The sequence below is a fragment of the Cynocephalus volans genome, chromosome 1, assembly GCF_027409185.1.
Source record: "Cynocephalus volans isolate mCynVol1 chromosome 1, mCynVol1.pri, whole genome shotgun sequence".
Taxonomy (NCBI): Eukaryota; Metazoa; Chordata; class Mammalia; order Dermoptera; family Cynocephalidae; genus Cynocephalus; species Cynocephalus volans.
This window is the reverse complement of record NC_084460.1, coordinates 289533145-289939623: the sequence shown is the minus strand read 5'-3', so window position 1 is coordinate 289939623 and position 406479 is coordinate 289533145. Positions and strand designations below refer to the sequence as shown.

General features: G+C 39.7%; 3 protein-coding genes across 6 annotated transcripts; 2 read left to right on the top strand and 1 right to left on the bottom strand.

The window, feature by feature from the left end:
• Positions 1-24175: 24175 nt before the first annotated feature.
• On the top strand, positions 24176-123237 carry COL4A4 (collagen type IV alpha 4 chain). Its single transcript, XM_063086665.1, has 46 exons — positions 24176-24211; positions 24312-24389; positions 42339-42473; positions 43444-43488; positions 44193-44309; positions 47601-47669; positions 48692-48727; positions 50110-50172; positions 50498-50533; positions 50744-50785; positions 54359-54439; positions 55235-55288; positions 55564-55623; positions 56495-56539; positions 56853-56906; positions 58054-58123; positions 58658-58762; positions 63320-63484; positions 66030-66119; positions 67086-67249; positions 71442-71514; positions 72501-72607; positions 74809-74992; positions 76781-76849; positions 79009-79116; positions 79615-79833; positions 81771-81932; positions 83329-83499; positions 84583-84726; positions 86578-86685; positions 87550-87731; positions 88584-88647; positions 91690-91764; positions 95367-95474; positions 96074-96181; positions 101923-101994; positions 103196-103324; positions 103414-103527; positions 104708-104863; positions 106623-106730; positions 107641-107649; positions 110290-110415; positions 118562-118678; positions 120325-120513; positions 122255-122541; positions 122974-123237. The coding sequence occupies exons 1-46, from the start codon at positions 24176-24178 to the stop codon at positions 123235-123237; spliced, it is 4998 nt and encodes a 1665-aa protein (XP_062942735.1).
• An 11977-nt stretch (positions 123238-135214) lies between these two features.
• Positions 135215-318342, bottom strand: RHBDD1 (rhomboid domain containing 1). 4 transcript variants are annotated; one of them, XM_063075484.1, is made up of 8 exons: positions 318089-318342; positions 306531-306693; positions 250649-251164; positions 248810-248942; positions 206894-206982; positions 204872-204928; positions 197483-197626; positions 135215-136357 (listed from the first exon to the last, which is right to left on the bottom strand). In XM_063075484.1, the coding sequence occupies exons 3-8, from the start codon at positions 251079-251081 to the stop codon at positions 136263-136265; spliced, it is 951 nt and encodes a 316-aa protein (XP_062931554.1). In that variant the 5' UTR covers positions 251082-251164; positions 306531-306693; positions 318089-318342; the 3' UTR covers positions 135215-136262. The 4 variants fall into 4 exon arrangements, with proteins under 4 accessions (XP_062931554.1, XP_062931573.1, XP_062931544.1 ...); XM_063075503.1 differs by lacking the exons at positions 306531-306693; positions 318089-318342 and adding an exon at positions 286758-286776; XM_063075474.1 differs by lacking the exons at positions 306531-306693; positions 318089-318342 and adding an exon at positions 273950-274052.
• Positions 315357-372285, top strand: IRS1 (insulin receptor substrate 1). Its single transcript, XM_063075461.1, has 2 exons — positions 315357-319089; positions 371267-372285. Exon 1 carries the CDS (start codon positions 315364-315366, stop codon positions 319066-319068), a length of 3705 nt encoding a protein of 1234 aa, XP_062931531.1. The 5' UTR covers positions 315357-315363; the 3' UTR covers positions 319069-319089; positions 371267-372285.
• The last annotated feature ends 34194 nt before the right edge of the window (positions 372286-406479 follow it).

Here is a 406479-nt window from a genome sequence, read left to right as displayed (position 1 = left end):
AAAAAATAGTCTTGGGTCAAGAGAGCTGATTTTTCACAGTTGGTTCTTTAAATGTGAAAAAGCAAAAGAAAAGAAGGGACAGTTCTTCTTGTACATACAAAGGACACAGAGATCTCTATTTTTGACTTTAATACCAGACAAAGGTTTTCAAAATTGAAGCGGTCATTGCCTCTGACAAGACCTATATGATTATTTTTGCCCCATTTTGTAATGACGATATCATGTCTGTTTTAAACACAGCGTTTAAATATGTTGTATCTGCTTCCCTACATGTCAATGTAAACCCCATTAGGGCAGGACCTTTTTTGTGTTCTTTACTGTTCTTGAATGAATGAATGGATGAAGTCATTACTATTTGCCGAATGAATGAATGAAGTTGAACTATTTGTCGAATTCACCCAGCAATCACACTCAGGTCTGTTTTCTTCCACAGTTTATGATTTTCCTGTAGCCTTCATTGTATGGTGATGTGCCTCTACTTTTGATGGCTGCCTATAGCTGCTACTTTAATCTTTTTTTCTTCACCTCCCCTCTTAGTCATCCCTTTTCTTTCAAGAACTTTCTCTTTTCAGCACCTCTGAAACAATTAGACTCTTGGGTGCTTTTATAGAGTGATACAACTCATGTCGGTTCTTGCAAGCACAATTCTGGATTCTTTCACTGTTTTTCTAAACTCACAGCTCCTGCCCTAGTGCCTGTACTTACCATCTATGGATTACGGTAGCCTTCTAGCTAGTTCTCTTTTCTGCAAGTTCTCTCCTCTGCAACCCATTTTCTGTGTTATAGTCAGAGTTACCATTTAAAATTGCAGATTGTGGCAGTAAGAACAGGTTACTTTTGGAGCAGTTTACAAAAAACTCCCCCAAGCCAGAGGCTTACAGTCAGGAGTTTTTCCTCCATTTATACTAGATATTCATCGCAGGATGTGGGGAAGTGGAAGCGTGTCTGTAGGGGCTCTGCTTATCATAACCACTCCGGGACCTCCTGGAAATTCCCTCTCAACATGTTTTTCTCTGATCATTTCAGAAGGGGAAGAGAATGAGCCAAATCAAAAACTGCTCTAAAAGCTTCCACCTGGATGTTACATATGCTACTTCCATGCACATTTCATTAGCCAAACCAGTTATGTGACCATGCTTCGTTCTGTAAAAGGCAGGGAAACGAAACCTACCACATGCGTGGAAAGAGCTGGAATTATGTGGTGAATGTTAGTAATACCTATCACCTACACCATGTCTCTTGCTTGCACTACTTCAGGTAAATCAAATACATTTTTGTGTCCACGGTGCGTAGTATGAGAGTTGACACAAAATGAGAGGTTAATAGATATTTCTTGAATTAATAATGATCATAGGTGTTTATGTTGTTTTAAAGGTATACAGAAGTGATGCCAGAAACCAATTTTTGGTTAATGCCAAGCTAGTCAGTGAAGAATCACTTCAAATTTTAAACCATTATTATATTTTTAATGATTTAAATTTACAAACATTTTTATTTGTAAATATTTTATCTTTATATATAGACTAGACTCTATATATTATTTTATTTAATTTCCATACATTTGCTTTTTTTGTTGTAAAATCCTAAAATTGACTTCATTCTAGCTTTCATATCTGAAGTTTCAAAAAAAATATTCATTTCCAAATTTTGGGATGGGAAAGCAAGCTTCCTTTAGTTATGGAACTTCTATGTTTTTCTGCAATTTTCAACTGTTCATGTGACAGCCTCATCCAATGCACAGAACATCTTCTTGCCTTTGCTTGGTTACTTACAGATGTCTAAGGTCCACATTGAATGTGTTTTCATGGTCCATGGTAGACTGTAGGGTGGCATAGCTCTGAAGTCCAGGTTTGAGGGATGCCCTTGAATCTTTTATTAGGTTACAGAGTGGCAAAACCATTCATAGGGGATTCTAGTGCCAGGTCTTGTCTTTAAGGGAGAGACCTGCTAGGAGATTTTGGGTCTTGAGGAATCAACTCCTGTCAGAAGCAAGGCAGATTTGGAGGCTGAGCAGAAGACAGGAATGCAGACATGAGAAAAAAGAGGTGGTTAAGCTCTCCTTGGGAAAGACTCAAGACTCACATGAATACAGTCTCCCTTCCGCACCAAGACAAAACTTTCCTCTTATCTTTGAAACAATCACACCCTGCCCTAATATTTCTGCTTGATCTTAAAGTTCATCTGAACACTTTTGTGAAATCTTTCTCTTTTTCCTTCCTAGTTGCCTTAAATGCTTACACATTTGATTTCCCTGTGTCTTATTTAGAGATAACACCTTGAAGATCTCCAGCTGTCCTAGAGAAGTTTTTAGACTTGAAATTCCAAATATAATGGCCTCTGCCCAAGAAATCTAGTTTTCTAGGATTCACAGGAAACAGAATGTCTCTGTATCAGCATTTGCATTTAAAATTGACTCTGTGTTACTGCTATATTGGGGGCTACCATTATTCTTTCAGAGATGAATTCCCTAAAATTCACCCAAGAATTTTTAATTATGAAGCTGTGTCGTGGTTCATAAGGAAGGCTCTGGACTTTGAATCCTGCAAATGTCATTTAGTAATTATGTGACTCATTTGTTAAAGGAGAATAATCACATCACCTGCCTCATAGGGCTGGGTGAAGTTGAAGATTTCTGTAAAGCCTTAGCATAGTGCTTAGCATCTAGGTAGCCCTCTGTCAATGCTGGCTATTATCATTTCTTACGGTGCAGAGGATGATGATGTTGACAGAGAAGAAGAAGAGGAGGAGGAAAAAGAAAAAAAAGAAGTGCAGAGAGAAGGGCAAGAGCAGGAGACAGGAGAGGAGGCAACAGCAGCCACCAGCTCACTAGCTGATAAAACCAAATGGCCAATCTATTCCTAGTGGCCTTCTCAATGTCAACTTATCTTGATTCTGTGATTCTACCTTGGCATCTCTGGGACCAGCAGAATCGTTCTTTTGTGTACCTTCTTCTCCTCTACCAACTGAAGCTTCATCCCTGTCAATATTCTTTCTCTCTCAATGTCTAAAAAGTGCCTTCTAAGCTACTGTCATTTCTGATTCTGACTTTTGGTTTCCCCACACTTTCTTCCTAAATACAGTTTTGCCCCCTTCCCGGAGTCTGCCCATATTTGCCCCAGTTTCTACCTTTATAATCCTCCTCCAGTGTATTGTGAGCTCTCTTTGTATCTATCAAAAATTAGGAAGGAAGGAAAGACACATTTATTGAGCTGCCCCCACATGCCAGGCACTGTACTAGGCACTAACTGAGACTCATTGAAATTTCTCAGGTATTCACTTTACATATTGAGAAATCAAGAGCCCAGAGGGATTACAAATTTGTTCAAGGTTACACTGCTAAGTGTAATTTTAAATTATGTAATTAATTAATTATGTGATTGGAATAATCAAGATCTGAATGCAAGATTAACTCCAAAGTCCTACTTCTGTCCACTAACCACAAGAGCACAAAATAGCAATGGAGGAAGGGAGATGCTCTCTATGGGGGGTGGGGGGTGGCAACAGAGGTGAAAAGTCATCTGAGGCAAATACCAGCCTCACATGGTAGATGGGGGTGGGCCCTGCCCCCCGCCCAGTGGAATCATTGGGTATTACTGCCAGAGCTCACCCCACAGGCAGTTCTGGGAGGTGAAAGGTCCAGAGACTTCAAATGAAGTCTTCAGCCCTGCCCAGGGGAAAGAAATGGTAGACCAAGAGAAACCTGGAGATTAGTGTTTTGCATGAGAGACTTGAGAATATTCTGAGTCAAGAATATCATTCTTAACTTGGAGGTAAAGAGCTTGCCTGGTTTTGAAAATCAATTGTATATTTTTGGAACACATGTCACCTTCATGTGGTTCTCAAGTGCTGACATTATTTATTTATTTTAATTTTATTTTGTCGATATACAATGTGGTTGATTGTTGTGGCCCATTACCAAAACCTCCCTCCCTCTTCCCTCTCCTCCCTCCCACCCAACAATGTCCTTTCTATTTGCTTGTCCTATCAACTTCAAGGAACTGTAGTTGTTATGTCTTCTTCCTCCTCCCCCATTTTGTGTGTGTGTGTGTGTGTGAATTTATATATTTATTTTTAGCTCCCACCAATAAGTGAGAACATGTGGTATTTCTCTTTCTGTGCCTGACTCGTTTCACTTAATATAATTCTCTCAAGGTCCATCCATGTTGTTGCAAATGGCAGTATTTCATTTGTTTTTATAGCTGAGTAGTATTCCATTGTGTAGATATACCACATTTTCCGTATCCATGCATCCGATGATGGACATTTGGGCTGGTTCCAACTCTTGGCTATTGTAAAGAGTGCTGCGATGAACATTGGGGAACAGATATACCTTCGACTTGATGATTTCCATTCCTCTGGGTATATTCCCAGCAGTGGGATAGCTGGATCATATGGTAGATCTATCTGCAATTGTTTGAGGAACCTCCATACCATTTTCCATAGAGGCTGCACCATTTTACAGTCCCACCAACAATGTATGAGAGTTCCTTTTTCTCTGCAACCTCGCCAGCATTTATCGTTCAGAGTCTTTTGGATTTTAGCCATCCTAACTGGGGTGAGATGGTATCTCAGTGTAGTTTTGATTTGCATTTCCCAGATGCTGAGTGATGTCGAGCATTTTTTCATATGTCTGTTGGCCATTTGTATATCTTCCTTAGAGAAATGCCTACTTAGCTCTTTTCCCCATTTTTTAATTTGGTTGCTTGTTTTTTTCTTGTAAAGTTGTTTGAGTTCCTTGTATATTCTGGATATCAATCTTTTGTTGGATGTATATTTTGCAAATATTTTCTCCCACTCTGTTGGTTGTCTTTTAATTATTATGGTTGCTGTCAAATTTTATGTTGATATTGGGAAAAGACCTCAAGGAGAAAATGATAATAAAAGTCTGTATTGCCAGAATGGTGGGTTAGCTGAGATATGGTCCAGTTGGCCCTGCTCTAGCAAATTCAACTCCAGTGTCAACTGAAGACTATGTAACACTCTCAAACAATTCAATTGAATCTGGAGGGAAGGAGAGGTGGGGGTGGGCTTGGCCATAGTCCACCTGCCTTCTGGTCAAGTTGGAGCTCAGAGTAGTTCTCAAGAATTTACTTGAGTAGTTATCAAGTTTTTCTTGTCGCTTCTCAGAGAACATGAAGCTCCAGCCACATTCCAGTGGACCACAGGCCACACAGACTCATGACCCACTTTGAAAACCATGTGATGTGTTGTGACATTTACTGCTTTTGCTAAAGAGCTTACACCAACCTGAATTCTTTGAAAGTCTGCAGGTAGAATCAACCCAAAGGAATGCAATTTTACAAAGTGCAAAACCCTGTAGTAAGCTTGTATGTTGGGAAACTCTTAATAGGGAAAGTGTAGGGCCTCAAAAAGAGGTGTTCAGGTGGACAGAGGTGAGTAAGTCATTCTTTTCCTGGGAGAACTTTCTTAGCCTCTGAGACCCTTTACTTATTTCTCTACAAAAGCTGAACCTTTAAGAACTCTATTTTGGAAAGAGAAAGGTATACACAAATATGTGTGCAGACAATCCAAAAAAATTTATCCTTGGAAAGAGAGTCTTCAGATAGCTCAGTGTCAGAAGGTCAAAAGGAAAGTACACATAGTCATTGAGTTAGTAGAAAAATTATTTCACTGAAAAAACAAAAAAATAAACATTAAATAGAACTCAGAGTTAATGTCACTTGGGTAGAGAAAAGACATTATGCTTCTGTTACCTTTTTGTGACTGGAAGAGTCCAGTACTCAGTCTCCTGTTTATGTGGTCCCCCAATCTTGGCCATTGCCCCCCCCCAGTTGATGGGAACCCCAGCAGGGTGTATTTCTTTTCAAGATTGGGTTGCAGAGAAAACAAATTCCCCATGGTAGAGATAATGACTTGGAAGATCTCAGATCTTGTTCCCAAACCTAGCAGTTGGAAAACATTGGACAGAGACTCACAAGGAGTCCCAGGGGAACTGGAGTCCAGAAATCTTCATAATGGAGTGAAGGGAAAAAATAATCCCAGGGAGTGGGAAGAAGGTAACAGAATGATATTTGCTGCACATACATCCTGGAAATTACTGATGCACACACACACAATTGCATACACTTTTGGGAGAGAGCCTGTAGGCCAGTGAACGAGGTAATGTGGAAGGCCCAGGGTACTTATGTTCAGCTTCTCTCCTGGGGGAGGGGAGGAAATGAGCTCCCTGCTGGGGTGGCACAGCCTTGGAACCAGCTATGAGGGGTGGGGCCATGCTTCAGTCCAACTGGTCTACTCAGGTCAGTTTGCAAGTAAGTGGACTTGACTATCAGTCTCTGCATCAGGAATGCACCAGGGGCAGCTCTTAGGAATAAAATAATCTTTCAACCTCTTATGAGACCATCTGTCTTTCTCTTTCTGCATTTTTCCCTCTTGAAAACAGCTTTTTATGCTTACTCAGTGCATCTGTGTCCTGTAAATTCAGGCTTGCCCTTCACCTTGGCCCGACCCAGCCCTCTAATGTCTGATGCTCCCTCGGGGCATCTCCTGACACATCCTTCCTCCCTCATCCTCCTTTCTTCTGTCAGTTTCCTAATTTCATCTCTTTCAAAGGGCTGATGCAGTTTGCCTCTTTGTACCATCTCCAGCCCAAAGCGAGATCCATGTCACTGAGCCAAGCTCTGGGTTGGGCTGCCTTTGGGTCGGTGGCTTTCCATGGGAAGATGGGATCAGGTGATAGAAAACCTGGCCATGCCCCCACGTATCTGGGCTGAAGGTGGGGCTCTGATACAGCTCTCTGTAGAATATGCTTCCTTCTTGAGAATAACTGTTGGCAAAAATAAATCATATTCTTTGAAAGGTGCAAAACTTCTGCAGAGGTTTCCTATGTAGGCAATCTTCTAAAGCTGTAGTTTGCATGTTTTAGTACATAGCACTTTGAGGGATTTGTTTTTTTTTTTGTAATGGTTGCGTGATAAATTTGAATGGAAACATACTGTCTTGTCTATTTACATATGATAACAGCCATTTATTTGTGAAAAGGCAGGTTAGAGGAATGCTCTGAGGGACGGGGTATTTTAATTTGGTGCAGTCAAAAGCTTGAGTTGAAACACAAGTTTTTATGCTCCTAACTGGTGGTTGCAACAAAGAAAACCCTCATAGATGGTTGCAGATAACATGCATGACTGTATTTTGTGAACTGTGGAGCACCTTGCGCACTGCTGTTCATGATGTAGGGCTGATAGTGAGATGGGGGCTCTGCCCACCTGTGACCTAGTAACAGCACCATAGGCAGGAGAACAGCCATAATGTCTCTGCAACTCCTTTGTGGTTTGTTTGAGGACTAGATACATGCATGGGGTAAGCACATGGTCATCTAAGACCTGCTCCTGGTAAAATAGTGAACAAGACAGTTTTTTATCTTTGGCAGCTCATTTAAGACAGAGATCTTCAATCTGAGGTACGTGGACCCTTGGGAGACAAAACTTCTCAAGAGTTATGCAATCAGCTCGGAATATTAATTAAAGGAATCAATTCCAGATTCTGAGCGGCTGTGTATATTCTTTCATAGAATTGCTCTATCTAAAAATGGGTCTTAGGTCAAGATTCTTTCCTCCTTTTTCACCATTGTCCTATTTTTCAGAAGAAAAGCATACCACCTCCTCACCCCCACCCATCTCAGATATTACCACTCTGCTTTGTCCCAGAGTGTAAGAACTGTTTGTGGGGCCAGAGGAAGGTCTGCACACTTGCTGGTGTTGAGAACAGGAAGAACTCTACCTACTGGCTCTACACCACTGGGTTGGAGCGTTTCTAACTGTTCCTTTTCATCACAGTTGAAGGAAGACTTACCAGCTGGTAGATCATTCAAAATAATTCTTGATGACAAATGACCATATTGCTCTCGGTATGTTTCAGTTCACTCAAGCTGCTATAACAAGATACCTAGGACTACAGAAATTTATCACTTACAGTTCTGGAGGCTGGGAAGCCCAAGATCAAGGCACTAGCAGATTTGGTATGTGATGAGGACTGCTTTCTGCTTCAAAGACAGTACATTTTCTTGCATCCTTACATGGTGGAAGGGGCAATAAGTTCCTTCAAGCCTCTTCTGTAAAGGCACTAATCCCTCTCCTGAGGGCTGAACTCTCATGACCTAATCACCTCCCAAAGGCCCCACCTCTTACTACCAACACACTGGGGATTAGGTTTCAACAAATGAATTTGGGAGACAGGACACAAACATTCAGACCATAGCAGTATACAACTCAAGAGAAGTTCAAAGAATTGAATGACATTTGTCTAACAAGTTTTTTCCATTCACAACTTCTTATTTATGTTGAGTAAGTTTTATTAGAACCTACAGATTTGGAAATAAAAATGGAAATAGGATTGTTGCTAAACCTGTCTCATTCCAGGAGGAAGGATTATTGATCTAGGGATAAATAAACTAACTGAGAAAGAGAAAAGACTAATTCATTCACTGAGAACTACATTTGCAATAAAATTTTATTCTTAATATTTAATAATTATTTATTGATATTTAAATTTGTTTTGGATAAATTATATACTGCCAACAATTATAATGAAAAGCCAATCCAGGAGAAAATAAGACTTAGAGACTCATTACGATCATTGGAAATAAAAAATATTTAATTTGTATATGTATTTTTGTTGCAGAGAAGGTGACCAATATAAGATTTTCAAGTATAAAAATATATTACATTAGGGTATGTTGGAAGGGGGTGTTCAATGGAAATATGAATTCAAAAAGAAAGTAAGCAATGTGAAATTCCTAACTGTTAACGAGCTTGTGCACATGTATTTTAAACTGTTGATGTAGAAATTGGATTGCTGCAACATTATGATCCATTGGATTTATTTAAAATAATTTTGTAACAGTTTTGTTTTAGAGGTCACCATTTACAATACTCCAAAGATTATATTCTTTGCAACTATTTAAAGAAAAGATGAAAGTTTTTAGATGTTAACTTAAAGAGGTAGGAAGTACATAGTTTCAAAATTCTTATAGGAATATAAGAGCAGAGCAGTCTGAAGGTTGCCAGGCTAGAGTGTCACAAGGGGAAAGGGATATACTAGAGTCAAGAAAGTTTGGTTCTGCCACTTATTAGCTCTGTAACTTTGCACAGGTAACTTAAACCAATCCACTCTGTTTTCCCATGCAATGGAAATAATACTTTCCTTACTAATCGTGATAAGAATTAAATGACTTGATGTGCTCTTCACTTCCCCCAAGGTGGTTATGAGTCCTCTCTCCATCTTTTTCTTTCTGTTTCTGCTTGATTTTGAAACCATATCATGGAATGTTGCTCTACCACTTACTTGGAAAACTTATCTCCCGTAAATACATATTTTTAAAAATAGCTTGTAACATCCAACACTCCTTGTTTCCTTCTTTCTACCCAGTTCTCATGGGGACAGGTCTTTAGAGAAGCCAATGTTTTAAAAATAAGACATTTCAGTTCTTTGAGCCAAAGAGATTTTTGATCAAAGTAAAGAGTTGTTTGAGTCAAGATTAAAACTATTTTTCTTTTTTTATTGAGATAAAATTTACAAAATAAAATTCACCATTTTAATTCTTTTCAAGTTTACAATTCAGTAGTTTTCAGTATATTCATAATATTGTACAACCATAACCATTATCTAATTCCTGAACATTTCTGTCATCCCCAAAAGAAGTCCTGTAGGTATAATTTTTCCCTCCCCCACCCCCTGACAATTATTCATTGGTTTTCTGTCTCTATGGATTTGCCCCTTCTGAATATTTCATATACATGGAATAATATAATATGTGGCTTGTTTCGCTTAGCATAATGTTTTCAAGGTTCATCCATGTTGTAGAACATGTCAGTACTTCATCCCTTTTTACAGCTGAATAATATTCCATTTTATGGATGTAGCTCATTTTGCTTATCCATTTATCAGTTGATGGACATTTGGATTGTTTCCACTTTCTGGCTGTTATGAATAATGTTGCTATAAATATTCATGTACAAGTTTATGTGTAAACATGTGTTTTCAATTCTCCTGGGTATGTACCCAGGAGTAGAATTGCTGGATCCTATAGTAACTCTATGCTTAAGTTTTTGTGGAACTGCCAACATGTTTTTCATAGGGCTTGTACTATTTCACATAAAAATGTTTTTATATGTATTTGCTGTGTATGTGCAAAATGTATATTTCTATACTAGGAGTTTTCTTTCATAGTTTCAAAAAGCACAAACCAAAACAAAACAAAAAGACTGAATTTTAACTTGGATTTTCATGGGGAAAAATTAAACAGAAGAAGACTCCACTCTGCAAAATGAAGCAATTATTTTATACAAGTTACATATGAAAAAAATCTTTCTATTCCTCAAAAATGTATTATGACATATAAAAGATTTGGGAATATTTTTATTTCTAAGAATAAAAATGAATATTTATTCAGTTTAACCATCATTAAGGAAAGATTATGTCAAAAAAACTATTGAAGTTCCCCTTTAGAAAATGTTTTTCCTTACTATGAATAATGAAAGTGTTTCCAACATTATAATGCATACTGTATTTTACGAGACATATTTATAATTAATACATACAAACCTCAACACAGGACTCAGAACCTTGCTTGTCAACGAGAGTCTTCTGGAAGGGAAGAGAAGACTGGCAGGCTTTTTTAAAGTACCACGACCTGCTGTGAAGTCATCGGTGCACATGGCACCAATGAGGGGCTCTTTCAGAGGGACCAAGCCCTTGGCCACAGATCCCTGGTGAGTATCCTCAGTGTGATCTCCTGCTCTTATTCAACAGTTTCTCCTAAATGTTGGTTCTATAGGTAGAAATTATCTGAACGCTTCATGTGTTGAAAAGCCAAATGGTGCCAGAAAGCCATGGATTATGCCTGCCATTTTGTGACTCAATTTTAATATTAAGCACCAACCCTCTCTACTCACCCTGAAATGTACACTCATAGTCACCACATGGGAAGATGCACAGCTAAAGGCCTCAGATCCTTGCTCTCATGCTCTCTAGGTTTGAATAAAAAAGTCTTGTACATTCAGAGCTTCAGGGTCCCCATAAATAGTAAAGTCAGGACAGAGCACTTCACAAATATGTTAGGCAGGTTAATAACGCCCAAAGACGTCCACGTTCTAATCTCTGGGACCTTGAATCTATTATATTACATGGCAATGGGGAATTAAAGTTACAGATGGAATTAAGCTGACCTTGACATGAGGGAGATTACCCTGGATGATCTGGGTGGTTCCAGTAGAATCACAAGGGTCACTTGAAGTGAAAGAGGGAGGCAGGAGCTCAGAGTCCGAGAAGTGGATGAGACAATAGAAGCAGATGCCAGAGGGAAACACCAAGGAAGAAATCAACTGGCCATTGCTGGCTTGGAAGACGGAAGGAGACCCTGAGCCAAGGAATGTGGGCAGCCTCCAGAATCTAGAGAAGGCGAGGAATCAGGTTCTCCCTGGAGCCTCCAGATGGAACACAGCCCTGATAACACCTTGATTTTCACCAGTGACACCTATTTCAGACTTCTGATCTCTAGAACGTAAGATAATAAATTCATGTCATTTTTAAGCCACTGAGTTTGTGGTAATGTGTTACAGCAGCAATAGGAAAGTAATATGAGATTGTTACATGTGACTAAAAAAGATGTTGGGTGTATTAAATAGTGAAAATGATGAAAGGTTCTGAGGATGATGGGCAGTGAAGGAAGAGAGGGTGGTGGGAAGGAGACTGTTTATTTCATAAATGCAGCCAAGTCTTCCTCATGCAGAGTGAATGTGGAGGAAACTGCAAAGGAATCTTAATTGTGCATGGTTTTTTAAAGACAAAAACGAATAATTTTTTTTTGGTGGCTGAGTGGTACAGGAATCACACCCTGGACCATGGTGTTATCGGCAGCAGAATAAATATATCAGATATATTTATTCTAACCAACTGAGCTAACCAGCCAGCCAATCTTATTTTTTAATATTTACAGCAGTGGGAAGAATGAGCTGAGCATAGGGGGAAAGGACAGTAGCAGGGATTTGGACCCAGCCCAAGCTGGCCCCTCGGAGCTATTCTGCCTGCAGCTCCTGGAGCAGGTTATTCAATATGTCTGAGTCAGTTTGCCTTTCTGTAAGAAGTGGAAAAACCATTCTGTGCCTACAATTTTAATGAGGTTATGTATGTGGGGGCCATAGCCTCTGTAAGATGAAACAAATCCTATTTACAAATGTCTACAGTGTTAAGGACTCATTTATTTAACAAGCAGTAGTTATAAATACAAGTTCAACTTGACTTAAAATGATTTGTTCCCAGTGTTTAACACCTTTATATTTTTCTCTTAAATTACTTAGTTACTACACCAAACTGCCAACCTGGATTTTACTGGAATTATCATGAATTCCAATTGAATGGCTGTGGAGCAGGGGGATTTTAGTGCAGGGGCCAGTAAGTGTGGGCTAGACCCACCCCCTGGTCTCCCGTCTCCTAGCCAGGCCCACACCCAGATACAGGACCCTGTAAATTTCTACAGTGTGTATCAGCATCTCAGCGCAAGAGGAAGGTCTAGAGGGTGGAGGAAGAAGGCTCCCTTAGGACATGAGAGGGGAAGGCTCTATGTAGAGCAAGGGACAAGGACAGTGGAAAACTCACAGCCCAGGACTGTGCCCCCATTTCCTACCATCCATGGGCCTGATGTGACCTGAAGCTCCAACCACAACTGTTTTAAGGGTCAAACGAGACAATGGACATGGAAGCTCGTTGACAAATGTAAGCCTGAGCAAACATATGCAAATGTTTAGTGGTCTTTTTGGATCACATCTCTCCTGCTAAGATTTGTTTGTAGCAGTGATTTACCCCAGTTGGATATCAACCTCATTTATAAGGCCTTGGACTACCTAACTCTTCCTTAACTATTCCGTATTATTTCCCTTCCCCTCCAAACCATCCTGCCAGTCCAGTCAGGTTTCCTTCCGTGCTCCCTGCTTCTACTTGGTTCTGCCTAAGCCACCTGGGACACAAGGTCTCAGCAGGGTCTCAGCCTGAACAAATCTTCACTTCCCCTTCTCCTCCAGTTTTCATCTGAGATCATGTCCTGTCACTCATCCATCCACCCAGTTCTCACCTTCAGAGGGTCCCCAGGCCCCCAGCACAAGGAAGACGCTGGGGAGTTCAGTGTGTACTTCTTGACTGATTAGAAAGAAAAAAGGTAATGATGGCTGCCAGAGAGAGTGTGACCTCGATCTTGTGACTGATGGCAAATCAGCTGGTGGCAGCAATCAGAAATAAATAGAAGCGTTGTGGAATTTATCCCTCTTCTCTTTTTCTTTTTAGTTTGTTTCACATGAAAATGGACAGTTTAAATTAATCTGCATTTTTGTTTTTCTGTAGGTCACTTATACTTATTCTCTTTTCTGTACAACATGTGTATGGGGTAAGTACGTTAATTAGCTCTGATCGCATGTTGAAAATTCACTTTATTGAATGCATGATTTTGGTTATACTTTTAAACAAGTCTTTTCTCATCTGTAAAATGGAGGTTGGGACTAGACAAACTCTAAGGTTTCTTTTATGGTGAAGTCTGCTTTTTGAATTGCCTAGGTATTGGAGATTTCTTTATTTTATAACTAATTTTTTTTTTTTTTTTTTTTTTTTTTTGGAGATGGGCAAGAGGCAGTTTGGCCATTTCAAGATTAAATCAAGAATTATAAGATTAAATTTGAACATCTTAGCTCTGGAGAAAGATAAGCCTAGAACATTCCTTTATAAGCTCTTTTCTTCCTGCTTCCTCACTAAGGAGTCTAAGTCACTAAACCCAGCCTCAGATGTTTCTGGGCAATCACTCTAGTGAACACATCTCTATCTGTCCATACACTCTACCTTAAACCATCCAGTCCAATTTTGGTGATTCAAGTTATTGCAGGTCTTTTCAAAGCAAATCCAAATATAAAATTGCTTTTATTCTCCTTTTCCTACCAGTTGGGTGCAAAAAGCACCTAGTCAAGGAATGAGGAGCCATTGGACCCCGGCTCTGCCCCTGATAGGCCCTTAACCTATCCAGGGCTCAGTTTTCTCCTGTGCTAAGTAGAGAAGATAAGACTTGCCCAACTCGGTTCCCATGCATTTGAGAGGATCGCCTGAGATAAGGAACAGAAACATACTGTTATATATACACGTGTCTATTTTTTTTTTAATTTCTCTTACCTGATTTTTCTAAGTTTATTCATGTCTCATATTCTTTTTGTTGTGGTTGTTGTTCTATTATAAAAGGCTGCAGAGTCCCAAACGCTACTTCCTTGGTTTCTTATATTCTGTACTAGTGAATATAATTCCTGAACCAACAATTGTACTATCCTGAACCCTCCTGGCTGCTGTAGTATGCAGAAATTCTAGAGATTTCACACAGGAGTAGCTATACAATAGTTGGGTTTTAAAGGCAGAGATACAGATTGATGCAATATCTACAGGAGGCAATTTGGCCTTATCCATCAGGATTTTAAATGCACGTACCTACTGACACAGGCGTGTGGCTTTTTGGAATTTATCATATATATTTATTCTGATTTTTGCACAAAGATACATGCACAAGAGCATTAATTTCAGGGTGGTGTTCAATAGCAAAAGGGACCTACCCAAATGTCCACCGGTAAGGACTGGTTAAACACGTTGTGGTACTTTGTTTGATGGACAGCTGTATGTGTTCCTGCAGGATGATTTTTTTTTTTTTTTTTTTTTGTCTTTTTGTGACCGGCCATACCACACTCAGCCAGTGAGCGCACCAGCCATCCTTATATAGGATCCGAACCTGCGGCAGGAGCACTGCTGCGCTTCCAGCGCCGCACTCTCCCGAGTGCGCCACAGGGGTCGGCCCCCTGCAGGATGATTTTGAAGACATATCATTAGGTAGAAATAGCAAAGTACAGAGCAATACACCATTTGGTTAGAAATAAAACAAGCTCAAAATCACCGAAAGTGTGCATGTGGTGTTCATTTGTGCACATGTATGCTCGTGTGCCTGTGTGTGATCACTGTGTGAAAATGCTTCTTAATGCCCAGATACCAATTTGGAGAGAGTGACCCTCTGCTGCAGGAGGGAACATGGAGCCAGGGTTAGAAGAGAAAATTTCTTTTCCTGTTATACATTTTTGCATTACTTGAACTTTTTATTATGTGCCTATGCTATTTGTTTTTCAAAAAGAAAATAGAGATATAAATGTAGGACAGATTATTAATCTTCTCTAAATTAATAACTTCTTTTGTTGAACTTTCTGTGCAACAAGTATTTGTTTAAAAAATACCTGAGATAAAGCAGATAGTAGCTTTTCCTTTTTGCCCTTTGAGGAAGAATAACATTGGTTTTGAGAGTGTGTGTTCCCAGTGACTGTGGTTCATACTTTGAATGTTTAGTTGTCTGAGACACTGTCTTTATCTTTCTCAACGGCTTATACAATCTATTTTTGAGGTGCAGACTCTTCCTTAATGAATTCACCCCCCTTTTAATGTTCATTGGGGTATGTCTGATGTAGAAGAACTTTGTAGAGACTAAAATCACCCCTTGCCTTTTTCTTTTATTAGTCTCAGTCAAAGCTTTGTATGTGACTATTTCTGTTTCTTCATTAGAATCTTCTAATCTATTTTAAACTGATTCTTCCCTGAAATGTAATTTTGCTACAAACTCCAGTGATGCTTGGCAAAAATAAGTAAAAACAAAAATAACAAACTTGCTTTTATTATCAAGCCATCTAATCAACTGACCTTTTTTTCTCTGGTTGTTTTGATACTTTTTGAACACATAGTAATGAATCCCAACCTTAAATGAACCCAAGTGTTCAGACTAGTTACTTTAAGTGCTCTCATGATGTCCTGACCTGGCCTCCGGCCTTTAATTTTTTTTTTTTTTTAACCTTATCAGAGTTTTGAACTCAATGTTTTTTTTTTTTGCATTCATAGATAACAATATTACTCAAAACTCAAGAGGCGTATATTTCTGAAACTTCGACATTTTAAAACTTGAATTATCTAATTGCTTGGCTCTTGTTAAGCTTCAAATTCTTATATACTTTTAATGACCCATGAGAATTTTGTTTATAAAGATATCTTTTTTATTCATGTTTAAGGATATTTCCTTTTGGATTGTGTCTGAGTACATTTTTCCTCCAAAAAAGAACTCTAAATTGTGTGATTAATAAGAAAAAAACATATACTGGGTAGAATCCTTTCCCTCCCATACACACGTATATACACATATGTGTACATATCTATTTGTTTGTGTTCACACAAAGCTATGTATATAAGAATGCATGTATATATGTATATGTATATGTCTTCCATCAGAACTGTAAATATTGGTTCGATTGTTTTATGTTTTCCTATTATGCGTTGGTCTAAAGGCTTCAGTGTATAGCCTTAAGCTTAAAAATATCTATCAGTTATAGAAATGTGTGCTTAATACACAAATGTTGCAGTGAGGACTGGCTAGGCAAGATCATGAAATAGGCAAAGTTCATCTCTGATGCCTTCTTGATAATGCTGTCCATACAGCTCCTGGCACCTAGAGCTGCTTTTACCACCACTAGGGGCCCAAACCACCAACTTGCTCCCATCCTGCAGCCCCCAGCTTGGGAACAAATGCTCAGTGCTCATTTTCATTGTGGGTGCATCATGGTGGCTCTGTTTGTCCTTAAGGGATCTACTTACAGAAATAGTCACTCAGAGTTTCAAGATGGCGGCGGCTGCGGTGGCTGGCGCGGAGTAGCTGAGGTGGAAAAGGTGGCCACTGGGCCTCAGGCAGCCGGGAAACTTGTGGACCTTCCTCTGGCCATCTCTTAAGGGAGGACTGCTGCTGCTGGCCGGTCGTGGGGGCTCAACGCCACTTTGCCCCCGGCAGGAGAGGCTGCCTCATTTACAGGCAACAGCTTTGAAGTGTGGAGCAGGAAAAGAACTGATTCTTAGCTGCAAAAGCGAGTCTTGAAACAGGGAACACGGCGCCAGGGCTGCTGTGGATGCAGCCAGGATCCCGGAGGCTGGGGCCGCACTGAAGGCGGCCAGCTGCCCTATTCAGGATTTGAGGTTTCAGGCCGGCATTAAAGAAGATTCCTGGGAGCGCCCGAGCGGCGCGCGCCCGCGACTGAACAGCCCGAGGCGGCAGCGCCGAGAACACGGAAGGCAACAAACCAGAGACAGAGCAAGCGCCCGACCTGGCACAGCACTGTGAGTGATCCCTGGCACAGCTCTGTTGGGGGGGTGGATGCCCACGCGGCTCCCGCCTGCACCACCAGGCCACTCACTGCCCCGGTGCTGCCTCCATTTTCCCAGGTGCGGGCAGCTCCGCCCTGCTCGGCCATCACTGAGCCCATTTGCTTGGCCTGGCGCGGGGCTTTCCGGACCCTGCGGGCCGGCCTCCTCTCCCACTCCCTCCACGGTTCTCTGGCGGGGCTGGGGGTGTGGGGCGTCCCGACCAGTGTTGGGAGGGCTAGGAAGTACGGGCGGGCCGACTGTCACTCCACCACACCCTGGACTCCCGCCCGGGTAAACTTCCTGTTACTGGGAGGCAGATACCATCTCTGCGACCACCAGTTTGGAAAAAAGCCTAACGAATTTCTGGTTGGGAATAGTGTGGTAGGAGAGTTCCCAGGTCCGCTTGAACCTGCCGGAGAGCAGGCTGCAGGCGGGCACTAGACTCGGTTTATACCGGGGGGATACAAAGGTGAACAAGACCCGAGAAAGATCTACACAGTGCTACAAAGGCACCCAGAGAGACCGGTCGTCTGTGCCTAGCAGAAACCTGGTAGACTTCCTGGGCGAGGCGGTGCTGAGCAGGGTCTTGAAGGCTCAGCTGATAGACGAGGGGTGCAGAAGACACGCCCCAGCCCAGCACAGTGTGCACAGAGGGGGGAGACGTGCGGCCAGGGAGGCGGAGACTCGACAGAAACCACACACCCGGTGGGGTCGCCACTGCACGATCTACCAGCCTGGGCCAGAGCACACGGAACGGGGAGAAGTCCTGTACAGAAAGTGAAAGCTCAACAGAGATCACACACCCTGTGGTACATGATCCACCAGCCCAGCAGAGTACAAGCTGACCAGAAAGGTGGATCCCCGGAGAAGCCCAAGACCCGAGGCAACCACACACACAAGACACTAGAGGCCAACTGAGCAGTCATGGCGGGAGCCATACCAAATTGGCAACCACAGCAACATCCTAGTTAGTCATTAGTCTCAAACCGGTGGACTGTGAAACCCCCTGCCACAATGAATAAATACCAAAAAAAAGACACCAGAAATACAAAAAATCAAGAAAGTACACCACCAAAAGTTAATAAATCTCATACTCTAGATCCTATAGAACAAGAAGCTCTTGAAATAACTGACAAGGAATTTCGAGTGATAATTCTAAGGAAACTGAATGAGATACAAGAAAACTCAGCTAGACATCATGATGAAATGAGGAAAAGTATACAGGATCTGAAAGAGGAAATATACAAGGAAATCAATGTCCTGAAAAAAAATGTAGAACTTGCTGAACTGAAGAAGTTATTCAGCGAAATAAAAAACACAACGGAGAGTTTAACCAACAGGCTTGTCGAAGTTGAAGAGAGAACCTCTGAACTTGAAGATGGGCTGTTTGAAATAACACAAGCAGACAAAAAGAAAGAAAAAAGAATCAAGGACATGGAAGAAAATCTGAGAGAGATATCAGACAACCTCAAGCGCTCAAATATCCGAGTCATGGGTATTCCAGAAGGGGAGGAAAATGGAGATTCCATTGAAAACATATTCAACAACATAGTGGCAGAAAACTTCCCAGGTATAGGAAAAATCACAGATCTTCAGATCCAGGAAGCTCAACGATCTCCAAACGTATTCAACCCAAAAAGGCCTTCTCCAAGACATGTCATAGTCAAATTGGCAAAACTCAGAGACAAAGAGAGAATCTTAAAAGCTGCAAGAGAGAAGCGTCAAATCACCTATAAGGGAGCCCCAATCAGGTTAACATCAGACTTTTCATCACAAACCCTAAAAGCTAGAAAGGAATGGGATGATATTTTCAAAATACTAAAAGACAAAGATTGCCAGCCAAGAATACTCTACCCTGCAAGGCTATCCTTCCGAAATGAGGGGCAAATAGTATATTTCTCAGACAAACAAAAACTGCGGGAGTTCACTACCACAAGACCACCCTTACAAGAAATCCTCAAGGGAGTACTGGGTTTGGTTCCTGAAAAATAACTACCACTGCCATAAAAACCTAAGAAAAATCTAAACCCGCTAGTACAATAAAAATGGCATTCATGAAGAGAAAACAAGCTAACAAAAACACTATCTACAACCTAAGGAACCAACACACAAAGAAACCAAACAGTAAATCAGAAAGCAAGGAACAAAAGACACCTAAGACAACCAAACAACCAATAAAATGCTAGGAATAAATCAACACCTTTCAATAACAACTCTTAATGTTAAAGGCTTAAATTCCTCAATTAAAAGACACAGACTGGCTGACTGGATCAAAAAGCAGGACCCAACTATATGCTGCCTACAAGAGACCCACCTCACCCATAAAGATTCACACAGACTAAGAGTGAAAGGATGGAAAAAGATTTACCATGCAAACAGAAAAGAAAAACGAGCTGGAGTAGCTATTCTTATATCTGACAAAATAGACTTTAAACTAAAAACCATAAAAAGAGACAATGAGGGACATTACTTAATGATAAAAGGACTGATCCATCAAGAAGACATAACAATCATAAATATGTACGCACCCAATGTTGGAGCAGCCAGATTTATAAAACAAACTCTATTAGACCTAAAGAAGGAAATAGACACTAATACCATAATAGCAGGGGACCTGAACACTCCACTGTCAATATTAGACAGATCATCTAGGCAAAGAATCAGTAGAGAAACACAAGATCTAAACAAGACTCTAGACCAATTGGAATTGGCAGATATGTACAGAACATTCCACCCAACAACCTCAGAATATTCATTCTTCTCATCAGCACATGGATCATTCTCCAGGATAGATCACATATTAGGTCACAAATCAAGTCTCAATAAATTCAAAAAAATTGGAATTATCCCATGTATCTTCTCAGACCACAATGGATTAAAACTAGAAATTAATAACAAACAAAACTCTGGAAACTATACAAACACATGGAAATTAAACAGCATTCTACTTAATGACATATGGGTCCAAGAAGAAATCAAGCAGGAAATCAAAAAGTTTATTGAAACTAATGAAAACAATGATACATCATACCAAAACCTGTGGGATACTGCAAAAGCAGTATTGAGGGGAAAATTTATTGCATTAAATGCTCACTTCAGAAGAATGGAAAGATGGCAAGTGAACAACCTAACACTTCACCTTAAAGAACTAGAAAAACAAGAACAATCCAATCCTAAAGTTAGCAGACGGAAAGAAATCATTAAGATCAGAGCAGAACTGAATGAAATTGAAAACCAAAAAACAATTCAAAAGATCAACGAATCAAAAAGTTGGTTTTTTGAAAAGATAAATAAAATTGACAAACCATTAGCATGGCTAACAAAAAAAAGAAGAGAGAAGACTCAAATAACAAAAATTAGAAATGAAAAAGGCAATATTACAACTGATTCATCTGAAATACAAGGAATCATTCGAGACTACTATAAACAACTATACGCCAACAAATTTGAAAATCTGGAGGAAATGGATAAATTTCTGGACACACACAAGCTCCCAAAACTGAACCGTGAAGACGTAGAAAATTTGAACAGACCAATAACAATAAAGGAGATTGAAGCTGTTATCAGAAGGCTCCCAACAAAGAAAAGCCCAGGACCAGATGGATTCACAGCAGAATTTTACCAAACATTCAAAGAGGAATTGACACCGATTCTTTACAAACTATTCCAAAAGATTGAAACGGACGCAAATCTCCCAAACTCATTCTATGAAGCAAACATCATCCTGATACCAAAACCAGGTAAAGATATAACCAAAAAAGAAAACTACAGGCCGATATCCTTGATGAATATAGATGCAAAAATCCTCACTAAAATACTAGCAAACAGAATACAGCAACACATACGAAAAATTATTCATCACGATCAAGTGGGATTCATCCCAGGGATGCAAGGTTGGTTCAACATACGCAAATCAATAAATGTGATACACCATATTAATAAACTCAAACACAAGGACCATATGATCATCTCTATAGATGCTGAAAAAGCATTTGATAAAGTTCAGCACTCATTCATGACAAAGACCCTCTATAAGTTAGGTATAGAGGGAAAGTATCTCAACATAATTAAAGCCATATATGCCAAACCCACTGCCAATATCATCCTGAATGGGGAAAAGCTGAAAGCTTTTCCTTTAAGAACAGGCACTAGACAAGGATGCCCACTCTCACCACTCCTATTCAACATAGTGTTGGAAGTACTAGCCAGAGCAATCAGAGAAGAGAAGGAAATAAAGGGCATCCAGATTGGAAAAGATGAAGTCAAATTGTCCCTGTTTGCAGATGACATGATCCTATATATCGAACAGCCTAAAACCTCTACAAAAAAACTGTTGGAATTGATAAATGATTTCAGCACAGTAGCAGGATACAAAATCAACACACAAAAATCAGTAGCATTTCTTTTCTCCAATAGTGAACATGCAGAAGGAGAAATCAAGAAAGCCTGCCCATTTACAATAGCCACCAAAAAAATAAAATACTTAGGAATTGAGTTAACCAAGGAGGTGAAAAATCTCTATAATGAGAACTACAAACCACTGCTGAGAGAAATTACAGAGGATACAAGAAGATGGAAAGATATTCCATGCTCTTGGATTGGAAGAATCAACATAGTGAAAATGTCCATACTACCCAAAGTGATATACAAATTCAACGCAATCCCCATCAAGATTCCAAAGACATTTTTCTCAGAAATGGAAAAAACTATTCAGACATTTATATGGAACAATAAAAGACCACGAATAGCCAAAGCAATGCTCAGCAAAAAAAAATAAAGCTGGAGGAATAACACTACCTGACTTTAAGCTATACTACAAAGTGATAATAACCAAAACAGTATGGTACTGGCATAAAAACAGACACACTGACCAATGGAATAGAATAGAGAATCCAGAAATCAACCCACACACTTACTGCCAGCTGATCTTTGACAAAGGCACCAAGCCTATTCACTGGGGAAGGGACTGCCTCTTCAGCGAGTGGTGCTGGGATAACTGGATATCGATATGCAGGAGAATGAAACTAGATCCATACCTCTCACCGTATACTAAAATCAACTCAAAATGGATTAAGGATTTAAATATACACCCTGAGACAATAAAACTTCTTAAAGAAAACATAGGAGAAACACTTCAGGAAATAGGACTGGGCACAGACTTCATGAATACGACCCCAAAAGCACGGGCAACCAAAGGAAAAATAAACAAATGGGATTATATCAAACTAAAAAGCTTCTGCATAGCAAAAGAAACAATTAAAAGAGTTAAAAGACAACCAACAGAGTGGGAGAAAATATTTGCAAAATATACATCTGACAAAGGATTAATATCCAGAATATATAAGGAACTCAAACAACTTTACAAGAAGAAAACAAGCAACCGAATTAAAAAATGGGCAAAAGAGCTAAGTAGGCATTTCTCTAAGGAAGATATCCAAATGGCCAACAGACATATGAAAAAATGCTCAACATCACTCAGCATCCGGGAAATGCAAATTAAAACCACATTGAGATACCATCTAACCCCAGTTAGGATGGCTAAAATCCAAAAGACTATGAACGATAAATGCTGGCGAGGCTGCAGAGAAAAAGGAACTCTCATACATTGTTGGTGGGACTGCAAAATGGTGCAGCCTCTATGGAAAATGGTATGGAGGTTCCTTAAACAATTGCAAATAGATCTACCATACGACCCAGCCATCCCACTCTTGGGAATATACCCAGAGGAATGGAAATCATCAAGTCGAAGGTATACCTGTTCCCCAATGTTCATCGCAGCACTCTTTACAATAGCCAAGAGTTGGAACCAGCCCAAATGCCCATCATCAGATGAGTGGATACGGAAAATGTGGTACATCTACACAATGGAATACTACTCAGCTATAAAAACGAATGAAATACTGCCATTTGCAATAACATGGATGGACCTTGAGAGAATTATATTAAGTGAAACAAGTCAGGCACAGAAAGAGAAATACCACATGTTCTCACTTATTGGAGGGAGCTAAAAATTAATATATAAATTCACACACACACATACACACACACACACACAAACCGAGGGGGGGGGGAAGAAGATATAACAACCACAATTATTTGAAGTTGATACAACAAGCAAACAGAAAGGACATTGTTGGGGGGGAGGGGGGGAGGGAGAAGGGAGGGAGGTTTTGGTGATGGGGAGCAATAATCAGCTACAATGTATATCAACAAAATAAAATTTTAAAAAAAAGAAAGAAAAAAAAAGCTAAAACAGAAGTTAGGTTTGGAACTGAAAAAAAAAAAAAAAAAAAAAAGAAATAGTCACTCTGGAACTATACTTTTGTGTTGAGGTACCTGGTGAATCTGGATATAAATAATGAGGATTTGTGAGAATAAGGTGCTGATTCTTCACTAAAGGACTATGTGTGTGCGTAGTGACTCTCTAAAGAGAGTGTAGAAGAAAAGTTAGCTCAAGTGGGGAAAGGGCCCCAGTTATTCAAGTTCAGGAGCCTTCTGGTTGAGGGATGCGTTAGAGGAAGCATCCTGGAGTATGAACAAATTGTAAGAAGAATAGTTTTAATCTGAAGCCCAAGGCTATGACTGGCTGGAGAATGGTCCTGGGAAAAACTCCATTGGGGAGACGTGCCCTTGCTGACCTTGGAGGTAAAGCAAGGGGCAGAGGGTGGGGGTTGGGGGGTGGTAAAGACTAAAAAATGCCAAGCCTGGCATTTAAACTAGGCTCCATTGTGAACTTATGGTTTGCCTAACTGCAGAGTTTATACTCTGAGACTGTTCATAACTTAGTAGATCAAAAAAGAATTGCAGAAGGTTCTGGTTAAAGAAAAGTGCCTTCAGAAGAAGGCTGTTTCTCTTTTTTTCTTCAGTGTCCTCGGGTTCAGAAGCTTCTTGCTTATAATACAAGCTTCTTGCTTATTATTAAGCCACAGTGTAAGTTTTTTGCCTTTTTATACATCAATATTAGTCTTTTCTTCTAATGGATTCAAAGGTCAAAGTGTACTGTGGAACTCTCGTGAGTTAGATAAACCAAGAGTGCTTGTTATAATGTATATATTATGTATCAAACTAAGTGATGAGTACCTGTATACTAAATAAGATACTTCACTTTCCAGAGTGGAAAGAAATATATCGGCCCTTGCGGAGGAAGAGATTGCTCTGTTTGCCAGTGCTTTCCTGAAAAGGGGTCTCGGGTAAGTGACATAAAAATCAATATGGACAGCATACCTGAATTTTGAATGATTGTGAATATTTAACATTAAGTAGTTCCAGAGCCTTAGCATGTTTTGGTAGTCGGTAATGTTTATGTCTTTTACAATCAAAGTTTTTCACATTGATCAATTTTCTGGTAAGCAATCCCAATTATATTAGACTGTGTGTCAGGCTTAGAAGATAGCCTACGAAGCAGTGATTTGTCCAGTGTTTTATGCGACTCTAGTCTTGTGCATTGCCCTATGAAGAAAGGGTCCTGGTATCAAATGGTATATGCTGGGTTACCATCCTGGTATTTGTGTTACATATCAGCATTTTGAAGGCTCTGAGAAATACTGCAGTAAGTGGGGGGAAAACCTCATTTAACTTTGTTAAAAGCAGTCTTTCCAGACATTTCACCACAAGACTACTTTTGGATAGCACCAATTGAAACCTGTGGCATAGTATTCTAATTGAAACAATTGCTACATATATTGAATGCTTTTGATGAGCAAGGCACTGTTTTCTGTGCTCAAAATGTTTCAGCTCATTCACTTCTCACAACCACCTTTTTATCTTACCAACTTTGCAGTGCAGGAGACCAAAGCACAGAGCAGGTTAGTGTCTTGCTCAAGTCCACCCAGAACTAGTCTCTTGATGAGTACACTAGATTCTCTATTCTGCAAAGCACAAGAACCCTCTTGGTTACTCATCTCTTGAACATTTGTTAACATTTCCCCTATGTTCTGACAGCAGATTACGGCAGCTTATGAATTCATTTGTGCTGACGTATTAGATCAAGCAATTCTTTGAATCAGAATACTCTCACGATCTTACAAGAAAGGAGTGTGTTTCGGAAGCTTGGACAATTTTTGAGTCAGATCAATGATTCTTTTGAAACATGTCTGAATCCATTCTGGCTACTATAACAATACCATGGACTGAATGGCTTACACAACAGAAATTATTTCTCACAGTTCTGGAGGCTGGAAAGTCCAAGATCAAGGTGCCTGCATACCTGGTGTCCGGTGCGGGCCCACTTCCTGGTTTGTGGATGGCTGTCTGCTCATACACGCACATGATGGAGAGAGAGATCTCTCTAGGGTTCCTTTTATAAGGGCACTAATCCCGTTCATGAGGGCTCCATTCTGATGACCTAATTAGTTCCCAAAGGCCCCACCTCCTAATACCGTCAAATTGGGGTTAGGATTTCAACATATGAATTTGGGGGGGGACACAAACATTCAGTTCATAACAGTGTCCAAATCAATGTCAATGACATTCAAAAAGAATGATTCAGTAAAGATCAGTCTACATGAAACATTATCTTCCTGAGGAGAGAGACTATGTGTTTCTCCCATGACATTGCTTTATTTTCACACAGTTCATGTGCAGTTCATATGGGGTTCCTTGCTGAACTATTTTACTGTAGGCAGCTACTGTATCAAGCATAAGTTATGGCAAATCCCCTGATACTTAAACTACTTAGCTGCTGCTTCAATACATCAAAAATTTTGGTCACCAGAATTTATCTTGAGTTTTTTCAAGCCACTTTCAGGATATAATTTTAAAACTGAAGCTGCAAGAAAACAAAGTTAGGACACTAAAAACTAGCAACCTAAGAAGTGCTTTAGCTTTTCCATGTAATTGTGCAAATTAATTAGAAATAACAAAAAAACCTGGCTTTTGTGTGATGTTATTACTATAAACATATCAAAATTGCACAAATGAAAAAAGAAAACAACAGCAACAAAAGAAAAAAACTTAGTGCATCTAAATTTTTTTTAAGACATTTGAACTGGATACCCAAGAAAATGGATTCAATCAGCTCTTTGGCAGGAAGGGGGTGAGGAGACCAAACAGAGGGACAGTTGCTTTGCTAAAGCCAGTTTGGTGGGTCCTCCAATTCATACGGGTCCAAGAATTGTTTTTGCAGCTGTGCTGTGTGCCTTTACAAGCCTCAGTCCCTCTAGTTCAGCAGTTCTCAGCTGGGGGCAATTTTGCTTTCTCCCCTGCCACCCTGTACCAGGTGACATTTGGCAATGTCCAGAAACAGATTTTGGTCATCACAGCCGGGTGGAGAGGGTGCTACTGGTGTCTAATGGGTAGAGGCCAAGGACGTTGCTCAACATCTTACAATGTTCAGAACAGACCCACACCGGAGAATGATCCAACCCCAAATGCGAACAGTGCTGAGGTTGAGAAGCCCTACTCTGACCCCACGACAGCTCTGTGAGACAGGGCAAGGAACCTGAATTCCCAAGAGTTCTAAATAACTTGCTAATGAATAGAAGAGCCAGGAATCACACCCAGGTGTCTGCCTTCAACCCCAGCTTTTGCTCCATGATCATAGAAACATGATTACACTAAGGTTCCACCACTCCGGTGTTAGCATCACTTTCTGAGGTTGGGTGGACTCCTTAATCTAACCAAGTCTCATTTCCCTCTCTCACCCCATTGGTCCTTTTCTTCCACTTCCTTGGGCTATTAAATAATCACAAGCCATTGCATGTGTGGAGGATGCACTCTGCCACCACTAAGATAGACTCGGGGTGATGAAGGCTCACGGTGCTGAGCTGCACTCTGCTGGGTGTGTCCCTGTTTCTGGGTGGTCAGGGAGGGCTGTTTGTACAACACCAGGAAATCTCTGTACGTCCGGAGACAGATGGGTTCCCCATGTGAAGGCTGCAAGGTGACATTTTCCAGCTGAGAATTTGGGAGTATGGCCTGTGTATGACTAGGAGGTGGTTTGGCTTTAGCAGCCAGCCCATCTCCTGAGCTGCAGTGATGGCTCAGGGTGGACGATGCAAATAGGAATATACTGAATTCCAGAGGCTTGAGGGATCGGCCTGAGGTTGCTCAGCCCATTAGTGGTATAGTGGGGTAGTCCTAAGAAGGAAATTATTTCTCTCCTGTGGGTTAGTGTTTGTTCAAGAGCCACATCAAAACTGCTGTGTCTAAGGCAATTGGTGACAAGCAGGGCTGGCCCTGGGCCAGGAAACGGCTGTAGTTAGCATTTTAGCTGGCGACTAGGGCTAGAGTTTGAGTGGAGCCGGGATATATTTAAAGTAGAGAACCAAAGGTGGGCTCCTTTGCTACCTGCAGAATAAAGTTCAGCCTCATCACTGGAAGCCGCAGCCTAGCCGCAGTTGTTTTTCCATCTGTAATCACCATAACTGTCCCTTTGATTCTCTCCAGCTGCGTTGGTTGGGCCTCGCTCTCTCTTGAAGATAACCTGAATTTTCCCACCTTTCTACCCTTTTCTGGAATATCTTCCCACCTCCACTCTACTTCTGTCTTCGCCACCTTTCCTAAAGGCACTCAGCGGAGATGCCACCCCGTCAGGCCTCCTGCTCATCCCAGCCAGTGCCGCCGTCTCTCTCAGGGGACCCCCTGGCAGGCTCTGACCTGGTTCTCTTCTGAGTACTTCTCCTATCTGACCTGCAGCTCTGGTTGGCTTTGAGTGTGGATGTGCCCGTCCTCTTGATGATGAGAACACAAGCACACACTCCGTAAAAGTAGGGGGCCCTGAGAACACGTGTGCAAAGTTTATTCTGAGTCCTGACCCATAGTGCACAGTCTAGAAGTATAAGACTCCCTTCATTTCTCCCCTCTGGAAACAGGGGATTATGTTTTTAGTACTTCTTTGAGCTTATCACAGTAGATAGCACCTAGTAGGCAGTTAATACACATAAAACAATACATTAAAATTCAGACTTCAGCCTGGACGAGTTTGGGGAGCCTGAGCTGGTGGCCACGCCAACCTAGGGTATCTGTAAGGGCACCTGAATATCTAAGAGAAGGGGGAACAGAACTAGTGGGGAGCCTCTCCCCCCAGCACTAGCATTTAAGCCTGTTACTAAAGGAGTAATCTCACACAGTTCAAATTCCCTTGTGCATTTCAGGCAGGGCCAGAAATATGCACTTTGAGCAGCAGCAGCAGCAGCAAATAGGACGATTGCAGCACTCAGAGCATTTACAAGTACAATGGCATCCTGGAAAGAGCTCTGGGCTGAGGGTGGGAGACTGGAGCTTATCCTGCTGACCTTTTTCAGGTTCAGAGCTCTCACCTAGGAAATAAGGGTCTGTACTAGATGCCTGGTCCTGTGTCTCCCAGATCCAACATCCTGTGGTTCTGGGATATGGGGCATGGATTTTCGCTTATGACAGCTTTATAGTTGGTTTCCAAAAATGATTTGTGAGTATGCCCTAACATTTCCAAAAACCTCATTATAATCCCCCTTTAAGGATGTGGATGAGGTGACATTAGGCAGGATTTTAAATTATTTTTTATCAGCTTCAGGGGAGGAAGCTCTATGTATTTAGTGGTTGCCTCCTTGCAGGGAAAATTACATGTCCTTACGAACTAGGATTGGACCTAAGTTCTGCTTTAAGATGATAATAACACACCTTCTATAGTTTTTTTCAAGAAAAAAATAGATTCATACCATTTACCATTAAAGGGAGTTTAGCAACTGTGAAATCAACAAGACTTTGTGATGTGGTGGTTTTACATACAAGGAGGTCAAATGGCTTAAAACTCAAGAATTGTCTTAGTCTTCTTGGTTTGAAAGCCAAAACCAAACATTAATGAGTCACTCTTTCTTTTGGGAATGTTAAATCACTAAAAAGTGTACAAGTATTTTTTCTGCAGTCTCATCTACTTGTCCCTTACGCACCTAAGAGCCTGTATTCCATGATAAAAATGGAATTTACTTGGGAAATTTTAATTATTGTTAACGTTTTCCAAATAATTTAGTTATTCGCACTCAAAGTTCTAGAATTCCATCTCTTTATCACTCACACAGCTGTGTTTTAGGACAGTCTAACCATAGCCTGATAAATGGCTCAGAGCAATAATTTTATGTCCCATAGTTCATGTAAGTCAATTATGTTCTATTTCAATGGAAACAAATTCCAACACAACTGGAATTTAGAAGAGCTGTCCGTCACCAACCCCTTAGCCTTGGTTCTGCTGCTTTGTTTTTCTTGCCACATCTTCCTCCTCTGCGAACTCTCTGGTTCATTCTGTTGCTATTGGAGAATTCTCTGAAAAACGAAATCCCTGTCTGAGTTGACAGATTCAGATGCCTTTAGGAGACAGCAGGTAACTGAGTGAAGGGGACCTGGGATGGGACCGTGGACATTGGGGACTGCAGGGAGCTGGACGATGCATTTGTCATGAAAAAGCACCAGAATTCAGATTTTTTAAAAGCCAGTGCCTAATTTTAAACAAAATTTCAAGTGGAATTCAGCTCATCAGCTTGCAATTTACAACTCCAACTTAGCTTGTAAAAGTGTTCCCCCTGTCAGGAGTAATAATTTGATTTTTGAAGAATAGAAAACTTGCAAAAGCTGAAAAAATGAACCTACAGTTCCTATGTAAGTGCTTGAGGAAGTATTTCTGAACAGGATTTGGGAGGCCTAGGGATAGAGGAAGGATCCGTGCCCATCATTTTATACTGTGTGGTCTATTAATAATCATAGTGGTAGAAGTAGCAGTGTAGCTGATATCTATATAGAAGAAAAACACCAGCTAACAGGTTTTCAGTATGCTGACAAGTCTCTTGAAATGTCTCATTTGTGCCTGAGCAGGGAGAGAGAACAAGCTTATATTTGCCTTCTACACTGTAGTATGTATCATATATTTTCCAAACAGGCCAAATGTACAAGAGAGCAAATATCACAGAACCTTTGCTAGGAATCCTAGTTGCAGTTTGGGGCTGAAGGTAGGTTTTGGTGTATCTGCCCTGTTCAGTCACCTCATTAAATTTTCAGTGATTTGCAGCAGGGCCTTTGGTCTCCTCATGTGGAGTTCAATTCCATAGCAACAACTGCCGAGCTCTGTGACCCAGTGTGAACCCAGCCTAGGCGGGTGCAGAGCTCAGCAAATGTGGGGCCATGCTGAACTCAGAGGATCAAGGTCATGACTGACCGAGGCAGCCCTGTTCTTGGTGAGAAATAAGGACCAGCAATACAGGTGCACCCAAAAGCAGGGCATACTTTTTGAGAAATATTTATAGGACAATGGGAAGCAGTGAGAATAAGAACACCTCTCTAGTGCAAGGGTGACATCTGACTAAGGTAGTTAAAATGCAGAACTGTAAAATCTTTAGGAAAGAAAACCAAATCTCCACTCACATACCATTTTCAATAATTTGCCAAGAAATCACAGGGAAACAGCTTTGTCTCCACGGTACTTATTTTTACACTTCTCTGTCATTTGATCTTAACTGCCATTAATAATAATGAAGATGGTCCCCGACTTCAGGTTTTTGACTCTGTGAGATCAATACTCATTCAATAGAAATTATGCTTTGAGTCCCCATGCAACCATCCTTTTTCACTTTCAGTACATTATTCAGTACATTACGAGATGCTCAACACTGTATTAAACAGGCTTTGTGTTAGATCGTTTTTATCCAACTGGAAGCTGATGTAAAGGTTCTGAGCACGTTTAAGGTAGGCTAGGCTCAGCTGTGATGTTCAGTAGGTTAGGTGTATTAAATACATTTTCGCTATGATATTTTCAACTTTTGATGCATTTATCGAGACATGACCCCATCATAAGTAGGGGAGCATCTGTACCTTTTTGTTCATTCAGCAACTAACCATTGAGCACCTGCCATGTGCCAGGCATCAGACAAGACCCGAGGGGTTTAGTGACAAAGAAAGCCCCTGTAGCCTGGAGCTTAGAGTCCAGCAGGAGAGACAGACAAGATCCCCCCACCCCCCAGCTGGTATTTCTGGGTACCTGACAAGGTGCTTGGGTGCATCAAGGAAAAAGAGCCAAAGCTTCCTGCTCCTTCCCTGCTGGATAATTTGGTGGCCTCACTTGTTTTTGCATGAAAGTGGGGGATGGGGGTGGGGTGGGGTGGGGTGGAGAGGGTCCCAGGGAGCCACAGTTTAACACGTGAGCTTGGGCCTGCTGGAATTAGAGGTCACCTGGCCACAGCCTGGAGGAAGAGTGTTGTGTGAGCTCCTGTGGCTGCTGTAACAAATTACTGCAGAAATGTATTTTTTTCATAAGTTCTAGAGGCCAGAAGTCCAACAGTGAGGTGCTGGCATTGCCAGGCTCCCTCCATAGGCTCTAGGGGAGAAGCTGTTCTTTGGCTCTTCCAGCTTCTGGCATCCGTCGGCAATCCTTGGCTCCTGGCTGCATCACTCCAGTCTGTCTGTGCACCTGTCTTCACGTGGCCTTCTCTGTGCATCTGCATCAGATCTTCCTCTGTGTCCTTCTTGTGAAGATATGCGGAATAGCGTTTAGGGCCCACCTGGATAGTCCAGGGTATCTCTGCCTCTCAAGATCCTTAACTTTATCACATCTTTTGCCATCTAAGGTTATAGCCACAGGTTCCAGGAATTGGGATATGAACATATTATTTCGTGGGCACTGTTCAACTCCCTACAAGTGAGAACAGCTGCTCCTCAGGGCTGTGAGGGGGAAGGAGACAGGCTGGCACACTGGAGGAGCTGCAAGGCAGCTGGAGAGAGGTTCAATTGTAGCGGGCAAGGCAGCAGGTTATCCTGCGCAATCAGACGTCTTTGAAAGGTTTTAAGAAGGGAAGGAACAGCCTGTAAGAAGATCATTCTGGCTACTGTTTGGAGAACATAGCTGGGGGTAAGGAGGGGTAATGTTAGGGAAAACCTGTTAGGAGACAACCAGGTGGGGCATCACAGTGGCTTAGCAAGGGGGTGGGTGTGAAGGCTGGGGAAGTGGATGGGGGTTAGAAATGTGTGGGAGGCAGACTTGATAGGAATGAGAGGAAGAACCCATGTGGGGCAGTTGAGAGTGGGTGGTGATGTGCATGCATGACTCCCAGGTGGAGGCATCAGCTGCTGTGCGGACAGTGGTATTTGGCAGAGGAACACATGTGGGGGATGGTCAGCAGTCCAGTTTTGGACTTGCAGAGCCTGGGGCCAGTTGGATATGTGGCTGGCACTCGGAAAGATGGATCTGGGCTCAGGAGGGAAATGAGAGATTGACTGTGGATGCAGCTGACCCCATGGAGATGGATGAGTTTGCACAAGGGAACGTGGAAAGTGGCCAGGGCAGCCTGAGGAGCTCCAGGGGATCTCTAAGCAGGAGGAAGAGGAGCCTGCACAGAAGAGACGGGTGGGGGAAAACAGGGGGAGGCCATGGAACAGGGACACAGAACAGAGTGGAAGGAGGGAGAATCAGCTGGAGTGGGGCGCACCGGGGAGCTCACTGGGGCGCTCAACACTCCTTATGCAGTTCCCACAGCAGACACACTGCGTCGGGCCCATACTACTGCCGTCTTCTAGAGTGGGTGACCTTATACTTCAGAGGCTAAGCCCTGTCTTCTGGTTCTCAACACAGGCTTCTTTCCACTGCACCGTGATCCCTCATATGAACACAGCTAAAAATCCCTGGCTGGTGTGACTCCAGGCTCAATCAATCGCTTTATCCCCAAGTGAGATCAACTTAAGGCACAAGAAAATACTCCGCCATCACCGCCAGTCTCCTGGACTGTCTACTCTTTGAGTTACACTTTTCATTATTCATATTTGTAACTCTTCCTGATATCCTGCAACACTCTTAGGGGAGGACCCTGGAGGAACTGGGGAAAGCACTTATGCTGTATAGTGAGGCCTGTGTGAGGGTTTGAGTGATGTTGTCCTGACACCTAGTGGCGTACTTGTTGTATTACAATTAGGCATTAAAGAAAGAAAAAAGAGCAAGAGACTAATAATAGGACAAGAATACTAAGGCAAGCATTAAAATGAGAAATACATTAAAAAGCATGTTTCTTTGTTCATTTTAACTATACTTGTAGGACTTTTAATCAATTAAGTAATCCAGGAGTATATGTTTAGAATTTACACTGTGCAAGACAGTGGCCAAGGTGTCAGGGTGGAAATAAAAATGTACGTGGATCTCTCTGGGGTCAGGTAACTTTTTCTTCACCCTTCAGGCATGAGTGATATTGTTTCTTGCTGCTACTATCACCAGAGTCCCTCCTGTTGCTTTTCCTAAACACTGTTCACACCCTTGTAAATAATCTCTTTATTCAATTTTCTTCATGTTATTTAATTTTAATTTGCTGTCTATTTCCTTTCGGGATTCTGGCTGATACTCCTGAGTAATTATTAGCTTCTATCTATTTACTAGCTTTTAAAAAAAAGGCGTAGAAAGACAAATATCGCATGATCTTACTCATATGTGGAATCTAAGACAAGAAAAAAAGTGATTCTCATAGAAGAGAAGAGAGGGTAGAATGAGGGTTACCAGAGGCTGGGAGGGTGGGCATGAGGCGGGAGGGTGTGGGGACTAATGGGTACAAAACTATGCTATTTACCCTAAGTGAATCATTATGCAGTGTGTACATGTCTTGAAATAACATACTATACCCTACAAATATGTACAAGTAAATGTTAAAATAAAATTTAAAAAAACAATAAAAAGCTTACTAGAAGCCATTAAGTAAAGCAGCATGCACAAGACTACTGGTGCAAGGTAGGTGATGAGTCTATGCGGGTGTTCATTATTTTAGGGCAGACATGAGAGGCTGGGGGAGAGTGAAATTGATGAGGACTGGGGTAAAAAGGAGGCAGCAGGTCGGACATCAGCTGACCTGGGTTCGAGTTTCTGCTTCCCCGGGTGTCAGCTGCATGTCCTCAGGCCACTCACTTCATCTCTCCGAGCCCCCAGCCTCCTCCTTTAGGAATGAGATACCGGGGGTGTCATTCTGTTTTGTGTGGTTGCAAGGATTCCATGAAGAGCATGTACAGCGCTATGTCATGCCTAGAACAGATCCAGTGCTCAATGCGTGGCAGCGTTGTCACTGTTCCTGTTACCATCATCATGTTTTCAGTGGGAGGAAGGTAGAATTTGAGCTCCTCCTGAAGAAAGGCTGCCATCGCCCAGGCAAACAAGTGCGCTTGGAGCAGAGGGTGAGGTGTGGAAAGGGCAGGGAAGGTTGGCTGGGGTGGTGGGAGGGAGATTGTGCCACTGGAGGTGTTGGTGAAAGCAGTGACACAAGGAAAGGGAAGACTGAAGGTGGTTGTATGGGGGAGTGGGGAGAAGATGGGGGTTAGGTAAGCAGGGGAGGCTGGTGCTTGGGTACCCCATGCAAGAGATGACAAGACCGCGCCTAGGGCTCTGCAGTGGGAGGACCGTAAGACAGACTCGATTTAGTTCAAAGCAAGATGTGATAGTCTTGGGATGGGGAGGGACATGGAAAATGAGGGAAGGAGGGTGAGCCAAAGCTGGGAGCTGGGAGGTGACCTTAGATGTGGGTGGGAACAGAGGCACCAGCTGCAGAGACGGGGAAGCAGGAGGCAGGGAAGCTAGTTTGGGAGGTAGGAGCTCAGCTCTGACCTGATCAGTGTGAATGCACAGGGGCAGGAGATCCAAGAAAGTTCCTAGGAAACAGCTGGAGATACAGAATGGGACTAGAAACCTAGATGGGAGAACCACACAAATAGAGGTCTTTAAATCAACTTGATGAATAATATTGCTTCCCAAGGAAACTTTATAAAAGAACATAGGGTACATGTGGATTGTAATTTTTTTTAAGTTTTAAAATAAGATGAAGCTGGCAGGGATTGAAATGTCACTCGGGGCATGGCATGAGGGTGGTTTAGCAAAAGGACCCTCTGTTGTGCCAGGCTGAGGTAGTGGAAAGGGAGAGGTTTTGGAGAGACTGGTCCAGGTATGGATTCAAGTTTACTAGCCGTGTGAGTTTGAATAAGTTATACCTCCTGTCAGCTTTTATCATTTCTACGGGGCTAATACTCCACATTTCTCAGTGTTGCTGTTTGCATTAAATGAGGTAAGGCATGGGATGGTGGGCACATAACCAAGCTCAATAAATACAGTCCTTCATCCTATGACACTTTCGATGACCAGCGTCATGGTGATTTGGAAAATTCTATATAATTAATATAATGAGAGCATCTTTCTTATTTTTTAATTCATTCATTCGTTCATTCATTCATTCATTTATACTTTGAGCTAACTCACATTCTGGCTGGGAAAGAGCATGAAGTAGTTGCAGAAAACGCACGGTTGTGCATACATTTGTAGTTTTCTATGTGTAGTTATTTCTCCCAATCCTTATACTGCTAACATGACAGAGGATTTCTTACATTTTGTCATTCTCTACACGGTTTGGTCCCCGACGGCAAGGAGATCAGTGGCAGCCAAAAAGGCTGATTTGAAGATTTTGGTTTTAAAAACGTGCATATCCTCTTATCTTTTTGTCTGTACTTAAATTGTTGTGAAATAACAGGAATTTGATCTTGGCCCTGCTCAAGAGACGTTCCTGACTTAGACAGTTAACAAGGGACCAAATCCTAAAGGAATGCCCTGGCCTCAGAAGACAGGGAGGCATGCAGTATTGTGTCCGCCCTGATCTCCTTTATCCTTTATTTGCACAGCTGGCCCGGGAGCCTACTGCTGCTGTAGGGAGCACAAATAGCAGTCTGATGCCCTCGTGTCAATTTGGCCTTTGAAGAGAAAGAAAGAGATGATCTAGCAGCTTTGCATGGCATCCCAGAGTTTCCTCAGCTGTCCAGCCGAGATTGTCATTTCTGGACTGTGGATCTGTTTTCTGACTTCACTGTCTCACGATGAAAATCATAAACCACAGAGGCCAATTCCATGCACACCATAGCAAAAAAAAAATAATAATAATAATCAGAGATACTACATCTGGGCAGTTTTTTTCTTCTTGCTAGACTGAATCTTGTATAGCAACTGTTTTATATCATGTTATTATTCATGGGTGGAGGGTGCAGGGTTAGGAGTGGATGAATATTTCTCAAAAAAAGATTTTTTAAAGTGATGCAAAATCCTGTGATTATTGAATAACTCTCTAGTTATAAAAATGCCTTTTATGGGTCTGTTATTTATGCCTGTTCATCCTGAGGCTAATTCTATTATAGTCTTCTAAATAAGTAAGCTCAAATACTTACTTGTAAGCATAGTATTTTTTTACTGACTGACCCTTATTTTATATAAACTAATTTAATGAAAATAGAATTATTCTCTACATTGATATGCATAAGTTACTTTCTTAAGTTGGGTGAACTAACAAATGACTATTTCAAAGATTGTTGTTTGGGAAATTTTCATGAGCAGCTTTCTGACAAATTCAGTACTGTTACCTATGGTTTAATATATTTATTTCAAAAATGTGTCATATAGCAAATACCTATTAATATGAAAAACAGCACTAAATGTAAAGTCCCAAAGTCTTCTTGGCTGTAAAAAAGGAGACATTTCATGTTTATGTTAGTTTTTTCACTTTCAAAATAGGGGTTATATTTGCAAATTAATATGTTTGAAATAAAGGTGTAATAACACCTACGTTCTATCTCAACACAAAAAAGACAGCAAATCACTGCATTTAGGGTCATTGCTCACAGTGTGGAGTTGTGCTCTGCACACTTTGGTGTGGAATCATTGCCATTTTGCACAACTACTACAATATATTCTAGGGATGGCAGTTCAGAGACTTAAGAAAGCATTTCCACATGTCTTCCCTTGGGGTTGGGGTGGGGCTGACCTCATTATTTTGTTCAGCATTTATTTTCCTCTGCCTTTCTTATCATCATGACCTAGACTCTGCCTTCTAGGAGCCCCCAGTGCAGTGGGTGTGGGGTTGGGAGGGACACACAGGTAAAGAGAGGGTGCTAGTAACAGGTGAGAGGTGTTATAGAGGCATCTTGGAGAGACCACTAACTCCAAAGGCAGGACTGGGAGGCCAGGAGAATCTTTTCACGGACCAGTGACAGATGTCAGCCGGGGAGGGGAGTGGGAAGTCCTGGGACAGGCTAGTGCATGCAAAAGCTGTGAAAGGACAAAGCTTGCTCAGCAAGGGCGAGAAAGCCGGTGTCCTGGTTGGGGCCAGGGGAGGAAGGAGATGAGTATGAAGGGAGAGGGATCAGTGCTGTTCAATAATGCAAATCACCATTCCTTATTTTTCTCTTCATTTTTGAAAATATTTTATATGGCACTTTCTCAAATCAGGACCCATTTCTACACTAAATGGAGTTTTAACATTCTTACCACCGTGTTAAACATTTCCACTCCTTTTTCCTCTGCAAAGTTCCATTAGCTCAATGGGTTCAGTGTTGCAGGTCTAAAATAAGACACATTAAGGAGATTTACAGCCAGTTAATTGGCTGTCTCTTTCTCCTTACCCTTTTATATTCAAGCATGCGCTTTGTTATGTATCTAAATAATACATTATTGTAAAGTACCGCATTCACAAAAGGTAATTTGGGGAGTTTATGAATAATTTCATGCAAGACTAAAAGATAATTCCCCAACTTAATGAAAAAGCAGTTATTTCCTGACCCTTTTATTTAGGAAAAAATAGGTGCTTTTAAACTTATGTTAATTAATCTTACTTAGAAGTTAATTAATCTTACTTAGAAGTAAGATTAATTAACATGGAGTTTAAAAAAGGTCATCTGAAGTCATTATTTATTCTTACTTTAGATTGTGGTTCAGAAGTTATGCAACAGCTGTTGTAAATTGCTATGTCCTCACGATGCTCTCAAATGGGTTGTGCTTGTATAATTATACTTTATATTTTATCCTTGTCTTTTTTGTAACACATATTTACATATTTACATTTCCCGTAAAATTCTAAGCTTTCAGGTTTTTTATGGATACTCGATAAATAGTAGCTTTTTGATGAAAAAGCAGGAAGAAAATTGAAATACATATAAAGTACTGTTTTGATCTGTGAAATTCAGGGAGATGTTAAAGGCTGTCAGTAATGTTGGTCGAGTCAATGACTTAATGGTGAAACAGAGATGGTCATTAATCTTTATTACAAAGGTCACATTTGCTGCTGATGAGATGTGCCCAAAGTAGGATGTGAAGTTGCTCTGCCTTGCATTTTCACTCCCAAGACACGCCATTTCTTGTATATCCTTCTAGAAATGTTCATTCATAAACATATACTTAAAGAAAATGTCTGTTCTTTTGTTTCTCTACAGGTAAGATCATATGACCTACTATTCTGTGTCTTGTTTTTCTCATTTAACAATTATCCACTTAAAATAATAATATATAATAACAATAGTCAGCATTTGTTATGCCAGGCATTATGCTAAACAACTTTACATGTATTATTCTTTTGATACTCACCATTCTTTTCTAAGCTGTTGATGATAAAGACACAGAGGGAACAGAGAGGTTAAGAAACATGCCCAAGGTCACATAGCTAGTAAGTGTGAGCCTAGTCTTTAAAAGCAGGGGACTGACGCCAGACACTGGGCACTCGATCCCTCTGCTTCCTCCTCATGAGCACCATGAGGATGTTCTAAGTCAGCCCAGACAGGTCTACTTTGCTCTTTTCAGTGACTGTTTGCAGATGGTGTTGGGGCCTTACACATTGTCCTCAGTTCTCATGCTCTGGGGGACTTCAGCTGCCAGTGTCTGCATCTCTTTGTCTGAGGTCCTTTCTCAAAGCCTCTGAAGCCCACTTGGCAGCAGGCACATGCTGCCCACCACCAGTGGTCCTCAGCCAATGAGGTAAATCACCAGCCCCCTTACCCCAGACAGTGTAACTCTGAGAGGGTGTTCTACACTGACTCTCAGGGTTTCCCTCAGTTTCAGCTCCAGGTGCCCCTGGCAGTGACTTTCCTTCCCGTGTCATCCTCTGTTCCTTACTGTACTTTCACTTCACAGATGAGCCACCTGCACTGACTGCCTGTCCTATCAGTTCTGTGTGGGCACCCAGACTCAGGCCACGTGATGCTCCATTGCACAGAGCTACCATCGTTCATCCACTCAGTCTCAGGCTGGCGGATTTGCATAGGATTTCCAGCTTTTCCTGCCATTACAAAGAACACTGTAGTGAATATTCTTGCATTATTGTTATGGGGCTCCTGCCCTGGGCCCCCACCCCATCTCCCTCCTTGTGTCTGGGCCTGGCCTTGGCCAGCCACACCGAGGTGGCACCTCAAGGATGGACCATGACCAGATGGGGCTCGGTAACCATTTCTTCCCATTGGGGTGCTCTCTGACCCTCTACCCAATGTGCAGTTGACCACATGAGGAACTCTCGCCTTCACACTGATGGGCCTTGCCCTGGCTTCAGGAGGGTGGCGGGTTAGCAGAACACTCCTACTTGCCAATGCGTTGTTTCCTTTGTGGGATCGCATGAGATTGGGTCGCTGGAATGGCAGTGACAGGCTGATTTTGGGTAGGTCGAATTTTTATGTAGATAGGACTCCGCCCAGAGCCCTGTGATTGCCCTGGAGGTTTAAGAAATCTGATGTGGGCAGATATCTCTGAAATTCATCAAGCCTTCCTGTCTGCCCATCAAGATTTGCTTGCTCATTGAATGAGGTTATCCATGTTGTTTTGTGAGGCAAGGGGATAAAAAAGAATTTCTCTTAAATCTTTGGAAACATTTTAAGCAGCACAAAAATTTGCAGATGAACATCCTGGCTTTCAATGAATACCAGAGTGCTTTCAAACTTACAGCATGTGCTCTGACATGCACTGGATGACACCAGCACGCTCAGTAGAGACCACAGTGCGTTGTGTTGTGCAGCCAAATCACCTCGTGCTGGTAAAAGTCTCTTTAACAATTTCTAGTTGTAAAGCTTCTCTTTATCTAATGTAAGGATGTTACCCTAAAACCGCAAAGCAACTTACTAAAAAAAGACCCCATATGAATCAAAGATATTCTCTATATACTTCATATTATAGACACAGATTGAACCTGGGGGCTAGAAGTGTCATTTAACCACCTAGATTCTAGATTTTTGAGTTCATTCAAATAGTCTCATTGTTCCCGTACATTAGTTATTTTGTAAAAAGTATGTTTAAATGGTATACATATATAAATGTGTATAAATCATGAGGATTATATTCAATAGAATTGCTTTTTTCAAAGTTCAAGAATCACTTTCCTAACCCTACAGGGTCCGGGTAGAGAGCGTCCAAGGTGCGTGGGTGGTCGGGCTTGGACCCCAAGCCTGAGGACACTGTCACTGCCAGCCATCTTTCCCAAAGATGATGGTGGTTGATAGAATCGACTGTAGAGCAAACATCCCTGCCCTCATAGTGCTTTTATCTACTTGGAGAGGCAAACAACAAGCTAATGAGCAAATGCATAATTTGAAGCTATGAAATGCTAGGATGCTAGGAAGGAAACGGACAGGGTGACATGATTGAGACTATGGGTGTGGGGTGGACTGGAGGGCCTACTCCATGCAGGGTCAAGGAAGGCCTCTGAGGAGGTGGCACCTGAGCTGAGATCCATGTCCTGGGAAGATTGAGGGGAAGAGCAGCCCTGAAGGAAAGCCTGTGCCAGGGCCCTGAGAAAGAGACCGCGAGTGCTGGAAAGTGGGGATGTGGGGAGTGGGCATAGCATGTGGACACGAGGGGACCTGTGGGGCCTGGCAGACGGGGGCGTGCACTTTAAGGGTAGTAGGAAGACACAGAAAGGTTTCAAAGGCAAGGCTGTGCCATGGTCTGATTGCTGTGTTGATGTCGCTCTGGCTGTTCTGTGCAGAGAGGCTCCAAGCAGGGTAAGAGGAAGCGCAAGAGCGTTGGGAAGCGATCTTCCCGCTGAGGCTGGCTTGCACCAGGGGAGTGATATGGAGACGGGAGAAGGGCCTCAGATCTGTTCCGGAAGTAGAATCAGCAAGAGTTGATCGTGGATTACATTTAGGTCTGATGGAAAGAATATCAAGGATGACTTCCAGGATTCCAGCTCGATTAACTGGGTAGGTGGGGAAGGCAGGTGGAGGGCCAGATTTGGGGGGGAATCAAGACTTCATTTTAGATTCTCTCTCTCCTTCCTTCCTTCCTTCTGTTCTTTTTCTTCCTTTCTTTCTTTTAAGCTGGAGGTACCACTGAATCCAAGGAGATGTTGAGGAAGCAGCAGCAAGTTAGAGAACTCTGAGCTGAGACCTACACATGGGGCGTTAGAATCCATCTATTTAAAATTACAGTCCTGGAGGGAATCCCGTGCATAGGGACTGTGGAGAGAGACAAGGAGCCCGGCACAGAGAAGACAGCAATGTCACGGGGGGCCGGGGCAGAGTGCTCCTCAGACCCCAAACTTCCTTGCTCCAGAGTGGAACGAGCTGGAAGGTTGGCAGCTGCTTGTAACAGGCTGAGCGTCATTTCAGCAGGTCGGTCTGTCCAGATGAAACAGAGAACAGGCAGAAAGGGGAGCAGAGAGTTCCTCATCTTTGTGCCAAAAATGTCCCGCTTTCAGGAGCTGGCCCATTAGCTCGGTTGGTTAGAACGTGGTGTTAGAACACCAAGGTCAACGGTTTGGATACACTTTGGGTTCAGAGGAGAACTGAGCTCGTGAAGCTTCTTCACCTAAAGCAAGAAATGACCTTCTCATTTATGGACATTTGGATTGCACAAAAATAATGTGACATTATTATGACTAATTATGACTAAGAAATTAGGTAAAAGCAGCTAAAAAAGAAATGTTTTCTCCTACAAGAGCAGACTAATGATTAGCTATTTGAAGTAAATACAAGATCTGGCAGTTTTTCCCCTACACTCTTAACTTGTGGTTACGAAAATAATGGTAGTAAGATTCTGATTTTTACAGTTCCTTGCTTAACTAAACAGCTCAAGATTTATAAATGCCATTGACAGAATGGTAAGAGTAAAATACCTATAATTAGTTTATATGTGTTTCCATGTACATACACACATATGCTACACACATATATACAAACACACACACATACATACAAACACACACACATGTGCACACGAAGTAATTCAATTCATCATATAGCTTAAATTCAGATTAAAAAATGCAATGCTTCTGTTTTTTTATTTTTGTGTTAAATCCATCATTTGTGTATCTATTATTAGATTTTTTCTCAAATCTAGTTTTCTGTAGGCCCAAGTGATTATATATTTTTGTTAGAAGGCACTGTTTAAGAATCGACCCATTCTCCTGTTATGTAATCTTCCTTCTCAGGGCCAACCAGGACCACCAGGGCCACAAGGTCCAATTGGGCCCCTGGGACCCCCAGGATCCATTGGGATTCCAGGAGAGAAAGGAATGAAAGGTGACAGTGGCCCTCCTGGAGCAGCAGGGGACAAAGGAGATAAGGTGAGCTGCTTCTTAAGTGAAAGATTCATATTAACCATTCACCAGCACTGCTATGCTGTTTTTTTAGATATTCACAAGTCGTACATACTCGTACCTTATGATAAATTAAGTCTAAACTCCACTTCAATAATTAGTCCTCGTTCCTAGCCCCTTTCCAGAGGAGCATGACCTTCTAGACCTTTTCTATGCACTTAAGTACATGTGTGTACACATGGAGAAGTCACACTGTTTTGTGACTTTTAAAAAATCTAAATAACATTATATTACATGTATCATGCTGAGCCTTTCTTTTTTTCACTCAACAGTATGTATTAGAGGTCATTTCATATTTGTTTATGTAGATCGAGCTTATCCCTTTAAAAATATTGCATAAGAAGCTGTAATATGGATAAAACAATAGTTTATTTCCTGTTGATGAGGATTTGAGATTCTACCCCAACTTTGGGTGTTTCTGGTATGCAAAAATTATCCTGTAAATTGCTTTTGTTCACCTTTAAGAGTTTGTTACTATAGGATAGATTGTGAGAAGTTGAATTTCTGGCTCACAACGTGTTGAATATTTTATTTAATTGGTACTGCCAAGTTGCCTTCCTAAGTACAAAAAAAAGTACAAAAGGTTGATTCTTAAATGTTGGCATTTAAACTCATCAATCTAAAAATAGGTAACAGTGACTACTAAGTATTTTTAAATATGTCATTAATTATGTTTTCAATTAAATCAACTTGTTAATCTAATAACTTAGTTTTCTATCTATCATCTATCTATCTATCTATCTATCTATCTATCTATCTATCTATCTATCTATCTATCTATCTATCTATATATATATATATTTTGGCAGCTGGCCAATACAGGGATCCAGACCCTTGGCCCTGGTGTTATTAGGCTGTGCTCTAACCAACTGAGCTAACTGGCTAGCCTAATTAGTTAGTAATTTTTATGTATTTGTTTTATTTTCTGGGATTTTAGGGTCCAACTGGTGTTCCTGGATTTCCAGGTTTGGATGGCATACCTGTAAGTATTCCTTAATTTTTTTCACTCTTCTAAAGAAGGGAGAAGCACTCATCAAAATCCTTAAAACCACGTGTTTATACACACACACACACACATATACACACACACATATACATATATATAATGGAAACTTTTCAAAGTTTTTTCATCTTAATGCAAGGAAGGGTGCTTGTTTTTCAATTTTGTATGATAACTCTAAAATGAAAACAGCTTACTTGAAGAGCAAGGTTTTCAAACAGGTTAGAGAAAAAAATTACGAAATATGAGCTAGATATATTCATCATGTCAAGTACAATGTTCTGGAAATACATGTATACTCATAATAAAAGTTTTTATTTGCTGGTGAGTTCTAACTCTGGAAGTGGGCTTAAGACTCTAATTTCTAATATGAAAGTAAAATGGAAGAAGGAAGAGATGTTTGGGGGATTTTTATAATTCTTTGATTCTTTCTGTGAATTTCAAAGGTTTCCTTCCAAATTTCTCAGAATACTTCAAACAAAGTTAATTGAAATTTGGATATAGTTTGAAAGCTTATTTTTATTTTTACCATGCTACATTGCACTTCTGGTGGAGAAGGAAGTTTTACAAAATTAAACAAATAAATATGTGAGTGTAATTGCCATAATTTGGGTGTCTGTATTGCATGACCCTTGTGTTATGGCATTCTTGCAAAAATCCTTCACTTATAATTTTGCTTTCTATAGGGGCACCCAGGGCCTCCCGGATCCAGAGGCAGATCTGGCATGGATGGCTACAATGGTTCAAGAGGTGATCCAGGGTTTCCAGGAGAAAGAGGCGTCCCTGGCCCAGGAGGCCTCCCTGTGAGACACCCATAGCTGGTCCTAATAGGGATTTTAAGAGAAAAGTTCATATGGTGGGAACAGGCTTGGTGTGTGCAAGAAAGAGTTAATACAAGTGTTTCTGGAGCATGGTGAACAAATGGGGTGACTGGAGGATGAGGACAGAGATGGGGGCAGCATGTGGGGCCTTGCCGACTACGGAAGGAGACTAGATTTCCTTTTCCATTCTATGCAAAGGCACTGGATGGTTTAAGGAAGGAAGCAACATGATCTGATTGATGTTTCATTAAGGTGTCTCTGGCTGCTGTACAGAGAATGGATCGTAGGGAGAAGGCAGCAGAGAGGACAGTTAGCAAAACTTATGTTGTTAAGCCCCGGTAGGTATTTCAAACAGAAAGGAATTTAATACAGGGAGCTTGGCACTTATTGTAATGGTTGGAGAAGTAGAACTCAGGGGCTGCTATGGGACTACTGATTTCAAGGGCTCACACTTAGCTGAGATCCAGCCAGAACGCTCACACTTAGCAAACACTCAAGTTTTCACTTTCCTGCTCGGCAGCAACAACAGACCAGAAAGAGGATCTCTTTCTCACATCCTTCCACATCTTCTGAGTGAAACCTAATTCACACCCAGCTGCACAGCATTCTGGGAAATGTAGTTTTTCTCTTTCTGGTCCCTGTGATGCAAGAAGATAAGTTAGAAAGGGTTTGGAATGGATGTCTAGAAACAGTTGACAATATCTAGCCTTGAAAACTTCACTACTCTTGGCTTCTTTTTTTTCTTCAGATCTTTGGACTTTAATTCAAACCTAACTTCAGCGAGAGCTACCCCCTCATGTTCCCTTTCTCTTTACCCCTCATATTCCCTTTCTCTCTTCCTTTCTCTCACTTAAATAAAGATTGGAGATAATTTGGCCTTTCAAAATTGATTTTCTATGTCTGTTTTTCAGCCCTTTCCCTTCCTCAATTCAATTTTATTTCCTACCATTTCTTTCTAAAAGTTTTTCTCATCCCTGTAGTCATCCTGCTTTTTGCTCATAAGTGTTCCTTTTGCTTCAGAACCTAGAGGAACTGATCTGAACACAGAACTCAAAAAGAATTTTCCTACTCACATCTTTCTTGAACCAAGGAAGAACAATACCGTCTTTAATTGTTAAGCTTCTCAACCAGGCTTTGCCCTCAAACTCAGCCATTTGAAGACGGAAGTGCAGTCTGGTGAATGCACATGACTTAAGCTCTTTAAATTAGGCCAAATCTCATTCTACTGATCCATTAGGCCAAATCTCATTCTACTGATCCACGAACATTTGAGAGCAGGGGTTCTCGATTTTAGCTTTCGCAGAGCATGTAGTACTGACCACAATACTAAAGTTTTTATACTGGTCTCTTTGCAAAGCACCTTTCTTTCCCTGGACCCATTTGCAGTAATGTGAGAAAGTGAGAATGACCACGCAAGCCCAACGCATGCAAAGCAACCCCATCAACCAATGAGAAAAAGTACTACTGCTCTGTGACCTTTAAAATGTCTTGTTAAAACATGAAAAACTCTTTACTGTCAGTTACAAATTAGAGGGGTCTTCAAAAAGTTCATGGAAAGATAATAGAAATCTTTTAAATCTATTTTTCCAGGAACTTTTTGAAGTACCCTTGTGTATAGGGAAATGAAAAAACAAAACAGAATTTATTTAGTACACTGTAATTTGAAATACTGAGAATCAAAGTGTTTTATTTCTTTGTAAAACTTATCAAGAGTAGTTTCAACAGTGCTTGCCTTCTTGTGATATAACTTATGATAGTAAATGAGCATATTTTCTATGCCTTGATAAAGTGTCACACTCCTTTCTAAGTTTGGATCACTTTCGGTGTTGTGAAATATCTCCAAGAGTTCCTTTAATGTGAAGGTTTTTGCCTGTGTCATTTCCTCCAGGACATCTTCATCCTTTTTGTCACAGCCTCTTTCTTGTTTTATGTTGATAAATTCATCTTCACTGAGTTCCTCTGGCTGCGTACACAGAGATCTCGAATGACTGCAGTGTCAACGTTCCGTGGTCAGCGGTTGCTTCTAAAACACCTTTTATGTTGTATTTGAAGTTCATTTCCAACATTATAATTTTTTTTATTTCTTTGCTTCACTTTCACCTTTTTTGGCCACGATGTTCCCTCTTTCCATTATTCATTTTTGTAAAATGTCATTTGCATTTATCGCTGGGACTTGATGAGGCAACACAACTACACACTTTGCTGTGTGTGTATGTGTGTGTGTGTGTGTGTGTGTGTGTGTGAGTGTGAGATGTGCAGTGACCAATCACAGGAAGAGTTTGATAAAAGTGATGTGATCAGACAGTGATCATGATTCACATGTTATTTGTGAAGTGATTTATGAACTGAGGAGCTAGCAGTGAAGTTTGTCCTTTATTCAATCGTTCAGTTAATATACAATGATAACTGAAATTTGAACCAAGTTGTTGGAGGACTGGCATTATTTAACTTAATTATGGAACTGAAATTTATGCATATTGAAACTGCAAAGCCAGGACTGCCTGTATAGGCAAGTCCAATTTCTCAAGTAAAGTGTTGCTGTAATTTAACATAGAATCACTAACTATCTCTTGTTGGAAGCAAAGTCCTGTACTCCTCTAAGAGAAATTAACCTTGGAATTTGTATGTCCTTTGTAGGAGCTTGATACATAAAGATGGCAGAATTTTTGTGTGGTAACCAGATTAAGATATATTGAGATATTAAGTAGGCTATTAAGATATTAAGTAGGAAAACCTTGGGGTGGGGAGAATACATTGAGTATTTCATTCACTTTTTAAAAATACCCTAAGCAAACTAGCAGCAACATACAAAAACCTTCCAAAAATAACATGCTATGTTTTTAAAAGTTAATCTTACAAATGATATATAGGTTCTATTTTGAATACAAGTACTGAAATGAATAAAATTAATATTTTTGTTTACTATTTATAGGGCATAAATTAACTAACAATTGCAAAATTGATTATTTTTAAGAATAATTCACATACATTATATTGTGAGGAAAAATGCAATTTTCCTGCTGAATAATTAACACATAACTATATTTTAGTAGATTCCTTAACAGATTGTAACTGAATATTGAGTAAATATACATGAGAACCTTAGGATGATGATAATGATGAAGAGAATAATAATGATAATAATAATAAAGAAATCTGCTAGTGAAACATGACCATAATGGTAATTTGTGGGTCAGTAATATTTCATATAGAAAAGAAAATACTGAAATAGTAATGTACGTTTTTCCTCTTAAACGAGTATTTTATTTTTAGGGCCTTCCTGGAGAAAATGGAGAAAAAGGAAATTCAGTGTTCATTTTAGGTACCTTTAAAGGCATTCCGGTAAGTACTTGTATTATTAGCAAAGAGTTGAACAGATATTCATACATCCATGTTCATAGCAGCGTTATTCACAATAGCCAAAAGGTGGAAGCAACCTAAGTACTTATTGACAGATGAATGGATAAACAAAATGTGGTATATCCATATGATGGAATATTACTCAGCTTTAAAAAAGAAGAAAATTCTGACACATGCAACAACATGGATTAAACTTGAAAACATTATGCTGTGAAATAAGTGAAATAAGCCAGTCACAAAAGGATAGACATTGTATGATTCCACGCCTAGGGACAGAAAGTAGGATGGTCTTTGCCAGGGACTGGAGGGAAGTGGAAATGGGGTTAGTGTTTCGTGTGTACAGGGGTTTTGGGGTAGAGAATGAAGAAGTTCTGGAAGTGGATAGTGATCATGGTTGAGTAACAATGTGAAAGTACTGAATGCCACAGACTACTTGTACACCTAAAAATGGTTAAAATGTTATCATATATATTTTACATTTAAAAAACGGGCCAATATCCAAGAGAATATACATCCTTTGATCCTTTCAAGAAGGTTGAGTCAACACAGAGTCACAAGGCAGTAGATGTGGACAGAAGCAGGTGTCCTAGAATTTCCACATGAATTCCCTTTGCATACACTCTGGAGTGCTCAAAGGAGCCAGGTGTTTATAAAGCAAGGCAGGTGTGACAATTAGACCAGAGACAGTAACTGTGAAGAAGTGGGGCCATTGGATGGAGAATTTAGAACCTTTAAACTGAAAGATAAAGTCTTATCTTGATTCCATGTCGTTGTGACTCCAGCAATCCTTGTCTGGTCTTGGCTGAGTAGAAGGGCCTAAGAATGGAGAAAGAAAATCACCCCATAGAGCCCTTCCTCCGTTGTCATCACAGCACTGAAAAATGGAACAAACTGCACTGTTAGACCAGTCCAAATAATGTCTGTGTCTATTTCTATTTTTATATAAATTGTATTTTCGGAAAATTGTATTGCCCTTATAAAGCTATATATCATTATTATTGCAGGGAGACAGAGGGGACCCAGGACCACCCGGCTTACCAGTAAGTCTTCTGAGCAGGCCACGTCCTTCTATTTTTCTCCTCAAAAAGCCCACAAACCACACTAGATTTTAATCCCAGCAGGGCCAGCTATATAATTTGAGGAGCCCACCCAGTGCAAAATGAAAACGTTGGACTCATGTTCAAAATTACTAAGAATTTCAAGAAGGCAACAGCAGAACATTAACTTGAACATGGGGCTCTGTGTGGATGTAAAGGTCACATGCCCATGAAGCCATCCTTGCATCTCTGGTCACTTCCTCCTGTCTTCCTCTTCCATCTTTTAATGATCTTTTAGCATTGCTGGGGTATAGGCAGACATTTAATGTTTAGGAAGGTAAATCTACCTAGCAACTACATACGTGACATGTCAAGTGAAATCATTTCACACTGTCTCTCTTTAGCATGTTGCCTGCCAAATCAGTCATTGTGTATTACAGTTCATATTTTGTCCCATTTTTACCTCCCTGAAATTTGTAATTCAATTATTATGTTAGTCTTTCCAGTGTCTCAGTGTTTACAAGATTAAAATTGAAAGCAATTTTGCCTTCCAGTGCTTAACCTATAATTTTACATGGTGACTTCCAGCTATTGACAGCATTCCTTTCCCAGGTTGGTTTCCTTACCACTACTGAAGCTCAGTTCTACATATAAATAAATGTGTTACCTTGATATTACTGTTAAATACCAGTTCATCCTCCTAAAGAGAGCAGTTCATGACATACCCGCAAATCATTTGACATGGGCAGAGTCAGTGGGAGCACAGAGGGCCTCTGTCCACACTCCCAGGGTTGCCTGGCTGTAGCCTTTCCCTGCTGGTTTTTGTGTAGTTATGCCCTGACTTACATGTTGCAGAAAATTGTTTATGGCTGAATTGTCTCCATCCTGAATTGGGGACATCTCTATTCACATTGATTTTGTAGGGCATGTTTTAAATATATACTAAAAGTACAAATACATTAATTTTTAAATATTAGTTAGTGTTAATTCATATTAATATTTCTAAAGCATCCTGATGTATATCAAGTTTGTAACATATTTGGAATTTAGGAGCAGCTAGTAATGAGTCTTATTTATTCTCTACTTCTGCTAGTGTGCAATTTATTTGTAAATAGGCAGATGGGTGTCTGGGTCCTACTGTGATCCTTAAGGTAGGAATTGGTCACACCTACCGGAGCACTGCTGCCCTCTAGCTTTGGGAAGAGGGTACTGTTGAGGGTGCTCCAACTGGCACAGGTGTTGGGGCTGTGATTTCTTTGGAGGTTTTTATCTACCTAAGATTACAATGCAGCTATTTTTATCTACCTAAGATTACAATGCAGCTCTTGCTGTGAAAGATGATTATGATTTTGGGTAACGAGTGCACTGATTTTTCTCATGTTTAGGGTCCTTGGGGTGCAAGAGGACCAGCGGGCCCCATGGGATATCCCGGGGAGCCAGGGTTAGGGGTAAGTACAGCACTGCTGGTGCTGATCCCAAGTACCCAGAGTCAATGTCAAAATAAAGTAAAAAAGCAAAGTTGCCACCTTGGGTCGGGCACAGGTGGGGTTTTTGAGAGATCGAAGAATCAGTGAAAACCCACCATTATCAGTGGGAATCCACCTTGGGGTAAGCCACTGGCATTGTGTTCACATGTCATAACAGTTCATCCATGATGGAAAGCCCATCATGCACGTTTCCTAAGTAGGAGCTTGAAGCAACCAATGAAGACACGTTCAGATTTCTATGACTGATAATTGATTGTGTGTGTGCTTTTTCTTGCCATTGATTTAGGGACCTCCGGGCCATCCTGGGAGTCCAGGTTTAAAGGTAGGCAGCCATGAGTAAGACACATAAATAGAACCCATGCACAGTGAGTTAACTGACCACTGATATTTGTCAGAATTGTGTCTTCCCTCTTATCAGACTTACCAAAATGTTAAATAAACTTCAATGAATCGTGTAACCAGAAGTCTTCATTGCTTTTCATCTCTTTCTTAAAATTCAAAAGCAATTAGATTTACTTCCTTTCTTTTCCAGGGTAAACCTGGCGTGGGAGTAAAGGGGCAGATGGGAGACCCGGTAAGAATCCCTTTTGCACAAAGGAGCAGATGTTAAAATGTGTGTGCTGCCCAGTGCTGGAGGCTGTGCTGATTATTTTGTTAACTGGTGTTCATTAGCTAGTCACTGCCCAATTTCATGGCTGAGAACTTTTCTTTGCTGAATTATTGTGGCACCATGACCCTTGACTATAAAATAACAGTTTTGACAAAATTTCATATGAAATTCGTAGTTAATTTATGCAACACATGTCACATAGCAAAAAGAGATTGAACATGTTTGATAACATATTTTATCTAGAGTAACAATTTTGTTGAATTACTGATTTGTTTGGCTTAATTTCACAAATTTCATTGGAATTCAAAACTCCACACATAAATATGAATAGAAATACAAATGAACATGTAAGCAGCTGGGACCCAAAGTATTTAGCAACATGCAATCTTTCATGCCTCAGTGCCCCTCCCCTCCCCCAACATCCCTCTTCACTGCCCTTCCCCGCCTCCACATACCTACAGTCCTTTCTGCTGAGGCATGAAACGTAGTAAAGATAAGATTTAGAAAGTGATTTAAGATGGCAGCTAACCTGGAAACAATCTGAATGTCCTATAGTAGGTGAGGCTCTTTCAGCAACCCTTGGCAAATAGATAGTGAGCATCTACTCTGTGCCAGGTTAGGACTGACACTGGGGATGGGGATTTAGCAAGGCAGGCCCGATCCCTGCTCTTATGTAGCTCCAGCATGATGGGGTAGGTTATGGTACAGTCAACACAACACGATAGGCAAAAATATATATGAAGAAAACACGAGATGGAGAAATGCCTATGATACAACGTTGAGCAGAAACTACCAGTTTCAAAAGTATAAACTCAACTTTGCAAAAGCAACAACAACAAAAAGATGTTCAAAAATACACTTAGAGGAATTTCTCAGTCTCAACATTTCTGATATTTCATTGTTGTGAAGGGCTGTCCTGCGCATTACAGGCCGTTTAGCAGCGTTCTGGGTGTCTACCTGCTAGATTTCAGTAGCAACCCTTCCCCCCAAGTTGTGACTGTCAAAAATGTGTCAAGTCATGGCCAAACGTCCCTGGGAGGAAGAGTTGTTCAATCTCCCCTCCCCACCTTGAGAATCACCGACTTACAGAAATGACTGAATGAAAATACACTGAAACAATGTTTTCCAAGCTTGGGGAGTCACAGACCCCTGAGAATAGGTTTGCCAAAGCTCCAGAAGTCCACACACCCCCGTTTGAGGAACGTTGCAGAGTCCCACAAGTATTGAGCTCAGCGACCTTCAATGCCAAGGCAATCAGACATATTTGCAAATTCAGGCCGTGGAATAACGTGGAAGTATTTGGCTATGACACGGCCGGCCATTCAAAAGATCCAAAATGTGTTATATTAATTCTTTTAGATTGTCAGGTGAATTAAAACATAATTTTAAAATTTTGATGCAGAACTCTCAGATGTTCAGGAACATGTTTGCCTACCTCATTTTAAGGAACACTGCCCTGAACAGTTATTACTAATTATTCCTAGATGATCTGATTATGGACCTCTTAATTTTTATTCGTCATAGGTTTCCTTCTTTGTAATTTTGACTACACTGAATATATGGTACTTTTACCACGTACAAAAATAGTGAAATGACCGATATTCTGACGAAACTCCCTGTTTGTCAGCCTTTCTGGGTTCCGTATGGGCTCGTCCCAGCTACAAGAACAAGCGTGCCTATTGCTACCAATCCATGTTACACGCTTGCTCATGTGTTGTCTATGCCTTGTTCCATCATTGATTCAAGCAACAGATAACTTTAGTGCAGCTATGACCCCTGCACTGTGTCGGGCACTGGATTACAACTAGGGAAAAAAACAAAAAATGACAATGGTCCTAACCTCCTGGCTCTTCTGAAGTTTCCCAAGTTTCAGTAAAGATGGGATTATTGGTTTTATTTTTTCATTTAAACTTGAAAGAGTAGTCTTCTTCCCCAAATCTCACCTATCAAAAACATTAATGTTTTAAATAATTGTATACTTGAGAATTTGCTTTGTTCCACTCAATGTAGGAAGCATTTTATGTGTATTATCTATCCAATAGAATAATGCTTTGAGGTAGGCAGTATTATAACCTCCATTTTGCAGAGAAGAAAAGTGAGGTTTAGCAGAGTTAAGGAAACTAGAGAGATTTTAAAGAACTTGCCCAAAGGGATACAGCCAGTAAGAGCCTGGTTTGCAAACAGGTGATCCTCTCTGCAGCCTGCTTTTAACTATGAAAAAAAGGAAAGATAATTCAATAATGCATTAATATTCAATACCATAATAGTAATATTCGGAAAAAGTACAAAATCATTACCTTCTAATTAAGGCTAAGAATTTGTGTTTGTATTGTGGCAAAATCAATTCAAGGAATTTTTTTCTCCAGGAGAACATGTATAATGACATAAATAAAAACTTTTGGCTAATTACTTTATACAGAGAGTTTAAAAATATATTGAAAATCCATTAGAAACAACCTAAATCTTAATAAATTACAGATACCCAGAATCTAACCAGAGTGAAATGGCTTGATAAATCACAGTACATCCTCATAATAGATCACTGTATAGGCATTAGAAATCAGGATTTTGGAAGAATGGTTAGTATAACAGGAAAATGCTCACACAATATTGCTATAAAAGAAAAATATGAAATTGTTTAAAATTTTAATGAAATATAAATTATTTTAAATGCGGTATTATTCTGATTATATATATTTTCAATTATGTTTAACCAATCATTTATTCACATATATGTGTGCACATACATGGGTGTATTAGTTCGTTTTTGTTGCTTGTAACAAAGTACATGGAATTAGGTGATTTATAAAGAAAATGAAATTTATCGCTTATAGTTTCTGAGGCTGGGAAGTCCAAAGTCCATTTGGTGCTGGTGACAGTGACCCAGGGGTTTCACATTGCAAGATGGTGGAAGCCTAGAAAGCAAAAAAACCAGATTCTCCTCTTCTTTTAAAGCCCTCAGAACCACACTCCTGTCCACCATTTTTAATCCATTAACTACAGCATCTTCCTACAATCCAATCACCTCTTCAAGGCCCCACCTACCTTTCAGTTACCACAATAGGATTTCCCACCGTTGTAACAGTCGCAGTGGGGACGAAGTTTCTAACACACCAAACTTGGGGGACACAATTCAAGCTTCAATGAGTTTTGGGGGACCATAATTCAATCCACTACAGTGGGTATATATGTACATACATACACATATGTACATGCATGTACACACACACACACACACACACACCCCACACAAAGAACTTTACCAAAGTTTTAATAGAGGTCAGCTCTGGATGGTACGATTATAGATCATTTTTTTTTTTTGCTTTTAAAATTTATTTTTATTGATAAATATGTATTACATTTTAATAAGAAAACAATAAATGTCATTTAAAAATACATGATGTATTTGCTATAATTTATATTTTAAATTTACTGGCACACACACGGTATCATAAGGATTATACCACAATACATAAGTGAAAGTCTTCAAAACATCAATTAATATGAAATTCCTATTGTTTTGATTTTTTTTTAAAGGGCGAGGTTGGCCAGCAGGGTCCTCCTGGACCCATCCTCTTGGTAGAGCCACCTGATGTTCATTTCTATAAAGGAGAAAAGGTAATTCCCTAATCCATATGTCACCTTGGTAGAGTGGTAACAGAAAACATTTTCTGAACACGTGTCTGTGGCAGCCAAGTGCTGAGCACAGTACATGCATCACCATGTGAATCTCAACAGGTTGGCACTATGATTAGCCCCATTGTACAGAGTTGAAAACCAAGGCTTAGAGGGTTACCAGTGTTCTCAAGGTTACCCAGTTGCTGAGTGGCAGACCTAGCTCGAGCTGCTATATTATGACATGTCCTTCATAATACAGTGCCTCATTAATGTTTTGATACATGGACTGAAAAGACTACTGGAAGCCCAGTTGTGCTTTAGATGTTACAGATGGGTTTGATGTTTTGATCACTGAAAATGTAACAAATGCATAGAGGTGGGCATGTAATAGATTACTGGCAAATATGAGTTCCTCTGTCAGCCTCCAGCACTGATATATTACTGTGCCATGTTCAGGTTCTGTTGTTGCTTTTCAATTACTAGGCTGAATTTCTCTACCTTGCTCAAAATGTGCCACTTCTCTCAGTGGCTACGTTACCAAATGCGTTGCTGCCCTGGTTCCAAGGTGGCCCACCCCTGTGCCCTGCTGCGCCTTTCACAGAGAACTGGCCTGAATAGTGTCAGCTTTATGAGTGTTCTTAGATCTTAGTTGCTAATTAGTGACAGGTGAAGAGTAATTCCTTATTTAAAAAAACTAGCAAAACAGGTTGTCAAAAGAGGTGACATCTGAAAGAGATAGAATTCAGTATGTTAAATGATAAAAATAAGCCAGATTATATTCATTGTGATTTTTAGGGTATCAAAGGAATTCCTGGAGTGATTGGACCTCCAGGACTGCCCGGGCCCAAGGTAGTTTATTTAAGTACCTTTTTTTTTCTTCATTTGTGTGATGTGCTCTCTTAATTTAAAAATTTATTTTGCATGGCCTTTATCACTGCTTTAAATGTTAATATGTATTACTAGAATTTCTCACTATTTTATCAGAATCCTACAGGGCTTATATTCTAGAGTAGTTGTTTTCTTTTAGCTGCCAACAATAATTTTTGTTCCTCATTTTGTTTTTGCTTTCCATATTGCTGAAATGTTGTCACTTGAACCCCTCTAAATGCTGTCATCTCTTTAAGGGAGAACCTGGGATTGGGGCAAAAGGAGAGAAAGGTATTCCCGGATTCCCAGGTGCTCAGGTAAAGATCATTGGTCGTTAACTTCAGTGAATTTGGAGGCATTTCTTTTTCATACTTTTATAAGACTAGATCAGTACTCCCGTGAGCTCGAAAGAGAATATCTCACATAAGAAAAATATATTTGGGACAACAAGAATTGTGTCATAGCTAAATATCCCAGAGAATCCCTTCCAGTGACATCTTTTAGATAAAACAGGCAAGCAGAAGGCAGAAGAATTGGGGGAAGTAACAGGATTATGACATCCCTTGTCTGGCTCACTGTCCGTGTGATAGTGGCTTAGAATGGTTAATTTAAGCCTGTTTGATAAAACAAGGTGCTGATTTAGGGGTGGTAGCCGGGAAAAAAAACACAATGTCAGGCCCCAGACATCACCACACATGTCACTAATGGGATTCCCATTTCTAGAGTCACTATGGAGGCCAGCTGGCACAGGTGTTAAGTTTACTTGGCTCTAGGGTAGGTATTGAGTGGAGCGATACTGGCTTCCATGGTCATTTTTATTGCTGGTGATGCACAGAGCAACTATTAATTTCCAGATAAATTATATTGAAGTGATTTCAAAGACATTAGGCCCAGGGCAAGCACTAAGTTAAATAAATTAAAATTGGAAGCACAGCAACAAAAATACATTCTTAAAACACTGGTAATGACATGAATTTTTAAAATAAGACTAAGGATCTTTTAAAGTAGCAAATGTTATTAAAAAATGAAATATATTTTATATTTATTTCCTTTTATGCAGCTACCTTTGCAAACAAGACTAAATACTCATATCCATGGAACGATCTGATAAGGTGAAAAATAATGCATCGAGCTGGTTAATGCAGTTTGATTTAATTCTGCTTGTGTTGATTTTTGTGAATTTATTAGGGTGACCCTGGTTCTTATGGATCTCCAGGTTTTCCAGGATTAAAGGTAAATGTACACTATTATAGAAATGATAAATACATTTATATTAGTAAATGCAATTCAGCATCATTGCTGAATTTGTACCATTGTATGCACATACAGTAATTGGAAAGGCAGACACATGCATTTCATAGAATGCGGATTTAGCTGTGGGTGCAAAAACAGAAGCATAAAACTGCTCAATGCAATCCAAGAGCAGGTTAAGACTTCACACAGAATCTCAGTGATCGTGGCATGTGTTGTTCAGATTGAATGATAATGAAATCATTGTTACCCAATCACATTTTTTTAAAAAGGGCATGTTTGTGCTTGTTTGTAGGGAGAACCAGGAATGGTGGGAAATCCTGGGATGACTGGATTTCGTGGCCCAAAGGTAAACAAAATGAGCCAGTTGAGTATTCCTTATAAAATTTTATATCTCTTCTGTTATCTAATTTATTTTAAAGAGTATTTCAAAGAATCATTCAAAAATGTAACTATTGAAAGAGACAGAATTAATTATTTATTTTTTTGATTAAATTTTGTATATATTATTTTAATAAATGCTTTGCATTATTATGTATGATTATCATATCATCAGATTAAACATGATTATATTTTACATTTGAGAAAAAATCATTTAGTTATTTTTTGATTGACACGTATTGATGGTACATATTTATGGGGTACAGAGTTATAAATACATGTATACACTGTGTGATGACCATATTAGGGTAATTAGCATATTTATCATTGCAAAAATTTATCATTTCTCTGATGAGAGCATTTGAACTCTTCTAGTCAATTGAGAACATATAATAAATTATTTTTAGTTATAATCTATAATAATTTAATGTTATACATGCTACCACTACTGTAGACCACTAGGACTTATTTTTCCTATCTAGCTGTGGTTTTTATATCCAGAGAAACAATCCTTTTGAAGGTGAATAATAATGAAAGCTTTAAAAATTCCATGGGATCACATCGTGTTGAGATTAAAAACAGGACAGGTGGGGGGTGGGGGTATTGGAGAGCTGTCTGCTTCACCACCACTAAATTTTTTCTTCTCTTTGTAACATTTGTGATCTCACATTCAGCACTTGCTCAGGACAAGCCATGCTGGGGTGCAATATTTGCTGCTAAAATAAAATGTAGATTCAGATTTTGCTGGATCAACAAACTATGTCCTAGGGAGTCAAGTTAGACCCTCATAGTATCTAAGAAACATAGTCTATCTAAGAAACATAATGACTTTAGAGATAACTAATTTACAGGAATGGAATAATTTTGTTGAGGTTCAATTATTATTTTTCTCTTGTGAGAGTTTTATCAATTGGCCATTTATTTCTACTTGTAGGTAAGAGATTGGGTATGTCTTTATGCTTCTTAGAACTCCACAAATCATTCATTTCTCTCGTCAGCCTATAATCTTTACCTCTTATATGAATGCACATATGGTCCTTCTATTTGTTTAATGTGAGGAAACATGAGTAAAATATTAATATTTCTAAGAGAAGTGAATAAATGAATGATTTCAGGGGGATCCTGGAGACCGTGGGCACCCAGGACCACCAGGTGTTTTGGTAACTCCGTCTCTTCCGATCAAAGGTTTGTGTTTCATTCAGCTCCTCCATAAATTGTGCAGAAATGGGATTTGAGTGGCCCAGACAGAAGAGCCTGGCCCGGTATTTTCATAGCTTGCACACTAGGGAGGCTGAGTACACGAACTTCAGCACGTGTATTTAATTATACATGTGCAGGTGAGATGTGGTCTTGGTTCATCTCTATCAGCATAAGACAACAAATTGTATTTCAGTCCTTAAACTGTACGCTGGGATTTTTATGATGTCCCCTTTCAGAAAGTAGTTTTTGTTTATCGCTAAAAAATCTGTGAAACCATTTGACTAACACCTACCAAGATGCTACTGCCAAGAAAAGAACAGCCTAAATCAATGACAAAGAGCTCTGCACTCTCAGATCAGGCAAAGGGGTTCACATCTAAGATATTCCATTTGAAATGTGGCAAGAAACTGCAAAAGAATCTCCTAATCATACTTTATTGAGCCTCCCCAAAAGTAATTGTGTCTGTATTTTTAAATGTATGTATACATTTGTTTATTCACATGTGTCTGTTTTTGGCAGGTCCTCCAGGGGACCCAGGGTCCCCTGGCCTCTATGGAGAAACGGGGGCTGTTGGACCACCTGGTCCCCCTGGTCCCTCGGGCAGGCCAGGAGAGGCGTGTGCAGGTATGAATCCGCTGGCTTTTACATGCCAGATTTCCTGCACCATCATCCACGCCAGCAGCTCTCAGCTCTAGGTGATTTGAAATCACATTAAGAGTGTTTAAAAGATACCGATGCATGTGCTCATCCCAGGCCAAGAATGTTAGACTCTCTAGGGGATGGGCCCAGGCATCTGCTATTGTAAAAGCATCCCTGTATTTCTAATGCACAGCCTGGGCTAAGAACCACTGAACTCAAATCAATAACGGTTCATCAGCTGCACCTCAGAAGTATTCAGTTAATATCGCAGAGATATTGTGAGGAATATGTATGTATAACCGGCCTCCCCCAAGATGATCACATGCAGATAAGATTTGGAAACCGCTGCTAGGGTTGAGGGTTCTCTCATGTTTTCCACCCTCCCAGAAGGCTCTCCCTGCTGACATCTGCTTGTAAAATTTAGTTCATAAATCTAGGCCCCAACTTAAATCTCCCACATGAAATGTGGAAATAAAAATTATGATTCAGCTTTGACAGAAAAGGCTCCTCTCCTCCAAAAAATCAAAAACAAAAACAGGAAAACTACAGGTCACAGTGACATTTGATAAAAAGCCTGGAAAGGAGTCCTGTTGACGTAAGGACTTTGAACTCCTTCAGATGCTGTGCTGGGGAATATTCCTGGTAAGATTAGTAATGGAAGTTTAGAGGATATTTGCATTCCGTGAACCCAGGAGAACTGATTAAATCTGTGAGAAGAAAAGTCTTGAATAAGTGTAATTTTTTCTGGTCTGCGTTTCTTGTTATATTTACCAAGAAGGATTAAGAAGTTTCCTGAGATATTCTGCTGCTAACTACAGAATTCTTATTTAATCTCCCACGAATCTAGCTTCCACTTTGTGGGCTCTTGCAACCACAAAGGTAGTAAAACTTTGTCTAGTTCATGTAATTTTTAGGTAGTGTAGCCTTGGTTTAATTGGCCCAGGATTATAAAAGTCATATAGAGTATTTTGTCTTCAGAAAGCACTAGTCTCTGGTCTTAGATTTCTCCTTTTGGGCTTGTTTACAATAAAATAGTGCCTCTAGCAGATTGAAATCAGATCCTAACAGGAGTAAGAAACAAGTGTGTCCAGCAGATTCAAAGCCAGATATGCAGGAAGCTCCTTAATTCCACATGCTTTTTAAAGATGAATTAACCTAGTGAATTTCAAATCTTGACTATGACCCATAGTAAGAAATGCATTTTATTTTGCGTCACATTTATATTATATTACACAGACATGTATTTGTACCCACATATACAGATGACTGAAACTCAAATTTCACAAAATAATACCTTTCTGGTATATGATGCCCTCTATTTTTAAAATTTCATTCTTGTCTTTTGAAAAAAAAAAAAAAATTCTGGCCACAACTCCATTGATTTTATGCTGTGCTATTGAGTGGTCAAGGCTGTAATATGCCATATATTGTAACCCATACTCCCTGTGGGAGATGGTTAAGCATCTCCCTGGCATGAGCACAAGACTTCAGGCAGCATCCAGGTCCATCCTATGACTGTAGAATCCAAGTCCAGTCTTAGGAATGGCATGAAGATAAGGTGGCAGCCAAATCCACAGGGGCACATTTTTATTCTGTTCTGAGTACACCAGTGTATATAGTCCTTATTATACATATTTTATTTGGTAATTATCTATAGTATTTGCTATGGGATAAACAGGGTTTTGGAGTCAGACACTCGTAGTTGAATCCCAGCCTTGCCATGTATGGAGGCCACGTAGTACTTGTAATGAAATATACTCAAGTTTACACTATTCTGTTAGTTCATTTTTGTTGCTTATAACAGAATACCTGAAAGTGGGTAATTTATAAAGAAACAAAATTTATTTCGTACAGCTCTGGAGACTGGGAAGGTCAAAGTTCAGGAAACACAGCTTGTGAGAGCCTTATTCTGGGTGGTGACTGTCCACAGTAAAGCCAGGTATCACATGGCAAATGGCTGGGCAGGAGAGCGCTCACCTGCTCACTTGCCCTCCTTACAAAGCTGTCAGAACCACACCCATGACTACCCATTAAACTATCAATGGATTAATCCATTTACATGGGTACAGTCCTCACAGTCTAATCACCTCTGAGAAGGTCCTAACTTTCAATTACCGTAATAGGATTTCCCACCCTCTTATCACTGTTACAATGAAGATCAAATCTCCAACACTTGAACCTTTGGGGGACAGGTTCAACCCACAGCAACTATGAACTAGAAACATTTCAGTTTCTACTACTTACAAGCTGTGTGATCATGGGCATATATTAAACCTCTTTGTCCTTAGTTTTTTCATCTGTGAAATGGGATCTTGTTAGAGTTGAAAGAAGTAATATGTATACAGTCCTTAGCATCCTGGCATATAGTAAAGACCCAATATGTTAGCTATTATTATCATTACTGATATTTGGCCTAAACTTTCTGTGCCTTATCTGTAAGGCATAACTTTGCAGGGTTGTTTGAGGAGTAAAGATTGTGTTCATAAACATATGTGAAGTCCCAGAACATATGCACATAATAATGATAGCTGTTAATTTAACTAGCATGCTACATTGCCGATTTCCGACAGGGTTTCAGTTGTCTGTTGCTGAATAAATTACCCAAAACCTAGAGGTTTGGAACAACAACAGTCAGTATGCCACCCCTCACTCTCCTTAGGTTCAAGAGTTCAGGAAGGTCTAAGCTGAGTGATTCTGGCTCAGGGATTTTCACACTGCTGCAGTCACATAGGAACTGGAACTGGAAGATGAGGCTTGGTCAGGAAGCTCTCTCCTGTGTCTCTCATGTAGTCTCAGAGTCTCTCTTTATGGTCTCTGTACTGCCTTTGGGCTTCCTTCCAGCATGGTGGCCGCAGAGCTGTGAGATTACTTATATGGTAGCTCAGGACTCCAGTCCCAATTGTTGCAGTTCACGAGGCAGAAAATGCATCACCTTTTCTAATGGCCACATTCAAGGGGAGGAAATGTTGCACCTCTTGATAGGGAGATGCCAACATTCTACAAGAGCATTAGGGACAAGTGCTCCTGTGGTGGCCTTCTCTAAAAACTGCAATCTTCCACAGAGAGACTCTGGAACCAGACATGCTCACTCCCACACAAAGGCTTCCAGCTGTCTCTAAGCCAAAGACACTGGCAAGGGGAGTGGGATGTCAGGGAAAGCAGGATGTATCTGCTGTTGTGTTACTTGTTTTGAACTCATCAGAATACACTGAACATGTGAACATTCATTGTACACGTGCTATTGCTAGATATTACACTGAGCTGCTTATGTAGATTACTTTATTTAATCCTCGTAACAAGCCTATGAGGTAGATCCAGAGGATCCAATGAGTTAAATAGGCTACTTAAGCTCTCATGGCTAGAGAGGTGAGGCCAGGCTCCAATCTGGCACCTCTCTGCTTCCCCACCAACCCGGGCTGTTAAGAAAGGAGAGGTATTTTATGCCCCATAGATGATTATGTGAGTCTCTATTTTTATCCACTAAACGTGCTAATATGTTTATTCAGATTATTATTATCAAGTTCTCATGATGGAAAGATTGAAAAAAAAATAATTTTAATTAAGTAAAATATATTTCTTTCCCAGTAACCATAAAGAATGGGAGAAAATGTATGAATATCTGATTCCCCAAATCTGTTTGTTTCCACCTGTGTGCTGGTTTGAAAGGAGGTGAGGCATTCTGATGACTGGGCTCTTCAGTTATTTTTGAGCTACATCTTTTTCCTTTTTTAAATTTAATGTAGTTTATTCAGATTACTGTGATATGACTACTTCTTTATACCTAGTAATCTGCTTTGTGAAAAAGCAGATTACTTTTTAGAGGAATCTTATTTTTCTTCTACTTTTTCTGACCACTGTCATCTAGAGAAGTTTTATTTAAACAGTTCTATGGAGATGTCATTGACATATAAAAATTGTGTATATTTAAGGTGTACAACTTGATGTTCTGATGTGTGTATATATATATATATGCATTGTGAAAAGATCACCACATCCAGCTAATTAACATACCTGTCACCTCTACATAGTTGTGTGTGTGTGTGTGTGTGTGTGTGTGTGTGTGTGTGTGTGTGTGTGTATGGTGAGAAGACTTAAGATTTATCCTCTTAGCAAATTTCGAGTACACAATACAGTATTGTTAACTGGAGTCACCACTCTGTACGTTACATCTCCAGAACGTATTCATTTTGCATAACTGAGGCTTTGTACCCTTTGACCAACATCTTCCCATTCCCCTCACCCCCAGCCCTTAACAACCACCATTCCACCCTTTGCTTCTATGAGTTCAACTTTTTTTAGACTCCACTTGTAAGTGAGATCATGTAATATTTAAGTTTGACTTTTTTAGATTCTGCACATACGTGAGATCATGCTGTATTTCTCTTTCTGTGTCTGGCTTATTTCACTTAGCAGAATGTCCTCCAGATCCATCCATTTTCCTTCAAAAAAATCCTCGCCCTAAGGAAGAATGATTTTGATTTCTTCTACAGAAATGCTTATTCTGAAAGCATATATGGTTTTCATTCTTGATTTCTCTTGCAGGCATGATAGGACCCCGTGGGCCACAAGGGCTTCCTGGTCATCCAGGGCTTCCAGGGGCAGCTGGGATTCCTGGAAGACCTGATTCTGCTCCAGGAAAACCAGGAAAGCCAGGGCCACCTGGCCTGCCTGGAGCACCAGGGCTGCAGGGACCCCCAGGATCAGATGGTAAAGTGCTCCTCATTCACATTCGTTAGCATTTATGTTGCATTTGACATTTGCAGTGTCATTCAGAAAGTATAACTTTCTAAGTATTTAAAAAATTATGTATATTTCTTGAGCCAACTTAGTAATATTGAAACGCTTTTACAAATAAGTAAACTGAGGGTGGACTATCACATCAATTAAAGTATGTGCAATTATTTGGTTGGGAGTTTTAAGTGTGAATGATAAAATTTTGTAAAGTAATACAATTTTTATTTTAAAATGTAGCTTTTATTTTTATCAGAGTTTTATATGCACCTGCTTTAAGAGTCAAACTGTTCTATGAGGACTGTTATAAAGAATCACAATCACAGGAGACCTCTTCTCCTATTCCTTCCTCCCCAGAGGCAATTATTTCCACACGTGTATCTGGACATTGGGTTATTTGCCTCTATATTGACATTCAATAGACTTGTACTGCTATTTCTTAATTTTTCAAGTTCAGCAGTATTTTTTGACTTCCCTTACAGAAGAAGAATTTAATTTCTTTACTACCCCCACACCACACATGTGCACATTTTCCACTCCCATGACCTATCAATAGACTTATAATCATGATTTTGGCTAAATAAATATTCAGTGTTTACATGAAATATTCAGTGTTTACATATAATAGTACATATTATTACTTTTGCAATACAACATTTTGTAAATAATTGTCTTGTTTTCTTTGTGTGTTTGCTTGGTTTTCAATATACTTACTATAAATTTAACCTGAAACTACCCAGAATTGTGTAAATCTCATTATTATACACTCTAACTCCTTAATATTCTACTAGCATTATCTTTTTGAATAAATCTCTCCTGGAACTTCTTGACCAAATTAAGTCAGGTTGCACTTTTAATTTCTTGCAAGACACTATCTTGAAATCTTCTTTCACCATTACCTTCATTCTCTCTCTCTCTCTCTCATTTCCTGTTTCCCACAGCTCAAATATTTATTTTGATAGTCTACTCCCTCATTACACTTTCTGAGAAAGGTTGTAAGTAAGAGGGTAAACTTTGGGGATCTTACTTGTTTGAAAATGCCTTTATTCTACTGTGAAATTGAATTGATAGTCTGGCTGAGTATAAAATTCTAGGTTCGAAATCTTTTTCCCTTTGGCTTTTGAACACATCTTCTATTCTTTAATAGCTTCCAGCATTGCAGCAGAGAACTTCAATAACATTTAGATACTTGACCCTTTGTTTGAAATCTTTTCCTTTCTGGAAGCATAGAGGAGATTTTGTTTGTTTTTACTGCCTTAAATTTTACAATAAATTGCCTCTGTGTGGGTACATTTGCCTTTACTTGCAGGCACTCAGTGGGCAGTATTAATCCAACACATATTCTTCATTTCTGGAAAAATTTCTTGAAGTATTTATTTGAAGACACTCTTTCCTTCATTTTTTCCCCCTTTTACTTCTTTCTGAACACTTTATCAATTTGTCTGTTAGAAAACCAATCCCACATCTCTTTTTTTTTTAACCTTTATTCTTTATTTTCCATAACACTTTCTGGGAGTTTTCTTCAGCTCCATCTTCCAGCTCTACTCCAGATTTTTAAAATTTCCACTATCTCTCTTTTTCTCGATGCTGGCCAATACAGGGATCTGAATCCCTCACCTTAGTGTATAACACCGCACTCTAACCAGCTGGGCTAGCTGGCCAACCCTCTTATTTTCTTGTAATGTTTCCTTTTGCAGCATAGTGTTCATGTTTCAGGGGTGGAACACCCACCCTCTACTACTATTTTAATTGTATGGTTTCTTTCAATGTTTTCTTCCTGCTACATTGTCCGTTTGCTCGTTTTTTTGAGTAATTGTTGTTTTTTTCTGCTGCAGTTTCAAGAAGAGGATCTTCTGGTCTGGTTTTTTTGACACTTTCAATATAAATTGGGTTCTTTTTCAGTTTTCCCTGCTACTTAGAAGTCAGCTTTCTTAGGGTCTGCTAAGTCTTTTTACATTTTTCTTGCTGTTAGTTCTCCCATTTTCTTTGTCCGATGGGCTTATTCCTTTTTATAAAATTTTTTTTTGCTGTCTTTTATTCTACTGGGATTTTGGGAAAATGAAGAATTTATTGTTTGCATTTCATTTGTCATCTTTAACCAGATGTCTCCAAATTTTTGCTTTCATAAGCCCTGCTTCGTGCTTTCTTCCTTGGCTAATGATTGATAATTAAAGGGGGCAAAATATTTGCCATTCACTGACTTGGTTTTTTTTATGTGTTTTATTTTGGTATGCTGTTTGTTTTGTTGTCAGTTACCTTGTTCTGTAATTCACTACCTTAGGGCTGAGATTAGGGACGGTTTTATCAATGGTTACGTAGCAGAAGCATGCGTTGACAATTGTATGGTTTTTATGTGTGTATATTCTCATGTTATAGAGGAAGAATCTTAGGAAAAGAATGGAACAAAGAATGGGGCTGGGAGGGGAAGCACAGAGGGGAGAGTGCAGGAGACACTTGTTCTGTAGAAGACATTCACCAAAGTTATGTGTTTCCCTCTGTCCATCCCCAACCCGACATACAGTGATATATTGTAGTGTTGGATGTCCTGGACCACAAGGAATAAAAGGCAAAGTGGGTCCTCCAGGAAGAAGAGGCTCAAAAGGAGAAAAAGGCAAGTATGCATCAAAGGTAGAATTTCTAGAAGACAGCCACATATGGAGGACTGCGGCATTTATGAGACGTGCAATGTGGCATTTCATTCAGCTTTACCACTTTAGTTCCCACTATGAGTACTCCACTTTATAATGTGCTATGATGTGATTAAGTTACTGAAGAGGCAAATCCTATATCTTAGAGTAAAAAGGAGACGCTTACCTGACATGAAATTTACCTCAAAGTGGTGTCTTTGCTCACAAGGGTCCTCTTGATCCCTCGTGATAGGACAGAATTGATATTTTATTTCAGTATCTCTCTGGGGGACCCATACTTCCCAGACTTATAAAATGCCTGTGGCTCTGTGGTCAGTAATCCCTCTTCATGGATTATTTTGTTTTCTTAATTGTTCAGGGTTTATGCTCTAACCAATTTATTTTTTTAGTGTCTTCAGTAGAATCAAGAGACTTTTAAACTTTTTAAAATAAAGTTTTCTGGGCCGACCCCGTGGCGTACTCGGGAGAGTGCGGCGCTGGGAGCGCAGCGACGCTACCGCCGCGGGTTTGGATCCTATATAGGAATGGCCGGTGCGCTCACTGGCTGAGTACCGGTCACAAAAAAGACAATAAATAAATAAATAAATAAATAAATAAATAAATAAATAATAAAGTTTTCTTATTTTTAAAGTTTCTTCAGTGGAATTGGACATCAGCTTTCCCCACAGAACTTGTCAGCATGAGTTTACAAAAGCAGAAAATACTCCACTTGTTTAGGAGCAATATAACCAGCCCACATTGACCACGCCTAAGGACCCCCACACCATGCCCGTGCTACATCCCAGTCCCCACATCACGTATTATCAATTGTCTGTGATAAGAATTGTACACATTTGTTTTTCATTTGTGCTACTGGTTTTGTGTAGTAAAGCCCTTCCTAGGGATTTTATTCAGGAAACATGACAAGTCTGCTTTTATTCTCTGCCTAGGAAATGAAGGACTCTGTGCCTGTCAGCCTGGTCCCAGGGGTCCCCCTGGCCCTCCAGGACTTCCTGGGAGGCAGGGGAGCAAGGGAGACATGGGGCTCCCTGGCTGGCTTGGAGAAAAAGGTAACCCAGGCTCTCCTGGTGTTGAAGGATCTCCAGGGCCACCCGTGAGTAACTACTCCCAGTCACAGTCTTTCCACTTGAGAGGACAGGTAGAGACAGAATTCAATGTGCCTCTTTCTATTGAGAGTGTGAAATATATCTTATGTTTTGAACCTATAAACATATTAATAACTAAAAAAACTCCTGTATTCATTCATTTGCCCATCCATCCATCATTCATTTATTCAACTAATTAATATTTAATGAGTACCTGCTATGTTCCAGGCACTGCTCCAGGTGCTAGGGATACAACAGGGACCAGAACACAGTCTGTGCCCTCCTAGAGCTTCAGAGAGGACACAGAGCATGTAACAGCTAAACGAGTAAATGTGCAGTATGGCAGATGGTGACAAAGGCCATCGCCATGTCGTGTGGCTGGAGTGGGGGAGAATGAGTGGCAGAGCAGGAGAGATGAAGTCAAGGAAAGGGCTTGGTGGTGGCCGAGCGGGGGCCTGTGCAGGTAGGTCAGATTGGAGCTTTTACCCTGGAGGCCATGGAATAGCCAGGGAGAGTTTTAAGAAGAGAGAGACCTAATCTGACATTAGTTTTCAATCGCTCCCTTGCTCTGGGTGCTCTGTGGAGAACAGACCTTAGGGACAAGGGAAGAAGCAGAGGGATTTGCTGGCAGGCTGCTCAGGAATCCTGGTGAAATATAATGGAGGACACACAAGTGCAGCAGGGCTGGGCGCTGTAGGCGGTGGTCAGATTCTGGATGCATTTTGAAGGTAGAACCAACAGATTAGTAGTTAGATTGAACCTAGGATACAAGAAAAAGAGAAGTAAAGGGCAGAGCTGAGGCTTTTGGCCTGAGCCATCTGGAGAAGGCAGCCACCATGTGCAAGGACAGGGAAGACGACAGAAGGAGGTGGCATTGGGCGGGGAAAGGAAGCAGTTTTGTTCGAGACATCTTAGGGTGGAGGTGCCTATTCGACCCACGAGTTGAGATACTGAGTAGGCGGTGGGATGATGTTCACCGTAAGGATTCAGCTGAGAGGTCCAGGCTGGAGATAATGGCTTTCTCAGAGTTTATGTGATGTTTAGTGCCAGAGTGGATGAAATTGATCTCAAAATAGCCCTCATCTGCTGATGGTTACAAACGACTCAGGTTGAGGCACAGCCTTTCAGCAGCCGGTTCCCCCAGAATAAAATCACTGCCCAGTGGGGCACCCCTCTAGGGGCCAGAGACAGCCTTCTGTCCCCTCCTTATGAAAGAGGCTTAATCCTAAAATGACCTGGGGCCTAACCATCAAGTTCAAAAGGACTCCTTTCCATTTTTCCCAGCAAATATCATGAGAATAAGATTCCAATCTGAGGGCCTTAAGTGAAGGTGACGATGAAGGTGTCCCCACACCATTCTCGTCACATGCACAAAACACACTTGCAAAGTCTACTCAACAGAAAGCTGGGTCCTTAATGCATGTACGCTGAATGAACATGGGTGCAATTATTAAGTAGTTTGTATTTTATAGTCTGCCTTTTTAATTGTACATTTTATTATAGTCGAAATTATATGTTGTTATTTAATCTTAATGAAGATTTTCATAGCTCTCAAGTATTTTTGTGGATTTCTATTGAATTGCTTCAGAGGACTGACTTCTTTGAGTGTGAATTACTCGTTCATTCGGGGTTGTCACAGATAAGGTTTACTTAATTCAGTCGCTCTAGGACTTACCTCTTTGGAATGGCTGCATTTTTGATGTCTTCATTCTTTATATGATTCTGTCCCTATGACTTCTCTGCATTAAATTCATCACACTGTGGTCACAGTCAGGGACCAGGATCACACCACTGGGCATTGAAAGGAAAGAGGAGAGAGGAAAGGACAGACAGAAGACAGAATCAGAGACAATCCCTATTGAGTACTTTCAGTCCTCTCTATATCTGTCATCTGCCAGTACCTGGCTCTATTAGCCACAGATTGGTAGAAAAGTAGAAAACAGAAAGTGGGCATAAATTTCTTGCAATTTTTTCTGAATGAACCAAGTCTTTGTATTCATTGCCTTAGCCTGAGGTCTCTCCCTAGGATGGGGCTTCCCACTTAGACACTGCAGTGCAAGCCGCTAGGGCCTGGGAGCAAGTGGACCCTGCTTCATATTCCATCTCTTGTGTCTGGGAGGTCTGCAGGCTTTTTCAGGGGCAGCTGTGTCATTTGTAACAGTAGCCGTCTTATAGGTTTGTTGGGAGGAATTTGATTCAGTCATGTATTTTGAGAACTGTAAGGTACACACTAATGAACAAACCAGCTGGTAGGAATTCAATTCAGTCATATGTTTTGAGAACTGTAAGGTACACACTAATGAACAAACCAGTACACACTAATGAGCAAACTGCCCCTGAGGAGTCTGCAGAGTAAACCAAAGGTCAGAAACTGTCCCAGGCTAATTCTGACCCGCTGGAGTGTTTGTTTGTGTCCTCATAGTGTTCATTTTTGTTTATCAACATGAGATTCCTGGCGTCCCTTAAAAAATTGGAAGTTCATGAACACAAGGGTAATGCAACACCACCGCCATTGGGGCTGTGTCTGTCAGGGTGGCTGTGCCTGGCGCGGGAGGCCTGGGCATTCAGTCCCCACCATGCCCACCCACCACTTCCCTTGGACAGGTGCAGCCCTTGTGGGCATCAGAGGTTGAAGTTCCTGGTCTAGACCATGTAAAAAACAACTAAAATATGCTGGCAGAGAGGAATTTTTGTTGTTCTGAGCTTTTGTTGTGTTAACACAGTGTTCAGTGATCTCAGATCTTACAATTGGGAAAAGTAGCTCTTTGTCCCAAAGCTGCTGAGAACCTTTGCCTCAGGAATCTCTTTAGTGAAGTAAATGTTTAACCTGAGTCTGATGATCTTGCTAACTGTTGTATCCTCAGTACTCAGAGTAATGCCTGGTACGTTGTAGGTTTTCAGTAAATGTTTCTTTAACCAAGTCCGAAGACAGCATTGGTAATTTTCTTTTTCTTACTAGCTCCGATGTGTCTCTGTTCTGACTCTAGGACTTGAAATTCTTCATGTACAGAGTGTTAGAGCAATTCATAGTACATTCTAAGTCTCCAATGCGCTTAATACTACACTGCTCAGACTCCCAGTGTGTGTTCATTCTTCCAGGTACCAGGGTCTTGTTTATTGAGCACACCACTGCCTGCTGTATACATTTTTGGTTTCTCCTTCATGGTTACTGCTTGATGCTGCCTTTGTGCTTATCTCGACGAGTACCTCTCCTCCCCTTCAGAGCTCACAGCTGATGTTAGCAGAGGCCAGCTAAAAAGACATTTAAGCTTGTTTGAACACATTCTTAGATTGTGTGAAAATAAGGCAGGAAGCAGCATCTGTGCGAGCAAAGCAAATGCTCTGCTCAGTTATTTTTACCTCTTTGCAGTTTTTCTTGACTGTGTTTTTTGATTATTGAGGTCACTAGATGAGTATCCTGAAACTATATATAGTGTTTTTATAACAGTAGTTGATACGATGCTGGGCCACTCTAGAATACCAACCGTAGATTTCCATATTTGACATGGTTTGATATTCAATAATATGTAGCACTTAAAAAGTGACTCAAATAGTCTAGTCTCAGAGTAGTGCTGAGGCTGAAAGAGGATGAGCCTATCAGCCAAAAGGAGTTGTTTATGTGCTGTACAGAGGAAATGTGTTGACTGCAGCAAGGTCCTTATTTCCCCTTCTCTTGCTCATCGCCCTCTCTTAACATCACATTATTTCTATCCTCTTTCATCACAAACTTATCCAGAAATCTCTACCTTCAGCTCTAGTGGCAGCTCTTGTGTAACCACCCTCCTCTTTCCTCCCAATTTTGCATTACAAAGCCCAAGAGAATAAAAAAAAAATTTAATTGCAAGTTTTTATTTGAGATAGTTGAAGACTCACAGGAGGTTGCACAATCATACGGAGAGTTCTCATGCACCCTCACCCAGCTTCCCCCAGTGATAAGTGACAGGACCACAGCACAGGGCCCAAACCAGGAAATGGTCACTGATACATTTCTACTAACTCAGATATGGACCTTATTCAGATTTCACCAACTTTTACATGCAGGTCAAGAGCCTCAATTTTGTAAGGTAGGACCACCTTGGAAGGCCAAGCCGGAATCTTTAACGAGATTTAGGAGGGAAGAAGAGGGAGATTAGATACTCATGCAGGTGAGTAACTTTTGACCCATCACAATCTAATTTCTCCCTCTTATTTTTCACCAAGGGAAAACCCGGTGCCTCAGGACCACCTGGCAACAAAGGAGCAAAGGGCGACCCGATTGTATCAAGAGTTAAAGGTGAACACGATCAATCACTTAGCTCCCTGCCATTTTATGAATGATATGTGGACCATCCTCTCGCGTTAATTTTCCCTGTGACCACAGATCAATCCTATATAACTTGAGATTGATGAGATTGGTTAAAAAGTACTCCCTGCCCTTCATAGAGTCATATGAATGTCCAGCCTCAAATCCTGTCTCTTATTTGAAAACATTAATGCTCGCTCCGTCACATATTCAGATCCTCATTAGAGTAAACTTGGGTTTGCAACAAGACCACCTTTGACTTGCCTAGTGTTTATTCCCTGCATTATAGTATCCTATATTAATCAAGAATATTTTAGTTGTAACAGAAACCCAGCTGAAAGTCATTTAAGAAAAAAAAATTATTGATAGATAAAATGTGAAAAGTTAGATGTAGGGTTTGCACTGGGACAACAGGTCTAGGGCTTTGAATGGCGTCAGGATGCTCTGCTCTCCCTGAATCCTTCATCTTTCAGTACACCATCTGCATTTTCTCCTGTCACACTGCATTTCTCTGGACTCTGGGGTACATGCCCCCAGGCATCTCCAAGTTCTTACTACCAGAGATGAAGAGAGCTCTACTTTTCCAGCTCCAGTTAGAAAAATAATTCCAGAAAGGACTGATAGCTCAGGGCAAGTGCCCAACCACGGACCATCCCCCCACTCACTATATGTCAGGGGATGGAGTACTGTGTTTGGCATCACATGAGCAGAGGAGGATTCTGAGATTAGCGCTTCCACACACCACTTCCTTGTTGGAATGGGAAAAAGAGCCTTTCCCAAGTAAAGAGATTCAATGGGTTTGGCAATTGTCACTGTCCTGTTTGGCCTTGGCAGAGTCTCTGACTTTGGGCAGCTGAGACCTCAGAGGAAACTACCCACACAGAGTCAAGGCCATTGTCTTTATCTTTAGTCCTCTGTTTCCCTCTACTTCACCCCTGCTGATGAGATCTCAACTATCTTTTGGCCTCTATTCCCAGGGCAGAAAGGAGAAAAAGGTCCTGATGGGCCCCCAGGAATTCCAGGGCAGCAGGGACTACACGGTCGGGATGGACATCCTGGAGAAAAAGGGGATCCAGGACCCCCAGTATGTATAATTCTTCTCCTGCTATAGAATTTTATTTTCTTATATGGCCACTCAGGCATCTATTTTCCCCTTCTACCAAACTGGAATGCAGTGAAGTGTCACTGTGCTGTAAATCAGAGTCAACCCTGGCTCATTGCCACCAAAAGAGGATTGTTATCAAAGGTACGGCCTACCTGGAGATTGTCTAAAATCCTCTGTGGCAGTTCAGTCATGGCAAGACTTTCTGTCCGGTCTTTGTATTACTCTGGTGGTGGTTATTTCTTTCTAGGAGGCTTGTATCTTACAAAACCCCCACTGATCTCAAGTCTGTTGAGTTGGTGCTGTAGGGTGGAAGATAGAGCACAGGTCCCTATAATTAGCTTCAGTTCTGGTTCCTGGTGAAGAAGCACTCGTGAGAAGGTATCAAGCAAGAAAGGATGAGCTAGTGCAAATCCACTGAACTGACATATTGGTTGGTGGTAAATCTCACTGATCCATGATATTTGTCCATTTTTCAAATGTTTTGGGTGGACACCATGTGTAGGTAATGAAGGTCATAGGAAAAAGAACACGAGACATGATCCAGTGCTTAGGAAGTTAAAGTATCTTGGGTATGTAAAGTATTTTTGAATGCTTACAACACCACAGAAACTGGGCTAGATGTTCTAACAGTAGTCTTCTGAAGAGCAATTATCTTCCCAATTTTACAGTAAGGAAATGGAGGCTTAGGGTGTGTTACTCAAGGTTACCTATGCACTGATTGGGCTAAACAGGAGAGAAATCTCCAGTCTGTCTTATTCCAAAGTGAATGCTATTTCTACCAGACTGTGCTGCCTGCCATGTGCTATGGGAAACCATTTAGAGTGTTGTAATAGGGACGGACCACGTTCTGATTTTATAAGAATTCCTTCAGACAGAGTACTTGTGAACAAGAGACAGAAGCTTGGGAATTGGGTTAAATGTTGTTTATAGCTTTCTGGCCTTTATAGCTGGTGTCACATATACAAATGATCTCTGCTATAGGTTTGGTAATCTTTGCTTAATTCATTCTTCCACTGAAGAAACTGTTTAGAAACCAGTGTCACTGAGTGGTAATTGTCATACTGTACTCACCTAACTTTAAAAGCCAAAGTATGTTTACAGATCAAATTGGAAGAGGAATTTCTACAGCACCCCCTGGAGCTCTTCCTAGATTTGTTGAAACAATCCAGACCCATAAGACCATCATAGACCACATTTGGGGCCAGGGTACTCAGACGAATAGAAGACAGGACCCCCAACGTGCCAGCAGGGCAGGGAAGCGTCAGGTGCTCCTTGTCTCTGAGAGTTCTCGCAGCTGTTCCTTCTGTTGGGGTGCAGAAGATGAGATCCACATGTGGCAGATGTGGGCGCAGCCCTGACTTGAAAGCCTCATTCCCCACAGCAGCTGTTATCACTTTTGGTGACGCAGTATGGGGCTTGCCAGTTACTGGAGACACAACTCAAGGAAGCCCCAAGGAGGGTTCCCCACAGGTGTTTACAGTCCTTCCAGAGCAGATGCAAATTTTGCATGTTACTGTGATCCCATGTTACTGGGATCGATGTTACTGTGAGCTATGTTGCCTAGGAATGTAGCTGATGATCTGATTTTTATCAGGTTTCCAGAAGAACAGAGCTAGACAGCTAATGAAAGGTAAAATTTTCATGCAGGAGGGGGAAGGATTTGTTAGTCCTTTACCCACAGATGTGGAGGGCGATAGAGTCTATCCATATACCATCTCACAAGAATGCAAGAGAACAATTTCAAATACATATGAGCTTAAATAAATAAACTTTAAAAAAATACATAAGAACTTATTCAATCTGTGAGCTCGTGACCTCTCTTGATTTACTCATTTCTATATTTCATGATATTTAATATTAGAGAGTAGTTCTACATAAAATTTCATATTCTGTATTTAATGCAAAAGATTTATTCACTCTGAACAGAAACCAAAGGATCTTATTCTGTATATGAGGCATAACACACGCAACTGTATCATATATATGCATGTAAATATCATAAGATGCATGTAAAATATTAAGAATAATCTGAGCTAATAATTTTAAATGACATTTGCTGCAGAGTAACTGCCTCCTGGAATTATGGACTTTTTGCATGTCTTCGTATAGCCTACAATGACTACTTTGAGTTCATGGACTTTCAAAGATTGGTAACTGATTCATGACGTAAATATTTCCAGGGGGATCACGAAGATGCAGCTCGAGGTGGTAAAGGGTGTCCTGGACCACCAGGCACCCCAGGCAAAGCAGGACCTGTGGGGCCTCCAGGACTGGGATTTCCTGGTCCACAGGGAGAGAGAGGTCGACCAGGAGTTCCAGGCTGCCCAGGCTTGAGGGGCCCTGATGGCTTGAAGGGTCAGAAAGGTAATTTTTTTTTCCTTTTTATTTATTTACTTATTTATTATGAATGTTCATGAGATACAAAGCTAGTTGTCACCCCTCGTGCCCAAGATGTGAGGGCCAGATTCATACTGGGGGCATACCCACTACCAGAAATTACTTTTGTACCCTGTGTCTCCCACTCAATTATCCCCCAACCTCCCTCCCCCTCCCCCTCCCCCCTACTCCACTTTGTAGCCCTAGGAATGTTCGCTCCCTCTGTAAGACCAACGCACTACTGTGGTCTCCGAAAGGTAATTTTGAATGTTTTTGTGGAAGAATGTCAAGAGAAGTCATAAAAGCTAAAGTAAGAACTTCTGAGAAAAGTTATTGTAGCTATGGTGTAAATAAAATTCCATCTGGGCGCTGTTCAAACCTTGCACATTATCAAACAAAAGCATGACAGCAAAATAAATATTTTAAAAGAATCTTTAAAATGCTATTATCTTTGCTGCTTTATTTGTTTGGCATGCCAAAAATTGCTTTTCATTCATTTCTCAGTATCAAATCCTACAATCTGACTGTATTAAAATTACACATACATTCAAAGTATCTATTTTTTACAATCTTTTGAGATAATACAGTATATTTTAATTAAAAAACACTAGTATTTTATTTTAAAAAACTCATTGTTCATGAAAAACCGTCTGTAAGCATTATAGGAAGAAAAAAAGGATTTTAAGTATGCATGACAGTTATGCAAATTTTAAACAATAAAGTGACTTTTGGGATTATAGCTGAAAACTTTTAAGAAGGTGGCAAAAAATGTTGATTTAACATTCTTTTTTGTAATATGTTCATTTACATTGAGCTATATTTTCTGTTTGATTGTTTGTCTGTTTGGCAGTGGCTGGTACAGGGATTGAACCCTGAGCCTTGGTGTTATCAGCACCATGTTCTAGCCAACTGAACTAACCTGCCAGCCCAGCCTTGTTAATTGTGAAGTTTTAGAATAAAATAATATCTTTGGTTCTTGCTTTGACAACATAGAAAGTCAAATACCTTGGCATTCGATAATGTGTAAGTTCATGGTTTAGGACCAGCTAAATCTAATATTTTTTATTCATCTCATATGTCTTTGATTTGAGAGCATATGAAGTGATACATTCTGAGATATTATTTCTATTATAAAAGAGAAATATTCCGTTTTAGAAGGAGACGGGAACCAGGCACAAGATTTGGAGTCTTATTTTCCTCACTAATTAAAATGGGGAATGACCATAATCACATTGCTGTCATTAGAAAAATAAGAGACAATATACGTGTATTTGAAGCACCTGGGCCAGGGTGGGCTCTCAGTAAATGGTAGCTGTCATTAATATCTAGCCAGTCTCCTTATTTGCACATTTCCTCCACGTTCAAACAAGGAGCCAAATCTTCTGAACTCAGTGTGGGGCACTTGCTGCTATTTCATGATTTATCAAAGCTTCTGATTCCCTTGTGTTAGATATCCATGAAAGAGGTATCCATGAGCCAATAAATACATTCTTTTTCCTACATTATTGAAATGGATACTTCTTGGAATCAATATTTTTCTTATTTCCATTATGTTTATAATTGTTCAGGGAGTTGAAATTCAGATTTCAGGACATATCTAGAAATTCAGTACAAAAGCAGTTGATGTAATGATACAAGGGAGTTCACTTTTCCTTCAAATTCTACATATACCGTATGGGAAACTATCTTGAGTGAGTTGTCAATGAGACTCACATTGCACTAGGCTATGAGTTATGTGAATGCCACTTTCTTTTTTTTTTTTTTTTTCCATTCCAGGTGACACAATTCCTTGTGATGTAGCCTACCCTGGGAGGCCAGGACCTCCAGGTTTTGATGGAACTCCAGGTAGTATTATCAATGAGAAATCACTGTCTTTACACACTTCCCAGAGTAAAAGAACCAGCAAGGCAGACGAACCAATAGCAAATCCTCAGACAACTAGTTGGGATATTTCTGAAATGATTATAACGTTTCAAAGGACTAAGAGACTAGGGGAAAACAGCATTTGTAATGATTTACAGTTGGGCCTCTAGTGACTGGTTTGAGCACACTCTGGATGGGCTTTTCAGATCTTTGTGCAACAAAATTTACCTTGATTTGATCACATATCACTTAAAATATCTGCCTTTGACAAGGTAAATTCCCCTACACAATTTTCAAAATTGGTTTCTTCCTATGCTTTGTACCTGGATTATTAGAAACAATTTTGTTAATTTTTTAAAAAATTCTTTGAGATGTTGATTGCAATTCAATTGAATTTATAGATTAATTTGACGAGAATTGACATGTTTATGATGAGTCCTCAAATCCATGAATCTGGCACATCTCTTCATTTGCCTAATATTTCTTTTAAGTTCTTAAATTGTTTTATAGTTTTCTCCAAACATATCTTTACTTCCTTTGCTAGATTTACTCTTAGACATCTTATAGTTTCCACTGCTACTGTAAATGGGATCTTTCAAAAAATATTACTTTTTAAAAAGTTCTTATTCTAGACCATAGAAGGACTGTTTCTAACACTTCATTATTAAATGTTATGTTCAACGGAAAAAAAAAAATCTGCCTTTGAGAGTTTTAAGATTATATCTTCTTTCTTTTCCTATGCCCCAAGAGTGAAAAATAATCATTTGCTTACAGATTATAAGTTTCACTCTATTTTTTTTACTTTCCAAGAGAACCAACTTTTAACCAGAAACATTCTAAAAAATGCACTTTCATGCAACAGCTTCATTTGAATAAATCAGTTTTTGGCTGAATTAAACCCAAAATCTTCATAAGGAATTTTGCCTAATTTTTTTTTCTTTCTTCAGTGTTCCTTAAATTGACCCGTTAAGTACTAGCATGGCTATTAAAGGTGACCTTTCTTGTCCCACAGAGCTTCAAAAATATTTGAAGGTTGAATGATGACTGATTCTCTATTGCCCTCTGTAACCATTAGCTTTCAACACCATAATCTATAAACAACCTCAAAATCTCAGTGGGCTATGACAACAAACATTTATTTTCTCTCTATGGATCTGCAGGTTGGTTGGGGTTCAGCTGATCTAAAATGATCTCTGTTGCCTTGGTCCCTGGCTCCAGATGAGGCTCAGATCTCCAACACGCATCTTACTGCAGGGCCAGGGTGTGTTCCTCTCATGAGATTGCAGAAAAGCTCACTTCACACCTCTGATTGCATCATGCTCGTTAATATCCCCTTGGCAAAAGCAAGTCACGTGACCAAGCCCCAACTCAAAGGGCACGGAGGTACACTCCAGCCATCACAAGGCATGGCAAGAGTGTGGCCGCATGATTCCACATCAGCAGAGGGAAGAACGGCTAGTTGAATGATTGAATGTTCATTTTCACTTTGACTCGTACCTTGTCATGGGTGGATAAAAAAGTTTGATGACTTTCACCAGGTTTAGCCTTGAAAGAAGTGAACACTCAAATTTTAAGTTGGCAGCTGTAACTCCTTTGAAGTCTATGGTTCACAAGTAAACCGTTGTATAAATTGTTTTAGCTGAGAGAACCCCTAGTAGGAAATCACAGATGTTTAAAATAAAATCTCAATTCCTTTTGCAGCATTTCTTGCCTATACTTCACTTAAGGGCAAATGGAGTAAGATGCAGGAAAATAGATTTTGGCCTTTACTCTGGCACTTTCTCATCAGCTTAGACGCTGGCCATTACCCCTTTCCTCCTACTGTGCTCACATGATTGTATTTGAGAACTAGCATGGGGAAAATACCAAAAAATTCGTTAAGTCCCAGAGGCTTTCAGGAAGGATCCTTTACAGTATGGTTTCTGAGAAAGTACCTTACCAGAGTCACTCTCTATGAAACCCTTATTTGGAGTACATGACTAATAAAATGATTTTGTGAACCAGGATAGGCAACATCTTTGCTTCCTTAAAGTAAAAATAGTCTAAAAATACTTAGCATAGACTTTGTTTTTTTAATAATGTCATTTTGTTCTCATTTGATTTGTGTTTTCTTGAGTCTGTGTTTTGTTGTTATTGTTTAGGTCCAAAGGGATTTCCAGGTCCGCAGGGTGCTCCTGGGCTGAGGGGTTCAGATGGGCAAAAAGGCCGACGTGGCAAACCAGGAACATCAGAAATACCAGGTCCTCCTGGTAAATGAAGTGTTTTTCCTGCTTTGGGAGTGTCTGTCAGGAACGTTTAAATATTCCTAAAAATGGGTGACTTTATTAAGGACATGGCCCAGGGATCCCTAGATAATGGGGAAATGGTTTCTTGACACATTAGCCCCTTACCTGTGTTGTGATAACTTTTAGATTATGCTGATTTCACAAGCTGCCAGGCTCCTAACACCTTGAAGCATATTACAGGCTATTACTAGTCTATTGTGTTGTTGAAACTGCTCAGTCCAGAGAAAATGTCTGCCAGAGAGTGAAAGAAATTAGGAAAACTCCATTGGCTTTTAGGAAACACAAAGTTACAAGTTATCTCTCTACAAAAGGTGGTAAAACCAACATTACCTACTAAGCTGCTCTGAATTTTAGTAAGTACCCCTGTAATTTTTAGAAATGTGTTTTTATCAGAGTAGTAGTCTTATGTGGATTTGTTCTGTACTTGTAGGTGTAACAATTAAACCTTTTTTTGTTAAATAGGTGTTCGTGGTGACGTGGGGGATCCAGGTTTAAGAGGTGAAAAGGGGTCCTCCCTGGTCGGGCCCCCAGGCCCTCCTGGGCCACCTGGAGTGAATGGTCAGAAAGGAATCCCAGGAGACCCTGCATTCGGTCACCTGGGACCCCCGGGAATGAGGGGTCTATCAGGAGTGCCAGGGACAAAAGGACCCAGAGGTGATCCCGGATGTCCAGGGGCTGAAGGTATGAGGCCCTGCTGGTCCTATGGTCCATAAAGCTGGCTCAGTTTTGGAACAGGTCACTGAAGAGTGCTCAAGCTCTCTTGCTTTAGGTTTCTAGAATATACAAATTTCCCCAAGAGTTTTCCCTCATACACAGGCACTGATTACATTCCCACCAACCTGCACCCCCAGTGTTGCTTTTGCAGGTTATTGGTTGTTTTCTTTTCTTTTTTTGTCGTTTTTTCATGACCGGCACTCAGCCAGTGAGTGCACCGGTCATTCCTATATAGGATCCGAACCCGCGGCGGGAGCGTCGCCGCGCTCCCAGCGCAGCACTCTACCGAGTGCACCACGGGCTCGGCCCTATTGGTTGTTTTCTAATTCAGGGCAGTTCACTGTGGCTCAGTTAACTCAACTTGATTCTGCAGCCACTGGACATCTGCCTGCTTTGGGCTCATGGCAGTATGTTAGTGCCACAAAACGCCAAGAGCTGGGCCCGTGTAACCTGCCCACTGTCGTTGCCAGGTTGGAGGTGGGCAGGGCAGACTGTAAGAGGAAGAGCAGCTCGGAGGGCAGAGCAGTTGGGCTGGAATTGCGGGAAAGCTCCGTGGGAGAGCTGGGCAAGCTGTCTTTGGAGAGGTGACAGGGTGGAGGGACTTTCATTCCAGCAGGGATAGCAGGCAGGGCAGCAAAACTCAAGATGGGAAGATGGCCCCAGCACTGACTCACATCCTTTCCCTAAATCACTGAGGATTCTTCAGGACTGCAGCAGAGATGTTCAGGTTTTAATGTACTTAAAAATAACCCCGGGGGCAGGAAGGAGGGCCATTAAGATTAGTCTTCTTGGCCCCAGTCTCAGGAATTCTGATTCATTTCATCTGGGTGGGGCCCAGCAGTCTGGACTTCAATGAGTCCCTCAGGTGGTCATGATCTGGAGATGACTCTTTTCTAACAAAGGGTGGGCCAGTATTTATTAGATATGCACTGGAGTGCAGAGTCAGTGGAGGGGAGGAAGGGCAGAAGCCGCAGTCTTTGCCCTCAAGGGACTTACATGGTAGTTTTAAAGCCAAAATATTCACATACAAAAAACCCAGTTAATTGAAAAGTAACAAGATAATACATTATTAGGTCAACAAAAATAATTTTGACCAAGTAATTCCATTATCTCACTCGGAAAATGTATCTAAGGGACATGTTCAACAGAAGATGAAGGTTACAGATATGAAAATACTCTTGTAGTATTATCCACAGTAGAGGAACAATTGGACACAGTAGAGTAACACACTCACTCACTCAAAGGAATACTGTTCAGCTGTTAGCAATTAAAACCATATTCGTAAAGACTGCAAAATGAAATATATTTGCAGATTAATATGCAATCTGAAATAATCCAACAATTGAATGTGCATTGTGATGACTATTTTTAAATGTAAACATATGAACCAAAATACAGAGAAAACACTAAAAAATGTTTTGGGGGTTAGGAAGTGAAATTTGGGGAGATTTATTTTTGTTTCTGAAGATTATGACACTGTCTTTCCAATAAATAGAAATTTGAGAGTGCAAGTGATAAAATCTCTTACAAAATGCAAATTAATACAGGACAAACTGGGTTTGCAAAGGCAAGTATTGTAGAGATTTGGCATAAAGCCTGCTGCAAAGTTAGAGGTTAATTAAAATCAGGAAGAACTAAGTGGTTTCTCATTTGCAGAGGCAAGTTCTTTGTGTTGCACATAACCCCATCAAGCAACTCACTTAGCAAAGCGTGGTTTCTCCATTCATTTGGAGCTCAGTACATCTATGATTAGAAAATCCATTCAGAAGCATAACCCATTTGAGCACTGAGTTGGGATCTAAATATTTACCTCCTGTATTGCTACATATGAAGAGTTTACCACTATACAGGCCATGTGTATAGTTTTATGCCATGAATGTCATGGACACATTGTATCATTTCAGGGGCCGATGGCATCCCCGGGTTCCCAGGTCTCAAAGGGCCCAAAGGCAGAGAGGGAAGAGCTGGGTTTCCAGGTATCCCAGGTCCACCCGGTCATTCCTGTGAAAGAGGCGCTCCTGGGATACCAGGGCAACCAGGACACCCCGGGACTCTCGGTAGTCCAGGTAAGTGTTGGCGGGTGTCAGGAAACATGAAGGTCTGGGGTTTGCCCTACTTATAAGCGAATAGGTTCACCTCTTGCTCTTTTATGGATGCTGGCAGAAGCAAGAGTCCTGGGTCAGAGACAAAGGACTTGATTACTCATGAGTTTCCTGTTGGTTTGCATCATTTCCTCATGTCACCCAAGTTCCATGGAGATGACAAAAGTGGGCTGCAAGCATAGGTGGTTGCATTATATGAGAGTGGCACTGAGCCTAGAAACCACTGCTTTCTAGCAGCCTGAAAGAAAGCCTGCTTTATGTAGCAGGGGAGGCACTGTGTCATCTGTCAAGGTTGCTTGCTGCAAACACAACCTTGAGAAATAGCCCAGGTAAAGAGCATCAGAACCTTGCATTGTCAACATACCCAGCGAGACATGTAAGAGCTTGAGAGATCCACAAAGGAATGTCTCTCGACACAAGGTGCTAAGGGACTTAGTCCATCTGTGTTGCTATAACAAAATATCTTAGACTAGGTAACTGATAAACAACAGAAATCTATTTCTGGAGGGAGGTTAGCAAGTCCAAGATCAAGGTGCCAGCAGATTTGGTGTCTGGTGAGGAGGACATGTTCCTCACAGATGGTGCCTTCTATGTGTCCTCCCATGGAGAAAGGGGTGAACAGCTCCCTTGCATCTCTTTTGTAAGGTCATTAATCCTATCATGTTATTTTTGTCCTTGTGACTCACTTACCTTCTAAAGGTCCCATCTCTTAATACTACCACACTGGCAATTAAGTTTCAACACATGAATTTCGGGGGGACACATTCAGACCACAGCAGGGGTTATTTCCAATATGACCATTTCACCATTCAGGTTGTCAACTCTGTTATTTAATCCCTATTGATTTTGTCCTAATGCAGGATTATGCCCACTTGAAAAATCAAAATAAGATTGGGACAAAACTTGCCATGACAACCTTATTTCTAGAACCAATAATACTGGGTGATGCTGCTCTGATTTCTACCATTTTCTCATCACAGTTGAGGTTCACTCAGCCAGAGCTTCAGTGAGCACCTGGAAAGTTCTCTTGTATCAGACACCCCCCACCAAGAGTAAATACAAATAAGGTTTTTGTTTTTCACCCCTATCCATTTTCCGTTAAAAAGGTCTTTATCATCTTCATTTATCCCTACTGGAAAATATTTATTCATGTGATCTGCCTTTCCTTTAATAGCATCCAGAAAAATGTTTTCTTAGACTGATGGCCAGTTGTGACTGTCATTTCAGCTGGTAAATGTTGCTTTACTTTGTTTAATTAGCCATAGATACATAATTTAAGCTACTGTGAGTATTTTTTCCTGCCTCTGTGTGGAGACAGTTTTCAGTGGTGGCACACTGCTGTCACTGCGGTTTGTCTCAGGGGCTCCAGGCCGGAAAGGGCAGCAGGGAGATGTGGGCCCTCCTGGACCAGCTGGAATGAAGGGCCTCCCTGGACTCTCGGGACTGCCGGGGGCAGATGGACCCCCAGGACCTCCAGGAATCCCAGGCGCCTTTGGAGATGATGGACTACCTGGTCTTCCAGGCCTGAAGGGTGCGTAGCACTTTTCCCTTATTTTCCCCCATTTTATAAACTTGAAATCCACTCTCAAGTGATGACCTGTTCCATATGACCATACAAATAGAATTTACTGTTAATTTGCCTGACTTTTTTCTTCCCTTAATGATATCTTCCTTCTTCTTGTCCTCTGCATTGTCATTTCCAGTGGCAGAATGTTTGGGTGGAGGTAAATGGGGAAAGGGGATTGGGGTGTTAGGTCCACGGAAGCCACAAACACTTCAGCTCGAAGACTGGGTAGCGCTGGGGAAGTCCTAGGGTCAGGGCTGACGCACTGTCACTTTGGATGGATCCTCCACCCTCATCCCTACCCCTGGTCCTCTTAAAGCATTATGGGATCAGGGCTCAGAAACTTCAGGGCCTAAGCATCAGGTCTGTAGGGTAGAAAACAAGACCGGAGGAGCTCGAATGTCCTCATCACAAAGAAATGATTCCATTTTGCAGTGATGAATGTGCTAATTATCCTGATTTGATCATCACACGGAGAATACAGGTATTGATTTTCAACTCTGTACTCCACAAGTATGTAAAATCAATTATGTTTCAATTAAGAAAAAAAAGGTGCTCTTAGAGGGCAGGAGAAAAAAAAAAAAAGAAAACAGGACTGAGCTGGATGAGAGAGCACAGCTGTTAAATGCCGTGAGGCTGACACTGGTTGATCTTCAGTACAAACTCAGAGTCGGGCAGGAGTCTGCAGCTCTGAGTGGTCTACAAGCAACACTGTAAGAACCACGTCCGTAGCCTGTACAATATTTTCCTATAGGTTCAACATTACAAAGTTACAGTTAGGTAAGTTCTGGTGCTCTAGGGTGACAATAGCTGAAAATATTGTATTGCGGATCTTGAATGTTACAACCACAAAGAAATGAAAAATGTTTAGGTGATAGATAGGCTAACTATTCTGGTTGGATCATTATACAACATATGCATGCACTGAAACAACAAGCTGTACCCACAAGCATGTACAATGAAAAAAATAAATGTCGACCCATAAATAAAATTGGAAAAGACTAAAAAAAATTTTTTTTTTCTAAAAATTTCATGTTCTCATTTCATCAGGACCCCAGGGACTGCCTGGTTTCACAGGTTTTCCAGGAGAGAGAGGACAGACTGGCCCAGAGGGACGACCTGGCAGAAAAGGGGAACTCGGGGACAAGGGTCAGCCTGGCTTTCTGGGAGACCAGGGAGTGAAAGGTACCACAGGTAAATGCGCTTAACAACACAGTGATGCAGCTGACGTTTGCTTCTGGTATTTGATCAGAACCTATAAAAAATGATCTCTCAAAAGTAAAATGGAACTATTTTACAGCTTGGATTCCTCTGCCTTCTGGTTCTACGATGTTTGTTTTAGAATTTTCAGCAAAATTCATTTTCTTTACCTCTCAATCTGATGACATATAACTATGGTACATGAATTGCTCTATTAATAGAAAAAACTTAAGTGATTTTTAATGCATTGAATTATAGCTATTGGGATCCAGAGAACTTTCTCACCTGTTGGGAAGGGGATACAGGTAGGGCTCCTGCCCCCAATCTCTGTTTCAATTAGAACAGGGGTGGATAAACTTTCTGTAAAGAGCCTGATAATAAGTATTTCAGGCTTTGCAGGCCATATGGTTTCTGTCACAACTACTCAACTCAGCTTCTGCGGTGCGAAAGCAGCCATATACAACATGTAAACAAATGAACATAAAGTTTTCCAACAAAATTTTATTTATGGACACTGATATTTGCATTTCATATTATTTTCACACATCACAAAATATTATCCTTCTTTTGAGTTTTTCTCCCAACCATTTAAAAGTGTAAAAAACATTCATTTCTCATGGGTTACACAAACATTGGGTGCAAAAGAGATTTGGCCCTCGGGCTGCAGACCTTTGAGCTAGAATGAGTCCACTTTCATCTGGCCATGAGCTGAGTTTCCCCCAAGCTTTATTTAAAGAAAGAGTTTTCATTAGTATAAAACATAGAAGTTTCAAGACCACTGGTTTAAATGGTCTGTGCTCATTTCTGCTAAATGTTTACTTTTACCTCTTAGCCCTGAGGCTACAGAGAGTAGGTAACTTTTTATTTCTCCTGTTGGGAAAGAATACTTGACAATTTCTGGAAATAAGTATTTTGCCCTTAAAGCTCTTTGGGCAAATAGCCTCATATTTAATTCAAATTACTTTTTCTTCTTAGTTGATTCTGCTATTAGTTTTTGTTTTCCTAACTTGTAGATTATTTATGTAGAATCAAGGAATCAAAGTCACTCTTTGCTAGCTTAGGTGAGTGATGCTTGCCGTGCTATTAAGCTACTATGCAATTATCCCACTAAAAATTAAAAACTGGATTTATGCCAGTAATAGCAAATTAGCTCTCCAAGATTAAAAAAACAAACAAAAAAGCCCTGATCGGTGTTTGCTGATTGCTGTGGTGTAGAAACCCCCACCATGGCTTATTTCTGATTTAAAGCTACTGAGGGCTTACTACTGGCTTACAAAATTCTTGAATTGTTAATAATCACCTCTCGCCAAACTGGTATGAGTCCACTCCAGCACACTGCTATAGCTGCATGGTGTTTACAGAATCAGGGATAAATATGGTATGCCCTTCCTATGTCTTGGAAGTCTCTACGTGGAGAACCACATTGGGATAAGTGTCTGTTCTTTAATAAAGGAAAAATAGAGCGTGGCTAGGAAGGAAAGGTACAGAAATGGAAATACAAGATGGGCAATCCAGATTCCACAGGATGAAAGAACATTTTTGTAGACCAGAACTTTTCAAACCTGTCTTAACTCACTGAAGACTCTGAGATCAGTCTGGCTGAATTTAGCAAATTCACTCATGGTTCTCCAGACCCAGTGGCTGGGCAAGTGAGGACACGCTCACTTGGGAATATAAAAGGTGCAGCCCTTCCTGTAGGAAATCAATATTGTGCGATCTATAAACATAAACACAGGTTGGGAGGTTAAATGGGGATTTGTAGATGGAAGTGAAGTGCAGTAATGGATGAATCACATGTGTGGTGCTCCTGCTTATATGTTGCTCTTGCCTAATTAATATCTGAAGGAGCGAGAGGACCTCCCGGAGATGAAGGAGAAATGGCTATCATTTCCAAAAAAGGGAAAACTGGGGAACCTGGACCTCCTGGAGATAATGGATTCCCAGGAGAAAGAGGTAAACACTTATGGTTTCTAACCATATCAAATACGTTGACATCTTTACGGATCATTGAAGCAAGCCTGTGTATTAAGCAACTTTCCCACTAACACTGAGGTTAGGAAAGGTCATCGTTTTGATATAAATATACAGTCATGGTCCTTGTGGTACATTTTTGTTTGTTTTTCCATGCTGAAGCTTAGCTGAAGTTCATATGTATTTATAGATTTGGATATTCCAAACTAGGGTCAATCTAACTACAAATAAATGACTGGTTCCAGATTTAAAGTACTCTGTTTTTGGCAGTTGGTTTTAAGGTGAATGGTACAATGACTGTTGAAGGCATTTTGACCAGTGCCTCTCAAACTTCACTGTGCATATGAATCACCTGGGGATCGGGGTAATAAGCAGATTCTGAATCAGCGGGTCTGGGGCAGCCAGGGATCCTGCCTTGCTAACAAGCACCCCTATGCCCACGCTGCCAGTCCTCAGAACATCGCGTAGCAAGGATTTTGACAACCACATTGTGTTTTCTCCCAGGTTCAGACTTAATCTGCAGGAGGCCTGGGTTCTTGTCTTAACTCTCTCCTTAACTAGCTGTTAGGGCAAATGCTTTCTCTTCTCTGGGTATTTCTTTCTCTTTGTAAAAGGCGTGTGCTGAAGTGAATGATCCTGCATGCCCCCTCCTACCTCTGCTCGTCCTGCATCTGCTCGTGGGCAGCTTCTTTTACAGTGAGGTCACTGAAGCCAGAGCCAGCGTGATGCAGCTTAGGGCAGGAATCAGGATTCCTGATCCCTTTGGCTTCATCTTCTAAAGCAGGACTAAGTACTGCCTCACCTGAGACTTCAGCAGAGAGGCTTTAACACTTCCAACCTCACCAGGGGACAAAGGACGTCCTGGGACACAAGGGAGAAGAGGAGAGCCAGGAGGACACGGGCCACCTGGACTTCACAGAGGGGAACCTGGCAGAAACGGGCAGCCAGGGCTTCCTGGACCCCCAGGCCCTCCAGGCTCACCTGGGCTAAGAGGGATCATTGGTTTTCCGGGATTTCCAGGTGACCAGGTAAGGGGCTACTGCTTCGTGAGGGAAGAAATAATAAAACCTTTCTGCTTTTAGGATGCCCATAAGGAGCTATAATTCGCCAGTTTACATCACTGCCCATTCAGTGGCTTTTAGAGTGTAAGGGGGGGCAAAAGGGAAGAGTGAAGCCCTCCAGAAGGCCACGATATAAACGAGATTTGTGGCCAGTGCTCACGCCTGCTTCCCCTAACACAGCGACCAAGTCATGCAATCCACGTACTCCAGCCTCATTTAACTCCACAGAGACTGGCCTTGCCACTGCTGCTTTACCAGAATGAAAAGTCGTCCTGAAAATCACCCAAATTCTGTTTTCTAAGCCTTCCTATCCAATTTCTGATGCCACAGATTCTGCTTTAAATATATTTGGTCTTCACAATGATGAGTACCATACCCCTTGAGAAGCCACGAAGTACAATAGATGTAGTCGCCTACCTTGCACTTTAGGAAAATGTTTAATATAATTTGCTATCTTTTGGAATAAAATGAATTGTTAAAGATTTTGGTGTGATAGGACTTATAATATTTTACTTAGTATCAACTTGTTTTCAAAACTTAACATTCAAGTTATGTAATGCAATTACTGTTTTGCGAGCAGGCGTAGAGAACGGGGTGCTCACCCTGTTGGTACTGACAGATCTAATTCTGGAGTTTTGTCCGATTTTAAAAACTAGATTCATGTGGCAGGATGCTTGCAATGCATTGCCACTTTTCTTTGCCACTGCAGATTACAAAACCAAATTGGTTACAGAAAATTATAACTGGATCATGTCACTTATATGCCATTTGTATTTGAAATCTCATTAATGTCTTACTTCTGTTTCCTTAAACTGTCAGGGTGAGCCGGGTTTTCCAGGCCCCCCTGGATTTTCAGGAATTGATGGAGCAAGAGGACCTAAAGGTATGGTTTGGAAATACAGCAGCCGTCTGTCAGACTCACAGTCCTGGGTGTCTGTAACATTGTGAGTGCTTTTTGCTTGATAAGCAAAGTGTGTCAACCAAACTGCTGCACGCAAGGGGCTCTTCTTAGACTCTACTAGGTAGCCAAACACTCAAGACCCAAATGGCCCCATTTGTCACTCAGATCCAAGGGTACCAGATAAGAAACAGCATGCCTGCAGGCTCATCATATCTTCCTCCCCAGTGGGAGCCCTAGCAGCCATTCGTGTAGTGACTGCAGGCCCTCAAGTCATAGCTCGGGTATAAGGAGACCAGATCCACATTGGTCGGCAGTGTCCACCTTGGTTTAGAAGAATCATGTCTCACAGGAGCCAGTATCTCATCTGAATACTCCATAAGTACAACTTCTAGGGTCCCAGTCACAACGCAGGCCCCAAGCCATGATGTCCCACCAGGTGTTGAAAATTCACTTAAGAATTCCCAAGCCAGATGTAATTTACAATCAGATTACTTTTGCCATAAACCAAAGGTCAGCAGATTTTTAATTCTGAAGGGCCAGATCATAAAAATTTTCCGCTTTGTGGGCCATATCATCTCAGTCACAACCTCTCGATTGTGCTGTTGTAGCGTGAAAGCCACCGGAGACAATATGTAACAAAGGGGTGTGACTGTGTTGCAGTAAAACTTTATTTACAAAATAGGCTGCAGGCTGGATTTGGCTCCCCAGGTCTTAGTTTACCCTGTGCGAAAAACAATGTTGCCTTGAAACACAGCTGACATTTTACCTTTGTCAGGTTTTCAGGGAAACAGTACATTAACCTAAGGTCAAAAATGTCCTCAGGGGAAGAGAAGCTATGCTAACACATACAAACAAGCAAAGAAACCAAATTCAGGATGTCTTAAATTGCAATGTTTGTATAAAACCTTTAATATTTTCGTTATCTTGGTATACCAGTGAGTTAATATATATCTTTTTAATCTACTTCAAAATGATTCACCTTTTTAACCTTAGCCTTAACCTCATATATGTGAATTCACATTTGATGGGCAGTTATATTTTATTTTAATACAAATTAAAATAACTAACTTTAAAATATAAGGTATTAGTCATCATACCACCTAGAATCCTCTCTCACCTCTGATGATACATGCTTTTCACTTTGAGAAACTGTATACATAATATGACAATTGCTGTAAGAAGCATGAACTCTGCAGCTTTATTTATTCAGAAAGCATAACTAGACTCTTCTTCAGAAATGGTTACAAATAGGCAAGTTTTTATATTTGATTTTGATATTGTGTAGTTTCAGGGTTCAGAGCTCACTCCTCTTCTCCTTACCTGTACATTTACTGTGGTCCCTTTACCTCTTTCATGGTGCAAACCTGCCCCTTCTCATTTCCTTCATGCTTGTGTTGCGCCATGTCTGCAAAGAACCAAAGTGCACTCAAGGTACCTGGAACCAAAGGTCTTTATGGAGCCTGTGGGTAGGAGACGTGGTTCTGCCAGACCACAACGCTGAAGGAGCCTGGCCTTAGGCAACCCTTGCTTTTCTCCATTGTCTGTTTTTTACTTATCTGTCTACCAACTGACTTTATCACTCTCGATTCAGTATCTTTTTTGGATATTTCTGGATATGTCTGGATTGCACTCCAACATGTTCTACATCAGGGCAACTCATGATAATCCTTTCTGCCCCCATAGCCAAGGACCTCAAATTCTCACTTTTTCATGTTAACTTCTCAAATAAAGACTGGCTGACCTGGAATGGATGAGATTCTTACCCCTCAAGCAAGTAGCCATGATTACAAGGAGGGTCAGCTGGGACCCGTTAGAAGGGGGTGTTAGGTACTCTGAAGACACGCCTAACTTAGCTCTCTTACACTCTTGTAACCCCTGCCACTCCCTGCCACTCCATTCTGCATCGTCCACTTACAACTGGCCCCCAGCTATAACGTAGACCCTTGTGTCTGGAAGCTCTACGCAGCAGTGTTCAGCAGCTCTGTGGGACTGTGGGCATTTTGTCTACAGTGGCCTTTGAATGTGCCGCCTCTGGTCATGTCATCAACAAAGTGTGCCTTTGTGATTTTGAAAACATTTAATATTTTGATCATTTTTGAGTGTACAGTTCAGTGTTCTTAATTACATTTCGGCATTCTTTTGCAACCATCACCACTATTTATCCACAGAACTTAACTTTCAAAACTAAAATTCTGTACCCATTAAACAATAACTCCCCATCCCAAGATCCTCCCCCAACCCCTGGCAATTATTCTTTCTATCTCTGCCCCAAGCATCTCATATGAGGGGAATCATACAATATTTGTCTTTTTGTGACTGGCTTATTTCAATTGGCGTAAAGTCTTTGAGATTCATTCGTGTAGTAGCATGTGTCCGAGTTCCCTTCTTTTTAAATGCTGAGGAATATTTCATTGTATGTATATACCACCTTTTGTTTATCCATTCATTCACTGATCGACACTTGGGTTGATTCTACGTTTTGGCTATTTCTCCCTTCTGTTTTGTCGATTTTGCCTTCATGTATTTTAATGGTCTGTCACTAGGTATATGAATGTTCCTCTTCATTCTTTTTTTTTTTCATAAGGACACTGAATTGAACCTTTTTTGTAGGAGAGCTTGAAATGTGATTGCAGCAGCTGATACAGTGACTGTTTCTGCTCTTTGTTTCTAAAACGTAATATAAGGATACAGTCACCCACTGCCAATAATTTCTTAAATAGAAACGTAAAAATGAAAATTTTTTAGGAACTTAGAAACTCAAACTTCTCAAGACCTATAGTTTCTTATGATTGTTATGAATTATAAAATTGTGTGTGTGCAGAGGGGGCGTGGTGTTTAAATCACATCTAGCATCTGTATTATCTGTTCTTATTTAGGAGAAAAAAAGTATTTCTTAAAAAAATCCTCTCCTGGAATATTTGAAGATAGACTATAAAGACAAATATCATAAAAATTATCAAGTGACTTTTATGAGACCAAATTAAATTGCCTTAAATAATGTTGCATGTATTTTATCACTTACAGGAAACAAAGGTGACGCTGCCAGTCAGTTTGGTCCACCCGGCCCAAAGGGTGAGCCAGGTAGCCCTGGATGTCAAGGTATAGTTATACATTGTTCTTATTTTAAAAAAAGAATAGTTCAGTTTAAAAAATAGAACAATCACTTTTTTCCTTCTAGCGGGCAATGATTGTATCAGTATTTTCTTTCTCTTTTGCCCATTAGGAGATACATCAAAAGGATCATGTATAAACACTGCCATAGCCTCCCTGGCCCAGAAGGACACCAGGATTATGTACCAGGGATTCTCAATCTTTTTTTCCCACTGTGGGTCACACACTCCTAGGCACGCCCAGATTTTGACCAAGTCAAAAATGAATATTAAATCAATAAAAATGTGCAATCTTTTGCAGTCTCTACAATTTAAAACAGTACATTAGCAATAACCGCTCACACTGCAGCTGCAGGTTGTCATGCCAGCCCTTTCTTTCCCACTGAGATAAGCATATGTGAATGCCAGTGAGGAGCACCATTCATTGCTGAGCTATCCCTGAATCTACTCAAATTTACTGAAAACCAAACCAAACAAACATAAAACCTCATCATCCATAAGAAATCTGAGTCATTCAAAGCAACAGTTTTTTGTTTATCAGTGGTAATTAGCCAGGAATCCCTCAGCACAGGTTGTTGTACCAGTGACACAGGCTACTTTAGATGGCCCACAGCAGCAGGGAGGTGCTGTGCTGGGACAGCTCCATGCTTCACAAGGGACAGGACGATCATTTGCATTCAAACCAACAGAACAGGGCCCCTAGAGGGGAAAGTGGTCTTAACACGTTTTGCTCTATTGGTTCGCATTTGTATCTGTTTAACCTTTCAGAAAATGTTGGGAGTATAAATCAGTGCTGTCATTTTAGGCCCTATGGAAACATGCATCAGTATTTAAAATTTGCATACCCTTTGACTTAAGAATTTTACTCCTAGGAATTTATCTTAAGTCAATAATCATGCAAGTGTACAAAGATGCATCATAGGGGTATTCATTGTATGGACGTAGCAAAAGCCCACCCGCAGGTGACTGGTTAAATAAGTTATGTCTGAGGGCATTCACTGACAGTGGTCAAGTTAGAAACCAGGTTTCTGCTTAGAAGGGTCCCTCGTAAATTAAAATACTTCATATTAATAATATTGTGCATTACCTTAAAGTTCCCTCCAGCAATAGCCATGTTTCATTTCATAAAACAGAAAGATATTTCTGAGCAGAAATATTATGGGAAACTTTCTTTGTCTTTATGCCATCAGATTGCTAAAATGAAAGTCTAACAGAAACACAGGCGTTACAGTAGCAAAAACTTCCTTTCCCACCTTCCTTCCCACCCTCTTCCATACAGGTCTTCTACCTCTGACATGACAAATATATTTGGATAATATAATATTTTAACCAAAATGTGTAATGAAGTGTACCTTTGGTGAGGAAAATAGTTATGAGGTCAGCATTATGGGGTTCATAGTAAATGTCAGAATGAGACGTCTCAGGAAGGAAAAAAAAGTGGCCCGAGGTCGGTGCCCATCACTACTGTGCGTGTGGTCTTGGGCAAACAGTGTCTTCTTGGAGCTCAGTTTCCTCACCTGTAAACAGGCCCTACACATATTACCGTATTGTTCTGAGGACCAAGTGGCATGCCTTGAAAGAAATGGGTAAACTGAAAATTACTACACCAGTGTAAAGTGAAATCATTGTCGTCATCATCATCAGTCAGCAAAACATTGAGAGATTTTCCCATACTTATTGGTACTTTTATAGAAACCTTGAATCTAGTAAGATTTTATGCATTCGAAGTAGTCCAACTTAGGGGCCTTTGATGTTACCTAGTATTTTCAGTTAAAAAATCATAAATCTGAGTTATTTTACACTTAGGCTGACTTTTTCAAAGAATTTGTCTTGGTCTAATTTGCCTGGTCTCCTGTGGTTACCACTATTTAAATTTTTCCCTTTCCTGTATGTCACGACTTCAGCTTGGAATTTTTAGATGATCTATGTTATTCGCCAGCACGGAGTTTACCTAAATACACTATTTCCACAGACTGGAAAAAGCTGCATTGAATTTGAATGAGCCTAATGTGAAGGCATAGATCTGCAGCTTATCTCAGGGTTATCTACGATTGTACTTGGTACAGTAAATTTCCCCCACTCCCCTTGAATTCAAAAAGAAAATATGCTACAGATTAACTCAGAAGTAGAGTTAACACCATGGCAAATTTGAGAGACAAGTCTCTTAATGCTTTAGTTTTTTCCTTTGGAAGGGAGAATAATGCTGCCTTACCTTTACTGCAGGAATGTTTTCAGGATAAATAAGATAACACATGGTGAGGCGAATAGATGTTAAATTCCATCGAGAAACCGGTATAGACTAACATAGGCTTGTTTCATGTGTGTTGTGATAAATAATGACTATACTCACTTTATGGGCTTGTAAATACAGAACCATAAATTTTGTTTGCAGATTCAACCAGTGATTTTCAGCACAGACTATTGGTTTATCCTATAAATATGAATTAAATTCACACATTGTAAATAAACACATGGGGAAATTCTCCTCCTCTTTAGTAATCAAAGAAATGTAATTTAAGCATTTGAAATACCAGTTTATCCTTACTCAATCAGCAAGAAAACAAGCCAACCAACTAAAACGTCCTCAGTAAGAGCATGGTGTGCTCGTGATCACAGAGCTGTCAGTAGTGGAGAGTCAGGGCAGCACTTGCTCCAAACCATTTGGCAACCTGTAGCAAGAACTACATGCTGAATTGTCTATTCTAGAACACTAGAGATGAACCTGTTTTCTTCAGCAATTCACTATTGTGAGAAAGGGACTGATATCGATTTTTTAAAATTTGAGAGGCACATCCACTAGATGCCATGTGTAACTCTGAAATGGAACTTGGTGTGGCCAAACCAACTGTGAAGGACATTAAGGGGACAACTGGGGGCATTCAAGTATGGAAAGAGCGTGAGATGGTATTAAGCATCGCTATTAATATTCTTGGCTGTGATAATGTTATTTCGGCAATGTAGGAAAAATGTTCTTACTTTTCAGACTTACCTCCTGAAGTACTTAGGGATGGAATTCCGTGATGGCTGTGATTTACTTTACAATACTTCAGCATTAAAAAATGCATTAAAAAGAACCAAAATATTATCTACTATTTACCTAGAAATTCTACTACTAGGAATTTTCCTAAGGAAATAATTCAATAGGAGAAAAAAATTGATTAAAGATGTATAAAGATCATTATACATAACAGCAAAGAATTAGAAGTATCTTGGAGAAACTTAGATTAATTCATTTAATTAAGATTGACTCAGTAAGCTATCAGCCAGTCATTTAAAAATAATAATTAGGAAAACCATGACAAACGTGGAAAATTACTTATGATGCAGTGCTGATTGCAAAAATCAAAATGTAAAATTGTGGGTATTATTGACACATGTGTGCACATATGGAAACTGTGTTAAGATGGTAGGATTATGAGCATTTTGTTTTTAATTTTACCTTAATGTTATCTTATTTTTGATGGAAACATTTTAAATATGAGAAAGTAAGGGTAGAAAACAATAGTGATGGCTGAAGTTGGCAGTTTTATAGATTCACTGTCTCAAAGAGCAATCTCCACCGACTCTGATGTTTGACTCTTCCTTCTTTAGGGCATTTTGGAGCCCCCGGAGAGCAGGGCTTGCCTGGTGTTCAAGGGCCAAGAGGAACACCCGGAAAGCCAGGACTACCTGGCTCCACTGGACCACCAGGGTGTCCAGGTACCTTGAAAGAAAGTCTGAGCATTCACGTTTCTCTTGTATTGGAAAGAGCCAATCTTCACTTAGACCAAGGCTCACATATGGCTCTGCCGTTTTCCAGGAGTGGCTTTGGTCAGGTCATTTAAACTTACCTGTTTCTCACCTATACTGCTAGTCCTATCTCCTTGGGTTACATTGTGTGACTGGGAATAAGAGAAGACAACATCTGCAGAGAGCTCAGCAGGCACCAGGTGCCAGGTGATGGTCGGATAGACAGAAGCTCCTGCCCAGCCCTTCCCATTCCACCTGCCATTCAGGATGCTGAGGCAAATGTCACACTTACAGCACACTATTAAATAGATCTTTTTCCTGCTGATTCAAAAAAAAAAAAGAGAGGAAAACTTCAAAAATAAAGGGGGGGGGACTTCAATCATTCTGAAGTGTATTTTCTTTCTTCTCCTGAAGTTGTGTGTTTTTGTTTCTAGAGTTAAGAGGTCTAGTAAGAAAAAATAATAAAACAATGTCTGGGTTACCCATATATTAAGAACCTAGAAGACTTTCCCAGTGAATGCAACTCCTTTATCATCTGGATGTCTGCAAAACTTTCCTGTTGTCCTCAGGTGACCAAGGGATGCCTGGGCTGAAGGGACATCCAGGAGAAACGGGGGACCCTGGGCCAAGAGGCCTCCCGGGGGATCCAGGGATACCAGGTCCTCCAGGAATGAAAGGTAAGTCAAAAGGAAAGTAGAACTAGAAAGTTAGAAAGATCCAGCCCAATGAGGGCAAATTCATGGTGCCTTTCCTGTTCCTGCGAGGGACACTGCTCTCCTCAAGGATGCCATTAGCAGCTCCCACACTTCCTCACCCAGGGCTCCGGGCGGCGCCCTTCCAGCTTGACCTGCCTTCTGCTGGAGAGTTTCCAGAATGGCGGTGGCAACACCCCATTTCTGAGGGCGTTTATCCAGGGTGTTTCATGATGTTCAGGCCTATTCATTTATTCTCTCCACAGATAGTTAGGCTGCCATTATGTCCTAGATTCGGTGTTAGAGGCTGGGTGTGCAGTTTTCAAGAAAATAGACATGTTTCCTGCCTTCATAGAGATCACAGTCTGGTAGGATAGACAGACATGAAAAAATACACGTGAATAAATAAATGTTTACCAATCGTGGATAAGTGGAAGAAAGAGAAAAGAATTAGGTGCTACGGAGGAAGAGTAACCAGTATTCCTTATCTCTTTGTCAGATAAAGAAACACTCTTCCTAGTTGAACTTTTTGGCCTTTAAAGGTAATAGTGGACTGGATATGATATGATATGATATGATATGATATAATAAATACAATATAAAATAAAATAAAATATAATATAATATAATATAAAACACTTGTTATTAACAAATCTTCATGCGCTGTTATTCATCCATGGTATTTATCCCTCTTCAGTACATTTATTCCACTTTAGAAAAAGAGTTCTTGCCATGGGTGCTGTATGCAAACCTCTAGCGTAACACTTACATTGTATCACATTTGTTTGTTTAGAGGCTGTTCTCACTAAATAGAATATGATTTTTTTTAAAAGCAAGGACCCTTTTGTATCCTTGGCACCCAGTAGATGCCCAGTCATTATGTTGGTTAGTGGTAGGAATGAATGATGGGCAAATAGAAGACGGAACAACTGAGCTAGGAGCTATGAGCTTGAGGTTGTTCACCTCAACCAACAGTTGAAGTTTCAGGCCTTACTTGGTAGATTCCTGTAGCCAAACTTCCTCTTTCTCTACTTTCTTCCCTTTTCCTCCCACTTGTCTTCTGCTTATGACTCACACATATACTAAATTTTGGTAAAATGAAAAGTACCTCCTCTCAGAAGACTTGGAAGCCCCTTCTGCTGGGGTTAATCATTTTATTGTATTGAAAATCCAAATACTATTTGTCCACACTTTCCCCTCTGTACCTATCAGATGGCTCTTGAATTATTGCAATTTTCTAGCAAGTCGTAGTGTGGTATGTATCACTTGCTGCAATTCTGCAGAGAGGGAAGCCATTTATTTTGAAGAGTTGGTGCACTCAGGTATTTCCTTGCAACCAAAGAACTTGATGGAAAAAGTTCCCATCACAAGGTGAGATGACTTTATACTGTTTTTCATCTTCACTGACATTTTTAGTAATGAGAAATTCAGTGATTCATGATAAATTTAGGGTTTCGAGCAAAACGATCATTCTGTTATTTTTAAAAAGTGTCTCTGTTGATCGTGGCCATTTCCTTTCTCTGGCAATCTCTTTAGCCCTTGTGGTATATTCTTTGACTTTTTTGTGTGTTTGGAAGATGAAGATGGTAAAGAACCAAGAGAAAACATTTCCCATTATGAATCACTCCTACTGTATTTCTCCTTTCTCTGACCCTCCCCGTTTAGTAAAACAGCAAGGACTTTCAAGAGTCTTGGTGCTGTAACAATTTACACCTAGTTTGACCAAAATGACAAGGCTTGTCTTACTCTTGGTGATTCTTCTCTCCCTTGAATTAGTTTGCATGTATCACATAACTTCAGTATGACATGCTATTAAAAAACTAAAAGCTAATGAATTTGATCCATAATAAAATCACTCCAAAGTAATCTCCAATCGAGTCCTAATTCTGTGCTATGAAATAGTGAGTTGTTAAGAAGAGGTGAGGAAATGAATACAGCCACCCACATCCCCACACCACGTGCGGCAGATCCTGCAGTGGTGCTTACTGACCACGCAGTGACACTGTTTCGCTGCAAGCAGCCCAGGGAACAACCAGTCTTTAAAAAAACAAAACAACACAGTGAAATACATTCCTAAAAATTAAAACATCTACAGTATAAATCCTTTGTTGCATCTTATCATGCTGATATAAAAATGAACCACACTCCAGCAGAAACACTTTGAACTGAGAAACTAAATATTTGAGGTATGTTCTAAATAAGTCCAGGGGGCTGCTTATCTTGTTTGAACAAACCAGCTGCTGAACTCGAAGTTGTTTGCTCTGCTAGAACAGGCCATATGGATTTTGACGTCCTGCTTGTGTTCGACCAGATTTAAACTTTAACTTAAACATATGCTAAAAATGGCTTGGTTCCTAGACTTAATTTTTAAGTACACATGCCCTCTAAAAGGAAAACACCTGGTTCCTAGTTGGGCATTAATATAAGATTGTAATCATGGAAACCTAAAGAAAATGATCTGTAGCATGACAGATTGTGGATTGGGTATTTTGGTGGCAAGTAAAACATTTTATAAGAAAAAAGCACCTTGAAAAATGTTTTTTATCAGAAAATAAATCTCATGCACCTTAAAGCTATGAAAGTCATAGAAACCTAAGTGAATGATTGTGCAGTATATGCATGAATCAAAACAACACACTGTGCCCCACGAATATGTACAAGTAAAGGTAAAAAAAATATATATTGAGTTATATGTTAGTTTTCTGTATTCATGTTTTATTTTACAATAAAAGTAATTTCAAAATTTAAAAAAAAAGGAAGGCATCGAGTCATAGAAATGTTCTCCCCTTTTTACAGCCAGATTGTTCCTCTCCTGCCCTGTCCCCCACAGCACTTCCTGCACTTGACGTGATTGTCTGTTTGGTCCTTGTTGTGTCATCAGCACCCATCACGAGGTACATCTGGGGCTGGAGCTCGGTGCATTAGGAAACCATATCTTATTCATTTCATAGGCACTCATGTATTTGCTGAATTTTTAAAAAAATTTAAATCATATTTTGAAATCATTTTTAACAGTTTTCAAGTTTTTTTCAACCATTACCTATAGTCACAAAGGTCTCTCTTCCCTATCAGTTTTAAAGTTAGGTGACCAGCTGTCCCCTTTTGCCTGAGGGACTATATCAGGATGTGGAATTTTCATTGTTGAAACTAGGAAAGACCTAGACAAATAGGGACACGTTGGTCATGCTATGATAGGCTCCTAGGGGGGTAGAGTAGCCTTTTCTGGCTTTAGAATAAAATACAACCTGAGAATGTATTTTTCTGAATCCAGTCCCAAAGAGTCAGCTGTCTAATGCAGACGGAAGCCACAATCATAGCTGGAGTGGAGATTAGATTCACTGACCGGAGGGAGAGCACCCGGCCCGGGTGTGCAGCGGGATGCAGCCTCAAATGATGGCTGTTAAGCAGGAGGACAACCAGAGAGGTGAATAAAAATTCCTCATTACCCAGGAATGTGCTTTGTTAGCCTAATTGCCTCTCATCTGCACTGTATATATTTTATGCATGAACAGCTTTCTGATTTAGAGATGGGATTGATAAAAAGCTTTCAGTAAAAAGGAAAAATTACCCTTAAAACCCTACCCAGATGTAGCTGCATTCAATTTAGAAAGATAACATTAGGTCAGACAAGGGTCGGCCAGTTCAGCAACAGCGACAGGCTGGGACTGTGACAACCCAGGATCTGGATGTGTTGATGTGACAATGGAGAGTTGGCAGAAGCTGGGACGTTCCACCCCTAGCCAAGTCCCCCAAGCCATCGATCTTGGTGGCTAATGCTGGAGATTAAAACACGTGGAAAAAGCAAAGTGGTCTCAAAAAATTTATTATCATTTCAGATAGATTGTAATAAATATCCAGATGAAGAAGTTCTGTGTGTTCTTTTGGTGCAAACTTGAAATGCTGGCTGATAAAATAAGAAAGAGGATTGAAAAGTAAACTAAGCCAGAAGTGTTCGAAGTGGTTAGGAATTAAGAGATTCAGGGAAAATAAGGACACATTCCCTTTTTTTTTTTTTTTTTTTTGGTGCAAAAGAATATGGCTCATTTGCACCAACCTAAAGTTTAGATCTTAAAAAGACAATAGCAGTGGTCTGTTTCTAGTACTGATGACAATACAAAGGAACCAACTAACTGTGCCATCTTCTAAGAAGAAATCCAGAGACGACTTGCTTTAATGTATAGATAGTAGTCAGCACTTGAATTATTTATACGCAAATGAACAGTTCTCACTTCTCTAATTTACATTCGTCCTATAAACCTAGCAAAGACGGATGTGACATGCGCATAGAAATCATAGTCCACTCCTTTTTATAGCTTTCTCCCTTCTTGCTCCACATTTTCTCGTTCACTCATTCACTCGCCCCTCATTCAAAAACATTTCTTGAACGTCTACTGTGTGTCAGGAAATACGCTAAGTGTGGGGATAGAAAGACTAATATGTCCTGGTCCTGCTCTCTGCTGAGGGAGACAGTCACCCGAAGACCTGATTGTCGTATGGCATGGGACGGCAGAGACGATCAAGGGAACCCTGCGTAGGTACCATGGGGGTGGATGAGGGGCACTTTCTGCGTGTTCAGTCACATAAGATGAGAGCGTGATAGTCCCAGATTTGAGAGCTGTGACCCTACACTGAGTGAATGGCTGGCTGTGCTCTCGGTCTTGGATGAGAAAGAACAGCTACTGAGTGGAAGACCCTCCAGTGACACGGGATGGTCACCAGGCTTGGCCAGGGGCTGAGCAGCAGCTTCATTTTCTACCCCCGTCAGTGGAGAAGCCACATGGGTGGGCACCGGCCGGGCTCAGGCCCGGGGATTCTCTGCCGCGTTCCTCTCTGGCTTTCTCCCTCCTTCTCTGGCTCCTCCCTGCCTGCCTTCTTTCTTCTACTTCCAACTCTATGCTGGGCAGTTAGGAAACTCATGTGGGAGAGTTAAACACAACCAGAGTCTATAGATGGAAAACCCTAAGGAAAAATCTCCACCTGCAGGGTTCAGTGACAGCTTCAGTAACGCAGCCTGGTAGATGTCTCCGTAGAGAACCGTCCTGATGTGTGGCAGGAGGCTCCGAGAGAAGGTGCAGGCATCCGTGGGACAGTGTCTACTTACCGAGACCAGAGTTTTCAGGGAGCATCACAAAATAGAGTTTCTGTAAAAGGGCATCAGAATGGTTCTGAAAGAAGTGGTTGCAGAGAAATTGTAGCCAAATTTGACATGCAGGCCTGTCGTTCCTGAGCTGTTGCAGTGCTTAAAATAAAACTAGGCAGGGTGCAAAGACTCCAGGATGCCACAGGCATCCAGAAGGAATCAGAACCTGCAGACTGCGGGGGGAGTGGAGAGACCCCAAGCCAAGGAGGTAAGAGTCCTGGATTTGCTCCCATCTAATCTCTTTCCTTATCTAGATGGGTTTTCTTGGTCATAAAATTAAAGGTCACTTCCTACACCATAATTCAGTCAGTCTAGACTATATCTGGTCATGATAGGTCATAAACCAACAGCAGAACTTTCAAAACTGAAGAAACATATGTGTTAAGCTGTCTTGGCAGCAAACCTCCAGCAAAAAAACATGTTCATCTATGGCTTGGATTCCTGCCCTGATGGTGACATCCAGAGGGTGAGCCCCGTCCACCTCCCCATCAGCGCGCCTTCCCTGGGAGGTGCCTGTGCGGTGAGGCCGGGGTGAGTACAGCAGCTGGTCTTCCCTGTGGCTCATAGACCTGTGTGTGTGTTTCAGGTCCCTCCGGGTCACCTGGCCTGAATGGCTTGCATGGTTTGAAGGGTCAGAAAGGAACCAAAGGTACTTCAGGTAAGATAAAACAGTTTGCAAGAAACTGAGCTTCCAGCAACGGACTGTGAGATAAAGCGGTACCTTCCCCTCGTATTTCCTCACTTTACAAGATGAGGGCAAAACTAAGAAACTGACTCAGGTCAGAGACACAGTATGGGAACCATTTTTAGTGCTGATGGTGACTTATATAAAAAGGACATTTGAGAAACGCTTATTTAAGAAAGAATGGTTGGTTAACCCTGCCTTTTGTTGGTATTGCTTGGGACTATCTCTCTACTAAAAGTACTCTGAATAATTGCTTAAATGGAGCCAGATTTCAAAATGTTATGAATAACAAATAAATAGTTGGGGTTTTAATTTTTGCATTGTTTTGTTTTAAGTGTAGTCACGCCATGTACAACCATGTGGGTCTAATTAGTACTTTTAGCATCACATTACAGCCACTGCTAAAACAAATTACCTGAACAATTTGCTGTTATTTTTGAAATCACAAATAGGCAAATCTTCAGCAACTGCTTTTAGCTTGTTTCATTAATATAATGCACATTTGTTGAATTACTTTCTCAGAAAAAGAGCTTATAATCAGACAAAGTAGCTGGAACATGCAGATTTGAGTGACTGGGGAAAAGGTTGAATTGTGCTGCTAGGTTTGAATCTATTGTTGGAGAGAGACAAAGGCTTTATACAGCTTAGAAGAGCAAGAAGTAATTTAGGTCACTTAGGATTCATTTAGTGGCTCTTCCAAAGAGTTTAATTAAAAAAATTATTTGGAAGTTTGATTTTTGAAAAACCCGTGATGTTCTCCCTTCTTAATGTGAAATTCTAATTCTAATATACTATAATTAATTCTAATTGTGCCAGTTTCTACCTGAAATTTTAAAGCAAATAATTTATAATTATTTATTGCTGTATCTCATGTTTTCACTCTATTGTAGATGTTGGAGGGTTGGCATTGTCACTAAGCTGTTGTTCTTTTAATCGGGAAATAATCATAAAAGAAATCAAACCTACACTTCACCAGTGTGATGGGTCGTAAGAGAGAGAGGGCTACCCAGGAATAATATGCAGCCATTTGGATCACCACTGCAGTCAGTGGCGGGTTTCTGCAGAATGAGCCACTTCTCTGCCACACGCCTGTTGGGAAGTGGTTCCTTTCCAGACAGCATGACGGAGAATAGCAAGTAGAAGATGCAGGATTAATGCTCTTTTCCCCCTTAAGGTTTGCATGAAGTGGGCCCGCCTGGTCCAGTGGGAACACCTGGGCTGAAAGGGGAGACAGGAGATCCCGGGAGCCCAGGAATCTCTCCTCCAGGGCTCTCTGGAGAAAAAGGTCGCCCAGGCCCCCCAGGTAAAAAGCAGCATGCTTTGGCCCTCTCTTAACAATTAAATCAAACCCCTCTAAATGCAGGGCTAACATCTGAACATGTCCCTCCTCAGGAAGACCAGGACCACCTGGTCCTTCAGGTGCCACAGGAAGAGCTCCTGAGGTTGACATTCCTGACCCTGGTCCACCTGGAGATCATGGGCCTCCTGGCCCTGATGGCCCAAGAGGTATGAAAAAATCATGGCAAAGGATGGTAGTGTCCCATTGTTAGATGCTGCCAGGTCTGCAGGGATGTAAGGCCAGAAAACAGAGTAGAAACCTCTGGGCAGCCCTGTCAATCTGGCAGATGGCTAAGTGAGACCCACTTGGGGTCCGACTGTGGCTAGTGGTGGGCTCTCAGGGCCATCTCCAGGTGTAGAACTTGGGCCCACTCACTCTTCTAAGCCACCTCTCCACGGATGCAAACTGGCTTAGAGCAAGCATTGCCCGTTGCTAGCTTGATGCTGACCATGAGGTTTCAGAAGTGATGAGCAGGAAGGAATCTCAGCCTCCTTGTTGGTGTCTGGCACCTGTCACAGAAGCCACTGCCACTGGCCCAGAGTGACAGGACCCAGGCCTGTTGTACAGCACACGGAGAGTGTGCTGCTACGGTACATGTTGTCCCTATCATCACTTCACAGGGGTGAACTCTAGTAAGGCAAGATGTTGGAAGTAATTACTAAGCTAACGAAGCAGGGTGAGACTGGAGCTGGCTCGGGAGTTGAGAGAAGAGTGTGGCTCAGTGCGATGTCTTGCTAACTGCTGACAATCACATTCGTGCTGATGCATAGAACTCTTCTTCAGAGACATATACCCACTGTCTTTGAATCTTTAGGATTTTAGTGAGAATGGGATGGCACACTGAGAAAAATAAAAGCACTCAAAAATGTGCTAAGTATAGAAAATAAGTCGGAATAGAATTTGGGCTCAATTCATTCCTATGTATTAACACTTGTTTTCTAATAGGATTATAAATTTAATTGAATGAACATCCTTTCCCATCAATCATATTTTCTCAAAAGCCTATTCTCCACCCATCTACCCATCCACCCATCCACCCACCTTATTGAAGCAATGAGATGACAGTGCAAACAAAAACCCTAAACTGATACTTTCAACAGAGAAAGGTTTCGCGTAGGTTCATTTTGTTTGACAATTACTAACACATTATCTATACTGTTTCTCAACTTGCACGCCGTGAGAAGTATTCTTGTTTCACTCTGATACTACTGACGTTCTTATCATTTCAATTCCTTCCATTTCTTGCTTGCAAATCATTAAATTACTCTTCTGAGAAAGCTCTCAGGTAGGCAGTATACACATTTGTCTTTGACTGAAAGAATATTTTTGCCTCCTCCCTGGGTTCAGGACCTCCAGGGCCTCCAGGCCCCCCTGGGACTGTTCACCTTCTGAAAGGAGAGCCAGGTGACTGTGGTCTGCCAGGGCCACCGGGTCCCCCTGGCCCACCAGGCCCTCCAGGGTGCAAAGGCTTACCAGGGTGTGATGGAAAAGATGGCCAGAAAGGTATGAATGCAAACTGTTCCATAAGTTGTACGTGAGAACTTTTGTTGTATTACCCTTGAGGGTCTGGGGTGCTGCACCACCTATTTCCTATGGAAACAGTGGCTACATTTCCAAAATGTCTTGACTTCCCCAGAGTCCTGAAGTTTGGGTAAAAATTGGACAAATAAGAAGAAGAAACACAAGTTCATCTTTAGCCCTTAATAACATCCTTGTTATCTTCTAGACCAGAAATGAACAATTGAACTATAATGCAAGCTGCATGTGTGATGTAAAAATGGAAAAGTCACATTTTTAAAAAGTGAAAAGAAACAAGGGAAATTAACTTTCATACTTTATTTCATTTAATATAATATATTATTCTTTTAATATATAATCAATTATAAAATTATCAATGAAATAATCTAGCTGATAGGGCAAACCTAGCTCCTCTCCCAAATAATCTACTCTTCCTTTCTGCCTTTCAAGTCTCATGTGTATTTTATATTTACCAAACAATATTTACCACAGTTTGGACTGGCCCAGAGCAGACTGTGTTTACCCATCTCCTGTCCCCTTTCTTCTTAGAAGAGTCGCATCTTACCTGATACGTCAATGCTGTTTTTGGATTTGAGCTGTTTCCTTGGAATTCTCTTTCGGATTGGGCTCTGATATTTCAAATGCTCAGTAGCCACATGTGGCTTCTGTATTGAACAGCTCAGTTTTGGAGTGCCGACTTTGCTTTTTTATATTCATGAAAAGATACTCATTACTGAATTTTCCCACTATTTAAGGCTAAAATATTTTTACCCAACTGCTAATATTTGTGGACATTAGTTTTTGGTTATCAGAATTTCAGAGTGTTATAGATTCACAGAATATTTTTGTTGAAAAGGGATCCATAATGATTATCCAGTTTAACTCTCTTATTTCATAAATAAGAAGCTAAATATCAGGGAAGCAACTATTGAAGTTTGCAAAAGGAACCCAATACCACATGCACCCTGCCTGACTTCTGAGCCAGTGTGAAATAAGGCAAAAGATTAGGGCAGAGAGGAGATGAAAATCATCAGGAGGCTGCCATGACTATAGCACAAATGACATCTCTGGAGTTGTGCAGTATACAACCTGTACAACAGTGCACAGCAACCCTCTTCACCTTATTAGCAATAAAATCAGTGTTAGAGAATGTAGCTTATATCTGTAGGGATGTGGGCTTCCAATTATTGAATCTCGAGTTGTGCAGACATGCTAGCACTCTAGTCATGAAGAGGAATGAGGAAGGGCTGGCTGACACTCCTCCTGCCTGGTTGTTACTCTAGAGAATGAATCTCCACCTGGACATGCACTTCAGAACTGGGGAAATAGCATGCTATATAAATAACAGAGATCGAAACAAAGAGAGTGCAGGAGAGAGTGGTATGCCTTTGGGTTGGGGAGGCACGTTGTCCCCACATATAGAAGACCCTTTCCTTATTTTTCCCTTCAGTTCCAGTTCTTTGTCTGCAGAGAAAGTTCAGGATTACTGGACTTTTCATTCGAATTTAGTTTTGTCTTGATTATGGAACTATTTTTCTTAATCCTTTTGATTGATCAGTATGTTTCCTTCAGGCAGAGGCAGTCCTTCTCAGCCTTATACAAGAAAGTGAGACTAATCTAATCTCAACCCTAAGGCTGACTTTGCCCTGTATTTTGTTGGAGTGAATCTCTGAATTCAGTCAATCAAACTGTAATTATTTTTATATTGCCTCATTTCAGTGTCCTCATTTTATGTTTCTTTTAGGACCAATGGGATTCCCTGGTCCTCCAGGGCCACATGGACTTCCTGGGCCTCCTGGAGAGAAGGGTTTACCTGGACCTCCGGGCAGAAAAGGGCCCACTGGTCCTCCAGGTAAGTTTCAAATGAATGGTCATCACCACTAAGCATTTTGTTTAAACATTTACTATGATGGTCATCTTTCAGAAAGTAGTTAATTCTGAAATTATTAGTACATTCTTATGAGTTAAGCCCTCTTTGATATGAAAAGTATATTTATTTCAGGCTGTACTACAAAGTCTAATGTTAGGTAAACATATTTATTATCATAATGAGTAAGTCTGAAAATTAGGAGTTGATTTTACATATAATATTTCTAAGGGAAATAAATATGTGTCTGTCACACAAGAGGCTAAGACTGATTTGATTATTGTTTGCTAGGATTGTATATTCAATTCCTATTTCCTAATTCCCATTGATTTTCCTAGATGTTTTATTTAACTTTTTTTCTGCAAAGTATATTAGTTCCTATGAAGGTGAAAGGCTATTCAATTTAACTCTATAGACAACATTTTTAAATCATAGGATCAAATAAACCAAGGAAGCACTGGGAAGATAAAGGGCAAACAGACATGTGCACTTGAGACAGGCAGAAGTAATAACTTTCAAGATCCTAAATCAATATTATGGTAAAGTGGTGTCAGTTCAGAAGCCTTCAAATGGACAGAATTCTTATGTACATTAAATTAGGGCATATTTGCCATAAGACATAAACTAGAATTTTATATTGCTTAAGAGAATTTCATATCAAATATTTCTAGAGATGAAAACTCTATTACTAAATCATAACTGCTCCTGTCAGTCACATTGATGTGGACTTTTTATGCAAATAAGATGCTGTCATTCTGCTTGTCATTGTCCCAAATTATTGTTTATGTTCTCAAGCCATCTATTCCATTTTTGTCCTAATTCATAAATTTGACATCTCTCTCCACCATGTGAAAATCATTGCATGACCTCGTTTTTTGGCTTTGGATCTCTCCAGGTTCTAGAGGTAAGCATTTGTATAAAATTGATAATTTCCCCTAAATCTGGTTTCCAGTTTTTTCTGGACTTGCTTTTTTTCACTATATTTGTGAGTTAAACTTTGTTACAGTTTTGTAGATGGGATGCTATATTAGGTTTTCATGCTTTTGCTTCCTTGTTACAGATATAATAACCTCATTTTAGAGTGTCCTAACACCACACTTCATTATGGGTTGTCAAGGCAGTATAGATACTTCACTTATATAATTTCAATTAGGGCATGAAGTACAAATGCTTTCTCTGTTAAATGCTACAGTACAAACCAATGTAAGTTCTACAATATAAATACATAAGACATCCCTAAAATCAGTAGGATCAGCCACTGTAAAAGATGGGCTCTTAACACTCCAGTCAGGGGCTGTGACAAGCCTTTCCTATCACACCCTTAAGTCTATTTTCAAGGAGCACATTTCTTTGTGTATTAAAAACAAAATGTTCATTTAATACTCTGCAGTGCAAAATCAACATATTATTTTGTGTCTGGCATTTTCTAAGAGAATAAAAAGCGTTTCTCAAAAGTAAAGGAAAAGAAAAATTGTTGATGCTTGCGTTTGTTCCTTCCAGGCATCTGTTACAAACTTGACAAAAACTGCCCAGGATACAGACATCATATGTTATTTTTAGGGCCCTTGGAAGACAGGCCTCAACTCCTTTCTTTCAGCCTCTAGTTTACCGAAAAGTAAAGAAAAGCAAAATTAACATTAAAAAAATATCCTGCTGTTTTAAATGTCTATATTTAAAAAATTAAGTTGTATATTTAATGAGTTTTCATTTCAATCCTGTGATTGTATGTATAAAATTATTTGAAGATAACATCAAAATTCTAAATATGAAATACCAGCCAAATGTCCCCCTCCCTCTGCCACTCCACCACCACTGAGAAAGGCCCAGATTTCTCAGGGAAAACAGGAAAGGTTCCCATGCGTCTCTCTCAAGTCACCCAGAGTGGAGAAGCCAAGTTTTACATTAAATTGTACGTACTATAAAAACACATCTGGCCCTGTGTTGCTTGTGGTTTAAACCATATTTTACAAAGGGTTAAATTCTACACAGCTTACAGAGTTCAAGTCCATTTAGCACATTATTATGTAAACTAAAACTTTGTTTTTATGGCCACATCTTTTCTAGGATTTTCTTACTGCTTTATCATTGCTGTTCTTAAAATTATTATGCACATTTGTATGAATTAAAAAAAAAACATAAGTAATCAAATGTATGTTTCAAAATACGTTGCATTTCTTAAAATTCATCATACAGATATTAGGAGTTCTTGAGGCAGTATGAAGTGGTGGCTAAGAGTGTGGGTTTGGAACCAGAAATTACTAGATTTTAATTTGGACTCTGCCATATTAGCTGTGTGACCATGGATGTGTCATTTACTAAGCTGAGCTTGAGTTTTCTTATCCTTAACATTCTGTTAACAATAGCACGGGCACACAGTCTTGCTGGAAGGGTTTAATGGTAAAGCACTTGGCACAGGGCCTGATACATGATAATGAGTTCAGTAAGTGCTCAAGGTCATCATTATTGCTCAGTGTTATTATTTCTTGTCTTTTGTGGGATGTTTGCAGGGTGACTGAATGGAGCTTTAGGAAAAATGTCTTGATGGGAATGGAGCCAAGAAGAAAAAAATTTCAAACCTTCAGAGCAGTGGTTCTCAAAGTGAGATTCCCAGGTCGATGCCATCAGCCTCAGCCAGGAACATGCTAGAAATGTACACGTTAGGCCCCAGCTCAGACCTCCTGACTCAGAGACTCTGGTTTCTAACAAACTAGTCACACAATTCTGATATGTTGAAGTCAGAGCTACAGACTTGCAGCAGTGCTTCTCAGGAGCACTGGAATCATCTGGGGAGATTTTAAAAAGTACTGATGCCTAGGTTCTACTCCCAGAAATTCCTATTTAATAAGTTTACATGGGGTCCCGGCATCAGTACTTTTGAAAGCTCCCCAGCTGGGTTTATCGTGCAGCCAAAGTTGAGGGCATTGCCCAGGCTTCGTCCTATTACCAAGTAAACCACTATTTCTGGAGGTGGGTCCAGGCATCAGTATATTTTTATAACTCCCCTCGATAATGTCAACATTCACTCAAGGCTGAAAGTCCCTGCTTTAGATTCTACCCCAGCAATCCTGAAATTCTATTTGAGTAATTGATACTATGGAAGCCCCCCTGGCTGCAATGTACAGTAATGAATTAGGGATGCATTAAACTGGGCTTTAGGAACCCACCTGTCCCTCTTGCATTGCCCCCTGTGACTGCCACCCCAGTAAAAAATGGCCTAGGAATTGGAAATCCTGTGAAGGTCATTAAATGATTGTTGTCTCAGCCACCCTTTACTATTTCATCCTCCGCCTGCTTCCTGTGATAATTTATTCACTCATTCGATCAGTCATCCATTCATTTATTTAACAAATGCTTTCTGAAAGTTTATCATGTACACTGCAGTGAACAAGACATGCTCCTGCCTTCATGGAACTTACACTGGGTTGTTGAACACTTGTGTTGACATTTGAGCATAGTGTCAAAAATCCATCTTTAACTGGAGAATGCAGAAGGAACTTGTTCATAGCATTTGAATCCATCATACAAGTGGTGATTCCAATTTCAGGTGAACCTGGGCCACCAGCAGATGTGGATGCCTGCCCCCGAATCCCAGGGCTTCCTGGGGTGCCAGGCCCAAGAGGACCAGAAGGAGCCATGGGGCTCCCTGGAAAGAGAGGCCCCCCAGGACCAGGTACGAGCCTCACTCTGATTGTTCATTATTTACACCATACATCGCTAAAATGAAATTCTCAGTGTTTTATTACGTAGATTTTTGTATGGAGCCCAAATAACTAGGAAGGATGAAGCAATGAAAATTTTCTTCTCCTTATATGTTTTTTCTACATCAATCATGTGCTCAGTCATGTGCTAACTGGATCCATGCATCCCTCCTATTTTTACGTTGGATTCCTACTTAAATCTTTTATACTTAGGCCAAATTTTGGACATAGGGGTTTGAAACCTCTTAGCACGGCAGAGTAGGTGCTCTATTAATAGACATTAATAGCTGTTGACTTGATGTTGAACCAAAAACAATTGAATTGGGGCTCGGTGGAGCAGAAACAGAGCCTGCAAGAAAAAAGAAGGAGATTTTATTACTTATAGGAGGGACAGGGAAAAGGAGGCTGCTCTAAATTTTGGCAACGATCACATAGTTCATTTGATTGACTTGAGCATTATTCAGTCATTGTCAGGGAGGCAGGATCTTTATTTAAGTATTTAAGCCAAACCATCCTTTTAAAAGTGATTTCCAATTTTTTTTCTTTTCATGTATCCCCACTGCATTGGGTAATTTACAAAGACCTCAGGGGGTCCGGGGCTGGGCATCTAGAAGTCACTGGTCTCTTCAGATCAGTTGGTGGTGCCTGTGAGTCTGGAAAACCCATGTGCACACCTCCAAAGAAGCACCAGGCCATTCCCTCTTCTGTTTCCCTCACTGTGCCACTGTAGATTGGGTTCTTTTTGGTTCAGGGCCAAAGGAGTTAGAAGCAGAACTGAATTTTGTACCAACTGTTTTTCTTGTGATTCCCCCAACCCAAGAGATGTCCCCTTCAACTGGCATCTGAGGAGTTCTTGGATGGCAGCCAGAGCAGTTCTGGAGCCTTCCTCAAACTCATATATGTTTTTGTTGTTGGTGTTTGCCGCATCGCATCTGTGTTTGTGCACAAAGTTAGTTGAACACCAGTTGTAGTGACTTCCTTTAACAGCTCGTGAGCACTGGGAATTGAATCAATAGCTATTTAACTTCTCTTTCTTTGACATTCATTGCACAGCTAACATTCTTAGTCAGTCCGTGTAACTGGTCACTCATCTCATTTGAAAACCAAGCTGTTTTGTTCTGTATGTATTTGCAACATCAAAGGTTAGGTCTCCCCAACTTTTTAAAAAATAACTTTCAAGTAGCAGATGGGACCTATAATGGGGTTCTGCAAATTCAATTCAGTAAATACTTCAAGATTCCCTCCACTCTTTGTAAAGTATGGTACTAGGTTGTTGTGGGTGATACAAAGACGAATAAGATATGTTTTCCTCCTCCAGGGTCTCGCAACTGCATAGCAGAAATAGCCAACAGAATATAAGTAACTTAAAATAATGGTATTATAATTCGTGTTTTAAGGAAGTTGCAAGCCATGGCTTGAGAATGGGATGGGGAGAGGTTAATTCCAGCGTGGAGGACTGCAGGACTGCTGTGGCCTCAGCAAGAGCTGGCATTTGAGCAAAGCCTTAAGGAAAAGTTGGGCTTTGAGGAGCCAGCGTTGTCCAACAGAGACGGCAGGAGCATGGGTGAGGCTGGCCCAACAACCTGCTCATAGACTGTGTCAGCTACATCCTTGCTGCTCTAAGTATGATCTGAGGACCAGTAGCAACTCAGCCCCACCCCAGACCTGCTGAATCAGTCTGCATTTTTAACAAGCTCCACAGGATATCTGTATAGACATTCAAGTTTGAGAAGCCCTAACTATATTATATGAATGCTGTCCCTCAAAGATTCAGCTACAAGTAACACCTTCCCTAGGGGTTCAACCCCAGCTATAGGTGAAAGTCACCTGGAGGAGCTTGGAAAAGTAATTGTGCCTGAGCCTCATCCCAGACCAACAGCAGGGTGGGGGGAGACAGAGTCTGAGGACGAGTGTGTTTAAAAGCTCCACAGACTGTAGTGGGCAGCCAGGGTTGAGACCCTCTGCCTCACCCCAGCATCAAAACTGAGACTGGATGTGTGGTTGAGTTCACCCATTGTGGGGGGTTTGGAAAGTAACCAAAGAAAGTAACCAAGAAGAAAAAAATGAATGGGTAAATTCTGTGCACTTTAACTTAATAGTTGCTCAGGCACATACAAGATGCTGTCTCCACAGATCATGAGCTTCTGGAGGAGGATCCACTGTCTGTGTGGGCCCAGGTGCCATCACCGGGGATCTCTCATTCCCGCTGTCGCAGGGTTGGATGGGCTCCTCCTGCTGCAGATGGCCACAGGACGGCTTTCTCTGGCTTCCCGGGTCCTCTCCTTATTGCTGGTAGTGGGGACAACCCAAGGCCACCTCTCTGCCACAGAATGTGATTACTGTTTTTTTTTAACAAAGTGCCCAGTTCTTCCAGTGAAGCTTCTTCGCATGGTCTTGTGGCACAGGCTGCATTACTCCATGGCCCGGCTTTCCTGGGGCTCCTCCTTGCCCAGCTGTGCACCTGCTCCCAAGCCATTACGTTCTTTTGGGCTCCCTCTTCTCTGACCTGAGCCTTCAGGCCGCTGTTACAAAGGACCCCTCTTCTCCTGCAATGTATTCCACGGTCCCCTCTCCCTGTCTATTCCCACTGGTCACCCTGGCTGTATCAGCCATGCTGTCCAGTTTCTACACAGTGGCAAGTCTATTCTGAGGGTCTAACGGGGCCCCACCCTGACTGACCCGGGCCATCTGCCGTGCCTGTTCCTCGTTATCCATCCTTTTGGGAAGACGATTCTTTCAGCAGGACGTGAGGGGCTGTATGTCCCGCCCCTGAGGTTGGTTGGGAAGAAGCAGCTGTTACTGGAAAGAACAACCTCCACTTACAATGACATGCTGGTGTCTTCCTTCAAAACTTCTTTCATCACTAAGCTGATTCCGTAACCAAGTGCTGCAGCTGAGATCTACACAGAAAGAAACAAACTTCTGGCTTTTTCCTGCACAGTATAAATGATAAAAGCCACGCTAAGTATAACTTGTGTCTGTTAGGAGCCCTCCGCCAGAGAAGGTGCAATGCTTTTCTACTCACAGATCTCTTTGATCTACAACTTTTCCTTCCAGAGAGGCCCTCAAAGGCCAAGGTTCCTGGAGTGTACACCAAAGTGGTTTCCATCTTGTTTTGAACAGTTCCTGCCTAATGGACGTACCGCATCCTGTTAGGTTGTGTTTATCTTCCAGCCGACGCTTGACCCTCTCCATGGAGGTAATCCATCTAACACTGGAGGGCATTTTAGATGTAATTGAATTCCTTAAAGCAAGTTCCAAGAAAAGAATAAGTCCATGCACTGGAGGGCTCTGGGCACACCACTGAGGTTAACGAGAGCCTTCCTTCCTGTCTCTTGGGAAATGTCATCTGCCTGATGGTTTCTCTCTGCCTCACCCTAAAGGGAACAAAGCCTATATTATGACATCTGGTGTTATCATACAGGGATCTCATCATAAGTGCTTACATCAAGAGAAGTGCCTGCTGCCTTTTCAATGAACGCAGGAAACGAACAAACCCATAAGCCTGATGGCTTGTCAGCATCGGGCAGCCCTTGCCAGAACAGCACGGTAGCACACGTTGCAATCATCTTGTTGGACAGGCCACATAAAGGAAGGCTCTGAGCTTGCTGTCGAGGCCCTGTGTTCCTCCCAGATGTTCTCTTTGAAGCTAGTAGAAAGAGATTCACCAACTCCCATCATGCAGCACCATTGGAGAGAGGAGGTTTCTTTCTAATTACCGGGAAGGGGAGGGCTCGGCTCCCCCAGATGGGGAGAAGGAGAGGTTTCCTTTCTCATGTGCCATGTACAGGATGCAGTCTAGGCACTGAGAGGCACTCCAGAAGAATTTGTTTCCAATTGCAGGGGCGCACAAGCGTGGCAACAGTGCATTGAACACACTGGGGCACTCACACTGAACGCAGCTCAACCAGCATGGGTGTGGAGGGGACGGAAGGATGGAGGGACGCTCTCAGGCAGACCATCTTAGAACAAAATCTTGCAAGCAGTGGAGGGGGAAAGGGACACATTTTGCATGGCTATAAGAGGTGGGGCATGTGTGAGAGAGGGACAGAAAGTGAGACATCTGCCTCATGACCTCAGCACCTCAGTCTCCTGCTCTGAACCCTCCAGTCCTTCCCCAATCCCCCCAAGAACACACCCATACTCCTGAAATGTTGCCTTTTCTTCTCTCCGGCCCAATCTCTTGTACCTCAAGCTTTTCCCCACTGGCCGCCCTCCACCCCTCTAAGCCCCGGAGGCACCGTGCTCCCCTCTCCCGCTCCAGGCCTTTGCATATGTGGTCTCCTCTGCTCACATGCCCTTCACTTGGATTATGTCATTCACATCTGGACTTCCAGGTCACTCTCTGGAAGGCTTTTCTTGTTAGACTCGAAGACCCAAAGTTGGTGCCATTCTCTGTGTTTCTTTAGATTCTTCTATTTACAGTTGTCCCACTTGTGTCACCAAAGGTATATACTCACCTACTTATTTTGTACATCCTCCTAGACCAAGAGTGGAAAAATGTTTTGTAAAGATAGTAAATATTTTGGGTTTTGGAGCCAGACGATTGATCTCTGTTGCTGCTACTCACCTCTGCTGTTGTAGCATGAAAACAGCCATAGGTAATACGTAAATGAGTGTGCTCCGATATAACCGGAGTTATAAAAACTAGCACTGGGCAGCCCAAGACTGTAATTTGCTAACCCTTGCTCTAGAGACCATAGCAGCTCAAGGGCAGGGTTTTTTTGTTTTTGTTTTTCTTATTCAGTGTTGTATTCCTACACAGCTATGGGTCATGGAGGTGTTTTATAAATATTTGGTGAATGAATACATGACCCTTGGATGTAGCCCACAGTGTACAGGAGCATTCCTCAATCTCGGCTCTGTTGACAACAGGGTCCAGATAATTCCTTGTCTTGGAGGCTGTCCTGTGCATTGTAGAGTGTGCAGCAGCACCTCTGGCCTCTATCCCACTAGATGCCAGCAGCAGCCTTCCCCATGTGACAACCAAAAATGTCTCCAGACATTGCCAAATGTCCCCTGGGGGGGGGGCAGAGCCGCCTACTGTTGAGAACCATTTGTGTAGGGAGAGGTGCAGGAGGAAATGGGAGATGGTACCTTCAGCCTACCGGGAGTTACTTGGTAAAGGGAAAAAAATTCTTTATTTCAAAAGTAAAACAAACAAAAAAACACAAATAAACACATAACCAAGGTATGATTGCCTGTCTATCTTTCCAGTCTTATTTCTGCGTATGTTTTTAAAAAGAGATCGTCCTATACACACTGTTTTGTAAGTTGCTATTCTTAACATGTCATCACTTCTACGTCATTACATATTTTCCTACAATATTATCTGTGTGGCTGCAGAATGTTGCATTATATGATTGTGCCATAATTTATTTAACCATCACATTCACGAATTATTTAGTGGTTGCTTTAGTGCTAACAACAAGCTAGTGGAAAATGAAGGCTTTGACCAAATGGGTACAGATGTGTTCAGTGTTAACAAAGGTAACGTGGGAATTTGTCACAGGGGAACTTACCTTGGAGCAGGGAGGGAGGCTTGCAAGGAACATTTAAAGGCCTTGGCTCTCATGCTTCATGTGGAGAGAGTGTTAAAACGCAGATTGCTGGGTCCCACCCCCAGGCTTTCTGATTTGTTAGATGTGAAGAGGACTCAGGTTATTTCTAACAAGTTCCTGGGTGCTGCTGGTCCAGGGACTAAGTAAAACGAACTGCTCTGGCTTAAGGTGTTTCCACTTTTTCACTGTGCTAAGCAACTGGGAATGAATATCTTTCTAGGTAATGAATATCTCACCCATAAGTGTCCCTGATTATAATGAAGAAATTGTAATAGTTAAGTGTAGAAACTGTGGAACTAGACTACATGTGTTCATAACTCTGGCTCTGGCACATAACCTCTCTGTGACTCAGTTTCCTTGCGCATAAAAAGGTTGATTGTGAGAATTATGTGAATTAACTAACATAAAAAGCACTTAGAACACTGCTTGGTGCAGAATAAACAGTACATGTGTTTGTTTTGCTATAATTGTTGTTTGGTTAAGATAAATTCCCTGAGTAGAATATCTGGTTTAAAGAATAGGCAGAAATGCAGGACTCCCAAATGTACCACCAAGTTCATCAGAAAGACTCTTAAAATGTAATAATCTAGAACAGCGTTTCTCAAAGTGGGGCTCTTGGGACTAGCGGCACTGGCGTCACCTGGGGGCCTGAGAATGCAGATTCTCAGGTCCCACCCCAGACCTACTGAGGCCGATGTTTATAGTGCAGCTTCATGACCATGGTTCCAGAACTTCTTTGGGCTTCTGCTGATGTTGCTCAGGTGGGTTGGAGGGGAAGATGAGAGTCCTGGATGGTCTAGGCCAGTCAGCTACTGTACTAAGTGTGAACACACAGTTAGGGCCTTACCTGGTGCAGAAGAGGTGCGGGGAGGGGCCTCACAGAAGCAGTGCAGAGAAGGAAACGGAGAGGGCAGTCTTTGATTTCTGCTAGCTGGCCAAAAAGCACATCAAATCTCCCTAAACCTCCATGTACCCCTTTTCATGACAGGGTTGGTGCGTGAAGGCACAGGATTTGGGTCAGGGTCTTTTGTTGACACATTTATTGGATGGGCTGGAACCCATGTTATCAGGCAGGGCTGGTCCCTTAGATAGGGTGGGGGAGGGCGAAGGCAGGAGTCAAGAGGAGAAGCCTCGTAAGCGAGCCCCCTTCGACTTAGTGGTTGGTCTTAGGCTGTGCATTTGTTTACTAGGGCTGCCATAACGAGGTACTACAGACTTGGTGGCTTAAGCTACAGAAATTTATTTTCTCACAGTTCTGGAGGTAGAAGTCCAAGAGCAAGCTGTCAGCAGGTTTAGTTTCTCCCGAGGCCTGTCTCCTTGGCTTGCAGATGGCAGTCTTCTCCCTGTGTCCTCATATGGGCGTTCCTCTGTGCCATCCCAGGGACATGCATCCCTGGTGCTCCTGTGTGTGTCCAAATTTCCCTTTCTTATAAAGATGCCAGTCAGATTGGATTTTAACTTCATTTAAAATTCATTTTAACTTAATCATGTCTTCAAGGGCCCTATCTCCAAAGACAGTCATTCTGAGATACTGAGGGTTAGGATGTCAACATATGAATTTTGGGGGTGACACAAATGAGCCCATAATAGGCTACTTGATGGCAGAGAGAGAGAGAGAATTAATTACAAGTAAGGACTGGAAAGCTGGAGAGGGCTAGTAATTCAGGGAATAAGGGATAATGGCAATAAACTCCTCTGAAGACAGTGACTATGACTGCTGCCCTGCCCAAAGGGAGAGTGTGGCTGATTAATTGATGTCCCAACAAAAAAGTAACCAAGCACTTAAGAACCTCAAGGATCAGTGTGACTGCTGCCAGGCCCCAGCTTGCATCCTGCCCGAGCACACCTGACCTCTGCACCGTGGCCAGAGAAGGGCGTGAGGTCAATGGTGCAACCTCTGTACTGGACCCCCTGGGCCCAAGTTCTTCTCACATGTGATCAGCTCTGTGGCCTTCTGAGCATCAGTCCCTTGAGTGGTTAAACTGGAAAATGACAGTACTTAGTCATACGGCTGCTGGGAAGATTGAATTGGATAATCCAAGTAAAGGGATTTGTGTGGTGCCTAGCACATTGTAAACACTCAATAAAAAGCTACTTAAAAAAAAAATGCTGCTCTTACCTTGCTCCAAAGTTAACTTGACCTCCATCTGAATCCTGTTAAATTTCATTCATTTCCTCCATCCAGGCTTTTAAAAATTATTATTAAGGCTAATATTTAATTATAAAAGCCATGCATGTTCAGTGTTGTTTTAAAAAATCAAATGTACAAGAATACGAAGAAAATGTGAAAATCTCTCTCAGCACTTCCCTAGTCTAGCTTCAAATCCTGGCCCAGCCCTTTATTGGCTCATTGACTTAATTAAGCAAGTTACTTGGCCTCTCGCAGCCTCAATGACCCCACCTGAGATTGCACGTATAATCCCAGCTGCAGGGGAGACTAAATGAACTGACGCAATACAGTCGAGTGGGAAGGAAGCCGAGGGTTGGCGCACGGTACCCAGGCAGTAACTGCTAGCGTGTGGCATGACTGTTTTCACCACTGTGAACTTTTGTGCAGGCTGCAAAGGACAACCCGGGCTCGATGGCAGGAGGGGCAAGGATGGTGTCCCTGGGTTTCCTGGGCCCCCCGGGCGCAAAGGTGACACAGGAGAAGCTGGCTTCCCTGGAGCACCAGGTAAAGAGTTTCAGTTTCTCCTCTTTTCTCTGACAATGGAGATCTGAGAACTGTCCAGAAAAATCCCTGCCCTCTCAAGCAGCTTTCCAAGCTGGATCCTATTAAAAGCATTTGCCTTAGATATCAACTCACCAGGTATTGGGGATAACAGAGCAGGGTGCATCTCCTGTGTTCTAATGGATACTAAACCATCATAAAAACTAGTCAAGGCTCTGTCTCCTGTCCAGTATTTGCCCACACTGCGATACATCATCATAAAAGGCTCGACTGTTTCAGCTGTTTCCCTTTTGGGGTCCTGGGGGGTCTGTCAGCTTGGCTTGCTGTGTGGTCACTCTCTGCTGAGGATCTTGGGGACGGTGGGTGTGTTCTCACCCTCTGCAAGTGGCTGGATTGCTTGGCCTCTGGTTTTCTGAGTTCACTTTATCTTGTCCAGCCATCAATACATTTATGTAGAATACAGGGCTCTTAGGAAAAAAAAAATTAGGGTGTGATCACTAAGCAAGGGAAGAGATACGACTCTTCTGGGTAGAAATTTGAAGTAGAATGCACCCGGGCACCCAAAGCCTCGAAGACACAGTCTCATCTTCAGAGAGCATCTGGCAAGGGGTGTAAACTCCAGGGCCAGATTGGTGATGGGGAGGGATGAATGAAGAGGGCTGGGTGGGATCTGCAGCCAAATGGAGCTTGAGTCCCAAAGCTGCAGCTCAGCTTTAGCCAAGCGTTGCCTGTAGAAACGTGGGCCCAACGTTCCCTACACTCTGCTTTTTTTTAAGTTCTGAACTTTAACTTGCAAAATCTTCTCATGTCAAACAAAACCCATGAGCAGGCTGGCATGTTGTAATCTCTGGTTTACAGTGTAGATGGGGCGAGCCTGTCAGTCTTGCAGAAACAAGTCAAAAAAAAAAACAAAAAACCCAAAACGAAACACACCTTTTGGTTTCAGAGTCTAACTCCCCCTTTTGTTCTTGTCAATTGAAATGAGCATTGGCTTTCTTCAACACGTCAGCCCCTTAGAGGTGCCCAAATGACAGACCCTGCTCACGTTTATTTCCCATCTGTCAGCAAGAATTCTAGAACAAGCTCTTTCTTCCACCTCCCTTATAAAAGAAGAAATCCAAAATCATACATGTGGATCCCAAGCTCTTGCCCTTCTCACAGTGGAACTGACCATATGCTGGAACCATGAGAGCGGTCTGGGCGGTGTAAGAAAGACCACCTTGGAGGCCACCTGCTCAGCAGCCCGGTCCACGTGTGGGGTGTGTCCTTGTGCTGTTCCACTTCTGTGCTTCTCAGCACTTACCACTTCCTAACCTAGTGCATAATTGACCTTTTTATTGTGCTTATGGTTTGTCACTTCTCTTCCTCAAGTGGCCCCTAAGCTCTAGGAGGGCAGAGATTTTCCCGTTTTCTGTTTTTATGCTAATATAGCCCAAGCATCTAGAGCTCGCTTGGAGCAAATACTTGTGGAATGAGTTGGGTTTGTGCATATTGCAGTCGGGTGAGGGGGTCATTCCTGGGGAGCGGCTTTGTCATGCTCCCCTCTGTTCCCTGAGTGCATAGCACAGCACCGATCAGAGATGCTCGGAAACGTTCATTACACTGAACCCCCTCAACTGTCTTAATTTTTTCTTCCTTTATTCCTCCAGGCCCTCCTGGTCCCACTGGGGATCCTGGGCCCAAAGGGCTTGGCCCTGGATACCTCAGTGGCTTCCTCCTCGTTCTCCATAGTCAGACGGATCAAGAACCTGCCTGCCCCGTGGGCATGCCCAGGCTCTGGACGGGGTATAGTCTCTTATACCTGGAAGGACAAGAGAAAGCTCACAATCAGGACCTTGGTATGAATATACCACGTGCTCACCTGTGTCTGCTGCTTAAAGAGTAAAACACTGGGGTTAATTTTACAGATTCATCAACATCTTAAATGATCACTAATCCTCTATGGAATTATTACTTTTTTAAAAAAAAAAACAAAAACTTCCATGCTAATTCTCAACTAATCCTATTAAACCTATGATCCTATGAGGTGCCAAAGCAGCTTATTTTGGCTACAATTATTATTATATCTGAGTACTTACTAGTTTTTGAAAAATGATTCTTCCTCAGCATGTTAAATGGAACATATAAAATGCAGTTTTTACTTCCAAATGTAAATTACTTAATCAGGCCAATTTCTGTCTTTATACATCAAATGGTACAGCGACCGCACCCTGATGGTTGTATGTGATGAGCCTTGCCAGCATAAGTCCCGCCTACTCCAATGTGTTTTAACATCACAGAACTTATGTAAGGTTGCCGACTTTCAATAGTAGATTTGTAAGCTGCAGGGACAGATTTGAAGTCAAGGGTTTTAGTGCCTGGGCACTGGCAAACCCTATCTTTCCAAAACTGCGGTGGTTCAGGTGGGGGTGTGGGAAAGATCTGCCAACAGGGAGGCGGATGGGGAGGTGTGTCTTGTCACTGCTGTCATTGGCTGTGACCCCAGCTGTCGGTGAGGCTGATCAGAGAGCAGGCCTAGGGGTGCCAGTTTTTTATACATCAGTCCTGGCCTTTCTCATCACAGGGCCTGGTTTCCTTGAGCAGAGGAGAGAGGAAGAAGTAAAGTTTAATACCTCCATGTTTCCTTCTCTCCTTCTCTCCCTCCTGCCCTCAGTCCTTTCCTGTCTGGTCTCTGCCCCGCCAGCCTTGCTTCTCCTGCCCTGGTCTAGCCAGAGTGCACATCTTAAAGTTCTGCAGAACTCTTGGGATAAAACCTGACCTCCTTAACAATACTGATAAAGCCCACATCCTGTGTTCCTGTCTATCTCGGGATACCCGTGAGACAGACATACACAGAGACACCCTCTCTCAGCTTTCCCCACTGAATTTGTTTGAGTTCTTTGAGCTCTGTGCTCCCTCATCTCTGGCCCTCTCTACCGCTCCATCTCCTTTTTTTAAAAAAAAATTAAGGGCTGGCTGGTTAGCTCAGTGGGTTAGAGTGTGGTGCTGATAACACCAAGGTCCAGGGTTCGATCCCTATTATCAGCCAGCCACCACAAAAAAAAAAAAAAAAAAAAAAGGCAGCTGGCTGGTACAGGGATCGATCCCTGGACCTTGGTATTTGGCATCAGCTCTATCCAAATGAGCTAGCCAGCCAGCCCTGCATTTTCGCCTTTGACCAGGCCCCCCCACCATCTCCAAACCTGGCAAAATCCTTTTCAGATTCCAAATGCCAGCCAAAATCACATCTTCAGTTGCCATAGCTCCCGGTACCCGCTCCAGTTCCTAGGGCTTGTGGTGTGGCCTTCTGCTTACACGCCTGCCGAGGCCTGTGCTTCGGGGAAACAGAGGTTTGCTGCTCGCCTGCAGCACAGGGCCTGGCTGGGCTCATCAGCGAGGGGACGAGTGGGTGGGTGGTGGGGGGAGGAACAGCCCACAGGACCAGGAAGGTGGCAGAAATGGCTTCTCCCCACAGAAGCAGGCTTTGGCGAGGGCCTCCAGGCGCCAGCACATGCGTGCATGAGCCACGTGCAGCGAGGGTCACCAGGCACTCCAGCCCAGGCTGCTGCGACACCGCGTTGTCTCTTCTTCCCTCTCAAGGTCTGGCAGGGTCCTGCCTTCCCGTGTTCAGCACGCTGCCCTTCGCCTACTGCAACATCCACCAAGTGTGCCACTATGCCCGCAGAAACGACAGGTCCTACTGGCTGGCCAGCGCTGCGCCCCTGCCCGCGAGGCCGCTCTCGGAGGAGGACATCCGGCCCCACGTCAGCCGCTGTGCCGTGTGCGAGGCCCCGGTGGTGGCAGTGGCCGTGCACAGCCAGGATCAGTCTATCCCCCCTTGTCCGCCGGCCTGGAGGAGCCTCTGGGTCGGGTACTCATTCCTGATGGTGAGTGACGGCCTGGAATCCTGTCCTGGCCTTGAGTCCTTTCTAACACCTTCTCTGCCCTTTCTGCCTGGGTTGGACAGTAATTCTGTGCACTCTGTGCAGACAGTGGTAGGACAGAAGGCCAGGAAGGCTGCTGCAAACCGTAGCCTGTTGAGATGCAGGGCCATTATTACTTCTTTTATTGTCAATTAATATTTGTATCACTTTGGTAGAATTCAGAAGATGGATTTGCTTTACTGTCAGTGAAGTATGCGTACCCAAGGTGCTTATTACATCTCTCTCTCTTTTTTTTTTTTTAGCAGACTGTATTTTGTTCTTCGTGGAATAATTTAAGGAAAAATGTTAAAATCAGGCCCAGACCTGGGCGTGTCACTGACTGGGTCTGGGGTCGTTTGCATGTGTCTGAGCCCTAATCCTCTCTTGTCTGGGTAGCACACAGGAGCTGGGGACCAAGGAGGAGGGCAGGCCCTCATGTCACCTGGCAGCTGCCTGGAAGATTTCAGAGCTGCACCATTCCTTGAATGCCAAGGCCGGCAGGGAACTTGCCACTTTTTTGCAAATGAGTATAGCTTCTGGCTGACAACGGTGAAACCAGACTTACAGTTTTCCTCTGCACCATCACCAGACACTTTAAAAGAAAGCCAGGCCCAGCGCCAGAAAATTAGCAGGTGCCGGGTCTGCATGAAGAATAGCTAGAGAATGCAAAATTCACCAACACGCTGCCACAGAAACTTCCTAGGGAGGCCTGAGACTTCCTCGGCCATGCTCAGAGATTTAATGGTGCTCATTTTGGAATCCACTTTCATGTTCCTTCCGTTTCAACGTGGTTACTCCTATAGTCCTCTAATTCCTTCCTTTGTTCCTTCAGAATTAAGCAAATGCCACGTGTATGGATTTGTTTGGACCTACAAATCTGGACGAAACCCCATATTCTTATTGAGGATGGTGGAAGAACTGGCTTTATTTAAAAATATGCTAATTCACAGGAAGGCAAGTAGATGATAAAGGCCAGATTACAAATTGTATTACTGAAAACTTCGTTCATTGGTTAATAGCACCTCAAACAAGTGAAGTCAATTACTCTATAATACAGTGGGCTTCTGGATGGATTTTTACAGGAAAAAATAAATAGGCCAACAAATGAAATTAGAAAATAGAGGTTTTCAACATTTTCAAAATGATTTCCTCTGTAATGTATTTTTCATTGCACTTTAAATAATTCTGAAACCATGACCCAAAGAGATTAGAAAAAGAAAAAAAAAAAAATCCACACTGCCAGTATTAACAGTTCATTTCAAAGCAGAATAAATCATTATGCCAGGAAGGCCTGCAGTCTCCGTATTCCAGAGATGCGACATTAGCATACACACATCACAGATGAATATAAAACATTGAAAGAACAAGAAGAGATTCTGCGTTTTTCAGAGAATAGAAATGCTTACTTTGGCAACCCTTTTGAAAAGTAGCAATTTATGGAATAAAATACATTCAATAAGGGATTAACAGCCTAAAAGCTATTAATGAATATTAAGGCAGTGATTCACAAAAATGGACTCCCCATTGCAGTGAACTTCTAAACAGACTGCTTTTCCCCAGTCGGGGTCCGGCATGTCCTCAGAGCTCTGTGCTAATGGGACTGAAGCCACATGGGGCTTACTCGGGCTGCACATGGTTCATACAAAGCATCTCGCTCCCCTCCCCAGGAGAGCCCGCAGCTCACAATGGACACTTTTCCTCTGCACACATAATAGCAGCTCACACAGGAAAGTGACAGAGCTATCATTATGCACTTGGGAGAAAATTAAGGGCCGACTTAATTAAACCTAGGTAAGAAGATTCATTTAAGTCAGGGTCACCCCACCAGGAAGACGTGGTGCTATCTTTAAATGAAACAAAGAAAATCTGTAATTTGAATTTATGTTCTTGTGATTGATTTTTATAGGAGCATCTGTTTTGCCAATTTTAAAAATATTCTCATATTTTATATCAGTATTGTACCAAGGCAGCAGTTGACATTTGGCATTAGTATTTTCTATAAAAGTTTAGAAGGTATGTCAATTTATAATGAGTAAGTTTTCTGAGTAGCAAAAGATCTATTTTTTTATATTGCTAGGAATTCAATGGTGTAATTCTAAAAATCAAAAGATTCATTGAAAAAGATTTTGAGGAACCTTGCTTTCCTCATCTAAAAAAACATCATTTTAGAGAAAACTAAAGAAGTTTCTCATGAGAGTGACACTCATTTTAGTGCTTAGTTTCAGTGTACTTAAAAATAATTGAAAGAAGAAAAACTCAATTAAAAAATTTTTTTTATAAGAAATGTTTTCCTTGGCAAACTTTGAGTAATGAGCTCTTCTATGTGAAACACGTTTCAAATGAGTTTTGCTATGGGCTGCCCCCAGGATGGCAATTTATTTTGAGTACTTTTTGGCTAAAATATATATATATATATATATATATATGTTTTAAGGTGAAATATTTTCTTGATGTAGCAGAATATTTCCTAGTTCATTTGACCTATTTGATTTTTTTTAAAAATCATCCTATGGCATGTTAAATATTTTTGAGCACCTGAAATTTAAGCCAATTTCAACTTTATTTATAATTACTTTTGTTTCCAACAGCTTTATCTATTACCGAAAGCCAAGCCTTCTCAAAGTTCATATTATTCATCATGAACTTAGTATGAGAACATATTCTGGGAAGAGGTAAGGGTGATAAATGGAATATGAGAAACACATGTTACTTGCTAAATTTTGGCATTATCTTAATAAGCTTTATGAATAAATAAAAAAAACAAAAACAGGCTAAATTAAGTGGACAGTATACTCCACAGTGAGCCTGAAATGCCACGTATAAGACTGTTCAAATTACCAATATCAAAAAAGCCCTCTCTCTAAATGCAGCACAAAAGCTGACTTCTGATTTTGAAAAGTATTTTAAATGGCCAAAAGGGCAAAACAATAGGAAAAATAATTTCTAGAAAGAGAAGACCGTGTTATTTTGAGCCATTGTTTTCTTCACCTAGTTATATATCTATGTGCTTTGCTTTAAAATATCCTTTCTCCAAGACGGTGCTGAACAAAGCTTTAAAGTTACTCTCCTAAGCCATTACTGGTGATGATTGTTATCAAAATCTCCTTCCCAAGGACCATCCCTGCCCCTTGTGTGTTGGAATGCACCTGCAGGAGGGCTGGGTTATCTCCTTCTGGGTTCTCATCCCCACTGAGGGGAGCCCCTTCATCCAGGCAGGTCTCCATGCTGTGAGTGGCTGGTCCTTATGCCCTGGTACTCCTTAGACTGAAACTCACTCATTCGACCACTTCCTGTGGATGGCTACCTCCTCCCTAGACTTGGGCACCTGCTAATACAGCTTCCTCTTCCACCTATAGGCTTGCAATAGGCATCTCCCAACTGGTGCTTCCAGTTTCGAATCCCAGTCATCATCTAAGATCCATCCAAACTTGGTTTTGTTATCCTTTGGATTAAAATCCTTCAGTGACTCCACTGCCGTGAAGTCCAAATGACTTCACGTGGGGTGAAACTTCCAGAGGGAACTGTCCGTGGCTTACCTCTAGGATTATCTCTGGTCACCACGAACTGTGTGCATTTCTGCAAACCCTCACGGTATCTCTGTGACCTTGCTCCTGCTCTACTCTCTAGTGATGTCCTCCCTCAGGTCAGTTTACTCGGCAGACACCAATTCACCTTTAAAGACTGAATTAGCAGGAGGTGTGTTTATGAATTCCCCCAGGGAGACCTGGACTCCCTTCTGCTGCTCTCAGTACACTGAATGGGGCTGTCCTCTTTCCATTTCTCCATTGCTCCTCTGATGTCTCAGTGCACTTCCTTCATTCCTTGCTAAAATGTAAGCCTCTTGAGGGCAGGGACCATGCTTTATTCAATTTTGTATGCCCAGTGCCTAGCACAGAGCTGAGCACATTACTGACATTTTTTTCCAACGACAATTTCATAAACACCATTAGGCATTAGGTGTTCAGCTGTGCATGTAAGGTCCTCATTGGCAAAATGGTAACAAGAACTGTATAAACCTTTGCTTATTTCAGAATACCACAATCTCCTTTTACAGTTATTGCCAGAAAGCCCATTAAAAAGCTTAAACCATCACTTCCTTGCCCCCCAAAATAAATTCTTACTTTTCTATAAACTGAAATTTCAGAAATGATATGTGAGAGATTTGGCTGAGAGAAGACCCTTCACTGAAATGTGATATGACCTGACTCATACTGTAACGTGTATTCCCTCATGATTTAAGAGCTTTCTTGTACAAAATCGCCTCTACAATGTTTGTGTACATGTTATTGGTGCTTAGAAAAAGTCAATAGAATGGTCCACTAAAACTGGATTTACTCAAAGATTTTATTTTTTGCCTCTTATAGATTATAATAAAGGAAACCATTCTGTGTATACCAGGAAATTATATTAGATTTGTGTTTCTATCAGCTCATCAGAATAATTTGATAACTGTTACACAGTGGAAAGATGAGGACTTCAGAGCTGGTTGAAACCAACTCTGTCACTTTCCCGCTGTGTTACCCTTGGTGAGTTCTGCTATCTCCCTGGGCCTTATTTCCCTTATTTATAAGATGGGACGTAACACCTACTCTTGCACTAAAAATTAAGTTAGATGATCTGTCTAGCACATAGAAAGCATCACACATTTATCATGGTCATATCTATTTAAAATAAACTAATATGAAAAATATTTCTTGGTCTTTTATTACACAGAATTATTATTCTCACAGGGCATATAAGTTACTGATTAGAATTATTTATATGTGGCCAATTCTTAATGTGTTTTGGGAATGCTGTTTTATTTCAATTCTCAAAGTTACCATACCACACACACAAAATCACAGTTTCCTGCAGGGACATTATCATTAAGTTCTGCAGGGAACAAACAATTGACATTAGAAATCAGTCCTCTGCAATTGTCACTGTTATTATCTACCCCAAACTCTGCATAATGCTTTTAAAACCACCAAGGCTGACTGCCACATGCATGTGAAATGCTTGAATTTTATGGTGCTTAAGAATTTTAATGGTTTATGGGGGGAAAAATGTGAAGCACAACCAATAAACTGCATCCTTTCTCTAACCTGTGGTTGTAAAGTTAAAGACTTCCAACATGCAACTTTTGCAAGATGCCTGGTCTGCCACTGACACTTAAATCTTTGTTGTATTACAATTTCTAGTATGGTTCATTACATATAAAATTCTGTGATGACTTCCCAAAGCAACTGTGTTTTATCTGATGCATTTATTTTCTTTCACGCCAAAGTGGGATTATTTTTTTTCCAGCCTTGTAACATGGCCCACCCCTATAGCTGGCTTAGCGGGGAAACTAGGGAACATTACATGGTGAAAATGTGAATTGCAGAAGGGAAAAGCATGTGCTGGAAAGGATGGGATGGGATTCTGAGGCTCTAGGAAGTACTGTCCTATACACAGGGATGGGGTGTGAGAGAGAAATGAAACCAGGCCTCAGCGCAGAAGGTCTGCAGTGACCTTCGCTGAATTGCCTGAGCAGTGGGCAGGTGGCTCAGACCCTCTGGGCCTCAGTCGTCTCATTAGTGAGCGAAAAGACCACCTGCTTCACAGGTTTGTTGGGAGGATTAAAGGTGTGGAAGTCAGCTACAAAGAAAAAATGTAAGACATCGTTACTTATAACCGTGGTGACTCGAAGTCAGGGGTTGGGTCCTGATTATATTTCTCTTATAGCCCCTGCATTGCTGAGCTTGGGGATGGGTGAAGTGTAGATATTTAACAACTGTTCCATCAAGTTACTCACGTTAAGTAGCTGAGAACTTCAGTGGTTTTTGGCTCAACCTCTCACGTGATGGAGAAATAAGGATATTTAATTGACATTCCTTGAGCATCTGCTATGTGACAAGAACTGTATTGAACCTGTTATATGTGCTCTCAACCCCACAAATATCCTACTTTACAGACGAGGAAACTGAGCTTTAGAAAGACTAAGTCATACAGTCAGTAGAACTTGAACCCTGGTCTGCCTGTTGCTAAAGACGATGGTCTGAACCACTACATAATCGCCTCCTGGGAGCTTTCCTCATTTGTGGATTAGTTAGAAAATAGAGGGTCCCACATAGATGTCACTCTGGTGCCCTGAACTGCTGCTGTCACTGCAAAGTCCAATGTCATGGGTACTCAGGCAGCCTGCCCAGCTTGACCTGGAGACTGTCTTAAGCTGTTCTGAGGGAGGAGAATGGGAAACCCAAGAGGCCAGAGCTATTCTGGGGATCTCAGAGGCCTACATGTCAGGGTCAACTGAAGACACCAGGCCTCTGGAGCCTGTAGATGCCCAACGCCAGCCATTCAGGGGAACTGCTCTGAGTTGGAGAAAGAATAATCTGGATGTTCTTACTTGACCCTTACCTGGAGGTTGTCACTGCAGAACCAGCCACCTTAGCTGTTTTCTCCCATTTGTCAACAAGGCACTTTCTGTCAGACATTATTTCTAGAGGTGGCTTGTATCCTCAGAGATTTTATACTTAGTATTTATAATTTTATCAGCTAATGATGAATTCTCAACCAGTAATCATCTTATCTATTTGTCTGGGAAAAGTAGGGGAAATTTTTAAATGAGGAGTAAAATGTTCTTTTGATCCCAAAGCAGTCAGTCTACTTTACAATACAGATCTCCCTGACTTATGATAGTAAATTGACTTACAATTTTTTGACCTTATGATGGTGCAAAAGCAATATGCATTCAGTATGCTACTCGACTTATGGTGGGGCTATGTCTGGATAAACCTAATGTAAGTTGAAAATGCAGTTTATGATGTTTGGGAGGTTAGGTGTATTAAATGCATTTTTGACTTAGGACATTTTCAACTTATGATGGGTTTATCCAGATACAGCCCCATCATAAGTTGAGGAGCATCTGTACACACAATAAATGATCTAAAATTCACTTGTGCACACTGAAATTTGAGAACCACTTTGGTGCCTATAAACCATCTGGCACCTGTTAAAATGCAGATTCTGATTCATTTGGTCTGGGAGGCAGGAATTACTAGCAAGCTCCCAGGTGCGCTGGCCCTGCTGGCCCAGAGTGCACACTGAATAGAGGGAGGTTGGCCTTGGCTACTCTGTCACGAGATTCTGAAGACCTGGTTCAATTGTAGTAATACTTATCTGCTACTAAGTATATACAAGATAGATTTAAATCATTGAAGGGGAGGATCTTATGAAGAGAGAGCATCTCAAGGTCAAAGTGACACAATAGCTTTTAAGGGTCTCAGTAAATACCAATAATCTATTATGTTACATACTTTTTTGGTTTGATTTGTTTTGTTTTTAGCATTTCCCTCCAGGCACTACACAAGTTATTTTAATGGGGAAATAAAGTGAGAGAGAGAAACAAGAACTTTACAATATCCAGGCAGAAGCCCTAGGTGGAGGCAGGCAGGCAGTGCTTGTCTATGCTCAGAGAAGGGACCCATGTGTCCTGAGAGACACGTAGCAGGAGTGTTGTTCTTGGGTTTTGTTTGTGTGTGCCCCAGATTCCAAAAGCCTCTTAAGCCACATGATGCTCCTGATTTGATCACACCACTCTCTTCCCAAGCAGCGATGTGTATTTCCACCAAATTTAATGATTTTATTAGCAATGTTTCAATTTTCCTTGATAGAGTATAAATCACATATCCAAATCTGCCAGTTCATTTCTGCCATTTGATGTCAAGATCACTTTCTCCCTGCCCCAGATACTACAGAAGAAAAAAACGTTAGCACAAACACATCAAACACAGACCTGTAAAAGGACAATGGCCAGATCTGGTGCTATTCACAGCAGAGACTCCTCAGTGATATTTCTCGGTTGTGTTGGAATCACAGCATTTTACGTAGTGAGACATGTCTTCAGACTGACACTTGAGGTTGGTGAGGTTATACCACTGGTAAGCATGTCATCTTATGAAGACTTGGGAAAGGCCCCAAGTTTTTATGGGCAAATGTTTTCCTTCAAATTATTCCTTCCTTGATGTGGTTCAAGGAAAAAAACCCAACAATAATATCAGTGGGCAATGGGCACATGTACTTATGTGTGCTGCTGGGGACTGTATAAATGAGCTTCTCTCTGTTTCAACCCACAAGTATTTATTGGTTCTGACATTTAGATAAAGCACTGCTCGAGGCACCGTGAGGAAAGACAGAAACACAGCCAAGGTTCCTGCCCTCATGAAGCTTACAGACTAAAAGAGAAAGACGTTCTCTCATGGTAGGATCAACGGCAGGTGCAAGTGGTGCATGGAACAAACTGTGATGCAGACGCAGCAGGAGCGGCAGATCTGAGGGGGCGAGCTCATTCTAGGCTGTGGTGTCTGGCCAAGGCTTCAGCCACGGGATGAGGGGGAGAATGTGGATGGGCTGAAAGAGACAGGGAAGGGTTGTTCCACGTAAAAGTGTGCTTTCACGCAAAATAAATCACAGGATCAGAAACACAGCCTGGACAGCAAGTCCACTTTGCTGACTCTGTTATGCATAAATGGGGCGGAGGTCCAAAGGCTGCTTGGGCCCTACTGTTGAGGGTCACAACTTGGACCTTTCTCCTTGGGCAACAGAGATACAATGAAAAGTATTTGAGGTGAGCAGTGACATCACGAAAGTAGGTTTTGGAAGACTAACCTGGGAGAATTATGTAGAACTGAGTGAAGAAGTATTTTAAGTACTGAGCAGAGTAATGAATCTCGAGATTTCAAAGTCCTTCTAAAAGCTGAGAGTCTGTGATTATAAAATGAAATACTAGGGGCCAAAAGAGAGAGCGAGAGGAGAGAGAGAGATAATTAGAAAATGTCTGCAATGATCCTTGGGAAGGGAAAGGAAAAAATGATTTTTAAAAAATGACTAATTGAACAGTATTCTTTAACTGAATATTGAATCTCTCAAGAGGAACTAAGGCTGGGAACAAGGAAGCTGGGTCTAGTCGGCTGCCCACCCCCACCTCTGCCCCCTCTACAGTCCGCTTGTCCCCGGGGGGGGGGTGGCAGTCTCATCTGGTTAGCTTACTCACTCCTCAGGCAGCAGAACATGTGCCAAATATGTAGACTGGCCCCAATTCTTCTAAAACTAGTAATTATTGCTTAGCCTGAGCTTTAGCAGCAGGCAGTTGAGAAGGACGGAGGAGGTTTGAAAACATTATGTACAACTTTGGAATCACAGGCAATACACTCAAAGTCTTATGAGGAAGCAATTTTAACTACTCCCTCCACTTGAGACCAAGGGAGGAGTCCGAATTAAGAAGTCTCTTAAATTGACTGAGCACACCAAACTGTGGGAACTGGGTGCTTAACAGGCAATCATAAAGCAACCATTCAACAAAGAAACCAAATTTAAAAATCAGCTCTAAGTGCTTATGCCCTATTACAGATAATTAGTCAAATATACTTGTTTTTGTTTGTCTTTCTCAACCAATTCCAGTTTGTTGGAGTAATTTGGGGGATTCCTTATTATAGAGAAAAAAATAAAATGGACATTGAAAACCACAAGCACTGGTGACATGCAAGCCTATTAAGTGAACAAAATAATTATAATAATTTACAGGACATCTTTATTGATGTGTTTAAATAACTGCTTTATAACTAAAGTGAAATTTCCCACATCTGTAAAAGTTGAGTAATGTACTCCATAAATAAAGAAGACATGTGTATTATAATTATGCCACACAAAATCTTATTCCTGTGTCTTCGTATCTTACAAGTGAAATAGAGCAAGGAGGTACTCAAGCAATATAAAAAATAAAATACTTCCATATGCAGTGATTGAACTTTTAATGCAATCCACTTTAGTGGGAAACTAACATTTAATGAGCCCCTACCATGAGCCTTTAGGTGGTAGGGGGGTAGACAGGGAAGGGGTAAAAAGCTAAATAAGAGTGCCAGTCAAGATGGCAGAATAGATGGTCCCCAGCATCGCTCTCTCCCAGAAATCAACCAATTTACAACTATATAAAAAAGCAACAGCCAAGATGGGGCCAGAGCTCAGGGGAAGAGGAGGAGAGACCTATGGAGTGCATGAAGGCAGGAGAAGCCACAATGAGAGAAAGAAAAAACCGCTCTGATTATTTAGTGCTGCAGCCACTTTAAAGCTGGAACTGCTGAGCACATGGAGCAGAAGCTGGGAGAAGCCACAGCTGTGACCTTCGGATGAAGTTGCTTGGAGGCGGCAATGGAGAAGAGGGCCCTCGTGGCCCCCAGGCCAGCAAGACCGCTCACTAATAGGGTTCCCATGGACCCACATAGAAGCAAGGAGCCACAAAACTGAAAAAATGGAGCCAGTCAGAGGCTGGTGAGTCACTGCAAGGGACAGGAGCAGGGCCCGTCCCATGGGAAATGTTTGGAGCATGGGTGGTGGGGGATATTGGCTCACTGGGGGATCACTGAGGCACAGCAAGGACAGCTGATCCACCCCCCAGTCAGCCTAGGACCACTCAGAGGAGGCTGGTCAGGAATATAGAATTGCATGGGGTGCAGTTTGATGAAAAGACTCAGGCCCAGATCAGAGTTACTATGCAACCCAGGTGCACCAGGTCTCTGGAGAGATGGAAGTACCTATTAAGTTAACCATTATAACCTGAGCTGCACAAAAAGCCTTGCCTAGGGAAGCAGCAGCAAAGCAGCAATTTAGCTCAACCACACAGCTCAAGTACTGGTCCCAACAGGAAGTTCCTCCACTTTAGAAGCAAAGGACACACAAAAAATTAGTTCTGGCTCAGACACACCGCTAGCGCCTTGGGTCTGCCCAGGGGCATAAGGCATGAAACTGGGGACAGAACCTCCCTCCAACAACCAGGTACACTGTGCCAGTGCCTCAGGGCCTGCCCAGGGATCCGAGGCACAGAGAAGGGGACTGGACCCCCCCACACACATACACAACCAGGCACACTGCCAGTACCTCAGGGCCCACCCAGGGACCTGAGGCATGGACCTGGGGACCGGATCCCCCTCCCACAACCAGGCACACCATGCCAGTGCCTCAGGGCCCACCTGGAGATCTGAGGGATGGAGCTGGGGGTGGGACATCCCCCACAACCAGGCACACTGCCAGCACCAAGGAGCATGCCAAAAACATCACTTCCATGTGGGTGGCCCACCACAGCCACCACAATAACCATGGCTGCCGCCAAAGTGGCTAGACACCACAACCACCATGCAGATAGTCCTCTAGGCACTGGAGTGCATTGAGACAAGGAGAGTCACCAGCAGAGATAAAGAAAAGAAGGGGATGTCTTTCTCACAAAGCCCATTCCAGAGAGACAGAAGAAGCATCCGCTCTACGATAATACTGGGGGACCTGATCACACCTTTCAGCATTGGACAGATCATCTAGGCAACAAATCAACAGAGTAACCATTATTCTTTCAGAAGGAGAAAAGAAATCTAGGGTAATTAGAGGGGGGAAGGGGAGGTAGAGGGGGATGGGGCAAGATTGGACAAGAGCCATAAAGAATAATTATGATTTGTAACAATATATATGCTAGTAATATTGGTTTGATCAACATATCTCAATGGTGAACCCCAAAAATATGTATAATCAATTTTGACTCAATAAAAATTTTTAAAAAAAGAATGATAAATAAGATGCAAGCCTCATTCCTGAGTCATTCACAATCCATGCTCCATGTAGAAGGCACAGCTTTGTATAGTTGTGATGAAATAAGAATAATAAAGGCAAGATATAAGTGTTTTAACAAAATTACTATGTGTTATGAAAAGATGGCACATAAAAAGAAGTTACTTCTAATTGGGGTAATGGGAGTGAAATTTATAGAGTTTGGGAGAGAGGAATGACATTTAGCTTGAACATTTTAATTTAAACATGTTTAAAGCTACCAGACTTACAGGTACATTTCATATTATAAACAAACTGTAGTTTTACATTAACTATAAATTAACCCAAGAAACTCAGGTATCATTGTGCCAACTGGCAGGTCAAAGTACTCCCAGGACTCCTGTGGTTTTCTTAGCTCATCTATATGCAAGTGTTAAGGCCTCTCCCAGGCTAATTCAGATTAGGAACAGGATACAAAATCGCATAGTCCTTATACACCAAATTGGTCAAATGTATGCAAAGAAAAACTGAGAAGGCAATACCCTCATGTCAACCCTGGGTATCTCTAAGTGGTGGGAATACAGGTGATTTTAAAATTGTGTACGTATTTATTTGTATTACATATTTTCTCAATAGACACGCAGTACTTATTTTTAAGTCAGTTTTCCTGATTATATATTTCTTGATTTATTATTATAAAAATCAGTTTTCCTGATTGCAAAAGTAGTACACACACGCACGAAAAGATATTTCAAAAAGTTCATGAAAGATTCTTAATATCTTTTGATTCTGTTTTTCTATAAACTTTTTGAAGTACCCTCGTACATACATGTATTTTTAAAATACAGCAATATAAAATTGTAAAAAAGCAGAAAGCAAAATCCCATGTACTCCAGCCCCAAAGATAATCTCTTAACATTTGGGTATACTTCATTCCAGATGTTTGCTTTATGCATATAGAAGGCATATCTATTACTTTCATAATCAGAAAACTATATATAAATGGTAAATTTTTAAAAAGATCATTTTATGCTTCTAACTCTTTAAAAATAAATATCTCTGTAACAATAAGACATCAGAGGTGTTTGACTTTGTCCTTTTATTCACGAAAACACAAGCACCAGGAAATGCCTTAAATGACTCAGACGGTCTGTGCATTATAACATTACAGGGCCCAGGGGTATGTTTTGGACACTTAGCCAGGACAAGAGGCTGTTACAGTGGCCAATTAAGAGGCACTTTTATGAGGGAGAAAATACTTTCTGCAAGAAGGATTTCTAGTGACCAATCCACTAAATGCCTTTGCTCTGTGTGTGGCACCTGCTGCTGCTTTGCTGATTACTTAATATCAAGTCCTATGTTTTGGGTACACACATTGTCACTGGAGGGGCGGCTGTAAACTGCCCCTCCTTGCTGGTGTCACCTGATAGCTGATGGAGAATACAGCTGTTTTCCCCACCTTAAATCTTTCTTCTGCTTTTTCAATAAAACATTCTATAAAGGCAGAGCAGTACAGGAGCAAAGAAAGTACACAGTGAACACCTCCCAGATGCATGGGGCCCGAAAGACGATGTACCTGGGTAAGGGAGAAGAGAACAACATGCTGCAAAGGCAGCCACAGCCTGTTCCTGGACAGTCACCCTGGCCACGTGCCAGCAGGATGAGGGGATGGCTCCTACCCTTCTGCCAAGTCACACACTGAGCACTCCAGGCAGAATGAGGAACTGATCTTCTCAACTGGTGGAAACAAAACCTGGTGAAGGTCACAGTCTTCCAGAGCAAGACAAACCAGAGGCACCACTGAGTCAGCAGAGAGAGATAGGAGTGTGTTAGTGGTCCCTTTGTTGAGAAAGTGGGCCTTCTGTTTGTGAGAGAGAACAGTGCCAGGAGAAGGGCTGCTCCCAGAAAGCTGTGGGCTGCGCTCAGCAAGCCTGGTCTAAAGACCAGCCAATCTGGCTTGTGAATCTAGACTCACAATGACTGTAGGATGATGGCCCAAGGCAGATGTGAACAATATGGGGCCACAACAGTGTACTCTGCTTTTGTTTAAAATGGATTAGGGGCTTGGAGAATAAACCAAATGGGTAATAAGCACACAACTGGACCACATCTTCCTAAGACGCTCAGCCACCTCACTGGCCATCAAATCTGTGAAGCCGCTGTCTCCTCATTTCTTCTTCTGGAGAGAGACGAAATCCATAGGACGGAGGGCTGTTTCTGGTATTTCCTGTGGTGAGAAAGCAAAAGGGAAAATCAAACACTTCCTGTCCTTCGTTCTGACATTTATAAGGCACTGTGCACCCTAAGATTCCAGGGGGGAAAGTAATAGCTTTGGTGTCTTTATTTTAACATGAAACAGAAACATAACAAACATATTTCAACTTCAGCTATCAATACTAAATTTCAACATCAAGTAAATATTTTTAGTGTGGCTCAGTCCATGAACCTAATTTGACTCATTCTGAGGCTTCTTGATAATCCTCTCACTTTCCTTTTCCTTCCACCATCCTCTATAATTTGCATCATTTAAACTTCCATAATGCCTCAAGGGCTTAGTGTTTTGTTTTTTAGGCCCGGATATAACTTTTAACCAACTCTACTAACTTCCCACCAACTACACTGGTTGGCTTCTCCTATCAGCCTTTGGGTCCCCCCTTTTCCTCCCTCTAACCTGCCACCTCCTGCACCACTCCAGCCAATCAGAATCTTGCCTGACTGAAACACACAAGCCCCCTCAGGGGCAACATGGACCACAGAGCTGGAGCGGAGTTTCATACTGATAAATATCTGGGCAGGCAGACCAAAACGCAGGCATAATATTTAAAGGTCATATGAAGGACCAAAGAAATTATTACTGAAAAGGGCTTCTTGGGGGCTGCAAACATACCAAAAATACAGTTTGTAATCATGTAAGCATTTCAATCACTACATACAAAACACCCTCCCAGGCATCATGGGGAGTAATAAAGGAAGAAAAACATATAGTCCTTGATCTCAAGGAACCAGCAACCTAAATCTAATGAAAGAGCTTCAATATTCCCCATGAGGCAGCCAGGCAGAAGCATCACTAATATGAGGGTACTTTAAAAAGTGTGTGAAAAGATCCATATTATCTTTTAATTCTATTTTCCCATGAACTTTTTGAAGCACCTCGTAGACCCTGGTAAGTAGCAAGTTTGCTTTTAAGCATGTAGACAAAAAAGCCTGGACCTTTTCACTTCTATGGTTCTGCTAACTCTGCTAATTTGCCCCAAAAGGCCCTCTCCCATCACCTGCATCAACACAAAGTTTTATTCTTCCAACGCCTGGCCACCGCTGATGGAAGGACTCTCTCCCGGTCCAAACTCTTCAGCTTGCAGCAACCTCCTGTTGGCTGGCCTCACTCAGCAGTCACTACACCCTGCCAGACAGTGTAGCCATTTGTGCACACCCCTCCTCTCTCCTACTAGGATCATAAGCTCTACAATGGCAAGGAACATCTCTGACATTTCTCTCTGCTTCCCAGTGCCTGGGACAGACCTGAACATATAGCAGCTGTTCAATAAACATACCGACTTGACAGCACCTGCCTGTGACTTCCAAAGGGATAGATTACAGCCAGACAATGACATCCAACACTGCCCACTGAGGTTCTGACAAGACTGACTCACGGGGCTGAATATTCCGGCAGCACTGGCCTAGCTGGGGAGGGTGGGTGGGCAAGGGGGGCATTCAAGCCAGGAGGGAAAGCAAGTGACCAGGTGATCCATCCTGCTCATTCCCCAAGAGTGACACCTTATGAACGATGTTTTCATTTATGTTTATATTAACATGACAATTGGTAAGACTATAATGAAAAGATGTTAGAGAAAGCAGTGGGAAACTGCTTGTTCAGCCTGTTCAAGTCAGCCTGTTCAATCCACAACTGGAATTTCAGTTGTCAGGCAAAGAGAAATTCAAAAAAGGTAGTCAAAATGCAACCCTTTTTATGTTTTTGCTTCACCACTCTGATGGGGACCCCAATGCTTACGTATAACTGTTTCTCCTTTCCTGTTGAGACCATGGGAGATCATACCTCCTGAACCCCTTACAGTCCTTCCTGATTAGTACACTCAAAGTGAATCAGCAGGCCTATCCCCCATGCTCACTCCTACTGGATAAAACTTCAAGACTTTTTGATATAGTGAAATACATGTTAATTTATTAACTTTCATTAAAGATGATATTCATATTATAGGCTTATAAGACTTTCACCATAAATATTTTATGAATACAATAAAATTAAAAGTTTCACTGGATACAGTTTTTGCCTTCTGTAATTGTAAAGGAATTTCTTTGTTCAAAATGGTAAAATACTTTGAAATCACAAATTCAGGAATCAAATCACCATTAGTTTATTTCTTATAATTGTTTTATGTGATAAGATCCAAATCCCACTTTGCCTTTAACAGTTGTTTTTAACAAGGCTATTCTTAATTGCACTTACAAGTGCAGGCCAGTATTTGACACCCCGTTCCAGATGGCCAGGGACCTCTGTTAGCACTAGCTGTGGGCAGAGCCAGAAGCAAACTCAACGTGGCATGTTGACTCCGGGCCACAGGGCAGAAGCCCATGGATGCTGAAAGAGTGCTCAAATTCCCAAAGGGAATCACAGTGTCCTCTGGTGTTTTCTTCAGCTTTTCCTTAAAAGAAAAAGTCTGAGGATGAATGTTTCTGTGAAGGGAAATGCACAGAGGAATGAGAGGAGGCAGACTGTGAAGGTTCCTGAGGTCCAGCTCTCAAAATGAGCAGCCAGCACACATGCTCTTTGGACCCATTTGCAGGGCATTCGAGGAGAACCAGGGCTGAGCCAACAGAAAAAATGCCACATGTTGAAGCAGAAAACTCCTGTGAAGAGGGGAACAGTAATGACTCTTTCGCATATAGAGCTCTTTCAAGGTGCCCTATGTCATGTAGCTTTTACTCCCAATGTAGTCATCCCAACTTTACAGATGAGGAAACTGAGCTCCGAGAGTGTTAGGGACACATCTAAGATCACAGAGCTAGCACAAAAGGAGACAAAACTTGAACTCAGGGCTTCTGACTCTTCCCACATCGCCATCACTTCTCCCACACCAGGTGTGTGAAGCATCATACCCTCTCGCCATCCCTATCTTCCTGCCAAAACCCAGAGTGTCCCTTTTCTTCATAGATATGTGGCGAGCTCACTGCTATTGGAAAACAGAAAAATAAGAAGGTCTGAACTAAGCCCTCAACTCTTTGGGACTCTACTATTATCAAAGACGTGACTCTCAAGTCCCAATACAGGCCTCCTTAAATTTCACTGGCTCCTAGAGTGCTTCGGCTTTCTTGGAGGATTTGGCATAACAACACAACCACCACCTCAACAATGCTGACTGGTAATCAGGCCTGATGTTATGGGTATTTTAAATCCTTCAAACTCAGTGTTTCTGATGATATCAAAGCCACCCTACTGTCTGAAGAATGAATGGCTGAACTGCTTTGTTTCAGGCTCTAAACACTACACTGTTATAAATCCTAGTTAATTTGGGGCGAAGATTTTTAAGTGTAAATTAATCTTTGGTATTTCGAAGAGAATTATACATTTGATGTCAGTTGCTCACCCATACCGTCTGCCATGTGTGTGATTTGGCTCAGTGCCACACCAGGGACAAGGCCTTCTGGCTGTCCACTCAGTTTCAGCTAAGCTCTGTCTTCCAATTCCCCACCTTTGCATTTATTTTTTAAACACTTTCTATATTTTCACTTGTGTCACATGATCTATTACTTCTCTCCATAACCTCCAGGATCCTCTGCAGGCATTTCTTAAGGGTCTTATCCTTTTGTCCCCAATATATACTTACATTTGCTAAGCACACAGAAAAGGATCTGGACAAGCCTTAGCTGGGTGGTAAAAAGAGATGTCCGCAGGGTATGATGGAAAAAATGTTGGTAGGGAAATTAGGAGATGGCTTCCCAGCTCTGCCTGGAGCTAGTGGAGACACCCTAGATGAGACTCTTTATTATAGCAGGCTCTAGTTTGTTCACGTGTGAGGAGAGGCTGCTGGACAAGGTGATCACCAGGGTCTCTTTCAGGACTCTGGAGTTTGACAACCTGGAATTAAATCCCCACCCCTCCATTTTTTTTTAGGTATACATCCGTTAGGTTACCTTTTCTTGGTCTTAGCTTCCTTGTCTATAAAATGGGAACATTAAGAGTTGCTCCTTTGCTGGGTTGTTGAGAGGATTAGAAGGGTTGGTACACATAAATGCTTGGCTGAGGGCAACATGGGCAGTAAATGCCCACTGAGCACTGCACGTTATGATTCTTAATCTCTATCATCATCAAGAATCATGTATTAAAAATCTACTTGTTTGTATCATTAACTAACTCTGTATAAGACATATACAAAGTAAAATGACAAAATCAGTGACTTCTTAAAAGACAAAGCCCAATTCTGTTTTTGCAGACCACTCAGCAGTGCTTTGTACAAAATGTGGAGTTGCTAGTTACTACATATTTGCCTTCTAAGAAATAGATATAAAAAAGGTAATTAACAGCCTTCATTGAGCAGAGGAGCCTTTGGGTCACTGGGAAAGTCTGGAATGCCCAGCCAAGACCTTTTCTCTGCTTAGTTAAATCATTCATCGAATACTTACAGGCCTGGGTGAAACAGCCTTGCTCCGAAGAACTTGGTACAGAATATTAGTATTTATGAGGCTTGCCTCCGTGTTCCTGTAAATGGAGGTCAGCCCTCAATTTTACTCAAAGAAACAGTGAGCATGCTTCAAAGAACCTCAGGAACACTGCCCAGTTTAAGATGATTTAGCTCAATTAGAGCACCAATAATTAGATCATGAGATTTATTGATTTGTGGTTCCTAATGGAAAAATGTTCACTTCTCTACGCTTATGTATAATGCAGTAACCTCTGCATTTTACATCTATGGGAAGAGGAGCAATTTTATCCAGATAAGAATTGCTAAAAAGAACACCATGAGCTGATGGCTATTCTTCCTACTGTCCGCCACCCCTGTAAACAGAGATGTTTAATTTGCTGGTATTCATAGATACTGCCTATGATCTGAGGAGCACTCTATAGCATTCAGTGAAATTATACTAAAGTGAAGTTGCAAGATAGCATAATATCTTTCCCTTAAATTAGGGAGCTGAAGAGGCAATCACTTTTTTTTCTTCTTTTAAATGGAGAAACCTCTAAATAAATCAGAGTTTTCTCAGATTTCTATTGTCACATGAGGGCAGCAGGATGGAACTAATGTTCTCTCTTTCGAGAATGTTACTTTATTAGAATTCCATGAATTGCAAAACCTCCAAAACACTTCCTAAAAGGATGGTTGCTTAAGTCATTTACTGACAAAGACCAAAAAGGCCTGGAAGAAACCCCAGGTCTAACAATTTAGCAAGACATTCTTTGAGGTGCTTAAGGACAATAAGACCACCTTTCTTTTTGAGTCACTATCATATAGATCTATCTCTTTAAAACTAGTTTAAAATTCACCTAAAATCTTATAACTTTTATACAAAGGGAAGCTGCATTATGGTTTATGAGAAAGGTAACATTTAGACGTGACTTGAGAGAGAAAACATTCACGTTTCTCTCTCTTTGACTCATCAAGTCAGCAAGAGTGGGACTTCCTAATTCTGAAACAATATCTAGACTCTCAAAATGAGAAGCTTTGAAATGGAGATCAACTCAGTTGCTACTTTACCTGTGTACTTTTCTCCCTCCTGCAGTCAGGTAATTTTGGAGACCTTTAATGGACAAAAGTGACTTAAAATCAACAGGCTATAATCCAGTCAGCAACTTGGGTAACCTAAAATATTGGGTCCACTAGGCCAGGCTGCAACATGACAATATATGGTCTGACCTCTAGAATTTCCAAAAAAATAAAGTCAAGGGGAGACAAAGAATGCTGCTGGACAGTTGCTACGTGCTTACCCTATTTACTATCCCTTCCCCTTTTTGAAGTGTATAACTTGACTGATTTTCATGAACTGTACATGTGGGACCAACTTCCAGGTCAAAATACAGAGTACTTCCGGCACTCATAAGCCCCCACACATTCCCTTCAAGTCACTATCCCAATACTCACGAGTACCCACTATCTTGACTCTAACTGTGTAAATTTGTTTTCCCTGTGTTTGTCCATAGATGGATTCATACAATATGTGTTCTTTGTGAGTGGCTTTGTTTTACATTATGCTATGAGATTCATCCATATTGTTATATGTGGTTTTTATCCTACTTAACCCTCCAAGCAGAGTTTCATTGTCTATTTTATGGATAAGAAATCACCTGAGGCTTAAAGATTTTAAGTAACTTGTCAAGGCCACACAGCTGGTCAGCGGCTGAGTCAAGACTCAAACCCAGATCCCTTTCTACTCTGTTTCAGATATATGTATCGGTCATCTCCCTTAACACCGCACCAGAATCTGTAAACCTGAAGAATATTATTGCCTTAATTGTGACATGGAGACAGGATCTATTTAAAAAACAGCAGAAATAATTTACTTTCTGCCTTAGATAAGGCATACTGCAAATAGTAAGATTTCATTTTGGATAACTAAATATACTAGAATTAGTATCTCCTTAGACAAGGAGTAAGGCTTAGCAGTAGATAAGGCCCAGCTGCAAAAGTCAGCCTTGCTAGTAAACAGAGAACAGTCTACAACATCTGTCAGAAATAGCTCTCTATGTTCTTTCTACCTTGTTGTACTGGAGGAGTACCAAGGAAAGAAGCAAGAAAAAGTGTCCACCTTCTCATTAGCAATCACTGTAACATAAAACATTTTTTTAAACAAATGGATATAGATTTTAATGCAAAAGAACGTTTTTATTTTTTAAAAGTCAATCTGAACAGGACTGAGGTTACCAGAGGTAGGGAAGGGGGGTGCGTAAGGGAGGAATGGGTAAAGGGCCACAAAGCATGATGATATTGTATATAGTTGAATACACTAATTATCCTGATTTGAACATCATATATTTCACACAGTTATTGATATTCAACTCTGCACCCCACAGATATGTATAATCAACTACATTACAATAAAAATAAATAAAAATTTAAAAAACAATCTGTCTTAAATACTTTCAAAATTCTGTTACCACATTAGCAGTTTATCAAGAGGGAGACAGAATGATTTTTCAAAGACCTTTTTATATATTTAATGACGCTTTAGGATGTTTCAAATTTTCCTTGATCTAAAACAGAATGCCTCTGGGCTAGCAATCTGGAAGTGCCTCAGTTTACCCAACCATATCAGCTGATTCTGGAGGCTGAAAAGAGGTTGACTATCTCCAAGAATATCCTTCCCTGTTCATGAACTTTGGAACCTTTTTTTTTCCTATTCAAATTCATCTAGGGATATTCAGTGGACAAATATATGAAAAGACTTGGAAAACTAGATGTTCTCATTGCCTAATACACACAAGGGCCCTTAGTGCTCAGCTGGCATGACAGAAAGAACCTGGACGCGGGCCCTGTCTTGAGGTACAGGTTTGAGAACATATTTTACAACAGAAAAGAGAAAACTGAAGGTGGAATACGGAGGTCATTTGGCGAGGAGGGGGCAGTTATGATCAAAGACATATATACATGGTCTGGAAAACGCTAGAAAAAGGATGAAAACCCTTAAGAATATTAAAATCCCACATTCCTCTCAGTTGCTCCAGGCCAATGTGCCTGACTCAGTAGGCGGGGCAGCTGCAGTCCTGGCTTCTCTGATGGAGATTTCTGTTTCTGACAGAGATGCCACACCAGCTGCAGCTGCGGCCACAGTGGGACCAGAACGGCCAGGACGGCTGCGGGCCTGTGTCTTTGCTCACCTCCATCCACTGTGGGGACCCTCAGGCCTCAAAGGATTCCCTCAGTCCAAACTGCTGCCTGCTCTGGACTTCTCAGGCAGCTGGGCCCTTTGTTCTGATCTTTATCTCCAGGGGCAAAGGAAACTTGCCACTGTCTCTGTATGGCCTGGTTTCCCTGACGATGTCAGGGTGGGGCTTGATGGTGGAAGGACAGGCAGGAAGGAAGTTCTAGTGGCCTCCTCAGAGCCTAGATAATAAGTCCCACTCCCAAACTCTTGCCTCTTGATCTTGGGGTTGTCTTAGAGTAAGTTTTAATTTCATTATCTTTAAAAAAGAAAAGGGTAATGGGGGAGAGAGTGTTTAAACTATGATAAACTGAGCTCAAAAATATAAAAAATATAGCCTCCTCCTAAGACGGGCTGTGTCCTGGCCCTGCTGCTTGCCAGTTGTTATGCCGTTCATTTTCAAAGAATGGCTGTGGCTGAATTCTCTCCTTCCTTGCATTTAGTACCCTAGCCCTATGCACAGTAGTTCCCATCAAACGGCAGCCACCCGGCCAGTGAAGGTGGGAGTCACGGCTGGGGTCCCTGCCCTTCAACAGCTTAAATGCAAGAGGTTTGGGCAAAGCCAGACAGTCTTGGAGATACTATGAACTAGATGGTTGCCCAATCTGCTGCAGAGGTCCTCATTCTTAAGTGTGCACAATAATGAAGAACTTGTTCAAAATTACTTGTTAAAGATTACTGGACTCTACTGACAGAGATTCTTATGAAGTGGTGGTTGGAGCCCAGGAAGCTGCATTTTAGTGAGCACCCAGGTGATTCTGCTGCAGATAATATATCAAATCACTGAGAAATGCTAAGGAAAAGGAATGTGGGTTTGCATCCTGGCTCCATCAGGACCTTGCACACAAGTCACCTGTCCTCCCTGGGCCTCAGCCTCCTCATCTGTACTCTGAGGGGGCTGTATTAGAAATCTGACACTTCCACAAAGACGTTTGAGAGTCCATGACTGTTTGATTCCCAGTGAGCCATCAGGGATGGCTGTCCTAAAGAGGGGAGAGTGCCACACCAACAACCTGCCTCACCTCCCGCCTGCAGCCTGGGTGGCTACTCTGGAGGACATTGCCCTGTCAGGCAGCCTGCCCATGGGTTTAGACAGCCGGGCAGAGAACCGACTGTGCTTTGCTCCTTGGCAATGTCCTCCAACTCATCCAGTCTCATTCAGTGCCACCACGCCTCCATCCCAACATTTAACATTTTTTAAATAAACTTTTTATTTTGGAATAATTTTAGTTTTATAGAAAAGTTACAAAGATAATACAGACAATTCAATTCTCTTAATGTTAACATCTAACAGTATCATGGTATATTTGTCTAAACTAAGAAACCAACGTTGACATATTTCTACAAACTAAATTCCAGACTTCATTTGGATTTCACCAGTTTTTCCACTCATTTCCTTTTTCTCTTCCAGGATGCAATCCAGGAGACCACAATATATTTAGTTATCATGTCTCCTTAGTCTCTTTGGTCTGTAGCAGTTTCTCAGTCTTTTCTTGTCTCCCAGTATTTTGACAGTCTTGAGTAGTACTGGCCAGATATCCTACAGAAATGTTCTCAGTTTGGTTTGTCTGGTCAGACTGGGGTTGTGGGTTCTGGTGAAGAATACCACAGAGGTGAAGTGCTCTTCCAATCACATATCAGGACTATATGCTATCAACATGACTTACCACTGGTGACAATAATCTCAAGCACCTGGTTAAGTAATGCTTTTGCCAGTTTTCTTCACTTTTACTTTTTAAAATGAGTCCCAAGGGAATAAAGCTTTGACCTCTGCCTCTAAGACTTACCAGGATAAACTGGAAGAAGTGGGGGTGGGTATCTCAAGCAGGCTTTGTCACTTCATCATCACCTATTTGGGAAGGAGAGTAACCTTTGCTGGGCTCCAGAGCCCTGGATTCCAGGTGAAGTGGTTCTCAACACTGGTGTGGGTGCGTGAACCACAAGCCGGGCTGTGCTTTGGCAGGCTTGCCAGAGAGCCCAGGCTGCTATATCTGTAACAAGCTCCCGGGTGATTCGCTTGTGCACTAGCCTTTGAGAAACACTGAGCTATGGCTCAGATTTTTCTTTCAACTGAAGATATCCTCCCCGATTTCATTACAGTATTTACGTTTGCCAGCAGGTGGAACCAGAGGCCTATGACACTGAATCTGCTGAAGAAAACTAGGACAAATTCCAGTCAACAAAGCATTCCGCATTGTAAGCAGAATTCGGGTTATTTTGTAACAGACGGGCTCTACAGAAGTGGCTGCGCTGAATATTATGGGGCTGTTTATTGTGTAGATGGTCTGAACCCGGGGATTATATGCCAGCATCTAGCAGTTTCTATGTCATATCAGAATTATTCCAGAGCAGAGGAGATTGGCAAGGCACTGAGAGAGATATAGACACAGATATGAATATGGATATGAATACAGAGATTTTAATCAGTTCTAAAGTCAGCATTTACTCTCCCTGTTGCACATACTGCCTTGTGTTACTTTCACAAGAATGGTCTGTAGCCTCCTTACTACTCTAACTCCACATTAGAAGAGCTAAACAGATACAATCCATGGTAATAAGATAATCAGTCCTGGATGCAGCAGTACTGGTATTTCAAGCCTAATCAAGGTGGTTCCGTTTACTGGTTCACATTTTCACTCAAACCCCCATTTACACTTGCCCCCAATCCTCCTCTTTGCTTCTGCCCCTTCTCCTTGTGCTACCACAGCAGAAGGTCAGGTGGGAGGAAGTGAGATAGGAGGAGGGCCATCTAGCTCTCACTCTGACTATGCCTGATGCAATGGTTCAGTATGGACAGCTGTCTAAGGACACTCAGAACCTGGTTTGACTTGGGGTTTTCTCTGGTCTAACACAGGGCTAATTTGCAAGGCCAGGACTTATAAACAGAGTATTCCATGAGTCCTAGAAATCTGCAAAGGCCTCCAACACCAATGGTTCCTTCCAGGAGAATATTTCTAACTCCTCGACCCATGACCCCAGGAAGTGAGCTGCTGCTGTCCTGCCTGGTCAGCCTGGGCTCAGAGAGGCCATGAAGGCATCTGCTACAAACTGAATATTTGTGCTCCCCTGATATATATATGCTGGAGTCCAACTCCCTAATGTGATGGTATTTGGAGGTAGAGCTTTGGGGAATTAGTTTTTGATGAAGTCATGATGGTGAGGCCCCATGATGGGACTGGTGACCTTTAAGGGGATGAAGCAACAAGAGTTTACTTTCTCTGCCTTGTGAGGACACAGAAGGTGACTGTCTCTAATCCAAAAAGAGGGACCTCACCAGAACCTGATCATGCTAGCACTTGGGAATTCCAGCCTCCAGAACTGTAAGAAATAAGTTTCTGTTGATTAAATCACCCAGTCTATGAGATTTTGTTAAAGCAGACTGAGCTAACTTTAACAGACTAAGACAGCATCTTTGAAGTTGGCAGCTTGGCAATTGGTGGTTCAGCAGGTCTGGCTGTCACAGCTGCTGGGCTGGCCCCTGGCGATCTGAGAGATGAACAGATGTGCTTCCTGGTGGATAAGGCCCTGTCCCAAGTGGTGGCTTCATAATTGCCTGGGAGAGCAATTCCCTCTCTCCAAGAAATGCAATGCCAGTTGCACAGCGCCTCCTCTTATATGAGGAGGAGTAGGTCCTATACTCACAAACAGCAAAATCCCCCAAACCATTGTTTTTTGACCAGGCTCTCAAATCCCACATTCAGATCCAGGTATAAAGAAGCATTTGATGACATTTAGACCTGTTTGTTTTTTTTTCCCACTCCTTTCCACTTGAGTTTAAAACCAGAGATGGCCCAAATTCTTTAAGCAATGGATCAAGGTAATGTTTTCACTGACTTTTGAAATCACAGGCCACTTAAAATTAGCCACAATTTCCCTCAGAAACCTCACTCTTCTTTAAGTACCTTTTAACCTTTGCACTTAAAAAATAAAAAATAAATAAATAAAAATAAATAAATAAAACAAGTAAATATCATCTCAAGAAGTTGAGGAATAAGGGGAAAAAAAGATGAAGAGCTAGTGGGAAGAGAACTTTGGAAAGAGATAGTTGGCAACTTCTGCTGAGAGTAACCACCCCTAAGTGGTCAAGTCCAAGTTACACTGGATGGCTGTTGCAGGCAACCATATGCCCAGAGAAACAAGTCTATTAGGCCTAGGAAGGGAAGAAGATTAGGATGGCTGACCCCTAGGCTAGGTGACTGGAGTGACTAGCAGCAAATAAAGTAAACCATTTAAGAGGTCCCACACCTACCCAATGCTTCTATGCCACATTCCTGCAAAAAGCACAGCACACCTCAAAGGGCCAAAGACTAGGTACTGGACCTAGAATAGTGATTCCCAAACTCATGAGGGGGAGCTTGGTAAGAAGAAGATTCTAGGGTGCTAAGAGGGAGTCCAGATCAATATCTGTGGTGGGACCCAGGAGTCTGCATTTTTAACAAGCACCTCAAGTGAGTCTTATGTCACTGGCCCATGTACCCACTTTGAGAACTTTGATCAGAGGAATGCCATACTGTACTCTGGAGTTATGTTTGGCTTTGGCTATCTGCACCACTATGGCATTTTGTTTTGTAAAAGTAGGTTTGTGGGTCACATTTTCCATGAGACAGAGATGCTGGTAGTTTCTCAGGTTGTGCTACAATTAACTCTGGATGATGTAGATTTGAAACAACATCAATATAACCCAACTCTGCTGAATAATACAGCAAATGTAACTGCAGTACTGCTCTCAAATTCTATTAATAATAACAGTAGCATAGGTGAAACTGGCCTAGTGTCGCTCACCCAGTCTTAGGAACAAAGCAATTCACCTCTGGCTCCTTGGTGCCAGGTTCATGTTGGGTATATCATAAATGTCTGGTGAATGAAAGAGAGAACCAACTAACATGCCATCAGGACAAGGCAGAGAGGGGGACAAGAGAATCAGGCCAGCTGGGACAATGGGGCTAGAGGATATGAATATAAATGTAGGGAATCTCAATATCTGGGAATTTCAGTTTCTGGTCTTAACTACTGAACAGCTCCCAAGTCCTAAGACACAAATGGGTGAATAACAGGTGAGGAAGGCTACAAAACCATAGATTTTTGAATACAATTCAATCTATTTGTTTTCTCTATGAAAGTCATGAAGTTTGTCTGGGCTCTGGGGTTCTGCATACATTAGAGAACGTTCAGTAGCTAGAAATAGGCTGAGATATGAGATGTATTACATCCATCTATGCTGAATACTGTCTTAAAGGCTTTAAAAAAATTCCAGTTATCTCTACTTTTCAAATACCATAAGTCTGATTAGGGCATAACTACATGTCCAGGGATATCAGTATCAACACATGATTACAAAAACAATCCCTGACATAGGAAACTGTCCCTGAGATTCTTAGTGGTCAAGGAGAGCATGGTGGGTCAAAGCCCTTATTAAAGCTGAAAGCCATTTGGCACTCCCCTCTTGCAGGTGGAACTACAGGAAAACAAACCGCTCTGAGAAAAACCTGCAATTAGCATGAGTCATGGCTAGTATCAAAGGTGCCCAAATCAGTAGGGGCAGGGCTAGGGCATCATGGAAGAAGTGCCCAGACCAACCCTGACACCAGAAAATAAAGCCACGTGAGGCCTGCGGCCAGATGTGTGCTTGCCAGCAGAGGGTGAGGGGAGGGGTTGAAAATAAGTGAAAGAAGAATAACACACTTATCAAAAGTATGATATCCATGTATTTTGAGTGGTAACAGCTTGTGGTTAGGAAACCAGGGTGGGCTCCTCCACAGGGGCCTCGATAACTTGGAAGGTGAGGATGACACAACCTTCGTGCTTTCACAGCAGATAAGCTCCGTGAGATAAGCAGCAGGGGGAGGCCATCTGGAGAAATACACAAGCACGCCAGAGCCCTGCTCTCTGTGCCTTTTGCACCTCAGAGCCGAGACATTCTTACGTGGGTCGGAGCTAGCCCAGCATTGTGATGGCTGGGAAGCCAATTTCTATGACGTGATATAATACCCTAGAAGTACAACCAATGGTCATTCTAAACACATGCCTGTTCCTGAATTTGATGGTATTTAACATAATCCTGAGCCTAATTACCACTTCTTGTGTGTTCTTTTAGGTCTGATTAACTCACCCTCTCTTTCACAAATCCTGACCTCATATCTCATTAAAGAGAGGGGGTGTGTGTGTCTATGTGTGTGCATGGAGATGTGCATGCTTGTTTGTGTTTGTGGGCATGCACATGCATGTGATTCCATGTGCATATGTGTGTTAACCTACAAAGGCAAGAGGCAGCCCTTGTGGTGGAAACAAAACACCTCTCACAAACAAGCCTTCCCATCTTGGGAAGATCCAGGGGCTTTCTCAGACTAGCTTTACATCTTTGAAATAGCCTCCCTCTAAGTGCCTCACCTTGAAATAGAATTAAGCTCAGAGATGATTTTAAAATGGTCTATGCTATGGAGAGATATTCAATAACAACAAGAAAATGAGTTATTCCTACATGTCTGTTAATAATTTCTAGTAAAATAAAACTTATGAACAGAAAGGGAAACCCCAGTTTCCCTTTTAAAGTTTTTAAAGTTTTAAAGTTTAAATTTAAACTTTAAATTCTAACCTAGGAATCTAGATTAGACACACCTTGAAACACTGAAGATTCAGAAGAGGGGGAGGAATATGTCACTCTCTGAGCATCTCTGGAAGTATCTACATGTGTGCCTTGGCCATATAAAAAGCTAATACTGAAAGTCCTATCTATAGTTTCAAGAAAAGCTCTAAAGATTTGATGAGGTGTGGAAAGCAGATTCTGTATGAGCTGCATCTAGAACATCATAAAAATCATGGATTTTCAGAGCAGGGAGGGGAGTCTTTGGGACAATGGCATGCAACCAGCTCACCTCCAAGATGGAAAACTGAAGTCCAAAGAGGGCAAATGGTTTTCCGAAGAGCTAAGAGGGCAGAACCAGACCCTAAGTCTCTTAGCAGCCTGTTTATATCATCTGACTTCCTTGTTTTCTCTTCTAGTCATTTCATTGTGCGTAATCCAAATCTTGCTTCCAAATTTAGAATGGACACCAGTGTTTCTCAAAGCTGCCTTTCTACTGCCTGGCTCTGGTGAGGAACAGTAGAGGGGAATGAGTTCTGGACCAGACAGAGCTGAGTTTGAATACTGGCTCTGCCCCTTATTCTATGTCTTATTCAAGCTCGCTCACTCCCTGATCCTCAATTTTCTTACCTATGCAATGCAGACATCTACTTCATAGGTGTATTCTGAGGACCAAATGAATTCAAGGATGTGAGCACCTGGCCCAAAACAATCACGGGTAAGTGGTACCTACTGTTATCCTCACATCCCCCGTCCTACTGCCCCAGCTCCAGACTGTTCCTACCATCCGTTCAGGCCAGGATGCTAGAGTCGAGACTCCCTTCCTTTCCCCACAATTTGATCCATCACCAAAACCCGTCATTTTAACCTGACTGTTTTCTGAATTTGTCCATTCCTCTCCATTTTCCCTGCCACCAGCTCTGTCTGAGCCACCTGTATGGGGAGCCTAGACAGGTGCCTGAGCCCCTAAATGATCTCCCCACCCTCTGGTCTTCCTACCAGCCACTCTCCACACAGTAGCCTAGAGAAAGTTTCAAAAATACACATCGAATCAACTTTACCCTCTGCCTAAAACCCTTCAAATATTTCCTTTTATTTTCGAACAAACACCAGCTCAAACACCACATCGTCAGGAAAGTGACTGTGTCCCCCAATGAGGGTCCTTTGCCCTAAGCACTCTCAGGATCCACTTTTTTCAAAGCATATGATGCCACAATTAGTAATTACCCATGAATCTGATTATTTTAATAATGTGTATCCTTGTTAGCTTGTGAGCTGCACAGGGCAAGAACAGTGAGGGTTTGTGTTCACTTGCTATCCCCAAGGATGAATGAATGAATAAGAAATGTACTAACCACCGGCCTCATTATATAGATGGAAAGACTGAGGCTCAAGGATACTGGGTGGTTTTCTGGGGTGTCACAGCCAATAAATAACATGGCCCTGACACACAAGGATCAGATCTAAGCCCAGTGCTCTTTATACTCAATCACGTTGCTTTGGAAACCAGCACCCACATCTGTTTCTTTACCATCTAACCTTTCTTACTCTAACCAGTGGCTCAAGAAAAAATTACTGTTTTGTTTTGTTTTTTAAATAGGAGGCTATGAGGGTATGGGAGAGGCCATAATTGGTACATGGAGAGAGAATCGAAAATTGATACAGTGAATATTTGAATTAAAAAAAAAATAGATAATCATGAAAAGGCACAACACTTGTTGCTGTTTGGACCAAGTGTAACAGTGTTCCAGGACTTTTTCTATGGATCTGAATAAAGTAGATTAAAGGCAACTGACTTGGCAAAAGGCCTAGACCTGTTTCAGATAATTATCTTAGGGTAGAAAAAATGAGGGCAGTAAACCTCCAGCGAGGACACTATACCAACACGCCTGATCTAAGTGGAACACACTTCTATGAGTCACTTGTAGCTTTAAATACTACAAGAAAAGAATTTATAAAACAAGCCCAAACAGCCTCTCTTTGATGTGGTGAACTCTTTTAAAACCACATTGTTCACATTTATGTTAAGATGCAAACCCTTCATGTTTACAATGGTACTATTGGAGGAATGCAATATAAAAGTACAACTGTTAACTTTCAAAGACAAGACTTATAGCCTCAGAACAATAGGGTGATTCCTAGTGCGAATTTATGAGCTGCTAAACCTCAAAAGATTCCTCCAATTAGCAATGAAGGCTCTTGACATATATCAGCCCCTATATCAGGCTGCTCTTTCTATAATTTTGGGTGTACTACATTTATCAGAACTTTTCCTTACTTATATTTACCTCAGATTACAACAATTGTGCTTCTCCCCATGCAGTGTTTGATCCTGCTAATTATGCTGTAGGGCCAGGCCAGTGTTTCACGGTTAACCATTGCTCCTGGGGCAGGCTACAAATTATACATAATGCATTGCATTGTAATTGCCGCACTGTGAACTTGGCTCGCCCTTCCAACACAAAATACCAACATCCAAGTCATTTTATTATAAAAAACCATAAGGGATTCTTTTGGATTATAAACATCTGAAGACATAACATTCTCATAAATTCCAGTCGGTTATTTTGGACACAGAGGGGGCAGGCAAGGCTGAAAAGCAAAGCAAATATACTTCATATTAACGTTTACAGAGAAAAAGGAGGCACACAGTCATGAAGACAAGACTATTTTAAATGTAAAACAAAATGGAGCGAGAGTAAATGGAAGGGTAGACCAAAGTCCAAACTGGAAAACCAGAGATGCAAGCTCCAGTGATGGTCCTTGACCTCTCTGTGCCTCAAGTTTCTCATTTCAAAAACAAATGTACGGAACCAAATGACCACAAAAGTCCCTTTTCCACGAAGACAGGAGCCTCAGGAGAACAGTGGCTTGTTTCCAAGTCCAATCTGTAAGGCGGCCTTAGCACAGCCAGAAAGGCATATGATGAACCTGTGGTCTTGTGCCAAACACGATGCCTCTCACCATCACCCTGTTAGTTTGGGGCCTCTTAGAAAAAGATGATGGCTCTTTAAATGGGGGAAAGGGCAGAATAAAAGAAGCCACCAAGGTGTGTGTGTCAGGGGAGGGAATCACAAGTACAGTATCTGGGTCACTGAGACTTATCACTGCCCTCTGGCCCCAGGGCTCCTGGGCTAGGGAGTCATCACTCCAGACGTCTACCCAACAAGCCCAAGTCATGCACAGTCCTCCGGTGGAGAAGCAGCACACAGGCACCAGTGAGGAATCCTAACCCTCCCTTCTCCCTTCCCCTGAAAATGAGACAATAACCTGGTTTCTTTTCTCTTCCCATCAAGAAAATAAACGTTTTAGAGGAGCTTAAGGTATAAGCAGCACTCAGTTTAGCTGAGCACCTTCTGCATCAGTGTGTGGCAGTGAGTCTCCACAGGGAGGATGGGATGATCACAGAAGAGGACATGGTAGGGACAACCCTCTCGATAATTTACAACAAATCCTTACTGTGTGGGGACACAGCTCCTTGGATGCTGCTGCATGTCAAAGCAGCTGAAGCACGTCTTGCCTGGGACTTAGGAAATCACTTATTAGGAATCCTCATGCCTTTCTTTCTCCCATGTCTCTGAAGGGTAGGTATCTCCAAGATTTAGTATGACCAGATGACACAGACAAGGTGAGAAACTGAGGACCCAAGTGACCATGGACAGAAACCCCATACCTGGCTGCCCCACAGTCCCTGCTTGGATGCTAAATTTGGGCTAGGCTTGAGCGGAGAGCAGCCTACGCTGTCCCGCCTCCTCAGTGTTCCTGGGGGACTGCATCCCTACTCCTGTCTATACTGCATACAGTCTCCAAACAGAACAGTTAGGACTTGTGACCAGCCAGGTACTGCTATACTAATGGGGACAGAACACTGACTATTTCAACTGGAACCACTAGTGTGACTGCTCCCTTGTGTATATTCTTTGTTGCTTAGACCTAGATACAGAACACAACACCTTGGGCCCAATCAGATTACTCGTGCAGCCAAATGCACTCATAAGAGCCCTCAGAGGGACCTCTTTAGCTCTTGCTTTTGATCAGCAACAATGAAACCTTGCTTTTGTCTGTTATTTTTTTTCAATTATTTTCTAAATGTCATTTCTAAGCACCACCATAACTTTAATATGCAAGTATACAAGGTAATACTTAAGGAGTTTATGTATAGATCATTGTTGAAAATTTTAAGCCTAATAGATTTTCAACAGTTCCTTGTTACGTAGAAATAAATGCATTTCCTTGCACTAGACAACAGTTTCACACCATCTTTGCATCCAAGCAGATTCCCCTGTTCTGTGTCAAACTGTTCCCTTTCATTAAGAGTATTGACAAGGCTTTTTGTATTGTGCGTAGGACTTTTGCCTGGCTTCTGAGTGGCCCCAAGGGGAAATGAGAAAGATCAGGAAAAGCAGGAAGTGCCTCACACTAGGAAGAGGGGTCCTTCCTCATTCCATGGCCATTCTGAGTAAGGCAAACAAATCATCTCTGACTTTGGGCCTCCCCCCGACCCCCAGATTTATAGAGGTATAAAAGACAAAATTGTATAAGTTTAAGGTATACAATGCGATAATTGTGTGTGTGTGTGTGTGTGTGTGTGTGTGTGTGTACACACGAGGGGATCTTCAGAAAGTTCAAAGAAAGATTCATATTATCTTTGATTCTACTTTTCCACGAAATTTTTGAAGTATACTCAAGCACACACACAAATGGTAAAGGGTTTCTCCTCATTCTATCTTATCACTAGGCACCACCGTAAACCTTGTGAGGTCCTACAAGAGCTCAGAAATGAAAGATATGTTAAAAATGGAACTGCTGACTAAAGGGAAGAGAGCTGCTGGTGGCTTTAAAAACACAATTTCCTCGCCACCACCAAGAGACCCAGTTCTCCCCCATCTGCCACTAGGTCACTGTGGTCAGCCGGGGTAACTGCTGCTGGTCCATGTGTGACCATCACAGCAGTGGATCCAAGTCTCATTTGTGCCACAGGAGCACAGCCTGGAAGAGATGTGTGGCTTAAAAAAGAAAAGGGAGCATCAAAACACGCAGGCTGTGCTCGGTACGGTATGGAGCGATCCCCAGTTACACAGTGCCACCAAGAGTGAGTGCCAGGTCATCACTGCTTCTTGTACTGCAGGCAGGTAGCCACTCTGATCTCTGTGGTGGGCGCAGGATATTAAAGTATATCCTGGGGCCTGGAAATCTCTATGCAAAACACTTCCAAGGGTCAACTCCCATTTATTCTTTTAGCCAAACTGAAAAAGAATCCAATAACTAGATGTCTCTTTTGTACATCTTCGATTTAATGAACAAGTGACCCTAAAGAAGTTAACACTTTAATACTCAGGACTCAAAAAGTCATCAGACACACAACACTGTCCTCATTTAGCTTAACCTCTTTCACGTTCTACAGACAATGCCACCCTGTCGAGAGAACTGACGTTTAGTGGGCTGACACCGACCTGTGGCAGGATCCTGAAAAATCTAGTCAATCAAAGCAAAATGTAATTTCCATCAGTAAGATGCTGAGCTCGGTACCATTTGGTGGTAAGTACATATACTCTCAACTTTCAGTTCTATTGAGTGATGATCCTCCTGGTATGACAACGCTCAGTTAACTGGAAAACTTTTCTTCTTCCTTCTCCTACTACTAGTTAACATTTTGCTGCATGCTTACTATGTGTCTGGAACTGTGTTAAGCACTGGACATGCATTATCTCATGTACATCCCTAACAATTATGTACAAAAGGGAGTTTGCCTTACCAGTAATAACCCCGAGGAGAACAAAGCTAATTTTCTCATTTTTCTCTCTCCAACCTCTCCTTTATTTTGATTTAGAACTTGTCATTTCTAATTCTACCAAATTGTCTGAGACCGTCTTTAATTGTAGAAACTTCCCTCTCCCCTCTTTCCTTAATAAATATGACCAATTTTAACTGAAAGTGCTTATTGTGTGTCAGGCACTAGTGTAGACTGAGTGGACATAAGGTTGGGTAAGGCACGGTTTCTTCTCTTTCGAAGCCCATTCAAGCCCAAGGGGAATGCAGACATGATTTAAATGGGTGCATACATTCACACCCATGAGACCTGCGCAGTGAAACCAACATTAACACACATACAGAACTTTTAGAGTTGGTTGGAGCTTAGAGGCTACCTAGACACCCTCTTGTCATCCAGATGCTGAAAAAGAATTCATAAGAGCTAAGAAATGTACCCAAGGTTCCTCAGCTGGAGCTCTCCTCATTCTAACTATAGTGATGTGCCTACACGTCATTGCCTCAAACAATGTATGTGCTTCAACGAGGTTTCAAGCAAAAAGGGTCACTCATTCTAAAGGCTGAGCCAGCCACAAGGCGCTGTCAGTCTTGCTCACATGGCCCGTAGCCCGACTCTCTTAGAACAATGGCTTCTCTCTGCTTCTCTCTGAGGTCGGGCTACAAAAACTTAAATGTGCAGTTGGCAGGCAGTTTATCTTCCATCAGAAAATCCTGTTTGTTCCTCGACTGACTTCTCTCATCCGATTCAATAGTGAGCAAAGGGCTGAGCTAACTTCAAACCAAATTTAAGACCTACATTTGGCAGCAAAATATGCTTAGAATTTTAACTGACTTTGGTCAAAGCACAGGGCACAGAAGGGTCAGAATCCTAATTATTTACTTAAATTGTTACACCCAGTGCTTGTGAAAAGGAACTGCAGATGAGAAATCCACTGGCCATCTGATAAGGCCTGTGAAACTGGGTGAGAAAGCAAGCATGTGGGAAGGCTGTGGGGCAGTCTGGGCTTTCTCCCCACAAAACCCTCAAGTTCATCACAGAGAGGTAGCAATTCTGCTACCAACTTGTCCATGCTAACAGAAACGGGACTCAGGAGTGCGCAGCTAGGAGGATAAACAGAGTTACACTCTTAAGATGGAATACTCTTACTTATTGTTTCTGGAGTTGTTCTAATGCTCATAGAAATGCTGCGAGAAAGATACAATCGACTTCAATCCTGCCACTGAATGAGGCAGGCCAACGTTCTTCTCATCTGGTTGCCACCCTTCCAAACAAGGATTATAACCAAAGGCTCGGTACTTCCAGAAATAAATATCTCTAGCTTTCAGACTTCTTTACTCTTGGTCTAACTTAACCATCCTCTCTGAAAGAAAACAACTCAAATATAAAATGTTGGGAAAGTTTTTGCTAAAGGGGACTGATCAGGGAAGAAAGTAAATATGAGAGGTTACATCCAGAAATCATTTTATGAAATACTCCTAAGGCAGTGGAGCTTTGCTCTCAATAAACAAGCACCAGCCTTAGAATGGGGACAGTTTTGGGAAAGTGGCAAAGTGAATGAGGAAGCAGAGTGGAAAAGGGACTAGGAAAATACCACCTTCCCCACTTCCTCAGACCACGAGGAGATGTCTCCCCCAGGCACTGATTCATGGTCACCAGTTTCTCTAGTGCAAGAAAACATCTCACACTGTTTTCCTCAGTAATTATTTCCTTACATTGATGCCAGGCAAATTTCATTCTTTTTCTGGGGAGAATTCATACTTTGGGATTCCTGCCACAAATTAAAATGGTCTATATCAGTTTAGAAAAAGATCATTTAAGGACAAAAAAAGTTATATACATTTATATATATTGCAGAAAGAAAATACTGAAAGTGAACAAGAGTCCCTAGGCTGGAAGTGCAGGGGGGAACTTCCATAAGGAAGGACAAGAGTTGAAGGGCACAACGCAAACTCAGAAGGTTCTGCATCTCTCTATTTTGAAGTCCATGCCTACCACAGAAAAGTAATACAGCAGTGGGAGACTGAGTTTACATGCCCAATTTTTTTGCTGTAGGCTTCCTTCCCCTCTCTAACTTAAGTTGATGCACAGAAGGATTCGGTCTTTCAAATACACATAAACAAGTAAAGCAACTTGTGCACACACATATAACCCAACCCCAAACAGAGAAAAACCAAAACCATTTCAAATACACCTCATGAAAGGTACCCTTAAGTAGCGAGAGTGTGAAGCAGAATGTGAAGAGACAGACCTCTGGACTCCCGGGACAAGTCTGTCCTACTCACTGTGGTATCTCTAATGCATGTGTTCAGTAAGTATTTCCTGAGTGACTAAATCCCAAAGAACTTCCACAGATGGAGGGCCAGTTCCACTGTTTCCAACTCCTGCCTAGACCCAGAAACCCAGCCCATGCAGCAACATTGCAGGTTTTTGAGTCTAGCACAGCTCTACCCTGGAGACACCCAGTGAGATCCACTATGGCCTCCAGTGGCCCTGGGGGTCCAGATGAAGCAAGAGGAGCAGCCGCTGCTGGTGTCCATCTGCATGTGCAGACCCGCTTTTCTAGGGGTGAGGCCAGCGCAGAGGAAGAAGAGGGTGGCTCTTCCCTTTAGATAGTCCCCATCTATCTCTTCCCTCCTCTCATTTGGTGGCTTTATATTTCTTTCTTTCTTAAGGAGTAGGCTCTCTCTCTAGCTTTCCATCATGCTCAGCAGGTCCCTTGCTACCAAATTCTGGAGCTCTGAAAAAAGGCTACAAAGATTTACCTTTGGATTAAAAAACAAAAAACAAACACATCTCATGAGAATCCACATATTATATGAGAAATACCTAAGAAGTAAATGCCTGACATTTTAAATAAAACAAACCAAAAATAAATAAATAAACAGCAAAAACACCTGTTTGGTTTTGTAAAAAAAACTTAAAATTTGAATATTAATAATAGCCACATTCTTCCCATACTTGCAAGGCTAATAAACTATTGCAGTTAGAGAGAAAAGAATTGATGATGACCTGACCGTGGCTACTATACTTCATAAGAGCTACCAAAAGTCAAATAACCTTGTAGTCTATCCTTTCTTGTGCCTCAGCTGTAATAGAGAAGAAAACCAGCTTAGAAAACAGCAATGAGAGAAATTACAAGGATATATTTTGAATACACAGCTTGTGGGATGTCCTTTCAGCTGACCACGGTGGCAGTGTAAAAGAAAGAAGCCAATGAGGAGTTTAGATGTGCTTTTCAGACTTTATCATTTACTGGTTGTTCGCTCATTTATTCATTCTTTTATTCCTTCTCTCACTAACTCGGTAATTCACCAACAAATATTTATTAAGCACTTTCCTTGGCTCTGTCATAGGTGTGAGGGACACAGGAGTAAATAAGAGCAGGGGTGATGGCCTCATCCACAGCTGAAATAGTGCTCATGGACTAGGAGTTTTTCAAAGACCTGTGAAAATGTGAATAATTCATTGGCTCCAAAGTGAAAAAGAAACCATAAAATTGAAAATATTGTTTAATTAAATGACTATGAAATGTACTATCTCAACCATTTATAATCCAACTCATATGTATCATCATACATATGATATATATATTTACTTGAATGTGTATTTAAATACTATAGATGGGATTGTGTATGTTTTAATACATTTGAAATGATATGCGATGGAGCTTACAAAAGTAAAGTCCACAAAGGTTCTCAAATGTCCCCACAGGATGGACAGGTCATCCTTACTCTCATGGAGTCTATAGTCTAGTAAAGACAGAAGCACACACCAATAGCCACAACTGGCTTGTGAAATACTAAGGAAAGGAACATCTCAGAGCCTCAATTTCTTCATGAAAACAAACAAAAAACCCGAAAACTACAGCCCTCAGGGCAGTTTTGAGGACCAAATGAAAAGTAGGTTGGAAAGTATTTTATAAGCTGACAGAGATGAAAAGTAAAAGTGTTAGCTACTTAAATCTGTGTTCCTCCAGGTGGTGAATGCTTCTCACTATGTTTGATGCTACACCTGCTGGCTGTGCAGAACCAGGCGCTCAGAACAGAAACAAATCTCTATGACGCCTCCAAAATAAGGCTCCTTCGTACCCTTCTGCTGCCAACAGATGTTTCTGATGGACAAACATACACAAAGCAAAATGTTTCGTGTAGAGATAAAACTTGGTCCTGACTCCAAAGAGACAGAGGCTTAAAAAAAAAGCCTATTTTACTAAACAAATGAAATGATTTTTCAATTAGCTTCATCCCTAAGCAGGCACTACCTTCTATTTGCCTTAAGAATGAGAAGCTGGAGACTGCTCCTAAATTCAATTTTATTTCTCCCTTTTGTAGACATTTTATGAAACATCTTAATCCTCCCAGCTGGCAGTGGTAGAAGGTAAACAGGGAAAATGAACTCAATTTTGGAAAGAAAGGATCCCGTAGCAGAGGACAAAAATCTTTCTAGGAGGCGACGTGATTTTATTCTTTGTCCTTTTTCCCTTTTCCATACTCTTTCTCATGGGCACCCATTTGGGGAGTGGGATGGGAGAGAACTGGGGTGGTGACGTGACCGGGTGAAAAGCAGCCCAGGATATACCATAAAAAACTGAAGAGGGCTAACAGTTATAAACTTCTGCAAACAGAAACTGACTGCTTCCAATGTGTTACTCTGGTACACGAGCCCCTCCTTCTGGGTTCGAGGTTTTCTCTGTGCCTCACCACAGCATGTGCTAAGATGATATACAGCATGTTTAAATAAAACAAAAAACCAAACCAACAAAAATTCAGCATTATGAAGAATGGAAATCTACTAAAAATACTTTTAAATGACTTCAAACATGAAATCACATTTACAAAATAACTTTTTAATGACTTAGGCATAAGTGACTCAGGAACATATGGATTAAATTTCCTTCAAAATGCATACGGCTTTAAAAATTAGGGGTGAACTTGGTGGCAAAATTAGCTCAGTGTGTAGAGCACAGCTCTGAAAAAGAAAGAAGCGTGTTAAACTACCCACTTTAGCAGCCCTGTTCTGGTGCTTTCTTTGGTGACCGAGTCAATCAGTCACAATGGCCATTACTTAAGAAATGTGGAACAACTTCCTTGGAAATGGTTTAACTCTTTCCCTATTTAGGCAAAGTATTCAATAAGTTTACAATAAATGACTCTCCCTCACCTCCAATGTCTCAAGCATCAAAAACAGAGGTCTATGTCTGTAAAAACAATGTTGAGCCGTCTCAGGCCCAGAGCAAATGGCTACCATGTCTTTGCAACATCTGAGTACGGACTCAAACATAGGGACGTTTTTCATTCTCTTTTAGATGGTTAGGAACTAACATGAAAAGAATACATTTTTTTTCTTAAAGAGACAAATTTCAGACAAAGCCTGCAACAAAGCCTGCCCTGTCTTCCTCCCCCCCAGTCATGCCAACTTCACATTCTCACTAATACCACTGCCACCACCACCATTACTACAAAATACTTTAGCACTCAGTGTCTACTGTTTCCAAAGGGTACCCTCAAACATCATCTCATTCCATCCTGGGGGACAGTTCTGAACCCATTTTTTTATTTTATTTTATTTTATTTTATTATTTTTTTTTTAAAATTTTATTTTGACGATATACATTGTGGCTGATTATTGCTCCCCATCACCAAAACCTCCCTCCCTTCTCCCTCCCCCCCTCCCCCCCAACAATGTCCTTTCTGTTTGCTTGTCGTATCAACTTCAAATAATTGTGGTTGTTATATCTTCTTCCCCCCCCCCGTGTGTGTGTGTGTGTGAATTTATATATTAATTTTTAGCTCCCACCAATAAGTGAGAACATGTGGTATTTCTCTTTCTGTGCCTGACTTGTTTCACTTAATATAATTCTCTCAAGGTCCATCCATGTTGTTGCAAATGGCAGTATTTCATTCGTTTTTATAGCTGAGTAGTATTCCATTGTGTAGATGTACCACATTTTCCGTATCCACTCATCTGATGATGGGCATTTGGGCTGGTTCCAACTCTTGGCTATTGTAAAGAGTGCTGCGATGAACATTGGGAAACAGGTATACCTTCGACTTGATGATTTCCATTCCTCTGGGTATATTCCCAACAGTGGGATGGCTGGGTCGTATGGTAGATCTATCTGCAATTGTTTGAGGAACCTCCATACCATTTTCCATAGAGGCTGCACCATTTTGCAGTCCCACCAACAATGTATGAGAGTTCCTTTTTCTCCGCAGCCTCGCCAGCATTTATTGTTCATAGTCTTTTGGATTTTAGTGAACCCATTTTTTTAGATGAGGAAACTGAGAACTCAGATTCAGAGAAAGGCGATACTAGCCATTCTTCCAACACCTACTGTATTTTCCTGCCATGGATCTTTCAGTGTTTGTTTTGGTTAATTTTTAATAGTCATTGTCGGTTAGTGCCATAGCTATGCTAATTACCTGGTTAGGGTTATTGTATTGTTATTGTCTGGGCTAGGGGTTAGGGCCCACTGACACTTCAAACCTATTGTACAGACTGGATCACAGACCCCTCACACGCAGGTCCCTGCTAGGTAATTGGGAAAGATCCCGGGAGCCATTGATAGATGACACGAGCTCAGTCCTCAGCAATGGCAGCAGCAGCTTACAGGTCCAGTGGCGGCAGCCTCTTGGAGGGTCCTGGGGGCACTAGCAGCAACAGCCTCCAGCAGCAGTAGTGGCCTCCCTGTGGCAACCCTGTGGGCATCCGGGGGCCAAGGGGCCCTGTGGATCAGAGCCACTCATCCTTTATACTTAAGTCCATAACCCAGGACACCTGGGTGCACATGCATATTTACATCAAATACTCTGCAATATTCTGAGCATCCGAGGGGCCTTGACCATTTTCCTATATTTTCCCAACACTGTGTTTCTCTTCATTGTACAGGACAGTCCTCTGCATGCAGGACATTTAAAATTCCTTGGCCTCAGGCACTGAATGATGATAATAGTCCCCCTGTCCTGGCTCCTGTCATTGTGACAACCAAAAAGCCCTCCCACATACCCATTTCCAAATGCCCCTGGGGGAGCACACTACACCCGTCTCTAATCAAGAATTGCCTTCTTATCATGATAACAATGAAAATTTATCAAGCTGCAGAGTAAAAAATTTTTCTAATAATGACTTCTAAAACAAGTTGCAGAATTATGGATCAGAAGGTGGAAATCTACTAATAGATTATCATGAATGCCAAAAAGCCATCATAGGTGCAATAAGAATTCTTAACTTTAGACATTTTATCCAGGCTAATTTATATAAATCTCTTTATTAACTTAACAAATACTAAAGAGCCCTTCTATGAGCCAGGCACAGTTTGTTATCAGATCATAAGAAAAGAGCTAGAAAGATTTTCATGAAGTATGGAGAGTGCATTTGGGATATCCTGACTTAAAATATTTATGTGGCATTTACAGAATTTACTCTCAGGGATCTTGAGGCCACCTCACAAAGAGGTGTTCTTTGAGAACATCAGGTTCTCAGAGTGATTCCCAGAAGAGCATCATAGCATCATCTGGGAATTTGTAAGAAAAGCAAATTCTCAGACCCCATACCGGCCCACTAAATCAGGAGTTCTGGGGGTGGGGACTAGCAATGATTCTCAAACTTTATTGTGCAACAGAATCACCTGTACAGCTTGTTACAATATGGAATCCTGGGTCTCACCTCCAGAGTTTCCAGTGTAGTAGGTTTAGGCCAGGGTCCAAAAATTTGCCTTTCTAACAAGTTCTCAGGCCACACTTTGATAACCAGCGCTCTAGATCTGCACTTTTACAGTGGCCCATAGGCAAACATGACTATTTAAGTTAGTTAAAATTATGTGGATCTAAAAATTCAGTTCCTCAGTTGTACTAAATACATTCCAAGTCCTTAGCACTGTGGCTAGAGGCTACCATATTAGACAATGAAGATGCAGAACAGGTCACTACAGGAAGTTCTATCAAACAGTACTGTTCTAGAGCTGGTGAGAAGGCCTCCTAGAAGAATCCCTTATATATACAATAAGGTACTATAGGCAGGGAAAACTGCAATTTCAAATATGAGCCTTACATTGAAGAGCACAGGAAGAGATGGCCCAAATCAGGGGTACTGCTTGTGATTAAACCGCTTCTCACCTGAGCAGCTCTCCCTAGTTCTAGGAATGAGTAGCATCAGGGATTTATTTATTTAACACTAGTTAACTGCTTTCTTAGACAAGGCTGAGAAAGCAAGCATAAGTAATGCAGCCTACATTGGTCATCATGTTTCTTTCCATTCTTTAATAGGGTAGAGGTGGAGGGGGTTGAAAGCCTATAAATGCACCTAGCATCTGTTTTAACTATGGTGGAACAAGAGACAAAAGCAGAAAGTCTGTATTAAACCAACAACTGTCTATTTCCTGAAATGACTTGTCAAGGTTCCCCATGCTTATCTTACTAGGCATCTCAGGAGCATCTGGCACAGGTGAATACTCCTTCCTCCTGGAAGGAGATTCTTGATCATCTCTTCTTATGTTTTTCACCCTGCTTCACTGGTCCGTTCTTTTCACTCTCCTTTGCTGGTACCTCCTTGACATAATTTGGATATGTTTGTCCCTCCAAAGGTCATACTGAAATCTGACACCACTGTGGCAGTGTTGGGAGGTATTTAGGTCATGGGGGTGGATTCCTCATGAACAGATTAATGCTCTGGGAGGAGGAGAGGCAATAATGAGCGGGTTGTTGCTCTATTAGTTCCAACAAGAGCTGGTTGTTTAAAGGACCCAGGCACCTCCCCTCCTTCTCTTTCTTGCTTCCTCTTACCATGTGACCTCCCTGCACCCACTGGCTGCCCTGCTGTTTTCAGCCATGAGTAAAAGCAGCCTGAGGCAGGTGCTAGATATAGCTGTCCCATAATTGTGAGCCAAATAAACCTCTTTTCTTTATCAATTACCCAGTTTCAGGTATTCTGTTATAGCAACACAAAAATGGATGAATACACTCCTTTTCTCGCCAACTTCTTAATATTGGAGGCCCCAATACTTAGTCCTTGATCCTTTTCTCTATGTATACCCAGTGATTTTCACCAATTTCATGAATTTAAATACTATTTATACTATGCTGATGACTTCCAAACCCATATCTCCAGACCTGCTCACCATCCCCATGTGGAGCTCTAAAACGCCTCTCAATGCGTACAACTCCAAGACTAAACTCCAATTCTTTCCTGCAAACCTATTCTATCTCCATGTGCATGTTAATGGCAACTCCAACTTTCCAATGGTTTTGGCCAAAAACCAGTCACCCTTCACTTCTCTTTCTCCAACAATCACAACCATTCTGTCAAAAAATCCTTTTGCTCTACCTTCAAAATATATCGAGAAGCTGACGTCTTTGCAAGTCCTCCAGTGCTACCATCCACATGGGAGCTGCAGTCCTCCTCTTGCCTGGATTACTGCAATGAACTCCTACCTGGTCTTTCTGCTTCCACACCTGCTGCCTGCATCAGTTTCCTAGGGTGGTCATAAGCAATTATCACAAACTGGGTGGCTTAAAACAACAAAAATTTATTCTCACAGTTTTGGAAGTCAGAAGTCCCAAGTCAAAGTGTCGGAAGGGTTGGTTCAGAGGGAGGCTCTGAAAGAGAATCCAATCCACGTCTCTCTCCTAGCTTCTGGTGGCTGCTGGTAATCTTGGCGTTCCTTAGCTTGTGACTGCTCTCCAATCCCTGCCTCTGTCTTCATGTGGGCTATTCCTCTGTGTCTGTCTTCTTTTCTATCTCTTATCAGGACACCTGTCGTTGAGTTTAGGACCCACCTTAATCCAGGGTGAGCTCTCACCTCGAGATAGATACATCTGCCGAGACCCTTATTCAAAATAAGGTCACATTTTGAGGTTCTGTGTGGACATATCTTTTGGGGAACACCATTCCACCTACTATGCGGCCCCACATATTATTTTCAACACAGTAGCCACAGTGAACTTTTTACAAGTTAGACTATGTTACTCCTCTGCTCAAAACCCTCCAATGGCTCCCACCTCACTTAGAGAAAAACCACAGTCCTTAGACTGACCTAAAAGGCCTTGTGTGGTCTGCTTTGTACCTCTCCATCCTCACCTCCTACCATGCAGTCATAGGTAACAGTGGCTCTGACTAATAGATGTAGAAAGAAGTGGAAGCATTTGAGACATACTTTGAGTTAGCACTGAGAGGACGCAGTTATTGACTACATCCAGGAGACAATGATTGATAAGAAGTGAGTTGGGGAGGTGGAAAAGGATTACAAATTCAGTTTTGCAAATGCTGCATTTGAGATGTCCTTGAGTAGGTTTATACATAACTTTAGAAGCTTAGAAATAGATCTGATCTGAGGAGGTAAATTTGAAAGTTACTGGCATATCAATAGTAACTAAAGCCTTGGGAGAAGAAAAGAGGACCTAGAATTAAGTCATTAGGAAAGCTGATATTCAAAGGTAGAGTACAGGTGGGTGAGCCTGCAAAGGAGACCAAGGAAAGAGGTCCGAGCAGTAGGAGAAACACCAGGAAAGCGTGTCATTGGGAAAACAAGAGAGGAAAAAGGTAAAGTTAAGGTTTCAGGGAGGAAGCAGTTAACTACATTAAGTAAATCTTGGGAAGAAAAGTGATCTGAGGCCTTAGCAAAATTGACGTTGCAGGGGAACTTAGCTAGAACTGTTTCATTAGAGCAATGAGGGCATGACTGAAGCAGTGGAGGCAAGACTCAAAGTTGAAGAAGTCAAGCAGTAAGACAATTCTTTGGGGAAGTGTGAATGAAAATGGAAAGGAAAAAGGTGGTAACTGAAGGCAGTTGTGGGTCGGTCTCTCTCTCTCTCTCTTTCTGGATCAGAGAGGAGAGAGACTGAGAGTATGTTTAAGTATTGATGGGAAGAACCCAGTACGGACTAAAAGGCTGAAGACACAGAGGAGAAAGGGGTAATCATTAATAAAGATTCTTCTGACAAGCTGGGATAGGTGAAGCTTTGGACAAGAGGAAGGAGACCTCCCTGCCCAGGTGTCAGGAAGGAATGAGTTAAGTATGAGGGTGGGCACAGTACAGGTAAGTTGTACTTTTCATGATAGGAGGTTGAATGCATTACCTTCAGGTGGATTCCATTTTCTTAGGGAAGTCTAGGACAGTTGAGATGTTGATGAGCATTTATAATAGGCTCAGTGTGCTCTGTTGGGTCATGTTCTCCAACTGGGCTCAGATGCCAGATATCGGGTCCAAGAAGCCTGGTGACCAGGCCCACCCAAGTCTGGAGTTTTTCAGATAGGTGGAAAAAATACTAAGCAGCAAGGGCATGGAAAATATTCGTAAGAAGATAACTGACACAAGGCACCAGAAATCTAAGCAAGGTAGAGAGGAAAGCAAGACAAGAAGGGAAGGAATCAATGAAATGGAAAGGGGGACAAAGAATACTTGCGATTGATTACTCAGAATTTGGGAGCCACCTAAGAGTAGTCAAAACCTTAAATATTAAACCATGAATGTTAGGAGCAAAGGGGTTTTAGATATGGCTATTCTACTACCAAGTACAACTCTACTTTTTATCAAAGGGGACCAAAGAGACCTTGATATTTAAAAAGTAGGAAGAAAGTATTGCAATTCAAGAAATATCATTCCAAATTTGAATTTTGTATCACTAAATTACTCCTAAATGATATCTGGCAAATACAGGTTGAGTATCCCTTATCCAAAATGCTTGGGACCAGAAGTGTTTCAAATTTAGGATTCTTTTTTTCTTTCAGATTTTGGAATATTTGCAGAATACATACCAGTTGAGCATTCCTAATCTGAAAATCTGAAATCTGAAAAGCTCCAATAAGAATTTTCTTTGAGCGTCATGTTGGTGCCTAACATTTTATGGATTCTGAAGAATTACGGATTTCAAAATGTCAGAATAGGGACACTCAACTTATAATTCCAAGAAAAAGTGCTTTGTATTGATTTTTCTATAGATGATTCCACATAAGTGTCCTATACACAAGTTTTACCTGACTCTTTTTTATCTTATCCTCTAGTACAGTGGGTCTTAACCAGGCGTGATTTTGCTCCCAGGAAATAATTGGCAATATCTGGAGACATTTTTGGCTGTCTCAACTGGGGGACGGGTGCACTGGCATCTAGTGGATAGAGGCCAGGGATGCTACTCAACATCCTGCAATGCACGGGACAGCCCCATCCAACCCAACAAGGAATTTTCCAGCCCAAAGTGTTAATAGTGCCAAGGTGGAGAAGACGTGCCCTAGAACAAAAGCACTCAAAACAGTAGGCTATCTACATCAAAGAGAAGAGGGCTCAACTTTGGATCAAAGTAACCAAACATCTTCAAATTTTCTGTACCATAAACCTACCAACAGCCTAAATAAAACTACCTTAGTTTTCAGAAGAGGCATCAAAATAAGTACACGAGAAGATACAAGCTTTAGATATATAGGAAAGCATATGGTATATGCCTGATGCTTTCTTCCTTCCTTCTTTCCCACCCCCCGCCTGGATTTTCCTATTCTCTTGTTTATTTTTCCCCTGAAAGATTATCATCAATTCCAACCATAAATTAATTTTGATAAAATTCCTTTACCAGAAGTAGATGTGAAAGTGTGAAGAATTTAGTTAGATGGCCTTTTTCCCATATACAGAAATGATTAAAGACTAGACTGTGATTAAATTCTGAGCAGAGTAACATAATTAACAAATTTATGAATGGGTCTTCTTTTCACAGTTCTACTGTCAGGGCTAATTGCTTGTATTAATTAGAACTGTCGACACATGAATATGCTTATTGAAGCTGCTTCCTATGGTAAAATACGAGACTTGTAAATATCCACACACTTGGAAAGACGCAAAGACTTTCGTTTATTAGCAACTCTAAATGATGTAGAAGCACTGACTGCACAATGAACTTTGGGATTGACTGTAAATAGATTCCTAGTTAATGAATTTGCTATTTGTTCTTCCTTGCTTAGACATTAGTCTCAGTTCAGCCTTTGGATGATATATACAATATATCACTACTTTAGAAGGACTGCAGCAAGGATTAAGAAAGAATTTTGCAAGTTACTGGAAAACTGGAGAGAGTAGCCAGGATGTCTAAGCTAAGCAAGAGAGAATTCCTGTCTTTTCTCTGATAAGTCTGAAATGGATTGTATCATAAAATCTAAGAACTCCTTAAATGATAGGGGAAAGACTGTTGGCAGATTAGGAACCAGAGTCTGAATACCAATTTTAACTCTATGTGACCTTGATTAAGTGGACAAGTTACTTAGCCTCTCTGCACCTTGGTTTCCTCATATGAAAAAGGGGGACAGAAATAGAATTTGTAAAGGGTCATGGTGAGCTTTACATGAGTTAATATATGGGAAGTGTGTAGACCAATGCCTGGCACAAGGTATGTACCAGCTGTTCTTGTTTTCATTATCATCATCATCTGGGATGAGATGGAAACATTGAGAATTGAACATTCCTGGAATTAGATCACAGAAGCAATAAGTAGAGTGATTAAGAGTTTCGGAGTCATATAGGCCTGGATTCACACCTTGACTCCATCACTCATTTAGTTTCTTCTAAGCCCCAACAGCATCCTACTTCATGAGCTCTTGTGAAAAGTAAATGAAAAAAAATGCATACAATGTACTTGCTATGCCTGGTACCTAAAAGGGGCTTGATAAATGTTGGTACTTAGTATTCATGACCATTGTTATCTTTTTGTAGAAATCTCCAAAATTGATTGAAACGGAAGCAAAAAGAAAAATTTCAGTAAGTGACCTAAGATAAATGGAGAGAGAATGTATGTGGAAGAGCAGAAAGGTTAATGAAGAGTCAAGAAGAGGAAGTATACCCAGTGCCTTCTTTGTGACAGATGCCTTTCATCTCCTATCTCAGGCAGGCATCACAGCTGCCCCGTGAAGACAGTCTAACTCCCTATCCACAAAGTCCCCATGAATCCCTTATTACTCTGTTCACTGAGAAGGAGAGATAGAGCTGAGATTCCAACTTGAGCCCGACTGACTGCAAAGCTCACACCATGCTGAGGCTGTGAAAGCGAGGCTGCAAAGGGCCTCATCATAGACTGAGGGGATACAGACCCTGAGGTCTTTCTGTCCACTTCCCCCCACCCCTTTTTTTCCCTTCACATATATTTAAAAACACGGTAACTGAACTCTTAATAGGAAGAGCTTGTTCTGGCTGGCTGGCTAAATCTCACCTCGTAACTACCATAAAATAAGTACCAATAAACAATTTCAAATTAAGGTCAGTTAATCAAGTCATTTCAATTTTAATACCCTTAAGTACCAACTTGGCAACAGTCTACAAAAGACAGAATTATTCTCGTTCTACGTTTTATTTTATAAGTTCCTTCCAGGGATTCATATTTCTGATAGTAGGAAGATAGCCCTCTCACAGGTGCTACAGAGAGCATTTATGGAATGACCACAGAGAGGATCTGCTAAGGTCCTTCCCAAATCAAAGATTTTATATTTCTGAATATAGCAAGATGTCAATATTAGAGCTGATTTCAATCAAAAACCCACTTCTGTATAAATATTAACTTACAGAATTACACAATAAAATATAAGTTGAGGATCCCTAATTCTACCTTGAAAATCAAGCAATACCTTGAAAATCAATCTGGCCAAAATTTTATAATATTGAAATAATCTAACATATAAAAAGAAAATCTAGTTGGAGGATGTTCTGGATCCTTTCACAAGAATGCCCAGTTAAATACAGGGTAATAGAAAATCCACTGGTGTTCCTAATGGCATATTGGAATGCATTCCCATTACAGTAGGCAATCAGTTTAAGAAAGAAATCCCTTTATACATAGAGCAGATTGAAAATGAAAAAAATGAAATGCCCAAGTACAGACTTACAAACACAAGAAAAGATGTTGAACATCATTACTTATTAGGAAAACTCAAATGAAAATCACAACGAGATGGCACTACCTACCCACTTGGTGAGCTGAAATTAAAAAGACTGACCACTACGAGTGTTGCGGAGGACAAGGATGACCTGGGACTCTCATACACTACTGGACATACACTTTACATGTGACCCAGTCATTCCACTCCTAGGTATTTTACACAGCAGGAATGAAAGCATAAGTCCATACAAATACTTGTAGATGAATTTCCATAGCTGCTTTATTTGTAACAGCCTAAACTGGAAAGAATCCAAATGTCCATCAACAGGTGAATGGATACACAAATTGTGGTATGTTCACAGTGAACTACTACTCAGCAATAAAAAAATAAATGAAGTATTAATATACATAGTGACATGGGTAAATCCCAAAATAATTATGCTGTGTGAAATACATCAGATAACAAAAGAATATATGCTATGTTTCCATTTATAAAAAAATTTACAAATTGCAAACTAAACCATAGTATAGACAAGAGATCAGTGATTGGATGGGACAAGGGTGGAGGAGAATAGGAATAAATTACCAAAGGGCATAGGAAAATGTGGGGATGTTAATTATCTTGATTGTAGTGATAGTTTCACAGGTGTATACATATGTCAAAGCTAATCAAATTGTATATTTAAAATATGTGCAGTTTATCCTATGCCAATTATAACTTAAAATTTTAAAAACTGTTCAAAATTAATTTTACAGATTCTTTGAGAAAAGAACAGACTTCATTTAACATCAAAATTAGCACCTGTATGCTCTCTGCATTTTCCATGGTGCTTTCATAAACACTATGTCATTTGATCCTTACAAGAAGAGGTATTATTATTCCTAGAATAAATTTTGTACCACCACCCAGATTTCACAGCTGAGTAACTGAGGCTCAGCAGGTCCCCCAGTTCCCCGCTGCTTACATGAGATTTATTGGTTATCTGTTTGGCTGCTGAAGACATTGAGATTTGCTGAGCCTCCTCTATGCTAAGGACAACTATTAGCAATTGGTTAATAAGTCTCTTGGCATATACATTAAGTTCTTTCAGGTTTATCATGTTAACCCAGAGTATGGTTTTATAAAGCCTTAAAATCCTGTAAGAGATCTCAAAAGAGAGAAGGAGGTTTAAAAAAAAAAAAAAAAAAAAAGAAGCCTTATAGTATGTGTAGATTCTCAATGAATCAAGAGAAAGAGAACTCAGATAAAAGAGAGGGTTATGGCTGAGGATCAGGGGAGTGGGTACCCACTCCTTGTGGGAAAGATGTGTCGCAGGGGTCTGGCATCTCTAGAATCTCAAAACCCCAGTTTTAAAGCACAAGTGCAGCCAGAAAAATCCTTCATCCTAAATTCAAACTGTTCAATTAGGAATAAGAGAGTACTTCAAAAAGTCTGTGGAAAAACAGAATTGAAAGCTAATATGAATCTTTCCATGAACGTTTTGAAGTACCCTCATATGACACATTAAGCCTCGGTTTTCTCCTTTATTTTATGAGGTTAAGTGATAAACCTACTTTTAATAAAATAACAGCTTCATTGAGACAATTCCTATAGCACATAATTCACCTATTTAGAGTGGACAATTCAATGTTTTTTAGTATATTCACAGAGTTGTGTAACCATCACCACAATCACTTTTAGAACACCTTCATCACCCCAAACAGAAACTCCATACCCATGAGCAGTCACCACCTATTTCCTCCCTCACTCCCCACACCCTCCCCCCAGCCCTAAGCACCACTCATCAACTCTCTGTCTCTATGGATTGCCTATTTTGGCCATTTCATATAAATCAAATCATACAATATGTGGTCTTTTGTGACTGGCTTCTTTCATTTAATGCTGCTCAGGTTCATCCATGTGGCAGCCTGCATTAATACTTCATTCTTTTTTATGGCCAAATAATATTCCATTGTATGGATATACCACATTTTATTTAGCCATTCATCAGCTGATGAGCATTTGGGTTGTTTCTACTTTTTGGCTATTATAAATAATGTTACAATGAACTTTCACGCACAAATTTTCATGTGGACATATGTTTTCATTTCTCATGGAAATTGCTCATTCATATGTTAAGATAAAACTCTATGTTTAACCTTCTGAGGAACTGCCAGACATTGTCCAAAGCAGACAATCCCATCAACAGTATATGAGGATTCTAATTTCTACACATCCTTGTTGGCACTTAGGCTTGCCTTTAAAAAAAAAAATTAGTATAGCCATCCTAGATGGCTAGATGTGAAGTAGTATCTTATTGTGGTTTTGATTTATTTTCTTGACGACCAATAATGTAGATGATGATGTAGAGCATCTTTTCATGTGCTTATGAACCATTTGTATATCTTCTTCAGATAAATGTCTATTCAGATCATTTGCCCTTTTTTAATTGGGCTGTCTTATTTTTACTGAGTTGTAAGAGTTCTTTATAGATTCTTTATATATATATATATATATATATATATATATATATATATATATATATATATAATGATTTGCAAATATTTTCTCCATTCCATGACTCTCTTTTCACTTTTTTGATGGTGTCCTTAGCAGAACAGAAATTTTAAATTTTAACTAAGTCTGATTTATCTATTTTTCTTTCATTGCTATGCTTTTGGTACCTAATCCAAGGTCATGAAGATTTACACCTATATTTTCTTCTAGGAGTTTTTTTGTATTAGCTTTTACATTAAGTTACACACCTGATCCTGGGCATAACCCACTGCCAACAGTACCAAACCATGCCTAGTGCTTTCTATGCCTTCAGATCAAGCCCCTTTGTAAAACAGCACTGGAATCTGCAGTAAATTTATCTTGCCCTTCTCCCTCACAGGAGGCATCAGTAAAATGAGCACAGAATACATTTTTGCCAAAATCTCCTAGATGGAAAATTCCATAAACTTCTAAGATACCTCATTGAGACTGTCAATCAACTGATATTCTTATCTTTTTCAACACTGAAATAGGAAGTAAACAAAAGCCAAAAGTAGGTATGGAGGACACTCATAAGCTAGAAGGGCAGAGGTACACAACACGAGCTGATTTGGCTCTGGAATATCACATTCCACAAAGCTGGTCTAACTACTAGAAGCCAAGCAGCTAGACCAGCTAGGTGACACCATGATCTTACTGACAGTCTTCTCAGGTAGTTGGGAAATATTTAGTGATAGTCAGAATGTGCATTATTGCTTCCTGAAGAACTCATTTTACTTTTTGTTTGCAAATTATGTATAAAAATGAACTTAGATGATATGGTAATAAAAGCTCTGGATGGGGAGTGTAATAGTGTATAGGACAAGCTCAGGGTCTGACAGGCTGTGTGGCTCTAAGCCAATAATAACTTCTCTTTCTATAGTGCACAGTGCAAAGGAAGTTTGGTCTAGGCCATTTCTAAGGCTCTTACAGTTACTATGAATAACTATATTAATGAGAACCCTGTGTAATTCTTACAAAGCCAAACTGCTGCCCCATGGCTCTCAGGCTAACATTTTTACAGTTTCTAAGTGTCAGCCGAGCTCTCCTTAAATGGCATAGCCATGCAGTCAGGTTATAATAGATTCTAATTGGTGCTCTTGTGAATTTCAACTTTCCTAACCACTAAAAGGCCTGAAAAAAATTTCACTCCTCTCTATTAAGAAACGTGTTAAAAGGCAAACATTTTTTAGAAAAGGCACTACAAGCAATAATCATTAAAATTCATTGCATTATGTTAACATTCTCATAAATAAAGACTTAAGACTAGAGAACAGAATAAGCAAAAACATGCTATTTTACATTTTCTTAATTGCATAAATTCCAATAAGAATTGGAATGTGATGAAAGCTGGCCTTAATGGCATCATCATTTTTCATCATGGAGACACATATTAGGAAACCATCTACCACTTTCCTTCCTTCCATCCTTCCACCCACCTATCCCATCCCTAAACATTCTCAACCATCAGCTGCCCTTTTCTTTAGTTAGCATTAATTTTATCCAGATAATAACATTTTTGTTGATGCCTTATTACCCTACCTCTGTCTCTCTCCTACTTGACTAAGTTTTCTGAGAGAAGAGAATTTAGTCTTTGTTTATCTTTCTTTACATAGGGTAAGGAGGTTGGGAGCAGGGAGAGATGCTATCTTGCTCTTACCTGGCACAATATAGGTTTTCCATATATTTTTAAAATTATGTATAAAGAATTTATAACATCCAGGTAACTGCTGAAGTAGGTGGTACAATGTATACCTTCAATATAATTAGAAAAAAAAAAGGTGCCCATTACCTTCTGCTTGAACTTCTTAAGAGATGCAGAAATAAATAAGAAACTCTTGCCTCGATCCTCAATGAACTCCTCTCCTAACAGGGAAGACCCTGTAAAAATCACCAGGGGACTTATAAGGAAATCCCAGTGCCTGGGCCTCACACTACCATCTCTGTGCACATCCCTCACCCCAACCTCACCGGCTACGATTCTGACTTATTCTGGGGGCCAGAACATCAGTAATTTTAAAAAGCTCCCCGAATGATTCTAATAGGTAGCCAGAGTTGAGAACTACCAAAATCTCTGACAGAAATATCTCTTCTGGTTATTTAAAATTATTAGCAAACTGTATCCTTGGTCTTTTTCAAATTATGGTCCCTAGATACACCTACAGTCTCTACTCATTTATTGACACAGAACAGAAAACAAAGGTTATTGTCTTTTTTTCAGAAATTAAGGCCATCGCAGTTATGAATATATTCACTTCTTGATGTGAGTGAGCTGCATCTTTCATAAAAGTCTACTCTACTTTATTTATTCTTAATATCATCTTTAAATTCTAGATTTCAATTGAATTAGAAAAATCTATCTATATAATTAGGTGTAATTAGCTGAGTATTACCTGTGGCTTGAAAAACATTTGGGGATTTCATATTCCTTGGACTTTTCCAGGTATCCAACTGAAGACCCTGAAAACACTCAACCATAAAATCTACAGTAGAAATTCTCATATGAAGTTTCAAGTTGACCAAGAAAACATAACAACCAGTACTTCAAAAAATTAATTTAAAAGTTTTTGATAAATATTTTACAAAAAATTTTCTAGTTTTTACCAATAGGAATAAGCATGAGTCTAAAAAATATAGGTTAACTAAATTGGTAAAGTACTAGCATTTAGTAGAAAACTAATAATAGTATTATTATATTATTATCTGCTGAACTGTATCCCCTCAAAATTCATATGTTGAAGCCCTAACCCCCAGTACCTCAGAATGTGACTGTATTTGGAGACAGGGCCTTTAAAGATGTGATTAAGTTAAATTGGGGCCATTAGAATATTAGACCTTTATCTCACACCACACAGAAAAATCAACTCACAGTGAATTAAAGACTTAAATTTTAGATCTGAAACTGTAAAACTACTTGAAAACGTAGGGGAAAAGCTCCATGACACTGGTCTGGGCAATGATATATTTTTTCTTTTTTTTAATTGAAATATAATTGATTATGCATATTTGTGGGGTACAGAATTGAATATCAATACCTGTGTACAACTAGGATAATCAAATCAGGATAATTAGTATATTTATCATTACAAAATGTAACCTATGATCCCAAAAGCATAGGCAACAAAAGTGAAAATAGACAAATGGGATTACATCAAACTAAGCTTCTGCACAGCAAAGAAAACAATCAACAGAGTAAAGAGACAACCTATAAAACCAGAGAAAATATCTGCAAACCATACCTCTGATAAGGGGTTAATATCCAAAGAACTCAAACAACTCAACAGCAAGAAAAAATAATCCAATTAAAAATGGGCAAAGTACAGACATCTCTCAAAAAAAGACATACAAATGGCAAACAGGTATGAAAAAAATACTCAGCATCACTAAATATCAGGGAAATGCAAACTAAAACTGCAATGAGATATCACCCTACACCTGTTATAATGGATATTTTAAAAAGATGAAAATCAAAACAAACTATACCCCATAAATATGTACAATTACAATGTGTCCATTAAAATAAATATTAATAAATTTTTTTAAAAGACAAAAAATGTTGGAGAGAGTGTGGGAAAAAGGGAACCCATGCACACTGCTGGCAAAAATGTAAATTAGGGCAGCTGTTATTGAAAATGGTCTGGAGGTTCCTCAAAAAATTAAAAATAGGACTACCATATGATTCAGCCATCCCACTACCAGGCATATATCTAAAGAAATTGATATCAGTATGTTGAAGAGATTTCTGTACTCCCACATTCATTGGGGCATTATTCACAATAGCCAAGATATGGAAATGTCCATCAACAGATGAACAGATAAGAAAACATGGTACATATACATAATAGAATACTATTCAGTCTTAAAAAACAAGGCAATCCTGACATTTCTGACAACATGAATGAAACTAAAGGATATTACCTTAAGTGAAATAAGCCAGGTACAGAAAGACAAATATCACATGATTTTACTTATATGTGGAATCTTAAAAAAGTAGAAGCAAAGAGTAAAATGGTGGTTACCAGGAACTAGAGGTTGGGGAGACGGTGGCCAAAGAACATAAAACTTCGGTTAGATAGAAGGAATAAGTTTAAGAGATCTATTTTACAACAGAGTGACTACAGTTAATAACTACGTACTGTATTCTTGAAAATCTCTAAGAGTATATTTTGAGTTTTCTCATTACACAAAACATTAAGTACGTGAGGTAATGCATATGTTAATTAGCTTGACTGAGCCTTTCCACAATGTATACATATTTCAAAACATCGTGTTGTACATGATAAATATATACAAACTTTGTCAATTAAAAATTAATTAATTTTACAAAATGAGGCTGTTAGACCTCATTTTTACCAATCTGACCTTATAAAAAGAGAAAATTTGGACACATAAAGAGACATCAGGGATGCATGAGCATAGAGGAGAGACCATGTGAGGACACAGGGAAATGGCTGCCATCCACAGATCAAGTAGCAAGGGCTCAAGAGAAACCAAACCTGTCAGCACCTTGACTTCCAACCTCTGGACATGTGAGAAAATAAATTTCTGTTGTTTAAGCCACCCGGTCTGTGGTATTTTGTTGTGACAGCCCTAGCAAACTAATACGATTATTAATTAATTAATGAATATATCACTATTATTTTTTCCTGCCAATATAATATGAAAGGCAGAATGATGTAATGATTAAATACACAGACTCTGAAACCAGACAGCCTGTGTTTCAATCTCAGCTCCACACTTACTAGCCATGGGACCTTGCTTAGCCTCCCAGTCATGTGCACACACACGTACACACACACACAGGTCACTCACAATGGTGCCTGGTATGCTATGACTCACTTAAATACCATTCCCATTCCCGCCCCCCAAAATTTGATCCTGTTGCTCCCCTATTTAAAATCTCAATGGCTTCAACTATCCTCAGGATCAACTACAAAACCCCTTAAAGACAGCATATTGGGCTCTTCGCAACCTGATTTCCACTGATCTCTATAGCCCGACAACTTGCCATCCTGGTCCCCACACTGAAAAATATATTGCAGCTACAACCAACTTAGTTCCTCCAATGCACCATCTTCCCATTTCTGGGCCTTTATCCATTTTCTCTGCTCCCCCTCATTCCTCTATTCAAATCCTTCACTAGCTTCTCATTATATTCATGGTGAAACCAAAATTCTCAGATGAGCTGTGGTCTGGAACTCACTAATTCAAATTTAGAATAAATACCCAGATTGCCCCAAACTTAGACTTTATACAGTCATTCACATAGAAAGGATACTTACTACCTAAGTATTTTCTCTGTCAATCTTTAAGACAAATAAGTTGATAGCAGATGTTATGATGTCACTATGGCCACTCGGGAGGAAAATCCGTGATTTCTGAGTTTAGAGCAAATGATATTGTTTGTATACCTCTCTTTTCTGTTGACTGCAGGCACAATTTTTATTTTTTTCAATGTTAAAGAGTTGTTTATTCATGTAACTGCAGTGTCTGCAAACAGCAGAGAAAGACATACTTTTTGGCGTCTTTAAGGATAGTGCTCATTTGGTCTCATTATTCTGCTAGTTAATTGACAGGGAAGAACATCCTAATTGCTCATTAACTCTGACTATGTCCCCTTGTCTGGTATCAAAGTCTAAGAGATACAGAGTACACAGCAACTGTACAACTGTGGCTTCTTTAGGGGGACAAAGCATTAGATTCATACAGCTAAAAAACAGCGGATGTTTTGATTTTGGTTTTAAAAGTCTTATCTGTGATAAAGTAGAATTTGATGGTGAGTTATTTTCTCCTCAGGCTAACAAGACGAATTACATTGCTGATATTATTTTCTGGGGCTGCACGGTTTTTCACGGTCATTGCTTATGGAAATAATTCTTGGTTAGATTGTAATCTGCCAACATGACAACTGATTTAAAAGGCACTCAGAGAAAAGCCCTTTCACTTGCACCCATCCTGTCCCTACTATACGCAGGAACATAAAGAGCAAAAGCCTAACAGAAATAAGCCGTCAACACAGGTGTTTCCCAGTGGCCACTGGGATCCCTTCCTCAAAGCACACAAAGAAATTCAGAATTCCACTAAACAGCTATGCCTACGCACCAGGAAGCACTGTCTACATGCTTCAGTGACATATAAAACATTAAAATAACAATTAGCAAATAATTAGAGCTGCCAAGAGGTAGGAAACATGTCATAAACTGACAAATGTCACAGTTGCAAAGTTACGCTCAAAATGGGCCTCGCTGGGCCTGTATTGTCTAAGTCAGGGGCTTATTTCCCTCCTCACCAAAAAGCATCCTTTACACAGTACCAAATTACTTGAGGTTTAAAATTTATCTTTGTCAGAGCACAATGTGCCAAAAGAAGGGCCTGCTAACCCCCAGAGACGTAGCTTATTTAAAGATATAATGAAGACAGCAGGTGTTCTATACAGATGTCACTTCTTCTAGGAGACACTTTTTAAACACTTTATCTCCTATAATGTCCATGCCCAGCTACATTTTATTTTATTTCAACATCACATTAGCCAAAAGCAAATGGTTTCCTTTTAGTCTCACTGAGCTGAAAATTAAAAACCACTGGGCTTTATGTTGTTTCAATTTAATTTCTAAGTATCCTGAATACAGTGATTCAAGAGTCAACCCACATTGTTTTCTAACAATACAAAACTATATTTTGTAATACAAAAATGGTCTCCCACACAAAGCTTGCCAGACTCCTTCTTCCCTTGGCAACCCAAAACTCTGATCCTAACCACCCCACAAGACCCTTCATTGAGATTAACTGAAACAGATATGAAAGGACTGCATTCAATAAAATGTTCAAAGCTTTAAATTTAGTGAACTGTAAGATAAATGGAATGCCCAGTGCTAGGGTTCCTAAATGGTGTGCTAAAGCAGGCTTAACCTACAACAGAGTCCAGTGTGTTCTGGAACCCTCAAGAAAGAAATCATTGTGCTTTTCCAGTTCCAAGCTATTATGACTGAAGCTGCTGTCAACATTCTTTGTGTGAACCTATATTTTCATATCTCTTAGGTAAATACCCAGGCATGAAATTGCTGGGTCATAAATGTAGGCATTATTTAACTTCATTAGAAATTGTCAGTTTTCCAAATAAGTTGTACCATTTTACACCCCCACTAGTGGTGTATGAAGAGTTCCAGTTGCTTCACATCCTCATCAGCACTTATTATTATAAGTCTTTTAAATTTTCACCATTCTAACAGCTGTGTATTGGTAACTCATCGTGGTTTTAATTTTGCATTTCCCTGATGAATAATGATGTTGAGCACTTTAAACAAGTAAAATTAATCTATAGTGACAGAAGTCAGAAAAGTGTTTACCCTTGATTAGGGATGTGGTTACATGGTTGCATATATATGTAAAAATTCATTCAGCTGTACACCTAAGATATGTGCACTTTACTAATAAATTTTAGAAAAGAAAAGAAAAAATCATTATAGTAGCCAGGGACAGTTAGCTACTAACAACTTTAGGCTGGAAAGGTTTGGAATAGAGATGAGAAGGGACCATGCAAAAAAGGAAAAGGGGAGACAGGCTCTGGGGAGATCCTAGTTTGGATGCTCTGGGCTCTGCTCAATCTCCCACATCACTCTGCCATCCATAAGCATCCTGCAGAAGCTGCAGATAAATGGAGGACATATTGATTTCCCTGCATTTCATTACAAAATACAACTTTATGCCTTTATGAGATGGGATTGTGCAGACTATCAGAGCAGAGCGATGCCAATGCAGTATTTAATATTTTTGGTAATGCATAAATTTATTGTAACATTTTTTTCTTTATAAAAGTTTTATATGATTTTGCAGAAATTTTAGAAAATGGATTTAAGCCAAAACAATAAAATAGAATAATCTTATTCTTGAGAAATAAAGACAAATGGTATTTTGTTAAATATTATTCTAACATTTTTAATAGTACATCTATTAAGTGTTGCAAAAACAAATGAATTTCTATTAATAACAATGTTTGTATCCTGCTTCTCATTTGACACTCTGTGAATCTACATTTTAGTTTTTTTAAAGGCTCCATATTATTCTATATCATGATTTATTTAACCCATCTCCTATGGTTGTACAATTAGGGCACTTGCGATTTTTTCTTTTCAAAGCAAATGATGACAATGTAATTTTAATCAGCTTAATATTTATAGTAATTTTAATAACTGTGCAATTTGGGTCCTGTATTACAACAAGAGTAGATTTAAATAACACAGATGCAACACAAGAAGATCTGTGATCCTCTAATTGAGATTTGTGAAGATATATAAATAAATATTATGCGTGACTCTCACATCTGTCTCCCCATAACTAAGTACAACAGAATTATAAATAGTTTTAAATCCCTGGAGAACTGCCATGTGACAAAACTAGACCACTTTGAAAGCTATTTGCGATTCTATAATAAATAGAAACCAACATATGATTCTTGGTTTTTCTCACTAGCAACATAACACAATAAAATGGATGGGACAGCGTGTACAACTATGAGTGAGACTGCTTAAAAGAGGTAGAACAGATGACTGAAAATTCTCACATGAATAATTTCCATTAACAAGTAACTGGAGTAATGTGCAATAGTTCAACATAAAAGTCTGATGTCTTCAGGCATACTTAATGCAAGCACATATATTTATTTTTCTGTTATGAATTGCAGTGGATTGAATTATGACCCCCTAAAACTCGCTGAAGATTGATTTGTGTTCCCCAAGTTTTATGTTTTAGAAACTTAGCCCCCACTGTGACTGTTAACAGGGAGGAAAATCCTATTATGGTAGTTGAAAGGTGGAGCCTTGAAGAGGTGATTAGATTGTAGGACCATGCCATAGTGAATGGACTAAAAATGGTGGTCAGTGGCATGGTTCTGAGGGCTTTAAAAGAAGAGAGAAGAGAATCTGATTCTCTGTGCTCTCTCTGCTTCCACCATCTTGCAATGTGAGACCCCTGGGTCACCTTCACCACCACCAGATAGTCTTTGGACTTGCTAGCCTCAGAAACTGTAAGCAATAAATTTCATTTTCTTTATAAATCACCCAGTTCCATGTATTTTGTTATTAGCAACAAAAATGGACTAATACAAGAATTATTTGTTTTCTAAAAGGAAAACCACTAAAGACAAATTGAGTCCTATTTTAATTAACAATGCAAATATCCTTAAGTCAAATGTCACTAATATATTTATATTAAAAACAGTATTTTCAAACTCTTACGTGATACAATTTTTGGTGACAGCCCAGCAGATTATTTATGATTGTTCACAGAATTTTTGGTGATGATGTTTTAGTTCATTTCTGTTGTTTATAACAAAATATATGGAACTGGGTGATTTATAAAGAAAATGAAATTTATTGCTTACAGTTTCTGAGGCTGGGAAATCCAAAGTCCATCTGGTGGTGGCGACAGTGACCCTGCGGTCCCATACTGCAAGATGGTGGAGGCAGAGAGAGGCAGAGAGCAAGACAAAATTTCCTCTCTCTTCTTTTAAAGTCCTCAGAACCACACCCCTAACCACCATTTTTACTCCATTCACTACGGCATGGTCCTACAATCTAATTACCTCTTCAAGGCTCCACCTTTCAATCGCCATAATAGGATTTCCCACTCTCTTAATAGTCACAGTGGGGGCCAAGTATCTAATACATAAAACTTGGGGGACACAATTCAAGCTTCAGTGAGTTTGGGGGGGGGACATAATTCAATCCACTACAGGTGCATGTCCTATGAGGTACCAGAGAGGCAAACTGCTCGCGTAAGGAGGGTGTTCCTTCCCAATACGAACAATCTATTTCATAATTTTTAAACTCCTGCCAGAAATTTTTGCTTAAGAAAATCCCAAACCAAATAAACAAAAGAACTTAGCCAAACATATATGGACCAATAACGACAAAAGTAAAAGAAATGTCACTGTTATCTCTGTAAGTAATAGTCTTTTTAATTTAGCAAAGACTTGTTTTTGTGACCACACACACCTTAGAGTTTTCAGTTTTCTGAATTCAAGATGATCACAAGAGCCAATCCAAATCCAAGAATATAAACATCCTCCAACTCAGCTATGTGACATGACTATATAGCATGCTACAGAAACCATGCTAATCTCTACTTTAATTGACAATTCAGCAGCAGCCTAGATGTGCTTTTTCTCAACAGGCTATGTCACATAATGTAAAAAGTGTCCTGACTAGGAATGGAGATATCTGATCTTCTTGTCTGGTATTTGCCACTTAGAATGTAATTAGAAATTAAATGACTGGGAAAGTCATTTAATTTCTCTGTGCCTCTGTTTCACAATCTAAAATAATAAAGGTAATAAAAAATGCTTATTTTATATGGTTCTGTGTGAGCATGTATACCTTCCTACCACAGTAACCACCACTTGATGCTCAGAGACCAGGAAAGAATTCCATCAAAACCTTTACTGTGGTTTGCTTTGGGTGCCTGTGTTATGGGTAGCTGTGAGGATACACCCCAAATGTTAAGTAGTTTTTCTATGTGTGCTACGATTATATTTTATTTTGACTTTTTTTTTTTTTGGCTGATTGGCATTTTCCACAATGAAAAATATTACTTCCATAACCAGAACAATAAATGATACCCAAGTTTTAAAAGATCATAATAAATGAACTCAAGTACCCATCATGATCTGTCTCAGGCTCTCAGCAAGGTCCACCTTGGGGACATCTGGAATTCAGGTTGGACTTACAGAAAAGGAGCTGAATGTTGCCTACTCCCATGGCAAAACAGAAGCTGAACTGCATAATAATCACAACACACATATAGCAGGTGTTAGCACACATACATCAGAATCACTTCTCACACTTCATCACCTGTCTGCCTTACCTCTGAAGGCCAGGGGGACTTGCCCCTACCAGCAGCAGAAAGAATGAGAGTCCATTTTGCAGTCAATCCTGGAAGGCTGAAGGCTCATGTGGAAGTTCACTCAGGGGTTCAGCTCTAGAAAGACTCACAGGAGCCCTAGAAAATGTGAGTCCAATCTAGCACCTTCCAGGGAGATACTGACTCCTAGACTCCTCACGGCTCAGCACAAGGAACCCAACCTACTTCATACTTGTATCCCCAGGGCAGGATGCTATCAACAGTAACCCAGGCCATAATTAATAGACATATACAGTGTGAGGGGATATTAAGCCTTTTGAATTCTCCAAGTCTGTTTCCTCATCGTTTAAAATCAACATGTCAAATATGATGACCTCTAAGGTTACCTTCAGTGCTAGCATATTGCAGTTCTACTTGAAAATGGTGTTGACTGTCTCACTTTCCATCATCTACTTTAGAAATAATTTATAATTACAAGGCACACAGTGATGTTATGATATATATATACATAAATTAAGCAAAGGATCACAGTAATACATCCCTTCCCAAGACTTAAATGGCAATTATTAGCTTAATGTGCTTAACAATGTCGCTTTTTATGAACACCAAAAGAGAAAACTCATAGTTGAAGATAAAATGTTAAGACATAGCCTTTCAAAATGCTATATACACTTTTGATGTGTACTTACAATGCTTAAAAAGGAATTAGAAAGGCTCAAATTAAAAGAGAATAACTTTTTACGCATTGAAAATATCAATTATTGTGTTCATAAAAGTCTGAAAAGCTTCAGCTCAAAAAAGAGGGTACTGTTTTCTTTTGTTTCATTTTTTAGTACATATTTATAGCATTAAAAACTTTATATCCCCAATTCAAAAATCCTCAGTTTCAAAAATCAATAAGAATGTAAGATCCATTGCAATTTTAAAGTACTGCCTGATATCTCTTTTCCAAATTAATGTATTTTTATAGAAACATTTGTCTGGGAAAAAATTTCTCTTTCATATTTGAAGGTTAGTTTTTCTGGACACAGAATTCTTGGCCGACAGTCTTTTTCCTTCAGGACTTTGAATATGTTATCCCATTCTCTTCTGGCCTGTAGGGTTTCTACTGAGAAATCCACTGAGAGATGTATTGGGACTCTGTTGAATGTTATGTGTTTCTTTTCTCTTGCTGCTTTCAGTATTCTTTGTCCTTGGTCTTTAATAATTGGATTATGATGTGTCTTGGGCTGTTCCTCTTTAGACTGAATTTGACAGAAATGGCAACAGTTTCTGAATCAGGCCTATAGAATAGTTTTCTCTAAATGGGGCCGGCCCGTGACTCACTCGGGAGAGTGCGGTGCTGATAGAATAGTTTTCTCTAATTAGATTTGATCTTTGAAACACTGAATACACACATCATTAACTTCTGAGATTAAAAATTGCATAAATAACTTGAGTACCCAAGTCACTATATTAATAAACTTCAGTTCTATAAATCTTTACATAATTTAGGGTATCACGGTAGCTGAAGTAGAGAATGTCATAGAGTAGTAAGTAAAACGATCACCTCACTTGAAGTCAAAAGTTTACATCTCTTTCCTAAATCTAATATATTGTTTAGCTGACTTGAAGTAGGTCACTTAAATCTCTTGTCACTCAGCAGAAAGAAGAGTATTTTTACCTTGATGGTAAAGAACAAGACTTACCCATTTCTGTAAGCTATGATGCTTAATAGCCTACAATGCTGACTACATACAAGAGGCTCAAATAAGAATTTGCTGTGTAACAGAATGAAAGATGATACTGAGCAACACAAGTGTGCAAGTAATACTTCTGAAACCATTAAGATTTGGTAGCCCAGAAATTAATCTCTGTGTGGTTGGGGGGAGGGGACACAGGTGTGTAGAATTAATTCATTAGTTTTGTTTATACTTTTATTGTTAAATCTACTCATTTGCATCTGAATAACGCCTTTCAATAAATGATGATTGTGGAGGTTGGTGCCAGAAGAAAAGATTATAAATTAATTCACATTTAACTCTTAATATCAATTTTCTAAACTTTAAATTTCATGTATCTCTCTCTCTCTCTCTCTCTCTCTAAAGCAATGGCCGGGCTACTGTTAATAATTTTAAATATGGAAATTAAGCAGAAGCCTGCTACTTCTGATAGAGACCTAAACAGAACTCTGGTCTCTTCACTTTATTATTTCTCTTCCTGGCTGGGATATTCCCACGTTGTTTCACAGATTGGAAAAAGTATGTACTTATATTTCCTTACATGCACAATTTCATATCTAGATACAATCTCGAATATCAAACTTATTCTCTGAAATGAATACCTTCAACATATAGAGTAGCAAGTAAGAACCAGTAATCTAAAGCAAGCATTGTTCCACGCTGAAATTGCTTTTAGACAATCCAGCAGATGGTACTTTTTTATTAAGTAGAAAGTTTTCCTGGGGGAAAACATACTAAATTACTTTTAAAAAAAAAGTTAAGTGGTCACACAGAATTAGCCATACATCTCTGTCCTGGCTGTAATGTCCCTGCTAAACAAGCAAAGCAGCAGTGAAAATTTGCATATGTTAAAAATTGCCCAGCTGCATTGTGCCTGCATTAGGCCAATGAAGGCTCATATAATCATGCAACTGAATAAGATACTACCATCTAGTGCGTGTATTTATTGATTTAGATTCTCCTTATATAGTTGTGTGAATTTATCTTCCAGAGATCTTTCATTTGTAAGCCCTGAGACCTATTTGTCAAACATTCACCAACATTCCTGACATTTTCCAATACCCCCATCGTTCTAGCTACACCCTCCCCCCTATAAACTCCCACGCAGTCCATTACCACAGAATAATGGATCTGGAAGGGACTTTGAAGAGTACCCAATTCAACTCTTTCATTATAGATAATAATAATAATAATAATAATATGAAGATCTGATCAGATTCAGTGACTCACACGTCAAGTAAAGTCAGTTAATGGATATGCTAGGACTAAAACTCGGGCCACTAAAGTTCCCAGCCTTTTCTCTTTGTACTACATCATCAAATATTAAAAGAATATGAACATAATTTATTCCTTTTTTTTTCAACAATTTCTACACAACTCTAAAGAAATAAGACAAATGCTACTTTTACATATCTTGATGTTATTACTTCAGTAAAAAAAAAAAGTACGTACAACTTAGTTAAATTCTCTTTTTGTTTTACTTAAAACATATCTCAATTGGCCCTATGAATACATGATCCTTACAAACAGGATTCAAAGATATCATTAAACGATCTGTAACAATGAAAGCACTAGATACTAATTCAGAACCTAAATTTTTTTTCCCCAATATGGCCTCCCTGGTAGTTTTACATCTAAAGATTCAGAGACAAAGCAGCAATCCGTTTCATTCTCAAGCCAAGACCTTTGTAGCATATTTCACCACAGTTTCACATATGGCTAACTAACAACCCCAACTGTACAGTGTAGGGGGGGGGGATGACAACTTTACTTGATTTTCACAAGATAATCAAAGTGTGATTGTGGCCATTTGCCTTTCAGAAGAGTCTAAGAAAAGAAGCACAAGTTACTCCACATGTCAGTAAGGATTTCCAGCTTTAACCAGTACACATGCTACAGGCTGGCAGATAGAAGTTGAAAAGGACAGAGCTTTTACCCAGCACCAGCTGAACTTGGTGGCAGGCTATTAAAAAAAAATAAATAAATAAAAGCACAAATTATATATAGAGGGAAGAGGGGGAGGGGGAGAAGGAAAAAATGCAATGAGCTAATGTTCCTAGTTGGCATCTGCCTTTGGACTCAAAGAAAGAGATGGCTCTTTTCCAAAATTTTTCTATTATTGTGATATCAGCTGCCTCTTGCACTCATTTATAAGAGCTGAGACTGCCAACAGAACAAGACAAGATTTCTGGTAATAGTAGTAAATGTGCAAGCTCTAGGAAATAACAGGGATTTCAATATTTCTTCTACAAATGCTACTTTGGTATTATTATTCCTGGCATGAGCTTTAGGACTTGTAATTACGGCCAGATACTATTAAGAAATATGGTAATAGCAAATTCTGAGGTTAAAAAGTTGCCACTTTGATTCTTTAATTTACCCTTACAATGTATCTAACTAAAGAACAGTTTGAAACTAATTGGTGCTGGACATTTCTTGCTGGACTGGCATGCTTTCTACCAAATGAATTTATGTTAGTCAGCCCTTTCAAAACTCAGTATTACTGGTTATTATTACTCTAACTCCTTAGTCTGAAAACTGGGAATTAAAAAGATAATTAAGTATTTACCCAGCCTTTTTAGAAGGAACTATATTTTCTATCTACTTTAGGAGGAAAAAATTCTTTTTTATTTAAAAATACATCTGGTAAATAAATTTGCAAGGAATGATATATTCAAGCCCCAATGAAAGATAAAGAATGCTCCCAGCTTCCACTTGGTATGTACAAAGTTGGAAAGAGCATCACTCCCATTATTACCATAATAAACATGAACGCTGGACAACCTGCAAATTAATAACTTTTCTTGAATACATCGAACAGTTGAGATAATAGGGCAACCAACTAAACTGAAATCTAAAACAGCACATGAGCACTTGCTTACCTGGGGCAGACTCTGTTGGACGCTAGTAAAAAGAATTTGGCCAAAATTGTTAACAGTAAATTGTAAAGGCTGAGAGCAAGCTGGCAAGAGAACCCAGAACCCCTGGGGGCTGTGATATAAAGGAATTCACACTTACTTTCAGGATCTTCTCAGGACCTCATCTAGTCCTCACAGAAGAGCCTGGTAAGAGTCCAGAGAAAGCTCCTTTGTCATTATGGTGCAGCCACTGCAGGAAAGGTGTGAAAGGCTGCCTAGATCCTTCTCCCCTATCCCCCTATGAAACAAAAGCCTTAAATGCCTGGAAGAACAGCAAAAACCACTGTTTCCCTTAGGGAACTGGTGAAAACCTATTGCAGCTTAAAGGAGAAAAAAGGAAAAAAACAAAACATAACCTCGAAACCTGGGGGAGTAGGAACACAGAAAAGGCCACACCACAACACCCAGGGACACAGTGACTGCCCAAGAGTAAGGCTTAATCAGGACACATTCCCACTTCCCCCCTACCACCAGACTAAAAAGCATAGAGCAACATGTAATGACAGTATACCCTGAGAGGGGGACAAGAGAGTGGAAAGAGGACCTGAAATCCAAGTTCAAGCAGACGCCGAGAAAAACCCTCTGGCAAGTCAGCCCCCATGCTAAAAGCAAGGTAGCAACAGAGGACTTTGAAGACTTTAGTGTATTGGGGTAACCACAGCAACAATATATATTCAATAGTACTCACATTCATTCTGTGCAATCCAAAAGTATTCAATAGAACAAGGAGACAATCAGTAGGGATATAGAAGACCGGCACAGCACTTAACAGTTAAGTTTATCTAATTAACATTTATAGAACACTCCACCCAACAATAGCAGAATACAAATTCTTTTCTGGTGCACATGACATTTTTACCAGGATGGACCATAATACATAACAACCAGGTGGCATTTATGTTGGGAATGCAAACCTGTTTCAATTTTGAAAATAAATTTAGTATGTTAATAGATTAAAGAAAAAAAATACATAATCATCTCAACAGATAAAGATTTTTTTAAAGTACAATTTACAATAGCACACCTCCCCCTCCAAAAAATATAAAATACTTAGGTATAAATCTAAGAAAATATATGAAGGATCTGTATGTTCAAAACTATAAAAGACTGGTCAAAGAAATCATATAAAACCTAAGTAAATGGAGAAAAATACCACATTCATGGGTTGAAAAACTTATATTGTGAAGATGTCAATTCTCCCCAAACTGATCTATAGAATCAAAATCCTAGCAGGACTTTTAGTAGACATCAACAAGCTTCTTCTAAAATGTATATTAAAAGAACAAACTTACAGGATTCACACTACCTGATCTCAAGACTGACTATAAAGCTAAAGAAATCAAACAGCATAGTATTGGTGAAGGGATTAATTTCCACACAGATCAACAGAAATGAATATGAGTCCAGAAATAGATTCACATAAATATAATCAATTTGACAAAGGTACGAAGGCAATTCAATGGAGAAATAATAGTCTTTTCAACAAATGACACCGAAATATTTGAAAGTCCACAGGCAAAAAATGAACCTTGATTTGTGCCTCACATCTTATATAAAAACCAACTCAAAATAGGTTATAGATCTAAATGTAAATTGTGAAACTATGAAACTACTAGAAGAAAACATAGAAGAAAATCTTCATGGTCTTGGGTCAGATGAAAAAAATTCTTAGATACAACACTAAAAGCTTGATCTATTTTAAAACATTGATAAATTAAAAACTTTTGTGCCACAAAAGATACTGTTAAGAGAATGGAAAGACAAGTCTATAGAAGGAGAAAATATCTGCAAATCATGAATCTGATAAGGTACTTGTATCAAGAATATAAAGAGTTCTCAAAACTCAATTATAAGAAAAACAATCTAATTAAAAAATAAGCAAAAGAATGGAACAGTCACTTCAGCAAAGACGATATACAGTTGGCAAATAAACACATGGAAAGGAACATCATTAGTCATTAGAGAAATGCAAATTGAAACTATGACCTGACACCATTAGGTACCTATTAGAACGGCTAAGATGAAAATTGAAAATACAAGTGCTCAGGAGGATCTGGAGCACCTGGAATTCTCATACAGTGTTGGCAGAAATGAAATATGACATAGCCACTTTGGAAAGCAGTTTGGCAGTTTCTTACAAAGTTAAACATACACGTACGACATGACACAATAAACACACTCCGAGTTATTTACCCAAGTGAAATGAAAACTCACGTTCATACAAATGCCTGTGTGTGCATTTTCAACTTGTTAAAGGATTACAAAAAAAAAAAAAAAACCTGTCGTATAACCATACAATAAAATATGACTCAATCATGAAAGGGAACAAATTATCAATACACTTAATAAACAGGGATGAAGCACAAATACACATTGTTAAGTGAAAAAAGTCAAACCCCACAAGCTAAGTATTTTATCTTTCCATTTGTATGACATTCTAGAAAAAAGCAAAGTTATGGTGATGAACGAACCAGTGCTTGTCAAGGATTAGGGGTCAGGGAGGGGGGTCGACTACAAAGGGAGAAAGAGAGGGAATTCTTTTTTGGTGTAATACAACTAAACTGTTCTTTGTCTTCACTGTTGTTGTGGATATACAACTCTAAGTTTTGCCAAAACTCACATAATTACACCACAAGAAGTAAATTTTACTATAAAGAAATGTATAAAGAGGTAAGTAAAAAAATAACAAGAAACCCAATGAAATAACTGGTAGTCTTACAAAGATCATCAAAGACTACGAAATCATTACTCAGAAGGTTGTTGGGAAACAGGATATTCACACCTCACATAGGGCATGCTATAGAGCAAAGAGGAAAATGTGCCTTTGCAAGAGAGAGACTTGTCAGGCACCACCCGAACCCAGTGATCAAACTTACCAGTATTAATGGGATGACCTGACATTGGGTATCTCCTGATACGATGCAATATGAAGAACACAGCATCACCTATGACATATTCTTGCTAAAAATGTTTAACCTGAATCTAAATAAGTCTACATATGTATGTGCCAATATACGAAAAAATACAAGAAATAGAGAAACAAGTTAAATAGCACCTTGAGGAAATAATCAGACAGAACAAAGCAGGGTGTGGTTTTTATACTAAAAGGAAATAACAATAAAATACAACTTTAGAACCTTGAAAAACTGCCTATAAAAGACACTATTTGAGGAAACTGGGAAATTTTATATTTGAACTATATGTTAGATGTTTTTAAGGAATCACTGCTAATTTTCTTGGGTATTACAAGGGTATTGTGGGTAAGTAGCAGAATGTCCCTTATTCTTATATACACACAGAAGCAAAGTAGCATGACATCTGCAAGCTACTTTCAAAGGGCTCAGACCAAACAATCTTCACGTCTCTCATTTCCTCTCTTTCTCTCTGTCTCCCTCCCCCTTCACACACACACACGTTCTACGCAAATTAATTTGGGAAATATGGCAAACTATGCTTCCTTGAAGATCCAACATGACACTGGTTTACTGACGATTCTAATTAGCTCTGCATTTAAGAAACCAATTTATTAAAAGAATGTTTTCCAAACCTGTTTGACCACAGAATTTTATTGTCAATGAATGTTTTAAACAGCATATGGAACTAGTTTCAAGAAAGCTGATCTAAAGATACTTCTTGAGTGCATTATACAGTAACAAACAATAGCAAAGGAAGTAGCTTTTTATTTATATTAATTTCAATTTCATTTTCCTTAAAACACTTTGTCTTATTAAGTATGAGATACCAAGGAGACATTGTCTAAGCTCTTTATTATTTTTTACTCTTTTTTTCTGTGGGAAAATATTTGGCTTGAGTTATTTTATAAAATTTTGATCATACAGTACATGCTATTTTGCACCTAACCTTTTTTCATTCAATAATAATGTTGTAATCATATTTTCACATCACTAAATTTTTCAAAAACATTATTTTTAATACATGCCTAATACTCCCATTTTACAACTAAACCATAACTGATTTAACCCTTGCTCACACTGTTATACAAATTTCAATCTACTTATATTTACATCATTATATCTAAATAACCTGTAAACAAATTTTTGACCATACCTCTACTATTTCCTCAGACTAGATTACTAGTCAAGGAACCCCTGAAGGTAAGCCTCTTCACTATACATTTCCAGTGTGTTTTCCAGGAAGGTCATACCAATTTGAATTCTCATCAGCAGCATATAGAATATACCTGTATCACTACCAACATTAAATGTGTTAAGATGAAAAAAACTAAGCAACTCTCTGATAAAATATAGCAAATTATTTTCAGATGCATACTGCTCATTTGTAAGTCTTTTTTTAAAAATTATATCTTCAAATTTTATTCCATTTTCCTAGTAGGGGTTAGTGTTAATTATTGCATTGTATGGCTTCTTTACATATTTATGTAAATGGGTTCTTTACATTTAATATTAATTCTTTGTCAATTTTTTTATTAGAAAATCTATTGCTCTTATCTTCTATAATTTTTTCATGGTTTTTCTGTTTAGAAAGTCTGTATTCAAAAATCAATAATTAACTATTTACCTGCATTTCTTCTTATGGTTTCTTAACTTTTTAGAATATTTATTAGTGTTTATATTTTATTTAATTAGTTTAGAATTTGAATATACATTGTGATCAAGATCTAATCTGATTTTTCCCCCCAAGCTACTTAATTTTTCCAACACAATTTATTCAATAAATAATATTTTAATAATATAAATTTTCCATTACATAAAAAAGTGACTAGATATGCTGATAGTGGAATACATTTACTGTAATACAGAATGCTAAACAATGTTTTAGATGTACCAAGTGGCCATTTGAGTGACAACTGTCAAGTAATATGTTGTGTTATACAAATATCAATCTCAGTGCTTTTGTGATTCTGTGAATGAGAAAAAGAATATGCTTTAAATTCTGAAAATACATCTGTAGAGAAAAGGGAAAAGGAGAAAAAAATCTACAACTGTTAAAATGAAAGGTGAGATAGTGAAAAGAATTCAGTACAAACTCTGGATCTCTTAGTCCTAGTAGTTTTATACTGTAAAGAACTTTAGAAATTAACTCCATACTCACAAAGTAGAAGCCAGATTTCTCCAGACCAAACAACTAGTTAGGCAGAGGTAGAAACTAAACCATTGTCTTCAAAACAGTCTCAGAAATATTTTTCTCACCAAGCAAATCTTGTACTCTCTGATGTATAAAAAACTTTTTTTAAAGTAAAAATAATTCTTTTCTTAACTTCACTGAAGTGTTTTAAGGATAAGATGATAAAATGTAAAAATAATTTAAAATAAAGGTAGTAGAAAATTTAAGTTATTTCTATTGCTATTTAGTATACTGTTCTCTAATTTTTTATAAAAAGTATATTTAAACAATAAGATTGAAATTTATAAAAAACACTATCAGATTATTTTCTGAAATTTCTAAAGGTAATATGTGTCTGATTTTTTTTTTTGGCCTGTTACTAAATACTTAAATAGCACTTATTTTTAAGCAGGAGAAAGTAACTTACAAGAGTACTTCAAAAAGTTTGTGGAAAAATATAATTGAAAGGTGATATGAATTTTTCCATGAGCTTTTTGAAGTGCCCTCGTACATTAACCTAATAATAAAGGTACCTTTATGAATGAAACAGTCTCAAAAATTTACTCTAACTTCTTTCTGATCCACAAAATACAAGACCCTTCCTCTATAGCTATTTTCAAGTCTCTAAAATTGCTCCAAAATCACCAGACCCATCAGAGGATGCTTTAACCTACAGATCTCCCATGCTCATATCGCTGAGAGAGACAAAGACCGAATTATTAAGGAAGTCATATTTTCTTTCTCTTTCTGAGTAGTTCTGCTACTATTAACTACCTGTATATCTACTGATGGGGCATATAAGAAACCTCTAGAGATAAAACCACAAAAACAGGCTTGTCTTCTTGCATTTCCTTTCTCTGACTACACTTAACATGAGAGATTTTCTACATCCCACATTCAGATATTCCGACTCACGTTACCTGATTTTACTTCTGACTTTTGATCACCTTTTCAACATTTGTGAAGCCCTGCTACTTTAGACTACACATTTTCTTAACAGAAGGTAATAATTGGATGTTTTCCCCCAAAATATAGGTCTGAATCTTTTCTATAATGCTGTATTCCTTGGTTCTTCAAACTTTATTTGAAATCAGTCTAGAAAGAGATGAAGATGAGCTGTACAAAGTCCATGCTTAGAAGCTTTGCCTGCCCTACCTGTCCCATAATATTTCATGTCTAGCCCAGTAGTGATTAAACCCTGTGTGCATAGGAATAACCATAAGAATTTGTTAAAATGTAGGTTCTGGGCTCTTCGCCCAAATTTTGGGATTCCATAGCTAAGGTGTGCTTCTAGTGATTGTGATGCTGGCAGTCCACTGACAGCATGTGATGTAGTGTTTTAAGAAAATGGCCCCAATTCTCCACCTCTCACTCTATCCACAACCTTTGGAATGTGACTTTGCTGTACCTCTAACAAAAGATGGAATCTATTTCCTGTCCCATGAACCTGAGCTGGTTTAGTAACCTAATGCAGTGGAACTGACACTGTGCCACCATAAGCCTTGCTTATTTCCACACTCTGGAGCTGTAATGCTGTGGCCTTGTGAATGAGTCTGGGCTAGCTTGCTGGATGAGGATTGAGGAATGGGCTACTCACCACCATGAGACAACAGTCAGATGGGCATGTAAATGAGGCCATTCTAGAGCAGCCAGCCCCCAGCTGACCATGGTAGACACCTGAGCTCACCAGCCAAGATCAAGTAAGCCTGGCCCAGCTGACCCAGGAATGCATAAGCAAGAATAAATGTTTAGTGTGTTAAGCCACAAGTTTTAGAGTGATTTGTTACACAGCGATAGATTACTAATACTCTTCACATGAGAAATACTGACATATCTTACTCTCCACTTCCCCTGCACTTTCATAATTTAGATTTCTTGTTCGGACTATTGTAATACAGTCTTCCAGCTTGTCTCCCCGCTTGCTGTCATCCCCCACCTCCATGCACACTGCTGCTGCTAAGACTGTATTACTTAAAGTCAGACACTGTGTTCTCATAATTTATGCATTCTCATCATCTAGCATTAGGCTTGGTACCCCACAAGTGCTCACTCCTTGTTTGCAGAATGACTGCGGCCAGAATCATAAAACACCTCTGATCGCATCACTATCCCATGCAGAACTCTATTGGTATTTACACCATATACTGAATCCATTTTCCAGTTGGCCTATTTAATTCTAGGATCTCTGATCAGGCCCCAGCCTAGCTTCCCACTCTTCTCCCCCTTCTTCTCTTAATGCTCTGCTCGACAAAGTGAGGGCTGGCTGAACATGCACACCCCTTACTACTGTGTCTGTGCTGATGCACTTCCACATCTCTGCAAACTCTACACATTCTTGAAGGCCCAACTCAAATATCACCTCCTGTGTGAAAACCTGACAGCTCTAGTTAAGAAAAAAGTGCACCCTGCCCCTGCCTCTAGCATTTGGCCTGGGCCTCTCTTAGGCATCTGATACTTATATTTATGGTTTTCTTGTATGTTTTAACAACCAGCAGGCATATGCCCAATGAGAGATGGTGAACTTTTTGAGAGCAGGTTCTATCTTTTTTCTCTCTCTGTTCCCTATTGTACCTAACATAGTACATGAAACACTGAATGAATAGACAATTTTTAGTCATTGCTAACAACAATAAAACAGTAATACCCAAACTCTTGAGCCAAACCCAGAACAAAGATGGCAGAACAAATACAGTGGTTCTCATATATCAGTTTGCTAAAGAGTCTTCTGGAAAGCCTGTTAAAAATACATATTCCTGGGCTCTTCCCCCAGAGAGATTGGTTCTTAGTTCATGTGATTTTGAGAGAGATTTGTGGGAAGTTTATGGGTTACATTTTGATATATAGAGACATAAAGCCTGCTTTGTAGATATGAATTCCAAAGTAAATCCCTTTTTTCATGTATCTAAGTTTTTTTTTTAAGTTTCATGACTTTAATGCCATAGCACTGAGTGCAGCAGACCTATAAAAAGAGCCACTTTAAAAATATGTACACAGTCTGGCACCTCATCAGCTTAGGTTGCTGGGAATATGGCATCACACCCCACTCTTTGTAATCACAATCTGCACACGTTTGTCATCTACATATCCTTTTTATAAACTATTTAAAGTTTAATTTGCTACAAACAGCCCTTTTTTCAGACCATCTCACCACATGAGGTATGCTTTAAATAACTGAAGGGTGCAAGACTCCTACCTCGGTCCCAGAGGCTGGCTCTCAGAGCTCTCTCCAGTTGTTCCTCTTCACTCAGTCCTGCTGTGTACATATCATAGTTCCTGGGTGCTTCTTCATAGTAACCTTGCCTGCCATATGGATAATGATCCTGATACCCGGAGTGGCCTATAGGCACAATAAAAAGGTTACAAGACACAGCCATGGACTGTTCTTTTGTTTCATACTTCCTATTTTGCATAAGCAAAGACAAGCAAAGAATTCATGTCATTAATTTTAGTGTAATAGTAATTCTCAAAATAAGAAAAAGTGACAAAGAATGCCTCCAGGAGGGTGGGCAATGTTTGTGTTGTCACTGCTGTATTTGCAGTATCCACCCAACATGAAGGGGCCTTTACATGCTAATAAAGAACAGAGATATTAATTTAGAAGGTAGTCAGAGGTACTGGGGAGAGGACAAGAAAGGGCTATTGATATCCAGAACAGATTCTTTCAGAGTAGAGCTATTCAACACTTGGAGTATTTTCAATGAAGTTCTGACTTGACTCAAGATAATAAATGGAAACAACTGATAAAGCCTTATGGTCTTGTGGCTCCTTATGATGAGACGTAGACCAATGTTTATTTAATACCCATACTAGAGAATTTCTGTGCTGGGTATCATATTTCAGACAGTAATGACAACGTTAAGATGTACAAGCCAACTTCTCTGTAATTATAATTCTATGTCAGAGATTGTAATATCTACTGATAGCATTTTTGAAAAATTGGTTGCTAGATAAGGTAAGAAAGTAGATAATCTGTTCATTAAATAATGATTTCAGTACCATAGATAGAGACCCCATTAATAAAGGTCAATAACAGAGCAAAGTTCGTTTTTGCAAAATATTTCCATCAATTTTTTCAGCCAATTTGAGTTTATGCCTTACATTTTCTTTAGTTGCCAACTGTTACAGAATTTGTTTGGAAGAGATTTTTTTCCCCCTACAGATTACCAATTTCACTATGGTGTGATGAGAGAGAAGTAACAGCTTGTTTAATGTTTTCCCTGCTTTCCTGTCATTATCATACACTTTGAAGATGTATTTCAAATGTTTAATTAATGTGCTTTAGGTGTTGTTGAAGATTCCTCACCTTTACTATGATCTTGGTCATACAGCTCCATATCATCCAACATAGAACATGCCTGAGCAATAGCTTTAATAAGACTATGTATAGAGAAGACACAATCAAGCCAAAAAGAGAAACACTATAAGGCAGAAGTTGGTTAACTGAGATTTCATATTCAGAACTTTTCATAATTGGTCCTGAACCTATTTTAAAATTTACTTTTGTACTGGTTGTGAACAAAGTACTTTCCAAATATGCAAAATTAAAAAGAAAAGTTTATTTCCCATAAAAATTTTCAGCACTCTAGAAATCTTTATTTTCACATAAATACTAGAATGACAATAACACACACTAATCTAGTTTTAGCTGAAAATCTATATAATTGTGCGTATATAAATATTTGTCACCTAAAATACTTGTGTCTATTGATGATGTAGAATAGCTTTACTGAGATATAAATTGGCATATCATACAATTCACCAATTTAAAGTATATAACTCAGTGGTTTTTAATAAATTCATACAGTTGTACCATCACCACAATCAATTTTAGACATTTTCATAATCCCAAAAAAGAAATCCGTACGCTTTAGCTCACAGCTCTCAATCTCCCATCCCTCCTAGCTCTAAGTAAATGCTAATCTAATTTCTGTCTCTATAGATATGCCCATTCTGGACAATTCATATAAACAGAGTCATAGAGTACATGGTGTTTTGTGTCTGGCTCATTTCACTTAGTGTAATGTTTTCAAGGTTCATCAGTGTTGTGACCTGTATCAGTATTTCATTCCTTTTCATGGTCAAATAATATTCCATTGTATGGATATTCCACATTTTGTTTATCCTCACATCAGTTGATGGACATGTGGGTTATTTCCACCTTTTCTCTGTTATGAATAATGTTGCTATAAATATTTGTACTCAAGTTTTTATGTGGACATATGTTTTCATTACTCTTGAGTATATACCAAGGAGTATGGTCCTGGTTAACAAGATAATTCGATTTAACCGTTTGAAGAATGCCAGGATGTCTTCCAAAGTGGTTGCACCACTTTACATTCCTACAAGCAGTGTATGAGGTTCCAATTTCTCCACATCCTCACTAACATTTGCTATTATCTGTCTTTTTAATTATAGCCTTCCTAGTGGGTATAAAGTGGTATTTCACTGTGATTTTGATGACTACTGATGTTGAACATCTTTTTATGTGCCTATTGGCCATTCATATATCTTCTTTGGAGAAATGACTATTCAGATCCTTTGCCCATTTTTACTGATTATTACATTACTCTTCGTGCTTGGTTCTTTTTACTGAATGTCCTTGAAAGTAACAAAAATGAATGATTTAAATAAACATTAAATAAAATTGTTCAGGATTTGGGGGGCTAATTCTGAAAAGCCTTGCTCCTAATGCAGTAAAAATTAGTGAGGATTTACTAAATACCTCCAATAACCCAACTTCCATATTCTCTCTCATGTGTTTCCCATGTCAAAATATTAACATTATTGATATTTAAAACAGGAGAAAGAGGTAAATTTTCTAAATCCTCACAATGGTTTAGGAACAAAATGAGATCTGGATACAATTTTAAATATGGATATTCCTTCTCTCCTCTGCCCAATAGAAGCATCAGAAAAATTCAGCCCCCACTGCTGTGTCAGAGAACATTCACCAGGAAGTTTCATATCCTGGGAGTAAAGAAGACTGTATCAGTGTTACAATTCTTGCTTTCTATATTCCTCACCAAAAAAGACCTTTAATACAAGGGCAAATGGTCAAAACACAATTAATATATCCACAAAGAACAAAAGAAAGGGGCAACCATTCTAAAACACTAATGAAATATTTATGGCTAAGTCACTGAATACCATGGGATGCTTCAGCAATCTCTGAATACAGGGACTGTCCAATTCCCTAAGAGTGCCAATTATTTTACTGCAACACAAAAAGCATATTGGATAATTTCCCATATGGCTCATTATCACTTTCAAACCCTTGTGTAAAGTCATTCTGTTATGAAGGGTCTCAGCAGCATTTCTACCTATCTACCCCCCAAAAGTGCTCAGCTATTTCAATATCCAAAATAACCCAAAGTCTCTGAATACTCATCTATACAAATACTACAAATATCTGTAGCGTTTTAATTGCCAGGTACATTAGCAGTGATGAGACAACATTTCTTGATATAGAAAAACATTTTTCTTGTTATTTCTTATTTAAGAACAATCTAACAGTGCTTTAATGAAATAAAGTTGACAACTCTAAACATCTGAATATTATAAAACCTAATTTGGTACTTGTCAGACAAAACATGAGGAGAGAGAGTTGGTGCCTTAAGTCAAAAAGACTAGTGTAGTTAAATGTTCTATATCATCAATCATAAATCATCAAGACCAAAAATCCCATCAATATCTATTAAAATGAGAACAGGTCTCCTAGGACCATAAATTTTCTACAGCTGTTCTGCCAGCCAATCAGATGTTTTTAAATCTTCATAATAAACATTCCTGGACAAATGTAATAATCAAACACTAAAGATAATAAGTTTAAATTATATCCTACAATGTCTTTTTTAGCTGTAAACTTTGGCTCTGTAGTAGAAATTCTGGTTATCATTATTCTATTAACGACTCCATCTGTTCCTTATACACATACCAGGATTTCATGGCAAAGGAGATCAAGAAACACCACCAAGATTAGAAAAATTGGTAACAGCTTTTTAAACATTCATGAGACTCTCTGACCTATAAAGACTTTTCCAGCTAAGGACAGCCATATAAGAATAAATCATTACTTGTAACAGATACATATGCTCTCATAAAAGTTCCCTAGATGACCATTACCATGACCACCTGGCATTATGTAGCTCTGCCTCTGAAGAAATCTAATCACTTCAGAGGAAAGAATATAAATATGGTAATCTTATAAAGGATAAGAAAGGTAAAAGGGGCTTTTATTTTTGCCTTTACTTCTTGGGTCTGTGTGTCAGCTGTGCCTATGACTCTTCCATATGAAGGAGGAAAGGAGCAGGTTTCCCTTTTTTTCTTTTTTTTTAAATAGAGTACAAAAGGAAAGAAGGAGAGAAAGGAGAGAGAGAAAAAGAAAGAAAGAAAACAAAATGAAAAAAGAAAGAAAAAAAAGGGAAAAGGTAGTGAGTACAACTGCCCTATTTTGTAAGGTTAAATTGGCAGAGTGCCCATCTTCTGTACTTGTAAAATAGAAAAAGCAGGGGCTAGAAAGTAGGGACTTGCATTTTTGTCATAGTTCTACAACTACCTGTGTGACTTTAGTCAAATTGCTTAGCTTTTCTAAGCCTCAACTTCCCAGCTGTCAGGCAGATGTTAGGACTAGGTAATCTATGATAGCTTAAGCCGTATCTATGCACCAGTATATTCTTACTACTATCTTTGCCAGGAAGAACATTACTATTTCTTTGGGGAATTTTAAAAACTGAACCAGAAGAGAAGCTCTGTTTCCTCCAATAACTTCAAGCTGTTAGATGCATCCCCTGCCTCATGAAGAGAATAAAGTCAGAGGGAAGAAAGAAACCACAGTGGGAGATACTCAAAGAATCACGATGGTCTTCCTGTCCAAGCCGGCTCTTCCTGGCCATGTAAGTCAGTAAAACTTCTCCTATACTTAGGTCAGTGTCAACTGGTCTCTATAAGCAACAACTAAAAGGACCCCGTGCTCTTCCAAACTTATTAGTTTTGTCCATAACTACTTATCACACCTTCTCTCTTCAAGTGAGTCTACAGGTAGGAGCAGGTGAGCTGGCATTGTACAACAACCGTCCCTCTGCACCAAGACCAAGTTTCTAGGATTTTAAGCATCAGCAGAGGGAGAGGCTCAAAGTGAAGCCTCTTCTTGGGACAGTGATAGCATTCACTTCTGTGGTCCCCAATCTGAGGGAACCCCAATCATGTAAGGTTTTTGGGTTTTTGAAAAAATTTTAAAGTCGAAGTCCCTGCCTCTACCCCCATTATGATTTCACGGATCTGGGGTAAATTCAAAGCATGGATATGTTGCAGAAGCTCCTCAGGTGATTCACATACACAGCCAGGATTGATAATCACAATCCAAGACTTCAGAACTACATAGAAAACACAGCTTGAATGTAACTCTAATAGTATCACTCTATTGATTACATCCTTCATCAGCTCACCAGGACGTTCTGGATAATCCCAAATAGGCCTTTTCAAGTACTGTTTCCTTTCCCTGGAAGGCCCTTTCCTCCTGTTGCTTTCCTTGACTTCTATTCACCCATCAAAACCCAGCACTCCACTTCCTCTGGATAACCTCCTTCAACGCAACCCCACTTGCCCCTCCCAGACTAAGCACTGAATCCACTACATTAATATTGCTGGACTGGACTTCTACGTCTGTGATGAATGAGCAACTAGGACTGGACTAGCCCTCCCACCAAAATCAAATAGAACACTGGAGAAAATATATGAAACAACTATTTTCAGACACCGTATAATAGATAGTACGGGATTTTCAGCCTTGAGAGAAAGGAAATAAAGAAAATGAGCCTGGAGGCACTTTCTAGACTGTGGTACAGGGAAGAGGAACAGGAGCAGAGCACAGCAGACTCTCCCCGAGATGAAAAGTCACAGAGGAAAGCTGGGGGTGGAGACTGACTAGACGGAGGCACAGTAATAGCTCAACAAATCTAGCACTATTAGCAATCTTCCCATTATTCTGTGCCACCCCACACCATGGTTCAGTATCCTATTTTCCACTCCCGGATTAGTCCTACTGGTTTCTATTTTTCATCTTTTCAAATATGTGGTGCCTACATTCCCACTCCTAGTTTATAAGCTCACTGAGACTGGGACTGCAGCTCGTTTTTTTCTCTCTCGCAATGGCTAGTCTTGCACTCTGCACAATGTGACCACTCACAAAATGCTACTAGGTAAACCAGTCTGCGGCTAAGAACAATCTATGAGAAAATAAAGCAAAAGCAATATTATTATTTTGCTTTAAATAATAATATATAAATGATTCTTAACAATAATTCTTTGTTCCTATATTATTTAAGCCAGGAGTCAGAAAACTACAATTCCAAGTCTAAGTCCAACCCACTGCTTATTTTTGTAAATAAGATTTCACTGGAGCACAGCTATACCTATTTGTTTATGAATTATCTATGGCTGCTTTCATGCTGCAAGGACAGGTTGACTAGTTGCAACAGACACCATATGGCCAATATAGCCCTTAGAGCTGAGAACATTACCTATTTGGCTCATTATAGAAAAAGCTGCTGATCCTAGATTTCAGCTGTAGTGGTTCTCAATTGACATGAATATCAAAGTGTCTTAGTCCATTTGGGCTGCTATAACAAATAACTGTAGACTGGGTGGTTTCAACAACAAACATTTATTTCTCATAGTGCTGGAGGCTAGAAGTCTGAGATCAGGGTGTCAGCATGGTCAGTTCTGGCAAGGGCCCTCTTCTGGGTTGTAGATGGCCAACTTCTTATATCCTCCCATGGCAGAAAGGGGGCTAGAGAGCTCTCTGGGATTCCTTTTATAAAAGCCATAATCCCATTCATAAGGGCTCTACCTTCATGACCTAATTTCTTCCCGAAGGCCCCACCACCTAAAGCCATCACATTGGAGTTTAGAATTTCAACATTTTGTACGCTGCATTAAAACACTCAGTGGTTCCACAGGCTATGGCTTCTTTAACACCTGTCTGCTGGTACTGGTATAGGATACCACTGGTATAGGATCCCATGGCCACCCCAGGCTGGAATGCAAAGGCTTTATCCTAAAATAGGTCTTATGCTTTTAACATTAAGTCCTTTCTACCTAGTTACACAGACATCTAGAAAAATACATTTACCTCTTTAAGTCACATGGTATTTATTAGAGGAATGGCTATTTTAGCATCTTAGGGTAAGCATGAATCTTCCTAAGTATGTATGTGGGGTGGACTGTGAAGAATCACATACCTGATACAATTTCAAACACTCTGCCAGCAGTAAAGTCTTAGGCTGAGAATCAAGGGACCTGGGTCTAGTATAAATCTTATCATGCATGAGAGACCTCACACCAATCACATAATATTTTCATACCAGAGTTACCTCCTTCCCTGGCCTTCCCTACCAATCCACCCAAACATTCTCCCTGGTTTACCTCTTCATCTAGCTTCCAGGCATGTTAGAGGCACAACTACGTAACACATGAACTATTCTACTATAGCATAAACTAGTATTATCTTAAAGTAGCTCCATAGTGGCAAATACTATAATTTTAAAAATAAGTTAAAATTTATTAAATGAAACAATATACTTACCTGAACTATTAAAGTAGTACTGCTGTCCTGGGTAACCAATACTGGAAGAAAAAATGCCTAAACATGAAAGAAACCAACATTTTAATGGTAGCTACAAGACCTTAACTGCTAATCTTTCCAACAATTAGGAGGTTCTTTGTGACAAAGACCAGAGTCATTTCAAATGATTTCTAAACAATTTTTAAAATAAACTCTTTTTTGTTTCGAAACCTACAGAGAACAAAATGGGGGGCGGAGGGGGGGAGACAATGAAACCCTAACTTACACTCACTGAAGTTCCTTAAAAGTTCCTGTTGACATAACCTCTCAAGGTACCAAGCTTGGGCTTTGATGCCTCTGTACAAATGGAGATGCTCTGGATTAAAGCCGGAACCTTCCCCCAATAAGGGTGTTGGGAGAGCCATGCTCCCTGCCCTTCTTAAGGGGCTTTTTTCTTGTCCCTATGAAAGGCAGTAGGACTGTTGCTTTGGCACTGCTGAATGAATGGAGACCGGAATGAGTGACGGGCAAACCCTTAGCGTGACCCTCCTCTTCTAGGGGGTATCAGACAGCAGCCTCCATGGGCTCGGTCATTTTCCACAGGATTCCTGTGTCACTTCAGTTCTCAGCTCACTCAAGAGTCTCTCTCCGGCTTTGCCAGAAAAAAGGCAGAGAGTTTACAGGCACATCGCACTGAATATTTTTTAAAATATTTTCTATTTTTTGTATTTAATTTTCTACCATATTACTTCAAAAATAGAGTGACATAAAAATAAGTCTCCACACAACACAGGCAATATTTTAAGGAGGAAAACTAAGAATTTAAATGTTTTAATTGTGGGGGAAAACTTTTTAAAAATTAAACAAAGCACTTGCCTAAATTTCATAATATGTTGACGTAAAGCTTTACTAATAACCACTTAATCTTGAGACACAAAGAAAAATGAAACAAAACATTAAACTCCCAAGAATCATTTCTATTCCCTTATCAGTACTCATCACTAGATTTCCATAATTAAATTGTATTGAAAATATAAAACTGGACATTTTTAATAAATGAAATGCCTGCTGCCTCCTCTTGGTACACACACACTAGAAACACAGTAATAAGCCAATGTGAGAAAACAGAAATCTGCTTCGATGTAACACAGACTGTAACAATCATCCAAAAGTGAACACAACCTGCTAATAAAGTCAACAGTGTAGTGCCTGGAAAGCTTTCTAATATCATGAATATTATATGGTTCTCAAGAATACCAGTCATTGGCACAAACTGTGAAAACAAATTATTTATGGTTCAAGAAAAGGTAAAATAGTCTCAGAAGATTTCCCATGAATAAAAGATGAAATATTGGAACTTGCATGGTCTATAAAACAAGTGTTTGCAAAATAGTTTTCTTACAAGTCAAAACCAGTGTAGCATTTTAAATTAAGAAGTCTAAAAAATGCATATATTTCTAAATAAAATATTTTCATTGAGCATCAATTTGAAGGGAAAAACAAAGAAAAAAAAACACAGGGAAAAAAAAGGTAGGTTCCAAGATTTAAGCAGTAACAGACTGGCTTGGCCATGCATGAATATATGTCTTGCCCACCAAAGACACAGTGGTCATTCTGAATTCTTTAAAATACTGGCCTTGCACTTCAGTCCAGGTTTGCTTTTTCTTTTTTACTGTGCTTTGAACATATATTAATTCATGGAATATCATAGAAGAACGCATTATTTTAAGCCCACTTTAGTTCTCTAAATTTTTGAGGAAAGCAGACTTTTCTGTGAGTAGCATTAAGGTTGAGGGTATAAATATATACCAATATTTGTTCCTTTAAGAAAGCCTCAAATTTAAAATTTGGGTTTACATCGTCTTTTGTGGATTGACGTGAGGAACTGCAATGGTTGCTTTACCTCTTGGCTTACAAAGAAAAACGAGCATTGTTAGGGAATTCCTAAGCTGAACCACAGGGAAACTTGGGGTTGTTTCTGTTCACATTAAAATAAGATGAACTCCCAACTTGTTGTCATGCCAGAGGCGTTTTGTTCTGTACCTGCACATGTTTCCATGATTTTCTTCAGAGGCCCATGACTGTACATTAGTCCAACAAGAATCCCAGCCAGATGCCCGGCGAAGGAAGTCCTAGGAGGGAAGGAGACCCTTTGTGAGTGTTTGTTCTGCTGCTGATTAGAGACATTCTGTCTTCTCATTAGCCCAGTGCATGTCAATTAGTCACAGTCTGCAGGCTTTGTTCCACATCACGTCTTTCATGCTGAGCAGCATTAAACTCAGCCCAAAGAATATTTCCTACCTTTAAAAAAAACTCCAGCAAATAACAACCACCACATGTTTAAAATGCAACACCCCTCCTTGACCAAGAGAAGTGGGCTGGCTCCTCCAGCGCAGTGGAAGCATTCTGTCAAGACAAGCCATTATAGTGATTTCAGTTTTCCTCTGTACCTCTTATCACAAAACATCAACGTAATCAGTTTTTTCTGTTCACAATTAAATCTGGAATTATCCAGCCATTGTGAGGGATGGTGAATGTCTATATGTGATCCCAGCGGAGCAGATTGCTACGCTTTTATACACAACTGACTAGTGAAGTTAAGAGCAAGTGAAACTCAACAAGAGACCGAGATGCCCACAGGTATCCCCCCACACCCGCCAAAGGAGCCTTCATATATATCTTTCAGTTGCACAGCAAAAAGAAACAAAAATTTAAACTTCAAGTTTGTAAGATGATTTCAGGCATTAAATTGGTTCCTCTCTTCTTAAACTAGCATCGAAGACTGGGATCATGTATAAAATTTATTTTTCAAATATACATTTCTAAAGAAGTGGCAATATTCCTAGGAGCCTGTGGTGATTCCCAGTTGGGTGTAGGGCCAGGGACTGCCCCTGTGGAATTCACTGGCTAAACAACCTCCCAGCCCAAGTTTAAGAAATTACTGGGGATTCTCTTGACAACCTCCACATTTTACCACAAAGACGGGTCCTACACAATGAGTTCTTCTCTAAGCACCTGCTCTCAATCTCCAGCTGCCTGCTGCCTTCTATACACACACACACACATCTGCACCTTAAACTTGCCTTTTCTGGGGTCCCACTCCCATCTCAGCTGTTAGGTCCTGCCCCCTTTTTTTAATGCTATTCATATCCATCCCAGCCTTTCCATTCCTATGACCTCAGCTACACTTCTAGCCCTCACTGGTTCCTGCCTGAACTATTTGGCAAAGCCCAGCGTTGGGCACAGGTCAGCCCCAGCTGAATATATGTTGCATGATAGAAGAATAAATGAAAAGATATCATCCAGCTGGTCGCCTTGCTACCCAAGGCATCCCATTCACTGTCATCAGGCACTCAAAGATGTATAGAATGAATAATTCAAGTGTGCCAGGATTATTTCATCAAGAGAATCAGGAGGCAAGTTAAAACCTCTAGATCTTCCACTTAGAGTGCTTGCTGAGACATGGTAGTCATGGAGCTGAAAATGTGACATTCAGTAACCTACACACGAAGACTCAGAGTCAAAACCAATATTCTTCATGTACTACAGCAGCAACCTACAGGGGAAAGAGCCCCTGAAACACCACAAGCAAGACGGGTACATGTAATTTTCATTGTCTCAGAGCTATGGAAAGACTTGTTGGCTCTCAGGAAAAGAAGAGGCAATGAGGAAGGAACACTCGAGAGAAAGAGATGACCAGAGCACTGCTGCTTGTTGCCATTAGCTGACCAAACGGCACTACTGCCCAAACAAGCCCCCACACATGTCCACAAATACTGAGAGTCACAGCATGCCTGCATGCACACACAAACACCACATACACAATCATCCCCTCAGGAGAGAGATTATTTTCATCAAATATATCTAACTGACAGATGTGCAATTTTATAATAAAAATACAGAACTGGACACTTGGTTTCCCATTTCCTAGGAAGATAGTACAAACTATGCTTTACTTTAGCCCTGCTCTCCCCAAATTTATATGTGTTTGGGCTGTATAAAACCCTCCACCTAGTTCTAGAAATTGCAAAGAAAGTGGTAGCTTGAGAGATACAAAGAAGAGGCCAGGGTCAATTTTTTAAAAAGTAATAACTTTAATTTAACTAAAAATAATAAAATGACATCAATATTTTTGAAACTTTTTAAACCAACCTTCATGGTGAATCATATAGATATAAAATAACACTGAAAATATTTTCGATTTAAAATTCTAACCTATTAAACAATTAATCTTGAATCTCATTTACAATTTAGGGCACAATAGTACAGTGAAATGAATTCCTTATCTCTCTAAATGGGTTTTCAGAAGTTTGAGTTATAATCTAATTGCCCTAATATAATTGTGAATGACTAAGGGAAGCAAGGCTGGCAGACCAGAGAACACCGTGCATCATCTTCCAACATTCAGCTTTTTCCATAAAAGTTCCATCTTTCCATATTTCCATGGTTGAGGGGGATGTCCTCTCAAGCATAGCTCAGAAAGCAGAAAATATATTATTCTAAGACCTAACCACACAGTGTATGCAGAGCAAATGACTTCATTAAGGATGTTAACTTGATGGAGACCCAGCACTGCACAAGCTAAAGAAAGAGGCAGTGACTTAGAAGTGGCCTATTGTACTTTCCATAATTTCCTCCTGCAAGAGCAGTTAATACCAGGTGGGGACTGAGCTGATCAGAAACTCTGGGGCTTGAGGATCTTAATAAATGATCCCAGATTAGCAGTACAGTAACAAAACAGATCGAGAATTTTTTAGCTTTTTGAACATTAATGCCGCTTGGAAAAACTTTGACAGGATTGCTTCTTCCCAAGATAGACTGTTCTTAAACTGCCTATTTTCTGTCCTTGATGCCTTCTTCAGCCACTACACCAGCATTTGTCTTTGGCAATGGCAGTATGGGAGGGACGTGTTCTACATGCTCTCTCCTTACCATGCCTCCCCGCTCCCCAACTCCTGCCACCTGCATCCTCAGAAGTAAAAATTAGCCACTTTCCAACATTATATCCCCCAATGGTGGGGGGGTGGATATTGGCAATGCGCCCTCTACTATCCATGTTGGTTGATTAACAGGGCACAAACCGCACACTTAGGGTTGGGAGCTGACCGGTGACATTGAGGACCAGACAAACAAAATCTGGACAAAATAAAGGGTATTACAAAGGTAGAGGAAGCCTCTTTTATTTACTTACTTATTTTATTGAAACAATTGATTATACATGTCTTTGGGATACAGCATTGAATATCAATACCTATGTACACTATATGATGCTCAGATCAGTATAATTAGTATATTTAACATTATATAAAGTAATAGTATTTTGTGGCCCTTTACCAATTCTTGCTAATCCTCCTCCTCCCCACCCTTTCCCACCTCTGGTGGTCTCAGTTCCGTTCTCTCCTTTTGCAAGTTCAATGAATTATTATGATAGTTGTATCTTTTTTTCTTTCTTTCTTTATTTCTTATAGCTCCCACTTATGAGTGAGGACATGCAGTATTTCTTCTTTCAACGCCTGAGAAGCCTCTTTTACTAAAGAGCTTCCAAGATAACAAGAAGATACTAGCAATTCCTTGGCTCTCAATTCCACGTCCCTACACCTGGCAATAAGATAATTCCCCGAGCTGGTTCAAGTAGATAGTATTCATTCATTCATCAAATATTTAGCGATTGACTATGAGTATAAACAAGACAAATATGGTCCCTGCCTCCTGGAACTTACAATCTAGTAGAGGAGACAGACAGACAGATAATCTCTCTCTCACACACAAACTACAAATTGTGGTTAAGCGTACAGAAGCAAGTATACTTTCCCCAGAGTGGTCTTGGATGGCTCCTCTAGGAGGTGTGATTTAAAGTGGCACTGGAGGATTTGGAGCTAGTGTGCCCAAAGGTGGTAATGGGAGCTTCGGGCAGGGACAAGTACATATGTAAACAGCTTCAGGCAGGGAAAAATGTAGTGTTTTAAAAATGAAGTAGCTATTAGCTGTCTGGAGCAGTGAGCAAGGAATACAGGGATGAAGTATTGCGTGAGATGAATTAGGAAAAACAGGCAAAAGTCAGATCATACTTGCCTTATGTGCCATGGTAAGGAATTTGGGTTGTCTTTTTAGTACAATGGGAGGCCACTGAATAATTTTAAATATAATTTTTCTTTTTTTTTTTTTTTTGGTGGCAGGCCAGTATGGGGATCTAAACCCTTGACCTTGTGTTATGAACACAATGCTCTAACCAACTTCAGCAGGAGAATTTTAAAGAGTGATCCCCACTGGAAGAACAGACTCCAGAGAGGTAAGAATGGTCAGTTTAAGCAGAAGACCAGTAAGGAAGCTGGTGAAAGACGATGGTAGACTGGAAGAGGGTGGTGGCAGTGGACTACGAAAAACATTAATGCCACCAGGAAAGATCTTGATAGGACTACTTCTATCAGGGAAGGATAGTGGAGGGAAGTGGATAGATTTGGGAAGTATTTTGAAGGCAGAGATGAAAGGACTTGCTGATGAATTCAGTGTAAGGAGTGAGAGAAAGGGAGAGATCTAGGCTTCCGGCTTGTGCAACTAAATGGATGATAAAATCATTTACCAAGATGGGGAAGACTGGAAAAAGAAAAGTTAGGGTGAGGGAGAATTTAAGAGCTCAATTCTGCTGTGTTTACTTTGAGATGCTGGCCCAGACTACTAGAGATATCTAGTATTTAGAAGGTAGCTAAACTGCAAGTTGGAAGTTGAGAGAAAGAAAGATTCAAAATATTGCTCCTCTACTTCACTGGATCTGACTACTAGAATATCTGTATACAATGTAATTATAATATCTTAACATACATAACATATAGCACATTTTTTTGTGTGTGTGGTGGTGGTGGTGGTGGGGTTTGTAACACTGTACAAATAGCAAAAATAGATGAAAAGGGTAACCATATAGGAAATATCTATCACCAGCTGATAATTCCCCCTTTAAAAAAAATATAGAACTTGAGCATTTAAAAAAAAATGACACATCTTTGGAAAAGCAGGCAATGGAGATGGAAGGGCCCTTCTGTTGCAAATTCTACTCCTGTACGGGGTTTTTAAAAAACAAGAGTATTCTTGCTTCCTCCTCCTGCCATGAAGCTGAAATAGTTTATTTATATGGCTCTCACCTTAGGTGTGAACTTTAAACACTTACAGTATTATCAATTAATGTAAGAGAAACAGATCCATTGAAGGGAGTGTGCCATCTTACATACAAACACAAATATACATATACATATCTAAAAACAAGATTTAAAGGAAATACATAAAAATAGTAATAGATAATGTGTGGGGAGGTAACATCCCCCTTTCTATTTTCCAAACTTTTTATAATAGTGTTTTAGTAATTTCATTATTTTTTAGAAACGCAAAGGAACAGAAACTGAGGAAGGCTCTCATTTTAAGAACAGTATTTCTCTCATCAATGTGGTGGATAATCTAAATATTGTTGTTGTTGTTGGGGCAAGTTGTTAAGAACCCTTTTGCCCATTTGGCTTATGCAAATGTTTCTAAGTAGCACCCTAGATAAAAATCATAATCAGTAACTTTGTAGGATTACCAAATTTCCTTAGAGTCTGTGGTATTATTCAAAACAGAATGAGAGGTTGTGCCATATTAAGTGAAAGCAATAGGTAAGTGAAATTACACACAAAATAAATGAATGAGAATCTATCCCTACACACTTAATTGTGGCACAGAGATTAAAGAGCCAGTGAAATTTTGTAAGGGAGGCTGTGTTCTTTTCCTCATATAACTAGACACATCCTAGAGTTCCATTCCCCACATATTCCATATTCGATGTTGAGTAGATCCCATTTGTCAAAAATCTCCCCATGTGCTCTACAGCCCAGCCTCTGGGACAACCTAGAAAAGTAGTTAAGTGCCTAGGTCCTGGAGTTAGACTGCCTGTGTCTGACACCTTTGGAGTTAATGTGAACCTTCAGGAGCTTTCCCACTGCGCTGGGTCAGGCTTCTCCCTGGCTTAGGCTACTTTTGCTGCCTCTAGCCTACCTACACCACTGTGACAGGCATGTCTGTCTAACATGCAAACCTGATCCTAACCGATAAGCCCTTGGATAATTACCCAGTGTTTCTAGAATAAAATACAAGCAAGGCTTGTTAAACTCTTCATGCACTACTGCCTGCCTCTCCAGCATTCTCTCTCTCCTGCCAGCCCCGAGTTCTATCCTACCCCAAGCTCGAGCCATTTGCAAAGGCCACATTGATATAGGAGATGCTCAGTTTCCCTGGGCTTGGGTTACAGCACTCACTTCTGGGTTACAAGCCATTCCCCAAGGTTTCAGACCCCTTCTGTTGGCCCTCACTGAGAGGAAAGCTACTGTTGTTAGTGAGACCTATTTTCAGCACCAACACAGGGAAAATGAGACCACAAGGGGCTGGCTTATGCAAATCCAGTGGCTGGGCATGCTCAATAGAGAAGGGTTATGTAACCCTGGTAGCTGAATGACCTTCCAATAGAGGTGCTAGAGAGCATAGAATATTCTTGAATATGCCTGGTGCATGTGACAGGATTTGACCAATGAACACGCTCCAAGAAGAGACCAACTGAGCATATGCAAGACTAATATTACATAACTGGAAACCAACCCTTCACTGAATATTCATTAGACAGAGAAACTATAAAAGCTGAATCCCAGCAGAAGGCAGGACTGTTGCTTACTCTCCTAGAGCCAGCCTATACTCTGCCTGTGGAGTGTGTATTTCTTCCATTTCTCATCAAACTTACAATCAGCAAATGGCTGCTCACTCTCTTGAGCCAGCCTGCATTCTGTACTGAACTTCAAGTGTGTATTTCTTACTTTTGTGTTAAACTTGGTGTGGGCCTTGCTCAGTCTCTGGAGCTATGCCACACTCTCTTTGTGAAGTCTGTATCTCTTATTCATTACATTAAACCTGTTTTCACTTTCTACTGTGACTCTGCTCTTGAATCATTTCCTGTGGTAGAGTCAAGAACCTGGTAAGAGGATGGGGTGGGTTGAGGCCACCTGTCAGGCTCCCGGACCCTACCTCCGATATTAATTCTTCACTCTTCAGGACTTTACATGCACTGCTCCCCATGCCCTCCACTTCACCCGGCTATGCCCTAACAAAACACCCTTCTGATCACACTCAGCCAGTGCTTTCCCCCGGGATGTGATAGGAGGAAGGTATCCTCTGCACTCCTCTGGCATCCTGGAGTTGTCTGCCATTGCCTGCTGCTTAATCCAGTGGTATTCAACCTCATTACACCCCCAATGTTCCCTTATAACCCAAGTATTTTATAATGCTTCCTCTATTTTCTTGAAAGTAAACTTATAAATAGCACATCTTACACACACACTTTTAAACACACACACGCAATCACAACTCAACATAATTCCCTAGTATAAAAATAGAAAAAATAAAATAGAAAGTAACAATATTCATAAAATAATATGAATTATAAATGCTCAGGCACATTACCACCAGGAATCACAAGTAGCCCTCTGCTTGCACCTATGTTTGGAATCCACATGTAAGTGGGAATATCAAATGAAGGCAGTTACAGTTGGGCTTTCTGTGACTCAAACATCACATGCAGGTTTCTATTGGTGATGTGATTTAATGTGAGGTTAAATAACTCTTGATTACAAATAAAGCAAAGTTCAATTTTCCTTCAATTTACATTTACAATTCAATTTACAATTTTCCTGGAAAAGTCACTGTATATTAGGTTTTAGGCTTAGATAATCATAAGCAGGTTTTTTTAACCTACATGAATGTCCTTTCAACAGACTGTGTGTGTGTATGTGCACGTGCACATACAAACACAGAACCATTTTTGTTGTAGAAGACTGTCCTGCAAGCTGCACGACAGTTAGTACCTCTGGCCCCTGCACACCAAATGACAGTAGCACCCCTGCTAATTATTATGATAACTAAAAACAACCCTGAAAATTCTCAAAATCATCCCTGGGGACTAAGCCACCCATCCCAGTGGAAAACCACTGGCTTAGCACACAGAATATGTTTATTAAATGTTTGTTGAATTGATAACCTTTAATCATGAGACCTCAAAAATATTCCTTTTCAAAGTACTTTTCATGTGACTACACTATGCACAAATTCCAAGGATTCCAAGTAAATCTGCAACATATTGAACTGATATGAAAGAAAACTTCCCACAACTGAAATGCACATGGGGAGTTAGAATATTTGAAAGAGGCCATGATCATTTCCACATTGCACTGTGGTAGAATAAGTGCAATTTGGCATATGAAAAACATTCTGCCATCTGCTATTACTATAGACAAAAATATTTCTGGATACCACTTGAATGACTATTTGCACATCACCTCCAGAAAGTAAATATAAAATGAAAGAGAAGTTGGATTGTTTATAGCCTGATTTTAAATGTGCTACTGTTGTTATAAAGCAAACAGACGTTCCTGTGAGCTAAGCCTTTTGGAGATATTTTCAGGAGCAGTGCCATAACTGGAAATTCCATGGCTCTAAGGTAGTGGGCTCTTTAAGGTTGCAGGAAGAGACTGACTTAGTTGATCTCCACTAACGGAAGTTCATCACAGGGATACACAAAGAAAAAAGGACAGCAGGAAACAGTCTCAACTGTGGAACTGTGGAAATGACTTCTGCACTTTCCCTGTACGCACAATATCATGAAGGAACGGGATGCCCTTCTCAGGTTCTAATCTCGATCTGCTGGTTCTCAAACCTGGCTGCACATTAGAATCCCCTGAAGAGATTTTTAAAGTTACTGTTTCTTGGGTCCCACTCTAAGAAATTATGCAAAATTGCTCTGGGATAGGACCCTTGACAAAACACATGAACTTATTTCAAAATACAAGTGCTTTGGGCTTACAAAAACCTGATGTCAGTGTACCCACATGTACAAAAAAGTCATATATTTATAGCCAAGGATGATGACGGTAAAGAGTTAAGGAAATACGTGAATCCCTAGATCCAACACAAAGATCAGGAAAAAAAAAAAATGGATCATAAAATTAGTCTATAATTTTGAAGAAAATAAATTCTACTTATGGTCAAATCTTATATGAATCAAAATTCTGACTATGAAAAGCAGAAATGCCTATCTACTTGATAACTCAGAGCCCTGAACATGCCATCAATGCCACATACTATTTCTGTAGAAGCTTTATTGTATGTCTGTAAGGCACAGTTAATGTTAAATAAGAGCACAGAACCACCAGCTACAAAGTTCTGAAAACTGTCTCTATTTGAGCTGAATCTATAAGCCATGCAACCTGTTATGCTGAACATCTGTGTACAAATGTGACCCTAGTGAAGCCATAAGAACCATGTGGGCTCATCTCAGAGCAGAGTCACAGTCAAAGAACACAGTCTCACCTCCATTGGAGGCCCAAGGGGAGGGGACAGGAAGTTCCTCATCTCCCCTCCTGGCAGCTAGACCACAGGCATGTGACCTACACTTGGCCAATCAGGTACAACTTGTATCTATCGTTGAGAATCTAGTGATGAGACCCAGGCAGTGGCCGATGGCAACAAGTGTTCAGCCAGTTTTTAAAGGCTTTTCCAGCCCCGTTCTTCAGTATTCTCAACAATTCTAGAAGATACCTGATAGCCTGCCAGTAAGTCATTTTGTGGTTAAGTTTGCCAGAGTTAATTTGTATGGCTTCTAAGCAAGAGCTCTACTAGAAGGGTACAGCCACATATATGAAGGCTGAGGGAACAGAGGCTCTATTTTCTCTAGGATTGCTAACTTTAGGATGATGTAGGACAGGAGCTGCGAGTGGTCAACTGTGTCACCATGTGGAGAGAGCTTTTCTGAGAATAAAGCTGTGGCAGACAGACAGACTTTAAGATGGCTCCTAATGATCCCTGATTCCTGGTATTCACGCCCTTGCTCATCCCTTCACCCTGAACGTGGGTTGGACCTGTGCCTTGTTTCTAACCAATGGAATATAGCATGTCACTTCCATGATTACATTACATAAGATTGTAATTCCCACCTGGCTAGCAGACTTTTCTTTGCTGGCTTTGATGAAGAAAGCTGCCACATTGTGAGCTGCCCTTTCTTTCCCAAGTGGCAAGAAACCTGCCTCTAGCTGACAGCTGACAGCGAGACTCTTAGTCCAATAATCCACAAAGAACTGAATTCTTCCAACAACCACATGTGCTAGAAGCAGCCCCTTCTCCAGTCAAGCCTTCAGATGAGACTCCAGTACTGACTGATACCTTTGTTGAAGTCTTGTGAAAAAGCCTGAAGTTAAAGAGCCAGATAAGACATGCCTGGACTCCTAACCTACAGAAACTGTAAAATAATAAATGTGTGTTGTTTTAAGTCACTAGGTTTGAGATAATTTGTTACATAGCAATAAGTAACTAATACAGAAGCCATAACAAGTGGGGGCAGGGGAAGGGAGGTGGGAATAGAGCCAGGAGACAGAAACAGAATCCTGATAATATTATTTGAGCCCCTAAATCTTATCACATCTGAAGTTCCTGTAACACTGGAAATTTTAATGATGTAAGCCAGTAGATGCCCTTTTTTTTAAATCAAGTTCACTTGAGCTGGGTTTCTTTAAATTGGACCAAAAGAATCCTTGCCAGGGTGACAAAAGACGACAGAGGCATTATAGAGTCAGCAGGCCTCAAAGTCTCATAGAGAATTCTGTTATACACTATATTTCAGTTCCATTGAAGGCTAAGACTACAGGTGAAATGGAGGATTTGATGATTCTAATAAAAGAATCAAAAAGAATGTTATTGCACTGAAGAAATATTAACTCAGATGTTTAAGTTACTGAATTAATTCCCAGAATATACACCCTTATATTAGATACAGCTACATTCCTCATGTGCAGGAGAAAGTAAAATAAATATTGCAAGAATTAAAAGAGAAAATACACATTAAAATATCCTGTATGATACCTGACACACTGTGGGTGCTAAACAAAATGCGAGTCAAAATCCAAACACCTCACTTTGTTTTTAAACAGAAACACTATTTTTAAGTACACATTTATTATCTCTAGTGAAGAGCTTGTTGAAATCCATAGATATTTTATTCGGTAAATTGTTAGCAAATATTTTCAAGTGGATTATGTGATTTACATAATTCCAGATGACTCTGATATGCTCTGACTGGCTTGAGCTTTATCAGACACTGTACTTGTACTTGCAGATGAAAATTCAGGGGCACTCAAGTGGCAGCAGCCTTCCCATCAGCCAGACCCTGATTTCAGCATTTACCCTGTGTTATCTTTTTAATCCTCCCAACAAGCCCATGAGATGGGTACTATTATTGGTCCCATTTTACAGAGGAAGAACTGAGACTTAGAGAAGTAACTGAACCAAGGGCCCCAGGCTACAAAGTGGGGAGTCAGGAGGAAGTGGGAGTAGGAGCAGTCACTGGAGGTGTACTGAAAGAAGGAGAATTCAGTAATGAGTCCATCCCCAGTACTCCCTCTCTGATGGATGCACCTTCTGTAAGCCTTTGCTCAGCTCCTTGCATCTGGGAAAGTATAATTAGGATTTATAATCTGCAACGAGGAACATGAGAACAACCAAAAGCATGACTAGAAGCCATAAAACTATTCATGTTAACTCAAGCCAACAGTACAAGGGGTCTTCAAAAAGTTCTTGAAAAGATTCATATTATCTTTTAATTCCATTTTTCCACGAAATATCCTCATACAATGGGTCATGTTGTGACCTACACATTACTTTCAAAAAATGAAATAATCTGCTCTGAATTCTAATTTACAGTCCTCAAGAAAATTTTTTAAAAAACGATACTTGCCTTTTTCAAGTCTACCAAAAGATTTATTTCACCAGGTGGTTTTAATCTCCTTTATTATTTTCTAAGATCTTTTGCTACCCTTTCCTTATCCAAAAATCCTTGTTTTACTGTTCTCAGCTGAACCTTAAGCAAACTCAATTGAAACTAACATGCAAAAATTTATGAAATCCAGATCAAAAGGGGAGCATGAACCACCACTAAAACTGAAGACCTCTAAGGAGTACCTTAGAATAATGTGGAGCACATAAAGAACACTTCTCTCATCACAGTCCAACTCTGCCCAGATGGGTGACAATAGCTCTGACGAGTCCTTTCAGACTGAAGAAGCAGAACAAGACAGTTGTGCAGCATGTGAAATACCATTACAAACAAACTGTGTTAAACAGTATATAATCAGCATGCTCAAGACACTTGATAGCAATCATACGCAGTGTACTCAGACACTGGAGTGGAATTTATGAATTTTAAATGAACTTTTACAGTTTTCTTAAGGCAAATGTTTAAAATGACTGCTGCAATGCAAAAAACTTTAAACTTAATGTTCCAAAACAGGTGTTTTCACCCTTTCTGTGTCTAACTACAACCCTTTCTGCGGTTGTGACTTCAGTCATTTCCCAATCACTGCAAACACACCTTAAATCTTTTCCATGGAAGTCATTTAATCCCTAACTCAGAGATTCTCAGATTAGAAATTTGATAACTCCTGAACATGACTAATACCATTACTATTCATGTAAAATACCTGAGGAAAACAAAATCAAATAATAGTCATAATAATAATGATGATAAAGAAAAAAATATTTCGGCTTTCAGAAAAACCACAGCTCTTTAATGCCCTTTGACAGGAGGAAGAAATGTACACTGTACTATGCACTCTGTTTAGCCTTTTCATGAAAATCAAGTTTTCCTTTGTCACAACTGAAAAAAAAAGGGGGGGGGACAGAAAGATCAGGAGAAAGATGAGAATTATGAATAATGAGTCAATAAAAAATGTGGCTAAGACTCACAATAATCTGTGATCCTTACTTTTTCACTCCCAATTAGAGTCTTAATTAGTAGGCAGAGAACTTAATATTCCACCAGTGCTGCTCACCAGCTAAGTGGCTGGATGGGCAAGAGCTGAGGAATCTAACACCTCCTCGAAGTGACCATTTTCCATGTCTACTTTGTCCTCACTTCTGATTCTGCAGCACATAGGAGAAAAGAAAAAGGAAGGAGGCTGCCATGAGTCAGCCATCAAGTGAGATAAACCAGACAAGGCTTACTATTAAGAACCTATTTCACCATCAGTACACACGTAGTATCTATGCTGAAATGACATTAAGGCAAGTCTTTAATAGGAAAATGCCAAAACAACATTAATAACAGAATTTCCATCAACACTTTTATCAGTAAAAAGATAGATCGGATAGTTTTCATTTTTAATTCATAGATTCTACTTGTATATTCAATACAAAAGAGCATTGCAAGTTTATAAAGTAATTTTTCTGCTGCCTGCACAGTACTGAATTATTTAAAACTCATTTGAAACACAGACACACACACACACACCTGACAGTTTTTTAAATACTGTTTGACAACAGCATTTTCAACATCTATAAAAATATGTGCTAGAAAAGCACATTCTGTACAGACTGTCTGTCTTTCATTAGCAAGTCCTAAAGTATTTTTACCCACTGGTGCATCACACTTGACAAAGTTGCTTGAGAGAAATAGAAGAAAATGTGGCCCTGTGTTTACAGAGTTCAAATTACTTGGTATACATAACACAGTGAATTTATACCGCCCTCTAAGTAAAATTAAGTGGTTTACCAAAATCTGCACAATGCCAGTTACAGGCTCATAAGCTCTCAACAAACTGACACTATAATTGAGTGTTCTCTGGATATGAACTAGTCAAATAAAGTTTACAACTTCAGATGCAATAGTGATACAGCAGTTAGAACACATCAGAGAAACTCAAAGACGTTAAAAATTATATATTTAACGCTGTTTGGATCAAAAAAAATCTCAGTGAAGTTGTATTTTAAAAAATTAGGTTTTAATAATAGTCCAAAACTTTAAAAAAAAAAAAAAATCCAAACCAACATTGACTCTTCTAAAATGTCTTAAAACAGAAGAAGTTATTCCCCCTCAAAATATACATCCTTCTCAAAGTTGATTTAGCCTCGTCCATATCTGTGGTTACATCTCCTTTCTCAAATCTATACTGTTTTAAGTTTTCTTTCTAATTTTCTTAATTAAACCTGCCACAGGCTTGTCCGCTTAATTTGTCTTTTCAAAGATATGGCTCTTTGTCAATTCTATTATTTTCTTTTTGTCTTTAGTTATTAAATTTTGTCTTTATCATTATCAATTCCATGTTCCTCTAATCTTTCATTTATTTGTTCCTTTTCTAGCTTCTTAATTTAAAGGCTTAGGTTATTTACTTTTTAAACTTTTTTGTTATATAATAAAAGGCATATAAGAGTTTGCCATAGCACACAGGTTTGATATGCAGTATTCTCACTGCTCATTTCTAAAGTCTTTTTTTTTAAAATTTCCTCTTAACTAGAGAATTATTTACATTTCCAAGTGATTATGACTATTGGTCTTATTTTACCTTTTGTTCATATTTAGTTTTTTAAATCATTATTATTATTACCATTTTAGGGCAGATAATATGCCCTATAAAATTACTGCATTTTTAGAGATGACTGAAGCCACCTTTGTAGCCTAATTTTGTGGTCTCCTTGTGAGACAAGGCAGGGCCCACTGTGCTGCACTGGGGGCATTTCAACTGCCCTACTCCAGTTGTTGGGATGTGTTTTCAAGAATTCCAAATGCTCAGCTTTCCCTTTACTCATCTGAATCCCGGACTCTGCCTTCTAGCTCTGTACTCAGACTTTGGATCTGACATCTTTCCTCACTGTCCAATCTAGACTTCTGGACTTGGGTCACTACCTCAAGTTACACTTTGTGTTTTAGCTTGCCACCCCAAACTTTGGCTTTATTCAACATTTATTGAGTAACTATAATGTGCTAAGCACTGTTTCAGGCACTGAGGATAAGCAGAGAACAAGACAGACAATATCCCTGCCCTCTGGAACCTGGAAGAGACAAATAAGATATGTGAAAATACGCTAATATATATTTATATTTTCGTGACCCAATTTTCATCTATAAATAATGCATGCTCACTGTAGGGAATTTGGGGGCAAAAATAAAAGTTTAAAGGAAAAAATGATAAATAATACCAATAATTCCACAACCTTGAGCTAACCACTATTAATTTTTTGATGTGTTTTTCTCTAGTCCTTTTTGTATGACTATTTTTACTTTGAAAAAAACTGAAATCACATTATATGTAATATTTTGTATTCTATATTCTACCCTTACCTTATGATGAATATTTTCTGATTCCATTAAAATAATCTCCAGCCAGCAGCCACTGAGGTGAAGAAAGAACAGACCGATGTGGCACCAGGTCTGGTTTAAGGCCCTGAGGAGAAGGGAAGCCCACACAGCCCAGCAGCTGCTGAGGTAAGCAGAGACCTTTGCAGCACCGGGGCCCACTCTAAGTCCTCAGGGGGAAGGGAAATGCACACAGCTCAGCAGCCGCAAAGGTGAGCCAAGACCAGACACTTGTGGCACTGGGGCGCAGTCTAAGGCCCAGAGAGAGGTGCACACAGCCCAGCAGGCACTGAAGTGAGCTGAGACCTGCACAGTACCAGGGGCTCAGTATACAACCACAGAAAGCTAGAACAGGAACCAAGGTGGTGTAATATAGATACAACCATACTTTCTATCGCCACAAGGACAGTTCACCACCACAGTAGCAGCCAGGCCCACTCTACAGGCAACCTACCACTCACTTGACTACATTGATATAAGAATAGTCACTAGTAGAGCCTGCAAATAGAGGAGGAAGTCTTTATCCTCATAGCCAACCCCAGAGTAACAGAAGAAGCAAGTCCTTTACCAGATGACCTAACATCAATGAAAAAATACTAGAACTACAAACAAACAAGCAGATATGACACCACCAAAGGAATACAGCAATGCTCAAATTCCAGACCCCATAGAACAGGGAATCCTTGAAATGTCTGAGAAGGAATTCCAAGCAATGATCTTAAAAATAACTTGAAGAGAGAAAAGAAGACAAAATTAGAGAACACAGGGAAACAAGAAAAAATATCAAGAATATGAAGGAGGAAATTTACAATGAGATTAATACCTTTAAAAAGAATGTAGCAGAACTCCTCGAAATGAAAGATTCACTTATTGAAATAAAAAACACAACAGAGAGCTTAAGCGGCAAGCTAAGCAAGCGGAAGAAAAAATTTCAGATCTTGAAGATGGTTTCTTCAAAATAACCCAGGCAGACATAAAAAAGGAAAAAAAGAATTAAAAATAATGAGGAAAATCTAAGAGAGAGAGCAGACAACCTCAGGTGCTCTAACATCCAAATTGTGGGTATTCCAGAAGGGGAGGAGAAAGGAAAAAGTATTGAAAACCTATTCAAGGAAATTATAACAGAAAACTTCCCAGGGGTAGGGAGAGATGCAGCCTTCAGCTCCAGGAAGCTCAAAGGTCCCCAAACAGATTCAATTCAAAAAGATCCTCTCTAAGACACATTATAGTTCAAATTTGCAAAGCTCAAAGACAAAGAATTCCAAAAGCAGCAAGAGAAAAGTGTCAAGTCATCTATAAGGGAACCTCTATCAGACTAACAGCAGACTTCTCAGCTGAAACCCTACAGGACAGAAGAAAGTGGAATGATATATTCAAAACACTAAAAATTAAAAATTGCCAGCCAAGAATTCTTTAACCAGCAAGGCTCTCCTTCAGAAGTGAGGGAGAGATAGTGTATTTCCCAGTCAAACAAAAATTATGGGAGTTTACGACCATACAACCAGCCCTGCAAGAAATTTTCAAGGGAGTCATTCATCTGAAATCTGAATAATGATGACCACTACCATGGATATACAAGAAAGAGCAAAGCCTGCTGTTAAAACAAAAATGCCAGTGAGAAAGAGCAAAAAGCTAAATCATGCCACCTCAAATATCCAACTAACACTGAAGAAGAGAAATAAAAGGGGAAGTAAGGATCAAAAGATATTTAAAACTTCTAAACAAAAAGCAATTAAATGACAGGAATTAAAAACAATATCTGTCAATAACCACCCTAAATGTGAATGGATTAAACTCCCCATTCAAAAGACACAGACTGAATGACTGGATTAAAGAGATAGACCCAAGTATATGCTGTCTTCAAGAGACCCATCTCACATATAGAGACACATACAGACTAAAAGTGAAGGGATGGAAAAAGATATACCATGCAAATGGAAACCAAAAATGAGCAGGAGTAGCTATACTTATATCAGATAAAATAGACTTTAAACCAAAAAACATAAAAAAGGGACAAAGAAGGCCACTATATAATGATAAAAGGATCTATCCAGCTAGAAGAATAACAATCATAAGTATATATGCACCCAACACTGGAGCACCCAGATATATGAAGCAAATACTCTTAGACCTATTAGTGGGTGACCTGAACATCTCTCTCTCAGTATGTTCCAGGCAACAAATCAACAAAGAGACACAGGATTTAAACTACACATTAAACCAACTGGACGTGGCAGATATATACAGAATATTTCACTCAACAACTAAAGAATATACTTTATTCTCATCAGCTCATGGAACATTCTCCAGAATAGACCACATATTAGGTCACAAATCTAGCCTCAGCCAATTTAAAAATCTGAAATCATTCCAAGTTTCTTTTCAAACCACAATGAACAAAAATTAGATATTAATAATAAGCAAAACTCTGGAAACTATTCAAATACATGGAAACTAAATAATAGGCTCCTGAATGACCTATGGGTCCAAGAAGAAATTAAACAAGGAATCAAAAAAATTCTAGAAACTAATGGAAATAAAGATACATCATACCAAAACCTGTGGGATACTGCAAAAGCAGTACTAAGAGGCAGATTTATGCAATAAATGCTTACATCAAAAGAATGGAAAGACTTCAAATAAACGACCTAACACTATACCTCAAAGAACTTGAAAAACAAAAACAATCCAGACCTAAAGGTAGTAGATGGAAAGAAATAATTAAGATCAGAACAGAACTAAATGAAATAGAGACACAAAAAACAACAGAAAAGATAAACAAAACAAAAAGTTGGTTTTTCGAGAAGATAAATAAAATAGACAAACCATTAGCTAGGTTAACAAAACAAAGGAACCAAGTAACAAAAATCAGAAATGAAAAGGGAGACATTACAACTGATACCACAGAAATACAAAGAATCATTAGAGACTATTATAAACAACAGTATGACAACAAATATGAAAATCTGGAAGATATGGACAAGTTTCTAGACAAATACAAACTACCTAAACCGAACCAAGAAGAGAAAGAAAACCTGAACAGACCAATAACAAGCAAGGAGATTGAAGCAGTAATTAGAAATCTTCCAACATAAAAAAGCCTGGGTCTAGATCGCTTTACAGCTGAATTCTATCAAACTTTTAAAGAGGAGTTAATACAAATTCTCCTCAAACTGTTCCAAACAACTGAAACAGAAGCTACTCTCCCAAACTCATTCTATGAGGCCAACATAACTCTGCTACCAAAACCAGAAAAAGAAATAACAAAAAAAGAAAATTGCAGGCCAATATCCTTTGATGAACCTAGATGCAAAAATCCTCAACAAAATATTAGCAATCAGAATACAGCAACATATTTAAAAAATTATACACTATGATCAAGTGGGATTCATCCCAGTGATGCAAGGATGGCCCAACATACAAAAGTCAATAAATGTGATACATCACGTCAACAAACTCAAGGACAAAGACCATATGATTATCTAAACAGATGCTGAAAAAACATTTGACAAAATTCAACATCCCTTCATGATAACGACTCTCAACAAATTAGGTAAAGAAGGAAAATACCTCAACACAATAAAAGCCATTTATGACAAGCTCACTGCCAGTATCATTCTGAATGGGGAAAAACTGAGGGCCTTTCCCTTAAGAACAGAAACAAGACAAGAATGCCCACTCTCACCACTTCTATTTAACTTAGTACTGGAGGTACTAGCCAGAGCAATCAGGCAAGAGAAAGAAATAAAGGGAATCCAGATTGGAAAAGATGAAGTCAAACTTTCCCTATTGGCAAATGACATGATACTATATATAGAAAAACCTAAAGACTCTATCAGAAAACTTCTAGAGCTGGTTAATAACGTCAGTAACATTGCAGGATACAAAATAAATGCCCCCAAATCAGTTGCATTTATATATTCAAATAATGAACAAAGACAAAGAGAAATAAAGTAAGGAAGCCCATTATGATTGTCACGAAAAAAATAAAATACCTAGGGATCAATTTAACCAAGGAGATGAAAAACATCTACAATGAGAACAACAAACCACTTCTGAAAGAAATTAAAGAAGACACAAAAAGATGGAAAGATATTCCATGCTCTTGGATCGGAAGAATTAACATTGTGAAAATTTCTATACTACCCAAAGTGATCTTCACATTCAATGCAATCCCCATAGAAATACCACCAACATTCTTCACAGAAATGGAAAAAACAATCTTACCCTTCATATGGAACAACAAAAGACCCTGAATAGCCAAAACAACCCTGAGCAAAAAAATAAAAATAAAGCCAGAGGCATAACACTACCTGACTTCAAGTTATACTACAAAGCTAATGTAACCAAAACAGCTTGGTACTGGTATAAAAATAGACATTCAGACCAGTGGAGTAGGATTGAGAACCCAGAAATCACCCCTCAGGCTTACAGCCATCTGATATTGGACAAAGGTAACAAAAATCTACATTGGGGAAAAGACTGTCTCTTCAACAAGTGGTGCTGGGAAAACTGGATATCCATATGCATAAGAATGAAACTAGATATGCACCTCTCACCATACACTAAAATCAACTCAAAATGTATTAAAGACTTAAGTATAAGACCCGAAACTGTAACATTACTAAGGGAAAATACAGGTGAAACACTTCAGCAACTAGGTCTGGGCACAGACTTTATGAACATGAGCCCGAAAGCACAAGCAGTAAAATAAAAAATAAACAAATGGGACTATATCAAACTAAAAAGATTTTGTACAGCAAAGGAAACAATCAACAGAGTGAAATGACAACCTACCAAGTGGGAGAAAATTTTTGCTTACTATGCATCCAACAAGGGATTAACAACCATAATATACAAGGAATTCAAGCAATTATACAGTAAAAAACAAATAACCTGATTAAAAAATGGGCAAAGGAACTGAACAGATATTTTTCAAGGGAAGACATACAAACGGCCAACAGATACATGAAAAAATGCTCAACATCACTAGTCACTAGGGAAATGCAAATTAAAGCTACATTGAGATACCACTTCACCCTAGTTGGACTGGCTATAATCAAAAAGGTGGTGAATAACAAATGCTGGTGAGGGTATGGAGAGAAGAGAACCCTCCTATATGGTTGGTAGGACTGTAAATTAGTATAACCACTATGGAAAACAGTAAGGAGGTTTCTCAAACAACTACAGATAGATCTTCCATACGATCCAGCAATCCCACTTCTGGGTATATACCCAGAGGAATGGAAATCATTATGTCGAAGGGACACCTGCACTCCCACGTTCATTGCAGCTCTGTTCACAGTAGCCAAGACATGGAACCAACCTAAATGTCCATCGATGCATGATTGGATAAGGAAACTATGGTATACATACACTATGGAATACTACTCTGCCATAAAAAAGAATGAAATACTCCCATTTGCAACAACATGGATGAGCCAGGAGAAACTTATGTTGAGTGAAATAAGCAAAGCACAGAGAGATAAATATCGCATGTGCTCACTCATATGTGGGAGCTAAGAGAGAAAGAAGGAAGGAAAGAAAGACCACACTGGTGTATTGGACTTGCAGAGGGAGAGAACATACCTTGGGCTATAAAGTGTACTTGGGGGGGGGGGAAGGGGAAGGAAAGGGAGGTTGCGGATAATTGGGTGGGGGACCTGGGGTATAAATGCAATTTGTGGCAATGGGCATGCTGCCAGTATGAATATGGCCCTCACATCATGGGCATGAGGGGTGACAATCAGCTTTGTATCTCAAGAATATTCATAACCAATAAAAAATAAAATAAAATAAAATAATCTCTGACAACACCATCTTAATAGCTGTATGACATTCTATCACATCACGATTTATTGAATCATATGCCTACTATTAGGCACTTAAGTGGTTCATCATTTTCTAATACTTCACGACAATAAATACACTGATATCAATCTTTTTCTATAATTCTCGTTTATAATTTGGACAGATTCTTGGAAAGATAATTACTGAATCAGACGGTATAAACATTTTTACATATTGTGATACTTACTTCTAATTACTTTCCAGATTGTTTGTATCAATGTATAGTCCCACCGGTTCATGCAAACTCCCATTTCACCAGACCCTCAAGAACAGTGATAATTTTTTAAACTTGCTTATTTAATGAGCAAAATAGCTAATTTTCTGTATTTAGTTAACAATGAATTTTTGTTATACATTTATAAGCCATTCATGATTTTTTCCTATAAATTGACTAATGATGGACTTTGCTAATTTCCCTGTTCGTAGTTTTCTTAGTGTTGTTCAGCATAAAAATGTAATCCCTTTTTTCTAATTTATTTCTAAATCTTTTGCTCTTTATTTTGATGTATAATGTATTTGAACCTAAAAAAAATATCTGTTACTTTGTCTTCATTTGAGATTATGTTCATTGTTTTAATGCTTAGAAATGTAAATTTCCCTCACATATTCTTAGACATTTTTTAGATCGTATTATATCTTCTAAACAGCAGAAATTTGTTACAGAGTATAGTGAGGTAAAGCTCTAACTTTAGATTCTTCCAAATGGTTAAAAAATTCTTCAAGAACCATTTGTTAAATAATCCTTATATTCCCTACTGATTTTGATGTTACCTTTACCATGTTTACATCCTATTATGTCCTAAAAAGATGTGTGTCTTAGAATCAAGGAACTATGGTAATATAAATTATAGAAGTGACACATACTGCTAGAAATAAAACTTGTTATTTATTTGACCTGTGTGCTATAAATGACTACAAAATTAAAATGCTCTCCTCTTGAATTCAGAGGGGAACAATGTTCATTTACAGAGAAATAAATTAGAATCAAATTATTTTATCTCTCATATAAGCTAATGAGAAGGCATGAGAAGGCAACTTTAAATGGAAAAAACGTTTACGTAGTCTGCAGCCTGTTCTCAGCTGGTTATCACGGAATAATTGATGTACTAATGATTTCAATTCATAGCACCGACTGTCTTCATTTTGCATAATATGAACCAAACCTGAATGTAAATGGAAAACAGTCCTCTTGCCTATTTAACTCCCTTGACTTTTAACTAAAAATCACTTAATACTGCAGAACAGGAAGGGAAAATTAGCAAATATAAAGAACTCTCTATTTTAAAACATTCCTCCTTATATTGAAATGGCAAGGATTAAGTAAATATATCAGAAATCTCCAGAGATGTGATTTACCATCTTATTAGTTGAGAGTGAATATTTAATTGTATAAAATTTATCACCAATAGTGTCTTCTGAAAAAATTTCCAAATGGGCCATAGTGCATATTCTAAATACTCCAAAGGGAAATAAGTGTGCTTTACAGGCTTCATTTTTTTCTTTTTTAATGAAAAAATATTAGTAAGGAAAAAAAATCAAGTCAATATAATTGCTACATTTGTAATTAACTTCTCAGATTAAAAAACATCCTTTTCCTGTTAAACATATGATATAGGTTCATCAATTTAATTAGATGCACTTATCAATATCACCTACTAACCTAGGACATATGACTTTTCTTCAGTTTTTAAAAATTTTATCCTTGTAAAATAACCTCCAGTCATCATTATCTGAGACATTCAACACAGTATACCCAAGTTTTGCACCTGTCACCAAGTCACCAGAATTGATCATTAACATGCCTAGTTAGTTAAGTACAGATTAGGTAGGTGTTCTCATCCACACAACCACAATCATATCACAGTATGACGACCAATTAGTTTCAACCTGGGTAGTAAGCCTTATTCTAGACAACCCTGTGTTCAACTGAAAAAACAGCTCCTTTCTTGTTTCTACGTACTGATCTCTGTTATTCTGAGCTGGCCAGTTGGGTAAAATGGGCCCTAATATAAGGTCTGACTAATTTATAGATGGCAGGAGCCTTCAATAGCTGGTATGCTCTGGTTGGTATAAAAATTTCTCATATCCACGTGGTTTAATTCCACCTGCATCTGGAGTACACATTTTTAAATTGAACCATAGCAGGCCTGTCCAATTATAGAAGACAATATGTGTTCATGCACCTAAATTAAAACTGGCTTGGAAATTATGCTTTGTAGCTAATTGAACACTGCTTCTGAGTACACGAGGGCAAATGAGAGTTCATGTTCATACACGTAGACATTCAAGAATGATATTTTGTAACTCTCTATTAAAAATAAATAAAACCGGGCTGACCCCATGGCACACTCGGGAGAGAGCGGCGCTGGGAGTGCAGTGACGCTCCCGCCGCGGGTTCGGATCCTATATAGGAATGGCTGGTGCACTCACTGGCTGAGTGCCAGTCACGAAAAAGACAAAAAAATAAATAAATAAATAAATAAATAAAACCATTGTCACAGCCAAGAGGAGCTGCTATGGACTCAAACATTTCCTCCCAAAATTATTATGTTGAAGCTCTAACCTCTCAATGTGATGGTATTTGGAGATGGGGTATTTGAAGATGCAGTATTTGGAGATGATGCCTTCAGGAGATAATTAGGTTCTGATGAGGTGTGGAGGGTAAGGCCCTCATGATGGGATTAGTACCCTTATAAGAAGTGACACCAGAGAGTTTGTATGCTTTCTCTCTGTCTCTCCTTGCATGTAAGGACAAAGTAAGAAGGTGACCAGGAAGAGAGGTCTCACCAAGAACCAACAATGCTAGCACGCTGATCTCGAACTTCTAGCCTCCAGACCTGAGAGAAATTAATTTCTGTTGCTTAAGCCACACGATCTATGGATTTTTTTTACGGCAGCCTGAGCTAAGACAGGAACCTAAGAAGACACAAGGATTAAATGTTACATTACATTCCAAATGGGATCCTGGAACAGAAAAAGAACATCAGGTAAAAACTTGGGAATCTCAATGAAGTGTGATCTTTAGTTAATAACGATATGTCAACACTGGTTCATTAATCATAACAAATGTACCATACTAACGTTAAGATGTTAATAATAAGTAAAACTGGGTATTGGTTATATGGCAGCTTTCTGTATATTTCTGCAATTTTTCTGTAAATCTAAAACAATTCTAAAAAATAAAATTTACTTAAAATACATAAATAAAGCCTATGTATTTGATCTTCCCCCAAAACCACCCACTATCATTTATTTTCAGTATAAAAGAATTCCTGTGCTTAGCTATGGTTTACAATAAATCTTTATACATCATTGTCAGCAAAAAATTTCTCCATAAGCATTGTCTAAGTTAGTACTTACAGAACCTAAAATTGTACTGTGTAGTTAAGGTCTCTTCGCATATATAATCTAATAAGAAGACCCACTTGGTATTTAACACTGAACAATCAGAGCTTCTTGAAAATATGCACAGGGCACACACTGACAAATCACAGGAAATACAACTGACTAAAAAGAAAACAAAAAAGTGTCCTATTTCACTAATAAAAGTGTATTTACAGCAATGGAATAATTTTTGTTATATATCAAACTTCCAAAAACCTTAAAGAGAATATTCAGGCTGGCCAAAAACTGGGGAAGCAAGCACTTTCATAGGCTGTTGGTAGACTATAAACTAGAACAAACTTACAGAAAGCAAGTTGATAATATGCATAAAGAGTCATGAAAATAGCTCAAACCCTTAACATTCTTCTGGGAATCTACTCCAAGGACATATTTAGACCTGGGAGCCAAGACTTGCAAATAATGCTCTGACAGACATCCTCACTTGTAATCTGAATGATTAGGGAGTAGAATTAGTATGTAAAATTAGTGAATGAGAAAATAAGAAACTACAAGAGGAATCATTGTATAGCCATTAAAACTGAGGCTTGTGAAGACCTAGGCTTATAACATGTTAAATGAAAAAGTAGAAAAATAATTGTGCACAAGGGTAGGGGTATGTTATAGCATAATGCTAATAGCAGTTTTCTCTGGGTGGGAGACTATGGGCAATTTGTTTTCTTCACTATACATTTTATATATTTTCAACCTTCCTACAATGAATATGTTATTCTTTTATTTAGGAGCTAGAAAATAAGGCTAGCTTTTCATTTGGCTACTGCTTTCTTTTCAGTTTAACGTTTTATGTAATAACCAATTTTTAAAAAGAAATTGTTATACTAAATCTCTTAGAAAAGAGTAACTAAAGAAAACTCAGTTGTCAGATATAATTGTTCTTCCTACAGTGGTCAGGGAATGGGCAGTTCACTCTGTCCAGCTGTTCAGGAGACAACTGGGTCTTCTCTCTTTCCACAGGCTTGGCCTCCAGACAGAGAGATGATTATTACATCCCCTTTCCCTCAAAGAGTTCCAACTGTAGTGGGGGTGAAAGTCCCCTGCCTCAAAATTTCACATTCTCATTTCATAACATCTAACCCAAGGGAATCATTGTTTTGGGTTAAGTACTGCTCTCCCCTTGAGTTCTATTAAACTGTAAGCCCTCCTGGGAGGCAGGACAAATTAACTCTTTCATATGACTCCTTTATTTGAGCCTGTAAAGAGGAAAGGGAGGAAATATATAAACAGACATCCAAGGAATGCAGAAGAAAAAAAATTCCCCTCCTTCAATAATTGGCTCAGGACAGTCCTGGAATGTTGATTTAAACTGAACTCTAACAGGCTGTGAAAACATGTTTCCATGAAATGAAACAGAGGGTGAGCATCATTGTATAGGCATTTGTTACCCAAGCTTATTGGAAAAGTGCAAGAGTCTCAGTAGATACAAAGACAAAAGATGTGATCCTACAGTACAAACAAAAAATGATGCTTCAGAAAAATCCTCATCCTGGACAATAAATAAATGAGTGTACACACACACACACACACACACACACACACACACACACACACACACACACACGCACACACACACACCAATTTGTACTAAAACTGACAAAAATGACACGATAAGTTGGCATAACTTCTTTCTTTTTTTTTTTGTCTTTTTCGTGACCGGCACTCAGCCAGTGAGTGCGCCAGCCATTCCTATATAGGATCCGAACCCGCTGCGGAAGCGTCACTGCGCTCCCAGCGCTGCACTCTCCTGAGTGCGCCATGGGCTCGGCCCAGCATAACTTCTTGAAAAACAACTTAAGCCATCCTTGAAAAACCTGAATCCCACTATAAAAATCCTCCACCTCCTTTGTTAGGCTTATTCCTAAGTACTGTTTTTCCTTTTGGCAGCTATTGTAAATGGATTTGCTTTCTTGATTTTTTTTTTCCCCAGATAGTTTGCTACTGGCATATTGAAATACTTCCTCTTTGTCATTGACCTTTAATTTTTCTATGTTGATTTTACTGAACAACTACAACTTTACTAAATTCATTTATTAGTTATAACAGTTTTTTGGTGAAGTTAAGGGTTTTTATGTATATGATCATTTTTTCTGCATACAGGAACAATTTGCCTTCCTCCTTTCCAATTTGGATGCCCTTTATTTCTTTCTCTTGCCAATTTCTCTGGCTATAACTTCCGGTACTATGTTGAATAAAAGAGGTAAAAGTGGGTATCCTTGTCCCATTCCAGATCGTAGAGGAAAAGCATTCAGTATGATGTTAGCTATGGGTTTGTCATATATGGCCTTAATTGTGTTGAGGTGCGTTTCTTCTACACCCAATTTGTTGGAAGTTGCTTTTTGTTCTCTACATTTACAACTTTTTATATTGCCTATCTCTTAACAAATTGCAGTAGTTATTATTTTTAGTAGTTTTGTCTTTTAGTCTTCATACTAAAGGTATGAGTGGTTTACACACCACAATTAAATTATCAGGTATTCTGAATTGGTCTTGTTGCACATTAGCATTCTTTTCTTTCAAACTGAAGAACTTCCTTTAGCATTTCTGGTAAGACAAGTCTGGTGGTGATGAACTCCCTCAGCTTTTGTTTGTCTGAGAAAGCCTTTATCTCTCCTTCATATTTGAAGGATAGCTTGGCTGAGTACCAGATCCTCAGGTGGCAGTTTTTTCCTTCAGCACTTTGAGTGTCATCCCATTCTCTGTTGGACTATAAGGTTTCCATTGAGAAGTCTGCTGTCAGAAGGATAGGGGCTTTTTTATATGTTATTTGCTTCTTGTCTCTTGCTTATTTTCTCTCTTTCCTGGACCTTTGAGAATTTGATTATTACATATTTTGGGTAGTCTTATTTTGGTTAAATCTACTTGGTGATCTTTAACCTTTATGGACCTGGATATTTATATCTTTCTCTAGACTTAGAAAGTTTTCTGTTATTATTTCTTTGAATAAGTTTTCTATCTCTTTCTCTTTCTCTGATTTCTCTTTAAGGGCCACTAGACTCTTACATTTGCTCTTTTAATACTATTCTCTAGATCTCATAAGTGTTCTTAACTCCTTTTCATCCTTTTTCTTTTTTCTCCTCGGTGTGCATTTTCAAATAGCTTATCTTCAAGTTCACTAATTCTTTCTTCTGCTTTATCAGTTCTGCTGAGATCCTATAATGCATTTTTCAGTTCACTCCTTGTATTTTTCAGTTCCAGGATTTCTCTTTGTTTGTTTTTTATTTTTTTTATTTTAATCTCTTTGTTAAATTTCTCTGATAAATTCTTGAATTGCTTTTCTGTGTTAAGTTGGTAGTTCACTGAGTTTCCTCAAACATTAATCAAAGAAATCAAAGAGGACACAAATAAATGGAAAGATATCCCATGTTCACAGATTGGAAGAGTTAATATTGTTAAAAATGTCAACATTACCCAAAGCAATCTACAGATTCAATGCAATCCCTATTAAAATGCCACTGACATTCTTCACGGAAGTAGTAAAAAAAAAAAAAAAAAAAAAAACTTAAGATTCTAATGGAAATGCAAAAGACTTCAGATAGCCAATGCAATCTTGAGCAAAAAGAACAAAGCTGGAAGCATCACACCACCTGAGTTCAAAATATACTACAAATCTATAGTAACTAAAACAGCATGGCACTGACATGAAAACAGACATGCAGACCAATGAAACAGATAGAGAACCCAGAAATAAATCCATGCATTTACAACCAACTGACTTTTGACAAAGGCTCCAAGAAAACATATTGGAGAAAGAAGAGTCTCTTCTATAAATGGTGCTAGGAACTCTGGATATCCACATATATACACAGAAGAGTGAAACTAGACCCCGATCTCTCAGCATATACAAAAATTGACTCTACCTGAATTAATGACTTAAATCTAAGAGCTGAAACTTTGAAACTACTAGGGAACTATAAAACTACTAGGGAAAACACTTCATAAAATTGGACTGGGCAAGGATTTTTTGAATAAGACTTCAAAAGCACAGACAACAAAAGCAAAAATAGATAAATGAGATTACATCAAACTAAAACCTTCTTCACAGCAAAGGAAACAATCTACAGAGTGAAGAGACAACTTACAGAATGGGAGAAAGTATCTTCAAACTATGCATTTGACAAAGGGTTAATATCCAAAATACATAAAAATCTCAAACAACCTTATCGCAATAAGAAAAATAATCTGATTAAAAAATGGGCTAAAGACCTGAATAGATATTTTTCAAAGGAAGACAGACAGATGGCCAACAGATATATGAAAAAATGTTCAACAACACACTAATCATCAGGGAAATGCAAATCAAAACCACAATGAAATATCATCTCATCTTAGTCAATATGGTTATTATCAAAAACATAAAAAACAACAAATGCCATTGAGGGTGTGGAGAAAGGAGAACTCTTATGCACTGTTGGTGGGAATGTAAATTAGTACAGCCATTATGTAAAACAATATGAAGGTTCCTCAAAAAATTAAAAATAGAACTACCACATGATCCAACAACCTCATTACTGGATATGGATATCCAAAGGAAATAAAATCAGTATGTCAAAGAGATATCTGCACTGCCATACTTATTACAGCATTATTCATGATAGCCAAAAAAAAAAAAATAAAATAAACCTAAATGCCCATGTACAGATGAATGGATACAGAAAATGTGGTGTATAAATACACAATGAAATACTATTCAGCCATAAAAGAGAATAAAATCCTGTCTTTGCAGCAACATGGATGAACCTGGAGGACATTATGCTGAGTAAAACAAGCCAGGCACAGAAAGACAAACACCACATGATCTCACTCATAGGCGCAATCAAAAAAAGTCGATTTCCTAGAAGTAAAGAGTAGAATAGTGGTTACCAGAGACTGGGGAGCAGTGGGAGGAGAGGAGTCCAGAAGTAGTTGGTCAATGGGTACAAAATTACAGTTAGACGGGAAGAATAAATTCTGGGGTACTAGTACATAGTAAGTGACTATAGCTAACAAAAATTTAGTATATATTTCAAGACAGCTAGAAGATTTTGAATGCTATCACCACAAAGAAAGTATAGATAATACAGTAAATACCCTGATTTGATCATTATACAATGTATACATGCATTGGAACATCATATTGCACCCCATAAATATATACGACTATTATGTATCAATTATAAACTTGAAAAAATTAAAGAAAAACCTGAATCCCAGATAGCAGCCCTCTCTCTTCTCACTGAGCTGCCACAGACACTAAGCAAACCCTGGGAAGATCCAAATTCATTCCTGAGCTCTTCTCCATCAGGCCATTTTTTATAGGAGCTTTCTCTCCCAGGCATGATTAATTTGGGTATCAGTAGATTTACACAGCTGTCACTTGTTTGTTTATACAAACTTTCAATATATGTTTTGACCCTATATCCATTGGTGTTTTATTTTCTAACAAGCTGTTGGAAATTCTTCCACATTTCAAAAAATTTAGAAAGAAATGTTATATTTTCATTTGAAAAAAAAGTATTAAGTTTTATACCTCATTTTCTCCTTTGCTCTGGATAAGCCTTCCTTCTTGCACTTTTAAAAGGGTTTATTAATAACTTTGTAAGTGAACAAGTATTATAAACATTTCTGGTTTAGGGAAAATCTAAATCTGTTAGCACACATTTTCATACACAGACAACCATGATGAGAGTTGGCACAGTCATTAGCAAGCCTTGTGAACAAACAGTATTTGTTCTAATGAAAGACCATACATTAGTAGAAATCTGTGATTACATCCTTTTCTTCTCATTGCCACCAAAGTTCTTGCAATCTAGTTCTCTCTTCCACTGAGGCAATAAATGATGCTGATCCTATACATATGTTTAAGGAGCTAGGAGCTGCTTTAAAGCAGCATTTCTCAAAATTTTTGTACTGTGTCCCACATAAAAATTCATTTTAGACTTGACCCAGCACACATACACATACAGGTGAAACCAAAGTTCCTTGAAATAACACTAACCCTTACTATACGCAACACTAATACTTCCATGTCTTCCCCCAACCCCCCGGAATATCTGTTGTAACCCACTAAATTGGTTTCATGTCCTATTAACAGGTTAGAACCCACAGTTGAAAACCATTGCTTTAAAGCCCCATCACTTAATGAGTGTATTAGTCTATTTATGTTGCTTATAACAAAATACTTGGAACTGGGTAATTTACAAAGAAAACGAAATTTATTGCTTACAGTTTCTGAGGCTGGGAAGTCCAAAGTCCATCTAGTGGTGGCGACAGTGACCCAAAGGTCTCACATTGCAAGATGGTGGAAGCAGAGGGAGCAAGACAACCTCTCCTCTTCTTTTAAAGCCCTCAGAACCACGCCCCAATCACCATTTTTAATCCATTCACTACTGCATGGTCCTACAATCTAATCACCTCTTCAAGGCTCCACCTTTCAATTACCATAATAGGATTCCCCGCCTTCTTAACAGTCACATTGGTGGCTAAGTTTCTAATACATAAAACTTGGGGGACACAATTCAAGTTTCAGAGAGTTTTTGGGGGACATAATTCAACCCACTACAATGGGTAATGATGTGATAGTACCACAGCATTTCAGTATGGATTTGTCCCCAACACTCTATTCTTTGCTGTCTTTTCCTTTCACTCTACTCTTCCCCGACTCCCCAAACACTGTCCTTTGCACTCTCTCCATTCTACTTTTCCTCTTTTCATTCACCTTATTGTTGCCATTACTACTTCTGCAGAGCAAATCTCCCCAAATGCAGTGGCATAAAACAACCACCGTTTCTTAGACTCACGGATTCTGTGAATCAGGAATTCAGAAAGAGTACCGAGGGGTGACCAGTCTCTGATCCATAACGTCTACAGCCTCAGCAGGGAAAAGTTGAGGCTGTGGTGATTCAGTGGCTATATCTAAAGGTCACATACTCAGATGTCTGGCTTTGATACCACTAAAGGCTGGGCCTCTTTCTCACAGCATGGTGGAATCAGGGAACTTGCACTTCTTACATGGGCTTCAGGGACTAGTGTTTCAGATCACAAGGCATGAAATTTTAATGTGGATTCTACTGGTTACAGCAAGTCACAAATCTACCCCATTTGAGTTCAGGTGCATTGGACTGAACTTCTCTGAACTTTTTTTTTAGAAAGAGAAAGCGCTACTTTATTAAAATACTGAATTTATTACCCATGTATATTTTTGTCTCCTCACCATCTCCATGTCTGATCACCACTACTACTATGTCCTATCATAACATTCCATACATACTTAAAACCAAGCAAAGGGTGGAGTTCCATCTTAAAAACTAAACAGGCATTTTGGACAACACATTCTTGGCAATGAAACCTGAACATTTATCAAACACAGTAGGGAGAGTTCTCACTCTGCATTATAAAAAGGACAGCCAGATATCAACTGTTACCGAAAAGAAATAAGACAGAAAATTTTAACAAACTGATAAACTATTTTCTTAGAGACTTCCTCCACTGCCAGAGATCTTGAATAGCCTCCTGGTCAGTCATCCAGAAGCAATTCTTTACATAATAGATGAACTTGGCTTCCACTTTGGAAGCCATTCTCCTTTACACACAGAGTTAACAGTTCATGTTGACAGTTCTCAATTAGAAATTTTAGTGGTTACATATAATTTTACAAACTCTACTGCCTCTTTCTTCTTCCTATCCCTGACTACATGAAGCTCTCCTGAAAAAGGTTCTACTTGTCCAGGTTCCACGTTACCATCTTCCCCTTCATACAAGCTAAGAAAGCTTCCAGTGACTACAAAAGTAGCATCAGAGTTCACAGTAGAAATTCTTAAAGCTCTATGAACCACTGGAAGTCCCTAAGACTATTTCAGATGTTCATGAAGTCAAAACTACTTTCATTACAACATTAGGACATTATCTGCCTTTTTTTTACTGTGTTAACACTTGTGCTAATGGTACAAAAGCAATGGTAAGTACAGCTGCTGATGCCTTAGCATAAATCAAATAAATCAAGGCAGTGGCTCTAAACAGTACCAACAGTCATTCTATTCATCACAGCCACACAGTCACAGTTTTAAAAAAATTCAAGTTTTACTCAAGAATATCCTTGACGAAGCAGTGATATTATTAATTTTATTAAACACCAATATCAGTATGCATCTTTTTAATACACTGTGTGATGAAACATGAAATGCGCATAAAGCACTTCAGCTGCACAGCAAAGAAAGATACCTGTGTCCAGCAAAAGCACCTGTGTGGTTGTTTCAGCTGTGAGATGAACTAGCTCCCATTTCCATGGACCACCCCCACCCCCCACCATGCTTACTTGAAAGAAAAACTGATGAACTATGGCTGAATGGAAAATGGCACACATTTTCTCAGAAATGAAAAAAATGAGCCTTCAGGGCAAACAACTGATGATATTTGTTGCCAATAATAAAATTTGGGTTTTCAAGTGACAGTAAGAATTTTGGAAAACTTCTGTCCGCCACTGTGAGCTTGACAGCTTCCTAATACTTAAAGACTTTTCAGATGAGATCAGTGGTAATATTAATAAATGTAATATTTTAATATTATATAATTAAATTTGTCAATATTTACAAAGCCTACATGACATAATTAGTAAACCAATAGTTCCAAATGACCAATGCATGATATTAGAAAATCACACATGGGTAAAAAAAAGATCCATTCAAAGTTCAAGACAGACTAGTAGATTTTAAGGTTATAGGACACGGAAGGGTTCATTGACATGGTTTCAGATTCCACATTGGAACTTACTTTCAAGAAACTACCATTTGCCAAGTTTTGGTGTAGTAGAAAGAATATCCACAATTATCTGAAAAGGCTATTAAAACACTCCCTCCCACCCTTTCCAAGTACATACTTGTATAAGGCCAAACTGTCTTTCAACCAAAATTATATATCTTAATGGATTAATGCAGAAGCAGATACGGAAACAGTTGTTTTATTAAGCTAGATATTAAAGAGTTCCGCAAAAATGTTATTGCTATTCATTTCATTACCTTTTTGGTTTAGAAACTACACTTATTTTTCACAAAAACTATGTTTGATGTCAACACATATTGGGCTTACCATTGTTATTTTAAATGAATTATTAATAATGTTATACATTTAAATGAATTACAATAAATATTAATTTTTAAAAACAATTTTAATTTCCAACATGATAAATGCTGATAGATATAATCCATATAAACCAAAATTCTTTGGGGTCCTCAATAATTTACAAGATTCTAAATTGGTCCTATGACCAAAAAGTTTGAGAACCATTGGTTTAGAACAGGGAGTTGGAAATCTGATTGCTGAAGCTTAAACACTGGCTATCTCATGTGGTTGGTATGTGAATAGCTACAGTGAGGTATTTAAAACTTTCTATGCCTCAGTTTCCTCATTCTTTAAGTAACAGAAATAATAATTCTTCTTTCACAAAGTAGGGGTATGGATTATATGAGATAATATATGCAAAGGGTTTATAATGGTTCTTGGAATGAGAAAATTCCCAGTACATGACAGTCATTACTATTAAGACCCATGGCTGTCAACTGGGCCTTGGGAACCTCTCTCCCATAGACCTGCTCCTTTTCTAGTCCCTTGGCCACTGCACTAGTTCTAGTGTTCAGATTCTTCTCCAGTCTATGTCACCAAATTAACTAGATCCCTGACAACAACACCTCAAACCCTTACACTATTCCTGGCCTCCTCTCCTAAACCACAGATTTAAACATCCTAACTCGGTGTTTACGAATGTATCATGAAAAACACTTGTTCTGTAGATTGCTTCATGCTAGTGCTAAAACAAAAGGGTGCTATCATCAAATAAAATTGAGAAACAAATTGGTTAACCTAATTTCTCTCTTGCAGCACTTTTCAGAACACTTCACATCTTCATGTGCACTGTGCCCTTGTGGGAACACAGACCACACCACAGGTGCTAGAGTTTACTGACCAGGAAGCCTTGTTCCAGGAAACACCACAAGGAACTAGTGTTTAAAAAAACATATTTGGGGGAACACCACTAGCTTTATCTCTCAGTATCTGTGGACAGATTCTTTGCTGTTTCATAAACTCGCCATGCTTCTTTCTATTCCCGTTACAAAGAGCAGTCCATCATCTGCCCTATTATCTCTTAATGCTCAATACATATGAGGGGTGGAGTTCACGGAATGTTCATGGAAAGATTCGTATTATCTTTTGATTCAATTTTTCCATGAACATTTTCAAGTACCCTCCCATAACTCCCACCTCTACAAAGCCTCCTAATTTCTCAGTTCAGAGTTAATTACCCTCCTTTTCTGTTCCTCTTCTTTTATTGAACCAAAATTTCTGCCTTCTGTTTTGTTTCAGTTAGAAGTATTGCTTTTGCTAAATTGTGAACTTCCTAGGGGGAGGGAAATAGTGTATTGATTTAGGTCAACATTGAACAAGGACCCCAAAAGCACAGGCACAAGAGGGAATAAACATTCTTTTCTTACTCAAGTTTTAATTCAAAATTGCTCAAGATTACTACATTCTTCCATTTGAGTAAGACATTAAGCCGTAAAACATGAGATATCAGCCTACTTTAAAACTGAAAAAATGAAGTAAATTTAAAATACCTGATAGAGATCTTAAGGGAATCTAGCAAGAGATTTCAGGCCAAAAGCAACCATGAAACCACAGGTCCTTTCATTAATGTTCTTTAACCTATGGTAATTTAACCATAAATATTTACTAAGTACTTACTGTGTTTCAGGCAGATGATTAAGATACAAAGATTAATAATAAACAGTCTCTAATCTCAAGAAGCTCACCACCTACAAAGGAAGTGAAAAATGCAAATAGTAGGCTGAATAATCCCCCCTCCTCCCCCAAGATATCCACATCCTAGTCCCTGGAACCAGTGAATGGAACTTTATGGGAAGGACTTAGCAAGTGTGATTAAATTAAGGACCTTGAGATGAGGCGTGCCTTGGGTTGAACATCCCCCCAAAATTTAGTTTCCACTGTGACTGCGTAAAGCGGGTGGGAAATCCTATTATGGTAATTGAAAGGTGGGGCCTTGAAGAGGTGATTAGATTATAGGACTGCCATAGTGAACAGATTAATAATGGTGGTCAGGGGCATGGTTCTGAGGGCTTTAAAAGAAGACCACATGAGAAGTTCTCTTTCTCTGCTCCACCATCTTCTGCCATGTGAGACCCCTGCATTGCTGTAAAGCCACCCTCACCAGATGTGTTCCCTGGACTGTGGACTTCCCAGCCTCTGAAACTGTAAGCAATAAATTCATTTTCTCATAAATTACCCAGTTCCAGGTATTATGTTATAAGCAACAGAAACAGACTAATACAAGGAGATTATCCTGGATTACCAGGGTGACTCCTAAATACAATCACAAGTGTCCTTATAAGGCAGAGGGATATTTGACACAGATAGAAGAGGAGAGGGCAGTGTAACCTAGGAAGCAGAGATTGGAGTGATGTGGCCACAAGCCAAGAGATGCCAGCAGATGCCAGCAGCAGAAGGAGGCGAGGAATATGCTCTCCCCTAAAGCTCTGGGGGTGCTCCACTCTGGCAACACCTTTATTTCAGTCCAATGATACTTGGTCTAGGACGTCCAGCTTCTAAAACTGTGAAAAAAAATTTCTGTTATTTTAAACCACCAAGTTTGTGGTAATTTGTCACAGTGGCAATAAGAAACTAATACGAATGCTATCTGCTATCTGCCTCTAATATCATTTCCTGACTTCCATGGAGAACTCTGGGATAATCTCACAGTCTTCATTTCACCCTACCTCCTACAATCATACTGGGTAATTTCACTGTCAATGCAGATAATCCATCCAACACCTTAAACTCACAACCCTTTAATATCTCCTTGACTCCAATGACCTTTCCCACCATTCCTCAGTTTCATACCACAACAGACATGCTGTGGACTACGTCAGAAGTAAGAAAAATTCCAACATCTTCTCCTCTGACTACCAATTCCTATTCTCACAGCTCTCCATTTTCAAATTTAACAAAAACTCCTACCTCCTAATTCTTCTATTTTCCCACAGTCTACAGGCCTCTTCAGCTTCATAGTCATCCCTTTGACAACCTTCTCAATAGAACCTCATGCAGATTTTCCAAGAAGCTCATAAAGCATCAGGCCTCTCACTTGCCTGAGCTCCTTCAGAGCTATGGGAGGGGTCCCAGCAACATGTGCACATGATTGTATGTTTTGTAAAACTTGTGAAAGTGAACTATTTTAACTGCACTCAGTTAAAACTGCTGTGTCTTTAAACTCCAACCTCCCACCACCACCGAACCCCATCACACTTCCTCCTATGTCATGTGGCATTGGAGTGGCCACAGACATTTTTGGGATTCAGCTAAAGGGAAGCTGAGCTGAGGATATATTTGGTTAGGTTTCAATAGGGTATATTTATGTGGTTTGCAGTAATTTCCATGCATAGTTAAGTCACTGCTAGTCACTGCAGTGCAGAAGTGGCTTCCAGAAATACCCTTAATGCCCACTCTGTGTCCTTAACCAAGATTGTAACAGGAAGCACAGGAGCAGCAGTCACACAGCACACTCAAATAAATGTCCTAAGGCAGCCACCACTGATGGTATGGTCATCATACCAGAGTCAGAAAGTCAGAACCCAGTGTCCGGAAAATCTTCCTAACACCAAACACATAAAACTGTAAGTTGAGCATTCAGTTCTCACTAACAGTCAAAACAAAAATTAAACAGAAGTTCTCCTCTGTCAGGAATATACTTGATAATGCAGTATATACAATTATAAATGCACCATTTTCCTTTTTTTCTTGAGAATCATGCGAAATAAACTTCATCTGAATTCCCATGTTTATAACTCTCAAAAAAATGCCATTGCCAAATTATTTTCATATGAAGAAGAGATCAAAGAGCATGCAGCAAAACCTGTGGGAGAAAATATTACAGAGGTGTGCTAGGGAATTAATATTACATTATTTTTATGGATTTCATAACGTTTATAATATTTGTCAGCTCTTAAAAACTTATAAATCATTGTTCTTTCTCTTGTCATTTAAAATTTTTACTTTTATATCTAATTTTGCACATTATCTTAAAGAGGATCCACAAAATCAAATAAGCTTGAAGCCCACAACTAAGATCAGCCTTTTAAGGAACACTCATCTTCCTCAATTCCTTGCCTTTGGGTCTTAACTCCCAACCCTGGCTTACCTCCACCTAAAAAATGTAGAATGAATAATAGAATCAGAACATCATCTTTCACAGTTCCTCCTGAAATAACCAATTAAGAGAAGGATCACCATTGATATATACTGAAACCATAAGGTGAGAAGTTATTGGGAACAAGCTTTCTGCATGATGTCCAAGTATCACTTCATGGATTATTTGTTAAATGCAAAGAGATAAATGTCCCCTTACAACGGAGACTACCTTAATCAAGTGATCAAACTTATAACCCCTAATAGAGGGAAAACCTGGTATTTATGGCCATCCTGATGTGACATAATTTGGAGTGTACAGTATCACCCCTATGGAGTATTCCTGCCAAAAAGCCAGTTTAGTCTGAATCTAATCAAGCCTTTAGACCTAACTTCCAGTTTCAGAAATGCAGGGGCTAGAGGGACAAGTTACACATCCCCACAAGGAAATGAGCAGATGAATCTAGAACATGGGACATTCTACAAGAGATGTGATCTCTTCAAAATGTCAATGTCATAGAAAAATAAAAAGGTAGAAGGGCTGTCCTAGAGTAAAAGAGAATAAAGAAGTATCATGAGCAAACACAATATGTAAACCTTAGATCCTGGTCCTCTTCCACTCCCAAAATCAAAGTTATTAAAGACATTTTGAACACTAGGGAAATTTAAATATGGACCCATTACTAGACAACAGTGGGTAATTACTGTTAATTTTCTTTAGTATAACAATAGTAATGTGGTTATGTAAAAGAATGCCTTATTTTTAGAATATGCAGGCTGAAGTTTTTAGGATGAAGTTATTACAATATAACATTTCCAAAAACGTTTGGCAACTTTTATGCCTGAAAGTTTTTATAATAAAGAAAATTGGAACAAGTAGAAAAAGTATTAAATATATTTTTCTCTCATTTGATCAATCTAACCAAATAGTTTTTAGCAAGGTCAAAGAAATTACTCTTGTCAGACATTAGTAATGAAGCAGTACGCAAAGCGAAGGGCTTAATGTTTTCAAAACTGCCACGTTATATCGAAGAATCTCCCCGGGTCCAAATGCAGTCATGGCCAGCTTAACTAGTGTTTACGAGTGGCTGACAGGCATTTTTAGACTATCACTGAGGATGGAAAAATCAAGCTGGAGCAAAGGGAATGGAGGAAAAGAACTCAAACAAAATTAAATAATAGCTGATTTATTTTACTCATTTTTAGAACAAAAAAGAAATTAGGTATGATTCCTTTCAGGGACACTATACACTTCCAGAGATCTATTTAATAATAAAAATGAAGGGTTAAGTACTTTTTATAGTTATAAAGTACTTTCACATGGATTACTTCTTAGACTCCTTAAAACCGACCTATGAAACGGAGGATGTAATATTCCTATTTTACACACACGGAAAATGAGACTCAAAGAGGCTGTATGGTTTGCCTGAAGTCCCATAGCTAGCACGTGAGCCCTGGTCCTCTCACACCTGACCACTGCCCTCCAGCATGATCACTGAGTTGGTGTTCATTTCTCAGAGCTTCAGTTTTCTGCCTACATAGCCTAAGGCTCAAAGGAGAAACTGCAGAGGTTCATAATTTGGGCTAGAAAGTAAAACTTGGCATCAGATTCCCTTTTGTTCCATCAACAGAATGTTGGTGGTGGTTAAAGCTGAGAAGGGGTAAAAGCCCAATCTGTGCAGGAGACAGCCTCCCGAAGTGGCCTGCACATCACTCCTGACCTCCTCTTCAAACTCAATCACCTAACTGGGACCCAGGACATAAAGGGAAATAAAAAATAGGTGTGAAACAGAGCAATCACTGAGGTAAATACATACAAGGACTGTGAAAAGTAAAAGTACACATAAATACGTGTGATTACTTCACTCTGGTTGTCAAGCCCACACACCTCACAACGCCTAACAGCTGCTTGTTTGGAGTGCTTCCTTCACAAAACTCCTTAACTGGGGGAAATTGCTAATTCCATGGCTTTCGTAAAATACATAAGTTCACCAAATGTTTGCTTTGGCAGATTTTTTTTTCTTCCTACCGGCAGCCCATATAGTCCTACAATAAAGCAGCCCTCTTTGTTCTAAAGATTTACAGTGTTTTCCCAATGAAAATTCTAATTGACAACCACCAGGAGAATAACAATGCAAAGCAAAGAGAGCTCCAGTTTCTCCCATTCTTCCAAGATCCATCATCAAAGCAGCACTCTCTTCTTAGGTTTCCTGGACTAGTGATTAGCTCAGTCTTTATCTGGACACATGCTTAAGCAGATGCTTAGGTATTCGAAGTTTATCATTCAAAGCAGTCAAATCTTACAAACAAAAAAAAATTTATTATTTCATTTACTTCCCAGTCTCAGAATATCAGGTCACTCCACCCAGAATAAGCATATTACACAAAAATGCAACTAGGTCTTTTCCAAGTAAAGTAGGGGAGGGCCTCAAAAAAAAAAAAAATGCAAGATGATTCAGAAATAGCTGCATGAGAATATTAAAAACACTGTTTTTCAATGGATTCATTATAGGGTAAAAGTTCAATACCAAAGGGAGTGATTTTCATATGAATGTTGGGTGTTGCCAGTCACATACAAGAGCCTACACAGAGAACCAAGTCAAATCAAGCAACTCAGAGGAGCTGTGAGTGACAAGGTATAAAGAGGGCTGTTCGGATAAGGGACAGACATTACTGGACTCTTTTTCAAAGAAAACTTTGAAGATTTTGTTAGGCTTTCTTCGTTGAACTGTCACAAGTAACAATAGAATTGTAAATGAATGGTGTTCAGTAGCCACATCACTGCCATTTACAGACCAGCTGCCAATGGCTGCCCTTGATGAGAAATTAGCATTAAAGAAGGTTACTGGGCTGACACATAGCCCAGGGAGAATTCTCTCAAATAAGGTATGACACCCAACACAAGCACACAAATCAAAACCAAAATAAAAACTCCTGTCTGAAAAGAAGAGCAGCAAAAAAAAAAAAACAAAAAAAAAAACCGAAAACAAAACACCTCCTTACTTTTTCTGAATCTTCTGTATCTCTCCCTTCTCCAAACAGTGTCTAGGTCCCCACAGTATAAATAAACAAGCCAACCATGTGTTTCCAGTTGCATAATACAGATTAAGTGAAGTGAAGCTGGTGGAAGAGGTGGAAAAATACCACAATTCATTCTCCTTTTTCTAAACAGAAAGCAAAAAAGGAAACTAAGGAGGGAAAGTACAGTGTAAATGGGGAGGAGGACTAAAGCAGAAGTCAGAAAGCCTGAATCCTGACTAGTGTGTGCCACAAGCTTTTTGACGAACGTTATGGTTCAACTGTGTCCCTCAAAAGTTCATTTACTGGAAACTTATCTCAATTGCAACAGTGTTAAGAAGATGGGGAAATCCAATTATGGTATTTGAAATGTGGGGTTGTTAAGGTGATTAGATTGTGAGGACTCTGTCCTTGTGAATGGATTGATCCATTCATGGAGTAATGGCCGTGGTTCTGATGGGTTTGTAAAGAGAACAAGTGAGAAGGTTAACTCTCTTGCTCACACCATTCTCATCATGACATCCTGCTTCACTGTAGCGAGTCCCCACCAAGAAAAAAATCCCTCACCAGATGCATCCCCTGGACCTCGGGCTTCCCAGCCTCCAAAACTGTAAGGAATAAATTTCATTTCTCTATAAATTACCCAGTTTCAGGTAGTCATTTATAAGCAACAGAAACGAAAATACAAGTCCCAAATTTCCATGTCCTCATCTGTAAAGGAAAGGATTCATTGACATGAGCGATTCTGGAACTGCACTTCCTGGAACCCTACCATCTGGGGGAGGTGCCTCTGAGGCAAGCCACATCAACATGGGAGTAAGGGGAAGGGACGAGACCCCATGCTTCCTCTCAACCCCAAACAGTTCACAGTTGATCCATTAGGTTCTGAGTAAAGCCTTTTGTTTAAAGAGTTCTATTTCCAAGATAACTAACAGTTAAAATGGCTTAAAAGCATTCAACCAACATACCTTGTGGTTTTTCATCTTTATAATAATGTGGCTTCTACAAACCTCTTTGGATTACTGTCATTAGAATTAACTAGCTGACTGGCTGGTCAATATTGATCCTCAAATCTGCATATTAGTTATGTTCTCTTATTCCCACTTAAAAGGTGAGGAAACTGAAACTCAGATATGAAAAATACCCCAAAATTATACAGTTCAAAAGTTGACGGGATTCAAACCCAGGAATGTCGGACATTAGGACCATTAAGCTTGGTTTGGTCCATATAGTTATAGAATAAACTTCACAGAAAAAAACAATTGGTGACCTTATTATTATTCCAATTCTTTCTCCATTAAACATCTGCTTATTCGTTTTATTCTCTACGAGTAAACACTTACCCTGGTGAGAAGAAATGAATAGCCACAAGTTCTGCCCAACAAGCAAATTTGTTGGGTACAGGAAAGCCCAAAACGTTGACAAAGCCTCCAGGGCAATAATGGTTGTTAAGAACTTTCAAAGCAAACAAAACTCCTACAAAAGAATAAAGAGCATACAAATATCAACAATCCAAATATGGAGACAATCAACATTTACCAAAAACCACTAATTTAATGTGAAAATGGGTATCTGATTACATCTAACGTTTTGCTGTGAAACATACTCTATTCCTTACTACCCAGCATTCAGTAAAAAGACAATGTTCAAAGCAACCATTCCTTTGATGTTTCTTAACATGGAAATTCATACTGACTTTCAGTATGCTACTAAATACATAACATATAAAATGGGAATAAAACACCAGCAATGGTACTAAATGCCACTGAATTATATACACTTTAAAATAGTTAATTTTATGCTATATGAATTTTAACTCCATTTTTAAAAAACCAGTAATATATATTTTTCTAGCCTCTATGGAATACTTTCTGAAGCCAGAACACATTTTCTTTCCTCTCCACAATGAGATACATAAGGATACATCTGGGAGAGAAGAGGGAAGAATGACAGTGCAAGTAGATTAGATTTCCTTGTTTCAGGACTATTCCCCTCACCTCCCTTCACATTCTAATGTTTAGAACACCGAATTTAAATCCTAATGGCAATTTCAGTCTCATAAAATATCTGTAAAAAAAAGAACTAGCAAGGAGGAAAGGTGAGAGACAGTGCATCATATGATTAAAGTCACACAGGTTGGATTTAAATCTCAGCCCTACCACTTACTCACTGTGTAACCTTGAGCTAGGTACCTCACTTCTATGGGTCTTAGCTTCCTCATCTACAAAATAAGATGATGCTGCCTTCCTATGGATCTGCTATATGAATTAAATAGAATTATCTAGAGTGACTATCATGGCTCCTAAAACATAGCAAGCATGCCATGGGAGAATGTGGCACATTTATTTTAATGAAGTTATTTAGAGACATATGTGGGACAGTTCTCCCACCTTTCTCACTTATAGTTCTAAAAAATAACTAGAATGTGTTGGAAATGTGACATCCTGAGATAAAGGCAGAGCTAGCCAGAACAGCCCAGACTCTGTTACAGTTCCCTCCTAGAACAGGATATCCTTCAAATCTTTGCCCAGTGATTCATGAGACCTCCAAGATATGTAACCCAGGGCAGGCTGCCTTTTGGGGTCCCTCATCTGCAGTGCGAGTGAGGCATGCACAGTTGAGACTCCATCTGCCCTGGGCAGCTTTCTGAGCCTTGGGGGACTGGCTTACAATGAATCCTAGGCTTCTGTTGTCCTTCGCTGCCTGTCTCTAAGTAATAAATCCACCTCATGTAACTTGTTGCCTATGCGCATGTTCTGTCTCACTGGACCCAGACCATTTGGTAATCAGTGCACAGTGAATCTACTATGAAGTAGATTCATAGGCATACTCATCTTTTTTGAGAACTCCCTACCACAAATGCATCTGTGGATCTTTCCATGGCCCTATCATATTGTGGCCAGTCCATGTTTCCAGTACTACATCTCCTACAAAACCACCTTTCAGCAGGCCCTAGTCCAGACTGTTCAAGAGTCAATGATGTGGCATAATGAAGAATAGTAAAAACTATGTCCCTCCTGTGCTCCCGTTGGCCTCCTCTTCAAGATGCAAGCCTCAGCAGCTCTTAACCACCCAGAATTCAGTCCTCTTACCAACTAGGGAACAGCACTTCATAAAATGATAGCAGCCACACCTCCCTCACTGCCTTCATACAGGCTACCTCAGAAATTCTTCTGCCTTACCTGAGAAACCTACAGCACAGCTCCTTCTGAAGTCAGGTTCATCCATAAATTCAGCAACAGCAAACTGCAAAAGCAGGTACACTACCCCAGTGAGTAGGGAGAATGTGGTGACGACATAGGCAAACCATCTACTCCCCAGTCTTCTTTCCAGATTTATGCCTTTCCAGAGCATGGACACCATATTGAAATACAAATGCCAATCGTCAGCATGGTGAAAGGGAGAAAGCAGTAAACGTTGCCAGTCTTTTTGCTGGTAACACTTCTCCACACTAAGGCAGGAGTAATACAGGGGCTTCAAAGGATTCAAGAAGAACCAAATGTTGAGAGCCAAAGTTGCTAGGGTGACAGGTGGAATATTGTTGATCCCAACATGGAACATTTGAGAAAAGAGCAGAATAAGCCCAGTATTAATCCCTCTTGATCTCCGCTGCATTGTTAGATACCAGAAAAACAGCCCAGGGATGGGAAAATGTGGTCAGATTTTAGGAAGCTGGAGAGGTATACAGATAGATGAACCTAAAAAATAAAATGAAAATCTATCAATTAAGAATTAGTACATTGATAAGACATATTCACTTGAAGATGAGCTCACAGTAGGTATATCCTACCTCCTATTTTAATGGCAATATCTATTTTCAATGTTTTCCAGAATAACATCCAGAAAACTGGCTGACTCCCTTCCTTCATTTACATTCTAAAATAGAAATTTTATCCCAAATTCCAATGGACCTGTTAATATGCTTTCTCTGACAAATATGCCATGAAATTATAATAATACATTAATTATATAATAATTATATTAATATATAGTAATTATATCAGTCTTCCTTGTAAACAAACTTGTAACCTAATGAAAAACCTACAAAGATAATGTGCAAATATTAAATAATGATTTCTATTGAGAATCCTGGCCAGGATTCTTTACCCCTTTCATTTATTAAAAGAATCATTCAGTTTTGATATGTCAGAATGAGTTTGCTCCAAAGTTTTTAAATATCAACAAACAAGTTTTAAGATGCAAGTATACTTTATCTTCTATCCCAATTTCCATATTACCAGACATCAACTGCCTGAATGCTTTAATTTTACAAAAACTTCAGTTTTTAAAGATTACCTATTATGTACCAAATCCTGGATTAAAACACAGTCCTTGTTTTTAAGGAGCTCACATCCCACTAAGAAGTAAACCAACAACTGCCACACAATGTTCTAAATGCAGTGACAGAAGGAGCCCAGAGGTGATGACATGGCTATGGTCTTATAAGATGAGCTGGAGTTAGCAACAAGAAAGAGTTCCATGGTTCAACAGTCGACTTCTCCAGCCCCCTGATCTGAGCTGGCATTGTGGCATACTCTCTGGCTGACAGAATGTAGAGGGAGGGATACTACATGAGCTCCAAGCCTCGGCCTCAGGGTGATTTTCAGGCTTCTCTCTCATGAAACCCTCTCAAGCAACCACGTGGACAAATCTGGGCTAGCCTGTTGGATAATAAAAGAAAGACACATGCTCTAGTCGCCCCAATGGCCCTGGCCACTAGCCAGCTAATGGCCCAGAAGCAAAGGTGTCTAGCTGACCACAGATGTACAAGTGAGTTCAGCTGAGCCCAGCCTAATTTGTTGATGCACAGAACAGTGAGCTAAATAAATGGTACTTGGTTTACTTCATCAAGTTTTGGAGTGATTTGTTATGCAGCAAACTAATACAGAACGTATTTGCTCTGGGGAGGGACTGGTTTATGTTCGTGGGAAGAAGCTAGTAACAAAAGAGAGGGGGATAAGAGACACAGACTAAAGATGAAAGAGATAAACAAAAAGAATGAAGTCTTGGAGGGAAGAGCCCTTTCCTCTTAAAACAAAGAAAGAAAAAAATGTCAGATGTAGATGTGGGTAAATAGGCAGCTTAGGGGACAGGATGCTGAGAAAGTTCTCATCTAGTGGTTTCTGTTTTCTCTATGGAGATTTATTGCCCCCAACCAAATAGGTAACTCACTCTGACACCCTAAAGATTCTAACTCAGAGAGCATGATGCACGATGCATAGGCTTTGGAGTAAAAAAAAAAGGCACATTTCTCCTACTTACTAGATCTGTGACTTAGGGCAAATCACTTTCTGAACTTCTTCATTTTGAATTAGGAATGATAACACCTCCTTCCAAGGATTATTGCAACATGCTTGTAACAAAGGAGGTGCCGAATAAATGGCAGCTACTATTTTCATTTCTATAAGGTAATCTCGCTATGGGAAAACTAATTCCTTTGAAAATGGTAGCATCCTAATAAGGCTTAAATGTGCTCCCTATCCCCCATATGAATTTTTATTATCAACATCACACCCAAAGCAATGCCCAAGAAAAAACTATGCATATACAGATTCTATTTTTCCATGAACTTTTTGAAGTACCTTCGTATGTGTATGCATGTGTATATGTATATATACTTAGCCACACACATATGTAATTAGCCACATACATGCATACACACACATTATTAGCACAACCCAAGTTTCTTTATTGTCATGGACTTATTATTGTAGCTCTGTAACATTCTCATGAACTAGAGAATTTAATAAAATTTCAACTCAAAAGCTCCTAAATAACTTTGGAGAAATGGCCTAAATTTTTCACATTGGAACTCAAGTCAATTTTCAACTCTTCAACTACTGTAATGTTTTTGCAATTTCCCCAAATAATTATATACACACACAGACACACAGACACACAGACACACACACACACACACACACACACACACACACACACACACACACAGGGGTACTTCAAAAAGTTGGTGGAAAAACAGAATTAAAAGATAACATGAAACTTTCCATCAACTTTTTGAAGTATCCGTGTGTGTGTGTGTGTGTGTGTGTGTGTGTGTGTGTGTGTGTGTGTGTGTGTCAAACATAATTACCTATAATGGGGCAATGAAAAAATATGGCCTTGATCTATTAAATAATCAGCTTACAAGAAATCATAAAATAAACGCTTCAATATAAGTGTAAATAGTATCCTATGAATGTCGGGCTATACACAGCAGAAAATCAAAACCAATCACACCTTAAGAAAAAGATCCTTCTCAATAGAAATCATTAGTGTTGAAAAGCATAAGTGAAAGGATATAATTTCCCCAGTCTTACTTCACACTGTACACTCAGGCGTATAATTCATTACATCTGGCCAAATCCAAAGGTTTCTTTCCATTTATATTCCTTCTCACTTCCCAGCTCTCTCCCCCCACTGTTGACCGCTCCTACTTCCTGAGTCCAGGGGACACCTTGCTCTCCTGCAACTTCACCCCTCCTTCTAATCTCTCTTTCTCTGCTTTTCACTTTTCCTCTGTCTTTACTCTGCCTTGCACACACTCATGGACTTCCACTCTCATAGTTTTTTAACACTTTTCATCAGGACGATTCCCAAATTTATACTTTTCAGCCTGATTGCTCAGCAGGTTTCAGGGACATAATCTTATGGGAAGAATACAGTCTGCCTGATGTCTTGGTTTCTGAAAACTAAATTATCCTTTCCCACAGAATGATGATTCAGCCATTCCTTCTTTCACTCATCTATTTAATAAATATTTATGAAATGTCAAATGCATACCAGGAACTGGAGGCACAGCAAAGAACGAAACAGTTTATAAACTAAGCCCCTAAATGGCCCATTTCTATTTTTTGGAAAAAATAATATTGAAATAAAAATACTGGCTTCAGGAAATCAAAAGATAAATAAAATTATGTGGTTCAAATCCTCAGTGAATGACTTATCTGTGCTGCTTAAACTCAAAATTTATGTTCTACCTACGCTGGCATTCTAGTGGCTTTTGTTTGCGAAAGTATGCATTCACTGAGGATAAGTCATTCCTATTTTATAACAACTCTATAGCCCAGTTTCCTTCCTAATGAATTATCAAGTCAGCCATCCAAGGTGACGGATGCAGCTAGTCCCAGGGAACTTAAATCCAACTGGTCCTTCTGAAGATCAAATACGTAACTTGACCTTGTGGGCCAGGCAGACATAGTTCTAGGAACACCAAGGAAAACAGATCACAATAAGTGAGCTTTGACCATAAAACGAACATTGTTAATGTCCTGCCCATGAATTACACAAAAATTTTTAGAGTGCCGTGCTGTATGAGAGATCATAGAGACGTGATCAATTATAGCAACTTATCTATGATCTGGAAACCTATATAATCTGTTTGGTTTTGGAAGTAGTTTATATGTTCTACCTTGTACCCAGACCATAAACTAGAGCTCAAAGAAGAGCAAGCTACACCCTGCACTTCCCTACCTCATAAACATATCCCCCTTCCCACAGACTTAACATGCCCAAAATTGAACACTGAACTGTCCCTTCCAAATATGCTCCTCCTCTCATGTCCCCCATCTCAGGACATGGAATCTCCATCTATCCAGCTGTTCAAGTTAAAGATGTAGAAAATATCCTCGACATGTCCTTTGCCTTCATCACTCCACCACCCCCAAATCCTATCCATCAAATTTTGTTTATTCTTCTTTCAAGCAGGTTTTTTCAACCTACTTCTTTCTAGCTCTACGGCCACTACTCTAGTCTAAGCCACCATCATAACTTGCCTGATTACAACAAAATTCAACTAACTGGATTCTCTGCTTCTCCTCTGATACCCTCCAATGATTTTACACCACTGCTCATAGTAATCTTGTATAAAACTGAAGTTGGATTCCCCAGCAATAAGCCTTCAATGGCTTAGAATTACAGTGAGAATAAAGTACAAACTCTTTACCATAATTATCTGCTTGTTATCACCAGTGCCCTGCCCACCCCTCCAGTCTCACCTCACACTAATCTCTGCCTCAGTCACTATGCTCCAGCCACATAAGAGCTCCCATATAAGGAGCTCCACGATTGCAGTATAAATGGTGAAGGGCAAGAATTATCTTATCCATTTTGATCACCAGGAATACCTAGAGCCACCCCATGACCACCACAAATACACAGTGACTGACATATGATCCATGCTTAATAATTATTTCCCAAATGACTCAAGATTAGTATTTTTTAATGTATCTACATTATATAATAAATGAAAATGATTAAGTCTGAATACCTAAGATATGTTCATCCTTAAGTATTTTTCTTGCAATTGTAACAATCTATCCCATAGCACTATACATATTATTCCACTTAGCATTTTTATTTCCAGAACAATATTTATAACATTTATCTCAACTTTATAGAAATAAACCTCTGACCCATTTAAAATGTATTGATAAGTTGCTTCACCAGAACTATCTAACAACAAAAATAACATTTTAGTTATGTAGTAATACACAGTAGACAGCATTATATCAAGGTTGTGGCAGACAGAAATGGAAGATTTCTTGAAACACTGATAGGAAAATTACCCATATTTACATTTAATGAGAAATTAAAAATTAAATAGGTACGTAATAAGAAAATCTAAGTGGCTAGAACAAACAAAAGAAACTGAATTCATAACTTGGGAAACTAATGTGCCTCAAGGGGGAGAGAAAGGAGTAAAAAGGGAAAAGAAACTAATTGCAGTGATTTTCAATTCCACTTACCAAGCAGAATATATTTCATCATCATTATTTACCAAGGCAGTATATATCTCAATTTTCAGATTTAAATGTTCAATAAGAATTGAGATGATTAAATTGCAAGAATACATACCAGTTATAAATTCTACTCCCAACTTGGTGTCTGATACTAACCAAATTAATTTTGCAAGAAGGAAAGAAACTACAGTTTTAATGGGAGTAATGAAATGCTGTTCTGAAGACACAGACTTCCATATTATTATAAGAGCAACAAATCCTAAATTATTCACTAAAATCTTTTTAAATTTTATGAGGCTTTTTTTGTTTGTTCAAGACTCAAGAAAAGGTTTATCACTACATATTTGAGATAGATTAATGCTATGTCATGACTATCATTACTATTTTCATGCCTTTGGTAAATATGGCAAATTTCATTTCATAGTTTCATATATTTTAAGTACATGCTCTTTAAAAATCATAAGGAAAGGGCCGGCCCCATGGCTCACTTGGGAGAGTGCAGCGCTGGTAGCGCTGAGGCCACGGGTTCGGATCCTATATAGAGATGGCCGGTGCGCTCACTGGCAGAATGTGGTGCAGATGACACCATGGCAAGGGTTATGATCCCCTTACCGGTAAGAAAAAAAAAAAAAAAACATAGGGAAAAAGGTGGGTTTGTTCAAGTTATTTGGCAAGTATTTATCAAAGGCCTTCTATCACTCAGGATCAGTATTTTATTTTGTTAATAATATCTGACTTTCCAGATGCTTAAGCTTTGATTTTTAAAATTTGAGATATAATTCACATACCATAAAATTCATTCTTTTAAAGTACACAATTCAGTAGTTTTTACTGTATTCAAAAGGTTGTGCAAACATCACTAGTGTTTAATTCTAGAATTTTCATGACGTCAAAAAGAGACCCCATACCCATCAGCAGTCACTTCCCACCCCACTCCCCAGTGCCTGGCAACAACTAATCTACTTTCTGTCTCTAAGGATTTGCCTATTTTGGACATTTCATATAAACGAAATCACACAATATGTAGCATTTTGTGTCTGATTTTTCTCCCTTAGCATAATGTTTTCTAAATTAATCCATGTTGTATCAAGTATCAATACCTCATTTCTCTTTATGCCTCAAATAATATTTTATTGTGTAGATACATCACATTTTGTTTATCCATTCATCGGTTGATGGGTTGGGCTATAATGAATAATGCAGCTATTAACATTCATGTACAGTTTTTTGTATGAACATAACTTTTCAATTATCTTAAATATATACCTAGGAGTGGAATTCCAGGGTCATATAGGATCTCTATGTTTAACTTTTGAGGAACTGCCAAACTGTTTTCCAAATTTCTGCACCATTTTACATTCTCTCCGGCACTATATGTGAATTTCATTTTTGCCACATTCTCACCAATAATTGTTTTTATTTATCTGTTTCATTAGCCATTCGTAGTGGGCATGAAGTGGTATAGGTCTGCATTTCCCTAACGACTAATGATACTGGGCAAATGCTTCAATTTTCATTGCTTCAAATACAAGATAAGCATACACATATACACGCACATACATTCTACAAGAAATTATTTAACAAGCTCAGGTCAAGAGAACGCTTCAGAAAGAAAGGTGAAACCATACTGATTAAACAGCAAAGACTAGCACTGGCATCCCTCTGTGCATGATGTGTTAAAAAGGAATATGAATGTACTTCGATGGCAGAGCATGGCTTAGGCCAATACATTCATTTGTAAATACTGTAAAAATCATTTTCAAAGAAACAGAGTTAGTATGCTTTATTACTTGCAAACAAAGCAGAAACACTATGGAAATAGCAAATTATTTATACTAAACATAAAAACTTCCACCGCTTTTTGAATTACAAGAGCTAGACAACAAATTAGTGCATCACAAATTGCACATTAACTCAGTCAAAATATACAAAAAACACTAGACACGTTTTTTTCTCTTATCCTGTTTCAGTACCGTGTACTTTCTCCGGGAATAAACGGAACTGGAGCACTTCTTCTTACTCCTGTAACTTTCTACAGAATCTTATCATTCATGGCTTTTCAAGTCCAAACTTAAGAAAGTGTTTTCTCAACTTGTTACTGTAGATAGGATAAGAACTTTTTGGTCCAGCACAATAATAATAAAATTATTTGTTCTCCAATAAAACTTCTTAGCATAATTTTATTTTTCCCAAAAAATATTAGCTTCCTTAGGCCCCCAACAGAACTCGATTACAAAATGCAGATTTTTAAGATAGTTCTGAAAATAAGAAAATGATATAGTATTATATGCATTTGCATTCAGTGAAAAACAATAATTTATTAACTGAATACTTGCAAACTAATGTTTCCTCTTCTCAAATACATGAGTGCATTTCAAAAAGCTTTGCTATATGCAAAACAGTCATATGAATAACATGTAAATTATTATTTACATGGTAAATAATAATGGTATGGCTTCACATCATTACACTGTATTCAATTTACCAGAATGCATCATATACCTGAGCTGATTAGTAAATAGAGAATCCTGGAGGTACAGTTGGGAATCTTCACCAGACAGCACAATCATTTGATGACAAGTTGCACATAAATGACAATTTTTTCTGGCCATCTAAATCTGTTAATTGGCTTCATGACCTACATTAATGATAAAATTGGAGGAATTTAGAGTAGGGTTCTCTGTTTTCTTATTTTAAATTAAAGGCAAAGACAGAAAGAGATGAAGACAATCAGATGAATGAAAACTGACTTCATGAATAAAAAATGAAAACTGGAACCAAATTATTTTAAGAAGGTAATGGGAATTCTAGTCTTTATGAACATTCTGATGCTCTCAGTAATTACATTCCAGTATCTATTCATGGAAATATCTACAACTTGGATGATGTTCCAGAAAAAAATTGGGAATTGAGAGCATTTTCTCCTTTTTAAGACTGCTGAGACCTTTAATACAATGGTTCTCCAACCACATACACTTCATCATTATAAACACATTAAGAAACTGTCTCAACCAACTTGAAAACAACCATTAGACTATCTCTCTAATGCCAATTGGATAGACATTTCTGATTTTAGGTAATTAGACCTAGGGTTAAGACACAAGAGCTCCTCCTTCCTTTTTTCCTCAATACACCATCTGCCAAAATGAATACAAATACAAATTTACCATCCCTTAATGGGACAATGTCCAATTGTCTTTCATAATAGCCTGCCTTAAGTATCAATACCATCCATGAAAAGACAAAGACAGAATACATGACCTCTAGGGAGTTAGGATTTAAGCCTACTAAACAGAATAAGTAGAATATTCCAGATGAGTAAAGTAAACAACCATTAACAACGCCATGTGTTATGTGGTGACAAGACTCCACCAAAGCTCAGGACTTTATCACCCTACACTCTTTCCCCAATCTACGTACACAATGCCTGACTCAATTTGCTTAATATCCAATTTCACCATATTATCCCCTCCCACCCAATCCATCAAATGGCTGTCTATATATACTTCACCACCAAAAGACTGAATAGTGTCATGATTAACAGAATGAATCTGGAGCCTAATTGCGAGGGTTCAAAGCCTGGCTTAATTGCTTGTGAATTGTATGACCGTGGGTAAGGTCTTAATCAATCTACACTTAAATTTCTTCATTTATAAAACAGATACTAAATAATAACATGACCTACCTCATAGAGTTGTTGGTTAATATGTGTAAAACACTTAGAACAATGTCTGAAACATAATAAGTACTACATAAATAATAGCTGACATTAAATCTTTATCATGATCAATTTCAAGCTATTAAGCCCAGCAGGAATCAAGGTCTTATGATATTTACATACCTTCCAATAATAACTAATATTTATACAATTACAGTTTTAAAGTACAAATGTATAATTTGCTTCATTTCACTTAATTCTCACAATTCTATGAAAACAAAATTAGTTCCATTTTATCTGCTAGCTGGTCTACCCAACACTTGACGAGAAAATTATTTAACTGTCCAGATACTCATTCTGAATCATGCTCTATAGAGTTGCCTATATGAGAAGTACCCTAATGGAGCTTCTGCCCTTGAGACTTTCTGGGGATGCTGAAATGTCAGGACTCAGCTTTCTCTGTCCAAGGTGCTTAATAAGCAAGGCCATCGCCACAGATGGGCAGTCATATGAGCTCTCCCACCACGAGAGGTCACCAGAGTGAATTTCACACACATCATCACAAAGCTTGTATTTTGAGCTTTTATTTTATGTTTACCATTCCAAATGTAAGTGCCCAATTTAGGTGGAAAGCTTTCCAGCAGTTTTAGGGTGAAATTGTGAAAGAGAAAAAATTCCATTTTTCTTATACAGATGAAGAAACCAAGATAACAATGCCTGTAAACCGGACTATTAGAACTCAAACTCAGCTCTTCCCACCAGACAGTGCTGCTTTATCTGTCCAGCCTTTCAACTTTCTGTCTCTAACAATTGCAACCCCTACTGCTACTGTCTATGCCTAGCAGCCCAGCCTACCCATCACTTAAGAAAGCCAAATTCTACATTCTGCACTTCCATAGCCTGTAACAAATAGCTATAAGTGGTTACATACAAATCTTTTGATATTCTAGGCTGTGAACCAGAGGCAGGCTAGGAAATAGTTCAATGTTCTGTTTCACAGCCTATATCTTTTAACTTAAGTCACTAGACTAAGAACCCCTAAAAAAGATGTCAGCTACTTTTCTTTCCCATAAATGCTTCTTGGAAGATAAACTTAAGTTTAAGACAACTATTTAAAAGTAGTAAAAGGACCAAAACAATGTTTCATTTTAGCTAAACTTCTATTTGTAATATACAGTGTAAAATTTAATTAGAACTTAGTAATGAGAAAAAGACGATTAAGTGTGAAGATTTCAAAGCTTACCATTTAGCAAAAATCTTCCTTTTATGAAAAATAAGATCTTACCAAAAGAGATAAGGAAGAACAATAAATTTTAACTTTGATATTGCTTTTGGCAAATGTCTTAGTTCAGGATGCTATAACAAAGTACTATAGACCAGGTGGCTTATAAACAACAGAAATTTATTTCTCACAGTTCTGGAGACTTGTAGAACAAGATCAGGGTGCCACAATGGTCAGGTTCTGGTGAGGATTCTCTTCCAGGTTGCTGACTGCTATCTTTTTTGTTGTATCCTCACATGGTGCAAAGACAGCAGGAGAGCTCTCTGAGATTCCTTTTGCAAAGGCACTAAATCTGTTCATGGGGCTCCACCCTCATGACCTAATATCCTCCCAATGGCTCCACCTCCTAATACCATCACATTGGGTGTTCTGGAGTCACCAAAATTTCTGGAGCCATTGCATGCAAACATTTTTATTTTTGTAAACAGAAAAATTCCTGAGACAAAACTGAAGTAGTAGCTATGAAAAGGGAAGTTTAAATTAAATATGAGAAAGTGGTTTCAAATGATACGATTATCTATTCTAAGCCATAGAAATGCATGCCCAACGCATGCATAAATGGAATCACCAACAGAAACTGACAAGTCAGTTATCCTACGAATTCAACAAAATTCAAGAAGTGATAAGACTGATTAAGAGTGTTTATGGAAAGATAAGATCAATTTCACCTAAGAGGGAATACAGGAGAGTAGAAAGTACACAAACTTAAACAGAAGACTTTAGTTTCTGCCCTGACCTTACCACTTAGGAATGGTCTAAGAACTAAAAGATATAACAAGGAAACAAAAAACCACCACCACCAGCACAACAAAAACCAAACTTTTCTACAACCCTGAGGACTAACTATTGGGGGTAAAAAATCCAAAGGAACTACATATTGGCTTTTGGTAAAAGCAAAAGACTCAGGAAATAAACTACAGATTTAGAAAATGCCCTAAACTAGTTTCAACAACAATAACAGCAGCAACAACAAAAGGGTACGTGTCAGTCTAATGTCAGTTTAATTAAATTACATAGACTAAAAGAAAGTAAGATTCACAATTAGTTCATTCCAAGGGACTTGGGACTTTTGTCAAAATGAAAGGAAAAGACGAGACCTTGGTAGTGGTGAGCAATGTGCACACAGGCACACAGGTAATATGGAAGCTTTCGGTAAAAAAGTCAGATGATTAAAAAAAGAACTACAGAGAGTACTCCTCCAGGGAAGTAGTGCTTCCTCTTCTGCTTTTGCCAGTTGTCCTGTTGTTGCCAGTTGTTGCTCAACCTTCAAAGCAAGCTCCTGTCCTGCCTCCTTGCTGACAGGTTCCCTGACCACATCAGCACTCACTAATCACCCAAATGCTTTCTGCACGTATGCTCTACCAGTGTCAACAAGATGTCACCATCTAACTTTTATCATCTGTATCAAACAGTATATTTTTGGTATACTTTGGGATTTGAGAGCACACACTCTGGGAGCCTAAACTGGTCTCAATGACTGGCTTTAGCATTAAGAGCTGTGTGACCTTACACAAGACACTTAAACTAAGCCTCTGTTTCTCACTGTGCAAATGGAGTAATAATAATAGCTAAACCTGATCCTAAAATTCTTTTAAAAACTGAATGACTTAAAACATCAAAGTGTTTAGAATGCCAGGTACACAATAAGCACTCAGGAAATCATAGATCTTGTTTTAATGATTAAAAAAGAAATACCCATTTTGCTACTGATTTGTAGTTATTCTAAAATACAGATCAAAAAGAAATTTCAAACCATTGGCCGAAGTTATACACACACACATATTTCTAGGTAATCTTTGGTAGTACTGCTTTCAAACTTTAGAAGTACGTTTAACCCATTCAATCCTCTAAACTTTATGAAACAGGTATTATTATTATTACCCATTTTATATATAAGCAGGGATTTTAAGCAAAATAACCTGGTTCCAGAGTCTCTGTTCTTAAAATGAAATTGTGATCTAATTTGTCTGCAGAAAAGTTGAGAGTTTTTAACTCTCAAGTAAGTCTATACTCAGACTCCAGCAATTCATCAAAATCACCATTTAAGTGTTCCTACCAGTTACTGCCTCCAGTGGCTTCAATTACAGGTAAGTTGATCTTGACTGCGACTCTCTATAAGAGCCTTTCTCTCCAGATTTCAGGGCGGTGGTTTGACTTATTACCTCAATTATCTGATAAATCTGAAAAAGTAGATGATTTTCAGTTTGCTTCACCTTCTTTCTTATTGTGAGGACAGGGGTAGTGACTTCCAAGCTCTTTATATGTCAGAGCTGAGAGTGGAAGTCACCCCACTGTCTTCTAATACAAAAGACAATACTTTCACCACCAAAAAATTAGGAAGGATGTAATCTTAGCATAAAAAATAGTCTTTCCCAAGAAGGGATAAGAATATCTCACTGTATAAAACTTTTACTCTACATGAATTGTAATGACATTCTTGATACACGTCAATTTTTAAGTCTATATTTAAGAGAATAGTACAAAATAATGTTCAAATTTCTAACACCCTTCAGAATTGTTATCAGTTGTAGCTAAAAAAAACAACATAAATCGTTTTTAAAATCAAATCAAAAAACAAAAAAGTGACAATAATCCAAATGCCATTTTTCCTAATATTGGAATATATTCTATATAAACAGAGAAGCTAGAAGCTGAGGAACAAAAGCCCCAGTGCCTTCTCCAACTTTCTCCCATCAGGGCCAGGCATCCGGCTGTCTAGTATTCTAGAATGGAGGGTTTGTGAAATGTTCCCTGTTTGGCATTCTTTTACCCCAAGGCCCTACCCTGCAAAGCAAGGTTTAATCTGAGAGGGAAGCCACAGAGAGGTGAAAACTGCTTTTCCACCATTTAAGAATTACTGGTATAAAGGATCACTATCCCAACTTTATCCCTATTTTGCCAAGTCACCAAAAGCTACATGGTCAGATCTTGTCACTTTGCCTTTGAAGAATGACTTCTGCAGAAATGCACTGTAACATTATTAGAGGCCTTGATATGGGTCTCACCCAAGATGGAATCATCTTTGCATTGTGTAAAGCAACATTCAGACTGTTTCTTGTGCAAAACCCATCAGAACAAGAAAAAGTTGAAGTCCGCCTAGTAAATGGATAAGCTTTCTTCTGCCAAGAGCCACTCAACCATTTCAGTTTGTTACTATTTTTTCCTTTACTACAAGCTTGTGTCTTATGTCATCTAAAACTGACATATTTTGGAAATGGGCAAATAATGTACATATATATGTCAATATAGAAAATATTAAATCAATCCAATTCAGAGAAGATGTTAGGGAAGCTTCCTCACCCCGGCCAGGGTTTGAAAGACAAAAAAATGGATAAAGAAAGAAAGTTATTTTAAAGATGGGAAGGAGCACGCATGTGCTGTTAGCATAAAGACATGAAATACGGCAATGTTTAGGGAAGTATAAGCAATTGGTCCAGTCAGTTCTGCTATAATGCTTGCTTTAAAGTGAGCAAATCTGTTCAAATGCAACTGATATATTAGAGAACCATTTGAGCATAATGCAAATTTCAGTTGATGCATGCAGAAAACTGCACCCAGGGGAAGCAAACTACATAGAAATTCACAAAGTGTACACTTTTACACACCTCAAACATCTACCAGCTACCTCAGTTCACATAGTACATTATGAGCTATTCTCATCCACATCTGCAGTTATAACTTCTCGTCAAATTTCATATAACCCTCCTTCCACCACTTGATGATAATACATGAGCTGCAATCCTTCCAACAACCACTTCCACAAGTGAAGTTCCGGACTTTTTGAAGGTAAAGTGTCATATTTACTGTACTAATTATGTATTTCTTAATCATTTAACATGTGTAAAACTGTGCTACCATTTTATGAGGTCTCTATCTTTTTTTTTTTTTTTAACGTGCCTGCCCCTGACAAAGTTTTTGAGTGTTGTGCTCCTAACACCATTTGTCCCAAAGTTCTGTGGTTTTAACTGAGTGATTTTGCATAGCATTGTGATTTTTAGGAATGTATATGTCACATTCTTACAGGGCTGACTGCACCACTAGTGTAAAGTGTGTGGGAAGGAGAACAGACCAACACCCAAGAACTGATGGTTGTTAGCCCATTTCTACTCTATGTCTTACTCTTATACTGCCATTTTTTAGCCAATCTCACTGAAGTTAGAGGTTCTTATCACTCAAATATTCAAAATACCACATGCTCTTAACTTTCTCAAATTAGAGTAAAAGAGGATAAATTTTCTCTCAACCTATCAAATATGCCTGTATTTTTCCCCTTTATGACTTCTCTATCAAAAGTTTTTCACCTTCCTTTGTGTAGACTTTTAAAACAAGATTCATTTAATTTTGGCATTTGTTTACTTGACTGGATGTCCTAAATGTGCCAAGGTTTCATGTCTGATTATAGTTATTCAAGGACACAGATAACATTTGTGTTTGGCCAGATGCTTTTAGTAAGAGAAATAAGTATAATATTTAGTTCAAGTATATAATCCTGATCACCAATTTCAACAAAGAAATAATGGAAGAATAAAAATAAGAACTCAAGATCAGATGCTCTGACAACACATGCGGCTCAATGAACAAAGTACATTTACATTCCTTGTGCATGTTTCACTTCTAGACAGCACACAAGGTCAAACTACTGTCAGTTACAATAAGCTTCTAAACTTTTGGTCAATTACCTGGTTAATAACAAAAGACAAGGCTATGACATCATTACAGTTATAATTAATTTACACAGATCAGCTTCCTGTTAATCAAATACATCTTTAAAAGCTTTTAATTATTTTTCACCTAGAAAGCAACATTCAGATTTGTTAAATGAAAAGCAATCTTGCTGAATTCAACATGAAAGGCTGTCAGGCTGCTCCAAGACACGAAGGACAAAAGGCTTCATAGGGCACACTGCTGCACTACAGGAGCTGTTGTCACATTCATGGCAAACAGAAGCACAGGATGGTGGATAATACAACACATTTTTACAGTTTCAGAACATAAAGAAGTTGTCAGGGAACTGGGGGCATTAAACAGATAAGCTCTGGGAAAAGAAATGTCCCAATGCTTTTGTCAAGACTATATACAAGGCTACCATTATTAACATATGTAGTATAGAGCAGTAGTCAATGGTATGGTCCTTGGCAAGAGCTCTATAACACACCAGCCATGTGACCTTAGGAAAGTTAACCATCAGTTTCTCACCTGTAAAAGGAGATAACGCAGGCTCATTTGGTTTTGTAAGAATTAAATTAGATTATATATGAAGGGTCTTCAAAAAGTTCATGGAAAGATTAGTATTATCTTTTAATTCTATTTTTCCGTGAATTTTGTGAAGTACTCTTGTGTGTGATGGGGGGGATATAAAGTTGTAAACTGGGAAATGATAGTATTTTTATCCGTACAAATAAATTAAAATTAAAAAAATGTTTAATATTAAGTTTTAAGTTCTAAAGTATTCATAACATAGTAACCAACCAATGAGCACTCTCCAGGACTTTCTATGATCTCACATATTTAAACTGCATCATATGATTCAATTACACATACATTTCTTTAAACAGTATATAATAGGGTATGTGGAAGCAACATGAAAGTAAAAATGATTTTTTTAATTAAAATAAATTTTATAGTAAAATCTCAAACCAGAGTTTCTGTCAAAATTATCCGATGATTTGAGATTTAATGAGACTCCATTTTAGGAGGAAAAAAATCTCAATGTCAGCTGGAAAAATTTTTCTTTCTCCTTTTCAAAGTGTTTTAGTCTTAACAGAAATCATTAGACTATATTTATACGTGAAAAATGGCTAAAACATGAAACTACTAGATTTTGTATATAATCTTGAATTTTACTCCCCAGATAGGTGAATTAGTGCCAACTGCAATTCCGACCCATCACCGCTTATGATTTCCAATATCAATCATAAGCCAGTTCCTTCTCTCACAGACCCACAAGCTTTAGTGTAATGAGGGCTCATTAAAGTTCTCCAACTGACAGCCTTTCAGACCTCAGTTTTTAAACCAGCAGGCACACAAAAAGCAGCAATGCCAGCATCCCACGATCACTCCTTTCAAGAGGATTTAAGTAATTCCATTCTCACCTTTGCTCCATACCAGATTTCTTTGTCTACCTAAAATCGAAGAAAAAGTTATACCCACCCCCACCTCCACCTCATTTAAATTAATCTCTGTGTAAGAACTGTTCGTGAATTATTTATGTAACTGAAATCCTCCCTGCACAAGTAGTCAAGAGGGGGGAAAGCACACTTCAAAGATCTGTTGTTACCATAAAGCACACGAGGTGTCCACAAATTGTGAGGTGATAGTGCAGAGCTTAGACAGAGTTTTTTGCCCGCCTAGCATCAATACCTCATTCTTTCAGTAACAGGAATCCATCCCTCACCCCCACTGGATGTGGTCTTGGGGAGGAGATATCAACCAAGAGTGCCCTTTCCTACACTGATGCAAAGATGATAGTGACCAAAGCTGGAATATTACCTCTCTTCCTGGAATTTAAAACTTGTGCAGAGACACCAGGACCAACAACTTTTAGAGCTGACACAACTTTCGGAACTTGAAGAGCTTACCCAAATCTTGAGAACTCATCTAGCTGCTGATTTTTACCAAGGTCCAGTAGTTTGGTTTTTCTGTTGATTCTCTGAGCTCATCCATACTCTCTCAATAAATTTCTTGTTCTTGACGTTATCTGGACAACTCAGTTAACTTAGATAACTTAGCTTCTGCTGTTTGTGATCATAGAACCCTATCCAGAAGAATATCGGGGCATTTGCAAAAGGCTGACAAACAGATCCTAGTTTATTTCAAGCATCACCAGCTCCCATTTTCTACTAAGTACAATACTCTAATTCCATAGGAGAATCAAAACATGAAGGTTATATAGGCCGTGTTTCAAAGGTCTGCTGTGGGCCTGCTATTCCTAAAGAAAGGAGTGCACAGAGCTCAGGATGTGAGCATGAGACCAACTTCTGCATAACTGAGGCAAAGTCCTCTCTGAATCACATACTTATTGTATAAACTTGGACACTGGAAGAGGAATGTTCTCCCAAAAGGAAAAACAGATGGTCAAAAATTTGTGTTCTATTTATACAAAGTGAATGTTTTTCAAGAATACTTTTAATTATTGAAGTGATTTTCTAAACACTGTACCTCACTGCCTTTGTTCTTCACTGAAAATAAGACTAGTCTACACATTTAATAAAATGTTATCACTTAATGAAAGCTTCTGACTAGAACTTTAAGTCAGTGAATCATCTAGTCTCATCTAGTCAAAAAAGAAAAAAATTGAATAAGAGGCTCCTTTAATCTCTTCAATCTCATAGCCTTCAGGGAGGAACATGGAAGTGTTCTGTATGCTTTTCTACAGAGGGATTTACCCTTTTGTTTTCCACCATCATGCAGCTAACAGACACATACCATCACACTTCTTCAATCATGAGCCCAGGGAAAAAACCCAGTAAATGAGAAACGAAAGCAATAACCATTAAACATATGATTTTATGTATGTCTGTACTCCTTCATTTAATAAATATTTGAGCACCTACCAAGGAGCAAGCATTCTCCTTTCAGGAAACCATAGCCTAGAGAGAGAAGCAAAGACACAAACAGCAACATGCCATGTGACAAGGAACTAAATTAAGACTGTATATAAAGGTGCATGAACTGTTCAGAAAATAGAAAAAACAAGTTTTAAAAGTTTTGCATAGTGTATGGGGGAAGAGAGAGAAAGAAAGAAAATGCTAGGGCAGACATTACCCTGTGGGCACTGGGAAGGAAGAAAAAATGACTCTAGAAAACTTATCATCAAAAACAGTAGAACCATCTCACACAAAAAAAGAGAAATTATTTTAAGCCATCACCTGGTGGACATAATAGCTACAGGATGGACATTGAGAAAGTTAAAAGGTCCTTTATTAATACAAAATTAGCATGTCCGGATAGAAAAAAAGAAACTCTCCTTTAAAACGTTGGTATGAAGGAAGAGACTACATGGCAGTGTGCACAATATTTATTACTACCTTTGTTCAAAGTCAGAATCACAACTGATTCATTACAACACACATAAATTGGAAAACTACTGGTATTGATAACATAAAGGTAGCAATATTTCTTCTACAGTGTTGCCCATGAGACGCTCTCCTCAAGGAAAAAAAAAAATTATATGTAGCTGCCAACACATACACACAAACACACCCCTACATATTATCTATATAAAGTTTAAAACATTGTAATGTGTATATAAATTTTGGTCATTATTTTCCTGATTTTGTGACTTTGGATTAAAAATGCAGAAGGAACTTAACACCATGGAGAAACAGCTGTTGTTGTAATGACAACATTCCTGGAGCTAAAGCCAGAAGATGTGAGGTCAAATATGGATGCCATCACTTACTAGTATGTGGCCTTAGGCAAATCATATAATCAGTCCTGCTGAGCTTCTGTTTGCTTATCAACACATGGGAAAAATTCCACTTACTTCCTAGAGTCATTGTGAAGAATGAAATAGTATACATATTATATGAAAGCACACAGCCCACCACCCAAGTTTGTTTTTATTTCCCTTTCCTCTCCATAAAGTAATGAGCCTTTCCCCCCATGGAACTAAACTTTATCGCTTTGTAATTATGATACACATGTTACAATGTCCCAGAAACTAGATGGTAAATAGCCCCAACATGCAAACCTGAATGCACATATTGTTAGCTGGCTGTCATCTATATCCCAAAGGGCTTTTGCACACTATTGCAGCCCAGAAATGTGATGTTTTTCTTTCTGAATACAGCCAAAATTATCTACGGGCTTTGAAATATCACCATCATGATGTTGCACAGAGCAGCTGGTTGACTGAAAGTGACTCCCCCTCCCCCACACTACAGTTGTCACCAGGAAACCCTCCTCAATGTGTGAAAAAGAGAATGTAATATTACAACCACTATTAATAGCAATCTAACAAACACTTAGCATTTGAAATTATTTTTATGAAGGCCCATTATTAACTAAATATTAACTCCTTAAAAAAAACACTTTACCATATAAATGCAGACAAGCTGTTTTCATACAAAAAAAAAATAAGGGTGACCTAAACAAATTAATAATATATTTCCTTGTTTTTTTTACCCTAAGTCATTTGTAATACTAAACAACAGTCAGTTAAAATACTAAATAGCTTTTAATAGTAATACAGCTGTCACGATTCAGGATTTTTTTTTAAAAAGTTGATTTCTCAAAAATGTACCCAGAATGCTATTTTTGTAAAATATGGGTAAGATTGAAGGCTGGGTTGTTTTTTTTCTTTAAATAATCACTCAGCACCCCTGATTGAGAAGCCATACATATGCTGACATTATTGAAGACCCTGGGAATCGTCTTCAGGACAAGTTTGTGACTACCACTCACCAGAAATGTTCATGTCATTACTTTTCAGGTATAACTTATGACCTGAGTATTTCTATCCCACAGTTAGGAGTTTCAGATGCAGTTCCCTAGAATCCTAGGTTCCCTGGATGTGCCTCTGAGCAGTGCTGTTGAGGATCAAGAGCCTGTCTCCTTTAACCTCGTTGTTCTTAAAGCCTTTCAGCTCCTGGAGCTTTACAGGTAAGATTCTGTTTAAGAGGGCTCCCTACTTAAAATATCCGAGGACCCCTGCTTAGATGACTATAACTGCAACATAAAAGGATATGTATCTTTTTAAAGATTCACTTCCATATTTTTAGTGGCTCTTAAAAATAATTTATAAATATATACACACGTACATCTAACTTTACATAAATGTATAATTTCCTTTTATACTTGGTCCCCATCCCCTTATTATAATATTTATATATAACTGAGGCACAGCCTCCTGTATGCTTTAAGTCATGTCTAGATGTTCTTATAATACCTAGCATAAGTGCTATGTAAGTAGTTGTATTTTTTATTATTTATCTTTTTGCTTTTTTCAAATATTTTCTATCTGTGGTTGGCTGAATCCACGAATGTGGAACCTACCCATACAGAAGACCAATCGCATATTTTCATTGTGGTCTCATCTGTAACACGACATCCCCTTCTATCTCTGAATGTCCCTATCAACTAACTGAAGATAAGTATTAATCATCCCCTGACCCTGACCTTCCAGTAAAGACCCCAAACAATTTAGGGGAGTTGCTCTGTTTTGATGATAAAACTGAAGATAGTGTTTTTCTATCCTGTTTAGAGTTTTAACTTTCTCCAAGGATTCACTTTCTCTCACTCAAAATAACGTGAAAGCTTTGATTCTGCACTTCAGCATCTTTTATCACTTAAAAAGAAAAGCAGTGCAGTTAGGTAAAAACAAAATTACCTCATTTATAAAAATCTCATGGGGAAATGAATGGGATAAAGTTAGGTTGGGAGGCCTGTCCAACACATAACACTTAGTGAGTCTCTATGCCTAACACGTAGTGGACATGTTTTACTCATTATTTCACTTAATTCAATGGCCTGTGGTAGGCACACCCTTGATTCCTACTTCATAGAAGAAGCAATTAAAGCTGGGAAGATGATAATTTGTCTAATGGACACAATCAGTACTTAGCAGAGACAGGATTCAAAGCAGGGTTTGTCTGACCCAGCACCATTGCTATATATAGATCGTCCTATCTGATACAGAGAACAAGAAACTATTTGGGGCCTTTGAAAAATGAATGTTTCATGACAGGACAGTGTCAATTTGGTGGTAGGGTTAACAAAATTATTTATAGAAGTTGATACACAACTTGACTCATGTTCATATGAAAACTCTCTCACCCACAATATCCAGGAGCCCTTGGTGTTGCCCTAGGAGCAGCGTGCTCTAATTAAAGCGACATGCTGTGTATGCCACAGTTTGTCACTGACCCTTCTCAACATTGCAATGAGCCTAGCCTTTGGGGCAGCTGCTTCAAATCCTGAATACTTCTCTTTCTCTCCCTACAATGATCCCCTGAAAAAGGAAAGGAAAAGTTTTAAGAAAACACTGCAGCTGATAATCTGAAAAAATAGTAGGTTGGGGGTACATCTAACTTAACTCCTGTGATCCTTCTAGAAAATGGAGGTATGGAGAGTGGATGTGAGGCCTTCCTCGCTATCATGGAACTGTACAGCATATGGGAAACAAAGATAAGGACAGAAACAACTTCAGTCTTGGCTTCTGCTTCCAAGTCACTGCTCCATAATACTTCTCAACTCTAAAGCTAGTGCTTATCTTGGGTCTTTACCGAATTCTAGGTCAAAAGAAGGTATAACTAAGCTGAAGAGACCAGAAGGCCAAAGAATTAAACACTACTCTTTAATACTACTCTTTTACTAACGCTATTCTTAAAAATACTACAGCCGCAATAGCATTGGTATCAGTAAGTATTGCTATAATTTCTAACTGTATATCCAGTTTCCAACAACCTTCACTATATAACTGAAATCCAGAAGTAAACAAAGAAAATACCCTTTTAACCAGTGGTCACCATATCCATGCAGTGAAACTCATATCTAACCCAATGAAGAATTTTTTTAGCACAATCTATGTACTTATTTTATGCAGTTCTAACAAATTATTTAATAACATCTCATCTTTGAGTGTTTCGTATGTGTATTGCTTTTAAACACTTTCCCTGCATTTTCACATGGATTACTTATCGCTCTATAAAGTAACATTTAAGTAACTTGTCCAAGGTTCTACATCTAGGAAAAACTTTGCGCTTCAATTCAAATTCCACTGTCTGTGACCCATGATGGGCGTTCTTTATCGCGATGCCAGTAATTCTCAAACTTTAGCACCTAGGTGCATTTGGTATCAACTGGAAGCCTTGCTAATATAGGTTTCTGACTCTAAGTTTGGGGAAAGACTCAAAAATTTGCATTTCCAACAAATTCCCAGGTCATACTGATGCTGGTAGCCCTGAGACAACTTTAGGAACTAACGTACTGTTCTCCTTTGAAAGATTTGCTTTCCCAATCTATGCCAAGTCAACAGCAAATTAGAAGCCTTTAAATTTCACGTTTATAAGAACCAGCGGGGGGGGGGGGGAGGCATAAATGTGAGAAATTAGACAAAAACTTTTTAAAAGCAATTTTAAAGAGAAAAAAAAAAAAAGCTAAGTCTGGATGTCACTGAACAGACTGCAAAAGGACCTACAAATCTCGACAACTAAATCATAACTATGTAATAATTCATTTGGATAGTAACTCTGAGTCTTCAAAAGATTTTATGCTCGGTTTGCTCAAACAAACACGTTATGTTTTTGAAAACGTCTATTCCAAAGTTTTTCAGGTTTCGGCAGAAAAAGGTTACATTTACTTAGGTGGATTTCCTGTCCCCTGTTAAGAGGAATATCACTCCTGAGGTGAGGGCTGGGTTTGCCACACACTTGTCCAGAGAAACAGACCAAGTGACTGTCCCGACAACACCTGAAACCGCAAGCTGTGCTGCTGCTGCAACGTCCCTTTAAGCTTCCTGCTTTCCAAAGGAATCCTTCAAACCTCCCACAGCCAGCCCACCTTCCGGGCGCCTCGGCCCCTCATTCCCTGTGGGGTCCGGCCTCAAGCAGAGACGCGGGCGAAGACGCTGGGACCCCGGGTAGAATCGCTCCGGAGCCCGCCCTCCCCGCTGCCGGGTGCGCGGGGAGCGCCCGGGAACGGAAGGCCGCGCCTCCGACCACGCCCCCGCGCCGGCCCCCCGGGAGGCGCCGACCGCCGCCCCGCAGCCCCCGCCCGACCGCCGGCGCCCGCGGCCCTGGGATAAGGCGAGAGATGCCTCGGAGTACCGCGACGCCAGCTCAGCCAAACAGACGCGAAAACTCACGCTCTCTACGGCCCGCCTGCGTCCTCACGTCTTCGCGCGCACGTGCGTCATTACGCACCGGCGCCCGATCCCGGACGCTCGTGGTTTCCGTGGCTTGTGGCGCAGGGGATGGAGCGTGGGCGGCCTCGCGCGAGGCCCGGGGCGGGGAGGGCCGGAAAGAGGGCGGCCCGGGCGCGGCGCATGCTCGGTTGTGCGCGCCCGCGCTCTCGTCCCCCGCGTGCTGCGGCGGTGGCGTGGAGGAGGCCGCGGGGCGACAGTACCGCAAGGACCGAGGTGGAGCGCAGTAAAGGGGGCCGGTATGCTCGGCCCACCCTCCAAGTGCGTGTGAAACGTGGATAGTAACATTTCTTACTGCCTAAGTAACCACGGGCCGCCTACCACGCGTAACGCAAACGAGCGACCTGCTTTCCAACGACAGAATTTGGGAAGAAGCGGCGGCGAGCTGGTCCCGGCCGCAGCGGGTGCCTGGGCCCCGGGCTCCGTCGCGCCCTGGCGCGATCTCAAACTCCTGAGCTGCTGCGTGTGAACCGGATGGCGGGAGAGGCGAACTCCCACCTCCAGGAGTTACCAACAGGCAGCGTGAGAGCTGCGTATCTCAGCGTTAGAAAGGAGGCAAGAAAAACAAGACCACGGGTGTACGTGTCACTCCCGAAAGCTGAGGTCTGAGACCGCACTCCTTGGTCTGTTTGCCCATTTTAGGGGACTTAGGTGTTTCGATTAATATGTCCCTCAGTGCATTTTAATTATGTTTTCTGCTGCAACTCTGGAACAAGTTTTAAAGACCAGTTGTAGAGGTCAGGTTAAGTTTAATGTAATGTATATAATTCATATAATAGAGAAAATTTACTATTTGGTATGGAGTTTTCTGGTAACTAGGGGGAAGATACACTTTTTTCAAAGAGGAATCCGAATGCAGGTGATTTTATGCTGCTCTTTATTAATTGAAAGTTGGAGCAGCTGTGCTTTAGCTAGTCTTCTAAAACAAAAGACTGCCTAAATCAGAAGAGTTTTATCTTGTCTTTGCCTGTTGCAAGAGCTCTCCCTGGAATGTTTATTTTGGAGTTTGAAATTTAAGTGAGAATTTGGCTCATGTACAGGGCGGGGTGTGTGTGATAGCAGACTTTCGAATGACAAAGAAGACTTAGCAAATTGCAAGTATGTGTTTCTGTAGTCTTAAGTCATCCCTTTCTTACAAAAGCAGTATGCTGATCAGAAAGCTCAGCTGACAATGAGAAACTGCGTTCCTGGAAATGTAAAGTCAAATGAACGGGGGGGGGGGGGGGGGAGTAAATTGCAGAAGTATTTCATATAGTTCTGTAGGAAAAAAGAAATGTAATTTCTCAAAAGGAAGGGGTCTCCATTTATCCTGCTGATGCATGATTATATGCATGCATTCAATTAATACTGATCCTATCTTGTATTCTCCATCACCTCCTACATTTTTCTATAATTGCATCATTTTTCTTGTCTTTATTATTATCCATCATATACAGAAGTGACTTTAAGGGAGCCACAGAATCAAGAAGTCTCAATACAGTAATCACACAGAAATGTAATTATATATAAGGATTAAGAATATACTTATGTCATTCTTTCAAATATCAGTGAAAAATTTTATAGACATTTGAGAGGACAAAAAAAATCTACCTTTTTAAAAATGACCTCCTCTTGTCCTATATGGTGTGTTAAACAGACTGGAAGGTTTTAAAGTTCCTATTGAAATGAGCAGATTGTATCATGTTCGAGTCCAATTTAAATTAACAAACATCACTTGAATAATAATTGCATATCTTAAATATTAACATGGAGCAGTCAGCATCATCCTTTCACTGAGCAAGGCTTAAAAATACGAAAGAATCAGTGCCAGAAGTCTTAGGGGTATGTAATTGTTATGTTACCTTGTAAAATAATTCCTAAAAGCTGAAAAGTATGTATACTAAGCACGACAAAAGGCAGCACTATGCACATTGTGCATAATATGTGAGATATCTAATGGTCTAAAATAAATTTTCTAATTTTGTGGAAAGCTTGCATCATATGCAACAATACGTCATATTAAGCCATCTGATTTAAATGAGTATTCCTAAAATGTGGTATACAAACGAGTTGTGGTAACAATCTTTGTACAGTTCACAAATTCAGAACTGGGAAGGTAGGTAAATATTCTCAGCTTTCAAAACCCAGCCTGAAGGTGAGAGGGCATTATACAACAATACCATGCAGCAGATACACAACTGGATTATCTTTTTAAGGGAGGAGCTTGTTTGGTCTCTGTTTTTAATGAATCAAGTATTTATTGTTGTTATACCCAAAATTTTCCCAAATATGTGTAAAACTGATCAAAGAATTTATAGCTTTCTTGTTATGGAAAAGCTTGCAGATTAAACAAAGAATAATTTAAGAACTATAAAAGTACAAAATTGCATCATGTATTATAAACCAACAATAATTAGCAGTATGGAATATGCCAACAGTAACCATAAGAGATTTGTAGTAGCTATACTAATGCTAGACAAAATAGACTTTAAGACAAATATTTCTAATGACAAAGACATTTCATACTGGTAACAGAGTCAATACATCAAGAAGATATAACAATTATAAATGAGTGTACACCCAACAACAGAGCCTTAAGTTTATGAAGCAAAAATTAATAGAATTGAATGGAGAAATAGACAAACAATAATAGTTTAACGTTTTAATATCTTACTCCCAATAATGGGTGAAACAACTAGATAGAAAACCATTAAGGATATAGAAACCTTGAACAACACTCAACTCAACTGATGTATAGTCCACTGTACTTAATGACAGAATGTATATACTTTTTTAAAAGTAAATTCTCCAGGATAGCCCATGTGATAGACCATGAAACAAGTCTCTAAATTTAGAAGGATCGGGGTCATACAAAGTATGTTTTCTGGTTACAATGGAAGTAAATTATGAATCAACAAAGGAAAGAAATTTGGAAAATCCTCAAATGTTTGGAAATTAAGTTACTCATGGGCCAAAAAAGAAGTAACAAATTAGAAATATTTTGAGCCGAATGAAAATGAAAACATTGAACTTTATGAGATGCAGCTATACCAGTGATCTTAAGGGTATTTGCTGCTTTAAAGACCTACACTAGAAAAGCAAAAGGGTCTCAAAATAATGTAGGCTTCCCCCTTAAAACCTAGAAAAAGAAGAGCAAGCAAAAGGGAGGAAATAATGATCATACTGGAAATCAGTGAAAATAAATAACAGAAAAATAGAAAAAAAAAATCAATGAAGAGTAAAGATTGGATCTTTGAAAAGATCAATAAAATTGACAAACTTTTATTAAGCTGACCAAACAAAACAAAACAAAAAGACGCAAATGACCAACATCAGAAATGAAAGCAGGAACATCATTACCTACCAAAATTTAAGGTTATAAGAGACTGAATAACTATGCCAACAAATTAGACAGTATAAATGAATTGGAAAAATTGCTAGAAAGATACAAGTTGACAAAATTGACTCAAGAAAACAGAAAATCTGAAAAGACCTAATTTTCCAGGATTGCTGTAAAAAGGCTTGAAGTCTGAGATTAAAGTGTTAGAAAGGCCATGCTTCCTCTGAAACCTGTAGAGGAAAATCCATCCTTGCTTCTTTCTAGGGTCTGGCGGTGGTCTGGTGGTTTTCCAACATCCATGATCTTCCCTGGCTTTTCTTGGCTCACAACTACAGCACTTCAGTCTCTGCCTCCCTCATCACATGCTATTTTCCCTCTTGTCTGTCTCCACTTCTTATACTGACACCAGTCATAGAGGTTAAAGAGCCCAGCCTACTCCAGTATGACCTCATCTTAAATAATTACATTCACAATGACTCTAGTTCCAAATAACACATTCTGAAGTACTTCAACATATCTTTTGGGTTGATACAATTCAAACCATAACAAACCTATAACAAGTAAAGAAAATAATACTTTAAAATCTTCCCACAAAGAAAAGCCCAGGCCCAGATGGATTTACTGGTGAATTCAATCAAATATTTAAGGAGGAAATAATACAATTATACACAATTTCTTTCTGAGAATAGGAGAACAGTCCTCAACTCATTTTAGGAGGATGTCATTACCCTGATACCAAATCCAGGTAAGACATTACAGGAAAAACTACTGATCAATATCCCTTGTGAATATATAAAAATTCCCAACAAAGTATTAGCAAACTAAATTCTGCTATCTGTAAGGATTGATTATATACCATGAACGTAAGGTTGGTTTTACATCAAAAAATCAATTAATATAAAACACTATATTAATAGATTAAAGGACAAAACCACATGATCATCTGTTTTACTCTGGGCTGCTATTTTAAAAAATGCCATAAATTGAGTGGTATATAAGCAATGGAAATTTATTCCTCACAATTCTAGAGGCTGGGTAGTTCACAATCAAGGCACAGGCAGGTTCAGTGTCTGGCAAGGGCCTGCTTCCTCATAGCACCTTCTCGCTGTGTCCTCACATTGTGGAAGGGGGAACTAGCTTTCTGTGTCTCTTTTGTAAGGTCACTAATCCCATTCATAAGGATTCTGCCCTTATGACCTAATCACCTCATAAAGGCCTCACCTCTTAAAACCATCACCTTAAGGATTAGGGTTCAACATAAAAATGTTGGGAGGAGACAGACATTCAGACCATAGTACCATCTTCATAGAGGTAGAAAAGCATTGTTCTAAATCTAACACATTTGTAAGAACTCAAAGAACTAGAAATGGAAGGAAACTTCCTCAATCTAATAAAGGACATCTATTAAAAAACCTGCAGCTAACATCATAATTAATGATAAAACACTGAATATTTCTCTCCTAACATCGTGAACAAGGCAACTGGAGGTTTTAGCTGTTGTAGTCAGGGAAACAAAGGAAATAAAAGGCATCAGATTGAATAGGAAGAATAAAACCATCTTTATTCACAGATGACCTGATCCTGTGTATAGAAAATCTTATGGAAAACACACATACTCAAATAAAAACTACTAAAATTAATAAATGAGTTTAGCACAGTCACAGAATGCAAAAATTTCAAAATGTATTTCTATATACTACAAATTAGCAGTCCAAAAATAAAATTAAGAAAACAATTTCATTCCAGATAGCATCAAAAGAATAAAATACTTAGGAATGTTAGGAATAAATGTAATGAAAGAAGTGCAAGACTTGTCCACTGAAAACTACTTAACATGGCTGAGAGAAGGTGACATTCCACATTCATGGACTGAAAAGCTCAATATTGCTAAAATGGCAATTCTCCTCAAGTTGATCTATACCTTCAACACACACTCCCTCTCAAAATTTCGTAGACTTTTTTTTTGGGGGGGGGGGAGATAAGATGATCCTTATAATCTAGAATAAAAGAAATAGAACAGCCAAAACAATTTTGAAAAAGAAGAAGAAAATTGGAGGAATTATATTACCTAATCTCAAAATGTACTATAAAGTGATAGTAATCAAGATAATGTATTCTTGGTGTAAGGCTAGGCATAAAGATCAATGGAATAGAATTGAAATAAACCCTCACATGGTCAGTTGATTTTTCAGCAAACTTGCCAAAGCAATTTAATGGGGAAAAGATAACCTTTTCAATAAATAATACGGGGGAAATTAGATGTCTATGTGAAATAAGACCATGAAGTTGGACCCACGCAATACACAAAAATTAATTCCAAATGGATCATAAGCTTAAATGTAACAGGTAAAAACTATAACTTTCTAGAAGAAAACACAAGAGAAAATCTTCATGACCTTTCATTAGGCAAAGACTTCTTAGATATGACACCAAAAGCACAATCCACAAAAGAAAAAATCTGTAAGTTGGATCTCCCCCCCAAAATTTTTTTTAAAAGTGCTATTTTAAAAATATCATTAAGAAAATGAAAATCAAGCTACAGATTGGAAAGAAATATTTGCCAATTTTTTATCTGATAAAGGATTTGCATCTGGAATATTTAAAGTACTCTTACCACTCAAGAAGAAGATAAACAATTCAATTAAAAAGTGGGCCAAAGATTTGAATAGGTATGTCACTAAAGAATAACTATATGCATAACTAATAAGCATATGAAAATATTCTCAATATCATTAGTCATTAGGAAAATTAATTCCTAAAATTAAAATTAGGAAAATTATAATTTAAACCACAATGAGATACCACCCCACACTCCCTAGAGTGACTATACAAAAAAAGACAGTTATGGCAAGGATGTGGAGAAACTAAAATGCTCATACACTGCTGGTGAGAATGAAAAATGGTGTGGCCACTTTGGAAAATAGACAGTTTCTTAGAATGTTAAATACATTTACTATACAATCCAGAAATTCCAGTCTTAGGATTCTACCCAAGGGAAATGAAACATATGTCCACAAAAGACTTGCATGCAAATTTTATAGCACTATTATTCATAATAGCTAAAAACTGTAAACAATCCAGATGCCCATCCATTGTTAATAGATAAAGCAATAGAAAAGGAACAAACTACTGGTTCATCCTACAGCACAGATAGACCTCAAAAACATTATGTTAATTGAGGGAAACCAGACCCAAAACACTACATATTGTGTGATTCCATTTATATGACATGTCCGGAAAAGGCAAATCTATATAAACAGAAGGATCAGTGGTTGCATGGGACTAGAAGTGGGAGCAGGGTTAAATGGGAATGAGGGAACTTTTTAGAATGATGGAAATGTTTTAAAACCGGACTGTGGTGGTGGTTGCCCAACTCTATAAATTTATTAAAAATCACGCAGACACACTATTCACAAATAATTGGTGAATGTTTTGGTATGTAAATTCCACCTTTAAAAAGCTGTTAATGAGAAATGATAACCAGTCTGTGAACAGTCATAATCAGTTTTGTACAAAGCCTAGGAAAGAGTGACCACGGCAGTCCTACCCAGGGCCCAGCCATCTGCATATTATGCTCAGGTCATTATTCTTGTGATGCGGGGTAGCAATCAGATACAGATCCCATACTTCAGGAGCTTCTAGTCTTGTAAAGGAACCAAGGGATCCACATAAATATCAGTGAAACCTGATAGAAAGAGCTAACTGCCTTAAGTGAAGTTTAGTTAAATTAATTTGGGAGTTTATAGGAAGAGGATATTGACTGGAGCCAGAGAGGTGAGAGAATACTTTGTGGAGCTGACATTTGAATAGTGGGTGAGATTGGACCTACTGAGATGAATGGAAGAGCATTCCAGGCCATACCTAAAACAAACAAAAAAAGTGAAGTTTAGTGATAACAATATTTTGAGGAACATTAGAATGATTTATATTTTATGTAGCATTTTAGCAGGGCATTATGTTGATCAATAGTAAGGAATGAAAAACATATGCCATCATGTTCAATATTCTTGGTGTATGAGCATTACAATGTGGATACTTGACTAAATGGAATGGGGAATTTATTTGGGAGAATAATGGGAAAGGTTAGCTGTAGATTGTGGATGTAAAATACAAAGAAGATTAAGTCCTACCTAAAAACAAACAAACAAAATCATTAGATAATAAAAATGTAATTTATTAACGTGTCTTAAAAATCCTTATAATGATCGTTTTGTCTTTATATTAGTTCATTTTCTGTTGCTTATAACAGAATATCTGAAACTGGATAATATACACGAGAAAATAAAATTTATTTCTTATGATTTCAGAGGCTAGGAAGTCCAAGGTCCGGAGGGCACATGTAGTGAGGGCCTTCTTCTTGGTGAGGAGTCCCTGCAGAGTCCTGTGGCCACCAGTGTATCACATGACAAGAATGGCATGCAAGACAGCTAACCTTCTTACTTGCCATCCTTATAAAGCCATCAGAACCACAACCATGACAATCCATTAAATCATCAACCCATTACTCCATGAATGGATCAATCCATTCATGAGAACACAGTCCTCACAATCCAATCACCTCTTAATAGACCCCACCTTTCACCACCGTATTGGGGGTTAAGTTCCAACGTGAGCTTGGGGGGACATTCAAACCACAGCAGACTTTGTATGGAAAGGTGTGCTTTAGAATTCAAATGGTTTCTCATTTGAATTCTAGGAATTCTAGTTTAAAGGAAAAATGTAGGATTAAGACTCTATAATGATTGAGTTCATTCTACAGCAAATGAGAAAAGTTCTGTCAGTAATAAGGTATTACCAAAACTGCAAATAGGAGCAATGCATTTGCAAGTAGACCTGCCATGGTTAATTATACTGACATAATTATGGACATTATTATAATTTCATATCAATTTTCACTAATCAACTCTCAATTAATCTAATGGAGATGAGAAGAGCTGTGATAACAATTTTAAAAATTTGTATTATTCTGTAGGCATTTTAATACTTAAAATGTAATGCTTAAACTCCTTCCCTTAGATCAGCCATTCTCTGATTTCCAATCATACCATAAACAGATTATTCTATTTACTGTATGGGGACATTAAACCAATGAAACCTTATTGTCTCCTTGAGCATTGTCTGAATTTTTTCCTAAGTAGTAGTCTCCTCCCACCATAGAAGACATAGAAGATGAATAAGCCAGATCTTCCTTCTCCCTGCCCTGGTACCACCAGAGGATAGAAATATAATGTGAGAATCTGTTAGTCAAAGGCTCTCTCTTGGAACTTAGACTCTTATGAAGATGTGGAGATGGTTGATGGTCATTGCCATGTCAGCATCAGAAATGGCAGTGCTTTTGTGGAAGAGCTAGAGGCTTAGTACCCCAAAGCAGCTAGGAAAGGGAAGGGTGTTAGCTTGAACACCTCAGGATACCCTGAACTTTAACACAACCCTTGACTCTCTTGTCCTACTAAGACCTTTAGGGACAGATTTTATTTTCTTACAACTAAATATTATTTTAGGAAATTTTAAAATTGTTTTCTCACTCTTCTATATAACATCCTGTATGATCTCACTATTAGCACCAGCACGACCTTTGCTAATTAAGATAATGCATTTAGAGCTTTTACAAAGCTTTTTATCAAAGTGCCTGGTACACCATAAACACTCAATATATGTTAACAGTTCTTTTAACTACCATTAGCTTCTATTTGTTTAGTGTCTACTGCATTCCAGGAACTTCATCTCCATTTTACAAATGAGAAGACAGAGAGTCAAAGAGTCTAAGTAATTTGCCAGAGTTCACGTGACTAGTGAGCAGAGGGATTGATGGTCTGAATTTTCTTTCCAATACATTATTTCTACTTCTGAATATTAAATATCTAGTACTGGATGTCGTTGGATGTATCATTGTCCATGTAAGAGCTAATTTTGTTTTAACTCACGCATGTTTATGTCACCTCTCTCCCCCTGGGTGATGGAGACACAAAGGATTAGGCAAAGCTTATTTCTTCTGAGCAGTGAGAATCCCTGAAGGGGTTAATTTTCCAGGAACCCTCAAGAGAGAGGCATTCCTCCTTGGAAAAGTAACACTGTACTGGGGTCTCCTCCCAGTATTTATTCTCTAGGCCAGAAAGTTACAGAAAAGGAACATAGGTGGAGTTATCACTAAGTATAGTTTAACAATAGAAGCTGGTAACATCAGTGAAATAACAAAGTGACATTCCATAATGCAATTTGCAAAAGGTTACGTCAATCCACCAACAAAAGCTTGTTCTTAGCAAATACTGTCTTTTCCTACAGCAGTTTCCTCAGTATTTTTACATAACAATAAAGCAACTTTAGGTTAACCTGCTCCAAGGGCATCTGTCCTTGAGCCAACAATTTTTCTGTGTTACAATTCTTTATCTACAACAGAGACTTTAGCCTGGGGAAAGTTTCCTGTCTTTTGCAAGCTTAACATTTCTATGTGTTATTTTAAAACGTTAGTTTATACCTGAAATTACAGGGCTTTGGAAGCTAGGCCCTGTGAAATACATTTGCTTTATAAATGTTAGTATACTCCACATGTTTACATAAAGTTTTTATTTTTTTATTATCTAAACTATAAAAAATGAAAATAACTACTCACTATCCATTTCAGAATTGTTTTTGAGTGTTGTGTTTCTTTTAATTTTCTACTTTTTTCTATTTTAGGAAGTATTTTTTTATTGAATGTTTCAGATAAATCTTCCTTAATCTTGTTTTAACTCATTATGATTATAATCTAAAAGTTAAATTGGGTTTACAGATGTCCCATTGTTCTTATCTTTACAGGATAACAATACAATATTCTGTTTCTTACAAATAATAAATCCTAAATAAGCAGTTTATTTTAATAATCATCGCTCTTGAAATATATATTTTTATATGTGCAATTGCCACTTCTGTTTTTGTATCAACTAAAATTCTGACACTTCCATGACTACAATGAATAATTTTACTTCAACTGTCAAGTCACATTTTCTATGTGCCAGCTGAGACCTCACAGGACTCTTTCTAACCACATCTCTTAAAATCTAGCAGAATGTTTCATGAATAGTGTACGTGTGTGTGTGCTTTATGAAAAACTAATTTATATAATGGATTCTAAGAAAAGGAAGAGCTATGAATGTTCTTGCTAGAAAAAATGCTCAGAAAGGGACTTGCTTCAAAATATGGGATGTCAGACTGTGATGATAGCAGTAGTAGACGACTCTCAGGCATTTTGGCTTGGCTTTTTGGTCTGCCTGTAGTCTGAAAGTGATTTTAGCACCTCCTTTGGGGACATGCCAGCATACTCACACCCACATACACACAGTTGTATCTCTGCCACTGCTTGCTAGTAATTAAAATCCCTTCAAAAAGGCCTTTCTATCCACAATTAGACATAATATGTTTAAAATGTAGGACTGTTGAGGGAACAGTTAAAAGAGAATAAATTTCAGTTCAAGGTCAATATGTCAATCTGTCCACCAGAAAATGGCAGCCCTGGGTGGTAACTGGAGGGAACTGGAGGCAAAGGATCTTGGGTGGAGGGAACCTAGGACAAAAGCTGAAAGATCTGCAGAATTATTGCTAAGGTTTTACCCAAGTTACTACAATAGGGCTAGCAAAAATAAAAGCCATGGGGCAGAGCAGGGGGTGAGGGAAATTTGCAGGTGATCCCCTGTGATCACTGATAGCTCCACTTCACATCATTTAGATTTTTCTTTTTCTGTTTTAATTTAACACACTTGAGTTCTAACAGAAGCATTTCTTTCTCAGGGGATTTGTTACTCAAGAACTAACTATATAATAAAAGGCTCTCATGTACCTGAGCATGTTAAATATATATGTGAAAAAAGTATTTTATAGTTCTGTTTATTTTTCTTAAATCTTCTGAGGATGTCGGTCTTTAAGTGGATGTCAGATCATGCAAGTTTTAATGATGACAATTATTTTTTAAAATTTATTTAGAAATAAATGCAGACTTACAGAAAAGTTGCATAAGCAGTACAGAGAATTCCTGTATATTCTTCACAAGATGTCCTAAATGTTAACATTTGCTTTATCATATTCTCTCTCTCCTCATACATATGTATGTGTATATGTGTGTTTGTGTATATATATATATATAAAATGTGTATATATTTAAAATGCTTATATGTGTTGTTTATATATATGTGTATATATATAAAATGATGTATATATATATAAAATGTTTATATGTAATATTTATATATATACATAATGTGTGTGTGTACATATCAATTAAAATTCTAATAGGTATTGCTGTGGTGTGATGTGTTTTCAAAATTCATGTGTTGGAAACTTAATCCCTAATACAACAGTATTAGGAGGTGAGGCCTAATCTGGAGATGTTTAGTCATGAGGGCCATGGATTAATGTTCTGATTACAAGAGTGGATTTGTTATAAAAGTGAGTTCACCCCCCCCCACCTCTCATGTGATGCCTTCCAACATGTTATGATGCAGGAAGGCGGCCCTCACAAGATATAGTCCCTTGATCCTGGACATCTTAGCCTCCAGAAATGTGAGCTAAATAAGTGTGTTCATTAGAAATTATCCAGTCTGTTGTAGCAACATAAACCAAACTGAGACAGCTATGTATACCGTGTGTGTGTGTACATATATCCATATACAGCATATACACAGACTTTTTCTAAATAATTTTAATAGACATTCAGGACAAAATGCCCCTTTGCTTCAGTATGCATTTCCTAAAAATCAAAACAAAAAAAACCCCAAGGATTTTATGGGACCACGCCCTTTTTCTAAGCAAAAACAACAGATGGCCTAAATGGATAAAAGGTGGCGCCCAAGGGAAGTTAAGGGGGAAGGCTAAGTATAGAGAGGCAAGGCACGTGCACATTTGACCTTTTCAAGGATTGGCCTAGGCTTGGAAATCCCCACCTGCTAAGCATATAAATATGATCTTTTGTGTTACAATAACCGGAACTGCCTGACAGAACCCCCACTGTGTGTGTATGTGTTTGTGCCCTATCTGGGAAAGCAGCGGAGTGCTCATCCATCTCTTGGAATCTCTTTTTGCCCCACATCGGGGGGGGGGGGGGGGGGGGGGGGGGGGGGGGGAGAAAAGGGCAATCCCTTTGGCCCCAACCCTCTAGGGAAAGGAAAAACCTGTTGGGGTCCCGTGTGGCCACCGGAGATGCCCAAAAGGATTTGCTTTTTAAAAAGAAAATTATTACTCTCAAATTTCTTAAATTAATTTAGATTTAGGGTTAATTTACTGCACTGTTCCATCTATTTAAGTTGCCAACATCCAAGTGTTGTGAGCCTCAGTTGAAAGAAAATGTTGACAACTACCCCAAACCATAGATCCAAATATTAAGTAGAACATGAACTGGATTTTTAAACAATAAAATGCAAATTGACCCTGTCTTAGTCCTTTTGGGTTACTATAACAAAATACCTTAAACTGGGTAACTTATAAACAACAGAAATTCATTTCTTATGGCTCTGAAAGCTGAGACGTCCAAGATCAAGTTGCCAGCAGATTCAGTATGTGGTGAAGGCTCTCTGCATCATAGATGGCATCTTACTGCTGCATCTTCATGTCGCAGAAAGGCAAAAAGAGACAAACAAGATTCCTCAGGCCTCTTTTATAAGGGCACTAATTCTATTCATGTGGCTCCACCCTCATGATCTAGTCACCTCCCAAAGACCCCACCTCCTCATATCATCAAGTTGAGGATTAGATTTCAACATGTGAAGTTTGAAAGGACACAGACACAGCAGACCCTTTGAACTGAACTGTCAACATGACTCTCAAACATCTCTTTTTAAATGTGCACAAAAGAGCAAGCATCCCAACAAAATTAAATTTATTTAACTAAATCATAGCCCAGAGCTTTAAAATTAATTGATTGAGTATGAGGCTACTTCCAAAAGTTCATGGAAAATGAAATTAAAAGATAATATAAATCTTCCCATGAGCTTTTTGAAGACCTCTTGTATAATATAAGCCAAAAGGAAACAAGATACTATGGAGTGGGGGAGGGAAAGATTGGGGAAAGTTATGAGTCTAATAGATGATGGTAGAAATTATTCTTACATAAAACTATAAAGCTATTTGTTGGCTTAATAGAAGTTTTTGTTTCTAATGCTTTTGACTTACAATGAACAAGAAAACATAGAAAATTGGAAAGTGCACAGGATATGAGATTCAGCTCTACCATGAGCTATGTAATCTTGAGTAAGCCATTCAAAGCCTCAACTGTAAAATGCAAGAATAACATGAATTTTTTTCTAAGGTCTCTCGCACCTTAAGCATTTTAAGATTCTAAGATCTAGAAGAAAAAGTAAATAGCACGTGAGAAAAAAATCAAAGCAGACAATAAGATGTTAAAATGTGACTAGAAGTGAGAATTGCTGAGCCGAAGAAAAGGCAGTCTTGAGAAACAGATAAAAAAATCATCATGATTTTTAACATTTAAAAATCCATATGGATTTAATTAAAGCTTTGATAGTGTAAAAAAGAATTGAAGAAATAAACGTACAGCTTTGGTATACCTTGGAATGAAGAAAATAGAACCAAGAAGTAGTCAGTAAACTAAAGACAACTCACAATTACTTAATAAATATTTCTAGTGTTATGATATCTATAAGAGGTAGTCACAGCTCTAGACTAACAAAACTCCTAAATTATAGGATAATGCATAACTATTTTTAAAAAAATTAGGGCAAACGTTTAAAACATTTCTATCTATCAGGAGCCAGTATGTCATAGCGAAAAAAAGAAAAGAAAAAAATACAACTAAACGAAGTCAGCAACTGTGAAACCAACTCAAGTAAAGAAGAAGGTTAGTTGTTTTTAATTTGAAAGGAAAAATATAAAAAGTTAATTCACTGCTTTAAAAAATATACAGAAACACTACTAACCATGATTGCATTTGTACGTAGACAAACCCAAGCTTCAGTCTCAGCCCTAGCCTAGGGACTGGGTGATCTGACCAATCTCAGAAACGGGGCAACAGCTCCTTTCTCTGGTTTTTCATCAGGATGAATTGAAAAAGGATCTAAAATTTATAGCTCAGTGACTGGCACATAGTAAGGACTCAAAAAAACCTCTAAGATCAACCTTGCTATTTTTTATACTCAAATTTCTGCTTTGGAGAGGAAAAGTGAGAGCTTGAGTGAGTGGCAGAGATGAAAGAGGATGGGGTGCCAGACGCCTGGAGGAAGAGCAGAAAAGATGTGACCGACGTGGGGGATACTGTTTGCATCCCTTTCTAGACCACTTGGAGTACCCATTTCTTCAGCACTATTCTTTGATACACGAGCTAACGTTCTAGCAACCCCTTTTTATTCTGTGATAATAGCTTTTCTGATCTTACTTTCAAAAGTAAAAGTTAATTTTTTTTTGAAAAGTCACTCTTCTGTGGAATTCTTCAGAGTGTGCACCTGAGAAATATATAACTAGCAAGATGGGAATTTCTGGTAGCACTGATGTCCAGTTAGTAGCCTAAACAGTGCTCTGCCATGGGCGGAGGGTGGGGGAATTCACTTCCTTTTCTTTTGTTGGGTGAATAAAACTGCTTTTAAAAAACTGACACAAAGATTTACTACTTCTTTTTTTAGGGACTTTTTCTTAGGTCCTATGAAAACACCGTTTAGTCAATACAGAAATAAATTCACCCTCACTAATTAAAGTCTATCATTTATTGAATCTGTGCCATGCACTTTATCTATTGAACTACATGTATCATCTTAATGAGTCTGTGAGGTAGGATTATTACCCCAATTTACAGATAAGGAAAGAGAAGGTCAGAAGCAAAGTGACTAGCTGGAGTTCACACTGAGCTTCAGCTGCCTTTGCTAAAAGGGAGGCCTGGGTTGCAGGAGAAAAACAACACTATAACATGTAGTTTTCAAATTTAAACCTCAGCTTAATATTTTACTAACAGATTTTCACCTTGAATTTTCTTGAGATTTATTTTCAGTGCACATAATCAAGAGAGTAAAAATAATAAGGGAGAAAGGTTTATTTTTCCAGCACCAGATATATTTGGCCTTGGGAAAAGGCAACATGTTTAATTTTCAAGGTCCTACTGAGAAACAGTATGAAATATTTTTAACTCTATTTTTTATGGAGTGGAAGAAACATAGGACATATTGCCCACTGAATATTCTTAGGCTGTTTAAGCACATGTGATTGACTTAAGATGAAAATTTTTTAAGACTTTATTTTTTTAGAGAAGTTTGAAGTTTGCAGCAAAATTAAGAGAAAGGTACAGATATTTACCATATATCCCCTACCCCCATATATGCATAGCCTCCCCCATTATAAACATCCCCACCAGAGCCATACATTTGTTACAGTCGATGAACCTACACTGGCACATCATAATGACCCAAGGATGAATTTTTCAGAGTGGTTTTAAAAACAATTATTAGTTATCATTTGGTAAAATACTATAAACAACTATGTTTTCTGTAAAATAAGTCTCTATAAGCAGTATATTTCCTTCTGCTGTAGAAAATATCCACAAAATAAAATATGCACATCAATTAGACGTGGCAAATTGTGCAGCCTCTTAGAAAGACTTGAGTTAGATTGGACCTTCTTTTGATTTATGGGCATTCTTTAAATGAATTAGCCCAGATTCTGCTGAGGAACATAGTATGGGTATCCCTGGAGAATGCAGTGGAACAAGTCTGAATGTGTAATATCTGTCTTCATCATCAAATACTGTTCAAAAGCAATTGGTTTTGAAGTACCCTTAAGACAGGGGTCATAAACTCAAGGGCCTAGAGGACCTAGGCAGGTGATATAAATGAGTCAGGTGGGCTGGGTAGAAGAAAGCATCTGAAGTATTGTGGTGACAAATGGCACCTGACACTTGGCCATGGTGTCAGGGAGATGATCTGGAGTCATGGGATTATGGCAAGCTGACCATTGAAAGGGGCAGCTGCTTTTCAATTTCAGCTGGCTTAGGCCAAGTGGGATCTAGGGCCCAGTGCTCTCAGATCATCTGAATTTGAAAGAGAAACTAGAATTTCAGATTTTACTGTATCATCTTCTAATGTTTAATGTTGACAATTTAAAAAATATTGTTTGGGCCAGTTAAAAAGATTACACTTGGACCAAACACATCTGGCCAGCAGGCCGCCAGTTTTCAACTTCTTATTTAAGGAAATAAGACAAGTGATAATAGAAATAACACCTGAAAATGATCCCATTGTTCTGAATTCTTATACCTCTAAACTAGCCTTTATATAGACTTAAAAATGCATTTAAGTTATACTTTATCAAAACAAACAGGAAAGACCTAGGAACCTATGTGAAATCATAAAGTGTATTTCTGAATGTGTGAACTTACACCACCTATTTCAGAATTAACTGAAGAGCTTGTTAAAAAGATGCATGCTCAATTTGCATTTATTAGATCTCATGTGGGTCCTAGGAATCTGTTTTTGTATATGCACCCCAATCTCCAGGTGATCTAATACAGACATTAATGAAGTTTCTCCCTTTGAGAATATACAGGCTACAATGTCATTTAACTGCCATCCTTGCTTTCTGTATCTTCCCTATTCTCTCAGGCAGAGACAGCTCCAATTTAAAGAAGGGTAAGTTTTCAGTCCTTTAGATCCTTGCTTGGTTGGGTGATTCAGAACACATCTGTGCTTCTGAGTCATTCAATTATGTAGTTACAGGTTGATACTTCATAATGACAAATGTCTACCTCATTAGCTTCCAGTTTATGGTTGCTCAGTGTATGTCTTCATTTAGCTAATGCCTTAGTGGGTTATTTCCTCTTGGCTCCCTACTGAGTATCAGTGTAATGTACCTGATCAGTGCCCAGTAAGTAATTTTTGATTGAATACTATAATGCATTAATTAGAACACCTTCAACTAGGCCTATCAGATCAACTGTCTATGACTGAACTGAACAATCATTTACTTTAACCCACTAGGTGTTTTAGTTAAGCCAATAAATGAACTAATTTTTAACTCTCAGAAAAGTATTTGATGACATTGACCAAACAAACTTATCACAAAATAATTAATATAATCTTTGACCTTGCCTGCTCTTAAGCTCTGGGTGTAAATATATTTTTAGGAGTATTTAGCTCATTATGCACTCTTACGCAAGACAAAAATAGTGTCATAAAGTTGGTATAGATGATATGTCACACGATTTTAGACACTGGAAACATTAGCTTTTGAAAATGCTGATAGACTGACATGTTCAAAGAACTATGCATTTTAGTATGTCTAGGGAAAATCACAATTGAAATGTAAATTTTTATTTTGCTTCAGCAAAAAATGAACCAAAATACAAGTTTCTCTTTAAAAATATTGAGATCAGGAAAATATTGAGATCTGTGTTTTCTATCTTCTTCTAAGATAGAATATTGGATAAGGGGCACAGTTTAAGAAATTATTCATCCCTTAGCTTAAACCATAATAGGATGTTTCTTAAGCCATTCCAAACATCTTTAGACAAAAGAAGTGTATGATCTCCAAGGTAACCTTCTCCAGGAGATGAATTGATAATTTTTTGTCCAGCTTGTCTTTTTTCTTTTTTTTCTTCTTCTTCTTCTTTTTTTTTTTTTTTTTTACCATTTCCATACTATTCTAGTTAATGAAACCAGGACTGCAGTTCAGAATATTCAAATATGCTATTGCTATCAGGTTTCTGGACATAGTGATGGATCTTGAATTCACCTTAGCAGAGGTGAAGTAACATTAAATTTGTCACTGCCTAGTCGAAGTCAGCAAGATGGCACTGTATAATATCTTTAGAAATACTAAGTTAGGAAGCCCATGGGGAAGAAGGTGAAAAGAAGGTCAGCTACTGACATCAAATCAGGCACCAGATGTGATGACCCTTAATCAGAGGCTTTGTAGCCTGCAAGTCAGCATAATGTTATTGAATTCAGATCCCAGCTGAAGCCAGATGCCTTGACAAAGACAGCCCTACCTGCACAATAATAGATGTGCCATCAGCATCATGTCACAAACTGGAGACACAGAGCAGGGATAGTTCATTGAAAAAAAAAAAAAAAAAAAATGTTGAGTTTCAAGATGGCGGCGGCTGCGGCGGCTGGCGCGGAGTAGCTGAGGTGGAAAAGGTGGCCACTGGGCCTCAGGCAGCCGGGAAACTTGTGGACCTTTCTCTGGCCATCTCTTAAGGGAGGACTGCTGCTGCTGGCCGGTCGTGGGGGCTCAACGCCACTTTGCCCCCGGCAGGAGAGGCTGCCTCATTTACAGGCAACAGCTTTGAAGTGTGGAGCAGGAAAAGAACTGATTCTTAGCTGCAAAAGCGAGTCTTGAAACAGGGAACACGGCGCCAGGGCTGCTGTGGATGCAGCCAGGATCCCGGAGGCTGGGGCCGCACTGAAGGCGGCCAGCTGCCCTATCCAGGATTCGAGGTTTCAGGCCGGCATTAAAGAAGACTCCTGGGAGCGCCCGAGCGGCGCCGCGACTGAACAGCCCGAGGCGGCAGCGCCGAGAACACGGAAGGCAACAAACCAGAGACAGAGCGAGCGCCCGACCTGGCACAGCACTGTGAGTGATCCCTGGCAAAGCTCTGTTCGGGGGGTGCATGCCCACGCGGCTCCCCGCCTGCACCACCAGGCCACTCATTGCCCCGGTGCTGCCTCCATTTTCCCAGGTGCGGGCAGCTCCGCCCTGCTCGGCCATCACTGAGCCCATTTGCTTGGCCTGGCGCGGGGCTTTCCGGACCCTGCGGGCCGACACCCTCTCCCACTCCCTCCACGGTTCTCTGGCAGGGCTGGGGGTGTGGGGCGTCCCGACCAGTTTTGGGAGGGCTAGGAAGTACGGGCGGGCCGACTGTCACTCCACCACACCCTGGACTCCGGCCCCGGTAAACTTCCTGTTACTGGGAGGCAGATACCATCTCTGCGACCACCAGTTTGGAAAAAAGCCTAATGAATTTCTGGTTGGGAATAGTGTGGTAGGAGAGTTCCCAGGTCTGCTTGAACCTGCCGGAGAGCAGGCTGCAGGCGGGCACTAGATTCGGTTTATACCGGGGGGATACAAAGGTGAACAAGACCCGAGAAAGATCTACACAGTGCTACAAAGGCACCCAGAGAGACTGGTCGTCTGTGCCTAGCAGAAACCTGGTAGACTTCCTGGGCGAGGCGGTGCTGAGCAGGGTCTTGAAGGCCCAGCTGATAGACGAGGGGTGCAGAAGACACGCCCCAACCCAGCACAGTGTGCACAGAGGGGGGAGACGTGCGGCCAGGGAGGCGGAGACTCGACAGAAACCACACACCCGGTGGGGTCGCCACTGCACGATCTAACAGCCTGGGCCAGAGCACACGGAACGGGGAGAAGTCCTGTACAGAAAGTGAAAGCTCAACAGAGATCACACACCCTGTGGTACGTGATCCACCAGCCCAGCAGAGTACAAGCTGACCAGAAAGGTGGATCCCCGGAGAAGCCCAAGACCCGAGGCAACCACACACACAAGACACTAGAGGCCAACTGAGCAGTCACGGCGGGAGCCATACCAAATTGGCAACCACAGCAACATCCTAGTTAGTCATTAGTCTTAAACCGGTGGACTGTGAAACCCCCTGCCACAATGAATAAACACCAAAAAAAAGACACCAGAAATACAAAAAATCAAGAAAGTACACCACCAAAAGTTAATAAATCTCATACTCTAGATCCTATAGAACAAGAAGCCCTTGAAATATCTGATAAGGAATTTCGAGTGATAATTCTAAGGAAACTGAATGAGATACAAGAAAACTCAGCTAGACATCATGATGAAATGAGGAAAAGTATACAGGATCTGAAAGAGGAAATATACAAGGAAATCAATGTCCTGAAAAAAAATGTAGCAGAACTTGCTGAACTGAAGAAGTTATTCAGCGAAATAAAAAACACAACGGAGAGTTTAACCAGCAGGCTTGTCGAAGTTGAAGAGAGAACCTCTGAACTTGAAGATGGGCTGTTTGAAATAACACAAGCAGACAAAAAGAAAGAAAAAAGAATCAAGGACATGGAAGAAAATCTGAGAGAGATATCAGACAACCTCAAGCGCTCAAATATCCGAGTCATGGGTATTCCAGAAGGGGAGGAAAATGGAGATTCCATTGAAAACATATTCAACAAAATAGTGGCAGAAAACTTCCCAGGTATAGGAAAAATCACAGATCTTCAGATCCAGGAAGCTCAACGATCTCCAAACGTATTCAACCCAAAAAGGCCTTCTCCAAGACATGTCATAGTCAAATTGGCAAAACTCAGAGACAAAGAGAGAATCTTAAAAGCTGCAAGAGAGAAGCGTCAAATCACCTATAAGGGAGCCCCAATCAGGTTAACATCAGACTTCTCATCACAAACCCTAAAAGCTAGAAAGGAATGGGATGATATTTTCAAAATACTAAAAGACAAAGATTGCCAGCCAAGAATACTCTACCCTGCAAGGCTATCCTTCCGAAATGAGGGGCAAATAGTATATTTCTCAGACAAACAAAAACTGCGGGAGTTCACTACCACAAGACCACCCTTACAAGAAATCCTCAAGGGAGTACTGGGTTTGGTTCCTGAAAAATAACTACCACTGCCATAAAAACCTAAGAAAAATCTAAACCCGCTAGTACAATAAAAATGGCATTCATGAAGAGAAAACAAGCTAACAAAAACACTATCTACAACCTAAGGAACCAACAAACAAAGAAACCAAACAGTAAATCAGAAAGCAAGGAACAAAAGACACCTAAGACAACCAAACAACCAATAAAATGCTAAGAATAAATCAACACCTTTCAATAACAACTCTTAATGTTAAAGGCTTAAATTCCCCAATTAAAAGACACAGTCTGGCTGACTGGATCAAAAAGCAGGACCCAACTATATGCTGCCTACAAGAGACCCACCTCACCCATAAAGATTCACACAGACTAAGAGTAAAAGGATGGAAAAAGATTTACCATGCAAACAGAAAAGAAAAACGAGCTGGAGTGGCTATTCTTATATCTGACAAAATAGACTTTAAACTAAAAACCATAAAAAGAGACAATGAGGGACACTACTTAATGATAAAAGGACTGATCCATCAAGAAGACATAACAATCATAAATATGTACGCACCCAATGTTGGAGCAGCCAGATTTATAAAACAAACTCTATTAGACCTAAAGAAGGAAATAGACACTAATACCATAATAGCAGGGGACCTGAACACTCCACTGTCAATATTAGACAGATCATCTAGGCAAAGAATCAGTAGAGAAACACAAGATCTAAACAAGACTCTAGACCAATTGGAATTGGCAGATATCTACAGAACATTCCACCCAACAACCTCAGAATATTCATTCTTCTCATCAGCACATGGATCATTCTCCAAGATAGATCACATATTAGGTCACAAATCAAGTCTCAATAAATTCAAAAAAATTGGAATTATCCCATGTATCTTCTCAGACCACAATGGATTAAAATTAGAAATTAATAACAAACAAAACTCTGGAAACTATACAAACACATGGAAATTAAACAGCATTCTACTTAATGACATATGGGTCCAAGAAGAAATCAAGCAGGAAATCAAAAAGTTTATTGAAACTAATGAAAACAATGATACATCATACCAAAACCTGTGGGATACTGCAAAAGCAGTATTGAGGGGAAAATTTATTGCATTAAATGCTCACTTCAGAAGAATGGAAAGATGGCAAGTGAACAACCTAACACTTCACCTTAAAGAACTAGAAAAACAAGAACAATCCAATCCTAAAGTTAGCAGACGGAAAGAAATCATTAAGATCAGAGCAGAACTGAATGAAATTGAAAACCAAAAAACAATTCAAAAGATCAACGAATCAAAAAGTTGGTTTTTTGAAAAGATAAATAAAATTGACAAACCATTAGCATGGCTAACAAAAAAAAGAAGAGAGAAGACTCAAATAACAAAAATTAGAAATGAAAAAGGCGATATTACAACTGATTCATCTGAAATACAAGGAATCATTCGAGACTACTATAAACAACTATACGCCAACAAATTTGAAAATCTGGAGGAAATGGATAAATTTCTGGACACACACAAGCTCCCAAAACTGAACCGTGAAGACGTAGAAAATTTGAACAGACCAATAACAATAAAGGAGATTGAAGCTGTTATCAGAAGGCTCCCAACAAAGAAAAGCCCAGGACCAGATGGATTCACAGCAGAATTTTACCAAACATTCAAAGAGGAATTGACACCGATTCTTTACAAACTATTCCAAAAGATTGAAACGGACGCAAATCTCCCAAACTCATTCTATGAAGCAAACATCATCCTGATACCAAAACCAGGTAAAGATATAACCAAAAAAGAAAACTACAGGCCGATATCCTTGATGAATATAGATGCAAAAATCCTCACTAAAATACTAGCAAACAGAATACAGCAACACATACGAAAAATTATTCATCACGATCAAGTGGGATTCATCCCAGGGATGCAAGGTTGGTTCAACATACGCAAATCAATAAATGTGATACACCATATTAATAAACTCAAACACAAGGACCATATGATCATCTCTATAGATGCTGAAAAAGCATTTGATAAAGTTCAGCACTCATTCATGACAAAGACCCTCTATAAGTTAGGTATAGAGGGAAAGTATCTCAACATAATTAAAGCCATATATGCCAAACCCACTGCCAATATCATCCTGAATGGGGAAAAGCTGAAAGCTTTTCCTTTAAGAACAGGCACTAGACAAGGATGCCCACTCTCACCACTCCTATTCAACATAGTGTTGGAAGTACTAGCCAGAGCAATCAGAGAAGAGAAGGAAATAAAGGGCATCCAGATTGGAAAAGATGAAGTCAAACTGTCCCTGTTTGCAGATGACATGATCCTATATATCGAACAGCCTAAAACCTCTACAAAAAAACTGTTGGAATTGATAAATGATTTCAGCACAGTAGCAGGTTACAAAATCAACACACAAAAATCAGTAGCATTTCTTTTCTCCAATAGTGAACATGCAGAAGGAGAAATCAAGAAAGCCTGCCCATTTACAATAGCCACCAAAAAAATAAAATACTTAGGAATTGAGTTAACCAAGGAGGTGAAAAATCTCTATAATGAGAACTACAAACCACTGCTGAGAGAAATTAGAGAGGATACAAGAAGATGGAAAGATATCCCATGCTCTTGGATTGGAAGAATCAACATAGTGAAAATGTCCATACTACCCAAAGTGATATACAAATTCAATGCAATCCCCATCAAAATTCCAAAGACATTTTTCTCAGAAATGGAAAAAACTATTCAGACATTTATATGGAACAATAAAAGACCACGAATAGCCAAAGCAATGCTGAGCAAAAAAAATAAAGCTGGAGGCATAACACTACCTGACTTTAAGCTATACTACAAAGCTATAATAACCAAAACAGTATGGTACTGGCATAAAAACAGACACACTGACCAATGGAATAGAATAGAGAATCCAGAAATCAACCCTCACACTTACTGCCATCTGATCTTTGACAAAGGCACCAAGCCTATTCACTGGGGAAGGGACTGCCTCTTCAGCAAGTGGTGCTGGGATAACTGGATATCGTTATGCAGGAGAATGAAACTAGATCCATACCTCTCACCATATACTAAAATCAACTCAAAATGGATTAAGGATTTAAATATACACCCTGAGACAATAAAACTTCTTAAAGAAAACATAGGGGAAACACTTCAGGAAATAGGACTGGGCACAGACTTCATGAATACGACCCCAAAAGCACGGGCAACCAAAGGAAAAATAAACAAATGGGATTATATCAAACTAAAAAGCTTCTGCACAGCAAAAGAAACAATTAAAAGAGTTAAAAGACAACCAACAGAGTGGGAGAAAATATTTGCAAAATATACATCTGACAAAGGATTAATATCCAGAATATATAAGGAACTCAAACAACTTTACAAGAAGAAAACAAGCAACCCAATTAAAAAATGGGCAAGAGAGCTAAGTAGGCATTTCTCTAAGGAAGATATCCAAATGGCCAACAGACATATGAAAAAATGCTCAACATCACTCAGCATCCGGGAAATGCAAATCAAAACCACATTGAGATACCATCTAACCCCAGTTAGGATGGCTAAAATCCAAAAGACTATGAACGATAAATGCTGGCGAGGCTGCGGAGAAAAAGGATCTCTCATACATTGTTGGTGGGACTGCAAAATGGTGCAGCCTCTATGGAAAATGGTATGGAGGTTCCTTAAACAATTGCAAATAGATCTTCCATACGACCCAGCCATCCCACTGTTGGGAATATACCCAGAGGAATGGAAATCATCAAGTCGAAGGTATACCTGTTCCCCAATGTTCATCGCAGCACTCTTTACAATAGCCAAGAGTTGGAACCAGCCCAAATGCCCATCATCAGATGAGTGGATACGGAAAATGTGGTACATCTACACAATGGAATACTACTCAGCTATAAAAACGAATGAAATACTGCCATTTGCAACAACATGGATGGACCTCGAGAGAATTATATTAAGTGAAACAAGTCAGGCACAGAAAGAGAAATACCACATGTTCTCACTTATTGGTGGGAGCTAAAAATTAATATATAAATTCACACACACACATACACACATACACACACAAACGGGGGGGGGGGGTAAGAAGATATAACAACCACAATTATTTGAAGTTGATACAACAAACAAACAGAAAGGACATGGTTGGGGGGGAGGGGGGGAGGGAGAAGGGAGGGAGGTTTTGGTGATGGGGAGCATTAATCAGCTACAATGTATATCGACAAAATAAAATTTAAAAAAATAAAAAAATAAAAAAAAAAAAAAAAAAAAAAAAAAAAGAAAAAAAAAAATGTTAAAGCTATAAATGGCCTCTTCTATTTTCTACTCTCCCATCCCAAATTGTTGACCTTTATTTCAATGTCTAAAGGATCTATGAATATATTATGATTTAGAGAGAGATGAAAATTAACCTTTGGTAGCTACAGTCCTAAAAACTATACTTTGGGCCGAGCCCGTGGCGCACTCGGTAGAGTGCTGCGCTGGGAGCGCGGCGACGCTCCCGCCGCGGGTTCGGATCCCATATAGGAATGACCGGTGCACTCACTGGCTGAGTGCCGGTCACGAAAAAAAAAAAAAAAAAAAAAAAAAAAAACGACTAAAAACTATACTTTGAAGAACTCCTAGAAAATTCAGTCTTCCACTTGTTAAGGAACTGGAATAAAAATCTTGAGTTTTGTTGGAAACAAATATAGTGACAACTCTTCAAATAACCTTTTCCTTCACAGTTCACACTTAGCAGAAACAGCTTAAGCTAGAATTAATGGAGTACAACAAGAATTGCAAATTCTAATCTTTAGTTTTGCCTTCTCTTATGTAGGTAGAGTTCACGGTCTTTAGAAATCAGTCAACCTTGATATACTTTAATTAATACAATATAAAATATTTCAAAAGATTCCTATGTTACAAGGAGTTAAGTAAAATATTTAATGCATTTTTAAAGTTTGGTGAAAAGTATAATAACTGAACGAGGTCCTTCAAAAAGTTTGTGGAAAATAGAATTAAAAGATAATACGAATCTTGCCATGAACTTTTTGAAGACCTCTCATGTTATCTGATGTGCCGATCTTATTTTAGAAAAAAGAATCACCAAATTAGATAATAAGTGTGATTTCAAGAGGCAGATTCTAGGAAACTGTTCATGACAAAATATTTTACAAGTTAGAAAAATAATTTCAACTGTTCTCATTGTAGAAATTAACTTGTCACATAATTACCAGTGGGAAATTACATTAAGATGACTGATACCCTCAAAGTTACCAACAATTAGAGCTTGTGAATAAGAAGTATGAAAAAGAATTAATTAGGCTAGGTTTTGGGAAATAAAAGAAATTCAAGCCAGTTATGCCTGAAAAGTGATCAGATGTGTGCACATTAAAAAAGTGATGTTGGAAGGGGCATCCTTCGTGGGCCTGAAGCAGTCTCTGAAAATTCTTGCTGAGTGTCCAGACAGCAGGTGGATCCATGTCCTGATATGAGGAGCTGCTGCAGCTGGTCATATAGGCAACCAAGTAGTCAAGGTGTCCACAGCGTGACTGCCAGGAACTGCCCACTCCCTAGGGGACAGCAGGAGTAGAAGGTGGCTTGTTTGTTGCTTGCTGCAATGTTTGCTGCTTGCTGGGCCTGTAGCCCTGGGCTCCTCTCCTGTGTGCAGCATCCATCTTGGCCACCTATGTCACCTTTGTAGACCTGAGTAAGGTGCTATGGTTTGAATGTTTGTCTCCTCCAAAACTCATCTTTGAAACTTAATCCCCAATGTAACAGTATTAAGATGTGGGGCCTTTAAGAGGTGATTGGATCATAAAAGCTCTGCCCTCATGATTGGATTAATCCATTAACGGGTTAATGGATTAATGGGTTATCATGGAAGCTAGTTAGTTATCATGAGAGTGGGTCTGCTAAAAAAGCCAGTTTGATATGCTTTTGCCCTCTCATCATGTGATGCCCTCTGCCAACCAAGAAGGCCTTCACCAGATGCAGCCCCAGGACCTTGAACTTCCGGGCCTCCAGAACTGTAAGAAATAAAGTTCTTTTTAAATAAATTACCAGTCTCAGGTACTCAGTAACAGCAACAGAAAACAGACTAAAGCAGGGGGATAGGGCACTGGCACAAACATGTTGACTTCTGGTTATCACTTTTTCTGTGAGTAATAAAGTCTGGGGTGGGGTGACTAGATGTCCCACTAGTCTACCAATCACTCAGGATTAAAATCCCAGTCATCGGTTAATTTTCTCTTACCACTGTCCCAAACATCCAGTCTGTCTTTATAGCCCATCATCTCCATAGAATTTTTTTCTGCCACTGTTCCTTTCTCTTTATTTCCACTACCATAAGCCTAACTGAGACCCTCATGATCTCATTTGGTTTACGGAAATAGACTCTTAACTACCTTACCCTCACCCCAGATTTCCATTTTATCCTATTTTTCACATCTGCTTATGTTACTTCCCATGTTGATCATGCCAAAGGCTCCTCATTACTGACAAAATAAGTCCAAACTTTTTGTTCTGTATTCAGAGCCATCTCTGTGGGTCCACAAGGTTATTAAATAGCATTCAGTTCTACAATTGAGTACAGTCAGCCCTCTGTATCCCAGGGCTTTGCATCCACTGATTCAATCAACCTTGGATCGGAAATATTAATAAATAAAAAATAACAATACGACAATAAAAATGTGACACAAATAAAAAATATAGTATAATGACTGTTTACATAGAATTTACAATGTATTAGGCATTATAAGTAATCTAGAGATGATTTAAAGTATGTGGGAGGATGTGCATAGGTTACATGCAAACACTACACCATTTTATATAAGGGACCTGAACATCCTTGGGTTTTGGTATTCTGGGGGGCCCTGGAACCATCCTCTGTGTATATCAAGGGACAACTGTACTTCGTACTTGCTATTGTAAGAGTTGTTCTGAATGCTTCTCAAATGAAATGCATCTCAAATGCTTCTTACTCCCATGGTTACCTGGTGCGGAATGTTTTAAATGCATAATCTCTCTTATAGACACAACCTCATGTTCCCTTTACTCCAGTCCACAGGCAATGCCTGCTTTTCTTCATGATTTTTCTACCATCAGTTATACAGTCCCATTCCTGCAATTCTTTCTTTAGCCCCCTTTGTTTAACATATATTCATCACTCAAAGACAGCAGAGAACAGATCAGACAAATTCTACACTCTCAGAGAACAAATATAAAGCCTATCTGATGATAAGGCAATGTTTAAGAAAAATAAAGTAGGCTCAGGGGAGAGTCAACTGGCAAACTCTTGTCCCTTCAGATAAAATGTCTGTAAAGCTTTTTTGACCCTCACCACTGTCTGCTAGGTCCTACTATGCAGTGGAGTGGCATATTAAGGGGTGGGGCAGATGAGGAATGGTGAGAATAATCCCATTCAAAATACGTAATTGAGGACAACAACGAAAATGATGATGATAGCTAATATTTACTAAATACTGATAATACAAGTATTATCTGTTTAAAACCTCACAATAATTCAATCAGTTACTATTATTATTCCTATGTTATTGACATTCAAGACATGATGAAGGAGTTAAAGTAAATTGTCTCCATTTACAATGAGGGTAAGTGGCAGAGCTGATTGAATAAAGGCAGTCCAGATCTAAGGTCAGAACTAATCACTGTTCTATGAATTGACTCACTATAAGGATATCAGGGTATTCATGGCAAAAGATGGAAAAAGGGAAGACTGGGAAGATGCCCAATAAATTTGCATGTCAATAGCCTCTTTGCTTCTAATCTTCTCTCTTCTAAATCCATCCTCCAAAACTACAAGAGTAATCTAATGTGAAAGTCCAACTGTGTCACTGTCCTTATTCTCTGGCTCCCACTGCTGGAGAGGAAAACTGCTGTTATAAATTGCACTCTAATGAAACTTAGGAGGTGGTATTTACATTAACAGTCAACTTAAGAAAACTGCTATACCAAATCTAAGCACCTGGTACAGAAGGAAAAATTTATTTAGTGTCTTGTTTTCTTTAACCATTATGAAGAGAATCCTTTAGTGGCTGTCACTGATAGACTGTCTGCATGGAAATTTAGTTTTTATCCACAGAAATTCCTCTTTGGGGTATGACAGCAAAGTCAGTTAAGATCAGAGATGCAAACGGAAGAATGGTTAAACACAAAAGTTTCTGAGTCAGTTTGAAATCATGGCATCGTTACTCTTTGAGATTTCGCAGCCTTATCTGCAGCAACCTCATTTGCAATTCAAGGATAGCAATTCCCCATACATGTGAGGATTAAATGAGATAATATTTGTAGAGGGCTTAAAACAGCATCTACATAGAAATTCCCAAGCAAGTGATAGCTGTGCATATATATGTCTTTAAGGTTTTCATTATTCTACACTTTAGTTATATTTAGTTACAGTGATTTAAAAACATGATTCTATACTTTAACCAATTTTGTTATAGTGGTTTAACTCAAGTGCTAGTACACAAATGTGGTTAAAAAGCAAAAACAAAAAAGCAATATAAGAGAACACGAAAAAAGTGGGACCCCTCCCAGAGAAAACCATTACTAAGATTTCTTGTTTGTCCCTCAAGAATTTTTTTATGTATATAAAGCATACTTGTGCTTTAAAAAAAAATAATAAATAAATGAGAGCATTTATGATACAGTTCTGCATTTTGCTTTGCTTTTCCTGTGGGGATTTTTCCATATTGGCACATATCGATCTACTGAATTATCTTTTATGGCTATGTGGTATTTCACTGTGTAGCATAACTTATCTAGCACGTTCCCTATTGATGGACATATATGTTGTGTTTAGTCATTTTCGATGACAAGATAACATTTCAATGAATATCCTCGTATGATTATTACTATAGAATTCATTTTTAGAAGTGGAATTGCTGAGTCAAATGGTATATGCTTTTGAAATTTTTATAGCTCTTGTTCAACTGCCCTCTGAAGAGGCTGAAAGAATTTATACTCCTACCCCATTGTAGTCTAGAGAAGTTATTTATATAAATTTCTTACAAACCACTCAATTTTCTTAAGCCAGTTTCCTCACTATCCCAGAAGACCCCATGCAATGTTCCTGCCTCCTTGTCTGTAATCTTGCTGTACTCCTAGCCAAGAATCCCCCTTCCTCTGACGTCTATCAAAATCCTACCTAGGAGGACACACTAAGTTGCAAGTAAGAAAACTAAAATGAAACTAGCTTCAAGAAAATAAATGGAGGTGAGGAGATAATTATTGAAAAGATTCTGAGTGGTTCACAGAATTGGAATTTGAACACTCCCTCTAATTACCCATCCAAACCTCTGCTGTTGCTGTGTAACTTCTCTTCTATAAAGAGTAACAGTGGAATTCTGGCTCCCTGAAATGGGTAGGCTAATATGCCCCATTACTGTCAAAACATGTGAAACTTCCACACCCTGCCTCCGACGTCAGCATCCGGCCCAGCAAAGACCAAAGCCGCGGCCTGGAGCTCCCCAGGCTCCTGAGCCAGGGAGATGTGGGTGCAGGGCCTCAGCCACGCCACCTCCATCTCCTTCCTCCTCCTCCCATCCTAGTCCCCCCAACTTTCCCCTCTTCCCCTATCCGCCAACTGCTCCGCAACATCTTAGAATGTAAAACTAATAATAATAAATAAATAAATTTATAAAAAATGTGAAGCTTTACATCAATGACAGCAAATTATAAACATGAAACTTCAAAAGACATTTGGCAGTGGAAATTTATGGCTTCTTTCAGTGTCCTCTCATCTGTCAATTAGATGGAATTCAGCGGAGAAGTTTAGAAAGCACTGGCTCAATGTCCAAAAAAATCATTTCAGGGAGTCGGAATTCCACTGCTATTTTTTACAATAATATCCTTTACATGAAAGTTGTCTAGAAATAATTCCAGGATCATCTTTATTTTTTCCCATCTACATGGCTAAAATATTCAGGAAGTGCCCCTTCCTCACGCTGTCCGTGGTCCTGAACCAGCCCCTTGTACTCTGTTCTAAAGTCAGTGGAAATGTGATAGGAGGGGAAATGGGGGATAGAGAACATGAAGAGGCTGTTGAGGGAACAAAGAAATGGTTTCTGGTTTTGACAATTTTTAAATACTCTGTTACCAACAAAGAAATTACTCATACAATCAACCTGAGACAAACTGAACGGAGAGAAAGCAATTTGGGGGGAATCGTTGCTAATCTGCCCACATGCGCAAGCAAAGTCACCTGGGGGAGTGAGATCACCACGGTGCAGAGGTGAGATGTGTCACCTGACATTCTTAGTTGACGTATAACAATTTGCACGTGGATTTTCTTTATTTTTGCTTTTATATCATGATGGAAAATTACAAAATTCAAATACTGTTAAGTTTCACAATCCACAGGGATGTGTTTATGTATATTTTGTACATCTATAAAGATTGCAAGAGTTATGGTTTTTACACTTTGGTAAATCGTGTGCCCCATTAATGATAGAGTAATTTTTATTTTACAGTATTATACTCGGGTATTGGTTTGTTTTACGTAAGATTTCATTTATTTTCCAACTTAAAATGAAGTGTTGGTACTGATACTTTTCATTTGAATGTACTAAATTACATCAATCTTTAAAGGTAATTCAAAATAAAGGGAAAAGTTATTTTTGTTATTTGGGAAAATTTTAAATTTAGTAAAGTCTAATAAATCTAGAAGTAAATTTCTAGAAATAAACTTTTATCTAAACCTATAAAAAAGATTTGGTAAAAAATTAGAACATGTTACCTTTGTAATTTTTTCTTTGAACATCTCTCTCCTCTTTTTCTCTCAAAATTTTAAGAAATATCTAGAAATCTAATCTTAGAGGCAAGAAGGCTAAAGTGCACAGTGGGAATTAACTACTTATAACACCTAACATACTTCAGTATCTTTATCCTCATGGCAATATTTTAAGTTAAAGTTATTTAGGAAATATAAAATATGTTGCTATAATTTCCAAATAAACACTACAGGTTTGCTGTACACATCTGAGAAGCGTGTGGAATTTTTAAGATTTCACTGAAGAATTCAATCATATTCTAAACATTTTTTCTGCATCTTAAATCCATGTTAATCTGTTTTACAAATAACACACACAAAGTGATGCTAAAGCCTATGCCAATTCCAAGTCTTTCTCTGAATAGACCAGCAGCAGCAGCTGACTCAGTCATTCACGCTCCTCTCCCTGATATGGTATCTTCCCTTCACCTAAAAAAGAGCAACTTTACTGGCTGCTCTTTCAGTCTCCTTTGCTGGTGTCTTTGTCCTATTCTTTTCTCTATCTACTTTCTCTCCCTTGATGGTTTTATCCAGTGTCATGGATATTAAATCCCACACATATGCTGACAATCTTCACATTTATATCTTTAACCCAGACTTGTCTTTTCAATTCCAGCCTCATATTTACAAATGCCTGCTTGACATTTTCACTCAGGTTCAATAGGCATCTGAAACTCAACATGTCTAGAACCAAACTCCTAATCTTCCCCCATCTCTCCATTCCTATTCATACGGTCTTCTACTCTGTGCTAGTTTTTGTTTGTTTGTTTAAAGCTACAAAATTCTTTGATACACTTTGCATCAAGAACTGCAGTCTAGGTTCCCTTCCCTTTAATCTGACTGGGCTTGTGACTACTTTGACCAGTAGAGTATGTACCGTAGAAATGAAGCTCTATGACTTCTGAGGTGAGGTCGTAAAAGGCTGCACAACTTCTGCCCGGTTCTCTTGGAACACCCACTCTCTGGAAGCTCCTTCTTGGCATGTTTGCTCTTGGGAAGTTCCCTCTGCAGATACTGTCCTTTGGAATCCAGTCTTTATGCTGTGAGAAGCCCAAGAAACATGTAAGTACTCTGGTTGATCTAGTCTTCAGTCACCCTAGCCCAGGTGCCAGACACATGAGTAAAGAAACTTCCAAATTATTCAAGGCTCCAGCCATTGAAATCACCCCTAGCCATTTGAGCCATCCCAGCTGGGGCCCTACACATCATGGAAGGGAGGCAAGCCATCCCCGCACTACCATGTCTGAATTCCTGGCCCACAGAATCCTATCCTAGAGCACAATAAAATGATTCTTTTATGACACTTTGGAGTAGTTTGTTAACCCACCAATAGAAAATTGATGTACAGTCTCAGTTGATGGAAACTTTACCCTTCCAGTTGCACAGGCAAAAAACCTTGGAGTCGTTCTTCATTGTTTTCTTTCAGGTCACATCCCAACACCCACGAATCCTCTCTTACCAGTCCTCATTATTTTGATTTGGTTTTTCTTCTATAGAACTTATCACCTTCTAACATACTACATATTTTAATCATTTAAAATGTTTAATTTTATTGTTTGTCTTCCCTTAGTAGAATGTAAGGTCCATGAGGGTAGGTATCTGCTTTCTACTATAAGTATCTCAGTCACTGGAAACAGTGGTAAATGCTCAGTAAGTATTTGTTAAATGAATAAAAGGGAACTATTCCTTAAAAATTTAATTTCCTGGGAATTGGGGAAATTTATGTTTGTTAAATTAAGAAATACAAAATAACAACATTTTAGCTAGTTTTAATGAAACTAATGTTATTAATAAAACTAATAATTTAAATTACTAAAAAGTAATGCTTGTTCTAAAATGTGTCTTCTTTGAAAAAAAAGGACAGTCTTTTTTTCCCTTTGGCCTCAATCCAAAACTGATACAAAAACAAAGTATAAATTTACATGGACATATTTTAAAATACTTTTATAATATCTACCTCACTTCCCCCCTCCCAAATTCTTTAAATAGTAAATGACAGCAGCTCAATATTACAATAGAATAATATTGGGAAGTGATAGTAAATGTCTATTTTTAAAAAAATAGTAACTGAATTACATTCAATGTTCTTCGTTTGCCTTTCACCTGTCTTCAGATTTCCATTGTAAAGATGAATGGAAAATCCTAAGTGCATCAGATTTCATTGCTTAGTAAGTACAGACTAGTTACAGCTTAGGAAAAAAGCAGTAGAAAATAATTATTGTTGGTACCAAAACTATTATTTAAGTTAACTAGAATCCATTAGAAGCATTGTGGATTTCCCCCTTGGGAGATTCTATGGATGACAATACCATCTAGAGACAATCATTGTTTTGCTTTTGATTTAAATATATAGTGAAGCAGTTTTCAAAATGTGGGTCATGACACCTTAGTGTGCTGGAAAATTAATGTTAGTGGGTCTTGGCAAGCATTAAAAGAAAAAGAGTGTGAGATCAAGAGAGGGAGAGAGAAAGAAAGGATAGAAAGAGCTGAGTGTATCACAGGCAGTAAGGGTAAGTTGTGTTCAGTTGTGGGTGTATAAGTGTGTCTCTGTGTATGTGCGTATGTGTGTAGGGTGTGATGCACAATGTATTTGTAAATGTATTTTTACTGAGAATCACAATCTAAAGTTTTAACCTCACTGCAATAGAATATATCAGAATAAACCTATTAACCAGACTTGTAACAATGTGTGGAGGTCAATCCTGCATATATTTCATAATATCCTAATTTTCACTACCAACTTTTGTTGTTGTTGTTGTTTTGTGGCTGGCTGGTAGAGGGATTCAAACCCATGAACCTTGGTGTTAAAGGGCTGTGCTCTAACCAACTGAGCTAAACTGCCAGCCCATAATATCCTCATTTTTAACATATGGTTTCAGAAATAGGCCAATCAGTGGTTTTCAAATCAGCATGCATAAGGCTCCGTGGGAGTGGAAGTAGGAAAGGGGGAAATGCACATTGACCTACAGAGGATCTGATTTATAGGGTCAGGAGTGGGATGAAGGAAACTTTGATTTTAACAAGTCCCCAGGTGAATAACCCTCTGCCCACATCAGACACCACAGTTAGTGATGTAATTACAAATTTCTTGAGTTCAAGTTAACTCTTTGCAATCCACACAAAGCTAATATTCCTAAGCTTCTAAACAGTTTTTGTTTTTAAATGAAGAAGCATAGATGATGAGGCCCAGCTTGAGGAACTACTTTTTAAAAAGGAGAAAAGGGGGGGGAGAAAAAAAAGAAAGAAAAGGGATAATTGCTAATCTTGCAATTGATGAGAGTAATAAGAAAAATGAGGGGCTGTGGTTGACCCAGTGATTCTTTGTTAGTAAAACCAACTAGATTTATCTCCAGACCTTGACTACTGAATAAAGGGTATGGGACATTCATCATTACCAAAATTCTCATTAAAAATAAACACATTGTGTTAAAAAATAAAGTTGAAGAATTATTTTGAAGATTTTCTAATTAAATTTTAGGCTGAGTGGACTGCATCAAAAAGACAACTTGAAGATGAAGAATAAGGCAAAATCAACAAGAGGTGGTATAAAGTCTGCAAATCCTTCTTGGCATGTGCTTATCTAGATAAAACACTTGGTTCTTTAACTATAAGAAACAGCTGGGGGTTCTGTCTCTGGATTAAGTGACCAAAAGAGTTAAGTAAGTAAGATAAGATGACAAATTGACTGGCAAACTCCCAATTTTTAGCAAAGAAGAATGTAAAAGAAAATGAGAATATTATAGTTAAGGAAATTAAGAAAATTAAAACAAAAAAGAAAAAGCAAGACTTTTAGACAAATGTCAGTTATAGACTTTCCCCCCCAAATCACCAATTAGTAGAATTTCTGAAATGGAAAAATTAAATAATGGCATGGAGTTTTCACTTTTTCCCTTTCTTACAACCTGATCCATCTGTTTATTTCGTACTTTATTTATACCCAAAAGAGCAAATGTTTTGAAATTGTCTGTCGAGGGTATTATTGTCTTTCTCAAATCCTGTGTTAGTTCTCAGTGTATTTATTTTCCCTAAGTTCTCTAGGATAGATGAAGGATGAAATCATGAGGAGAGCAGAACTGGATTCTCACTAGCTGATTGCCAGTAATTGATTTTCCTCATAGGCCCTGAAACTCACCCAGGCTTGGGTCATTGCCTGCTCCACCCAGCTGTAGTAAACAGCCCAGAGGTGAAGACCGTCATTTATTGGTTAAGGTGGTACCTTTGACCATTCCCAAATTATCCAATTAATAAACGTTCCTTTGTGCTTAAATTTTAGTGTAAATAAGAATCTTTAGTTAATGCTGCTTAAAATGTAGCTGTTGGGGTTCCATCCTTCCCTAAGAGATTTTGGTTCAGAAGGACTTGAATGAGGTCAGAAATCTGCAATTTTAATCACACCTTGGAAAATACTAACTCTCCACACTTGTCAAAAAGATCTGAAACCTGTGACTGAAAAGAGAAGCCATAAATGCAATGATGCTAAAACGTAAGTACCTACTTGCATTTCACAGCAGCGTATTACGCCTTTTAATTAATCTTCAGTCATCTGAACTGTGCTACTGAAAGGGGGGTACCCACCCAGCAGAGTCAACATCCCCTACAGTGTGTTAAAAATGCAGCACCTTAGCCTGCCCTAGACCTTCTGAGTCAGAACCTGCATTTTAAGAAGATCCTTAGGTTAGAGAGCCCTGATCTAGCAGATTCTCAAGCCAAGTGTGACTTTCCAGCTCACTTCTAATTCTACTATTTCATATTTTTTTAATCCAAAAGGATGAAAGATTTTAATTACAAGAGAAAACAAAGTTATTATGGGGAGAGTCACCTTCCAGACTCCTAAAGTGTGCTGTCTGTGACTAATGACTTTTAACTCAGAAGGCCATTGGTTGTTGTGATCTCATTTGCCCTGTCTACTTTTTTACAAAAGAGATCATAGTGGTCTGTAGATACGTTCACTTGTCTCCCATTTGTACTGTAAACTTCCTGGGGCAGGATCATGTCTTAGATACCTAAATCCTTAGTGCCTAGCCTAGTGCCTGACACACAAGTAGGTATTCCAAAAAAAGTGAATGGGAAAAAAATCTGCTAATCACTTATATGGGTTATAGCCACCGTTCAAGTTCAAGCTTAAGGTTCTTCTCTATAAAGATTTCTTTAGTTATTTCACCCACCATGATCTCCATCTGCTCTAATACCACTTATTTGACATTTAACACACACATGCACACAGGACTTTAGTCATCAATTATCTTTATTTCGTATCTCTCGTATTACCCCATAAAGCTGTAAGAAACTATCTTTTTATATATTTCATATTGCCTTTCAGAGGAGGAATTCAAATATTTGTTACTATTGAGCTATCTTAAAATAAAAATGGACTTTAAAACGAGAAAATTCTCATGTTTCGATTTTCCTTCAAGCATTATTCTAAATTGCCCAAATGAATTCTGAGATGCCAGTATCTAAATCGTTCCTCCAGTTGTGACCCATTCATCTTAAGGAAAACATTTGTTTTGGTGTAAGAAATGCCTTATAATTTTCAAATGATTAGTTGTACCTTCACTCAACTCAAGCATTTTAGGAATTTATGTAATAATTTATAAACACTATTTTTCTGATAGACTCATGCATAGGCCAATATTTCCATTTTAAAGCTAATTGTAGACATATTACTCAAAAATGCACCCATAGCATGGAAAGTTTAAATCCTTGAATCATAACGGTATTCATAGTATCAACATAGATGTCACAGTGTTTTTTAATGAATCATTATTTCAGCCTTCTTTTAAAATGCACTTGAGCATATTACACAAATCGTCTCTAGCTGTCCTATAGATGGCAGCCTTGAGCAACATATTTTGGTAATGGGTTGTTTTTCGTTCCCGTGAATTTTCAGTTAGGGGTGAATTTCTCATACACTGTATTTCATTACAATACACCACAAGACTAATTTAGCGTAAGGTGACAGGATAATTCTCGTGCCTGCTTAACATTACTTCAGTTAGATTCTACAAAAGCATCTCTTTCTATTCTGTATATTATATGAACCAAACGTGAATTTGCATTTCCAGAGTTATCTCAACCCATTAAAAAAAAAAACGTAGAGAACGATTGAACTTACTATAGTAATAATTGCAATAAATATTAACCACCTTTAATAATGATAGTAAGACATCAGCAAGCAGGAAAAAATGGCAATAACATCTTATGATCAGTGGTTATCTTCCACATGAAACCCATTGGTCTGAACAGAATTTGTCACAGCAGTCTGGCCTATTTCATGACTTCTATCGAATGTTTTAGCCACTGATGTGTTTTTAATGTAGAAATACTTAACCAATGAGATGTATTTTTGAAAAAGCTCTTTAATAACAATCAGTTTTATATGATCAAAATCCTTTCTGTGAAAATTATTGTAAAATATTTGCAAACCAAATTGATCTTCCAGCCCTCCCCTCCTTCCAGAAAAAAGTATTTTGTTTCCCAGAGGGGTACATCCCCTTTATTTAGCTTTTTTGGGGGGACAGGGATTAGAAAGGGAAGGGATCATTTGAAAAGTGAAAGTCTGGGTTTGAGTTGTTTTCCTACAAAAAGTGAAATGCTCCCCCACCCCCACCCCCACGATCAACATCAAACCTGTAAAAAGCCCTGTGGCCTTATCTAGATCACACTGTTTCTAGGAAACAATCCTTTTATTATCTTTCTTTTTTCTTGCCCAGGGTTCCCTTCCCCCGTCTCCCCCAACAGTTCCACTTTCCCACTAACTTCAGGCTTCTCTATTCCGCATCCCTCTCCCCTGCCCCCCATAAAGCACCCTATGCCCCCAGAATATTTCGGTCACTGTTATTGCCGCTTCGTTACCATTTCCACATATCTGCTATTTATAGCCTTGCTGTAGTGGGCACGTGTGCCCACATCACCAGGCTGTCAGAGGAAAAGGAGGGAGGGCTCTCACCATGTGTACTCAAATTATAGATTAACCGGGTTTAGATGAGGCTGCATCATGGCAGGGAACAAGCAGGTGACAGGAGAGAGGACAGGCTCTCGGGCTTCGGTGGGGAGCAGCCCCTCTGCAGATGCCCGATCCCCTCATTCCCGTTTCGTACACCGCTGAATGGCGCCTACGGTTTTTTTTTTCTTCTTCTTCTCTCTCTCTTTTTTAAACTACGCTTTGCAACCTACCTTGGTCCCCTCACCCTCTCTCCCCCCCATTCCCTCCTGCAGTGCAAGTCTTGAAAGACAGGCAGCCCCGCCAATCAGCAAACTCCTCCGGGAAGCTCGCCCCGCCCCTCACCCCGCATTAGGCCGAGGCGCGCTCCCGGGCGGCCCCCAGCGCCTCGACTGCTGCGTGTCCCTCCAGCATCCTGCAGTGCCCGGGAGCTGCAGGCAGAGGAGGGTCCCGGGCGTAGAAAGCGGGCGGAAACCCCAAACGGGCCAGGAACGGAGAGGAAAAATAGGATAGCATTAAGTAGAGTGGCAAACGTCATCTTTGTAGGTCCTTAATGCCAGGTGGGCAAGCAGGGACAAACTGCTTGTTGACAGGTCACCTTAAAGAAAAAGAAAAAAAAAAAAAAAAACTTTGGGGAGCGTTTGCTGTGGTGACACTGATACCGCAGGGGAACTGCGTGAGGCTCTCCAGCTTAACCCGGGCCGCCGACCCGTTCTACCCATGCGGTGCCCATTGTCCTGCACAGCTGAGCTGCCACCATCCTGGTTTTCTTCCGATTATCCTTGTGGTCAAGGTTAAGATTTTATGGGGTGGTTCCACGGGCGTGGAAGCTGTGTGTGAAACGAACACTTCTGCCAATATTTACACACTTGGGGTTTGGCCTTGCGAACCCTCTGTAGGTGCCTAACGTCCTTTAAAATCACACATAGACTTCGGAATGTCTTTTCCCGTCACTGGGTGTGAATCCCGCCTCGGGTGGGCAGGGGGAGGGAGGAACTGTGATATTTACATTCTCTCCCCAGCGGATCAGCAGCTAATCCCACAGCGTCGGGCGTGAGACGTTTCCCGGGGATCCCCGCTTTCCTTCTGGAGTGACCATAACCCCCCAGTCACTGTCCTTGGGCGTCCCTCTGTTCCTTCGAGGTGCCTCACGGCAGCAAATCTGGGGATTCCAGGGTGGAAGGCTGGCCCAGGGTCCCCCTTCTCACCACGGCCTATCACCCTGAAGCCGAAATCCAGCTTTTGGGTTTCGAGGCAGGAAAAGCCTTGACTCGAAATCCCCCTCCCGAGGGGTCGGTCTCACCTGCGCGCTCGGAGGCAGCCCAGCTCCCGCGCCCCCTCCTCCCCGGGTCCCCCACTCGGGGCTCGGCAGCCGCAGCGCCCCCCCGCCGCCCCCCACCCTCACTCCTGCGTCTTCTCCGGCTCGCCCCCTCCCGTTTTCCCAGGCTCCCCTCGTGCTCGCGGGGAGCCACCCAAACACCCCCACCCGCGCCCGCCGCGGGGATTCCTGCGGGCCGGGGGGCGCCCTGGGTGGCGCGCGGGGAGGAAGGCGCTGCGCCAGGGGCGGGCGGCCGCGCAGGGGCGCTGCCCGAGCGCTGCGCCGGGGCCGGGCGCCGCTGCGGCACGGCCGGGGGGCGGAGAGGGGCGGGCGCGGGGCGGGCTCGGCCCGGAATGTAGAGACCCGGGCGGGAGCCTCCCGGCGGCGGCGGCGGCGGCCCGGCTGCCGAGCGCGGAGGCTCCGTCACGTGTTTTTCTCCTCCGAGTGAGACGGCGGCGCGGTCGGAGGGGGCCGGCGCGCAGAGCCAGACGCCGCCGCTTGTTTTGGTTGGGGCTCTCGGCAACTCTCCGAGGAGGAGGAGGAGGAGGACAGGAGGTGGAGGGGAGAAGGAACTGCAGCCGCAGCGCCTCCCGGGGAACAGGCGTCTTCCCCGAGTCCTGCCCAAACCTCCCCCACCCCTCTCCCCCGCCTCCCCCCAACTAGAGCGAGGGGCCGGGATGAGCTTGTCCCTCCGGCCCGTCCCCGGCTGCCTAGTAGCGTTTCGCGTGCAAAAGCCACTTTCTCCGCCCGACATGGGCCCGAATGGGGGCTGCAGAGGACGCGTCCGCGGGCGGCGGCAGCAGCAGCAGCAGTCACAGCCGCAGCGCCGCGGTCTCTGCGATTGAGCTGGTATTTGGGCGGCTGGTGGCGGCGGGGACGGTTCGGGGGGGGTGGGAGGAGGCGGAGGAAGAGGCGAAGGAGGAGGAGGGAGAACCCCGTGCAACGTTGGGACTTGGCAGCCCGCCTCCCCCTGCCCAAGGATATTTAATTTGCCTGGGGAATCGCTACTTCCAGAGGGGAACTCAGGAGGGAAGGCGCGCGCGCGCGCCTGGAGGGGCAGCGCAGGGACCTCCCGGACGCCGCCGCCGCCGCCTCTTTGCGCAGGACTCCAGCCCGGCGGCGAGAGATGCATCTTTGCTCCTTCCCGACTGCGGCGGCTGAGAGACTTGGCACTCGGAGGATCGGAGCTGCACTCACCCCGGACGCTCTGCCTCCCCCCGCGGGCATGAAACGCCCGTAAACTCCGGTCGGGGCTATCTCCTTGGCGCAGCCGCTGCGTCCTTCTTTGGCTGCCCATCCCCGGCGTGGGGCGCGGTGTGGATTTCGGAGTCGGGGTTTCTGCTGCGTCTAGCCCCGTTTGCATGTGCGGGGCCGCGGCGAGTACCCACCGCCCCCCACCCAGTTGTTTTTCGGCGCCTTCCTCTGCTCGGCGGCAGCGGCGGCGGCAGCATGGCGAGCCCTCCGGAGACCGACAGCTTCTCGGACGTGCGCAAGGTGGGCTACCTGCGCAAACCCAAGAGCATGCACAAGCGCTTCTTCGTGCTGCGGGCGGCCAGCGAGGCGGGGGGCCCGGCGCGCCTCGAGTACTACGAGAACGAGAAGAAGTGGCGGCACAAGTCGAGCGCCCCCAAACGCTCGATCCCCCTCGAGAGCTGCTTCAACATCAACAAGCGGGCTGACTCCAAGAACAAGCACCTGGTGGCTCTCTACACCCGGGACGAACACTTTGCCATCGCGGCGGATAGCGAGGCCGAGCAAGACAGCTGGTACCAGGCTCTCCTGCAGCTGCACAACCGCGCTAAGGGCCACCACGACGGCGCCTCCGCCCCGGGGGCTGGAGGCGGTGGGGGCAGCGGCAGCTCCGGCGTCGGGGAGGCTGGGGAGGACCTGAGCTATGGGGACGTGCCCCCGGGACCCGCGTTCAAGGAGGTATGGCAGGTCATCCTAAAACCTAAGGGCCTGGGACAGACGAAGAACCTGATTGGCATCTACCGCCTATGCCTGACCAGCAAGACCATCAGCTTCGTGAAGCTGAACTCGGAGGCGGCGGCCGTGGTGCTGCAGCTGATGAACATCAGGCGCTGCGGCCACTCGGAGAACTTCTTCTTCATCGAGGTGGGCCGTTCCGCCGTGACTGGGCCCGGGGAGTTCTGGATGCAGGTGGATGACTCGGTGGTGGCCCAGAACATGCACGAGACCATTCTGGAGGCCATGCGGGCCATGAGCGATGAGTTCCGCCCTCGAAGCAAGAGCCAGTCTTCGTCCAACTGCTCCAACCCCATCAGCGTCCCCCTGCGCAGGCACCATCTCAACAACCCCCCGCCCAGCCAGGTGGGGCTGACCCGCAGGTCGCGCACGGAGAGCATTACCGCCACCTCCCCGGCCAGCATGGTGGGCGGGAAGCCGGGTTCCTTCCGTGTCCGTGCCTCCAGCGACGGCGAAGGCACTATGTCCCGCCCAGCCTCAGTGGACGGCAGCCCCGTGAGTCCCAGCACCAACAGGACCCACGCCCACCGTCATCGGGGCAGCTCCCGGCTGCACCCGCCGCTCAACCACAGCCGTTCCATCCCCATGCCTTCTTCTCGCTGCTCGCCTTCGGCTACCAGCCCGGTCAGTCTGTCGTCCAGCAGCACCAGTGGCCACGGCTCCACCTCGGACTGTCTCTTCCCACGGCGGTCTAGTGCGTCTGTGTCCGGCTCCCCCAGCGATGGTGGTTTCATCTCCTCCGATGAGTATGGATCCAGTCCCTGCGATTTCCGAAGTTCCTTCCGCAGTGTCACTCCGGATTCCCTGGGCCACACCCCACCGGCCCGTGGTGAGGAGGAGCTGAGCAACTATATCTGCATGGGTGGCAAGGGGGCCTCCACCCTGGCTGCCCCCAATGGTCACTACATTTTGTCTCGAGGTGGCAACGGCCACCGCTACCTCCCAGGAGCTAGCTTGGGCACCAGCCCAGCCTTGGCTGGGGATGAAGCATCCAGTGCTGCAGAGTTGGATAATAGGTTCCGAAAGAGAACTCACTCGGCGGGCACATCCCCTACCATTTCCCACCAGAAGACACCGTCCCAGTCTTCAGTGGCTTCCATTGAGGAGTATACAGAGATGATGCCTGCCTACCCACCAGGAGGTGGCAGTGGAGGCCGGCTACCGGGCTACCGGCACTCCGCCTTCGTGCCCACCCACTCCTACCCTGAGGAGGGTCTGGAAGTGCACCCCTTGGAGCGTCGTGGGGGCCACCACCGCCCAGACACCTCCACCCTCCACACTGATGATGGTTACATGCCCATGTCCCCAGGGGTGGCCCCCGTGCCTGCCAGCCGAAAGGGTAGTGGGGACTATATGCCCATGAGCCCCAAGAGCGTGTCTGCCCCACAGCAGATCATCAACCCTATCAGGCGCCATCCCCAGAGAGTGGACCCCAATGGCTACATGATGATGTCCCCCAGTGGCAGCTGCTCCCCTGACATTGGAGGTGGGCCCAGCAGCAGAACTGCCCCTTCTGGGAGCAGCTATGGGAAGCTGTGGACCAATGGGGTAGGGGGCCACCACTCTCACGCCCTGCCCCACTCCAAACCCCCAGTGGAGAACAGTGGTAGCAAGCTCTTGCCTTGCACAGGTGACTACATGAACATGTCACCAGTGGGGGACTCCAACACCAGCAGCCCCTCCGACTGCTACTATGGCCCTGAGGACCCCCAGCACAAGGCAGTCCTCTCCTACTACTCCTTGCCAAGGTCCTTTAAGCACACCCAGCGCCCTGGGGAGCCGGAGGACGGTGCCCGGCACCAGCATCTCCGTCTTTCCTCTAGCTCTGGTCGCCTTCTCTATGCTGCAGCGGAAGATTCTTCCTCCTCCACCAGCAGCGACAGCCTGGGTGGGGGATACTGTGGGGCTAGGCTGGAGCCCGGCCTCCCACATCCCCACCATCAGGTCCTGCAGCCCCATCTGCCTAGAAAGGTGGATACAGCTGCCCAAACCAACAGCCGCCTGGCTCGGCCCACGAGGTTGTCCCTGGGGGATCCCAAGGCCAGCACTTTGCCGCGGGTCCGAGAGCAGCAGCAACAACCCCTGTTGCACCCTCCGGAGCCCAAGAGCCCAGGGGAATATGTGAATATTGAATTCGGGAGTGATCAGCCTGGCTACTTATCTGGCCCTGTGGCTTCCCGCAGCTCACCTTCCATCAGGTGTCCATCCCAGCTCCAGCCAGCTCCCAGAGAGGAAGAGACTGGCACCGAGGAGTACATGAACATGGACCTGGGGCCGGGCCGGAGGGCATCCTGGCGAGAGAGCGCTGGTGTGGAGGTGGGCAGAGTGGGCCCTGCACCTCCAGGAGCTGCTAGCGTTTGCAGGCCCACCCGGGCGGTGCCCAGCAGCCGGGGTGACTACATGACCATGCAGATGGGTTGTCCCCGTCAGAGCTACGTGGACACCTCACCGGTCACCCCTGTCAGCTATGCTGACATGCGGACAGGCATTGCTGCAGAGGAGGCAAGCCTGCCCAGGGCCACAGCAGCTGCTCCCTCCTCATCCTCAGCAGCTACTGCTCCCCCTGCTGCGCCTCAAGGAGCAGCTGAGCTGGCTGCCCGCTCTTCCCTGCTGGGGGCCCCGCAGGGCCCCGGGGGCATGAGTGCCTTCACCCGGGTGAACCTCAGTCCCAACCGCAACCAGAGTGCCAAAGTGATCCGTGCAGACTCGCAAGGTTGCCGGAGGAGGCATAGCTCCGAGACCTTCTCCTCGACGCCTAGTGCCACTCGGGCGGGCAATGCGGTGACCTTCGGAGGGGTGACTGCAGTAGGAGGCGGTGGTGGTGGTGGTGGCAGCAGCAGCAGTGAGGACGTAAAACGCCACAGCTCTGCTTCTTTTGAGAATGTGTGGCTGAGGCCTGGGGAGTTTGGGGGATCCTCCAAGGAGCCAGCCCAAGGGTGTGGGGCTTCTGGAGGTTTGGAGAATGGTCTTAACTACATAGACCTGGATTTGGCCAAGGACGTCAAACAACGTCCTCAGGAGCGCCCCCCTCAACCGCAGCCACCCCCACCCCCGCCCACTCATCAGCCCTCGGGCAGCAGTGAGAGCATCGCGACCCACCGCTCCAGTGAGGATTTAAGCGCCTACGCCAGCATCAGTTTCCAGAAGCAGCCAGAGGACCGCCAGTAGCTGAACTGGACATCACAGCAGGTGCGTTTCCATGGTTGACAAAGTCAGAAGGCAAAACTGCTTTGAACCTTGTGCTTGAATTCTGTTCTTCCCCTCTGCCCCTTCCTGCTCCTTCCCACTGCTTCCTTAGGGAGAACGAACTTAAATTCTCAGAGATCACAAGATGTTCACCCCACAGTGACACCTGGCAGAGAGTCAAATAAACGTGTAGGAACAGCCACAGGAGGGCTTTTTCACTTGAGAATTCCCATGTGAACTTACTTACTGTAGCATTAAAAAAAAAAACTTACATTCTATAATACCAGTTCCGAGGTTTGTAAACTTCATATATAAGAACCTTGATCTCTTCATAGAAGTTTTCTTATATTTAGGTCAGCCCCTGGAAGGGACAGTTTTACAAAGATATTTGTTAGTACTGGGGCAAAACCCTTCATTTAAGAGAGTTTCTCATAGCTCTCATAGCTCTTAAGAGTGATCTTATCGAGCTAATCTGTGTGCTTTTGTTTGGTGATTTCACAATACCAAGGCAACATAAACAGCAGCAGGAAACATCAGTTTTTATTCATGGTGCCCTAAAAAAATTCAGGACTTAGAGTTTTTTAGGCTTACGTATTTAGAGAGAAGTACCTATCCATCTTGATACTTGATCTTTCAAGAAAGTAATTATAGGTGACATTTTCTTTTTGTTCCTGTACCAGGATTTGTGAAATATTATTTCCACACGACCCACCATCTCACAGGCATGGCTGCTTTTACTTACAGGATATGCAGCAAACTGTGTGCGTCTGGGACCCATTATTAGTTAAGAGTTATGGAAGTTCAGCCCAGCATGTCTGTCTTATAGTTGTCTCTTCTTGAACTGAGACATCACACGTATCATTTGGGGCTACTGTACATCTTCTGTAAAATTACTTCACATTTTGTAGTGAAAAGAAGGCTTGTAAGTCAGGGAAATGGAGGTTTTGTTTTGTTTTGCATTGAAGGCTAAACCGTCTACTCTTCACTGTTAGGATATTTATTGTTCACCTTGAAGTTCAAGAGTAAACGCCTCAGTAAATGTTGAAAGTTGGCCTTAGGACTTCTGTGGCTAAGGCTGTATTGAAAATGAAAAACATTTGTAATAGAGAATTAGCCTACCCTTCCTTCTGTTGAGCCTATTTTCTGGTGGTCATAATTGTGGGTAGAAGAGAGGAGTATAGTTTGCAAATAATGTGATGAGTTGGCAATGCAGAAGTTTCCAGCATTTGGAAACACTTTATTCTGACAAACTGATTATCTTGTGAATTTTGTATATGCTTTATAGAATGAGCTTTTAAAATCATTCGTTTTTCTTAAAATGCGTTCATTCATAAGAAATTTATTTTGTGTCTTGGGTTACTGTTGATAGGTATTTGTTTATTATGTGGTCACGGTATCCTTGATTCTGTTTCCAATATTTGATATCACTCTCTGTTTTGTAGATCAAGATGTAGGTATATGAACCTTCAAACTAAGATTTTAGGTTATGAGTTACAAAAAGCATTTATTTGATAAGTATTTATTTCGATATTTGTTTTCATTCACTAGAAAAGATATTTAATTGTGCATATCAATGTCAACATATTAATTTTAGTTATTTCCAATGATATTTTTGGGAGTTGGAATCCCTGTAACACTTTAACCATTTGTATTATAAAGTGCTTCATTTAGAAAGTAATGAGAATTTGAAGGAAACAAACCCAGCAGAACTAACATTTTTAAAGGAGATGAAAGAAGAGACTAAGAAACAATAAGTTTTTCTCACCCTTTTTCTTAACTTGTACTGCATAGATTTCTTTTTATAGAGTAGAATAAATAATGTTTTCTCTGAAGAAAATTGACCCAATAGTTTTCTATTTTTTCTATTTTTAAGAGGCTTTAAAATAAAATCCTCCTTATGTGAAGATACATTAAAAAACAAACCAAAAAACAAAACAAACACCCCCCCCCCGCCCGCCCAAAACCTAACCATCTATTCTTAGCTTTCTAAAGGAAAATATAATATTCTGGAATAATCATATAATCATACCCCTCATAATCCTAGAGTATCAATAGGCCATGCTTTGACTGCACCATGCCATAAAAATTCTACAATGTGTACTTGTAAAAAGTAAATGTGTGTTTATGTGTTTTAAGTGTGGCACCAAATGCCACCTGGCACCTTTACATCCTCAATTCTGCTTGCTTGCCTTTGCCCAGTTGACTTTAAAGATGTTATCTGATAGTCAGTTATCTGAAACAAAGAAATCAGACCTGTCAGTGGCAAACAGCTTCTGCTCAGAATGAGTGTTAGTTTGTGAAACTTGTTTTCCTAACTTTCGTAGCAATTGCTGTCTTTGCCTCTTTCTCCATGTCTCAGGTGAAACCTGAAACACCATGAAAGGAACAGAGGTGCAGTGAGGGGTGTACCCTTTCTCCCAAGCCCTCCTTTGAAACATCTTGGCTTGTTTAATATTTGTGAAGCATTGAGCTCAGGAGCTCAGGACTTGCTGGGTACCCTGCGGCTTTACCTCCTCTCCAGCAACCTTTTCTGTTTCTTTTCTCTTGTCAGTCTCTGTGTCTCCTCTTAGTTCTGACCTGCTAGATTGTTTTCCAGTACTTACCCCTCTGCCCTTCCCTTTGTTTCCAACCTCTTATTTCATGTGCCTGGCATTGTCCGTTTTTTTTTTTTTTTGTTTTTGTTTTTGTTCCTTTTCAGAATTTCGCAGTCCTTGTAGCCTACTCTCTACAGAGTGTAAGTTGAGAGCCCAAGGGGGGCAAAAGCCCTTCTCAGACTTAGCCATAGCAAACCCTTTAACCAGCATCGAATTTGTCTTTTAGTTTTGAAACTGCAGCTGGGCAAATAGGATAGGCTTTCGCAAGGATACAGACTGAAGCCATCCCCTTTGGGGTCAGTTTTTTTGGGGGGAGGGGTCATTCTTTGTTATGCCCGCCCCCCTTAAAAAAAATTGGCCATTTCACTCTATTTCCTTTTTTGTGATTTCCAGGATTTCATACCTCTACGACCACCAGCCTGGCTCTCCCTCTTCTCCCTCCTTTCCCTTCCCCTTGCTGTGTGGCCTTTCTGGCCGGCGCAAGCCCTCTTGGCCCCGGCACCTTCCCTTTCCCCGGGTCACCTCCGCTTCCTGCATTCCTCCCTCTTGATCTGGCACTCGGCTCCCCCTCCCTCCTCCAAGCCCCCTTCCGCCCGGGTGGGGGAATCTGCTGCGGGCCGCCCTCAAGTCTCCCGCCCCCGCCCGTCTGCGGCGATCGGGGCCGGCCGGGCCCTCTCACCCGGGCCGCGTGGTCGGCGGTCGCGGGCGAGCCCCAGCCCCTCCCGCACCGCGGTGCGGCGACTGGCCCAGGGTGGGCGGGCGCTGATTGGCCCTGGTCAGAACCAATCAGCGCGAGGAACGGCGGGCGCGGGGCGGGGCCTGGGCGCGGGGGCGGGAGCTTAGGTCCCGGGGTCGCCCGCGGTAACCGGCTAGGCGTCCGTGGGCCGCTTCCGCTACCTCTCTGCGTCCTCCCCTTTCCCTCTGCAGTCCGCAAAACTGAGCCAAATGCTCCCCCTCCCCACGCTGCCCCGCCCCCCGACTGAGGACGTTACACGCTCAGCCTCATTCGTGCATCTGCACCAGAATCCTGAGAGTGAGCGAGTCCACCCAGCCCACTGACAGAGGCCGGAAACGCACACTTCCTCTTGTTTTTAATTGAGAAAAATCCAGGCCGAGAGCATGTGACGTGCCCCATTTTGTTTCCCTCCTGTCTTACTACGGTTTACTACGACGCCACGTTCCTTCATCTTCCTGTCTTGAAAGCAGCGAGCAGGAGGAGCGACCGCACGTGGTTGCGGGGCTGATGGGGCTGGTGGAGATTCTTACACGTCTGTCTCTTACTAACGGGAGTGAGAGGGAAATACAAGTGCTGTGGCTGGCACTGTGTGGGAGTCATTGGGAAAAACTCACTTAAAGTGCCTTAGGCTCTAAATACTTTACTGAGCACCTGCAGTTTGCAAAGCACCTGAGCTAGATAAGATCAAGGAAAACTGATCTTCTAGGCTGGGAGGGAGCTCAGGGCTAAATGGAAAACGTGGGCTACCATTTGCAAATCGGGAACATCTAGAGATTCATGCAAGGGCTTGGACGGTGTGTTCCTTACCAAGGTTTGGAGGAAGGGCTGCTCGTGTTATCAAATACGGATTTGTGTGTTGATTAGTGGCAGCCTATTAGGACAGGCGGGGGGGGGGGGGGGGGGAACTGATGTTGAACGCTTGCTAGCTTTGTGTTGTACACCCTTCCATAACAAAATTATGTGAGACGTATCACTGTATAGGATAGAAAATGTTCAGATTTGTCCTTTCTAAAACAAGTAAAATAAGAAAGAACAATGCTATGGAAGTGTTTTCTCCTCCCCCCACCCTCTCGGATAAACATTTCTCACCAGCCAGCATCCATCTTGCATCACTAAATCCTAAGACCCCAAAGCAGCGCTTTTCCTGAGGTGCCTATTGAAACATCACAGGTGAAAATTCCCCCCCAGAAGGACAGCTCGGGTATAAATGCTGTGCCCCAATACTGCTTCTGAGCAATGGAAGAGAGTTTCTCCATTGTTCCAGAAAACTCTGAGTATCTCACAGTCTTCCTAATTTATGCCATTGTATGGATAGCTTTTTAGGTTAAAAAAAATCTACATAAAAAAAATTCTGTATATTGTAGTCATTTATCTGAATATCCGCTAAATAAGTACTATCTCCAGTACTGCCTTACTGGAAAGGACTTGGAATCCAAAAGGGCATGACACTTTTTTCCCCCCTGGTTTATCAGAATTCCTGGAAAATAACTTTGTGCTATCTTGAATGATGCAATGGAACAAGCAGCTCCTGGGAGCCAGAGATCTTGGGTCCTGGCACAGCCTGTGCCCTTCACTAGCTGAGTGACCTTGGGCAAGTCACTTAATTTCTTGGAGTTATTTCCTCATCAGTAACTTGAGAATTTTGTTCTAAATTATTCTAACCTCCTTTGCAGCTCTAAACATAGGAATGTTTTGGAGAAAATGATATTCTTTAATGGGTCAGTTGTAATGAGGATTCTTTCTGAAGAAGCTGTTGACGGGGTCATAACAAAGTGCATTAGAATATCCTGTTCTGTGTCCTGTTCTAGCCTTCGGGTCAGACATTCTTTATGGCCAAACTGGGGCCTGGAAAGAAAACATTCTGATTGATTCAGGACTGATTTTAACCATTCTTGTTTGAAGGGGGCATTTTCAGGTTTTAACAGACTTTAAGACAAACCCTCCTGACTGCACCAGTCTAAGTTTTTGGAACCTTTTCTAGACAGGATTAGGCTCTTCCCCCTTCCTGCTTTTTAGAAATAAAATGCGTGTGGGAATGCAAGTCACCTGTTAGTTCCTGCATCCTAAGGTCAACTTTCAGAAACATTCCACCCCACCCCACTTTAACCAATGCATGTCTGTGATATTATTTTGTTTATTCTGTTGGAAATCACCCCTTCTTGCAGGTGGTCTGTTTATGGGTAATATTTCTCATTTGTACCATCAGAATTCTCCAGTGAGATGCTCACTTGAGTGAATGGAAAGGAAATCTGAGAAGCCATTTGTGGAAGCCTTCCACAATTTTATTTTTAGTTTGATTTTTCTCTATTAGGTGTGTGAAACAGCTCAGTATTTTTTTGCCAGCATGGTTAGTGCTGTCCAGCTTTTTTGTGCTTTAGGATTGTGGATTAGTTGAGCTGTATACTGCTTTACTGACCCAGTGTTGTTATCTTGGCTGTTGAGTTTCCAGTGTATTCAGAAGCTCTGACCCTTTTTACACCCCCATGTGGATTTCATAAATCATTAGGATAGACTATTGACTCTTTCATTCATAACTCCATTGACTAACTCTTTTCCTCCTGTAATCAGATATATTTCTTAGCTGAATAGTATATAAATAGTTCCTTTTATTTTGGTGGGTTGGTAAATTAGTATCATGAAACACTTCACAGTTTTAAGGTTTTGTTTTGTTTTGTTTTAAAGCCATTTCCTCAATTATTTCCTTAAATTACTGAGTTACTAGAAATTGTATTCAAGGAAAACAGCTTCTTGTGAATTTGGTTTGAAGTTGGTTTCACACTAGAGATTCTGTAACTTCTTTCATACTAATGCTCTCTCTACTACATTTATAATTGTGAATTGATTTATTATTTCATTATCATATGAATCCATAGCTATGAGGCAGACTTTAAAAACTCTTTTAAAAATGTTATTGAAATATGTTCAAAAGGTGTAATCACATTGAATTTTAACAGAATTACATTTTAATGTTAGTATGGTATAATAATAGCATACTAATTCCAAACTAATATAAAATAGTTATCAAAAGTTATTGTAAAGCTTTTAAAAATGATAGGCTATAAATATCATCTATTTGCTTCTATGTTTACATTATGGAAATAGTAGTACTTTCCGATTCTTAATTCACGTAAAAAGGGAGAAGATGGATGAGATAAGTACATGGCACTGTCATCTATGGTAAAAGGAACATTTACCATTTTAATAATATTCTTGCTGCAGGCTTTGCTATAATCTATTTGTTAAAATAAACTTGGTTGGATAAATGTTATTTGTGCTTTGTCAATGAGTCAGTGAACTTTGAATAGTAGAGCTTTTAAAAATAATGTGTTTATGTTGAAAAGGCTGCTTTTCTTTTTCAACCCCTTTTTTGCATTTTCGTGCATCATGGCAGTAAAGTTGAATGCATGGGTCAGACTACAATTTTAGTTGTAGTTATCATAAAGCACAGAGGAGATTCTGTGGTTTTATTACCCTATCCTGAAGCTTTATTGAGTAAGCTGTTGCATTCATTGTTTTACTTTTACCATTCCATGGAGTTTATTATTATTTTTTACTAAATGGTACATATGCAACTACCCTCCCACATTTTTTTGACCAAAAAATACTTTGATGTGAGTTGTCTGATCCTCTCTGACATATTTAGGTCGTGTTGCTGAACAGTATCACTTAATATTGAAGAGTTGATAGTTGTGTTTGCTGAAATGATCAAAGAGGCATTTAAAAAAAATATATATATATATATGTAGTGTGGCAAACAAATTATATTTTGCACAGAAAGTCATGATTTTTGCTTTTAGGAAAGATATGATCTAAATGAGACAGGCAAAATTTTTAAAAAATTTAATATCACAGTTAGTTAAAGGCCACTGGAATATTCAGTAATGACTGTGTAGCCAATTATAATTCATCTGATCCTCTCCAATGATCACTGTCCTGTTCAGTTTTAAATTATTGGAGGACTCTGTGGATATAAAGAATAGTCATATTTACTCTTGAATTTTAGGGGCTGTGGGAATAATCAGATTTTAGCATCTCTAATGCAGTATTAAAGCTGCCCATGTCCCAAGCCAACATAAATGATCTGCCCTTGGCCAAATAGGTCCCAAACCACTATATCTTACTCTTCCTCTCTTCTCCTCTTTCTTTAATAAATACTACTGAGCACCTGTTATGTTCCAAGTAGCACACCATTTTGTTGAAAGAGGTGGATACCTAGAAATGGAGGAAAAAATGGGAGTGAGGGGAGACCACTGAAGTAGTTACCAAATTTCTTATGGCACAATTTATCTGGGGGGAAAAAAAAATCAAGATTCAGAACATGTAACCCATGAAAGTTGTCATTTTTCATAAACGCCAAGCTACCTTAAAGTTTTGTGCTTTTCTTAGTTGTTCTACTATGGCTTCCTGCCTGACACTAACACCAGCATACCAAATAGTTGATAAGGCTGTTGAATCTCTCATTTGGACCAATGGCCCATGTTCAGAGAGTAAGCTAGTAATCATGATATTGGCAAGAAGCAAGAAAAAGATATCTTTGCTTTGGATCTTTAGTCCATGTGAAGCAGCTGGAAGAGGGTCCCAGGTGTTAATGAACAGGGGTTGAACTTGGACTTGTTTATAGACATGTCATTTAGGAAGCACGAAGTGAGAGTGAGGACTGCCAAAGAAATTTTAAAGTCTTTTCTATCTTAGCTTTGTTATTCAAGTGCATTTTTTTTTTCCTTTAGGTGGGTGGTTTTTATTTTTAGTCGTGAAAAGCTCTAACCCTTCGAACTCTGGTCCCTGTGCTTTCTTCTGCCTGGAAGTATAATCTCCTTTGTGATTTGTCATTGACCTCTTTTAAGCACATGCATTCTCTCTGTCTCTGTCTCTGTCTTTCTGTCTCTCTCTGTTTTGATGATGTGCCGTCATATTTGTTTTTAAGTTTATAACAGTCTCCTACAGAAACATTAAAAAAAAACATTTTTTTTTTTTTTTAAGACTGCCAAGTTTTATAATAGCTTGCTGGGTCTGTTCACACTACTTTTCTCTTTATCTTTTTGGTTTAGGCAATATGTGCACACGGCTACAAGTTTCAAGTAGTTTTTTTAAAAAAGACGTAGAGTGAAAAATAAGGGTTCCCTCTACCCTCAACCCTGGTCACCCAGCTTCTTTTCTCATAGGCTACCATCATTGCTGGCTTTTTGTTTATCTTTCCAGAGATGGACTGCTCATAAATTTTGAAGCTCAGTAATAGAAAGTTGGTTAAATGCCTAAGTGCTCAAAGTCTTCTGTGGAAGAATATGCTCAGATCCCAAGTTTTGGCACTCAAGGACCACAGCAGATAATATACCCCATACAACAGACTTACTGCTTTTTTGTTAAAGGGAAAAAGAAAAGTACTGTCCACTTTCCATGCCTCTTTCAAATCCTCAGGTTCAAAAAGTTGCTAGTGATTAATCTAGTATAACCCAGTGAAGGGGAAAAAGCATTGATTAAGAAATGACCTACTTTGGGGCCAAGTCCGTGGCGCACTCGGGAGAGTGTGGCGCAGGGAGCGCAGCGACGCTCCCACCGCGGGTTCGGATCCTATATAGGACTGGCTGGTGCACTCACTGGCTGAGTGCCGGTCACGGAAAAGACAAAAAAAAAACAAAACAAAAAAGAAATGACCTACTTTTCCAACTTTGAAAGGTTGTGTAATTAAGAAGGGAAAGTGCCTAAGTTTTTAAACACTACCTTTTAAAATCGTTGTTACTTTATTTTCTTCTCCTGTTCACTCTCATGGTAGCACTCAGGCATTTATCCCCCAGACTGGATGAATAGCTAGTTCGTAATACAGTATAGTATAGTAGGATTAAGTATAAAGGGTAAGGATCCTTTTGAAGACTTTCTGGGTACCAAAGTTTTATATTTTTGAGAGCTCAGAAGAATTAATACTTTCAAATGGAATAGTCTTTTACCATTTCAAATTCTGGGAGCAATTTATTTTATATATAAGATTGCATACAAATAATTAAAGACATTCCTTTATACTAATGATCTCTTCTCATTTTCTCCAAAGTTATTAACACTGGATAGGAGTGGAATTTAGGGAATCTATTATGTCTTCTAAGGAAGATATGTGTGTTACTGAGATAATTTCTACTTTGAACCAAAGAGGAACTTCTCCAGTGGTCAAAACCATTTGTGACTGATGCCCTGCTATTCTTGCAGATTGTGGTCCAGGAGAAGTATGAGTAGAATGAGGTACCTCTTGTTACAAAATAGAAACTTGCAAGACTATGATAACAGATACCATTTAAATCAGAAAGAATTACCAATGTTTGATCATTTTTGGTGATTTTCCAATAAGAGTATGATAATAGCAGTAGTATTGCTTTTCTTCCAGATCACCTAGAGTAAGGAGGAATGAAATTCATCAACATGAAGGAACTTTAAAAACAGCCCTTGAAGAGTTTATATATGAAGCTATCTAGTTTCTTAGGTGTGTGTATCATTTAGCTTTTGATGTGTAACAAAACACCCCGAAACTAAACGCTTTAAAACATGTGTCACTTGTTGGATCACAATTCCATGGATTGGTGGTTTGGTCTGGATCGATTCAGCTGGGCAGTTCTTCTGCTGGTCTCACCTGGGTAAGTTCATGTGGTTGCAGTCAGCTGGAGGGTCTGCTGGGTGCCGGTTATCAAGGATGCCCTTCCTCACGTGTCTGGTGGATGATGCTGGCAGTCAGCTGGTGCTTGCTGTTGACTGGGCCAGGTGTCCCTAGCAGTCTAACCTGGACTTCACATGGTATTGGACGAGTTCCCTGCAGCAAGAGAGAGGAAGTGATGAATGCATAAATATTTTTCAAGCTTCTGCTTATATTCTGTTTGCTACTACCCCATTGCCCAAAGCAAGTGACATAGCAACACCCAGGTTCAAGGGGTAAAAAAAAAAAAAAAAAATGGGAGAACACATTTTTTTTCACATTTACTACACTAAATAAATGCATTTATAAATGCAATTATTTTTTTCATTGTTAACAAACACCAGTTGCAGGTTGAAATTTAGAATAAAATTACTCTTAGATATCTTAATTAGTCCTAGCTTTGGGTAAAATATCAGCAGTTTCCTTCATATTAGGATAGTGTCATTTTTTCCATCTTAATTTTTCTTTGGAAAACATGAATGCTTATATTCCCTTCAGTAAATCTTTATTGAGTTCATACTGTGAACCAGGCAGTGGAGACTGAAATAGTAGTGTCCCTGTCCTCTTGGAGCTTGATAGAGGGTCAAGAATAAACAACTAAACATATATGCTACTGTGAAATGTGGAAGGGAAGGGTGCTATGAAGTAGAATAATGGGAACCCCTTTAAATAGGGGCAGGATGTTATTTGAGAAAATAGTAAATAATGTAGTTCTAACATTCAGGTGTGCACAGGGGAAACAGATATTTCGATATTGGCATGTCCTGTGGGCCAAGTGCAAATTCAGATCCTGGGATGGCTTTTTTTTTTTTTTTTAAATGTTTACTGGTTTATTTTGAAGGGTATTACAAAGGATACAGATGAAGAGACGCAGAGAGTGAGGTATGGGGACAGGGGCACGGAGCTTCTGTGCCCTCTCGAGGTGTGCCACCCTCTAGGGACCTCCATGTGTTCAGCTATCCAGAAGCTCTCCAAACCCAGGCATCTTGGGATTTTATGGAGGCTTCATTACATAGTCACGATTGATGAAATCATCGGCCACTGGATCACAAGGTTATGTGATCCACTTAACCTTCTCTCCTTTTCCCCTTCTCGGGGTTGGAGGGTGGGACTGAAGGTCCTGCCTGAGTCTTTCCCATGACCAGCCCCCATTCCTGAAGCTACCTAGGGGCTGCAAGGGGAGGGCATCTTTTTCAGATTTCCCTCTTGAGAACGCCTGTTATTGGATGAGTGAAAGCTGAAAACTCACCTCTAAGGAAAACATTTAAAAAAATGACTAGTGAGGTTTCTAGTAGGGGAGGCTGTTGTCTGTATTTTTAGTGCCATTGGTGGTTGATGTAAATATTTATAATATTTGTCCTAGACTCTTACTATGACCTAGACTGGAGGGTTACACGTTGTAACAATCCTCAGGTGGCTCACATAGAATGTGGTGCTTGCTATCAGGGGATCCAGGGCTGGCGATATATTCCACTGTCCTTTACTAGTGACTGCCCTTCTCCCATTTATGTGACAAGCTGGGCCAGATGAGAACTGGCTCTGAGGACAAGACTTTTTGGGGGAGAGGTAGAGAACAAAGGCTGAAAGGAGTCAAAGATTTTAAGCGGTTTGAAAGAGCTTCTCCCACCTGAGCACAAGTCTAGATGTTGTGAATGTGGAGTTGCTGATTATTGGAAAGCCAGTGCAGATGATTTGTGATGTCCCGCTCAAAGCAAAGGCAGTACTTTTGTTTTTAACTCTGCCTAGCTCTCTATCAGCCAGTATTTATGTTTTTCTTCTACCAGAATCTCAAATGCCTTAAATATTCTTGAGGTTACAGAACAGAACAAAATGGGACACTGTATAAAATATGGCCTGGTGGGGGAGGGGAGGGAGAGCTCTAAGGCTTTATGCAGAGCCAGTTGAGCTGTGGTATTTATATTGTGATTTTGGCAGCTCCAACCCCCCACTCCCCCATCACTTGCCCTGACTGCCCCCCTTCCTAATTCCAGCACACTCTTTGAACTACAGCTAAACAATAACTTCCTTTCAAAGCTGATTCCATTCTCTCTGGTTAGATTAAGGAATATAAATATTACATTTTTAAAAGAATGGGTAATGAATTAATTTCTGAAAATCTTTTATTTCCACTAGTAGGATACCCTGAAAATCATTGAGAATATAATTAAAACTTTCCCTTTTGCCCAAACTTTTCTGTGTGAGAGGGGCAGAGAGAGAGAGAGAGAGAGGGAGAGAGAGAGATGTGTGTGTGTTTGGGGGTGGGGAGGAAGGTTGGGGTTGAAACTACAGTTCAATAAAAAAGGTTACATTCCTAAAACTAGGTCTTTAAAAATATTTTGCAGCCTGAGCCTTTGGTCCCTCACAAGTCCCTGCAAGGGACGACCTTCAGAAATGTGCAGGCTTGTTGTTTCTCAGGCCTTTGAACTGGGCGAAGAATGTGTCTCAAGATGGAAAAATGAATGGCTGGTGCTTTTAGCCTCCAGCTTGAAACTCGCTGGAGGAATGTTATTGTGTCTTCAAAGCCTGCTTTCCACCACGCTGTATTAGATGGGCTCTTGGAAAGCATCTTTGCATGATCAAATACACAACAAAAACTCATGCCACCCAATTCGATCTAATTCACTAGCTCCATTTAGGTGGATTTTTAATTAATGTGCCGGATTTACTGCTATTGATAAGGAACAGTCAGGCTGTGTGTGTGTGTGTGTGTGTGTGTGTGTGTGTGTGTGTGTGTGTGTGTGTGTGTGTGTAAGGGGGAATATTATTTTTAAAAATAGTGGCAGGAGTTATTTAGGAAGATCTCTTCTTCTGAAGAGTTCTGACTGGACTTCCAGTGTAAGTAACTAAAATTTCATTTGCAATATAAAATCAATACATTTAAATGACCAAAGACAACACCTGAAGTATTTTATTAGCTGGGATCGAGTGCACCTACCGCCCTGCCTTTCTTTCGGAAAGTTTACCCCTTCCTGCTCCAGTTACTGGTTTCCTGGCACTCTTTTCTACTGAAAATTGTGAGCTATTTGAAAGTAGGCTCACTATTCATTTCATTGCTCTATTATCTGAGTTGGTGCTAACAAAACACTTGCCAAGTTGAGAACATGTTTATCAACAGTTCAGGGAAGAGTCATTGACTCAAGGGAGAGGATGGCTTTAGAAGAGTCCCAAACAGAAACAATAATGTGGATATATTTTGAGTACCTCAAACCATTTCATTTGTCAAATATTTTAAAAATTAAATTCAGATTTAACAATATCAGATATTTTGAAGATAGTCAAACAGAATGACAGGAGTCCTTGCAATCTGGTATGACTTGGATATGAAAACTTGGGTAAAATTAATTACAGCTGCATCATTCCTATGTCTGAAATTCCAGTGTGTGTTAAAGTCTTGAATACTTCCTCTGTTCCCCCAAACCATTCTTTTGAATATTGACAGACACTTTGCTTTGTTTTGACAAGACTGATTTTTTTGCTTCCAACAGTAAGTAGCTCATCAACTTTTGTTCTACTAATATAGTTCTTTTGATGTGAATTGTAGCTTACGGATCTAGGTCATATAGCCTAGCATTTTCACTGAGCTTTAAGATATCAAAAGCAGTGAGAAGATTATTTGAAAACAACTATTGTTTCATAGTTACCTCTAATTTTTAAAAGAGGCTAGTTATTAAGTTTGTGATTTAGAGCGCCCATTCCTAATGTGTCCTATTGCTCATTTTTTTTTCTTTCTCTTGGGGTTATTGTTGTTAATTAGCCCCTCTATTAAAAGATGGGTAAGTCTGGGAAAAGGAATTAAATTTAAATAAGTCTGTGTTGCCAGTGTGGTACTTGTTAGCTGCTCTTCTAAAATGTTGCCTTGGTTTAGGAAATTGAACCTAATTTCTAAGGTTTGAGACTTGATTGAGGCTGGGCCATTGTGATGGCCAAAGTAACAGAATCTGTATTCTAAACTAGTTTTTCAGCTAGTATAGAAATTCTTTTTCTGACATTTCAAGTATCGTGCTAAAACTTAGGATGCAAGCAATTTTACATATAGCAAAATATTGGTCACTTCTTAGTGTAAAACATCTAACTCCCCAAGGCCTGTAATATGAATGTGTTCTGTTTTATTTTAAATAGGAATTCAATTTTATCAGACCTTCACAGTCATTTGACATTTACGCTGCTTTCTAAAACTGAAAATGATTTTCAACAGGTATGTGTCTGCTATTGAGCTAGGCTATTTCTCTCTGCCAGCGTGGTTGACCAGGTTTGAATGCTTAGTGGGATGAGTCTGACATTTGGTAGGTGATGTTTGTTGCATTTAGATAATGAGTGAAAGAATGTTGGAACATATGTAACAGGGCAGGATATAAAAAAGAAGAAAGTAAGAGTTGAAGTTGTTTTGTGTCTGCTTGGGAGAGATTGTCTTACTGTGAAAGTCAAGACTGGAACAGGTGTTAGCTGGAGAAAGGGTGTTAGGAGTATGGGGTATCTCTGGGAGGCCCTGGAAAAAACTGCAGCTGGCTGCAGGTGATGTGGCCACCAATGGGCCACGTATGTGTGGATGTCATGAGCCATAGCTTATGTTGCAGCCTTGGGTATTAGCATTTTTCACTGGCTATTATTAAGAGTTTTCCTTTTAAGACTAGTATGCAAAACTGGTAATGTGTATATACTAATCCTTTTTTCCAAAATTTTGTTTGAAAATTCTGTCAGAAAAGTATTTAATGCATTGGCTTTTCTTTGTATTTATTCCTTGTACAAAATGTTTGGGAGGAAAGACTAGTATCTTGAAACTATTCTTACTTAGAAAGCTTTTATTTTGATATTACTGTGTATTTTGCAAGTAAAAGTCTTCAGGCATATTCCTGTTAAATCCATACATCACAAGAGGAAATCCCACAACTTCGAGGTTGCTTTTTTTAGTGGATAACAGCTTTTATGGTGAGGAAATTCCTTTATGGCTAACTTAAACCCTTCATCCCCTGGTGAAAGTGTTTCCTTCAGTCTGATTTTAGTAGTGGTGACGGACTCTGACCTTTTTTAAAAGTTGAGGCTATAAATTATATTTTTATCAGAAGATTTAAATTTGTATTATATAGTCTACTGTAAAGTATTGTAAGTTTCTAAAAACAAAAATAAAACATGTTGTACACATTTAAATGTGCAGAAGATAAAATGGGAAATCATAACAACCTTGGTACTGCTACTAATCAGTTTGCCAAGAGCCTGGAAATGAATTTAAACAGGAATTCTTAGAAGAAAATATTCACAAACAAAATATTTTATAAATGATCAGACAATCCTAGTTAAGTTGCATAAGACTTTCTGGGTTTCAAATATATATATTCTTTCTGTGTTACACACACACACACACACACACACACACACACACACACACACACACACACACACACACACACACACACACACACACACACCCTGCTGAAATTTAATTATAAGGTCAGTTTCCTCTGAAAGAAATTTTGCATCATCTAGTTTTTCTATGAAAAGCAATAGTTCTTCAAATATAATTTATAATTTTTTTAAGGTGGCTAGGAAATTTAAAGATGTTTGAAACCACTTGGAAAGCAGAATACATGAATGTTTATGTACTTACCTAAATGTGTTTCATTACTCATTTTTACCTCAGTAGCATTTCTAAAATACACATACTATTTATTTTAGAACAGTTTCACATTTGCAGTATTATTGCAAAGACAGTACAGAGAGTTACTGTGTACCCCACACTTAGCTTCCCCTTTTATTAGTGTGGTACATTTGTCACAATTAATGAACCAATATGACACATGATTATTAACTGAAGTCCATCCTTTATTTGGAATTCCTTGGTTTTCCCCTAATGTCCTTTTTTTCTGTTCCAGGGTCCCATCCAGGATACCACATTACGTTTAGTTGTCATGTCTCCTTAGGCTCCTCTTGGCTGTCAGTTTCTCAGACTTTCCTTGTTTTTGATGACCTTGACAATTTTAAGGAGTACTGGTTAGGTACTTTATAGAATGTCCCCCACTGGGATTTGTCTGATGTTTTTCTCGTGATTAGACTGGGTTAATCTTTCTTTCTTCCTTCTTCCCTCCCTCCCTCTCCCCTATCCTTCCTTTCTTCCTTCATTTATATCAGTATAGTTATTTATTTTATACCTTTGGTTATAATCCAATACCACATTATTTTGTTGCTCAGATTGTTCCAGCGTTAGCTCTTTCAGCTGGCACTTGTGTGCCTTTGACCTATGTCCACCACTGTGGGTTTTTATTTTTGAGCATTTCCTTACTTTCTGACACTACAAGATGCTCCAGGATTATCTTGTTTATTTCTTGCCCCAGTCCTGGAATCATCTATTTCTCCAAGGAGCCCTGGTTCCTTTTATTGGAGAATTGTACTAGAAACCAACATCTGGGCACTAGGTGTGTTCGTTGATTCTGGGGTATCATTTTAGTTTTGCCCTCTCAGCTAACATAGCAAGGAAATATATGTGTATACTAACCCATATATATACACATATCTACAATTATTTCTCTATGTAACCATCTGTATGTATCTATATTAAGCTAAACATGAGTTCATACTGCTGCCTCTAACACCAGTCCATTCCCACGTGGGTCATTCTAGCCTCCTCCCTGTGCTTGTCTGTTACCTCTTACTCCAACAGTGAGAAACCTGGCTACCACCGTTCTTCATGTATTTAACTGCTTGTTAAATTCCACTACATATGTACACATAGCAGTGTCAGAATTGTTAACCCATATCCCCACTGGGTACAACTTCATCAACTAGAGTACAGTGCTTACCTGCAGTTTCTTTTGCTTTTAGTCTTACAGCTGCCACTCATTTCCAAAGTTACTCAGCTTAGCACCTTTCTGCCTTATGCCCTTCAGTGAGGTTGTTTCATACAGTTGTAATACATTGAGATTATTTTGTCACATTTGTATTCTATCCTGGGATCACTGATTTGCATACATTAAGGTTTACTCTTTATGCTATAAAGTTCTATGGGTTTTGACAAATGCTAAATGTCTTGTATTCACCATTATAATATCATGCAGAATAGTTTCAGGCCCTAAAAATTCACTGTGCTTCACCAGTTGAACACTTCCCAATCTCTGGCAGTCACTGATCTGTTTATTGTCTCTATAGTTTTGTCTTTTCCAGAATGTCACATAATTGGAATCATTATAGTATGAATTATCAGAGTAACTTCTTTCACTTAGTATGCACTTAAGAATCATCCATGTCTTTTGGTGGCTTGATAGCTCATTTCTTTTTATTGCTGATTAATACCACTGTATGGATGTACCCAAGTTTGTTTATTCAGCCCACTGACCTTTTATGGGATGTTTCCCTACATGTGTTTGAAGACTTTTGTGAAGTCAGCTTTCAGTTTTCCCTTAATATTAATCATTTTTAGGTTTTATGCATCACTCTTATTTCTCAAACCTTCAATTAATTTTGTGGTTCTTTCCAAAACCTATAAAGTTTTCCACATTTTTTTTCCTACCCAGAATTATTCAACATTCTGTAGTAGAGGGTTTCAGACCAATGCAGTGTACAGATATTTGTTGCCCAACTTCCCCATGTTCTTCTCATTTTAATCTCCTCCATGTCAGTGTTTATTTGTTCAATGACGGCAGAGCTTTATAGATTTGTATACCATCTTGGAGTCACGGTGACCAGCAGAGCCTTCTTAAGCTCTCTTCCTTGAAGGACACAGCTCTTTAAATTTGTGAAGCAGAGTTATTTGAAACCATCTACCAGTAGTATTTTTAAAAAGTTACTTTGCGATTTTGACTCAGTATAGATATTTATAACATTTTAATTCTTTCTTAGCATAATTGACTCCCAGGTCTCAGGGAATCAAGTTAATCAAGTTCATTTAAGCTTGGTTGGCATCCATTCTGGACATCCAGTGGGAATCTGGAACTGGCCAAACATTTCTGCCTGGCCTGGGCACAGAGTGGCTCACACAATGTGGCTGCAAGGTTTACCTCTGTCTGGATTTGCAGTCTGGAGACAAGGTTTTCCTTACTGGACTGCAGGGTATTATCCTGGGACTCATGGGAGTGGGGGGCTGGGGAGATGGTGGGGTGAGGTTGGAGAGCAACTGTGATGAATCAGTGCTTGTCACCTTTGTGTGGGAAAAAAAACAGCTCATTAGCAACTAGCTAAAAGAGACTTAAGGATCATATTTATAGAGTTTGTCAACACTCAGCAAATATTTTTGAACCTTTGTTACATACAAGGTGCAGTCAGCCTTAAGGCTACTCTCCTGGGGTGGCGTCCATTAACCAAGGCAAAACCCCTTCTCTACCCCTCCTGGGGTGGATGTGCATTGGGGGAGAGAAGGTGTCACAAAGGCACATATGTTTTAAGTACCAAGACACAAAAGAAAAAATCCAGGCCATTTATGTTCTGTAGTCCCATTCCACACGGTCCTCTTTTTTTCCCCTTTAAAAACACAGGCATTGATTTTCTTCTTCTCTCAGAAATTGTCTCAGCTTGTTGTGTAATTTTGGCAGTAGAATTCCTGACATACTAGATCATACAGATTACAGCTAGGTGTCTTTTATACGTGTGTTTGTGTGTGTGTGTGTGTTTTCTCCATATATTTAACCTTGGGTTACATATATAATTTTTCAAACACATTCCCTTATAATCAGGTTTGCTGTCTGTACTTGTTGACTGTGAAAGCCTCAGAGAGGTTTTAAATAGAGAGCCCAGGGGTTTCTGTATATACACCCTTTTCTCTAAAATGCATGCCTGCATTAAAGTTGTTTTTAAAACTGTTTAAATATTAACTGACCTGAAACAAATCTTATGTTCCTCTGTGAACCGTATACTAAAAATAGGAAAATATATCTGCTAATGGGCTTTATTTCAAAGTTTCCAGAAATAGTCCAAATAGAGTTCCTTAGGTCATTAGCTACAGACAGTTATGGTATCCTCTATGACATTTCTGTGACTGCTTGGTACATTTCGTATTGTCACCAGAGTCTAAGAGGAATTGGTATTATTGGACTATATTTGCATTTAGAGTATTACCAACCCTCTACAGTACATATGCTGGGCTATTTATAAACAACTTCAGCTGACAGCTGAAGATCAGAAGATGCTATTTTGGGAAATGTCCTAAATGTGAGGTTCTGTGATGAAAAAAATTTAGTGTCCTATAGATAAGAATATTTAAAACAGGAAGCAGGGGTAACTTATTGCTTCTTGTGTAAGTATCTTTTCAATATGTTAAGCTTTAGGTTTCAGTTCTGCTTTCCTGATCCCAAGCTTTCTTTTCTTGTAATCATCTTCTATAAGAGGATTAGAAACTTTTTTTAAAAGGAAAAAAAAAAATAAACAAAAAAAGGTTTCAATGTGAGTTGAAAAGAGAGAATTTACTAGCATCATTTTTCCTGTATTAATAAGATCCTTTCATTTTCTACCACTCATAGTGTTTGGTTGACTAAGAGAAAAATTGTGTTCTACTCTTCACTCATTCATTGGCTCTGTCTGTCATGTGTGGATAGCACTGAGCCTATACATATTATAGTGCAAGGCTAGGTTGACTATTACAAGTAAAAGGTCGAATGACAGAATGGAATCAGCACAAACAAGAAAAGAGATGTGAATTTTATTCTTGATTCTGCCACCTCCTGGGACCTGTCTTTGGACCTGATTTTCTAGTTCACGAAATTAGAGGTAGTGATTTTCCCAGTCTGTCTTATAGTGTTGTTTTGAGGATCAAACGAAAATATATGAAAGTGTAGTTGTAAACTCTGAATTGCCATTTCAGCCTAGGGTTTGTAGTGGTTTGAGTTCTGCCCCACCAATGCCCCTTTCGCCCTTAGAACACAAGGATGCTTTGGTTTTGTGTTCTTTCCTTATTAGGAATATTTTAAAAATTCAGTTAGCTTCCTAGATTTCTTAGCTGGAATGATTGAAAAGATGCATCAAGGCTGACTATCTAGTTCAGATATTTATTTCATGAAGTACGAGTGTGCTGTACTTGTTAAAGTCGAGAGAATGGGGTTGCATTTATTAGCATGATGTAGGAGAAACAAAGTTTTACAAGTGGGCTAAATTATTTTATAAGCTATAAGTAGAGATCACCATTAGAGGCTGAAATATATTACATTTTATTTTTATTTTTTATTAATTTTCATGTCAATTGATAAGGTACAAATTTAAAGAAAAAGATTAACTTCCTTAAAGAAAAAAAGAACTCTTAAAAATGAATTCGAAAAATCTAAGCAGAAACTTGATAAAGGACACAAACAGATAAGTTACACATACCACAGAAACACATGTGTCTAATAAGTACACTCTAAGATGTTGGGGGGGAGTGGGGGAGGGCGGAAGGGGGCGGAGCTAAGGCCCTCTGTCCTCCCATCTCCAGGGCCAGGGGCCTTTTGATTCCAGAGCTTTGGTCCCGGCTTTGTGGTCGGCCTGGTTGCTGATGGCAGTGGGCGAGGCTGGGGGCAAATGGCCTATACTTTTACATTGTGAAAGGAGTTATGTCCATGCATTTTATAGTTCCTGTAGATTTAATTATATATTAAATATGGAAAATAAAAGTATTGCTGGCTAGTGCTGAATGTTTTCTTCCACAAAATTCTTGCTGATAAATACCTCGACTCTTGAGTCACAGCACTCTTTGGCAGAGAGATCCAGTGTCGTGTGCCTTGCCGGCAGGAGGGACACCCATCTTAAGGACATGGGTGAAGGGAAGCCAACAGCATACGACTCACCTACTTAGGGAGCAAACCAGGTCAGCTCTTTGAGGGTGGTCATAGGATCTAAGTGACACAGCTTACCTGTCCCAGCAAAATGAGCCTTTGGAAAGGGAGCCCTAGCTAAAAAGCTCTCTTGCTGTTTCTTTCTCACTATTACACAATAACTTTAGTAGTGTTGACTGTGTTGTTTGTGATTTTAAAGGTTACCCTATTTTTATGGGGAAGGGTGGGCATTTGAGTGTGAGCTCATTCTTGGTCCCACCTTGTGTTTGTCAAGGGGAGAAAGTTTTCTGGAAGGATAATGATGTCAGGTTACAACCTGGCTGCCGAGGTTTTGATAGCTGGGTCCCCTGCCCTGTGCCCAAGTGCCTGGGTGAGCCGGCTGCCCAGCGCTTCGCTGGGCTCACTTGTGTTCCAAAATTATCTCACAGCATTTGGCTCTACCGGTCAAGGAAAAAGAAAATAGAAAATGAGAATAACAAAGGGGTAGGTTGGAGAAGGGGTGAAATTCATATGACAGTTTTATAGATAGTCATTGGCCATTGTTAGTTAATGATTTATAATTACCCAACAGTCAGGAGTGAGGACTTTAGTTATTTTGCTGTTTTGCTTTCCTTGTAAAGTGGATTATGTAAATTATTGAAAGTGTCTCTTGAATTTATTAAGAACAACTTTAGAGCTGAATGTGTCCCTAATGTTAATAAAGCTCAGAAGGTTCTTTCTACAAATAAATAGACTCAGGACCAGAGAGTTTAAGTAACTTGCTCAAGATGACTCCCATGGTAGAGTCAGCAAAAAATCTCCAGCTTGATGCATTCCCCGATGCTAACTATAAAGATGTACATGCATGCAATGCTTTGTCTATCTTATATCTGTCTATCCATCTATACTATGTTACACATGTATGTTACATATTCATATAATATTATTCACATATATGTGTCCAGAGAGTGCATGTTATAGATTTAATTGTTCAGTCATTTGTTCCTTGAGTATTTATAATGCCAGGCACTGTTTTGGGTGCTGGGAATAGTCTTGGTTTCTGCCCTCCAGGAGCTTATATTCTAGCAGGAGAAACAGACGGTAAACAGATAAAGTTATTTCAGAGATACTGGTAAGTACTCTTAGAAAAAATCAAGCAGGATGGAGGACTTTATGGACAAAATGTATGATCATAAATTTATCAAAGAAGCTAAGTAAAGTAGACCACACTCAAGTTTAGTTTTAATTTATTGCTTTTGAAGTTTCTTCTGAAAAATTTCATTGGGCAAGAACTCATTCAGATTTCCAAAGACGTGTTTGGAAAGAAAATAATAATTTATAAGAATAACTGAAGGATTTAAAAGATAACTTGTTAAATGAAGTTTCCTCAAAAAATCATTTCTGAACACTGGTAATTAACTGCTTGTTTCTATGACTTAGTCAACTCTAAACATAAAGTTTTTAAAATGTGTTTCTGACTACTAGAACTTTATTAGTGCTCTTTTTTTTCAATCTCCTCATTCCTTCCTGGGAGAGGAGTGGATTTCTCAGCCCCTCTATAGCTTTTCAGATAGGAGTGCAGTGAAACTGTCACACCACATTTTGTAAGACTTAAAAGGCCATATCTTATAAAGTAGTAAGGCAATCAGTAGATGATAAGTCTTAACTAAGATGAATGTGTACATGTGATCAGTGAATGGCCTGGGTTCATTAACTGGGCTGGCCGGTTAGCTCAGTTGGTTACATTGCAGCCTTATAACACAAAGGTCAAGGGTTCGGTTCCCCATACTGGCCAACCACCAAAAAAAAAAAAAAGGCATTCAGAAAAGTTGGAAGACTCCATTCCATTGGCTTATGACTCTTACGACTTGTTTTTATATATACCTGTTGTCATAGATACAAAGTTTTTTAGAGATAGTTACCAGAGGAACCCTCCCCTGTTATCTCTTCTACTCCCTCTAAAAGGATGGCTTTTTAAAAACTGCTTTAATGTTGGAATGATGGGTTGATAAGTTGTTGCTTTTCAAATGGAAGTTAAGTTTCTAAGCCTCCTGTGAAATTCTTAGGAAGCTTAAAATGACATCTCTTGCATGTCTAGATCTTCCATCCATACACTAGTTGGCTAGAAGGACGGGCCCAGCAATGGTTCAGTGGTTCTGCAGGGTGCTGGAGGCCTTCATTGCTTTGGTCTAATCTTCTTAGACCTACACTCCGGGCAGTCTCGCTTCAGCTTCTTTTTTTTTGTTGGTCACTGATTATTTGAACCTGGACTGTCCTGAGTTCAGTGTCCATGTACTGAATTGCCAGTGACCATCCTTGGCAGGGCAAGGGCTGGTGACCTTAGTTGCCTTCAATGTCACTGTCTGTTCATAACTCTTTTCTGACTCTGCTCAGTGGATTGTCATCTTTGGTGTGTCTTCTGTGCTTTAGGAGCATATCCGTAGTCACAGATTGATTTGGTGATAGTGGTAAAGTGTTGAATTAGGAGATTCTATTACCAGTTTTTAGGTTCTGATAGTCTCTGTAGTTGTGTAAACAATATTGAAATATTTTGAATACAGTTACGTAAAATATATTGAATGTGAGTGGTTCTGCTGTGCAAGCGTTATGATGTTCCTGGACGATAGGTTGCAGAGGGTACCATCCTTCTTGCCTCAGTCGGCTCTGATGACATTAAAGAAGAATCAAGATCTGGGTGAACTTCCAAGGGCAGCCAGATTGGTTTAGTAACAGTCAGAGTCTAGTTTCAAGTGTATTTTAAGGTCAGCAGATACAGAGGAGTCTTCAAGGCGGTTTTACCAAGCAGTTCTTGGGGCATTATAGCATACAAACACCCAAGTCTTTGATTAGCCCTTTGGCTTTGATTTGGTTTATTTTACTCTTATTGATGATTATTTGCTTACTCTTTTCTTTACTATTTCATTATTTCATTAAACATATTTGTATCAATGCAAAAAGTATATGTCCATTCATTCTTTCCACAAATATTTACATTTTGAGGCTTACTTTGTGTCCAGATACATTTTTGGTGAATCAGACATAGTAGTAGGTTTCTATCTTCATGGTGTATCTATTATTACAATGGAAGAGAGAAAAGTAATATAATTTCAGAGAGTAAAAACCACAAAGAAAATGAAATAGTGTAAAGAGATAGAGAAGAAAGGGTAGATGGGTTGTTTTTGATAAAGATAGTCAGAAAAGGGGGCAGTTTGAGCAAACCCCTGAATAAGGTGAGAGGGAGAGGCATGTGACTGTATGCTGGTGAAGATTGCTTCCTGTTGGAGCAGCAGATGCAGAGTCATACTAAGGGAACAATTCTGGCATGTTTCAGTGCATCTGGAGGAGCAGAGACAGAAGTAGGAAATGTGCTTGGAGCAGTAGGCTAGGGCCAGATCTTGGAGGGCTCGCTGGGCCATGGTAAGTCCTTTGGATTTCACTTAAGGTATGATGAGAGTCTCATTAAGGTTAGCATATGTGCCAGGACCACCCACTACGCCTGCTAAATTTTGTACCAGAGGGACATGGAATTATTCTGTATGATCTGCTACTCCCTGTGCCCTCACTTTCAACAGAGCCAATCAGCTGTGACCTCTTGGTTATGGATTAAAGCTACCTCTGACCTAGATTTTCATAGATTCATTTCCAGCACCACCCAGGTATATTTTAGGAGTGCCTCAGGGAAGTTTCATCTTTAGTCTTGCCACAGCTGCATATTGCCATAGCCCCTGAGATGCCCATTGGGCAACCCAGGCTCTTTGGGTATCGTGACTAGAGTTTTGTCCTAGTTCCAGGCCTGTCTGGAGGCTTGACCACCCGTGTGATGATTGTTGACACATTCCTTGCAAGACGTGCTCTGGTTTGCCTGCTCTGGTTTCTTTAAATCCGGATCTTGATTCTTCTATAAAGAATGGCTAAGACCCTTCCTTCTGGGGTTGGATCCTTGTTTTAAGCCTCCATCAAACAGTCTAGCTGTAAATAGTTTAACGCAAGTTTTATATATCTTGAGTTGGTCCTTTTTGTTTTGGATCCCATGTCACCTGACACAGCCCTTTCATTTATTGGCTCTTATTAGGACTTGAACATATTTCAGCACTCTTTTTATCTTAAGTGGTTTTTAGGTTATGAAATCCAAATTTAGCCTTGCTGATAACACTTGACTGCCAGTTGACTGGCACTGTGTGGAAGTCTGTATGTTTTAGGAAGTACAGTATTAGTTCATTTTAATCCTTTAATCTTCCTGTATGCTAGATACTAGTCTGCTCTAACACCTACATTTCAGAGCATTTTTTTTTTCTGACATTTGAAACCCATAATGGAAACATATGGCACCAATCAGGTAGAATGAGTTAGCTTTGACTTCTATTGCCGTTTTTTTTTTTTAAAAAAACTTGATTTTTACCTACTTCCTGGAAAATTATGTTGGCTGAGTTAACTTTTAATGGTATTTTTGATTATACTATTCGCTTTTAGGTGCTAATTCTGTGATCATTCTTGTTTTGAGCTGCTCTGGACAGCTGGCTCTAGTGGTTTCGTGGAGGCATGCTAGTGGGTTGATGAAATCAAATTCCACCATATGGTGGTGGGTGTGGGTGTGGAAGAGTGATCTTCATTATCTGAGTTCCTGCAATTATAAGGATTAAGTGGGAAGTAGCAGATATAAAAGTATTCACTAGTGAATCAGCCACTTCTAAACTTTCTCCTTGCTTATTATCTCCCTGTACTTAATACCAGTGACTGTTCCTCCATCAGTTTATTTAATGAGAAAATGTACATTTTGCAAAAGATGCAGGATTTCATAAAGTCAATAAAAATGACATTGGAGAACTAGGTTTCACAAGTGGTCATGACAAGTTAGGATCTGGCAGAATTAGATGAATCAACTGTTGAAGAAACAAAAAAGATAATGACTTTAATATTTCTAAAGTGCATGATAAAAATATTATAGGATTAAGAGAGAGCCCTAGGAAAATTGATAAAATCTTTTAATATTTCTACAGAAATGATCCTTTTTATGTTTGTTAAACAAGAAGTCAAAGATGAAACAGGAAGGAAAAATAATTCAAAACACACTTTTTAATTCTAAGACTCTGCCATTAGATGCAATTAAAACTTACATTTTGTTAAACATAATATAAAATAGCAGTTTTTTTCATCTTCTTCAGTTTTATTTTCCAATATGGAATTTCAGTTAAATTCATTTCACTATAAAAATCAGGTCTATGTTTTCAGTGGATCTGCTTTTTAAAAAGGCTTCTTTCTAGTTCCGGTTAAGTTCAGCTGATGAAGACATCCTACACTTTTCCTTTATGGAGGTGGCAGGAGGGAGTTATGGGAGGGCCTTGCCTTTTCCTTCTCCAGTTTTGCAAAGTAGACACTGGAGTTTCTCATTGCTCCAAAGCTGTGAGGCCAGTTGTCGAGTAGGCAGGTGGCAAAGCTCCATGGTTATTTTACTCCTGGGAGCCTGAGAAAGTCCACTAGTACTCATGGGGTTGTTTTAGAGAACTCACTGGGACAGAGAGTGATATTAGCCAACTTGGTAGACAACCCAAGTAAGTTGTAGGTTCCCCACAGGGCCCCAGTAAAAACTTTTCTTGGCCCTTATAGCTGGATATGGACCAATCCTGGAGAAGTCTGCACAGAGAGCACCCTCCCAAGAAGTTTGTCTGACAACAAATAGCCATTCATTAAGAGTTTGCTTCTTGCCAGTCAGTAAGAATTTAAAGGCATTATCTCATGTCTACTTCTTATTTCAGCTCAACAGTGTATTTCCTGAGGGAGGTGCATTTGAGCGGATGTTTTCCTGAGGAATGAATATGAATTGGTGCAGCTGTCATGTGATGTTGGGAGAGGTAGGGGTGTAATCCAGGTGGAGGGAAATGGAAGTGTAAGCAGATTTTTGTGGCCCTGAAGAGAATTAACAAGAAATGAAGTTTGTGCAATAGAGTTCTAAGTACAATAATGACAGCATTCCTGTAACCACCACTTAAATGTGCTTGTGCACTGTTATGTCTTCAGGGAACAGTTAATTAGTGTCTTGTGGTAGATAGTCTTGTAGGAAAACGCTAGGCAGCTGATCAGTTTCTGATCTGCTCACATATAGGTTGAGCATTAAGACCTTGACAACTGCAACACGAGAGGTAGATTGTACTACGAATCACGGACAGAGATGATGCTGCAGATCACCATCATTGTGATCTGCTTTAACTCATTTTTCTAGGATCAGTAACGTCATCTCCATTTATTCTCTCTCATTTTCCTAGTCTTCCTTGAGACTGACGACATATGTTTTAGGCTTATGGGGGTACTTTTCATGACAGTTCAAAAATGCATATTTTAAGTCTGATTCTTTGTCATATTCCTTTCATGATCCTTTGGTATTGCTAAAGGAACACATACTTTTATTAGTAAAAGTGAAAGCAAAATCTTATTTAGGAAATCTGGTGTGGGGAGAAATCATAACTCTCATTTCAGACCAAATGGAAGTGGTTCTTGGATTGTGTGCTGTTCAAGTGTATCCATGCTCCACGCTTCGTCACTTGGCATGTACTACAGAGTTGTGCATAGAGATTTTCATTTTTTCAGGATTTCAATTTTGTTTCGCATACAGCATTGATACAAACAAGTTTTGAAGATTATCATATTAAGTAGGATACACTCATAGCCTGAGAGTCATTTTAGGTTTTCACAATGAAGAAAAAAGTAGCTTGGATATTGCTAAAGAGATTTGATTCAAAAGTCAAAGATTTTGTGAATGGGGGATTTATGTAGGGCTTCTTTTGAGGGTGTTTAAAGTTGATTTGGAATTAGTGTGAGGATAGTGAATAATTCCAGATGGAATAAAACTTGACTAATATCATAGGAACCAAGAGAGAAAGACCACAAAAATGTTGCTACCTTGGCCATTGGAGATCAAATGCACTCTGATCTAATATTTTGGATTGCTGGTGCTAGAGAAGAAGACTATTTCTGCTTCTGTTTTGCCTTCAGAAAGCAGATGGCATCTTTTTAAAAATACCCTTGAAATTCAAGCTCTCTGGATTGCTCATTTCATTTTCATGTTGGCATTCAAAGGGGGTAACCACCAAGATCTGAGATGTGGCATCTCTGGCACTTTTTGTGGATGTAGTTTGTAATATTTTTTGTCATTAATGTGCATGGTAACCTTCCCAGAGAGCCTGAGTACAGGACTCTCAGAATGTTGCATAATTTCAGGACTGTAGAAACCACAACATGGTATAAAAAGAAAACCCCAAAAATGTAGTAATTTGAATAAAAAGGAACCAAAAATAGGATGGTATGGGAAATGTTTAAGGAATGGGAAATTAAAACTAACAAGACAGTGTATGGCCCGCAGCAGTGCATTCTCTCCAGTTCCTTTATTGAATACACCGACAATCTTCCCTTCTCACCTTTGGAGATGTTGTCTTTTTTCCTCTTTTATCTTTCTGTTCAGAAAATTACTGTATATTTTTTATTATAAAAACATTTAAAGGAAAATGACACAGAATGTTCTGAACTTAGTTTTATTTTCTTCTGGATGATCACAATAATACTTAATAATGTATTTTATTTATTATAATATTTAATGTAGTATTTTGTAAGTAACAAATAAACACTTTTTATACATTGGCAGACCACTTGTTAGCTATTTTATTTACCTGATTTCTTTCATTAGAAAGGGGTTTTAAATTTGTAGGGTTGTTACTCTGAGCTGACTTTGTGTTTACGTGCAGCCTCTTTTGGATTCTTATTCATGATGTACAATGAAACAGATAGTCTTGGTCACTTTACACTAGATCGCAGGCTGGCAAACTGGGGCCCGGGGGCCAAATCCAGCTGCCAGCTCTTTCTGTAAACTTTGGAACATCCATTTCTCTATGTATTGTCAGTGTCTGTTTTTCAGCTACAATGGCAGAATTGTCGTTGCAATAGAGACTGTATGTGGCCCACATAGCCAAAAATATTTACTATCTGGCCCTATATAGAAAAAACTTCTGTATAGGGCCAGATAGTAGTAGCCAACCCCTTCACTAGTTAAAACCCTTACTGTGATGTCTGTAAGTTATGCGGATGCTTCACTGATGTTTCCTGTGGTAGGTAAAGCTTATATTGTGTTTTGTTTTCTTTATCTTTTTTTGCATTTCTGTGTTCTCATGGCATTTTAGGTAGTACTATCTCAGGAGGCATGAGCTATGTGTCTTTAACTGTCAGAACAATAAGACATATATATAATGACTTCCCAAAGAAATCTGGGCAATGATTCCAAGTCAGGGAAATGGAAATTCACACTTGAATGGTGATAGAGCATATTTATATTCACTAAAAGCAAGGTTTTAAATAACTAAATAACTTTAATTAAAATAACTAAATTCATAAATCAAACCAAATTTGCATCTATATTTTTTCTGGAAAATAATGATGCCCATTGTTGGAAGAAAGGGAAACTTAGGGTGCCTTCTAATTTCTATTTAGAGTTCTTCTGTAATGAGTAAGGACTGTTGATGCGGGACTACAGCTCTAACCTTTGTATTGATTAGCCATTTTAGCTCCCTCTTATTTGCTGTCTGGATAATTAGAATGAAGTGCTGTGCAAACCAGTAACCAGGGATCTTTGCTAAAACGCTGAGAAAACTTAATTTTCTTATAATTTATGATGGAAAGTAATGCCATTTGGCAACCTCTGTCGTTCATGACCATGCTGATGTCTCTGTCATGAGTCCCAAATTACATTCATGAAACAGTCATCTAAGTTTCAAGATTCACAATTTGTAGCTTAACTAAGTCAGACTCTTCCTTGGGCATAGTTTGGATTTGGGGAATTTTGTGTTTATTGAGGTACCTATAAAATCCTACTTTTGTTCAAATTTTAGAACCTGAATTATCTACAACTTAGGATTCTTTGTGGAAAAAGGAAATCTCTTTGAAGCCTCAACTAGGCATTACTCAGTTTCAGCCTAGATAAGAAGCAACACTTTAGCACTATGAGTGATGGTTGACCAGAGTGGAGAAGGTGGCCCAGAAGAATTACATAGTATCAGAAATACAATGGATACTTTTCCAGCTTTTTCTGAGGTAGAGATCTTGGAAACTGGTTTAGAATGACTTAAAACCAGCAATCACCTGGCTGTGTATGGCACAACTCCATGGGACTGTTTTTACATACACCATAGTGTTAATAGCGCCCCCTGTAGTTGTACTTTTAAAACTTCAGTTACCCCAATAGCCAAATTTAATACTAAAATGCATTTCAAAGCAATTATGTTGTTAAATTATCTGAAGAGGTGATTTTTTTTTGTCTGCTTTGCTCATTAAAACCAGTAGTTAAAAGTTGGAATTGTCTCGATAGTCACATTCCTGCCCACAGCTAGTTAGGTGGTGTGGCTTGATATAGAATCCAGCTCAATTTCTAAGTTTAGCTTCACATCACAAGCCAGCAGTGAAACTTAGAAGTATTGGTTTTCATGGAAGCAGCGTGGAAAAACCTCAGCAATTCCTGAATCTCTGCTGAAATGCACATATGTGAGTCTGCTGCTGTGAGCAGGACAGAGTTGTAGGGTTAGGTTTCACAATGCTACTTTCACAAGACTGGCCTTAACATTACGCATATTTGGTTCCAAGGCCTGTAGTGACGGGAAAAAACAGCACCTTGGACTTCAGACAGCTTTGATGGCAAGTTTACAAGCTTTGTTCTTGGAATATCTTTTCAACAAGAAAGAATTTGGTGTCTGATAATAGTACAGAATTCAATTAAAAATTAAAAAAAAAACAACTCATATTCTTCCTAGCATTATCTGAACATGGTTAGAGGATTAAACATTTAGCTGGGTAAGTGCATGCACATAATGGTTGCCCTCATACGTGCACAGATTTCTACCAGCTGTGTACTTATTTATCTTTCGCAGGGGGTGAGGGTTTTCTTTTGACGTAGAGACATTCCAGATGGACCAGAGTGTAAATGCCAGGTTACATTTTTAGGGGCTTACTAATGGAGCCACAGCAGATTAAGAGGAAATAAAAGTATGACTGCATATATTTGTAGGGAAGTGTGGACCGGACACTGATCATTAGATTTCCTATCCTTGAGATCCTCTTGTCCTGATATTTTTAAAGTCATTGGGTGTTCTCTCCAAGGAAGAGAAAGGAGATTCTTAATGCCAGCTTTTGTTGAAATAGTATTTCAGGAAAACTTTTAGTAAAGCTACTTATTGAATCTTAGTTTGAAAATTAATTTTTAATCTTGTTATAAGGCAAAAGACCAAACCAAACAAACATAATGCAAACAATTTTAATTTATGTACATAAATTAAAATGTTTGGATGGCAGGCTTATTGTAGCCTCGACTTTTCTTCCTCACATGTTTACATGTTTAAACAGAGTAGTATGTGACAAAACATTTCAATGTATTTTCATTACTTCGTTAGTCATGGCATATTTGTGTTTTATTGAGACTTTTGATTTTCTTGAATATTCTCTGCTATAAAAGAAGTGTCATGTTTTAAATAATATCCCCAAAATGGTTTTTGTTTGCATGAATTTTGAAAAAACAAGTTTCTGTCTTGTTTCTCATTCATTTTTAAAATACAGTTGGATTTGGAAATGTGTATCTGCTTTGATCATAAAAACTCTTCTCTGCTCACATGATTTTTATTCAGCTTTAGTGAAGAAATAAATTTCATCTCATACCAATATTTACTATATCATAGGAAGTGCTACAGAGTGTTGGAATGTGACTTGCTTCAACAGCTGTTTGGTGGTAAATGGTTTAGGACATTTGCCAGCTGCCGTGGTTCTGCAGTGGTTCACTGGGGCCGTGTCAAAACCTTTGAAACTTCAGGTTCAAGAACTGAGTACTTATTTGTCCCTTATTAGATGCTGGTACTATGTTTAGAAGTTCATTGGCTGCCAACCACTGTAAAAGTTTTCTCTGGACAAAATGTTTTACTTCATAGAAAGAACTTTTTCCACTTACCAATATAGCATTGTAAAAAATGTAGCAACCCTATCTCACATTTATATAAATAAGCCTTTGGAATAGTCTTTCACAACCGCATGGTGCCTAATGAATATTACTTGTTAGTTGTGACTTTTATTTGTGCTTTAAGCCTTGTGTAATCACCACAACCACCACCCCACCCCCCAGGAAACAGGCAGTTTTGGTTATTAGAGCTTATTTTTTCATTATCCCCCATGAGACCTCTCTGAGTCATACTCAGGGCACAACAGAAGTGAATGCGTAATTGCACAGCCTTTCTTATTCCACAATTACTCAATAAAATAATTTGTAATGTGCAATGGGCATCTTTGCTAAACGAATTTACGAGAACATCTTCAAAGACAATCCCTATATCTATCTGTAGAGCCTCAAATATTCCACTTCTTTAGACATTTTAAGACTCTTATAAGGATTGTTGACCTGTACCCTATTTGGCTAATTGTGAGGTTGTTACTATTTGCATCTAATCATTTAACCTTATCCCCTCTCTGCCAACACTTTTTTTTTTTTTAAACTCCCTATAAACATGATGCTCATTATGTTTCATTTCCACATTTCTGGCAGTATATAATTTAGGCACATAAAGATATCTTAGAAAATATTGTATATTATCACAGCCTCTTGGAAACCAAGGAAGGGATCAGAGTAGTAGTCTGATTCATTATAATTATATCTGTATCATATCAAAGTTTAACTCCTTAATAAGGGTAAAATTTCTACCCAAGTGTAAATATTCGCGTTTAGACATTTCATACTTCACATTTTCCCAGTATAGACAATTATATATTGGGAAAGTATTGAGCATAAAAGGTAATATAACATTCTGTTTAAAAGTATTTGAAAAAATATTTGAAAAAAAGTTATTAGGTTTTCATTTATGATGTTTTTATGACTTTACGAATACTCATATGTGTTTGGTCATGGTGGTAGACTAATGGTAGAGTTATTAGTTTCCTAGCAATGTAAAAGATTTTTACTTTGATCTCTAATTCTTTAAGTATTATTTGAAATTATTCGTGTAGTAGTAAACCATTTCATTTATATGGCATTTGTCCACTGATGCCATCAAAGTAAAGATAAAACAGCTTTCACACGAGTCCTGAAACGTGAAGTATGTTTTTTCTGAATTTATACTGGGTCTATGAATAATTAGGATAGGGACAGCTTTCTCCACTTTTCAGTTCATTTTCTCTCATTTCCATTTCCTTCAAAATTAGAGCAGCAAAGAATTCTTTTTGTATATGTGTCATGCCAAATTATAAATTATTAATGCATTAATATCCTATTGACTACAAATCGTATTAGGAATTTGGGAATAAAACCAAATATGGTATTTTCAAATAAAGCATATTTTTTGTTTGGTTATTTTTTATCAATTTTTCTATCCTAAAACACATTTCTTTTGCTTATACCTGTATATGTTTTGTTTGATATTCTATCAGTATGCTTTTTGAATAGCAAAGTTCAAGGGAAAATACTTTGGTGGGGGGGAATTTTAATGCAGTATTTCCCAAAGTGTGTTTCACAGTAAGTTAGAGTAGTTAGTAAGAAATGAAACCTACATATTTTCTGATCATAAGTTTAGGAAACACATGGTTAAACAGAATGTCAAAGCTGTAATAGGAGATGGGAGATGTTAAGAGGGAGATATTTTCTAAATGTCTTTGGCCACAGAACCTTATTTCTCATGGAGCTCATGTTCTATAGAACGTGTTTTGGAACTGTTAGCTAACTGCTTGCCCAGAACTGGATCTCCAGCAGTGGATCAACCATCCTGTAGTAGTGAAAGCTTTCCGCTCTGTATATTGTAGGTATCCCCAAATGCTGTATGACTTGAAGTCATTGTCGTAACTCATTAATTGCAGTACTTTATAGTCAAATATACATGCACTTTATCGTTGAAAACAATCACACAAGCTTTTAGACCTCTCTGGCCATACATGGCTATATATGGCTTGATAAGGAAAGGAGCTCATTCTACTTTAAAGGGGATGATTTTGTTCTTTCTTATAATTATGTCTTGGTTGTGCGTTGGATCACTGAGTGACTTCACATTGCTATTGTAATGCATCAATAAGCATAGTATAGTTGATCAGTAAGTCATCTGATTTGAAAAACCATCTATTCTACTTATATTCTAAAGGAAAAATTCATTTCCTTTTATTCATCCTCATTAAACCTTGAGCATGCATCGACACTAGATCCACTTCTCCGGATGTCAAGACTTTGACTTGTAGTTGCAGGATTCGTGTTTATACGTAATCCTGGGTATTTTTGAGAGACGGTGATTCACTGACAAGGGATGTTTCACCACCTTCAAGGGAGCGTATGTTTTGATTCACTGAGGTCAGTGATACCAGATTTTAACTTCAGAACCTTCTCATTAAGATGAGTTGGTGACTCACCTTGGCTTGTACCTTAGACACGTGGCTTTAAGATAAATGCCTTCTTAATGATAGTTCAGGGCAGACAAGTCTTTTATCTGCCTAAACTTATTGGCTCTCTTACCATTGATGTTAATTTGCTGCTCCTGATGGAAGTTGGCTTGTATGATTTTAAAATTTAGACCACACTTAGGATGAGGTATTTCCCTTTATAAGGATAAGTGAAAGTAAGTGCATGAAGTCTGTGAATGGACATTATGAAGACTTTTTACCAGCTCCTGATTTCTTGAATATGTAACAAACCAAACTTTTATAGATGTAACTCCGTTTTGCTCCTGTCCCACATACATACGTGATGTTGGGCGAGGGAGATCCATGCTCATCAGGGTAGCTTTTTGTTGGATTCGTGTTTTAATGCTTGTAGGTGAGAATAAAAACAAATGGTTGTTGGTATGGGGCCACCCAGTTTTCTGAGCTTGAGTATCAATAGTGAGCTGTTCTGTATTTATGGGTGGCACTATTTGAAAGGGAGAAGGTATTAAGGGGGAGAAAAAAAGTTGGGGGAGGGAAGGGAGGGAAGTAGGGGATGAAGGGACAGAGTACCCCGGATAGTTGCACCCAGCTTCATTCAGGCCTACAGAACCCCAGTTCAACTTGAAAGAGCTTTTTGGATTATTTTGATTCATTAAACCAGTTGTATCCTATAGTATATAATAAGGAACATACACTCAAGTTAGATACCGTTTTACTAATTAATTAGTTAATTAACTAATTAACTAATTAATTAACTAAAGATGACCGGTGAGGGGATCTTAACCCTTGACTTGGTGTTGTCAGCACCACGCTCTCCCAAGTAAGCCACAGGCTGACCCTAGATACCATTTTAAAGGTTACATATATATTTGAGAGTTTTCTGTAGATGGAGATAATTAGCACACTTAATTATAGCTCCTTATTTGAGCCATTCAGATCAGTTGCTGCCAACTAGAATAATGCGCACAAACTTAGCTCTGTTTATACGAGAACTGTATAATATTTTAAAGCTAACGTCATTGTTTTTCTCTTCACAAAGTACAGCATGTTTTGAATCTCCATAGGGGATATTTTTTAAAAGTGGATGTCTAAGAATGTAAACAATTGGGAAGGGAGATGCAGCTGTTTATGATTTACTTTTTAATCTTCTGTTCTTTTGTGGCTTCTAATGTCAAAGGACTTTTATTTACCTATTATAGTGTATGGCTTATGACTTTATAAGTATACTTTTTCTGGTTTTTATTTTGGGTTTCTAAATAAAGGATGGAAGGACTGAAGGAAAATTGTCGGATAAAAATATCCCTGCGTCTACCAGGTTTGCACTGGAAGCAGTGGGGCAGGAGAGCTGAGGCCTTAGAGGGAAAAGGGTTCCTATTTTATGGGCTCAATAAATGTCAGGCCTCATGCTTTACCTTTTGGCTCTGTTTGTGTTTGTTTGTCAGAACCTATTAGTTACACCCAGTTGCTTATATCTACTGTCGTCTCGGCTTTTCCAGAAATGAGGGATTTCATATTTAGTGTTTTTACAGGAGGACACATAATAAGGGACAAAAGTGTGCTTTTATGATGGCAATCTCTTTTGCAAACTGTTTTCCAGAACTGAAGGTATTTCTGATATTCAGGTGCCTCTTATGTGAAATGTTGTTTTCGCTGATTTAGTTTAGATTTATCAGAATGGCATTTCAGTATGTAATTTCTCATTACCCTTTGTAAACATGACGCTTACCCTATTTCCTTTTACAAAAATAGCTTTGTGTATTCCAGTGGACTCTATTTAGATGAAAGGTTTGACAGCACTTCCACGCATGCTTTTTATAGCATTGTCTATAAATTTGTGGTTAAAAGCATAGATTTTGAATTTACTAGCTTTGAGATCGCCAGGAATTTAGGCACCCTTTCTGCACCTCAGTTTCCTTGTCTTTAAAACAGGAACAGTAATATAATCTCAGGATTATTGTGAGGATTCAATGAAATAATGCCTATTAAGACTCTTAACGTAGTGTCTGACACATAACAAATGTTGACTATATTGTTGATGGAAACTCTAAATTGCTGTGCATGTGTTGTGGGTTGGGTTACTTTATACACCCCATCCCCACCCCAGGAGTGGTTTACTAAAATATCTGGGGAGAGAGGAGGATACAAGAATAATTTAAAGATCTTTATCATCAATATTAGAATTGCTTTCTTTTCTTAGTCACAATTTTTAATTTGTAGCATTAAAAGATAGGCCGTTTTCTTAATGGATGAGGGTATTTCAAAAGGTTCATAGAAGTATTAAGAGATAATAAATTAAAAGATAATATGAGTCTTTCCATTAACTTTTTGAAGTACCTTCTTATTTTGAAAAGGAGATAACCCTTAAGAGGTTAACAAACCGCCTACTTTAATCACTGCCAAGTGTGAGAATCTCTTCATAAAAACTTAAGAACACATTTTCTTTGCTTTGGCTAAAGTTACTTACCCTTAATCAAATCATACGGACCTTATAATATGTGTATCAGTATCTATGATTTTCTTATAGATCTTTTCTTAGTAAAAACATTTATTTATTGAGTGCCAATTATGTATATGAAACACTGATAAATCAGGTAGGGAGAAATAAAAAAACCTCAAGAACAGCTGAGTAAAGAATGTTTGTCAAATGTAAGTTTATTCACAGTCTCAGAAAATCACATTTCATGGCGTATTTGGAGTATGGTATGATTCTACCATGCCTAGACATAATTTTACCTTTCAGTTGATAAAGTATAAAAAAAATGCAGGTTGCAAAAGTTTAGGGTGCTATAGAATTGCCTTTTAGTTAAGGACAGTTCATTTCAAATAATGATTTAATGATTAAAATGATAAGTTCAAAGCAAAATAGGAAGCACCTTTACACCAATTGATAAATCAGTGGTAACTTGGTAATATTCTTTATTTAAGGCTTGTGTATTACATGAATGTAATTGTTCGGGTTTCAAAGACACGATTTTTTGAGATTCTCCTCTCTGTAAACACTTAGGTAAAATTGCAGAGAGGCAGAGCTTCTGTGTCAGGTGACTTCCTTCCCCTTTTCAGTTCCCCCTTTTCAGTCCTCCTCCCATTATGGTTTCTGGTAGCTTCTTGCTGTTGGATAGCATGAATTAATTGCCCTGTAATTACTTAATTGTCAGGATCTGTGCCACGTGCTTTACAGTTACCATCTCACTAAATCCTCACAGCAACCCAGTGGGTTAGTTGCTCTTATCTACATTTTATCAGGAAACCTCAGCTCAGTGAGGTTGATCAAGTGCCTGAGGTCAAGCAAGTGGAGCCTGGGGTGTTTCCGCTGTCTGGTGACCACAAGGGTCCAACAGTAAGTGCCTTGCTGGTGATTTACATTCCTGTTGTATTCCATAGCCCTTGGTGAAGTCTGTTCTCACTCTGTCCCAACCAGTTAGGAAAAGCTCTGTGAATTGCACAGCATGTGAATTGCAGTGGTTTTGGAATTAGCTCTTAGGGAGTATCTCTGGCCACCTCATCATTTTCCTACCATTTTCTAAAGTCATTAGAAGCTTATGCTTGCCTTGCCTGGGCTCCTCCTCCAGACCAGTAAAGCCACACCTCGGGGTCAGGGCACAGAGTCAGGCCCGGTGAATGAAATTCCCATCAAATAATTAAGGCCTGTCTGCTTCTATAAAACATCATTGACTGGAAGAACGGAATCTTGTGACTGACTTCCTTATAAATAGGACTGAAGGGCATGCAGTTGACTCAGGGCCTGTTTGCCTTCCTGTAGAAAGTGGGCCCAGTTTGCTACTGTCTGCTGGTCTGAATGGAAGTTACTCGCACCACAGATCATCCTTTTCTGCTTATTTCTTAGTGTCTTCCAAATTTTGGTACCTTTGAGTCATTATGGCTTTGCTTCTTTCCCTGATATCACCGGCCAGCCGCACACACACACACACACCACACACACACCACACACACACACCACACACACACCACACACACACCACACACACACACACCACACACACACCACACACACACACACACACACCACACACACACACACACACACACACACCACACACACACACAATTTGTATCAGCTGGCTGGTTTGCTCAGTTGGTAGAGCACAACCTTATAACCCCAAGGTCACGGGTTTGGATTTCCATACTGGCCAAGCCACCAAACAAACTGTTAGAGGCAAATGTGCCACTTTGGCTCTCCCTCTGCAAGCATCTATGGTTCTGCGGATGAGCTATCTGCACAAGGAATCATCCTTATTCTTAAGAAGGATTGTGGAGAATGAATTAATGCTCAGCCGAAAATGGGAGCATATTTTGGTATCAATACTTTTGATATTTCGTAGTTGAAGGTATTGTAGACTATTACAGCCATTTAATGGTTCTATTCATTTATTTAGAATGAGAAGCTTTTACTACCTGCTGGTCTCCTAGAATAATAAAGACGTGGCATGGCGTTGGGAAATAACCTCTGATTTGTGCCTTGTGGTTTATTTGGTAAAAGATGGCTGTAGGGCAGGGTGTGTGTATTTCATCCAGTTGTGGAGAATGCCTGTTTATTTTTGGTTCTGTCACCTATGAGCGAATGCACATGGCCTTATGTTAGTTCCTCTTGACCAAAACCCTCCCATGTCAAAGTAATCTGCATTCTTTTGTAAAAAGAGAGAAATGTGTATTGGGACACAGGTTTCATCCCCCTTTCCCCAGTCCCACTGCCTCTGTGTCTGGGCCTTTCTCCTTAACCCGAACACTAAGCGGTATAAAAAAACAAACAAAACAAACAAAAAAATCCAAAGTGTGGAGTCTTAAAGAATTCTAACTATTGTCTTCCCCAGTGTCGTCTTTGAAGTCATCCAAATCTGTGTTGAAAGCCTCGTGGGCGGAAGGGTCTCATTTTTCTCCAGTTAACTCTTCTAGAAGCTTTTCCACCTGGAAATTTTTCTTCATGTTTCAATTGAAAATTATTTCTGCAATTTAAGCCTATTTACCCTCCAGAGATAGAGAACAGATGGCTTGTAATATAGCCTCCTTGTGGGTCCTCCAGCTAAGCCCTCTTCTTTGTCTTTATATAATTTAAATAGTATGTTTCCCCTTTCCTTTTAGGTTCCTTACTTCTTTGCTACTTAGAGTGGAAATAGCACTGGGATCTCTTGGGAGCTGGTTAGAAATGCAGAACCTTAGGCCCCATCCCAAACCTAATGAATCAGAATCTGCATTTTAACAAAATCCCAAGGAGAGCCTACGCATGATAAACTTTGAGAAGCACTGCTTTATTCTATATTTTCATAATTTGGTTATTTTCTTTGTGTTTTTCTCTAATGTGGCTGAGCAGTGGAGACCAAAGCTAGTCTTGGTGCTATAGTAATGGCTTGGATATTACCAAGTAAAGTGGAAATACTTTTTTAGCAAGTATTTATGTATCTCAAATTCCTGTTCATTTAATACCTGTGATATTAAAACATTTTGAATTAAATTGAGGTGTATTCTTCCTTTACAATAAGTTTGTAGTCTTCAGAGACCCCTTTTGGTCTTTTTTTTTGCTTTACGTTCACCCTCTTCACCTATAGAAGTTTCTATTTTGTAGCTGAGTGATTTGGCTGCTAGGAATCTTGGTTTGCACTTACATTGATATCACCCAGTTTTTCCTCTTCTGTTACTATCACTTTGTTTTTTTAAAGAGTTGTGCTATTAAGACTTTAATGGCTCATGGGGTGGTTTGGGAGTGAGTAGAACTGTAGTCGCACCCCAGTGCTTCTCCCAGCCAGTCTCGTGAAGTCAAGCAACTCATTTATGACCTAATTCTTAACAATACCACCCAATCAAGAAAGTCCTGGTAATACGAGGCCTGGGACTGCTTTGATTGTTCTGTTCCTATTAGTCCAGGAACCTTTCGTATGGTGGCTTGGTCATGCAATGGAAGTCACCTACAGAAGTGGGAATGGGGCATTTAAAACAAAAAATTGGAATTATTGTCATCCGGATGTATATTTTGGTTAGCCATTTTACCACCTACCACTTCTATAGAACTCTCAGGTGGGAAGAACGAGCTGAGTTGAATTTTTAAGTTCTTTTATTTCTTGGTTCTATCCCTAGAAGTGCTAGTAAGCTACTAAATGGTCACAGGTAGAGGGAGGGAGCCACCATGAGGAAGGGTCCCAGTGTATTTACTTAAGTCAAATGGTTCTCCAGTCAACTTCCCATTGACTTTCTTTAGCTATGCATTAGAGGTGGGATATTAGGATTTTGCAGTCGTCGTCCTTCTGCTTGAGAGGCCCTGGGAGGGAAAGTTGTCTTTGTTTCCACTGGAAGTTCTCTCAAGAGAATCCCAGAAAAAAAAATGGCCTTAGCCATAACTCTTCCTTGTGTTGTTACAAAAGGAAAGCGTGGAGAAACCAAATGAGCAGGTAGGTCATTGCCCATTTGGGACATGGTTTTATGGAAAAAACTTCAGGCGATTTTTGAGCTGAATTAAGTAGAGCTCATCATAGGGCTGTTAATTAAGTGTTAATGATAGCCTGTCAATGGTTGAAAGTAAGGCAAAATTGCGTGGTTTGCTTTTATTGTGAAGGCATTTTGTTAGTGTCTCAGGCTACAGTCCAGAAAGAATAGAGGCTATTGTTTCCTTGGTATAGTCTGGAACCAGAGCAGCTCCTTTTTAAAGAGGATCTGTTCTTACTACCATTACCTTAGGGTTCAACCTGAAAAACTTTGTATTTAACCACCTGGAAATGAGTTTGTTCTTTCTGTTCATTGTCTAATTTTTAGAATTTTGAACCCTGTAAGCTCTCATTGATGGTGGTATATGCACCCTACCACCCCCCTTTGCTGTTTTTCTTTAAGATTAAATTTAGGATGGGCAGGAGGGGGGACAATCAGCTTTGTATATCATGAATATTCGTAATAAATAAATTTTAAAAATTTAGGAAAAACAGACCTAAAGGTGTCTTCCGAGGAAGACATGTTATGCATAGAAACATCAAATGCAGTTTGTATCTCTGTCTTGTATTTTGACCTTTTTTTTTTTTTTTGGTGGGGGGTGGGGAATAATCATGATCTTCCAACTGGATATTTATTTCCTAAAGTGTAACAAACTTCTAGGAAATGGTATTCAGATTTAGGAATAGCCTCTTAGAGAGCAAAATTAGTGGATTTATTTTAGAGAGTTGATTAATTCTGGATCAGAGGGAACTAATCCTTTTTTTTTGCTCAGGTATTTCAGGATGATGAGCATGATTAATAGTCACGAGTAACATAAATAATGTGTCTCCTAGGCCACAATATTCTTCTCTTGTGATCTCCCTGAGCTTTACAAATGATCGTGAGGGCCACGTATTTTCTCCATAGTATTAAATAGTGGAGGCAAAGGGAGATCAGGTAACTTGTCCAAGATCAGACAGAAAGTACTGGCTAAGTTGGGGAAGATACTAACCTGGCAGTGTTAAACATGTTTCCTAGTGGGTTTGGTCTGTTTTTCATGGCTGGAATAGGTGGAGCAGCTTCACACCCTGTTGCTTGGGCCTCTGTGATGCTTGATATTCTCCCCTCTGTAGTCATTGTTTTTGCTACTACATTGTATCCAGAAGGTTCTTGTTTTGCTTTGGAGGAAGGACATAGGAAAACATGGGCCTGGACTGGTTATCTGGATTAGGAACTGTCTTATAGAAAAAAGGTTATGAGCGAATGAGGCCCAGCAGATGTAAGTTTCAATCAGCAATAATAATTTGGGAAAGGCCATGAGCATGGGGAGGTACCCACTGGGACCCTGAAGCCACAGTGTGGCAGTCACAGAAATACAGGAAGGCCCCAGAACGGGAACTGTAAACATGAACACCTCTTCCCTCACACTCTTGCTAAGAGCTGGTGTGAACCCCCAAAATAACTGACAAGCCATGTTTGGGGGCTTCTTCCATTTTCTCAGCTAAAGGCCATAGCTTCAGAGTAGGGTTTCTCAACTTCAGCACTGTTAACATTTTGGGCTAGATAATTCTTTGTTGTAGGATGCTTAGTAGTATTCCTGGCCTTGACTCACTAGAACCCAATAACACTTCTCTTGCCCCACTCCCATCCCAGTTGTGACAACCAAAAATGTCTCTAGACATTGCAAATATGCCCTGCAGGGCAAATTTTTTTCCTACCCACCCAAATTGAGAACCAGTACTCTAGAGATTTAGTGAAATGCTCAGAGACTAGAAGTTGTCTTCAGAGAGATGTAGATTTAGCCCCATGAGCATGTTTCAGCTGAAGTCCAGGTGGCTCCCGCCTGGCACTCCAGTGGGCCTGAGGGTGACCCCATTTATCTCCCTTGGAACTGCGACACCCTTAGATCCCTTGTTCAGGCTGCTATCTCAAAATAATAGTGGGTGGCTTCAACAACACACATTATTTCTCAAAGTTCTAGAGGTTGGTAAGTGCAGGATCAAGATACTATAGACCTAATGTCTGGTAAGGGCCTGCTTCCTGGTTTGCAGAGGGCTGTCATATTGTATCCTTTCATGGTGGAAAATGGAGAGCAGAGAGCAGGCGCTCATGTGTCTTCTTATAAGGGCACTAATCCCAGTCATGAGGGCTCCACCCTCATGACCTATTTACCTCCTGAAGCCCATCACACTGGGGCTCAGGATTTCAACATATGAATGAGGGGGGCGGGGGGCACAATTCAGTCCATAAAAGTCACTAATAAATATTTCTTAATGAGAGTTCCTTAGTTATCACCACATTAATTAAGTGGGAATAATTGTCCTCAGGGTGCTCTTAGTTCAGCCAGGAGTCCAGCTCAGCACCATTATAATGATGCTGTTTAACTCAGAATGCTGTTAGGGAAATTTTAAGCAGATGATATTTTCCAAATTAAAGGAAGGAGGCTGAAATGTCAGAAAATGGAGAGATGTAGCAAAGTGGAAGTAAGACTTGAAAGATGAAAGCAGAGGACCAGGAGTTTTGGGATCAGCGGGTGAAAGATCAATGCCTCTTTATCAACTGGGAGAATTTTGTCTCTTTATGTGAGACAATAAAGAATTGTTTGCAGTCAGTCAGAAATCTTCACCATTGTCTGCCTCAAAGACCTTAGAGCTGCAAGCAGTGTGGGCCTTATCAATGATTTCATACTATCTTTTCGATTTTTCCCCTCCTCGTCCAGCTGCCAATGATTAGATGTGCATCTGGCAGCAATTTCAGTTTTTCATCAAGTTACTCAGGCAGCATTGACTGGCTGAGTCACACTCCTGTTCAGTTCCTTCAGATGAGAGATTGGGGAAAAGAATCTGGAAACAAAAGCCACCCAATTCCTCCCCCAACAATTATAAACATGCTTTAGAACCTAGAAATAGTGCATAAGAATCTCATTGAACATCCATTTAAACCTATTCATGTGATTTCTTTGTAAATGCTTTCATGTAGTATTATAAGTCTTTCATTGGCAGACTTAAAAAGGGTGGGAAACTTCAAGCTTCTACTTTCTTCAAGCAATGGAAGCAGTCTTTCAACAGCGCTTATGCAGACAGCATTACTTTTAAGATCCTCTCTAAGACATGCATTCTGTCTTAATACTTACCTTGTGCTATTCTCTGTGTAGGTAGGCAGGCCTTCGTGCATGATTGTAGAACAGATCATATTTTTAGCTTACCTTTTCTTTTGTTCTAGCATTTCCCCATGCCACCATTTCTATGAAATAACTTTCTCTCTCTTCCCGAGATGCATCCTAATTTTGGCTTCAGCTTGCCCTTGGCTGGCATTTGGTCTGTGGACTCATTCTTGCCTGCAGGTTTCACTGGGGCATTTTTGACTGATGTGTTTTTAGGTATCTGGAGAGGTGAGATCCAAGGGTTTCTAGTTCCTAATTATAGTAGTTACTATAAGAGCTAATGATTGAGGGCTTATTATGTGCCAGTCACAGTAAGAACTTTTTAATGTGTTATCTCATTTAGTCTCAGTGATAACCCAATGGGTATTACTATTCTGTGTTACAGATGAAAACATCAAGATTTAGGAGGGTAACTTGCCTAAAATCACAGGGAAAAGAGATAATGAGATTTGTCTCAGTTTCCTTTCACATTTTAACTTGGAAATAAATTTTGAATTAAGCAAAATTATCAGTCTTTAAAGAGCTTGACAGCCGTGTAATAGCTTCATCTTCATTCTCAAAATAATCTTTTTGGGAGTTGAATTCTCTAAATTACATTTTAGAATTCAAAATTGCATACAAGTGACTCATTTATCTCTCAGGTAGTGGCAACTCAAGGGAAATACACATTTATTGCATTATTACTTTATTGCAAGCAACAGGTATAGCTTATCTTTAACATGACCCAGTTAATATGGGTACTGCTGGTGGCCTTCTGTAGTCCAAGACGGCTGGTATCATACTTTTTACACTGACTTTTGTTTTAAAAATCACTCTCCTAACCCAGAAATCTTTATGACTTGCATTTCCTTAGGAATTCTTAAGGTAAAACAAGTGAGAATTGTGGATTGAATATGTTTGAGATATGCCTTATACTTATATATTTATGATCAGTTTCAATTGGTTTCAGAAAATGAGTGTTCTTTCACTAGCTAGACTTTTTTTTTTTTTTTTTAAAGAACCATTCACTTAACTTAAAAGAATCCCAGATCAAATTCTTCCCAACATTTCCCCCTTGGTATCATTTTCAAAGCAAGACAGAGACAAAGACTAAATTTTTTTGCTTGTGATTTAAAATGTTGGTTTCCTGGGGATGTTCATTGGATTTGTGTTGTAAAGAAAATCAACTGATCTTGAGCTTACTAAGGACTGTTGGGATGGCATTGTCCTCTGTGGGGCATGGTTAGTGACCAAAAATAACCAATGGGACCAAAAAACAAACAAAACAACAACAACAAAAACTACGGGAAGGAGATCAAGGCCACACAGCCGAGGTAACTTGTGGTTCCTTTTAAAGATGCTTGTACAGTTCAGTAAATTTTTTTCTTGCATTACCAAGTTCTTCCATAAAGATAACCACAACCCATATTATTGGGGACTCCGGCTAAAACTTGTGGTGAGTAGGAAATAGATTAAACACAGGTTTTCCCTTTTCTCCCCCTGCCAAAAGTGATGTCAGCGGTGTTAATGGTCCTTACCTCAGCCCGCTGCAGACCCACGGCCGTCTGTGCAAACGCTTGTTCTGTGCCCGGTTCCTGCACTGTTATGGAAAAACTGATGATGGTTGAGAAGAAACAATCAGGCAGCTGAACAGTTACTCAAATGTAAAATCAGGCCCTTGCTTTCCTGAAGCAATTTGACTACAGGCAGAGGGCAAAGAATAAGCAATCTATTTAGTGCCTAACAGAAAAAGTAAAAGCAGTGGGAATAGGTCTGTGGCTTCCCTTTGTCTACTTACAGAAACAGTGTTGAGGAAACTTTTTACTATCTAACGCCGCATTGTAAATGAAGTTGTGATTGTTATTTAAGTCGACTGGTTTGTTTCAAAGCCAGACCTATAAAACTTGTATCTGATCATTACAGACAAAATCAAAACCCCTAAACTGATGTGAAATTACAGTATAGACCTCAGAACTGGAGTGTAGTTCCTGTGAGAGAGAATGTGAAAGCAGGAGAAAGACTGATTTTTAGGTCTTCCTTACTCAGGTAGGGAAGATTCTATCATATTACTTTCATGTCTTCAAGTAACAGGTTTATTTGGGTTGAGCTCTGTTAAAATTAAAGCTTCCTGCCCCACAGTACATGTGGCCTGACTTGAAATGTAGAGAGATTTTTTTTTTTTTTTCGGTCCTTCTACCTTGACTCTGTCATATGTATGGGACGTATTGTAATATTGGTAGAAGAGAGATTTGAAAAATTTTGATTTACATTTGGGAGGAGGACTGTTATGGTGTTGACCCTTTCTGCTTTATCAGCATGCTCCCTGTTAAGAATGGTAAATAATTAAAGTGGGTATTCTTTTACTGGTAATCACCAAAAGATTTCTGAATGTTTATTCAGATTTCCCTAATATCATTGACAGAATACTTTTAATCATCTCGAAAAGTTTCAAGAACCTTCTGCCTTTTGTAGCTGGGACAGGAGACATCCCCAGTGCTGACAGAATTCGCTCAGGTAGACCGTAGCAGGAGCTCACAGGCTTGATGGTCACCTCCTCGGTCACTCCTGTTTTTTCTTTCCCTTTCGTAATACATGTGCCTTTCTTCACTGGTGGTCTCCTGAAGTCATCAGCCCCGCCAGAAGGTCTTTCACTGGGACAAAAGGGGAACTGGAGCAAGATGGCCTCTCACATGCTGGCAACTCTCCATGAATCTTCTTCCTTGGCAACCCCGTGTGCTAGAAGGTCTGGCCCACAACGGTGTGCTTTTCCCCAGCCTGCTGCCATGTGACTCACACCAGGCAAAAGTGCTCTTTAAGCAGCTCTATTAAAGACTGGCTTGGCTGGTCAGTTACCCTTTGCCATTTGAGACCATGGAACCAAGTCTTTCCAGCTCAATCCTGGCCTGTTTTAAAAGAAGTTGCTTTCCTTTCTTTAGCTAAAATGGCCTTTTCCTTTAAAAACAAAGTAGCAAACATCTTGGTCTTACCTCTAACATTAGCTTAATCCTCACTTGTTTTGTTTTGATTTGTTTTTTGTTTGGTGATGATCATCCGAAAGCTTTAAAACTGAGAATGCTTTTGCACCACTTAGTTTGGTCCTTTCTCAAAGCTTCAGCTTACCCCCACACCTTCCAGCTGTACATTGTAAGGAGCAGAGAGATTCATCTTGGACTTTATAGTGTGAATGTTAAGATGAGGAACACTCATTTACTGCCAGAACTGTGACGATATTTGAGAGCAGTGGTTTTGAAAAAAATTTAGAGGACTCATTTGCCAGAGTCAGGTATGGTTAAAAAGAGTACTTTTGCAGTATTTTGTAAGGTCCTTTATTAATATCAAAACATTCTTGAAGATGTGATCTGCTTTAAATTAGTGGTACCATGAATTCATGGCATCAGCATCAGTGAAGAAATCAATTGGGGTGGGCAGTGGTATGCAGTTGAGTGTAATTTGTGTGAAATGAGCAAGCAATGGACTTCAGAAGACAGAATAGAGAGAGATGTCACAGGCGTCGTCAGCATCTTGCAAGATACAGAACTACCCAGCAACCTCTCTGCTCTCACATCTCTCCATTTTTTCTCTCTCCATTCCCAGAGAATCTTGTTCTCCTCTGAGAGGAATCCTTTCCCCTCCTGATTCTTCCAAGTGCTTTGCCTGTGCCTTTCCCTTAAGGAAGGATTTAGGCTTTTGGAAACCAAAATCAGGAAGCCAGAGGCATTTCCTACTTCCAAACTGTCGTACTCTCCCTATGGACAATGAAATGGGAGCACGGAAAAGGGATAGAATACCAGGAAGCTTTAAAAAATTGATCACCATTTCAAATATTTTCTCATCACCGATTGTTTAAGAATGGGAAAGATCTGAGCATGCCAAAAATGTTATTTTCCTCTCCTATTTACATTTTTTGACATTAAATGCAGAGTTTTAAAAGTTGAAATCCTTTAAGTAAATAGTGAAATTAGAACCACAGCTAAATAATGGTTTTCTCTGGGTGATGGGAATTATAAGTAATGTTTATTCCTTCTTTATATTTTCCTGTGTTTTATACATTTTCTAGGTGATGCTGAAGATATCTTTCTTAAAAAACAGCTTTTTTATGTTAATTGAAAGAGAAATATGCTATTTGAGACATTTCTTTAAGTGGAGGATTTTAATTTATATGAATTTTTCAAGTTGAAACTACAATATAAGATTTCAAACAATGATCTCCATTGGAAAAAAGTTACATACTACAGTCATTTTTTAAAGCACAGTTGGATGAAGCAGGGTTACTTTCTGGCTACATTTTAGTATATGACAATAGCAAGCAACTTATAATATGTTACTCCCACTTCCTTAGTAAATGTAGAAACTGCTAGTAATGCCCTAGCCAGATTTTTATTACTATGTTGCACTTGACTCAACAAATTGGCAAGAAATTTAGAAACACGTAAATATGGGATAAAAAACACTTGTCAATGGTGTTGACTAAAAATGCATTGCTGAAAGAGTGTATTCTTCCATTGTACTTCCATTGAAACCTTGTGCTGTTTTCAGCTGCTTTCACAGTGAAAACTAATCAGTAGAATGAGACAATGTGACAGGAAGCAAAAGCCTTATTTGTTTTTCACCTCTAGTAGGCAGTTTAAGTGGGTAGAGTCCAGAAGATGTAAATTCCTGCTGGATGCAATAATGCAATAATCCATAGGTCTCAAGTAGCATTGCTCAAGTGTTGACTTATTTGATAATGCTTTAAAAATTACATTTTTCATTACTGGCAACAGGATTAGGTGGGTTTTATCTTACAAGAAGATACACACAGAAGGATACAATGGATACTGATGCGGTGATGAAATTTTGTCAAAATGTAATTTCCTGCTACTAAATCTTGTGACAGGTGCATCATATTTTTGGGTTCAGAAGTTATTCCCCAATGAAGTAACTAGAGAGAATGTATTGCAGGAACATCACCACTTGATATTCACAGTATCTTCTTTTAAGGAAATGTTTTGCTTTCTTGTTTCCAGTGTATACGTGTTACACGTGAGTTTTAGTATTTGTAAAACATTGTAGCAATATTTGCTACATATGGTTGCTGTCAGTCAATTGAGGTTGTATTTATAAAGTACATGTAAACATGTGTATGCCTATCTCATCTTTTCCGGTGCTTATGACAGTCTCTATCATTGCATTTATATTTATCATTCAACAGATGTTTATTGAATTGAACGACTGCAGGAGCCTGGTATGAATATTGCTTTTTTTTTTTTTTTTTTTCTGTTTTTAAACATCTCTAAGGTATACAAATATACATCTTTGCCTTTTCCAAGTGAGTTGCTTTATTCAAGCTCAGCCTTTCTTGACTGCAAGCATATAGAGGTAGGGATATGTACAGATGAACTTAAGTCCCATAAAGCGTATGTTGAGGTATGTCTATATTATAAGACTTCCTTTCCAACACACTGACCAGAGCAACTGTCATGAACAGCTATGTTTTTAGAACTTGAGTTTTGCAGCTCTTTGGCTATGGATAATACCTAGCTGAGACCATTACCCAGCTTAATCAGCCCCTTTATTCATCGTATTTGGCTCTCAAACCTTTTTGGCTGTCTCCAAAGATCAAATGTGCCCTCAAAGGGCTAAGACTGGCTGCTATAGTGACCTTTCAAAAGAGTATGCACAAGGCTGAGAAAGCAGTTGCAAGAAAGAAATGGGAACTTGAGAAGGCATTCCAAAAATGCTTCTAACAAAGGCTGCATGGTTGGAATAAGTATTCAGCCTCCAAGGTGGCCCCTGTGAAGGACAGTTCTCACTGAGGGGTGTCTGTTAAAAATCGGTGTTATTGCTCCATTACTTGGTGGCTAAACTTTATGGACACACACTACACACCCTTGTACAGAAGCATACAGGTGTGAACTTCAGACTTTCCCTTTAAATTTTTCCAGGCCTCTATTGCCTGTTTATAGCCTCTGTCTCCATCTTCCCCCTACCATGTCAGCACCGCCTGGCACGGTACCGCTTGCTTTCTCTTCTTCATAGACTCCTATGCCGATGACACAAGTAGGTAGGTGGCATTTGTGGCTGAGACATGTGTTGATCAGGATTTGTGATAAAAGGCTTTGAAAAATAGTATGCTAAGACTTAGGAAGGAAGATATATGATGGAATTGATATGTCCTTTTATTTCCTGCTCTTTGAATGTACTTGAGGAAAATTACAGGGATGGTTTCTGAGGTGCCCAAAGAATAGATTTCAGCACCCAGTGGAGCCATGTTTTCTCCTGTCCTCATGGGACCCCCAGCCTCTGCTCTTGTGCATGCATGCAGGTTGGCACATGTGATCGTAAAACTGGGTACAGTTTGTTCCCGTACTGAGCTGTTCGTTCAGCCCTTCTGGATGAGAGCCAGATATGAAATGAAAAACATACCGCGTGCCCTTTGCTTGTCCCCCACTTTATATGTGGCAGTTTCTTTGTTTGTCATGAGTCCCTCAGTAAAGTGTGGCCTCTTCTTGCCTAATTTTAGGCCCAGAGCTATGAAGCTGTGTTAAGCTGTATCTAGATATGCTGATAGGAACAGTCTGATATAAGTTCAGGAGAAACTTGAAAGAAAACAGGAGACCTGGAGCTCATTGTCTGGGGAGTTTGGTTGCATACCACCAGGCTTTGAAAAGGTGGGCTTTCCTTTTACTTATGGAGACCACACTAAGTAAATCCTGCTTCTGTGGCATTTAAAGGGATCAGCCTGGAATGCTACTTTTGTTGTTGTTTGTTTTTATGTTCCTGTCTCTATTCCAAGTCTTTATTAGTAAGTTAAATAACAGTCTGTTTACCTGTCTCTTAGAGGAGGAGTGAACATTTAAAAATGAACAGAAATCTTCTCATAAACCTGGAGTCCTCATTTGGTAAAGTTTGACTTACCTGAAAGCCATTATGGAAACAGTGATGATGACTGATTCTAGCCATAATCAACCTCTTCAAGAGGAGAGAGAGAGGAAGAAAGTTATCTTGGCCAGCATTTATGTTGTGGGAATTTTAGAATCCGTGGTTGTCTTGGTAGCTGACATGGTTATTCCTGCTGCATCTGTGTTCTGTCACCTGGCATGCCCTCACTGTGCCTATAATTAGATATAAAAGACCTTTTAGCTTGTCATTCAAGGTTCTTCACCATCTACTTCAACCTATATCTGTAGAATTTACTTCTTCTACTCCCTTTCAGGTACCTTGTGGCCCAGGGAAGCCACGTATTTCTCTTGGCCTGCCCAGAGCTGCCCTCTCATCCCCCTGGGCCTTGTTTTATCAGATGTCCTTAGTGGGTAGTGTGCTTTGTCTGTGTTATTCACTCAGCTCATATCTATCGAGTACCTGCTGCATGGCAGGCTTATGCTAAGCTCTGGAGATGCAACCCCAAAACAGCATGGACACAATGCCTGTTTCCATATCCCAATATTATTCCTTTTCTTCCAAATCAAGCCAAGTATGTCAGCGAGGTACCCCTTATTTTCCCAGCCAGAAGTATTCTTTCCTTCCTCTGTGTGTTTAGAGTTTTTTTCCCCCTGTGCATCTATCATGAAATTCACCCCTTCTATTTTTCATTCTATCTATGAGCAGAGCTTGCCTTCCTTTCTAGAATTTCTAGAAGGCAGGGCTTGCAGCAGAATTCAACTGGGTGTTCTCCACAGTACTTAATGTAACCATTTATTCATTCAACAAGTATTTATTGATTATCTACTTTGTGCTGCATACTTTTCAGGGCACTCTATAAATATTGATATTTATAGATAACTTTTGAATGCATGACAAAATATGGACCTCTGAAGGACTATTTAATGTAATGCTTGAGAGCAAAACATGCTTTATTAGGTTAAAAAAGGGTCTCCTCTCTTCAGGGAAATATGAATAATGCCCCTTTGAGGTCTGCCTTCTTGAACTGCATAGAAGTGTGCGCTTTTGCCTGAATAACCTATTTCTATTGGACTTAAATCTGAATACCGTTCCTTTCTCTTTTAATGATTAACTAGGTCTGTTTTGCTTGGTCTCTTTTTACATCTAAAATTCTGAAGTCAAACAATGTCACATTAAAAAATGATTTCATATTTTGTGATGTCAAGCTCTGCAACTTGAAATTATAAAATCTGCAGTTGACTTTTAACCAAAGGAAGACTGAGCATACTGATTGTAATATTCCCCATAGTATGTAGCAGTTTTCCACAGTAACTACCATGTACATTTTTGCTTCAGTCATCCCAAAGGTTTTGTATTTTTGCGTTGCAAAGCCTCTGAAATGTCTAGATCACATTGATTTGTTTAGTGATTTAATATTGACTACTTTGAGTTTGTGATTGATTTAGACACTTGCATTTTGAAGGAAAAAGAAGTTAAATACTGTTTGTTGATTTTTATTTTGGTACTATTTGTGCCTGTGAATCCAGGTTATGTGACACTGCCCCCTTTTCTAAAAAGAGCTCTAAAACAGTGATTGAAAGTGCATTTTGAGATGCCTGTGATGATGTATTCTTTCATTTTCCTTTTCAGAATGAAGACCTAAATGACCTCAGCAAATCCTCCTGTAACTCATGGGTACCCAGATGCTAAATATTTCATGACTCACAACTAGGACCTCACATCTTCCTCCTCAGTAGATGGTACGACGCATCCATGCAGTCTGTTTACTTTACACAATCCTCAGGAGTTTGTTGACTGAACCGCACGTTCTATATTGTGCCAAACAAAAAAGCACTGTGACACCAGAACGAGTCTGCATAAAGTTCATCTTCAACCTTAAGGACTTAGCTGGCCACAGTGAGCTGATGTGCCCACCCCCAGGCCACGAGAGAATGGGTTCACTCTCAGTGCATTTACAAGATACGTTTCATCTGCTGCTGAAACTGTGTGTGACAAAGCATCATTGTAAATTATTTCATATAAAACTGTTCACATTGGGTGGAGAGAGTGTTAAATATTTAACATAGGTTTTGATTTATATGTGTAATTTTTTAAATGAAAATGTAACCTTTCTTACAGCACATCTCTTTTTTGGATGTGGAACTGAGGTATACAATGTTCTGTTGTAAAGAGTGGAGCAAATGCTTAAAACAAGGCTAAAAAGAATAGAATAGGGTATGATCCTTGTTTTAAGATTGTAAGTCAGAAAAAGATAATATAATAAGAATCATAGTGCCATAGATGGTTCTCATTTGTATAGGTATATTTGCTGATACTCTCCCTTGTAACATAAACCTGATGTTGAGCTGTGTTCCTTACAAGAATTAATCTTAATTTTGTATTTTTCCTGTAAGACAATAGGCCATGTTAATGAAACCGAAGAAGGATATATTCTACTGAGTATTTTCAAGTGTTGGCTTAAAACTGGCAATTGAATGGAAGCAAAATTACAAGAAAAGGAAATCAAAGTCTTCCTATGTAAATACTGTAAAGAGGAGACATAAGTGATCCCTTCACATCAAAAGCTCTCTTTGGAATGAACTACGTGGGTGTTTGTAAATTCTGGAAATGTCTTTCTATTCATAATAAACTAGATACGGTTGATCTTTTCTTCTCTCCCCTTCCCCCATTCTGTAAGCTTCCTGCTCCATTCCTATCATTTTTTTCTGTGCTCATGTTGTGATATTTCATTTCCTGCATTGTTTTCAGAAAGGTGGTAAGATGAGTGAGTGCTTGCTAACCAGGAATTAAAATTCCAGAAAGGTTTTTTTTTTTTTTTGGTCACAACCAGGGCTACATGTCACTTTCCTTAAGACCCTTATCTCATGTTTTCTGAGAACTTCCAGTGTTACATTATTTAACTCAATGTAATTGGCCCATTTGCCCTGGTGGGTGCTAGCCTGTTATTAGTTAATAAAACACAGTGTACAGAGAGCACATAAAAGCATAATGACCTGCTATTGAAACATCTAGCCAGCAGTAAAAATGGGAATCCTTTTCTTGTTTGGAAAGTATACACATCTTGGAATTTTTCCTTGTGAAAAAGAAATGGTCATGAATGCACTTAAAGATATTGCCTACAGAGTTTTTAATCTTTTTACCAGGAAACTTCCTAAAGGTTAAGTGAATTAAGGCAAATATGAGGCTCCTCCTGAGTCAGTCTGCATCAGGAATTCCCAGCCCTACTGTTGGGAAGAACAACATTTTATTTTTCTGAAGGGATGAGCTCCCTGGAGGGGAGTAGGGCTACAAGTAAGGGGTCAGAGTTGGAGGGCATTCCCATGGCTGCTGTCCCTGATCGACTGGTTGGGGACTCCTGCTCTACTCAAAAGGGAGTGGAGGTCAGTGGAACCCCTCATACTGCTGAGGCTCGTGTTGCTGTTAATTCAACCGGATGGCATGTACCTCACAGACTGTGTACAATGTTCATTGTTGCAGATTTTAATCATTTGCATGCTCATCAGTTTCTAAGATAAATAGGTCTCTAGTCATTAGTATCCATTGTTTTCAAGGAACTTGCTGAGTTACATCATTTCCTATTAGTAGAGAACACTACCAACTTTTAAAATCTGATATGAAAGTTGGTTTTTTTACTCTTTTGTAAAAAAGACTTTCTTAGTCAAACTAACTTTTCATTTTTCAAGTATTCTGACTCATTCTCTTGTTAGTGTAAGAAGCAAGCAAGTGGCCCTGCTTTCTTCCATTGAGGACTCAAATAGTTAAAGAAATCAATGAACAAAGTCAGTCCCAACCATTTTTCTTGCAAAGCTGGTTATTATTTTTCAAGGAACCTAACTTTGAATATATATTACCAAGATACCTCTGTGTGGAATTGTCAACATATTTTGGGCAAGAACAGAAATGAAGAGACTGGAAAATCCATCTCTTGGTTACTATTTCTCTGACTTTTTGTTGAGTCTGATAGCATAAAGGTAGAAATTCTTATCTAAGCTGCTTCTAGTGGTACCTAAGCTGGTTTTAATGGTGGTATCAAACTTTACTGATTTCAAACTGGAAATTGCTGATGCCCAAGCCAAAAGCTCTTGACTTTGGGTAACATCAGCTGCTAAGTCCCTGTGTTCAGTTCCTATTGAGGAGGGTTGGCTTTTATCCATTTCAACACATTTGTAGGCCAGCCAAGGACTTACATTATCCGCCCTTCTAGCCGCCTCTGGTTAACCTAGAAGTTAGTGGCCTTTTCTTCATGAGACTGACATTTCACACGGTTCTTTCTTAGAGACTTAGAGTTTTAAAATTCTTTGTGAAAAGAACAAATATGTTTCATGACTGATATCTTGACTCTGGGCAAAAGAATGGCCCTAGAACCAGCTGGAAGTGAGGAGAATCCATTAATGATCAACTACCTGAGTCAATAATGACAAATCGGTACTGATGTTCCATTTGTGGCTATTTCTTGCTAACTTTCAAAGGTCAGGGACTCTCTTGACTAATCTAGTGACTGCAGAAATAGATCTACTAAAAATCATCTAGCCAGAATATAGATTTTTTTTTTTTAACCTTTCTTCTCCTGGCTTTTGTCTTCTAGCTGTCTTTTGAGACATTTAAAGTATTAAGAAATAATTTTACTGTAATAAGCAGTGTTTTACAATACTGAAGCCTTGTATTACTCAGTCTTGCATCCTGAATGCAGTATGCCCTATAGTTGGAAACTTTAATTTTATTACTGCAGGTAGTTTAAAAATGGGGAAGGGGCCTCATGATCTGCTGACAATGAGAGCCATGAGAAATAGTATGGATGTGATGTGCTCCGACTGCTGGTAACAGTGATCCTGTATTTGGTCTCACGTTGCTTTTGCAGAGCTCTGTAGGTCAGTTCATAGCACAAGGAGGCCCTGAAACCAGACACTGAGAATTAAGACCATGACTGGGGAGAGAAGGGACCCTTTGGAGAATGCAAGCAAAGGAGAATGCATGGAAACCAAATAGGAAATCGCTTGTCTGCAGTGACTTGACAGGGGACTTCATGTTTCTAGGACACGGTGAATGTCAGCTGGAGGTAACTCAGTTCCTGTGCATATAGGCTGCAGAGAAACTTGAGAGCAAGAAGCATGCTCTTCTAGGGATGTGAAGAGATGTGATCTCACCAATACTAAGAGAAAGACCTCCATGCTGTGAACATAAATCATGCAGGACAAGAACAGCTTCTCATACTCAGTAGAACATCAAGGGTCAAACACTGGTGCCTTTGGTCATTTCTCGAGCCATGCCAGAGAAGATCTTGGAGGTCCTTCCATACCTCTGTAAATGTCTCCTAAGTGTGGATAAAGAACTTGTGGGTCACATGGCGAGTTGGGTATCTCTCAGTTCATGTTCCTAGAGCATCAGATTCAATGCTGGGAGGAGATAGGATGATATTGGAGGTGGTTGACTCTACTCTTAAGGAATTTATCATTAATTAAGAGCTTATAATTACCTATAATGATTAGAAAACATATGACTTAAGTGGAGGGTTATCTTCCTTTTCCAATTTGTCAGTAACTTGGCATTTGTGATGTAGACACCAAGAGCTCTGTCATGTTAGACTTCTGCTGTTCACCTGGCATTTAAATCTCTTTCTTTGCTGATCCTGGTCATTTCCCCAGGATGCCAGATGATAGGATAGATGCAGTAAACAGGAAAACTTGTCTGTATTAGACATCTTTAGTGCTGGTTCTTTTCCTTTGTAGAACTTTACCATTGGCTTAAGAATGTTGTTCCCGGGACAATTTTTCCTGAAAAGTCCTTTCCTTATACCTCTTGGCTGTGGGGTTGGCCAAATTAAATACATACATATTTTCATTTAATGTCTGTTTGGTTGGGTTTATCATCTTAAGCTGGTGCTGCTGCTCATGGTGCTATTTCATCTGTGTACAAAAAGACCAATACAGGGTCTGTATTGCTACCAAAACATTTATTGTATACATGTGTGTAATATACGTATTACGTATATATGTATCAGGTACTAGGCCAGGTATATATTTTTATTTAGAAATGTTTTACTCTTCCAAGTTTTCTTTATAGTGTTGTGCTTTTTTTTTTTTTTCAATTTTTTTTTTAATGCTTTTGTCTGGTACTTAGAACTGTAGTGTCTTCATGGTTAATTAAAACTATAAATGAATTCAAGGATGTGAATGTTAGTGATCCTTAATGTCTTTGATTGTGGGAGATGAAACAAACTGCCTATTAAAATTTGCTGGGGCATTTGATTGGGTGTATAACCATTTAACATACTTTTATAAGTGATTTTGATACAGATGGGTTTGCCTCACCCTGTCCCTCCTCAGTTGGCTTTCAATGGCCAAATGTATAAAGAAAAAAAAAAAAAAACCTTTGAAAAGATTTTAAGCTGCTTTTGTTGGTGATACAAATGTTGGAGGGAGAGGGGAGTAAGTGGAAAGACTTGTGTTCTGTTGATGTTATGTGCTAGACCAACCTTGTCAACTTTAAATGTGCACACAGATTCCCTGAAGAGCTTGTTCAAGTGCAGATTGTCATTCTAGGTGTCTGGACTGAGGCCCGAGACCCTGCATTTCTAACCAACTCCCAGAGGAGGCCAGTGCTGCTAGTCCTGGTCTGCCCATGACCCTGAGTAGCCAGGAAAGGAGTGGTGTTTCTCAGCCCTGCCTACATATTAGCATAATTTGGGTAGCTTTTAAAAAACATCAATGGCCAGGCCAACTTGGGAGATGCTGATTTAATTGATTTGGGGTGGGGCCTGGACATCCACTGTTGTTTTTTATGCTCCCAGGAGATTCTATTGCGTGGTCAGGGCTGAGAACCACTGCTGGGAAGTGTTGCTCAGACTTGTCTGATTACTAAAGCTGCTTATTAGAAATACTGATCCCCTGGAGTGGTCAAGGAATGTGTATTTTTAAGCAGATGACTCTTCTGGTTGGCAAGTTTGGGAAATCCTGATTTCTGCACAAGTGGAGCTTTGTACAGAAATCAGAACCAGTCTATGTTTCATTACTAGAAGATATAGTAACACCTACTATTTTTGAAAATAATAAATCATGGTGCCAGTATAGAAGCAGCCACGCGACTCCCCACCTCCTTTGAGCTTTCTTGCTTAAATAATTTAAAATAGAGGATGATTGATATGTCCTATGTTGTTAGGGCAAACTCAAGTTATTGGACATTTTGGAAACATTCAAGATTTTTTAATTTTTTTTTTTTTTTGTAATGAGTGTGATGCTCCACTGAGAGTATAAAGATTGACTTTTCCACCCTTATTTGGTGCACCAGGCTATAGGGATCTTCCTTCTGCCCAGCGGTGTAAATGATTTTTCAGTGTTAAGAAGCAGCACACAATATGACTTAATAAATGCTTAAAGTCATTATTTGATCTTTATATTAGTTCCCTCAGTTTATACTGAAAACAAAAACACTGACTTTTTTCCTCCCAGTGGTACTGCAAAGCAAACATCACTTTTGCCCCACTGAAATTACGTGTAAACATCACTAATTAGTATTAATTTGAGGGGAGTGTGGTTGGAATGAATTAACGGTGTCATTTATAGCATAATTGCCTTATTACCTTTACACATGTACAGAAACAACCTAAACATCAGTAAAAGGACTTCAAGGGTTAATAGCCGAGGAGAATTTGTAATTACCTCACTGATTCTGTTATACACAATAGCAATATATATTCTATGTTCATTCTAGGTTAGCCACCAGGAGTTAGGTCAATTATCCTATTTGATCCTCCCAACAAGCCGTAGGTAGATAAGGGTGCGTCTGTGGTCACAGGTTGCTGAGCGGTAGAACGATCTCTATCTAAAGCTGAGGACTGCTTGATGGCTCTCATCCACACCACTGCAAGTCTCCAGTTTCCAAGTACTTAAAAAGTTGTGTTCCATACATGAAAAATGCTATCACGGGCCGACCCTGTGGCGCACTAGGGAGAGTGCAGCGCTGGGAGCGCAGCAGCGCTCCCGCTGCGGGTTCGGATCCTATATAAGGATGGCCGGTGCGCTCACTGGCTGAGCACGGTGCGGCCGGTCACAAAAATGACAAAAAAAAATAAAAAAAGAAAAAATGCTATCACTCCGGCTGCCTTGTGTTATGAATTTGCTAAGCAAACATGACCTCCCATGACCCTGAAAGTGAAGCTCTGTCCAAATTATAACTTTTACTCTACCAGGGCCCTGTTCCTTTTATTTCCACTCTTTATGTCTAGCTTAGCTCATTCATGTCAAAAGTCATTTTCTGATTTTCTATTGTTTTTCTCAATAACTACCCCTTTTTTCAACAACAGAATAGAAACATCCAGCTTTATTTTAGGAATGCTCAAAGAAGGACAGGAGGTTAAAAGTGAAAGCTGCATGAAATCCAAATGGCTGTGCTTTTAGGCATTACGTTAGGTTTTACACATTACCTCCTGTACACACTCTCACATCTGAATTTCTAATAGTCTCTGTTAGGAATACTAATGATTAGAAACATGACCAAGATGGTCGACAGGAAAAATGGGGAGATGGATGCCTGAGTATCATTAGAATTAGAGAACAAGTCCTTATCTGAAGTAAATAATGGTTGAAGCTCTTCCATGGTGCAGGAATCCCCTCTCTAATACACACTTGATGTTTGTCAAAGCTCAGACTGTAGACCACCTATAGCAGAATTTCCTAATGGGCTTATAACATATATATCGTAACAAGGGCCCCAGAAAACTATGTTAATAACAAATTGGGTGCACACACACACACATCTCTTCTCTCCAGGGTCATTCTACACCCTCATCTTCTAGGAACTTGTTATTGGAGTTCTTGATGCGATGCTCTGTCTGCTCCCCTCTCTGTGTAAGTTTCTCCAAAGCTCTAAGTCTCAATTGTAAATAGGAGAAAAGAAATGATGTAGCTGGAGTTCCTCACCACTCCTGAAAAGCCAAATCACTCTATAAAGTATAAATCAGTAAAATTAGTCTAAACTTGTGTAAGAAATAGTATGAAAATAATAATTTTTATACTATTTTAATTATAATGCTGTAAATTTGTATAAACAGCATTATACAGCACTGTTCTGATTCTATAAAATAAATAAATACATGTAAATAGAAGGCTGTGTTCCAAAATATTAAGTGGAATGGCTGATGGCATTGTGATGATTTTTGTTTTGTATTTTTCTGTAAAGTTTTAGAATGATTATATCTCATTTTTATAATGAGAAAGAAAACAATACAATATTATAAAAAATGCAAAGGGGGTTGGATGAGAATCTTAGTGAATCCCCACAATTAATCTTAACACTTCATGGTCTATAAATAAGGAGTTGGTCGCCCATGACCTGGAGGCTAAATCCAGCCTGCTGCCTATTTTTGTAAATAAAGTTTTGTTGGAACATAACTGTACCCAAGCATTTACATATTACATGCGGCATTGCAACAGCAGAGTTCAGTAGTTGCAACAATGACTGAATGGCCTAAAAAGTAAAATACTTACTGTCTGGCCCGTTACAGAAAATGTTTGCCGGCCCCTGCCACAGATGTTTTTCAAGAGGGAGAATTGGGATCCGAGGCAAAATTCCTTGCCCTGGGCTTCTGCAGTTCCCCTGAATCTGCTAAAAAAAAGCTATTATGGGAGATGTTGGAGCTCTGCCACCACACATACAGTGCTGCTAGACAGGGTTTATGATCATTTCTTAATTCCTATGCAGTTGATTGTTAAAGTGTTAAAAGGACTTCTTTAAAATGATTTTTATATATAAACACTAAAATACTATTTCTCAGTTAGGCAAGTAGAGCTGAATTAGAATAGAGCTGGGTTGATGGTTTTTTGTTGGTGCCTCAGTTTTTCTAGATTAAAAAAAAAATGTAGAAATCAGTTAAGGCTTGTCTTTTTCAAACAGAGGATGGGTTTTCTTGAGAGAGTCCAAAGGAAGTTCATAGTAGATTGTGGTACCCAGAACAGCAGGACCTCAGCTAATACAGCACTAGGGACAATAAACAGGCCTTTCTTTCCATTCTCTTTTTCTAACTTGTGATCAACTGCAGGGCTGAGAGTGGAGATGAATCCCAGGAGTGTGAATTCTGGCCAGGAAGATAATACCTGGTAATCTATGAGACAAAGATAAAATATTGGAGGATTATTGGATTTTTAAGAAAATGAACCATTGTTCTAAATTAATTCATTAGATAAAATAAGAAGGTAATTCCTTGGTATTTTTATCATAAGATCCCAATATTCTCTAATCACACCCTCAATTGATATGCTAGGTGCAAGATATGGTATAAAACAAAGTCCTTGCCTCTTTGAAGTTCCCCTATTATTTCTAGAAGTGATCTCAGATTTCAATTGTATTACTTATTTTACAGAAAAGAAAACCGGATTTCAGTTCAACCCCCATTTAACATGACTTTATTTTAAAACCAGATTTATACCCAGTTGATTAAAATGGATTCCAGAAGTGCTTTAACATCCCCCTCCCAGCCAGTTTTGGGGTGCTCTCATGGGCCCAGTTTGCAGTGTGTGGAGCTAGTGCATGGATTTGGGAAGTAATGTCTTGGAGGGTTTCTGAGGTGGACCCCACAGCCAGCAAGGTGGAGTGTGGGAGAAGGTGCAGCACTAAAAGGAGACAGCTAAAAGGACCAGAGAGCTGGGATGACATGGGGAAGCAGGGCAGGCAGTGGGTAAAGGCTCCCAGAATGGACTTTCAACAAGGCCAGAAGGCGACTGAAAAGCACAGTGTTATTGCTGAATGGAATCCTTTATCATCAGATATAACTCCTCATTCTCATTTAAAGTCAAGTAACTGAGGTCTCCAGTCTCTCACCCATGAGTTCAGATTCATTTCTGGATCAGATAAAGACCCAGATGACACTGACAGCTTACATTTATGGAGCATTTGCTGCATGCCTGTTGCTGGTCATGTGGTCCTCATACAGCCCTTCATCCCAAAGCCTTGTTGATATCATGACACCACTTTACAGAGTTAAAAAGCTAAGGTCTAGAAGCGACCTTGACCTAGGTCTTCCAGTTGGTAAGTGGGATTCCAACACAGTTTCATTAATGATGGAAAGACTGGGAAACTGGAAACCAAACAAAACAAACCCCACGTACTTTGAAATCCTGATACACATTTATGACACTAAGTTGTCAGAAAATGCCATGTGGAATCTCTCCATGTGCAGTTTCAATACTCCAGGCACAACCTGTACCCCCTCTTCAGCAGCCACCCTCATGTTCAGCTTCCTTCTCTCATGCTTTTGAAGGCTTCTGTTTGAGTCAGGGTGGAAGTGCCCTTTGGTTATCTCCTATTAACCTCTTAATCCTCTTAATGCTCAATTCTTAATTAAGGATTTCCCCCACCAGGTTAAATGAGCTTCCCATTTGCTTTTCACAGAAGACCAGTACACACACACACACACGATTCAAGAAGAAATGTTAATGATGCATCTAAAACAATCAAATTTGTTTTTACATCCACAGTGTGTTTCTAGTTTAAATTCAAAATTTCCATTTAACTTTACATTCTCCTCTCATCCCCAGCCCATGCCACCACTCCAGTTAGCAGGGTCCCATGCCCCATGTGTAAAAAAAAATATGAAGTCCTGAATCTGGTTTACTTCATCTGTTGAAAAATAAAATAAGTTTGGGCTCAGCTAAACAAACTTCTTCCTGAGTAGAGTAACCCTCCTTTTTCTGTTTGCTGAAATGTTTGACAGATGGGAATCTGATGGGGGTATTTCTTTTAATGACTGTATGAAAACTTCAAACTTTTCAAACTATCAAACTTTGCCTTGCCACTAACGAAGTGCATGTCTTTGAGCAAAGTGCTTCTCCTCTCTGGCCTCCACCTCTTTGTTTATAAAACATAAGGGATATCTGATCCTAACCTGGGGTTCAGAAAGTTATCAACGCCCTCAAATCAAATGCAATGTTTTTAATGACTGTGGCTGTACTTGTCCATTTCTGTTGCTTATAACATGAATACCTGAAACTGGGTGATTTGTAAGAAAAGAAAATTTATTGCTTACAGTTTCAGAGGCTGGAAAGTCCAAAGTGCAGGGAACACATCTGGTGAGGGTCTTCTTTGGTGGTATCTTTATGGCAATGCAGCAGTCTCACGTGGCAGAAAATGGCAGAGCAGAGAGAGAGAAACTCCCGTGTGGTCTCCTTTTTAAAGCCTTCAGAACCATGCCCCTGACCACCATTATTAATCCATTCATGGTCTTACAATCTAATCGCCTCTTCAAGGCCCCAACTTTGAAATTTCAATTATCATAATGGGACTTCCAACCCTCTTAACACTGTTGCAGTGGGGACCAAGCCACCAACGCTTAAACTTTTGGGGGGACACAATTCAATCCATAATAGCATCTCTGTTCATTTTTTATTCCTGGGGAAAAGGGATTGTGACTTCCAATGGATTCACTAAAAGTTCTGTGATTGCACAGAAATGGTTTCTCAAAATCAAAAAACTTCATGATTTTGCTATTTGATGCTGAACTTTCAGCCTCATCTTCTGAGGAGTCAACCAAGACACCAAGTGGAGAAGTAAATCCTCCTCCCAAGGACAGCAGGCTGCCGACAAGTGTCCCTTCTGACTTGCCAATCTATAGCACATTTCAGGGACAGGCAGGGAAAGGCCACAGGTTCAAACAGGAGGTGTTAGGTCATTTATTTATTTCTTTAGGTTGTTGGTATTAGCTCCTCTAGACATGTTACTAGAGGAAGAAGGGTATGGTTGGTTTTTGTAGTTCATAGTTGTAATAAAATTCTGTGTTTGAGTAAAAAATTATTTTTGGATGATTTTTATGATTCCCTAGCAAATTTAGTAGAATTAGGAAATGGCGTATGACAAAAATACTTGTATTAGGTCAGCAAAGTTTGTCCCTATGTCTTTCTCCCCTCATTGCTACACATTGGTTGAGGGTGGGCACTCCCCCTTGCTAAATGATTTCATGGGACCCAGGGTCTTTCTGGAATGGAGAAAACACAATTATTAACTAATTATTTTTTCCCCAGAGGTATATAAAACTATGTAGTGTATTAATTAGTACAGGGCATTTGTCCCCAGAAGAAAACCTATCCCGAGGGCAGAGAACATTTTAGCAAAAGGAAACTGATTGCTAATGGTGGAATTTTTGGTATCAATTCCTGGGAGATGTTTTAGTGGTAGAGTTGGGCAGGTTTATAGCCCTTTAGAGGCACTGAGCCTTGAACATACTTATGATGAGGTCATCCATTTCCTTTATATGGGATTAAAAATGAAACTTTACTTTGAAAACGACATAAAACTTGTATGTTTGCTAGATGAAAATAGACTCTTTCTAGATTTTCTGAATAATTTTAATTCTGGATAAATTTATCAAAGATAAACTATTTGTCCCCTTTGCTCTTCCCGGGTGGGGGTCCCTGCTCAGCTGGTGCTCTCAAGTCCTGCTGGCGTTCAGTCCCCTTCCCCCACCCCCAAAGTCATCGTCTGGAGATGACCACCTATTCCACCAGTACATGAAGTTGGCTCCGAGCTACTCCAAAACGAACCTTGCTTAATTATGTTGGCAGAAAAAGAACTAAAGCAGGAAAAGCAGGAAAAGAACTGAAGAATTTCCTTCTGGCTGACAAACAACTGCTACTTGTTGCTACTAATGGGAAATCTATTTTAACTCTCCCGTACCCCAGCGATGGAGTTGATTTTCGTGACACAAAGGAACCCTCAGCCAAAAATTTTAAAAGGGCATTACTCTTTGGAGATTATACACTCAAAATATTCTCCCTGAGAAACTACAGTACAGTATTTCAGGTAAGAAAACTGCCCACTGTGTGCATGTTCCATAAAAATATTGACCACACCTCTCCCCCAACAAAAACATAATGAACTATCAAAGATTTTCACCAAAGATGATCATGCAACTGAAATCTGCCATTTAATTTTTTTCTATTGGTCATGGAGAGATGAGTTTTTATTCTAGAAAAGGGCTTTGGCATTGGAATTAGACAGTCCTGGACCAACCTGGAATTTCCATTAACTAGCTAAGAGACTGTGGGAAAATTGCTTAACTTCTCAGAACCATAGTTTTACCATCTGTAATGTGGGGTTGAGTATATTTCGTTTGCAGACTTTTGGTAAGTATTAAGGCACTCCTGCCCTATAAAAAGCATTTGAAATAATGCTTCATACCTAGCTGGCACCCACTATGTTGTAGACCTTGTATAATAATTTTAATTCCTTGTATAATAATTTTAATTCTAAACATCTTTACAACTCTTTGACAAAATCTCTTTCTTCATGCCAAAAGTTTGCTCTACCTTCTAGTGAAAAAGGCCATAGACAGGAGAAGTAATTCCTTGCTTGAAGTCCTCCTCTCATCTTTCTGGTGAAAAGGCCTGTGCTCAAGGAAAGTTCAGGATGAAACCACAGGTGGGATTCTGCAATCATGGCATCGCTTCTCAGAAAAGTGCTCATGCAGTTTTCTGAGCACAAAACTGGCCCCAATGAGGAAACTGGATGTGTAATGAATGAATCAGCTCTTCTACTTTAATTCCAATTACTGCGTTATTGCCTCAAGACACAGCTGTGACCAGAAACTCCCATCCAATGCAGGCTTGCTCACCTTTAAGTTGGATTTGTATATGGTTCTGGAGTCTCCCACTCTCCTACTTCTTGCTCAGCCAAATGCTGCTGTTTTCTTCTGAACCATAAGCATTCTTTTGGGGATGCTTGTCCGTGAGCAAATACCCCTGTACTATTTGGCCACTGGGCTTGGCCAGGTTTGAATTGAATTCTTTTTATATGTAAGACCAAGACTTAAAAAGAAAAATGTTTAATAATAGGCTGTTTCTCCTTCATTTGTCATCTGGATTCCCCCTTCCTTCCCCCACCCCAGTGCTTTTAAGAAAGGAGGATCTGGGAGGAGGGATGCTGCCAAGCCGTGCTGCACTACCCAGAAGAAGGGGGCGTCCTCCAGAAGACAGGGTGCTGGGGCCTGAGCCGGGCTGTGCTCAGCTGGCCTTGGCCTCTGCCCCGTCCTCCTGCCTTGTTTCTCATCCTCTTCTACAGCCTTTCATTTTTCTTTCTCTCCATTTCTGGGCTAGGCCAACCTTTTCTGGCATTACTTTTAGTCTCCTATGGGAACACCAACTTGTTTCTCTCCTGGTTTCTTTTTCCCCATAGCAAGGATGTGCCATTACTTTTCTGCTCACGTGTTCAAGGGTGTGGGAAACACTGCGTGCTCATGTTTAACCCCTTATGTGTCCCCAAGGTGCTTTGTCAGTTGCATGTGAACTTTTCATTCTTTCCAGGCTTGTGTGTTTTGTCCGGACTGCCACTTTTCTGGAGCTTGGCCCAACTCCTTGTTTGGGGAAAGCTTATTTCTTTACAGTGAGACCATCTGACAGTTGTTATCTGCGACCTGAGAGACTAGGGCCAGCAATGAGTGCCAGAGGCAGCGATGAGTTGTTCTCTGCAAGACCTCCCAGCTCCCCAGCCCCCGTCTGAGGAAAGGGACCAGTGTGTCACCACTTGTTCACAGGAGGATGGAACATTTCTCCACCCACCGGGGCCAGCCTCAGTCTGGACTTGAGTCCCTGACGACGGGGAATGTGCAGATATCTGCTGTGACAGCCCCACCCCGCCCTTCCTTCCTCCTCTCTCTTTCCTCCTGGCTTCCTTTCTTCCCTCCATCTCTGACTCTCACAAAAACTTGTGGGCTGCCAGCTGGGGAAGATCTCTCCAGGAGGCGGACACAATGGCAGAGGTAACGCTGAGTCCAGCCTGGTGATCGGTGCCTTCCTTCGAGGAGGTTCCTGATCACAGAGAGAACAAAACCCATGTTCTTTTTCAGGGCCCTGCAGGGACTGGCCTGCCTCCCTCTGCAGGCCCCTCTTCCTGTGTCCCTTTGCTCACTCTGTGGTCAGCTCACCCCTGCTCAGACCTTCACCTTTGCAGTTGCCTCCTTCTGGAATGCTCTGGCTTCAGAACTTCTCATAGGTGCTTCTCTCTTATCCTGGTCTCAGCCCAAGTGTTGCCTTCCCGGAGAGGCCTCTGCTTATCTCCCTTGCCGCTGGGACTCTCTAGTGTTATCTCGTTTTGGTTTCTTCACAGCACTATCTTCATCTGAAATTATCTCTGTATTTATTCATATGCCTGTTTACTTTCTGCCTTTACCGCTTAAACTCTCTGTCTTTTTTTCCATATGGTCCTCAGTGCTTGACACATAGTTTGTCCTCAATAAATATCTGTTATATGAATGGATAAATAAATATTTTGGTAGGAGACCTAAGAAATAAAAATAACATCCCCAGTAATGACAGTAATAGTAATGATTCACTTTTTTTTTTTGTTTTTATCAAACACTATGTTTTATGTATACTATCTTTAATCCTCAAAACAATGATGAGAGAAAGTAGAATTTTTTATTTTGCCAAAACATAAAATAGAGGCTCCCAAGAGCTGGTGTTTTCCCAAGGCCACCCACCTAGTAAGGGACAGACCTGGGATCCATCCTCAGGCAGGTCGGTCTGACTCTCAAGCCAGTGGTCTTTCTCTCCTCTGGCCATGATGTGTAATACATGTAAACAACTGTAAGACAGAAGCAGATAAACTCCATAAGAGGCAGATAAAACATTATGGGAATTCAAAGGAAGAAGTGGCCTCTGGATGAGGATAACAGGAAAGGGTTTGTGACAAGGCAATTTTGTTTTTCTGGGCTGTGGTGTGGGGATTTGGATAGTTGGAGGTGGAACATGAAATCCCAGGGCATGTTGTGGAAAAACACCAGAAGGCGACCATGGTGTATGTATGTGTGTGTGCATGTATGTGTGCATGTGTATGCATTACAGTAGAGGGTAGAAAGGAGAGAAAGGCCAGATGAGTTTAAATTCTATCAGAGAAAGGTAGCAGTTGTAATAGGAAGTATTTTCTTCTTTTGTCCAGTTCTAACTTTGATTCTTATTTGAAAAGTACACATCTGTATTTATTAGAGTAAAAGATTTTATGCTCATCTCTAATTTCACATTTCTGCTCAGCAAACCTCATTATTTATCTACAAAAAATGTATTTTTTCCATCAAGTCACATTTTAATTTCAGATGTCTTTTAAATGTTCCCAGGCCTATCTAGCCTGGGAGTCACTTTGACCATATTAACACTTAAACCCAAGTTTTAGTGATTCAGTGTCCCTACCTACTCAAGACTTCTACCCTCCACAAAGGCTCTGCCCAGATTTCCCTTAAGTCTTTCTGCTTGGCTCTGCAGCTGTCCTGCTAGGTACCCTCTCTGCTGCTGGGCATTGCAGTCTCCACAAGCTCTTAGACTCTGTGCTTTGGGCCAAGCCCCCTGCCTATGACTGTGAATCTGCATTTCTCTTAGTCTTCAGGGCACTGGAGCTATACATGATGGTCCTCATAAGACAGGGACAAAGGCCTCTCATCTGAGGGTTAAGACTTGTAAGAGAGGGGTGGGGACCATAATTGAAAGCATAGCAAAAAGACTGGCAGTCACAATAGATTCCATTTAGATTAATGTCAATGTATTGTCATGGAACTGAATATCATGATAGCATACAAAAATGAAGGAAGTTTAATCATGCTAACTCTCTGATATTTCAGGTAAAGAGACAAAATACATACTTTATAGCTGATAAATCAAGTGGTAGAACTAAAAGTATACTTAAATTATAAAGATTAAATATTATGAACTAAAATTGAACAGTGGAAAAAAGAGAAGTGGAGAGGAAATAGAACTATAATAATTCTAATCTACTGGTTGTCTTTATAACTATAACTATGTCACAGTTTAATATTATGCAGAGTACAATTCAGAATAGGGATAAACATAGACTCAGCATGAATAAAGAAAAAATTTCAATACAACAAGATGCAGGTGAAGTACCTTAAAGGAAGAGACTTTCATGCATTCTCTCAGTCCATGGAAAATTAAGTGAATAAAAAGTAATAAAAACGTGGAAGACCTAAATAACATTATTAGCAAGGGAAATCCAATAGATATATACCAAACTCCATTCCATAAAGACAGAGCATACATATTTTTCTCCAACTATCCATGGAACATTCATAAATAATGACCAATTATTGGGGAAAAACCAAAGCTGAGTTAAGTCCAAGAAGTAGAATCTGTACAAAAACCATCCCGTGGTCATAATTCAAAAAAATGAGAAACAAACAAAGAGCAAAAGCATTACTTACCTGGAAATGTTTTTTAAAAAAGCCTCTAGCGAAATCTTGATTTAATGAAGAATCCAGCACCAAAACTGCAGAAGATCTAGGAAAAATGAAAATGAAAACACTACATGTCAGAACTTATGTTATAAAACTATAAATACTACTCTATTAATATGTAAGAAAAAATAAAAATAAATTAATAAAGAGAAGAAAATGAACCAAAGGAAAGCAAAGGAGGAAAGTAGCAAAGAGAAAAGCATATATCAATTAAAACAAAAGGAGTAAAAAGAAAACAAACAAACAAAAACAAATCAAAGATCTGGTTTTTTGAAAAAAAAAAAAAACACAAGAAAATGAAGCAAAACAGAACTATCAGATAACATAATCAAATGGGAAAAACAAACAAACAAACAAACAAATACAACTAACAATAGGAAAATACTGACAAAAAGTAGCCAGCACTAAAAGACTTGCAGAGAACTATAGTGCATAACTCCATAAAAATAAATTTGAGAACTTGGCTGTAATGGATAGTTTTTCTAGGACAGCAAGTTCTAAAAATTGACCCCAGAACAGATTGAAAATGGAAACAATAGAAAATAACAACAACAAAAAGTTTAAAACTTATGCGTTTAGGAACCAAGTAACATATTATTAAATATCTTTAAAGTTAAACAGGAAATTTGGGCCGGCCCGTGGCTCACTCGGGAGAGTGTGGTGCTGATAACACCAAGGCCACAGGTTCGGATCCCGTATAGGGGATGGCCGGTTAGCTCACTGGGTGAGCATGGTGCTGACAACACCAAGTCAAGGGTTAAGATCCCCTTACCGGTGAACTTAAAAAAAAAGAAAAAAAAGTTAAACAGGAAATTATAAAGAAAAATTGAAAATATTCAGTAATTAAAGATATGAAACTATTACAGCTCAAAATTTGTGAAATAACACAAATACTTGTACTTCAAATATTCATAGAAGATTTATTCATATTGGCCCCAAATCAGAAACAAATTAAATGTCCATCAACAGTTGAACAGCTAAACAAATTGTGGCATATTAACACAATGGAATAATACTCAGTAATAAAAAGGAATAAACCATTGATACACACAACAATATAGAAGGATCTCAAAAACATTATGCTGAGCAAACAAAGATCAGACACAAAAGAATGCATTCTCTGATTCCATTTATGTAAAATTCTAGAAAGGGAAAACTAATCTATAGGAACAGAGAGCCAATCAGTGGCTGCTTCAGCAAAGGGTCTGGAAAGATGGACTGAAAGGGGGCATCAGGGAACATGTCTAGAGGTAGCGAGAATGTTCTGTATCTTGACTGTTTTGGTTACTCATGGGTATACATATTTTAAAATTCACCAACCTGTTCACTTTAAAAGGCTACATTTTATTTTATGTAAATTATATTTCAATGAAGTTGATTTTAAAATTTCGTGACAAAAAAGTACAATTTGAAGGAATTTTATAGCTTTAAATACATTCGTTTGGAAATAAGAAAGATAAAACAACAAACATGCTATTTAAGTCAAGGAGTTAAAAAAAGAGCAACAGAACAAATCCAAAGAAACAAGAGGGAAGAAAACGACGTTAATGACAAAATAACAGGAAAGATTAACAAAACCAAAATCTGGTTCTTAGAAAATATTAATAAGATAAAAAGACCCCTGGCAAGACTACTAAAGAAAAAAGAGAGAAGATACAAATAAACAAAATTCAGAGAAAAAAAGGGGAATAGCTTTGGAAATAAGAGGAAATTAAAAAATTTCAGTATAATACACATTTATTTGCTAATAGGTTTGAAAGTCCAGATAAAATGCCAAAATTGGTGAAAGGCAAAATAAATAGTTTGTCAGCACCACGCTCAGCCAGTGAGCAAATCGGCCATCCCTATATGGGATCTGAACCCATGGCCTTGGTGTTATCAGCACTGCACTCTCCCGAGTGAGCCATGGGCCGGCCCTCAAAATAAATAGTTTGAATAAATCAGCAAATGTTAAAGAAATTAAAATGATAGCAAAAAAAAAAAAAAAATCTCAATTATTCCCTAAAACCCCTGGCCCAGATGGTTTTACATGTGGGATTTTATCCAAACTTTAAGGAACAGCCAATTTTTGTCTTACAGAGGTAGCTTTACTAAAAAAAGAAAGAAACAGAGAAAGAAGGAAAGAAATGAGCAGTCCCCGCAGCTTATTTTATGTGGCTGAAGTAATCTTGATTCCCAAACCAGATAAGATAATTCAAACACACGTACAAACACGCCTAAGAAAGTGATAGGCCCATTTCATTAAATAATGTAAATGCAAAGGTCCTAAATAAAATAGGAGTATCTGAATCCAATAATGTATTTGAAACAAAATACAATCTGATCAGAGATTTTATCCAGTAATGCAAAGATGGTTCCCTGTTGCAAACTTTATAAATATAATTTGTTATATTAACAGACTAAAGAAGAAAACCATGTGATTATCTCAAGAGATGCAAAGAAAACTTTTGATAATGTGTTAACAACCATTTACCATGAAAAGAGTAGTCCTGTAGTATTAGGAAGGAATTGCTTTAAATTGAAAAAAGTATTGAAAATTTACTGCAGACATTATAACTAATAGACAAACTTTAAGTGCATTTTCTTCAATATCAGGAACAGGACAAGGATATCCACAGCTTCTGCTTAATATAGAACTGGAAATTCTTGCCAAAGCTATGAGAAACGACACAAAACACAAAGGTGTACACATGGGAAAGAAAGATAAAATTGTCATTATTTGCTGATATACGATCACCAAGCTAGAAAAGTAAAAGAATGGACAAATTTTTAGAATTAATAAGAGAATTCAACAAGACTGCTGGGCACAAAATCAATCTATAAAAATAAATAGCATTTCAAAACAATATCCAGCTAGAAAATGTAGTAAAAAATAATACCCCATTCACAATAACAACAAAAGTATGACATTTCTAATAGATAGCCTAACCAAGAATCACAAGACCATTACATAGAAAATATCAATAAAAGACACAGAAGATATTAAGAGAAATGGAGAGATATCCATGCTCTTGCTTGGGACAAATTTACCTATAATTTCAGTGCAACCTTAATCAAAATTACTTTAGGATTCTTTAAAAGGAACTTGATAAACTTATCCTAAAATGTACATCAAGGAATAAAAGTCCACAAATAGTTAACTCAACAAAACTACTGCATTACTCAGGGTTCTCCAGAGAAACAGAGCCAATAGGATGTGTATATATAGAAAGAGATTTATTTTGAGGAATTGGCTCGTGAGATTACTGAGGTTGGCAAACCCAAAATCTGCAGGGTGGGCCTGCAGGCTGAAGACCCACAGAAGAGCCACTGATGTTACAGTTCAAGTCCAAAGTCAATCTGCTGCAGAATTCCCTCCCACTTGGGGGAGTTCAGCCTTCTCTTCTATTCAGGCCTTCAACTGATTGGAAGAGGCACACTTACATTACAGAGGGCAACTCATTTTACTCAAGTCCACTGATTTTTTTTGTGACTCAAATTTGTATTTTATTTTATTTTATTTTATTTTTTTATTTTATTTTATTTTTTTTTCGTCATTTTTTCGTGACCGGCACTCAGCCAGTGAGTGCACTGGTCATTCCTATATAGGATCCGAACCCGCGGCGGGAGCGTCGCCGCGCTGCCAGCGCAGCACTCTACCGAGTGCGCCACGGGCTCGGCCCTTATTTTATTTTTTTAAATTTATTTTTTATTAGCGTATTCATTGTTACAAATCAACTTATTCTGTATGCCCCTTATCCAATCTCTCCCCTCCTCCATGCCCCTTCCCCTTCTAGTAACCATAGATTTGTTCTCTTCAACTCATTGATTAAATGTTCCTCTGTCAATTTGTTGCCTAGATGATCTGTCCAGTACTGAGACAGGTGTGATCAAGTCTTCCCCTATTATTGTAAAGCAGATGCTTCTTCTATTACACTGGAGTGTGCTTTGTGGAGAGAGAGGATCTCTTTTTCTTCTTTTTTTTTTGTGTATTTCCATTGGTGCCTCTTCTTGTGTCAATGTGGGTGAGAGTCTGGCATGCCATCTGCATGGTGGCTGTGACTGCTGCTATAGAGACCTGCCAATTTTGCAGCAGCCATGGCAATTGTGGTGGCTACAGTGGGCTACCCACATGGAAATGGTGTTTTTGGTGTGCTCTTGGCTGGGTTTGGCTTCCCCTGGCTCCATACCTCAGGGCCCCAGCAGGACCCCAGGTTGGTGGTGGCAGCTTGCTAGTTGTGGCTGGGTTCAGCTTCCCCCAGCTCCATGCCTCATTCTAAGATGTTCTTGTGGAGCTGTTAGGGAGGGAGCGGGGGAGGGGAAAGGAGCAAGAAATAAGGTTGGAGGAGGAGGAAGGAGAGAGCGTTGGCAAAGCCAGTGGAACCCCCCTCATTTTGGCTTGGGATCCTGGAGAGCTTCCAGTGGCAGCTCGCTGGTCATTGCTGGGCTGGTTGCAGATATCGGGGGGGCATGGCTGAGGCTGTTGGCTCCCCACAACCCTGGCTCAGGAGACCAAGGCGCTTCCTGCGGCTGCTCAGTGGTTGTTGCTGGGCTGGTTGTGGATGTCGGGAGCAAGTCCTTCAATTTCAATGTTAATCTCATCCAAAAACACCCTCATAGAAACATCCAGAATGATGTTTGACCACATATCTGGGCACCATGGCCCAGCCAAGTTAACACATAAAGTTAATCATTATAACTACATATTCAATTAAAGTGATATTAGGAAAACTTGGAGAAAAATACAACTGTATCTTTTCCTGATGTCTCAAATAAAGGTGGACTCTAAATGGGTTTAATTAGATAATTAAATCTGAAAGAAAAACTTAAGTTAACAGAAGAAAATATAGAAGAATATCTTAAATACCTAGAATAAGGAAATATTTTTATAATAAAACTTCAAAAGCAAGACCATAAGTTAAAAACTTGAGAAATTTGATTAAATCAAAATTAAGAATTTCTGTTGAACAGAGTGTATCATGATTATAGTGTATACAGATCAATGACAGGATGAGAGATGTTATCCGCAACGTCTAAAGCTAAGATTAATATCCAGATTAATCAAGAAACTCCTGAAAATCAAAAAGAAAAACAGAGCAACTCCATTAGAAAAGTGGGCAAAGGATAGGAACAGGTGGAATACCTGTGAGGTCACCCCAAAAGTGAACCAGTGTCTGAAGAGGATTCAATATTAAAATGACAATGATGAACCAGTGTGTACCTGCTGGATGACAATTAGAAAAGTAGATAATCAGTAGGGCTTGGGAAGTAGAAATCCTTACATACTGTGGTGGGATTGTGGACTGGTCAGCCATTCCAGAGCACAATAGAATGACTTGGTTGGATTAAACAGATACATAGGCAATGCTGTAGCAATTCCACTCAATGAATTCTCACACCGGCTCCTAAGGAGCTGTGTACAGGGTATTAATTGCAGAGTCACTTCTGGCAGTGAGGTTATGGCCCCTGGGTGCCCATCACAGGAAGAGCGGAGATACAAAATCAGGTGGCTATACACTTAGACTTTATTGCACCTATTAGAAGCAATGGATTAAATGTGCTCAAAGTGACATGGTTGGATCTTAAAACCAAGTGCTTGGTGGGTCTGGCTGGTTAGCTCAGTTGGTTAGAGTGCGGTGTTGTAGTACCAAGGTCAAGGGTTCAGATTCCCATACTGGCCCAGCAGCCAAAAGCAAACAAGCAAACAAACAAAAAAGAAAACATCATGCTTAGGGAAAAGGTAGCAAATAGGATGAGATATATAACAAAGTATCATTTATGTAAATAAAAGAACGCATGCACAATGCACAGTTTGTAAGGATATATTTTTTAAAAAGATATACATTAAATATATTAAAATGGCTTTCTATAATGAAAGAAAATGGGATGGAATGGGAGGGTAAAAAGGAATAGATACTTCAAGAAACAAGAGGGAGCTTTATGAAACGAATGATAATACCATGTTGTGAATTGAAGAGCATGTATGATAAACCCAAACTTCTGCCCCTCAGGTTTAAAAACAAACCTAAAATAAAATAAAAACAGGCCAAATACTACAAAACAGAACAGAAAAGTGTGTGAAAGTGAAACTTTGAAAAGCCCTAGGCTCAGACGCTTTCACAAAGTTGTACCAAACTTTTATAGAACAGATCACTCTGATATTACTCAGGCTGTGTCAGAGCAGAGCAAGGGAAAGCTTCTAAGTGATGTTTTATGAGGCCAGGATAATATTGATCGCACACCCTGACAGACAGAGCATAAAGGGAGAGCTGTAAACAATATTACATAGCTATCAGTGCAAAAATCCTAAATAAAATATTAGCAAACTGACTCCAGCAATACATAGAAAGAAAAATTCACTTTGATCAAGTGGGTTTGCTTAGGGAACGTAAGACTAATTTAAAAATAGGAAGTTTAACATAATTTAGTAAATCAGTAGCTGAAACTATGGAAGTCATTCGTCCCAATGCAGTGGTCTCCCCTTATCTGTAGGGGATATGTTCTAAGACCCCCAGTGCATGCCTGAAACTGCAGATAGTACTGAATCCTATACAAGGGTACTTCAAAAAGTCCGTGGAAAGATCTGTATTATCTTTCAATTCTATTTTTCCATGAATTTTTTGAAGTATCCTTGTATGTACTATGTATGTCCTGTACAAACATACCTATAATAAAGTTTAATTTATAAATTAGGCACAGTAAGAGATTAACAGCAATAACTAATAGTAAAATAGCACGATTATAACAATGTGCTGTAATAAAATTACGTGTATGTGGTCTTTCTCTCTCTCTCTCTCTCTCCAAATATCATATTATACTGTGTTCACCTATTTTCAGACTGTGGTTGACCTCAGGTAACTGAAACCTCAGAAAGTGAAACTGTGCAGCAGGCAGGCTGCTGTACATGCAGGAAAGGCTTTTAATAATATTCAGTATTCATTTTTTTAAAATTAAAAAGACCCCTTAATAAAGCAGAAGTGGATGGAGCTTGCCTCAATACACACACACACACACACACACACACACACACACACACACACGCACACGCATACGCACACGCACACGCACGCACGCACACACACCCCATCATTATACGTAGTACAAACTGGTAGAAAAACACCGGAAGAATTCCAGTAAAGATGGAAAGATATCATTACATCTTATATAGGTTACAATATATATAATTGTAACTCATATTAGGGTACCAATAGCCTCTCTATATAAATTCAACAACCAGCATCAAAGTATAATGAAAGTATAAATAACATTTAAAACAGCTTTTAAAAAGATAAACTACCTATGAGTAAATTTTACAGTAATATGCAAGCCAAATCTGAGAAAAACTTATAAATTCTCTGAGAAAGACAAAATAAGACTCAAATAAATGAAAAGACCCACCATGTTTTTGGTTAGGAGGTCAACCTCATGAAGGTGTCAGTCCTCCTTAACCAACACATTTAACACAGTCTCAATAACAATGCCAGTTGGCTTGTTAGCCTATGTATAACACTTGTACTCTAAAGTTTACATGGAAAAGTATGTAAGCAAAAATAGCCAGAAAATTTCCATCAAAAATGAATAACGGAGGAGGTGCTAGCTATAAAAGGTATTAAAACACATATATTATAAATTTTGTTTTTAATGAGGGGGCATCTCAAGTCAGTGGGGAATATATGGTTTACTCCAATAAATGTTTTTTTAACTATCATATTGGCAACAATAAAGAAGTTTGATAATACAATGGGTTGGCAGTGATATGGGCAGCGAGCACTCTTCAGTGCTGCTGAAATTGCAAATTGGTGCCATACGGGGGGCAGCTGGCATGAGGCATCAATATTACAAACACACACACCTTTGACTCAGCAATTCTATCACATGGATTTTACTCGATAGGTATACTTGTACCTGCCAGTGGAAGTATGGATGAGGTTTTTCACTGCAGCATTGCTTGTAATAGTGAAGGACTGGAAACTTGTAAAGTCAACAGTGGGGATTAGTTATAGAAATTATGATACCTACACACAATGAAATGTTCTGTCCTATAAAAGAGAGAAAGAGGAAGATCTTTGTTACTGATGTGGAAAGGTCTCCAGGATGTATCATTAAGTGAAAAAAGCAAGGTGCAGAAGACAGTACATTGTATATTATCTCTCAGCATGTAGGAAATGAGGGAAAAAGATATGCTTGTGTTGTCTTGTCTATAAATATTTATAAATAACATCTGGAGGGATAATAAGTGAAATCATGGCTACTGGTGTGTGCGCATGTTTTGGGGGACAGGGAGAAGCTGGAACTGGGTGAACGAAGGAAAGCTTTTTACAGTATACCTTTTTTGTTCATTTTCTTGTTTGCATTACATGAATTTATTACCTATTCAAAACAATTGAATACAAAACTTGAAAAAGAAGTTAAAAATTCTGTGCTAATACGGTTATATGTGCTCTCACTGTAAGTGATAAACCTTTAAATGCTGCTTTCTGGTACAGGGTTATTAAACTGAAATCACAATCATTTTGGAGTAACCCTAGGCCTTTTTATCCGGAATGGACTTAAGGGATCATCTGCTGAAATCCAAAATCTCATTTGCCAAGTTAGAAAAGTGAAATCCAGAGAGGTTAAGTGGTCTGTCTTACCTTACTGTCAGAGTTGGGCTAGAACTCAGGCATCTTACATTTTCCTACCAATTCACTGGATCCTTGTCATTCATTTTAGGCTATCTTGGCTCCCCCCCTCCTTATTTAGGTGGGTCTTCGTCAATATTCATTGTGTAAGAACAACTTCATGGGTCTTCCAAGCTTTTTGCCACCCAGTGTAGAATTAGATCATTGAAATTCATGACCAGAGTTGAATGACAATCAAATTTACTTGTTGTATTAGCCCATTTTCTGTTGCTTATAACAGAATACCTGAAACAGGGTAATTTTTAAGAAAATAAAGTTTATTTCTTATAGCTGAGGTTGGGAAGTTCAAAGTCTAAGGAACACATCTGGTGAGGGTCTCGTTCTCGGTGGCTCTGCAGAGATGCAGGATATCACATGGTGAATGATCAAGAAAGAGCTAACGTGTCCACTCTTCTTAAAAATTCATCAGAACCACACCCATTACCACCCATTAGACCATCAACTTATTACTCCATGAATGGACCAATACATTCACTAGGGCATAGTCTTCATAATCTAATCACCTCTCAAAGACCTCATCTTTCAATTAATAAGATTTCCTGCACTCAACACTGTTACAGTGGAGATTAATATATGAATATTTGGGAGACACAATTCATCCCATAGCACCTGTATAAGAAAATGTTTTGCTTAGAATATTATCCTGGTTACGTATCATATTATAAATTCAAGAAATGCGAATTTAGCTCCTGAAGGCAAGACTTTTCAGTAATCTGGAGGCCTTTGTGCAAGCATCTGCTTTTTGGAATAATAATAAGTAATAAAACTAACATTTACTGGGCCCTCTCTATAAGCAAGGAACTGAGCTAGGTACTCTACATGCATAAACCCATCTAATCTTCACAACAATTCTGCAAGACAGATACTGTCATGAAACCCATTTTACAGAGGAAAAAACTGAGGTGTACAGAAGTTAACTGCTCAAGTTCACAGAACTGGTCAGTAGTGGAACTGAGTTACATATATAGAAAGTCTAACTCCAAAAACACATCCTTCATTGTTTCTCAGCTGCTTCTGTCATAAAGATTTTTATTTGTTTATTTTTTACATTCCAGGCAGTATTTTTCTTTCCCTCTTCTCCTCTTTTGCTTCCTGAGTTAGAAATTTCTTCTCTTTGCACTTTCATGAATTTCCGAATGCAATGAGTTCTGATGGCAGTCTACCAAGAGTTCTATTCCTCGACACTTCATTTTATCCAAGACTTTACTTAAGAAGAGAACAGAATGCTGCAAGGTTATTTCTCTTTGTCAGACACCTAAACTTTAGCAAGAACAATTTCAAGTAAAGATATTTTTGTAAACACATGTCTAATGTATGTAATAGTCATAAGAGTAATATGTTTATTTGTAAAGGTTTTTTTTTAGAGAAATTACTTATTGAGTAGTGGAATAACTCAAATGCATTCAAAGTTATACATTATGACTTTTTAAAGAAATACCACTTGTATTACTTTCAAGAAAAAAATAGTAATTCAAATAAAGCCAATAATTTGTTGCCTACTATAAACCTTACAGGCTCTCTTTTAACACATGAGGATGATTTATAATGTACATACAAATAAATATTTTAATTTTTATAACTAATAGCTGTTTTTTAAAAAATGCTTAAAATATTTTTCTTTAATGGTATAGATATTCTTTCACAGCCTCTTATTTATAAAAATATAATTGATTTCCTTATGTAGTAGGATGCTGACTTGGATATTTTAATGCAGTATCAAGATACAATGAATGCTCACATCACATCCAAAAATCAACTCAAAATTGACCAAAGACTAGTGTAACAGCTAAAATGATAAAACTCTTAAAACACAAGTATAAATCTTGTGACCTTAGATTAGGCAATAGTTTCTTAGACATGATACCTAAACCATAGGCAAACAAAGAAAAAATAGATAAATTGAACATCATCAAAATGAAAGAACACTATCAATAAAGGGCAATGACAGAATGGGAGAAAATATTTGTGAATCATGTACTTATATCTGATAAGAGTCCAGTATTCTGAATACATAAGGGACACTAACAAGTCAACAATAGAAAGACAAATTATCAGTTAAAAAATGAGCCAAGGATTTGAATAGATAATTCTTCAAAGAAGATATATTAGTGGCCAATAAGCATATGAAAAGATGCTCAATAGCATTAGTCATTAGAGAAATGCCAATCAAAATCACAAGATTTCACTTCACACCCAGTAAGATGGATCTAGTAAGACAGACAATAGCAAATGTTGGCAAGGCTGTAGAGAAACCAGAACCCTCATGCATTTGGGGTTGTAAAACAGTGTAGGCATTTGAAAAACAGCCTGGCCGTTCCTCCAAAAGTTCAACATAGAATTACCATGTCAATTAGCAATTCCACTCCTAGGTATATACCCCCCCCAAATTTGAAACACATGTTCACAGAAAAACTTATACATGCTATTCTTAATAATCTCCAAATGAAAACAACCCAGATGCCCATCAACTGGTGATGGATAAGCAAAATGTGGTATATCCATACCAGAGGATTATTTGGCCATAAAAAGGAATGAAGTTATGATCCGTGCTACCACATGGGTGAACCTTGAAAACAATACACTAAGTGAAAGAAGCCACATATTGTAAGATTCTGTCTATCTGAAATGTCCAGATTAGAAAAGCAAATCCACACAGACAGAAAGGAGATTAGTAGTTGCCAGGGGTTGTAAAGAAGGGAGAATGCAGTGACCATTGATGGGTATGGGGTTTCTTTTTGGGGTGATGATAATGATAATGTTCCAGAATTAGATAATGGTGATGGTTGCACAACCTCAGGAATATACTGAAATTCACTGAATTGTACACTTTAAACAAGTGAATTCTATGTGTTGTGAATGATATCTGTTTTAAAAAGGCACTGTAAATGTCAGATACCAATTTACCTATGAGAAGTTCCTCATCTGTATGCATATTTTCAAAAGATGTATTTTAGAACAAGTTATATATGTTTTGGATATTTTATCTAAATGACCCTCACCTAGATGAAGGATATAAAAGGGTCAAGTACATGAAAACTAGGAGATGATTTGTCAGGAGAATTTTGTGGAGAAAGCTTTGCTGGAAGCCCCCACCTTCTCCAAGGGTTGGCATTTGGACTTACTTTTTGAGCTAAGTCTAGTCTCATTCAGAGAGCTGTGTCCTCCCAGCAGTTACAGGACACAGTGATCAGGTGCCTGACACAAGCAAATCAGGGCATTCCAGCTGTTTGTTGAGTGTCTTTCTGGGAACAGAAGCTGACAGATTAAGGAGGCTCTGCTCCTGACAAAGTTCTATTCAGGATATCCCAGGAGCAGTTCTTCAAAGAACCCATAAAAGCATCCATGACTGAAAGTGTCAACTTTAAACATCTCTTAGTCCCAGGAGGCACGGGACCGCTTTATGACAGTACTAAGCACATCAGAACTTTTTACCTGGTTACTTCTCCCTCCTCGTTTGGACCTCGGTGAAACCAGAACCAGCAATTGGTGAGTCATAGAGGCCGTAAAGGGGGAGAGAGAATGAGGCTCACTCGACTTTCCATTTCAAGTGGTCCCAGGCTCAGGGAGATTAAGTGGCTTGCTCAAGTCGTTGCTGGTGGAGCTGGGATTCTTCTTCAGAGCATTTAGCCTTGCTGTTGCACTGGGAGAGAAAATGGATATCTCTTCAGCAGACATTGACATTTTTTATTCCCAGTTAATTTAGAGCAGGCAAAAGACAGGGCAGTGATGTCATACAGAAGGAAAAGCAATTGTGTTAAGGGAGCAGGAGGAAGCCCAGACACACGCAGACCCACAGACTCACTCTAATCTCCAAGACGGAAATGTGTGTGGAGAGTCTTTCCAACCCTCCAGCTCTATTTTCCAGCAAGTTGAACACTTTCCTCTACAAACATGAAATAGAAAGAAGAGCTCTTGCAAAGTAAATAACCTAAAGTTAATAGCTTGATGAGCTGCAAATGCGTTTTCTTAGCAGGTTTATGATTGTAGAAAATATTCACTGATAAGTACTTTCGCACCTATTTCAACGATGGTACTGCATAAATTAACTTCTTTAACAAGTCACAATCAGTACTTCCTGCACAGTCTTGATCTTAGAGGCTTATAAGTTTATTTCAGGAGGTGCTTAAAGACAGAGTGTATGTTGTGAGAGCTTCTAAAATTTATATTATTCATTAAAGCTCAGCAAAGGATCCAGCAGTGCAGACACATGCCTAGAGTCAAATGAAGGACTTTGAAATAAATATGATACTTGATTAAATATTTGATCAAATATCATAAGACAAAAAAATCACAAGACAAATATGACAGTTATGGTACCAGCTGGCATTATTTTGGTTGTTCTTTTGAAATACTCCCTTCAAAAACAGTCATCTCTATTTAGAATTTAAAAGGATGCTGTTCTACACATTTTTATCTATAAAAGGAAAAAGCAATTTCTGTTGCATTTATGTTCTAAAACAGCAGCACTAATTTTGGGCTTTACATTAAGCAATTATGTTTAAACTGTTTCGACAACACAGGACAAGGAAATCAGTAAATAAGAAATTCTGGTATGCAAACACCAATCTAATCCAACCTTCTTATTTTAGAGGAAGGACATCGAGGGTCAGACATGAAGTATCAAAGGTGATTTTGTTTAATTCTAAGACTAGTCTACCTTCTACTACCCAATACAGCCAGAAGATTTGAAGTGCCATGAATGTGGCCCAACACTATTTATCAAATATCTTGAACAGTTTCCTCAAAGCTCTTACTCAAAGTCAGCTTAACCCAAAACAACAGGAACTGAGTTACAGTGGCTAAGTCCCTTTCGTTCTCTGGCTTTGTTGCCCTCCTGCTGAGGATAAGTGGGATGACATTTACATGTTGCGCTTGATCTGTGGACATCATCACAATACTGTGATTTCAGCCTCTCTGCACCTACATGGAATGGGGATGCAGGGAAGAAGTGGTCTAGGACTGTGACATTATGATGACAGGTGAATTTGCACTGTTTTGCCTTGCTAGCTATTGTTGAGGAAAAGCAGATTTTCATGAGCTTTGGAATGCATGGATCCTATGGAAGCCTGCCTGGTACTTACACCTTCCTCCAAACCAATACACCAAGGGTCAGAAGAAATGAGAAAAGAATAGTCTAATAGCAGTGTGTATTCATCTATTTCTGTTGCTTACAACACAATACCTGGCACTGGGTAATAAACGAAATTTATTGCTTACAGTTTTGGAGGCTGGGACATCAGAAGTCCAGGGAACACATTTGGTTAAGGCCTTGGTGTTAACAACAGTGACAGCAGGGTGTCACATTGCAAATAGCAGAGCAGAGAGATACTGTCTTGTGCTCTTCTTGTAAAGTCCTCAAAACCATGCCCCTGACCACCATTATTAATCCATTCACTACAGCATGTTCCCACAATCCAATCACCTCTTCAAGACCCCACCGTTCAATTACTGTAATAGGATTTCCACCCTCAAGAATTAACAGTGGATTTTAAGCCTCAGTGAGGTTGAGGGGCATCCAGGCTACAGCAAAGTGCATTGGCTGTTGCTGTTCTCTGTTCACAAAGCACCTGATGATCAGGTTTGCTACTTATTTAATAAAAAAGGAAAACAGGCCTACTAAATGAATGCAGAATGAACTGGTTGTTATCCATTAACAGGCATGACTTTGTGTTTTAGTTTCCCATGGCTGTTGTAACAAACTTGGTGGCTTAAAACAACACACATGTGTTCTCTTTTAGTTCTGGAGGTGAGAAGTCTAGAATTGGTTTCATCAGGCCCAAATCAAGGTGTCAGCAGGGCTGTGTGTACCCTCCAAGTCTCTAGGGGAGAATTCACTTCCTTGCCTTTTCCAGCTTCTAGGGTATTCCTTGCATTCCCCATCTTGTGGGCCCTTCCTCATCTTCAGAGCCAGCGGCCTTGCATCTTACCTCAGTCTTCATATTGCCTTTGTCTCTGTAGTTGAACCTCCTCTGCCTCTCTCTTACAAGAACACTTGTGATTACCACACAGATAATCCAGAATAATCTCCCCCTAATTAAGTGGGAGACAAGGGGAATAATTGCAATTTGTGGTAATGGGTGTGCTGAAGGTACTGATCTGGCTATCACATCTTGGGCACAGGTGATGATGGTCAGCCTTGTACCCCATGAATATGCATAACCAATAAGAAAATGAAAAAATAAACATAAAGAAGAAAAAAGATATGTCGTTTAATCGCACCAGCAAAGTCTCTTTTACTATATAAGGTAACATTCACAGGTTCCAGGGATTACATCCTCATCATCCTTGGGGGAACATTATTCAGCCAACCACAGTCTGCAAGATCAATAAGCTTCCTCCTGGGTACATCTAAGTCCCTTGTTTTAGGCTTAATTGATTCTAGACGACCACTGGGTACAATCATGGCACCAGTTTGCCGTGGGATCCTAGAGGCCCAAAGGAGTTCATCTACTCTTCCAAAGGCCCTCTTTATACCCAAGGAAGGGCTTGGGAACGAGGTTTGATTTTTATTCATAACAGCTACCACATCTTTATATTCAATCTGCCCTGCTATCTGGAGAGGGCCAAGTTTGTCTGAGTTTGTGCAGATGTTAGGGTAAGGAGAAGAAAGACGGTTGTCTTTTTCTTCCCTGTTGCCCTTTGCTTTTCCAGGTGCAAGTCTAGTCACCTCTCAGGAGCACTGGCTGGCAGCCTTGTTGGCTGGGATGCTTCAGGAAGAATCTTGGGCAAGTCTGCTTTCCACTCCACAAATCGGAGCCCCACCTCAGGCACCATCTGAGTGAATTCCCTCTCAGACTTCTCAGCATAAGCCTTTACATTTAAGCTAAGAGTGCCTATGACCTCTGGTGCTAAGAATGCTATAAATGGAGGAGGGGTGAGTGAGGCCTACAACTGGATATTGTGAATTCCAGACGATGTCATAAGAAGAATCTGGCTTAAAGTTTAAGGGTCCAGACTCAAGTTAGAATGCCTGAGTCTGAATCTGAACCGTGTGACCCCAGGCAAGTCGAGAAACCTTTGGAAGCCTCAGTTTCCTTACCTATAAAATGGGGATGATTGCAGTTCTTAGTTTCTAGGGTTGCAGCAGAGATTGAAAGGGATCATCTAAGCTAAGCTCTTAAAAGTGCCTGGCGTCTAGAAGCAGTCAGTCCATGATAGCTGTTGTGTCCAGCCATGGGGACTTGTAGGACATAGATGTGCTGGTTGATTCACCAAAGTTAGGCTGAATATGTGTATGGGGGAAAATGTACTGAGTCCCATCTTTAGTCCTGTTTATAGAGACTATTTACAGGAGTCAATGCTGTGGGGAATGCAGAGATGTATGCTATGTGTACCCAACCTTCCTAGAGCACTGCATTTGAAAGAGAGGGTCAAGTAAGTATAAAAGGTTTTATGAATGTCACAGAACTAAGGCAGCTAGGCCATACTATAGGAATCCAGAGGAAAACAGAGGGATTTTGGGGCTGTGGGAAGGAGGGACAGTTTTCTAGAGAATGTGGTGCTCCAATGACTTGTAAATCTTTGTGCATGCCTTTCTCTTGATTCTCTGAATTTGTTTCCTTTTGCAATTATGAAGGTATTTCGAAAAGTTCATGGGGAGATTCGTATTATCTTTTAATTCTATTTTCCATGAACTTTTTGAAGTACCCTCCTGTTTGGTACCCACTTGTATTCAAGGGTGCTGTCCAGAAGCTGGGTCTGCCTGGGGAGAGCCCGTTGGCCGTGGGTCTCAAGGTGTTCAGCAGGGGCAGTTGGCTTCTCCAGAGAAATCTCTTTCAGTCTCCTACCTGGGCTGGGAGGGCTGGATGAATACACCTAGAATATGAGTTTGGAGCTAAGTAGGGAAAGGAGGTGGATGAAGGTGTCTGACCTTTCTCGTCACCTTCCTGTATCCAGGAAGTTCCGTCCCTCCTTCAGGCTCCGGGGATGCCCTTTCCAAATCAGGGAGACTGTATTAGTTTCCTAGGGCAAGGTACCACATACTGGATGGCTTAAAACAACAGACGTCTATTCTCTCACAGTTCCAGAGGACAGACGTACTAAATCAAGATGTTGGCAGGGTTGTTTCCTTCTGGAACGTCTGAGGGAGAATCCATTCCAGGGTTCTCTCCTAACTTCAGGTGTCTGCTGGCAATCCTTGGCATTCCTTGGCTTGTGGCAGCATAATCTCCAGTCTCGGCCTCTGCCTTCACATGACCTTCTCCCCCATGTCTCTATCTTCTTCTTTCTGTCTTTTAGAAGGGCTCTCTTCATTGGGTGTAGGGCCTATCCTAATTCAGGATGATGTCCTCTTTAGATCCTGACCTTCATTACATCTGCAAAGACCCTTATTCCAAAGAAGGTCACATTCTGAGGTTCCAGGTGGATGGATATCTTGTGGGGGCCACAATTCAACCCAATACAGTAACCATATAATCTTTTGTCCAAACCAAGACACTTTTGGGACTGTTGAATTAACCTGGACAGAAGGCCAGACAACAAGCATCCTTGCCTGGGCACAGGGCTGTGTGGCCGTCCTCCAAATACCCACTGTCCCTCCGTTCTGCCTTGGGAGGGATGATGAGCAGCTCCCAGCCTGTGGGTTGGAAGAGGAAATGTGAGGGTTGAACAATTCTTAATGCAGACCTTCAGAGGCACCAGTGCCTCTCATATCTGAGCCTTCCCAATGTTCTCTGGGAAAAATTCACTTGCTTCTTGAGTCCTCTCCTTCAGGGACACAAGTTAAAGCATAAGTCTCTTCCCACTTGAGCATTTGCTTTCCTGCTTCTGAACTCTGATATCCTCTTCTTGCTGTTCTCTCTCTTCTTTCCATGAAACATTTTACTGTCATGTTAGTGGAAAAATGACAGAGGGGAAGCTGGTACTTGGGAGTGGAAGAGTGAAGATAAGCATGCACGCCCGGCTCTAGGAGGATGTGTGCAATGGAAAAGTGCATTTTGGTTTTACTTTGCACATTAAAACATAAAAAGTACATGCATGTAAGGAAACTCTTACCACTAATTTAAAAAATTGCAATTAAAGCTACAATATAATAATTATTTTTAAATATCAACCCAACAGATTCTTTCTACAGTGATATTCAGTGTTAGCGAGGACACAAGGAGGACAGGCAATCTGATACATTGCTGGTGCAATATAGATCAGTAGACTTTTCTGGAGGACAACTTGGCATCAGCTTTTCAACACCTGAAAAATATGCATAGCCATTTCCCCAGTTTCACCTCCAGGAAGGTATCTAGAAGAAAAGCAAAAAAGAGATTTGTTAAAATCTTACGTATAAGAATACATATCACAAAGTTGTGCATAGGTCAAATGAGTTGAAATATGACTGTGGTAATAGTTACATAAATTAGAGTGCATTTATGTGATAGCATTCCATGCAGCCATTAAAAATCATGTCTTGAAAGAATATTTAATAACATTGCCAAATGATCTTGACATTTAAAATTTAAAAAGCAGGTTGCAAAGCAGTATGTTCATAATGAACCCCAAGTTAAAAAAAAGTTATGCATTTTAAAAAATAACAGCTGGACAGATATATGTCAGAATGTTAACATTTAGTATCTCTGAGCTATGAGACTACAGGTGGTATTAATTTTTATTTTTGTGTTGTTCTGCCTCTATATATTTTCCACAATAAACATGTAGTAATATGTATTGCTGTTATGTCAAGAAATAAACACAGCAAAGCAATTTGTAGTTGTCAATACAAAAATTCATATTTTTCAATATGAAAATGAATACAGCAACAGGAAAACATAATCTTTCCTTATCCTTTCCCCACATGCAGTGTTCCATGCATGGTGCAGGGTCAAGCTGTATAGGGAACGGAATCTATGCATGCTCCTCAGGGAAAGCAGCCCTCTTCCTACCAGCTGTATCTTCTGAATCAAGGCTCTGGTGGCATCTAATTTGTAGGCTCTCTCACCCCACAATGTTTCTCTAAGCCAGGCTTGTTCACA

What these genes read in the sequence shown, in the direction of transcription:
- IRS1 (XM_063075461.1), top strand. Translation starts at nt 315,364, where the DNA reads ATGGCGAGCCCTCCGGAGACCGACAGCTTCTCGGACGTGCGCAAGGTG.
- COL4A4 (XM_063086665.1), top strand. Translation starts at nt 24,176, where the DNA reads ATGGATTCAAAGGTCAAAGTGTACTGTGGAACTCTC. An exon ending in CGGGACTCTCGGTAGTCCAG is followed by an intron (nt 81,933 to 83,328) that starts GTAAGTGTTGGC and finishes GGTTTGTCTCAG; the next exon opens with GGGCTCCAGGCCGGAAAGGG. An exon ending in CGGGATTTCCAGGTGACCAG is followed by an intron (nt 87,732 to 88,583) that starts GTAAGGGGCTAC and finishes TTAAACTGTCAG; the next exon opens with GGTGAGCCGGGTTTTCCAGG.
- RHBDD1 (XM_063075484.1), bottom strand. Translation starts at nt 251,081, where the DNA reads ATGCAGCGGAGATCAAGAGGGATTAATACTGGGCTTATTCTGCTCTTT. An exon ending in CTGTGCTGTAGGTTTCTCAG is followed by an intron (nt 248,943 to 250,648) that starts GTAAGGCAGAAG and finishes ATTCTTTTGTAG; the next exon opens with GAGTTTTGTTTGCTTTGAAA. An exon ending in GTACTACTTTAATAGTTCAG is followed by an intron (nt 197,627 to 204,871) that starts GTAAGTATATTG and finishes TTGTGCCTATAG; the next exon opens with GCCACTCCGGGTATCAGGAT.